This window comes from Cydia strobilella, chromosome 3 (genome assembly GCF_947568885.1).
Source record: "Cydia strobilella chromosome 3, ilCydStro3.1, whole genome shotgun sequence".
Lineage (NCBI taxonomy): Eukaryota > Metazoa > Arthropoda > Insecta > Lepidoptera > Tortricidae > Cydia > Cydia strobilella.
In genome coordinates this window covers 16,978,770-17,555,485 of record NC_086043.1, presented here as the reverse complement: position 1 = coordinate 17,555,485, position 576,716 = coordinate 16,978,770, and the positions used below count along the sequence as shown (strand labels likewise).

At 38.0% G+C, this 576,716-nt stretch overlaps 20 protein-coding genes, 1 long non-coding RNA gene and 1 other non-coding gene across 27 annotated transcripts; 10 read left to right on the top strand and 12 right to left on the bottom strand.

Annotated features, from left to right (window-relative positions):
• Window positions 1-14,359: 14,359 nt before the first annotated feature.
• Window positions 14,360-20,064, bottom strand: LOC134756228 (seroin-like). Its single transcript, XM_063693057.1, has 5 exons — window positions 19,834-20,064; window positions 18,910-18,952; window positions 18,243-18,592; window positions 17,857-17,893; window positions 14,360-14,487 (listed from the first exon to the last, which is right to left on the bottom strand). The coding sequence occupies exons 1-5, from the start codon at window positions 19,886-19,888 to the stop codon at window positions 14,469-14,471; spliced, it is 504 nt and encodes a 167-aa protein (XP_063549127.1). The 5' UTR covers window positions 19,889-20,064; the 3' UTR covers window positions 14,360-14,468.
• Window positions 20,065-32,672: 12,608 nt separating this feature from the next.
• Window positions 32,673-40,015, top strand: LOC134755969 (corneodesmosin-like). Its single transcript, XM_063692685.1, has 3 exons — window positions 32,673-33,361; window positions 35,800-35,983; window positions 39,797-40,015. Exons 1-3 carry the CDS (start codon window positions 32,943-32,945, stop codon window positions 39,974-39,976), a joined length of 783 nt encoding a protein of 260 aa, XP_063548755.1. The 5' UTR covers window positions 32,673-32,942; the 3' UTR covers window positions 39,977-40,015.
• An 18,433-nt stretch (window positions 40,016-58,448) lies between these two features.
• Window positions 58,449-64,456, top strand: LOC134756030 (uncharacterized). Its single transcript, XR_010129096.1, has 4 exons — window positions 58,449-58,540; window positions 58,810-58,869; window positions 59,235-59,333; window positions 64,414-64,456. It is a non-coding gene; the product is annotated as an uncharacterized LOC134756030 (long non-coding RNA).
• Window positions 64,457-71,990: 7,534 nt separating this feature from the next.
• LOC134755968 (uncharacterized) lies at window positions 71,991-77,696 on the top strand. Of its 2 annotated transcripts, XM_063692684.1 has the most exons (5): window positions 71,991-72,353; window positions 74,670-74,863; window positions 74,900-74,961; window positions 75,697-76,048; window positions 77,433-77,696. In XM_063692684.1, exons 1-5 carry the CDS (start codon window positions 72,087-72,089, stop codon window positions 77,449-77,451), a joined length of 894 nt encoding a protein of 297 aa, XP_063548754.1. In that variant the 5' UTR covers window positions 71,991-72,086; the 3' UTR covers window positions 77,452-77,696. The 2 variants fall into 2 exon arrangements, with proteins under 2 accessions (XP_063548754.1, XP_063548753.1); XM_063692683.1 differs by having other exon boundaries at window positions 71,993-72,353; window positions 74,670-74,961.
• Window positions 77,697-102,090: 24,394 nt separating this feature from the next.
• LOC134756027 (uncharacterized) lies at window positions 102,091-113,458 on the top strand. The gene is made up of 2 exons (XM_063692799.1): window positions 102,091-102,251; window positions 112,178-113,458. Exons 1-2 carry the CDS (start codon window positions 102,203-102,205, stop codon window positions 112,492-112,494), a joined length of 366 nt encoding a protein of 121 aa, XP_063548869.1. The 5' UTR covers window positions 102,091-102,202; the 3' UTR covers window positions 112,495-113,458.
• A 256-nt stretch (window positions 113,459-113,714) lies between these two features.
• Window positions 113,715-120,881, bottom strand: LOC134756013 (mediator of RNA polymerase II transcription subunit 30). Its single transcript, XM_063692784.1, has 8 exons — window positions 120,638-120,881; window positions 120,384-120,502; window positions 119,580-119,643; window positions 118,612-118,720; window positions 118,139-118,211; window positions 117,019-117,153; window positions 115,410-115,541; window positions 113,715-114,224 (listed from the first exon to the last, which is right to left on the bottom strand). The coding sequence occupies exons 1-8, from the start codon at window positions 120,756-120,758 to the stop codon at window positions 114,129-114,131; spliced, it is 849 nt and encodes a 282-aa protein (XP_063548854.1). The 5' UTR covers window positions 120,759-120,881; the 3' UTR covers window positions 113,715-114,128.
• Window positions 120,882-122,539: 1,658 nt separating this feature from the next.
• Window positions 122,540-158,896, bottom strand: LOC134756007 (RNA-binding protein 38-like). 2 transcript variants are annotated; one of them, XM_063692774.1, is made up of 5 exons: window positions 158,361-158,896; window positions 145,905-146,031; window positions 130,999-131,068; window positions 126,635-126,873; window positions 122,540-125,456 (listed from the first exon to the last, which is right to left on the bottom strand). In XM_063692774.1, exons 1-5 carry the CDS (start codon window positions 158,889-158,891, stop codon window positions 125,323-125,325), a joined length of 1,101 nt encoding a protein of 366 aa, XP_063548844.1. In that variant the 5' UTR covers window positions 158,892-158,896; the 3' UTR covers window positions 122,540-125,322. The 2 variants fall into 2 exon arrangements, with proteins under 2 accessions (XP_063548844.1, XP_063548845.1); XM_063692775.1 differs by having other exon boundaries at window positions 122,540-125,453.
• Window positions 158,897-177,922: 19,026 nt separating this feature from the next.
• LOC134755967 (C3 and PZP-like alpha-2-macroglobulin domain-containing protein 8) lies at window positions 177,923-185,212 on the top strand. Of its 2 annotated transcripts, XM_063692680.1 has the most exons (8): window positions 177,923-178,083; window positions 181,596-181,732; window positions 181,959-182,223; window positions 182,306-182,517; window positions 182,595-182,817; window positions 183,854-184,137; window positions 184,270-184,413; window positions 184,801-185,212. In XM_063692680.1, the coding sequence occupies exons 1-8, from the start codon at window positions 178,068-178,070 to the stop codon at window positions 184,882-184,884; spliced, it is 1,365 nt and encodes a 454-aa protein (XP_063548750.1). In that variant the 5' UTR covers window positions 177,923-178,067; the 3' UTR covers window positions 184,885-185,212. The 2 variants fall into 2 exon arrangements, with proteins under 2 accessions (XP_063548750.1, XP_063548751.1); XM_063692681.1 differs by lacking the exons at window positions 182,306-182,517; window positions 182,595-182,817.
• Window positions 185,213-185,270: 58 nt separating this feature from the next.
• LOC134756009 (uncharacterized) lies at window positions 185,271-188,644 on the bottom strand. The gene is made up of 6 exons (XM_063692779.1): window positions 188,398-188,644; window positions 188,185-188,318; window positions 187,127-187,382; window positions 186,706-186,947; window positions 186,069-186,424; window positions 185,271-185,432 (listed from the first exon to the last, which is right to left on the bottom strand). The coding sequence occupies exons 1-6, from the start codon at window positions 188,411-188,413 to the stop codon at window positions 185,423-185,425; spliced, it is 1,014 nt and encodes a 337-aa protein (XP_063548849.1). The 5' UTR covers window positions 188,414-188,644; the 3' UTR covers window positions 185,271-185,422.
• Window positions 188,645-189,254: 610 nt separating this feature from the next.
• On the bottom strand, window positions 189,255-192,594 carry LOC134756008 (uncharacterized). 2 transcript variants are annotated; one of them, XM_063692778.1, is made up of 6 exons: window positions 192,445-192,593; window positions 192,159-192,292; window positions 191,514-191,769; window positions 190,928-191,169; window positions 190,237-190,586; window positions 189,255-189,441 (listed from the first exon to the last, which is right to left on the bottom strand). In XM_063692778.1, exons 1-6 carry the CDS (start codon window positions 192,458-192,460, stop codon window positions 189,399-189,401), a joined length of 1,041 nt encoding a protein of 346 aa, XP_063548848.1. In that variant the 5' UTR covers window positions 192,461-192,593; the 3' UTR covers window positions 189,255-189,398. The 2 variants fall into 2 exon arrangements, with proteins under 2 accessions (XP_063548848.1, XP_063548846.1); XM_063692776.1 differs by lacking the exon at window positions 189,255-189,441 and adding an exon at window positions 189,884-190,041 and having other exon boundaries at window positions 192,445-192,594.
• Window positions 192,595-193,432: 838 nt separating this feature from the next.
• On the top strand, window positions 193,433-254,304 carry LOC134756227 (uncharacterized). Its single transcript, XM_063693056.1, has 59 exons — window positions 193,433-193,536; window positions 195,544-195,691; window positions 196,852-197,026; window positions 197,488-197,588; window positions 197,927-198,070; window positions 199,141-199,258; window positions 199,444-199,519; window positions 200,076-200,324; window positions 201,187-201,284; window positions 203,010-203,028; window positions 203,444-203,555; window positions 204,495-204,619; window positions 205,573-205,623; window positions 205,717-205,828; window positions 206,656-206,780; window positions 207,873-207,923; window positions 208,037-208,148; window positions 209,501-209,625; window positions 212,814-212,864; window positions 213,050-213,152; window positions 213,967-214,091; window positions 214,821-214,871; window positions 216,169-216,289; window positions 217,093-217,217; window positions 217,351-217,401; window positions 218,044-218,146; window positions 218,788-218,912; window positions 219,550-219,597; window positions 219,671-219,779; window positions 220,416-220,531; window positions 222,141-222,243; window positions 222,963-223,087; window positions 223,579-223,629; window positions 225,949-226,060; window positions 229,415-229,446; window positions 230,812-230,833; window positions 231,671-231,699; window positions 232,748-232,871; window positions 233,401-233,537; window positions 234,565-234,615; window positions 234,700-234,811; window positions 235,828-235,964; window positions 236,594-236,644; window positions 237,079-237,187; window positions 238,193-238,326; window positions 241,785-241,835; window positions 242,335-242,446; window positions 243,113-243,243; window positions 243,397-243,447; window positions 243,639-243,754; window positions 249,226-249,320; window positions 249,448-249,965; window positions 250,057-250,206; window positions 250,505-250,632; window positions 250,788-250,901; window positions 251,413-251,474; window positions 251,557-251,669; window positions 251,807-252,015; window positions 253,750-254,304. The coding sequence occupies exons 1-59, from the start codon at window positions 193,530-193,532 to the stop codon at window positions 253,978-253,980; spliced, it is 6,486 nt and encodes a 2,161-aa protein (XP_063549126.1). The 5' UTR covers window positions 193,433-193,529; the 3' UTR covers window positions 253,981-254,304.
• Window positions 254,305-254,445: 141 nt separating this feature from the next.
• On the bottom strand, window positions 254,446-291,196 carry LOC134755973 (putative phosphoenolpyruvate synthase). Its single transcript, XM_063692698.1, has 23 exons — window positions 290,917-291,196; window positions 289,944-290,204; window positions 286,963-287,131; window positions 284,712-284,822; window positions 281,004-281,103; window positions 280,689-280,825; window positions 280,253-280,380; window positions 279,737-279,898; window positions 275,698-275,876; window positions 275,219-275,367; window positions 274,719-274,994; window positions 273,845-273,992; window positions 265,832-266,104; window positions 265,366-265,497; window positions 264,322-264,471; window positions 263,801-263,965; window positions 262,344-262,563; window positions 261,322-261,563; window positions 261,003-261,157; window positions 260,525-260,752; window positions 256,161-256,350; window positions 255,585-255,702; window positions 254,446-255,160 (listed from the first exon to the last, which is right to left on the bottom strand). The coding sequence occupies exons 1-23, from the start codon at window positions 291,026-291,028 to the stop codon at window positions 255,012-255,014; spliced, it is 3,954 nt and encodes a 1,317-aa protein (XP_063548768.1). The 5' UTR covers window positions 291,029-291,196; the 3' UTR covers window positions 254,446-255,011.
• Window positions 291,197-295,672: 4,476 nt separating this feature from the next.
• LOC134755966 (lipid scramblase CLPTM1L) lies at window positions 295,673-310,333 on the bottom strand. The gene is made up of 8 exons (XM_063692679.1): window positions 309,977-310,333; window positions 309,379-309,568; window positions 308,649-308,785; window positions 307,707-307,989; window positions 306,471-306,659; window positions 304,480-304,679; window positions 298,174-298,425; window positions 295,673-297,940 (listed from the first exon to the last, which is right to left on the bottom strand). Exons 1-8 carry the CDS (start codon window positions 310,243-310,245, stop codon window positions 297,847-297,849), a joined length of 1,614 nt encoding a protein of 537 aa, XP_063548749.1. The 5' UTR covers window positions 310,246-310,333; the 3' UTR covers window positions 295,673-297,846.
• Window positions 310,334-311,838: 1,505 nt separating this feature from the next.
• Window positions 311,839-322,605, top strand: LOC134755972 (uncharacterized). The gene is made up of 2 exons (XM_063692697.1): window positions 311,839-311,947; window positions 312,101-322,605. The coding sequence occupies exon 2, from the start codon at window positions 312,213-312,215 to the stop codon at window positions 319,977-319,979; it is 7,767 nt and encodes a 2,588-aa protein (XP_063548767.1). The 5' UTR covers window positions 311,839-311,947; window positions 312,101-312,212; the 3' UTR covers window positions 319,980-322,605.
• Window positions 322,606-322,613: 8 nt separating this feature from the next.
• Window positions 322,614-346,837, bottom strand: LOC134756001 (microspherule protein 1). The gene is made up of 8 exons (XM_063692760.1): window positions 346,649-346,837; window positions 346,230-346,560; window positions 345,526-345,744; window positions 345,125-345,281; window positions 344,548-344,659; window positions 343,718-343,868; window positions 323,532-323,747; window positions 322,614-322,736 (listed from the first exon to the last, which is right to left on the bottom strand). Exons 1-8 carry the CDS (start codon window positions 346,741-346,743, stop codon window positions 322,647-322,649), a joined length of 1,371 nt encoding a protein of 456 aa, XP_063548830.1. The 5' UTR covers window positions 346,744-346,837; the 3' UTR covers window positions 322,614-322,646.
• A 600-nt stretch (window positions 346,838-347,437) lies between these two features.
• On the top strand, window positions 347,438-347,861 carry LOC134756028 (large ribosomal subunit protein mL42). Its single transcript, XM_063692801.1, has one exon. The coding sequence runs from the start codon at window positions 347,519-347,521 to the stop codon at window positions 347,858-347,860; it is 342 nt and encodes a 113-aa protein (XP_063548871.1). The 5' UTR covers window positions 347,438-347,518; the 3' UTR covers window position 347,861.
• A 121-nt stretch (window positions 347,862-347,982) lies between these two features.
• LOC134756020 (dual specificity protein phosphatase 13B-like) lies at window positions 347,983-366,987 on the bottom strand. Of its 2 annotated transcripts, XM_063692792.1 has the most exons (5): window positions 366,827-366,987; window positions 366,392-366,478; window positions 361,491-361,621; window positions 356,150-356,376; window positions 347,983-351,297 (listed from the first exon to the last, which is right to left on the bottom strand). In XM_063692792.1, exons 1-5 carry the CDS (start codon window positions 366,842-366,844, stop codon window positions 351,101-351,103), a joined length of 660 nt encoding a protein of 219 aa, XP_063548862.1. In that variant the 5' UTR covers window positions 366,845-366,987; the 3' UTR covers window positions 347,983-351,100. The 2 variants fall into 2 exon arrangements, with proteins under 2 accessions (XP_063548862.1, XP_063548863.1); XM_063692793.1 differs by lacking the exon at window positions 366,392-366,478.
• A 2,036-nt stretch (window positions 366,988-369,023) lies between these two features.
• LOC134755978 (lysine-specific demethylase 6A) lies at window positions 369,024-418,399 on the top strand. Its single transcript, XM_063692706.1, has 12 exons — window positions 369,024-369,230; window positions 369,598-369,703; window positions 371,541-371,649; window positions 372,920-373,028; window positions 400,094-400,401; window positions 401,579-401,804; window positions 402,185-402,442; window positions 403,050-403,245; window positions 404,875-404,934; window positions 405,076-405,190; window positions 412,800-412,941; window positions 415,031-418,399. Exons 1-12 carry the CDS (start codon window positions 369,166-369,168, stop codon window positions 416,586-416,588), a joined length of 3,252 nt encoding a protein of 1,083 aa, XP_063548776.1. The 5' UTR covers window positions 369,024-369,165; the 3' UTR covers window positions 416,589-418,399.
• A 6,423-nt stretch (window positions 418,400-424,822) lies between these two features.
• LOC134756003 (SHC-transforming protein 2) lies at window positions 424,823-434,180 on the bottom strand. The gene is made up of 8 exons (XM_063692768.1): window positions 433,868-434,180; window positions 433,673-433,743; window positions 432,815-433,213; window positions 429,435-429,569; window positions 427,963-428,063; window positions 427,312-427,472; window positions 426,325-426,447; window positions 424,823-425,569 (listed from the first exon to the last, which is right to left on the bottom strand). The coding sequence occupies exons 1-8, from the start codon at window positions 433,961-433,963 to the stop codon at window positions 425,438-425,440; spliced, it is 1,218 nt and encodes a 405-aa protein (XP_063548838.1). The 5' UTR covers window positions 433,964-434,180; the 3' UTR covers window positions 424,823-425,437.
• A 20,680-nt stretch (window positions 434,181-454,860) lies between these two features.
• On the top strand, window positions 454,861-473,662 carry LOC134756300 (uncharacterized). Its single transcript, XM_063693129.1, has 6 exons — window positions 454,861-455,127; window positions 467,159-467,400; window positions 468,407-468,669; window positions 469,463-469,668; window positions 471,713-471,928; window positions 473,439-473,662. The coding sequence occupies exons 1-6, from the start codon at window positions 454,864-454,866 to the stop codon at window positions 473,526-473,528; spliced, it is 1,281 nt and encodes a 426-aa protein (XP_063549199.1). The 5' UTR covers window positions 454,861-454,863; the 3' UTR covers window positions 473,529-473,662.
• Window positions 465,331-465,534, bottom strand: LOC134756332 (small nucleolar RNA U3). Its single transcript, XR_010129116.1, has one exon. It is a non-coding gene; the product is annotated as a small nucleolar RNA U3 (small nucleolar RNA).
• Window positions 473,663-571,119: 97,457 nt separating the features above from the next.
• Window positions 571,120-573,407, bottom strand: LOC134756023 (mid1-interacting protein 1A). Its single transcript, XM_063692796.1, has 2 exons — window positions 573,205-573,407; window positions 571,120-571,742 (listed from the first exon to the last, which is right to left on the bottom strand). Exons 1-2 carry the CDS (start codon window positions 573,246-573,248, stop codon window positions 571,280-571,282), a joined length of 507 nt encoding a protein of 168 aa, XP_063548866.1. The 5' UTR covers window positions 573,249-573,407; the 3' UTR covers window positions 571,120-571,279.
• Window positions 573,408-576,716: the final 3,309 nt, after the last annotated feature.

Sequence of the window (576,716 nt, the reverse complement as noted above, 5' to 3'; positions counted from 1 at the left end):
CCTAAAATTCGCACAAAAAGTCAATTGACGATCAAATCTCCAAATTATTGTGGTTAGCAAAGAAAATATTTATAATTTTTAAGAAAAAAACACCGACTTCAATGGGGGATGCCGTTGAAAGGTTACTTATTGTTGATGGTGCACTCCAGACAATGAAATGAAAAAGACAGCATCTTTTGCCTAACTAAAAGGAGGTAAAACCACCCACGTTTCTAGTAGCATTTCGTTTCTGTATGGGTCATAGTTATAACCTAACCTAACCCAATGTTCTGATAGCATTTCGTTTCTGTATGGGTCACAGTTCTAACCTAACCTAACCCACTTTTCTGATAGCAGTTCGGCCAGTTCGGTTCTGTGAGGATCGCAGTTCAAAAAAAAGTCCAGGTCCAAGTTTGGGTCTGGGTCCATAACGAAGAGAATAAATCGCCAAACGTGAACTATGTGTCGTTGAAGAGTTCCATTCTGATCATCATCAGCAGTTCCACTTCATCAAATGTCACTGTTTTATGTAAATGCTGGATTTGTTGATGAAAATACAAAAATCTCTATATGTATGCCTTTCACATTTGAGGAGTTCCCTCGGTTCCTTATGGATCCCATCATCAGACCTCGAGCTTGACAAAAATGTGTCTTGAAAACGTAACTTGCTTAACAAACATAAAAAAGAAGACAAATCGCCAAACGTGAACTATGCGTCGTTAAAGAGTTCCATTCTGATATTTCTGATCATCATCAGCAGCTGCACTTCATCAAATGTCACTTTTTTAAATGGAAATGCTGGATTTGTTGATGAAAATACAAAAATCACTATATGTATGCCTTTCACATTTGAGGAGTTCCCTCGATTCCTCATGTATCCCATCATCAGAACTCGAGCTTGACAAAAACGTGTCTTGAAAACCTAACTTCGGTTAAAAATTACATCTGACATATTACGTGTGTACTGTACAATCACCTTTTAAAACCCTTCACTTTGATACCCCACTCGCTGTTTCAGGACTAAAATACATTCTTGTACTGAAAATTCGTCATTTTGAGTTTCACAGCGACAGTCACGTTTAAGCGTCACGATAGAGACAAATCTGAGGACATACCATTAAATCAAATCGGTTTAATTGTTTTGTAATCAGAAAGAAAGACAATTCAAACAAATATCTAACCTTCTTTTTTTCCCCAGTCGTGAAAAAAGAGGATCAAAGGTATAAACTAATATTTAAAAACTGTACTTAACGTATGCTTTCATTTATTATTAGATGAGAGAACAAAAGGAGAGAAATAAGCAATATATCCATAATCACGTGACTAATTTATTGCATAATTTATACTAAACAGAATACTTAAACTTAACCGCGACCATTTTTATTTCTTAGCGGTCCTGTTGCTGTTGGTCACCGCAGGTTTTATCAGTTGGCGGAGCCGGTCCCTTTGTCGTTACTTGTAGACTTTCTGCTTGTTCTTGCGTCGTCTTTTCTGCCAGCCATAAAAGCTCCAGACACACCCTTCATAAAATCCGCAGCAGCTTTCTGTCCACCTTGCTGTATGAACACCAACAAATATGTTATAAAATAAAAACTTGAATAATTGTTTAGAGGTACGTTTCTAGTGGCAACCAGTGGTATTGTCTTCGTAGAACTCAATACATTGATATCGCTATTGATATTGATTGATGCTCGTTACAATTGAAATAACAGAAAACTTTTTCATTCCATATAGCAACCATTTTGACCTCAGAATCTATATGCATTTCTCAAATTGCCAGCATGTCTATTATTAAGAAAATAATAATAACTTACCACCATATCGCTAACTGGCTCCATAAGGTTACCCCTGAAAATAAATAATTGTAAGTAAAACAAAAAAAAAACAAGTTGTTGACATATATGTACAACATACGAAAACAAGTTTAGGTACATACTCGTAGTTCTATCAAATGTGTAACACTTACATGAATCCAAGACCGCCCGCGCCATTTCCATTGTCGTCCGCTGAAAAACATACAACGGTGATTACATTATATTATAATTATATATATATATATATATATATTTGTATTGTACTCGTACAAAACTAGCTCCATAGAAAGTCCAAACGAAATTACCATAAGTTGACCTTTATAAAACTTTACCATAGTCGATCTACTAAAGTTGGCAGATTTGACATGAAATTAACTTAATGACGACTATAATACGTTCTGTCCATTCAGTCATTGTTACCATACCTACGGAATTAATAATAAAAAAACCGGTCAAGTGCGAGTTCGTTTAACTCGCGCACCGAGGGTTCCATGTAAACTTTAAATTTTCTCATGTAACCATAATGACGAAAGACTTGACCAGAAGCACAATTGTAATGGCTAAGCATAATTGTTGACAGCGCCATCTATCGGCAAATTGGCTAACAAATTTGCGCGACCTGTATGTATGTTGATTTTTCAGGGATAATTATTTATCATGTGAACCGATTTCAACAATTTTTGATTTATTTGAAAGAAGGTGTTTATAGTGTAATCTTATAGAAATTTCAATTATAATAAATACCCGTAAAGGGGCTTATGTTGCAAATTAAATTAGTAAATGGTTTTTGATAATCAAATAAAAAAGGTTTCTAGATAAAAGTGTGATTATATTTTTCCTGTAATATTTATGATAATGTTATTATTATGTAAAAATTTCATATTTTTTGTTGGTTTACTTCGGAGATAAGAGAGGTGGGAATGGTATTTTTTTTTTCACATTTTCCTTCATAACTCCACTTTTTTCACTACGAAAAAAGAATGCTTTGTAATGATTAATTTGAGTTCTTTCAAATGATATCCCACTTGATCTAGTAACTAGTTTGAAATTTTGTCCCCTCTTGAAATTGGGCATTTTCCATAATTAATAAAAATAATTTAAAAAAAGTACACTTCCTTGATGTCTGGGTTAGCGTTGTTCATAACAATTCCAAATTTCAAATCGATAGCTTAAGTAGTTCTCGAGATAGCAATATGACAGACAAACGGACGGACGGACAGAATCGCACCATAAGGTTTCCTTTTGTACCTTTTTGGTACGGAACCCTAAAGACGTAAGTAATATGATTTTTCCTATCTTGACCAGTTACTGAAAAATATTGTTTCCGTTTCTAATCCATAAAAAAACTCACCGTTGATGCATGCTGCGAATGTGGCCACCAAAAGAATAATTACGAACTTAGACATGTTTTATTTTTTCTGAACAAGCTAGTACGGAAAGCAAGTGAGATTCTGACGAATTTTTCTAAACCACTCGGGGTTATATACTAGCCAATGGGTATTATTGTTCTAAGAATAAACGTTCCAAGTAAGACTGAAATAATGAGAGCATTTAGGCAAATTTTGGGTATGTATAATAATATAATAATTATCTGTACTGTACATTATTACTGTACATTATGTAATTGCTTGTAATATAATATGGACTTGGGCCATTATGTCTGTAAGGTTGCTACTTAAACCAGTACAGGCTGGACCAAAACTAAGTTGTTTTTTTTTTCTGCCGCATATTGTTTGTGTATCAAAGTTAAAAGAGGATATTGTGAAAATAACACGTTTATTTTAGTTACATGATTGTAGCTTTAATTTTAATAGATTTTGTAAAAAACACGTAAGAAAGAATAGAAACCGGCCAAGTGCGAGTCGGACTCGCGCACCGAGGGTTCCGTACTTTTTAGTATTTGTTGTTATAGCGGCAACAGAAATATATCATCTGTGAAAATTTCAACTGTCTAGCTATCACGGTTCATGAGATACAGCCTGGTAACAGACAGACAGACGGACAGACGGACAGCGGAGTCTTAGTAATAGGGTCCCGTTTTTACCCTTTGGGTATGGAACCCTAAAAATACTCCTAGAAATTCTTTGTCAACGTATTTTTGGACCAACCTGTAGAGTTTATCTATTATAGCTTATGGATTAATTGCAACAAAAGTGTACATAGTTAAGGACCTGTTATTAGTCTAACTAAAGTTAATTGATCCCATTGTGTTACGCCTTAATAGCAGTTTCTATTCTATTTATGTTACATGATGCATTCATGAAAGTGTGTTTGTGTGTAAATACAAAACAATACATTTTAAATGGGTAATTTTCGAAACACTATGGAATAAAGTATCTTATCTTATCTTATGGTTTCGGGGGCCCTTATGGATACACTTCGACCCATAGGGATCTTTTGTGCAGTTACCCCCTAGGAAAGATCCGTCCGCTACTCAAGAGCCTTCCCCACCATCTCCATATGCCGGATGATGGACCTTATGGGTAGCTTTTTGAATTCCTTTGGTACCAGGTAGCCTGTTCCAAAGTCCTTCATTCTTTGTCTGGCGAGGGCGTGACATTCACACATAAGGTGTTCTATTGTCTCTTCCTCTTCGCCACACATACGACAATCGGTGTTGTCAGCGTGCCCCATCTTGGCCAGGATTCCCTTGACCCCGTAATGGCCAGTAAACACCCCCGTTATTATTTGGAGTTGCCGTTTGCTAAGTTTCCAAAGCTTTTTGCTCCAACCAGAGTCTACCCCTTGTATAAAGAGCTTTGAGTGCTTTAGACCCGTCAGACTGTCCCATTCTTCCTGGTGTTTGGTCTTAGTAAGGTCTTTGATAGCCGTTGTGATGGTTCCCTGTGAGAGCCCCACGAATGGTTCCGGACCTATAAGGTTGTTTGCAGATCCGGCTCTGGCAAGTTCATCTGCATTTTCATTGCCCATGAATCCCTCGTGCCCTGGGATCCACACCAGTTGCACTTTGTTTTGCCTTCCAAGCTTGTTCAGAGCTTGGATGCCATTGTATACCAGTCTAGAGTCCACTCTAGGCGCCTTAAGCGCTTTGAGTGCAGCTTGACTGTCGCTGAGAATATAGATATTCTTCCCTTGGGTTTGCCTAACTATATTCTCATGTGCACAGGCAATTATAGCGTATGTCTCGGCTTGGAAGACAGTGGCGTAATTGCCCATGCTTATGCTACTACTAAAGTCATTTGCATAAATGCCTGCCCCAGTACCAGAATCTGTCTTGGACCCGTCTGTGTACCATATGATGTCATTCTCATCAGACATTGGTGCTTCAAGACCTTCGGTCCATTCAGCCCTTGTTGGAACTTTAACATTAAAATTCTTACGGAACACAAACTTGGGTTGCATCTTATCGCAGCCCATATTCGTAATCCTTTTCATGAAATTGTCACATTCCATGTTTGTGTGTTTAGTCTTTGGCTTGTTATCGCTCCAGAGGCCTGTCAAAGCCAGCCTGTGTAACGATTTCCGCGCCTCAGATTGTATCACTAGGTGCAGCGGCGGGAGGTCTAGTAGTACCTCCATCGCCGCTGTTGGCGTCGTTCTAAACGCGCCAGTAATAGCCATGCACGCCGTTCTTTGTATTTTCGTAAGGGCATCCCTGCATGTGCTCTTTAGTGTCCTTGGCCACCATGCCAGGCATCCGTACAGAATGATAGGTCTTACCATCATGGTATAGATCCATCTCAGTACCTTTGGGTTTAAACCCCACGTTTTGCCATATGCCGTTCTACACATTCCAAACACCCTCAGTGCCTTGGTTATGGTAGTTTCGACATGCTTTTTCCAGTTCAGTTCTTTATCTAGTGTTAAACCTAGATATTTCACTTCATCGGACATTTCCAGAACCCTTCCATAAATGGAATAAAGTAACTTATGACTAATTACAGGTCGTTAACTATGTTTAACTACGTACTTTTTTTTATTTACTTTTATTAAATTATTATTATTGAATTATTATTATTAGTAATGCGAGGCGATGACGTGACGCTGTTATTGAACAATCCAATTTTTTTAGTAATTATAATATAGTCTTGATCTTCCATGGGCATTGGTTACTTTACCTTTTAACCTGTTTTTTAACACTTAAGTAAATAAAATATTAAAAAAGTATTACGCATCATTGTTTGCCGCAGTTGCCGAAGTTATTTAGTTTAGACACAATATATTTAAATGAGTCAATTTACTGTTTCGATACTTAGTCTTATGGAGGTTACGGCGAAATTTTGTCTTTTGTATGTTCTCGGAAAGATTTATTTTCTGAGAACCAAGGTCTTTGTGACATTGAGTATGAAGTTCGTAGACATTGTAATTTAGTTTAGATGGTCATTTAGGATCTGTAGTTCACCACGTGAACAAGTGTCGGTACATTTAAGAGGATACGGGAGCTGAGATTTAAATATTTTAGGTGAATATATCCGTCTCGCTAACGTAAGGGGCTCCTAAAACTAGTGCGATAAGGACAACGCCAGGTTAGGCGAAAAATCCTACCTAAAAATCTCTAAAAACGAGGTCTCGTACTCGACTGTTTCGTCCTCCAAAACTTAACCAAATGTAACGAAATTTTGAGATCTAAATGGTAATGAAATTATCTGTGTCGGACTGTTTTGCTTTTTAGGCTAATTGATGTCAGTTCTGAAAACCACATGCTTCTCTTTGCGGCCTAGTAAATTAGGCCGTTTTTGCGAATATTTGAACTGGAAAATAGTCCGACACAGATATTAATAATAATAATCTGTGTTGAAAAAATCATTGTTTTGCTTCAAAAACCACGGAGGAAACAGTCGAGTACGTTTGTATGGAGAAATGACCACTCCTGTTGCCTCTTAAAGCGTAGAAGTTTGGTATGAAGCATTGGAGTAACATAGAAAGCTGGGTAATTTTAAAAATGGCAAATAATTACTAAACTAGAAGCAGTTTCTTTCGTAGTAACAGTATAAGCAAGATGCCTTGGTAAGCGTTGCAGTAGCGTAAGTAAGTTGGACCCGGGTATGTCCTTAAACTACGTCCAAAAGAGAGCTATAAATTTCATCTCGCTTTGTGTGGCACAGGACAGCGGTTGTCATTCCAGATCTAGAGCAGAGCCCAACTAGGGAAGTACCTCCACGTTACAGAAAACCGCAGCCAAATAACACTAGACCCTACTCATAGTGTTGTGTTGGTTTCCAGAGCTCAACGAGGGTGCAGAGTGTTAGGGTCGTCAACGTGCATGTAACTCCTCTGGAGTTGCAGGCGTACATAGGCTACGGAGACTGCTTAACATTAGGCGGGCGGTATGCTTGTTTGCGACCAACGTAGTATTACAAAAAAAAACTGTTGCAAATGTATGAAGTGCTACTGGTTTTATAGAATATTACCAATTTCAAAATTACATCGCTTTCGAAGCTACCCCAATGTACCTTATTTCTCAGTTATGGTCTAATATCTAATACATAGCACATGTTGTAGGTTGTAGGTGGAGGTCTAGTTATAACTTATAACTAAATGGTATATCTCTGTTAGTCTATAAAGAAACAAGATGAGACCTCATTCATGTGATAGAAGCACGATAGAAGTGTAGTTCAGGATGAGCGATGCCGGCTCATTTTGATACTTACGAATATATACTTACTCATTTGCCTTAACTAAAACTTTTTTCTGATGCAAAAAGTACTAGCTGTACCTATATATTAATGGAAACTGTATTTATAACTCTGCTCTACTTTAGCAAATTTTAAATGCCTGTAGTTTGCCGATTTTATCGGAATAATATTAGGCAGTAGGAGTTCGGGGCAGGGTATCCTCAATACATTAGATTTTTTAATGTTGAAAATTTTATTGTTGGCTAGTAATAAATAATAAATAATAAACTCTAAAGGTCCATTTTTAGTAAAATGGATTTGTCCAGAAATGTAAGGATATTTTAATTATTACACTTTAAAATAACAGAAATGCACAATCAGTTATTGCCACGTTCGAAAGATCAGGGCAAATAATAAAAGTAAGTGCACGCGAAAGTCCCGTTTCAGTTTAAATCATAGAGAAATATAAGTAAGGAAAGAGTGCTAACTCCATACATCACTTTTCTTACCAAAACGCGACTTACTAGTTACTTCGTAGTCGACATCTAGCGTCAAGTAGTGGATTTACCAGTACCGCTACTTGACACCAGATGCCACGAGTATCGCGACTGACTAAAAATATATTGCTGAAACGATTTATAACTAATATTACAAGCAGAAGAGGTCAGCTGAAAATTGTTGAGCATTAGACTTTTCGTCCGTCGCAACATCTATTGTGAACTAGCAGTACAGATAAATTCGCTACTTGGCGCTAGATGGCGACTACGAAAATAACTCGCGTTTTGGTAAGAAAACTGATGTGTGGAGTTCCTGTGAAACTGTGTGTTTACTGTGTGATATGTGTTACACTTTTTCCTTACTTTTATTTCTCAATGCTTTAAATAATGACTGCAAATCATATTATAATCATATTAAAAGCGATAACTACTTTTATATAATCGGCTCTACTCTTTAAACAGACAATTTTCAAGTTTTTAGTCATTGGTGTACATAATAATAAAATTTTCATTTTATTTTAAGAAAAGTTTTTCAGCAGTGGAACCAAGAGATTAGGAAAAGAAGATATAAATAAAACACTTGCATTATTTTCGTCAGTATATACTTACAGTTTATTGAAGTTTTAAATATATTTAATAAGTTTTAAATATATTTGACCGGGATATAGACCGTGATTACCTTTTGTATTATTTATGAGCTCCCGATATTTCGACGCAGTTACATGCATCATGTTCACGGGTGACTGAAGATAGCGGTCTATATCCCGGTCAATATAAGTCTAGTGAAACTAACTGTGAATCATTCAAAGCTCTAATTTTAATAAGAGTGTTTTCAGAACTGAAAATAAAATGATCGGCGTTAATTTTGCACTAACGTGCCTTTTTTACAATTTTTAGTTAAGTATAATAAATTAGCTTTCGATATATTTATTGAACTGTTAATATTTGTTATGAATTAAAATAACACTCATTATAGTTTAAATAAATACTGGAATATACAATGATTTATATAAGAAAATTGAATTCAAATAGTTTAAAATTAATAATGAAAATGCAGTATAGTAAAAATTTTGTAAGTTTTAAATAAAAAAGCGATTTGTTAAAGCGATTGGCCAAACCCTTTGTTTTTTTAACACTAAGACGTTTTCTATGAGAGCAAATTTGTAATAGAATATTTTTATTACATTTTATTATAGGTATAAATCCAGTACGGGCGATAAATTAAACCAGATATATAATTTATCCGTGTAATGATTAATTAAGAAGTTTTTTTAGGTTACACTTAATTATGACACCACTGCAAACATTACAAGACATAATATGACATGACATTACGAGATACGAGCTTTTTATGCCAACAAGCGTTGACAGTTACTTTAAAAAGCTCGTATTTCGTAACGTGTTGCTTTCATTGCGGGCCTAATTATTTTTTATCTAAAGTTAAAATTTTCGTTGTATTTCTATGTAAAAATTTTCTCAATATTCTCAATATACTTCTTAGGTCCATAGGTCCTATGCTAACCACCGTTTAAGTATTCGCCCGTATTAAATTTACACACTGTATGCATCTATTCTATTAGTCAATCGATCTAACAAACCGAACTACAGACAGACTATGAAGAGGATGATGAAGTTAGAACTACTTAAAATTAGGTAGGTACGTAATTTAACATCTCAACGCAACAACTCGAGTGTACTATTTTATCCACTCGTGTCTTATTTTGTCGGTCCCTTATTTATTTTTGCGTGTGTCTTTGTCACCTCTGTTGTACCCGGCGTGTTGCTGATCCACGTTTCCATTGTCATTAGCGATGACACTGGATGCTCCTTTATCTTCCACAACTCTCCCGTTGACTATTCTTGTGTGCGTTGATGCTGTCACTGAATAACCGCTGAAGCTTTCTCCTTCACCAGGTCTGCGATTTTTAATGTCCTCTATGTTGATGGGTTCTATAGGGTCGAATTTGATTGGTTCAAACTCCATGGGTTCGAACACGATGGGTTCGATCGGATCAAACTTGATTGGTTCAAATTTCGGCATCTGTAATTGCAAGAAATTAATTAGATAATAGGTAGACATGGAGGCAGTGAGCTGTTCAGATTGAACCTATTCTGGTCACAGAGCTCAGCAAGTACAGAGATACTACTTGCAATAAATAATATCTTGTATACCTATACTGGTTAGACGCAGCCCGCTGAGCACTGACACGACGGCCGTGCGTGCCCGGGATCGCGGATATCATTGTTTTTTAACCGACTTCAAGACTTCAAAAGGAGGAGGTTATCAATTCGGTTGTTTTTTTTTTTTTTTAATGTTTGTTACTCCATAACTCCGTCATTTCTGTACCGATTTTGAAAATTCTTTTTTTTATTGTAAGTATATACAGATTGGTCCCGTTTTTGTCAAAACGAAGTTCTGATAATGGGATCCATGAGGAATCGAGGGAACTCCTCAAATGTTAAAGGCATACATATAGTGATTTTAGTATTTTCATCAACAAATCCAGCATTCCATATAAAAAAGTGACATTTGATGAAGTGCAGCTGCTGATGATGATTAAAAATATCAGAATGGAACTCTTTAACGACGCATAGTTCACGTTTGGCGATTTGTCTTCTTTTTTATGTTTGTTAAGCAAGTTACGTTTTCAAGACACATTTTTGTCAAGCTCGAAGTCTGATGATGGGATCCATAAGGAACCGAGGGAACTCCTCAAATGTGAAAGGCATACATATAGTGATTTTTGTATTTTCATCAACAAATCCAGCATTCCATATAAAAAAGTGACATTTGATGAAGTGCAGCTGCTGATGATGATCAGAAATATCAGAATGGAACTCTTTAACGACGCATAGTTCACGTTTGGCGATTTGTCTTCTTTTTTATGTTTGTTAAGCAAGTTACGTTTTCAAGACACATTTTTGTCAAACTCGAGGTCTGATAATGGGATCCATAAGGAACCGAGGGAACTCCTCAAATGTGAAAGGCATACATATAGTGATTTTTGTATTTTCATCAACAAATCCAGCATTTACATAAAAAAGTGACATTTGATGAAGTGAAACTGCTGATGATGATCAGAATGGAACTCTTCAACGACACATAGTTCACGTTTGGCGATTTATTCTCTTCGTTATGGGCCCAGACCCCAAACTTGGACCTGGACTTTTTTTTGAACTGCGATCCTCACAGAACCGAACTGCTATCAGAAAAGTGGGTTAGGTTAGGTTAGAACTGTGACCCTTACAGAAACGAAATGCTATCAGAACATTGGGTTAGGTTGGGTTAGAACTATGACCCTTACAGAAACGAAATGCTACTAGAAACGTGGGTGGTTTTACCTCCTTTTAGTTAGGCAAAAGATGCTGTCTTTTTTATTTCATTGTCTGGAGTGCACCATCAACAATAAGTAACCTTTCAACGGCATCCCCCATTGAAGTCGGTTTTTTTTTCTTAAAAATTATTAATTGTTATTTTTAGTTAGTATCAACAAAAAAAAATCACCTAATTCGATCAAAAATAAAATTACTAGTTTTTAGAAGTTATTTTTATTTTACTTTATAGTTTTTGTGCAAAAATTATTTCAAATTTTGAATGGTGCGTTCTATGTTCATGATTTTCTTTTCTATCAAGTGAAAGTTGTTTAATCAGGTTTTGGCTCAATAAAGTTACTAGAGAAAGGCCTCAAGATTGCTAATCTGATTTTTTGGCAATTTTTCAAAACCTCTGCTGGCTGAACCCACTGCACCTTACCAAACCTTAAATAAAAACTATATCGGGCCAAGAATAATTTAATTTGACTTATTTATAACCTAGCTAACATTTGTGCAAAGTCATTTTTTCTAAACATACTTGTATTTACAAACGATTACGGCTGTTACTATTATTATGCATACGGCTGTTACACACCTAACATTTATGCATACTTGTATTTACAAACGATTACGGCTGTTACTATTATTATGCATGGAGGGGCAGAATTTACCGCTTAATATTTAGAAATTAAACAGCCTTCATAAATTCAAATTTGCGGCCGTTATTCGACAACTCTAATCATTGCTCTAGCGACACTTATTTCCAAACTACTCGTAATATGAAAAAATAATAACAAACAAATAACGAGTAGCGAGTCACCGCCTGCCTCGATAACACCTCGATCGCTAATAAATATGGTACAGTCAAGTGTAAAACTATGGGTGCACCACATCATACTCAAAAATATGTCCCATAGCTCTTATGTCAGCGAATTAACAGCTATAGGACATATTTTTGAGTAAGTTATATATGCACCCATATTTTTACACTTGACTGTACCTATGGCAGGTGTCCAGATTTCTTAGCCCAGTCTCATTGTCGCTTGAATATGCAGGCAAATTACGATTTTTGATTTTCGCGGCAGGCTCTCAGTCCTCTATCCATTTTTCTGCGATAGCCTCCAATGCCTGGTGAGACCGGTTCATGGGTTCTATTTCTGTACCCATTCTGAATGAGGTCCAACAGGCATTCTACATGACATCAAAGCTCTCCAAACGGTCTCTACGTGTTGGATCTGTATCCCCACGCACGCACAATTTTTTTTTTCAAAAACCTTTTCCTTACTAACTCCCCTCCTAAGGGAGATTTTTTTAGGAACTGCGGGTCATAAATTTTGTTTTGACCTGTAGTATGCGTGTGCCAAACGCATAGACATAGTATAGTAGTTATAGACATGAAACCGAGCGACCAGGGGTAAGAAAAAGACATATTCATGTATTGACAGGTTAATGTATGGCAGCATAATTCTTTTTTCTCTTTCACTCTCATAAATTTCGGTATTTCGCCATCGCCTCCTACCTATGCTGCCATAACCCGACCATGAAAAAAAACCCGGTCGGTGATAAGGACAAAGCATGGCACTACTTTCTCTTTCCTCTTATAGGAATCGCAATAAGACTATCTTTCTCTATTAAAGAGTGTCAGGCCCTTGGCCAAACGGCTAACCTGTACATCGATTTGCGGTTTTTTATGCTTACACTAACACTAAACGTTTCAGTATTCCCGTGTCTATCTACCGAGTAAAGAAATGTAAAATTAAGCAACTCTGGCCAGCAATAGAAAAATATTTTGTAACATTTGTAGTTATAGTTAGTCAAACCAAGTTGTCAGTAAATATGAACAAAAAAACTACACTCATCCTTTTCTTTTGGGTGCTAATAGTACTAGTGTAAAACTAAGATAGTATGATTCTTAATGCCTATGTTTGAAATGAGACAGTCCCTTGACAAACTATATGATTAACCATTTGGACGCCAATGACGAATATATCCGCACCGCAGGTCCAACGTCAAAGACCGATTAATCCGTCGCAGACCAGTGTTGCTCTGTGGTCTGAGACCACAGAGCAACATAGACCTACGTGCATATGCAATGTGCATAAAGTTCAATTTCAGTTTTGACACTTCGGTGACATGACGTCCGAGTGACAGCTTTTGTGTTCGACACACGGCGTCGAAAAGGTTAATCAACCTTCCTCGCCTCTACTACTTAAAATTGTCTTCTTTTTGCAATGCATAACTCAATTAGTAATTTAGCATTTCAATTAATTTACAACTTCGCATACGATGAAAAAATATTATTTAATTAATAATTTCAAATATTTATTCATATTTAATTTATTTGATTTGATGAAATTTAACCTTGGCATTGAAAATATTAACCACATTATTTTACTTAAGCCCAAATCCTCGTTAAATAAGTAAGTGGATGATTACCTTAATTTTTTTCATTTTTGGGAATTCAGGAAACTGGAAATTAAATAATATAATATTGATAAGTTTTCTGAGTAAGTGATTGCTAAGTGAGTTATGTAAAGAAGAGTATGGCTATGTTCTTAATGTACCTATACCTAAAACTTAATATAAAACTGCGTTTAATAATACTTTCATGTATTAATAGTTTTGGAGAAATAATGTAGTTCTTAGAATAATAAACCCTAGAATTCTACTTCTATGAAGCCGTTCTGTTACAATTTGAAGCTGAACAACAACTATTTACGTCCTATAATGTACAATATTATAATAATCAAGATTGTAATATTGTACAATCACTTAAAATTCACTGAACGCGTCAGAACTACAGTTTAAAGTGACTTTTCTACGGTTGCCTGTACCTTCTGGCTTTATTATTCTAATATTTAGGTCTCCAAAGAAACAGGGTCCCATTCTGCTCTGAACGGCGGATATGCGTACACATAAAAGCCGTAACGACATTTGGAAAACCAGGAAAACCACTTTGAATTTAGAATTTGTTGCAGGAGAATAAGAATACAATTGAATGAGTTTTCCAAGCGGTTACGGCTGTTATGCGTGGTAAGGCGGTAACGATTTAGAATAATTGATGTATTTATATGTTTCCCCACTAGGTATCTGCAACAATTAAAATTCAAAATTGGAATTAGAAATTTTTATTAAAGAACTCCCGCCACGTTAATCTAGTAAAACAGTATAAACTAAAAAGAGTTCGTCTTTGTAGTCAAAATAAAAATGTTAATGTTAATGTTGAATAGTATAAGTAGCAGTGTTGTGTTATGTTATTGGGTAGTGTGGGGGAAATAGAGGGTACTTCACCACAGCGGCTTGACCCTGAAAAAAAAACATTTTTTTAATAAAATTGCAAAGAAAAACAAACAGGAAAACGCCGCGATGGGGCTACCTGTAGAAATATGAGAATAATAAATAGTTATTTGTTTTACAAGGGGCAAAGTGGTTGTTTAACTCCTTGTGTTAATATTGATACCCGGGCAAGCGAAAGATAACAAAATTCGAAAAGTGGAATCTTGAGCGTTGCAAGGGTTTGAAGGCACGAGAGTTAAACAAACTATGCTACCGAACACAACATTTTTCACCACATAAACCCGAGAAAAGTACTAACTGTAAATAATAATCAATAAAACATTACTAATCAAATCCAAATGAACATTATAAAAATAATTAATAGTTAATTATAAATATTCAAAATCATCACATTAAAGCACAGACATTAAAGGCAATCGATTTCACCAGCCAGCAACTCAAAATTTGCACCAAATTACTTTGCCAATATTGTGGATTTTGTTGTGGATAAAATTCTCTTCAGTTTTTAAGAATAAAGTGCCTTTACGACCCTGTGTGGTGAAAATTATAAAATTATTATAATATCAAACAACATTTTGTTCTAAATAATTAATGAGTTCAACGCTTCCTAAGTAGTATCAAAGAGGATATAATTAATAATATTATAGAGCGGTACTGTCATAGTAAATTTTGTAACCACAGTAAATTCACTGCCATCTATCGACACACTTTAAAACAAAAAATGAAGATTTATAAAAATACGATAAAATGTATTTAAATATGGATAAATGTTTTTATTTTTATTTGCATTAATTATTTTTATTATTTTGACCCATGTTCTTTCGCTGATATGCGTTAAAATTGTTAAATAACAAACGAAACCGTCAACGCCCTCTATACGAGAGTAGGCCAAAGGTAGTAGCGACACCTGATCAAGAATCAAATTTTCGTGATTTTCGAGGCACGTTTTTTCCTTAGACTGTATCCATCTATTACGGAGTTATATCTATCTTTGGTAGTATCTACAGTACATACTTTAGTTTAGATATGACTTAGAAGAACCAGATATTTAAAAACATTAATCATTAATTTGCATTCTCTTTTTGTTTAATTTATTTGACCTCAATTTATTTACAACAACAATAATCCTTTAATTCATAATACCTAACTAATATATAATTAATCAATTAAAGGTAAAACTAAAACTAACTAAGAATAACAACTTATAAATAATAAAAATTAAAAAAACAAAACTACTCTTAATTAAAAAACATCTAAATAAGGCCCCCGCGGCATTGTGCCAAAGATGCTCGCAGCATTCCCTCGCTGAATGGCAATACTTATGCGCCGCGAGAGAAAGCCGCCAGCTCTCTGGTCACCGGTAACCGGTGACCAGAGAGCAGAGACCGGTAACCGGTTGCGTCGACGAGCTTTTTGCTAAGTTCTTTAAAAAGAACTTTTGCGCTTGGACCCCACGGCCCCAGTGTCTCGACGCCAAATGCCACAAAGTGGTATTGTGGACCGAGACCTCGGTACTTTGCGAACTTTTTGCCTTCAGCCGCCTCGGCAGCCGCCCCAGCCCTGAACGAAGTTCTTGGTAGGTGGGAGTGGTGGGACGGAGCTAGTGTATCGACGCACAAAGATTTTACAACAAACAAAGATTGAAAACGATCAATACAAAAAAGACTAAAATAAATCAATAAACTGAATCCTGTGTCATATGTAAATTACACTTGCTTGTAAATAGGATACGAAGGTGAAGTCAACATTACTGTAGAACAATAAAACTTAATGAACAGTTGAATACATTACGTTTTTCTCAAAAAAGTATGCGTCACTTGTTTTTGTTATTATCTAGAACAAAAACACACGCTCATAAAAATAAATTAGGTATGTATTAAGTACTTATCTACTTAAATACCACATATATTTTATACCTCTCGTGTCTAATGCTGGTCTCTATGACTTGCTATGACGGATCAATTTATATGGAGTAGCTATCATGTAAAGTGTTTGTAGACGTTTTTTGGAAGTTTAGCACCACTTGCACCATCCCACTAACCCGTGGTTAACCGGTTAACCTTTTGAACGCCAATGACGGATATATCGGCAGCGTAGGTCCAACGCCAAAGACCGATTAATCCGTCGCAGGCCACAGAGCAACAGACCTACGTGCATTCGCATAAAGTACAATTTCAGTTTTGACACTTCGGTGGCGAGGCGTCCGAGTTGCTTTTGTGTTTGACACGGCGTCGAGAAGGTTAAACTTGGAGTTAACATGTTTACCAGTACTATTTGACACTGGGTTAGCGGTTTAACCGGTTAACCCCGGGTTAGGGGGATGATGCAAGTGGCGCTTAGAAATGTAACATGTAACGAGTCGGACTCGCGCACGAAGGGTTCTGTACCATTGCGCAAACAACGGCATAATAAAAACCACGTTGGTTGTATGGGAGCCCCACTTATTTTATTTTGTTTTTAGTGTTTGTTGTCAAAGCGGGAACAGAAATACATCATCTGTGAAAATTTCAACTGTCTAGCTATCACGGTCTTAGTAATAGGGTCTCGTTTTTACCCTTTGGGTACGGAACGCAAACAAAAATGTCTTTAATATTTTTTAAATTAAGCCCAACCAAAAGAGACCAGGGGCCCGTTTATCAAAAGCTTGTAGCTTGTAATACAAGTGGAAGTCCCTTTCTAAGAAAAGCTGTCAAAAAAGGACTTCCACTTGTATTACAAGCAACAAGCTTTTGATAAACGGGCCACTGAAGGAACTTTCATTTAGACATTAAGGACCATCATTTGACGTGAGAGGTATAGAAGCATATACTAAATCCTACCTATGTAACTCCGTATAAGATAAATAAAGTTTAAGGAAAAAACGTGCCTCGGAAATCCAGAAAAAAATATTCTCGGATAGATGGCGCTACCACCTTTGGCCTTTCTCGGTTAGATGGCGTTGACGGTTTCGCTTGTTATTTAACAATTTTAACACATATCAGTGAAAGAATATGGGTCAAAATCATATAAAAATAATAAATACAAATAAAAACATCATTTATTTATAAGTTTTTTTTGGTATTTTTATACATTTTCATTTTTTGTTTTATTCGTGTGTCGATTGATGGCAGTAAATTTACTGCGACTACAAAATTTACTATGACAGTAACCCTCTATCCTATGTATTCTCTTTGACAATACGAATGCTTAAAAGTACCCGACTATTTTGATGAATACAAGTAAGGTGTAAGCGTCAGAGGCCCTTCCAAATTGACCTTGCTTTTCTTTTCCTTACTAGGAAAGGCGTTCATGACGTCTCACCCTTCCGCCATATTTAGTATTCGTCGAGTAGGCGCGGTTTTAATTATATAACTACACATTAGATCAAGTATTACTTACTGGATAGGTTTGTTGATATCAGGTGGTGCATTGCCCTCTGAAATAAATAAACAATTAAAATAAGTATGAAATCAGCACTTCTAAATTATTTGCTTGAAAGTAGCTAGGAAAATAAATTCGGAGGTCCAAGTCATATTTTTGATACAACTTTATGTGAAAAACAGTAGGTACACTATAGGCCAATCAAACTAAATAAACAAAGCATTTTGAGGAATTAAATCCCAGCAAGCTGGAAATCGTTTTACTGCTTTTGGTCCAAAATGCGTGTAATCCGAGTTTGCTCAATCCCAGGAGGTGTGCATTTGTTACACGTCTCGTTATCATTCATTCATCATTAAATCTCGTTAACACGATTCGTTATCAAAAATTTTAAATTCGGTACATACGTTCAAACTCCTGCACCTTTCCATCCTGGTTGATGAGGGCCGCAGTGCCTCCCTTTTTCACGACATTCCCGTCCTTGTCTATGTATGAGTTGCTGTTTGACGACACCATCACACCGTTGTACACGCCGTTCGGTCCTGGCTTCGCATTCTTAATCTCGTCAGCGGTTATTATATGGGGCATCGGGAAATTAAAAGCATTAGGTGCGAACGGCTGGATTGGTGGGATCGGTTGGAAAGGAGCAAAGTTTGGGAAAGGAGGGAATGGGGCGAACGGGAGTTGGGGAGGGGTGGGCGGCACAGGCATTGGCATCTGTAAAGTGTGTGAAACAAAGACGAACTTTTTAGTTACGCTATCATGTGGTACCTATTTATAGAGGTCCGGTTAAGGAACCGCCGTGCTTACCTTAAATCTGAAATAAAAACAAATCAAAATCAATAATATATTTAAATTGTTAATTCTTATTATTTTCGGTTAAGATTTCACAATATGATCACCATATAAAAAAAAGGAAAAGTACCTATTATTATTGATTTATTGATAACCACTAAGATACTATCAGGAAAGATTTTTAGGACATTTTATATTTTACGCCTCAAGATTACGACACGGTAAATGACCCCAGGAGTAAAAGCAAACTATATAGATAATTTAAAATAAAATACTTACGCAGGGAAGTCGTTGTTGGTGTCAGGCTCCCAGACGAATTTAGCTATAGAAAAAAAAACATCATCGTTAATTAAATTAAATTAAATTATAAATATAATTCAATATTAAAGGACAATTTTTCACAGATTGACCTAGTCCCACAGTAACCTCAATAAAGCTTGTGTTGTGGGTACTAGGCGATGATATACCGGGTGTGTCCTGTAACACGAGCAAATAATTCAAACATAGATTGTACTCCTCAAACGGTGACATTTTTGTTCAATAACTTTAAAAAATTATGAAGTTTATAATAATATATAGTTTTATATACTTAGTAGTGCGAAAAAAATGAGCGGAATTCGGTTTTCCTGTGAGTGTAAGGAAAATGACCTTGAAATTATAAACGTCGTGGTCGAACACAAATTCAGCTAGCTAATTTACATAAAACTATGTTTTAAACAATGGAATATATATAAATTATTTCATATTCAGTTATAAAGTCAATATAATAATATTAACTTAATTAAACAATATAATAATTTTAGGTCGATGAAGTGAGTACTTCATTGGGTAGTAAAACATTTATTATGCCTATACTTGCGAATAAGTTTCAGCAATTTTACATTATTGAATAATATTTTGTAAATATTATTCAATAATGTACAATAAGGTCACCTGACAACGAATAATCACCGAAAGTTCCTTGAAAATCTTGAAATAGTATTAAATATCCCCTAATATAAACTCACTAGTTATTTCTTTTATCTAATTCTGAGGAGTATTTTGTTTAATAAAAAAACAGCAAACAGATCTCAATCGCAATTATTTAATCTATAAAATAAAGCTTTGTGTGCAAGGGTTCACTATGCATTAACTGCCCAAACTAATTCAGACAACACAAAGGATGACGCAATAAGTGCAGGACTAAGTATCAGCCCAGCTTACCGTTGGCACAGCCGAAGAGCGCTGCCGCAATAATGAGGAATTTCACACACGCCATATTCGGCGTAAAAACGATTTCTTTTACTAACTTATTTCAGAGTACTCGAGTTACCGGGGCAGACAAATACAGACTGGATTACCGATGCACCAACTTTGCTTTTAAGTATTATCAAAGCGAGACACCTGCTGATTAAACAGTGTGTCGAATGAAGGTTTCACGCACTTCAATGGCCCCTGAAAACACAATAATATAACAGACAATATCTTTGTTCCACGTGGTCCAACCCCAATCCCAAATGAAACAAATGCAAAGTGAATCAGGGAAGCTTTATTCCGAATGACTCAGAAATGCTAATGAGATTTTAGACACAATCTGCTCACAGCTCACCACGTAATTCTTAGAATGTAGGTATTTTCTTTCGTAATGACTTATGTACTTTAAACACGAAAATGCTTTGATATTGACACAACTGAGGCAAATGTATAACATGAATAAGCGACTGAATAATTTAAGAATTTTCTGAAACGTTGACAAAACGTGGAAAAATACTAAGAATTATTTTTATTTGCATGCTTTATTACGTTTTTATAATCGCATCGGTGATGTCCTACATTTCCATCATATGGCACATGCAGTTATTAATTATTATGCATACTGTAAAACGAGGTGGCGTTGAAATGCCGGGGCGACTTTGAAATTTCAGCTTGTCTTAATATATTTTCATGCGAGTTTTTTTTACAATAGATGAAAATCAATATTTAGTAATCTAACTAGTTCCATGAACAGTTTTAGTAAATAATGAATAATGGTCATTTTGTGCCCATTTTTAAACTATCAAAGTGGTTCGGGCGGAGTACGTCACTTTCGGAGTACGTCACTTTCGGAGTACGTCACTTTCTGAGTATGTCACTTTCTGAGTATGTCAGTTTCTGAGTAGGTCACTTTCTGAGTAGGTCACTTTCGGAGTACATCACTTTCTGAGCACGTCACTTTTTTTAGTACCATCGCCCCACAGCATCACACACCACACAGCAGCCCACACTGTATTACGTATGTAATTCTTATTCTTTCAATTTTAATTCTTTTAGTATTAAAAGAATTAAAATTGCGATTTTGGCGGTGAAATATTGCGTTTATAGGTACATATAGTGCTATAAAATCTTTATTTGGATAAAATGTAAGGGATCGAATGGTATCTCTACTTTATTCCTTTTTGGAAGTTAAAAAAAACTAAATTTTGAAGTACAAGTGACGTACTCCGCCCGAATCATCAAAGAGGTCTCTTTGGGATCTCTCATAACTTTATACATCGATGAGGCGACTTGCGAAGCATGGCATAGTTTTATTACAAACATGCAATAATATATAAGTCAATGCAATAGCTATTTATGCAACAAGTGCGGAAATCATCTTTACACACGTGTATCATACAATGTTTTACTATGCATTGTGCGAGTAAATAAAAAAACATATCATGGCAAATAAGTTTAATTATTAAAAGGAGTGTTACCTATTCGCACGTGTATCGTACAACGTTTTACAGTACATATGGCCCTTTAAACTTTCGACATATGCACGAAAAGTGCTCTTTTCCGCACTAGGGCGAGAAAGTATCACCATATGTACTGTAAAAAAAATTGAAAACAAAAAGCACTAGTGCGGAAAAGTAGTACTTTCCGCATGATATGGCTCCGTAGGAAACGCACTTTTCGAGCACATTGATTGTAAACATGTTTTTAACAACTCTTTTGTCGGGCGGTGGACACAAAGCTATTCTATGCCTTGCTGAGGGCATGCTGCCTCTCCTTTGGAACTAATAGCGTTTACAAAGAACGCCTAATGCGGAATGTAGGATTGGTAATACACGCTCGATAAGCAAACACAATTCATTTCTGACATAGCTCATAAAATCCATGTGCCTTTAAAGCAGAAGCAAGATATTTCATTAAAAAGGAATTCTAGTTGTACAGCCGGCCTAGCCAAGGTGACAATCGCCATTGCTACGACAACGAAACGCTATGTGTCTCTCTATCACTCTTCCAAGTCTTCCATATTAGTGCAACAGTGACAGTTGTGTTTCGATCGCTACGGAGCGTAAGCGATTGGCATGTTGGCTACGCGGCCAGGGTTCGCCAATCACTACACCTTATAAAACAAAGTCCCCCGCCGCGCCGCCTCTGTCAGTGTGTCTGTATGTTCGCGTTATTTTAAAAACTACTGAACGGATTTTCATGCGGTTTTCACCTATCAATTTTGAGGAAGCTTTAGGTGTATAATTTGTTAAGGTTTTGTGTAACTTGTGCCAACTTGTGCGAAGCCGGGCGGGTCACTAGTCAGTTAATATAATATGTATATAAATTTCATATCGTATCTCAGTTCAACCTTTAAAGCAAGAGCAAGATAATTCATTAAAAAGGAATTCTAGTTGTATTGGATCGCCAATCAGTTAAAAGAGTATGTATATAAATTTCATATCGTATCTCAGTTCAACCTTTAAAGCAAGAGCAAGATATTTCATTACAAAGGAATTCTAGTTGTATTGGATCGCCAATCAGTAAATAGAGTATGTATATAAATTTCATATTGTATCTCAGTTCAGATACTTAAGTTATATTACAACTAGTTGCTCTGTGAAGACCTCGCGAACAATCGACAAAAAATAAGTAGATACTTAGTTATATAATTATGGACCTGCTCACAAAATTTCACAAGAACTGGTGAAGAGGTGTACAGCCGGACAGATATATGAAAATAACGAAATCATGTTTGCTCAAGCTAAAACAGAGACGCTTCGCTCGCGCTTCGACCTCGCTGGGTCAATTATTTTACTTTAGCAATTAAAAACACCCAGACTCTATTTTTAAGTTGAAACAACATGCTCGGAATTTTCCTATTTTCTTTGATCCGTCCGTAATAGTCTGTGATGTTAAAGCTATTTTAATTAGGAAATAGGTATATTACTTCATTGAATTTTGATACGATGTATGTTGATGTGTAGTGTACATGTATTTTAAATGGGTACACTACATAATTCCGAAAAAATTTATTCCGAATTTTAGAATGTCCGGTAAATTTTTTTTTCGGAAAAGTGTAAAATCGGAACTTTAAGCTTTCGGTCAAGTGAAAATCGGATTTTAAGTCTTCGGAAATAGCACTTTCGTGATTTTATTCCATCGTGTTTTTAAAAATCGTAATTTTGATATTTCGGACTTATAAAAAATCGGGATTATGAAAATCGTGGTTATAAAAATCGGAAAAACTTATTTCGGAATATTTGGGTGTTCCAATTTTAAATGCCAAGTGCAAAGTTTTGGAGTTGAACCGAAATAAACAGCGTGTAATAGAAAGTCATCAAGGGCTCCAACCAAATAGCAGGAATCGAACCTTACACACAACATTCTCTTGCCCGGGGCAAAATAAAATAAACTGTTAATTTAAAGTTACGTAGCTCATCAAATCGCCATACATATCCTTATTGATACAGGATTCGTATTTCGTAAAATTGCTACAAAAGCATTTTAAACATTTGGCTTTACCAGATGACATCACCTCGTTATACTCGTGACAATTTTCTTTCTCTTAAATATGAGTCACACCGGCTGTAAATTTGTACATGCCTACCTTTTATTGTACCTGCTGCAAACAAAGTTATAACTGCCTTGTAACATTCAATTTAGCATTACAAGTATTACAACATTATGTAATGTAAATCTTAGCTACCCTATTTTAGAGCTAACTACAGTTTACCTAACTTTAACTAACCATATTTTACCACATTTCTTGCCATGCATGCATTGCATTAACATACCTACATTAATGCATTTTGTATCAGGTTGTATAAATATAGTGGTTTCAAGAGATGACATATTTACAGCTCGTTGGGCTAGTGTAGGAACTACTTATACAGGTAAATATAGGTCATACTTAGCCACTTTTACTATTGGGACTAAAGGCCGAAATCGCGAAAGAATTGGCTGTTTTTTAAAGCCTGACCAGGAATATATGATCACCATGGGCGCCATGTTGCGGAATTTTACTGGAACAAATTTTTTATACTATACTGAACTGTCACTCTGTACATGAGAATAACAGCGCCCTCTTGACAATGATCATATATTTCTGGTCAGGCTTAACATTTCGGCTGATCAGTACCTGCAGCTACCATGAGTTAACGTGAACTCTATCGCTGTCCATCTCGCTCGCACTGATGGATTGGTGCAATCGAGAGGGAATGCGATCGAGTTCTTGCAGCCGTTGGCGTAAACTTCAAATGTCAACTCATGGTAGCCGTGCAAATGTCTGTGTTTTCTTTGCCTATAGGTATGCTATAAGCAAAGAGAATAGTGTACCCACCAAAATATTTTCATGTAAAATGTTGCCAAGACGAAACCATAAGGATCGCACTGTCAAAAACTTATCAGATCTTTTGTAGAGCCAAGCTTATAAAAGCCCTAACTTCACAAACTATACTCCTTAGCCAAAATATGTGGCTTGGCCGTTTCGCTACCGTCACATGGACGTAAGGTGAAAAAATGATTCACTATGCATAATTTTGTATTATACAATAGCTCTTGTAGTAAGGAAACGGCCAAGCCACCATACCACCTCCATATAATTTGTCTAAGGTGTAGAGTTTGTGAAGTTAGGGCTTTTAGAAACTTGGCTCTACAAAAGATCTGATAACTTTTTGGCAGTGCGAGCCTTATAAGGTTTCGTCTTGGCAACATTTTACATAAAAATGTTTTTGGTGCGATTTCACTTCTTTTTGTATGTTGCTTATGACAATCTTCCATCCCATAATTTAAAGGGTTGGGGGTAATTTACTATTAAAAATCCTGAAATACGTATCTGGAGGCATCTTTTACACAATCTGCTTTTTACTGATTCCCCAAACAAACTTCAACCGCCTTTTTCCCCTAACGCTCTTTTCCACCCTCTTACAGGGTGATTTTGGGGTTGAAAACTATTGTATATCCTTCCCCATAACAAAAACTATCTACATACCAAATTTCAACTAAATCGGTTCAGCGGTTATTAATTCCCCATACAAAGTTCCACCCCCCTTTTCACCCCCTTAGGATCTAAAAATTTTAAGTTTTCGAATCTCTGTTGTTTGTGTACCAAGACTATCTTACATACCAAATTTCAGCTTCCTAGGATTTCAGGAAGTACCCTAAAGGTTTTGATCATCATCAGTGAGTGAGTGAGTGACGAAATCGGGTTTTTTTAGATATGAATAAAATCTAAAGTAAAAGAGCTGTGTTATTGAAAATTGTTGTGCTTAATGACATCATATCCCGAGAATTTTGTTTATCTGGTATAATCCAAACCCAAGTTATGAGGGTTCAAAAAAACGACGAAGCTTCGAGAAAATGTAGGTAGTGCTCGTGCGCTTCGCTTTGCTCGTCTTAGATGCAGATAGTAGGGGTTACTGTCATAGTAAATGTAGGTAGTGCTCGTGCGCTTCGCTTTGCTCGTCTTAGATGCAGATAGTAGGGGTTACTGTCTTAGTAAATGTAGGTAGTGCTCGTGCGCTTCGCTTTGCTCGTCTTAGATGCAGATAGTAGGGGTTACTGTCATAGTAAATGTACGTCTTGCTCGTGCGCTTCGCTTTGCTCGTCTTAGATGCAGATAGTAGGGGTTACTGTCATAGTAAATGTAGGTAGTGCTCGTGCGCTTCGCTTTGCTCGTCTTAGATGCAGATAGTAGGGGATACTGTCATAGTAAATTTTGTAGTCACAGTAAATTTACTGCCATCTTTCGACACATGATTAAAACTAAAAATAAAAATGAATAAAAATATCAAAACATATAGAATATGGATAAATATTTTTTTTATTTTTTTTATTATTTTTAGAACGCCATATGACTGACCCATGTTCTTTCACTGATATCTGTTAAAATTGTTAAATATCAAACGGTGTCGCCAACGCCATCTACACGAGCATAGGCCAAAGGTAAGGCGCCATCTAGTCGATCATACATTTTTCTTGATTTTCCGATCCGAGGCACGTTTAATTCTTAGGCTTTACTTATACGGAGTGTCATACATATAATATATCTTTGCTATAAGTATATAGTATGTGACCTATAAATATACACACTTAGGAAAACTTGAACTTGAAAATTTAACATAAATAGCCATCAACACTACCGATAGGTACATCGTAATGTAGTCCACGTTACGAATTGGGCAATCCGTCCAATGTCATTGCTACGCACTGCGATTGTGTAACCGCGACGAAGATTCCATGTTGATATAATATACAAACGGTAACATTTGATCATTGTAAGTGCTTATCTTGTTATAATAAGGATTAAAGTGGTTAGTGAACTTTTGTCCCTCCGTCCTACCTACCTACCTATTGATTTAGTGTGACGTCCGTGAAAACATTACACTTTGGGGAAAAAAGCGTAGGTAGGTAGGTAGGTAGGTAGGTAGGTTAGGTTCGTTAGGTAGCTTCAGATGCCCGAAGGGCAAAGCGCCCAGAAATAGGAGCCCCGCGAAGCGGTGCTCCGTCGACTCAGGGTAAGAAAGAAATAACCTAACCAGATGACAAAAAGTAAAATAATAAAAAGTATAGGCATAAATAGTGCTAAGTTTCTCAAAATCCACTGATGGATCCAAATGTACAAAAAGTCCACTTCAGCACGTTGTGGATTCTAGTGTCCAATAAATCCGTTCAAATCCATTGATAGATCTGAATGCACAAAACGTCCACTTGGATGCGTAATGGATCCTACCAAACGGAGTTTAGTGGACGGAGGGACTTTTGTGACGATATCGATTGTAGTAGTTATTATGTGTTTGTTACCTTTTTCGATGTAATAATAGTAATATATATGTATAGTCTGCATCTTCTCAAATGATTTTTACGTCTGACCCTAATTTTTTAAACAAAAGCCATTGTTTCCTTTGTGCGAGTGGTCGGCCATTGTTTGCCATTATTAAGGCTCCTGGTACACCATGGCCCAGTGTAGGCCAGTCCAAGGGACGCATTTATGCGTTAGAGGGAGCAAGTAATATTGCAATCTCATTCCACCGCATAGCTGCGTCCCTTAGATCTTATATAGACTGGCCTACGCTGGGCCATGGTGTACAGGAGCCATAAGACACAATGGGACGCGCCGTGGCACGCTCTTACAGATGGCACACAATGGCCGACTGCTTTCACAAAAGAAACAATGGCTTTTGTTTAACAGATTAGGGTCTTAGACGTAAAAATCATTTGAGAAGATTTATACTATATGCCCAGTCTGATCTCTTTGGCAAAGGGTGATAATGAGAACTCACTATTCGTCTAGTTCGTCTGTCCAACTATCGCCTCAATCTTTAGGTATTTTTTATTGTAGCCGGACACCTAGGTATAATTCAATGTTGAAACTTGGGTAATGTCTCTCTGTCGCACTTATATGGAAGAGTGATGATATAGAGACATTACCGTTTCGTTCACTACTGCGCAAACGATTGGCATCTTGGCTAAGCCCTCTATTATTCGGATACACTATATAAAAAAATTACACAATATAAATTCCAACAAATATATTGTTTTAAAATTGGCTGCTAAGCGGAGGGCAACAATAGTGGAATATGTAGATCCATTGCTACATCGGGACATAACACCTTCATCGCCCACATTCTCTAGGACTAATCTAGGACAGAACACGTAATAATAATATCCATATTCAAAATGTTTACACGCTTTGCGACATATAATTAGTACATAGTTATGTAATAGTGTCCACAAGGATTCGTGGCCAAATTCAAAGATCATTTTGTTTTGATTACGAGATCGTTACTCCATGGTTACTCCTAACTATGTACAGATTGAAGTTATCACAAGACCTTGAAATTATCGGTATCTAGGGTTGACAACCGTACTATATAATACATATAGTACTGTACTATATTTTGAATTAGTGTACTAGTATGAAAATATGTATATACAGCTTGACCTTAGCCATTGGACAAACCCTGAAATCCCACGTAGGGTTACTTCTCAGGAATGTTCTCACGTTAATATTTTTTTAATTAGAACAAAAGATAAAAAAATATTTTTCAAACAAAAATTAATTCCAATGATCGACAACAAAAAGAAACATGCTGTATTAATCATTGGCAGTATTTTTGAAAACTTGTTCGAAAATGTGCGGCAATGATGATATTTGTCATAAGTCAGAATCTTATCAATGTCATAAATAAAAAAGATAATCAATAAGGTCCAAGAAGATTTCATACTATTTATTACCTAAGGAGCTATTAACACATACAGGCTGCTCCAAAGTAAAAAATCGAAATTTGTTAATTTCTTCATAACCGGTTGTTATGATACTTGGTATACTGATTCTAAATACCCTAATGCATACGTACATTTCGGCTTTGTCCAATGGCTAAGGACACCCTGTGTATAGGTATATCCTTAATACGATAAGAAAGATGAGGTTATTTTTAAGCTCTAAAGGCGGGCAGAATGCTTAGGCGCGTCACGCATGATTTCAGGTCCCAATCATGATTTTTTCAGATGATCGTTTATGGGATCTGGACTTCTTTGACCACACATAAAATATGTGTGTCACGCACGTAAGTACTATATGTTCAAAGTACCTACAAAATTTCGTTTATTTTTTTGTGTAGTTTTTTTTGTGTATTTTGCAAAATACTATATTTGACCCAAAAAAAGTCGGCAATCCTATCGGTACCCGTAACATCCCCGCGTGATGACGTGACTAAATGACTAGATAACACTCTAGCTGCTCTAACCCAACGCTGATACAAAGAAAGGTGCGTTATATAAACTTGAAGCAAAGATAGATATAACTCCGTAATAGATGGATACAGTCTAAGGAAAAAACGTGCCTCGAAAATCATGAAAATTTGATTCTCGATCAGATGGCGCCACTAGTTTTGGCCTACTCTCGTATAGAGGGCGTTGACTGTTTCGTTTGTTATTTATAATTTTAACGCATACCAGTGAAAGAACATGGGTCAAAATCATATAAAAATAATTAATGCAAATAAAAAAAACATTTATCCATATTTAAATACATTTTAACGTATTTTTATAAATCTTCATTTTTAATTTTAAAGTATGTCGATAGATGGCAGTGAATTTAAAGTTGTTACAAAATTTACTATGACAGTACCGCTCTATCTTATTATATTCTCATTGCTTGAAGTAATCGGACCGAACATTAACAACTTTCGAATATCTATAGCTACTGTTGCACGCTTATACCAAAGCTTTTAAAAATAATAATTGGTAACGTCTAAAACCACTTGACTTGATTAAGTAAACCATTAGTACAATACTTAAAAATTTACAGCTAATTTGTTAAACTTTTGAGGTTGAGTGCTTTATCAATCAATCAATCAATAATAATTTATTTCGAACAAATAAGTCCATAATGTGTTAGTAACATACATACTAATACTTAAATCTAGGGTTGGTACAAACATAATATTAACAGAACAGAATTTCACATAATGGGGCATGTAGCTGCACCCAGTGCTTCAGCCACGGTGAGTCCCACCAGTCGGCCGACGTGCAGAGGATGGTATTCGAGCTGGCGCGCCATCGCCTCAACATCATTCGCCTCTCGCGTCATTTATCATTGTCGTACTTAATTTAATAATGCCCGCAATAATGGGTAAACCTGAATAATATGTCGGGGCCGGTTTCAGGCGATCTACATAAGTTACAACCAGAAATTAGACTCCGCTATCCAACTTTGTGGTACCGAATAGACAATATTTGTTTTTGTTGTAAGTCAATTTGTCTGTGTGGTTGTCGCGTGTCGGTCGTAAACTGTTATTTTGTCTTATCGCAGTTCCTTCTTTCATTTAACTTACATACAATACTGGAAGTACGTATTTCCAAAAAAACGCGATATTCGATACATCATTATACGACCTAGGGTGCATCGTAGCAGATTATAATTGCGTGTAAGTCTGCGTACTTTACGCATGACGACCGTGACACACGGCGATCGGCCCCGCCTCAAATTACACAGGCCAACACTTAGGGCTGCCAATAGTGACAATACTTACAAGCGGGAAAAATTTTTAGTACCCCATATATTGTCATGTATGCCCACGTCCACAACAAAAATGTTATTGGACGTCAAGCCTTGAGATGTTGGTCAGCACGGCCTTCCACGAGGCAGAGGACGGAAACCGATGGAGAAAAGCTAGCAAGAAACTTCGTCGGAGGAGTCACGCAAATTCTTGTATATAATATATATATATATTTGAATGAATGAATGAATGAAATCATTTATTCACAATGAACATATGGTAACATAAGATCTTAATTTATATACATTGCTTCCCACTATACATTCAGTCAAGATAGACATGTGAAAATATTTGTCAGTGATATATATATGTCACTCAGTCTGATAAAATTTGAATTAAATACAATTACACGATTAATTACAATTTGGCGCATTTCGGAAACATCTAACGATTTCGATGAAATTTGCTATATGGGGTGAAAAACCGATCTAGCTAGGTCCTATCTCTGGGAAAACGCGCATTATTAAGTTTTTATATGTTTTCCGAGCAAAGCTCGGTCTCGGGGCTATGATAATGAGGGAACGACGGAGGAGGAGGAGGACGTACCTACAGCTAGGACAATTTATTTAAAATTAGTCTATATTCTCTCTAATTAGTTAGGACAATTTATTTAAAATATGTCGTTTCGTCTGGTAGCACAACCCTGGTTTTTAATTATGTATGTGGATTGATTGCCAGGTAGTTGACTCCCTCTAGTGGTCGACGTAACCCACTTGATCAGATGCTGTGTCGGGAGATGTAACTCTCGTAATAATTCAGATTCAGATTCAGATTCAGATAATTATTATAATATGGTTATAGGTACTCGTATTATTAGTTTAAACTACCAAAATACTCGTACCGTCCAAAATTACTACTCAATAGACCTCAGACTTGATGAAGTTTTATATCAAAATTGAACATAAAAACCTACCTACCTATAAACAATGTAATGTTATAATATTGTCTTCGGTTACCGCGATAGTTACTCATGAAATAAAACTATGAAAACGGATTATATCGCGTATATTGAATTTATAATACATCCCGACGTTTCGAACTCTTTACAGCGTTCGTGGTCAACGGGTGACTGAGGAAAAATTACAAAATGCAAAAATACCCACATACTAAAATAATGAACAATCATAGACTACAAACTTTAAGGCTGGTTGTACATGCAAAATCGGTTCATAAGGCTAGTTATACACTATAATTATTTTTTTTTTTTTTTTTCAAGTAAAGATATATATATATACGCGATAAAAAACTATGCCGGCTCCAACCCTACACCACGGACCCGAGAAGATTTAATTCCCTCCTAAATTGTAGGAGGGTATCCCAATATGGGACCGGCAACAAACTCGGCGGGACACATCTTTTCAAAACATCAGAATGTCCAGCATCATCCAACACTACGGTCTCACAGTCTATGTCTCGCTTGCTCCTTTATCAGGTGGACTACAGGATCCCAAGCTGGTGGTAGAGAAAAGCCATCTTCCCTATTAAAGTTTGGATATTTCTTAATCTCAATGGCCTCGCGCAGCATTCTGGGTATGTAACGCTTCTCCTTGGCAAGAACCAGAGGCTTATCAAACTTGATTGAGTGATTGGCTTTATCCATGACATGCTCACAGACAGCAGACCTAGGTCGACGGTGCTTGACATCAGCTATGTGTTCCTTCACCCGAGTGGAAATGCTCCGTTTCGTCTGCCCGACATATGATAGGCCACACTCACAGTCCAGCCTGTACACTCCTGCAGTCTGTAGAGGGGTATTGCATTGCACACATAGCTGATGTCAAGCACCGTCGACCTAGGTCTGCTGTCTGTGAGCATGTCATGGATAAAGCCAATCACTCAATCAAGTTTGATAAGCCTCTGGTTCTTGCCAAGGAGAAGCGTTACATACCCAGAATGCTGCGCGAGGCCATTGAGATTAAGAAATATCCAAACTTTAATAGGGAAGATGGCTTTTCTCTACCACCAGCTTGGGATCCTGTAGTCCACCTGATAAAGGAGCAAGCGAGACATAGACTGTGAGACCGTAGTGTTGGATGATGCTGGACATTCTGATGTTTTGAAAAGATGTGTCCCGCCGAGTTTGTTGCCGGTCCCATATTGGGATACCCTCCTACAATTTAGGAGGGAATTAAATCTTCTCGGGTCCGTGGTGTAGGGTTGGAGCCGGCATAGTTTTTTATCGCGTATATATATATATCTTTACTTGAAAAAAAAAAAAAAAATAATTATAGTGTATAACTAGCCTTATGAACCGATTTTGCATGTACAACCAGCCTTAAAGTTTGTAGTCTATGATTGTTCATTATTTTAGTATGTGGGTATTTTTGCATTTTGTAATTTTTCCTCAGTCACCCGTTGACCACGAACGCTGTAAAGAGTTCGAAACGTCGGGATGTATTATAAATTCAATATACGCGATATAATCCGTTTTCATAGTTTTATTTAATGTAATGTTATGTTTAATATAATGCTATCATATATTAACACATTCGCTGCTGTAATTAGTTGTTAACATCGCAATTAAGCATACGTCTCCTATGCCGCAGCGAATGTGTTAATAAGGCAATTAATCATGATACAGAACAAGCTTATTAAGTTATTACCTATTATTCGGGCCAATAGGTAAAGGGAAGTTTCTTCTATAAATAACTGACATAATCTTAGTCACATATGTAAATGTGTGAAATGTCCCTACGTGCCTAGATTCCAAACAACCTGCCATAAGTAGGACGGCTGGATTTCCCCATAAATAATATTATTTATATTGCTTACGCGTCGTTCTATCAGTCTGTGGATGTTATTACATTTGCTAAACAAAACGTCGTTAAATCTAAAAGGAAAAGGTCTAAGAGGTTTATGGAAGTCATCGGTGTGTAGAGGGGATGCTGTACCGGCAGGACATCGCGGGCTACTCGCAGTGGGTTTTCTGAAGGCTACGGCGCGTGCCGCATGCCAACTCCGCCGCTGACCTCGCGCGACCCTATTAAAACAAGAAAACATCGCTGATCGGACATATTGTCTCCAATATCCCCAACCATGAAGTTCATCTGTTCGTGTTTGTGTCTGGCGGTCGCGCTGGGCAGCGCCGCGGCTGCACCCGCTAGCGGCTTCGTGTTCCCGAACGAGCGGCGGCGAGAGAAAAAACTGGAACCAGTCATCACACCTCCTGTTCTACCTTATATAGAACATTTGGAGCGTGACCCTAGCACGCTGCTTCCCAACGAGACGAAGGGAAGAAACGTGCCATCTGATTCAGTCAAGCCTCGCTTTGGATTCGGTGGCGGTTTTAACGTCGCGCCCACCGGGCATGGTGGTCTAACGGCTAGCATAAGCAGCAGCGCCAACGGCCTCGGTTCCAGCCACTCAGCATCCCAGTCATTCTCGTTCGGTTTTAACGAAGGGTTTAGTGCATCGCATTCAGCCAGCCAAGCCTCCTCATTTAATGGATTTGGCAGGTGAGTTTCTAATTACTTTCTACTAATGAATGATCTTAAGGTGGATAATCATTACTTCATAAATTACTTACCTATTCACACTTTGTTTTGTGTTTACACTTTAATCCCGGTTCATAAGCAAAAAGCCTATCTTATTATCGATATCAATACAAATTAATATTGTTTGAGACCTACCAAGAGTCTGGGATAGTTTTGTTTCCATGTTCTTTAAGTATTCAAATTAAATGCATTTATTTAGCTTATTTGAGAATTTGACTGAAAACGGTCTACTTTTATTGGATAAAACCTTATTTAAGTAATGAACAGGAACAACCCGGACAACTTGGGGCCTAGCCGGAATGACAATCGTTAATAGAAAACCCCAATCGAAACTTAAATATCTACTCGTAAAGATAGACACGTGACTTTTCGTAGCATTACATTACGTCATCCTCCCGGTAGGTTCAGTAAAAACAGGACCCTATTACTAAGACTCCGCTGTCCGTCCGTCTGTCTGTCTGTCATTGTCAGTTGAAATTTTCACAGATGATGTATTTCTGTTGCCGCTATAACCACAAAAACCAAAAACAGAATAAAATTAATATTTAAGTGTTGCTCCCATACAACAAACGTGATTTTTTGCCGTTGTTCTTTTCTTTTCGTTTGGCGTTTGTCGATATCAGATTGTCATCTGGGCTCCCCTGATATTTAAAGTTACATACATACTTATAAAATTGGAACGAAATTTTATATGACCACACCACATTCCTTAGTATCTATTGCCTAAAGAGTGGAAAGAAACTCCAGACCTTGGCAATGTTTTGTAACTGTCTCCGTAAACCTGTACCCGACAAGGCACGCTAGTTCAGTCAAGTAGCGCGACACCGTTAAGCTAACTATGTAACTGTTACATACATCTCGTTGCGCGAATACGTCGTTGAGAAATTTTGGCTCACTGCCCGCGGATTTTTAGAGCCTGACAAACGAGTTACAGCTTATTTTGATTATTAGGTGTTGGACTCTATAGCACCGTTACAAAGATACCGACATTCGACATTCATAATATTGAAATCCAACTGATATTCATACGCCCTAGTGATATTTAGTTTAGTACGTAGGTAACTTATTATTGACAATTTATTCGTTTCAAAACAAAACCTTAACCCATTCAGCGCTAAATAATTACGACACATTGTCGTTATGCCTCTGTGAAGCATTTTCGCTACAAACCGGGATACCCATGTTATCGGCTACGACGTAGCGTTATGACCGTAGCTCAACGGTGAATGTGTTAACAACCGCTCTTGGCGCTTTTATCAAAATGTAATCAATTATTTTTAAACGTTGTACATACTCAAATAAAAGAATCAGGGAACGGCTTCAAACAATAAATATACAGGTATTAATATTTTAATAATTACACGTTTGAATTATGTACATGGGTATATTATAATTAACTACGGGATGCATACATATTTAAACTTAATGCCAACTCCGTCTCGCTAATGTCTTACAAAAGCTTTCATTCTCAATCTCTACCTATTATAGTGATCATGTAATTTATTAATGTTCATCGAGGTTTTGTCGCTTCTGTTATATCACGTGAATAATAAGATAACGTTATTTTAGTTTTATTATGATTACTGTGGTCAGAGTTGATTTCATATATATTATATTGCTCGCTTTACGAACCTTAATTACGGTCAAAGTTTTTATGGTTAACCAACACCGGAACTTAATGCTTTAGACCAGCCATTCTCAAAGTGTGCTCCGTGGACCCCTAGAGCTCCGCAAAGCCTCTGTGGGGGCTCCGCGAGTAAAGCGAAAACAAATCAATAATCAGCTCTCCTATATCTCTGGTCCACAGTTGATTTGTCAAACGATTTTTTTTTAAATTAGGGGCTCCGCAAATATATTGCTTTCCAAAAGGGTTCCTTCGCCAAAAAAGTTTGAGAACCGCTGCTTTAGATGTTTGAACTTTCATGCTCAGTGTGCTACGTTATGTGAAATTCTAGCATATCATGTGTTTTAATAGGATTAGGTTATCTATTGTAAGCATCTTTCATGTCTCTTGTGCTATCTTTAGGGAAGCAATTAAATGTGCCAACCAGTTATATTACAAAACTTCTGAGAACGTCGCAAGAAACCACCAATATTCTAACAATCTAACAAATTGAATAAGTAGGTATCCCGTCTAACAATGGCTCTTCAATATTTAGATTAACAAATAGCAACTGCCATCCAATCTTCAAACCCAGAGGGAAAACTAATTAGGCCTTATTGGGACTAGTCCGGTTTCCTCACTATCTTTTCCTTCACGGATTAGTAAACATGTATCAAATGGCGTACACAAGTTCCAATAAACCAATTCGTACGACATTCCTCATTGGTAAACTTTGATTTGATATGCATTGTGAGCACTGTTACAAACCAGTAACACATTTTTCATTACTTTCCAGCGGCTTCGGCGGCAGTCAGGCCAGCAGCCAAGCGGCCTCGTTCGGCGGTTCCGGCAGTTCCCTGTCCGGCGCGGCGTCGTCTGCTTCGGCGTTCGGCGGTCACAGCGGCTCCGGCAGTCAGAGCGCCTCGCAGGCCTTTGGAATCAACGGCCTAAACTCCTTGGGCGGATTCCAGCCTCATGAGGTAACAACACTTTTTAGTAGTTTATCGAAGATTGATTTGATGGATCGAGCTGGAGCTATTTAGCTAGAGCCCTCAGCACATGCCTATGGCATTAACGGCCTAAACTCGTTTGACGGATTCCAGCCTCATAAGGTAGGTAGGTAGGTACCTACTCAAAGAACCGAAGAACCTGCGAAAGACATCACATATGGACATCACATATGAAATAAAAAATTATAGCATAGGCTTCGTTGACTGCTTACTCAACCACATTAAGCACTTAGCTCTCGCAATAAACACAACGTAGGTAATCATTTCATGACAATTTTACCATGTAACATGCATCGGATTGATAATTACATAGCTGTGTATAATCTTGTAATTTTTAAAAGCATGCTAGGTTTTGTATACCTAAATACGCTTAGATACGAAAACCGAAATAGAGATATCTTAATCGCCACATGGATCGCATCAAAGACAATCTTGAATTGATTATCCTAAGCACCATTATGGCGCAGATGTATATTTTTAATTACAGTATCGTAAATTGGTGATGATTTCATTATCATTCCCACGATGACGGAACCAGTCGCCAGTCGCCAATGGCCATCGCCGCTAACGATCTGATTATTGTAATATTGCCTTTAATCACGAGAATCCTATCCAAATGTAAATGTAGTATGCCAAACGAATAGCTTAACATATGCATGCTAATTTATGCCTATCAAAAGATATATCAACAGTTAATGAAGGAAAAACTAGTACGTATATACCTATGCTTTATAGGCACCTGTATGGAAAATTTATCAACTAACTTTCTTTGTTTTTTTTTATTTGTTTTTTTTTTTTTTGTATTTTTAAATTTGTCAAGTATTTATTACCATAAACCTCTTCTAAAGAAATGCTGAAAATAGCTATGATCTCAGCATTCACCTGTATACATATTAAAAATTAATTTTGTATCAAGCAGAAGCGTCTGCGAACGATGCTATTAAGCTTAGAAATAAATTAAACGTGGAAAATTCACTGTCTTGGGTGAGACTTGAACCCACGTCGACCGGGTCTGTAGCTCAGATGGAAGAGCACCGAGCTGGCAATCCGGTGGTCGTGGGTTCAAGTCCCACCCAAGACCGTGAATTTTTCACTTTTCATTTGTTTCTAATACGTAATGTACTTGCTCAAATATTTATTTCTATATAAGTATACCTAAGCATACTTACATTACCTATCGCTAAATAACTAGTTCTTAAAGTTTTGATTGTAGGTACTGTAGGTAGGTTATCTCGTAACACCATGAAGGTTCAAAATAACGGAGCTTGAAGGATCAAAACCCGTTAAAGTTCATGTATATTAAGTTAATAATTTAAAATATGTAAATTGTGTCACGCTTAAAATAATATATATACATAAATATGTTCATTTTACGTTATAACCAACTAAATAGTCTGTATTCACAAATACTTATGTGTTTGTTAAGAATTTTAATTAAATACAAGACAGTCTCTAAAAACCCTACATTAAGGCTTACAAGTAATGGCTTATTAAGACTACATTAAGGTTATGGAAGCTAAAGTAAAAATATTGCTATTCAAATTCATCAGCCATTGAAAATATATTAGTAGCACAGAATACAATGAATGTAGTCCGTGATTCGTTAAGAGTCCCCGGCAAGCTCGGCCGAATTTCACCTTCCCATACAAACGAAGTTCATTCTCATTTTAAAACTACGTGTTGGATTGTAATGAAACTTTGCACATACAATGACATAAGGTAGTTTATATAGCTCCAGTTTATAAAACAAACGAAATAGAGCGAAAAGAAGTTTGGTATGAAAAACTTAAATTCGCTGTATTTTTTAACTATGGTATTTGAAGCTAAGTACATAAACTAATAACAGACATAGGTATACCTAATCCTATTTTAAGCACAAAGTTTCAGAGCAAACTAGCTACTCGTATTAAAATGAGAGCGTAACTACGTTTGTACGGAGAACCAAGCTTGCCGGGGAACCTAAACACATGTAGTCGAGGTCTGGCCGACGGCGACGCCAGTACCGTAATGGTAGTAGCAGTAACGATTGGTTTAATCGGACTGTTTTTCTCATCGCTTAAAAGGCAAGTACACGAGGACGCCACGTAGACCATTTTCCTGTGTTTTGCATCTAATAGAATCCTGACCAATTTTTAAAAATAAACTTACTGGCTAAGTGTAACTATGGGAAACTAGGTACTTAAATATAGGAAATGCTAAAAAAAAACCAATGAAAATATCGTATTATTCTAAACTTAATTTAAAAAACGAGGAACAGTTATATAAACTAACACCTTATGACTTCGTGTAGTAGTTATATATTTACACAAATCCTTTGTACGTTATATATCTTTGCCTACGTCCAACACCTACTTACACAAGTGTTGTCCACTGACGTGCACAACATTCTATATCGCACGACGCACGGCGGCGGCGGTCACGATTCTTTATTTTATGGTTTTCGGAACCTACATTAATTCTCCTACGACACTGAATATTAAATAGTTATTCGTGCACTTTATATAAAACCAAATATGTTTCGAAATCATACATTATGCGAGGGTCAAAATATTGTTTGAAGTTGTGGTATTTATTTACATACGTTTAATCCATAAATGTCATGATACGATATCTAAATGGCTATTTGAGTAGATATTTTTGCACCACGTAATGACGTTTCACACTGCATAATTGTATGTAAACTTTAGCATCTCTTGATCTACACAGGTAGGTGAGTAAGTAAGGCTTTTAGGTTTTTTTAAGGGGTAGGTCTTCGTTGTGTATACTTAGAAATGTAGGTACAGTATTAATTATTACATCTGTACTGTACCTACACAGAGTTCGAGCAATGTGGCAGCCAGATCAAAGTCTTTATAACTGGTTAGTTTGACCAAATATGTTCGCATAGTACATAAGCCAAACCTCCGTTTTGACACCATCCGGTTTATGTAAAGCCTGACCAGGAATATATGATCACGCGCCATGTTGCGGAATTTCACTGGAACAAATTTTTTCATACTATACTGAACTGTCACCCTATACATGAGAATAACAGCGCCCTCTTGACAATGATCATATATTTCTGGTCAGGCTTTAATATCGTATTACGTATAATCGTTGCCATAGAATCGTTATTTATTATAGTTCTGTAAAAAATACTTCAATGTATAGTCAAACAATTTGCCTTCAGATAACAGTCGCTGAAAAAGATGGTAATTTTTCCCTTTTAATAAAAATTTGACCTTCTCTATTACCTATACTATTTGATTATGTGCAGGAAAATATCTCTCAGACAATATCTACGTATATAAATATATGTATTGGTCAAACAAATCTCTTTAGCAATAAATTAATATTGTATGCGGTATACAACCGCCAATTTTTTTTGTAGTAAACAACAACCTGTCCGGATAACGTTTCAAACACCGTAATAATTGTGTATCATAAGTATGTATATGTAAACTACCCAATTATTAATTACATTGCTCAGGCTGATTATATCGAACAGCTATAATTTAAATATTTTCCACGCCCGTCTTTGGGTACACACGTGTGATAATATAAATGCCTACCTATATGTGAAACGTAATGTAAATGTGATGAAACATTAAGCATCTGTGCGCATTATTGCGCGCATGTCTACATAAGACAGATCTTACATAATATCTTAGCAGAGGAATTATCTCTGTGCCTTTACTAATATTTTCTTAGACATTAATTTATGTGCAGTAGTTTTAGAAGTAGATAGACATTATTTATTGAATTTTTAGAATTTTCATAAGAAACATTTCTATATTCTTCCAGGCAACCTTTGGCGAGGGTCTATTGGACGTGAGGCACCGAGGGATCCCCGATTTCCCCTTCCCAGAACTTATTGGCAGAAATGGGAGAGGCAAAGGCATAAGTGCTGCCAGCTTTAGAAAATCGAGGCCTCTGAGTACCGATAGCGACGATTTTTTGGCAGTTCTAGTCTCTAACAGTTAAACACAAATATAAGTACTTACATAGTTAGCGTTTAAGGCTGATCTTGCTAAGTATATGCAAGCTGAGATTTAAATAAGTAACATTATGGTCTTCATAATTCTAGGAACGCTCGCATAAATCTGGCAAGAATCGTTAACATATACTTATGTCCGCTGTACACACTCGTCGAGAGCGTCTCGCCGCGCCAAGAGTTTCAGCACGGCGCCGATCCAATCGGAGAAGCGCGAGACGAGACAAGGAAGAGCGAGACGAGAAAGGAGCAGCATGTACACACTCGTTCTCGATGTATCTCGAGTCCTCGACAAGTGTGTACAGCCCGCATTTCATAATGACAAATTGTATAAAGATCTATAAACGTGGGTATGTTGTTAATTTGTTATGTTCTCCTGCATCGTCAAGATGTGTCAACAGTTCCTTACAATTGTTGTTGTATAACATTTAAAACCTTCGTGCTTTGAACACATTTTAAATCACATTTATCGGGTCTATCGCGAATTTATTTTGTTACCTTTATTTGCCGCCTTAATTCGCGATAGACCCGATAAATGTGATTTGATTGTTATTGTGTTCTGATAATTCCTATAATGGGAAATAAAAACATTGCGGGACAGTGAGTATGAGAATGACAATAAAAATAACAATCGAACTTCGTCCACGGGCGTATGATTTATTATGTATAGGTACATAATATTCCAGTATATCGTCGCCTTGTGCCCACACTGCCCACAGTACAGGCTTTGGTTAGTTTCGGTCTAGGCCGGTCTGTGAGATTGTCGACATTTTATGTGCAAACCAGTATTCTGTTACAATATTCACTAGCCCACGTCAAAGTTTACGCAAAAATCTGCAATAAAAACCTATGTTAGTCAATAGTGTGGCAACATGTTCTAACAGTTAAACGTAATTTTCATCTTCATGTGAAATATATATATAAATATGCTTAGCAAATAGTTTCAAGAGAATACATAAATGTTTTGAAATAAAATCATCGTGAATTTAGAAATGCAGCATTTTAGAGTTGACTAATTGCCACATCAAAGCTAGTACTTTTGCATTGAGTATTTAAATGGCATAAATTCTAAGTAATCATGAAAATAATATAACAGTCAATAATAATATATAAAAGGAAAACTATGCAAAACACCTGTAAAATATTTAAGCTGGTTAGTGGTTAAACCTACTTATATCGTACCAGAATTTGTTAATTTCCCAAAGCATACTCTATATTTAGCTCTCTTACGTTATAGATTAAGATGAACATTTTGCGTATAATATATAAATAGGAAAGTTTCTAACTGTAGGTACAAAAATGTTGTAAGAAATTGTTATTATTTATTTAGTTTAAGTTCTATTTAAAATTAACACAATCAAGCTCGAAATTAAAAAATAAATCGTAATTTTGTTAATTATTAAGTACCGCTTAATGTTTCCACCAAACATATGATATGACAATTACGTCTTAATTAGGGTTCCGTACCCAAAGGGTAAATACGGGATTCTATTACTAAGACTCCGCTGTCCGTCCGTCCGTCCGTCTGTCCGTCTGCCCGTCTGTCTGTCACCAGGCTGTATCTCATGAACCGTGATAGCTAGACAGTTGAAATTTTCACAGATGATGTATTTCTGTTGCCGCTATAACAACAAATACTAAAAACAGAATAATATAAATATTTAAATGGGGCTCCCATACAAACGTGATTTTTTTGCTGCTTTTTCCGTAATGGTACGGAACCCTTCGTGCGCGAGTCCGACTCGCACTTGGCCGGTTTTGTTTTTTAACGTATGAATAAAGAATTGTTGTTCTTAGTTCGTTTTGTGGCTAAAAAACTATTTTTGCGAATTTCGATCTGGATTTATAATAAACTGAAAAAAATATTTATATGATAATTTTATTTTTTTTAATCAGAGCTGAGATCCATAAATTGTTAGTTATGTCCAAGACACATAAAAACTATACATTAGTAAACTACCTATGACATAAAAACATAAACATACTCGTACTTATTTCCTAGGCCGTACGACATGAAGGTCGGTATAACGGCGGAGGATATCCGAATCCCACCTTTCTGCTATCATTCTCATTCTACTATCATCATTCATGATATTTAATAAAAATGTCTATAGAAACGTACTTCGTAGTTTTTATTTTTGACAGCTTTTGGAACAGGAATACTCGGAAAATTTACGTTTTTAATACCAGGATGAAAATACAATATACGGGGTATCCAAAAATGTTGATAAGTTACCATTTGTCAAATTCGAAATTTAACACTTAAAAAATTATCAGTGTGAAAATAAATAATTTTTGCCGTGTTAAACATGCACTTAATTTAAATAGTGTTCCTGTAGATTGTTCCAGTACATTTCTAAGAATCCACTTATTATACAAGAGGGAAAAGTTGTTGTTTAACCCCTACTACTATTATTGATAGTCGAGAAAGCGAAAAATTCCAAAATTGAACCATGAGCGTAGCGATTAGTTCGAAAAGTGGAATCTAAAGCGTAGCGCGGGTTTCAAGGCACGAAGGTTAAACAAACTTTCATACCGAGTGCTAGTGCGACAAACATTACAAATATATAAAATCCAAATGAACGGTATTAAATATTTAAAAGTCAATTACATCAGCCAACATTACATGAAGAAACAACTCAAAAGCATCAATTTACACTTTGCCACTCTTGTGGATGAAATGCAACTTTTTTCATCAGTTTTTAAAGAATAAAGAGAGCATGCTTGTGTGGTGAAAAATAATTTGATACCCAGGAATTTCAAGTCTGAAAATTCAAAAACGATACTTCCTTCGATCGATCGATTCGATCCTTCTATTAGTATAGCTATATGGTAGGTATCATCTCTAGATTATTTTTTTGTATAAAATTTAGTACACTCAAATACCTACTATGTCAATAGGAGTAAAGAGGACAGATTACACCCTTTATGAAACGCTCACAGTAGGCTGCAGAGATATTTACTTCCCTTAACATCCAAGTTTCTTAACTATGTCCATCTATATCTTATATCTCAAAACGTGGTGTAATGTCTCGAAAAGAATTACAACTACCACAAGTAGATCACATAACATAAAGCGCCTGGTTTTTGACGGTACTTTTGCAGCATCAATCCATTGGAATATTCATTTTTAACAGGCGTTACACACTGCAAGCGCCTAAAGATTTAAACTCGTATTATTTTAAAGATAAAACTTGTTTATTTCCAACAATACAGAATATGTCAGGGGTCTCCACACTAGGCTTCGCCTGTGTAACGGGGAACCAGGTAGGAGGTAGGAACAATATTTTTTTCTGAAATTTCTGAATAGCATTAATAGCAGGGATTAGAAGAAAAGCCAGTATACATAAGTGAATTGTACAAGCTTTTATTTAACTTGTATGTATGAAGCAATATTTTAAATTTCCGCGCCGTGCGGCGCGCAGCCGCAATGCGGCGTATTTTCCATATTAAAAATGGCGGCCCGCCGGCACGCGCGGTTGTCAGAGAGCGTCCCATTCGAGGTAGCTTGCCGTACGAGGGGTTAGTGTGGTTCAAATCTTGGAAGCTAAATTTGACCTATTTCCCGATTTCCTATTGAGCTGACAATGCAATGTTATGGTACCATCATGATCTGATGATGGACACAGGAAGTGGCCAACGGGAAACTGTGATTAAACTGATTAAACAACGCAACCTAATTGTGTTAGGAGTTTTTAGAATTGTCTCGATGGGTATTAGTTGCCTGCGGTAAGAAAATGACAGTCAGCGATAAAAGTTTGTACCAAAACTGAAATTTTTGCCAAAAACTTGTTTATTGTAGGGTTGAGTGATGGTTTTCACAAGTTTTGTGAATGGATAGATAATATTTAGAAAAAATAAATGTATGGGGTTAAGTTGGTTTGGGTGGGGTATGAGGATCGTTTAGACAAGAGAAGAAACCACTTGTATGAAATAATCATACTTAATGCTTTTCTTGGTCCGGGCTAAATAATTATATTGTGCTCGATTTTCCACACTTAATCTTGTATGTTGTACAGATTTTAAATGGGAACACCCAAATATTCCGAAATATGTTTTTCCGATTTTTATAACCACGATTTTCATAATCCCGATTTTTTATACGTCCGAAATATCATAATTACGATTTTTAAAAACACGATGGAAGAAAATCACGAATGTGCTATTTCCGAAGCTTGCTATTTGCTATTGCCAGAAGTGGGTTAGGTTAGAACTTTAACAACGTAGGTACTACCTTCATGTATTTAACAGTAAATTCGGAAATGACAAAATTGGGATATTTAAAATAGGAATAACGTCAAATCGGAATTAAAAATTTCGGAATAATGGCAATTCGGAATTCGTGATTTCAAAAATCGTAAATTTTCAATTCGGCGTTTGTCACTGTCGGAGTTGTTATAATCGGAATTATGTCGTTCGGAATTTTAAATTTTGGAATAATGGCAATTCGGAATTCGTGTTTTCAAAAATCGTTATTTGCAAATTCGGTGTTTGTCCCCATCGGAATTGTTATAATCGGAATTAAGTGGTTCGGAATTTAAAAAATTCGGCTTTTCCCCTTTTCGGAAATATAAATCTTCGTGATTTTCATCATTCGTAATTACGACAGTCGGAATTTTGATGGGTCGAGCATTTACTCGTAAAAATCGGAATGATAAAATTCGACATTCTAAAATTCGGCATAAAAATTTTCGGAATGATGTAGTGTACCCATTTTAAATAAATAAATAAAAATATATTATAGGACATTATTACACACAATGACTAAGCCCCATAGTAAGCTTTTTGGATGAGATGACAGATGGAGAAAGATCGTAAGAGAGAAAGTGATACAAAAGGGAGGTCACGACCCTCAATACTGAGGAATACGACGCAAGGAGGAGGAAGGCTCCCAAAATGTATGCACACTCCCGGGGATGGAGCAAAATTGTATTACACGCATTTAGGACCAAATGAAAGAATTAAAACAATTTCCAGCTAGCTGGGAATTCATTCCGCATAACGCTATTTTTGGATATAATTTGATTAGATTTGATTGGATTTTAAATTTAAAAATATTAACATTTATCTTTACCCAAATTGACATTGTAATTTCTGTATTTTTTATGTTTAACTTTTCCTTAAGTGAAATGTATGTACCAATGACAATGTATGATTACTACTGAATAAAAATGATATCATAAGATGATATGATATTTGATTGGCCGATCAATGAACTTGGACTATCAAACGGTAATCGGTAATTAATTCTTACTTTAATCCTGGTACATAATTCTTAATCATGGTCTCGAGCAAGCGAATAACCATAATTACTTAATCAAAAATTGAAATCTAGTGTTGCGAGAGTTTCAAGACACGAGTCGAGAGGTAAACAAATCCAAAAACATAACTTAAAACTCAATTCTATCCTATGTCTACTACTTAACGTGAAGAAACGAAAATTCGACTTTGTACACTGATTTCAAAGAATTTAATTTAAATTAGTGTTCGATGACATTTAAATTTACCAAAGCTAGATATAACTCCGTAATAGATGGATACAGTCTAAAGAAAAAACGTGCCTCGAAAATCAAGAAAATTTGATTCTCGATCAGATGGCGCCACTAGTTTTGGCCTACTCTCGTATAGAGGGCGTTGACGGTTTCGTTTGTTATTTATAATTTTAACGCATATCAGTGAAAGAACATGGGTCAAAATCATATAAAAATAATTAATGCAAATAAAAAAATCATTTATCCATATTTAAATACATTTTAACGTATTTTTATAAATCTTCATTTTTAGTTTTAAAGTATGTCGATAGATGGCAGTGAATTTACAGTGGTTACAAAATTTACTATGACAGTACCGCTCTATCTTATTATATCCTCTTTGAATTTACCAAACAAGGTATTTTTTCTTACCAGAGTTGATTGTACAAGCAAATTTTATGGATAATGCAGAATATACATATATTAAGTACCTATATTATTTATATACCTATACATATATCCAGAACTTTGTTATTATTAGTTAAAGAAAACGATTTATTTTCCACTTGTTAAGAGATTTGATCAAATGTAGATGTTAACAGAGTTCTGGGTCGAATGTAAGTAGTTCCTACATATTTTGAATCAATTTTGTCCTTCGCCCAGAATTGGTGTCGCCCGAAGTTTATTGGCAAATTATCGGTTCAGGGTAAACTGGGCACTCGTATATGGAAATCACATGACAGAGTTTATATAAGATGGGAACCCGACATTTAACTTCATCAGTTTACAGAATATTCATTCGCTGTGAGTCGACGTTAAAAATGAAGATTTTAACATTGTTTTGTGTAGTGTGTTGTGTTAACGCTATTCAAATATTCCCTTTGCCGGGTCAAAGTGTACCAGATAATTTTAAATTTAGTAAATTTAATACGGCGCCTCAGATAACTAAAGCGCCAGAAATGAATTTAACATTTGCAAGCACTACACCACGTTCACTACTTGCCGGACGACCAACTACACAGAGTATAAAGAGTCCGGAAGTGAAAGCTGCATTAGGACATATTGTGCGACCTTTGAACACAGCTCAGCCAGTAACATCGGTGGCTGATAGTCGAGCGTCATCGAGTTTAGCAAAGGGTTTTCAAAAGCCAGAAATTGTCGCACCCGCGAGGACTGTAATAGAACAGCCCGCCAGAGATCTACTACCACCTCAATAGGTAATGTGTGATTGTTTACAGTTTATTTTGGACATTTATGGCGAACTAATTACAGACACAGACTGTGTTAAGTAGCGTGTCGTTGTTGAAAGTAGCATTTTACTAAAACGGTCAAAAAAATTTTTGACATTATTCCCCAAGGAATTGTTGAAATAAAATGGTTTAGTTGGTTAGTTTTCTTGCATACCTAAAACAAAAAACTGACTTAAATATACATAAAGATTCAAGATTCAAGGCGCGCCTAGCTTCAGTTCGCTGAAACTATCACTGAAAAGCGGTTAATGTATAATAAATTGTCAGAAATTCAAAATACAACTATAATAGTAATTTCACACCAACAAATGCTTCGCAAATAATTTTAATAAATTGTCAGAAATTCGAAATATAACTATAACAGTAATTTTACACCAACAGATGCTTCACAAACAAATGTACTCTTTTATTTGCAAGGATAATATAATTACTTACCTTTGTGTTGTTTCAGATTAGTTAGAAGATTAGGAAAAGCTGCTCTATTTTTAATCAAAGTATTAGTATAAATAACAAAAAAATTGTTTGTTGTTTTTTTTACATCCTAGTAACTTCCTACCATGGGGTGTCAAATGTGTCCGCAGGTTACACCACGTGTAACGACAACGACTGAGTTAACATAGATTGATATGACCCTTCCCGAAACTAAACAAACACCTACATAACCTGGGTAAAACAGAGCCCCGCGCTGCAGAGCGACGCATACATAAAATCAGAGGAAACAGCAAAACATATCTCTCTTAGACTATAAACAGGTAGAAGTATACAGGAGCAGATTACCTAGGGACTCCAAGCACACTGGGAGGCATGTTAGCAACCTGGCTTCGTAGGGATGGCTGGGGTGGTAAGGTTACAGCTACCTCGTTTTTTCACGAAAAATAACAATGGTTGTCGATTTGCGGAAAATGCCCAGAAACATTAACTTACTAAGTATAAAGGATGACTCACGTTAGACCGGGCCGTGTCCGGGCCGGAGCTTCCGGCGCTTCGTTTTCTATGGAAGGCATCACGTGATCACCTGTCATGTCATAGAAAAGTAAGCGCCGGAAGCTCCGGCCCGGACACGGCCCGGTCTAACGTGAGTCATCCTTAACCCTGCCTGCGAGTAATGTAAAGCGTCTAGCTGTAAGTAATGTAAAGAAAATAAACCATGGCTCCCGATTTATTTCCCTGTGATACAACAGAAATAAGGAAATACGATAGGAAAATAAGCAATCCCACCCGTAAAACCACAAAATGTCAGTACGAGAGGTAAAAATGCTAGTATTTACTAGTATGAATGCAGAACCAGTAATAAAACCTTCGATCATGTTGGAGATAGCTATGATTTAAAGAAAAAAAACCCTGCCTGCGAAGACGGTGGTCCAGGGTTCAGAGTTACTACTACTACCGACGCGAGTAGGTAATGGAATTCCTGATGAGTAGTAGTAGTAGGTTAGTTGTTTCCAATGTATAGCTATTTAAGTACCTTTTTAATAACACACAACTTAAGCATTTTAAGTATTTGGGCCACTGGGTCACTGAAGACATGTGTGACAATATGGATATCGAGAGGGAACGCAGAGCGCTGGCGGTGCGCTGCAATATGCTGGCTCGTAGGTTTGCACGATGTACTGAAGAGGTGAAGGCTACGCTTTTTAAAGCATATTGCCAGTCCTTCTACACGTGCAGCCTGTGGACCAGTTATACGCAGCGGGCATACAGCGCTCTGCGGGTACAGTACAACAACGCGTACAGGGTGGTATTCGGGCTGCCGCGACACTGTAGCGCATCGGGTATGTTCACGGAGGGACGGATCGATGGTTTCCACGCGATCATCAGGAAGCGGTGTAGCTCGCTGTTGAGGCGATGGCGCGCCAGCTCGAATGCCATCCTCTGCACGTTGGCCGACCGGTGGGACTCACCGTGGCTGAAGCACTGGGTGCAGCTACATGCCCCATTATATGAAATTCTATTTTAATATTATGTTTGTACTAACCCTAGATTTAAGTATTAGTATGTATGTTACTAACACATTATGGACTTATTTGTTCGAAATAAATTATTATTGATTGATTGATTGATTGAATAACAAAACTTCCGTGAGACACAGACATATTAAACATATTAATAACGGGTCACTCACGTATTTTAAGTTGAAAACGCGAAAACATGTCGAGCGTTTTCGACTTAAAATACGTGAGTGACCCGTTATTAATATGTTTAATATTTAAGTACCTACTGATATATTTATTTATATTTCATATACATATGTGCCCGTCCAGTACAATCATCTTTAGGGTATTTCTGTAAGAATATCTAGGAGTATGTGATCACCGGAGATCTATCCGCAGATACATCTGATGATTGAATGATTATGATTATGGTTATGATTAGGCTTGGGACTTTTGGGTGCTTACCGTGGTTCTAGAATCCATAGTCATCATATGTTAAAATAATGTTTTCGAAGTCAGTCAAAGTAAAAATAAAACGCAATATTACATGTCATGATTTATGTTTTTACATTGTTATTAGCGTATTGTAATGGAGTTCAAGACATAAAAAGATGGATTCTAGAACCATGGGAAGCACCCAAAAATCCCAAGCCTAGTTATGGTATATGGTCAGCACAAAAACTTTGTGACAGCTCTGCAAGCGTCCAAATTGTCAGGGAACTCCATAAAAAACGACTTTTATGTAAATTAGCATTAAATATTTTTTTAATATTATTCACATTTGGCAAGTAAAATCCCACGACTCCTCTCATAAGCTATTCATATGTATAAACAAGTTTTTGTCGCAGTGTTGTTCATCCGGTTGCTTATCTCATTTTAATCAGAACTTATAAAGTTACTAGCTTTTGCCCGCGAATTCGTCCGTATGGAATTGGTATGGCAAATCTGATTTTGATTACACCCTTCTTTTCACCCCCAAAACGGATGACTCAAAAACCAAAAATGTGGAATTAGTATGGCAAATCTGATTTTTATTACACCTTTCTTTTCACCCCCAAAAGGGATGACTCAAAAATCAAAAATGCGAACATTCATTATTTGTAACGAAGTGTTGCCGTGGAAGAAGTTGGAGAAATTCAAGTTAAAGAAGTAGGAGAAGTTGAAGAAGTTGTAGGAGTTGGAGAAGTCGGAGAAATTGAAGTTGAAGAAGTTGTAGAAGTTGAAGTTGAAGAAGTTTCAGAAGTTGAAGAAGTTGGACAAGTTGAAGCTGAAGAAGTTGTAGAACTTCAGTCGAACTTTAAGATACGTTAAATATTAGGTCTAGAAACGATATGGATTGGATTTAGTGTCAAAAGTGACTTTTTGTTTGAAGAAACTTTTGACACTGACATACCCGTATCGTATCAATCCATATCGTTTCTGGACCTAATATTTGAGGCAGTTCGAATCGGGCCGCATATAAAAATTTGAAATCTAATCGTGTGTGTTATAGTTAAATAAAACTTAAGGGTAAGAGTGTAGGAAGTTAAATACTGAGATAAGATGTAACACAAAATTGTTTTTTTAAATTATAGGTGTGTATACATGTATCAACCGACTCTACATGCTACAAACAGCCTGAGTTATAACAATTCAATATTATTATGGAATAATATTAACATCAATAAATTGCTCTGATAATTAGCTTAAGAGCCAACAGGAGCCGAGACCAAACTCAATTTTGAGATTTGAAAGAGAATATCGTCGTCGCGCTGACGGGGGCGGTACCGCGTACCGAGGGACTATCCCAGTGTGTGTGGTGCACGCACACCGACGCGCACGTTATTTGCGCTCCTCGCCGGCCTCACGCCGCTCGCGTTTTTAGTAACTAAATTCAATATCCTTCTACAACCTGCAATCTAATTAACATTTCGAGTTACAGAATAGTAAAAAAACATAACATAACATGGACATACAAGAAAACATTGTTGTATAAAAACATACAAGATAACGGCTGTTAAATTAGTCCAATTAAATATTTTTAAATATGATAAACAAAAATATTAAATTATAGTCGTGAGTATTTTAAAAGTAAAACTCCCTTATACCTTGATTTTAAACAAAGTATTTTACTTATAACTTACTTGGTTCGTATGAATTAGTGACATACCTAATTAAAAAAGAAAGCTATATCTCCCGCGGGAACAATATAGGCCTTTTCCCTTCAGTACACCTGCATGAAATAAGATCTTTTCGAGCAAGCGTCTTGAAAAACAAATTTGTGCTCTCCGGCTCCGTTGAATAGAAAAAAAGAAAGCCTCAGGTTAGATAAAATTATCATAATAAAGAAACATGTGACATGTGATATTTCTTACTTTGATGTAATTATACAGTTTTATTGATGGTCCGTTTTTTTATTTATGTGTCAGATTTTGATAAAAATAGGAATAAATTGAAGAGCTCCTAATTCTGATCGGAATAAATATGAAACCCAATAAATAAATAAATAATAATAAATATTAAATCAATATTATAGGACATTCTTACACAGATTGACTAAGTCCCATGGTAAGCCCAAGGAGGCTTGTGTTATGGGTACTCAGACAACGATATACATAATATATAAATACTTAAATACAAATAGAAAACACCCATGACTCAGGAACAAATATCTGTGCTCATCATATCATATCATCGAACCCAGGACCATCGGCTTCACAGGCAGGGTCACTACCTCCTAGGCCAGACGACCGGTCGTCGCCCAATATTTTGGGACAATAGTCTAGTCTACAAAAGGTTCAAGGTGGTGAAAAAAATAGTGTAAGCTGTTCGCATAAAAAAACCGCAAATCGATGTACAGGTTAGCCGTTTGGTACACGTATATACTAGTCAAAACAAAAATTTTGACCCGCAGTTCCTAAAAAAAATTCCCTTAGGAGGGGTGCTGAAACCTTTTTTTGTATAAAAAAAAACTTTTTTTTTTAAACCTATCGTATACTTCTCATCTATCATACGAAAGGGCTTTTTGAAGCGATTCTGAAAATATACCACATCATTGCATTTTAGCCATTTTTAGGGTTCCGTAGCCAAATGGCAAAAAACGGAACCCTTATGGATTCGTCATGTCTGTCTGTCTGTCGTCCGTCCGTATGTCACAGCCACTTCTTTCCGAAACTATAAGAACTGTTGAAACTTGGTAAGTAGATGTATTCTGTGAACCGCATTAAGATTTTCACTCAAAAATAGGAAAAAAAAATTTTAGGGGTTCCCCATACTTAGAACTGAAACCCAAAAATTTTTTTTTTCATCAAACCCATACGTGTGTGGTATCTATGGATAGGTCTTCAAAAATGATATTGAGGTTTCTCATATATTTTTTTTCTAAACTGAGTTTGCGCGAGACCGAGAGACACTTCCAAAGTGGTAAAATGTGTAACCCCCCCTCTAACTTCTAAAATAAGAGAATGATAAAACTGAAAAAATATATGATGTACATTACCTTGCCAACTTTTACCGAGAACTGGTTTGAACGAGATCTAGTTAGTAGTTTTTTTTTAATACGTTATAAATCGTAAACCGCAATTTACCTTTCACTCACGTTTCACATAAAAATACATTGTTTAAATTGTGTAATGTACGGAACCCTCGGCGCCCGATTCTGATTCGCACTTGGCCGGTTTTTTCTTAAATTGAAAGAAAAAGAATTTTCAAAACATACCAAGTTTGGGCTCCTCCAGATACGATATGGCTGATTTTTTTTGTACAAATGATACGTGATATCCTCATATGTAACCCCAAAAAAGCAATAAAAAATTTATTTAGTTTTTTTTTTTCAATACAAAGTGACACAGTTCTACTTAACTTAACTTAAATTCTATTTGTTTTAATTTACAAAAAAATGGCAAAAATGTAATGATGTGGTATAATTTTAGAATCGCCTCAAAAAGCCCTTTCGTATGATACCACACACGATAGGTTTTTGGAAAAAAAAAATATGTTTTTTTTTCATACAAAAAAAATGTTTCAGCATACCCCTCCTAAGGGATTTTTTTTAGAAACTGCGGGTCAAAAATTTTGTTTTGACCTCTTAGTATGCGTGTGCCAAACGGCTAACCTGTACATCGATTTGCGGTTTTTCTTTGAAATTGGGCTTGTACGGCTGCCACTAATAGAAATACTAACTCCTAAAAATACGTATGATACCTCATTGGATTCAGAATGATGTCTAGAAAAATGTATTCGAAGCGTTTATTCCCACATAAAAAAAGTTCAAAGCTATTAACAAAAAACGGCCAAGTGCGAGTCGGTTCCGTACCATTACGCAAAAAACGGCAAAAAATCCCGTTTGTTGTTTGGCAGCCCCACTTAAAAAAATATTTTATTCTGTTTTTAGTATTTGTTGTTATAGCGGCAACAGAAATACATCATCCGTAAATATTGCAACTTTTTAGCTATCACGGTTCACGAGATACAGCCTGGTGACAGACGGACAGGCAGATTGACAGACAGACAGACAGATATTATTTTAAAGGTATTAAATATTCTTTTAAAAATTAGGAAATAATATGGTGTATTTAAAACATATCATGGAATATACTACGGTTATAAATTGATATTATGTAAAGTAATTTTTACAACAAGTTAGGCAATTATTAAGTAACCACATTTTTTTCGAACTTTCGTCTTTGTTGTAAATTAAAAAAAAAAGAAAATAATTGGCGTAAAAAGAATTTCGCCTCGTGGAGCCCCTTTCATGAGATCACGTCACAAAAGTTTTAATAAAATTAATACTTTGTTTAAAATAAATTTTTGAATAATAGTGAAAATTGTAAAATATAAAGTAATATAATAATACGTACTTAGAACTGATACTTTTCTAAATAAAGAATGAATAAACTAAATTGTGTAATTAATTTTTAGTGCAAATCACCACAATTTGCTTCTAAAGAGCAAATCTGTGACCAAAAATTATATATAGTTTTAATTTTTCGTTCGTATATTCAGATTTGTGTATGAAAATGTGAAACTATTATTTCTAAAATAAATTATTCGTCCCTAATTTACACAAAATTTATACCAAATTTGATCTCATATCAAGAGATAGGTAGAAATAGAGGCAAACTGGACCCCAGAAGCCGACTTTTCCCCTCCCATTTTGGGGGGTAGCCAGGACTTAATCTCGTAGCTAGTGCGTCAGCTCAGCTTTGTATGAACCAAGGAATAATAAATAGTGTTAAACGATATCCCCTGAGGCCAAAGTGCATACTCACTTTACTTACTTCGCCTACTAAGAGGCAAATCGCGACTTTGTTATGGTTTATCGATAACTTGTCACATCACTAGATTATCGACTTTCAATGTCGACTATTGCCCATCACTTTTCTGTCCGTGTACGTATTTAGAAACTTGACCCCGCCCCTAAAATTAGTGCGATAAGGACAACTGCAGCTTAGGCGAAAAATCCTGCGTAAAAATCTCAAAAATCGAGGTTTCGTACTCGACTGTTTCCTCCTCCAAAACTTAAGCAATCGTAACCAAATTTGGAAATCTAAATGATTATGAAATTGTCTGTGTCGGACTGTTTTGATTTTTTGGCTAATTGATACCAGTTTTGAATACCACGCCTCTCATTGCGGCATAGTCAGTGAGGCCATTTTTGGCCATGTTTGAAGGGCTCTAGCGCCTTAAAAAACAAAAATATCAAAAAAAGCAAAACACACCGACACAGATATTGACAATATTAATCTGTGTTGAAAAAATCATTCCTCTAGCTTCAAAAACCAGGGAGGAAACAGTCGAGTACGTTTGTATGGAGAAATGACCACTCCTGTTGGCTCTTAAGATAATATATATGTACATATTATTCAGCATTCATAAGTGCTTGTTGCTCGGCCTACATGAATGAAGTATATTTGAACTGAAGTATATTTTATTTATTTTATTATCAGAGGTCACAAAATATTATTTGATAGTAATTAAGAGCAGCCTAATATTAGAATACTTAGTATTTTTGTTTGTTAATAAACTTATTTTTGGCTCCCTACTGGAAAATGTATTAACACTCAAATTAATATTAAGGGTCTTCCGGTAGGTACAGATGTAGTGCATAATCGTTTACCATCGTATTTTCTCGGAAACGTTCGTAAGTTATGCTACTTCAGTCAACCTCTGTACTTTGTACATGTGCATCTTAAGTAACAAGTTTGTATCATAACTCATCATAAGTAGATGCAGATGACACATCTATTCAGTGGAATTCCCTCAACCAGCCGACCACTCCTACCGAGACAATACTGGATAATAAGCACCTCTTCGTTATTGCGCGTCTCAAAATATAGTGATTCATTACAAAACGGAGCGTTTGACAGGCATTTATGGCTTTATCAACCTATTTTAAGTACAAATACGATGGTGAAAAACAAGCGCTCTACTTTAGTTGGGAATTGTCACATCGCGTTTATCGCAGTTATGGTGGGGAATAAAAAAAATGTGAGACTGTGACAAGGACAAACAATAACAGCGCTTTCTCTGCTACTCCTACTGAAAGATACATAAGACTATCCCGTTTGATCATTTCCCCCCACCCCTCATGACCGATCCAGTTATACTAGATTCATGGTTTTGTTTGTTATTGTGGAAATTAAACGGTTCCAGTGACGGGTGAGATTCAGTGAGCTCAAATGCCAGGTTTAAAAGAACAAAACTTCTTTTTGTTCTCCGAGGAAGAGCGAAGGTCTCCCTTTCAGATTTATCAAAATGCTTACACCGTACTTAATTCTGTTCCGGCTGTTCTTCTCTACCGGTTTCTTAACCGATTCCAGTGAAATTTGGAGAGCAGGTTCGAAAATTACATAGAATTTTTCATCGATTAATTTTTTTTTAATGGCATTGGCAATACTGGCAATACTTGCCATACTTGAAATGCCAATACTGATAAATGGGGTTTGCGAGGTCTACAATTCACAGAATCACTAGTTTATGTTATGAAGAAACTACTTCAGCAAACTCACGGTTGAAAGCGGGAACAATAAACCATAGAAGATACAACACCCTTTGCTATATACCTACCTGCCTATTTATAACGTTAGAAAAAGTAAGTGTACTCGTAAACGGTAAAAAGTGCACTTAGCCAACTGGCGAAAAAGATTTACCTAATATGATCATAGTTTATAACAGAACACAAAATAACAGTCCTATCGCCAAAGACAGTTAATATAAGCAATTTATATTCAAATAAGAAGACAGTTAATTTGCCAGTTAACGATTAAATACCTACGCCATAATGAAACACCGGCCCATGAATAAAACCAGTAAAACTTAACTGAATAAAGGAATCCCAGATGGACAAATACGACTAGGTATCATTAAGAAATCCTGTTTCGAATGAGGAAATTCTAATGTCAAATGACGTGGTTTTTATTATCCATTTTTTTATACTAACCTACCTAAAAATATGTTTTAGGCAATATTTAAGTTTCAACTGCAACAAATCAATTTATTTTATTAAATACTTTTAATTGTGATGTTTAAGAGAAAATTGTAAGACCGCTTCTCCTTACACAAGTAGTCCCCATTTTCCTGCCTGGATATAGACGTTAAGGAAAATATGTTTACACAATTTGGTGTGTACTTAGGTAATAACAGTAATAACCATAGCTATGCCTCTTAGTTTGACTTGTTTTAGATTCTTATACAGGGTGGCAAAAAATAAGTGCATTCCTGTTGCCAGGGGGGCTTTGGGATTATACTGACCAACTTTTTCTATGGGACCAACCACGAAATCGCGAAAAAAAATTCGCAATTTCGTGGTTGGTCCCATAGAAACCCCACTTATTTTTTTTGCCAGCCCAGCCTGTATACTAGTTAGAAGCGAAAACAAAATTGTGAACAGTTCATATATTATTTTTAGACGCTCCTAACTCTTACGAGTATAAGGTTAATTTAGTTTAATAAGATATTTGTAAATGATTAACAATACATAAGGCCGAATTCGAACCGGCGTCTTTAGCTATCGCGGCTAAAGACGCCGGTTCGAATCCGGCCTTCACCACTGGAGGGCTTCGTCACTTCAGTGGTGAAGCCCTCCAGTGGTGAAGGCCGGATTCGAACCGGCGTCTTTAGCCGCGATAGCTAAAGACGCCGGTTCGAATCCGGCCTTATGTAGATGGCAGCACCAGTCTCTCTCGCTACAACGTAAATCCGTAAGGAGTTCGTTTAGGAGGTGCAAGCGCGCACTGCTTGCCCTTAGAGCTGGTCAAAGACGCCTAGTCTTACTAAGATGGGATTAACAATACAGTTTTATTGGTAATATTAAATTAACATAAAATTCCACATTAATTAGACACTTGTTTAAAGGCATAAATGATTCTCATGTAACTAAGGTATGTTTAGGATTACATAGACAGTTTCGCCATCAAATTTTTATATCAGCTTAGTCTTTCTGAATGGGCCATTTTGATTGACATTTATTAATACTTATCGCTACACTAATTGACCTAAACACAAGATTATTATTATTAAAATATTATGTTTCACGGTCGCTCCAGACAACATTACCTGCTTAATGCATGCATTAGATCACTCATGCCTCACCCGTCACGATATGAACCCTGGTGTCATTGAACAAACCTTATAAATACGGAACCGATGTATCCTAAAACATTACATATAAGACACGATGAAATATACATCTAAAATTATCACAGCGTTAGTGTTTCTGTTAAGTATAGCAGTTATTGACGGAGAAAATGAAAAGATATTACTTATAGCGCCAGTGCTATCACCAACTTCCCACGTTAATGATAAAGTATCAAGAACAGCAAAGGATTTTCCACTTTTGATGGTATTGGCTGGTGAGACTAATACTACTTCAGATGAAGAACTTAAAACCGAAGAAAATATAAAGCCTGTTTATGTTAAAGTGAGTCTCGAATATCGTTCCTCAGTAACTAATTAGCTAACTGTACGTACGGCTAATTTTTTATTTTGTTTCAGAAACTAGAAGAGCAATCCCGTTATCCAACTCGCCGACAAAAGCATAAAACAACATAATGGAAATAACTGGAATTGTGTACAATAAATTAGAAATAAGATAAGGATCAACCATTAGATACAAGAATATATTGCGTATGTAAGATGTGGTTTTCCGTTTTTTTTTTCGAGTTTGACGTAATTTTGTGATCATCTTATCTGATTGTTTCTATGGGAAGTCAAATAATTGAAATACAATTGGTATCTACTTTACTCTATTTTTTAAATAAATACTAGCAAAAATGTCTGTTTTATGTTAAAATTATGTGGTTCATGTACTAAGATAGATTTATTACTCCAACTACTGTTATAGCTAATAGGCCATGACCATGACTCTTACAAAGTGTACTGACGTAATAATTATGAATCGCAATGCGCAGATGCAATTAGAAAAATACACAGCTTAATTGTATAAGATAAGAAAAATATAATTTCCACTGAAGAATATAAAAAGAGAAGACAAAACATGCGACTAGATTACACTTGTATGTGCACTCAAACATAGCCAGACTGTTGTTGCCAGATACATCTGGCAAGTCGAAATGTTCAAGAAAATGGGATTATGTTTTGTTTTATTATTTGTTGTATCGTTGTTTACCGTGGCGCTGTGTTCCCAAGAAGATGACGCCACGAAGCCAATCAGAATGGCTGAGGTCAGATTTATATGATAGATATCTATGACTCTTTACAATTAATTATGCAGGGCCTATCTTAGCGTCGTCATGATCAATTCAAATGAGCAAAAAAGAACCAAGTTTGTTAGTTAAGTTTCATTGAAAAATAGGTTTATATGTCAGAGATGACTGTTTAATTAAGTAAATATATTTGCTTATTTCAGAACAAAGAGGAGAGCTTGGTTCTGCAGCGAATAAAAAGACAACTTTTTAGACCAGGTAATTTTATAACCCGATATAAACACTAGAGACCCGCCCCGGCTTCGCAAGGATTTACACAAAACCTCAACAAATTATACATCTAAACCTTTCTCAAGAATCACTCTACTCATAGGTGAAACCCGCAAAATCCGTTCAGTAGTTTTTGAGTTTATCGCGAACATTTAGACAGACAGACGCGGCGGGGGACTTTGTTTCAAAATTGTAGTGATTTTAATTTTATTTAACATTGTTATGTTGTATGTTCTGATACAAAACAATGTGTTTAGGTTTTGCACCAGCTAGAGCACAGGCACGAGCGCCAACAATGATTGTAGTTCCTGAAAGAGGTAAGCCAGATGTGATGATTTATGATGATATGTTTACTTAATTACTTCTTAAATCGTCCTTATTCTCCAATATATAAATATTTAAAATAAAATAAAGAAATGTCAAGTCTTGTTTTTTTTTATGATATCAATAATAATTTTATGACATAAATTATTAATAAAAACTAGAAAATTTTACTGCGATACCACGCTTTAATATCGTAAATATATTTGAATCTGTAAAATTTTATATATGGGAAAAGAACAAAGTGCAACAATGTCCTATGCATTAGCATTACTTTGTTGAATTTGGATTGTGTTAAAGAAAACTAAAGTCAACAAATATTATTAAGTAAATATATTTTTTTGACAAAACCTATTTACAGGTACCGGGAACTATCCAGTATATGGAAATGTTCCCATATCGCCGTACAGCGTCAATACTCCCAACAGAGGGATGACGGTGGTCGTCAGTCAAGTACCAGGTAAATTCAGACAACTATATAATAATGTTAAAGCATATTTAGGCCTTATTATTTACAAAAAGTGGTATTATTGTACTTTTCGTCAAAACAACTTATATTTTTATCTACTCACATATCATAAACACTGTGATGCGTTCAAAAACCGCAAATTGCGACCAGCATGAAGATTAATTATTTGTTACCAACAAATTTCCTAATTGCATAATTATAAGGTACATCAATATCGATTTTATAATGTCAGGTGACAACCAAAACTCACTAAATACATAAAATTAACTAAACAAAAATCCACCTGTTTCGTGACAAGTACGCTGCACTATGGCTCTGAATTTGTTGTAATAATTACTGCATTTTGGTTGCCACCTGACGCATTCATATTTCGTGGTCTGACAAAACAAAGTAATTTGATTTGACCTCTATTTTATGTCTGTACTTTTAGGTACCTATTTAAAAAATGTAAACAAACCATTATAAATAGGTTATTTCTGAGTCAATGCTTGTAGTATATTTTTTTGATGTCACAAATGTACGTTTCATGTGGTTTAATTGGCTTCCCTGTTAAATCATTGGTATTCTAAAATAAATGAGCGTATTGCTTCAGGCGTTCCATTCTAAACATCATGTAGTTACGCTTACTTTTAGCATAGAGTAACTTATACTAGAGCGGTACTGTCATAGTAAATTTTGTAACCCCAGTAAATTCACTGCCATCTGTCGACACACTTTAAAACTAAAAATAAATATTTATAAAAATACGATAAAATGTATTTAAATATGGTTAAATAATTTTTGTATTTGCATTAATTATTTTTATATGATTTTGACCCATGTTCTTTCACTGGTATGCGTTAAAATTATAAATAATAAACGAAACAGTCAACGCCCTCTATACGAATGTAGGCCAAAACTAGTGGCGCCATCTGATCGAGAATCAAATTTTCGTGATTTTCGAGGCACGTTTTTTCCTTAGACTGTATCCATCTATTACGGAGTTATATCTATCTTTGCTTTTAGCAAATACATTTATACACATTTACGAATAGTAATAGTAGCGTCAACGCTGGCGTAGCAACGTTGCAACAGTAATACCGTCGCTATCGAGATGTAACCTTTACTAAATTATTTTTTGTGCCTGTTATCTCATTATTTTTTGTAATTCTACAAAAAACTTTATTAACTGTTTATGTATCTACTACTTATCATTTAAATAATTAGGTTAGGTGTATTATTTTCACACTATAGTGTGTGATAGTGTGTAAATTCAATACGGGCAAACATTTAAATGGTGATTAGCATAGGACCTAAGAAGTATATTGAGTTGATAACTTTTGTTCAGAAATACAATGAAAATATTAACTATACAAAATAATTAGGCTGCAATGTAAAGCAACACAAAAGTTTAGAGATACGAGCTTTTTATAGTAACTGTTGACGCTTGATGACAGTTACTATAAAAAGCTCGTATTTCGTAATGTCATGTTATTTTCAAAATAATTACGGGGTCTTAAGTGTTACTTAAAAAAACTTCTTAATATATGATTACCAAACCTGGGATAATTCGGGGCACTTATACTATACGTATACGTAGCAAAATATTTTATCGACAATTAAATATACCTATCGATGTTATACTGTCAACATTTAAATGTTCTAAAAAATAAATATATTTATACAAAATCGCTTTGTATACCGCTTTTTATAGTAGTTTATGTGACTGCTACATAATGAAAGGCATTAAAACTCGAGTGTGGGTTTATGAAACGAACGTAGTGAGTTTCATAATAGAATCACACGAGTGTTTTAATGCCTAATTGTGTACAGTTACATACACTGCTTTATCTACACACATATTATAAACTTTCTATGATATATTCACTAACCTCATATTACAGCCGACATTGGGGCATAGCTGCTCTCTGGCGGAATTCGCGGATATGAGGTAGCGTCTCCGAAATATCTTTATCGCACATTTTACACGAAACTTCACTAGAGTTACTTTAAAAACAACAAAACAAATTATTTTTTTACTTACAAACTAATTAAAAGATAAACTGCACGTCAAATGGCGGCAAAGAAAACTTTTTTCACGCATGTCACGCATCCGTAGTTTTTTTTTATTCAGAGACAAACTAGAGTGGGGGTCGATTGCCATATCGTTCGATACCAACTAACAAGCGAGATTTGTCAAATTTGTATGCAATTGACATTTCATTTCGAATAAAACGTCATCTCGACTGATATTAGAATAGAGGTCAAATCAAATTTCTTTGTTTTTCAGAGATGTTCGAAATTTGAATAAAATAATGTTATCGAAATCGATGTTATTATTTAGCAATAATAACATTTTCACAGATAAAAAATTTGCTGTAACATTTATCTTAATGTTGGCCATTATTTACGGATTTTGAAGGCATCATAGAGGGTTTATGATATGTGTGTAGATAAAATTTTAAAAGGTGTTTTTTAAAAGAATTTATTTACCAGCAGGTCAGTATTTCCACATTGGCACTAAATGTTTTATTCTAATCATTTTATAATTTTATATCATTATTTATTATTTCTTAAACATTACTCCATCTTCATTTATTGCTAAAAGTAAATAAAAAGTGAAATTTACCTTAAGTCATAGAAATACCATTAGGTACATAAACCATTTCGAGACAAACCTTATTTATTTTCTAAAATATGCCTGAAAGGAGTTCTTTATCAAAACTATTTTGACAATATAATGACTACTGGGCGGCTGACGGATGCAAAATATATATCGACATCTTTTTTATCGATATCAAATCCCTAGAATGTGCCCTGAGTTATCACAGGTTTGATGATTACACGGATAAATTATATGTCTGGTTTTATTTACTGCCCGTATTGGATTTGCACACTGTAGGTATACCTACCTATATACTTATGCCTATATTATTAGCAACAATATTTTTCTCTAGTTTTCGTCATAGTCTTAATTGTAATAATACAGATAAGTAGGTACCTATAGTCGAAACTGTACTTACTATGCAACTTTAATATTGCATATTTATGTATGTTCGTCATAGCAATACAAGTTTATGGATGTTATGAAGCTATCATATACATAAACACGCGGAACGCGGAATAAGCTATGTAGACGACTTCGGAAAACTTGCACCGGGTTTTAAGTATTTTAACTACCTTTGTAAAGGGAAAACACCAGAACATTATCTATTATTTATAAACGAACACCTTTATGCAAAGCATAACAATGTTTAGCACTTAAACAAACGTAGACTAGTAGATATTTACACTCTTTTGTCTGTTATTTACATTTCAATTTTATGTCTGTCATTATATTTTTTTTTTTTCAACACACCGGCTGGTAAAGGCTCTCTTGATTGTTCATAAACTGATGAGAAAGTTGCATTTTATCCACATGAGGGGCAAAGTAATCAAATGCAAATTTTGAGTTGTTTCCTTATGTTGGCTGTTAGAACTGACTTTTAAATGATGATTTTTAATAATAAATATTTAATAACATTCATTTTGTATTGATTTACTTTGATTTTTTTTTATATTTTACAGTTAGTATTTTCCTTGTTTTGGTGTGGTGAAATTTTTTGTGTTTCACTCGGTGGCAAAGTTTGTTTAACCCTCGTGCCTTCAACCCACGCAACGCTCAAGATTCCATTTTTCGAACTACTCGCTACGCTCGTGGTGCAATTTTGGGAACTTTCACTTGTTCGGGTATCACTTAGCACGAGAGGTTAAACAACAACTTCGCCCCCTTGTAAAACAAGAAATTTTACTTCGCGGTGTGCGACTGAGCTGAAATTTATCATATAATTTATACAACAACAACCCACAACAACGACAACACAAGGAACCCGAGAGATTTCAACAGTATGTTCCTGATCATATTTAAAAACTAAAATATCCTAGAAACTTTTATTGGTATTAGCCTAGTTTCAGAGTTAAAACCAGTTCAAAATTATTAATTAACATATTTGTATTGTTATTATGTTTTTTTTTTTACATTTATGGCCTGGATGCGAGTCCTATGATGTTGCTGATGATGATAGTGTTGCACTATTGGACCTAGTCCAAATACCCTTATCGATGGATGTCAATAAGTGACAATAGGGTAGTTGACAATTTTTTAATGGTATCAGTCGATCAGGTTTGTTTTCAGGATCAAATGTGTGTATGGGACCCATTGTCTTAAAGCAATTACAAAAGTGACAAATGATGGTCAAAGTCTGGCATCGCCACGTTCGCGTTACTAAGCAAACGCTCTAACACAAATGGCAACACACCGTGACGTCACTGTGTCACTTTGCTTAGAAGCCGCTTCGCTTAGAAGCCGTTCCGATGTATGGAAAACAAGGAAATTGCGATTTTGTCGGTAAAATGTTGCATGTATATTGTTGCTATACAATTTTTTTTTTAAATAAAATGTAAGGAATCGAATGGTCCCTTTTTTTTCCTATTTGAAAGTAAAAAAAAGTTGTATTTTTTTATTATTCCCATATATTTTTTAAGTTTCCAATTTATTGTGATAAATGGTAATTTTTTTATCTATTTAACTAGATGTAGTTATAAAATTCAACATGTGTCAACTATCCTATTAAGTGACACTGCAAAAACTAGGCTTTAAAAAAAAGTTTAAATTCTTTTTAGTGACAGTTCCAAATAGCATTTACATTTCATGTAAGTACATACAAAAAAATCGAAAAAAAGAACAAAAAAATATATTTTATGCAATAAATTGCATGCTATTTTAGATAAATGCCGGCTAAGTAGGAGCAACGAACTCTAAACGATCGGTCAAATGACGCAGTGTTGAAAATTACATACGATTACCGGGGACGTTTGTAGAGGCCATTAGCTTTATGGTGGTTTTACGGTACAAATTACACTCCATCGAGTTGAGACCAGTTAGTAATATAATTGTCTGGAAATCAAAGTAAAAAGATGAGTACGTATTTTACACCAACAGACAGACAACATCCGGAGAAGATCCCAATAAGCAGTCAAATAGCATGAATTAAAAGTAACGTTTTTGACAAAAACTTGTATAAAATATTAAAAGTTTATTTCCTTCTTGCAGAATATAATTACAACGGTATTGGTCGAACCTACGGCGTTGTGCCACTTGTGCCTACACTGCCTAATCTATAAGGATATAAAATAATATTCGTACTTAGTCACTGTGTTTATTTACAAATACGTGAGTTTTCTTTGTCATTAATATTTTATATTTTAATTTGTATATAATTATAAATCTTTTAAAATTAAATTGATTACCGACAATAACTTTGTATTATTATCCTCGGACAACATTAGAAAGAAAAAAATATACTGATTTAAACTAACACGATTTTCACTCATAATTTTAAAAGTAACACGGGACTTAATCGCATACAAACTTACGTTTATTTATGGCCTGACGTTTTGAACGTGACGTTTTGTTCGTGGTCACAGGCAGACTCGCCAGGAATTGTATCAACATCTTGAACATCTTCTTGCTGCGCGGGTTTTGCGAACTACCCGCACTTGATCTTGATTATTAACTTGTACGCTAGGGTTGTCACTTTGCCTACACACAACACTCAGCACGACATCCGATGGTATGTGGTGGGATGTTTTTCCCCCCTAGATTTGCTAATCACTGGATTCCACGAAGACGAAATCCCCTGTCCCTCATTTTGATTGAAATTTCGATGTTTTCTGATTTCGATTGCTTCACGTACCTTCCTGCTGTAGTAAAGACGTTCCGTTGAGAGGACTGGGATTATGAAGCTCAATCCAGTGGTTTGGTCCCGACTGTAGCAAAAGTTCGGCTGAAGGCGCAATATGTCGATTTTGCAAAAATCAACATATTGATAAAAAAAAACCACGTGGAGGTAGTCTATAGACCAAGGCATATTATATGACCGTCCCCACTCCTTATCATCAAACCTGAACCGCATAACAGGCAGTCGAACTCTGACTATCGCTCAGCGCGCAAGTTTCTGTTCTCGACGCTCCAAAATATTGCAAGTTTTCCCAAGTGTTTAATTGGTTTTTCTGACGTTTTCATAAAGTTTTTTTGATGGATTCCAGTTATTCAGGTAAGAATTTATATATCACAATAATTTTATACTACATTTTTGACATTTATCATATATTTTGAGCTCGTTAAATATGACCCTTCACAAAATGTAGTTTTTTCATAGATTTTGATTTTCAATGGTATTTTTGTTATATTTCATTGCATTTTATTGGCATTGTATATGCCTGAACAGATTACTTAGTCGTCTTTATGGTGTCTCAGAAATTAGCCGCCCCTATGTGGTCTTAGAGGCTTTCAAAGATAACCTATGGAAAAAAAATATTTTCGCACATTTAAAAAAAAATTGTTAATTTAGTTTTATCTTTTTACAGGTGAACCCAGTGCTTCGGGGAGAAAAGTATTTGCTCGAAAATATATTTTTGAGCAAATACAAGAGCAAAACGGAACATCGGAAGAGCTCAAAATATATATATTACATGAATTTTCTTATGTGAAATCACAAATAAAACAAAGGTGGTTGAAAGCAAACAAAACAATAGATAAGTTTTTAAAATTGAATGAGTCTTGGTTGGAAGGAACTTTTGAGATTCCAGTGGCATCCTCTAACACGTCAGGACGACCGTGTAAATCCTTTGGGGAATTAAGTGAGTGAAGCAAGAGAAGGAAAACCGAAAAAATTCGAGCTGCCCTACCTGATGAAATTATTGTTAAATTTTCAAGAGAACAATGTAATTTTGACGTTTTTACTAGACTTTTACTAACAGCAGTATGAGACCAAAAAAGCAATCGCCTTTGCTACAAAGCCTTTCTTCCTGAGACAATCGAGCTTTTGTTGCCTGCCGAACCATATATACCAGAACATGAAAGAAGCATTGAAAGTGAAGTGAGTGATGTATAAAGTGAAAGTGAAGTGATATTTAGTTATTTTTATTGTAGTGTAGATTTGTGTGTATTTGAAAAAAAAAAATTTTTTTTTTTATATATATATTTTTGTTTTTAACTGAATAGAATACAATTGATTTTAGTATAAAACAACGTTTTTACATTTTTTATCCCATTTTGTACCGAATTATACCCTAAAATAATTTTGGCCGCCTAAATCGGTCATATCTACGTCTGTGAGGCGGCGAATTTTCGGAATTGCCGGAAAAGATCGGCGCAAGAAGATGTTGATACAATTCCTCGCCAGTCTGCCTGTGACCACGAACGTAACGTCACGTTCGAAACGTCAGGCCATAAATAAACGTAAATTTGTACGCGATTAGGTCTCGTGTTACTTTTAAAATTAAGAAAAAAATAGTTATTTGTACAACAAGTTTATATTTCTTCGAGTGCTTATTTTGAGTACCGTGCAAGCGAAAGATTCTATAATAGATTCACGAGCGTAGGGAGTGAATCTAATTTAGAATCTTGAGCGTAGTAAGGGACTCAAAAGCGCACAAGATGTAAATAACTTTGATCTCGCGTAGTACACACAACTTTTCGACTCATCAGTGAGAACACATTAGGCAACCTTCCTAGTAATCCTTCTTCATCTCTTATTCACTATGTTTTCTTAGGATATTCCAACTAATAAGTTTAATTACCTACCGCAATCAAACGCAAAAACAAACCGAAATAACATCAATAATAACATCAATGAGGGCTAACGCGTATGAATTCGCCGCTAGGGGTGCTAGTGTAGATGGTGGTCTTTTCCATAGTTCGAAATGTCAAATGTCACTTCAATGACTGACAGCTTTTCTATAGTCTTTTGGACCACCATCAACAGAAGCGCCAACTGGTGAGCAAAAAAACGATAGCCCTCATTGGGAATTCAATCGAAAACTTTTTTTTTCTAAAAAAGTGTAAGATACGGTCTGAATTGCAGATACTTACTATTTGTCAACTGTAGTAGAATAATTTATTTTGCGTGATAACCTGTGTATTTTTTAAAGTTCATGATTTTGATTGTAAGTACTATAAAATACGTAAAAATATAGTGTCTCTTTATTTTCATTAATTAATTATTAACTAGGAAATCATACTCGTACGTGTTTTGGAACGATGCGTTCTGACGTTTTTCGGAGGTCTATTATAAACCTTCAATATACCGTTGAATGTCGTTTAAAGTTTTTTGTCTCTGTCTATCTGCTAACGTCGTGAAAGGGACAGAGATAATAGAATCCAAGTATTTCGAACTTGTATTAAGCCCCGCATGTTGAAATAACATTTGAATATAAAGGTCACTTGAAATACTTGAATGTCATTTTGTCTCAATCAGTGAGCAAAATGCGATTTTGCTCACTGTTTTTAAGTAGCAAAGTACCCTTGTTCGAGCTGCTGAGGTGAAAAATATATTTTGAGAATGTTAAAACTTCTTATAAGTTTTTTTCTGGTGGGAAACCAGAAATGACGTTATCTTTTGCCGTCAAAAAGTTAAATCTATGCATTTGCATGTCGTATCACGTACTTTGCCTGTTTTATGTTACCTACAGTGCGAGTATGAGCAGTACAACCTTTCAATAACCTGATGAGGTTTATTGAAGTAAGTACCTACCTATTGTACCTTTATGTAATAAGGGGAATACTTTTTTCTACTCGTCGACTGTAATGATTGAATTAAGATTTCGTATACCAAACTGTAATTGGGTACTTTTCATGTATGGGCTCTCAACTATAATATTCATTTCGAAACGGTTTAGTCAACTAAAATGAATTTGACCAATCACGTGGCGCCGCGGTCCAGTGGAAAAGACCAACGCGCGACTATTTCATGAGTAGGAATACCTATTCCTATATTATGCATGCGTTGATGTATTTTGTACTACTGAGATACTTACCTAATTTTCTTTAATTATTTAGGTTGGATAGTAGAAAAAGTATTATTTTAGATGACTCATAGAAAAAGTATGGTATACAATAAAATAGTGATATAATCAAGCTTTTCAATCTCGTACCTTCATTAGACCACGAATAGCTCTAGTGCACTACTAGAGTGCACTGCAGCATTAATCTGGAGTTAATTTCATATGGCAAGGATGTAAAAACACAGAATAACTAATAGTACTACCGGTAAAGATATCAGTCTGTAGGTGTATACCTAATCTTAGTAGTTTAGTTAATCAGCTAGAACGGGGGGTTAGCAAATTTTTGAAAATAAAATAAAAACTATGAAAACGGATTATATCGCGTATATTGAATTTATAATACATCCCGACGTTTCGAACCCTTTACAGCGTTCGTGGTCAACGCTATCATATATCGGGCAGACGAAACGGAGCATTTCCACTCGGGTGAAGGAACACATAGCTGATGTCAAGCACCGTCGACCTAGGTCTGCAGTCTGTGAGCATGTCATGGACAAAGCCAATCACTCAATCAAGTTTGATAAGCCTCTGGTTCTTGCTAAGGAGAAGCGATACATACCCAGAATGCTGCGCGAGGCCATTGAGATTAACAAATATCCAAACTTTAATAGGGAAGATGGCTTTTCTCTACCACCAACTTGGGATCCTGTAGTCCATCTGATAAAGGAGCAAGCGAGACAGACTGTGAGACCTTAGTGTTGGATGATGTTGGACATCCTGAGTATAATATGTTTTGAAAAGATGTGCCCCGCCGAGTTTGTTGCCGGTCCCATTTTGGGATACCCTCCTACAATTTAGAAGGGAATTAAATCTTCTCGGCTCGGGTTGGGTTGGAGCCGGCGTAGTTTTTTTTTTATCGCGTATATATCTTTACTTGAAAAATAGTTGTATTGTATAACTAGCCTTATGAACCGATTTTGCATGTACAACTAGCCTTAAAGTTTATAGTCTATTCATTATTTTTAGTATGTGGGTATTTTTGCACTTTGTAGTTCTTCCTCAGTCACCCGTTGACCACGAACGCTGTAAAGGGTTCGAAACGTCGGGATGTATTATAAATTCAATATACTCGATATAATCCGTTTTCATAGTTTTATTTCATGAGTAACTATCGCGGTAACCGAAGACAATATTTTGAAAATAAGTCAACCACAGTAGAAATCATCAGTTTTAAGACTGTCAAAGACCCACAAAAGTTGATTTGAAGGGCCTAAATCCTCTTATTGTTTGGAGGTCTTGAGCCGCGATTGCCGGTCCAAAGAGCCGCATAGCCCTGAGCTAAAATGTAGTAGGTAGGCCCTATCTAGTTTTTGCATTGATTATTTCACCTTATGGGTTTTAATACTTTTAATCAACGGACAATGGCTGTACCTTTTCCACATTACTCGGAAGCATCCATTAGCGTATTAATTGCTCCCGTCCGACTTTAATGGCGGTGAACCATGCACTGATCATACAGCGATGCCATTTAATGAAATCCTTTACCCGCGCAAGTATGGATCATGGCATTTAATTTAAACCTTAATTATGAAAAATACACACTTTATCAAGTTATCCTCATATGATATCATCATTTGTTATGTTTAAGAAGTTTAGTTAGCATAGTGGAAACTTTGAAATCTGCTTTGACAAAGCTAAAAGGAAGGATTATTAAAACCCGTCTAAGCCAACTAAATAACTCTGCATCAACTATTTAGTGACAAAAATGTTGCCCACTAGAAACGTTATATTATTTTCATAGAAATCTGGCACACTGTTACTCCAGTCCGTGCAGATTTAGCTTGGCCCGACTTTATTCTAGCCGTAATTGTACGTATGTGGGAATGTTTGTGTCGTAAGGGGAACAGTATACGGGAGTAAATTGTCAATGCCCTATGACTGTATACTGTCAGTCACTTAGTCACTTGTCCTTACATCTAGTATGCCGATTCCAAGTAGATAGATTATAAGATAATGTGAGTGTGTTGTAAAAGGAAAGTGCTCGTTAACATAAATAATTTTCAATTTATATCTATTTAATTCCTGGCTTAACCCTGTAACATAATATTATGTGACGTGAGTCAAGATTCGCCACAAATAATCACTGAGCCTGAGCCCCGCACGCAAACGTGTTTAAAAAAGGAACAAACCAGGCGTAAGCTAAATCTACACAGCTGTATAACTATAATATGTAAATAAACTATCTCGCAAAAAAAAGATTAAAAGGCTCTCACCACATATGAGGCGTGCGTATTATATAGATACATTCCAAACCGGCATCCGGTTTAAGGGAATAACCAGATGTATACGTGCTTGGACTTTGCAAATTACCAGGCGTGTTATATCACGTTTTGCTCGGCCGCACAGTACGGGTATCATCTTTTGTTTTGTTTAATCTACACACATATCATAAACCCTCTATGATGCCTTCTAAATCCGTAAATAATGGCCAACATTAATATAAACTGTTTTGTTACAGCAAATTTTTTATCTGTGAAAATGTTATTATTTCTAAATAATAACATTAATAACAATCATCGATTTCGATAATATTATTTCATTCAAATTTCGAACATCTCTGAAAAACCATAGAGTAACTTATACTAGAGCGGTACTGTCATAGTAAATTTTGTAACCACAGTAAATTTACTGCCATCTATCGACACACTTTAAAACTAAAAATGAAGATTTATAAAAATACGATAAAATGTATTTAAATATGGATAAATGATTTTTTTTATTTGCATTAATTATTTTTATGATTTTGACCCATGTTCTTTTACTGATATGCGTAAACATTGTTAAATAACAAACGAAACTGTCAACGCCATCTATACGAGAGTAGGCCAAAGGTAGTGGCGCCATCTGATCGAGTCAAATTTTCTTGATTTTCGAGGCACGTTTTTTCCTTAGACTGTATCCATTACGGAGTTATATCTTATTTATATATGCCTAGCAACAAGCACTTATGAATGGTGAATATTATGTACATATGTATATTGTATTATTATTAGCTTATTATCAGAGCAATTTATTGATGTTAATATTATTCCATAATACTATTATTATGCAGATCAATTTTAATACTAAGAATTTCACAAAAAGATCGTCAAACATTCAAAAAAATATAAAAAATACTAGTCTAGAATGTTTCTAGAATAAAATCTCAATGTCAAAAAATATCACAGCAAAAGAAGTACATACATATTCGTACGTTGGATTATGGATTTCCTCATCATTAATAAAAAAATACCTAATAAATAATTAATCATTTCGAATCAAAATTAATCCCACGTTGTTTTATCAGTAATATGGTTAGGAAGTTTATTATTTAACAATGAACACAACAATAAAAATTATAAAATCTTACACAATTACCCATGAATGATTTTTTAATTTTTTTAATTTTATGGAGCCGAATTTATTGCACAACCTCAGTATAAATGTACATGGAAACACAAATAATACATGCATACAGAGGTAAACAACAGGCGGGCTTATCGCTAAAAAGCGATCTCGTCCTGACAACCTAGCTACTGGAGAAATGAAACTCATAAATTAATCAATTAGGTGCAAAAAACTAAATTAGTTGAGGATATTTTTTTTGTGAAACAATGTATCCTAATTTGGAAATAAATATGTTAATTTTCAAAATAGCATTAGAAAAAAAATACTTAATAATAATATTAATTGAAATATTTAAATATATTAATTTAAATCAGGAAAAATACAGTTATCGAAGGATAGAACATGTTAATGTATCTGATCAACGATAACGTCATTGTGGGAATCACTCACCGCTTCGTACGAAACGGCTGAGTTGTGACGTCGCACGGAGTCTGCAGAAAAAACTGGTCATATAAATAGGTTGGCGTTGTGGGTCCAGCGCCAGTGATCACAATGGGACGCGTTGGTGAGGTAGCGAGCTTGCTGGCGCTGGTCGCCTTGACCGCGGCTGGTGTGACAGACAACACCCTAGATGGCGGGGAGCGGGTGGTCCTAGTGGCCCCTGTGTTGGCCCCCCCGAGGGACTCCAGGACTCACAGCAACGACCGTGCGCGGCAGTTTCCCGTCCTAGTGCTTCTCGCGCAGCAAAATGCGCCGCAAGGACGCTCCGAGCCTTCAGCCAAATCTTTGGGCGGACCACCCAAGCCGATTTATGTTCAGGTGAATAGCGATTAAACATTGTTATTCTTAGTTTAGCTTGTAGCTACGACAGCATGGTTACTGTATGTGTTTCTCGTAAAGAATGTATTTTAAGGGTCTCCGGCAAGCTCGGTTCTCCATACAAACGTAGTTCCGCTGTCATTTTAAAACGACCAGGGGCCCATTTCTCGAACGGAATTAGACTAATAATATTAGTCCACGAACTGTCAAATCGTATGGGTTACCATGGCAACACACTAATAGAATTGGGCCCCAGCTAGATTGCTCTGAAACTTTGTACTTAGAATAGGATAAGGTATATCTATGTCTGTAATTAGTTTATGTAGCTTCAGATACCATCGTTAAAAAATACAGCTAATTTAAGTTTTTCATACAAAACTTGTCTTTGCTCTATTTCGTTTGTTTTATAAACTGGGGCTATATAAACTAGTTTCAGACCTAGATATACCTCATGTCATTGTATGTGCAAAGTTTTATTACAATCCAACACGTAGTTTTAAAATGAGAGCGAAACTACGTTTGTATGAGAAGGTGCAATTCGGCCAAGCTTGCCGGGCTCTTAAAGAGAATTTTCAGGACAAGGATTAGATTCAAATATGGACGATTCAAATGATTGAATTGAATTTTTTATATATTGCAAACATGTATGAGTAGTTTCCCGTCACACATAGTATGACCAAGGCCATAACCCTTTTTAAGATAACATTTTTTTTATTAGCCTATGTGTGTGTCCCACTGCTGGGCAAAGGCCTCCCTTCTCCCTTTCCAATCCTCCCTGTGCTGGGCAAGATTCCGCCAATCCCGCTGGAACGCATTGAAATCATCCCGCCATCTCTTTCTCGGTCTGCCTCTGACACAATAGATAACATAATACTCAAGAAATTTGGACATTGCTACCATGGTCTAAGTCATTTGCTTGTTTAGTTAAAATCCAACCTCAGAAATTTTATTACGTAAAATCTTTTAGGTACTTTACAATTTATAGTGTGAGAAGTCGTACATGGAAAGCTCTGTAGGTTATCTACAGAACTACTAACTTAACCTTGAAACTTTAAGCTTTTTTGTTTGATTGTGAAGCGCTACCTGTTTAACAACATCTACTGCTTAACAACATCTCGACCGGTCTGTCAAGTTGCTTCTTCATTATATCGCACCTGATATATAGGTACTTAAATGACATGTGCAAGTTATTATGACAGGTATTATAAATATAACTTTGTAGACACACATTGCATTAGATTGGTAAGCTAAATATTTTTCTCAAGAGCTTAGTCCTAATGTAAGCCAAAGGCAGATTAAAATAAAAATAAAAATCAGAGCAATGAAAATTACTATGTTTATATATTTTATACTGTACTATATAGATATGTTTCGTTAAAAAATACCTATTAATAAGAAGTACCTACTACCTAAAGTACCTACTAATTAGAAAAACCGGCCAAGTGCGAGTCGAACTCGCGTTCCAAGGGTTCCGTACATTACAAAATTTAAACAATGTATTTTTTATGTGAAACGTGAGTGGAATGTCTATAAAAAACCAGTAGGGATCGGATCAAAAACTAAGTAATTAAGTCCGACTCACGCTTGACTGCACATTTCTAATAGGTTTTCCTGTGATATAGGTAAAGATCTATTTTGTGTATTTTTTTCAAAATTTTAGACCCAGTAGTTTCGGAGATAAAGGGGGGGAATGGTCCGTTTTTGCCTACTTTCTTGAATAACTTCTCAACTTTTTATCCTAAAATTTAAAAAAATATGTATTTGAGATTCTCATAATGAGCTCTTTCATTTAATATGTAACACGATATAGTGCGAAAAACTTTATTTTTTAGTTTTCTCATTTACAAAAGAGGCCCCCGTGTTTAATATTTATTTTTTTACGTTACATGTCCGTCTTTGGGTCACAAGCTTACATATGTATACCAAATTTCAACTTAATTGGTCCAGTAGTTTCGGAGAAAATAGGCTGTGACAGACGGACAGACAGACAGACGCACGAGTGATCCTATAAGAGTTCCGTTTTTTTTCCTTTTGAGGTACGGAACCCTAGAAAGTAACTAATAAGAAGAAAGTACCTTGCACATTGTACTTCAGTGGCATAGCGTGGACCAACCACATCTGCGCGGCTCTTTTCAATGTGTTTTCCCAAGGTAATAATAAGGTTGGCTTTGCGAGGCTCCCCTAAATGCGAGGCCGTGAGTGAAGGCCCCATTTGCCTACGCCTAGCTACGCCACTGTGTATTTAAAACTAAAAGAATATAATTTCTGAAAACCTCAATTCTAAACATGACTCGTATTTATATTTTTCTGCTACAGAAACTGGAAGACCAAAAAGTGCCACAAGAAACCACAAAGACTCAAAGTAATCGCCAGAAGCGACACTTGCTGAAGAAAATCCTCTTGGGCCACGGTGGCGGTGGCGGTGGTTACGAATATGGAGGAGGTGGTCTCAGCATTGGCTACGGAGGTGGCTACGGGGGCGGCTACGGGGGCGGTGGCGGCTACGGCGGTGGTGGTGGCTATGGCGGCGGTGGCGGCTACAGCGGCGGCGGTGGTTACCAGGAGCCATCCAAGACGATAGTTGTGAAAGTCGTTCATGAGAATCATGGTAAATATCCGTAGGACTGCTTATACTCAAAATCCAGTATTTTGTCAGTCCGTAATCACTGAAGCCCTCAAGGTCTTTAACTCTTTATCAGTAACGAGAAAGTTATAGAAGATGGAAGGTCAAACATATCAGAAAAGTCAGCAGTCAATCGTATTACATTTGGCCATAATTAAACTATGACAGACCATGTAAGGGCAAAAATTTGATAGTTCGCTTATGACATCGCCGCTTATCGCAAAATTACCTATGGCAGTAATCTTCGTCACCTGCTAATAATCTCAAGTCAAATAAGAGCCCAGAATGACAAACCGTAATACTTATACTCACTTTAGAATAAGTTTTTGGCAAAAATTTCATTTTTTATACAAGCTTTTATCGCTGACTGTACTTTTCTTTCCACAGGGCAACTAATACTCATCGAGACAATTCTAAAAACCCCAAGCACAATTAGGTTTCGTTGTTTAATCACAGAGTTCCTATGGCCACCTCCTGTCCATCATCAGATCAGCTCGTTGGTACCGTAATATTGCATTGTCATTGGAAGTCGGGAAGTGGGTCAAATTTAACTTGCAAGATTTTACCCGTACAAACATACATACACAGTACATACATTGCAAGTTTATAAAAAAGCTTGTTAAAAACACAATAATAAGTACATTGTCTGTTAACAATTTTACGTATCTACAGACATCCTGCCCTTATGTATATTTTTGCATATGTCCTTTTTATTTAAAGATCATGGCGGCGGTCATTACGGTCACCATGGTGGTGGCGGTTACCAAGGAGGCAACGGCGGTGGCGGCTATGGCAATGCGGGCGGTTATGGAGGAGGCTACGGCGGTGGTGGCGGCGGTGGTTACGGCGGCGGATACGGCGGCGGCGGCGGCGGCGGTGGCGGCGGTGGTGGTGGCGGCGGCGGCGGCGGTGGCTACGGCGGTGACAACCACGTTGGGCTCGGGAATCAAGGAGGCGGCTGCGGAGGCGGTTGCGGGGGAAATGGTGGTGGTCACCATAGCAGTGGCGTTGCCTCTGCCACCGCTACTGCCACTGCAACAGCATCTGCTCACTCTAGCTCTTACGGCGGAGGGTATGTATCATTTTTACAGTGATACGATAGCTATTAATTATTACAGAGTCGATTCCAACACGAATATTTATACAGGACTGGACCCTGGACTCAAAACCTTAGCTTATTTTACTTAAAGGGGACATTCTTTTATTTTTTTAAAGAAACAAAACTGCATTCAGTTTTTTTAATGCTTCCCTCGTCCGGGAATCGAACCCGAAAATTCAAAAAATACGAAATACTTATGCGATTTTATAGATATTTTGTACGACAGACAAACAGACGAGTGTAAGACAAATGTTTCTTGGATAAATTTTAACTTTAACATGAACTGTATCGACTAGTGGAATAAAATAGCAAGTTTATTTTTTTTAATTTTTAGTCCGTTCGATTCCCAGGCGATACAAGCGAATTTTAAAATAACTGTGAATGCAGGTTTGTTTATTTTTTTAAATAAATAATGTTTACTTTAAGAAAACTGAGCTAACATAAGGTTTCAAGGCACTTTCCCTCCAGGGCCCATCATTTTTTTCCACACTGTATGCTGCTGTATATGCTATTGCATTATTTACCATTTAAAACCTATAAATATTGGCAGTTATCTATTGAGTGACATTTAAAATAAAACATTTTTGATCCATATAATATTTTACTGTTTTTCGATTGACGATGTCCTCAATATCAATTTTATGTGATATTACTGCTCCAAAAATGTCAAATTCAAAACGTGGCTAGTAATTAAATATAGATACAATAACACGAACCACCTGTAATGGAAATATTTACCTGGTATGCATCCCATTTATCCTTATGACGTTCATTTGAATTTTTATGCCTGTTCTTAATCGGTTTTTATTCAAATGTCAGCTTAAACCCCTGACCTTTCCACTCCGTTTAGTTTAGTTTCTGATTCTGACGCTAGTCGTAAATAGGCCGATTTCCAGTATATGTACCTACGTATAACGTATATTATATGCATTCATATTATCCAATTTAGTTGTGGGTCACAAGGTCTTGTTAATATTAGTTTGACCTGGGGCGTCTACCGAACTTTCAAGTTCATTGCTCTGACTACGAGTCTTATATTTGTTTTCTCTAGTATAAAAAGCAGAGCATTATGGACGGACCGGTAACTTATTTCCTATCACAATTTTATGATCACAGCCAATAAAAAGGATCGCTAATATTAGCGGGTAAATATTTCTGTAATCCCTACGTCTGCTATGTGCACTTTTTTCCTAAAAGCTAGTAGCTACTTGCAGTACAGTAATCCCGCTACTACCTACGGTAGTATTTATTAAATTGTAAAACAAGTTTATTTTATCATAGCGCACCAAAAAACGTACTTTAATTACTTGTAAGATGATAATAAGGTTCACATTAAAATATTTTATTTTATTTTCAGGTACGGTAAAAAACGCTAAGTCTGGCTGGACTACAGTGAAAGTCCACGTTACTTAGTCAATAGTGGTTTGTGAAGTAATTTGTGATCGTGAGAGAAAATAGGAACATTTAAAATGTGAAAAGAAATAGCAGTAGGAGAAGCGAAGAAACATTTTAGTTAAGAATGTTATAATCTATATCCAGGTACCTAGTTTCTGGAGGAATAGGTTACCTACCTGTGTTAACATTTAAGAATGTGTGCAATGATTAAAGACTATGATTTTTATTTGTCTTATTTTTTATTTTTCCCTTTCTAGATTTTTATTAAAATTATGTTTTTGTGGAATACATACTTCTACGTGCCAAGTGTTGATGATAGTCTACTCAAAATGTGATATTACCCAATCGTAAAACAAAGAAATACAATTTTCTTCTGTCACCTTTACAATGATTACAAGTGCCTAACAGTCGTCGCAAACACAAACACAAAAGATAAAGTTATAAAAATAGAAAAGCAAATGTGCGACAGAATGGCCACATATCCCGACGACTTCTAGTGCTGATCTTTGGGTGAGACCATCAGATGCAAAAAACTGTAATACATTTGCTTTATTATATCGCACGGAAAAGTGCCCTTATTTCCTAATAGCTTTTGCCCGCGACTTCGTCTGCATGCAATGATAATGATGACTTAATATTATAAGCCTCAAACTATCTCCATAAAAAAAAAAACAAATTATTCGGTTCGGCGGTTTGAGCGTGAAGAGGTAACAGACAGACAGTTACTTGAGGAATTTTAACTAAAAGTTCCTATAGTCTCAAAACTACAGTAGATATGTATTATTTTCTTTTATATTTCCTTTTCTTAACTCTTTCTGACAATGCGTACCAATGTTGTTTACGATAGGATAGGATCATCCTGAAAAGTACACGGCCTATTTTTCCAAAGGCATGTTTTATACGAAAATTTGGGCAGGTGCAGGTTACAATGATTTTGTATGGCGCTTATGGGGTATCGTTTAAGATGTTTACTGATGTACCTATTACGTGTGCATGTAAGTTATTTTTTCTTGACTTATTTGGATTTGGTTGTCTGAATCTGCTAATATACGACTTTTTTGTAACTCATTAGAGAGTCGCTGTTGTAAAACTTCCGTCTCGACTATCATGCGGAAGATTGATATGATAGCAACTAAATTTATAAAACCTACCACAAACAGTGGCACGGGAACTGGAAGCTTCATAGAAGCTAATATTCGAAACCTGGTACAAGTAAACTAGTTGTGTACTGAGCACATTCAAAGCCGCATTAAATTCTAGCATGAAAATTTTCTCGATAAAAAAATATCAAAACGCTCGCGGACATACAATTTTCAAATTGGCGGCATTCCTAAAATACACACCACACCCAAATAAATATACAATTAAGAATAAATACTTAAAAACCAAGAAATAAATAAGCAATTAATTGTAAAACATAAAAATAATCTAGGTATATACAATTTCATTAATCAATATTATATAATTCAATCTAAAATAACCCGCCCTGGATCGTACCTGGCTCAAAGGTCTTCATTATTCCTGCTGCGTTTCCCCCGCTGAACTGCAATGGATACCTGCAAAATTAATTAATACCCAAATAAATTGTACCTGAAATAATTGTTAAAGAGTTAGATTTTCTAACAATAAATCTTTTATTTCACTACGTCATCTCTATGTGGCTCATTATAGGAACTTTCTGTATTTCTCACGTATTAGTAGTGATTAACTAAATGACAATGAACTTTCTGAAACAATGAAACAACATTGTACATGACCAGGGTTCACATCGTATTTCATACTGAAACCTATAAAAAAATAATGAGATGGATTCTAAGGACGCGTAATACAAAGTGGAGCAAATTAAACATGATTAATTCAAACAAAACCACAAAGAGGATTTTCCTAAGGGCCATTAGTCAGTCCCATAAATCTTACTGTAATTACATCATTCCATTGAAGGTACTTAGCACACACTGCGATAGGTACGCAATAAGTTGAGACTTGCATACATGACTCCAGTAGTTAAAGTTTAGAAAGTTTGAAACATGAAAAATTGCGAAACTTTCCTGTGCTGTAAACGTTCCCAAAATTTTGTAGAGATTCGAATATAGAGTATACAATTATATAATTTCTCTATCATAGAATACACGATAGAGAAATTAAAGTGTATCCACAATTTAGCAAAACCAAAACACAAATGTTAAAATGATGGATAAGGAACAAACGATTGTGCAGGGCTTAAGGGTCGGGCTCGGGGTGACCCGAGACGCAGGTCCTTATTTACAGATATTATTTTTTGTGTTTGTGTACGTCTTAATTTAATTTAATCATATAAGTATTATTATTTAATTCGTTTTAAATGTTTTAACCTCATATGGAAATATTTTCTGGATTAAATAATTTCATTCATTCATTCATTAAGGCCCCGTAGGTTCGGGTTCTTCTCTCACTCTCACTGAGCATAAGCGTGATCGAGACGAATGTGCGTGCTCCCGTCCCAAACATGCTCACCGCTGATAACATGTTTTTGAATTTTAATTTGTTGTAAGTTTTAACAAAAAAAAGTAAGTAATCGGTGAGTTCCCTTAAAAATAATGTTGTGCAGCTTTAGAAGCAATTTTCGTATTTTTAGCTTTTGTGCATAAATTGTCACAAATTTTTAAAGTGCGTTTTAGACAAGATATTTTTAAGATAATAAAGGTAGATAGGTATATAGGTATAATTGTTGCATTCCTTATCCCATCGAACTTTTCACTAGATCTAACCCTCAAATTGATTATTTATTTACTTACAATATAACTTAAAAAGTGAAAGCGCATTATTTATTTCGAATAAAGCCCAGAAGTGAAACGTAGTGACAAAATGCGGCGAGATTTAAGGCGGATTAAAATTTAATTTATTGTGGGTTATAAATACTCGAGAACACACAATTCACTGATAAGTTTCCATATAAGCGCCTGTTAATCACAAATATACATTACGTCGCAGACATCACTTCGTACTCACGTCAGGCGTACATATTATATTAACATAGAAAGTACATTTTGTACTTCTTTACTTTATTTCCATGTTTTTTTTTTCTAGAAAACATCACAATATGTACCTATTGCCTTTTCTATTAACTTATGCCTGGCTTACCCACAGTGGCCTTAAAAAAATATGTAAGTATGTCCACTCAAACTTTTTGTGGCTATCTACGCGCAAACTGCTAAATTACGATAATATCGCAGTTTTTTTATAACTGAGATATTGCTATGTACAAAAGTATAGGTTCTACTCCGTTATGTCGCCTATTATAGGTAATTAACAGATATATAAAAAATACTTGTGTTAATCACTTACAGTTTTTGTTTGTGCAGTTAGAAGATGAATATGCCTTGATTTGGCGCCTTAACATAAGCCTATATACAGACAAAAAGATTTTAATGGTATTTTAGTAGTATTACTTAATGTTTATTTGTGTAACTGTGTAATTTGTGTATGACCGTATGACTCATGTTCTTTGTTAATAAACAAACCTAGGTCTTACAATTAAGTAATCAAGATAATTATGCAGAATGCTAAGATCACGCTTAGAGATAACATGTGATGTGAATAATACCTATCATCTGCTCAACATTGCCTTCTATGCGCAACTTTTCCTTATTTAAAAATTAATTTTATACTCAGGTATTATCAGACAAATGTCTCATAATCCTGGTTAATTTAGAAACATACAGTAAAACATCTACGCGTTCTATATTCTTTGTATAACAAATTTTCGCAATAAAAACTATTAAGTAGGTATCAGAAATAGATATATGTTACGTAAATGAACATGCCAATTTATATGTAGGTAATTTAAGCGACTTTTTGTCGGGGGGTCGTGTGACTTAAGTTCACAATAAAATTTTCATCACCACATTTTTATTCATTTTAGTGTCGGAATTTTCGGAATTGTAATGCATATTGAAAGATTTAATATAGTTGATATTTCATGTTTTTAACACCGGTCTTCAGTGTACATACCTAGGTACCTTCGAATTATTAAAAAAAATTATATTCAGACAAAGCGGCAAAATGTATGAACTTAAACTTTAGGAAAGTTGTGGTTTGGTGTAAGGGCCAAAATTTGTTTGCCCATTTGGCAACGTTTTACTTTGCACAACTTGAACAAGTTAATTTATGTGAGGATGAGACCCGTTATAATACCTATACAAAAGGAAAAAATCGGCCAAGTACGAGTCGGACTCGCCCACCGCCGAGGGTTCCGTAAAAGACCTTTTTTTATTTTTATTTTTTACGAATGTATAGTTTCATATTTTTCCCTACTTATACTAATAGTGTAAGACGATATTACTTGTTAAATTTCATAGTTCTAGGTCAACGGGAAGTACTCTATAAATGATGATTCCCTTGAGAGTGTCGGAATATACGTTTTCTGCGGCATTAACGGCCATAAGTATCTTTTTTTAAATTGTTAGAAGTTTGATTTTTTCATAGCTTCAAGGGACTGTAGACCTGAGTATACAGTTTTAATTTCAACTCGATACCTCCACGCTTTTCACCCCGAGATAAAGGGTCTTGACAGACGAACGGACGGCCGGACGACAACAAAGTGATCCTATGGGGGTTCCGTTTATTCCTTTTGAGGTACGGAACCCTAAAAAAAAAAGATTAAGTATATTGGTTAATAATTTTCCATTATGAAATGTTAAAAAATGTATCAGTCTAAAATGTTTAATATTCCTCCTCGGGTACAAAAAAAATCGACCTTGCCCAACAGGATTTAGGTACCTACCTAAAGTACCAAAGCTCAAGAAGTCTTGTAAGGTATTTTGTCTAACTTACATACATTGCAATTCAAGTCAATTTAAGACCATACAGACAACAAATGTATCTAATACTATCATAAGTCATCATGATACATTTTTTCTTTAGGTTTGGCGTTTGTCGATGTTCAGTCACCATATTATATCGGAGCGGCCGAGGTGTTCACAATATCTGAACACGCACTCTATCGCCTTGGCAATAGAGGCCTGTTCAGATATTTGTGAGAGCCTTGACCGCTCAGATATATCTGATGGCGACTGTACGATTGCCATCTTATAGGGTTCCGTTCTATTTAAAAAAATATGAGCAAAAATTGAAAATGAGAGCCCCAAGTTGACATCACACATTGAAAGATTCACGATTAAAATTATCACTGTGATCTTAATATCAAGCAATGTAAGTACATAGCCAAATAGTATTATCATTTATCATTAGTCAATTACGTCACCCAATTAAAAATGATTTATTGGTACATTGGATCTAAAGACTGGACGTGTCAATATTCGTTTCCTTTTTATTTTTTTACAAACAAATTAACTGGCCGAATATCTTAATTATATTTGTAGGTAATATTGTCTTCGGTTACCGCGATAGTTACTCATGAAATAAAACTATGAAACAGATGATATCGCGTATATTGAATTTATAATATATCCCAACGTTTCAATCCCTTCAAGCCCGCTCCAGACTACACGGCGCGAAGCCGCGAACGCGAGTGTGGAGTCGATTTCGCTGATTAGCGAACTAGACTCCACACTCATGTTCGCGGCTTCGCGCCGCGATTCGCGCATGAGTGTGGAGGGCCCTTTACAGCGTTTGTGGTCAACGGGTGACGAGGAAAGACTACAAAGTGCAAAAATACCCACATACTAAAAATAATGAACCATCATAGACTATAAACTTTAAGGCTGGTTATACATGCAAACTCGTTTATTTTATTTGTAGTTATTAAAGTATGAATTCAAAACACATAGGGGCATAGAACACTGCTTCGCACTTCGGAACGACGTCCGATGCTGCCATTTTTATCTTAGTACTGTAGAATCTTGATTTGTATGCAAAAATCGCATGGTATAAATAACACATAGGCTCCGTCTCTCCGTGCGAAGGTGCGAATCGCACGACGATTCGTGGTTTCGGCAAAAGATGCAGTGAGCGCCGCAGGGTAAGTATGCCACATTTTTGTACGTAGACCGTTTCGTCGCGCATCGCAGCTTCGTACGAAAAAAATCGCACCACCGGACCGTCGTCGCCGCACGCGAATTCGTCGCTTCGCACTTCGGAACGACATGCGACGGCAATATGCTATCATGCTATGCCCCTTAACATGGCCTTGTGCCTGTAAAGGGATAAAAAATTAAAACAGAATAATAAATTCAGTCTTTGATATTTTTCGAATACGCCAATCAACCCAAAAAAATAATATAATTTGTGTTTTATTTACTTGAGTTATTTGAAGATATAAATACGAGCATTACCCGTACTTGATGTATCTGACACCTATTCAAACAGCCGTCATGCTTTGATCGAACACAATTAATTTAATTGGTAGTCGTGATGATCTCGCTGGGGATGCTAAAAAATGGGACAAGTGTGAATCTGCATTAAGCTTGGTGGAATAAATAGCATCTTTTTAATATTTTAATGGAAAGAAGCGTATATATTATGATTTGTAAATAATAACGAAAGTATTTGGATCAGAGCAAAACCATCAAGCCATTGAAAGCATTCTTGTTGACCAATTTCCGTTTTTGAGCCTATGTCTACCTGTCAAAAGCCCCAAGTGGCATGTCTACTCGTACTCAAAAACAAAAAGTTATCATAAAGATTAAGAACAGAACCCAAAAATACCGATAAATATTCGTGTAAAAGGTATTGGTCATGTTGTGAAGAGAACATACCTATGAGTTTTATTACAATTATTAATGATAACATTTAAAAGTACTATTTATTTATATGAAACAGTTTATAATAGCAGTAGGTAGGGTAAACTCGCATTATTTGATGACACGCCTAATTCGGTGATCGGTGATACAAGTTTTGAAGCATGACACCCAGGAAAGCTAGTGAATTAGGGCCTTTTAAATGGAACCTCACGGCTTCACGGCTTCACGGCTTCGGCGGCTTTGCCGTGAGGCCCATTTAAAAGGCCCTAATTCACTAGCTTTCCTGGGTGTCATGCTTCAAAATTTGTATCACCAAATTAGGCGTGTCACCAAATAATGCGAGTTTACCTACTTTTAGTTATTACAATTGCGCTTGTTATTAGTTAGGTACCTAATAAATAATGAAGGATCGCTGTTATAGGTGAATTAGTTCGATAATAGCTCAACCTGCGCTGCGGCTTTCTTAGCTAAATAGGTATACCAGTGGCTCTGTGAGCTGTAGACCTCGCGAGCATAGCTTAAATCTGGCACTTAAAGACACAGTTTCTTAAAGACGGTTTCTGGTATAAAGTGTGTAAATTCAATACGGGCGAATAAACGGTGGTTAGCATAGGACCTAAGAAATATATTGAGATAAATTTTCCTTAGAAATACAACGATTTTATCCATGCAAAATAATTCGGCCCGCAATGTAAGCAGCACACAAGTTACGAGATACGAGCTTTTTAAAGTAACTGTCAACGCTTGTTGGCAGTTCCTATAAAAAAACTTGTATCTCGTAATGTCATGTCATGTTACGTCTCGTAATGTTTGCAGTACATTGCTGCTCAGTAAATTTTCAAAAATTAATTACGGGGTCATAAGTCATAATTGAGTGTAACTTAAAAAATCATCTTACTCACCCGGTAAATTCTATATATACGTTTGGTTTAATTTATCGCCCCTATTGGATTTACACACTGTATACTTATACTTACAGTTTTTCAACCGATTTAATGATGTCGACAAACCCTTGTTTATCTACCTGGTGTCTTAGAACACTGAAATTAAATTAATCATTCCAATATGTACTTGTTGTGGTCTCGTATCTTGTAACCGGTGTAAACGATTGATCCTTCACCCTATACTCGTAGTTATCTGAAACGTCGTAGGTAGAGTTTGCATGCGCACTTATCTGACCCTTACTCCTTCGCAAGCAAGGTCGCAGCTATTGTCGATGCAATTTAGAAGGAAAACAGTATTTAATTTAAAAGGAAAACTTAATTGAGAACATATATCACCTCCGAATTTAACGGCCGGAAATAATATTATTTGACACCGTTACCGTTACCGTTAAGTGACTACACCAGCCAGCAGTTACTGCTGCAAGGACGCAAAGGCGTTGGTCACAAAAGAGAGGAAGGGACGGAGAGACTCATCTTGCTCAAATGCACGTGCTGGTGTGATCCAGGCCGTCGGTCAGAGGCGTATGCTACGGTACGCTAACAACCTCCATCCAGACAAACCTGTTCCGAGCTAGAACGTGTATTCGGGCCTACTCGTGTACTCCTCCCATCATCTGCCGCCCCGGCATGCTCAACTGACCCTCCTGTCCAAGACACCGGACACCGGACAATTGCACTGATTAATAATTCCTGACTTGATAATTGTAAATTTATATACCTATTGACTATATTGTAATTCATTTAGATCAAATGTTGACAGTGTATGATCAATACCAATAAATAAATCTATCTATCTATCACCGGTGAGCCATTAATACACGTCGGGAGTGTGGGGCGTGTGCAGTCAGTATTTTATTCTGATTTTAGTAATTGTTGTTATAGCGGCAACAGAAATACATCATCTGTGAAAATTTCAACTGAATTCGGTTCATGAGATACAGCCTGGTGACAGACGGGCGGACGGACAGCGGAGTCTTAGTAATAGGGTCCCGGTCTTTGGTTTGTTTTTGGTCTTAGTATATTTGTAACGTGTAACAAAACATGGATTGTATCGTCCGAAATAAATGTTTTTATGTATTTATTTACCCTTTGGGTACGGAACCCTAAAAATAATGAATTATGAATACATTTTTCACCTTCACCTTACACCCATGTGCAGGTTGCGAAACGGCCAAGCCACATATTTTGACTACGGTGTAGTTGTGAAGTTAGGGCTTTTAGAGTTAAGCTTGGCTCGACAAGAGATCTGATAACTTTTTGACAGTGCAAGCCTTATGGTTTCGTCTTGGCAACATTTTACATGAAAATGTTTTTGGTGGGATAAAATTGACCTGAAAGTTATTAGATTCTAGGATGAAAATACGACCTAGATGCGGTCAGTAACTTAGGTAGGTAGCTATTTATTTACGTTAGTATAATTATTGGGTACGAATCCTACAGAATTCTGGGGTTAAGGGTAGGTAAATGAAGTAGGTATGTTCCCGATCCCGATACTTGCACATCAGTGTTTAGGAGTAATGAGAAAGTCGACAAGAGGTTTTTATGAATCAAGTCTAGATAAACATTTGCTGCCATCATCGTCACCAATTCCGAGTTATTGGCCCTTAAATAATATGTATATATATATGTAATACCTACACTAAACGTAAACAACGCATTTAGGTAATGTTTGCGGGAGACGGTGCGAGTGAGCATATATGTATACATCCTACAATATCTTACATGTTCAGATCTTGTTAGGGATTCCCTTGACGGCTTTGACGGATATCGGGCCCTAAGGGTGATGCATAATATCATTTCAAAGTTCAAACATAGACAGAGAGAATCATACTCTTTGTCTTACACTAGTACTAGCACCCAAAAGAAAAAGATGAGTACTTATAGTTTTTTTTGTTCTTATTTACTGAATTTGGTTTGACCAACTATAACTACACAACTGCGTAATGTAAGTAGAACTCGTAACTTCAGTAGAAATAGTTACATGCAAACCATTTCTACGAAATGAAAGCGAAACCTAAATGGTAACCGCTATAAAAAGGAATCGCTGGTATTAAAGTTTATGGATCTTGCTCTTAGAACCCGCATTTTAATATATCACGCGCTTATTGCTTTGGATAAGACAGTCATATCACTTGTTACAAGTTACACCAATGTGCGACTGTACCTCATATTTCGGATATCAATTATAGCTGCATTAATGCTACGGTATTGACGCGGGCGCTGTCACTATCAATTTCCTTGATAAAATGAGTGACGGATTGAACGTGGCTCATTTTATCAAGAAAATAGAAGTCAAGTTCAATCCGTTACTCATTTTATTAAGGAAATTGACAGTGACAGCGACCGAGTCTACGCCGCAGCTGTATAGCCCCAACAATAATGCTGCAGTTGCCATCCGACTGTAACCTTAATCCGCAGCAATAGTCACAAAGCAAAACGCGACTACTGCACACTGGACAGCAGTGTTGGCCGTAATTGTTAATTTTAATTAACCATTGATCAATTTTATTAACCATTAGTTCCGCCATTAACCAATTGCATTAAAGTTAATTCGGATTAAAGTTAATTCGGATTAAATTTTTGAGACGTTAATGGCCATTGAAGTTAATTCGGATTAACTTTAATTCGGATTAACTTCAATGGCCATTAAAGTTTCAAAAAATTAATTAGAATTACTCTCAATTGCATTAACGTCTAATAAAATTACATTCGTGATATTTTAAAATGAGACAGCAAAATGACCCTGACTGAACCCTGGCAGTAGTAGCAGTACCTACCTACTACCTAGTAGAATTCTGGTTTGGTGCAACACAGACATACGCGGTTTTGGTCATTTAAATCGTCTTGATGAGCACTTCGGAGAGCCGTACCCATGATAGAGCTGATGCTGAACCCTGGCAGTACCTAATGGATCTAAGGTTTGGTGCAACATAGGCACACGCTGTTTTAGTCATCCGACTCGTCTTGATGAGCACTTCGGAGAGCCATACCCATGATAGAGCTGATGCTGAACCCTGGCAGTACCTAATGGATCTAAGGTTTGGTGCAACATAGGCACACGCTGTTTTAGTCATCCGACTCGTCTTGATGAGCACTTAGGAGAGCAGTACCCATGATAGAGCTGATGCTGAACCCTGGCAGTACCTAGTGGATCTAAGGTTTGGTGCAACATAGGCACACGCTGTTTTAGTCACCCGACTCGTCTTGATGAGCACTTAGGAGAGCGGTACCCATGATAGAGCTGATGCTGAACCCTGGCAGTACCTAGTGGATCTAAGGTTTGGTGCAACATAGGCACACGCTGTTTTAGTCACCCGACTCGTCTTGATGAGCACTTAGAAGAGCAGTACCCATAATGGAGCTGATGCTGAACCCTGGCAGTACCTAGTGGATCTAAGGTTTGGTACAACATAGGCACACGCTGTTTTAGTCACCCGACTCGTCTTGATGAGCACTTAGGAGAGCGGTACCCATGATAGAGCTGATGCTGAACCCTGGCACTACCTAGTGGATCTAAGGTTTGGTGCAACATAGGCACACGCTGTTTTAGTCACCCGACTCGTCTTGATGAGCACTTAGGAGAGCGGTACCCATGATAGAGCTGATGCTGAACCCTGGCAGTACCTAGTGGATCTAAGGTTTGGTGCAACATAGGCACACGCTGTTTTAGTCACCCGATTCGTCTTGATGAGCACTTAGGAGAGCGGTACCCATGATAGAGCTGATGCTGAACCCTGGCAGTACCTAGTGGATCTAAGGTTTGGTGCAACATAGGCACACGCTGTTTTAGTCACCCGACTCGTCTTGATGAGCACTTAGGAGAGCAGTACCCATAATGGAGCTGATGCTGAACCCTGGCAGTACCTAGCGGAACTAAGGTTTGGTGCAACATAGGCACACGCTGTTTTAGTCATCCGACTCGTCTTGATGAGCACTTAGGAGAGCAGTACCCATGATAGAGCTGATGCTGAACCCTGGCACTACCTAGTGGATCTAAGGTTTGGTGCAACATAGGCACACGCTGTTTTAGTCACCCGATTCGTCTTGATGAGCACTTAGGAGAGCGGTACCCATGATAGAGCTGATGCTGAACCCTGGCAGTACCTAGTGGATCTAAGGTTTGGTGCAACATAGGCACACGCTGTTTTAGTCACCCGACTCGTCTTGATGAGCACTTAGGAGAGCAGTACCCATGATAGAGCTGATGCTGAACCCTGGCAGTACCTAGTGGATCTAAGGTTTGGTGCAACATAGGCACACGCTGTTTTAGTCATCCGACTCGTCTTGATGAGCACTTAGGAGAGCAGTACCCATAATGGAGCTGATGCTGAACCCTGGCAGTACCTAGCGGAACTAAGGATTGGTGCAACATAGGCACACGCTGTTTTAGTCATCCGACTCGTCTTGATGAGCACTTAGGAGAGCAGTACCCATGATAGAGCTGATGCTGAACCCTGGCACTACCTAGTGGATCTAAGGTTTGGTGCAACATAGGCACACGCTGTTTTAGTCACCCGACTCGTCTTGATGAGCACTTAGGAGAGCAGTACCCATAATGGAGCTGATGCTGAACCCTGGCAGTACCTAGCGGAACTAAGGTTTGGTGCATCATAGGCACACGCTGTTTTAGTCACCCGACTCGTCTTGATGAGCACTTAGGAGAGCAGTACCCATAATGGAGCTGATGCTGAACTCTGGCAGTACCTAGCGGAACTAAGGATTGGTGCAACATAGGCACACGCTGTTTTAGTCATCTGACTCGTCTTGATGAGCACTTAGGAGAGCAGTACCCATGATAGAGCTGATGCTGAACCCTGGCACTACCTAGTGGATCTAAGGTTTGGTGCAACATAGGCACACGCTGTTTTAGTCACCCGACTCGTCTTGATAAGCACTTAGGAGAGCAGTACCCATAATGGAGCTGATGCTGAACCCTGGCAGTACCTAGCGGAACTAAGGTTTGGTGCAACATAGGCACACGGTGTTTTAGTCATCCGACTCGTCTTGATGAGTACTTAGGAGAGCAGTACCCATGATAGAGCTGATGCTGAACCCTGGCACTACCTAGTGGATCTAAGGTTTGGTGCGACATAGGCACACGCTGTTTTAGTCACCCGACTCGTCTTGATGAGCACTTAGGAGAGCAGTACCCATGATAGAGCTGATGCTGAACCCTGGCAGTACCTAGTTGATCTAAGGTTTGGTGCAACATAGGCACACGCTGTTTTAGTCACCCGACTCGTCTTGATGAGCACTTAGGAGAGCAGTACCCATAATGGAGCTGATGCTGAACCCTGGCAGTACCTAGCGGAACTAAGGATTGGTGCAACATAGGCACACGCTGTTTTAGTCATCTGACTCGTCTTGATGAGCACTTAGGAGAGCAGTACCCATGATAGAGCTGATGCTGAACCCTGGCACTACCTAGTGGATCTAAGGTTTGGTGCAACATTGGCACGCACTGTTTAGGTCGTCCGACACGTCTTGATGAGAGCAGTACCCATGATAGAGCTGATGCTGAACCCTGGCAGTACCTAGTGGGTCTAAGGTTTGGTGCAACATAGGCACCCGCTGTTTTAGTCACCAGACTCGTCTTGATGAGCACTTAGGAGAGCGGTACCCACGATAGAGCTGATGCTGAACCCTGGCAGTACCTAGTGGATCTAAGGTTTGGTGCAACATAGGCACGCGCTGTTTTGGTCATCTGACTCGTCTTGATGAGCACTTAGGAGAGCAGTACCCATGATAGAGCTGATGCTGAACCCTGGCAGTACATAGTGGAACTAAGGTTTGGTACAACATAGGCACACGCTGTTATGGTCATCTCACTCGTTCTAATGAGCACTTGGGAGCGCAATATTTGAATATTATCTTGAGATACAGAACTCATAAGATAGATAACATATACTTATGGCAGTAAGCAGTAGGTCTAGGTACTTTCGCGTATTTTCGCGGAAACGCACGAACGTGTCTTGCTATTTCAGTCAGTCTCAGTACAAAAATACTGAGGTTGACAGAAGTAGCATGACAAATACGAACGTTTCCGTGAAAATACGACGACAAACACTTATGCACTACATCTGTATCATTATGTATAAAATAAGACTTAATTTTTATAATTGTTAAAATAATTAGTGGTATCTAATTTGTAATACATTTTTTTAAATAAATAAATAATGATAAATAAATATGTTATTTTAATTTATCCCTGTAAGGATTCCGATTCAGTTCATAAATACAAACATATTCTTTCATATCTTACATAATATTGCATGACCATGACATTGGTAATCATGATCAGTTAACACTTTCAGTGCCAAGAACCCGATAGTCGGGTTCATTTTGTTATTGAAATGGGGCGCTTGGCGCTGAAAGTGTTGAATAATACAAAAATTTACAAAACATTGATTAGGCAGCACTTTTGTTACTATTCCCATCAACTTAATAAAAAAAGATGAACCAAAACAGCGCGTGAATAGATTGGACCATACCTGAGTCCTAGTAAGTACCTCTAGGTACTTACTAGGACCTACTGCTTACTGCCATAAGTATATGTCATCTATCTTATGAGTATCTCAAGATAATATTCAAATATTGCGCTCCCAAGTGCTCATTAGAACGAGTGAGATGACCATAACAGCGTGTGCCTATGTTGTACCAAACCTTAGTTCCACTATGTACTGCCAGGGTTCAGCATCAGCTCTATCATGGGTACTGCTCTCCCAAGTGCTCATTAGAACGAGTGAGATGACCATAACAGCGTGTGCCTATGTTGTACCAAACCTTAGTTCCACTATGTACTGCCCGGGTTCAGCATCAGCTCTATCATGGGTACTGCTCTCCTAAGTGCTCATCTAGACGAGTCGGGTGACTAAAACAGCGGGTGCCTATGTTGCACCAAACCTTAGATCCACTAGGTACTGCCAGGGTTCAGCATCAGCTCTATCATGGGTACTGCTCTCCTAAGTGCTCATCAAGACGAGTCGGACGACCTAAACAGCGCGTGCCTATGTTGCACCAAACCTTAGATCCACTAGGTACTGCCAGGGTTCAGCATCAGCTCTATCATGGGTACTGCTCTCCTAAGTGCTCATCAAGACGAGTCGGACGACCTAAACAGCGCGTGCCTATGTTGCACCAAACCTTAGATCCACTAGGTACTGCCAGGGTTCAGCATCAGCTCTATCATGGGTACCGCTCTACTAAGTGCTCACCAAGACGAGTCGGGTGACTAAAACAGCGTGTGCCTATGTTGCACCAAACCTTAGATCCACTAGGTACTGCCAGGGTTCAGCATCAGCTCTATCATGGGTACTGCTCTCCTAAGTGCTCATCAAGACGAGTCGGATGACTAAAACAGCGTGTGCCTATGTTGCACCAAACCTTAGACCCACTAGGTACTGCCAGGGTTCAGCATCAGCTCTATCATGGGTACTGCTCTCCTAAGTGCTCATCAAGACGAGTCGGATGACCTAAACAGCGCGTGCCTATGTTGCACCAAACCTTAGATCCACTAGGTACTGCCAGGGTTCAGCATCAGCTCTGTCATGGGTACTGCTCTCCTAAGTGCTCATCAAGACGAGTCGGACGACCTAAACAGCGCGTGCCTATGTTGCACCAAACCTTAGATCCACTAGGTACTGCCAGGGTTCAGCATCAGCTCTATCATGGGTACCGCTCTCCTAAGTGCTCATCAAGACGAGTCGGGTGACTAAAACAGCGTGTGCCTATGTTGCACCAAACCTTAGATCCACTAGGTACTGCCAGGGTTCAGCATCAGCTCTATCATGGGTACTGCTCTCCTAAGTGCTCATCAAGACGAGTCGGATGACTAAAACAGCGTGTGCCTATTGTTGCACCAAACCTTAGATCCACTAGGTACTGCCAGGGTTCAGCATCAGCTCTATCATGGGTGCTGCTCTTCTAAGTGCTCATCAAGACGAGTCGGATGACCTAAACAGCGCGTGCCTATGTTGCACCAAACCTTAGATCCACTAGGTACTGCCAGGGTTCAGCATCAGCTCTGTCATGGGTACTGCTCTCCTAAGTGCTCATCAAGACGAGTCGGACGACCTAAACAGCGCGTGCCTATGTTGCACCAAACCTTAGATCCACTAGGTACTGCCAGGGTTCAGCATCAGCTCTATCATGGGTACCGCTCTCCTAAGTGCTCATCAAGACGAGTCGGGTGACTAAAACAGCGTGTGCCTATGTTGCACCAAACCTTAGATCCACTAGGTACTGCCAGGGTTCAGCATCAGCTCTATCATGGGTACTGCTCTCCTAAGTGCTCATCAAGACGAGTCGGATGACTAAAACAGCGTGTGCCTATGTTGCACCAAACCTTAGATCCACTAGGTACTGCCAGGGTTCAGCATCAGCTCTATCATGGGTACTGCTCTTCTAAGTGCTCATCAAGACGAGTCGGATGACTAAAACAGCGGGTGCCTATGTTGCACCAAACCTTAGATCCACTAGGTACTGCCAGGGTTCAGCATCAGCTCTATCATGGGTACTGCTCTCCTAAGTGCTCATCAAGACGAGTCGGATGACTAAAACAGCGTGTGCCTATGTTGCACCAAACCTTAGATCCACTAGGTACTGCCAGGGTTCAGCATCAGCTCTATCATGGGTACTGCTCTCCTAAGTGCTCATCAAGACGAGTCGGATGACTAAAACAGCGTGTGCCTATGTTGCACCAAACCTTAGACCCACTAGGTACTGCAAGGGTTCAGCATCAGCTCTATCATGGGTACTGCTCTCCTAAGTGCTCATCAAGACGAGTCGGATGACTGTAATGTAATTTTATTAGACGTTAATGCAATTGAGAGTAATTCTAATTAATTTTTTGAAACTTTAATGGCCATTGAAGTTAATCCGAATTAAAGTTAATCCGAATTAACTTCAATGGCCATTAACGTCTCAAAAATTTAATCCGAATTAACTTTAATCCGAATTAAATGGCTAATGGTTAATGGCCATTAACCTTTTTAATTGTTAATTTTTAATGGTTAATGGCATTAGCGTTCGGCCAACACTGCTGGACAGTGGCAAATGATGATGCGGTCAACGTTTGGATCAATGCACTGTTCCGACCTTGCGGCAGCCTTGGTTACCTGTAATGTTATGACCAACTTGACACAAACCACTCTTGGATGACGAGCGTGTGGATGAAGCTTGACACAATGACGCAAACCCTAGACGCTGGAAAAAGGTTGAGGCGGTTAACGTTCGGGTCGATGCACTATTCCGGCCTTGCGGTGGCCTTGTGATCACCTATTCCTATCAACTTGACACTAGCCTCTTGGATGACACGCGTGTGCATGAAACATGGCCCAACCCAATGTGCAATAATGCAGGCAAGGTTAGTGGTAAGACAGGACAGGAGACAGGTAAGTGAAAAAGAACGGAATGTTTTGGCACAGATCACATAATTTCTTGAAGTGTAATGAGCCGGGAATTTGCAGACCGATTAGCGTAAAAAAATCAGAACGGACGCCCTCTGCTTCACTTATTAGATAAGTTTATTTTTATTTATTTATTTATTTAAGGTTTACCAACAATTGTTGACATCGATACATTAAGGTGGTTCGATTTTCATACAAAATTCAATCTGCTTTAATTAAGGCACTACACACTATTACTACACAAATATTTGCTCATTTATCTACTTTCGAATATTCGTTTGCGCTAAATTAATAGAAAAACTTTGTTTCATACAGAAATCATACATAAATCAACGTAATTTTTTCATCAATTTTACGTATGTGTGTGTCACAAATGTCGTGTACAAATACGTTGCGTGCGGCGTTGCCACTCTATGACGTTGGCGACGTTGCCTGGCCGACCTGGCAGGATTTGCAGTGCCGTCATGTTTAGTGCATTTTTATTTGACAGTGTTGACACTGACACATAGGGTCATGTTTATTGTGACATCAATTTGTTTGTATAAATTGAAAGGATAGCAACGCAAAGAGTATAATAATATATGTAGCAACGTCTAAATCAAGTTACAAAAATCATCGGTGTTCTGGTCGGCGAAAATCCAGAAAAATTCAGACTCAATTGAAGCGGAATTCATGATGGTGAAGTTTCGTAAGGTAGGTAAAGTTTCATTCCTTCATTGTACATTGTAATTTTCTCGTGCCGATCTTTTTAGAAAATAATTCTCACTTCTTCCGTAATGGTAGATATAAGCAGTGAACAATACCTATATAATGTAATTATTACTGTTTTGGTTGCCGAATAGTCAATGTGTCACTAACTCTAGGTTTTTTTAGGTATTGTGCAAAATGAAGAGGCATTCTTGGAAATAAAATGTTTTCCTTCATTAGCCAGAAAAAATCAGGACATCCTCACTGCAATAAAGTAAAATAAAACATTTCCTGGGGATGAAAATTATGGAATTTTGTCTATGAATGAAAAACACTATTATTATTAGGTAAGTAAATGATAACTTTATAAGAATCCATATTGTTGCATCATCTTTCTTCCTATAACATTAGAGATTTTGTGCTATCTTGATATTATTTTTCTTTCAGGTACAGGGACAACTACGGATAACAAATATGAAAAAATGTTATTTCATTTGTTGTGTGAATCCATCTACACCAACAAGACATCCACTGCTGGACATAGGCCTCCCCAGGGATCTCCACAACGACTGGTCTTTGCAAGACCGGCCAAAATATCGAGAAATAAATAATATAAATAAACATGATAAATATCCCGTTTTCTATAATAGTTATAATTAGAAGGCCATGCAATGTTGTTACTCACTGTACCTACTAAAATCCAAAAAAAAATATATCAAAAACGTTTTAATTTTATTTTACAATTACTACTTTATTATTAGTACATTACGATACAAGTGCGAAAAGTAGGAAATTGGCAACGAGTGGCGATAAATTGAAACACGACCGAAGGAAGTGTTTTAATCGACACGAGTTGCGAATTACCTTTTCGCACGTGTGTTGTACAACGTTTTACAGTACATAATTATGGCCCTTTACATTTTCGACATATGCACGTATTGTACTAATTACCGCACTAGGGCGGTAACGTATATGTAGCACCATATGTACTATAAAGTATTTTACAGTACATATGGTGCAACTTTCTCGCCCTAGTGCGTAAAGAGCACTTTTCATGCATATGTCGAAAGTTTAAAGGCCATATGTACTGTAAAACGTTGTACGATACACGTGCGAATAGGTAATTCGCAACTCGTGTCGATTTAAAACACTCTCTGCGGTCGTGTTTTAATCTGTCGCCACTCGTTTCGAATTTTCTCTTTTCCGCACTTGTATCGTAAATAACTATTTCAAACTGCAAGGGTACGATGATAGATCTCAATTCAATATAATTTTGCAACATTTGGCATTATTAGGTTATAAATTGTATGGAGATGAAATCTATCATCGTGCCCTTCCAGTTTGAAAAATACTATAGAGGCTGGGCAGTAAGGGATTGCTTTACTTGTAGAACTATATTTAGCGCTTTAAAAAAAAACTGATACCTGACACTTACAAACCTGGACTTCCTTGGGCTAGTGCTACTAAGAATCGTCAGTATTCTCCATCCTTTCTGAGTTGGAAGAACCCAAAAAGGTGAGATTTGTGAAAGTCAGGTTTTCAATATATGTGGCGTTTTCAACCAAACGGGTACCTACTTATTGTTGTCATATTTCCATAAAGCTTCAAAATGAAATCAACCTAATCGACAACCGACAATGTGGTACCTTTTAGTTCAAAACGTCACATATTTTTATAAAACGTTATAAACTAATTTATTAATAATACTGAATATCTGGGAGAAAAAGAAAACATAAGTAAAAACTCAAAAATGCTCGTTTTCCCAGAGATAAGACCTAGCTAGATCGAACCCCTTACAGCAAATTTCATCGAAATAGTTAGAGCCGTTTCCGATATCACTGAAATATATTTCGGTTATATCGGAATCGGACAAGAATTCGAAGAATAAAAGGTATAAGAAACATAAGATAACACAAAAAGGACAAAAAAAGTACCCCTGACGTACCAGTCTCGAACCCGAATCCTCTTGCACGTATTTCCACGAACATACCGCAACGCCATTGCAGCATACTTACACTGCATGAAATTGTCTACTACAAGCAATCACGAAAACACTGTTTGCATGTGTGAGTAATAGTAGGAAATAGCATGACAGAAACACTCTGTCGACTTTAAAAGTGTTTTTTACACTAATGAAGTATTCAATGTTTATTATAATAGTTCAATATTTATGTAAAGAGTGCGCTAAACATACTTTTAAGTATACAGATACCAACACTATTCCACAAAAAAATAAAACCTGAAAATTTGCGAAAGTGACGCCATCTAGCGGGGTTTAAGCTTTGGGTAACCTAGTCGAACCACCTTAATAATGTACTAAGCTAAAACATGTAAGGAGTGGTGTCACAATTACTTACAGGTAAACACAGTTAATCCTATAATTCGACAGATTTAGTTGGTGGTATAATTTCTTGACCAAATATCATCTGATCACGAGTTGCCAAGGCGTCAAAATGCATGCTTAGATATTTAAACGCTTTCCACGGTACAGTTATTTCAATGCCGACTGTGACTGTATACTTTGTGTGCTTATAAAATCTACGAAACTAAGGTCTCCGACTCAGGTAGCTATTTCAATAAGGCCCAAGTCGTAGAAAGCCTGGATTTCCGCTCATAGACATAATATAGTTACAGAGACAACCATTCAATGGTCAAGTACGTACCTACTACTTTCTCGTCCTTTCAATGCAATTCCATTATACGTTTATGGGATATATTATATTTTATATGTAGATAGATGGGACGACGTTAGCTGCCACTTAGCTTTAAGTTAAGTTTTATCATTATCTACCTTCCTTTTTTTCTGGGTTTTATATATCTATTCATAGGTAGCTAGCTACTCGTAATTTACGATATTATGTCTCAAATATTTATCTCATTATTTGCTAACCTCGCTATCGGACCGACAAACCTGTGGCAGACACAAATACGAAAAACAGAAATTGTAAAGTTATGTTGAATTTTTTATAATTAATATTTACAATAAGTCATTCACCTCGTATTTAATCGTTTTGAAATAAACGATGTTTTTGTATTATTGCAAACTTATACATAAATATAAATATCTGGGAGACCGAGCTTTGCTCGAAAAAGATAAGATAGATAAATTTTTAGTCCGCCATTTGTACCTTTTTGGATTCGCAATAAAGTTAAAAATAATAAATAAATACATAATCTTGAGTTTAATTAACCTTCTAACATTACCCGTATCTATTTATATATACAAGAATTGCTCGTTTAAAGGTATATTATACATAAATATAATAACTGAAAGACACAATTGTGTTTTGTATACAAGCAGCGCTCCATCTGAGCCTTAATAAAGTTATCATTCAAAGAATAGTACTTACAATTAAAGTTTACAAACTAAATAGGTATTAGATATGTTACAATCATAACAGCCAACCCTACAACTGTCATTCGCCACGATTTTGCTGGCTTGATTCTTTGGGTCTCGTTAATTAGGCACATACTTAAACTACCATAAAACCACCGACTTTAGTCCAGTAGGTACTACAACTAAGTAAGTATACCAGTCCAGTACTTACTTACTTTTTCTTCCGTTAATAAAAATATTCTGCCATAAAACTACGATAATAGTTACACCTGAATTCAAGTTAATTTTGGACCATAGTTGGAAGCTTTTTGGACTATTGTTAGATGATTTTATTTACGGTACCATCAGGAAGAATGGTATTATTTATATTATTTATGTAAGAACATTATCCACCATTAATAATGTACATTATAATTGAATTGTAATCACGCTCAGCATGCAGAGATAATAATATCGTGCGAATTTCCAACTCATGATTCCGTATTTGTGATCCCTGCTTGAGACGCTCGTCACGTCACGTCTTGATTTGCGTCGAACATTCATTTAATTTCATCTATTTAATATGTAATATTAGCACTAACAGAAAAACTTTACTTGCTAACATTCAAATTACATTTATATTTATATTTACTTTTTAGCTTATACACTATATTTCATAACACTATGAACATTGATGAATTAAATCTTGTAAAGTATTATTTTTACTGCGTATCTAATGCAGTGACAGCATTACTGCTGCAGTATTGTGGCGCAGAATTAATGCCAAATGCATTGCTGCTGCAAATGTCAAAATAATATCGATGACCGGATTTTTGATATTAGCCGCAATACTGCCGCAGTAACGCAGCGTACTGCGTAGGCGAACAACACGCGAACGCGAAGCGAAGCGATGCGTCGCGGGGTGAATCAATCCTTTGATACCTATAGAAGTGTCCTACGTGGGCGATCTCTTTGCGAACGCGAACGCCGTGGGCCTGCCGCGCCGCTTCGCTTCGCTTCGCGTTCGCGTGTTGTTCGCTTACGTAAGACGCTGCGTAACGCTGATGCAGTCTGAATCCGAATCAGGTACCATTACAACTTCACTTCAATAGAAGAAAATGATACAGAAATTTAATACAGCAACACAAGTAGAGGGAAACAATAGGCCGAACAGGCGGTCTTTATAGTGTAGGTATATTATATTTCATTGCTAATTTATCCGATAATCTGATTACAAAAACTTGTAAGTGCACTTTCAAATACCGACTCGAATAATCTTTGCCAGGCAATGACTTAATTTAATTCGCAAGTGGTCCCCAACAAGTAAACTTTAAAACAAACGTTTCCTTTATTTTGTGAATTGTGAATCTAAGCCTAAATATTTAGTTGGTCCATAATCTATGTAGGTACTAAATGAAAAGGATAATTTTATCTTGTTTAATCTTTTCACAACTCTGCAACAACATTAAGTTCGTCGTCAGTAAGCATTCTTATCCTAACAACAAACTTAGTGTCCCACTGGGGAAAGGCCTCCCCTAGTTTTCTCCACGACCTCTCGTTAGTATTTTCCCACCATTTCAGGTAAAATGCGTCCAAGTCGTCCCACCATCTCAACTCTCTGCCATCCTTCCTACGATTATGATTGTTTGTTTAAATAATCGTATTCGATTTATCTTAATCTGTTATTTGTTGTTTACTTTAGTATTTTACTCATCTAGATCCTCTTCTGTAATAAATCATGAGTGTCGGAGATATTGAATTCTTGGAAAGTTCAAGATATCGCTCTAACAGGAATTGGATGTTTTGTACGTGATTATTGCGAGCATAACAATATTTAAGTGGGTACCGTTCGTCTACATTCAATCCATAATCCATCCAATCTTTATCCCAAAGATATAAGGTCTAGTGATGGACACTTAAATGTGTTAGGTACTATACATCTCGCGTCGAATATGACCTATGACAGCTCCTTTGAGTCACTTTTGGTTAGGCCTATATGTCCCACTACACACAAAATCCGTAACGCCCAGTGGAAAATCAGTATGAATCTTGAATTGATTGCACATGAATACAAGATTTAAACAATTGAATGCCTTATATTATGCTCGGTCGGGCAGATATAATAATATTATGACCTTATAGTCTTTGGTATTTTTATATTGTAGCTTGTGTCATACAGAAAGTCAGACACTATTAAAAAACAATGCCCTCTGTAATTTACATTTAGTCCTATGGATGGTTTTCCTAAAGTGGTTTAACATAGATGAGTATAATCCCCTTATATGTGTACCGGATTAGGGTCCGTAACAGTGTCATGATTAATTACAAACGATGTAATAATATGGAAACTAATAAAGTTGTTAAGGTTGACATCCCTTATCAATTAAAGTACCTATATACCTACTTACTAATGAACAGACTGCGTCGATAACCTATTAATTGAATTGCGTCAATTGCGAAAAATTACCTAGGCTACATATTTGATACGTGATCCTGATGAAACCAGTATCAAGCCGCATCGTTATTGCAGTGTCTGGAGCTAACGACGCCAATAAGTTCCAACTAAAGACTATATAGGTATATAGACTTCACAATCATAATTTGGATTCAATGTTCTTTGAAGGTAAAACAGTATTGTAATTCCGAACTAAAAATGGCATGCTAAAGATTTAAATATACGAGAAAAAAAGTGATATTTAACAGATTTTTGAAAGTGAAAAGTTTTGAATAACTAGCTTTAGTTATCTCTATATATGATATATGACATAATCCAGACGATCTCCTGCGGCTCGCAGCTCACGTGACCACGTGACTTTGCAATTGTATCCAGGAAGCTGTCACTGTAAGGATGCAACTGGCTCACCAATTGGGCGAGCTGACAAACGGCGAATTGTATGAGGAAAACTACAAAATATAGTCATCATTAAGTTTCTACGTGTTCAAAGGATGGGCACTGGACTCTAACAAGGGGGTCCCTTTGTTTGACATAATTACTGAAAGTCATAATGTAATGATTGTCATATTATCATTAGTCATAATTCTGAAACCGTTAATATTTCAGGATTTTCGTAAGGTTATCCTATAGGTTAGGTTTGCTTTATAGCGATCATGAAAAGTTACGCGTCTGAGAAAAACCAAATTATGACTTAAAACTAATGGGAAACAATAGAGACCCTCTAACGAGAAGGTTGGGCTATAGTCTCCACACTAGCCCAGGCAGGGCAGGGAGTTTCCACAGATTTGAATTATTATGTAGAGTATCTTGACATTTTCATAATACCTCTAGGTACTCGTAAGTTCCGAGAGCTTATCTAGGAGCCGGGGTTCGAAATCATTATGTACTTGAGTTGCTTCCATTTTGGAAGTTGTAGACGTTACCGCTACCAGCCCTTCAAGTACCAGTACTTAATACTGATTAGTTTAGGTTAGCCTTAAAAGTACATAGATAATACTGATCTGTGGAAATTTATGTGAATTAAAACTAGATATAAGTTCCATATAAGTAGTTAACTTTTCAATAAAAAAAGTAATGTTCCCAGTGGTTTGCCCGAGCGGGCAGGGGGCTCCGGCGAGGGCGGCGCGCGCAGGTTTTACCGCTTTTAACCCGGCCGGCGGCGCGGGCGCTCCATTCCGCCGCTCACCGCCGCCCGCGCCGGCCACTCGCTCCTATTTGTAATTAACAGAGTAAATAGATCACGATGTACAAGTCCTTGATTCTGCTGTGTGTTGTTTACTGTGTTGTCATAGGTGAGTCCTTGATCTAAATTGTTAAATGTTCTATGTTTGTATTTATTTTTATTCAGGTTTATTATAATTTGGTAGGTACTGAATGCGAAAAAAGAAAGTAAGAAAGTCTTATTTAAGTCCTAGTATAAAAAGTCTGCTTAGTCGAATTTACAAGCTTCATTGTTTTATCATAGTTATAGTTTGCTTAAGTATAATTATTGTAAGACGGTTTAAAAATAACATTGAGTGATTGTTAAAACATGGCTAAACCCGACCTTTTTTGTTTGTATCAACGAACATGATCAATAGATAAAATAAGCCATTAGTTCCATTGTAAGGATGCTCCTAAAATTAAAACATCGATTAAAGTGCTTTGTGCCTTCCCGGACCGGCACAATTAAGCAGTGCTGAAACAAAAACTAGTTGACACGGTAATTAATGGCCAATACCTATAATTTATTCGGCAATGAATCACGAGCGTGGATCTCTTGCGCATCTTTTCCGCGATCGTGCCCCTAGATCTACCTTCTTAAAAAAACTTAAAACACTGCCCAACAATTCAATCAAAGCCCCAATGTTGAGCAAAAAATTAATTGTTTATTGAATATTCTTACCGATTAGCTACCTAGTCATTTTTGTTGAATAAACATGATTTTGTTACAAAAAATATGACTAAGTAACAAACGATACAATAACATCATCAATCCGAACAATTTGATGAATTACATAAGTATGTTTAAAATTAATTGAAAAAAAGTACCTTCGCAAGCGATGAATCTCACTTGGATGGACCTGAGTCATAGCTGAGCAGGTTATGATTAACCTCTAAATGTCAGATCAAGGAACCGGACCTAATCGACATGCACGAAAGTAATTGGCAGTAACCTAGTCTCACTTACTCGTAGGTCAATGTGCTCTTAAGTTATATCGCAATGCCGGAGCATCACATCCAATTTTGAAGTCCGTTATCTTTAAACAACACAAAATAAATAAAAAGCCGCGGCCTTCAAAAAACACTTAAAAATAACTGCCAAGAGACGCTATCAAGCCAGTAAGACGAATATATTTTTGTGAACTAAGAAAATATTTTTGCCACAGTGCGGTCAAAATTAGATGTATCAAAGTTTAGAATCATAAAATTATCTATATACCTATAACCCTTAAAATTTATATCGTATCGCCCTGCGAAATCTAAAACGGACTCATCGTTTCCGAGTAAGAGGGCGCTATGAACTCATCGGTGCCTAAAAGTATCACGTCATTGAATTAAAACCAAAAAAAGTTAATTGGAATGACTTCAACCTGTTACGTTTCCAACCAATACTAACTAAATATACCAAATTCATTGCTTTAAAGCTTTGACGTACCGTCACATGAAGGTAACAAAGGCGCAGTGGGTGTCGAGTGTAGCGAAGTTATTTGTGGGGAATGGAATTTTATAATAATGTAAAAACCGCGATCAACCCGTTCCCCGTGGGATGCACTCCACTGGACAGCGGACGATGACTTCCTTCGCCGACTTACTTTAATACTATTGGTTATGAAATTAGCTTTAGCCAGTTGCCACTTGTTTTAGTAGTACTTAATAAACAAATATCTAACATGTTTTACTAATACGCATTTTCAATTTTTTTCCAGATTTACATAGCTTTATTTAACTATAACTTTTTTACCTAAATAAATTGTGTTTATTAAGACAGTAAAAATAATAATACAAACTAGGTATAAATAAACTTAAAATAAAGGCCCTATAAATAAAACACGTCCTCCAAGTCACTGCCGATGGGCAGTGTGCCCAGAAGGCTGGCTGCATTGCCACGTTGAATGGCAATGCTAATGCGTTGAGCAAAATACTGGCCAGCCTTCTGGTCCCTTGTGGCGTCTATAAGGCGCGCCGCTATCTCTTTGTATACCCGGCGCGCGCTTGGCCCCCACGGCCCCAGCGTTTCGACCCCAAACGCCTCAAAAATATAACTGCTGCCAAGGGTGGCATATTTGCGGCGTTTGAGGTCTTCTGCCATGGACGCGGCACGACCAACAATACTGCTAGTGCCCGGAAGGTGGGACGGCGCGAGGGTGTCAACGCATGTGGCATCCCAGACTAGAGGCCGTCCCATCCTCCAAGGCACCAACGTCATACCGTCAGGCCTCTTGCCGTCGTCCCTAGCCAGACCTACGGGCTCGAGTATGGCCGGAACTTTGACGCTGACAAAGGCCCTTCGGATGACATCATTGATGCTGGCGTGTCTAGGTATTCGTCCGGCGCTTCTGCCGCAGGAAAGCCCATGATGTCCATGTCTGTCCACCATGGCACCACAACGGCAGCGATGGGGGACGTTGGTTACAGTCCCTATGCGCAAACAAGTCGCCAGTCTAAAGGTGGTGTTGTCCAATAGGGTACCTATGGACGGGGAGGGTAGAGCTTGCAGCCGCAGACCCGACTCCCACTCCGCAGTGGCAAGAAGACGAGCTCGATCCGCCGTACTAGTTGACGTATCAACAAGGTTATTCCGTACTAGACGGCAGAGCGGCTCGTCCCATTGCCTCTGCGAGCAAGGATTGGCAGGAGGGTCTGTGTTGCCACAGGTTAGTAACCAAACATTCTTTACTTGTTTTACTTGGGAAAGTGTGGGAAAATATATAATTATAGTTACAAAACGAAGTCCAAATAAAAATGTGTAGAGTTAACGCAAACATGTGTCTTGGCAGTCACAATAGGTATTATTTATGTAATATTTGACACAAGTTTTTATTGCCGATTGTATAGGTAGCAAAGAGGATATAATAAGATATAGCGGTACTGTCATAGTAAATTTTGTAACCCCAGTAAATTCACTGCCATCTATCGACACACCTTAAAACTAAAAATGAAGATTTATAAAAATACGATAAAATGTATTTAAATATGGATAAATGATTTTTTTATTTGCATTAATTATTTTTATGATTTTGACCCATGTTCTTTCACTGATATGCGTTAAAATTGTTAAATAACAAATGAAATCCTCAATGCCATCTATACGACAGTAGGCCAAAGCTAGTAGCGCCCTCTGATCGAGAATCAAATTTTCTTGATTTTCGAGGCACGTTTTTTCCTTAGACTGTATCCATCTATTACGGAGTTATATCTATCTTTGATAGGTAGTAAACCTTTCCATACCTATATCGTCGAGGTCGAGATAGCCTAAACTCGGTGCATTTGCCACTTTTCGTTACGGATTACATTGGCCCCGTTACCGTTGTATCGTCAGATCAGCTCATGATCAGCTCCATTCGTCCATGTTAAATCAAAGTACACTCAAATTTATAACCTAAATAAATCATATGCAGGCAATAGCTAGTAAAATTTTGTGGTTATCGTTTATCGTGAACAATGGGGCGCCAGCATAGCTTGCCCTGTCAATCCCTAGAATTGTCAATTTTTTGTTTTTTTAATGGCCCTGGACGCCAGCCCTTTAAGCCAAATCTCATAGAAAAAGGGGCAAGCTATGATGGCGCCATCTCTACAAACCTTTGACAGTTGCCAACCCCATTGAAACTAACGATTTTCCAGCTATAGGATAACAGATGTTTAGCTGTTAGTAACGGTGTATTAATTAACTCGCACTGAAAAGTAAACAAGACAAGAGCCTGACAGAGACTTATTTGGCCAAGCTCACCCAGTTTCTCAATCAAGTACTGCTCAAACTACTAGTCTGCTGCGTTTCTCCAATTTATGTATACATTTACAAGTTAGTAACTACAATTTCGCCTGCCAATCCGAAAGCTGTTTGGTTAGAATATATTTGTACAACTTTATCTTGTTTTAATTTAAGAGGAAGCGTAAAGCCAGGAAATTAGAAGGAAAAAAAGTGCGATGGAAGATATGGCCATCACGCGGGTTTTTACCTCTTATCTCCATTCCTTATTTAAATAAAATGAAATTTTGCTCGTCAAATCCCTCATCCCTCGGCTATATGACTAGCTATGTTATACTAGAATTATACAGCTATTGAATACTTATGCAGGGTAACGACACACTGTGGGCTGAAATTCGGCTCTCATTGACATAGAAACCCAATTTGTTAGGCCCGGGTCTGCAACAAACGCCGTAGGTCGCGTCCGGCGTGACGCTGTACGCGACGTACGAATGCTTAGTATGGAAATGCACTACAGTGGTCTCTCTCACACGCCAGACGCCGCATTTTTTTATTGAAATAGGTTTTGCTCAGCAATCTGCATAGTTATGAAAACTTTCGAATTTAGGACGATTTGGCATAAAGAGTGTCATTATGATTTTATTTTTATGAAAAAATGTATGGAGCAGGAACAAAAAAAACAATTTATTTCAAAAACCGGAAAACAAACCGTAATATCCTCGCAGATGGTTAATACTACGAATACTCGACACTCTTTATGCCAAATCGTCCCAAATTAAAAAGTTACCATAACAATGCTAGGCAAAACCTATTTCAATCAAAAAAAATTAAAATAACAACTTTGGTGTCTATGTCAATGAGGGCTGAATTTCAGCCCACATGCAGTGCGACACTGTAAATAAATGAAAATTAGACATGTTTTCGTGATTGTTTTCTATCCAGCCAACTTTAACCAATTAAGGTTTCGGTTGGAGGCTGCCCTTGTACATGTAAAATTCAATATTAAAATTTTGCGTTAGCCCACTCTTAAGGTCTCTAATTTGTGCCACTGTTGGAAATTCGTCAGTTCTCCGAATAAATAACCTATCACGCAAAGCGTTTTTCCTTAAACTTTATCTTACGCGTAATATATTAAACTAGTACGCAAAAAGTGATAGTAAATTGACCGCATTGTAAAGGTTAGAGCTGATATTTATTTATAATGTACACGCGAGCCGGCAATATATTCACTCACAACAGTCATCTAAGTACTAAATACAGCCATGATAACACTGATAACGAGGAATTAATACGAGGCCCTGTACTAGATATAATTCAATTACATGAACATAATAACCTTATAAGGCCATTTTGACGTCTCCGCAACCGACTGTGCATTATTCCTATTAGAAATACCTACCTAGTTGAAACATTATACGATTTATATCGAATAAAGTTTGACTAGCTGTGAAATTACAGGCAAAAATAACGTAAAGAACATCCGAAATATACATTAAAATAATATAATTACTATTTTTCGTGGCTGTTTAGCGTGCGGAAAGTTGGTTTTCGCGAACTAGTGCTTTTTACTTTTCCAATATTTTTAAATTTTGATGAGTGTTAATATTAGTTTCCTTTAAACGTCGTAATCAACATAAAAAATAAAAACCTACTGTTAATGTAAGAATACGAAAAATATGCATATTTCATATTTTATTACTCTACCTCTTCATCATTATAAGTATTATAAGATGTTTAATTTTTTAATGTTGAAAAACCGTTCTTAATAAGTTGTCTGAATGGAATGGAACGCCTGTCAAAGAAGAGGCGTATTTTCTTACTGCAAGAATGTTTTAAGTTTCCAAAGGCAACATTCGATATTGTTTTTATAAATATACGATACACAAATAATCGTAAATAACGATATTTAGGTAATAATAGTACAATGTTTTAATATTTACAATTGTTTCTGTCTTATAGAACATGCATTTGAAAAAAAAAACTTTCATTGAAGTGGGTTCAATAATAATAACAAAATCTATTCTAGTTGAATAAAAGCTAGAAAAACACATCTTCATAATGTCAATGTCAATGATGTCAGTGTCACAGAATTAATAATATAAAAGTTTCGAATTCCATTCCTTACTTGTTGCTTTTCTTATTTTTTCGCAACTGTATTAAAAAACGTCGTTCGATACACGTGCGGATATGTCATTTTTCACTTGTCCCGAGTCTTGCCACTCGCCTACGGCTCGTGGCAAGATATCTCGGTACTCTTGAGGTAATGACATACTTTCCGCACTAGCATCGAAATGTACTATTCTAAGATAGAAAACTTCAGTTTTAGTTAATTTTGTTTTCATTGCTATTTGTGGATGTAGGTTTTTATTTTTATAATAATCAATTAACATTAATGTTTCTTTTTTTTATCAACGAATGTGTATGTTCATAAAACTTATCGTATTGTGCTCAAATATTTAATCCGCTTAGGTAGGTACGAAATAAATGCCTAATTAAAATTATGTATCCAAGATCATTGAGGCTCTGATCTCGGCACCTTCAGTTCGACGTTTGACCGTTACATAGAAAACATGAAAAGCCATCGAACTTGAACTTTAAGCACACATTCTACTTACCGCACTATTAGAGAGACCACAATAAAATTAGCACTACTACATTGACTTTTTTCACTAAGCATTATAAGATGGTCGACTGCTAGATAGTCTCAGGTAAGGTCGCTATTTTTACTTTTAATGTGCAAAAAAGTTAAAATAAAACTAATAATAGGTGAAGGTCAGCTAATAAAGTACCTCCTCACCGATTACACAACCTGATTTTACTTATTCTTCTTCCTAATGGAAGCGACATTGCGACACGCAGTTAAATGATGCGACTACTCGACGATACATACCTATATTTCTGTACTAACAGGAGCTGTACCTATCAGCTGTCTTTTATTGGTACACAAGTTCATTACCAACCCTTGCGTGTTGGCGGACACGGTGTATTATGTAATGTAGACGCATCGCCTCAATACGAGTATTTTGTTTGCGCCTAAAACTGTGAACTATCCAACAACAAGGTTTTAGTGAATGTATCTACTGACGATTAAGTACTCAAGGGGGGTATTTAGGGATCTTTCAATCAGTTATAATATTGCAGAATGTTTATATTGTACAACTGTTAACCGCACACGATGGACAATCAAAAAATCATAGAGCCGCGGTCATTGCCTTGCACTCGGCCGGCGCTAACTAACTTTACTGTTATGCCTGCAATTTAACACCTTTCTGATTATATTCCTTGGGTGCATCCGAGATATACAAATAGCATTGGGTGCATCCGAGATATAGGAAATAAAATAAATAGATAGGTTGACAGTGAGCTTAAACTGGGGCCTGGTAGGAAATATAACACATAATACAAGTGAAATTATAAAAACTACCCCGATATTTTTATCGATATGTTATTTTTATAAACATTGGCACCAATTCTTGTAAGTAAAACTATTAATAAATAAAATGATCTCCACGGATAATTAAATATGGACAAATGGTAGGTTTGCCAACGATTATTTTGACCACTTATTGAACTATGCCAAAAAACAAAGGAATAGGAAGATATTCGTTCACTCGAAAAAGCCCTTTAATAAAGAAAAAAAAAAAAAAAAAAAAAAAAAAAGGAATAGGAAGAGTAATATCAATAAGTTCAATAACATTTCACTTTAAATGTTTTTTTTTTCCTTTGTTAATGCCAAGGTTCTAAGTTTAACGAATACTTGTACAGCGAGCTGCAAAATTGCATGGACACATTATGAATGGAATTAATTCATAAAGTGACCATTTACTTTTGCAGCTGGGTGTACCTTCTGTTAGCCAAACGTTGCGCTCGCATGTGCTTAAAGATTTTAATCACAACGAAGTCCAAACGAGCTCAAGAGAATTTGACCCACTGCTCCGTATCCATCAGAGAAAAGTAACTGTATCAGATGAGTACTAGCGGTATTATGCCGGTGTACAAATTTTAATGTGGACTTATTAGTGCCTCACTATGCTAAATCTGTCAATAACGCTTGATGTAAATATTAAAATAGCGCGACCGTTAAGACATGAATTAAATAGTGCAAAGGTGCGTTTTCATTTATTTGCAAAATCAATAAGCGCCACTTCCACCATCCCACTAACCCGGGGTTAACCGGGTAAAACCGTTAACCCAGTGTCAAATTGTACTGCTAACCATGGTAACTCCAGGTTAGTGAATGGTGCAAGTGGCCCTGTTTTACGAGTACTTAAATAAGACGTCAGTTAAAATACATTTTGGAAAAATGTCAAGACAGAATACCGTACTGGAACCAGAAATTTCTTACAGGATCTCATACCTATTACAAGACTATCGATACATCTACATAATGCCCTAAACATGACCTATATGACCTACTGTAAAGGCTATTTACGTCAGTTACGGTGATAATTGTTTGGTTCGACAATGTCCACTTACCTTCATGTAAACTTTAACATTTCTAATTTTGTCGAATATTGAATCGAAAATGTCATATAACAGGCTCGACTTCCTCACCTTAACTTTCAACTTTTTTATTTTACTGCATTAAATAAGCTTTCTAACTAGCTAACACCTAAATATATAATCTTCTTTGGTTATCTGTAATAAACGTCGGCTCGTAAAGTCGTAATCATTACGACGGCCATATATGTGAAGCAGTCGTAAAACTGCTGTAGTTGTATTTCGCTACTTGCACCGTGCACTTGCGTGCTAGAACTTGGGTGACGCTGCACGTTAGAAGCATTGTCGCTAGTAAAGACGAAAATCCTTACAGAAAACTAAAATTTATCTAACAAGTAAAGTGGTGGAAAAAAGTGTCATAAAGATGAGGACTCCAAAGACTCAAGTTGCCACCACTTATTAAAATAAACAAACCTCGAGTAATGTGGTTTTCCACCCTTTTATGATGGAAAGGTCCTTGTGCACATGGAGCATAAGGACCCTTCTTTGATGGAAAGCGACATAAATATTTGCATGCTCAAACAACTACGAAAAGTACAAAACCTTTCTTTACACGTAAAGACGGACGATTAAGTTTGGAGCATCACTTCCAGCCATCCATCCGCCTGCGAAATCTTAGCATCACTCATACTTAGCTCAAGTTGCTTATTTAACGAGTCGATACTCGATAGTCGCAGATCACTCGCTAATAGATGGAGTTTAACAATACAACTTATGCTCACTATGCAAGTATGCATGCTGCATGCATAAGCGCTCCTATACCTATACTATTAAGGTATCAAAGCACAAACACACAGTTCAGATGCTTCCATATTTGCCCGACTTCGCTTGTCCGACTACGCAAATTGATCGGTTCCATACGTACCTACTTATTACCTTCATACCGGAAAAGCACGTTTCTAGTATAAACTACTGTAAATATTTGTCCTAAAACCTGCTTCATCCAAGTAATAGCCACACTTAGACCAAGTTACAAGTAATTTTGATAGTTAAGTTATGAACTTATTAAGTTACAATAATTTTGGTTGGAATAGTTGCGACGTTTTGCTGTAGGTACACATGATATCCTATGACTGTAATTGGTAACTATGTAATATGAGATGCAACTGTGTCTCGAGGGTTGCTTTATAAGTAACTAGCGACCCGCCCCGGCTTCGCACGGGTGCAATTCTGATGTATTATACATGTAAACCTTCCTACTCTTGAATCACTATATCTATTTGACTATGACTATATTTAAAAAAACCGCATTAAAATCCGTTGCGTAGTTTTAAAGATCTAAGTATTCATAGGGATAGACATCCATCCATACACCAAGAAGCGACTTTGTTTTATACTACGTAGTGATAGAGCGGCCGCGTGTAGCAAACACCTATAGGTACTTATTAGCTGCATGCAGAATCTACGCACAGAAGTCTCTGCCGATAGTCCATCCAATAAGTCAGAGTTGAACGACCGCGGTTCATCACGAGTAGAGCGGTTCGTGCCGGCTATTATCTATTAAATGCATGTTGTGGCTGCCTTGGGCGGCAAAGCTGCTATTTCTGCGATAACCACTGGACTTTACTTCCTCGGTGACAGGTGACGTAGGCGTATGAATTATGATACAAGTGTGTTAAGTTCAAAGTGAGTCCAAACTCTTGCAAGTACAGTCAACCAATTTGATTCCAAGGCCACTATAGAACCTTGTCGCTTTAATTAGCTATTAGATACACATCACTTCAAATCGTACTTACGATGTACTTACATATCTTCCTCTAATATCCGTCAAAAATAGACCTACCCTCATAAAATCTCTCTTCTTTCCAGAGGCCCGTCCGAAATGGCAGTTCCTTCCCCCAGTGCCCGGCTACGTGCCTGTGTACATTCGCACCGGTGACACTCCCCTCGAGGAAATCAACCCTGAGCTCGCCGAGGCCTTCCACGCGCTGCCGGCCGGCAGAAGCGCCGGCAAGGAACTTGAGGCTTCCCCTGAAATGCCCGAACTTGCCGACCAACCTGACATTCCCGAGCAGCCCGAGCAACCCAGGAAAATTGACGACTCCCCCGTCGACCATCGCCCTTATGAGAAGAAGAAGTCGAAGAAAGCAAGCTCTGAGATCGCGAAACCGATTGAGCGTAGATAAGCTATATAAGCTTTCGTAGAGTTAAGTAGTTTGTAAGAATCGTGACTGAAATGACTATTTGTTTTATAAAAGTAAGAAGTTAAAAAATGCATTTAGAGCGGGTTTACTTGTTTTAATTTTTGGGCCACTTTGAAAACTACTCTTTTATAAAACAAATAGATATGACTCTTAAGCGCACACAACTGGAACCCCGGTTTGATAAGCGGTGATAAGCTGGGACCGCAAAACACAAATACTCGAGATCTTTGCAGCGTTAATAAAAAAAGCCGTAAGCTCATAAGAGCATATTAAATAATTGTAATTATTTAAATTTAACGATAGATATATAAAAAAGAGGGCGCTATGTACTGAATTCTGTATTTAAGTATCTTTTGAATACATCAGTAGTTTTTATGTTGTTGGCTTCGTCGATCTATGAACTCAAAACAAAAACGACCGTTTTTACTTTGGACGCATATAGATTGACGAATCCAGCAACGTAAAAACTATTATAATGTATTCAATACAAAATACAGTACATAGCGGCCAACCTTTTTAAATTTCTATCGTTAAATTTAAATAATCACAATTATTTACCAGTGGCGCTAGTGAACACGTTGATTGGGCTCTTAATATAACTTGTGTGATACTTAAGACTTTTTGGCTTAAAACAGCAGTAGGGATATGATGGTCGTTCTTGTCTACGTGACAGCGTGATAAAACGGTGTCCGTCACTTTCTATCCCGCGATGTTAAAAAGTGACAGTTATTTTGTCACGTGGATAAAGCTATCCATAATACGCCTGCAGATCTATTAAACCCCAGAGTGAAGTTAGATACGTAAGTTTTTCCTTTATTTATTTCCTAAGACGTACTTAAACGTGAAAATTTTGGATCAAAAACAACCCATGGCTTGCCTATTTTTTATGTAAGTTATTTTGTTTTTTTTTTTTTTAATTTTGAAGAAATAAAGTTATTTATTTTAATTGTTTTTTTATTTCTTTAAATAAAAACACTAATTTCGGTACAAAAAAGTACAGGAGTTTTTCAGTCATCAACATTTCTCAACAACAGTTTGTGACAATTACATAATTGTTTAATATAGGTACGACAATAGATGACATCAGTTTTTGAAAAAAATCAAATTTGTACATTTCCCATATTCACTTCGGATATCAACTTTTAATTTACACTACAAAATGAAGTAGATAATTAGGGTACATAAATAATTAAACATTGAAATAGTAGCCAAATTTTTTATTACTTGAGAATGAGAAAACAAATCTTTGATCAAAGGTGTAAACCTAACCTCCCAAAAGCTCGTGGCGTTTAGTAATACCTACATTATCCTAAAAGATAAGACGGAAGGATATCTTCAAAGATATATTTACTTATACTAGATAATATATACTATCACAGAATTAAAAATCTACTTAGCTTATGATCCTTACTTTCTATACATCTAACATACACCGCATACACGTCCATCATAATATCTCCAGAATATCACTAACATATAAAAAAAAACTTCAATGGTATGAATTGGTTGTACAATATTTGTAAAGGTTGTCAACACCGCTGCCTACTGGGCATCCATCGTATAGAAGTAGGGGTGGAGCCACGACACGAAAAGAAGAAGAATATTTTTTAAATAGTTTAAGATCGTCTCATAGTAAGCATAACATTAATTTCCCATATGATAGTCCTTAAGTTCGTTATGACTTCTTTGAGCTGTTTGTTCTTGAGGACTACCTGTAACAATATTAACGTTGATTGATGATAATGGCGAAAATTATCTTACCCATCTAACAAATTATGTCAATTAATGGAGTACGTTACGAAATGTTTCGTTCTATGGTTCGGCCACGCCGCTGCTCAAAATCCGCTGACGCTGCGGAATCGCAGTGACGTGCCGTAAAATTTACGACTTTACTTGGAGGGCATGCGATAAAATCGTGGCGTTTACGGCGCGTCACTGCGACTGTCACCGTTTTTAAGTTGCGGTGTGATCCGACCTTTAATGATAGTTGGGTTGTTACTATTAGTTCGCTGTACAAGAGACCTCGCAACCCTTACCTCCGCAAACCTCCCGGCCAATCCTCCTTATATATGAACTTAAAAATTGTATTTATGTAAACAACGTTCCTGCCAAGAATAGGTATTCAGTAACTATCATATCTAACAATCATGGAACCACAAGCATGGAAAGTGCACCTCTCGTTGAGCCTAAGACCTCATTTACTCGGTCGATTACAACAAACGGATGAATGACATTGCCAAAATATTACTTTCTTACTAAATTCTGGACGCATTATTCTGTGCCGTACCTACATACCCACCAACATGAGAACAACAGTAGATTTAGGGTCGGTTGCACCAAACCGTCTGTCACCGTTAAAGCCTTTCATAGTTGTCTGCTGCGTGTCAGTTGATCAGTATGTCAAGTGTGGTTGGTGCAACATAGCTGATCAGTCTGTCAAATGTGGTTGGTGCCTTAATCTTATTAACACTGCAGATTGTCTTCCTTGCTCACGTGTGTAACGAGTCAAACAGTTAAATTCTCACCTGTTCTGTTAGCTCCCTGTTCTCCTCCAAGTCTCGTCGGTAAGACTCCGTGTTTCGCCGCTCGCCCAACGTCTTGCTGTCTTCCTTGTCACGTGTGTAATGAGACAAACAGTTAAATTCTCACCTGTTCCGTTAGCTCCCTGTTCTCCTCCAAGTCTCGTCGGTAAGACTCCGTGTTTCGCCGCTCGCCCAACGTCTTGCTGTCTTCTTTGTCACGTGTGTAATGAGACAAACAGTTAAATTCTCACCTGTTCCGTTAGCTCCCTGTTCTCCTCCAAGTCTCGTAGGTAAGACTCCGTGTTTCGCCGCTCGCCCAACGTCTTGCTGTCTTCTTTGTCACGTGTGTAATGAGACAAACAGTTAAATTCTCACCTGTTCCGTTAGCTCCCTGTTCTCCTCCAAGTCTCGTCGGTAAGACTCCGTGTTTCGCCGCTCGTCTAAAGTCTTGTTGTCGGCCTCGTCCTTCAGCGGGATTAGGCTCTCCATGTGTGTGTATTCCATACCCTGCAATAAATGGTGATATTACAATATGTCACAAAAATAGATATTTCCATAGATATAAGTAAAATGTAGAGGAAAAAATGACTGTTTTTTTTGTTATGTGATGCAGACATAAAACAAAACTACACACACACACTCATGTCGGCAGTCTAGGCGGTCCCAGGACCTCCATATGACCAAACTCTTGCAGTTTACTGGGATCTTTTTAAAATGTAGGTCTGGAATTAAATGTTTTACACGCTAAAGGGGTGCCAGCTGCGGCAGCGTAATTACTTGCTCGACGGGACACTAAAGTGTTTCGACAGCTCCGAGAAAAGTGGTCTTGATGATTTTTGTAATTAAAAAAAAATAAATAAATTAAGTATATTTTTAGTTGTGTATGATAAATGTATTGGGTGAATCAACCTTTTCCTGTCACTTATTGGCATAGCCACGTTCTCCTGAGTACCTCTTTTTTGTGGTAGTTATAAACCCATAACCCATAAAGGGGAATCTTTCATCTACCAAGCGTGTTAGTGTACGGTGTTATACAATTTATTTGAATGAACTGTGCTATTTTAATCAGCGGGAAGAAGTTGATATCGAGATATAAAATTGAAGAAATTTGAACTTAAAATAGACTCACATAAGGTTCAAATTTCTTCAATTTTTTCCCGCCAGTTATCAACTTTTTCTCGCCGTGTACGGTATTGTTCGCTGGCTAATGAGACAGACAAACAACAAGAAATAGTGGATTAACCCTATCATTCGAGCGAGTCCAGTAATAAACTATTAGAACCACGCATATCTATTAAACTTGGGTGGCCTTATGGGCTTCAAATGCACTACTTGTACAAACAAAAGGGTTTTCCGGCCAACTTTTATTGCCCGACTCGCCAATCGGTATACAGAGTGGCTAAAATATAAGTGCATTCCCGTTGCCAGGGAGGTTTTAGGATTATACTGAGCAACTTTTACTATGGGACCAACTACGAAATCGCGAAAAAATTTACCCTCCCATAGAAAATGGACCAGCCAAAATGTATGAAATAGCCAGATTTTTTTTGCGATTTCGGGGTTGGTCCCATAGTAAAAGTTGCTCAGTATAATCTCAAACCCTCCCTGGCAACGGGAATGCACTTATTTTTTAGCCACCGTGTATATTGCGAACACAATACAATACAAATACTCTTTGATTAATATGAAAGTTTCTTTTTTTTCCTCGCAAGTGTGTTGAAAAACGTCGTATGAAACGCGTGTGCATTGGTCATTACACACATTACGCACAATATCGCCTCGTGTGTAATGACCAACTTAGCACACTTGTATCACAATGTACTATTATTGCACACCTCAATAAAAGAAAACAATACAAAGAGAAAACAGACACACAGGCGGTCTTAGTAACACGCACACGAACACTGTGGTCTGTAAGGTATATATGTAATAGGGGCCTTGGCTTGTTGCCTGACGGTAATTTTAATAAAAAACAAATGTTTACCTGACACGTCTCGTTGCATTTGTCATACACCAGGCGCAGACGTTTAAACAAAAGCCGTATCGTGCGTAACTGCTCTTGCATCTTCGTCTTCTTATCGTTACTAGCGTTCTCGCCGATCTGAGTGCCGTTTGGAGGCTAAAAGAAAAACGATTATAATTTAAAATACATTACCCAAGAAATATACAATAGGAAAATATTTATAACAAAATCAGGTAATAAATAATCGATTGAACAACCACTAACTACAAAGTTTGTTTAAAGAAAGGAAAACTAAACTCACTTCAATAATGTGACAAAAAATAAAATTGTTCTTGTTTAACACGCCGCGAGCTTACGGTTCACGCAATTTACCAAAATATATTTCTTTATTTTTACATTAGAAACCTGGTTGTTACTTTCTATATGGCATTAACGTGAGACGCTTCATTCGGTTCTTGTCTGTTTGTCTGATTTAATATCTTGTCTTTTTATCAATTATAAAACAATTCAATTCTTGGAGACCCTTTACACCTCTAAGGATAATTTGATGATCGTTTTTAGGGTTCCGTACCCAAAGGGTAAAAACGGGACCCTATTACTAAGACTTTGCTGTCCGTCTGTCTGTCTGTCACCAGGCTGTATCTCATGAACCGTGATAGATAGACAGTTGAAATTTTCACAGATGATGTATTTCTGTTGCCGCTATAACAACAAATACTAAAAAGTACGGAACCCTCGGTGCGCGAGTCCGACTCGTACTTGGCCGGTTTTTTATTATTATATATATTTTATCTCTGACACCTAGAGATTTTTACATCTCTAAACAATTTTAGTACTTGTCTGTTGTTTGTATATATTTTTTTTTGTGTAATTTGATATTTAGACGGGATACATCTCTGACAAAGTATCTAATATTTTATTGATTCCATATGTGTAATTGTGTTTTGTAATTTTTAGTTAGTTTTATTTCTTGTAAAAATTGACATTTAAAAGTGCCCTATTTGCTGAATATTGTTTAATGTTATAAATGAATTCATTTTAAAATTAAATTCTTCAATTGACATACGTGGTACAGGCATTTTAAACATAAAAAACCTTAATAGGCATGATACAAGGAAGTAGCAAACATATCTAAACTTACTTGAATTGCTTTCAATGTTTGAAAAACATCCTGTGTCCTGCTGACTATATCTTGTACTGTCTCTTGGCCAAATCTGGAAAAATATTAAAACAGAATTACAATAAGTATGAAATTTCTAATCTATTTTTTAAAACTTATTAGCTCAAAGTTACTGTCAAACTCGAAGCCGAAATCGAAGATCCGGTGTTACTAAAACTAGGCGAAGGTTCAGTTTCGGCGGAAACTAAAGCATAAAGTGAATAGATAGTAAACATTGTTATTAAAATTCAAAAGCTAAGCGGCCAAACCTGTAAAGTCTAGATATTGTTTCATTTAAATTAGAACTCCACACATGTCAAATGTAACCAATTTCAAAAACCCATTAGCTCAACATAGAGGGTTTAACCACTCACCCCTGATTTTTTTTGTGTATTCCTAAAAAAAACGTGTGTTTGGAGAAATGGTATCATTTATCAAAAAAGTTTGTGACATACTTGCAAAGCGAAGCAGTGTTAAAGTCCTTGTTCTGCTGCGGCTGTGCGGGCGCTGAGGCAGTTGCTGGAGCAGCAGATGTAGGTACCGCCACTGCTTGCTGCATGCTTGCTGAAAACACAAGAAACAATGTATAATACTATTGTACGAAGAATTGAACCCCTGCCCTGGACTAAAAACATGTGAGTTAAACTGTAAATTTATAGGCCGCGTTTCACTTTAAAAAAGGAAATTAAGTTGGATGAAATGAGTGAGGGACATACCCCAGGGTTTTGGGTGGTTTACTTCGTTTTTGGGAAAATAGTAATTACCATACTATAACTTAAAAATAGGTAGTAAGCTCCAAAGGGTATAGCCGTGTTTGTATGGGGCATCGGCCCCAGAGGCCAAATTGATTGCAGTTTTGCCAATTTATTAGCTCAGATGTAAGATGCTATTTCACCAAATATTAACCCTAAAATGCAGCAGGTTTTTGAGAAAAAAAAAAGAAAATTGGTGTTCATTTTTTTTATCTAAACTACTGAACTGATTTGTTTGTAACTTATACATATTATGTAAGTAATCTAGATGTATTATTTAAAAAAAAATGGAGTTCCAAATATCCTTATAAGTAGTGAAATTTTCACTTTAAATTTTTCAATATATTTTTTTGATGTTTCCGAGATAGGGACACCCACCAATTATGGGTATTTTATGTATAAACTAATACTCTATAACGACTTTTTTTTTCAAGAACATTCACTTGGATCAACAGGATAAAACTACCGTGTGTATGTAAACAGATACAACCGGGAGCACTCCCTGTCCCATATCAACTGCCGCACCACTATACAAACACGGCTATACCCTTTGCTTTTTTTTTGGCTAGTGTAAAACATTCCCGCACCCAATAAAGTAAAGGGATATGGCAACAGGAGACAGAGAGGTAAATTCCAAAAAAAGAAAAGAAAAGAGAAGTGATAATTAGTACCTTGTTGCTGCACAGCTTGGGCTAATCCTGGGTTTGGGTTACCTCCAACACCCACTCCCATGCCCTGGAAACAAATAAATAGTGTGTTACATTCATTTGTTAATGTGGTTGTTAATGTGTGTGTGCATGTGCATTTAGACGACCGGTCTGGCATAGTGGGTAGTGACCCAGCCTGTGAAGCCGATGGTCCTGGGTTTGAATCCCAGTAAGGGCATTTATTTGTATGATGAGCACATATTTGTTCCTGAGTCATTGGTGTTTTCTATGTACAGTATAAACTCTATATAGCGATACTCAAGAGACCGGACGTTTTTTGACGCTATAGATAGTTTTCATTATATAGAGAAATTAATATTAAAGTAAAATTTTTTTTTTTAAAGCAGCTATAGGCAATACATGTCGACATTATAGGGAGTGAATCGTTATATCGAGTGACGTTATATGGAGTTTACACTGTATTATTATATATATCATTGTCTGAGTACCCACAACACAAGCCTCCTTGGGACTTAGTCAATCTGTGTAAGAATGTCCTATAATAATATTTATTTATTTTATGTTTTCTGACAATTTTCTAACTGCCCAGGGCAGTTAACCAAAATTTCTAAAAGCAACTAAGGCCATTTTTTTACATTGACAAAAAAATGTCAAGAACTGATCTTGACACTGTCTGTGACTGTGTGTCAAGATCAGTAAGTTAGTATATGTATTTGTAACAAAATTAACCTTAAGGATTATTTAATGATATAAATGCTACAAGTAAATTATAATGCTGTGAACATTGTGTGATATAGATTTAGTTACCTGTGGTCCCATACCCATAGCTCCCATTTGGTTCTGCATGGCTGCCGCATATGGAGGCACCATCTGGTTGCCCATGCCCACCATGCCGCCGGGGTTGGCCATTCCACCGCCCATCACCCCTGAAAGAACAAATAACAAAGGATGACATAGCAGTCAACAACGCAAATACAGGCGTTAATCATTTGGCAGTTGTAGCATGACTACTTTGCACAAGGTCTCTTCTGCTTAAGACATACACTTTCAAAATAAGTTACCTGCTAACTGGTTGGGCATAGGTTGCATTTGGCCCCCCATCGGAGCGCCACCGAAACCGGACCGCATTGCACCGGCATTTCCCTGAAAGTTACCGGGAAACTGATGCCCCTGACCAGCCATTAGAGAGAGATAAACGAAACCGCGATTTTGCACTAAATATAGTTAAATTTTAAAAACTAATTTTCTTTAACAAGAAAAACAGTACAAGCCAAATAAAATGTTGTTGCGAGGTTGCTTGTGACAGTGACATATTTTTTTTAACAATTATGTGCTGGATTCGGTGACAGTGACAGTCATCAAGCGCTTTTCTACACGCTCAACCATCTGGTTGTCGCTCTACGAGCACCATGACCTTGGTACGGTGCGGTAGTGTGTTACGACTTTATGTAAGGAGTGGCGGCGCGAATCCGCGAACGCGAGTGTGGAGTAGATTTCGCTGAGTAGCGAACTAGACTCCTCACTCGCGTTCGCGGCTTCGCGCCGCGATTCGCGCACGAGTGTGGAGGATAGAGTACGTGAGCCACCTAAGGGCGCACCAGAGAGCGGATCAGCTACACGTTAATAACGCGAATTAAAAATTGCCTACTCCAGAGCACACAGTCGCTGTGGCCGAAATCGGTCAGGAGAGCATCATCACATAGGAAAAACAATTAAGTTATGGTCCAATTGATGCTTAAATTACTTAATAAAGATATTATTCAAGTACTTCAAGTAGGCATATTACAATGCGCTTATGAACGTCAAAAAGTGCAAATAAAGCTACGCCGGCTCTAACCCTACACCTCTGCCCCGAGAAGATAAGGTAGGTAATATACCCTTAACTGATAGAATTACCATTTATTTTATTTTGTGTCCCCGATATGCTTTTGTCACAGTTAAACGTAATATACTTACATTTATATTTTTCAACAGGCCCGTTCATATTGTGTACTAAAGTTTGTCAAAGGACTGTCTCATTTCAAACATAGACAGAGAGAATCTAAATAATAGAATAGATCTTTGACTTACACTAGTACTCGCACCCAAAAAAAAGGATGAGTATAGTTTTTTTTTTTTTTGCTTGCAAGATTTGCTTGACCAACTATATTAGCTAATTGAATTCGTCAACATTTAAAGAATTTCAGTAGGTACAGTTCGGACTTCATCACGACACGGCTGTTACCTAATAAAAATGGCGGCAAAGTCAAAATCTGAGTTGAAAATATATCTTACACCAGTTCATAGATTCATTCAGTTCAGTTTATTTCAGTGTTCATTTCTTAGAGTATTGCTGTGATTCATTATCTCGAAAGTGTTGTCGGTTGTGGGTAAGTTATTTGTGGTATGTTAATTATACTAGAAACGGTACCTACCCTGTTTATTTAAGCATAACTCTTATAAGGTACCTATTGTAAGCACTCAGATAAGTACATAAATAAAATATGCGACCGGTATTTCTCCTCTCCAGCTATTCATAGTCCTCTTATGAACTCATATCAAATTGATTCATATTTCATATGAAAGAATATTGTTAACAATGGATTGCCGTCTCCTGAAATAATTGTTGTTTGAAATCCATAAACAAGTGAGCTTAGTCAAAATATTTCAATCTTTCACGTAAATACGTAGTCCTCAAGAGCGAGAATGATTATTCCTGTAGATATATTATGTAGGTAAGCTACCTGTCAACTTCGCCAAGATATCGTCAAGCTAAAAGGGTCGCCAATGCGCATGTTATTACATGCGCGTTGGCGACCCTTTTGCTTCTCTGGTGTTGCAGGCGTCCATAGCCTACGGTGACTGCTTACCATCAGGCGGGCCGTATGCTTGTTTGCCACTGACGTGGTATTAAATAAAAATAGGTTGCTATACATAATATAGGTATGATGGTATGAAGGAAGGCAGCCAAAAAAAACAACAACTGTCCCTTACGATTTAATTTTTCATTTTAGGTTTATCCTATATTAAGTACATTATAGTATACTTTTAAATTAATGATAACAATTATTAAGATTTTATTATGATTTCCCATTTATCGTACATACATAATACGTAAATATTGTGCTTAATATATATTTTCATGAATGAAATGCACTATAGTGGACAGTTTGGCGTAATGAGCCTAGCAACTTTAGAAAATTAATATATGCAGGTAGGTATACCTACTTGTTTGGATATGTAATATGTATAGTATTTATTATAAACTATGTATTATGTAGTCTATATATAAGGCAAGATGGCCACCGCTATGGCTAACGTGTTTCAATATTTTATTTGGTATGCATTTAATAGTAAAAATCTACTTAAATTATAATGTATATTGTGTACATTTCGTATATAATTATAGGGCCGAACCTGGCTGGTGCTCCGGCGCATGTGATTAGTCATTCGATTCGGCCTAAATATTCAACAATTTTAATTACTCTTCCACATAATAAATAGTTATCAACGTGTAGATTTACAAATATCAACAAAATAAATTACGAATAACAGCATATTACAATAATTAAAATTATTCTTACAGACTACGATTCAGTGATCTATAAGTATACCTATTTCTAGTGCTTCTAACTTGTACTAAGTCACCGGCCAACTTTACGTTCAATTTTATATATCTAACTATGTTTATTTTAAAATACTATGATAACAAAATAAAATAAGATGATGTTTTTCATAGTTGATAATGTCGATATGGATTGTTTTAAAAGTATCTTCGACATGATAAATCTATTAAGTGATCTATTTTAATCTGCTTTATAAATTATAAAGTTGTAAATACATACAGTTAGGAATTTAAGCAAGTAGGCCGGCAGACATTGAAGTTCATTATAATAACGTTATATGGACTAGTCATTGAATTATTCTAACTAGTAAGTACTCTACCGCCTTGGAGAACGAACCCTACATTACGATGAGGCAAGTACAAGAAATTACGTTTCCGAGAACTTCATTACATTAACCTTATTAATAACATTTAATAAGTTTATTGCTCTCCTTAACCCTAAACCGAGCCCTCGTTGGGCGTATTGAGCAACGTGGACATGTCGTGTCGTGGACCTACACACTACGTACACAAGCCAAGAATATTAAAGCCTAGAAACCTGCTAAAAAAATACATTTGTCGCTTTTAGAATAATCGAATCAAAGAACGATAACCATTAATGGTCATTACGAATGACCGGACTCACGTTTCAGGCTTTACTATTCCAAGCTACACAATATATTAAGCAGGTACTTCCCAATTGTTCTATTCAATTGTGGGATTCTTGACCGTAAGGTTCGATCTCGTTTAAAGCGTTCTATAGAACTTCTGGGAACTACCTACCCGAATAAGCTACATTAACTAGTGCTTGACAATGACATTAGCTTTGGTAAGTCATAGATAAGCGTTACATAAAAAATGTGGGTCTTTATAAATACAATTAAAAGAACATTATCCGATTTTTATTCATATTAAGTACACTGTTCTTTTAGTATTTTTCCAGCGCTAAAATAGGCCCAGTTCATGTCCTTTCCATGGATTATTACTTATCATGATAAGTAATATTTTTTACGACTGCGATACATGCAGTTGAGAGTTGCAAAGCCATTTCATTTTAATAGCCTCAGATTATATCGGACCGTGTTAAATTACTTACCTTATACCTACGTGCAGTATTGCAGCATGGATTGGAAGCTAGTATAACACTTAATTATTTATTGGATATAACAATAAGAGGAGGTCAGTTACCGAAACACTTAACACGATTATGGTCACTAATATTTTTGAAATGTCACTTCTAAAATATGAATTATGTATTTGGGTATTTTACTGATAAAGGTATCTACGTAAAATATATGTGTAAATACAATACAATACAATGTGTTAAATAAGGAAGTACATAATATAATTTGAAGACGTTAGCTGCCTTACAGTAAAAATATGTCGTAATATTTTGGTAAGACCTTTTATCTCACAAGCTGCAATAGTCTTTTATTGTCATTAAACAGCTGATACGTAAGTTGAAATAAAGTGTAGTAATTGTAATGAATAAGATTATACAATCGTATTAAAATATGATGGAAAATGTACCTAGAAAAGTATATCTAATTAATCTATGAAGTATAAAAAATAGGAAATATCATTTACATAATGTGATGTCAGGAAGAATAAATGAATTAGGCAAGAACTTTGTTTTACACCTACGTTTAAGTAATACGTCAGACAGACCGCCGCTCACACCGACGCGACGTCCGGTTGGTGGATCTACCGTCAGCCATCTTAATCCTACTAAAAGCTCACAGCTTTGGTCGTCGCTTATTTTTGGTTGACACCAATTTCTATTGGTACAAGAAATTGTTTAACGTTTAGTCTAAATATTTGGCTTTCCTGTGGTAACAAACGGACCGTTCGACCTCATTTATTCACTTCATAACTTTTATAATAACCTAAGTATAGTATACTATAGGCACTATGATTCCCTAATATTCGTTCGTCCAAAACGGGAACGCTAAGTGTATTCCCTCAGCCATATTTAGCTATCATCATTTCATCACATTTTAAAATCCTACGTCGTCATTGCCATGGCTACAATGCAACGCTGTTAAATATATAAATTTATTAATCCACTAGCCTTAATAAGATATCCAAAGACTAATTTTGGGTCAGATCTTAAAATGTTCTGGGGCAATTTTGTCATAGTATAGCCACTGTGTTCTTCATTGGTTACTGCATGCGTGCCTCTTGAAGTTGTGGAGGGTACGAGAGGGGCGGCAGAAGGGGTCCCTGCACTCCTCCGCTGGGCAGCGCGTAGTAAGGCGACATGTAGCCTGCTCCGCTTGCCGCCGCCGCCGCAGCTGCTGAAATCAATGATAATTTTTAAGAAAAAAAACCGACTTCAATGGGGGATGCCGCTGAAAGTTCACTTATTGTTGAAGGTGCACTCTTATATTCCAGACAATGAAATGAAAAAGACAGCATCTTTTGCCTAATTATGTAGAAAAGGAGGTAAAACCACCCACTTTTCTAGTAGCATTTCGTTTTTGTAAGGGTCGCAGTTCTAACCTAACCTAACCTACTTTTCTGATAGCATTTCGTTTCTGTAAGGGTCACAGCTCTAACCTAACCTAACCTACTTTTCTGATAGCAGTTCTGTTCTGTGACAATCGCAGTTCAAAACACACCCACCCACCTAACCCACTTCTCTAGTAACATTTCCGGGTCCGGGTCTGGGTCCGGATCCGAGTCCGGGTCCGTGTCCGGCTGTCCGGGTCCAAGTTTGGGTCAGAGTTCGGTCCGGGTCCGAGTTGGGGTCCATGTTCAGACCCGGGTCCGGGTCCGAGTCCGGGTCCAAGTTTGGGTCTGAGTCCATAAGGAAGAGAACAAATCGCCAAACGTAAACTATGTGTCATTGAAAAGTTCCATTCTGATCATCATCAGCAGTTCCACTTCATCAAATGTCACTTTTTTAAATGTAAATGCTGGATTTGTTGATGCAAATACAAAAATCACTATATGTATGCCTTTAACATTTGAGGAGTTCCCTCGATTCCTCATGGATCCCATCATCAGAACTGCTTTTTGACAAAAACGGGACCAATTTGTATGTATATACATATAATCAAAAAAAGAATTTTCAAAATCGGTCCAGAAATGACGGAGTTATGGAGTAACAAACATAAAAAAAAAACATACAACCGAATTGAGAACTTCCTCCTTTGAAATCTTGAAGTCGGTTAAAAAAGGGTATTAGGAACAAAGTTACCTACATTCACACTAGGTACACTAATTTACTCGTATTATATTCGCATTTAATCCATGAGATTAACGCATGCTGATACACGGAGTATCCTTTCTTAATTGGCATCTTTATGGCACAAATATACCTACTACTGGTTACTTTATGGAGTACCATAATATGTCTATAGTTCAATTAAATATAATCCTTAATATATATTTAATTGAGCTATAGACTTACTAGGTGAGTCTTTATGTTTCTGTTGTGTCGTTCAGTTCTGTGCAAGCAAATGAAACTTACCGGCAGCTGTAGCGTACGGGTCGAATCCTGCGGCCGCGTACTGCTGCTGATACGCCGCGGCGCCCTGCGCGGCAGCAGCCTGGTACTCGTAGAGGTGGTTCGCCGCGGCCATGGCGGCGGCGTGCTGCAGCTGCGGCAGCTGTACCAGCCCGCCGGCACCGGACGTCACCCCCGCGCCCACGCCGCTCATCGCGCTCATCGTGTACCCCGGCGTGCCGTACACGTATCCCGGCGACAACCTGACCAAACACAACAACTAATGTTAATGCCAATTTAAAGGCATCAGACAACATGCGCTAAGGAATAAAATACCCTTTAATCGCCTAAAAAAAATATTGACCAATACGTAATAAGATCAATGTTAAAAAAAACTGATTTAATAAAGTTCGTGTATCTCTGTGACTGTGACTAGCAAACAAATCACTACCACAAAGGGGGCTTCGCGCTTACGCAGAGCTCCTATTTGTAAGAGATATTGGTCCTTTGTCTAAATCTGATCACTGCAAAACTACCTTATCTTGACCAAAAGCGACTTGTAACAAATTCATTGTTTTCCGTTGGTAAAATCGTTTTTAACTCTTGTCTTATTGCGTATTGGTCGGATTGTGTTGTGGTCGTTATGATTATTGTACATCCTTATGCGAATAAAGGATTAGTGTTCCCCAGCGCGTGCTGCTAAATCACCCCAAGATAACCGTTCACAAGCAGTGTACTAAAACGTAGCGCAAGTGAAAGATCATCACATTTTAATAATTAATACTGTAAAACAGAACTGTCATCACACTCTAGTACCTAGCCCTGTTTGCAACGTCGACACGGCACGAGCAATCTAATTTTGTTAGGTTAGTAGACATCGATTAACGACTAGAATATAAAACTGTAAGTATGCAACGGACCGGAGCTAGTGGGATGTCGCCGTGGAGGAACCGCCGCCGTGCGTCATTGCCAGAAAAATATTCAAAAAACTTTTTAAAATATAGAGCAAGCGGCAGCGTCCACTCCGCCTCGCCCGAAATATCTGCATCATTCGTCTTGACTCGTCTTATCGCGCGACGCTCGTGGAGACTGAATTAAAATTAAGATGCCTCACGTGTCAATTACGAAACGCGAAGGGGTTTTGGGTTCATTAGTGCAGATAATCTACCTCTAATAACTAATCTTAATGGCTACCTACGGTGAAGGTAAATAGTTGGAGAGGTTCCAGAAAATATAAATAACACCAAAATGCGGCAAATCGGGTGATGTAGGTATTAGACACCTGTACATCATCAGGGACGGCATCGTTCTCTGAGTTAGATTGGTAAATTTACTTATACATTAGGAGGTGTAGAAATAACGTAGAGTTCGCTTGATTCCTTGCGAAGGCGGTCAAGTGTGCATTGGAGTGGTTCTGCTCAGCGGCTCGCCGCGTCAGCATTTTGTAAGGGCTCTCAGGGAGCTACGCTTCTAACAGTCGATGTTGTTGGAACGCGATTTTGCTTCCTTTTCTTTCAGCTAATAGCCAATAGAGAAGGCGATTGATTGTCGTTAGAGGTTGAGTCTTTGGGATTATGCGGTGGCAGAGAAGACGCACGGGGCGCATGCGTGGTGCCCGCCCGCCGAAACGCTCCGCCCGCCCAACACGCCCACCTGTGATCTGCTACAGCTCTTTTATGAATACTACCTACTTGGTAGTATAAGAATTCTAGTATGTACGGAATATTTTGTAAGTTTGACTTGCATAACAAAAAGGGGGGCGTGAAATGTTGCTTTCTAATTAGTTGTTACCTACATGGAGGTATCTCCTCTCATCAAATCTCTATCGAAGTAATTATGTTGTTTTATATAGTACATAATGTAGGCATTCATTAATTTTTCTTAGAATATTCGTTATTGCCATATCGACTATGGCCTACTATATAAGTAATAAGTAAAACACTGATTTAAATTTTCACGATACTTTTATTTTAATTATACGCCATAGTCCCGTTTACTACATAAGTACCTACGAAAATTGGATACTGCAGTCACATGAGAGCGCACGAGCGGGCGGACCAGCTCAGTTCCCGCTCCTAGACATAATTTGCAGTCGCTGTGGCCGAAATCGGTCGGGAGAGAGATGATGATGACCTACATATCCAAGTACCTATCTAATAGTAGCGAGTCGTCCTTAGAATTCAATTCCCAACGGCTTGTCTAATTTGTGACAACTGAGCAGCTTTTCCTTCAAGTCTATAAGAAAATGCAGTGTTTTTTTACTCAATTGATAGCTATGTTTGACGCGCCGACACTGGTACAGTCAGCATCAATAGTAGCGGATCAAACAACGCGTCATAAGTAGGTATCTAGTAGATACTATCTACATTCTGTAACAGCTTAACAAAAAGATCTTTATATATAGAACAATTAAGACTGTAAAATATATACTTTTAAATGTGAATTTTAGAAATTTATCTATATTTGGAAAAGTTATCTCGGGGGTCAGATACTTTTGGCGCGTTGTTTCATCCGCTACTATTGGCGCTGATTGTACCTATAGGCATACATACCTAATCCTAAGCCAAGGTGCTTACAGTAGGATATTTCATAATTAAGAGATATTGAACAAATAATACAAATAAACACTCAAAACACAGCATTTTACACTGGCGGAACATCACACAAGCCCAAAGTATCTAAACCACAAAATAACTTCAAACGATAAAGTAACAACCTAGCAGAATACACTAGATTTCTAGTACTTATAGGAATAGTTAGGTTTAAACTTTATCACTTAAGTGATCTCTACAATTACATCGTAGGTAGGCATACATATAGTTAATGTCTACTATCTACCCACCCGGTACTTTCGCTATCATCAGTCATTTTATATTGGTAGTCATGTCAAATACAGTAGATGGCATGGTAATGACTCTCTTCAGAAGTTTGTTCTATTCAGTCAACTTTAATAACATATACTAATCTATGCTTTGATCTACAATATGTACATTTTTAAATAAGTCAAGACGTACGTCTTTGTAAGTGCCAAGGAAAAATAACAAAATGACATTAATCAAATGACGCTTCCACTTGATTGTTTTTCTATTAATTTGATTGTGTTTATATGAATAATATATGTTGTGGTGATGTGGCGGGCGTGTTTGATGAGGCAGCATCGGACAGCAAACGGTTATAAATCACGAGCACACGGAAGGCATCGTGGATGCAACCCTGACTCGGTGGAGTGGACTTCCCAGTAAAGGACAACACGGCAGCGGCGCGGGCGGCTCGCGCGCATGGCTATTATGCCCTTACCCACCCACCGACCGCAGAATCACGTGTTTGGCTCAAACGAACCAGCATACGTGTACAAAGTTTTTACGGATCACTCTGTTATGCTGGGTCGTCTGAGCTGACGCTCACCTGCGCTCGGTAAGCGACGCAAATATAGGGCCAGGTCGAGAGTGCGTTCACACCTACGCACACACAACGCGCCCTCGACCGACACTGCGAGCCGACGCCGCCCTCCCTATACATTCTTCGTAAGTGTATTAAACGAAATCCACCACCAACAAAAATCAAGTCCAATCAACAAAATCGTACACGAACACGGCATAAAACATAAAAAGTAAATAAATAGAAGTGTCGAGAACGATGCGTATAGGTGTCACTGCGATGAGCGGCGCCCGCGGCGCTCGCAGCCGGCGCCGCCCATGCTCCGATATAGCATTGTAAAACGTAAACATTAAAAAACCCAATCGACTAAGTCACACCCAAAACGAAAAATCCACTCTCACGCTCACGCTTGCCATAGATACCTATGTGAAATGTTTGATAATGTTTAGTCTAGGTGTGGTCCATCGGCCGCCGCGCCGCTAGCCGTCCGGAGACGCCGCTCGACTCATCTACCGAGACAAAAGTCAGCTCAACAATTATTTCTTCAATTAATACCACCTGCACACATACCTGTACCCTAATTATCGTAGTTGTCGTTATTATCCCATATTTACGTATAATTTAGTAGTAGATTTCCCATAACTACCTACCTACAGCTGACCTCGATATGGACTGTTTCAAATTAGTTTAATAATATAACTGAACTAAACCAAACTAATGATAAATATGCATACAGAATTCTTAGATTACTCGTTTGTTAAGCCCCATAGAGAAATCATTACATTAAGTACCTATAATACCTAAATCCCTTGTCTAATAGTCGTAATTAGATAGATACCTATCAGAAGCTTACGGTATCGGAAATTGTCCTTTGGAGCATCGACATCTGATTTTTGTCTCGTGAGATGTTTAGAGCGGCATGCGGCGCCGCTAGTGCTGGCAAATATCAAAGTGTTGAACCATTGAACATCGATACAGATGATGAAGGCGGGAAGCAAGTCCGCACTTACCCGTACGGAGTGGGCAGCACTGTCTGGTATCCGGCGCGCACGCCGGCTGCCGCCGCCGCCAAACCGAACCCTGCAACAATCCAGCCTATTAATAACATGGAAATGTTACACTAAATAAATCTAGCTGCCAAAAAAAAGGGGACACTAAATTCCGATAAACATTAGTCCTTCATCAGGTAGAAGTATATAGGAGCAAATACCTAGGGAATCCATGCACACTAAAGGAAGCAACTAGCAACCTGAAGACCATGCTAGGCTTCGTGGAGGAGCTGGGGTGGTTGGAGTAGCGCTACCTCGTTTCACGCAAAATAGGCACATTGGATGTCGAGTTGCGGAAAATGCCCAGCAAAACTAACTAACTAACTAGTCCTTCATCATTCTTGTTTTGAAACTTTTTATATACTATTTTACTTTACGGATGTGACTAGAGATTTCTAACTAAAATATATCACAAAGATATTGGAACACTTCCAAATGACACAAGAGTGAACTTAGCGCAGGCAACGTTAAAATGTTAATTTCTTTTTATTGCATTGTTAAGTCGCCCGAGGCGGCATCTATTTTGGTCGCTCGCCGCCCGCCCGGGCTACGACGTCGGCATCCAGGGACATGCTCGCGAGAAGAGAAGACGACAAACGGCTTCTATAAATGGCTTTCAATCGTTGGCACCGCCGACCAATGAAGAGAATGCTCTAAAGTGGCATCTTCACATTGATTGACGGCGTGATCCGTCCAAAAAAGCAAAGCTAAGGTATCTTAATGCCTCTGCTTTCGTTGCGCAATTCCAGGTATGCGCTAATTCCAAATAGATAGGTACATGCCGGTATTAATTCATGCTAACCTCTGTCGACCGTGGATTTGGCAAGTACTGCGGGAAGCAAATAACATGTCGCATTTCGGATATGCGCAATCATTATAACAGCGTTGGTAAATCGCTGATTAATGACTAACGGCCAAAAGAGCGTGACCTCTACCGGACTGTAAATATGGTGGCTATTGTATATGGTGAAATGTTCATCGGTGATTACTGCGGATCACATCCGGAATGGCCCGGATGGTGTCGCGGTTCGGCAGTCGCGATAATGTCGCTGTAACCTTCCGTGAGGCTGTATCTTTCAATATCATCTGATGCTCAAACAACAACTCAATTAGATTTTTGATAAGTAATCCTGGAAATATAGAGGCTTAGGTGAAATTATTTTGGTTAAATGTAAAACTAACCCTTACAATATTCAAGGTGTCATTAAGGATGAATGGATACTACCAATCGAATTGACAGAAAAACCACAAAGACACCCTCGGAAAGCGCTGGTCGCGTGCTACACGGTAGATACCTAACTTACGTACCTACATACCGTGGCATGGTCTCGTGATGGGCCGCAGCCATTCGATCGATGCCATGCCATTTGACGGCCGAGGTCGAACCACTGTCCACCATAAAGCTTATCTTGATTCATTATTTTTTCCCTTTATTACCATTGTCGTTCAGCCTACATGCAGTGCGTTGTAAGTCCTTTGTTAGCGGCGCGTGACCCAGTTAAATTTCGTCGTAAGCGAATGTTTCCATATTCGGTTTAAAAGCTGAATATCAATCACCGATACTGATTAGGATTAATTCAAAAATGTTTAACTAAATTTGGACTAATACCTATATATGTAAATATAGAGTATGTAAATTAGTCATACCTACGTCATAAAATGTGTACACAATGAGAGTAATGACGTGTTATTTGGGACATGCGACTCATGGTTCCCGTAGGTGTAGCAAACAACAGTTTATATTTAATGTTCTTCGCTTGTTTCAGGACGTCTACGTTCTTCGTGAGGGTCGACGAACTGCGAAGCCGACACTAAGAGCTTAAAGTCGCTTGTAAGGATTCTACGGAAATACGATTTTAGACGCAGGCGGATCGAGTGGGGCGGCGATACGAATATCAGTCATCAGCTATCCATATAAGTACGAAGTACCTAATCATTTCGTATACTTTACCTACTAAGTACTACTTCTCTATATTCTAACTAGTAACGTTTGCCAAAATCATGCAAATATTGAAATCAATCGTCGACATGTCAGAAACAAAAATAATTTGTTACCTATGAACCGAAGCGAATAGGGCAATATAATCATTAATATTGGTTTACGACTTTCAGGAAATGCGTTTAGCCAAAATCGCCATAAAGCCGAGGTAGAGACGTAGAAAACAACCCGTTAAAATTGTAGTACAATATTGCTTTCAAATACATTGTACACGATTGCGATGTCGCGCAAGTTTACCAGCAGGCACGAGAATAGAACTAGACAAGCCGTGGCCCGGTTTCGTTTGACCAAACTGCACGTTCGGAGTGACCGTGTCACTTTTCATGACTGCTACCTAAATCATAAAACATTTTGTCCCGATTATGCTTGTCCCCTCTGGAACTTGACATACACATCCCAAGCAACTTATAGATGATGTGAGGCCACACTTATTTTGGGTTGTGTTAAATTAGCGTTCAAACTAACATCTCTAGCCTTCCCGTGTGTTTGATCCACTAAGGTGTCTTCTTTTTAAAACGCAAGCAGCCATCAATCCACTCAGTGTGCGTAGCCAACGTGTCAATCGTTAACGCTCCGTAGGAACTATCACTGTCGCACTATTATGGATGAGTGATAGAGAGAGATGACTACGCTACGCTACGGAGCGTTAACGATTGGCACGTTGGCTAAGTACCCAGGAATAATGATCGCCGACCAACCTCCATTTACATCAGGCTCATTAATCGCTCCACGTTTCCGAGATTCGATTATTTTCAAAAAACGACGCGTTGAACTCTATCGAACTCCTAAATAAAAACATCGACTTCGCAATGTTTAAGCAAATTATTGTTTTCAATATCCCTAGTCCAGGTCAAAAGACGCACTTTGAAGTTCGATACAAGGATGTCTTTGTAGGCTGTACAAAAGGTACAGTAATCGTAGCCGGAGCCCTGGCGAGCTGCCAGCTCTGGTGTCGCTGCGGAGGCCGCGACGAGCGACGTTCCCAAAACTGCGTATATTTAGACAAAATAAAGAGCGAGCCGAAGACAAAACGAGACGCAACTCTGTTTTATAAATAACCGCGTCGTTCGCCGGACGCCAGCCTCGCTCGGCCAACCTCTGCTCGCCAGCTGTTGTACATAAATATTAATTAAGACACGAAGAAAGCCACGTTTTCAACTTAAGGATCTCTTATCTTTTAGGTGATGGGCTGATGAGTTACTGGATTTTAAAGAAATGAAAGAAATAGCTCACAAACGAAGAGCTGTTAAAAATTACGGGCGTTGTACCCAGGAGTAGGATAGTCAGACACTAACATAACAGTAGGTACCTGTCGACCGGTACACGTGTCGGATTGACACAAATGAAGTACTTACTAAAGAAGGTAGGACTGTACAGAATATTATAGACCGTTACAAGGTACACTTGCTAAATGTATCAAAAGGTTAGCGAGAGGTCAGCCGCGCGAACGGTGGTGATAGGTAACGTCAGCTAGCGAGTAATCTACGAAGGATTATTGCTGGAGCAGGGCTTCGCGCGGAAGTCGCCTGGCGGATCGCGTTACAAAGGCAAAGGGAGCGGAACCTCTAGGCTGTCGCTGTCTTATTCCTATTTTATTAGTATTTTTCTAGGACCCTTTTACGGTTTATTATGATTACTTAATATTGAAATTAAGGCGATTTTGCTGCTTCTAGCGTTAATAAGCGTTAAGGAAACAAAGGAGGCTATTAATTCACATTCTAAAGAAAAGCCAACTCCCGAGTGCGTGTAGATAGATAACAATAACTGAACTCAACTATTTAATTTTCGTACTTAAGATCGTTTTTCAAGATTATTATAAATCTGCTAAATTTATGCAAGAGTAAACACATTCAAGAGATATAATCGTGTCAACAAACTGCAGTACCAGATACTTAGGACGTATGCCATATGTCAGTTGACACGGAAGATATTCGAGAGAAAATTTATTTACGCGAAATTCCTGTTTTACGTCAAGGAAACTTTAACGTTGAATGAATGTTTCACATTGAATGAAAATATAATTACAATTTTCAAGTAGATATTATTAATATTAGCAAATAAATTCGCGTGCTAGAAATTGAAGTGCCCAGGTATGACAGTATGACTAATTGAAAGTAGGTACCTCACTTCCTCTTGGCAATGATCTGATGCATTCCGTAAATAGGCCAGTCTTGTATATAAAGGACATTTTCAAGCAATTTTCATTGAATTCTGAACTTTATATTTCATTGCTTATTAGTAGTTATTAGCTAGCGAAGAATTTGTGCATTTAAGTAGGTACTGTTTTAGAATTGCGGAAATGTAAATATGTAGTTTTTATGCGTGATAAAATTTATGGTATTCACGATTCTAATGTAATAGAAATGATTTTATGGTTGGGATCACAGCCAAGCTGCCACGCGGTGTAGTAATTACACGTTTCCGCCGTGCACAATAAAATACAGAAATGAGATATAATGAAGCAGCAATGCGGCTCTACTGCGGACCGGTGGTAATGTTAGCGCGTCTTTAAATTGCATATATACCATGTACTCATGAAAAAATATGGGACTATATTACACAAAAAAAATTAACAGAAAGCTATGCCAAATTTACAATTCTAGTTACTTTGTATGATTCGGTACCTAGGTACCGACGGTACCGGTAGGTTGCATCTACCTTTAAGTAATATGGGACATGGGTACTTACTGCTAAAAATAGAATAAATGAAAACCCTGACACACTCTTGCACTTTTAATATAATCAATACTACAAAACCCATAGAAATGTGATTTAAGAAATTAGAGTATGACGGAATGTCGATAACTGGCAGAATCACGTGGTTGCTGCAGAGCGACAATTATGGCTTCGCTTCATACAACTACAAGTTTGCGTAATATCGACCTGCGCCATGCTCATTAGCGGATTAATACGTTATAGATACTATCGGAAGCCTGTAAAAAATTGTGGTATTAGATTATGTAAGACGATAAATATAAAAGTCATCACTTAGTCGGTAAACTAACATCGAATTGTATACAAAATTGTACCAGACTCAGATCAGAAAGGAAAAAGTAAAAAAAAAAATGAGGTACGAAATAACTGAAGTATGAAGTACGTTTGTAGAATGAACAGGATTAATCATCTTCATATATCTCTTTATGCTTTAGTGACAAATTAATTACATAACGGAAAAAGCTAATTAATGCCTACCCACGGGGTACCTAACCACTGGGTAATTAAGGGATACCCCAGAGCAACCTACCACCTTCATATGATAGAAGCGAAAGCTTCACATGCGTGTTTCTAAGTTCAATAAATGCAAGCAAGTAGCCAAGTAAAAATAATAAAATAATGATTGGTCGTTCCCCAATGCGCAGTGAACGAAACGACCGTTTGGATATCGATCGCGGCGCGTGCGGTGCTACCCATCAGTGCAGCCTAAATCCCACACCCAAAACAATACACTACTCCCAGTTCACCAATGGGTTCCGCATTAGCTTTCGCAAAAATCACTGTATGTTGACAGTGGCGTAAAAAAGAAATAAAAAGAATGACATTAACTTGTGAAACAAGACTAGCAAGCCAGGGTTATTTTTAAATGTGCGGCACACAAAACCATTGCTATTATTAAGCTTAAATGAGTAAGTTATTTAAAAGCCCAAATATTCCTGATAAATAAATAATGAAAAGCACACTCTTGATAATTCGTAAGTTTCATTAGTCACCTCCATTTCAAAGTGGGTAAATGCGTTAAAATTAATTTCAGGAGACATTGGTTGCGCTAGAATGAAGTAGAATGAGTCATTACATTACAGAATAATTTTTATAACTACGCGTGTACACTCGGTATTAAAAATATGTCAATATTATAGGTACTTATATTAGCGAAATACCAGCTTGTAACTTATCACACACGGGTACGTACTAGGTCAACATTACAGAACCCTAAAAAATAGTGCGGGGATGGTCCTGTACGACGTCCTCGGTCGAGGGGCGGCGCATGCATAAGTAATGCATCGGCGAAGGGCAGGCACGCGAGCGCCCAACAGGGACAAGCCCCCGGCACAAAGGGCTTAAGCTTAAACTCTTCATTAGTCAATGATGACTGGATGCGTGCCTCTCGAAAACTTGCGCCTCGGTGCCCAGAGATCCAAGCAGAGCGATGATTTCAGTGAGTATGCCAAACGTATGTAGTACCTAAATTACGTTTTTTGTTAAGAATTGGTCATTTTCAGACCTTTATTTGAAGTACTACTAAAGTAGAGTAAACTTTCATGAATACAAGCTAAAATAAGAACATAGATTAGCGCATATTTTCAGGATTATCATCACCATTGCCTATATTTAGCCCGGTTTGAACTTGGACAAGGAATAAAGAGATGCTGTGCCGACATTTTTTTCCGATTTATATTAACTGCTTTAATGTTGTTGTTAAACTTAAAAGTAAACTGACAGAGATCAATCGTTGTTTTATCCCAAACAGTATTATAGTATGTAAGCAAAACTCACCATACAATAATAAAATATTTTCATATCAAAAAATTGTGCTAGCTTTGAACGTATGAAAATTACAGTGGCGCTCCAAATGACAACAATTTTGACAAGGCGGGCAGGTGTGAATCGATTACCGCGGCACTCGCTCCACTATATATATAATTCATATCGTCACCTCGTCTGTTTGGACAAGTGCCCCGCCGGCCTTCATCAACACCATACAATAAAACTTTAACAATGTTTTCATAATCGACGCTGCTGAAATCGCCAGGGCACCGCATAGGTATATCGTATGCGACCGCTAGCATGTTTAGACGATGGTAACACAGTAAAAAATGTTTACAACATAAAAATATGGTAAATAGGTAGTTTTACGATAACGATCTTGTAGTTTTATTCTGTCAGTATTCATGTAGGTAAGTAAATATGGAGCAGCTAGTTAAACAACGGCCGTATATCGACAATCGAATTCAATATGTCGGTTGAACTACAGGCGCTGCGTAACGGTGACACGCCTGACGCCGATAACTATATATTCATAGTTTTTATATGTGAACATATAGGTTGGGTATGGGTATGGATGTATGGATGATGTTAAAACGTTAGCAATAAAAACAACTCTCCTTGAAACCCTCGGCTTATATTATGACTAGCGTCAGATAACATAATAATTATTGTCTTCGATTACCGCGATAGGTATTCATGAAATAAAACTAGTTTAACTGATTATATTCATTATACGCGATTCTTCATTAGGTATATTCGTTTTATTTCCTAGCTGATACAGTGTCTAAACATGCTACATGTATTCGATATGTAAATCTTTACTATATAAAATCTATAAAATTATGCTAGTTGCTCAAGCTTAAAAATACATAGTTGATTAATTATTTCCCAACTACACGAATAGTTTACAGCTAACAACTGCATCAGTCTGTTTCCTTTCGATAGAGCGGCCGCGATCCGTTGATGCCCCGCCCAGATTAACGCTTATTTATTTTGGCGCGAACACTATGCGCGAGCGGCGAAGACAGACACGACTTTACTCCTCCATTAATGCTGCTAACAGTAACAAATCGATTCCCCAAAAAAAAACAGAATAGAGCGTAGATAGTCCGATAGCAACTCAAAAAGCAACATTCAATTAATATTCCCTTCAACTGAATCGTCTTTCGATTTTTAAACACTTCTCAGACACTTTTACCCATTGTGCGATATTCAAATCAAGATTTAACAAAAACCCAATTTCAAACTCTGATAATCTTATCCCTGTTTATCAAAACTAACAAATGGGTCTGCTTATTAAGCGTGCACATTTGTATACACCTAATTTACATTAAAAAACGTGGTCTTATTTTCGTTGGAGACAATAAATCGCAGGTACAGAGGACATTGAAGGGGAGCCGGGTGCGCATGCGCTCATTCATAGAGAAACCCCTCTAAAATAACGGTAACTACCCCGAGGCTGCGTCGCTGGCGGATGAAACGGTTGCGCTAAAACCGGACTCGTTTTAACGGACTCCGTTCCCACTGGGCCCCTATTGATCACAGACAGCACAAAACCTAGGTACAAAATCGAGTTTCGAGGACCTGAATTTGGAATAACACGAGTGTTGATTCTTTCTCACGGTGGGAAGGTAACATTGATAAAAGATGCTGTTGTAACTTATCCACAACGTCCGTTGAAATCGCACAAACATGTCGTTTTGTTAGTTTTTGATTCGCACCCCTAGCTGTGGATACTAAACTGTGAGGAAACGACAGCCAGTAAACCGTTATTCCCAGCGCAGGTTTGAATTTCGGAAGGATTCTGTAAACAAACTAATACAGCTCGTAAGTCTCAGCCATGCAGTTACCGTAGTAGACTAAACAGGGTATTTTGGCGGCAGATCTATGTAATGCGTAAATGCGTTTATTCAGTTCTGACATTATGTCGGTATTGTTCTCGGAACTGTTTAAGTTCGAACGCTTTGAAGATAGCTACTAAGTACAATACATTGTCTTGTGTGTATGTTACGGCCGTCTGATAGATTGTGATTTAAAAAAGTTATAGACAAGAATATCAATTACGAAATAAAGTTATTGTAAATCTGCTTTTAACAAAGCCCACACTACAAATAAAATATTTTAATAAACGATTTCTGAAACTGTGCACGGCTCCGTATCTTTAATTACACATGAAACTTTATTTTATCAACTGCCAAATGATTCCCTATCACCGGAATACAAGCCCGATCGATAAGGTTCATGGATGACCCCACCGTATAACTAGGGCCGCGTCACATACGATTTCGTTAGGGCTGCCGATGCGTGGACAATGTAGGAAAGCTTGCGCCGGAGCATATGGCGGGGCCGGTAGACCACGGCCAGGTGGCCCGGTGTCACGCGCGCCTGCGCCCATTGTGTACACTGTTACCTAAAAAGCCATATGTAATTAAAAATCCCGTAAAGATACGACTTTTTAGCTCCGTACACGGCCCCGAGCGGCTTTCAATGTGTGCACTACCCGACACGTCGTGGAACAATACTGCGACCTCCATAATAAACATGCATATGACAAGGATCCATTCAGTCGTTCTGACACTTTCTTTGGTAAAACTGTAAACAGTCACTGGCGATGGCGGTTTTTTATTAAGTCTCTATGGAGACTTACAATACCTGACAAAAAAACTTGCTCTACCTCATTAGAAATTTATTGTAGGCAATGATTGAATTTATGTAGAAAACATTTACATATTAAATAACTACTTAGTAGTAGTAAGTAACTTGCTACTAAGTAGTTATCTAAATACTAAATAGGTTTTCGGATCCGAAGGATATACTTATCGGTCACATCCCACAACTGCGATCTCTGCTTAACTCTATACTAATTTAATCTCTTACGCAATCTTTCATCGCTTTATAGTCCATTCTGAATGCCTCATTTCTTGCGGAACCATGCCACAACCGTTACGACCTTCGGTTAAATACGACCTTCTTCCACTTTAATTAAGATCAAACCCGCAAATCACGACACGTAACTGCGTAATTCTATACAACGCCAAATTAAAGAGGAGCCAACTTAGCATGGCATTGTCAGTCATCAATTTAATCCAATGCCTGTGTATGTACGGAAGTGTATTATGACCCGTCATTCTTGTTACCTCACACTCCAGATCACTTGCTTACTAGATGGCTCATATTATGATGACTGATCCCGATCCCAAACCGACTAGGTGAATATTATGCACCTACTTTATAATAATATGTGAGCGCCACCGCAAATTACAGTTGCGTTCTTATTGGTAACGCGACATATAAATTACAAATATCATCAAAGTTTGGTTTGATTTACAGTTTACAGACCAACTCGAGTTTTAATTGTTCGATCTGTTTCCGATATGATACTGAACTGTCAGTGTAAAAAGTGACATTTCTTCAATTAAAAACCTCACTTTTGACACGGTATCATATCGGAAACAGATCAAATAACGAAAACTCGAATTGGCCTGCATGTCAAGAATAGAATGGTGGCAAGATGCATTTGTGGGGCTGGCGTAGGGTTGCCACCCATACTATAATATATAGTATCGTACTATATTTTAGTCACTTGTACTATATATTATATAAAAACAATATAGTACGAAAAATACTATATTTTCATCACTCAAGAATGGGGTACACAAATGTCACCGACATCGCATCGTATGCGACTTGGATTTTTAATTCGCCTCAAATCGGTGCCTTTTTTTTAAATTTCCCAGTAAATACTATATTTTATCAATATTTTGACAAAAATACTATATGTGTATAGAAAAAAATTGGCAACCCTAGGCTGGCGGTATGGTATTTTACAAGCGATTTGTGTGATGAGAGCACACTTTCACACACAGCTTTATAATGCGGAGTCTTTGAGAGGAAATCTACACCTCACACGGACTGTAATGCACTGATGGTCAAAGCAATTTTGTTGACTTTATGCCAGCAAGCGCAACCGCCAGCGTACAAATTGATTGCAGAAAACGCAATTAATTTATTTAAACGTTAATGCAAGTGGTCTCATGAAGTCCCTGTCTGAAAAGGTGATAAACAGTATATTATGCAAATATTTATTAAGCTTCCTATGTCGTTCTCACAATATGTTTAGATATGAGGAGAGACATGGAAGAGACGGATAAAAAACCCACGACTAACTCATCTAGGTATTATTTACATTTGTATATGCTCCCTACCTACAAAGAACAAACCAGACAGGATAACCAAACAATGATTATTATGTAACCCGATTTATTAGTAACGCATAGATTTTCGGTAATAATAAAAGTACTATGTACATTCTGTAGGTACCCGTTTATTCACATAGTATAGTATGCACATACACATAATACAATTGTATCATTTGTATTTATAGTTACCTACTATATACGAAGGTTGGGTTGATAAAAAACCGAAACGACAATTAAGTTTCAAAATACATACATACATATTATCACGCCTATTTCCCGGAGGGATCACGTATTTCCACTTGTTACGAGCCTGGCATACCTGGCATTTTTGATGTTTTTCTCTCTCTTTCGCTTCCTTCACTTTCATATCATTCCTCATACACGCTCGCCAGTTTAGGGTGCTCTTGACCTGGCCTTTTTTCAGGATTTCCCGATCTGATCAGAGAAAGTCCGCCTAGGTCTGCCCCTTCCAACTCCCGTTTCTACCTCTCCCTTATACACTCTATTTGTTAGCCTTTTTTCACTCATTCTTTCCACGTGTCCAAACCATCTCAACATACGTTTCTCAATTTTCGTCACTACATCTTCGTTCAGTCCACACTTTTCCCTTATCAAACTGTTCCTAATTCTATCTTGTAATCTTACACCACACACACTTCTCAACGCTCTCATTTCCACTGCATTCACTTTTTCCCTCATGAGCTCCAAGTAAAACTAAGTTAAGTACATAATTCCCCTTCAACAAAACATGCACCACGTTTTAAACAACGTAACTACATACATACAATATATTAATCACAAGACAGACAATATTGGTTTTTGGTGTTGTAACACGCAACATTGTAACTAAAAAGGGTGATTTCAGGTAGCGGGGGGGGGGTTGTCGCCCGCAATCAATTAGCGGGCGTCGTACACCGAGCACTTCCGCTTCCGAGCGTTTAGGAACTTCCGGCGGAGAAACGTGTACATTTGTTTGATTGGTTGCGCGAACGCGGTAGAGTATTCTCAGACAACCAGAGTAACTTGAACTTCAAGGAATTCCCACTATCTTAGCGCTTTTCTGGTCCAAAAGAGCTCGGGTCCGCTTTTGGCAACCTAATCACAAAAATTGGTGCTTGCACTAATTTTTACGAAAGCGACTGCTAACAATATGAATATGAAACAGCTAACAATATGAATTTCCGGGACAAGACTTTACAGACGGGAAAATAGGCACACAAACCCGATTTTTGACTGTAGCGAAGACTACTAAATATCAAGTGTTATTTCAGACATACCTAATTATGTAAAAAGCTGGAACTTCAAGAAACTTTTTGGGATCCGTATCATTTTAAAGCCTTACCACTGAACCACCAGCGGTGGTAGATCCGTGACTCTTATGCGTTATGCGTAATAGCAGAGCGCTATTTTAATGGTTGCCTGAGCAACTGAGCACTCAACACGCCCAGACTCGGTAAATATTTGGAATGATACCCCTGTTGCGCGGTTAAACTTGATTCTCTTTAGATATGCCTTAAAATCCCGAAGCTTCACATATGTCAACGGATGCTTAATAATGGTGAGATATTTTATTAGAGTATGTTATGTATTTGTTTTATGTTTAATTATTGGGAAGTACCTACATACTTATTATAATTATCATTTCGTAGTTTGTTTTGATCACTTCAAAATTGAATGGAATGAGATAATCATTCAACAATGCATTATAGCAACTGATTAAGGTATAAGAGTCTAACTTTAGTTACCTTTTATACTCGTACTGAAGTGCATTTACTTACTTAATAGGTAAGTTGATACTTTTCACAACATTTCAATTATAGGTCACTAGAAATCGGCGTCCTGAGCTCATGGATAAGATAGCAGTTAATCTCGTCCTAATTTTATTGACTGCTCGATCTCCTGATAAGTTGATAACGCTTGATTTATTATTAAATACTTAACCGCAGGTGAATTCACAGATATGAGTAATTAGATTTATTGTTATCGGTTTATCAATTCTACGATGATATACCTAAGTTGTATACCAAAATATACCTTTCGGTAGTTTCGGTACAGCGTAAGGCCAGTCAAAAATCTGAATTTAAGAGCCCATAAACGTGTTCACTAGCGCCACTGCTAAATAATTGTGATTATTTAAATTTAACGATAGATATTTAAAGAAAGGGGGCCGCTACGTACTGTATTTTGTATTTAATACATCAACCTAGTTTTAATGTTGCTGGATTGGTCGATCTATGAACTCAAACAAAAACGGCCGTTTTAACTTCGGACGCATAGATTGACGAATCCAGCAACGTAAAAAATATTATAATGTATTCAAAAGGTACTTAAATACAAAATACAGTACATAGCGGCCCCCTTTTTTAAATATCTATCGTAAAATTTAAATAATCACAATTATTTACCAGCGGCGCTAGTGAGCACGATGATGGGCTTTACAAACTCTGTTGAAGAAATGTTTCGGATACGACATAAAGTAAGTAAGTACACACTTTATTGTACGAAAAAGAAAGAAATCATGGTTACATCAGATAAAAGTAGTACAAAGGCGAACTTGTCCCTAAGAGAGATCTCTTTTAGTTAACCTAAATACGCATATAAAAATTAAGTTGCACAAAAATTCCACATTTCATTGAAACGTTACCGCATAAATAAGTAATGTTTAAGTAAAGCTTGCGACACATGTACACTGACCCCCGCGAAGCATTGTCTCACACACGGTGTATTTTTTGTCAAGAGAGGAGACAAAAAAGGATCATGTGCTTGCTAGAAAAAACGTTCCTTTTACAAACAGCTGAGCGATAAGGTTACGCGCTAACGAAATAAACGAGCATACACGCTTTGTTCGTTAATGATCTACCGAGTTAAGTTTTGAAATACTGGATTCCTTAACATAATGTTTAGTTTATTATAGGAATATTGAAACTCTGGAATATTAAAAACTGTAATAGATGTCATATATTAAAGAAAAAGTGACGAAGCCCTCCAGTGGTGAAGGCCGGATCCGGCCTTCACCACTGGAGGGCTTCGTCACTTTTTCTTTAATATATGACATCTATTACAGTTTTTAATTTATATATAGTAGTGTGACTACTTAAAAAAACAAATCAAAATATTTAATAAAATAATTTGATTTGTTACCAAACTTGTTCTGGAATATTGTTTCAATTTAGTATCACACAATTTAATTGGAAAATACTAAATACTAAAATACTAAATGTATCCACAATGTTGGTACCTACAGATAAAAAAAAATATGTTGGGTATTGTTTATGTAGGTAGATATGTTTCACGGTCACGGTCATGGACCATGACTCACGGTATTTCACGGGTAGAAATTAGACACCAGTTTGCCTTACAGAACATAAGATATATTACTTTCTTGTTTATATTTATATATAACATCACACAACGATACTCGGGTTTGTTTTTGACTGAAAAACGCGACATCTAAAAAAATATTTCAAATAATACTAAAAGTTAGATATTTAAATTCTGCCTAAGTCATTTGTCTAGTAGAGTAGTACGTTCGAAATTCCAAAAACGCTCCAAAGTATATTCGGAACATTCTTAATTACGACTTTGATCTACGATTATTAGTATTAGACTAGGCTAACTGCTGGCTATTACGAATGATAACGGCTGGTAATGTTTGGCCTCCTAAAAGTTCTTACAACATTTGCTAAAGCATGTTTTAATTTGAGCAATATTGGGTTTCGTCTATCAAAATTACTTCCGCAATAGTTTTTATTGAAAGATTATTATTAAGTAAGTACCTATTAAGTTTCACCTGGCAAAATAACTGCCGTAATTAAGGATAACTCACACTAGAACGATCCGGGCCTGGGCCGGGCGCTCGACACTTCTTTTTCTAAGACAGATGACGGTGAATCACTGATCACGTGCTTTCTATAGAAAACTGAAGTGTCGGACGCCCTGGCCCGGGCCCGGACCACTGTAGCGTGAGTCATCCTTTAAGGAGTTGAATAAAGGCTAAACTTGATGATGTAAGTATAAGGCCGTATAAAGAGCATTAGAAACACCGCAACGTAAGTAACACTGACTTGACAGTTTTTGGCACACATTGCGCAGCCTGTCTTTATTTACTAAATAGGTACCTATCAAAGATAAATTGATGTAATCTACTTGGCAATAGCCTTGCAGTCTGTGGTCTTGGCTTCACGTACCTGGCGCGAGATTCCCTCTGGGCTTGGCCCCGAGGATGGCAAGGTTGACGTTGGCTTTCCTCCCGTCGATGATGGGGTTGGGATCCTTACACGCCCGTTCTGCTGCTGACCGGTCGCCCATTATTACCTAAAAAATAGAGAGTTACCGTAATTTTGGCGAAAAGAAAGGTATTATTTATGGGATAGGAGTAAAACATAGACATAGTATATACAAGTAGTTATAGACGCGCCACCGAGCGACCGGGGGTAAGAGAAAGAATATTCATATAAAATTTGGGCAGCATAGGATTTTTTCTCTTTCACTCTTATAAATTTCGGTATTTCGCCATCGCCTTCTACCTATGATGCCAAAGATGACAAAGTATGGCACTATTTTTTCTTTCCTCTTATAGGAATCGCAATAAGACTGAGTGTCAGGTCCTTGGAGTAAAATATAACTAAATCAATGTTACTCATAGAGAAAGTCTTTTTTCATTCGTTTTTTTTACACATTTTTATTATTTTTCGTAACATAAGTTCCTTTGAGAAACTCATTGGTACGAGCCAGGATTAGAACCCGCGACCTCCGGATTGAAAGTCTGACATCATATCAATTCATATCCACTCGGCCACCAACGCTTCGCAATGAGTTTTTCGGAACTTATGTACGAAATATCATTCGATATTTACCACTAGCTTTTCGGTGAAGGAAAACATCATGAGGAAACCTGCATACATCTGCGAAGAAATTCAAAGGTGTATGTGAATTCCCCAATCCGCATTGGGCTAGCGTGGGGACTATAGCCCAAGCCCTCTCGCGCATGAGAGGCCTGTAGGACGTATATAGGCTGAATTATTTATTTTATTTATTAACATTTTTAATGTGTGTCATATAACGACTTGACCGATGTAGTGTCTATTTCAACATTTAAGGGTGTGAGTTATTTTTTGAAATAGGTACTAACTAACTATATTTTTTGTGCCTGTTAGGGCCACTTGCACCATCCAGAGTTAGCAACTAACTCGGAGTTAACCGTTAACACAGGGTTAAATTGTACTGGTAACTGGGTTTAACCGGTAAACCCCGAGTTAGTGGCTAACCCTGGATGGCGCAAGTGGCCCTTAGTTACCTCTTCATAATTTGTTGCACAGCTAAAAAAGATATGTTACTGCTGGTAACTTTCAGGACTAAGATTTTCTTTTCAGCATTATAAAAGTATTTAAACTAGTTCACAAAATTGGGACACTTTATAGTGCAAATAAATATTCATTGACGCATCTAGCAAGTTACGTGTAGCTTTTCGAATTATTGAGCATTTGGAACAAAAAGAGCTTGCATGTTTGTTTGAATTGCGGAAAACGGATTACACCGGACAGGCCATTACGTTAATACACCCGGATAACTTTTAACATGGGTTTAATACTATGTAGTTCCAGTTTCTAGCCTTCTTTCTTCTTTGGTTCGATGATAAAAAGGTGCAATCGAATACAGGTTGTAATTGCTGCTGTATTTTTGTTTGTTTGTTTCTGATAGATAATTGCGTTCAGATTATCCAACTGACTTATCGTTAGTAAATGTTCATATGCCAAACTTACAATTTTAATTGCTTATTTAATCACAATAACCAATGAAGTATTGTGTAGTACTGTAGTAGTCATGACGTTGTAATCTAGGTTTACTTTATTGTCGCAATTATAGAGCAAATAAACGGATAGTTTCAGCGCACGTCGACTTTGGATTGAATTGATTTTCATACCGTACCTACGCTGGAGGACACCTCGGCATTACCTATTGTAATGAAAACATGAGCCAGTTCTGCGTACCGACTGTTCAACTTGCCAGTCCTAATCGACCCTCTCCGCTCTGCGCGCCGCAACCAATACTCATACACACACTCACACTGTTTCAAAACGTCAAAGCTCAAATTAACCTGGTCCGAATACATAATATCGGGTGGGTTGATCAAATCGACTGAACTAAAGTAAAATGTCTGATGACCTCCGGATACTGGCGGCCTGACGTCGCTCGATTGACAATTTAAATAAGTTCGTTTTTTAAAGTGCGACCAAAAGTGCAAGTAAAAAATCCATCGCATATTGATATGTCCGCCTATACTATTTGTGAATGTATTAGTTTTAGAGAATTTCAAACGATCAGCATATGAATACGAAACGTAAATAGATACATTTAAAATACGAAACAACCTTGATAACATGGCATTACTTACAATGTAAAAGAGAGTTTTTAAATTTGAATAATTGTATGTTCATTGTGAGTAGCAAAGCCGTTTCATGGTTAGGTACCAATACAAAACAACAAGAAGTATGAGCCTGTTCGTTTGTGCTGTGCCTTGTCTTTCTTTTGAAAAGTAGCAGGTTCCAAAGACAGCAAATATTATAAGAAAAAATTTAATAAAAGCACAAAACCTTCAGCAAATGAGTACGACTCACACTTTACCGGCTCTTATGTTGCACAGTATTGTAATCGTATGTAAATGTAGTGCTTGCATACGCGCACTTGATTATAAATATATCTATGCAGCAAAATTGTATATGCTGAAGTATTATTAAGTAGTAAAGTATATTAACGATGATATAAAAATGCTTTTTTACATCTTTATATTCGTTTAAATAAATACATATGTAATAAACTAATAAAACATGCCTCTATTATCTATGGGACAATCTTACACAAATCGTTACGTCAGTAAAAGGCAATCGAACTACTCGTATAGATAGACCAATGCCTAATAATTACTTAGTAAACATCCGTAAGAACGCCAGGAACCCTGATTCCCTGATTCCCTGTACACCACACTGAATAATATCAGTTACTTTGTTTCGAAATCAGAACTACCAACTTCGCGAGAAGGGTCACTAAATGGTTAAAGTTTCCATATAATTTAAATAGTTATTTGTGCAACAAGAGAGAAAAGTTGGTTTTTCTTGCGAGGGACTCCAAAACACGAGATGTAAAATAACTTTGCTCTCGTGTTGCACACATAATTTTTCACCTTAGTAGTGAGAACATAATTAAAGGTTAAAATGTATTTCCAATTGGACAGAATAAACAGAAAAAAAAAAGTATTATACCACACCATATATATATAGGTATGTACCATACGATACGATACGATACGATACGATACCATACGATATCATACATACCATACCATATCATATCATACCATACCATACCATACCATACCATACCATACCATACCATACCATACCATACCATACCATACCATAAAATAAAATAAAAGTATGAAGTTCATGGCCTTCACTAAATTAAAAAGCTACATTGTTTCACTCCCTGGAGTGAGGAAAGTCGCACTTTCCTCACTCCAGGGAGTGACGAAAGTAGGCTTGTTCGAGCTGCTGAGGTGAAAAAATAATTGAATTGTTGAAGTTCGTTATAATGTTGGTAAAATTATAATTATTTCTGATTTAGTACGTATCAAATGCCACCCTTTATATAATGAAATGTGTTAGTCAAAGCGTGTAAATTAAACTTCGATACGCAGCGATAAAAGTTACAGGCAGCCAACGTAACCTAAGAAATAATAATTGTAGCTTGTAGAATTATGACTGTAATCGACAGAATTATAATTGAAAACTTGGCCTCGAATGGCCTCGATTCGACATGCGCCAGAAGCATATGAAATGGAGGCCTAAAACATTATCTTAAAGTCGTAATTGTAACCTAACAAAATAATAATTGTAGCATGTAGAATAATGACTGTAATCGACAGAATTATAATTGAAAACTTGGCCTCGAATGGCCTCGATTCAACATGCGCCAGGAGCATATGACAGGGAGGCCTAAAAATTTTTTTAAAAGTGTTCATTGCAACCTAACAAAGCAATAATTGTAGCTTGTAGAAAAATTATCGAAACCAGCAAAAACATAATTGAAAACATCAAGGTAGTTATACGACGAGTAGGTTTTTAGACACGAACATTTGTAGACCTGGCCTGGCCAATAAACGTTCACGGACTTTTTTTTATTTCAGACACCACATAGGTAGTTATATGCAATCTATAAATTGTAAATACAGATGTCAACCTCAATAAAAAAAATATTATGCAAAACTCTGCGTAGAGGGTGTCACTTGCAACTAGCACAATCACAGGGCCTGCCGCGAAACGCGAAAATCTAAACTTCGGTTTCTACCTCTCTATACCTCTTGCATATATTCGATCAATAGAGAGGCAGAGAACGAAATTTCGATTTTCGCGTTTCGCGGTAGGCCACCTGTAAACAATAAACCGCCTTGATGCATCAATGTCATAGTGAAAACTTGTCAAAAAACTGTTTAAGGCATAGTATGTATAATTGCAGGTTAAGTATGTATAAGTGGTAAATGGTTTAGGATGTGCACTAGTATTATTATTAATAATGACAACGAAAACGGTGAGAATTAAAACTAATAAATAATAAAATATATACATAATTATAGTCGGACCAAGCTAACACTGCATGGCATTTGCAATGACAAAATGTGGTAAGTCATCATTACTATTAAATTTCTATGAAAATATGACGTTTATATTACACTCCCTTATACTTTATTCTATTCAAGTAGGTGCGTACGGCTTTTTGTGTTACTCTACTTCAGAGATTCCTTAATAAACCAAGGTGCAAAGTTAACTTTGAGGGACTACATTTTCCTACCAACCATAGATTCAGGACCAGAAATCAAAACGAATTTGCCTTTAGTCCACTTTGACTACAAAATATGATAGTCGCAACTAAGTCGCAACTTTCTACAAAATACAACATGAAATATGTCACGCAACATCAGCTATCATTAAAACAATTCGAAATTCTCTCTATGAAAGATTAGACATGTTTTCATACGATACGATATGCTACGTTAATACCCTACGGTATTACCTACTCATAAAATAATGAACATAATGCTACTGAAAGCATCGGTTTGCCCACACGCATAAGTAAGCGACGCGGTATTATTTGCTTTTAGTATTCCTTTGTTACCTAAAAAAAGGTCAGGTCGCCCTTTCTGTTAGGTTGTTCAACCTTAGCAAAGAAAATAAGACTAACAAGGAATTAAAGTGAGAGAAGGTACTCATGTGCTCATGTCATGGCTACACAATCCTATTGGGTAAAATGAAACGTTGTAATAATACTTAATGGTTCTAAAATTATGCAAATTATCGTACCTATTTGTTTCCCGTTATTAACACGACTGATATTTATAATAAGTCGATTCCTCTATTATGGTGGAAAAGAAAAGCTAGTGCTTGAGTCTATCGCCTTGTTCACTTATCTGACAAAATTAGCATTATTCCACAGAAGGCGAAGTGGCAGGCATACCCGATAAGTTATAACACCTTGCCTAACCAATGAGCTGGAATGTTTATTAAGTTTGGCTTAGCAAAACCAGTAAAATGTGATATCCGATAACAAATAGTTGTATAGATCTCAAGGTCCCACTTAGACTGGATTATTTTACATTGGAACAACATAACTACTGGAATTATCAGTCCTGGAATGACCTACATTCGCCGACGTTTTAATGGCTAAAACCACGTTACCCAGAAAAAAAGTTTGTGTCGTAAAAGGTGGTTTGAAATAAGTTCCAGATATACCTAGTGAATTAAGTAATTGTCGCGTTGGCAGATCAAAAGTAAACAGTAGAAGATGCTCACGAGATGATTCGTATAGTTGTAATCGTGCCAAAACCTACGTGATCGAGTCAATAAGTACGTTTGAGTCATTATTATTCGAAGAAAATCATCATCACCATCAGCCTACTCTCGTCCGACATAGGCCTCTCCTATTGCACGCCATTGAGCTCGATTTGCGGCAACTGATCCAGCTCTTGCCAGCCGCCTTGCAAAGGTCATCGCTCCATCTAGTTTAAGGGCGTCCTACGCTACGTGTGCCAATACGCGGTCTCCACTCAAGAACTCGCTGAAGCTAAAGTGGCAGTGGGCCAGTCATATTAGCCGTAGAACCGATAACCGTTGGGGTAGACGAGTTCTCGAAGAAAATCGTCTAAATTATGAGCCTGTACTGTTAACAAAGAAATCAGATGCTGGTTTTAGACAAAATAATAATCTTTGACCTACTTCATATCTAAGCTTAAGCTCTATCTAAGCTTAACATTAAAAAACTGAAATAAGAACCATGGTAAGTAAGAATGATATCTATTGAAATTCTGAACAACACTCCTAGGTTATACACAAAGGAATATAAATAAATCGATTCCCTAACCTGTGTCGATTTGATTCCCAATGAATCGGTTAGTTTTGTTTGGGTTAGTTTTAAAACAAAAAGCTGATATCGACTTCACCAGTTTTCAATTATCAATTGTCATTGATAACATCATTGATGGCCACTGCGGTAATTGTGAAACAAATTTGCAGCCCAGCAACATATAATTGTTTGCAAATAAAGGCCAGAAAGGGCGAACAAAGAATATATGTAAGTAGAAATAAATTTATCTAAATTTGCTAATCTCCCTCTAGATTACAAACTAACTGCTAAATTGCAAGTAACCGCTTACAACGGTAGTTCCAAACTCTCAAAACCATTACCCCCTAAACGGTATTTATCTTCCATGGAAGTTTTAAAACAAAGTTGTTTCTGATCAAAACGTGTGAGTACCTACTCGCACATTATCGATATCGAGCATTGACATATTTATATAACGACAATAATTTACCATACTCCAATATATTTCCTTAAACTAACTTATTTACTTAAAATAAATGCGAAATGAAATAAGCAAACGTATTGTTACGGATGGGAGTCGAGAGGCGTGCCCAAATCCAAGCCGCCCAATCGCTGTGAACATTACTTTGTAGCTCTCGCCACGCCTCGCTGATTCTACCTCTGGTTAGGTATTTTGGACCAAGTGTTTATATTTTCCCCAAGTATAATTAACCTATTTTTATAAATCCCCAGTTTTGATCTTAATTAATCGACTTCATCTGTCGTTATCATGCTACTTGAAAATGGATTAAAATGTTTGCTGCGAAATCATGTGCATGTAGAGTTATAATAAAATGTCAATTCATAATGAGATGTGATGCAAAAACTTAATTAAATCACATTCTTTTTTTATGACCCTCTCCTTGCTTCGTTCTCCTCAGTGCTGAGGGTCGTGACCTCCTACGTGGAGCAAATGATTCCGGATAGCAGATTTCCAGGCATTTCGATATTTTCGATCTCTTGCGACTTCTAAGGCATCATGATGGATAGCGATTAGCTTACCTGGTCGGACCACCGCGTTGGACTGCGGCCCCTTCTCTTTCCTTCCACCGAACCAGTGACCATGAGTTTTTCCAGGTTGTCTCCTGTCTTCCTGGCTATGTGATGTGTTTTTTTATGATAACGAGGGGCCAATTTGACTCGAGAAAGTGACAGAAGATGATGTGGTTACCACACCAATCATACATACAGTCACATCACATGGCTATTTTCGTTAAGTGGCGATATCACGGCGGGACTTTCAGCAATATACATTTGGCAATTCAACAATCGCCTGGTCTGTTGTCTTAATCGGTTCAAGGTACTTTATAGTAACTTGGAAATTTTATAATAGATTAGGTGGAGTAACGTAAAGCTGCAGGTGAGTACCTGCAGCTAACTCATTGAAGTAACATCTTCAAGGCCAGATTAATTAAACCCGAAGAGTTTAATCACATATTGATAACAGTATCGTTTTAGCATATACTAATAAATATTACCTAATCGGATAAGATAAGACCTTACCTGTTTGTATAATGTATTTCCCTGATCAACTGGTCGGTACCTTCTAGTATTGGCACTTTACCTTTTATGCACTCTGTGACTGATTTGAATGAGGCAAACAACATTAAAACAAAATTAATATTTTCTGTGATTAAAACCTCTTTAAAAACACCAAAATGTTAACAAAGATAACATCGAATGAAGGACGACTAGAATGACACTATCACGGTCCGAGACCGGGCCGAAGCGTCCGACATTTCAGTTTTCTATAGAAAGCATCACATGATCACCCATCATAGACAACGAAGAGTCGGATGCAGCGGCACGGACCTGGACCATTCTAGCGTTAGTCATCCTTAGTTCAATCACATAGAAAGTTAACTAATTTTAATAACAAAACTTCCGTGAGACACAGACATATTAAATATATTAATAACGGGTCACTCACGTGTTTTAAGTCGAAAACGCTCGACATGTTTCACTCCGTACCGAGGAGCGTCATCAGGAGCTTGCGTCGACGGTGACGGACCGGCGCAGACCGTCGACGCAAGCTCCTGATGACGCTCCTCGGTACGGAGTGAAACATGTCGAGCGTTTTCGACTTAAAACACGTGAGTGACCCGTTATTAATATATTTAATAAAGTTAACTAAGTTTCTATTATTTCTAACAGAACACGAAAGAAACCATAGTAGTGAGTCGTAGTCACCCGTAGCCGACTGAACGCGATGCAACTTGTGTAATCAGTGTGTAAAGGCTTCTGTTATTTAAACCAATTTCACATCGATAACATGATTACATACAACTAGTGAATAGCGAAGTCAAAAAATATCATCAATTCCAAAAAAAATTTTTTGTAGATTTCCATTTTGAATCATTCGCAAGAAAGGTTCACCCTAAATTACGGAGAACGCAAATAATATTGTTTTTAATGATACTCGTACAGTCAAACCTGGATAAGATAGAACTAGATAATCGAGAAACCTTAGCGAGAGTAATTAACTAATTACCGTCAATTTTGTCCTAGATTACCTCTATTAGCGAAAGATACAAACCTCTTCAAGAGAGTCGTTTCTCCCGTTCGAGCCTCCATAACAGAGTGTCTCTGCTTGGCCTCTATAAGCGAGAGTCCTGTGTGTAATTACAACCGTTGTTTTTGGTACTTTCTAATTTTCGTGGAACTAACGCGCAAGTGGGGCATCTAACAATGTTTTTAACTGTTTATAAAAAAGGGTTTGTCTGTTAGGTCATCGTTTATTATACATATCCTTTTGAGAAAACCAAATGTACGTCGTGGAACGATATTTTCGATCAGACTTGCTCAGTTACTAGTGTTACTACGCATTGATTGTGTACAATGTAAGTACAATGGTTGAACACATTCTAGGAATCTAAACGAAATAGTTATTTGTGCAACAAGAGAGGAAAGTTGGTTTTTCTTGCGAGTGTTTATTTTGAGTCCCGAGAAAGCGAAGGATTCTAAGGTAGAATCTTGAGCGTAGCGAGGGACTCAAAAACACGAGATGTAAAATAACTTTGCTCTCGTGTTGCACACATAATTTTTCACCTCAGTAGTGAGAACATATTAAAGGTTAAAATGTATTTCGAATTACACAAAATGAACAGAAAAAAAAAAGTATTATAATACGTATGATACGATAAGATACGATAAGACACGATACGATACGAGACAAGACGAGACCGGCTCGGACCGGACCGTACCGTACCGTACCGGACCGTACCGTACCCTACCGTACCGTACCGTACCGTACCGTAAAAGTATGAAGTTCATGGCCTTCACTAAATTAAAAAGCTACATTGTTTCACTCCCTGGAGTGAGGAAAGTCGCACTTTCCTCACTCCAGGGAGTGACGAAAGTAGGCTTGTTCGAGCTGCTGAGGTGAAAAATAAATGTTAAAGTTAAAAATTGCAAATTCTTTTGAGAACGGGCATTCACAAAAAAAACATTCACAGTGAATTTGGTTTCCATAAATATTAGCTAAATCGAATAAAGTTAGTAACAAAACGTTTCACTACGACTTGTTTAAAACCTGCCTAACGGCCCGGCCACGACTTTGCGCGACCAGCGGCGGCGGCGGCAGCGGCAACCATAGGTGGGAACGAAAGGTCCGATCGCTGTGTCTCGCTCCAACCTATGGCCGCCGCTCGCCGACGCCGCCGCCGCGCGATGTCGTGGCCGGGCCGTAAGCGAGAAATCTCCGACCCCTTACCTGTACGAGTGAGAAACGCGTATTAGAGAGAAACCTCTATGAGCGAGAAATATATTCTGGCCCCTTGAGCTCTCGCTTATTTTGACTGTATTAGTCCATGAACTGTCAAACCGTATGGGTTGCCATGACAACACACTAATAATCATTAATATTAGACTAATATCGTTCGAGAAATGGGCCCCAGTTCAGTATATGTAAATTGTATACATAGCTTAAAAAGAATATTGAAGCCCGACCAAGCTGATTCTGCATTATTAATGATAAATTTCTATGAAAATATGAGTTTTAATTCGGTCTAATTTAATTAAGGTCTGAACTGAGAACTGCTAATTAATATCCACCTATTGTCTACTTGGTTTGCTTTGGGGAGAAACTAATGATGTCTCAAAATTAAAATCTAAACTTTGTACTCTGTTAACTACCTAATTTTCTTTTATTTTTTTGCTAACATGAGACCCTTTCTATTGAGATTTTATAAAGGGATTAGGTCAGATTATTGCTGAGATCACGAGAAGAATGGTCCTACCCTTAAGACGTGTTTAAGACCGTCTCAGATATCGTGATAGGAATACCTTAATTTGAGAACCTTGATAAACGGTGGTACCTAATCCCAGGTAAGCGTTATCTTAATTAAAGTGTAGTTAAAATTAATAAGGATTCCAATATCAGATAAAGCTCGCTAGCTGTTAAAAATATTCTGACCAGAGTTGTACTGTACATTTACCATCTTTTACCTTAACCTTATTTAGCGCCACTTGCACCATTCACTAATTTAACCGGTTAAACCCATGGTTACCAGTACAATTTGACACTGGGTTAACGGTTTAACGGGGTAACGGTTAGTGGGATGGTGCAAGTAGCCCTTAGAATATTGTCGATGAGGAAACCTATCAAGGAATAATTTCTGGAGAACCAGCTCCAATCTAGCTTTAAATTAGTATAGGAGGCACATCTGTGCATTTCCCACTCCCTCTCGACGGCGCAGCCACCCGCACGGTATCGGATGTCTTTTGTTTCCCGGGGCCACTCCAGCACGCCCGCCGATGCGAGCATTCCGGAGGCACAACCCACCGCACAAGTAGACCTCGGCTCAAAGGAAAATATCACGTATTGTAAAGGCTTTAGTGACATTAAGAGGCTCTTAAGCTCAGCTTCTGACTGTACTTTGAAAGGTATTTAATTGGAAGCTTATGAGTGCAAAGAAAATGAAAATGTTTTATGTTATGTTACATGATTTTTAGTTTTAATTAGATTTAATATGATACAAATTGATTCGTCTACCTACCTACATATGTATGTAAAGACGAAGCATTCAAGATGCTAAGAATTCGGATCTATTAAGGTTCGGTTTACGTTAGACTTCAGTAACTGATGGTTGCATAGTTAATGTAGAGCCGCATTTTTCTTACTGAATACCTATTAAATGTTCATGTGTACTTTCCGTTTTCAAACAATTTTAACGTTATTGCGCAGTTACTTACCTATAATTAATATCTATGACTAAGAAGTACTTATTTATAAACATTTCGTCCGTTGAAGGAACTTTTTATGGTACATCATTTAGCTGAAAATCTCACAATTTATTGCCGAAAGTTCGGCTTCGGTTCGCAATGTGACAGGCGCGGTGCATTGCGATTATTACAGCCATTCTACGTCACAGGGGTGCAACGGACATCCCTCACCCGTGCACCCTTCCCTGCGGTACCCTGCCCGAGAATTGAAAACGGGGTTGTGATTCATTTCTCATGGCCGCAGCTTGCAAAGCTTCCAAATTTATTATATTCACGCAGTTTTGAACAAATGGGACAATTCACTTGCATCTGTTCCTTTTTCGAGCTAAAAACGAACGTCATCGACATTCACATTTTGCTTTTATGAGGTTATAAGCACGTTATGATAAGTTGGAAAGTAAGTTCCTCTTGTTCCACTGAAACGTACGACGACAAAGACCCTTTCGCTCCTTTAATCTACGTAGACACATTTAAGGAACAAAGTTTCTTTAGCTGATAAGTGCTTTATATAGGTACCAATTTCTTTTCTTCCGAGCAAGCATGACGTGGCCTTTTTAAAGCAATTCCGAAAACATTTGGCAACCAATGTTGAAGTGTCAAATTCAGGAGTGTTCTTGCCTGGCTCGAGTCGACACAAACCACCTGCGCGGGAGGGCACGACTTCCGTGTTTGATGTAATTTTGCGATACAACTTGTAGGTATAGGAATACATTATACACACGTAGCTGCCGATGCCGGTGGCTTAGGTAGGTATATTAGTAGCATTGAGGTGCGATAACGCTCCTAACCGTGCGATATGCGCGCTGTTTCGCTCCACAATCACAATACGAAGCCATTTCTAAATTCAAACGTAACAGCTTTCCTTCTTACTGAAAGACTACTTTGATTGATACATACTCGATGCAAAAACTAATGTTAAGTTTTACATTTTTTCCTGATATTTTTTTTTTTCAGTGTATTGAATAGGCCTGAAGGCTGACAGAAACCGCAAAATAAATAAAGGCACTCACAAATCCATATCCTCGACTTTTACTGGTTTGCCGGTCCGTGATAACGACAGCCTCCTCGATGTCTCCATAGACCGCAAAATGCTCTCTCAAGCTTTTGTCTGTGGTGTGGTAGGGCAGCCCCCCGACGAAGAGTTTCGTCCAGGTGGTGTCCTTCTGCCCGGGGAGCGCGCCCAACGCCAGCAGCCCCTCTGGCTCGGCAGGCAGCGCGCCCGCCATGAGCATTCCTTGAACTGCCTCCGTCGCGACGGCCACGGTCACTGGGTGCACTAACAAGTAACACTGCGCGAAGCGCTGGGACTCGGTTGCCTGTGGCGGTGGTAAACTTGTAACTTGTAAACACGGAGGGCCCAGGCGGCGAGCGTACGTGGTGGAGGTCGAGCGCGGACTGTAGACGCACGTGGCGCTCGGGACTAATTTTAGCCCCCGCGGCCCCCCTCCCGCTACCAGATGCGCCGGCACCGCGCCACATGCGTGGCGTGCCCTACTGCCTGCTACCCTCCACGTAACGCTAATGATATGCCTCGTTATCATTTAGGTATTTTGGTTTTTTTTACAAGGCACCAAAAAATAGATAGAACCCACCGAAACATTTTTAATTACTTAATTTAAACATTTTAAACCTAGATTACGACCCCGACACATTTTCCTTCGAAGATGGCACAGTCATACTTATATCAAATTGTCATCGCAATAGTAGTTCCCATTACCTGGCTACTTGTGACAGTTTTAATTTTTACATTTACGAGGAAAACTCGATGGGCAGGAAGAGAAATGTCCCTCTACGATTGCTCTACATTATTCACATATCACGATATGTGTACCTAATTACAATTAAAGCTGACTGTACATGCATTAAAATTACTTTATAATTTTATGGAGGGAGTAGATTTTGAGGCATTAAAAGGGAGTATATTTTTAAGCATGTAGCAAGCTAGCAAGTAGGATTCCATAGAGACGAAATTGAAATGAAACTACCCTATTACTATAAAATTGCTAAGAAAAAATGCACTTACAATCAAGTCTGAAGTGTGAAGCTCTTGAAAGAGAGATTATATGATATTATGGTGATAACGTTTACTATTGAATATAGATAGTTAACTATTTTCAATTTTATCAATAACACAGTTATACCTTATTTAAGTGTACTTAAAACTAAAACTAAATTTACACCTATATATTTTTTATAAATACGTTTTGCAGAGATGAGGAGTCTCGTCACTAATTTCTAATGACTTAGTCTTCTGCTTGTAGTCGGTAAAAAACTAACCTTTCTAGGAACTCGTCGCCGTTGGGAGTCATTACCGAGAGTTCCACTAACTATAAAAAACAAGATTGAACACCTTCAATGTTTGGACTGAAACACCAGAACACCACCAAGAACTGAAGTTACATAATAGGAACCAAATAGTACTTGGACTCCCCTGCAGCGGTTTTCTGTTACAGTATGGGTTTTTTTCGGGATTGGAAAGGATTGACGAAACATACTCTGGAGTCGAATGTATCCATAAGTTTATCCTACCATACCCTAGTCTACTCGCTATAGTCGCTATACCCCATTAAACATCATGCCATTCCTACCTATTCCTATAGATTAATTCATAAAGTTGGCTTTATACCTAAGATTTTAAACCTATGAGAATTGACGTTTCAGCACAAATCTCCCAGCAGCTCTTCTGAATCAACCGATATATACGGTCACCACTATTATCAGGTAGTTTTTAGGTTGCAAACCAAATATGCTTGTCTGTAGGCCGAGCACATGATTGACGCGATAGTATCTTGCCGCGAGATAGACTACCCGTCTTTTACTAACTGTATGAATTAAAGGATACACTCGCGCCAATCATGTGCCAGCCCGGCTGTAACCGCCGTGTGTATGGAAAAAAAGTGACAAAAATTACAGAAACAATGTTCTTCCTTTACGAAAAACGCCTGAACTCATATTAAAAACTGACACTGTAAAAATTTACAAAGCGTTACGATGTAGGTACACATGTTATCTTAATTCATATTAGCCTACGCAATTATGAAATACATTTACAATATGCCTACCAATCGGGCAGGTCGACGATCGATGCCGTGCGGAACGTGGTAACCAGACTCTGGTTACCAGAGTGACCGGCCATCTCGGCGCCGGGCGACAGGCGGCCGCCATATTCTGCGACCTGTCGCGCGCCTTAGAGCTGGTCGCCCATCCTCTGATTCTGGCGAAGTTAGATCATTGCCTAAATATAATCGCTTCCTTTTTAGATGGTCGCAGGCAACTAACCTCTGTCCATGAAGCTAGATCTGACCTGATGGAACTTGGCGACTGTGCCGTACCTCAAGGCTCCGTTATGGGCAACAACCTGTTCTTAATACTTATGAACGATTTCACAACCGCCACCGATGACGCAGAATTTGTCATGTTCGCTGATGACGGTTGTGCGGTCGTCTCAGCTTTAAACCAGCAGGAACTTAGATCTAAACTTACCAAGGTAATGAACGACGTCGCATCATGGTTCTCAGTGAATGGAATGATACTGAACGTAGAAAAAATAAATATCATCCAGTTCTGCTTACGTGGGAAAAAAAAAACAACTTAAATATTTACTGCAATAACGAACTTGTTCCCCAGGTGGACGAAGTAAAATACCTAGGTCTCATAATAGATTCTGGATTAACATGGAATCCCCATACTGACTCACTATGCGACCGTTTGTCTTCTGCCTGTTTCGCGCTCAGCAGGCTACGTCCTAGTCTACATCCTACCAACGTGAAAAAAGCCTATTTCGGCTACTTCCACGCTTTACTAACCTACGGTACAGAACTATGGGCAACTTCAGCCAACCGCGACAGAATATTTAGACTTCAAAAGCGGGCAGTTCGTTGCATGCGTGGGGTCCCCTGGGATCACCCCGCTCGTGAATTGTTCAAGGATACCAAAATCCTCACCCTCCCGTGCCTATATATTCTCGACGTAGCCAAGTATGTGAGAGGTAACCTTGAACAATTCCCGACGCGCGGTGACGCCCACAACTATAATACTAAGCGAAGAGGCGAACTGCGTCCACCACGTACGCGTCTAGCTAAGTCTAAAAAGTGTCTCCACTCAATAGGTCCTAAGATATATAACCAAATACCCTTAGAGATTAAAAGTGCTACTGGTAAAAGGGGTTTCGTGAATAAACTTAAGGCTAAACTTATGTCTGAAGCGTACTACTCTGTTGACGAATTTTTCAACGGCGTGCACTCTTAAACTGGTTCACAATCCCAAGCTATAGAAATATAAAATATGAATTTAACTAACCATAATTATGTGATATGATATACTTATATGAACTTACTGTAAAAATTTAAAGCTATGAATAATTAATTTTAAATAATAATTGTACCTACCCGACATAATTATCATATACCTAATATTATATACATACTGATGTGTTTTGATGAAACTTTTAATTCAATAACTCATTGGCTAGGCGATCACAATCTCATAATAAATAACCAAAAATCAAAATTAATCCAGTTCAAACCTAGACAAAAGCAACCCCTTAACCTAAACTTCATAATAAACAACCTAAATATTAAAGAAGTAACCGAGTGTACCTTATTAGGCTTTACACTGGACAGCCATCAGACATGGAAAAAACATGTAGACCAAGTAAAAAACAAACTTTCTCGATTTGTGTACGCACTAAAGCGTACTAAAAAGTAGCACTACCTTAGTACCACTCGCCAGCAGTCGCGTGGCTACGCTACGGACTCCTCTTGTGGGGCCACAGCACTGACATCCAAAACGTCTTTGTCATGCAAAAGAAATGTATTAGGATCCTAGCAAACATACACCAACCCCAGAGCTGCAGACCCCACTTTAAAAACCTAAACCTACTTACCCTCCCCTCCCTATACATTTTGGAAATAGCTACATTTGTCCGTAAAAATCTATATATATTTAAATTTTGCCAAAACCCTCGACGCCTTCATTATATAGAACTCCCGGAGCCTAAATTGGAAATATATAAGAATGGACCGTATTATAGAGCCATAAAAATTTATAATAAAATCCCTACATATTTAAAAACCGAACAAACAGATTCAAACTTTATAAACCGTCTAAAATGTAAGCTGGTGGATAAATGTTACTATACGCAATAGCTGAATTTATGGAGGATGATAATATTATATAACTTGTACCTTTAACTGGTATAGTTCTATCCTAGTCTATCCTATAAAAAAGTGTATAAGTAGATATAGTTTTTAAAAGAGTCTATCTATGTTTTGTTACTTGGTTGGAACTGTGATTTAGAAAATTAGTACTAAAATAAATAGTATATATCATAGTAAATAACATGTTTTTGCTATACCCTTCCAGGGTCCATTATGTAAACATACTGGTATGCAAATAAAGATCTCTATCTCTATGTAACTTAGATATAAATAGTTGTAAATATGAAATACTGTATTTGACATGTAATAGTAAATATAGTTTTTAAAAGAGTCTATCTATGTTTTGTTACTTGGTTGGAACTGTAATTTAGAAAATTAGTACTAAAATAAATAGTATATATCATAGTAAATAACATGTTTTTGCTATACCCTTCCAGGGTCCATTATGTAAACATACTGGTATGCAAATAAAGATCTCTATCTCTATGTAACTTAGATATAAATAGTTGTAAATATGAAATACTGTATTTGACATGTAATAGTACATTACTACAGAGGCCGGGAAGGAAGGGGTTGCCGGCCGAATAGAATATACGGCCGAACGTAGTGAGGCCGGATAGTTATGAGGCCGACAACCCGTTTTCACGCCGATGTATGTATAGTGCTTTTCTATAGTATAGTTTGTCAAAGGACTGTCTTATTTCAAACATAAAGAGAATCATACTATCTTTGTCTTACACTAGTACTAACACCCAAAAGAAAAGGATGAGTATAGTTTTTTTTTGTTCTTATTTACTGACATGATTTGCTTGACCAACTTTATATATCAATCAAATATCGTTTGTTTTTTTTTTACTCTAGGAGTATTCCAGAGTAGCAAAACCGTCTCGTGTGATGCGGAAGGGTCCTGGATTTTCCCCAGGCTACCATCCCCCCACACAGTCCTACCGCTCTAATGGCCCTAGTGCCATAGAGCCCGTCAGGTTTCTTAAAAACACACAAAAAAAACAAAAAAAAAACAAAAAAACCACAAAAAAATAAAATGAGTTTTTTTTAATAGGCGTATTGGCAGAATGTCATAAACGAACCAAAAAGCAAATATTGCTTATAGTTTTTTTTTATTGGCTGAATGCCATGATTAGATATAAATAGTTGTAATATAATATTCTATTCGGCCGGCAACCCCTTCCTTCCCGGCCTCTGTATTAATGTACTATTACATGTCAAATACAGTATTTCATATTTACAACTATTTATATCTAAATTAAAAAAAAGCCACTTCCCGGCCTAGGCCTGCAACTTTGTATGAAATTTCATTACAGACCTCTCGTCTAGCCGCGCCTGAAACGTGATACTTCCCAGCCTAATATAAAGAACGTAATATCAATATTACATAGCATGTTTGAGAAAAACTATGTTTTTTAAAGGAATAAATGAATGAATGAATTTATTTATTCATACTGACGGCCCAAATCGCATTATTGCAAAGTTTGGATTATCTAATTACTCAAAATTTCATGCACATCTAATGGGAAAACCGTGCCGTCGAACGATTTCACAACAATCGCACACGGCCACGGAGGCAAAGATAATGGAAAAATGAAGATAGTCTATCTGCATGCAACGGCGCATTCATGAAGCTCATTATTTCATACAGTATTTGTAATAGGACTCTTTTACAAGTAATGATCTCTGCTTAACATCAGAACATCATCCAGTAGGTAAGTTTACAATGAATCAGAATGTATGGCATTGTTATATTAAAGCACGATACAAAATAAAGGGAATTAAAGAAATATCAAGCAACTTTAATAGTAATATATTTAAAACATAATAATTATAATAAAGCACTTAAAATTAAAAACGTATAAAGAACAAATTAATAATGTTTCTACGAACCAGTAGGGCTAAGATGGTCGGCTCATTATCATTTGTCACCATGCCTGTCACGTTTTAACAAATATGTAAGTGCGAAAGTGATGCATGGCATGACAGGTGACAAAAATGGGACCATGATATCGCTGCAGGAACAGGAAAAAAATATATATTTAAAAGTTAGTATTTGGTAACTGTCTGTGGTAAAAAAAAACAACCAAATTGAAAATAAATTTCCCCGCCCAAAAGTACAACTTGAAAAAGAGCTTTCAAATTTCGAAATTGGTTAATGCACGCACAAATTAAATATATATATGTACATGAAAATATTGAACTTAGACATCCACAACACTGATGAGTAGAGGTTACATTCGGATTGAGTCCGAACCAGCGTTACTGCTGCAGGCTGCAGAGTCGCTGCAGGAAAAGGAAATGTCAAAATCAATATTGTTGCCTGGATAATAGACATTTGCTACAGCATTGCGGTCGGCAGCATCGCTGTAGCAGTAACGCTGCGGCAGTCATATTCCAGTTTTGTTTGACACTACCAATCTCTATACATAATAAGTCAGTTACGGTGATGAGTAAGTATACATCACTGTAACTGTCATCGCAAGTGCAAGTATCTATTAAGTGTATCGAGTCGGATCGGATGTCGGCAGGAAGCAAGCTGTGGGAAGCATATTGTCTGTGGTATTGTCCTGTGTCACTTCCTCCGCCTCGTGAGTACGGCGACAATCGACTTCTTCCGCTTGCCTGAAATCGAATAGAATAGAAAAACAATACTTACTTGAGAACTGCTTAAAATTAATAATGTAATTAATAACTGCTTAAAAAGGCTTATTATATTAATTCTTCATGGGTATGATTTCACTAGTCTGCAAAAAAATAATGTTTGTGTCAACAGAAACATAAAAGAGGAAAGGGGACGGCCGCTTCTCAATACAAACGTAGTCTCCATTTTCCTCTCTGGATATTGACAATATGGAAAATATAAGCGAATAGTATTTGGTATTTCTGACTGTGCCTAACACCTACGTAAGTACCTACATACCCAAATACAGGGGAGTATGGTGTAATAGCTAGCAAATAGTACATTTCGATGCTAGTGCGGAAAGTATGTCATTACTTCACGAGTGACTCGGGACGAGTGAAGAATGACATCCGCACGTGTATCGAACGACGTTTTTTAATACAGTTGCGAAAAAACATGAAAAGCAACAAGTATTAAGGAATGGAATTCGAAACTTTTTATATTATTAATTCTGTGACATCATTGACATTGACATTATGAAGAGGTGTTTTTCTAGCTTTTATTCGACTAGAATAGATTTTGTTATTATTGAACCCACTTCAATGAAAGTTTTTTTTTTCAAATGCATGTGTTATAAGACAGAAACAATTGTAAATATTAAAACATTGTACTATTATTACCTAAATATCGTTATTTACGATTATTTGTGTATCGTATAATTATTTATAAAAACAATATCGAATGTTGCCTTTGGAAACTTAAAACATTCTTGCAGTAAGAAAATACGCCTCTTCTTTGACAGGCGTTCCGTTCCACTCAGACAACTTATTAAGAACGGTTTTTCAACATTAAAAAATAAACGTGTTATAATACTTATAATGATGAAGAGGTAAGTAATAAAATATGAAATATGCATATTTTTCGTATTCTTACATTAACAGTAGGTTTTTATGTTGATTACGACGTTTAAAGGAAACTAATATAAATACTCATCAATAAGTAGTCATGAATTGGAACAAGTACAAATTTAAAAAAATTGGAAAAGTAAAAAGCACTAGTTCGCGAAAACCAACTTTCCGCACCCTAAACAGCCACGAAAAGTAGCACTTTTTGAGCAACTGTATTAAAATAGTTATTTGTTATACAAGGGTGCAAAGTTGTATTTTACTCGCGAGTGTGGAATTGAGACAGGAGCAAGCGAAAGGATTCTATAGTTGAACCACGAGCGAAGCGAGTTGTTCAAAAATAGAATCCTAAGCGTAGCGAGTGTTTCAACACACGAGAAGTAAAATACATTTGCACCCGTGTGTAACACAAAACTTTTCTCCTCACTAGCTCGGAAAGCCGCATTGCGGGGAAAAACGCATTTTATCCACTAGTGGGGAAAGTAATTTGACCTTGGATGGAGCGTGTTTAAGTAGCTTGACAGATAACAAAACGTAAAACGCTCATAATAATGGTTCGTTCGATATTATTTATCATTAAATAAATGGTTTGAGAATTTATTAAAAAATACCAAATTTAGCTTTATTTACTGATTTTAAGTCATAAACCTTAAAATTCCATAACAAACGTTTGTTTTCTAATAATGATGTTAAATATAATTCTGAACGCACAAGTTGAGTCGATGCAATTTCAAAACGCATCATTGACATTTCATACGTCAGAAATGTCAACATTGTCAACAAAATTTTTACTTTAAAACTTCTCACGTAAAAATACAAAATTTCCAGAGTTTATTGTTATAATATCGTAAAAAAATGAGTGATTCCAGTGATGAAGATGATCTAACGCCTGTGTATGTTGCACTTTCCTCGCTATAGTGAGGTGAAAAGTTTTGTGTTACACACGGGTGCAAATGTATTTTACTTCTCGTGTGTTGAAACACTCGCTACGCTCAGGATTCTATTTTAGAACCACTCGCTCGTGTTTCAATTCCACACTCGCGGGTAAAATACAACTTTGCACCCTTGTATAACAAATAACTATTTTTGTCCTGTTGATTTTGTTTATTTTAATATGAGATATTGAAGACAAATGTATGTCATTCGAAATATTACAAATATTATATGTATATTAATTTCCATAACAAAAAATAAAGTCACTGTTACCAGTGAAGTCATCCTTTAATTTTTAGGATTTGTCCACGATGACCTTACAAAGCCAATGAAAATAAAGATAACAAAAGCATCAGCTGTTGCTCCCGTTTCCTAAAGACGAGCAAACAATCCCTTAGACAAGTCCACGGCTCTCTCCAAACATTCCGGATCAGCTGTTCCTGCCTTTCATAGAGCCGGCAGCTGCGGGCATTGATCTTCAAAAAAATGTAGTCAATCACACGCACTCGCGTAGGTAGAGTTCCGTAACAAGTCCTGAATGTAATAAAATCTGTATGTAACAGCGTATTAACTGTTTTCGCTATACGTACCTCCGGCATTGCCCAATTTAAAGTGCCTTCGCATTATAATCAAAATTAACAGACAGTATAGGTCTAACAAAGGGAAAGCTAAGAGTCACTTTTTATTACAGGTCATGGGCTATCTATCGAACATATTACGCTTGTTAAATGTTGTCCTGTCTATATATAGGTGACATTTGTTGACTACATACTTTAACAAATAGTTTTCGCATATAAAATATACTTAACCACGGGCGGTGTATTAATTAACTAACGTATATGTATAAAGAAAGCTCTGAGTACTACACCTAAAGCGATGTATTATTATGTCATTCAGTTGAATTGCATACAATCATGTCTCGTTTAGCATTCGACTAACTGATAGGACTAGAATTATAGCCACAGCCTTTGTGGTCATTGTGACAGTGAAACTGCAGGTTTTTGTTAGCAGGGTAAATAATGGTTATTGGCGACTCTGTTGCTGCATTTAATTACGCCTATTAAGAAAAAAATACAACATATAGAAATTTCTTATAATAACTGAACTCTGATTTCAAGAGACCGAAAAACGTATCGTATATCCTCCGTGTTTCTTTCTACCTTCGATAGATTAAAAAAAATCTCAAAATTTAGGACTGCAGGGCTCTGCTCACTTCAGCTTCAGTGTACTGAAGATTCAGAAGCACTCAGTTTTTTTTATCCGGTAATTATGTGATCCGGGAAGACCCAAGAGTGAAGTTAAATGGGGCAAATAGGAGTGGGCAACCTTGGCATGTACGGATGTCAAGAAAGATGTTTAAAATCACCACGTATAGAGCTGTATGACATCACCATACATTTTGAATTTTCTTGATTCAACACGGGTTACTCTACGGAACCTCATCAGCCCGCGACCATACCTGGTTCGGGTTCAACGCTCGCGGGCATTGTAGCGCGTGCGCACGCGACAGCTGCGCGCAACGCACCCTCCACCCCATGGTCCCCATGCACATGGCAGATTTCATAGCTCGAACCGCTATCGATTTTATACCTAGGGTGCGCGGCGCTATGATAGTTTGCAGCTACGACATTGACTAAATAATTCACTTGGGTATTTTTATTTGGTCAACGGAGGTGGTAGTGAAGATAGACAGATTTCGTAAAGGCTCTTTTTAATTATTTGAACTGATGTTTTAGTAAGTAAATAACTTTTTTTTTCTCGGTGTGGGAATGCTTTTTACGCATCGTCCCCCTGACCTGAGGTGGGCCTATTATGGGGGGGTATGTGGGACTCTCACCTTCCGGCTCTTTCCATTGAGAAAAGAGGGGGACGAGCCTACCCACTAAACCCACACCGGCGTTTGCCACAATATGCCGTTTGGGGGGGGGCGTCTTGACGACGTATTTTAAGTTTTTAAGTTACATGCGTGAGTGACCCGTTATTAATATATTTAATTGCATAAAACCTTAATTACATGTTGATATTCATTATAATATTTTAAAAAAAGCTTCACGTAAAAGCTCCCCAAATAGTATGAATGTATTAATAAGCTCCCCATATATTTTATATTATATCTAAGTATCACATGAAATAAATAACTATTTAATTGACACTAAGAACAATTAAGATCAATAAAAGGATAGGCAAAGTTATATTATGATGATCCTGAGTTCAAGAAACCAACTTCATAAAACAGTGCAAACAAACGAGTTATTAAAATTATTAAATTTATGTATTCAAATAAGACTAATACTTACTTAGCTTTAATAGCATGGCCAAAAAATTATAACACAAAACCGCATATTTACATACAATAATAATGGTGACCTATCATTTCACAAACAACAGAGTGAAAAGGCTATTACTGAGCCGCTGTCTTCACTTTCCATCAGGTGTGACCAGGGGTAAATCGCCGATCACTTATGAATGTTTGTCAAAGGACTGTCTCATTTCAAACATAGACAGAGATAATCATACTATCTTTGTCTTACACTATATAGTACTAGCACCCAAAAAAAGGACGAGTATAGTTTTTTTGGTTCTTATTTACTGCCAATTTGGTTTGTTGTCTCTGTTCATAAAACATTGTTTAAGTATATACGAACTCATTTGACAAAACATTTAACTGAAAAAAAACAATATTAACCGGAATACCATTCATTTATTACCACGGGTTACAAACACAAAGCCACCTAAACCTTCCTCAAGAATCACTCTATTGATAGGTGAAAGCCGCATGAAAATCCGTTAGTAGTTTTTGAGTTTATCGCGAACATACAGACAGACAGACGCGGCGCGGCGGGGGACTTGTTTGCATAAGCTGTAGTGATGTATTGGTTCTGAACTTGTATCTAGTTGTAACACGTAAGGCACAAAAAATTAAATAAAAAATATCCAGTCAAACAAATCGACTGTCTTACACCGTCACCGTCTTACTATACATATATTATTATACTCTTTGACCGTCAGTCGGTATTTTATAACGTAGTAGTTATTTTGTAGAAATAGTTTTTCGATCGACCATAACATTTCTAAATGGTATTTTTGCATTTAAATCGTTAATGACGTTAATAAACTAAAAAACTTGCGAATTGTGGTTATAACAAATGTCTATTTATGAAGGAATATTTTTGCGGAATGAGAAATATTTAAATTGATTAGTTTTGTATAAGTTTCTTGTAAAATAGCCATTTGCGAATCGTTTTTCGTGAAATATGTACATACATAATAGTCAACCAATAATAATCGCAAATAAATGTTAGCAGTCCCTCAACCACAGGGCCTACCGTTCGCGGCCACGTTCGCCACGTTCGACGTGTTACCTCCCTGTCTCACTTAAGTACGAATTTACAAGTGCGACAGAGAGGCAACACGTCGAACGTGGTTCGCGGTAGGCCCTCAGTCCCTCTACGTCGTAGCGCGTAGCAGTTCGGATCGGAAGTAAATCGTAGCACTCGATACGAAACCTTTTTAATTTTCATAAAAAATAGCCTAACATTAGTAATAAGTTATTACCATGAAAAGAAATGATGATTCATAAATGTATATCTAATAGATTTTTTTTGTGTATGTATAATAATAAAGTATGGAAAAGCGCAACCTATGAGAGCTTTTGATACATCATTTTAAATTTTATTTAAGCGCCATCTTGCGGATATTTTGCAAACTACTGAACAGCGTAGCCACCTAATAAGTTTGAGTGGTTGCGCGTTACGTGGTTAACTTTGTTGTTTCAGGTTTGTTACCCAGATGGCGTTGTAATTAAATAAAATAGTTTATTATTAAATCGATAGATGGCGCACGAAGACGCAAAATTTTATTGAAATACTAGACCATTCTTAAAATGAATAATTAATTATAAATTATCTTTGGTAAAACTAATTACTAGCTAATCGATGATTATGCTTAGAATAAATTTAAAAGTGGAAAAATTACTGCCTTGGGAGAGACTTGAACTCACGGCCTCTGGATAGATACTCCAGCGCTCTGCCAACTGAGCCACCAAGACCTCATCCATAGTCAGCAAATCTTCCCACTATATGGGTCTAGGGGACCCTAGCGACATCTACCGCAAGAGTGTTATACACTTCTTAAACGGCCACCGGAGTTCCAAGTCATATTGGAAATTCACCAGTTACGATGTGCTACCCATTCTAAATTAATTTTTAACAAGCAGAAACGTCTGCGATCGAAATTTAAAAGTGGAAAAATTACTGCCTTGGGTGAGACTTGAACTCACGGCCTCTGGAATCGATGATTGTTTGGTAGGTAAGTAATTTACCTATTTAAAGCAAGTCAGAGATACTAAGCAGGTATTTTGTGTTTGTTATTTTCAGACGTAAGCACGTAATGTACCATGAAATCATCTTTAATTAATGATGCAATTGAAAATATTCTTACTAAAGAAAAAATAATGTAGTTACTTATACAAAGCAAACCGTAGGACTCGTAGGAGTATGGTAGATGATGCAAAAGGCGTCACCTCTCAAAATAACGGGTGAATCGATTAGATACGTACGAATATTATTCTGACCTCACAAATGAACAACGCCAAAAGTCATATTAGTCACTATTATGTGCATTAAAAACGCAGATCTCACTTCAACGACAAAATTAAACTTTATCGTACCATTCATACCTTATACAGAGGCCTACTTAAGAAATTGTTTATACCACCTCAGGAAACAAGCGTATGTAATGTCATGTAATGTACATATTGCCTGATAGCGAGCGGTTCCCATAGTGTATGGATGCTTATACTTATACATTCCTTTTTCGATGAACCTCGCAGTTCACCCACAGACCGGCAGGGGCGTAGCTAGAGGATATGGCGCCCGGGGCAGTCACCAAATTTGCGCCCCCTGACGACTGACAAAAGTTTCCCTGCTGCTGCCTTTTGCTCATTTTGGCGCTTGCCCCCTCTGACCCCCCCCCCCCCCCTAGTTACGCCACTGCAGACCGGGAGGATTCGACTGGTTCGAGGGAACAGCATAGCTTATCTCGTCTTGCAAATTTTGTTGAATGATAATATATGATATTTGGCGTTCTTCATCTGTGACGTCAGAATAAGTGTTCGTACTTAATCGATTCACCTGTTATTTTGAGAGGTGACGCCCTTTGCGTCACCTACACTACTAAGCTCTTATGGTATTCATTTCTTAGTAAGAATATTCACGATTACATCAGACATCATCAATTAAAGATGAATATCTGAGAGACATATAAAAACTCAAAAATGCGCGTTTTCCCAGTTTTCGCTTGATCGAATTTTCGCCCCCGAATACCTCCATATAGCAAATTAATCGTTAGAGCAGTTTCCGAGATCCCCGCAATATATAAATATATATACATATATATAATTAAATATTACCAAATAAAATGAATATGAATATACATTTATACAAGAATTGCTCGTTTAAAGGTATAAGATACGTTTACTCGATTACGATTATGTACCTACATTGGCACTGCAACAGCACTGCAGTGAATGTATGAGGATGAACGAACGTTGAACGCCCTACTGCGTAACTATTTATTAATCTGTGCTACTGCCAACGGCAAGCGGCGATGAGATTCAGGTGTGTTGTACGTACTTCCACTAAATAATTATATAAACATCTTACAAATATATAAAACTTCTTAGCCTGTGGCTTTACCGATATTTTGCCATATAAATAGTTATCCACGGTCACGGCTGTAGCGAAGCGTCACTAGTCTGCATTGAACTAGATATTCTAGATAGCAATGTTAAATTAATCATTTCAGGCCTAGGCCGCTGCCGACGCTCTCCGTGTCAGTAGATACAGTTACCTATTTACCTACACCATAATCCGGATAGCCTTAGCTGTTAAAATGTCGTCATCAGTAAGCATTACCTCTATATACCCACGTTTTATAGTCACCGTCAGAACCACGAGCTCATCCATTAACAATAAAACATGACATGTATCGACTCTCTTTTTTGTTTTCGATTCTAGTATATCATGACCTCTCTAGATCTGGTACAGCTTTGTGCTTTCGGGAGATCATGGTTAAGCACCAACCTGTACTGGTCCGTTAGTTGTTATTCAATGCATAGGTACTACATAATGTAGGTAGTACGCATTGAATAACAACTTTTCGCTTAGTGACGCATCGTTGGTGTTTTTACAACAATTGTTAGTATCTTTATTTTGTACGTGACTGAGTTAAAATCACATAATAAATACCTAATTCGTTGCTAAAGCTGAAATATTATTTAGGTTATGATGGCCCACTATTGATCAAAAATCAAAAGGTCTACCTCTATCCTCCTCCATGTGGCTCGGATTGGCGAATAAAAAGATTTTACAACTTCTTAAGTGGGTAAATGAGAATAGCGGTATACGCGGTATCTTTGACCTATACATATATGTACATACTTAAAGAAATACTGCAATGCAGTAGTGCTGAAAGCTACCTACATTCCACCTTTAGGTATGAATTTTATGATAAAATAACACCCGTGTACCCCTGCATCTATAATACTTATGCAAGAACAATATTTTTATCAACTCCGTATCCTGAAGTCAAACAACTGTATCCAGCTCTTACTGCATTACCTATCCGCCTTTTTAGACGTGTATCTATTCTCCTTATTAACCGACTTCAATTTCATAGAAGGAGGAGGTTCTGTATTCGGTTGTGGCTATTTTTTTTTTTTTTATGTATGTTCACCGATTATTCCGAGACCCGTGGTCCGACTTGAACAATTCTTTTTTTGTTTGAAAGGAACTACCTCCAAGGTGGTCCCACATTAATCTGGTGCTGTTCTGATGATGGGATCCATACGGAATTGAGGGAACTCCTCAATTTTTAAAGGCACATGTATGGTGATTAGGTCGTTTTCTTAAGCAACTTGAGCATTTTTTCTCGAAAACCACCAATTTGATGAAGTGGAGCTGATGATGATGATTGTTTTGATGATAACGATTTCAGCGATTACTCCGGCACCCATGATCCGATTTGAGTTATTCTTTTTCTGTTTGAAAGAAGTTACCTCTCCAAGGTGTTTTCGTAATATTTTTGGTTTTGATCTGATGATGGAATCCGTGAGGAATTGAGGGAACTCCTCAATTTTTAAAGGCACGTGTATGGTAATTTCGGTGTTTTCTAAAGTAACTCAAGCATTTCCTCACCAAAACCACCAATTTGATGTAGTGTAACTGTAGTCTAACCACGAGTTTGACACTAAATATTCTTCGTAACTTACTTTGTACACTAATACGCCAGTACGAGCGAGATGCATAAACAGTAAGTTACGCACACAATAGCGAATATATCAATGTCAAACTCGTGGTAAGGCTACTGATAACTTCCCTCGTATGTGTATTATGATTTTTGATGTAGGTAGTATTGGAAACAACCAGAGACTGAGGTGAAGGTAGAGGGTATTAGTGTTTGGGGGGTTTGAGGTTGGGGGTTGAGGGGAGGTGAGTTGATGGGTCGGGGACTGTGGGAGTTAAGGGATTGGGGGTTAGGGTTAGGAGTTAAGGGGTCTGGGGTTAGGGGTCGGGGAATGGCGGTTGAAGGGTTGGTGGTTTAGGGTCGAGGGGTTCAGTCATCAGGGGTTGATGTGCTGTGAGGTTGAGTTATCGGGGGGTTTGAGGGATTGGGTCAGTGGCGGGGCGGAGAATGTATTTAGTGACAGGAATGATTTCCCAGACGGACTCGAGGAAAATTCTGATTATTTAATAGTTTACGAATTTATAGATAAACATGATTATGTTTTTCATTCATGCGTCACGCTCTTAACAATGTCTTAAAACTAAAAATGGAAAAATAAAAACTTTTATAAAAAAAAGATAAACCGACTTCAAAAAGGATGAAATAAAATATTATCCTTTTTAGGGTTCCGTGTTTAAGTATATGCGTTACCAACTGATATGTTTGAAGTCGGTGCCAAGCCAAGTACTCCAAGTAGTAACAATACCAGTCAAAAATAATCAGCTTTATGTCTATAAATCCCATTACAACTGTACAAATATTATAAACGTGAAAGCAATTATGTCTGCCTCTTTGCTACCTTTTCATGGCTAAACAACTGAACCACTTTAGCTGAAATTTTGCATGAAGGTTCCTTGAAATGTTTTATATTTTGAAATGTAGTCCTCTGGATAAGCGACAGAAAATAACTCAGTCCCAATCCCACACTTGCGTGCTATGTCTGTTTAAGAATTAGTAAGAAATGCTCTTTAAAAAAATACGACGACAAAACGTATTAGATTTACACTAACGTGCCGACAAGCATGGTACGAACTGCGCCAAGAAGGTTCAACCGTGTGTTCTGTTCTGAGGTGTACAGAAAGTTCGTTTATTGTCGTCGTGTAACGCTGCGTCTTACATAGGCGAACACTCGCGAACGCGAAGCGAAGCGACGCGGCACGGCGAAGGATTAATTAAGGCGCCGTGCCACGCCGTTTCGCATTCGCGTGTTGTTCGCCTACGTAATACGCTGCGTTAGGTAATCCAACGTACATACTTATATAGCCGCATCTTTATCGAATTGCACCAAAATCACTATGAATATATGGTTTAAAATTTGGCTTGGCACCGACTTCAAACATATCAGTTGGTAACGCATATACTTAAACACGGAACCCTAAAAAGGATAATATTTTATTTCATCCTTTTTGAAGTCGGTTTTTTTTTTTATAAAAGTTTTTATTGTTAATCAGTTTGCTTATTAAATAGGCCAAGAGGTAGACGCATCTTCCGTCGCAGGTCGTGACTCATGCATGCCGAACAGGTAACTCCGATAAATTAAACCAATGAGCAATTATATACGTGACTAACATTGACTATCTATGTTTAGGTACAATATGAGGAATGCAACATAATACATATCGGTGACCTAACGCAAAAGTTAAGTTTAACATTTGTCGTTTACTTGCCAAGGAAAACATCGCTTCGTCCTAGCTTAATTAGATACCTCATCGCTTAGGTTAGATGCCTAAATGTACTAGAAATGTTTAAAAAAAACGCTAATCCCAAAAAACATCTTCCTTATTTACGAGTATGTACCCACACAGTATCTATGTAACCCACAGTATCTACTTACAGTATCTACGTAACCCACAGTATCTACGTATAGCACAATCGGATTAAGTCTCACCTCGAAATCCTTCCAAAAAAAAAATATTTGGTATGTATGTTAATTAAAGGTCTCTTTTTCATGTCCACACTATTTGACATTTGGGGACCTCGAGGAATCGCAGCCATCTTGGAAAATGTGTACCATCCTGGAGAAATTTGCGTTTTACTCTAAATATACGTTCTCTATGAAAATATGGTGTAAGGCAACAATTAAAGCTTATTAAATTCTACACAAAAAAGTCCTAGATAACTTTGCGGAAAAAATACATCTTGTTATAGAAAATAATAGCTGAATCGAGATTTAGCGCTTATACCCTTTCTGGGGATATTCTCTTAATATGAAACTTGGAGGAATATGAATTCCAATTTTGTCTATACATTTGTACACGTTCTACTCCAATATCATCATTTTACTCGACTGCTACTTAAACAGAAAATAGGGTTATGGGTTTAAATACTGAAAATCAGTACACCCTGTAGCTCAGGATACTGGACGGATTTTTAAAAATGACATATCGGTACATTCCTCTTGCCCTTCGCAACCTGCTTACACCTGTTTTATTAAAGAAAAATTAATACAGCCGCCTTGAGAGGACGCCGAATAGTAAATCATATTTTTACTTCTAGCGCCTAAACTATTGAGTCGATTTCAATAAAATAGACATCAGTAGATCCATAATTGGTACACGAGTGCTATGCAATACAAATTTACTAAAATAAATGGAGGAAAAATGTTTAGGACTTAAAAATGTGACTGCAAAAACAGATTTTAGGTCTTAAATGGGGTTTAAACAATAGTGACAGTAATGAAATTTGACACCTACAATTTCAGGGATCTCTGTATGCGTGTCATAAAATTGGAGCTTCGAGGATCACGGAGATCAAACGCCATCTTGAAAAGTATAAATCTTTTTTGGTTTTTCTGTTTTTCTCGGAATATCTGGGTTTAATGTGAATACTGTGATATGTATAGCTAAACAAAAGCTTATTAGGTTCTACACAAAAAAGGTATAAAACACCATGTCCCTAAAACGGAGCTTTCTTCTAGAAATATAATAAGGTTTAATGTTGCCTTACACCATGTTTTCATACAGAACGTATATTTAAAGGAAAACGCAAATTTCTCCAGGATGGTACACATTTTCCAAGATGGCTGCGATTCCTCGAGGTCCCCAAATGTCAAATAGTGTGGACATAAAAAAAAGACCTTTAATTAACATACATACCAAATTTCATCTCTTTGGAAGGAGGAAGTTAATCCGATTGTGCTAGTAAGTGAGATGGCCTTTTTTAAGATGATAATGTGATTCACCCATATCAGGCATACCTACTTTATGAACATACTCTACCTAACTATGTCATACACAGCTACACTGTGCTGTAACACAATAAGGACATAGGTGGAGCCACCTACCTTGGCCTTGTTAACTGATGAAGGTCAAACATATATGTTTGCGTCTGTTAAAATAAACATTATTAATATTATTATACAATCTATTAATAACTTAATTAAGCTTTAGCTACGATATACTTTGGTCTTAATTATTTAATTTACATAAAATATTTAATTATGACATGACGTCACTGAGCTAGTGGACAATTTAGTAGAAACTTGATAAATTTCATTACAATAAAAACAATTCAACTTTGTCAATGAATGCTGAGCTACTTACGAGTTCAATAAAAAATACCAACATTAGATACCGAAGGTAACAAGTTCATTACGCTATGCATTAAAGAGTGAGCTCAAGGTCAGATTGTCTTTACTTTGTTTTTGTTTAACGTGTAGTATGACATCATTTGAAGTTACGTGGTCGCTGGCGTCTCCGTCGTGGCTGGACGCGGCGCGGCTGTGCTGCGGCTGCGGCCCCGTCAGTTTTGAAATAGCACTCGCGCCGCACCAACGTTCGTGCAGTGTTTCCAGTTAAACAGATCAACATGTCTAACATTATGGGTGAGTCACTTTACCAGATGCAATACCATATAATCTATCACCTAATCATTAATTAGAATTAAAAAAAAAAACCATTTTATAATTATTAAGCTTTAGTCGCAAATACCGTTGTTTAGGTAAATTGACCCCGAATGACATTTTCTATAGATTTAGACCGGTAGGATCATTTGTAGTTTTGATTAGATTATGATTGAAGCCGGCACCGCAAATAACAACCGGCTTTATTCTGGCGCAAGGCCAGCCTCCGGGCGTGGTTTGCGGCACACAAAATTCGTGGAATCAATACAATTATTTTCGTTAGTTCCTAGTTAGATCTAGGAACAAGAACATTTTCTACATCATTTATTCTTTAAAAAACATAAGCGTCCGAAGCTCTCAACGAGCAAGGTTTTGAAATGGCTCCCACACATTTAAAAAATTCAAATGCTGATGCCGTTAGGTTTATAAGCTACTCCCACCTGATTAAAGTATTCCGAAATGTTTATTGATAGATTGTTTGCATTAGTTAGTCTATTCAAATACGATACGAAGTTGTATAATGAATTGCTCATTATACCCGTTCAGTACCGTAGTACCCATCTAATTGTCCTTGTACAAAAAAAAACTGAGCAAACTGCAAATATTTGCTGAACCGTGTGGGAAGTTGCACTTCGCAAAGTATTTTCAGTTGTAGTTGTAGGCAATAATATATACGTGATTGCCGACATTTCGCGTGTCAGCTACAAAATAACACTCAATTAGCCGGTTTTTATCCACGCTCTGTGACATTGTTGATACCTAGATATTCTTTACAAAGTTGATAGCATAAGATGAGATCACCAACCAACCTACTCGCCCGTTATTGACGATTGTCGGACGCTACGACGCTAGGATGACATCGGTTTGCGCCTAGCTCAATTTACCAACATGGCTGAAGAATTGACTGTAAATAGATCCGCCACTTATGTTCTAATGGTTCGTTTAATATATCCGCCGCGTGTACTTGAACCCGCGGCTTGTACGATTTATTTAATATAATATATATACCTACCCACCTGATTTAGATAAGACCGCACTTGTTTTTACCGAAGACACAGAGAAGTCAGAAAATAATTATAATTTCTAAATTCTTTACATAATTATGTGACATGCATTCCTAAAAAGTGTTATTTTCCGCCTAACTATTTTTACCTTGTGGGTAGATATTTGTATTCCTGCCAGTAGGTACAATAATATTAGGCAAATAACATTAGCATTCAACTAAGCATTAAGAATCTGTTCCTCAGCTATTTTAGAGGTCAAGCATTATGCACCGCATCAGCTCTTACCTGCTATGTCATATGAAAACAATAAACAACAATTCATCAGATCTTAGATCCTACACATTTTATGTTCTAAATAATTAGTCACTATAACCTCGAGTCAACGCGCAACGGGCTGATCTTGAATCAGGAGCCCACATTGTTTACTCTGCCACCCTGTCACGGCATTGCTCATCTAGGCCAGGAAATAAATGCCCAAAAAAAGGTATAGAGGGAAATGCAAGTAACACATTTTTTTACTTCGTAGCTTTGTTTGGACTAGTTAGGAGATGAACATATCAAGTCCCCGGCCATAACCCTGGTGCTGGGGGGAGAGGGGGGTTTGAAGGTTCCATTTTTCGGTTTTTCGATTATATCTCGGAAACTATGCGTCTGAGCGACTTGGCCATTATACAAAATGAAAAGAGATTTAATTTGTTACAAGTTTTATTCAGTCAAGTTTTTCGATATCTTGTATATTAGTTTTTGAGATATCCGCTCTTGAAGGTTTATACAATAGGCATAGGCATATATAATATATGCCTTAACTACTCACGAACTTTTCAAATTCCAATACAACCTAGTCTAGACCTGGCACCACGTTACTCTTATCGATTGCTCCATATTTCGTACAAGCACCTTGGTACGACGACGCCGGGATTTTATTGGATGACATCATCGTCTGACCTCTCACGCGACTAACGAGCACCTAATAGTCGTTCTCGCCATACTGAGAGGATCGCTTGTCGAATTAGTCAGCATCAAAAATCAATAAAACTGTTTACTTATAATTATAATTATTATAAAGTAAGCGCTCGCTGTAAAGTTGGAATGCGTATGGAGTCACTCGCCGCCTGAATACCATATATCTACCTGTATAAATAACTATTACATGCCCACTTACTAAATTTAGAATTCTGTTACCGAGCCGATCGGGCCCTGAATGGCAGCGAATAACCAAATAAGAGAGAAAAGTCCGGATTCCGGATGCCTACGCTTCTAGAATATCGTTAGCACTATAAGGCGTGCGTTTGCTTTTATTATGAATGCATTTAGGTTCGAGTTGGCAGCGAACACACACCGAATGCTTATGGAGTAGGTACGTATAACCTATATTTAACGACGTTGACTAGGTAGGTACAGTCAAGTGTAAAAATATGGGTGCACAAATCATACTCAAAAATATGTCCCATAGCTCATATGTCTCAGCGAATTAAGAACTATGGGACATATTCTTGAGTAAGTTTTACACTTGACTATACCAACATCAACACACCTAACTTAGTACTTAGATCTTAATTTGTTGCAATACGGTTTACAAGTACTTAAATAGGATGACGACAATATTATAGGCGTCGAAGGCTTCTTCATCTGGCTTAGGTTAGGTGTTAGGTAGACTTTAACCAATGTGGTTCTAGTCATGAGCAAAAAAAAATTTTTTCCCCACTAGCTCGGAAAGCCGTCTTTTATCCTTTAAAACATGCGGGAAAACGCATTTTATCCACTAGTGGGGAAAGTAATTTGACCTTGGATGGAGCGTGTTTAAGTAGCTTGACAGATAACGAAACGTAAAACGATCATAATAATGGTTCGTTCGATTTTAATTATCATTAAATAAATGGTTTGAGAATCTAAGAAAAAATACCAGATTTAGCTTTATTTAATGATTTTAAGTCATAAACCTTAAAATTCCATAATAAACGTTTGTTTTTAATAATTATGTTAAATATAATTCTGAACGCAAAAGTTGTCGCAGCAATTTCAAAACGCATCATTGACATTTCATACGTCAGAAATGTCAACATTGTCAACAAAAATTTTACTTAAAAACTTCTCACGTAAAAGTACAGAATTTTCAGTTTTTTGTTATAATATCGTAAAAAAAATAGTGATTCCAGTTGATGAAGATGATCTAACGCCTGTGGATGTTGCACTTTCCTCGCTATAGTGAGGGGAAAAGTTTTGTGTTACACACGGGTGCAAATGTATTTTACTTCTCGTGTGTTAACACACTCGCTACGCTCAGGGTTCTATTTTAGATCCACTCGCTTCGCTCGTGGTTCAACTATAGAATCCTTTCGTTTGCTCGTGTTTCAATTCCACACTCGCGGGTAAAATACAACTTTGCACCCTTGTATAACAAATAACTATTCCTACACTGCTTTCTTAAAATTTAGGTAATTACTATGTACCTAGGCGCTTTTAGTTAGTGTAATACTGCGAATTTTTCAGATGTGGCGACGGAGGACAACCTCCAGTACCAGTTCTACCCAGTGTCGAGTGGCTCCGTGCAGTTCAAAGTGCGCGCGCCCAACGATGCTCACATCGCGCTCACCACCAACCCACAGGAGTCAGACCCTATGTATGAGGTAAGTTAAGTATTCACTTCCTTCATAACTCATAACAATATATTCTTCCTATGGTTTCTTATCTTAGGTTGGAACCCCGTAAATTATTCCTTGGTGAATCGCATGTTTTTGTACTTACCCACATTGATCACGGAACCTATTATTTATTAATATACTATCAACCAGGTAATTTTTAAAAAGAAAACAATAGGTAACTTATAATTTATAAATGAACGTAACTTTTCAGGTCTTTATCGGAGGATGGGGCAACACAAAGAGCGTAATCAGAAGAAACAGGACCAAACCCGAAAAGGCTGAAGCCGACACACCCGGAATCTTAAACGCTGGTGAATTCCGCGGCTTCTGGGTCCGCTGGGACAGCGGAATCATCTCCGCCGGGCGCGATGGCGAGGCCATCCCCTTCCTGTCGTGGCAGGATCCCGAGCCCTTCGCCGTGGGCTTCGTCGGCGTCTGCACCGGCTGGGGTGCCACTGGCACCTGGAAGATCGAAGGTATGACAACGACCTAAAGCCCCAGCTCAACTGTGGACGAAATGTACCCAACGACTCTAAATTTACTCTTTTATCCGCGCAGAATCGCCAGAATTCGATACTCCGGACCAGTTAGACTATAAATTTGGCCCGGTGGCTTGCGGGAGCTTGGAGTTCGATTTCCGTGGGCCTCACAACGCACACATTTGTCTGACCAGCGCGCCGATGGAGGCCGACCCCATGTACGAAATCATGCTCGGCGGTTGGGAGAACACGAAGTCGGTCATTAGGTACTGCAGGCAGAAGCCAGACAAGGTAGCGTAGAACTCGTTGTCGGTCGTTGTTTGCTTTCGCTGTGGATTTGTGCCACTATAAATGGTAAACATCCGTAGGTGACCGTCCCGACGCCGGGGTTGATGAATCCTAACGACTTTAAGAAGTTCTTGATCGAGTGGCGATGCGGGCGCCTCATCGTGCGGGACGGGCTGACGGGCGGCGTACTGCTGGAGTGGCAGGACGCCTCGCCCTTCCCCATCGCGCACTTCGGCGTGCGGACGGGCTGGGGCGCGCGCGGCCAGTGGCGCGTCAAGCACTTCGCCGCACCCGGCGGGCAACGTTGAGTCTCCTCTTCCAAACTGACGCTTTAATGTTCAATAGCTGCACGATACAAAATTATTAACGCTCGATGGATATTTAGTTGATTTGCTGACATAATAATGTATCTACATTTACTTGTAATCTAACTACTTAATTATAATTACACGTTATAAAGGGACTAGTGTGTTTCGTTGTTACATCGGTGCATTGAAGTGATGAATTGATTAGTGTGGTACGTTGGGTACATTTTGACAGTTACTATTTGTAGTGTTCTTTTGTTCTTCGCTTTGGAATGTTTTCGTTAACAGCGGTTTCTTCCTATCTTGCTCAACTCATTGTGTTAATCAGCTTTAACTGTATATGCAATGCACCAGCTTATTACCAACCCATAGTATATATGCACCAACATACCAACGTATTTGTCTAGGTACATCTAAACACGTTCATAGGCCGAACGCTGAAATTTTACTTCCCTATGCATGATTATTGAACCTACGTTGGTGAATTCCTAACCTAACCCATCGAAAATTAGTTGCTAGGTTTGATTTGCAGTAACCTTTCATCCTGTTTTTAAGGTAGATAAAAGGAGATAGTAGCTTAACAATAATACCTACGTACTGCATGACTTAATACCTAAGTATAAAATTCACTTTTAATATGAATTGCCTGTCGTTCCTAAACTCATTTCAGAATAACATGTAGAATCACGGATGTCTTGGTACCTAACGAAGTTACACGTCAAAAATCACAGTTCTGTATCACGTCACAATATTCACAAATACCCATCACTGATATCTAAACATCACACGCAAGTAAAATAGACTGGTTATAGTAGCTAATTTTACTAACAGAAACCCATGCCCGATAAGCGAGTCGTACGGTAAAGTAAACAATTGGCCGTACATTTACTGTATCTATTAGCAAGACAAGTTCAAACGCTTAATTGGCATCACAGGGCCTTTCCTCGTCTTAAGATGGCTTTACCAATCGACGCGCTTCTGGCATGTTAAACAGCCTTATGGTACAGGAAAGTACAACTAGTTCGTTTCTCCAGTGCCTCCATCTGCGCCTCAAGCGGCAGCACTGTACGCGTCGCCGCCCGGCTACCCCGGCGGAGCGGCGGCGGCGGCGGGGGCGGCGGGCGCGCAGTGGATGGACGCGGCGGGCGGGCAGACGCCGCCCGGCGCCGTGGTGGGCGGCCAGGACGTGTCCGGCGAGCCCATGTACGTGGCGCGCGCGCAGCACGAGGGCGCCCAGCTGCCCGGCAAGCTGGTGGCCAGCCACGGGCGCGCGTACGTGCCGTGGGGAGGACTCGAGAACGGAAAGGACGAGTACCAGGTTGGTTATCGTTATTTTTGTAGCATAAGTGCTTCCTTTGTATATCCTATACAGTACTTACAAATAACAAATAGTCTTCCTATCCGGGCCTTATACACGACATGTGTTGTAACTTGTAACTTTCACCTTCAGGTGCTAGTAGGCGGCCCCAACAACTGGGTGCCTGCCAGCGGCTCCGCCATCCCGCCCGGCGCGTTCCAAGCCGGCCAGTCCGAGGACGGCGAGCCCCTGTACGTGGGCCGCGTGCGCCACGAGGGCAGCCTCACCGTTGGCAAGGTATGTACCGCTAACATTTTAGCTACTTTTGTTTATGCAGTTGTTCGGGTGTACTCCGCTTCCGTGCTTGTAGAAGCAGATTATCGTGGCGAACCGGGTTTAAATATCACTCACTACTCGTTACTCGACAACAAGGGCCGTTGACTTGGGTAGGATGGCAGTAACAGGCATGATTCGTGTCATTCAGCTGTCGAACATCACTTTTGTGTAGGTAGTAACATGCTGAAGGTACACAGCATATTACCACCTTATACATACACATATTTTTAGCACTAGAAACATTACGAGTACCTATACTTACTACAAAGAACATAAGTACTTACCTACCTACGATTTTACGAAAATTTTGATTTGACATTTTATAACATTTATTTCACCTTACCTCAGGTCCAGCAGTCGCACGGCACCTGCTACATCCCCTTCGCCGGCCAGGAGCTCGGCTTCCCCGACTACGAGATCCTTGTGGCTTAATTAACACTTAAAATCGAAAATAAGTTGAATGTGTTGCCAGCTTTATACACTATTCCACTCACACTGAAACGTCCCACGAAAGTAGGTACATTCAAATTTCGACTTTTTGATAGACACTAAGATCGGAATTCAAAATTTGTGGTTAGAATCCACAGGATGCTTGATTAGAATCCACGCTGGCGTGTTCTTGGTGCTTGTGAGTCAATGAGTTGTAGGCAGTTACCCACGCTATGACTATGTTTATTGCACCGCATAATATTGTAGTTATTATTGTAATCATGTTTTTACATGTTTAAAATTATATTTTTATTAAATTATTTTAAATTTATACTTTGTTTTCTATTAACCTGAATAATAAGTGAGTGAGTTAAGAAATAAGAAGTGTGTAAAACAAACTTAACTTTATTAATAAATAACTTAGTGAGATCGAACAGAATTACTTACCTACTGAAAACAGGAGTAAGTAAGAATGTTCCCTTTTCAAATTCAGTTAAAATATTTTATCATCTGAAGAGAACCAGTGCAGTCTTCAGGATCTTCAGAAGGCACTGCAAATAAATCAAACAGTCTTTATCAATATGGGTTAAGAATTAAATTGTTAAACTATTAGAAAAGAAACTAAAAGGGCATACAGACAGTCTACATACTCGTAAATAATTGATTTGAATATAGGGAGCGTGCATGAACTATAGGGGGCAGTACAGGAGCCGTCAGATTTTCGGCGCGCAGCGTAAATGTGAAGTTTATGCTTTCGATGTAGCCCACAAGATGGCAGAACCTACTATGCGCAAGAAAACGTACGAGAACGGTAGATGGCAGCGCTTGCTTTGGCAATGTACCTACATGTTTATGTTTCTGATTCAGGCCACAAGATGGCAAACCTTCCAACGCGCACAGTCCCTATAGGTAAATCACAATACCTAATTAACCTATATTTATATTCATATTAAAAGTACACAATATTATAATGAAAAACACAACAATCAAAACCAGTCTAAAATTACAAAAATTACCCCTAACTGGCAACATTTGTCATACTTACATTCGGATTGTTGCGCCGTTGCCGGTTTGAACTTGATAAATCGTAACTTGTACCTTGTAATTTTACACAAGTTAATGGATTTTGGTCAAAAAGGAGTGATTGTTATTTTTTATGATAAAAATAAAATGCATTTAACACTTACACATTCTCCTCATCCGTTTCATTGGAGTAATCGGAGTCTGGCACATCATACTCTTCAATATCTGGTTGCACATATGACACTCTGTCCAATACGAATATTTTGTTAACACATCTGTCATTCTCTTTCGGAGAGACCAAGATCTCGAACTTTTTCACGGATATTTCTCTGCCTTCATAGGGTATGTAGCAAACTTTATGTGAAGGGGCTACTTTGCCAGGGATGAGATGTCCCTCGTACAACGCGCGCCCGATGTAGAGCCTCTCGAGGTTGTCTTCAGAATAGCCAGCAATGAACGCGCCTACGGGTATTTTGTCGTCACAAGTGGGGACCCAAACCCCATCAAAGCCACAGAGAAGCTGTAATTGAGATGAAAAATTATAAACTAGGGCAGAATAATTTATTATTTCTAATATTTTGGTTACTGAAAAGGGAGTTATGACTTCTATGCATTCGAATTAGTAAATAAAGTGCATGGGACACCCATGGATTCATCTCATACAAACACTAGTTGGCCACAACATAACAATCATAACTTCAGAAGATATTATTTATATTAAGTGTACTAAAACCACATTTATTATAAGTCATATATATTATTGTCATAAGATTTACAATGATCAATCTATGTTAAAATTACCTCAAACTCTGGTTTCTCAGTAGACTGTCCTCCCCAAGGTATATAAGCCTTGCCCGAGGACCGCACATACTTCCCAGGGGTCAATGAACTCCTGTGCTTGGCTCGGGCGATGTACAAGTTCTCCTTCTCAAACCCGCCCACTAGCAGCTCTTCAGGCAGATCTCGTCCAGGCTCATACATGACCCACTGAAGCTCACTACCTGTTATGGGTTTGAATTTGGTCTTTTCTATTGATGGTGGTACTAAAACATTTAAAAATATAATTAGATAAACAATTCTATTAGTCCTGCTTTTCAAAATAGTTGATGAAATACTAAAAAAAAGTTAAAAAATAAACGAAAATAAAGTAATGTTTTATTTTCAAACATGCATGTGCACAAAAATGAAGAATAATTTATAGACATAATATGGTTGCAATTACTTTCAAACCTCCAGTGCACAGGGTTTCTCTGCTCAACAACTGAGAATGTGACATACTTCATGTCATGTACATCATTGATACATGAGACTATGGGATCAGAGTATCCATCTCTGCCGAGACGCACACAGCCATTGGACCAGGTTAGCCAGAACTTGTGGTACTCATCGGCACTTAGAATACCAGGTGTGCTTGCCGACTCACAGTGACGACTGCTCATCTTCTTGATAAAGCATCGCTGACCTTCCCCCAATACTATCTAAATGGATAATAAGCAAATTTGGTTAAAGACTGAGACTTCTTTATAGTGGTTCATTGGTCAAAGTACAGATTTAATTTGGTAGATATTAAGCCAAATTCTTGATGTGTAAATAGGATTTCATAAAATTACATAGGAATGTCTGAATATAGCTATCACACATAACAATAGTAGCCTTTATTTCAGACAAGTGTTTTGTAAGTATAATTTGTTAACATATATGTATATATATATATATCTAATTTCCATCTGTATGCCTTTTGTAGGCAAAAGCTATCACACATAATGAGTTAAATTATTGAACAATATGTATTATTATGTTTCCATACAACAGTCAATGTGTGTAAAAAAAATGTTATCCCGTGGAGCACCCAGAACCCAGAACAGTATGAAGTTAGTATCACACATGTGATACTAGGGAGCTCCACGGGTTAATATCATCATCATATGAGCCCAAATATATCCAATTCTGGGCAAGAACTGCTAATACTCCACAACAATTGGTCATTTGTTGTCCTCATCCAACAGATGATTGCAATCTTAACCTGATCATCCCTCTACATTGTCAATGCACTTTTCATACTGCATTCCCCAGTAAAGACTAACAATATAGCAGTAACCTACCTGTATCTTGTCTTAAATGGTCTAGCTCCAGAATGTGTGGATTTATGAAATGAATTAGTGTTTATAGACAGCTCTTAAACAATTCCTATAATACCCTTAGATACTTTACAGGAACATCAAAAAATTATAAGATAGATATACATATCTTACAAGACAAAAATAAGTGTGAATATTTTACCCAAAAGTCGCAGTTGTTGGCAGGTTTACGAGACAGCCCCAAGGCAGCATTGCCTGATGCTTTGACTTCAAATGCCAGGGCATTGCTTGTGATTTTGTAGAAGGCATTAAGATGTTTTGGCCAAGTTGTGATCTCTAAATAATATTGTTTTTATTAGGAGCAATAAACAGCAAAACAAAATAAAAAGATATGTTTGTATAACATGTAACTTACCCACTAAATCACCCATTTATACAAAGAAGGGAAAGAACTGTATCACCAGTGAAATGAATAAGTTTATTAACTTGTACGTTACCGAGTTTTAAGCTCACGCTGCTTGTGACTGGTAATACAATACAAGACAAGAATTAATAAAATAAGAAAAAAATGTTACTATCACAGAAACCCTGAAAATTAATTTTAAAACAATAAGCCGAAATTTTATTCCAATACTCTGCTGGTTGATAACTTGATAAATGGACACTTTGTTTTATTTATTTATCTCAAAAAACAATGACAGTTGAGTGACAGCAGTGACATAACTAGAGATGTACCTTTTACAAATAAATATCATTCCTTTGGTATCGATTTCCTTGAGTTTTATAATTGCACATGGTGCATAGAACCCGCGCAAATTGAGGCGTTAACGCAACGCTAACGCAGCAAGTTATAAAGCTCCCTCCACACTCGTGCGCGATCCATGCTTTTAATTTTTTTTTTTCATGGAAATATGGGACATTTGGCAACACTGGCGCACGTGTGCGGCAGTCTGTGTCTCTAAGGTAGGATCCATGTAGGATCGCACCGTTTTGACGGTTCGGTGCGATAGTGTGGAAGCCCACGCCAGTACTACCTATTCCTAGAACTGCTCCAAGGCAGTCCAAGGTCGCGGTGCGGTGCGATGGTGTGTTATGACCTTTAGAGTTACTCGAAATTGAAAACTGAAGGCCAACTTCCAGAAGCCAGTTTGTTACAACCAGTTTTGACAGTAAAATCGATTTTTTGAATTGTAAAAAACTTTTAATGATAATTAATAACACAACAATACAAATGATTTTAAATAAAGAAAAAACAATAACAGAACGGAAAACTTAAGATTCGTAATAAATCTTAATCGTACATGCTTATAATATTGTAGGTATACTTAATCAAACATTTTTACACCTTGGTACAATTGCTTCCTGAGTTTGATAGGTATGCAAGATCTAATTCTAATACATGATAATTAAAATGTATTAGAACATGTAAACTGGGACGTCAGGATCAGCTCGCTCCGCACTAAAAATAGAAAGCATGACCAAAACTCAAGTAACTTGTCAAAGGTTGCACCAAGCCCTGTTTCCACAGTTGTATTTTTAACTAGGTAAAAACTTTATTCCACAATAAAAATAAGTACTAAAAGCGGTCAACTAGAGCGCCAAACAGAGTTTGAAAGAATTAGCGAGTTAAATGAATACAATCACAGATTACAAATAACAAGTTATATTCTTATACATATAAAGTTATATTTAAGTGCTATTTCTAAAAATAAAATAAATAAATATAAAATAACATACTTATACAATTGTTCGTAGTAAGTAGTAATAAAGTTCCGATTAATATTATATTAGGTAGGTATCTTTGGTTGTTCCTAAAACCTTTGATTGTATCAGTGGAAACAAGGCTTAGATTGCGTAGAATAATAAAAGCACTATATAAATACTGCACATTCGATTATTTGACTTAGTAAATTGTCGCGCACTTATGTACAAAAAATGTTTTTAAGATTTATAGAAATGTATGAACCTTAACCTTGTCGTAGGTATACGCAGTAGCGTAGGTAGTTACGCGTGGGCGAAGCGGCCCCTCGCCCACGGCCTCGCACTTGAGGGGGCCTCGCTGAAACCAACCCTTTTTATTTAATAGCTTGAAAATACACATTGAAACAAAAGGGCCTCACAGATGCTACTTCGCCCACGGCTAAATTAGTTCACGCTACGCCACTGCGTTTTCGTGTTCAAACACTAGCATAGGTACTTGGAATTCAACAACTATTTGGTAAGATGTAAATAATAGATAATTATTTTCACTTACAATGGCTCTTCATCGGTATCATTAGATATATCTGAATCTGCCACATCATAATCTTCCACATCAGGTTGCCAACATCTATCTGTTACGAAAACTTTATTAACACATCTGTCGTTCTCAGTTGGGACGACTAGAACTTCATATTTCTTGGAGCCCACCTCTCTGCCTTGGTAGGGGAAGTAACATACTCGATGTGACGGTTGGACTTTCCCAGGGATGAGGTGTCCCTCATGCTCTACCCTGCCGATGTAGAGTCTTTCTAGCGCGTCTTCAGAATGGCCGGCTACGAAAGCTCCCACGGGTATTTTATCCTCTACAGCTGGTTTCCAGACTCCGTCAAAACCACACAGGACCTGTAAACGGTTAAGATATAGTTCATCAAGCAAATCTTGTCGGTAGAGAAAGGCGTAAAATTCAAATCTTCTATGGGATAATAACATTTATGTACATTCGCGATACAAAAGTACTATACCGAACATTCTCCTCATGTGTGAAAGTCAACACAGACATTGGCAAATTCACCTTGTGCAAAATTGCAGGGAGTAAAAGCAAGAGGGAAAAAAACCCCCGCGCTTACGTTTTTTTAATTTGCCGCCTTTTCTACTGACAAGATTTGCTTGACCAACTATACTTTCATTAAAAATATGGAATAGGTGAGAAGAAAACGGTTTGACTAAATTGTTGGTAAAGATACCTCAAACTCCTGTTTCTCATTAGCTTGTCCTCCCCACGACACGTACGCTTTTCCAGCAGAAAACACGAACTTCCCGGGCGTCAGGGAGCCCCGGTGTTTTGCTCGAGCAATGTACAGCCTTTCACCCTCAAAGCCCCCCACCAAAGGCTCTGCCGGAAGCTCCTGCTCCGGCTCGTATGTAACCCACTGAAGATCACATCCTGCTATTGGCTGGTGGTTTAGTTTCTCTGCTTGTGGTGGTACTAGAACAGGAGTAAGTTTATTACCTATAGTGGCTTATGTGGCGCCCACATAGGCATAGGGAATACTAATTTTATTATCAACAAAGTAAGACAAATTTGTTGTTGCTGATTGGGATTTCCTGTCACTAAACTTTAACTAAGAAATTTTGCTCTATATTTACAGCTTCATTATGCTATTAAACCCGAAAGCTATGTTTAATAATTATTGTAATAGGAATCAGTAGAGTTCTCAGTAAAATGTAAAGACACTTTGTCGAAAATGTGACCAACTAAATCAGGTGTTTAAAATGCCAGCAATAAATTAACCTAAAGCGTAATTGTATTTCATTTATACACTCGCTCACTTTCAAACCGCCAGTGGACAGGGTTCCTCTGCTCTACAATCGAAAATGTGATATACTTAATATCATTAATGTCATTTGCACATGTGACTATGGCATCAGAGTAGCCATCTCTGCCAAGGCGCACACAGCCGTTGGCCCAAGTTAACCAAAACTTGCGATATTCCTCCCCGCTGAGGATTCCAGGAGTATTTGCTGCCTCTCTACGAGTGCTGTCGTGCTTCTTAATCCAGCATTGCTGCCTTTCTCCCATAACAATCTGAGAAAAGTAGAGTAATCATTTATTGATTATTCTCATATGAGTTTTTTAAATAAGATTTCTAAAGTTATGAGTGTCATTAACACTTTTCTAAAGCATTCCTCAACTATATAACATTATATTTTTGGTGCATGTATTGAACAGCATGACTTTCAGCTCATTTAGACACCAACCAGGAAGTGGTTAAATTTAATTTTGATGATTTGAATCACATATATAATAAGGTAAACAAACAAATGCATGGTGTGAAGTTAAATAACAGTGTAAAAATTAAATTCATGAATGTGCCACAGTTTATGGTTGTGATGTGATATCACATTGATGTGACAAGTAGGTATGGTAAAGTTAGCTTAGCTTAAGGGTTGTAAAATGTTATATTAGTATATTACCCAAAATTCACAGTCATTAGCTGGTTTCCTTGACAGTCCGATTGCAGCATTGCCGTTAGCCATCACTTCAAAAGCCAGGGCATTACTTGTGATCTTGTAAAATGCATTTAGGTGCTTGGGCCATGTTGTTATTTCTAAAACGGAAAACAAATGCATCACATGATGTCATCACATTACTACCGACTAGCGATGTTTCTAGGTATACCTAAAAAACCAAATTAAGGATGGTAATTTGTCCCGTATACAAATTAACATCATTAAGAATTATTATTTTAAAGAAACTTACCTATTAGGTCTCCCATGATAAATGAACAAAACAAGATACAATCTACGTAAACAATGTACGATCTACGTCAATTTCACTGGTATGAGCAATTCATAAGCCGGAAAGATAAAGTCGCTCACAAAATTAGAAGAACAATTTTTAAAACCACGATCTCGAAAAAAATTATTCGAGATATTACGTACAATACGATTAACACCAAGGGAATATTAAGGACTACGTACAACAGCTGTTTTACGTACAAACTTCAATTATTTCAGTTTTTTTGGACATAATAAGTGAGAATGATTCCAAGAAAATATGAGTCATGGTACGGGGAAACCAAATAAAACAAAACTCAACAATAACAATACATAATACATTTGACATATTATATTTCATTAATATGACAGTGACACTATTGACGCGTTTTAAAGTTTTAACTAGGTAGGTATAAACTGAAATAGATGTCATATATTATGGGCCCTCCACACGCAGTTCGCTAATCAGCGAAATCGACTCCACACTCGCGTTCGTGGCTTCGCGGTTCGCGCCACATAGTCTAGAGCGCGTTTTATAATACTAGCAAAAAGCAGAACTTTTTTAGGGCTCGCGGAGTTTTTCTACCTCATCATAGACTCTTGTCGGTGAAGCGATTTCCATGCATGTCGATCAAATGTCGATTCTCTGCCTTCTCCGTGACAGCCTTATACGACGCGACGACGACGGTAATACGAAGCAAATCTTGTCAGTAGAAAAGGGCGGCAAATTTAAAAAATGAAGGCGCGAAGGGATATCGTTCCATAGAAAATGTGAATTTCGCGCAAAGAATATAATACTCACTCATTTCGCGCCTTTTACTACTGACAAGATTTGCTTGACCAACTATATAAATAAAAAATACTATTTCGAAAAAAGTTTTTAACTTTGTGAAACCTGGCTGGAAAAACCATAGCTACAAAGAAGATGAATGCATAATTCTTCTCCAACTGTCACTCTGAAAAATGCAAGCTGCGGTGTTACCCAACTGTTTCAAGAATTTTTAGTTACGTTTGAAAACGTAACAGGACTGTTTCCAAATTTAACATTCTATTTACTGGAGCGTTAAGATGGGTTGTAAGTATTGTGTTAATCTACCTACTTATTCAAACCAAAGTAATTGCCATTAGATGAGGCGGAACGAAAGAACGTAGTTCTCTTTTACTCACGTAATCGGATGGACACGTACGTATTGAAAAAAAACCGGCTAAGTGCGAGTCGGACTCGCGCACCGAGGGTTCCGTACTTTTTAGTATTTGTTGTTATAGCGGCAAGAGAAATACATCATCTGTGAAAATTTCAACTGTCTAGCTATGGTTCATGAGATACAGCCTGGTGACAGACAGACGGCGGAGTCTTAGTAATAGGGTCCCGTTTTTACCCTTTGGGTACGGAACCCTAAAAACAGGGCTATTACCTAATAAGTTCTTAGGTAACAGTACCTACCTGTTGACGCGCCATCTATGTGTGCGTGCGCACACATACACCACCCGATCTACGCGGTGCCGCAAGCGCCGGCCCGCCGCAATCGCCGCATTCTCCGATCCGTAACAGCGCCGACGGCACGCGTCGCTTTGTCGCGCGCCCATACATTCAAGCAATGTCATTTAATCGCTACGATAATTAAAAACGTTAAAAAATCCATCAAGTGTTGTCTCAACATCTCCACAAGAACCTGCGCCAACACTACCTAATATAGCTAACCTAGCTATCTAACACCTAAAACCTAATTACTGCTTAGTTACATAATCATGATTCATGATCTATCAATAGATAAGTAATTCACTTGTAATTCAGTTCAATTGCCTGGACCATTAGGCCTCATTCGCAGGAGAGCTTAAAAAGCGTTGCGTGTGTGACACACCTATAGGTAAGAGCGAGAAAGAGATATCGCTTTCTCGCTCTTACTTTTGGATGCATCGCACACGCAACGCTTTTTAAGCTCGTGCGTATGGGGTCGTAGTCCATCATACACACTTAAAATTAGAATACCATGGTTCTCGAAAATTACGCCTAAACATTTTGATTACCAACCTATCGATATAGCATCTATCCTTCTCTTAACCCATTCAGCGTTAATCACGACACGTCATTTTGCCTCTACGAAGAATTTTCGCTACATACCGGCAAAGAGGATATAATAGGATAGAGCGGTACTGTCATAGCATAGTAAATTTTCTAACCACAGTAAATTCACTGCCATCTATCGACACACTTTAAAACTAAAAATTAAGATTTATAAAATTACGATAAAATGTATGGATAAATGATTTTTTTATTTGCATTAATTATTTTTATGATTTTGACACATGTTCTTTCACTGATATGCGTTAAAATTGTTAAATAACAAACGAAACCGTCAACGCCCTCTATACGAGAGTAGGCCAACGGTAGTGGCGCAATCTGATCGAGAATCAAATTTTCGTGATTTTCGAGGCACGTTTTTTCCTTCCATCTATTACGGAGTTATATCTATCTTTGATACCGGGAAACCTATGTTATCGGCTACGACGTAGCGCTACGACCGTAGCTCATCAGTATAACTACCACCGCGACTACCGCGAGCTACGAGCTTAAGACGAAAGTGGGGGACCCGCGCGAAATTGCCTTGTCATTGTCATACAAACGTAGTCCTCATTTTCCTCTCTGGATATTAACATGATTGAAAAGATTTTGACACAATATGTTGTATAATAGGTACATCAACCACAGCTATGCCCCTACGTTTGATTTTTCTTGTATTTTTAATTATTATAAGAGCTAGGGGCATTTAAAAATTCGTATGAAATCTGCAGTTCGCTCTAATTTTTACAATAATTAAATAATCGAAAATAGTCAAACGTCCCACGTTTGACTTTTTACATAACCATGGTTAATATACATCCAATTATGTAAAAATATTTTCCATAATGTCAATATCCAGAGAGGAAAATGGGGACTACGTTTGTATGGAGAAACGGCCGTACCCTTTCCTCTTAAGTCACAAATTGTGATGCGGTATATACATACAGATAGAGAGAGAGAGGTATTTCGTTCAAAATACCGACAAAGTACTGTATATACCATGTAATTTCGGTATTGTAGCCAAGTACCCGCCGTACCCGCCCTACGATGCCACCCCCGCCCCGCCCTCCGTGGCCGAGACCATCGTCGCTGGCCGCAGTCTGACCGTGCAGCACAAATCGGTGTTCCGCCCGCCGGCGCACCCGCTGCCAAAACCTGCTAGACCAAAGTAAATATCACTTGTAATTATTCAATAGGGGATATTACTGCAATGTTCTGCCACCAGAGTGCAGGACTAGCCTTTTTAGTAATCCATAGAGTAACTTATACATACTGTACCTTTAGCAGGTTTTTGACTAGTTTTCAGAGATAATAAAATATGACATTGATGCATCAAGGCGGTTTGCTTACAGAGGACCTACCGGGAAACGCGAATCCGAAAATTCGCTATCTGCCTCTTTACCGCTCGAATATGCAAGAGTGACAGAGATGTTAGATAAAGAAATTTTCTTGTTTCGCGATAGACCCTCAGATTGTGGTAGTGGCGCCCTGGCGCCCCCTACGCAGAGTTTCGCGTAATATTCCCTATTCAATTCAATTTTAATTTATTTATTTCTCTTGAACATACACAGTTGTTATGGTTACATGTCATTGGGATGTTATAGGTACATATTGTAGCTATTAAGTGTAGGTACATGCATGTATGGGCTACCACAATATGACATGCAAAATCTTAGTAATTATTATATTTTTAGGAGCATAAAATAGTACCTGATAACATAGGGACACATTTCTGGTCTCTTTCGATGACCTACCGGACTATCAGTGTTGACTGCGTACGTACTGGACAACAGTCCGATTCCTTCTGTATTCTGTCTTCATTCTTCTGTACGCTGCCGTCTCATAAGCCAGCTAGATATCTAGACGTCGATGTTCGCCGCTAGAATATACGCAAATGACTCACAATGAACGCACTACACAAAGGGTTCCTGCCTTCCGCAGTATTAAACTTTTTTGTAGATACTGACAGATAGTTATATAGCATCTTCAAACACTGGTCTAGGAGGATATAACCAAACGGAGCCGCCACGTCTGTATTTTGCTGTACAAAAAAATCTGCCAATTTTGGCGGGGGAGGGGAACGTAAAATGTATACGTAACGTCAAAATAGCCATGTCATATAAACGTCAGTCCATTGTGTATGACCATTGGCCGACTATTTTCGACAGAGGGGAATGCCTGTTAATGCCTACTCCGTTTGGTTATATCCTCCTAGACTCTGGGTGCCTAGCCAAGATGCAATTCGTAAAATGACAGGACCGACGATGAGTGTCGCAAATATTAACGAATGGTACTCTTATAGGACCATGTTTGATGTTATTGTTTTAGAGCACCCAAAGTAACCGATGTGAAGATATCCCGACGCGCTATGAGGGCGCATGCTCGCTGCCTACGTCGACACGGAGCGGTGCTCACCGACCGCCTCGAGAGGCTGGCCAAGCCGCGCCGCCGCAACATCATCTACTTGTGGCGAGAACATGCGGACTTACTCCCGCCTGAAACAGTATTTAAATTAAATTTTAAAACATCATGAATTATTTATTTTCAGGCTTCAAAAGCATTAATATAGAGTATATTTAAAAACTAAAACTCATTTTGGCGACACAACAGTCTTTTGATGCGCCGCCTGTTCTGGTGTAGGATTTGGCAGATTCCCACAGAACCGCCGATTACACTCTTCAGCCGGAAGTCGGTGCTGGCGATAGTTCCCAGCAGCCGCCGCGGCACGCGCACCACGGACGAGCTGCAGTGCACATAATGGCGCGATCGCAGCTGGAACACTTTCAGCTCGTAACGGGTCTTCTTGCGAACATATTTAACCATATCTTCTGCCGTATATATAATGCAACACCGAAAACAGTACCTTTCAAATTATGTGAAGAAGGCACCATCAAATTATTGACTCTACCTAAATGCAGTTACACAACACTATCCTATCGTAAGAGTTTGTGTTTAATCCTATAGATAGAACGGTTTCGGGCCATGCTCAACGCAGACGAGCCGTTCAAGCCCGACCAGGCGTATGAATACTTTGTAAATTGCCGCAAAACTAAGAAGAAGAATGCGTAAGTGAATCGTGTTACTTAGCTCTTTGCTTAAAAACCAGTCAATAGAAAATAAGATAAAAATTAAATGCAATTTCTGAATTAAAATATTACATTTGCATGTTAGTTAATTTTACATTGATATATTGGAGGAGAAATTTAATGAAACTAGTTTGTCACTTGTTTGGTCATTGTCTTTATTTTTGTTTTTGAAAAAGAATATTGTTAGAGCTAACCCGTTATTACCCCTCCACTAATACTTGTCGGGTGGCACCAAAACTTTCCGTAATATTTGGTTTATATTTATTTTCTTTCGTTAATCAGGTTCTTCAAAATAATAATCTTATGTCATCCACCAGGGCTCACTGCAGCCTCATAAAGAAGGACACGCACGCTGTGGTGACGGACAAGCGCTTCTTATGGGCGCGTAATGCGACCGTGGCGTTCGCCCGCGGCATCCAACAGAGATTGTCTCGGCCCGGACGATACACGCTGGCTGACGGGTAAAGTTGTTTAAGTTCACTCCGTCACCGGCTGCAGACTGGTAAAAAGAGACACACCCACGGTAGTAATGGACAGCGCTTCGTGTGGGCGCGTAAACCGACCATGGCGTTTCCCGGTGCGGCATCCAACATAGATTGTCTCAGCCCGGGTACATCACTGTTTCAAGGGTTGCAAGAATCCATTGAACAACAGCCAGCGGTAGGCGCTTCTGCATCGGGCGGTAAGTATTAGGTAAACTACCTATGTTTTAGGGTGGCCCAACCTTGAGGTGAAAGAAGTTATAAAACGGCAAAAAAATCACGTTGTTGTATGGGAGCCCCACTTAAATATTTATTTTATTCTGTTTTTAGTATTTGTTGTTATAGCGGCAACAGAAATACCTCATGTATGAAAATTTAAACTGTCTAGCTATCACGGTTCATGAGATACAGCCTGGTGACAGACGGACAGACATCCAGACAGACAGAGGAGTCTTAGTAATAGGGTCCCGTTTTACCCTTTGGGTACGATCCTGAAACCTGCTCATCATTTCGTATTCTATAAAAGTAGGAAAATAAAGTCCTGAAAGGTAGAAGACGGGTTCGCTAATAGTTTCCGAGAAACAAGATACCTACCTATTTTTGAGTCTCATACAAAAAAATTGAATATTTTTTTTTCTGCTCAATATGCCTTATTTTGAAAAAAATTATAACACATTTATTGTTCCTTACACAAGTCTCCATCGAATAGCATTAAAAAAAATGATTTTAAAAAATGTCCTCTTTTCGGCCGACCAGCCCACAGTGCGCCGCGGGCGGGGCCCCGCGCGCCGCGCTTCTTACTCGTATGAAGTTAATTTCGATCTCACTGGCGGTCATTTAATCGACAAATAAGCGCCACTTGCACCATTCACTAACCCGGGGTTAACCGATTAAACCTGGAGTTGCCATGTTTACCAGTACAATTTGACACTGGGTTAACGATTTAATTTAACCGGTTAACCCTGGGTTAATGGGATGGTGCAATTGGCCCTAAGAGTGCTGGAATAGAAAAAAAAAAAACTTAATTCTAAACTACTTGTGAACTTCAGGATGCTACGCCTGTCTAATGTGATTTTGGGCGAAACATGCGGATACATGAAAATGAGGACTCCATCTCGACGATGTACTAATTCGAAGGCTAAATTTATGATGGAAATGTCCGATAAGGTAATAATTAAAATATGAACACTTCTCTTGCTTTTATTTGTACCTACCTACTTATTATAAAAATATTACCTACTTATTATAATAATTAAGTACCTAAAATGTAAGTTGTGACCTGTAATATTACAATTACCAATAAATGATGTCTATGTTTATATCTATTACTTTCGTACAATGTTTGTCCGCAGATTGCAGTTTGGATTGATGAGATACTATCAGAATCTGATGATCGAATGTTAATGATGGACTTTGATGAGGACGAAGGTTAGTTTACACATCGTGTTAGAATAATTAGTTACCTACATCACACTGTTTAATAGGAACAGGCGAATGAAAGGAAATATGACGTAACATATTTACACGCATAGGTAACTAAAAACAGTAGAGTGAGGAGTTCTTTTTTTATTTTAATGGTGTGGCCTCTTTTTACGGTGCAATATCAGACATATTGCACCATTTGCACCATGCAATATACCTAGCTGTCCCTATTAGTTGTAGTACATGTATCGGGAATCATAATCTGAAGTCTGTTAAAAAAACTGTTTTTTGCAAGCTAAAAGAAAAGGTACGTTTTACAGATAAAGTTGTAACAATTGTTCAATAACGTCACGATACATTCACAATACCGAATAACTGATAATTTAATCTAAAATTTTTTGGTCCGAGAAAAGTGAATAGCGTGTCATATCTTTTCTGAACAATTGTCTACAATATCTGACAGTCCTAAGCACTTGCTTCTACGCTCTCACTTTTCCCGGACCGGCTGCTAAATCTAAGCGGTACGTATTGATATATTACGTCCTATATATTTTATTTAAAGAAGTGGAAAGGAGCATACTAGATGAGAACAGACCTGTGGGGTCCTCGGCCTCTGCGGCCCCGTCGGCTTCAGTTATGGAGGCGGGACCGTCCTCTACGGTGGCCGGCCCTTCAACTACGACCTCTGAGACGGCTGCCGCTGTCGGGGCTCCAAGTCCATCCCCACTGCCTGACGCGGCGCCAGGGGTCACAAGTCCACCCCCACCTGCTGAGGTCTCAGGGGCTACAAGCCCACCACCGCCGCCAGCCGGCAGCCCAGAACCAAAATAATGTACGAAACTTATCCAGGTAAAATGAAAAAAATGCTAAAAATACTTTGTTCAGTCAGACGCTCTGTCACAGAATATATAATGGTACAAAACGCGTCTACTACGCGCAAGGCGGCGCAAGCGCGTGCAGGCGTCCGTTCCATAGTGGTGCGTGGCAATTACTATGGCAAAACCCCAAAATCGGGGCGGCGTAGCGACGCGACGAAATCGCGGAGTGAGACACGCCTGACTCTGTGCAGCTTATCTCAATGAAGCTGGAAAGTTCCGTCTAGGCGAGCTGCTATACCGTCGGAAGGAGACGGGTTGGGCTGCTGCAAGGACGCAACGCGCTTGCGCATTATAGCATGGAAGCCGTCAGTATGTTTCTCTAGGTAAAAGTACACAGTTGAGGCTTCATACTGATATAGAAGGTATGATAATTTTGCTACGACTCAGTGAATGCACAAGGAAAGCACCATCTCTAGTCCTACACTTTTTTATTTTATTTATTATATTCTGGACCCATACAATAATCAACATTAGCTTCAGTTACGGCGACCTTGACGTTAAAAATTGCATATTTCTTTACCAACCATTCATTCTAAGGGGTAAAAACGGGACCCTATTACTAAGACTCCGCTATCCATCTGTCTGTACTGTACGTCTACCCTTCTGTCTATCTGTCACCAGGCTGTATCTCATGATCCGTGATAGTATACAGTATAAGTAGACAGTTAAAATTCTCACAGATGATGTATTTCTGTTGCCGCTATAACAACAAATACTAAAAACTCGCACTTGCCCGTATTTTGAGTACCCTCTTGCAACATCGGTATCGAATAAAAAAATACTTACTTGTTTCAGATATACTGTTCCCAGGCAGATGGGCATCGGGCGGCGGCGGCGGCGGCGGCGGTAACGGTGATGATTTTGCTGATGATTTTCTTAACATGATGGGCGAAGTAAGTTTTGGTCGTTTTTTACAGATTATTTTACCTTTTAAAGCGCATGAAACTTATTCTGATTGTAATAACAGGTCACAAATTTGATTTGGATTTGTTATGGATATGATGTGTCAGTGCTAAAAGGACGTCTCGGGACTCTCGGGTTGAAGAACTACGAGTATAAACTGTTATTACAATCGTGACTATATAAGCAGTGAAAACAGTGCAGCCCAAATCAGATTTAACAATTTGTTACATTTTTGATTTTATTTTGATACGGCCTTGAATATCGCTCACGCTGATTGGTGCATGCGAAACGAAGTAATGCGTGAAATGCACGAATCACCATGACGATCGTCAAGGTCGTATCAAAATCTGTTCAAAACCATATCAAATCGTTAAATTGGAAACGACCTTACTCTACGAGCTACGACCGTAGCACTTAGGGCCAGTTGCACCAACCACAATTGGTGCAACCGACCCGTAGGATTTATTCGACATATATCACATTTTTAAGTAGATCAATTTTAGATGTTCAAATCGGGCTTAAAATTGTCACCTTTCCTTATTTCTTACTTACTTACTTCCTGTGAGGCTACAACCTATTGTGGGGTCTTGACCTCCTTTACAGTGCTTTACCACTTGCTCCGGTCCTTTACCTCCTTCTTGTGTACCTTTCCCATTGCAATACTATACACGATGAAATTTAATCGATGATCGGGAATTGAAAAATATTAATTACCAACCTAAATAGAATTCAATACGCGAGATATCATGCAATTGACTTCAACATCTATGAATAACCACTGGATACATACGTCAAGTGCCAGTGCTTTGGCGGGGAATTTAACAATTTGTCAAATTGACAGCTAATTGCTTTATTGCTCATAAGATTTTAGTTTTTTTAATGGCTGTTACTTTTAAAAGAGGTTTTTAATCTCTTTAGGCTAAACCATTATTGGTAGGGTGACAATAAATTTTAATTAAAATTGAATTTCGACTTAAAAATTAGATATGATAAAAAAATACTTACAATTGTGTTAGTGACTGAATTAGAAAAATTGGGTCCTCATCACCGATTAAATTTCATCGTGTATACATTATATTACTAGGTTTAACATTGATATTTATCTAAAATGTACATATTTTTAATAGGAAATTGGGCACCCTACGTCAACTAAAATGGGCTCCAATAACGCTAGCTTAGAAACAGTCCTAATAATGCAAGTCACCGATAGACCAGAATCTACAGCTCCTACTTGAAGCAGCCATAATTTTATAATATTCTTGAAAAAATTCTACTGCGAAAGTATACCTTCAACTCTGGCTCTCATGAACCAACTAAGAATGGAAATATCCATTATTTACGTAAATAAAAAAAATAGTTAAATAGAACTATGTTTATTTTTGCACCTAACTCGCGCGTACAAGTGAACACGAAGGTAATTACATTTATAATTTATAGTTTTATACCTAAATGAAATACTAATCAATCTTCATTTTCCATTCGGTATCTATATTAGCACTTCCTCATCTGCATCGCCGGGCGCCGGCTCGGTTACCTAATCCAAACATTTTTACACTATTATAATAGCTTTTTATTCGTGTTCATTTGTACGAGAATGGAGAATGAAGAATGATTTAGGTAGGTATACGGGGTATACTTACCTATTTTGTAAATAGTCCAACGTGATATTTTGAAAGGTGTGACTATTTAGTTAAATATGGTTTTATTTATTCCAGTCCAGCCTTCTAAGAGGACGTAAGTACTAAATAACATAATATTGTCACTTCATATTAGATGAAACATTTGGTAGATCAAGAAACTTAAAAATATTAAAAGTGTAATCAATAATTACTAAAAAGGTATTTTTTCATATATTAACAATTTTACAAAAAGGAAATTAAGCTATTTTAATGTTTTATAAATTAGTTAATACATACATAAAAGTATTACTAATTCTGTTTTTTTGCTGTACCTGTAGTAATAATTTTGCTAATAACGTAATAATGAGCTATGACAAATCTTAATTTTAATTACGCGTTTGATTGTTTACAGCCAGGCCTGCTTACCTACAGTTTGAAGGTAATATACTTACTAAAAATAACAGTGGCACCGTTTTTTTTTTTACTACGAGTATATGTATATTAAACTCGTATATTATTTCTGTGAACAGGCGAAATGCTGGAGGCATTTAATATTCTAACGGACTCTATGCAAAAGAAAGGAGACGCGAAACTACTTTCCTATGGCAAATTCAACCAAACATATGCCGAAGGAGCGGATGAGTAAGGGAATCAAAACATAACGTTAACACTTTGATTTTATTATTTTGATTATACGAGGGCTGTTCCAAAAGTTGTCAGCTGCTCCGGCTCTTATTAATGCGAATAGTTTTTTAATACTGAAAGCTGTTTTGAATGGAGTTACGAATTGCTTAGGAAAAACGGCAATTTTAGGCACAATTAAATGAATTTCGTATTGAAATCTTTGAAAATTGAGCTTAAATTTACCCGGGACTTATTATTCTGCTTCTTCTGCTATTTTCAATGTATATATCGATAAATAATGTTATATGTATTCGTATGTAGTATGTATGTATATACAATTTTTTTAATATCAGATTTTTACTGTTGAAGCGGTCAAAAGTAAAAAAATATATATTGTAATCGCTTGAGTAGAGCCGGAGCAGCTAACAACTTTCGGAACAGCCCATTACAAGTACATTACAAGTTTATCTGACTAGTGACTACACAAAACGCAAAAGAAAGGGGTACGATCTTAATACCAGTCGATTTTGATGACCGATTCGAATATTAACCGAATATTCCTTATGACCCAGGTGATATCTATTACTTTTTTCTTTGTTATTCTCAAAGTCTATTTGGCAATTATCCATAGTCTACATTTTATTTGCAGTAAAGTCGCCATCAGATATATCGGAGCTGCCGAGATGCTCAAAAATATCTGAGCACGCACTCTAACGGCTTGACAATAGAGGCGTGTTCAGATATTTGTGAGCACCTTGGCCGCTCCGATATATCTGATGGCGAATGTACGAGCGTCTCAACAACCCAGTACAAGTATAATTCATAATAATGACTATTCGCATCTAATTGGAGATTGATTGCAGTATTCAGTATGAACGCGGTCCTGCTGCATTGCTTATTTCTTAAAAAAAAGTAACTACCATTTTTATCGTAGTTACTAGTAAAAAAAAATTTCAGGTTGAAACAGACTCCCGATTTTACTGCTACGGAATTTAACACCACATTAGCCGGTCAGCTGAACAAGGATCTGGGGGCATGCGCAGCGCCAAATACACCGGCTAATATCGCCTCCTTCATGACAGGTACCTACAGTCGGAGTGTAGACTTGTAGAGTATCTGAGGATATACAGAATGTTTATTTAGTCACCTGCAATAGTTTACGGGGTGAATATATAGGTATACTGAGCAACTTTTACTATGGGACCAACCCCGAAATCGCGAAAAAAAATTTGACTGTTTCATACATTATGTCTGTCTGACGTACCTTGACATTTTCTATGGGAGTGGGAGAGTAATTTTTTTTGCGATTGCGGGGTTGGTCCCATAGCAAAGGTTCAGTATGACCTATATATTCAGCCCGTAAATTACTGCAGGTGACTAAATAAACACCCTGTAATTATAGTGTTAATCGAAACTTGCTATTAGCTAAAAGTTTTCTTTTTTGCATAATCGAATTGTATACTTATATATATTATACACTCATGGGGATATTTAGACGAACGCAAAAAAAGGTTTAATTACTAATTTTGAATCTACTTTAGGTGCTGTAATCCAGTAATTTAACCTTTTTTTTTGCGTTCCTCTAAATTTGTCCATGAGTACATACCCCTTACTTGAACTGGCTTTGAAAAATGATTCTGTAGAGGAAATTGTTTCCAATCGCGTTCTCTATCACAAAAATTAGGGTCATACTTGGTCATACTCTTAAAATCAGTTTTGAAGGTATTTCTCATCTCACATATTTTTCTTATTGACAAATTTCTTGAAAATTTTTTTGCTAAACATTAAGTATAGACGGTATAGTATCTCCTTAGAACGCGCAACATCCGTTTCAATTCTTGGAGTTACTTACTTGTAGATGTTTAGACATAAGGAATGGACCGCTTACCTTTAGAGTTTGTACGTAAAGAGAAGAGTCTTATAATGTATTGTTTCCCATACCTTTGAATTTGTACACAATACAGACCCTACATTTGAATCTGTGGTAAGTACATTGCATGATGACCTACTTACATAAATTTACATTTCTTTACAGAAATGGTTGATATATGCTCAAATTTTTTGGCACAACACGCAGAATTTAACAGTAAGTTATTATAAACATGTAACCTTTCACCTAGTATTTCTGTTCTCTTTATTTAAATAACGTGATAGATATCTAAAACTATGACTTTCGCAGAGGATAAAGGGCCTGCCTTCAAAATTTTGATACAAGAAATGAAAAAGAAGACCAAAGATGAGCTTTACAAGAAAGAAAAAATTAACCGCACCTATGGACAAGCAGCAGTAATGTTTGTATACCTACTTATTTGTTCATTCAAAGTTTGTTTAGATATTTTTATTTATTTGACCTATAGTGGTTTTATGACTTTTATGCTGTTCAAGAGAATATTTTTTCCCTGTACCGACGGGTACCTAGTACAAATTGAGGTTGAGTGTGTCACACACACTGTGTGTGTGTTGCGTTACCATTTAGTTTTTCTCATTGTGTAGAATTGTAGATAATTCTTTTAAACTTAGGCCAAACAATATGAAAATACTAAGTAAAGGTATATACTTACTCAATATATACCTTTATGTACTCTATATTCAAATCATTGTTGTATAAATTAAGCCTACAGTTACTTAACCCTCCTCCAAGCCTTCGAATGATTTAGTTTCCTCGTCAGCTTCTGGGTGACCGGTTAGTTCTCCTCTAAAATGCTCCTCGATTTGCTGGAGCATCCTACCGCTGCTTGTCTCGGGTAGTATAGGAATTAACAAAATCACCGCCAGACACATTAACATAATTCCGGAGTGCAAAAAATACGCTCCATGTAAACCCATAAGTTCCATAACCGATTCTAGACCTGGAAAAGTCTTAAGTACCAGAAATATCGATCCAGACACTGGGCATTAACGGTAACCAGGGCCACCATCCAAATATGAGCATTAACATCAGGGCCCATTAACAAATTCAAAACGGGAACCGCATACGCTCCCATCCGTTGCAGTGTCGGAAAAGGCGAAAGAAAGGACAGGTTTGTGCCCAGGCGTGGGATATAAAATAGGCTATAAATATATATTCACATGTATACTATACTTAGTACCAATTTATTGCCTTCATATTTGATTCCAGACTTGAGAAAGCTAAAGGGTTGGAGACCGACCATGACGATCCCAATCTATCTCAAGATATACATTCGAAGTTGTCTGATTTAGTGAAGAACGCTACTCCAGATGAGCTGAAAACCGATATGGCTGGCAAGTTTCATTACATTTCCATTATAGGCAAATAATACATAAAAGTATTGGTGGCAAAGCGGTAAGGCGTGCGACTTTCAAACCGAAGGTCACGGGTTCGAACCAATGAGTTTCCTGAAACTTATGTACGAAATATCATTTTCACCAAATTCCCTCGTACAGGTTCTCTTTATTTGTCATAAACTGATGAGTAAGTTGCATTTTATCGCAAGAATGGCAAAGTAGTTAGATGCGGATTTTGATTTGTTATAGTTTTTTCAAGGGGGCAAAATTGTTGTTTTACTCCTCGTTGACAGCCGAGCAAGCAAAAAATTCCAGAATGTCGCTACGAGGGCGTTGTCTTTGGCGTTGCGAGGGTTTCAAATCACGAGGACAAACTTTGCTACTGAGCGAAACACAAAATTTTTACCAGTAAAACATTACAAATCGTATTAAAAATTACCATTCAAAATCATCTTTTAAAATCCAATTTCACCAACCAACATGAAGTACGAACTCCAAATAAGCAACAAGTTACTTTGCCACTATTGTGATTAAACTGATTAAGTTGCAACTTTATCATCAATTTTTTAGGGTTCGTAGTCAACTAGGAAGTAGGAATTGTTTGTGCCATGTGCGTTTGTCGTTCCGTCCGCGGCTATGCTCCGTGATCGTTAGTGCTAGAAAGCTGCAATTTGGCATGGATACATAAATCATACATGGCGAGCGAACGGTAAAATAATAAAACTAATATTTAAAAAAATGTTAAACCGACTTCAAAAAGGATAAAATTTATATTATCCATCTTTTATATGCGCTAGTAACTGAAACGTTTGAAGTCGGTTCAGTGCAGGGCTCGGAACCGGTATTTTTTAAAAACCCCGAAATAGCCCAATATTTTGAATTTTTTTATGCTCATTACGTAGGACTGAATCATGTATTTAGGAAACAATTTTGCATTATTAAAACGTCCCATTAAAAATGAAATTATAAACAAAAGAACAAAAAATAACGTAATAATACCGGTATTTTTGTATGGAGCAAATACCGGTTTCCGACCCCTGATTCAGTGACTGATGTCTAAAATAAATAAAACTGCATTTGCGTTTTCAGAAACCGTGGACATTTCATCTAAGTTTCTGTCTCAGCATGCTGTGGATGAAGGTGAGTCGCTGCTGTCATATTTTAAAGGTTATAAAGCTATTGATGCACATGTAGCATAAAGCATAAGGACCACAGCCACAAATAAATGCTGACTTTTTCGTATGAATTGACAGTGGAACGAGGGCCTGCCTTTGACATATTGATTAAGAAGCTGGAAGCGGAAGGGTCACAGGAGTTTACACCACAGTTCGATCCCTTGAAAACCAATTTCAACGCGGCATATGTGTTAGTATTTTATCTTAAAATCGCTGATTCCTAAAACCCAATTATCGCCTTTCACATATTTCTAGTTCTGACTGTAAAATTTAAAGACATTTTATGTTTTTTAACTAAAACCCAATTATCGCCTTTCACATATTTCTAGTTCTGACTGTATAATTTAAAGACATTTTATGTTTTTTAACTAAAACCCAATTATCGCCTTTCACATATTTCTAGTTCTGACTGTATAATTTAAAGACATTTTATGTTTTTTAACTAAAACCCAATTATCGCCTTTCACATATTTCTAGTTCTGACTGTATAATTTAAAGACATTTTATGTTTTATAATCTTAGTAATTACTAATAATGGAAAGCATGTTTTTGGAATAAGGTTAAAAACAATTTAAGAGCCAAATCGTAGTCAAATCCGTTAACGTTTCAAAATTACGATTTAATATAAACGATTATATATAAACACATGTTTAAATTGATGCATGCAGTCGTTAAACCCCATTTCCTTGATTAAGCCAATAATACCTACATAGAAACTGCAACATAAATCTCCACTTCTTGGGTAAGTTTCGTTCTATAAATATAGCTAACAGTATGTATGTGTGCGGTGTAAAACTATCACTATAGGTCTTTCCCAAGCACTATTTATCCATTTAACCCAGTTAAACGAGTATTAAACACTCATTTTTTATCAAATAGACATCTAGCAATCTTCACTACAAAATATCTATACACCGAACCATTAACTCTATTTAAAGCACTGGAATAGAGTGCCAAGTGCTACAAAACTCACGTTTATAAGCTAGAAACGACTGGTTGAAGCTACGGGTGACCACAGAAGGCTGGCTCATTCCTTGCTCAACGTACTTATTGCAATATTTTCCTGCGCGTGGCAATGCCGATGCCGCCAGTCTTATAAAGTTCGTCCTTCTCCGAACGCAGATCGCTGAGCAAGTGAGCACTGAGCGGACGGCCGGGCCGGGCATGCCCATGGGACCGCGGATATCATTGTTATTGAACTGTTATATTCAGTTATATAAAAAAAATAATCGACAAGTTCGACCCAAAATAACAATACGCACTTTTAGAAGCAATTTTTATGTTCATACCTTGTACTTATTTTTTGGCAACCGTATTATGATCTAAAAAGTGCTACGATTTTTCGAAAACTGTTGCGAGGTTAAAATACAAAATATTTAATTATTGGTTCCCTATACTAAGTTGCCGCTACTTTTTTAATATCCGGATTTGTGTAGTTTTAATTATATCAACTAATTAAAACTACACAAATCCGGATATAAAATATATGTAGCTTAGTTACCTACATTTCTTCGTGAACTATGTTGAAACCGTCCTCATCAGACTAAAGTCGGCGCCAGGCCTAACCAGCATCACTCCGGATACCGAGACTGCTCCAATATTCAAGAAAGCTTTGCACGCCGTGGCTGACAGCGTTTGTCCTCAAAATTTGAAGCAGGATATGGAAGGTAGAAATAATATGATTTGTTTTAAGACGTAATGCGGAAAAATTGGAAAATTTGGAAACGTTGATGATTTTTAGTATGTGATTGAGGTGGCTTTTTTCGGGGTTTGCAATTATTTTATATTTAAAATCTTTGTTATAAGTATATAACAAATAGTGTGAATTTCTGATGGTAGTAAGATTTTTCATATATCTTTTACCAATAATTTTATTTTTACATATATTATGATTTACCCTATATGTAACTTCTAAAACTGATTTAGCAGTGATAATCGATGTTTTAATTTTATTTATTATTTTTCCCGGAATCAATTACGAGACACGTATATTAATTTCAGGCAAAAAGAAAAACTCATGCATTAAAGGGTTAACCGGTTTTACGAAAAACATTGTAAAACATCATTTCTGAATATTTTTTTCAGCGCTTTAGTGTTCTAACTAGATGTCCTGCTTTACTTTATGACTCCTCTACACTATCGGTCATGATAGACCATGACTGGCGGGCACGATAGTATAGAAGGCATACTAAGCAGTCCCCGCCAGTCATCGTCTATCATCGCCAATGATCGCCTGCGACCCGTGAGTTGTCAGTTATTTTGGGCACGCATCAGAGTGAATCGCCGGCTGGTAGCGTTGTACAGGCGATCATGTGGATGCTTGCACAATCATCTTGCCGATGATATTCACGATCATCGCCAATAGTGTAGATGAGGCATGAAGTATTCAATTTCCATTTGTGCACATAATGATAAGATCAAAAAAATTTAAAAAAAAGTGGTAGATAAACTGGGTAGTTGACTAGGAAAGAGTTTTGTAGTTATTTTTTGGTGTTGGTTTAGTTATTCATTTCCCTTACTAGGGTAAAGGCACCAGTGCTCAGCCATGCACCAGTGGTCAGCCTTTCTTGCTTATTTTTGGCTGTAATTATCAAACCTTTTCTAATTTTCATGTCAAAAGTAGGTGATATTATAGAGTTTAATTTTTAAAACAATTGTCTAGCATGAACCACAACACAACTTTAAAGAAGTGCTGTCTTCTGACATGAAGGATCATGTGATATGCGCCATTTTTTTTGGAGTGTCACATGGTATTTTGATAAGTCGTTAACAGCCGAATTCTGATTTCTTGTTAAAAGAATGTGGACTGCATCACATGATTAATACTTATACTATCTGAAAGAAGTGAATATAAATCCATATAAAAGTAACATTTTTAAGGCGGCTGAGTATTGGGAACTACTTTTTTGTACTAAATCCAATAGTCAGCCTCCCATGGCTGACTACTGGGCTTATGGCATTAATTTTGAAAAGGTCGTAAACCCAGAAGTCAGCCGGGGGAGGCTGACCATAGGAATCAGAACTATTTTTTATTTTCAAATGAAATCTAAGTCGTTAAGCCAAGCACCTTTAAATATTTAAATTATTATGACCATAGAGTAACTTATACTAGAGCGATACTGTCATAGTAAATTTTGTAACCCCAGTAAATTCACTGCCATCTGTCGACACACTTTAAAACTAAAAATGAAGATTTATAAAAATACGATAAAATGGATAAATGATTTTTTTTATTTGCATTAATTATTTTTATAATTTTGAACCATGTTCTTTCACTGATATGCGTTAAAATTGTTAAATAACAAACGAAACCGTCAACGCCATCTATACGACAGTAGGCCAAAGCTAGTAGCGCCCTCTGAACGAGAATCAAATTTTCTTGATTTTCGAGGCACGTTTTTTCCTTAGACTGTATCCATCTATTACGGAGTTATATCTATCTTTGTTATGACTTTATTTGATTGAAATAAGTAACTAAGTACCCAGTAATCAGCCTGTGGCTGACCAGTGGACATTGACATCGCGGAACTCAGAACCCACTAATCAGCCGTTAAAATTGGATGGCTGGGCACTGGGTACTTAAAGGCTGTCTATTGGTACACAGGGGGCTGGTTACTGGCAAAAACGCACTTTCATTATATTTAATGAAATATTTCCAAAAGCAACATTTAAAAAGGTTTTATTCTTTACAAAAATTAAACTATATGAAATTCTTGAACAGTAAAAAATTTAATAATTCTTATAGGTCAATTGGTAAGCAAATTAAACGATCTTGAACATAGAAATTTCGTAAAAAGGCTGACTACTGGTGCATTTATCCTACTTTCACGGTCGTATCACAATCACAAACCAACGATACTGCTGCACATGCGTGAGTCTACATCACATTTACAAGAAAAGTACGCCAATGGCAATTTATTTAAAGGTTTGCTTGAGAGAAATCTGGTCTGCTTTTAATATCTTTATATAATGAGAGACAAATATTTATATCTGTTAAAGTTAGTATCCCAGTCTTTTTAAAATATGGGTAGGGGACAAGTCTGTCGTGAAAATGGACAACTTATAGTACTTTTGATAAATAGGTACTATGAAATTGACGCCATATATCACCAGGCTACAAAAGTTTTCTGCATTCATTTTTTGGAATTTTTCACTTAACATCAATACACCGTATGTGTTTACTTTTTTAATTTTGCACGAGGCGATTGGCACGCTTAGGTACATCTATGTTATCATTATCTAGCTATGAACTTTAGTTAATTTGCTATAAATATGTGAATAATTTAATTCTCATCGATAAATTACGGCTTCGCTCATTATTCCGTTTTTCAGTAAAAATAAATGCTGTTCGTTTCATCACGGATGTAACGTTTACTTTACAAGTATTCCAACTACTGTTGGGATTTGTCAGGGTGATAAGAAACTTATAAAAGATAATGAGGATGGCATAACCGAATTCTATAAAAAAATTAAGTATGGTTTTCTCATTGAAAAATAATAAATAACGGTTACATTACATTTAAAATAATTTAACTTTAAAGCTATTTTATGCCTTTTTAGGTCGTTTCATACGATAAATATCATTTCGGTTATTAACCGGTTATTGGCGCGAAAAACGGTTTTTAAACGAGCACAAAATGTCACGGTTAACCTGTTTGTAAACCCTAGTTCGTATTAACCTTTATAAAGTTAAACTTTGGAACAAACCCGTTATACAAAAGTTTTTTAGAAATTTCAAGATGTCAATAAAAGAAGCTTATTTTATTTTTACACAGGCTACCATTAATTTGAGCGCGCTGGCACGCTCGGGATCTCTTCATATTACCTAATCATTTGACATGTTTTTAACTTTCAGAGGTCATCGGACGCTGTGCAAACTATTTATCAGCTTTCGTTCGTGACCGAGGTGAGTTACATAATTACTAGAATATGAGTAGGTATTGGAAACAGGCTTAAATTATTTAATGGACAACGGTAACTTATTTGCACTCAGGCCAACGTAAAAACAAAATAGTCGGCTATGTGCATGACTTTGGTAATATAGGTACCTATTGATATGTCAAATGTTAAGATAAAGATGTGTTATTTCAGAAAACGCTTTGCAGATTGTGATAAGTGCTATGAAGAAGTCTCCAACTAAAGAATTAGCTAAAAGGGGGACTTATACTATGGACTACGGATATGGAGCTATGGAGTAAGTGAAATTATGGACAAAACAACTTGATGTTGCATTCCTGTTATCCCTATTGTTAGGGATATTATAGGGACTTTACTACTTACGGGTATAATGTATTAATTAGTACATTATTGTCGAGGCTCGAAACTAGCTACTTGCTGGCTGAGGATTCGTTTTAAACGGACGACCTTGGGATTGGTAGTCCGTTTAATTGAATCCGAAACCTTCCAGCCGAGTCATATATAGTGCTTTCTTTAAAATGGCGCAAGTAATATAAATATAATAGAAATATTTTACAGAAGCAACGTTCTTACGTATATATTTTCACAGATGAAAGTAAAAACATTTGATATTATTGAAAAGATTTGCTTTGACGCCTTTTTATTTTTTTAAATAAAAAATAGTGTTTTTTCTGCCGAAAATACGCCAACCTATTTGAGCCAGTAAAATAGTCGCGGTAGGTACCAACCTACCAACATTATAATAAATAAGTGATAATCATCTGTTTGGCTGTTTATGCCTTGATTTGATATGGCATTTTTTAACCGGCAAAGTGGACTTTGCCGTCCATTTTTGAGAAATATTACATTACGATACAAATGCGAAAAATAGGAAGTTTGCAACGAGTGGTGATAAATAATTCAGACACGACTTATTACCTACGAATTACCTATTCACACGTGTATCGTACAACATTTTACTGTACATATGGCTCTTTAAAAAACATGATAAAACGCATGATACATTTTTTAGTAATGCACATACAATAATATAACTACATACGGTCTTCATTCTGGTAATTAAACTACTTAATGAAATCGTTTGTTTATAGAACCGAAACAGCGCCTACAATTGTTCCATATCTTCCTATAAAAGATATCGCGGATGAGATGAAAGGAAAACTAAGCAAAGATACGGAAACTGAAACTCCTGCAAACTTGAAAGTTGCGGTGAAAAGTAAGTGTCTGGGTGCCTAACCATGGTGACAATCGTTTGCGCTACGATAATGAAACGCTTTGTTTGAGAGACCTCTATCACTCTTTCATATTATCATGCAGTATGAAGGTATACTAATCTAAGTGCGTACCTGGTCGTATCTACGCTGCTTCGTTGGGGCACGGACGTGTGGAGGTAATTCAGCGTGACCCATATATGGGGCATTGGACTGTGAACGTGTTAAGTTAACAGATTCGTTGTGTGTTCAATTTTCAAAAACTTTTAGCGGTGGCGGGCGAACAATTGTTTCATGACACGACAGGCGTGCCTTACGCCATAGAATATGATGGCACGTCTCTTGTGTCATACGCGATACGTTAAAAACATTGATGACACGCCTGCGCGGCTAAAAGCGGTTAAAATATAAGACAGTGTGCATCTGCCAGTGACCAACAGTGACATTTCTACAACCTGAAATATCACTGTTGACAGCCGACCGATCATATCCGTAACGTCGCCCGTGTGCACGGACTGCACGGAGCTGGCGAGCGGGTTAAGGAAAATAGTATGAGCGCCCCTGATTGACGCAGGCACGTGTGGCAGATTTTACCTACAATTTCACCCGCGCGCGTGCGCCCGCTCCGTGCACCCGCGCGACGGTGCGGACGCGGACGCGCTAACTGTTCTAGGCTCTATCTGAATAGGACTCCTTGTTATAAGTAAAAAATCAGTAATTATTTTTGTATGCAGGTGCGGTTACAGACGTTTCTAAACATCTCTCACAGGGTGCAGCTATACGAAGTAAGTAAAACCATATGGTGATAGCAAGACAGCTAGGCTACTAAAGGGTGTAATAATACTAATAATTAACTTAAAAATATGATATCAATCTGCGGATATCAGATGTAGGCGCACCATTTACATATTAAGGTAGTTATGAGCATTGCCTACGCTAATAGGTAAGTTGATTGAAGACATAGTTATTTAATATCACGATTACTATGTATTTTATTCGTGACACAGCCGTGCAAATTACGGGCAGTTTTGAAAAAGTTATAAGGATTCGGAAATTACTGGAATAAATTCACAATAAATGAAAGTTTCCATTCTGGACACAAAAAGTTTATTTCGCCCATACAAACATATGAGAAGTTTCCTTATTTTTTATGTCGAAAAATTCATAATTTTGGAAACTGATCGTCGGCACTTTAGTAGCCTTGATTGATACTGCTTGGTTATTATAATAACCTATCATACAATAATATTGATAATTGAATTTTAAATCAATACTGCAGGAAATATGATTGAATTCCTTTTGTCAAGAAATAGAATGAAACAAAAGAAATGCAACTCTGTTCCGATTGAAAATGGTTCAAATTACATATATTAAGCCCCACTTGCACCATCCCACTAACCCGGGGTTAACCGGTTAAACCGATAACACAGTGTCAAATTAACTCCAGGTTTAACCGGTGAACCCCGGGTTAGTAGGATGGTGCAAGTGACCCTAAATGAATAAGTAGGTACTACGGGTAGTATCGTGGGCCTTAGGAAGATAAGTTACTACATAGTTATATTTCTCGCGCTTCCTCTTCTAGTTTGGGCTTAATTAAAAATAATAATAAATATGATTTTACCCTATTTTTATTACAACATTTTGGAACTTTAGCAAACTAACTTATTTAGATTTATGCAATGTCTACGTGTAGGAGTAGGACAAAGTATTGGCGCATTTTGCATGCGAATCGCTTACGAAATATTTGCTTTAATTCCGAATTACTTTGTCGACTTGCGTATTATAGTAAAAGTAAATTAAACAGTTTATTAAGAAAACAAGCAGCTTTAAGATGATACCAATATTACACTATAAAAAGGCAAGCCAAAAAAGAACCAGGCTCGGAAAGTCGATGAGATGGGTCCGAATGGTCCTTACGTAACGATGGAATACTCCTGCTCTACCTATATAAAATGTAATGGTCATAGGGAATATCATTCGACGCGGGAGGTATAGTAGATACATCAATTTATTACATATAAATTACTAAGCATTCAGTACTCAAGCTTTTGGATCGATATTATCTTATATATTATATTTCAGGCAAAGCAGCCGGTGCCAGATATCCGCTGAATCTGCTAGCGGCAGTTATGAAATCAGCCGGGGACAAGAAACTATACAAACAGAAAAACTATACTGAAACTTACGCAGACGGTGGAACAGAGTACGTTTAAAAACTTTTAATATAAAAAACCGGCCAAGTGCGAGTTGGACTCGCTCGCGGTTACGCTCAAAAACGGCAAAAAAACACGTTTGTTGTATGGGAGCCCCACTTAAATATTTATTTTATTCTGTTTTTACTATTTGTTGTTATAGCGGCAACAGAAATACATCATCTGTGAAAATTTAAGCTGTCTAGCTATCACGGTTCATGAGATACAGCCTGGTAACAGACGGACAGACAGACAGACAGCGGAGTCTTAGTAATAGGGTCCCGTTTTTACCCTTTGGGTACGGAACCCTAAAAATCAATGAAAACTTAAACTTTGTAAGGTTACTAAAAAAAGACACAATTCCTTTCAACATTAGATTTAACACACACGAGATCTAAGTAATTACTTAATTTAATTTCTGTTAAGTTCAGCCACACGGACAATTTGTCGTAGCTAGGCAGCTATCTAGTCGCTCCTAGCTCTGCAGTTTGCATGTAAAGACGAGTAAGTATAAATCAATTTAAAACCGAAAAGGTCGACTTTGTCGGGGACGTCACGCGTATGGCAGCTACATCAATAACCTGCGTAAATCTGTATTATATACCGTTGAAATTAAAGCTAAGTTCTCGAACTTTATTATGCCAAATATCGGCTACTTAGCTTGGCCAGAGGTGTGAAAAAAAGCGTCACGTTATCGACACTTTTCTGGAATGCCTCAAAAGCGCTCCGCCTCAATATTGTCAATCTACCTATGGCTTTTGTTAACTCCATTAATCTTGTATCGAAGCAAATGTCACCGTCTTACACTTCACAGGTTACAATACGCCGGTAAATTAGAAGCGGATCCTAAAGCACAGGATTTACAAATCGAGATCGACGCTGAGCTACACAAAGGAGTGCCAGTTAAAATTGCCCCAACGATCGCGGAAAGTATGGGAGGTGAGCAGCAGAAGTTAGTACGTTTAAGAAGTGCTAAGATTGAATCCTATATTAAAATTTATTTTTCTAATAGGATGATAATGATGAATGATGAAGTTCTACTTATAATATTTGTTGCTTTTCATGCGTGCAGCCACAATGGATGATGCTTCAAAACATCTTGCTAAGTCGGGAATGGCAAAAGGTGAGCTACTTTTTTGTTGTCCGTATTAAAACGCGACGCAAGTGATGTGCTATCGCTATCCCACAAATATCCATCTGGTGTGGCCTAGATCTGAGGTCACAAAACTCGTAGTAGCATATATACATGCAAATATCTACAATAAATAGTGTAATATGATATGCGACGACTCTGGGGTTGCAGGCGTTCATAGGCTACAGAGAGTTATTTCTATCATACGGGCCGTATGCTAGTTTTCCACCAAAGTAGCTGTAAGTAAATGCTTCAGGCTTATACGGAAGTATCATCTGCCAGCGACTAAGTCTGCATAGAATGACCATTCCCGTGATAAAATCCCAATGCCTTTTTTGCCAAAGGTTTGAGAGTTCTGGATAAGTCACTAGAGAATCTAGAGATGTAGTGCATAATCATTTGCCGTCGTATTTTCACGGAAATGATCGTATTTCTCATGCTTCAGTCAACCTCAGTACTTTTTGTTCTGAGACTGACTGAAATAGCTTAACACTTTCGTGCGTTTCCGTGAAAATCAATCTAACTTCGAAAAATCTCACCAAAACTTTGGTGTCTATTCCATTCCATTGTCTAACTTGGGACAGACACATGAAAAACCTAGAAAAGACTAGTTACTTAACTTTGTTGTTGTAGCTGAGGCTGTGGAACACCTGATAAAAGTGATGAAGGAAGAAGGCGATGCTACATTGGGCAACCTCCAAGGCTACGATCAAAGTTATAAAGATGGTGCTCGAAGGTTTGAGAGACTGATTGCATAACTCGTAATTAATATTTGAGTATTTTCAATCAACATGCGTGGTGCGTGGTACTGGTACTACATGACCGACCGTGCAAGAATGTGATGTATAAAAAAACATTTAAAAATAAACATCACGGGTGCTTTTGATATGTGGGTCAGAGAGTCTATACTCCAGTCATTTTACGGACCGGAAGTATGGCGAATTGGGAATGATTTAAATAGCTGATGTTTTTAGTTTAACGAACTTAAAATCCAAACAAAATATAGTTACACGCTTGCCTATTACCTAATAACAAATATATTTTTTGTATGATTGAATGTTTGTAGGATTCCTTCATATATTATCTGTAAATAAATATCTTTATTATCTGTAAATATTAATTTAATGTTTTGCCAAACGTATAAATAATAATTTAATGTAATTTCCTGGGCTACTACTACGAAAAACGAAAATCGTAATTTACGTATTTTCGTATTTTTTATTTTTCATAGTCTCTGCCTCTCTATCGCTCTTGCATTTCATATTCGATCGTTAGAGAGGTAGGTAAAGAAATTGTGATTTTAGTTTTTCGGGCCTCAGGTTCCATTCCGCTGTGTAGTACCAACCTTATGAAGAATAAGTATTTTGTTGGTTCTAGGATTCAAAATGCCGACTCTTTATACAACGACAAAGTAGATAAAGGGGCATATGAAAATGTACACGGAAAACTCAAATCGCTAGTTGAGAAAAAACCTGACCAGACGGTTGCTAAAGCTATGCCGAGTAAGAACATTAAAAATGTTACTTTTCATTTTCCCGACATTAAAAATATATATGTCCAAAAAAATCCATACATTTTGTGTTACCCAGTTACCGCCATAACACAAATTGTACTTATCATACAAAATCTAATCGGTAAGTATTATTTTCAATCGCATGAAAAAATTAGAATTTATCAGGTAAACGTCGTTTCCGGTTCTTATCTCTGTATTCACCTGCCCATCCTTATACACCCCGGTTTCCGGCTGTGGAGAAGACCGGAATATTTGTTTTTGTTGGGAAGACCGTCATGTCATAGGGCAAGAAAAGAACGCTCGTGTTTGTATAGGTATACGTACTTCGCTAAGTCACAGCCAGATAGAAAGGGCTTCGCTCCTTCTGCTCTACCGATCTTCTAGCTTGTCTTGTCTTCTCATCTTGACATTGACTTTAGATCTATGTAGTGCATAATTGTTTTCCATCGTATTTTCTCGGAAACGTTCGTATTTGTCATGCTACTTCAGTCAACCTCAGTACTTTTGTACCGAGACTGACTGAAATAGCAAGACACGTTCGTACGTTTCCGTGAAAATACGATGGAAAATAATTATACACTACATCTGTATCTATATTACTTAATCGTTTATTTTAACATTTTTAGGAGTGGTCGACGAAGCTTCTCAGTATTTAGCAGCACCATTACCCGAGAGTAAGTCTAATTTACTTTCAATTAATGATAAATTCGATGCAAATTACAAGTTTAACCATTCATTTATATTTAGCTGAGGCCGACAAGCGCAGGGTCCTGGGAGACTTGATGGCGAGGAAAGAGAACGAAATACTGACGCAAGCGGGAGATTATAAAATGACCTTCACTGAGGGCGGAAAAGAGTAAGTATGGTAAAAATACAAATAGCTCAGTGTAGTTGTTTAAGGTTTAAAAATAACTGCTGTCTACGTTTTTCTAATCATCATCATCGCCCGACACGTTAACTTCAGGGTTTATTTTTTATTTTTTTGCCGTATAAACTGTATAAACTCGGCACGATTTATTTTTTTACAACAATTTGTTATGGGTTTGACCTGGTTTTGATACGACCTTGACGATCGTCTTGTTGATTGGCGCGCATCTTACGCAAAACTTTTACTTCATTTCGCGTGCACCAATTAGCGTCAGCGATCTTCAAGGTCGTACCAAAATAAGATCAAAACCGTAACAATGTCGATGTTTTTTCTCAATATTTTAAAATACTAAACTTTGGCAACTTGTCTGATTTATGTTATTAACCTTAAGCCGAAGTTTGGCTAAACGTTGCAAAAAGTATGATAGTAAGCTTGGAGGATATAACCAACGGAGACGCCTTGTCTGTAATTTGCTGTACAAAAAAAGTCTGCCAATTTTTGCGGGGGAGGGGAACGGCAAATGTATACATACGTAACGTCAAAATATTGGTTTATATCCTTTAAGGTAGTAAGCAATACAAAGAGGAACTTCGTCATCAAATTTGGTCAATTCTTGGTTTCCAGAATTCAAAAGGCTCCTGTTGGGGTGACTACGGCACAAGACGAAGGAAAGAAAAAGCAAATAAATGATCAAATTAACACCACCATACCCAACAAAGAACTGAAAGATCTTCTTCGCAGTACGTAACTAGAGCCGTCTCTATTACAATAATAAGTACATTTACTTCTTCTCTCGCACTTTCAGCTGAGAAATACAGAGAAAGTTATATGTTGTAAAACTGCACCTGAAAAAAAAACTAAGAACTATAATATATTAAACTTATTTTAAACGGGTTACTCGCATATTTTAGAAAAATCGCTCAAAATTTTTAGATCGGTTTCGAGGATCCTCTACTGAAGCTTCGTCTAAACTGTCTGAAGTGAGTGCGCTACGTATATTGCGTCCGTGCCGTGTTCCGTGCGTGTGTTGGCGTTGGTATTGTTACTTACTCATGAATTTTATTCAAAAAATCGAGTAGCCAAGCGACCCGGGCCCTACCCCGCTATATACTTACGTCGCGCAGTAGGTAACCTATACATTAAAAAAAAACATGTTCGAGTCCCACGGGAGTTTTGTAGTTTAATCTGTGTTTAGTATTATAGATATAGTTAATATAATATTAAAAACTCGATTACAGCCCCGGCTGAGGAGGGAGCCGCTTTCTTGTCCGATGAAGTCAGTGGATTAGGAAAGTATTGTTTTTCTATTGTATTGTATTCTAAGCATTATGTTTATTGTCATACTTCACTTCATTTTCACTTGCAATGGGTGTTTCGAATGGAGAGAAGTACACACCTATCAATCGGAGCCATTAATATCTTATAATACATATTTTATGCTGATGATTAAGCTACAAATAGTTTCTTCAATGTATGGGATTCTTTCAAATAGGGGATTATTTATTTATTATTGATATACACGGTGTTTTTTTACTCTTTTTTAACTCCATTAACTTCAGGGTTTGGCATTTAAGGAAACTGAATGGCATAGTTCATTTTTAGGGTTCCGTACCCAAAGGGTAAAAACGGGACCCTATTACTAAGACTCCGCTGTCCGTCTGTCCGTCTGTCTGTCTGTCTGTCTGTCTGTCTGTCACCAGGCTGTATCTTATGAACCGTGATAGCTAGACAGTTGAAATTTTCACAGATTATGTATTTCTGTTGCCGCTATAACAACAAATACTAAAAACAGAATAATATACATATTTAAATGGGGCTCTCATACAACAAACGTGATTTTTTTGCTGTTTTTTTTTCGTAATGGTACGCTTCGTGCGCGAGTCCGACTCGCACTTGGCCGGTTTTTATTTATTATTTTTTTGCCTTATCAAGTAATACATTACGTTGTTGTAACACCGACATCATATTTAAATCCACCAAAGAATTGGAAACTATGGCATTTCAATGACATTTAGACATCGTCCGAGATAGTAATACCTACTTGCATTTAGTAGCAAATGTATGAACTCACACTAAATAATAATCAATATGTAAAGGCCCTAAGGCAAGTGTACACGCTCGTATGGGCATTATCAGATAAAAATAAATCATTATTTCCAAATTGGAGTTAATTAGAATACCGGTTCCTTTTAGAAAGTTACCTAATTTAAACTCGGGAATTGAAATTAAAAAGCTTCGTGTTAATAATAAAATAAATAATTAAATAAATAACACTTGTTTATCTTCAATCTATGTATCAACATTGGTATTCGTATACTAAATTAATTTAAAAACTGCTTTCAAATACAGCGGAGGCTATGAAACACATCCAAGGTGGACTTAAAAATGAAGGAGACAAAAATTTCTTGAACGTAGGAAAGTTTGACAAGACTTACGCAGGTGCAGGAGATATGTAAGTTGAGTAATAAGTAGTCATGTACCCACTATGGGTTTGGCCGACTAGCCGCCTAATCGGCGCTCAGATGGATGATTAGTCGGCCGACTAGTCGGCTAGTCGGCACAAACAATCGTTTTGATCCTTGCGTTGCGCTATTTGTCATATTAACTGAAAAATGTTCCCTGCTAATTCAAAGACGTAATGATCGGTCGTGTGGAGTCAAAATTCAACTTTTTTAAGTGATCTTGACCCGATGAGCAACGTACACGGGAAATTTTTAGGGGTTAGTTACCCGTACGTAGTACGTAGTGACCAGAAGAGCCTTTCCCCAACGGACATGCATGAGCTCTACGAAAATTTTCTCCGCCATTACACATATAGTTGGTCAAGCAAATCTTGTCAGTAAATAGGAACAAAAAAAAACTATTCTCATCCTTTTCTTTTGGGTGCTAGTACTAGTGTAAGACAAAGATAGTATGATTCTCTGTCTATGTTTGAGTAATATATCATCGTTCTTACTCATACTTTGAGATTCTATACAGTGTTGTGTTAGAAACCGCAAACCGGAGGCGCCATTAAAAAAGGTTCAGAAAGCTATTCTGTTTATCATCATCCATCCCACCATCCCATTACCCATCATCTATGGCGCTAGGTACTACATACAGATACAGATAGTATAGGCAGATATGGATACTCTTTGAAGCCGAGGTCACGATTCTTAGTATTTTTTCCAGGTTGGGTAAAGCATCATCATTTGGAGGAGAGAACCCTAACGGGATGATTCGCGACGTGGTTCACGACCGTTTGGACAACCTGGACAAGCTGGGAGCGTCGGATTTAGCCAAGAATCATATGAAGGGTAAATAAATTGCCATTTCTTTATTTGATGTTTTTTTAACCATTCGAACGCCAAGAACCATTAATGGCATCGTGAGAAGTGCTCGTTGCGCCAAGGACGCTTATAAGTACTATGGCTTGTTAAAGTAACCTTCAATTGGTTTCCAGTACAGTTTATATTTGCTATTAGCTTATGCCAGAGATATACGCGTGTGTCGCGTGTGCATAACGTTCTTGGATTTGACAGTTGACGTTCAAAAAGTTAATTACCTTTAAAATAAATTTCAAATTTAAAATTATAACAATATCAGTATAGAACCTCCTCCTCTTGCATATTTTAAGTACAGTTTTAGAATCATTTTTTGTCTACAAAGTAAAGTATAAAGACCTTACTTAGTACCTGAAAGTAATAGCCCAACCTATCCTAAGTATTTGGGTACGAAAGTTACGAAGCTATAACATTATAATAATCCATTCTTGGACATAATTAAACAAATGTGTATTTTATTATAGAGGCCGTTGATAAAGCATCTAATTACATTTCTGACGTGGCTACCAAGGAAAGTAAGTATTAACACTGTATTTATTATCATTTACTTAAGTTTTTTTTTTTTTTATTACAAAAAGGCTAGCATTTGACCGCAATCTCAACTGATGGTAAGTGCCGATGCAGTCTAGGATGGATCATGCTTACCTAAAAGATGTCTATTCACTCTCGATTTAAAAAGATCCAAGTTATAGTGGACTGGGAATATATTTGAAGGAAGTGAATTCCACTCCTTAGCCGTTCGCATGATAAAGCTGGATGCATAGCGCTTAGTACGAATCAGTGGCAGAGTAACGACGTAAGGGTGAAACGCAAGTCCGGGTCTAGTCCCACGGTGGCAGAATGGAGATGGGGGGATTAAATTATGTAATCCCATCGCACACTCCCCGAAATGTATCCTGTAGAACACCGATAAACAAGCTACCTTTCTACGGTGTTCAAGGCTCTGCAGTCTAGCCTCTACTAATCCCGCATCTCCAATAAGCTTCCTAGCGCGTTTTTCTATGGAGTCTAAGGCGGCTAACTGATATTTGGCGGACCCATCCCAAAGGTGGCTGCAGTACTCCATACACGACCGGACTTGAGCTACGTAAAGCTGAAGAAGCTGCTCCGGTGTGAAGTACCGCTTGACCTTAGAGAGGACGCCCAATTGTCTAGCTGCAGATTTGGCCAGAGATTCAATATACGCCCCAAAGCTCAGGTTAGACGAGATACTCGTGCCAAGTAGCTGAAGATGGTTGGATATCGGTACGGATACATCCCGGAAAGTAGGAGTCAGGCCGAAAGGACTCCAATTATACACGACATGTTAGTCCCAGATATCCAAAAGTATCTGGGACTAACATGTCGTTAATATGAAAACTGAAATAAAATATTTTCATGGAAAATAATTTAATTTGTTCTTAGAGTATGTCGTTGATATGTAGCAGAAATAAGGTCGCGGACAGAACAGAGCCCTGAGGAACGCCGGCGTTAATAGTCCATTGGTCAGATGTGTAGCCATCTAACACCACCCGAATGGAACGTTCGCTCAGGAAATTCTCAATCCAGTTGCACAGGCCAACTGGTATCCCATATGCTGGAAGCTTGCTCACCAAACTTACGTGCCAGACCCGGTCGAATGCTTTAGAGACATCGAGAGATACCGCAAGGGCTTCACCGTGCCTCTCAATTGCCTCGCTCCAAATGAGTAGCATGCACCAGAAGATCTCCAGTCGAACGACCCCCGCGGAAGCCATACTGAGAGTCGCTGAGTAAATCGTTATCCTCTAGGTATGATAGGAGCCGCTTGTTCAGTACACGCTCCATAATCTTGCAGAGTATGGAAGTGACTGAGATTGGACGGTAATTAGCTGGGTCTGAACGACTGCCTTCAAGTCCGACTCAATTCCATATGTCGTTATCGCAGGAGCAACAACTATTTGGCAGTACTGAAAGATTTGGACAAATAAACAATAACAGAAGAGACACGCTCCTGTCAAGAAGCGTTTTGTATGTACCTAATATGAGTTCAAAATGTAGCTGTAGAAAGTTGAAATAAAATTTGGGTCATCTATTGCGAAAATCAAATAAAATATTTTAAGTAGTAAATACTGATATAAAAATTGAATACATTGGTGACATACTCGTATAATCCAAGTTGACGCATTGACTTATAAGTAAGCATTCCTTTTCTAGCGCAAAATTCATGCTATACTTACTCAACGTCATATCTGCAGCAATCATTTGATGGAAATATCGCTTTTTTTTCATTCGGAATACGGGTGTTTTTGTCATCAAATGAGAGTTGCAGATACGAGGTTGAGTAAGTATAGCCAACTTCCACAATTGAATTATATTATAACATACATATAACCGGATAAGTTATCCGGGACCACGAAAAGTGAAACCTGCCTCGAAAACTCGAAACGTTGGAAATAAAGGTAACAAAATTCGCGATACGAGCCCGGTTATATATAAATATATGTTTTGATTATGTGTTTGTTGTCACCCGTTGACCACGAACGCTGTAAAGAGTTCGAAACGTCGGGATGTATTATAAATTCAATATACGCGATATAATCCGTTTTCATAGTTTTATTTCATGAGTAACTATCGCGGTAACCGAAGACAATATTATGTGTTTTTATTTTATTACAAGGAGATAAAACAGAAGCATACAAGTGAAGAACAATATAGACAGAATATACATAACTATTATAGATTATGTTGTTTCCTTAAGCATATCTCACCGAGAACATAAGTGGTTCAAGTGTTCAAAACGCAAAAGTTTTAAACAATTGAATTACTCAACTTAATAGTATTCCATTATTGAGTTAAAATTGTCCCCATTGCAGGTGGTTTGACTGCAGCAGAAATTGCCGCGTGGAAAGCTTCAGGCGCAGGCGCGGGCGCCGGCGCATCGGCAGGCGCCGGCGCGGGCGCATCCGCGGCCGCGGACATGGGTAGGTACCTGCATTACTAATTAATTTAATATTAAATCACTTACTTCAATTCGGGACTTCAATGAATGATGGTCCCTGTGACAGTTCATTAAAGTATCTTAACTTGGGCTTTAATTAACCATTTGACCGTGGTTATATTCTTTTTGCCTATACCTATTAGTGCATGGATTTTTTTGTCAATGATGAAAAAGTCACCCTGTGTACTTAGTAGGTACCTATAAAAAGTCCCCTTTCAACTTCGCCTATTGTGATGGACAGGCAACTACGGACGGAACCCTACACTGAGCAAGTGAGCATTACGCGTCAGCCGTCAAGCTCTTGACCAGATTTTATCTCTTTTTAAATACACCCCTAACTATTTTATAAACTACTTGCAGGTGCCCTTGGTGCGGGTGCACTAGGTGCGGGTGCACTAGGTGCGGGTGCACTAGGTGCGGGTGCACTAGGTGCGGGTGCACTAGGTGCGGGTGCACTAGGTGCGGGTGCACTAGGTACGGGTGCACTAGGTGCGGGTGCTGGAGCAGATAGAAGGTAAATAACTAATAAATAAATAATAATAATGGGTAATAAATTATGTTTTTTTTTTGTAAGTTACCAGTTAGACCAAGCTAAGTTAACCTTTTCGATGCCGTGTCAAACACAAAAGCTTTCATCCAGACGCCACGTCACCGAAGTGTCAAAACTGAAATTGAACTTTATGCATATATATGCAATGCACGTAGGTCTATGTTGCTCTGTGGTCTATGACCGATTAATCGGTCTTTGGCGTTGTACCTACCGAACCTACGGTGCTTATATATTGATAAATACAAATACTTATATTGCCTGACATCAATTCCACGTGATATGAAGCGCAGTGTTATTAGCGTCATTAGCGTCCAAATGGTTAAAGTAAAAATAACCCTTGCACAGTCTGGGCTATCAAAATCGCTGCCAACTTAGCTTGGTCCAACTGTAGTATGTTTTAAGACCCTTTTTAGGGTTCCGTACCCAAAGGGTAAAAACGGGACCCTATTACTAAGACTCCGCTGTCCATCTGTCCGTCTGTCTGTCACCAGGCTGTATCTCACGAACCGTGATGGCTAGACCGCTGAAATTTTTACAGATGATGTATTTTTGTTGCCGCTATAACAACAAATACTAAAAAGTACGGAACCCTCGGTGGGCGAGTACGACTCGCACTTGTCCGGTTTTTATTTTGCATAATATCGTTATTAATTTAGGGTTTGGATAATAAATAGTCTCCCCTGTTATTCAGTTTATAGTATAATATATTATACATTGGTACCTTATTATCCTACGGTTTCAAATTTGTACCCATTAATTTCTTTAATAGATACGCACTATTCTGAACCTTAGCAACGACGGTAACCTCCCCTCTTTTTGCGTCGAAGTCTACTGCATGTACCTGTACCTATATTATTTATTTATAAGCAAAAAAGGGTTAACAAAATAACCGACTGTCCTTGTCTTCGGCAGTTATGTTTATATTAAACGAAATAATGCTTATTAATTCAGTAATTTTATGAGTAGGCCACGTATTCTAAACGGAGAAATAAAGTGGTGCATTATTACCACTATTTCTCCGTTTAGAATACGTGGCTTTAAAAGGTTTCGTACTATACATTTTCTGGGAAACTTTGTTTACGGACACTGTTTATAAACAAAACCAGCGACCCTTTACAAATTATACATATAAACTTTCCTCTTAGTGTAAGCCGTTCGAATTAAAAAACCGCAAATCGATGTACAGGTTAGCCGTTTGGCACACGCATACTAGAGATCAAAACAATTTTTTTGACCCAAACCTATCGTGTGTGGTATCATACGAAAGGGCTTTTTGAGGCGATTCTAAAAATATATCACATCATTACATTTCGGCCATTTTTTTTAATTAAAACAAAAAGAATTTTCGAAACATACCAAGTTTGGGCTCCTCCAGATACGATATGGCTGATTTTTTTTGTACAACTCGAACTTGTCCGGTTTTTATTTTGCATAATATCGTTATTAATTTAGGGTTTGGATAATAAATAGTCTCCCCTGTTATTCAGTTTATAGTATAATATATTATACATTGGTACCTTATTATCCTACGGTTTCAAATTTGTACCCATTAATTTCTTTAATAGATACGCACTATTCTGAACCTTAGCAACGACGGTAACCTCCCCTCTTTTTGCGTCGAAGTCTACTGCATGTACCTGTACCTATATTATTCATTATTTATTTATAAGCAAAAAAGTGTTAACAAAATAACCGACTGTCCTTGTCTTCAGCAGTTATGTTTATATTAAACGAAATAATGCTTATTAATTCAGTAATTTTATGAGTAGGCCACGTATTCTAAACGGAGAAATAAAGTGGTGCATTATTACCACTATTTCTCCGTTTAGAATACGTGGCTTTAAAAGGTTTCGTACTATACATTTTCTGGGAAACTTTGTTTACGGACACTGTTTATAAACAAAACCAGCGACCCTTTACAAATTATACATATAAACTTTCCTCTTAGTGTAAGCCGTTCGAATTAAAAAACCGCAAATCGATGTACAGGTTAGCCGTTTGGCACACGCATACTAGAGGTCAAAACAAAATTTTTGACCTTTTTGACCTGAAACGCAGTTTTAAAAAAAATTTACCGGGGATACAATCTTGATATTTTGTCAAAAACAAAACAAACTATACCAACTGATGAAAAATTCGATATATGGATATTACGTATCATTTTATGATTAATATGTACCGTATCTGCAGTACAGCTCCATAAGTCTCGTAAAATAGGTATAGAAGTAGAACTGTGTCAGTTTGTAAAATTGAAAAATTAAAAAAAAAATGGTAATGATATTATTTTCAAAATTGCTTTCTTGGGGTTGGATATGAGGATATCACGTATCATTTGTGGTATATTGTACAAAAAAAAATCAGCCATATCGTATCTGGAAGAGCCCAAACTTGGTATGTTTCGAAAATTCTTTTTGTTTTAATTAAAAAAATGGCCGAAATGTAATGATGTGATATATTTTTAGAATCGCCTCAAAAAGCCCTTTCGTATGATACCACACACGATAGGTTTGGGTCAAAAAAATTGTTTTGATCTCTAGTATGCGTGTGCCAAACGGCTAACCTGTACATCGATTTGCGGTTTTTCTTTGTAATTGGGGGTCGAGCGGCTTCCGCTATCTTGAATCACTATCTATTTAAAAAAACCGCATCAAAATCTAAGAAAGATCTAAACATACATAAGGACAGACATACATACAGAGCGGAAAGCGACTTTGTTTTATACTATGTAGTGAAGATTGTTTAAAGTAAATACGTGGGTTCATTCCATTTTTAATTGGAATATGTTTTTCAGGGACAGTGCTGCTGACGAAGAAGCACGTCGCCGTAAGTATAAATAGATCTTCTCTATCCTCCTAAGGGTCAAGGCCCTACCTATCTATAGGACTTATTAAGTTGGTTGATATTTAAATAATTTTCATTTAGAACAGAGTTGCATTTGTTTAAGTACACTGACAAATTTTATATATATATTTTCTTTTATGGCTTATGGATTTCTCTTATGGCCTTACCAGGTTAAGGCTGTATCCCCCACTGTTGGTTTGTCCAAAAAGATGAAAGTAAAGCTTAATCCCATCAAAAACATAAATGGGAAATGAGAGCCAAGTTCAATATTAAGAATATGTCGTCCCCTGCCTCTATACGGCCACATCTCAAAATGTATAATTATTGGAAACTTAACTTTATTATTTTTAATTATGATTGAATCTCCAATGATCATAAATTTTGAGATGGCCGTATAGCAGGCAAGGGACGCCTTGCCTGCTATACGGCCAACATCTCAATGCTATGCGTCGTTGTTGACTTTTCCGGAAAAATAATTGAGATTTATATGGGTGCCAAGTTCTATCACAGAATAACTAATAGTACTACCGTTAGTACCGTAGTACTAATAGTACTTGGCTATTTGTTTTTACGTAGGTACACGCTTTATTATATGTCTATGATAGTTTTCTAAAATTTAGTTTGTTGGTATAAAAACTAACCAAGACAAATCCTGAACTTTAATTACATCCCAAGCGAACTAGAACTTGGCAACTATCTTTTACCGGCGAAGTCAACAACGACGCATACCTATTCTTAATATTAAACTTTGCTCTCATTTCATGTTTATGTTTTTGATGGGATATCATTACTTGTTGTACAGAAATTATTAGTATTCATCATAGTTGATAGGCGCTTAGTGTGTAAATAAAAACTTTAGGAAAATCTTTTTTTTTTTTCTTTAATATATGACATTACAGTTTTTGAAATCATAGAAATCTTTTAAAAAAAACACTGTTTCTTTATCTCAGTTTTGTAACCAAACAATGGCCCAGCTGGATGCCACATTTAAACTTGCTAGTTCATCTGGAAGTGGGTTAGGTTTTTGATGTTAGGTAAGTACCTGTCAGTGAGAAAAATCCCGATTTTTAGATGTATGTATCTGTAGGGGTCTAAAAGTGGCTCCAAATGGTTCGAGTAATACGGCCGCTGCGTCGCCAGTTCTCTTCTTTTGAACTTGGCTTGACACGCTGCCTCGTGTCTAGAAGATTTTATCTAGATAAAATCTTTTATTGAACACTATTAAGAACAGAATCGATTAAACCTTTAACACTGAGCATGGCCCGACATACTCTTGGCCAGTTTTTATTTCTTGTGAGACCTATAATAACATTATAAACTAATCAATGATCACATCTTTTATTACAGGTGCTGCTGAGGCAGCAAGAAGGTATTAAATAACAAAATTATACATTTTAGTAATATATTTTGAGACATTAGGTACTTTTTATATCTCATACCTACTAAAATCAGGTCCTCTATTAATTCGTTTTTACATATATAATCATATCTTAAAATTGTGTTGCCATTTATTAAAAAGCCTCATTCTAAGCTTCACTAACGAGTCCAACGACTGCCCTAGGTTTTATTGTTTAAAGAGGAAAGGGGACGGCCGCTTCTCCATATAAACGTAGTCCCCATTTTCCTCTCTGGATATTGACATTATGCAAAATATTTTTGCATAACTTGTTGTATTTTAACCATAGTTATGCCCCTACGTTTGACTTTTTCAAATTTTTTGATTATTGTAAAAATTAGGGGCAAAAAAAGATTTCATACAAATTTTTAAATGCTCCTTTTATCAAACGTAGAACATAGCTGTGGTCTATGGTTGATATACAATACAACAAATTGTATCAAAATATTTCCATTAATGTTAATATCCAGAGAGAAAATGGGGACTACGTTTGTATGAAAAGGCGATATCGCGCGGCGCCTCCACTTTCGTCTTAATGATATATCTTTTTGCGTCGATGATTCAAAATACACTAGTAGCCGTACCATGAGTTGATAGTGTTGATACTTGACGTTTACATTAGCGACTGCGTAAACTCGATCGCAGTCCATCTCGCTCGCACTGATTTATTGGTGCGATAAAGAGGGAATGCTGTCAAATGCCAACTCGTGGTAGTAGTGCAGATGTGAGATGTGTAAAACGCGTATCGCAAATAAAAAAATAAAATAGATAATTGTTAAATAGCTGTCTCTAATATCTTGGTTTTTTTAGGGCCAAGAAAAAGAGTGCCGGTGATACCGGTAAGTCCAATTAAAGCTTTTTTGAATTAAAGCTTTTAGGGTCGGTTGCACCAAACCATCTGTCACCGTTAAGGCGTTCGCAATTTTTTTATGTATGGGAAATTTCATATATCTCTGCTGCGTGACGTTGATCAGTCTGTTAATTGTGGTTGGTGCAACTGGCCCTTATACTGTAAACTTTAACGTGGTTTGTAATTTCTAAGTATTTGTTTCACTTATTCCTTACAACCATACTACTTATGTTGACGTTGTAGACAAACCTTTACTGTGAGTCCCCTTACACCCCAGGCCAAAAGTATGAAAACAACGTTGTTTTATTATTTTAATTAATATCTTATGTTTCTTATGTTTTATTATAATTGTATATGGGTAACCAAAAATTTGCATTAGGCAACCCCAAAACATTAAAAACAAACTCTAAGAATAAGTACTGTAAAAAAGATTGAAAAAAGTTAAATATTGCCCCTTTTTAATTGCCTTATAAAATGTTGAACTGGCAATTATCTTAACCGGAATTTGAGTTATTGACTTTTGAAATGTAGCCGCCGTGCAGGTCAGGATGTCGACGACTTTAATAAAATGCTTCGATTTGTAGTGAACTGATATAATCTACCAAAAGGCACTGGTTTACAAGGGTTCTGCCAAAAAGGTTAAATGGAGAAGTGGTGGTTATTGTATATGGAAGCTGGAGGCTGATGATAGAGTAAATTTGCATAATTTGAACAGTTCAAAATGGTTTCAGATATAGATGCCTCTGATTGGCCGCGATACAAGATATGTGGAGCTTTAGAAAAGCCTCCGAATACTAGCCAAGCCCGACGGCTGCATTTAGCTACTGCATAAGGAATATTTTTATATAAATAAAAAGTTGCGTTCGCAACAAAAATGTTCTATGATCGTTTTTACAACTTTTGTTCTTTTAACAAACACGAGTCAAACAACATGCCTAAAAATTCTCTTGGAATGCAGTTGGTTTCCAGTATAATCGTAGGTATTTTACTGGATGCACTTGGATCTTGATAAAAACGTACCTACCTATCGTGAACAGATGCCGAGGAAGCGGAGCGGCAGGCCGCGCTGGATATTCTGCACAGGCAACTACAGGCTAAGGGCGGCGAGACGTTCTACAAACATTCTCACTCCGAACTCTCGCACAAGGCCGCCTCGGATTGGTGAGAACTCTACCTTAAACTTTTTGTCTTGGTGTAGGTACTTAATCTTATTTTGAGATCCAGCAAACGTTATGTGCCACAGCACGCCAGCTAAAGCATTTGTCCAGATTTATCCAGAGGCTGTGAGTTCATGTTTCACCCAAGACAGTAATTTTTACCTTTTTAAATTTATTCTAAGCTTAATAGCATCGTTCGCAGACGTTTCTGCTTGTTGAAAATTAAATTAAAATAAAGCAAAAATTTAAAATTAAAATAAAGCATTTGCGTCGGGGCAATTTTTCCGTTTTGAAAATAATATTTTCTATGATCGGGAATAAACAAACGAACATTTAGATATAAAAATGCTGATAGAGTTAGACCAAGCTAAGTTGGCAGCGAGTTTGATAGCCCGGATTGTGCAAGTGTTATTTTAAACGTCGAACTTCTATGAAACGATGACGTTTAAATAACACTTTCACAGTCAGGGCTATCAAAATCACTGCCAATGCCAACTTAGCTTGGTCTAACTCTAAGCATAATATATTAACAGGTTGAAGAGTCCATCCGCAGTGCACCAATCTGTAAAGGAATCTGGTGACACGTCGCGTTTGGCCAAGAAGTTTGAGCGAAAGCTAGACTCGTTGGTCAGTAGCAGTACTCCGGCTCAGCTGCAGGATACCATGCAAGGTATTTAAACTTAACCCTTTACCAGGCTCAGAGATATATATTTCCCACATACGGCACTTCAAACATGTGTTCTATTTTCGATGAGTAAGACTGACATTCGATTTAGAAATGTCAGCCTGGTAGGGGGTTAATTGACACAGAATTTATATATATGCTGTAACAGTACCTATTATACTATCACGTTGCGATGGCCTACGGCCCTGCGGCTTAGGCAGCGTCTTACGTAAGCGAACAACTCGCAAACTCGAAGCGAAGCGGCGCGGCGCGGCGGGCCCACGGCGTTCGCGTTCGCAACGAGATCGCCCACGTAGGACACTTCTATAGGTATCAAAGGATTAATTCACCCCGCGCCGCGTCGCTTCGCTTCGCGTTCGCGTGTTTTTCGCCTACGTAGTACGCTGCGTTATCCTCTAGCGGCTCATCATGAATATACACGACCATGGGTTTTGGTACTTCTGTCGCAATTTAGGGTCGGTTGCACCAGACCGTCTTATACCGAGAGCGTTCGCTAAATTTTATTATAGGTATGGAAATTTTCACTGCAGTATGTAGCTTCAGATACCATAGTAAAAAAAACCGCCCAAGTGCGAGTCGGACTCGCGCACGAAGGGTTCCGTACCATATCGGAAAAAAACAGCAAAAAAAAATGACGTTTGTTGTATGGGAGCCCCATTTAAATATTTATATTATTCTGTTTTTATTATTTGTTGTTATAGCGGCAACAGAAATACATCATCTGTGAAAATTTCAACTATATAGTTATCACGGTTCTTGAGATACAGCCTGGTGACAGACAGACAGACGGACAGACGGACAGCGGAGTCTTAGTAATAGGAATAGGGTCCCGTTTTTACCCTAAAAATACAGCGAATTTAAGTTTTTCATACAAAACATGTTTTTGCTCTATTTTCGTTTGTTTTATAAACTGGACTGGAGCTATATAAACTAATTTCAGACCTAGATATTGCTCATGTCATTGTTTGTGCAAAGCTTCATTACAATCCAACACGTCCTCATATATTTACAGATGTTGTCATTGAAGCTTCACATGGCCTTGCCGAATTCTTTGTTGCTGAGAGTAAGTACATATTATTAATTGGTAATTTAAATTAGCAAATAAATATTTAAATACAAATTTATAAAATCCTTTTAATATTAATAGGTTACAAGGCGCTTGTGAAGGATGGACTGATATATGAAATGCAAAAACATGGGAACAATACATTGATTGACAAAAGAGACATAACTGAGACTAATTTCTTTGCTGCACAGAGGTAAGACTGTCTAAGCCTTAAGTCCCCGGCAAGCTCGGTTCTCCATGCAAACGTAGTTACGCTCTCATTTTAAAACGACTAGCTAGATTGCTCTGAAACTTTGTACTTACTATAGGATAAGGTATATCTAGGTTTTGTAGTTTGTGTAGCTTCAGATACCATAGTAAAAAAAATACAGCTAATTTGTTTTTCATACAACACTTGTTGTTGCTCTATTTCGTTTGTTTTATATACAAGACTAGAGCTATATAAACTAATTACAGACCTAGATACCTCATGACATTGTATGTGCAAAGTTACATCACAATCCAACACGTACCTAGTTTAAAAATGAGAACGAAACTCGGTTTGTATGGGAAGGTGAAATTCGGCCGAGCTTGCCGGAGACTAAACCCTCTTGTCCTTGAGGATCATGATATATTCGTTATTCTTCTCAGCATTGGGACTTATTTATACAAACTAATGATGACGCGATTAAACACACTTGTTTCTTCGCGTTTTGTAGTCGTTTTGAGATATTTTAATTTGTACTTTCGCAAATAGAGGATTCTGTTTGTATCATTTGTTAACATTAATGTTCTTTTTTATGTTAATTGCATAATTTCGTATATAATCTTAACACCTTTCCAATTAGCTGACCAAGGGCGGGCTTAAATCCAGCAAACCCGCACCTTTTTTATTACTTACACAATCAAATTGTTGCACAATGCTTAAGCGAGGTTTAGACTAGCAAGAACTTGCATGCAATTTTCATTACATTGCGGTATCTGATCAAACTTTTGAATGCATTTTACCTCAGTAATCGGCAATGTAACGTAAATTGCATGCAAGTTCTTGCTAGGCTAAGCCTCGCATTAGATAAATACTTACCGACTTGCTCTTTATACCTACTTAAGATGGACTTATTACCTACCTATAACTCTTATAAATAAGAACAGCTGTAAAAAAGTAATGAAATAAATGCATTTGTATTTATAACTTATTTCTACGTATCTTATAATTTTTTCTGCCTCCAGGTTGAAGAAAATGCAAGGTTCTATACCAGCAGCGCCAAATGTAGAGCCATCTCGAACTGTCGCTCATCTTTCCAGAAGATTAGAAGAAACAATCCGATGTCGCGCTATGCCTCGCAAATTAATCGGCACTATGAAAGGTTGCAAGTTAATCAATATTATATTTCTTTGAAAAGTTACTCGTTACGTAGACAACATTTTATTTTGTGCAATAAAGTTTAAATAAATAAATAAATATTTTGCGACGTGAATATACGTAGGTCATACTGAGCAACTTTTACCATGGGAGCCACCCCGAAATCACAAAAAAATGACTATTTCATACATTTTGGTTGGTCAGATTTTGATGTCACATAGTAAAATTTGCTCAGTATGACATATATACCTATTCAGATCGCAAAATATTGCCGGGAGTAAAAGAAACACCATATAGCATACACAATCTTCTATAAACATTTTAGATCTTAGCCATTTTAGGGACCTTGTTTTGTAGTATAAATCGGTACCTAAAATACAAAGCATGCTATGTATGTAATGTACTGTCCGCGCGCCAATTCCGTGCATTCGGAGGTCGAGGAAGTGGGAGGGTGTGCGCTGCGCCCGTACGTACAAATTTATGACAATACTCTGTCATGACGCCCAACATTCCTAAAATTCCTCATCCGTGCACAGAATTCGCGCGCGGACAGTATGTCTATCATGCAAAAAAGCATGGTCAACGTCAGATGTGGTCAGACTTGCGTTCAATAAACTCATTTTATTTTTTCAGAACACATCCGAAATACTGCTTACTATTTGTCCGACATTGTGGCTACACCAGGTTTGTTACATTGCTTTTAATGTATACCTTTCTGTCTGAAGATCTAAATATAATTAATAGTAATAATAGTAGGTACATTGCGTATTAACTAAAGGCATAAGTAAACAATATTTTATGAACGAATGTGAATTCAAGCCCAAGAATTCAAGAAGGCGAAGGCTTAATTAACACGAGTTTGTAATTCCTGTGCTACTCGTGGCAAACACAATGTCTCGTCTTTGTGAGGAAAAAATGGAAAAAAACTTTTTTGCCTAATTTCGGACATGAAATTTAGGATTTACGGACCGCAGCGCCTACGTGCAATAACACCTTTTACGAGCAAGTGTGATGAAGAAAGGTTTACTTTCTCTCTCATATATTTTATACTCGTAACGTCTCGTCCCCGCGGACATGGATCATAATTATTCCAATTTCGTGCTATATTTAATTTGCAGATCCCAACATTGAGGCCTACGTGGCGCTCCTGAAAGAGATGGACACGCAGGGAAGCGCGCTGCTCGTTGAGGGAGCTATCCCCAAAACGTACAAGGATTCTGCAGCATAGTAAGTGGAACAAATTAATCCTTCCATATACGGTCCCATCGTGAAGAAAGCATGAAACTTGGCATGAATGTAGCTGTCACATATGTGCTTCAATGTCGATATGGAAACACGTCGAGAAATTATTTTTTCCTTCCTTTACCCCCCCCCCCCTTTTATCTCCCTCAATCTGGTTTTCTGAATTTTCTACAAAAACGATACGACTTAGGAGTTTACTCTTCAGAGACCAAATTATCGTCGATAAATTACCTACAAAACGATACTACATTTTATAGTGGTAATATTAATATATTTCTATATACAGCCATCAACATATTATGAAATTGTAAAAAGGCACACTTTTTTCTTTCTTGCTTCATTTATAGGAAAACGACAAGAGTGGTGATAAAATAGGCTAAAGAAGTTAAATATCTTATACATTTAGCTACAAAATGACAGTTATTTCATATAATAGTCGTAGAGGCATTACTTCCAGAGTTACAGCTCACCGCGTCTGACTCAAGTACTCTTTTTTTTACCTTTTTACAATACCATCTTTCCGTTAACTTTGTTTTGCTGGAAATAAAATACCGTAAAATGGACTGAGTAGGGTTCGCGGAGAGAGTTGGGTTATGAATGTGGAGAGAAGGGATGAAAGGGGGGTGAGATGGGATTTTAAGGCTACTGCTACAAAAATAATAATACTCATAATCAAAAAAAACGATCCAACAATCTTCCAAAATCACCTTTGTATGAAATCCCATCTCACCCCAATTACAAATGCAGCAGCATGTTATTTTTTCACGGATTTACAGGGTGCGATACTGTATCAGGATTTTGTGGAAACTGTGGTACTTAATGTTGTGCAGACGATGGAGTAGAGTACATTTAAGGTTAACTACTACAGTCAACATCGGAATAAATAGATAGTGATTACCAAAGTGGCCAAATAAAGCGAAACACATGCTTGTTTCTACGGTAAGCAAAGTGTGTAGGTACTGACTGTACATACTTTCTTTCTTATTTCAGCCTTCGATTATTGACATCGTGCGCAGATCAGATCAATCTCTCTAACTCTGGTTTGGAAAGTAGTGTCTCAAGCAACCTGACCAGAATAATGAATAACGTGCCCGAAAGAGGATACACTAAAGCTGACCTAGACGGTATGTTCACAAAATAATTTTTAAGAAAAAAAAAACCGACTTCAATGGGGGATGCCGTTGAGAGGTTACTTATTGTTGATGGTGCACTCCAGACAATGAAATGAAAAAGACAGCACCGTTAACTAAAAGGAGGTAAAACCACTCACTTTTTAACCGACTTCAAGATTTCAAAGGAGGAGGTTATCAATTCGGTTGTGTTTTTTTTTTTAATGTTTGTTACTCCATAACTCCCGTCATTTCTGAACCGATTTTGAAAATTATTTTTTTGATTGTAAGTATATACATACAGATTGGTCCCGTTTCTGCCAAAACGCAGTTCTGATGATGGGATCTATGAGGAATCGAGGGAACTCCTCAAATGTTAAAGGCATACATATAGTGATTTTAGTATTTTCATCAACAAATCAAGCACTTACATCTAAAAAAGTGACATTTGATGAAGTGGAACTGCTGATGATGATCAGAACGGAACTCTTCAATGACGCATAGTTCACGTTTGGCGATTTGTCCTCTTCGTTATGTTTGTTAAGCAAGTTAGGTTTTCAAGAAACATTTTTGTCAAGCTCGAGTTCTGATGATGGGATCCATGAGGAATCGAGGGGACTCCTCAAATGTGAAAGGCATACATATAGTGATTTTTGTATTTTTATCAACAAATCCAGCATTTCCATTTTAAAAAGTGACATTTGATGAAGTGGAACTGCTGATGATGAACAGAATGGAACTCTTTAATGACGCATAGTTTACGTTTGGCGATTTGTCCTCTTCTTTATGTTTGTTAAGCAACTTAAGTTTTTAAGACATATTTTTGTCAAATTCGAGTTCTGATGATAAGACCCATGAGGAACCGAGGGAACTCCTCAAATGTGAAAGGCATACATATTGTGATTTTTGTATTTTCATCAACAAATCCAGCATTTACAATTAAAAAAGTGACATTTGATGAAGTGGAACTGCTGATGATGATCAGAATGGAACTCTTCGATGACACATAGTTCACGTTCGGCGATTTGTTTTTCTTCCTTATGGACCCAGACCCAAACTTGGACCCGGACTCGGACCCAGACCCGGGTCTGGACATGGACCCCAACTCGGATCCGGACCCGGACCGAACTCTGACCCAAACTTGGACCCGGACACGGACCCGGACTCGGATCGGATCCGGACCCAGACCCGGACCCGGAAATGCTACTAGAAAAGTCGGTTAGGTTAGGTTAGAACTGTGACCCTTACAGAAACGAAATGCTATCAGAAAAGTAGGTTAGGTTAGAACTGCGACCCTTACAAAAACGAAATGCTACTAGAAAAGTGGGTGGTTTTACCTCCTTTTCTACATTATTAGGCAATATTATAATAATTAGGCAATTAGGCAAAATTAGGCAAAAGATGGATTAGGATAATTAGGCAAAATATGCTGTCTTTTTCATTTCATTTGTCTGGAATCTAAGAGTGCACCATCAACAATAAGTAAATTTTCAGCGGCATCCCCCATTGAAGTCGGTTTTTTTTTTCTTAAAAATTATCTAGTAGCATTTCGTTTCTAACCTAACCTAACTCAATATTCTGATAGTACTTCGTTTCTGTAAGGGTCACAGTTCTAACCTAACCTAACCCACTTTTCTGATAGCAGTTCGGTTCTGTGAGGATCGCAGTTTAAAAAAGTTCCACTTCATTAAAATCACTTTTTTATGTAAATGCTGGATTTGTTGATGAAAATACAAAAATCACTATATGTATGCCTTTTACATTTGAGGAGTTCCCTCGGTTCCTTATGGATCCCATCATCAGAACTCTAGCTTGACGAAAATGTGTCTTTAAAACTTAACTTGCTTTACAAACATAAAAAATAAGACAAATCGCCAAACGTGAACTATGCGTCATTAAAGAGTTCCATTTTGATATTTCTGATCATCATCAGCAGCTCCACTTCATCAAATGTCACTTTTTTAAATGGAAATGCTGGATTTGTTGATGAAAATACAAAAATAACTATATGTATGCCTTTCACATTTGAGGAGTTCCCTCGTTTCCTCATGGATCCCATCATCAGAACTCGAGCTTGACAAAAATGCGTCTTGAAAACCTAACTTGCTTAACAAACATAACGAAGAGGACAAATCGCCAAACGTGAACTATGCGTCATTGAAGAGTTCCGCTCTGATCATCATCAGCAGTTCCACTTCATCAAGTGTCACTTTTTTAAATGTAAATGCTTGATTTGTTGATGAAAATACTAAAATCACTATATATATTCCTTTAACATTTGACGAGTTCCCTCGATTCCTCATGGATCCCATCATCAGAAATGCGTTTTGACAAAAACGGGACCAATCTGTATGTATATATACTTACAATCAAAAAAGAATTTTCAAAATCGGTCCAGAAATGACGGAGTTATGGAGTAACAAACATTAAAAAAAACAACTGAATTAAGAACCTCCTCCTTTTGAAATCTTGAAGTCGGTTAACAATAGCCCCTGTCCTGACTAGGTTCACAAAGCAGATGAAGGATCCATAGTAGATCGTACAACAAGGGCACAAAGCTATTAAATCATATACGAGGCAATTTATTGGTCCGAGCGGTAGCGAGGACCAATATAGCCGATGATAAAAATAGGCGTTTGTGCCTGAGTTATACCATGTTATACACACTGCTTTTCACTTCGATTGTGAGTAAAATAAAACAATGGCAAACAAATAAAATAACAATCGTAAAACAGCAACAAATTGCAAAGCCGCAACAACAGCCACAACAACAAGAGCTTCCCGCCAATATTCTTTTTTCTTTTTTTTTAATTTTGAACACGTGATATTTACCTTAAGCCCACTGCACACTCGTGCGCGAATCGCGGCGCAAAGCCGCGAACGCGAGTGTGGTGTCGATTTCGCTGATTAGCGAACTCGCGTTCGTGGCTTCGCGCCGCAATTCGTGTGGAGGGGGCTTTAAATCTTTATTCAATACTGCCAAATTATAACTACATTTTGTAGTTTATTTCTATAATAACTATTCTGTATTGTAAGATTTTAATGATTTAGTAATATATAAAACACGGATTATTAAAAAAAATGGGCCAAAGTAAGTGGAATAACAATATTATACGATTATGTTTTATTGTGTACTATGGCAGTGATTTGATTGTCTTAGTCTTTAAAAAAATATTACTTTGTGCACTAGAGCATAAAAGTAGCATTTTGTGCAGCTTACATCTAGCACAAAGGAGAACTTTACGAGCATGAGAAGTGAAAAATTAATTTTGATGTGACGGTGTTTAGAGGATTCAGCACAGAAAAGCATGGAATTGTAATTGTATATTTCCATTCTAAAAGTTTTATTTCAATAAGAAATACTTAAGTATCAGTAAACCCTACCAATTCGCGCTAGCCTACCTATGGCCTATTTAGATACGTTATTTGCATAAAATTTATTAATGTGTCAAAAATATTTTATTATTTTACAGGTGTCATACGCGCACAAACTAAATTATTGGTGTCGTACATCATGCTTCAAGGTAAAACGAAATCGTTACCTGTTTGATAAATTTTGGTATTAAAATAAATTAAGTTAGCTACCTCTGTACCTACAGTTGACCCATTTACATATGTACCAAATAGGATATAATAAGATAGAGCGGTACTGTCATAGTAGATTTTGTAACCACTGTAAATTCACTGCCATCTATCGACACACCTTAAAACTAAAAATTAAGATTTATAAAAATACGATAAAATGTATTTAAATATGGATAAATGATTTTTTTTATTTGCATTAATTATTTTAATGATTTTGACCCATGTTCTTTCACTAATACGCGTTTAAATTGTAATAACAAACGAAACCGTCAACGCCATCTATACGACAGTAGGCCAAAGCTAGTAGCGCCCTCTGATCGAGAATCAAATTTTCTTGATTTTCGAGGCGTTTTTTTTCCTTAGACTGTATTTATCTATTACGGATCTTTGATAGTACGAATCTGGAATGTGAAATAATAATAAATGTAAATCTGGCAGAAAAAAGGACGGCTCTGCTAAAGCAAGTCGTAGACCGGCTTGCCTCTGCTCCTGAGGGTCTGCTGCTACGGCACGGCACCATTCGCCAGTCCAACGGAGACGGAGCTCGCATGCAAGTTTTCAACTACTTTTCTTTTCACAAAGGATGTGGCTTCTTTTCTACTCGTAGTATTTAGGGAAAAATGGGCAGTCGTAATTTTTCGAATATTGCTACGATACCAACGGTAACCGCTATTTACGCTACGTTGCCCGGATGACTCTCGTCTGCTCACTATAAAATGTTAATGGGAGAGCCCTTTTTATCGTCATCTCTCAATAGTTATTTGTGCAACAAGAGAGGAAAGTTGGTTTTTCTTGCGAGTGTTTAATTTGAGTCCCGAGAAAGCGAAAGATTCTAATGTAGAATCTTGAGCGTAGCGAGGGACTCAAAAACACGAGATGTAAAATAACTTTGCTCTCGTGTTGCACACATAATTTTTCACCTCAGTAGTGAGAACATATTAAAGGTTAAAATGTATTTCGAATTACACAGAATAAACAGAAAAAAAAAGTATTATAATATGTACCATACCATACCATAAAAAAAATGTTATAAAAGTATGAAGTTCATGGCCTTCACTAAATTAAAAAGCTACATTGTTTCACTCCCTGGAGTGAGGAAAGTCGCACTTTCCTCACTCCAGGGAGTGACGAAAGTAGGCTTGTTCGAGCTGCTGAGGTGAAAAATATTTTTAGCAATTTTATCAACCGACATTTAAAATATGGCATCCGATTTCAGATTATCCGGAAAAAATACCGATCAACTTACGGTGACCGGTGCAGATCCCGTAGTGGAACGTAAAGTTCAAATCAAAATTGTTACTTTGATGGAAGGATTGGTACCCGATAACCAAAACGAACTCATGGATGGTGAGAAAAGTCATAATAGTCTTATTTATGCATTACTAGTATTACTATACTTATGTTATTCATAGGAAAATTACTTTGAAGTTACCTGTCATAAAACTTTTAGAGATGAGTAAGTACCTACTTGTTATGAATTTAATGTTGCAATATTTGCAGGTGTAATTGCTGATGCTACTCGGTATCTTGCTGTTCATCTTTTACAACCACGTGAGTACAAAATGCAATTTTGCCTAAGGTGCTCACAAATATTACAAATATATGAACAAGTCTCTATTGTAAGTGCGTGTTGCGATATCTTTGAGCTCTTCATCCGCTCCGATATATCTAATGGCGACAGTAGAATTAACTACAAATACCAAATTTACTGTATTTAACCAGAGAGCTGGTTGGGTTTTCAGATGTGATCCAAGTGTGCAAGTGCATGAAGAGCGTGTTTGTGCAATGCGAGTTGTGGTGCGACGAGATCTTCAGGCGCATGTCGCGCCCGTGCTGCACATGCTCGCGGCAGCTGGTGGTGAGTACATCAGAAATATCAGAATACTCAACGCCTAATAAACTAGACATCTATTTCAGTTTATAATTTATATTATAGTATTGTGACTACTTAAAAACAGCAAATCAAAATATTTAATAAAATAATTTGATTTGTACCCAAAGTTGCCTAATCAACTGTTCACGGGTTGAGTAGATACACCCACATCTAGTCTCTCAGAGTTGCAAGCAGCTTTCAGCATACAAAGGCATACCAAAGAGGATATAATAGGATAGAGCGGTACTGTCATAGTAAATTTTATAGCCACAGTAAATTCACTGCCATCTATCGACACACGATTAAAACTAAAAATAAAAATATCAAAAAATGTATTTGGATAAATGATGTTTTTTATTTGCATTACATGATCAAACGAACTTCAAAGTGAAGTTCGATCAGTATTATATGAGTAAGCTTCATTCGAAGATATAAAAACCAGGTAGTCCTTTAACCTACTAGGCAACTCATCGCATGTTTAAAGTAGGTAGCAAAAACTTTAACTCAAACAGGTCTATCCCTACTTTTCACCTAGCCTTGATGGAGCGCGCGGCTTGCCGCCATTGCTCATTATTTTTAGAGACTTTACTTTCTAAAGCAAAACTTTATTTCCGGGTATAGGGGAGGGAGGGTAGTTATATCTTCGAATGAAGCTTACTCATATAATACTGATCGAACTTCACTTTGAAGTTCGTTTGATCATGTATTATATTTCTCAAGCTTCATTCTTCAGATATAAAAACCAGGTAGATGTTAAGAGTTGAAAGTTTTGCTGCATTCTTTCCCATTATCAATATTATCATAGCATATTTATTTCTGAAAACATATTTGTAGGAATAATTATCTACCATGTACATATGTGTATGTTATACACAAGTTTACTGTTCCAATTGAGTTATATAAGGCATTGTTAAGAGGCACGGGAAAGTTTAGCAATGCAGGTTCAAAAAGGTATACATATATTAGGTATAGCCAGGTTGTGTATATATATATATATATACTTTTACGTATTAGGATATTTAAACAAAATCTAATTTGTTCTTCATAAAACCTAATTGACTAAGATTCCATACAATTTGTGGTCAACTTTGCATTAAGTTTAATTCGATTTGAAAAGGTTTAATACGAGTAAACTCATAAGACATATGTCCTTTTGTGAAATGTATTAAAATTCACTAGCAGTGCTTGTCCGCGATACGGAATTTTTGAAGGCTCAGAACAGTACACTATTGATGACAAGATTCAGGCTCGTCTAAGTGTAATTATCTACGAAGATAAGACGTAATTTAGTCTAACGATACAACCCAGCGTTACCTCCATACCGGGTGGGATACGCTGTGGCTGTGATGTCTTTCCCCGCGTCTCGACGCTTATGACGCGTAGGCCGTGTGATGTCTGTCTAACGACGACTCATCCTGTTTACGATGATCTCTGAGCAGACGACGACAATGAGAAAATTCAGTTATTAGGCGTGTGCACGCGCAAATCGGCTTACAGCAGCTCCTGATCAACGAATAGTGACACGACGTGCAATGGACAAAGACTCACGCGGCCTAGCGCGTTTCCGAGAGCTTCAACTTAACAAAAAACATGTATTTGCTCGAAACATGTCTAACGTCGTTTTTAAGTCCTTTGATTTACCCAAGAAGAATTATATTTTGATTTTTATCAGATTAAAAAATCCACCACATTCCTGAAATCTAAAAAATATATGAACGTGCATAAATTATGCTTTCTGTTCAGTTATTAAGCATAAAGCATGTCATATGTGTGGCATCACCAAAGGTATTCTAAACAAAAATAATTTATAAGACTAGCAGTCTACTCAGCTTTCGAAGTAATCTTTCAAGTAAGATTGTAATTTACTCAAACTCAAATGTTTATTATTGCGCTCATATTACATATAATGAATGGGCCAAGGTCCATTAATGGTAACAGAATATTTATTTATCATTTAATTATATAAACGTACCTAATGTACATATATTCGAGCTATTAAAATGCATAATAATATCCAGTTAAACCTGAGTAGGTAAAGTCAGCGTTTAACAAACATCATTAGGAATTAATTTAGTATACATTTATAAATGGCTGCATGTGACGAGTACCTTTAAATAGAATATATAAATGATATGAACCTTTTTTATTTTATATAAATTACTATTATTGACCGCAAGGCGCGATTGACCATATTTTCACAAATATTGGTGTAGCGGCTTCTATTCTCGCAGCGCGAACGGGACAGCACAGCAATCAACCACGCAATCAATGAAATGAAATGAATATCAATCAACAGAAATTCAGATATTAAGCATCAAATCTAAAAACTTATGCCCTCCATTCAAGTATTCGCTCTGCAAGGAAAGAAAGACTGTGCGACGTAATGTTGTATATTTATAAAATGTAAACATTAAAGCCGAAATAATAAAAATAAAAAAATTGCCTTTGCTGTATTGCTACTATGGTTGTATTGAGAGTTCAGAAAACAAATATTATATTAAGTGGATTCATCTTAATATTTTAATCCATGACTTGTGTCATGAATGTGCATGTATTGCAAGTGGTGGGTCCCCACCAACTACAGTTACTAAACTTATAATATCAAGGTACATATATTTTAAACTTGGCAAAACGTATTGCATGGTACCATCGTATTGATGATGGCTGAAAGAGTATCGCGACCGACACATGAGAGTTGAACCATAGGTGCATTCGTCATTTATTGATTTTTACGGTTTCTATTAGCTTCTTAATTATGTATTTATATTTTCATGTGCATAATCTGAGGGTGATCCTTTAAAAGATAATCGGAAGGTAATCGTTTTGCAGTTTTGATACAGGTTAATAGGTATTTACCTAGTTACCCATTATTTACGACCATAAAAAAAAATATTAAATATCTGTGAGAGATGCGAACAAATATATTCGTGCGTGTATTTAGCCAAATTGTACCGAAACCGCTTTATCATTAACTCAGTTAGATGGTACTCTAATGGTCACTTTGTCAGGCTTCGGCATGAACTTGTATTTATGAAGAAATAAGCGTAAAACGTGTTTGCGTTTGTTTCTTAGCTTCAGTTGTAAGTTTAGTTTTTTGCATGCCAGATGCTGGTGAAATATGTGTTACTTATGTATAATATTGTCTGACCACCTTTTGTACCATATTTCATGCAAAATAAAGTTATTTTCTTTCTTTCTTTCTTTCATATTCAGTACTCACAAATTGTTTCATTGGGTTTATTAGATAGATAATGATGAATAAACCCATTTTCCTGTAATTCAATTCAGTTAGGTGTCTTTGTTACAATTGGATGATTCAAATTATTTAATTATTCAATATCACTTAAAAAAGTAAAATCATATTTTTAAACAGACACAAGGTACTTAGGTACTGACATCGCCTATGACTTTAAGCGATCACGGTATTATAAATATATTTATATTTTTATGTATCCCATAACAATATTGGCGTACGTATCCCGATAATTTGTATGGTTATATGCATATATAAACATTCAAAAATCGTCACCAAAATATATGCATTGTGCAGGGTATTACCACTTAGTTTATTCCATTTCATTTGTGGTAAAAGAGATTTTATCCAGCGTAAGTTTAGGAATTTCGATCAGATTCACATCACGTGACGTGATGAAGGTACACCTATTTAGCAATTCCCACTTTTAGAGACAAGTTATACTTATGTGGGTAATATAAAACCAATATAGGTACTATTGTATTGTTTCAATTATAAATTTACGAGGTAGTCTCGTGTTTATTCAAATTCAACCTCTGGGCGGATAAAAGTACCGTACTATGGGTTAGGTGTGAGTAAAATTTATTCTGTCACATATAATTGGATATTAAAAATCCAAATATATTTTATATGTAAGGATTTATTTTAAAAGGCAATGTAGTCTTGTGCCGAACATTTCGGCAGCTAGACCGACGTGTCTCTGACACGCACAAATCAAAACTAAACCGCGGAGCGCTGGTGAAAAAATTTAAAAGAAATATTTTTAATTCGAGGGTAGACTTCGAATGTTTTTCAAAATAAAACCCGTAAGGTTTTAGATTACATAAATAGGCCTACATGAATAAAGTATATTTGAACTCAAAAGATAATTTTTTATTGCACATAGAAAAACTTGAACTTGGTGTTTTAAAATGTGCGTGGTTTTGATCGAGAACCGCTATAGATTTATTAAATTGTGTTATGCATTGCTATCGTGTTGACTCACGGCCAACCCCAAGCAAGTTCTATCTTCGTGACGACTCTAGGCCGCCCCCCAGGTTTATAGTTAACAGTCGTGGACTCACGGCCCGCGCGGTACTAAGTAAATGCAAGGTATTAGATCACAAAGTGTAAGTTTTTTACAAAAATAGTTAAAATAGTTACACTTAAGTAAGTATCTGATTTTTCTTCAGGATCTGAAGAATCTATTATCACTCGGCAATTTTACTCGAGTTTCTTCTGTTGGGCCATCTAAAACCAAATAAAAAGAAAGCCTCCCTCGTCTCTTTAACACAACACAATATGATTATTTAGGGCCCTTTGTTTCGTTGCGCGCTGTCCGATCTTAATTAAACCTTTGGTTGGTTCACGACCAACCCCCGGGCGCAATCGGTGTTCGAAGTACGAACAAACTTTCCATCGTGTTGGTTCACGACCAACCCCCAAGATCATTTTTTCCTTCGTGTTGATTCACGACCAACCCCCAGGATGATTTATTCCTTCGTGTTGATTCACGACCAACCCCCAGGATGATTTATTCCTTCGTGTTAGTTCTCGACTAACCTCCAGGATCATGAACAATTTTAATAACAAATATATTTTATATTGCACAACGAATACGAAACGAATAATCCCACAGCTTACATCTCGTATTCTCGTATAAATCGTATAATGACTGCACTAAGTGCACTACGTATAGGCATTTTAAACGACTTTGAAACAAAATTATGATTTTACGTGCGTTCGTTGCCTCGCAAGAATAAAGAATGAGCAATGGCGGCAAGCCGCGCGCTCCATCAAGGCTAGGTGAAAAGTAGGGATAGACCTGTTTGAGTTAAAGTTTTTGCTACCTACTTTAAACATGCGATGAGTTGCCTAGTAGGTTAAAGGACTACCTGGTTTTTATATCTGAAGAATGAAGCTTGAGAAATATAATAATTATTTTTATATTATATGCGTTAATATTGTTAAATAATAAACGAAACCGTCAACGCCATCTATTCGAGTGTAGGCCAAAGGTAGTGGCGCCATCTGATCGAGAGACAACTTTTCTTGATTTTCGAGGCACGTTTTTTCCTTAGACTGTATCCATCTATTATCTTTGGTCATACTATGAATGTTCACTTTGGGCATACCTAATTTAAATTGTTATCTAATTTAGCAATTGCCTAAGTTTCCCTTATAGTATAAGGGTATAATAAGGCTTATCTTATACCTTCCTTAGATGGATGCGCTGTCAGAGTTAGCGCCCGGCGAACGGCTCCAATCGTCGACTCCAGGAGATCGGGCCTACGCGCCCGGTGTCGATATCACCATCAGGTAAATATTGTGTTATGTTTTCTTTCTGAGCGCCAGCCAGAATAAATAACCTCATAGGGTCAAAATTCTAATTAAATCAGGAAATCTTACAGGATTGTTTAAAATATCTAGTATATTTCATCTTTAGGCCGTGTTCACGCACCTGCAACCGTGGGTCGCCCTGCCCCGCGCCCGCCCCTACAGAGGGCTGCCAGACCTCCTACATGCTCTACTCCACTGAGTACAACCGCCAACGCCAGTACCTCGATTCTCCGACCAAACTCGCACGCTCGTCCTTCCACGACACCACCGTCCAGCCTCCTAGCACCATCAGCCACATGCCCCTCGAAGTGTCAAATCAATTTTCGTCATCGCCATCTTCCGAAGAACTTATATCTGAATCTATACAACCCTCAAGCACATGCTTTTTACCCCGATCGAGTCAAATAAAAAATTTGAACTCTGAGGACATGTCTAACTCCTGGTCTTACCATACACCGCCACCGTCTACCGACAAATCTGGTGCTTGTGCCTTTGAAGGAACCAGGTCACCGCCGGGCTTCGCTTGGAGAGCACCTGTTTCGTTACGGATGCAAACTAGTCCGGCAACACCATTCTCAGAGACGGGATATACTCGTACTGACAGGAGAAATCCAGATTCAAATGGTAAATAATTTTAGTTATACTTGTGGTGTGGTAGGTACCTAGTCAGTTTAGCACACCGTCCAGTATTACTAAGGCAAGAAGTGGACGTCAGTTTCAGGCATACCGGTGATCTCAACCGATCAAATGGGCGACTGGCACGCCATGATGGTGAGCCTGACGTGGAACGTGCAAGCCTGGCGCAAGTGGATACAAGAGACCGTGGACCGCGCGTTGTCATATCAGCACAGTAGTCATTTGACAGGTAATATTAGGAACCAATATTAGGGCGGGTGGTTATGAATATTATGTGGTGAGCAGACCTGGAATGTGCATGCCTGCAAGTGTCCACTACAGCGTCCACAGCAGTTACAGCCACAGCCACTTGACAGGCAAAACCTGATCTAATAGGAGACTGGGTGAGCATGATGATTAGACACCGAGATGAGAGACTAACCTAACATGGAATGTCGATCATCGAACGCCTTTAAACAATACCAAGGACACCATTGACTAATTAATTTACCAGAGTTATAAACTAAAAGATTTAAAATTGTTTGTAGATAAATCTGCAGAATCATGGAAAGTTTTCCGGAGAAAAATAGCTACAGAAGCCCTACAATGGCGCCAGTACAATCTTTTTAGTCGGCAGTTGATTCTACGACTTGCTATCCGGTACCAGGATAAAAAGGTGTATAAATGATACTGTTCATTCTCAACCAAAAACTTTAACGAATCATCTTGAACCAATTAATATTGCTTTAAGATGAATCGTCATTTTTTTTGAGATTGCTACTCGAATCCTAATTTCAGTCATGTCACATGGTGATTAGTATCTTCTTCCAGATCGTCTCTCCGACCAGAGGGACAGTTAAAAATAAAAATTACATGGACTGTCAAAACGAAATGTTGCAAGTTATCGACATGTTCAACAAATGGACCCACTTTATATCTGTCATAGTAAGATCCCTTTTAATTTATTTCCTACGTAAGTAACTTATCTTACGTACTTTAACCTTTTCACCGCTTAGATGTTTTCATCGAGCGTGCTCATGTCGCCGCCGCACAGTGTGTCCCGTCCCGTCTTTATTTGAAAAATGCATAGTTCTAATCGTTTTAAAAGTAGCTCACAAGAACTCCGGCTTGCCAATACTTTCTAATTTTTATGTTATCAGATGTCAAAGTTGACCCTGGTGTAGGTGAAGAATTACGAAATATAATTAATTGACATAAAACTAAAGCGGCCTATTTTATTTTTGTTCATACACAAGTATTGTAAATGATATGCTTAATTTTTATACAAATTTTCGTTACTATACAGGGGCTCCCATACAACAAACGTGATTTTTTTGCCGCTTTTTGCGTAATGGTACGGAACCCTTCGTGCGCGAGTCAGACTCGCGCTTAGCTGGTTTTTTTATTCTACGTATTAAGGTAAACTGGTGATTGTACTCTATATTCAATATTATAGGTAAAGGAGACCGATTCATTACGACCGCCGTCACCTACTACGGACTCACAGCAACATGATTTGTAAGTGAAGTAAAATAATAATAAGTATCCTACATTTATTTTAATAACATAGAATGCTTTACGGTCATGTTTGCTCCTCTAGGCGATGGAATTACTTCAAAAGTAAAGTGGAGGAATATGCAGAAGATTGGAAAAACTACAATACGCAAATCATTAAATTAAATTGGGAAAACCACTTCATGGGACTCATTCCAGGTAAATTGATTATTAGCCCATTTCATTTATATTTTTGATCATATACTTAGGTGTTAATTTTTGATCAAAAATGCCAATGCCTTCCGACAGTAGCAAATGGTGGCTACCAGAAGTACCGTGCATTAATATATTTCCAGAATGGGTATCACTGTGGAAATCAGGCGGGCCGGTGTGGGTGGTGAGCGCGTGCGGCGCGGTGCCGAGCGGCGCGGTGGCGGCCGGCGCGGCCACCTGGGTCGCGCGCACCACGCACCGCGGCCGCGTGCTGCCCGCCGCCCTGCGGCCCTCCAAGCACTGCTGCGTCCTGTACGCGCAGGGTGCCGTGCACCACTATACCAAGTACCAGGTACGTGAGCCACGCGGGTCGCACCACGCACCGCGGCGTGTGCTGCCCGATGCCTACCTACGTAACCATAACTCCTAACCTCTTGTATTTTCTTTATAACTCCACTTGAAGGACATTAAGGATTTGCAACTAGCCAAAAATACCTGAACCGCTAGAAGTCTTAGAAGGTGGTTCGATTTTCATACAAAATTCAATCGGCATTAATTAAGTCACTACACACTATTAAGACATAAATATTTTTGCATTTATCTACTTTCGAATATTCGTTTGCGCTAAATTAATAGAAAAACTCTGTATGAAACAGAAATCATGCATAAATCAACGTTCTTTTCATCAATTTTACGTAAAGCCTGACCAGGAATATATGATCATTGTCAAGAGGGCGCTATTATTCTCATTTATATGGCAACAGTTCAGTATACTCTGAACAATGTGGATTGGCAACTCGTTTTTTTTGACACATACTTTTATTCACCGTAATCAAAATCAGAATCCAAATATTCGGTGTTCACATTTGTTTATTGTCGGTTCTTCTTTTTACCGTATAAAAATCATGCATTTTCTTACGCAATAGCGCATCACATATAGGTTAAAATTACCTTACATAGGTTCTGGTATATAGTCAATGAACAATATTGATCGTCTCCAAAACCCATAGTAGGTACATAGAGTAACTTATACTAGAGCGGTACTGTCATAGTAAATTTTGTAACCCCAGTAAATTCACTGCCATCTGTCGACACACGTTAAAACTAAAAACGAAGATTTATAAAAATACGATAGAATGTATTTAAATATAGATAAATGTTTTTTTTTTTTTGCATTAATTATTTTGATGATTTTGACCCATGTTCTTTCGCTGATATGCGTTAAAATTGTTAAATAACAAACGAAACCGTCAACGCCATCTATACGACTGTAGGCCAAAACTAGTAGCGCCCTCTGAACGAGAATCAAATTTTCTTGATTTTCGAGGCACGTTTTTTCCTTAGACTGTATCCATCTATTACGGAGTTATATCTATCTTTGGTAGGTATAGTACATTTCGATGCTAGTGCGGAAAGTATGCCATTACATCAAGAGCACCGAGAGATCTTGCCGCGAGCCATAGGCGAGTGGCAAGACTCGGGACGAGTGAAGAATGACATTTCCGCACGTGTATCGAACGAAGGTTTTTAATACAGTTGCGAAAAAATAAGAAAAGCAACAAGTAAGGAACGGAATTCGAAACATTTATATTATTAATTCTGTGACATCATTGACATTGACATTATGAAGAAGTGTTTTTCTAGCTTTTATTCGACTAGTATAGATTTTGTTATTATTATTGAACCCACTTCAATGAAAGTTTTTTTTTTCAAATGCATGTTCTATAAGACAGAAACAATTGTAAATATTAAAACAATGTACTATTATTACCTAAATATCGTTATTTATGGTTATTTGCGTATCGTATATTTATAAAAACAATATCGAATGTTGCCTTTGGAAACTTAAAACATTCTTGCAGTAAGAAAATAGGCCTCTTCTTTGACAGGCGTTCCGTTCCATTCAGACAACTTATTAAGAACGGTTATTCAACATTTAAAAATAAACGTGTTATAATTCTTATAATGATGAAGAGGTAATTAATAAAATATGAAATATGCATAGGTAATTAGTATCTATAGGACGGTGGGACGTGGGACGCTAGAGGATAAGATAAGACTTTAGCCGACGTGAACTTTCTGTCAGGTACTATGCAACGCGGACGTGGAGTGGATCCCGTGGCGCTCGGGCGGCTCGGTGCCGTCGCGCGCGGTGGTGGTGGCGCCGCGCGTGCTGGCGGGGCGCGTGCGCTACCGCGGCGCGTACCTGCTGGGCGCGGTGCCGGCACCCGCCTACCGCTGCCACATCGTCATCCTCGGCCGCCCGTTCGCTGTCAACACCTACGAGCTCCTGGTGTTGGCGGACACGGGCACCTAATCTTTCGGAGTGAGCTATCCAGAAATTTTAAGTGAGTTTTAAATTTAAATGAATCGCAGGCTTCGTGCGAAATCGGGATCGGCGTTTGAAAAGTCGGGGATTGGAAAATCGGAGTATTAGGCGTATTTTTATTGTATTTAGATTAGATGGAGCGATGGAAATTATGCAATATAGATACTTATTTGCTGTAAAAACGCTAACAAAATTTATTTATAATGTAATTACTGTTAGGAGCGGACACACACCGTGAAAATTAATTGTGAACGTCCAGTGAGCTTTTGTGAATGTTTTGTGATTTCCTAATTATGGGAATTTTTGAAATATATACAATTTTTTTATGAATAATTTGTATATTAATTTATAAAACCCCAATATTAAAAACACTACAATAAATTATCACATTAAGTATAATAGGTATTTTACACTTATAACTAATTAAATAAATCACAATATAAAATCTCACCAATGGCGCAATAAGTATTATTTCTAAGGGTCGACAGAAACCCTGTCCAACTGGTGCTGTTGTTTTTATAAATGTGTATCATTGTATATAAAAAAAAAAACATTAAATAAGTAACTTTGCAATAAACACTATAAACTTATAATATAATATTGTACAATTATCACAATTAGGTAATAAATCACATATTGAAATTTCATTTCGGGCGGGCTATTTTTAATCGCCCATAAATCCGACGGTTAACATAAATCTACGGGCTAACTTCGGTTATTAGGTCACGATATGCCATTTAGCTGCACCACCATCACACTAGGAACATGTTGAAAAACGTTGATCTACATAATAAGTACAAAAGGTGATGAACCCACTGCAGTATACAGGTGGGTTTGAATAGGCGGGTATATTTAATTTATTTCATGAAACTAAAACCCTTAGAATTCCTGTTTAGATAAACGTACTCTTAGTTCATAGTAATCGTTTGGACTTCCATAAGAGAAGAAGGCTTCCCTTGTCCACTAACATAACAAATGAAAATGATATAGCTTGAGTTATATTTTTAGAGCCACAGCAGCTAGGCGTTTTCTTCCTTAGCGACGGTGACGCGCTCCAGCACGCCGTGCGTGCCGGACAGGCGCACCGTGTCGCCCGTGCGGAACATGTCCGTCGCGTTGGCCGCGCCCACTATGCATGGCAGGCCGTACTCTCGTGCTATCACCGCTCCTGCGAACACTCATCATTGTTACTCCTAATATTTAATTAAGTAGGTATATTAAAATTGAAGCTAAGTATACCTATAAATTGATCCTTTTGGTTTTTGTAATAGTCACCACGAAATAAATTAAATCGCAATAAATCGTTCAGGTAGGTATTAGATAGTTGTGCGAATACAAAAAAACAGCAGAATTTCGTTGCTCATTTTTCGATATCGACCGGAAAGGGTTTCGTGAATATCTCAGACCACATAATTAGGTATAGGAAACTAGTTTGGGTGTGCTCTACGATATCCAATTGGCTCCATTCTGTCTGTATGCGAAGTACCGTCTATAAAAACATGTTTGGTAAATAATATCAATAATATGTGATAAGATCGAGCCGATTCCGCGTCGGTGACTCGGTTCTAAGAGATTGCGCATCGCATACTAACCATGTGAAATGAGTCCCCCGAGTTCCGTGACGATACCAGTCAAGAGCGGGAAATACGGTGACCATCCAATGTCAGTAGAGTGCGTTATGAGAACGTCTCCTTGTTGTAGCTGCCCAATCTAGAAAACGATAAATTTTGTTGAGATATTCAAGGAATGTACCAGTCCTTATTTCGTGAAATAAAACTGAAAACGGATTATATCGCGTATATTGAATTTATAATACATCCCGACGTTTCGAACCCTTTACAGCGTTCGGGGTCACCCGTTGAGTAACTATCGCGGTAACCGAAGACAATATTAATTAAGTCCTTATTTCGATCATCGTTATTCCGCAAGAATAAATCTGTGTCAATGAAAAAAAGTGGAGTTCATGAATTTTCAAACAGGCAAGTGACGATGGAGAACCATCAGGAAGAGTAACATACTTACTCAAAGATGGAGCAGTGGGATTTCACGTTGAAAATTATCGACATAGCACCTCATCAGCGCTGGCCAAGTCGTATGGCCCTGGCCTTGGGCCTTAATCGTTAACGGCATGCGTCGATAATACTGCGTGTGGTGTGGTGAGTGCATACCTCCGACAGATCTTTGACGACGCAGGCCCGCGCTACGGTCTCGCCGCCGCACACAGAAGTGGCCTCGAGGCGCGCGTCGCCGGCCTCCACGCGGGGCCTCACCGCCGGTAGAGGCGACAGCCAGCCCGAGTTCAACTCGGCAAACCGCAATTTTGACCAAGCAGTGAAATGCTGGTAGCGCTGCATGGCTCTGTAATAGTACATAAAAAATATATGTTCATAATAATCCTTTGTGTATTCAATCTGACACTCAAATCGGGCATCTATCCTCTTAGTTGGAAAACCTCGAGAGTGACACCAATCCTAAAGTCGGGTGAAAAGTCGCGAGCCGAAAACTACCGTCCTATCGCCATCCTGAGCTCATTTGCTAAGGTATTCGAAAGTGTTTTGCACTCTAAACTGTAAACGTTAGTGGATCCTTATTTAAGTGATGCGCAGCATGGCTTCAGGAAAGGCCGCTCTGTCAACACTAACCTTCTCTTGCTCGTAAACCACGTCTCGGATAAACTGGACGAAGGATGCCAAGTTGATGTTGCATACCTTGATTTCAGGAAAGCGTTTGACCAGGTTGACAACGATATCCTTTTAGAGAAGCTTTGACCCAACACTCCTTGAATTGTTTGCCAGCTACCTGAAGGATCGTAAACAATTCGTTCGTCTCGGTTGCTTTGACTCAGATCCGTACCCAACGAGATCTGGTGTTAGTCAGGGATCCTTGCTAGGGCCCTTTCTCTTCTCTATTATGGTGAATGATCTCGAGCTGTCTGGTTGCTGGTAAGCTTCTAATATATGCTGACGACATAAAAGTTGTGGTAGATATCAAAACCCCATCAGATTGCCAAAACATGCAGCGTAACCTAGATGCGATATATCGATGGAGTGTTAAAAACCGCCTTTCTCTTAATGTGGCCAAGTGCCATGTCATGAGTTTCACCCGGGCTAGGCAAGGAATATTCTCGAACTACCTCATTGATACCTCGCAGTCTCTATCCCGCACGCATTCTATGAAGGACCTGGGGGTGCTCTTTGATCCAGGTCTTACATTTCATGACCATGTACGGTCGCTGGTTAAAGAAGGGTTTAAACGCTTGGGGTTTGTTACACGTATCTGCAAAGACTTTACGCATGTAGGTGTGTTTAAAGTTCTATACTCTGCTCTGGTACGATCCAAACTGGCAGCAAGCTCGTGCGTGTGGAGTCCATACGAGGCAACCTACATGTGAGTGCTAGAGAATGTTCAGAAATGTTTTCTGCGTACTCTCTTCAAGAAACTGTACGGGTACTATCCTTTCATGTATCCGACAGCTTACTTGCAGGGCACGCTAGGATACAACGCACTAGCGACGCGCAGACTGTTCGACCAGCTGATAACCGTGCTTCGTATCCTGCGTGGTCGCCTGGATTGCCCCGAGTTAGTTGGCGAGACATGTCGACTATTGGTCCCGGACCAGCGTGCGCGGTTTCGTGCTGACCGGGTGCGTCTCTTCGCGGTCCCTCCCTCCCGCACGGTCTCGCGGCGCAACTCGCCCGTTTGCCGAGCGTTGAACACGCTCAATAAGCTCTGTGCTGTGCAGCACTCCTGCGATTTGTTTGCGGACGGCTGGAAGGTTATTGAGAGGGATTGTTTAAAAATATGCGAGTCACTGACCTAATTATTGAAATGACTTAATATATCTTTGACATGGTCTTTATCTACTCAGTCCATACATTTATTATTGTTGTTATTTTATACAATACAATACAATACAATAATTTTATTTGCAAAAAAAGGGTAACGTTTACAGGTGTTAATGTAAGTAAACAGTGGTCTGTTTCACCTTTTCAGCTGTGTACAACAGCATGCAAATCCACGAAGGCATCTTAAAAAATATGTTATTACATTTGAAAAATTAATAACTAACAACATCTTATTAATATTTTTAAATATTATATAATAACAGCCATTCATATATGGTAGTTATAACCATAACCATTAAGATAACAATTATTTACAATTTTACACAAACTGTTACTCTACGTTATTTAAAAAATCTTGTGTACTATAGAAGCACCGAGCAAGAAGCCAATTTCTTAAGGTTTGCTTAAATTCATTGCCTTCGAGAGCTTTTATTTGAACTGGCAACTTATTATAGATCACAATACTCATATTAAAAGCATTTTTTTTATAAATGCTAGTCATACATCGTGGCTGATTGAGGCGATTTTTATATTGTGGTCTTGGATTCGCACAAAACAAGTCTGAACGCTTTACGAAATAATGTGGAAATCGCTTAACAAAAGTACATATTTTTAATATATAAATACATGCCAAAGGCAAGATGTTGAACTGTTTGAACAAAGGTCTACAACTGGTACCTACAGGAGCATTTGCAATTACACGTATACATCTCTTTTGAAGCTTGAATGCCCTTTCAACATCTACAGAGTTACCCCATATGATGAGGCCGTAATTAAGAATGGATGCTACATGACCATGGTAAGCAATAAGTGCAGCTTCAGGAGATACAGAATCACGTAACTTTCTTAAGGCAAATACAAAACGATCGAGCCTTGAACATATTGATGTTATATGGTCTTTCCAGTTTAGATACCTTTGCTTTGCATGAACTAGCTTAGCTTTAAATTATATTAATTATTTTAATTTTCGCTGGAATTGTAAGTACCTAATGTACCTATCTATCTATGTAGCATTTTGTGCCCTATCAGGGTGTCATGTACCAACTACCTGTAACTAACATTTTTTGTAATGCGCATGACATGTAATGTTGAATATTTATGAAATATGAAAATATAATCTTGAGCGTTGCGAGGGTTTCAAATCACGAGGGTTTAAAAAAATTTGCCCACTAATTTATATTTTTTTTTTACTGGACGCGTATTTTTACCCGACTGCGAGCGTAATGTATGTATACACGGTGGCAAAAAAATATGTGCATTTTCTCGTTGCCAGGGAGGATTTAAATTATACTGAGCAACTTTTACTATGGGACCTAACCCGAAATCGGGAAAAAAAAATTTGGTTTCATACATTTTGGCTGGTCCATTTTCTATGGGAGAGATTTTATTTCATTTTCGATTTCGTAGTTGGTCCCATAGTAAAAGTTGCTTAGTATAATCCCAAAACCTCCCTGGCAACGGGAATGCACTTATTTTTTAGCCACCCTGTATATGTCCATTTATTTGGCACGCCCTACAGAACAAACGGCTGGACGGTTTTTGACATATGAGGTGTGGTTGAATTCGTCAGAATTGTGGTAGTGACATAGGCTATATAAATATTGAAAATGGCGCCCGCAAATGAAAAAAGGGGGGATTGTTTTTTTTTACGATAGTAATATGGGTACCAAATGAAAGCTAGTGAAAAGACCATTTCAAAAATATATGTAAACAGTCTGGTTTTTTGTTTGTTTTTATAATAGTTGCAGTTTAATGTAACAGAAAATTATACTGTTTTTCAACTTGACATACTTTTCTTATTTTTTGATATATCTGGTTAATTATATAGAGGATATTCACAATCATTTGGTATAAAATTTGGAATAATCCATTCAGTCATTTTCTATTTAGAACAGTTCAAACTCAACTGTGGATTGTGAAATTATTAAACGTTTTCTAATAATTTGTTAGACCAAGTAGTGAAAATGTTTAAGTACCTATGTTATATATTTGTGATCTACTCACAAATCCCTTTCATTTGGTACGCCACATGGTATGTTCGAAAGAAAAAAGTTAAAAACTGTACTGCCGATTTTATGACGTCACAGCAACTCAAAATTTGCATCTGATTAAGTACCTACTTGGCCCCGCATGTGGATAAAATGCAACTTTCTGATTTTGAACAATCAAGAGAGCCTTTACCAGCTGGTGTGGTGAAAAATAAATAATTATTTATTATGTAAAACTAAAATCCATAACCGACATTCATCAGATGTCATTTAGGTATCATATTTTTTGAAATGAACAAGAATATAATTTTTATGAGTCAGATTACTATTCCCAGAGCCCAGAGCCCATATATCGGGCAGATGCTAGACGAAATGTTGGCTCAGCTACGGAATAGCTAGCTACCTGTATGTTGTAAATGGCCACAATAATATGTACCCTTGGTGCCTAACCTAAAGTTGGTTATCACTGGTCAAATCGAAAGCGATCGGCCAATTCGACCAGCTCTAACCACGCCACGCCACCTTCTAAACAAGCTGTAACGCTTCACGATGTCCTACATTTGGCGACAGAAAGACAGAAAGGTGGTGGTAGATTGTCAAAGAGAAGCTGTTCCCTAGAAGTGGCCACGACCCTCAGTGATCAAGAAACGGATGTAAAGAGGAGGGGTAGGTAGCTGATTTTGCACCTCGTATACTCACTTTTTAAGCAAATCTGGGTTCCTAGTCTCGATATACTCTAGCAGCTCGTGAACGCGGAAGTAGTAGACCAGGTCTGCATCGGGAAGGAACCACCGCTGGACGAGGAGCTGGCCTAGTCGCCGGACAGCTAGCCGTGTCTTGTGAATGGCCAGGATAAGGTGCGCTTTTGTGCTTTCGCGGTGCCGCACGGTGCGCCGGCATAGAGGTAGAAGCCAGCTTAGGACTTTCCTGCAATGGATACCGGATTTACACTCTCGCAGTCCTTACATTTACAGTGTGACCAGGAGGAACCCGACGGATTCCTCCTGTTCACCATTTCATTAATGCGTTCCTTAGGCTACAAGAAGCAAAAGATGTTTTGACTGTCTTAATTTTTTTTTTTTTTACTTTTTGTATCAATTTATAAAACAGCACATTTTTATGGATTGCATTGCCTGTATATGGAGATACAAAGAAACTGGTAGATAAAAGTAGGTACTTTGTGCTAGATTTCTTCGGTGTTTTTAGTGCTGCGATGATTTCGGCGTCGGTCTTGGCGTGCGATTTGACGGGCTCCTGTGGAGGTCGCATGTTCTGCAAGACCTCCATTAGGTCATCGGGAACCAGGGCCCAAGGTTTCGTCGCCAAGTCGAACTGACAACACCAAAATATACGTGATCAAATGACGGGATTGAAGGCAGCAACAAGGAAAAAAGAATGAAGACAGAAGAAATATAGGTAAACTTACTATAGGACTTTTGTATTGAACTTCAATTTGAGTTTCCAATAAGTAAAGAAAATATAAATGAATGGCCTACCTCCATAATGCATCTATGGCCATGTTTATTCAAGAACTCCATGATTTCTTTATGAATATCCGGCTGATTATCTTGTAGCCAGCCGAGCGCGTCCTTAGGTTTCTGCGCGCGGAATTCGTCCACCTTGCTGGAGGCGCCCAGCTTGCGCGCCAGGCGGTCCAGCATGTGCGGTACTTCGGCTGACAACACGTCGCCCGAACTGAGGATTATGCTTATCTCGTTGCATTGCTCGGAGGTGAAATCTGAAAAGTGATTGGATTGGTAGTTTTGGTTAAGGGAATTGCAGCTACTGGGCGCAGGCACCTACTTTAGACACACAAATAAGGTAAAGGCTAAAACACTACTGCTAGTCAGCTAAGGAAATTGAACCCACGGGTCACGTCGGAAGTGTATAATGGTAGTATAATGCCATGAGTTCCAGGAAAGACCCTTGATCTTACTAGGAGCTGTAGCGAAGCTGCCCTTTTCTATTCTAAATAACTTCTAAAAGGATTTGAGACTTCTAATAGGCTTTTGTATGAGATACCATGTACAAGCCGTAAAAGTGCATGGCGACTTTATCAATAAATTCATTCATAATTTTTCCATCCAATTTCGCAGCTCACTGTACTTTCTAACAAGGATCCTACATACCTACTTCGTCGTCATTCTCTTCTTGCAACCTTAAAGGCATAAGATCTCCCTTTCTTTGTTTTGCCGAATCAAAATTGTACAGTCACGTCACGTCTAAAAATATCGATACGCACAAAGTGCCCTTAATACAATGCCGGTCGACGACCGGTCTGGCCTAGTGGGTAGTGATCCTGCCTGTGAAGCCGATGGTCCTGGGTTCGAATCCCGGTAAGGGCATTTATTTGTGTGAGCACAGATTTGTTCCTGAGTCATGGGTGTTTTCTATGTATTTAAGTATTTATACATTATATATATCGTTGTCTGAGTACCCACAACACAAGCCTCCTTGGGCTTACCGTGGGATCAATCTGTGTAAGAATGTCCTAATACAACCTCTACGTTTTACATACCCTGCCCCCCTTCCAACAGCACTGTCATAGCAATAAACTGGCTAGCTGTACTCGCAGCGCTAGTGCTCATGTGGTTGAACGACAACCTTCGGATATCTTGGTCTAGATCCAGCAAAGCTGCCAGGTATTCTTCGGGTCGGTCAGACTTGAAAGAGTCGATGGTCATACGGTCGACCTTCTTGATCGTGTCGTTCATGTGCCGTTTGGTGAACAGTATGTCCTGGAAAATAAACCGCAGTAAAGTGAATGGATAAGAAAACTACTTTGACCAATAGGTACCAACACAACTTAGTCAAGGTGCACAGGGCTACAGGGTCAGCGTCTATTATGTTCAAAGGAAACTGAACCTTGCCGTGCAAGTTAAAATATCAACCTGGGACATACAGGGCTACCTTGTCAAACAAAACATCCCCGATCAGGGCTGGTCGGCATGCCGAAGACGATTCCGTCATCTCGTGCAGAGTGCAGAGGACACTGAATCATGTGCTATACAGAATGAGGTATTTTACCCGATTTATGAATTATGGCGAGCTAGTCAGTCCAGTGCGTTTTCGGCGGAGCAATGTTTTGGGCTTGGAAACCATTTTATTTTTCGCTCATTTACCCGGGAACGAAAAGGATTACGTTTCCGTTTGCGGTTACCGGTTAAAGAACTGCTCTATTACGAGAGGGAGCGTGCATGAAATATAGGGGGCAGTATAGGAACCGTCAGATTTTTGGCGCGAGGCGTAAATGTGAAGTTTATGCTTCCGATGTAGCCCACAAGATGGCAGAACCTACTATGTACAAGAAAATGAACGAGAACGGTAGATGGCAGCACTTGCTTTGGCAAATGTTTATTTTCCGATTCAGACCCTCCAACGCGCATTGTCCCTATACTGGTTTATGCCAAATTCGTTCGCCTTCCGTTTTTGTGGAACGAAATTAACCGGTTAAATTGAAAATATCGAAGCGAGATAGAACGAGTAAGTATTGCTATCTCTTTCACGTACGACAACGAGTTTCTCCGAAAGCCGAGAGTAGGTAACCGGAATTATATCGTTCCCCACGAACCATAAAATTCAGTTAACTTTTCTCACCGATTAGGAGAGAAAACGTAATTTCTTAGTTTGCGTTCCATCAATTAACCGGTTTTTAATGAACGAAAACCTAACGGTTTTGGGACGTTATTAACAGGTATTTCAATACCGGTTCCGAGCCCTGGCTACGCTAAAAATATGGTCGTCGGCCACTTTGTCATAAACTAAACCTTTTTATATACATGATATAATACAGTAACTGTATACATTTAGCGTTTGCGTTAAATCCGGTAGTTCTGATTTTTTGCAGACTTGTTTATGATGGTGGCTCAATGAATAATCCAAGTTTGAGACCTCGAGCGACGAACACAACTTTGTCAAGAATCGAAAAAACCGCGTAAATAAAAGGCGACAAAGTTACTGGATTAATAAGGTTACCCGAGTCATCATTAAGATCATCGCGGGCTTGTCGGTCCACTGCGGTTTCCGGCGGTGCAAGGCCACGCTGAAAATATGATCGTCGGCCACCTTGTGCCCGTGAACTGCCATCTCGATCATGCGGATACCCACGTCGATTTCTGATGATACCCGTTTGTATACCGACTGAAACAACAACTCAATGTTATAATTTTTTTTGTGAACTATAGACCAAGATGTTCAACAATATCCGGATCATCTTTTGCGTATCTAATCAACATATACCAGCCAATATAAGGATACAACTCAAAATGTGCATTTGTTTACTTTGCCAACCATGTGGATAGAGAGCACTACTATACTAGTAAAAGTCATTGAACACTGGTCTCACAGTCCTACGACTTTCTTGTTCCTTTATCAGATGGACTACTGGATCCCAAGCTGAAACGTCGGGATGTATTTTAGATTCATTATATCCGTTGAATAGTTTTATTTCGTGAGTAAATAACGCGGTAATCGAAGAAAATGAATAAAGTACTCACGTTATACAGAGCCATAGCGCAGCGGCTGTGGGTCACGATGATACTGTGGTCGTATCCCTCTTGGCTGCTGCCGATCATGCGACCGATGGATTTCTGTAGCGGTCGCAACATTACGTCATAGCTTAACGGCGACAGGGCCTTGGGTAACACCTGTTAAAAACAACATACCTAATCGCAGTGAAATTTTTCAATGGCAAACATATCTAAAACTTCATCCTCATCATCATAAATAATTTCCAGTAGTGGTACTTTTTTGGACTTTGTAGTTTGTACCAATGACAAAGCAAACGATTTTAGGTACTTCGGCTGGTTAATTCCCGATTCGCCGGATTCTTGTTTCGTCGGATTCTCAGATTGTGACGTACTAAAGTAAATCCGGCGAAACAGGAATCCGGCGAAACAAGAATCTGGCGAATCGGGAACTAACCCTTCGGGTGCTGTTAGTTCCTCTTTCTAAGCTTTACCTCACTAGTCACGATCTGGTAGTCCATCTCCTGGAGTAGTTCCTCTTCCGTCCACCACTCCAGAGATGTATGATGGGTCGAGCCTGAAGCAGATATACCATCTTACACACTACTACATAGCGAAGGTGATGATGGTGAGCTCGTCATCCGACATGGTCGGGTAGTCCATCTCGTGAAGCAACTCCTCTTCCGTCCACCGCTCCAGAGATGTGATGGGTTAAATTTGAAACAGATATACCATTCTGCACAAATTAATGGCTTACCGCGCCAGTGTTAGCGAAGGTGATGATGGTGAGCTCGTCATCCGACATGGTCGGGTAGTATATCTCGTGAAGCAGCTCCTCTTCCGTCCACCGCTCCAGAGATGTGATGGGTTAAATTTGAAACAGATATACCATTCTGCACAAATTAATGGCTTACCGCGCCAGTGTTAGCGAAGGTGATGATGGTGAGCTCGTCATCCGACATGGTCGGGTAGTATATCTCGTGAAGCAGCTTCTCTTCCGTCCACCGCTCTAGAGATGTGATGGGTTATAAATTTGAAACAGATATACCATCCTGCACAAATGTAAATTGTTACCTCGCCAGTGTTAGCGAAGGTGATGAGCTCGTCGTCCGACATGATCGGGTAGTCTATCTCGTGGAGTAGTTCCTCTTCCGTCCACCGCTCCAGAGATGTGATGGGACGTGCTTGAAGCAGGTAGATACCATCCTGCCAAAATTGTATAACAATGTTATATTATTCACACATTTACCAAGTTCGATTATAAGACATTAATATCATACAATAAACATTAAGCTTAAAATAAATAGCGAACAAGATGACTACAACTCCGTACCTACATCAAAAACTATTCACCGTCATGGGTAAGTATGTTATGAGTGGTATGGTAACTCGTCACTGCCCTCTTCCTGTAAGGCAGCAGAAGTCCTGAGACAAACAAGCCAGCTTCAACATTTCATTTTCCGCTCGACAAGGCCTATTTTGGTCGATCTCAAACAACCTCTGCATCTTCTGAATAGATTACAGTCAAAAATGTAGGTACCTTACACACAGCCCACTCGATATCCCTGCCAGCGCCCCACAGCTCTTCCTGCCGCACCCCCAGCCTCGCCAGCCGCAACACCTCGCTCTCCGCGAGGCACGGCACGCCTCGCTCGGCCTCCGACACGGCCTGCATCTCCACGCCGCCGCCGCCGCCGGCCGCCGACACGCGGGACGTCTTCGAGCCGAGCACGATGCTGGATATCGTGAGGCCGTCGTCCGGGTCGCGAGACACGGTTATCGTGTCGGGCTCCACTGCGCCGGATACCACGCTCTAAATAATACAATAGATTAACATCTAACACTTACGCGTCCAATTCGGAGGAGCATCCCGACCATAGATCCCGAACTAAAAACCGGCCAAGTGCGAGTCGGACTCGCGTTCCAGGGGTCCGTTCGTTACACAATTTTTAACTACATATTTATTGTATTTTTTATGTGAAACGTGAGTGAAATAAATATCTTTAAAAACCCGTAGGGGTCGGATTAAAAACAAAGTAATTAATTCCGACTCACGCTTGACAGCACATTTCTAATAGGTTTTCCTGTCATCTATAAGTAAAGAACTATTTTATGTATTTTTTTCAAAATTTTAGACCCAACTTAGTTTCGGAGATAAATTATTTAGCTATTTTCTTAAAGAACTTCTAAACTATTTATTTTAAAATAAAATATTTGAGATTCTCAAAATGAGCTCTTTCATTTGATATGTAACACGATATAGTTTAAAAAACTTTATTTTTTAATTATCTCATTTACCCCCCAAAAGTGGCCCCCATGTTTAAAATTCATTCGTTTACGTTACATGTCCGTCTTTGGGTCACAAACTTACATATGTGTACCAAATTTCAACTTAATTGGTCCAGTAGTTTCGAAGAAAATAGGCTGTGACAGACGGACAGACAGACAGACAGACGCACGAGTGATCCTATAAGGGTTCCGTTTTTCCTTTTGAGGTACGATACCTTAAAAAGTACTTCTCGTATATATAATGTGGTAGTAAACAGCAAACTAACACCTGAACACTGCCACCGCACAGGCATTACTGCTAATGGGGTTGGCAACTGTCAAAGGTTTGCAGAGATGGCGCCATCATAGCTTGCCCCGTTTTCTATGAGATTTGGCTTAAGAGCCCTTATTCCCTGGAGCGTTCATCGATTTCACGAAATAACACTCAATAGATGGCGTTGACGCGCGGTACGCGAGCGCCGGCAACTATAACGCGTTTTGAACGCAGAGAAGAATAATCTTGATCGTTGTCGATTTCAATAGCAAGTAACATTATTTTTATTCATGAAATAAAACTATGAAAACGGATTATATCGCGTATATTGAATTTATAATACATCCCGACGTTTCGAACTCTTTACAGCGTTCGTGGTCAACGGGTGACACACACAAGATTATTCTTCACCCGTTGACCACGAACGCTGTAAAGAGTTCGAAACGTCGGGATGTATTATAAATTCAATATACGCGATATAATCCGTTTTCATAGTTTTATTTCATGAGTAACTATCGCGGTAACCGAAGACAATATTATTATTTTTATTGTTATAGCCACTCTTTTATTTTATTTTATATGCATGGTAGTAGTAATTTCAGTTTATTATGTTAAGAAAATATACATACTTGTACCCAGAGATGACCAGGGTGCCTAGCCAAGATGCAAACCGTTTAGGTACTTATAGTTTACATTAAAACCAAATCTGCAGCTGGCCTCTGAAATGGGTAATAGAAACGCGATCCATATGTCTTTCGCTTTCCAAATGACCAGGGTGCCTAGCCAAGATGCCAACCGTTAACGCTCCGTAGGAAACGAAACGTAACTGTCTCTGTCGCACTAATATTGAAGAGTGATAGAGAGAGATTACGCTATTGTTCTCTTCGGAACGAACGACTGGAATCTTGGCTAGGCACTCGGGTTTAGTACCTACAGTTTACGTTAAAACCAAATCTGTAGCTGGCCACTGAAATGGGATATAGAAACGCGTTCCGTATGTGTTTTGCTTTCCAGATAATCAGAGTACCTAGCCAAGATGCCAGTCGTTCGTTCCGTAGCGAACGATAGGGTAATCTTTCTCTATCACTCTTCCATATTAGAGCGACAGAGACGGTTGCGATTCGTTCGCTACGGAGCGTAAACGGTTGGCATCTTGGCTAGGCACCCTGGTCATCTGCAAAACGAAACACATACAGAACGCGTTTCTATTACCCATAACCCATTACAGTGGCCAGCTATAGACTTGGTTTTAACGTAAACTATAATAGGTACCTAAACCTGGGTGCCTAGCCAAGATGCCAGTCGTTCGTTCCGCAGCGAACGATAGGGTAATCTCTCTCTATCACTCTTCAATATTAGTGCGACAGAGACGGTTGCGTTTCGTTCGCTACGGAGCGTAAACGGTTGGTATCTTGGCTAGGCACCCTGGTCATCTGCAAAGCGAAACGCATACGGAACGCGTTTCTATTACCCATTACAGTGGCCAGCTATAGATTTGGTTTTAATGTAAACTATAGGTACCTAAACCTGGGTGCCTAGCCAAGATGCCAGTCGTTCGTTCCGCAGCGAACGATAGGGTAATCTCTCTCTCTATCACTCTTCCATATTAGTGCGACAGAGACGGTTGCGTTTCGTTCGCTACGGAGCGTAATCAGTTGGCATCTTGGCTAGGCACCCTGGTCATCTGCAAAGCGAAACACATACGGAACGCGTTTCTATTACCCATTACAGTGGCCAGCTATAGATTTTATTTTAATTTAAACTATAGGTACCTAAACCTGGGTGCCTAGCCAAGATGCCAGTCGTTCGTTCCGCAGCGAACGATAGGGTAATCTCTCTCTCTATCACTCTTCCATATTAGTGCGACAGAGACGGTTGCGTTTCGTTCACTACGGAGCGTAAACAGTTGGCATCTTGGCTAGGCACCCTGGTCATCTGCAAAGCGAAACACATACGGAACGCGTTTCTATTACCCATTACAGTAGCCAGCTATAGATTTGGTTTTAATGTAAACTATATGTACCTAAACCTGGGTGCCTAGCCAAGATGCCAGTCGTTCGTTCCGCAGCGAACGATAGGGTAATCTATCTCTCTATCACTCTTCCATATTAGTGCGACAGAGACGGTTGCGTTTCGTTCGCTACGGAGCGTAAACAGTTGGTATCTTGGCTGGACACCCTGGCCATCTGGAAAGGGAATGACATACGGATCCCGTTTCTACTACCCATTCAGAGGCCAGCTACAGATTTGGTTTTAATATAAACTATAGGTACTAGAGATGTACCGACTAGTCGCCGACTAGTCGGGAAAGCCGACTATCCGGCCACATTTGTAGTCGGCGATTAGTCGGCGACTAGTCGACCAAAATGGCCGATTAGTCGGCCTATTATTACTTACAGGAAACCATACTAAACAAAACAAATAAACAGCAAACATTTATTAAATGGTGAATACTCATTTTATTCAAATTAATAAAATTGTACTTTAAACCTATTAATGGTGCATACGAATATTTTAGTTCATATTAATATATTCAACTTATGTGTAGGGAGTAGATAACAAGATAGATTCATTAATTTTCTTAAAGAATAAGACATAGTTCTTTACACAAAAGGATATTAGCAACAAAATCTTTTCACTAAAAGATCGTCAGCTTCAAATTGAAACAGCAAAAACAACAATTTATGAAGTAAAATATTAAAATATTGTTATTATTTATTATTAATAATAAATAAATAAATGAACAATGTCACACACAAAAAAGAGATGTCAATCTAGGGCAAACCTTGGACAGGTATTGTCGAAATATCAAAAAAGTATGTATGTCGTCGCAGTCAGTACAACGGTATTATGTAGTTGTACAATATTAATAGTATTACAGTAGGTAGGTAATTTTTATTTGAGGTGTTTTTAATTAAATTCCTAGAAGCCACTAAGATATCAACCTCACAAAACGCGGGTCTCTTAAGGAAAATATATTTTGCTCAAAATGCTTAAATGGCAATTGGCTTTTGGACGGATTTTTTTTATTCGGTTTGTTGCCGTAATATGTATCACGTTAGATATGTATTTTCTTTATTAAATTATCATTAAATTGCTTGAAATCACGAATTAATAAACTAGTGGATGTGAAATGACTCCTATTTAGTATGAAAACCAGTGTCGCTAAACTCACACATTTATAGCCACGTTAAAATACGTCACACACTTACAAAATTGCTCTGATTCGTAGCAACTTTCCATACCAAAAAGTTATTACCGGTGGACATTTCTCGAACGAATATCAACTGTAGGCTACATGAGTGACGGTTTAAATTATAATGTCAAAGCTATATGACATACGACTCTTTCATTATCTCATTCATCTCACAAAAGCTCGCTCAACGTTCACCTAATACAACTACTCAACACCAGATGGCGTTATTTTATATAATTTTAAAATCACTTACTTATTACAGGCGAGAAAAGGGCTAAAAAACCAGTATAAGTAAGGTCTAATTATGCATGGTTTGTTACGGATCTCACGGTCACGTTACACTGGTGTTTTCGAGACCTCTACACGCCTGCGAGTAGCTAACCGTTGGAACTTCTTTCCATTCGACGATATAGGGAGGGGACAGTGTAATCGGAGTGTTTTATCGATATTTGTGTGTTCAGTTAGGTATTGATATTTCATTACCGTATGTTTTAACACATTTAGATGATACTTTATTTATGATTATAATATAGGTAGTGATAATCGTGATTGTATGAAAAATAATATGTAGTACAGTACAACAAATATCTAACTAGAAATTTGTTTCTTATTAATTGACCAACTAGGTTGTTAATGTGAACATTAAATATAGGTATATCTTAAAGTCAAACAGATAAAATCATAGTTCTTTAAAGGTCTATTAACTCGGTATTGCTGTTATTTTGTGATCACAAATCTGCAATTACTTACATAGGTAAGTATTCGTCTTTAACAATATATTTACTTGTAGCAGCATTTAAGGCCAATCTAGACGGGACAACCTGATTAAATTGTCAAATTAATTGTATGGTGTGAAAGCATACATGAAACTGGCTCATCGATCCCACTTGATTTGATTGTAAGATTGTGACCTATCAAATCAGGAAGGGGGGCGGCAAAATTCCAATATTTCACGCTAGTTTGCGTGGTACGGAACACTTTTTATTAATTAAGTGAGCCCGAATGTCACTAATAATTACTAAATTAGTAACTAAGTTTTAGGCGTGTGGACGCTAGATGAGATGTATGGCAATTTTATCCCCAGAAATCTTTCTCTAAGAAATGCTCCTAGCAAATGGTGCTATATTTTTGCGGAAACTAATTTTCTTGCCCAGTAGCATTGACCCATTTATTTTTAATATCGGCATCTTGTGGTAACCTACAATAATTAATAATAAAGAAATAGAAAATATAAAACTTTTATTCATGGCACATTGCATGCATTGTACGCATAAGTGCATTAAGTACCTAGTCTAATTATATTAACGATGAAAATATGATGGGTGTAAAAAACAAAAACGTATGTAAAGGAATACGAAGGTTTGAAAGGTTGCCATGAAATGACCCCGACTTAACTTAGTGCTTGATGACCAGAGCTGCCACATTTACTAAGACATTGATTATCCCAAATAATAATTAGAAACGTGTCTAAAATAATAATTTATTACCGAACTACCAAACATCAAACTTGAAATATCGTAACTTTAACTTTATCGATATAAATATCGACATTGCGCAGCATCTGAGTAGCGAAGTTATTTGACATTTAGGATAGCGAATATTCCAGATAAACGTAAAGAATAGTGACAAAGGATTGTGAACTCTAAGTTCTAACTGATAAAATATAGATTTACTTAACGAACATTCGTAAATAATGCAATAGAAACAGATTTTTCGTATTTATCGGATTATATTTAAATAAATAACCACCGGTGATAAGAAATACCTCCACGTGAAAGATTTTTTAAACCGCTGTGATTTCTGCAGCTTAATACTGCACAATACGGCATTTTAAATTTAATTATCAATTTTTGTTAGACGAGCGTACGTACGACGTGAATGTCATTCGAGCATGAAGTTTACACAACAACTGAGCATAGTCTGTGCATAAAGTGAGTCGGTCGCTACTAACTGTCGGATAGACGGGAACGCCCACTTGCCATCTCCATCCTACTCCGTGCTTGAAATATTAAATAAAATGTACGAAAATTGCACACGGAAAGCTTGAGCGACGCAAGGAGCAAAACAATTATTTTTCAAATGCATCCGAACTTAGACAAAGCTACTGCAGTGATCACCCGAATGTAAATTTTAAAGATAAATAATGATTTATGGATTTGGCCGACTAGCCGACTAGTCGGCCGACTAATCGGCCATCCGAGCGCCGACTAGTCGGCTAGTCGGCCAAATCACTAATAGGTACCTAAACGGTTGGCATTTTGGCTAGGCACCCTGGTCATCTGGAAAGCGAAAGACATAAGGAACGCGTTTCTACTACCCATTTTAGAGGCCAGCTACAGATTTGGTTTTAATGTTAATTATATTATAGATACCTAAACGGTTGGCATCTTGGCTAGGCAACTTGGTCATCTGGAAAGGGAAAGACATACGGAACCCGTTTCTACTACCCATCCAGAGGCCAGCTACAGATTTGGTTTTAATGTAAACTATAGGTACCTAAACGGTTGGCATCTTGGCTAGGCACCCTGGTCATCTAGAAAGCGAAAGACACAAGGAACGCGTTTCTACGACCCATTTTAGAGGCCAGCTACAGATTTGGTTTTAATGTAAATTATATTCTAGGTACCTAAACGGTTGGCATCTTGGCTAGGCACCTTGGTCATCTGGAAAGGGAAAGACATACGGAACCCGGTTTTACTACCCATTCAGAGGCCAGCTACAGATTTGGTTTTAATGTAAACTATAGGTACCTAAACGGTTGGCATCTTGGCTAGGCACCCTGAACAGACCCGATCACCTAGGCGAAATAATATTTGTGCTATAAAATGTACCTATGATTACATTGATCAACTAAGGATCAAGATTTTCTAATCGCAGTATACACCATTTCTCGGAACTAGCTCGCTGGTTTACGAACGCAACAAACGCCTGACGGTCGAGCACAGGTCCGTCCCCTAAGCGCGCCCGGCGGAGACTGAGCGCGGAGCATTTTTTTTTGTTCTGTTCTCTTCAGCATTCTAGCGAATTTAGCTGGGTGTCCTGGCTGTGAATGGGAGGGCTCCTATTGTGGGCCTCCCGATACACAAGCGCGGAGCGTCCGTGCAGCGTGATTTATACGTCTTTTAAAAATATTTAAATTTACGGCAAAATAGGATAGTTAGTTATGATTTTTTTTTATGGGTTCACATAAAGTTAAAGTTTGCTATAATATTATTTTGAGGGCAAAATATAAGTACAATTTGCGATAAAAAATAAATATATATATGCGACCCTGTTTTCACCGAAAAAATGAAGAAAACTCGGAAGGTATTTTACCAATCTTTTTAAATGAATCTTTGATCTTCAATCATTTCAGCCCCTCGTACAAGGTATGGTAAATTGAATTGTAATCATTCATGGACCAAATGATTCTTGTTTACTGCAAAATTGGCAACCGAAACGACACTTCTCACTGCAAATTTTGAAAAATACTCCCAGGAAAACTCATTTATTTTAGGTTTAAAAAGAGAAAATGCACCCTTTAACTATTTCAGCCGCTAGTTTAGGAAATGATTATTTAAGAACGTTAACAGTTTTTGAATAAATACCAATAGTTACGTCGTAATGTTGAATGAAAAAGGAAGCATTTTGCCAAATACGCTCGTTTGTAGGAATCAGGCCTCTTAAAAGGCCGGCATCCAGGGCATAAAAAAAAAAAAAAAAAAAAAATTGACAATTCTAGGGTTTGACAGGGCAAGCTATGCTGGCGCCATCTCCTTATTATTTCGACCGGCCAACGATAAGAAGTGATAAACGATAAGAAGCGAGAGACTAACCTCGCCAAGACCATAGTTGGCGGTGATGAGTAGCCGCGAAGGATCACCGGCTGCGGGATGTCTAGTGAACAGCACGCCAGCCGCGCGCGGACTCACTAATGCTTGAACTACCACTCCACCACCGCACAGACATTGCTGGCCGTTTTGTCTGAAACAAATGCAAACATCATCATATTTTATCTGTGGGATCGTCTAAACCAGGTTTTAGTTTACTCCCTGCGCTACACATATGTGTAAGCAAAGCTTAAAATAAGCTACTAAAAGAATTGTGCAAATTCAGCTGGTTAAAATGGGAATTCCAATCAAAAATACTGACGTTAACTCACCTAAGAATATATTGGATAGCTAAGGTTAAATAAAAAAAAATAACTAAATATAACAGCAAAGGTTAAATAAATATAACAGAAATTCGGTATAAATAAAACCCGGTAGTACGCGCTAGTGAACGCGAACATCGATCCACAACACTTCTGCACTCCACGAAGCACTTCCTCCTCGGTACAGCCGAGCACGGTCTCGTTCTGCCCGGCCGCGGACAGTGACTCGCTGTCTTCTCCCACGGCTGAAGACCTAACTGCGAAGCGGAGTTCGGGCCCCAAGCATGCTTTTAAAGCTTTCTCCTTTATGTTACTTAACTCCTTAACATTACCTGCGGTAGTACGCGCTTGTGAAAGCGAACATAGATCCCAGCACTTCTGCACTCCACGAAGCACATATTCCTCGGTACAGCCGAGCACGGTCTCATTCTGCCCGGTCGCGGACAACGACTCGCTGTCTTCTCCCACGGCTGAAGACCGAACTGCGAAGCGGAGTTCTGGCCCCAAGCCTGCTTTTAAAGCTTTCTCCTTTATGTTACTTAACTCCTTTACATTACCTGCGGTAGTACGCGCTTGTGAAAGCGAACATAGATCCCCAACACTTCTGCACTCCACGAAGCACATCCTCCTCGGTACAGCCGAGCACGGTCTCATTCTGCCCGGCCGCGGACAACGACTCGCTGTCTTCTCCAACGGCTGAAGACCGAACTGCGAAGCGGAGTTCTGGCCCCAAGCCTGCTTTTACAGCTTTCTCCTTTAAGTCATTTAACTCCTTCAGAATTTCCTCTTTAATGTCTCCCGTTATTTTAGTTTCGGTTATTAACTCTGCTGCCCTGTAAAAGTTTATATCCTATGAACTTCATTTATGATGACGTAATAAATAGATCTTATACCTAAAGATACAAGCAAACAACGAGCAAATGCTAGTGCCATTGCTAATCGTAGGATTGTACAATCTGAAAGTTTAAATTATTGTGCACATGATTGTCCGTACGCCGTAGTAGACACGATCTACACGAGTCTACACGAGTAGACGTAACTTAACGATCTTCCTTACCTAGTACATGTTTGTTTGAAGTGTGTCTCTTCGTAATCACCGCCAGCCTTATCAATTTCTAGAATAGCTTCTTTCAATTTCGGGTTAATTTCTAGATGCTTCTCGAGCGCTTTAGTGGTCAAGCAATACCCTGGTGGAACTTTGTAACCCTGAAAATAACTCGAATGAGCACACTGTTCAACCAAACCTTACTCGCAGTCAACGACAAAGTGCCAAAAATATGTACACACCTTAATATATGGGCAAAAAGGTCGTATCGATATTTTTAGACGTCACTGTGCAGGATCCATTGAGGATTGATAGACATCAATCAGAATTTTTCTTGCTTATTAATACCTTAATTCATGTCATATATTACAAAGTAGAAGAAGATAGGAGTGGAATTAAATTAAAGGTAGCAACTATTGGGACAGTATCCAACATTGAAACATTTACGTTAAATGTTGAACCACTCAAGAAAACATTTCATCATGAATCACCTCTTCATCCTGCATGGACACCAACAGTGACAGCGAAGCACCCTTGCCCCCAACATACTCTGTGCAGGAAGCCACTTTAGACTCGAAGGGGGCGCAGTACGACACTGGCCCGACTTCGCTCGCTGCGACCCATCTGAGGGCGCGCGCCGGAGCGAGGCGAACAGCTGGTTCTCTTATGTCTGAAATAAACCATGAAAACATGGCTAAAAAAAGGACAAGTTCGGCTCTCCATACACACGTAACTACGTGTGTATGGAGACGCTCTCGTTTTTAAACGACTCGCTAGATTGCTCTAAAATTTTGTACTTACAATAAGATAATGTATATGGTCTGTAATTGGTTTATGTAGCTTCAGATACCATAGTAAAAGAAGTTATGGTGGAATAAAGAAACTCACATACATACAAACATGAACGCTGAAAACAATACACTTCTTTTTGAATTTAAGATTTTCATACAAAACTTGTTTTTGCTCTATTTCGTTTGTTTTATAAACTGGAGCTATATCTGGGGGCACGGCCGTGCCCCCGCCAAGACGAGACAATGGGCAAAAGGCAGTGCATATCTTTTCTCGGCACGTTTCGTCGTATTTTCGAACCCTCGTAGTTTCGGCTTGGACAATGCTAGAGAGCTGAAATTTTTTGTATACCATGTACTCAGTAGACTTATCAAAAACACCAAGTTTTATTAAGCTACCTATTATACTTAAAATTTTATAGTACCTTAATTTTCACTGTCCGAAACACATGAAATTCGCGTCATAGAAAATACAGACTACTTCCTGAACTGAAGTCTTAGAAGGCTGAAATTTGGCATGTAGGGATGGGTCTGTATGCAGACACATATGGTGACCAGAAATCTGTAACTTTCGCCCTGCAACCCCTTAAAATGGGGGTACCTAAAAATACCTCTAATCCTGAAAACATTGGTTCCTGAAGTCCTAGAATCGTGAAATTTTGTGTGGTAGCAGTGATCGGAATGCTAATACAAAAACAACGGTAAAAAAAACCAAAAAGTTTTCGAAGTATCGATTTGAACCAGGTTCACGTAAACCAGCCAAAATAGCGCCCTCTATATTGGCACTGTTTCTTGCACGAATTAATAAACTAGTGAATATGAAATGACAGCTATTTAGCGGCATATATTAATAGCAACTTTCCATTCCAATAGGGTTTTACCGGTTGTCATTTTTAGAATGAATATCAACTGTAGGTAACATATACCACGGTCTAAAATATAATGTCAAAGTTATGAAACATAATCTGTTCTTTAATTATTTCAAAATAGCTCGCCTAACACTAATCTAATACAGCTACTCAACACTGGATGGCGCCGTAATGAACTTTAAAAAATATATTAAAATCGCTTACTTATCACACGCGAGTGAAGGGCTAAACAAACCGGTATAAGTAAGCTCTCCGATTACGCTTATTTTGTTACGGAGCTTACGGTCAGGTTACACTGGTGGGTCCGAGATATCTACATGCCTACGAGTAGCCAGCTGTTGAGAACTCTGTCTGACACACCAGTGACGGCAGTGACGTCCGAAAATAAAAGGTCATATGTGAATGTAAGCTTCCTATTATGATATGACTATTTACCGTTCGCAGTAGCATTTGAGAAGCATAAGTTATTTGACATTTAGGATATCGAATATTTTAGACAAATATAAAGAATAACGACCTGGTGGCCTAGCGGTAAGAGCGTGCGACTTTCAATCCGGAGGTCGCGGGTTCAAACCCCGGCTCGTACCAATCAGTTTTTCGAAACTTATGTACGAAATTATATTTATAGTCGCGTTTCCGTGAAAGAAAACATCGTAAGGAAACGGGACTAATCCTAATAATGGAAATCGCTTTCGTAAAAATTTGTGCCTACGCTTATTACCTATTCTTGGAATTAGTTGCCAAGCGGACCCCAGGCTCCCATTAGCCGTGTCGTGGCTAAAAATGCCGGGATAACGCGGTGACGCGAGATGGTGAACTTTAAACACAAGGGAGGTTCTGTGAGCTGTAGAACCTCGCGAACATAGCCTAAATAAGTGTAAAAAAACATAAAACTGTACTTTTTGTTTTCGGATGTCACAGTACCATCAAACAGTTCCCAACGATTGGCAACTCGCGCCGTGTAGAGATCTCGAAACACCAGAGTAACGCGGCCGTATGATCCGTAACAATGTATGCATATTCGGAGAGCTCATTTATAAACCTCTTGACTCGCGTGTGATAAGTGAGCGATTTTAATATTTTTTCAATAAATTCTGCTCACAAAATTTCGCGAAAATAAGTTGAGTAATACGTACGACTTATAGAGAAGAATAGCCGGAGAGCCGGAACGGCGCGCACTTCGCACTCGCTAAATTCAAATTTTAATTTAAAAAATAAATGTCAAACTCTAATCGTCGCACTACAAAGCCGTGGTTTTCCAACTGCACCACGATAGCACGTAAGTATGTAATGTACCTAAACACCAAAGTATCTAGATCCCTAGGTGAAATTTGGCTACTTATTCTCCATTAAGAATTAAATATCTAAATAGATAAAATTTCTGCATTAGATGTTTGCATGTAGATAGAACACACGTCTCAAAAAGAAAAAAATGCCTAATGATATCGAAACCGCTACTTCTTTAGGCGCTGATCTACAAATGACTCCGTGATTTTGTATATTTTCCAAAAATGGAATATGTACTTAATAGTAAACATGAACACAAAATTCACAAAAATCGATTGAGTGAGCTGAATCGGAGACCTTCACTAACGCTTACTTCGTTAAAAACAATTCCGATTATGGTAAAAATGCTTTAAAATTTCTAGAAACTTACAATTTATAATACTTAAAATTTCTGACTTATAATTTATATAGGCCCTACATATATAGCGCTAGCAATACGTAAGTTTTATAAAAATCTAATGTTAAAATTATTATATTATCGTAGATTCTATAAACGAATAATTGTCATTTCTAGCTGGTATATCAACTCTTACAAAAATGAATGAAATCCCACCAAAAACATTTCATGTAAAGTGTTGCCAAGACTAGGCGCATAAAGCTTTTACACTAAAAAGCTATCAGATCCGTAGTAGGTACCAAGACTTACTCTGTAAGTCCTAACTTTATAAGCTCTAACTGTATAAAGCCAACATCTTGGTCAAACGTACAGTACGGCTTGGCCGTTTCGTTGCAGTCACATAAACACTCCCTCGGTGGACTTGTTGTATAAAGTAGTAACACAAGTCTTTCAAATTCTGAGTGTCAGTAAGGGATTGTCCAATTTGTCCATTTGACAGCAACGAAACGGCCAAGCCGTACTGTACGTTTGACCAAGATGTTGGCTTTATACAGTTAGAGCTTATAAAGTTAGGACTTACAGAGTAAGTCTTGGTACCTACTACGGATCTGATAGCTTTTTAGTGTAAAAGCTTTATGCGCCTAGTCTTGGCAACACTTTACATGAAATGTTTTTGGTGGGATAAACTAATTACAGGCTAGATATACCTCATGTCATTGTATACGTAGTTTTAAAATGAGAACGAAACTCCGTTTGTACGGGAAGGTGAAATTTGGCCAAGCTTGCCGGAGACTTAATATAGTTACAACAAGCTAAGTTGGCAGCGATTTTGATAGCCCAGGCAGTGCAAGTATTACTCGTATTTAAACGTCATAATTTCATAAAGGTTTAACGTTCAAAATAACACTTGCACTGTCTGGACTTTCAAAATCGATGCCAACTTAGCTTGGTCTAACTCTAGGTTTAGAGGACAATTTTCAGTGGATTAAAATAACTTCGAAACAAATTTAAATTTATTTTGCTGACGGTCCATATTTCGTCTACATCTAATGTCATTTAGGTCTGTTTTATAAAGAATCGTAAGTTACTTATGAGTTATGAGGTGCAGCAACGCTGTCCAGTGTGTTATGTTGGCAACAAACCATTTCTTCTTGTACCTAATATACATGTAGGTAATTCTGAGAACCGTTGTTTATCATGTGTTTATTATTAATAAGAAATAGTAACATTTAAAGGCCTCGATCCTCACCTGTCGGTTGGTAGCCCATCTCCAGAATCCCCGTGCCGGGTTCACCATTAATTTCCACCACCAGCGTGCGGTACACCATTTCTTGCTGATACGGCACACCGCTGAACAAATGTCCGCCTTCAGAGTTGATCCGTATCACTACTTTTAGGTCCCTGTTCTTTGCTGAAAAAAAATAGCGAATCGCAGGTTCATCATGATTTTCTAAACGTCGAAGTTGCATGCTTATTTCCAATTCTAACGTTTCTCTTTTTCAGTCGTTGCAATCCAATCCAGCAAATCTTCACCTCACTATTTGTACTCCCGTTTCTATGTAGGTATTCTCTCAAGAACATTGGTGAATTTAGATAATTTTGAACACCTGAAGATCGCTGTGTGATCATTGATCGCGATGGTAAAAAGGTTTGACCATGAACCATGAACAATGAAACTTGTAATTGTAGTCTCCACCGGTAACTATACATCATTGTATATGTACGATAAATCTTTATTTAAAACATCTCGAACAATGGAACTTACTGCTAACGTTGATCGTGTAACTCTTCGGTATGCTGGCCGGTAGTTCGCAGAAGTCTGACATGACGAAATCGGTGGCCGTGATACTTTGCACTTGGAAGTCCGGGAATCGGACACACCCAGAATAGCACCTGTAATGAAGTGTTATTTTATGTATTGTATAAAGAATTTTTGCTCGATTTAATAAACTCCATCAAACTAGCAAGGCAGAATATGAGAGGAAGCTTATATAGTATATTATTACAAAAATAACTAATTTGAAGTTCTGATCATAATTTTTTTTTACAGAAAAGAAGACACAAGATTGTTTTAACTATCTATCCTATTATTATTGAGATTATTTTAATCAATACTTTTACGATAATTAATATTCAGTTTTGCGACACTAAAATTAAGAATTAAAAAAAACTTCCCAATAAACGATAAACGATTAACTCACTGCGTCAAAACGTTCTTGTAAGCCACCGCTTTTAGCTGTACGGCGGTACCATCTTTCGCCGCTACCATTATGCCCACCGTTCTCCTCAGACCTTGGTACCCATGCGGTGCCCAGCTGCGCTCCTTCACACCACGAACCTGCAGATCATCAGAATATCCTTTAAAATACGCCCAATGTTGGATATAAAATATAAAATTCCTCCGATTAGGCGGAATAGTGGACCACTTGCCAATGTCATCCACTGAATCATTTCTACCATTACCAGATCGACAGTCTAGCTTTTATGAGAGGCTTACTCTAGAATTTTCTCGTTACCTGCAAGTACTCGCTCGTAGTCGCCACGTCCTGGTCGAAGACCTGGAACCGGCCCTGCACCACGCCCCATTGCAACCAGCCGCCGTCTTCCCATCTATCCCTGAACAAATATTCTGGTTGTTATATACTGGTTATTTTATACTTGTCGTGGCCGTGTCTACGTTCGGTGACGAGTTTTGTTTGTGACATAATTAACATAAACGAAAAGGTAGGTATGGTAGGTACTTAAAATGCGAAAAAAACTTCAACCCGACTACGGTCTCGTGAAAAAAACTCGTAAAGATTTTTAAGGAAAAAACTTGAGCCGCATACAGTCTTTATCGGTAAAAAGCCCAACTCTGTTTTTTAAACAAGGAGAGTGCGCCTAAGTTAACTCTGCACATACTGGCACAGACAGCTAGGACTTTGAACTCTTTAAAGTGACAAAGTCCACACTTTAAAGTGGCACTAATTACTAATTATTCATATTTTGATGTTTTTGGTGACTCTTCCATCATCACTGCAAAATCTGTGCCGAGTCAGCTTTGGTCTGACTCTAGACGAAATTTGCGGCGGTCTTCATTCTATTATATACCTATTGCTCGATAGTAATACTGAGGAAGTTGCCTAAGGTAAGGGATATGACGTCTAATGTGGCGCCTCGAAAAATTATTTAAGGGCCCAGTATAGATACCAACCCAACAGTTATACCTACTATTTATGATATAATATCAGTGATGCTATTTTATTTACTTACACATCAATCTCATACAACACTCAACAGGTACCTAAGGCCTTATCGTAAGTACTAGGTACTCAACCTAATTCCTAAGGATTTATCAACATACTCCGCTTCCTCAAACACACCATGTGCGTAATATGTGCAATCGTAAAATATTGTTTACTGTACCTAACTAATAATTTGGCAACATTATGGCAGGTGATTACCTATTTAGGTACGAAAATCGCAAGCTTTGTTTACCTACCCATTATCCCTATTGACAGAGCGGAAAAATATCCCGGCCAATTGAAGGACTTAATTCCTCTAAGTTTTGCTCTGTTGTAAGAGATGCCGATGGAGGCAAATCATAAACTTCAAATATGGATTATCCAGTGACACACACGATCCTCGGTCATGAGGGAATGACCAGAGAGAGAACCCATTCCACGATAATCAAGTCTAAATTATGGAAACATGGAACTTCAAGAGCACCCGTGCCACGGCGCTCGCCGCCAGAACGCTTCTTAACGTAATATGTCGGATGCTGTCAATGTTAACCTTCGTACAGTCAGCAGATCAAAGTGACCCAATATATCGGTATACGACTATATGGTTACAAAGGTGTGTTACGTTTTTTTGGCCACTTTGGCGCTCACTATACACTGAAGTAAAGTTTATATTGGCTCGCTTGCGTCCATGATCATGGCGCGTGTTTCTCAAATATACAATATTACAGCATTACAGCCAAGGGGCGCAAAGCGCTGTAAAATTAAGTCATAATAAAGCTGTAAAAAAATTATACGATAAACATGATAATTACTACCTATGTTGATTCACAAAAACGTAAAAAATCTAAAAAGTTTATGATTTTTGTCGGCAACACAAGTCAGGTGCAAAAAATAAAAAAATGTTAATGAATACAAATAATGAAATTTATATAACGGAACTACACAACAATATCCTTGATTAAACGATAAACTTCGGTATTCGATTATCTAAACAAATTACATGCTGATTGTTTGAATAAATGCGATAAGGGTCCAAACACCAGCAAGTCGATCTTCTGATAATCAATCTCTTGAATCTCGTCGGCTCTTACATGACTTATTATTCCTTCACACACTTCTACATTATTTTAAACGAATTTTAAACGAATCACAATGTACAAATCATTACAAAATTGACTCGCCCAGCTTACTATCCCTATAGTTACATTCAATACTTCTCGATTTAGATCCCGTGCTCCTAAGACTTTCGCCCTTCAGATCTACAGAAATAATACCTCTTTTTACATTCCAATCGTCAGAATGTGTCGCCAGTAACACAGAGAAATTGACATTTTCGACTGACGGCTGGCAGTATTTAGGAGGCAGGTTGTTAGAGTTCTCGGCCATCATTATACTTCCCAATCATATTAAGCAATTTGACATGTAATAATTATTTGTGAAATTTTGTAATTTGTAATTTAGTGTAGTTTGGATTATTTTATAATTTTAGGATAGTTTTTGGTCGTTGTTATCTTCTCTTGTTGCGCATGCTTGCTTTGGATGGCATTCTTACATAATACCTACCACTTAAGTATTTTTTGTAATAATATTGAATATTGTCTGTTTAGTGTGCCTTTTAAATAAAATAAAATAAAATCAAAATTTTTGTTGAAGTAGGTATGCCCGGAACGGTTTGTGTTAATACTAGCGACCAGCCCTGGCTTCGCAAGGGTTACACAAAACCTCAACTAATTATACCTAACCTAAACATTCCTCAAGAATCACTCTATTGATAGATGAAAACCGCATGAAAATCCGTTCAGTAGTTTTCGAGTTTATCGCGAACATTGAGACATACATACAAACAGACAGACGCGGCGATCAAAAACAGAAATGTGAAATGAGAGCCAAGTTCAATATTAAGAATAACGGTTTGTCTTAATATAATGAGAATAGGCTACTTTCCTACTAGTCAAATCAGCTTATTACTGTCAAAATGATTTGCTAATATGGAATTTATATGAAAACGAATACCTATAGTGACGTCACGGTCATGGTACTGGTCTAGGTAAGTACCTACGATTATTTTATAGTAGTTTATGCAACTGATACATAATGAGAGGCATTAAAACATAGTGTGGTTTTATGAAACGAGCGTCAGCGAGTTTCATAATAGAATCACACGAGTGTTTTAAGGCCTAATTATGTACAGTTGCATACACTACTTTATCTACACACATACCATGAGTACTCTAAGATGGGCTCAGAAGCCGTAGGGAAATGACCTGCATTGCTACTATAGTGCTATCTAAAATATCTATAGACTATAGATATTAAAATAATGCAATAAAAATAAATTTGAACAAATACAGAAACAAACTACTCATATTTTTAACTAAAATACGCGATCTAACTTCAAGCGCAATATCGATATTGTTAAGTTTTAGTATAAGTAAGGACATCTGTTTAAGTTCCGATTACAACGCTGTCCTAAAATTAATGCCTGAACTCCTAGTGGGAATTGTGTTAGGATGCATGCTAAATTTATCATTTTATAATCATCTGTGTATTGTTACTGGCCTGTATCTGTTTTCACAACTCTACTTTCGTAACAGCAAAAACCAACAAACAAATGACAACAGTAATGGCGGCAATTCGATCCTTCGTCAAGACGAATGTTTATTTATTTATTTATAGACAAACGAATGAAGTCCCTATTCTCATGTTTATATTAAAAAAACATACTGAATTGACGTTTCGTATCGATAACTGTTTTCATATCTATGGATACTAGAATAGAGACCCACTTGAGTTCCGACAGCTGTTCCAAATTTAAACTCCTAACCTTACAAAAATCTATAATGTAATAACATTAAAGTACAGATTTTTACCTACTACCACAGATAAGAAAGTTCTCATAGTAAAATTGGTTGTAATAATGCTGGTCATTTCCTACGGTTTCTGAACGCATTTTAGAGCACTAACGATATGTGCGTAGATAAAATAGGTACCATCACTCACAAAATATTGGGCCAGTCCCCATCCCGCCAGGGCTCAAGCGCGAGTGCTCCTGCCGCTAACTCGTCGCTCCAATCTTCGGGATACCGCACCGGATTCGACGCCGCTATCCAACTGTAACAAAAGAAACAATAGGTACTGAGTAAATTAAGGACGCTAAGCACCAACAATATCGTACCACCACCTTTTCCTGTCTCTATCGCACGCGCGTAATTAATAATAGTGAACGTTTTTATTTAATTGACACAAATGTATTACAAGAGCTAAACTAACTGCCATCAAACTGTTTTGCAGTTTGGCAGTACTATTTCAATGTAACACCTGTACCGTGTCTTATGAAAATCATTGATTAACAATAATTGCGGTCGCCATAACACCGGGAGTCAATGCCACTGTGCGAGGGGACAGCAACCGACCGGGACCGGGGAAGGATTGACCGAAATAATAAAACCAACTACTTAGGTAGATAGATAGATTTTTATTTGGTATTAATCATACACTGTCAATTACATAATACAAATTGATTACAAAAATTATAATAAATTAAAATTCACATGTTAATAAATTATTCAAATTCACATAAAAATTAATGTCAACAATTTTGAGATTCTAATACTCACATTAGGAAATCAATAAAATATAATTCAAATTAACTACTTACAATTACAATAGAAATAATCACAATTACATTAGATGGACGAAAATAATGGTCACAATTACAAGTACATCGTGCAACACCTAATTACTTTCTGTATAGAACAAAAGACATCAACGCGTCTTTAACCCAACAGGCCTGCACTTCGTTACATTTCTCAGTAGATACCGTCAACCGGGGTGAATAGGGACGGCAGGGGTGAATAGGGACAAAACTTGAAATGAGATTTCCCTGATAATGTATTAAAAACTACCTACACAAATTGTGTCATACGATTCAAAATAATACTAGATTTTGTATGATACAATTTGTGAGGGTGGTTTTTAAGAATATTTTAGGTAAATCTCATTTAAAGTTTTGTCCCTATTCACCCCTTCCATCCCTATTCACCCCAGTTGACGGTATCAACGGGTTAAAGACGCGTTGATGTCTTTTGTTCTATACAGAAAGTGATTAGGTGTTGCACGATGTACTTATATTATTACAGTTGTCTAAATATATGGTTGTAAGTACACTACCTACCTAAACGTACGTTTGCCAGTGTACTTTGATATATTTCTGAAGCCCAAATTCAAAAAATCACCGGAAAACGCAGCATTAGAAGACCCACAATAAGATGGTCCGACGATCTAGTTAAGGTCACGGAGATCTAGTTAAGAGTCCCCGGCAAGCTCGGCCGAATTGTACCTTCCCATACAAACGTAGTTGCGCTCTCATTTAAAAACTACGTGATGGATTGTAATGAAACTTTGCACATACAATGACATGAGGTATATCTAGGTCTGAAATTAGTTTATATAGCTCCACTTAATAAAACAAACGAAAAAGAGCAAAAACAAGTTTTTCATATAAAACTTAAATCCGCTGAAGCTACATAAACTAATTACAGACATAAATATACCTTATCCTATTGTAAGTACAAAGTTTCAGAGCAATCTAGATAGTCGTTTTAAAATGAGAGCGGAACTAAGTTAGTATGGAGAACGGAGCTTGCCGGAGACCCTTAAGGTGTGAGGTTAATTGCTTATCGTAAAAAACTGAAAAAAAGTAAGTGTACCTACTTGGAAAGTAAGACGCCCTAGAGCATAAACGTATCACTTTCTGCACACTTCATAGATAAACAATGACCCACTTTCAGAGCATGAGAAATGAAAATATTTAATAACGTTAAGTTGCATTTGATTTGTAATTCTATTTTTCAGTTAGCAGGTATTTTCCTCACGTTTGTGTGTTGAAAAATTTTGTTTCACTCGGTGGCAAAGTTTGTTTCGCCTTTCATGCGTAGAAACCCTCTCAACGCTCAAGATTCCACTTTTGGTACATTTTACAGGTTCAAGGGAAATTCGTAACTGTAAGTATGTAAAGTAATATATTCGTGTGTAAAGTACTCATGTAAACAATATCTGCCACCCTACCACCAACTAAACCGTTTTCGCGCGAGGTTTAAAGTAGCTATAAAAAAATGCAATTATTTATGTTAAAACTTATTGTACCTACAGCTGAAATATTGTGTTTTTCGGAACCAATACAAGTGTACCGACAATATTAATGGGATTTCAAATATTGTCATCAGGCCAATTCTTGGTAATATTGACTTACAGGGCATTGAACTTAGCGTGATGTGTAGTGTTGTCCCCAACTTTAGTGACGAGGCCGTTGTAGATGATCCTCAGGCGCATGTGTCTCTCTAGCAATTGTATCTTGAGGCCTCCTGCGTGCCATGTTCCATCGGCGGCCTCCCAAACTCCTACTGCTGTGTCTGGGTGATCTATAGTAACAGTAATAAATACATACTATTATTTAGAGTCCCTAAGGTGTATGTGAAGTCCCCAGCACCCCCTTGCCCTTGCAGGGTGTCACATGTTAACCCACCAATGTATATATGTTATAAAACTTATAAATATTGTATTCCTTATTTTTTTTTAAACACTCAAAAGGGAATCTTACCAACAAAAAACCTAGATGGATGGATGGATGGTTAAAGATTAAATCGCATCATTACAATTTATATAGTACCCACCGGGCTACCGCGAAAACTCGGGCAAATTAATTATTTTCAGAATGTACCCTAGCTTAATCGAATTGTCGTCCTACGCCCCTATATTGTAAATTTCATCGAAATTGCTGGAGCCGTTTTTGATAAATTATTAACACTAACTGCCCCTCGCTTTCACGATGCAATGCAATGCAAATGCACAAATGTATAGAGCAATTAATTTCTGACGTCACGTAGGCGTGACAGAGTAGTTTAACGGTGCATGTCATGTACTTAATACACGGACAGTAAGTGTTAAAAAAAATATACATATATGCAAATGTATGTGAAAAATCTGATAGATTATTTGCCCCTACTGTGTAATAGCTGCCCCGGCTCTACTCATACGATTTCAATATTATTAATACTATTGTGAGGGATTTTTCAGTTTAGTTGTGGTGGTGTAAATCATTTTCAGAAAACGCTTAGTTTTAGTTTCTTTAATATTTTTTTAACTTTCACATGTCGATACGATACCTTTTGAGTAACTCATAGGGCTGGTAGGTATATATGTATGTTGATTGAGATTGTGTGTGCTAGGTATCACTTTATAAACAGTATTTGTTTATAAAAATATTAGATGAATGAATGAACCTCCTCCAAACACCTTTCAATAGTAGATAAAATTTACCTTTAGTCTAATCAATGAATGGTGGAATTTCCTGTACAATTATTACGACAGTATGTACCCTGGTACTACTAAACCTTGACTGCGACTGACCTCGACATGTTACCGAAAACAATGTTACCTGAACTTTCGACTTCGTCGATATTGCAGTCCAAAACGTTATTTTTAATACAGTTGCTCAAAAAGTGCTACTTTTCGTGGCTGTTTAACGTGCGGAAAGTTGGTTTTCGCGAACTAGTGCTTTTTACTTTTCCAATTTTTTTAAATTTTTACTTGTTCCAATTCATGACTACTTATTGATGAGTGTTAATATTAGTTTCCTTAAAACGTTGTAATCAACATAAAAACCTACTGTTAATGTAAGAATACGAAAAATATGCATATTTCATATTTTATTACTTACCTCTTCATCATTATAAGTTAATTTTTTAATGTTGAAAAACCGTTCTTAATAAGTTGTCTGAATGGAACGGAACGCCTGTCAAAGAAGAGGCGTATTTTCTCACTGCAAGAATGTTTTAAGTTTTCAAAGGCAACATTCGATATTGTTTTTATAAATATACGATACACAAGTAATCGTAAATAACGATATTTAGGTAATAATAGTACAATGTTTTAATATTTACAATTGTTTCTGTGTTATAGAACATGCATTTGAAAAAAAAAAACTTTCATTGAAGTGGGTTCAATAATAATAACAAAATCTATTCTAGTCGAATAAAAGCTAGAAAAACAGCTCTTCATAATGTCTATGTCAATGATGTCAGTGTCACAGAATTAATAATATAAAAGTTTCAAATTCCATTCCTTACTTGTTGCTTTTCTTATTTGTCCGCAACTGTATTAAAAAACTTCGTTCGATACACGTGCGGATATGTCATTCTTCACTCGTCCCGTTGATATCTCGGTACTCGTGAAGTAATGACATACTTTCCGCACCAGCATCGAAATGTACTATTTTCGCTTGGCTAAATATGCAATTTATTTTGCAACTGATCGACTGAATTAACCTCCTTTAAAGTATCTAGAAATCACTAGAATTCATTAAATTTATTAAGTAGCTAATAAAATTCCATTGAAAACAACCTTGTAACATCCTACCTTAACATCCAAAAATAGAACATTAAAATTTAGCTCTATACCTTATTATTCTCGTGTTCCTACAAATAAATGTCTAGGTAGGCAGTTCAAAATTGCCGAAATTAGGACACTCTTGTCTTCGGCGTTTTCAAATAAATTGGATGTTTATTTCATTCCCCCCACTCCAGATACTAACTGGTAGCTGCCTGTTTAGGTCTAGCCCAGTTGATGGTCAACTCAATATGGTCATACGAACGTGATGCCACGTAGCAAATGCGCAGTTTTATCTGCGGAGTAAGCTATAATTATTCTAGGTCTAGGTATAGGCGGTAACTAGCAAATTGACAACCATTTAAATAAATAAGAACTCGTTGATTGACCCAAGAGACGAATAACTAAAGTTGGTTAACGTTGCGTATCTACTGTTGCCTCAACATTCAATAATGACAACGTGAAATACCTAGTTTACCAATGACCTGTCCACTTGCCCTCAATTTAGACATTCTTAAATTCTGGATCGTAGTATGATATAAATAATGGGCGCCTAAGTACCTACTAGGTACCTACCTAGAAACTTACAACAACATCACTGATTGTTTACAGAATTCAAGACTTTCTTCTTGTGAACTATTTGTATTGCCGTTAAGAAGTGCAGCTAAGTAGCTATTTACACTATTTACCCACTAACAAACAAGGAAAAAAAGCGATAAATCTGTAATGTAATGTGATGTGACATGCATATTGTTTTGATTGTAGTTACGTTTAGTTTATAAAAGGTTATAGATATGGAAGATCACGCATTAATTTATCCGTGACATAGTATCAAGGTCGACTTACGTAGTAATTTGTAAGAGCTCCCGTCCGCTAGCTTCACGTGGAGAGTGATTTCTGCTAACGGCGTTTTTCCAGACAACTTGCGTATTCCGAGTAACACGGTGGGTCCCTGCGGTGACGTCGCTTTGATGCTGATACTGTCCAGGCCCTCGGACGTGTGGGTGGGAAGTGGCGAGTCTTCTGTTAGACATGTGGCCTTTCTTCGGGACTTCCATCGTCTGACAGCCCACCGCGCGCAGACCAGCTTTAGGTAGTAATTCCATCCTGTGCAGCACAAATTATTAAATACCTAAGAGTTGACACTATAACTTGACTAGAATTTTTTTGTTTCGTCATTTTAGGTAAGATATATGGTAGGTATAGGTATGTAAAACTGTACAAATGTAGCTGTGTATGATGTGGTGGAGCTCAGCTTAGCTACTATTTACCTAACGTTTATTTAGCAAAAGAGGTTTCAATTTTGAATCAATATTAGGTAAGTATAGGTATTGCTTGGTCCAGGTATTTTTTAATTCTTTGTTTAGTATTGTAGGTACTTAGTTGCTTTTCCGCAGAAAGCATTGTACGGTGATTTTAAGAATTATGATATCATTTAAAGTATTATCTGAAAACGATTAAAGATAATGTTTTGCCTAATAATAATTAATTAGATAAAATATCAAAAGGGTCAGTGGCATTTTTTTACAGAGATAACAAACGCTCAAAACAATTTAGTTAGAACATAGAATATGTACCTACTTTTAAAATAGTAGGTACCTACTTATCTACTTAAACTGAGTGTTGTTAATTTTCATGACTTCCTTTATTTATTATTTATAAAGCATAGGTATAAACTCTTCACGAGTTTTAAAAATTGCGCAAATATTCAACTAAGTACTTATCCTTAGCAGCTAAATACCTACCTACAAATAGTAGAAAACCAAGACGCCTGAAAAAACTTAATAAACTAATATACTATATAGTTTTATAGACTGACCTGGTGATTTGTAGGGCCCATTTCTTGTTGGTGCTTTCTTAAATAATAACAAATACGAGACCAATGCCGCCGTAGTTAAACCGGCTGATAATAACAGATCGAAGAGAACCATGTCTATTGTATCCAAAAATTATACAATCACTTAATATTTTTAATGTCTGACCCACTAATCTATAATCATAACTTTTATCTCTTGATAAGCTGGTCGTAAAATTCCGGGAGCGCGTTTTTCGGTAAGCGACCGCGCCGCCGGCCGCACCGATCGGATTTAAATGTTGTCACGCCGGACGATAAACGAGCTGCAATTCTATTAGACTGTTAGCTGAGATTGAGGACGGATTAGCGTTAGCTTTACGTGTAGGTAGGTTAATAAGAGTATAAACTAAGTGTCGGTTAGGTTAGGTTAGGTAGTTAGTGCATCTGATTTAGGGTCCCTTTTTATAGTTGTTCGTAAATAACTTTCGTAAAACGTAAAAGACTGTTTTTTGATATGGGCTACCGGAGTTATTTACGAAAAACTAAAAAAAAACGACCTTAGAACAAATTATATACACCAATCCCTACAACTATGCCAAAATTGGCAATGTTTGGGTCTTCGTTTGGTGGCCTAAGTAGGGAGTGCGGCTTGCGGCGTAGTACAGTCGCCATCAGATATATCGGAGCGCCCAAGTTGCTCATAAATATCTGACAATGCCTCTATTGTCAAGGCGCTAGAGCGCGTGTTCAGATATTTTTGAGCACCTTTGTTGATCAAATATATCTGATGGCGACTGTACAAGAACCGCTAAAAGCCGTCAACCTTCGTTAACTGTATATTCGTCTCGCTGACTGTATATTCGTCGTTGTGCTTGAAAATTTCGTTATCACTTTTTCAAGTGAAAACTGTTATATGTACAAGGTGTTATTTCTTTAAAATTTGAGAGCAAATAGTCAGATTTCACGTTGAGATTTCATTTCACGTTCAGATTTTAGGTCACGTTTAGGGTTATCCAAGGTTAGGGATCATAGCCTAAGAGTTAATCTATTATATATAACAGTATGTCTGCGATATATACTGTTTTATCTTCGCTGTTCGCTGATATATTCATGATCTGAACTAGTCAATGTTAATTGTAATGTAATCTCGTATAATTGTTTATTGCATCAAATTAGTAGGCTCTCGGGTCAATATTTACCGTTATTTGCGGTAAATTCAATAATTACATACTAATTGCAGTAAATTGGTTCAAAGCCGTCTATTTGCTTTGCAAACTATCCAATAGGCGTTAAATAGGTACATAGTAGGTAATAGGTACATACTCTATTTACATCGTAGTAGTACCTAATATGATAAACATTAGGTAGGTAGTGTAGGTACTTAGGTAATAGGTATTTTGGGTAGGTGGGTATTAGGTAAGTAGGAATATCCCATCCTACGTTAAGAAAACTTTCATTTATTTTAAAAGATGGAATACTTGAGATGATGTATAAGAAAACTGGAGCAAAAAAGATGCATTTGCAGTGGAAAGCGCAGATGAGTTCCATCAAAGAGAATTTAAGAAGACATAGTGCTCACTCCATACATTAGTTTTGTTACCAAAACGACTATTATTTTCGTAGTCGGCATCAGTCAAGTAGCGGAATTATCAGTAGGTACTGCTACTCGAAAATAGATTTCGCGGCGAAAGGAAAGTCTAATGCTCTACGATTTTCAGCTAATATGATAACCGGATTAACCGGAACTTTATAAACTGTTGAGCAATACACTTTTCGTCAGTCGCGACACATGTGACATTTAGAGTCGCTACTTGACGCTAGATGTAGACTACGAAAATAATAGTCATTTTGATAACAAAAGTGATTTATGGAGTGAGCACTATGTCTTCTTAATTCTCTTTGGTTCCATGCATATTTACTGTGTTTCAACGTATGTATAAGATCATGTACGTATGTACGAATGAATGATAAGATACGAGATTTTTTCACGTACGTTACTACCTAATACGAGTACATACGAAGTCGGAAGTCTATAAATAAATTGAAAATTTATATCATTGGATGATAATGACTGGAGTAAAACTGCAAGTAAATAATATTCGGGCATTTTTTACAAAATCGTGAACAAAATAATATAGTCCTGTAAGTATTTTGGTTAATATAAAATCAATATAAATCCAGCAGAATATATAATATATGCTAACAATAGTAACAATCTAACATCAATGTAACAAAGCAAGTTGCTAAATTCATAAAGTACATTAATCTATTTATTACTCCTAAGTTGGGTAGGAACAGTCAACTAATGAGACACTAGGCCACCGTAGGACCATGTCAAAGTCACCTTCCTTTCTGTTAATTTGTAGGTGTTCCATTAGTTCACTTTACCCGGGTTCAGTCACCCTGCAATACACAGTAACATTTATTAGAAAACATTGTCTTATAATTCTTATAAATTACTTTTCAATATAAAAGAAGATGGCTTTTCAAACCGCTCTGGCCGTGGTACTACTGCCTTTTTGTCCTATCAATCGGACCACATGAACAGTTTTTTTCGCTTAGTCCGATTTATCGGACTACCAGGAATTGTAATTCCACTTCGTCCTACCGATCGGACCAAATGAACTAATTTGGTCACAGGGACTAGTCTATATCATTCATTACATTTTTTTTTCTTATTTTAATGTAATGTAAATCAATATCGTACAATAAAATGTGTCGGTTTTGGTCACAGTTCACCTAACACACTCTTCCTCGCTTCGCTCATCGTCGCACCTATATAGGTTCTATGAGTCTATGCTGTATGCGGGTCGCGTTCGCGTTACTCATGTCTAGAACGCGTGATCCGATTAGTGAGACGGGGTCTAAGAAAACGTCAGTTTCAATAGTCCGATTAGTTAAACGGACCAAGGGGGAAAAAAGTTCATAATGGTCCGTTTGGTAGGACAAAGGCAGTAGGACCGCGTGGCCAGAGGGTTTCAAACTCGGCACCTATAAAACTCGACAATCAGTCCTCATTCAAGGTGTTTTGGCACCTAAACGATATTCAAAGAAAATGAGACATTCTCTTCTGAGTCAGTTAAATATTTTTGAGCGTGGACACAATAAGAGTATAATCAATTTGAGTCTTACAAAAACTTAGCCCATATATATATTATATATAGGTATAACCTTTACATTTGTAAAATATATAATATGACATTGACGCCACTAAATAGCATCATTAAGATTAGTGTACCTTTATTGCGTCAGGAATCGAACCTTTCTAAACATTACAACATCTATACCTATATGTATAGCATTAGATTCTCTTTATAAGAATTTTTTGGTTGTATTTTTCGAACACATTTGAGGACTACCTACAGCGCATACCTGTACAGTCAACATTAAGTAGATAGTGACGGCCAGTGGCCAAATATGTGGCTTTCCATCACAGAAGAGTCCTTATGCTTCAAGTGCAATAAGGACGTTACTATCTGAAATTCCAATAGAAATTCTGATAAAAAGGTCCTTATTACAGATAAAGCATAAGGACCCTTCTCTAATGGAAAGCCACATATATCGGTACACGCCCCATATCTATGGTAACAAAGGTGTGTTACGATATATTATATTGGGCCACTTTGGCCTTCACTATTTATTTGATGCTAACTGTACTTCCAAAATATATATAATATGCGGAGTTATCAAAGTACATATAATATAAAATATATTAACAAGAATCTTACATAAAAGTAACATTTAAGCGCGCGGTTGTTATATGCGATAAACGCAGCGGTGAACGCATGCGTCAACGGAAAGTAGAAAAAATGGCAATGCGCTTGACAATGAAAAATGGCATTGCGTTTAACGCTGCGTTTATCGCATAAAACAACCGCGCGCTTTAACCTGCACAATACCTGTATAAATAAATAAAATAAACAAGTTTACTCTCAGAATAAATAACTTATTCGATTGCGTTTAATTTCATTTCAATTTAGAAAAATCTGATATAATCAAGATGATGAAGTTAACTATTTTTTGATTTATCCAGAATAAGCACTTTAATTTTTACAAGACGCACAAGTAAAAGTAACTATTACCATAGACTAGAGAAATAAGTAAGCATAGAGTGCTCACTCCATACATGAGTTTTGTAACCAAAACGACTATTATTTTCGTGGTCGACATGTAGCGTCAAGTAGCGGAATTATCAGTACTGCTACTCGACAATAGATGTCGCGACGAACGGAAAGTCTAATATTTTAACCGGATTAACCGGAACTCAATTTTCAACTACTTCTGCTTGTAATATTAGTTGTAAATTGTTGTGCAATACACTTTTCGTCAGTCGCGACACACGTGACATCTTGTGTCGAGTAGCAGTACTGATAATTCCGCTACTTGGCGCTATGTCGACTACGAAAATAATAGTCGTTTTGGTAACAAAACTGATGTATGGATTAAGCACTCCATCCTTACTTATTTCTATTTGCTATTACTTAGTTTCTAGTATTCCCTTCAATCAAAGATACATACGGATACAGTCTTAAGGAAAAAACGTGCCTCGAAAATCAAGAAAATTTGACTCTCGATCAGAGGGCGCTACTAGCTTTGGCCTACTGTCGTATAGATGGCGTTGACGGTTTCGTTTGTTATTTAACGCATATCAGTGAAAGAACATGGGTCAAAATCATAAAAATAATTAATGCAAATAAAAAAAATCATTTATCCATATTTAAATACATTTTATCGTATTTTTATAAATCTTCATTTTTAGTTTTAAAGTGTGTCGACAGACATAAATCTTCATTTTTAGTTTTAAAGTGTGTCGACAGATGGCAGTGAATTTACTGTGGTTACAAAATTTACTATGACAGTACTGCTCTAGTATAAGTTACTCTATGTTATAGCTTATAGCGGCAACGGAAATACGTCATCTGTGAAAATTTCAACTGTCTAGCTATCACGGTTCATGAGATACAGCCAGGTGACGGACGGACAAACAGACGGACGGACAGCGGAGTCTTAGTAATAGGGTCCCGTTTTTACCCTTTGGGTACGGAACCCTAAAACGGGACCCTATTACTAAGACTCCTCTGTCCGTCTGTCTGTCACCAGCCTGTATCTCATGTACCGTGATAGCTAAACAGTTGAAATTTTTACAGATGATGTATTTCTGTTGCTGCTATAACAACAAATACTAAAAAGTCCGAAACCATCGGTGGGCGAGTTCGACTCGCACTTGTCCGGTTTTCTATGCGTTTATAGTGTTAATTAAGTTATATCGTTGCGCTGTTTACTATAAATATACATTAGGCATTTCAATAAATTATTTTTACCATTTTACTTCCTAATTTTCTTATACCACTCAGGCGCTAGTTCAAATTATTACTCAAAAATATTTCTAAATACTAGAAGTTTATTCTACAGTTCTGTTTACAGGAGTTTAGCGAGTGATCAAGTATAATATATGAGTTAATCATATTAAAGAAATAGTAATGGCGCAAATCTTTTTCGTTCACAGTTCATTGGAGAAATAAAGCTAATTTAAGCATAACTTAAATTAATAATTTCATTTTTCAAATCATTTTTAGTTTTGCACAAAATTAAAAAAGTTTACATTGTCTCTGACACCATAAAATATAGTCAGCAACTAAAGTAGCAACACAAAGTGCTCCAAATATATACGTAACTAGATTGTCAAAAGAACCTTCTTATTCATAAAACTTAACAAGCCTCTATTAGTTTAAAGTAGTTTGTTAAGTCCCCGGCAAGCTCGGCCGAATTTCACCTCTCCATACAAACGGAGTTTCTATTCGTTCTCATTTTAAAACTGCGTGTTGGATTGTACATAGGGTATAACTAGGTCTGAAACTAGTTTATATAGCTCCAGTTCATAAAACAACCGAAATAGAGCAAAAACAAGTTTTGTATGAAAAACTTAAATACGCTGTATTTTTTTAACTATAATATCTGAAGCTACATAAACTAATTACAGACATAGATATACCTTATCCGTTGTAAGTACAAAGTTTTAGAGCAAACTACCTACTAGTTTTAAAATGAGAGCGTAACTACGTTTGTATGGAGAACCGAGCTTGCCGGGAACCCTTGTCTCTCTCTAACAAACACAAATGTCAAAGTGACAGACAAGGACAAACTATAGCTATTTGAGGTTTGCACAACGTTTATGAATAAAATCATACGACTTGTGCTATTCATTTTGAGCATGTTATATGGGCCAAAATTATTTTCGTGTCTTGTTTCTGACCTCTCTGTCACGCTTGTATTGGCGTCTCTTATCAAATAAAATTATAGAAAAGTTGAGTGCTATTACATGTCTCGGTAGCTATAGATTATATTTTACTTGCGAAAAATTAAAAACTAAATTTCATCTCATACAAAAAGCTACACTCCGTCACATTTTTTGGCGCCAAAAAACAAGACAACGAAAAGGATTTTGACCCATATTGCGTACCAACTTTGGCTGCTGACTGAACACGTACCGCAAATATGCCAAATAAATAACAATACCTAAACAGTACGTTTCGCTTACTCATATAACCAAGCAGTCGTCTCAAATATTATAGGAATAACCAAATACTGTCCGCGCGCCAATTCCGTGCATTCGGACGTCGAGGAAGTGGGAGGGTGTGCGCCGCGCCCGTACGTACAAAATGACACCACTCTGTCATGACGCCCAACATTCCTAACATTCCTCAGCCGTGCACGGAATTCGCGCGCGGACAGTAGGTAACTAGCTTTTCTACAAAATGACATATTAAGTCCGTGAGATGTTAACAAAGCCTATTTGGAGTATTTTGGCCATCGACGGCGTTCTTATATTAAAGAAAGACACTGTAACCACAAATTAGATTAGTACAGTGAATAAAGAGCGCAGTGGTCAAAATGATTTCTCCAAATTCAAAAAGTTTTTTTTAACATCTCACGGTCTATTTGGACTAATAAACCTTATTCGGCTTTTTCTTTCAGCGGCTGCAAATCTTCCGGGTTCTCATCCATACTGACGGCGGAGTCTGTTCGCGACTTGTCCACCGGGTATAACCTAAAAATACAGAATGTAACGTGAAATTGAACCCTTATATGCATGATTTTTTTCTTTTTGCCCGAAATAAATATATGTGTCACGTAATAGGGAATATTACGCGAAACTCTGCGTAGGAGGCGCCACTATCACAATCTGAGGGTTTATCGCGCTGTTTCGCGGTTCGCTGTGTCAGGGTAGGGCCGCAACGGAGCTTAGGTAGAGTATATAGAGTAATATTTCAAACTACTTACCATCGTTGGTACAAGTAGACAAGGAACACCAAATCATCTCTAAAGCAAGCCACTCGATGCGCGGTCGGCATGGTAATAATGAAAGCAAACACATCGTCAATGAACGTGTTGAACGCCTTGTACATGAAGGCGCGCCACGGTAGCGCGGCCACGGAGCGTAGTCGGTAGTTGACGAACAGTTGGGGCAGCATGAACAGGAAGCCGAACGCGTACACGCCGTTCACGACGCTGTGGAGCGCCCAGGAGTACCAACTGAAAAAAGACCATATGCTTGTGAGAATTTACCTAGAAATTGGTACAGCAAATAAAATTAAAGAACAAAAATAAAATTTAAAAATTGCTCCTCAAGTTTAACATTACCGATAACTTTACTTTTTGAGAGGTTTTTTTTGTGGAAACAGGCATTAGTTACACCGGTACCAAAAGGTGAAGTTAGCTCGGACATAGAGAAGTATCGCCCTATATCGAAATTGTGTCAGTTTGGCAAAATTTTAGAGAAGATTGTAAGTGATCAGCTTTCTACTGCTATGCGGCGTCATATCATTTCTAACCAACATGGTTTTCTCAGCGGTCGTAGTGTCGAATCTAATCTTCTATCATATACAGAAGCCATATTAACTGCATTAGATAACAACTGTCAAGTGGACGCTGTGTATACCGATTTTGCCAAGGCTTTCGACAAGGTCTGTCATGAGCGCTTACTTCTGAAGCTGTGGCATTTTACGCGGGGATCTTTACCGTTGGATAAAATCTTATGTAGAAAATCGCTCGCAGGCTGTAGCTGTGAGAGGGCATATTTCTCATTACAGGTCTATCAGTTCTGGTGTACCGCAGGGTTCCCATTTGGGGCCCTTACTATTTGTCCTGTACCTTAATGATATTACTGAATGTATCAAGAACTCAAACATGCTCTTATACGCCGACGACACTAAAATTTTTAGAATCATACGAAATCCAGACGATTGTAAGTTACTGCAAAATGATCTACATAATTTCCAGACTTTTTGTAACGCAAATAATCTATTCTTAAATCCAGCAAAATGTTTTGTTATTAGCTTTAGTAGAAAAAGGACAACTATTAACTTCAAGTATGATCTTTGCGATAAAGAGTTAACCCGTGTGAACCAGATCCGTGACCTCGGCGTAATCATGGACTCAAAGCTTACCTTTGTGCCCCACATTGACAATATCTTAAAAAAATCTTTTAAACAGTTGGGATTCATATTGCGCGTAGGTAATGATTTCAGGAGACCTTCGACGTATAAGATATTATTTAATAGCTATGTCCGTAGTCGATTGGAATTTGCTAGCGCAGTGTGGAACCCGCTATATAAAATTCATAGCGATAGAATAGAGAAAGTGCAAAAAAAGTTTGTAAAAGCAATTGATTACCGCACTGGTAATAAATACATAGATTACACTACCGCTATAAAAAGACATAATATTTCTCCCTTGAGCTTGCGTCGCGAACGCACTGATGTTATTATTCTGTATAAGGTCATTAACAACATTATCGACGCCCCTGAGTTATTAAAATCTATTTCCTTTAGAGTACCCCGTCGTTGTGAGCGAGCATGTAGAAAGAAGAACCTCTTTTATATTCCCCGTAGTCGAACTTCATACGCGAGAAACGGTTTCATTAGAAGAGCTTGCAGGATGTATGATAATAAATTTCAAAATTTAGATATTTTCAATAACAAGTTTTGTACCTTCAAACGCCTGACCTTGAAGTGTATTAATAGGCTTTAACAGGCTTTAATTAGAAAATTAACTTTAATTGCACTTTTGTTTTGTTTACAATTTATCCATTTTAGTTTTATCCATTTTTGTTTTATTTTTCCATTCTTGTTTTATTTTTGTTAAAATGAAAGAGTATTATTGTAACATTGTTTTGACAACTTGGAATTTATATTTCTAGTTTAATTTAGTATTTATATAAGTCACATGGTTTTCATACTATTTTTTAGGAAACTGTAGGTCTATAAGTCTATTACCCTACATTGTAACAAGTTATTAATATAAGAGACTGTTTGTTTCTAAATAAATTAAATAAAATAAAAATAAAATTAAAATTTATTTACAGCACAGGCGGTACCGCAGCACACGCGAGGTTATACTGACCTCTTGTGGGGCTCGTAGAGCAGTGAGTAGACCGCGCCGGCGAGACACAGCGGGTACAGCAGCATGGACAGGTATCTCATGGCCTCGGCGTCGGCGGCGGCGGTGCTGCGCTCGGCCGCGTCCGGCACGTCGCGCTCACGCGAGGTCATACTGACCTCTTGTGGGGCTCGTAGAGCAGTGAGTAGACCGCGCCGGCGAGACACAGCGGGTACAGCAGCATGGACAGGTATCTCATGGCCTCGGCGTCGGCGGCGGCGGTGCTGCGCTCGGCCGCGTCCGCCACGTCGCGCTCACGCGAGGTCATACTGACCTCTTGTGGGGCTCGTAGAGCAGTGAGTAGACCGCGCCGGCGAGACACAGCGGGTACAGCAGCATGGACAGGTATCTCATGGCCTCGGCGTCGGCGGCGGCGGTGCTGCGCTCGGCCGCGTCCGGCACGTCGCGCTCACGCGAGGTCATACTGACCTCTTGTGGGGCTCGTAGAGCAGTGAGTAGACCGCGCCGGCGAGACACAGCGGGTACAGCAGCATGGACAGGTATCTCATGGCCTCGGCGTCGGCGGCGGCGGTGCTGCGCTCGGCCGCGTCCGCCACGTCGCGCTCACGCGAGGTCATACTGACCTCTTGTGGGGCTCGTAGAGCAGTGAGTAGACCGCGCCGGCGAGACACAGCGGGTACAGCAGCATGGACAGGTATCTCATGGCCTCGGCGTCGGCGGCGGCGGTGCTGCGCTCGGCCGCGTCCGCCACGTCGCGCTCACGCGAGGTCATACTGACCTCTTGTGGGGCTCGTAGAGCAGTGAGTAGACCGCGCCGGCGAGACACAGCGGGTACAGCAGCATGGACAGGTATCTCATGGCCTCGGCGTCGGCGGCGGCGGTGCTGCGCTCGGCCGCGTCCGCCACGTCGCGCTCACGCGAGGTCATACTGACCTCTTGTGGGGCTCGTAGAGCAGTGAATAGACCGCGCCGGCGAGACACAGCGGGTACAGCAGCATGGACAGGTATCTCATGGCCTCGGCGTCGGCGGCGGCGGTGCTGCGCTCGGCCGCGTCCGCCACGTCGCGCTCACGCGAGGTCATACTGACCTCTTGTGGGGCTCGTAGAGCAGTGAGTAGACCGCGCCGGCGAGACACAGCGGGTACAGCAGCATGGACAGGTATCTCATGGCCTCGGCGTCGGCGGCGGCGGTGCTGCGCTCGGCCGCGTCCGCCACGTCGCGCTCACGCGAGGTCATACTGACCTCTTGTGGGGCTCGTAGAGCAGTGAGTAGACCGCGCCGGCGAGACACAGCGGGTACAGCAGCATGGACAGGTATCTCATGGCCTCGGCGTCGGCGGCGGCGGTGCTGCGCTCGGCCGCGTCCGGCACGTCGCGCTCACGCGAGGTCATACTGACCTCTTGTGGGGCTCGTAGAGCAGTGAGTAGACCGCGCCGGCGAGACACAGCGGGTACAGCAGCATGGACAGGTATCTCATGGCCTCGGCGTCGGCGGCGGCGGTGCTGCGCTCGGCCGCGTCCGCCACGTCGCGCTCACGCGAGGTCATACTGACCTCTTGTGGGGCTCGTAGAGCAGTGAGTAGACCGCGCCGGCGAGACACAGCGGGTACAGCAGCATGCACAGGTATCTCATGGCCTCGGCGTCGGCGGCGGCGGTGCTGCGCTCGGCCGCGTCCGCCACGTCGCGCTCACGCGAGGTCATACTGACCTCTTGTGGGGCTCGTAGAGCAGTGAGTAGACCGCGCCGGCGAGACACAGCGGGTACAGCAGCATGGACAGGTATCTCATGGCCTCGGCGTCGGCGGCGGCGGTGCTGCGCTCGGCCGCGTCCGCCACGTCGCGCTCACGCGAGGTCATACTGACCTCTTGTGGGGCTCGTAGAGCAGTGAGTAGACCACGCCGGCGAGACACAGCGGGTACAGCAGCATGGACAGGTATCTCATGGCCTCGGCGTCGGCGGCGGCGGTGCTGCGCTCGGCCGCGTCCGGCACGTCGCGCTCACGCGAGGTCATACTGACCTCTTGTGGGGCTCGTAGAGCAGTGAGTAGACCGCGCCGGCGAGACACAGCGGGTACAGCAGCATGGACAGGTATCTCATGGCCTCGGCGTCGGCGGCGGCGGTGCTGCGCTCGGCCGCGTCCGGCACGTCGCGCTCACGCGAGGTCATACTGACCTCTTGTGGGGCTCGTAGAGCAGTGAGTAGACCGCGCCGGCGAGACACAGCGGGTACAGCAGCATGGACAGGTATCTCATGGCCTCGGCGTCGGCGGCGGCGGTGCTGCGCTCGGCCGCGTCCGCCACGTCGCGCTCACGCGAGGTCATACTGACCTCTTGTGGGGCTCGTAGAGCAGTGAGTAGACCGCGCCGGCGAGACACAGCGGGTACAGCAGCATGGACAGGTATCTCATGGCCTCGGCGTCGGCGGCGGCGGTGCTGCGCTCGGCCGCGTCCGCCACGTCGCGCTCACGCGAGGTCATACTGACCTCTTGTGGGGCTCGTAGAGCAGTGAGTAGACCACGCCGGCGAGACACAGCGGGTACAGCAGCATGGACAGGTATCTCATGGCCTCGGCGTCGGCGGCGGCGGTGCTGCGCTCGGCCGCGTCCGCCACGTCGCGCTCACGCGAGGTCATACTGACCTCTTGTGGGGCTCGTAGAGCAGTGAGTAGACCACGCCGGCGAGACACAGCGGGTACAGCAGCATGGACAGGTATCTCATGGCCTCGGCGTCGGCGGCGGCGGTGCTGCGCTCGGCCGCGTCCGCCACGTCGCGCTCACGCGAGGTCATACTGACCTCTTGTGGGGCTCGTAGAGCAGTGAGTAGACCGCGCCGGCGAGACACAGCGGGTACAGCAGCATGGACAGGTATCTCATGGCCTCGGCGTCGGCGGCGGCGGTGCTGCGCTCGGCCGCGTCCGGCACGTCGCGCTCACGCGAGGTCATACTGACCTCTTGTGGGGCTCGTAGAGCAGTGAGTAGACCGCGCCGGCGAGACACAGCGGGTACAGCAGCATGGACAGGTATCTCATGGCCTCGGCGTCGGCGGCGGCGGTGCTGCGCTCGGCCGCGTCCGGCACGTCGCGCTCACGCGAGGTCATACTGACCTCTTGTGGGGCTCGTAGAGCAGTGAGTAGACCGCGCCGGCGAGACACAGCGGGTACAGCAGCATGGACAGGTATCTCATGGCCTCGGCGTCGGCGGCGGCGGTGCTGCGCTCGGCCGCGTCCGCCACGTCGCGCTCACGCGAGGTCATACTGACCTCTTGTGGGGCTCGTAGAGCAGTGAGTAGACCGCGCCGGCGAGACACAGCGGGTACAGCAGCATGGACAGGTATCTCATGGCCTCGGCGTCGGCGGCGGCGGTGCTGCGCTCGGCCGCGTCCGGCACGTCGCGCTCACGCGAGGTCATACTGACCTCTTGTGGGGCTCGTAGAGCAGTGAGTAGACCGCGCCGGCGAGACACAGCGGGTACAGCAGCATGGACAGGTATCTCATGGCCTCGGCGTCGGCGGCGGCGGTGCTGCGCTCGGCCGCGTCCGCCACGTCGCGCTCACGCGAGGTCATACTGACCTCTTGTGGGGCTCGTAGAGCAGTGAGTAGACCGCGCCGGCGAGACACAGCGGGTACAGCAGCATGGACAGGTATCTCATGGCCTCGGCGTCGGCGGCGGCGGTGCTGCGCTCGGCCGCGTCCGCCACGTCGCGCTCACGCGAGGTCATACTGACCTCTTGTGGGGCTCGTAGAGCAGTGAGTAGACCGCGCCGGCGAGACACAGCGGGTACAGCAGCATGGACAGGTATCTCATGGCCTCGGCGTCGGCGGCGGCGGTGCTGCGCTCGGCCGCGTCCGGCACGTCGCGCTCACGCGAGGTCATACTGACCTCTTGTGGGGCTCGTAGAGCAGTGAGTAGACCGCGCCGGCGAGACACAGCGGGTACAGCAGCATGGACAGGTATCTCATGGCCTCGGCGTCGGCGGCGGCGGTGCTGCGCTCGGCCGCGTCCGCCACGTCGCGCTCACGCGAGGTCATACTGACCTCTTGTGGGGCTCGTAGAGCAGTGAGTAGACCGCGCCGGCGAGACACAGCGGGTACAGCAGCATGGACAGGTATCTCATGGCCTCGGCGTCGGCGGCGGCGGTGCTGCGCTCGGCCGCGTCCGCCACGTCGCGCTCACGCGAGGTCATACTGACCTCTTGTGGGGCTCGTAGAGCAGTGAGTAGACCGCGCCGGCGAGACACAGCGGGTACAGCAGCATGGACAGGTATCTCATGGCCTCGGCGTCGGCGGCGGCGGTGCTGCGCTCGGCCGCGTCCGCCACGTCGCGCCATATGCGGGGCCGCCAGCCCGACCAGGAGACGCGCACGTGAAGGATCTTCGTCACCTTCCATAGCTAGAAATACAAGGATGCTTATTAATGTCATTGCACGGTGACCTTTAATTTCAACAAAAAACGAATACACGGAACATTCCAACTGTATTGTCTACCTATAATGGTTGAGTTAGAGCCGGGTTAGAGAGAGGGTTGAACAGCGCAAGCTTAGCACAAGGTTCTGATTGTTCCCCTTCCCTTCGAGTAGGTACTTACGGATACTTAAAAAGATATCTAAACATACATAGAGGTCACTAGATACGTTTTGCAATAGATAAAGATGAAACAAAGAGGTGGCCTATCACATATAATTTTACTACTTTTAAGTAATAAACCCATAATATTATATTTTTCACTTCTCATGCTCGTAAAGTTAGACTTTAAGTCTGCGTAGACGACGTTGACGTTGTTTATTGTGTTCTAGAGCATAAAATAAAATCATCTATTACGACCCTCATTGACTTAGCAATAAAGTCCAAAGTCTGCCATACAAACTGACAGCCCTGCCGGCGCGCCCCCGACCGGCGCGCTCCTGACCGGCGTGCCGTGCCCCGCGCCCCCGACACGACCGAATACAATTTTCTTTAGTCTTGAGTAAATACGGTAAAATAACCTACAATATTGGATATTTTTGTAAATTTTACTCACAATCGAAGTAAATAGCAGAATCTCAGGCATAAATGTCCATTTTATCCTCGACTATATTGCCTCAGATATCAGATAGAAATGGATTGCTTTATGCCCTTGTTGTACAATCTACTATTTATTAGTGAAGACCATGCACGCGTTAGCAGGGAAGGCTAGGTAATAGAAAGGTAACAGGAAAAATAAAAAGTTTATAGGGTCAAATATGTTTGTAATCTTGCTTGGTGTAGGGAAAATGGGAACTTTGTTTATCGAAAATTTACCTTCCTACAGTCAGTGGCATAGGAAGCTAAGCGGACAAGTTGCCTAAATTCATTTTAACGCAACTTTATCGTTAGGATAATGAGAGCGCCCTTTTAGACACCTCAATTTCCGCTTAGCTAGTTCTGCTGCTTGATGCATATTTCTATGTTATTACAACGTCTGTACTAGATTCAGCTCAGCTGCACATGTAGAGCAGTGCCAGAGTAGATTTATACAGAGTAATCTATTATAGAACAAATTTACAAAATTCTAGCGTAAAAAGAAACACGAATGATACGGCTACAAAGGCTCCGCTGACCTGGATTTGTGATTGCTCGTAGGAAGCAGGTGCGTTCTTACGTGACGTGTCAATTCCTAAACTGCCTGAGATAGTTTACTGCCATTGTTTCTATACAGAGGCAGCGATGACTGATGCGTGACGTGTCGTGTATGACACGTCGGTCTGAGAGAACGGTTTTCATGGTGAGTAGCGATGTAGGTCATTCCATGTAAGTAGGTTGTTTTCTACGTGAGGTTTAAACAAAACAAAACATTGAAGTAACCCTTTGCGTATTATGTAAATACTTCGCCGTTTTATCTTTTCGTACATTAATGGACTTAAATTTTTTGAGCCATTTTGGTTTTCAGCTACTTTGGTTGTACTATAATTATTTAGGTACACCATGAAATACCCAATACAAAGAAAACCCTAAAAGGCTTAACAGTTTGTTTAATTAATTTTAGTTTAGTTAATTTAATTTTTTATCAAGCAGCAAGGTGTACTTCTACTTCTTCCAGAAGGTAGAAAATGATGAGCTGTGAGAACAGCTAGGTGGATCAAACTCAACACTCACTCGTCCAGCAGATATAAGATGACCAGCTGTGAGAATGCACCACAACACAGCAAGCTTCAAGTAGTCTCACCTCAATGACCGCGCTGACGCCGGCCGGCACCAGCACCAGCAGCGACGTGTGTTCGTCCAGCAGATAGAAGAAGATGACCAGCTGCGAGAACGCGCGCCATAGCACGGTGCGAGTTGAGAGTCCTCCCAGGGAGCGCTTGCTTCTCCAGAATGACACATCGTTCTTGAATGACAGAAAGTCGAACAGCAACTGCGGGGAGACACAGTTGGTTAATTATAGAAAGTTGTTATCTTCCATTGGAATAGCAAAGATAACCAGTGTAAGATACATATAGTTACTAGTGGTAAAAGGTGGGAAAAAAATTCCCAGTTACCACTGGTAACAACTTGGTGGTAACTAGTGGGAATAACCCAAAAGAAAAGTGGCTAAAATTTTAGGAGGCGTATGTCCAACACGAGGTGAAAAGTAAGTATATCAAGGTGATAAAGTTGTATAATTTATGTAGTTTTTTGACTATGCATAATTAAACCATGAGTAATGAAGTGACGTCAATTAAAATTATTTGATCAACTGATCCATATTACTCCAGTATATTTTAACCATATCAAAAATAAACTGATGATGAAGACCAGAAGTCTTTCGGAACTCAATATTAATACAATATAATTTTGCAATAAATACCTCTTTATTTATTTATATAGCTTTTTGTTCTGCACATGTTTGTTGATTTTTGGACAGTAAGTTAGTTTTTAGGGTTCCGTACCCATAGGGTAAAAACGGGACCCTATTACTAAGACTCCGCTGTCCGTCTGTCTGTCACCAGGCTGTATCTCATGTACCGTGATAGCTAGACAGTTGAAATTTTCACAGATGATGTATTTATGTTGCCGCTATAACAACAAATACTAAAAAGTACGGAACCCCTGGGTGCGCGAGTCCGATTCGCACTTGGCCGGTTTTTAATATTTATATAAAGTCTCTTGCGTCGGCAAAGGCCACCTATTGGCATATTATTTAGGGACATTAAGTGGCATCTGAATAACATAAGATAATAACAATGTTACAAACTTAATAACAAAACTTATGTGAGACAGAGACATATTAAATATATTAATAACGAGTTACTCACGTATTTTAAGTCGAAAAACGCTCGACATGTTTCACTCCGTAGCTCCGTACCGAGGAGTGTCATCAGGAGCATGTCGAGCGTTTTTCGACTTAAAATACGTGAGTGACCCGTTATTAATATATTGAATAATATTACAAACAATAATACTAATGTAACAATGTACTTACATGACAACTAGCAATCAAAAGTGTTGCAGACAGCAGGTACAGATTGGTATCAGCAAAGATCCCCTTAACATCATCAACATCTTTGTCACTAAATCCTAGGTTATGTAGTTGTTCCAGAGCCAAGCGAACATGTAGGGCCAAACGTAAGGAGCCATATGAGGACGGTGACACGGTGACAGTTACGTTCACTTCAGAACTGGTGCTGTTTAACGGCTGAAGGTTTGATAGTCGAGATTTCAGAACATTGTGCTGAATAATCGGCAAGAACTTACGGTGGCGTAACCTGAAAGAAATGTGATATTAACAGTTGATGATATTTCACATATGGTTTACTCTAAAAGTAATTGTATAAAATAACTTTACCTTGTTGATAATTTTTGATATAATTTATATTTCTGGTGATTTTTAAGCACAGTCATGGTATATATATATACAGGGTGTCTTTAGCCATTGGACAAAGCCGAAATGTACATATGCATTAGGGTATTTAGAATCAGAATACCAAGTATTGTAACAACTTTTTTTTGTTTCCACGGCTGAAGGAACACCTCAGAGGCAAGAAATTTTCGGACAACAGTGAGGTCATGGCTGCTGCTGTTCCTCATTTTCATATTTGGAGAGTCGATACAAATATATAATTTTTTTTAATGGAATTCGCGGTCTGGAGAAAAGATGGAATAAGTGTGTAGGCTTGCTTGGAGATTATGTTGAGAAATAAATTTAGTTTTTGGCCACTTGAGTTGTTTTACATATCATTACTTTTCGTACACATAGAAAACACCCGTAACCCAGAAGGAAATATTCGTGACAAACAGACAAATAGATGCCATGACTAGAATTCAAACTCCAGTTTCATTTGCAGGGCAGGTCGGGACACTACCGATTAGGTTAGAAGTCTGTTACCTAGATGTTACTAAATACCTTACTTAGTTAACCACTTACCTTATGTAAGAGTACAATTCCCCTGGTATTTTGTTAACAGGAAGATTTAAATTGTCTGTTAACACAGACACAGGAACTATGGTGTTTATATGAGCTATGGGCTTTACATTTTGAACCTTTGGTTTTTTCTCTTCAGTCTGAAAATTGAAATATAATCAGTGTTTTCACAAAAGCGAATATCTAAAAATATTTTTAAAATGTATACAAACACACTGTAACTTGTTCCAGCAAAACTACAACATATTGTACCTCACAGGCTAAACTTCCAAGTCACATAGTTTTACATAGGTACTTTAAGCTTTAAAGATTTGAAACAGGCAATAGAGAAATAAGTAAAAAATTAATCAAAGCCCCTCTTGTAAGTAGTAGTCAGGTGTTAAGATAGACATTCCATAATTGAAATTTGTAATATAATGCAAATTGTAATAAAATCCGTGGTCTCTGCCTACCCCTCCGGGAAATAGGCGTGATTATATGTATGTATGTATGTAATAAAATAAGCAATATTAGTTATAAATATCAATATATTTACTATATACAATAATTATATATTGTATATAGTAAACGAATTGTAGAAGTGAATAAATTTTGTCAACTATACAAAATATACACATTTACATTCAAGAGTGGAATTACTTTTTTACTTATCCTGAAGAGCTTCTAAGAATGATTCAAATTTATCAAGTTCGCTAATCAAGCCTTCTAAGAAAGCTGTATACTTGTCTCTTACATTTTTATTTAACAAATTAAATGTGGCAGCCTGTGGCTCAATAAATGTGATCAGTGGCAAGGTATGCAATGTTTCTGTTCTATGGATGTCATCAAACTGCTTGTACAACCGGTCTTCATCAAGGAGAACCGCATGCATGAACAATGTGCCATTATTGCGAGTTTTGCGAGGAATTTTCAGTGTGACATCACTGTAAAACAAACAATGATTTGTTAGTTAATAGAGGGCAGTTATTACTACAATAAAATTTTCATTAAAATTTTGTATAAAAAAATTCTGAAAGTTGAGTCATTTCTAAACTAGACCATAAAGTACAATTACAAAATATTACAATTAAAACATTACATTAAATTACAATAAATCATTAAACCACATTGATCATTATAATATTACTACAATTACTACATTACTTAACATAACAAAAAAAAATTAAAAAAAAACAAAGCAGTCAGCAGCAGTCAGTCAAATGTATGTAGAATTGTTTCGTAATCCGTAAATATTTATTTACATAATTGTGTAGTTATAAATAATAAGGTTTCTCATGGGTTTATCTAATCTAAAGTTAAAAACAAACGAATAACGATGTTTAGACACTCACATAGAAGCCGGATTCCGATAGTCGAAATTCACCGAAGTATGCACCTTTGTCACCGCTTCTGAGGCAGGATCACCGTCGTGCGGATTTTCTCTAACAGAGGTATAAAGAACTAAATGCTGGACTGGATCTGAAGCTAAATAGGAACTAAAACATCGTTCGCCACGACTACATTCGGGCGGGATGAATATTTCGGCTAGAGTCCATATCGTATTAATAACATATCCAGCAAATATTAAAGTTAATATCAAACTAACTGAGATGTATTTCATCACGAAATAATTTATAAAACTATTACTATACAATTGAATTTAATTTAGCTGCCTCTCGTTTTCTGTATGGATTTGTCAAGTTAAATTGAAAAAATGACCTTATTGACAATATTGACAATTCATTGACGTTGGTTGACAGCTTTAGTTTGATATTTGGGATACGTTCGCATATCAAAAAATCATCAAAAAAGTGCTCCTTAAGGGTGTTTTATTTTCTTTAATTTAGCATTTATAATGATTTATACAATAAAACCACATTAAAACTGTTTGGGGAGATGTTGGGGAGTGATGTATTTGATATAATTATAAGTAAGACGAGAATTTGACACGCGCCCACAGACGCGCCCACTTATAGTTGGTCAAACCAAATGGTCAGTAAATAAGAACAAAAAAAACTATACTCATCCTTTTCTTTTGGGTGCTAGTACTAGTGTAACCTCCACACTCGTGCGCGAATCACGGCGCGAAGCCGCGAACACGAGTGTGGAGTCAAGTTCGCTAATCAGCGAAATCGACTCCACACTCGCGTTCGCGGCTATGCGCCGCGTAGTCTGGAGCGGCCTTAAGGCAAAGATAGTATGATTCTCTCTCTCTATGTTTGAAATGAGACTTGAATGAGACAGTCCTTTGACAAACTATATATACCATCATATTTATAATGGTGCGTACACACTAAGCCAACGAATGGGTTTGCCGGCCTTCGTTAGTCCTGCCTGGAAGACTCAACAAACGCCAACGACCGTTCTATAATCATCCGTTATACGGCTATTCGCTGCGTGGCGGGTGGCGGTATCATTGTACGCAGGCAAAGCCTTCGTACACACCAGACCAACGAACGCCAACGAAAGATATTCGGCGTTGGCTAGAACCAACGAACGTCAACACTGAAAAACGTTCGTTGGCGTTCGTTAGTTTGGTATGTACGCACAGTACGCACCCCAATTCACACCGCGTTGCGTCGATTGCTTCAAATTAATCGCCGGCACACGCCAACAAACAATGGTTGGCGTATGTTAATCAGTCTAGATATGCTCTAGACACAGCCAACGAAGGCCAGCGAAACCCATTCGTTTGCGTTCGTTGGCCTGGTATACATGTTCGCACCTGAACGAGAATCAACGAACATGCGACAGCCAACACTGAAAAACGTTCGTTGGCGTTCGTTGGCTTGGTGTGTACGCACCTTTAGAAAAATCTGATGCTGCCTCCACACCACACTCTCCACGAGGCTACAGGGGGGAACGCGAGTACGAGTGTGGACGCGCTAAGCTAAAAAAATATCCACGGAATAGTCAAAGAATTGCCAGAACCGAAAATTGAAATTTCGTTTTGTAGCTCATTTTCTTTTGAATATGCAAGAGCGATAGAGAGGCGGGTAACGAAATTTCGATTTTCATTTTTTGCGGTAGGCCCTCAATTATATTAAGCTTACATTTCGAGCGTATAATTAAAAAAACAAACGCAGTTGTGATACCAAACTGTATATTTTTTGCTTTATCATTTGAATATTGCAGCTTTGGGTACATTAATAAAATTTTAAATCACTTGTAGATTATAGATGGTACACAGATCAGTGATCACATCCTTATTGTATTTTGGTGACATGCAACACTCAAGTCTTGTCTGTGCATGGACGACAAACGCAGGAACGTAATAAATCGGTGTCTCCTAGGAAATATTATTGATGTCTTAGAAACTTCAGGTAAACTAAATGTATATTGTAGCCTTTTCATTGTAAAATTGAGCTTTAATAATTTATTGAATCAAAATTCACAAGGGGTATGTGGCACTGTGTTTTGACAGTTGCCAAAGTAGTTATCTGTGATATTGATTGGTATTTTGTTTATATTTTCAGGACGAGCACTATATTCATTATGTTGAGAGTATGAAATAGAAGTAACGACGTGCAATAAAGTATACGTAAAAGATGTTATCAAGTAAGGTCCATTGTGGAACTCGGGTTGGCCATGGATGCTAAGGATTCGCGGGCTGAGGCAGCTCTGGCGGAACGTAGCAACGATGGCGGCGCTAAGTTCGCGCTCCAGTACGACAGGAGCAAGAGTCACGACGCCGGAGCGAGCGCATTCAAGGGGGACACGGCAGGCGTGCGCCCGTGCGCCGTCATAGGCCCCGACCGCGTCGTGCCGCCCTCGCGGGACGGCCCCAAGAAGACGCCAGCCGAGCCATGGCTCGCCCCCGACCCTATCTACCGGCGCATGCCTGATTACCCTTACAAGATGCCCGACCACAAGGACCCCACAAGAAACATATCACCACGACAGACATTCCAAGAAAATATGCAGCGCATTATCATGCCACCTGGATATAATTCAACTAAACTGCATGAAGATTCCCCGTTTGCATCCAAAAATATAAAGTTGAATGTGCCCACTGAGGTAAAGTATTGTGAAGTGCCTTATAATATTAATCAAGTAAGTAGTGACCAAAAACATATTAGGAATGTTGATCATAGTGCATCAAATGTAAACCCATTGCTAATGAGAGGAGTTCCTCATGGGTGGCCTGCCGGTAGTGTACATGTACGCCCACTGAGAACATATGGTGCTCCAGAAGCACTGCCATATTCAGACTATGCCAACTGTACTGGTCCCCGGCCAGTGCTTACCAGGTCTCATGAAGAACCACTGTATCCGGATCCCTATTACCAAGAGAGCAACATCCGCTTCAAACCCTATCCCAACATCAAGGAGAGATACCCACAGAGCAGGTATGAATATCTAGGAAATTATCCAAGTCCTTACCATCCCCCCAATCCCTTTGCTCATAAATATGAATTACCAAAGACAATACCGCCTCATTCCTATCCTGGCTATCCCCAAGTACCCAAATATACTGAGAGGATACCTGAGCCTTTTATGGATGGTTACCAAAGAACCCTCAGTCAACAAGCCAATTATGGTGTTCCCATTCGTAACCCTGTTATTCATTCCTCTTATAGACCTGTGCCTGGGAACCATATGCAAAATAAATTGAACCCATACTCACCAGATGGGCAACATAAACCAGTTCCAAACAAACTGCCTTACGACCCCGCAAGTAAGATGTACCTTGATTATGATACCCATTCAAAGGCTTTGCCTATGCCTGATAATTATTATCTTAATGATGTACCTAGGCCATATCATGCTAAAAATACTATTGTTGTACAAAATTTTGCTTCTCCAAGCATGCATGGAGTAAATGCTCATCCATATTATATTAAAGAGAATATGTCATTGAAAAATTATGAATATCCTCGATATAAAAACATGGATCCATCTATGATAAATCATTCTCTAACAAAACTACCACCTCAGTTTTCCCCCAGTACCTTAGCAATATCACCAGCAGATTCAAATGCTAGCAATGAAACAGCACTGACTCATGGCACTTCTCAAGAAGACTGTGGATATGTAAGCCAATCCTCAGTGACAAGTGTGAGAAGTATGGAGAGTCTAAACAGAATTCCAATGGATCCTTATGGTAGATATGACTACAGATATGGTCCAATAGTAAGAGCTTCCCCGCCAACCAAACTAGATCCCAGCAGCAATCAAGGGTCAAAATCTAAAAAAGATATAAGGCAATTTATATCATCATGGAGTGAAGGAGATGATGAAAATGCTGAAAACAGTGCTAAAAGAGATGGTGTTAAGAACATTACTGATGATAAACATACTTTTAGTAAGCAGTATGATAGTGTTACCAATCAGGAACAACTCTATGTCCTTGGATTAGTCAATGTCCCAAGTGAAGAGCTCAGCAAATATGAACACATTCAAAAAGTATCTAAATTACCCGAAAATATTAAAGGCTATAATAGTCTTGAATTGCTCAATCAATTTGAAGAAGCCATAGAATCTTCAAATATTACCAGTGTTAAACCTCCTACGCCAAGGACAATACAAATGCCGTTAAAAAGCGTTCCACACAAACATGAGCCAATACCTCGTGCTTTGTCACCATTGGATGTTGAAGCTAAAATCAGTCAATCTGTTATTCATAAAGAAGTTGGCTGTAATTTCGAAATTAAGCCATGTAGCCCAAAAATGTTGAATGTCGAGGTGGCTACACCCATGCAGATGCTCAATGAAAGAGTTATTGAAAAAGTGGCTAATCCACGTAATGTAAAGTCACCTACAATACAAGCTGATGATGACAACTTAGACCACACTTTACTGAACAAAACAATAAAATGTCCCATACCAAACACAGCATCAAGTTGCAAAATGATAAACAGTCAACATCTATCTAATTCACCTACCATTGACCATTTAAAAACAAGTTACACTTTACAAGATTTAGAAAGTAATTCGGGTGTATGTTTGGCTTCTTTACCCAGACTAGACACAGATATAGAATTGAATTTCCCTGAAGTAAATCAACAATTTATTAACGCAAACAAAACAGATTCGGTCATAACTACATCTTTCACTAAAGATCTTCCTACCTTGGACATTGACCGGTCTGCTATTGCCACTACTGAATGTGATATGAATTATCAATATTCTCCTAAAATTGAAACTGAAACAGATTTTTCTCGATTAAGCAAATACAGAAAATTAAAAAGATGTGTTCCAGGTGAAAATGATACACCACCAGCAAAAGTTCAAGCTACAAGAGTAGATAGTGTAATTATAAAAAATCCTGATAACACAAGGAGTCTTGAAGAAACCAATGATAATTCTGGGAGTGATTTTAAAGATGACCTTCAAGAATTTGCTATGAATTTAGTGTCTCAAACTAAAAATACAAAACAACCAAATGATGTGGATAAAATGTTTGACCCTTCCACCAACTCCACTATCACCGGTAGATATGATGATGTTAAAACTAATTTACCCGGCACTTTTATAAATCAGTCAAGTAATTTATCAAACAAACATTTTAACGTGAATGAAGAGACCAGCCGTAATAATTCTGTCCACGCACAAACAGAAGATTGTAATATGCACAGTAAAGATAATTTAAACCGATATTTAGAAAAGGCTGCTTTTCCAATAAATCTGTCACCACAGGCAAGATATTCTATGATTGAAGTAGACGAAGAATGCAGAAATACTGAAAAGGGTGATAAAACCACTGTTTTAGAAGAGAAGCATCAGTTGGCTGTAGGTAATATTTGCAGGAAGAAACAAATAAATAATAAAGAAAAATGTATTAGTGTTGGTAGTGTAGAAAAACCCGACGATATTTTATTGAATTCACAAAACGATACATCTGATAAGCAATATTTTAATACTCGTGAGAAGCCGCTTGCGACTCCAAAAACCCATAACAATTGTCTTACTACTGGGTTAAGCAAAGAATGCGACATACAAAAAGATGAAAAAGGTAATTCAGTTTCGCATATAGAAAATCAAACTTCAAATTCTCCAAAAATGGAAACTGAAACAAATAATTCAGTTTCGCATATTGTAAATCAAACTTTATTTTCTCCAAAAATGGAAATTGAAACAGATAATTCAGTTTCGCATATTGTAAATCAAACTTCATGTTCTCCAAAAATGGAAATTGAAACAGATAATTCAGTTTCACATATTGAAAATCAAACTTTCCACAAAACAAATGTAGATTACAATAAAGAGAAAAAAACTATTTTTGAAAATAAACAAAAGGTTGCTTTGAATGAAAAAGCACCAGTTAACAATGCAATAAGTACAATAGACCATATTGAAGACATTTCGGAAAATAAAAATGAACCCAAAACAATGTGTATCGATAAAGTAAACAATAAAGATACGCTTTATTTATTGCAAGCGGAAAATAATATCCTTTCAGAGCAGTATCGCATAAACCATAACAGTATATCGTATGTTCCCAAACTAAAGAGAAAGAAAATTAGGGGTGAGGCCACTCATCGAAAACGAAGTTACGAAAATAAGCTCGTAGACATCGTAGAACACAATGTTGTAAACAATAAGGAAAAACAGATTTTTTTATTTTCTCCCGATAAAAAAGAACTTGTAGGACAACTAACACAGAAACAAGCTCAGATTATACCAGGAAACGTTCTAGCAGAAGAAAATAATAAAACACTAGTTAATTTGATGAATATAGAATGTACGAACGTTAATAAAAATGGGCCTACAGAAACTGTAGCAAATAATGACGTTATTGAGAACATTTCGCATAATTTACCAGACGATATAAATACCAATATGCCAGTTTCATCTTCGCCTATCAAAAACAAATGTTACGAAACTGAGACGAAAGCACTACAAAATAATTTGCCTTTGAATACTGATAGTGACACCAAAAAATGTATTGAAAACTCTGATTCGGCACTGAAAAATAATCTAAATTCGGATAACCCAGTAGTATCAAACAAAATTGTTAACAACAATGCGTTAGAGATTTCTAGTGATTTAATTGAACACAAAGAAAAGTCTTTGGCACACGCAAACGCGAGTATTAATTATGAAGCAAAAGAATTAAATACGCTGGTCAAATACCATCAACATGAAACTCAATCTCAAAATCAATCAATGGACATTAATCTTAAGAACAAAGATTTTGTTCCTTTGGTTAACTCTGATATGAAAGAAAAAGAACTCGAAGAAACAATAAAAGATTACACTATGAGCTCTGTTACAAATAAAGTGGACACGCTCAATGTCACGGATCAATTTGTAGAACACGGCGTAGAATTGAATGTAAGTAAAAGTACTAATTTTGAAAATGAAAACATAAATATTACCACCAACGTACAGAAAACTGAATATCAATCGCAAAAACTAGAAAATTTTGAATGTAAAAACGAAGGCCGACATCATGATGTCCAAATGCTTAATAATAGAGATAATCCCGTCTTGACAGGCTTCGAACATGATATTCAAAAGAACCTTTGTCAAGAAGAAACAAAAACTAAAAACGTCCCGGCGTGTCATGCATTTGTAAATAAAGAGCTTTTTTCTTCTCGTTTTCAGAACTTGCTTTTTTATAATGAATATTTCGACACCTGTTCTAATCCTGGTGAACACAATAGTTTATGTGATCATATGGTCAATAGTCCAAAAACTGATCACGTTGATGTACATATTGAAAATAAAATTAGTAATGACGAAAATATTAGGGATTTGGATTCGTCTGATCGAATCGAAACAATGGATGAAGCCGCTACGACTGAGGAATTTGGTAACGGAAATCTTGGTAAAGAAGTATTTTACGCCACTTCTTCGGAAAATAATAAATGTCAAAGAAACGAGGATAATGTTAACAAAAATTGTATTCAAAACGATAAAGAAAGTACTATGCCATCGCCAAAAACTCAAATAAAAAGTTTTGATGAAAATGAAATGAATATTGTCACAGATACTTATGAAAAATCGGTGAATAGTTCGGTTTCTAAGTCTTCTTGCCAGGAAATGGATGAAGCATGGAGAAAAGATTTAGAAAACAATACTGGTAAATGCGAATCAGATATACAATACACAAATGAAGAAACTTTTCCAAAATCGGTGGACAATTCCGGTTATAAGTCATCTGGGCTAGAAATCGTTGATGAATGTGTAAAAAAATTTGAAAATGACAATGACGAATGCACAAATAAAGATACGTTTCCAAAATCAGTTGACGATTCTGGTTATAAGTCACCTAGCCAAGAAATGGACGCTGAATGTGTAAAGAATTTAGAAAACAATAACGGCGACGCTGATTTACAATTCATTAATAATGTCGAAAGTGATGCTTGTGCCACTAATATTATAGTCATTGATAATTCTATAAGTGTGACACCAGAACACTGTAACGAGTATAGTACAATTGGTACACCTGTCGAGAATGAGTTGGATAAAAAAATAGAATCATTCGTTGCACATTTAAGTGCTCGACCACGTTTTTCCCTCAAAAGATCTTTATCTGACTCTGCTTTAAATGCATATGATGATGACGTTGACGAGCGTCCATCAAAAAGATGTATGTTGCCCAAAAGACGGAAAAAAATCTGTGACATCAGCAAAATAGACGAATCCCATTTGCTGAACATAATTCAAAGTAGTAGAAGAAATTCTGTGTCAACACTTAGTAACGAAAATTTTTCGTTTTGCATACTGATAGATGATCATTGTATTGTCTCTGAAGAAAATTATGAACAAGAAAATTATATGCAATTTGAAAACAATTTCTCAAACCATTCGATTAAAGATCCTGTAGTGGATGAAAAGAGTGCATCTCCAGCGTATAACTTAGAAGACCAGAACGAAAATACTTCTGACACATACATAACCAAATATGATGAAGAAAAACTTTGGGTCGAAGACGTTGGCTGTGAAGAAACTATTGAAACCGAGGACATCGCAGAAAATATCGTTATTGGTGATCCAGCTTCTCCAAAGGATACGGATTTAACCGATTATGAATCGGACGATGAAGACATGGATACCTTAAGTAATGAAGACGCAGATCACATGAGCAAAGTTAAACACATATATGGCGACAACATGTGCACAAATGATGCTCAATTAGTTGACGCGTTGTACAGAACGCCTCAAATGGATGTTAATAAAAAACTAATGGATAAAGAATCTCATACAACCGAGAAAGGTAGTAAATATTATGATAGCGATTCATTAGAAATGTTATTAGCTGAACCTGTTGACAATATCCCTCGTGCGGTTACAGAGTCAAATATAAAGTCTATTAGCCTGCCGATCCGGCAGGGACCTGAAGCAGGCACAATTAACAAAGAAAATCTAAATTCAAAGTGTTTGGAAGTTCCCTCACCTCTTATGAATAATATAAAAAATAAAGTGACGATTGGCGCTATCCCAAATGAAGACAATATAGAATCGATAAATAATGTTACGGAGCCACCTGCTGATAATAATTGTGATGATACTCAAGACGGTACAATACACTCATGTGAGTCAAGTTTAGACAATGTTTTCTCTTACGTTGATAAAACGAACAGTATACATAAAACTTCTAGTTCTCCCGAAGTTTCGTCAACTACATCTGAAGAAAAAAATTCAAGTATATTACTTAAAATTTCTAACTTCAAAGGTTCACGAATATCTGAAGTAAAAAACTCAAGTTCCGATAAGCAAGAACACAATAGCTGTAAACGTACTACCAACGAATATTTTAAACCTGATTACAGCCATGGTACCACTTCAAAGCGACCATTGCTCACTAAAGCTGCTCAAAAATATATTCCCCCGCTTAGGGAGTCTATTCCTGATCTAAAAGTAAAACTGGCTTTACCACAACAAAGTCTACTAAAGTTGCAAAAAAACAAAGTAGCCAAAGAAGAACCAAAATTTAGCACTCGGAATATTTATAGTGATAATAACATTAAGCTAAAAAAAGAAACCCCAAAGAAAATTAAACCTAAATTTGAAGATGTTCTTAAAAATATTGATGAAGCTCAGTTTCAAATGCACAAAGCAAAGAATAAGAAACCTAAAAAGTACATTCCCAAGGTGGTTATAAAAAAGTCCGAAAATGGTTCACATTATGCCAGTACTTGCGCAAAAGAAGCATTTAATCCAGATTTGACTGGGAGGAAATGGCAGCCATGGGTATTTATTGAAAAGAATAAATTTATTGACAACATGGCACTCAGGAACAAGGCAAGGGCTGTGTTCAGTCACAGAAGAAAGTCCTTTGTCTTGGCTGAGAAATTTTGCAAGTACAAATCAATTAGTACTGCAAAATTTGTCATATCCCAACCCAAATTAAATGATTTTTCTACAGGAAATCTAAAATATACAATAAAATTGAAACATAGGTAGCTAATGAAGTAAGACTGTTTGGAACTGGTTTGTCAGGGTCTGCATTACAAATGTATCTGCATATCCAAGACTGGAGCCCACCCAAATTAACATTCCTTCGATTCCAAATTATTTTATTTAGTTAGGATGTTAACCATTTAGTTCATTACCTTGTGACAAAGCCAAATTTTCTACAGTGTGATATGAGAAATAAAATTATTTAGGTACTTTATAATAAACTTATTAGAAGTGCAATCTGATCTGATCTGTAATTTGTTACTGTGTTACAAAGTTTATTAAAATTGTTTTTCTTAAAATCATTCCATTTTGTAGCAGAATTATAAAAATATATATATAAATATCTGCACTTAACACTTTATAATAAGCCATAAATTAGTATTAATTGTTTATTTATTGTCATAATTTAATATTGTTTTTATTAATATTTAGTAAGTTATATATATGTATAAAGGTTTAGGTTTGTTAACAAGTACTGTTTTACGATTGTTTAGTGTTGCAGGGATTTGTTTCATAAACATTAAATAACACTTAGTGGAATATAAACCTTATGTTTGCACACAGATAAAAACCTGTATGTATCTACACAATCGTAATCAACATAGCAATGTTGAAATTTATTTTTTAATAATTTCGTAATGACTGTACTGTATGAAATCGTACTTTTAATATCTACTTGTTATTTCGATTACTAGTTACTAGAAATATAAAGTTACTGTTGCACGTATTTATATTTTAACTTCTACTAGTACGTTGGACACGTTTGCCGGCTGTACTTGCGATATAACTTCGAACCGTGTGATTTGGTAGTAGGTCCTATAGCCAGGGCAATGGATACCGCCGGCGAACGTGTTATGTCACGAAACGGGCTCGCAGACGGGTTAAAATGGGGTTTGAATTTTATAATAAACAGGTATTTTTTATGAGACACCTGGATAAACAAATAATTAATTAGGTATATAAGATTGGTTAATTGCGAATGAAATGTGAACCTATCTACTACTGTATATAAAAATTAGGATGTAATTATTTATATGACCAGACAACCCTTGTTGATATGGTTAACAATTGCTCACGTAAATTCTAAGCACCATTTTAATATATGTGTATTGCGAGAAATAGGTGTTACTTTAGGCTCAAGTACAAAGAGTGCGTACTGCTGTTGTTGATGTCCTATACTGTATTGTGTATTTATAAACATTATGCTTGTTGTCGTTTAATGTTGTCTTGTCTGCATGTTGATTCAAACATTGTCGTACAACGGCATAGTGTAATGAACTTTCAGTGTGAAATAAGCAGAACCAATACTCAGACGTTATATATATTAGAAAATGAACTAGCTTTTCTATGTAATATTTTTATATTGCTCTGTTTTACGCTCTTCGACTTGCGATGTTACGAGCGGTGTATTTAAATATTTGATGGGACTTGCTTGACCCATAATTTCCTAATGCTGTCCTTAATAGAATCAAGTGCCTGATATATTTAGTTTGCAGTAACATAATATCATATATTATATATTTTGAAAATACCGTATACTCGCATACATATGCAGTGCCTTTTAACGTTTGAGCTAAAATTTTACACCACCGTAAATTGCGGAGTACCTAATAGTGTAAATTGTAATTACAGTGTGTATATTATACACAGACACTTCAGAAAATGGTGTATTTACTGATCTCATAATCAAGGCACTCGCCATTAAACGTTTTAGCCTGATTGTGCCTAAACCGTATTAAAATAAAATAATACACTATTTTTATACTATGTACAGGGTGTTAAATAAATATATACCAAATAAAGTGCTTTTATTAGAGTCCTGCATACATTGTAGTAGCAACCGCCGTCTCGTATATTGTAGAAATTAGTCGTTAAGTATGTTGTGTATATATGTAATTTAAAATATATTTTCCTTGTATTGAGTGAGTGATGCTCATAATTGGATAGTGGTTTGAAACGGTTTTATATATTATAAATATATTTATAGTAACATATTTTAGGCTGAATGTTGCATAACATAACTGGGGTAATTTTATGAATACTTACGAAATGTACAAAATAAATAAGTATGGATATGAATGATGTGCTATAGATAAATATCTGCATAATTTACAAGATGTTTGGATTATTTTGAGGCTGTTCTATTTAAAAGCAAATTCATGGTTCCTGTGGGACAGTCCGACTGATTACGCATGTTTGTTCTTTTACCATTTGCTATGTTACGTATGTTGTTAATTTTTTGTATTTTTTTTTCTATATCCTAAAAAAATCTTTGTAGTTTCGCACTATTGAGTGGACTGTTTGAAAGTTTTATTTTACAGCACTGTTGGTAATTGTTATATTTTAAGCGAATACTAAGATTTATTGCATTAAGGGTTATGGAATAAGTTATAAGAGATCGTAAAATATTTGTTTTGCGTTTAATGTTAAATGCATATCGTTTAATGCCAGTAACGCACGTGATAGTGTTTCGTGATAGATGTAACCAAAAGGCGCGCGCTCGCTCCGCGGGACGGTCCGTCGCTGGGAGCAGTGCGCTATTTGTTAACGGGAATATTAAGTTTTTGAGTGAAACCTAGTTTTGAGAATTGTTCTAATATTGACCAAATAAATGTGTTCTAAATAAAAATCCTTGAGTATGTATTAATTAATTCCCTTTATTGAAAACTTTTATACAGGTATATTCACTTTAACGGCTTCTTGGCGAATGGCACTGATGAGGTCTTGGTTAATGAGAAACACGAAGCAGAGGCCCGCAATCTGTGAATACAAATATATGAATGGATAAAATACAAACAAGGCTCTTATACCATTGGACCGCTAGCAAAGGGAAAAAAATACTTTTACGTTTTAACTTATTAACAAAAACGTAAAGATGATGGATATATTTTGTAATCTGATACCGTCGAATGGGTTGTGGCAAAACTGAACTTGCTGGTATTGGTGAACGCAACAGATCTTCAACAACGTCAGAAGTCTGTCCCATTATCACCATCGAAGACGCTTATAAAAACCCGTGGACCGAGGACGATCGTTACAATTAAACTTTATTTACTTCGTTTTTCCTCAATCATCCGCCATTGCTATCAAAAACGAATGAATAGATATGGAAGCATGCCTGTAGTATGTCTCTGGCGACAGCATTAGAAACAACATACCAATTTAATTTTGATGAAACAGTGTTTGCTAATAACATATTAATCTCGCACAGCGTCTACTCTATCATTTATTTTAACAAGTATCTAAGATTTACATACAATTGATTGCCATTTTTTAACTGTAATTTATTATAGGTACTGAACGGCTTTCCGAACGTCGTCAGAAGCGGTTAACCATTTTTAATTTAGGAAGATAAGCATCAAACGAATGGAATATAATGATGATTGTTTTTAAAACAAGTCATATAGCAAACTTTAGCTGCAATTTAGAAATTTTGTTCCAAGCATAACTATTATATTAGGTACATACCTACATTGACAGCCCAGCGTTAACGAGAAACAAACGATAGTGCTAACTTGACAAATTCGATATTTATTTAACTAAGTGTATTCTCACCTCAATAACACTGTTATGATTGAGTTTCACTTTATTCCCCTGAAGAACGGGCCGACCATCGACGAAGATCGGCCGCTTGCCCTCCGAGGACATGAAGAAGTCACCCGTGTTCCTCAAACGGATGGTGGCCTGCTTGCGAGACACTTTGGCGGCGGGGCCTTCCAGCGTCAGGTCCACGTCGATCGTGTGGTCGCGGGTGCTCCGCCCCACTGCAATCTGCCGACCAAAACACTTATCAATAGGTACACACTAAAAAATAAAATAACTTTATCAAAATAACTGGTTATTCATAACTTATTCTAGTTATATTTCATTCGTTTAGGAGTTATGATGCCACGATACACATCTGCTATTATTATCGCTTTGCGTCAAAGTTCCGATGACCCAGAACAGTTAACAAAATTATTAAACAAGTCCCTAGATCCTTTAAAGTTGCTGCGTTGTTCGACGTGCTCGATATTGAACTAATTAATGCCAGTGTAGGCACAGCTGTTAATTGATACGCTTAATTAAACCACCTAGTTGGATAACGCAGGCGATAGCAACCTTGCATGGTTAAGTATGCAACACACAAGGTCGGAGAGAGAATCTTTTTTACGCTGACAACAGAAACAATATACCTACATATATTTGGAAGTCATCATCATGACCTGCAGAGTACGTGCTGTATCAACACAGCTAAAATATAATATAAAACGAAAACGTGCTCAGATACTTAACTTAAAGTATTAGAAAGACGACAAACGCACGACTAAACAAAATAATAAAAAATAAGCCTGTGCGCATAAAATTGATATTCGTGTTAAACGTAACTACGTCGCAATTAAAACTGCTGAAATGGGAAATTATATTGTTATCCACTTAAATACGATTAGATACGATTTCAATTTGTACCTATTATGTGCAGTGAGTACCCACGTACCTACTTAATTTATAAATAGTGGTTTAGACTGCAAGTACCCTCGCAAATATGTATAACGAAACGATATAGTTCCTACCGTCAGCGCAATAGAAAAGTTCCTAACTGTCGGGCAACCCGTGTTATTCAGGTAACTTCTAAAAACTAATGTGTAAAGTTATAAGACCGCATTTTTTTAACAAGGCTAACATAACAGAGGTTAACGAAACCCAAGTTTGTCGTTACTTATAACAAAAACTAGAAAAGGCAATAAGGAGGATTGAGGATATATTGTGTAATAATGTCACTTCACATTTTTCCGGAAAAACTAGGAGTATATGGAGTAATGCGTAAATATGAATAAAAAATAAATGGGTACCTTACAAAAACATAATCATAACTGTGATGCCACAACTGTCAACCAATATCAACGACAGAAATTAAACACAATATTTATTTTTTTCCAACCGTATTGTAAAATATCTCGTTATTGTAATAACTATTGTAACAAGCAAGATAGTGTTGTTGACATGACAATTCCTCGATAACGCTATCAGTGCTGCTATTCCTGCTTGCTGAGCGAATTGCCTCAGACCAACATGTAAAAAGAGACCTCTAAATTTATAACAGCTAAGCGTAATCAGAGGTCAAACTTACTATTAATTCGTTTGAAGCACGTGGTTGGTGAGCAACGGAAGTAGCCTCGTTGTGTGTGTGGAGAGCTCTACCACCAGTACCCAGTACCCTTTGCACAGCGTTACCTAGCTATTCGCCATAGTTCTTACTGTATCTAAACAAGCTACTGTTTGCACACAATTTTAACATTCGAGGCCGTGAGTTTACACGATGCATCGGAAGGATTTAATGTTTAGAATTGTTTCACCGATGCAAGTAGGTAGGTTGGTAGCTACCTAATATAAGCAGTGGTAAATATGTAATTATTGTTGTCCGGTAGGTATTCGTTGTAATACACTAATTTAACGCACATATTTTGCAATATATGCATCGTAAAAATAGACGCGCAAGTGATTTACATTTTTATGTATTAAGTGGCAGCGAATAATTAGTAAATAGCAGAAGGCTAAGGCTACATACATGTCAATTTATTATTTGTAGTTCCCGATATTTCTGCACTATTGCAAATCCAATCGTCACAGAATAAGTAATAGCACTACCGTACAGAAATAGTAGATTGTTAACCAAGGGATGAAAGGTACTCATTTCTGCCGAGGTATTTTGGCGCACGAACGCAGTGACAGCGCCAATAGTCCGAGGCTGTAATGATGCCTTTCACCCGAGTTAAACACTCTACTTTTCATTTCAAATACGAGGAAAGTAAAATGCATGTTGTTTTTTAAAACATGACTAAGTATAAATTTTTATAGTATTTCTTAAGGGTACTTTCAGTTAACAATTTAGGCAAAAGTATCGTTATTTATGGAATGGAGAGTCAAATGTCACAATGGAACACAACACCATAACAACAAATCCATCAAATGGTATAACAAATCCATTTAAACTCAAATTTCAATTGTTTATCGTAAAAAAATCGTACTTCGAACGTAAAATGCTCTAGTGCAGACACGTATCATTTTCTGCACACCTTTTAAACCAACAATGACCCTCTTTCAGAGCATGAGAAATGAAAAGAAAGTTCCAACAAAACCGAAGTTTGACAGCGATTCAGGGACGAATCATGCCGTCCCTTTCTTATGTATGGTACTATCCCTTTCGGCTATTTAGGATTGTCAAAATTCATGTCATTATCTTATCTGTGGTCGTACACGCAAAGGGACGTCAAGTTGTGCCAATCCTAATAATTGCTCGGAGCAATGCTGAGCCGAACGGAGCCGAGAATGCCCAAAAGGATCAGTTTCACCCCCCTTTCATCGTCACGGAGTTGACGGAGTACCTAACCGAGTCCCGACTTGGTAGGCTGAGTGCGAGTAAGTTTTGTAGAGTAATTCTCCGATTACATAGGCGGTATGTTAAAAATAATCGGTAAGTACGTTTGAAATTATATAAATACCTAATAATAAGAAATTGAACGCATCGCATATATATATACCTACCCCTTTTATCGTACCACAGACAATATAACTCCGTAAAGCATACATTGTATCTATTTATACCACAAGAAAACGGCTCTTATCAACAATTTATCGAGTTAATTAAACATTTAGTTATCATTACCAGTGTAAGGTATTACGTAAGGGTCTGAGGAAGCGGGAGGGTCTGCACTGCGCCCGGGCACCCGGTGTGGGTGCAAGTGGGGATTAATTCGGTTCTTCGGACCTCGTGCGCGAACTCTACCAAAGTAATTACTTGCGTGCACAAATGTACAAACTCAAACATATCTAGCCCTGGCATCACGTGGCACACGATTTGTTTTATTGCGATACTTCAGTGAGTAATAATTACGTTTACTGTCTAAAACACATTTTTTTGTAATATCACTAGTTGTTTATTTTTGTCACTAACTCGACGAACGAAACGTACCAACCGATCAATATGTTTAATAAGTCAATTATTTTGATGAACCATTACATATATAAATATAATAATATTGTTGAACACTTGAATAGGTAGGAAACGTAAAAATATTTACGCAATTTGACTAGCTCAAAAATCAAAATTACCTACTTGTAAGTACACAAAGTAATGTAACTGCAAACTACAATGTTAGTTGAGGCACAAAAATGGTTTTCAGATTATTGATTTCTTTTGTTCTAAAATAATATAAATCCAACCTTGCAACACTTTACTTAAATCAAGTATTTTTACTCTTAAATGGTTACAGATCAGATTAGGTTAGGCCGCGTTGAGGACAATGTCGGCAAATATATTTTTTTGTAGTTATTATGCCTTTTAACCTGAACAAGAAATGGATTCATTAAAAACGTTATTATCAAATTACGTTATATCAAAATAACCTGATAATATTTCACATCTGCTCTATCCTGACACATATAGGCATTGAGAATTTAATCACAAATTGCGTAAGATACATTACGGATTGTCACAAACATCGACAACGCATATCTACTAAAAATTACCGTAGAGCTCCACGTTGTTATGGAAATGACAAAAGTATATAAGGCGGGTTGAAGAAACTTCAGAAATTTCCTGTGTTTGGAGATAACGGTGGCATCAATTATCATACGGGTGAAAATTCTAAGAATTTGAGTACTGTCAATATGGTGCGCTACAGTTAGCTGCCAGTCGTCAGGCATTCACATTGGCAAAGCACAGCACATTGGGATTGGACACAACTCACAAGTTAGAGCTAAGAAGAAACCAAATAATAATTAACAAACCATTTTCGAAAACCAACTAGTAAGGCCCCCTCTAAGTTCACGATTAAAATCCGCAAACAATATACAAAATAAGAAAAACAAAAGAAATAAAAAATTCAATATAAATTAAAAATACTTTCTGTAAATATGTATTGCTGTTTTTGCCGATTCATTGAAAATAGGAAACATTTCAGGTAACAACAACTTTTTCCCAAAAATCTGTTTTTATCTAACGGTACTGCCCTACAATATTAACAAAAAAAATTTGCTTTACCTTGTACTTACAACGTGGCAATGCCCCCATTGCCACGTTGTATCTTTAGGTATTTTTTTATATTAAAGGTTTTTAACCTTACTGGCAATGTGCCCCGTCCTCTGTAATTGTTATCTGGTTCTTCTGGCAGTGCAGTTCCAATGATATCAGTCTTGTAGGTACATGTTCTGCTTGCATATTTTATTATATATGAAAATTATACTTAAACTGCTCATAAAGATAAGATAAGCAAAGTTTGCTCTGCCTTTGAATACCCATAGGTTATGCAGCTTTAATCAGCGATCACAGTATTTAACATCGAGCTTCGTGCTTCAGTATGAGTTTAGCTACCGAAAACCCACATCCCAACAAAAACATAAATGTGAAATGAGAGCCAAGTTCAATATTAAGAATATGTGTCGTTGACTCGCCGAGAAAAGAATTGAGATCTATATGGATCAAGTTCTGTGCTGTGTAGAAAATCCTGAAATTATAAAGGATTTGACTTGGCTAGTTTTTTTTTTTGAACCAACAAACGAAATTTTAGAAAAGTAACAATACTTTATAATTTCAGGATTTTGTACACAGCACAGAACTTGGCACCCATATAGATCTCAATTTTTTTGTCGGCGAGTCAACAAACGACACATATTCTTAATATTAAACTTTGCTCAAATTTATGTTTTTGTTGGGATATCATTACTTTTATTACAGATAATCTTTCAATTAAAATAATTATTATAAAATAATTAAAATCTAGACCCAATTATGTACCTAGTCGGCTCATAAGTTCTGTCACTGGCCTTTAAAATTTAAATTTGGAACTCCTAAAACAAAAACCGTTCTGCATTTGAATTTCGAATCTTTATTAAATATTTGAGTAGTATAATTTTGCAATTTTCTGTTTTCTTCAACATGGAGTGGACGCTTAAAGATAGCCGTACCGCAATAATTGCACTATATCGTTGTGGTCACTCGCCGACTAAAATTTTTAAGCTACTTGAAAATTTAAAATTCTCTCTAAGATTTGTGTATCGTACCATAGAAAGATACAGTGAGGTCTGTAGTTTAAATGACAAGAAAAGAAGCGGTCGTCCGCGTACAGCTAGGACTCCAGCGGTTGTACAAGCAATTAGGGCACGCATTGCCAGAAATCCCGCTAGGAAACAAAAAGTTATGGCCCTCCAGATGGGTTTAAGCAAAAACACGGTGAAAAGAGTGCTTAATCAAGACCTGAGACTTCGTGCTTATAAACGAAAAACTGGCCATCTTCTCAATGGTCGGCTTAAAGCTTTAAGGCTTAAAAGATCTTCGTCTGCGTGGACTTACTAACAGCAGCTAAAGTAAATATAGCGCCAGGATAAAGTCTCATGGCAATTATTTAATTTGAGCATATGCACAAAAATTACCAGGCAATTAATTAGTAATCTAATTTCACCTCGCTTTTCACCCTCTTAAGGAATGATTTTCGGGATAAAAACTATCCTATGTACTTCTCCGGGATTCAGTTTATCCCTATGCCAAATTTCAACTAAATCGGTTCAGCGGTTTAACCGTGAAGAGGTAACACACAGACAGACAGCCTTTCGCATTTATAATATAGCTTTTGCCCGCGACTTCGTCTGCGTGGAATCAGTAACAGCAGCTAGAGTAAGTTTAGCGCCTGGAGAAAGTGTAATAGCAATAATTCAATTTAGGCCTAAGCTTTAATTGCTTGACATCAATTATCAGGCAACTCATTAACCTTTCGTATGCGCATGTCAAAAAATTGCCATATAAATAGCAATCGTGACAACTTCATGTTTAAGTTGAATATATATGGAGCAGATCTGCTACTAAGCATACGAAAGGTTAAATCTCTCAATTTCACCCCCCTTTTCACTCTCTTTAGGGATGATTTCCGACATAAAAACTATCCTTTGTAGTCCCTCTCCTGTAGTCTGTATCCCGGGAGTAGGTTAAATAGGTTTCAAGTTGTGAAGGGGTCAATCAAAAGTAGCTCGAAATGGTTCGTGTTAATTAAATTACACACAGTTGCTGCGTCTCCAGTTCCTTTTTAGGGTTCCGTACCCAAACAGGACCCTATTACTAAGACTCCGCTGTCCGTCTGTCTGTCACCAGGCTGTATCTCATGAACCGTGATAAGCAGACTAGCAGCTATATAGACAGTTGAAATTTTCAAAGATGATGTATTTCTGTTGCCGCTATAACATCATCAAATAGTAAAAAGTACGGAACCCTCGGTGGGCGAGTCCGACTTGCACTTGTCCGGTTGTTCTTTGAACTTGGAGTTATAAAGGGCGCCGCTATTTGATTTTTATCAGAGGTTTTTTAAATAATAAACCGACCTTAATTCTAGTAAAGTAGTTTGGTACACTTTAATTTATCTAAACGTAAATACCACGTTAGATAAATTGTATTGTTGTTAACAATACTTATAGTTGTTTTATCAACAATAAAGACTTATTTGTTTTGCGTCTGGTTAAATAACGTTTAAATCTATCCTGAAGGATAAATGATAATAGTTATTTTCAGGCTCTGACTAACACTTATTTCCCTATTTATCGTAATAATATACATAAAGCTTGTTTCCTCAAAGTTCGTGGTTCCTGGATTTAATATATTTTATTAAACATCATGTTGTTCTGTTCTGTTTGTTGTTGTTTTTGGACAACCGTGAGTGGTACGAGTGGTAGGATTAGTCGGTGTGTACGCTAATAGTTACGTAGCTATACTTTTAAGTTGTACTGGATTATGTGTATGTTTTGTTACATAGACAGTCCAGTAGTACAGATTATTTGCTTTATTCTTAGGAGATGCTTTGTGTATTATCCCGTAGTTCTATTATTTGTAAGCCTGTTCTCACAACGGTTCCAATTATTTGTGTGGGCTTAAGGGTCCCCGGCAAGCTCGGTTCTCCATACAAACGTAGTTACGCTCTCTTTTAAAACGAGTTTGCTTTGAAACTTTGTACTTACAATAGGATAAGGTATATCTATGTCTGTATTTTTTTTTTTTTATTATGGTATCTGAAGCTACGACATAGCTTCAGATACCATAGTTAAAAATACAGCGAATTTAAGTTTTTCATACAAAACTCGTTTTTGCTCTATTTCGTTTGTTTTATAAACTGGAGCTACATAAACTAATTACAGACCTAGATATACCTTATGTCATTGTATGTGCAAAGTTTCATTACAATCCAACACGTAGTTTTAAAATAAGAACGAAACTCCGTTTGTATGGGAAGGTGAAATTCGGCCAAGCTTGCTCGGGACTCTTAAGCCCCTTTTACACGGCGCGAGAAATTGCATACCAAATACCAAAATGTAACGAAAATCGCACGCAAATTCTTGATCCGTCTAAATGGGACTTTACAAACACGAAAAATTGCTATAACAGAGTCAGGTTGCATTATTCGGAACATTAAATTGTGATTTAATATTCCAGATACTAAAACGATAGTTCGTATAGCCGATCTATAGGTACTCTACTACCCAATCCAACTGTCATTTTAATACAAACCGGTCAAATTGGTAGTAGTAGATTGGTCATTTTATTAGGTATAGGCCACTATAAAACCTTGCCGCTTTAACTACCAGATACATGACATTACATCACTCAATAAGCTCAATGTTCCATAGTGGCCTAGGAATCAAATTGATGGTTGACGTACCTACATAAATCGGATATAAAATCGGGGCCTTTTTTTCTTGTTTTCACGGTCATTTTACAATATTATAACAACAATAATGTGACGTGGTCGAGTTCAATAAATTCAGATCTAATTACGGCCCAAATCAACTCGGCCATTGTTACAGTCGCTAACGACGCGTGCAAACATTGGATATTATAATGATATTAGTTTATGTTTCGAGCAAACAGCAGGTCTGATGCGTTTGGCGATTATAAAAATGTAAATAAATTAAAAACGGCCGGGTGTTCACTTTCAGGTTGTAGGTATAGGTTTGATTGAAAGTTAGGCGAGGGGGTGTCACAGTATTTTGTGATTTTTGGAGCAATCATTTCCAATATTAATATTCACGATACTCAGTAAGTAAATAAGAAAACTTTAAATTGTAGATTGTTAACCAAGGGATGAAATGGTGCCTTTCATCCGAGTTAAACACTACTTTTCATTTCGAATACGAGGAAAGTAAAATACATGTGCATAGGGTACTTACTTTCAATTTACAATTTAGGAAAAAATATCGTTATAAGTACAGTGCTCTAGAGCAGAGGGCCTACCGCGTGCCACGTTCGACGTGTTGCCTCTCTGTCGCATTTGTAAATTCGTACGTAAGTGTGACAGGGAGGCAACACGTCGGACGTGGTTCGAGGGAGGCCCTCAGAAACGTATAATTTTCTGCAGACTTTTTATAACAACAACGACCCACTTTCAGAGAATGAGAAATGAAAAGCTGATCTAATTAATTAATTAAAATAATAATTATTCATAAATTGACAAATCGATTCAACTAACCATTTCGCAATAATTAGTGTCCTAATTTAACTAATAAGACTTGCTAACAGTTTAAATGTAATTTTAATTTAATTTAATTACTAACAAGTAAAATGATTAGTATGTTACTGTATAGATTAGGTAAATAGAATAGAATACTATTGTGTGCCCTTACAGGGTGTCATGAACTTATCTTATCTAATGTAACACCTATTATGTAAGTACATGTCGAAACAATATTGAATAAATGATAAAAAAAGTATTTTTAAACCTTCAAATTAGTTTGTTCTACACTAAACTAATGATGTGCCGCGTAAGCTAAAAGCTGTTAAAGGTTATATTTTGATATTTAATTGCCTTTTCAGTTTCCACAATCGACCTTCAGCCAAAGCTGATCTAAACAGGCGTATAATGCAAGGTTCTCTTATCTGGATAATAAAAACCGCATGTGCAGAATTCGAAAATTTCGAAATGGCAAATTGATTGAAGTTGAGTAACCTTCGGCAGTAAAGTTGGTAGGTATACGTATAAAACAAGCAGGTAAATTATGTCTATGTACATTTCAGTCACCATTATGCTTCCTTGTTTATATTGAAATGGTTCAGCTATCACCATCAGGTTGATAAATAGAAAGTAGTTAGATACCAACATCTGGAAGCGGAATATGATATCCGTGGTGTTAGAAGAAACTTCAAGCCTGATACTGATACATATAGGAATCCGAAACTTCTACAAAACAAATATTTACACATTTTAAAAGTTTACAGACTTGCAAGGGTCTAGAAGCTACTAGATAGTATTTATAAAATAAAAATCGGCCAAGAGCATGTCGGGCGATGCTCAGTTTCTCAGTCAGTTAGGGGTTCGTAGTTACCATTCTGTCAGAACAGGCCAGACAGCCCCTGTCGTAACGACATTTCAACCGTACAATTTGTAATACCTAAATTACGTAAGGGACTTGCGCATGCATAATTGCATAAATATGAGAACCTAGGCTCCCGAAGGCTCTAGGCGCTACACCTTTGGCCTATTCTCGGCTAGATGGCGTTGACGGTTTGGATTGTTAATTTTAACACATACCAGTGAAATAACATGGGTCAAAATCAAATAAAAATAATAAATGCAAATAAAAAAATCCATACAAATTCATAGTTTTTTTGGTATTTTTATACATTTTCATTTTTAGTTTCATTCGTGTGTCGATAGATGGCAGTAAATTTACTGTGGCTACAAAATTTACTATGACAGTAACCCTCTATCCTATATACTATCTTTGAAATTACCTAATTATTGCACCCATCATATTTTCCGACTAAGATACACATTACACATGCAAGAGAATGGTTTATGTTCGACCAGCAACTTCACTCAAACTGACACCGACTGGTTCCTCGAATCTGACCTGACATATTCTCCGAACAGTAATGAAAGATTCCTTATCGGTACATTAATTAGCAAACTACATTTACCTCACTTAAGCACTAAGTAATCAACGAAGAAATTACAGCATCACTGAAACTTGGCACGGCAGATCCACCGGACATGAACCAATTTCCTCCAGTATTCCTTTAAGGCTACTCGAAATGTTTTGAATCAATGCGCGGGCTATAGCAAAACAATGGTCGCGTTTTAAGTGGTATTGTGTAAACATGCTGCGTTTAGCACTCCGGCTCGCAAAACATTGACACAATGGAATTACCTGTCGTCAATAACCACTGCATACTGTGCTCAGTCATTTTTGTCGCAAGCGGTTTGAATCTTACAAGACTTTGCGGTATGAAAAATAGGTGCAGATTGTTAATTTGATATCATATATTACAGTGATAATAGCTGATAATAAAAACCCAAGCTAGGGTATTACGAAGTCTTAGATAAAGGCGCGGTGTCACAATATGTATTTAAGCAACTGGTTTTAGAATAGATGAATGGGAACGAGGGCAATCAATACGTTTATTGTATCGATGCGACTGATAGTGAGCGACAAATCATACGGCAGAGCCATTAGGGCTGCGGCCTTGAGCCGGGTGTCAGGGGTAGCACGAACCTACATTAAAAAGCTGAACCACTTTTTCATTATTGTCCACGCGAAGCATTGATCGTGGGGTTTTAACGGCATAGTATGGAGCGAAATTGTTTTCATGAAATGCATAACACGGCAAAACCTAGCTAACACGAAACTTGAGAGATACGGACAATAATGATAAAACTAGCACATGGGTTATTACATGTCAAACATAATAGTTTCAATTTAATGAAGGAAAAACTATATTAAAATACTAGATTCGACACATAGAATATTTAGTTTGTTTTAGTTTTGTTTTGAGTCTTGTAAGGCTCAAATTGACGTTATTTCATTATTTTACATTATTATTCTCTTAACCCGGGTTAACTTAAAAAAGTTCCGCTGCTACTGCAATAAATATTATACAAGTGAGCAGATTGTGCCGTATTTCGTATTTTGGCAAACAAAGATTTTACATATGGTTCGGGGACAGCATTATGCTTTCGTCGTGGAATGAAAGTTGTGGTTTGTATGTAAGTGATTTATGTAGTTTAAAAATAGAATTTAGGAAGTATTGTTTTCTTACAGTGAGTTTTTTCGAGATTTTATACAGCTCAAATGTTGGGAATGTTGGGAATTGTCTAGGTAGATATCATAATGTTAAGATACGATAAGAAACAAAGGTATCTACAACTAAGCTTTAAATTATCAAATTATGCATGAGTTTATCAAAATGGAGTATATAGGTATTACTTAACAAGAAATTGTATCTGGGTAGCGGTTTAAGTAAAATTCTGTACATGAATTACGTTCATGTTAATTAAGAAGTTGTTAATTAAGGTTTAGCAGATAAACAGTTACTTACTTAACTACTATCGGATATGATACTGACTGATTATCAACAAGATAAGACACTTGTTTTGTTGGTTTTCTATATCATTAGTATGTTTTTATTAGGGTAATAGAGTAATAGGTCCCTAATAAAAAAATAAAAATCATTTATTGCAGACTAAAAGGTCCATACATGGTTAGCAAACATTACAATCTTATTACTATAGTGTTAGTAGCGCATTAAAACTAAAACTAAAAACTAGACGGCGAGTGCATGCAGCCCCTGCCAACGGTTGAGCATGGGGCCATTTTCGCGCTCCATGAACACGCCCAGAATGCTGTTGGGGCTACCGCGCAGGCGACGCATCAGTGAAGCGCACCTCTTGCGCATTATCGCCGCAAAGCTGTCAACTTGTGCCTCCGCAAACATACCAGAGGCACTACAAAATCGCGGCAACCCCATCAACACCCGGAACGCGTTATTATATTGGACGCGTAGGCCGTTGTATGCCCTCTGCGTATAGTTGGTCCACAGGCTGCATGTGTAGAATGACTGACAGTACGCTTTGAAAAGTGTAGTCTTTACTTGTACAGTACATTTCGCGAACCTGCGTGCCAACATGTTACATCGGACAGCCAACGACCTACGCTCTCGCTCAATATCCAAGTCGTCACTCAGGTCGTCAGTTACCCAGTGACCCAGGTACTTGAACTTAGTGACAAAGTTTAAAGGGACATCGTAGAGTGTCACTAGCGGTACACTATTACTACTGTCACTATTACTAAGACTTCTTTGTCCGTCCGTTTGTCTGTCTGTCACCAGGCTGTATCTCATGAACCGTGATAGCTAGACAGTTGAAATTTTTACAGATGATGTATTTCTGTTTCCGCTATAACAACAAATACTAAAAAGTACGGAACCCTCAGTCGGCAAGTCCGACTCGCACTTGTCCGGTTTTAGTACTTAATATACCTAAATAGTAAAAGTACATAGTATTACACTCAAAAGTGTTACTAAACGCGCCCGTTGTTAATGTACATTTCAAGGTATTAATTACTACTAACTATAGAAAACATAAATACGAACATAAGTGCCCTATGTATTGTAGGCGAGATCGGGGCTAGAAAAGAAGATCATAAAATAAGTAAGCACCTGATAGGAATCCGGTTTCACAGACATTTGTCGATGTTATTTTTGGATATCGGAATCAATATGTAGAGGACGAAAATAAAACAATCATAACAATCATCGTTTTAATGATAACTCATTTTTTTAGACGATAGTTTTATTACTAGAAAAGTCACTAAGGTCAATGTGGAGAAACACAGATATAACATTTTTGGAAAGAACATCATAGGGCAATAACTCTCGTATTTGAATACGTACGTATACTTCGCTCAGACACAATCAGAAAGAAAGAGCTGCTCCTTCTGTTCTACCGACCTTCTGTGAGTGGAGTACGAGTATGTGTACAGAGTACAAACGCAAGAGTTAGGAGAGACGAAAGAGCTTGTAGACGGTCTTCGCCACATCGACTTCAATTATGTAAATGTATCGCTTTTCCTGCAATACCTAAGTAGGTATGTAAAAGGTTTGTTTTTAGGGTTCCGTACCCAAAGGGTAAAAACGGCACCCTATTACTAAGACTCCGCTGTCCGTCTGTCCGTCCGTCTGTCTGTCTGTCTGTCACCAGGCTGTATTTCATGAACCGTGATAGCTAGACAGTTGAAATTTTCACAGATGATGTATTTCTGTTGCCGCTATAACAACAAATACTAAAAACAGAATAATATAAATATTTAAATGGGGCTCCCTGGCTCCCATACAACAAACGTGATTTTTTTGCTGTTTTTTTCCGTAATGGTACGGAACCCTTCGTGCGCGAGTCCGACTCGCACTTGGCCGGTTTTATTTTTTTACTTTTTGGCCGATTTCTAAGACTAATACTTAGGTAATAAAACTATGAAAACGGATTATATCGCGTATATTGAATTTATAATACATCCCGACATTTCGAACCCTTTACAGCGTTCGTGGTCAACGGGTGACTGAGGAAAAATTACAAAGTGCAAAAATACCCACATACTAAAATAATGAACCATAATAAACTATAAAATTTAAGGCTGGTTGTACATGCAACATCGGTTCATGAGGCTAGTTATACACTACAATTATTTTCAAGTAAAGATATATATATACGCGATAAAAACTACGCCGGCTCCAACCCTACACCACGGACCCGAGAAGATTTAATTCCCTCCTAAATTGTAGGAGGGTATCCCAATATGGGACCGGCAACAAACTCGGCGGGACACATCTTTTCAAAACATCCGAATGTCCAGCATCATCCAACACTAAGGTCTCACAGTCTATGTCTCGCTTGCTCCTTTATCAGATGGACTACAGGATCCCAAGCTGGTGGTAGAGAAAAGCCATCTTCCCTATTAAAGTTTGGATATTTCTTAATCTCAATGGCCTCGCGCAGCATTCTGGGTATGTAACGCTTCTCCTTGGCAAGAACCAGAGGCTTATCAAACTTGATTGAGTGATTGGCTTTATCCATGACATGCTCACAGACTGCAGACCTAGGTCGACGGTGCTTGACATCAGCTATGTGTTCCTTCACCCGAGTGGAAATGCTCCGTTTCGTCTGCCCGACATATGATACGCCACACTCACAGTCCAGCCTGTACACTCCTGCAATCTGTAGAGGGGTATTGCATTTTACAGGCCTCAGGAATTGTGACATCTTCTTCATTGGCTTGAAATATGTTTTTATAGAAGCACGCTTCAAGATGTGGCTGATCCTGTCCGTGACCCCCCTGACAAAAGGCAGAATGGCAGGCCTGCGCTCGACTGTGGGGATCTTAATGTGGGACCTCTGGTTGACCCGCGGTATCCTGAGCTCGTTTGCCTGGAGCGCGCGCTCCATAATCCGCATAATCCGTTTTCATAGTTTTATTTCATGAGTAACTATCGCGGTAACCGAAGACAATACTAATACTTAGGTGTTATCCTGGACGAGAAACTCAACTTTACAGAGCACATACAGAGCACAGCGAATCGTGTCAGGAGTCAGGAAATTTACTTACCTTTAAAAATATTCGAGATGACATGGATAAGCCACTGCTCAAATTGACCTACATTGCTCTAGCTCAATCCGTCATTAAGTATTGCATCTTAGTGTGGAGTAGTGCAGCAAGCACTTATCTAATACTTCTAGAGAGAGCCCAACGATCGTTACTAAAGGTTATTTTTTCAAAACCGAGAAGAGTCGCAACTCAATGCTTGTATACAGAAAGTGAGGTCCTCCTGTGCGCCAATTGTTCATATTGCGTAGTTGTGTCATAGCACACAAACATATACTTAACTAGCGACCCGCCCCGGCTTCGCACGGGTAGTTCAACTAATTTACACAAAACCTTTACAAATTATACATATAAACCTTCCTCTTGAATCACTCTATCTATTAAAAAACCGCATCAAAATCCGTTGCGTAGTTTTAAAGATCTAAGCATACATAGGGACAGATAGACAGACAGCGGAAAGCGACTTTGTTTTATACTATATACCAAATTATGACCAATTACTGAAAAAACGCAACTGACATTCCATTACCTGCACTTAAGTCGCATTTTGCTAAAAAATTTGGTTTATACAAGCATTTAGCAGTATCATAGAGTAACTTATACTAGAGCGGTACTGTCATAGTAAATTTTGTAACCCCAGTAAATTCACTGCCATTTGTCGACACACTTTATAACTAAAATTGAAGATTTGTAAAAATACTATAAAATGTATTTAAATATAGATAAATGATTTTTTTTATTTGCATTAATTATTTTGTTGATTTTGACCCATGTTCTGTCACTGATATGCGATAAAATTGTTAAATAACAAACGAAACCGTAAACGCCATCTATACGACTGTAGGCCAAAACTAGTAGCGCCCTCTGAACGAGAATCAAATTTTCTTGATTTTCGAAGCACGTTTTTTCCTTAGACTGTATCCATCTATTACGGAGTTATATCTATCTTTGGCAGTATGTATACAAGATAGTCAACAAAAATTGCGACATTAAAACCTGTTCGGTTAGAGAGGCTCAATATAAAATCAAAATATGGTTAAGCACTTTAAATTATGGTGAAACAGAAAAAATATTAACATATTTATAGACACACGCACACACACACACACACACTACTCACTCATTATTATTACCTCCACATTCCTTGCCTTAGTTTTTATAGTCGATTAGCTTTAAGTTTTAATTTTATTAAAGTTGGTGTAATATTAGACACAAAAATTTGTAGTATACTTAGTACATGCATTTTAATATTTTAGCTGATAGTAGTGTATTCTTTAGCGCCTATAAGCAATAAAAAACTGGCAAACTACAAAAAGTGCCACCTGCGAGACAGGCATAGCCTAGTGCAGGAGTCACGGGCAATTTCTTTACATATATTTATTTAGGAGCTAAGAGGAAATGTACATATCAAAAATGAAAAATTATAAGAAACAGAAACAGAAATGACCAACAAAAAGAACATTAACATTTCTATCATCATCATGCAACAACGTCTAGCAGTGTTTAACTAGAATAAGTTTATACTTAACCTTGTTTTAATCATAAGATTCACTGTATCAATAAACTATTTTGGTTTTTTTTCTATCCGTAATCCAGATAAAAGCAATTGACATCATTTTTTTGCAAAAAAAATAGAGATTTCTTTTACGTGACTTTCCATTTTAAATATGGTTTTCCATAAGTAAAATATCAAAATTAATCTAAGCCTGTGTTTGAAATATACTCATAATTTTATTAAATACTGATTCAAATGTTTTATTCTTGGAAAAAATGGAATATTTCCTTTAAGCCAAATGAGCTTTCTCAACGTTTTTATGTAATTCGTCAAGGACAAGGGTCCAACAGATATTTCTATCCTGCATTTCGTGCAAGTGCATGCAACATTCATCACGACTGGCAAGGTCGCCATGTGATGTGGGAGATGTGTAAGAGAAACACGAGTTGTTTTCGGTATCGCCGCTTGCGACAAGTAAAAACAGCGATGGATAATAACATTAATAACTCGTCATGTAGTGAATTATAGTTGGTCAAGCAAATGTAGGCGCGAAGGGATATCGTGTCATAGAAAATTTGAATTTCGTGCCTTTCTCTACTGACAAGATTTGCTTGACCAACTATATATGCTGATACAGTGTTGCATCTCAAAACTAGGTACTCGAAAGAACTTTACGCCGCTCGTAACTTTCGTAAGCAAGATTTTTAAATAGTAATAACATCTGTCGGACATCATGGCGTATAGCATCTGAAACGAGTAGCAATAATAATAAAAACCGGCCAAGTGCGAGCCGGACTCGCGCACCAAGGGTTTCGTATCATTACGCAAAAAAACGCCAGAACAACCACGTTTGTTGTATGGGAGCCCCACTTAAATATTTATTTTATTGTTTTTAGTATTTGTTTTTATAGCGGCAACAGAAATACATCATCTGTGAAAATTTCAACTGTCTAACTATCACGGTCCATGAGATACAGCCTGGTGACAGACGGACGGACAGTGGAGTCTTAGTAATAGGGTCCCGTTTTTACCCTTTGGGTACGGAACCCTAAAAAGATTCGCTGGATGTGTTGATAAGTGAATCAGCTGGGGCCCGTTTATCAAAAGCTTATAGCTTGTAATACAAGTGGAAGTCCCTTTCTAACAAAAGCTGTCAAAAAGGGACTTCCACTTGTATTACAAGCTACAAGCTTTTGATAAACGGGCCCCTGGTATCGGACGGCGGCCGCCGCCGCAGCGCTGAACCGGTTCTACGTCGACGCGAACATGACCCCGAACAAGACATTTTATGTCGTCCATATATATTTATTTATTCGTCAAACAAAAATAAACAACTGGTTCCCTGGTTCAGCCTTGTCTGTCCAATTATGTACATTAATCTAATGTTAATATTATAAGCCTAAGCATTAAGCAAACCTGTAAACCTGATATGTAAAATTTTATTTAATCAATAAAGTATTGAAATTGTATGATGTTTATTATTATACTGTCTAATTAAATTGTGTACATGCTTATGCAGGGTAGCTAAAAAATAAGTGCATTTCCGTTGCCAGGGAGGTTTTGGGATTACACTGAGCAACTTTTACTATGGAACCAACCACGAAATCGCAAAAAAAAATGCACTAATTTTTTAGCCACCCTGTTTAGTAACGTAACGAACAGTGAGAGGGGAACATACTCTTCACTAAAGTGATCAAGATCACTAGTTCACAAGTATGGTCACGGTCCCGCCCTAGTGGCATACATGGGCATACTAACACTGTTCATTGAACATATATGACCCTTATGTCTTTACAACAAGGTTTACTATATGTCAGTCAACCAGGTGGAAGTACCGCCATGGCAACTACCCCACAACAGACAGGCGATGTCAGGCCTTGATGTGACGCGTGATTAATAGCTTGAACTATTTTAATTTACATTATCTTTGAAAAATATTGACAATCATCACCTTGATTGGTTCGGGTCCGAGTATGTAAGGGCAATGTGTTTATCTAGAATTTTCTACGGTATGTACCTACTCCGTAGAAGAAGCATGTCAATATAATGAGATTATGGTAACTTTCATAAGCCTTATCTTCAATCATGTATTTATTTAAAATACATTTTTAACATATAATATTCAATTCAATTGCTTTTTTGTCTACCTACAGTTACTTTGTTAAAGTCAATTATCACTACTTATATACTTTAGATTTGATTCGATAACCGTACAATAATAAGATACCAGACCATCGCAGTTTTATCTTTAAATTAACCTACTGTAGGTCTCTTCTTCTTTGTCGTATCCTCATGTCTGAGGGACGTGACGACTATGCACAGTATGGACACTCTTCACCAGTGCTCTCCAAGCCGCTCTATCTTTGGCCGGTGTATAGCTAGTTAGCTAGCCTGTACCCTGTGTGTTTCTTTTTTCGAACTACTGTAAGTACTGTCCTATATAAACGCCGTACTCTTAAGCACGGGCTTCATAATATTCAAAATTATATGTACGTTGGTACACCCATCTCGTCCCGGTCAGTACAGTCGGTTCTGCTAAGTATTTTTAGGATTCTAAATCCGATGGGTAACAACTAGATTCAGTTGCAATTTCTTAAATACATATTTTAGTAATGAGAACATTATTTTGCTTGTTGATATCTATTGTGAGGTAAGTAGGTATCATCTTCTTGATCTTACAACTTGCTATTAGGGCATTTTTGCACTTTGCAATGCCAGTGGAGGTGAGCGACACTGGTGGAGCATGTTTATTTGAGAAGGGTAAAACAAGGTCGCAAACATCTATTTACCGCCATCTAGCATGAAATTGAGACAGTTTTTAACATGCGGCATGCCGTATTCAGATTGACATCTTTTAGATAGATGGCGCTGTAAATTATATTGGAGCAAAGATAGATATAACTCCGTAATAAATGGATACAGTCTAAGAAAAAAACGTGCCTCGAAAATCAAGAAAATTTGATTCTCGATCAGATGTCGCCACTACCTTTGGCCTACTCTCGTATAGAACGCGTTGAAGGTTTCGTTTGTTATTTAACAATTGTAATGCATATCAGTGAAAGAACATGGGTCAACATAATATAAAAATAATTAATGCAAATATTGGAAAAAAAAAAAATATTTATCCATATGTAAATACATTTTATCCCTATCCTGTTATATCCTCTTTGGTGCATTCGCAGGTCGAGGAAATGGGAGGGTGTGCGCCGCGCCCGTACGTACAAAATGACACCACTCTGTCATGACGCCCAACATTCCTAACATTCCTCGGCCGTGCACGGAATTCGCGCGCGGACAGCACGATACGTTGTACACGTACCTGTGATGGTCTGATCAGATGTAAAATTCTAAGATGGCAATTGTGCGATAGGTCATGCTAGGTTTTTTGGGATTTGTGACCTATGTTAGGCACCGGACACGATTTATAATGATAGTGAGAACGCAAGGAGATTCGGTCCAGCAGTTAAACCATGAAAAGGAGCTTTTGAAATCCATACTAATATTATAAATGCGAAAGTGCGTCTGTCTGTCTGTCTTTCTGTCTGTGCCTGTTCACGCTTAAACCGCTGAACGGATTTAGTTTAAATTTGGCATAGAGATAGTTTAAGTCCCAGGGAAGGGCATAGGATAGTTTTTATGTCGGAAGTCATCCCTAAAGAGAGTGAAAAGGGGGGCCGAAATTAGAAATTTAATAAATTGCCTGTTAATTGGTGTTAGCAATTAAGCATATTAAGCTCAAAATTATTGATATTAGATTTTATCCAGGCGCTATACTTACTCTAACTGTTGGAACTAATTCCACGCAGACGTCAAAGTCGCAGGCAAAAGCTAGTTATAATATAAATAGGAATGGACTAACCTCCCTGGAGCGCATGAGGTAGCGCACGCGGCGGCCGCGCAGCACGGCCAGGGTGTGCTTGTCCAGCTCGCCGCCGCCGGCCACCGACTGCACCAGCACCTGCCAGCGGCTCAGTGATGTTTCTAGTAGGCGGATGTCCTTCTTCTGTATCCTGTATAAGGTATAAGTTATAACAATCATCACGTTACGCTAAAGCGCCTGGCACCTGACACCAATAAAGACCGCGTGATTTACTTACTTTGTAACACCATGTTATATAATTAGGTCGCTCACAAATGTAATGTGGTGTACTAACTTAAATAATTATGGGACTTGAATACAAGACATTTGTCAGTCTCACACCGTTCATATAGATGCAAATGTTGTTTTTTGTAAAAAAAATGCTGTCATGTGTAGGCCTAGGATAACATTTTCTATAGTAAAAAAAAAAACAAAAAAAAACTATTCATACAAGCGGAACTTTGATCCACTACCTTGGCTTCGTGATGTTTAATATTCTTGATCTCGACTCTAAATAAGGCATTAAAAAATTGAATAGCCGGGTCCACACAGAGCGAGCATACGTGCGAGGCAATTTCCTCGCGCATAAAACGGCCGGTGTAGACGTGCCTCGGCCGAGGCGACGCGCTCGAGGCACGTCTATAAATGTCGATACAACACGCGCGCCGTTTGCCGGCCGTTTTGTGCGCGAGGAAATTGCCTCGCGCGTATGCTCGCTCTATGTGGACCCGGGTAATGGCAATGGCGAGCATCCAATATCTTGACGGAGCCAATTTGCTTTGATAAAGTCAAGATAGTCATAAATAAAATTAATAAAACACGTGATTTACCTGTCTGCTAGCTGCATTTCAACATCAATACCATCTTCCTTGTAATCTGGTAATTCTGAGTCATTCATTGTATCTTCTGCGTCCGAAAATGTCAAAATATTCTCATCAGTGCCTGAAAAATTGAAAATTAATAAAGTTTATATAAACAGAATGAGACCAGTTAACCTGCCAGACCGACATCGTCACACAAGTATAGCATGTGTTTTATGTCGTAGTGTGTAATTAATTTTCATAAGATGTCACTTATGTTATGCATCCCATAGAGGTATAAATGTATAAAACAATGTGGGAACATCTGTGTTAGCTTAACTTATAGCGTCGAGACTTCAAGCATAGGCTTCAAGGCTAAAACAAGCATTCAGTAGTAGTACCAAAGCTAATTTCCTTATCTATCAAAACTTGTTATCAAATCGGTGACCTTGAAGTTTTAAATTTAAGTCCAAAGGGTTGTTATGGATACACACTAATCTGGGATTTATAAAACTTATTCCACACAGCAGACCAAAGAGTAAAGTAAGTATAATAGAGCAGACAGTTCGTAAAACATCCACAATTCCACATTAACATCCAAACATACCTTTAGGCAAAGGTGTCACAATTTGATCAGGCAGCAGTTGGTACTGCTTGAGAAGTTGCCAGTGTGCCATCAGTGACTTGGCAGTCCTTGACGGGTAGAACACATGTGGGTTCTGTTCTAGGAGCTCCTGAAATCGCTCCACTGTTGGTTGAGAGCTCTGGAAGAAAGGGATAATGTTCTTATGAGCCAGTGAGAAAATATGGGTAATTATTGCTGAGTGGAACAAAAGAAATAAATTCAATAAAGATAATTTAATATTCAAGTAGGCATATTACAATGCGCTTATGAACGTAAAATAAAGCTGGCTCTAGCCCTACACCTCTGCCTCGAGTAGATTTAAATCCCCCCTTAATTGGAGGAGGGTATCCCAATATGGGACCGGCAACAAACTTAAAACTTACACTATTCAATGTGCCAAGTAGATCTTCCTCAGCCGTAGAATACAAAGCCTGCTGCTGCACAGCAGACACCAGGTCAGGGTGAAGGTTCCTCATAGCTGCTACAGCCACTCGGGAGATCTCGGTGTTGTACAGCAGAGCATACCAGCGGGACTGCAGCTCTCCTAGGGTAAAGCGGCAAGAGAACTTGATGCCTCGGTGGACTATGCGCAGGTCATTGGTCTGCAATAGTGTTTTATTACTTTAAATAAATAAAAAAGCAATTTATTTCCAAATTTACAATTTTTTTACATTACAAGTTTTAGCATATTGGTTAGTAAGTTTCTTATAGTTAGTAGTTAGTGTTAGGTTTTGTATGCTATTTACTATCTATTTATTTAATTTGGTTTTATTACTTTAGCATCCATCAATTATTTGCTTGTCTTGTTGTAGAAGATTTTTGGTGACAAATATAACATTTTTGTAGTAATCTGGCCCTTGCCGGAAATGTTGATTCTTTTTTGTTGAAATGAGTTCTGTTATCCTTCCTATCCTTTGGTAAGGTGCTTAAGTAACAAATGCAATTTTCATTTATTAAATTAAAGATTTAAAATACAATTGCATGGAAGACCTATTAATAGGCTACAGGTTATGATTATAACCAATTCACAAATATGTTTCATTAAAATAAAGCAGATAGATATAACAAGATTGTGTCCAAGTGGTACCTGCTGCACTCCCAATATCAGAGCTAGGTCATCAGTAGGTTTCCATCTACCAAGATCCTTTGTAGACAACTGACTCAGCTGTCCCTTACGCCTAGACTTTTTAGATACGCCTGGGCCTACAGATAGTTTCCCCAAGCCACGACGACGGTCGGGCGGCGTCGGCACCACGGGCGTGGGAGGCGCACTCACTAACGGGAACTCCGGCAAGTGACTGGTGTAGGATTGTGTACGCATTCGCTTCTCACTCTTGCCTATCGAAGCCCCTGGAATGCCGAGACTGTATTCCACTAACTCATCGTCGAAGCGTCGACGCTTTATCGATCGAGATGAACTGAAACAAATAAAACGTAAGTGACTATTGATCTGACACTGATATCAAAGTAAAAACGGAACATTGTGGAATCATAATCGTTACCTACCTTCGTCGCTTAGTATTGTCTTGTGCGTCAAAAGAAGGCGGAATTCCAGGATAGTCATTGCTATCTGAAGGAGACGGTGTTGGTGGGAAATCCATATTAATAAATCAGTGTTTTGAGAAGCTTTTATCAATTTTAATTAGTGCCACACCAATGCTGCGTTACAAAAATAAAAACATGCATTTGACCAGTGTTACCAGCCCGTATCCCCAGTTTCGGACGATGTGTAATCTAAAAGGGACGGTTTTGATCACAATGGGACGAATACAAAGTTGGAACATTTTTATCATAATTTGTGTACCTGCGATCAATGCAAATGGTCAAAACTATCAATTTTAGTGCGTTGTTAGTACATCAGGCTTCTTTAAAACAGGCAAATTATCGATGTATAGACAAATACATAGGCACATGCTACTCGATATATACCGTCGAAAATCTTTTATACTGGACGCTCGATGCCCAAAAGGGACGGTAGTTCGGAAGGGACGACAAAGGGACGGTGTGGCATTAAAAAGGACGGCAAATCGTCCTATTTGGACGATCTGGCAAGACTGCATTTGACAATCTTGTTCCGTTATATGCAGAAGTTAATTGTAATACTCCAAACCGCAATGTCGTCGTTAGTGTACTAACGTGAAATGAAATGTAAAATACCATAGACAATTGCTTCCAAAGCTTGTTCGAGCTCAAGTTTTTGACGTCGTTTGATAATGTTTTTATGAATTTCTATAAGGGTCGTGTATAAGCATCCTTATAGTTTGACATTTTGACAGTTCGAGTCGTCAATCGTCAATGTCATACATAGCAATGCTTTGAGGTTACGTTGTTTTTATGGAAAATTCAATAAAATAAGAAATTTTGTATAACAAAGCAATGGCTCAATTGATACGTGCGGTGGGATTCAAACCTGTAGGAGTTATAACTAGGAACTTTAACAAAATCGTAGTAACAGACGACGGATCTACGATAGTTGCACTACATAGAGATCAAGAATTTCCTTACGAGCATTCAAGACCTCTTCCTGATGAGGTTAAGGACGAATCTATCCTGAGAATGTCTGATTACAAGGAGGTGAAGAGAGTTTTCCATAATGTAAAGCCGGAGATAGCGAGGCAACAGTTATCTGCAATGACATTGACTACGAAGCACCGCTGGTTCCCGAGAGCGCGAGACAAGAAAGCTAAGAAAACTGAAATGGATAGGCCATACTTGTAAATATGCAAAAATAAACACGAGCTCTAGTATAGATTTACCTAATAGAATATACTTTAAGGGTATGAGAAGCATGCATTGTAAAGGAAGTAGTGGCAACATTATTTTTAGGTGAATAAAAACTGTTTCCGAAATAAAATACTTTTATTTTCAGTACATATACCATATCCTATAATGTTAAGAACATATCCATCAACTTCAATGATAAACAGAGTATTATAGAATTATCCATTTTACAGTTACAACTCAGGTCCCTACTCTTAATGATCATTATCAGTAGAATTTACAATAGATCAAACAATTTACAAGACTAGACCAGACACAGGTTGTATTGTCACCAATTAAAACAAGTTATAGACATCACTCACATTTATCAATTCCTGATTTTCTGGGTGTCTGGGTTGTTATTCTGTCCTATCAGACAGGTCATGACAGTAACAGTTTCTTGAAAAAATGTTCTTAAGACATAAAACTAACATGCTTAGTAGCTGGCCATAGCCCATAATTGGAAGGGCTTATAACTGCCACAGAATGCATGTTTTTTTTAGTTTCAATGAGGGTTATCGTTTTTTGGTCACCAGTTGGCACCTCTGTTGATGGTGGTCCAAAAGAATAAAGAACAGCGGCGGCGAATTCATACGCGTTAGCCCTCATTGGATGAGCAAAATGTACTCTCTTCAACCCAGAACCCTAACTTACCATTTCAATAAAAAAAAACATATTTTAAGAGCTTTTAGCCACCAACAGGCTTAAGTTACCTACATAATCATAGCTACACCTTAGAGAAAAATTGTAAGACAAATATTACTAGCAAAGGCACCTTGGAAGCGGCAATTTTACTATAAATCTGAATCATTTCTTCTTTAGCCACTCCATTTTATGCCATTGTAATGAGATGTAAAATGTTTGAAATTTTAACTCCATACCACAAAGTTCCACTCAGTTCCTAAGGTGAAATAATTGTTGACAATGGCCCAATTTTTTAATTTCACCCACACAACTTAGATCAGGTGTAATTTAAACGGCTTTTATTAATGTCCATTACCACTTCCTAAGTATTTCCTCCATAACATTATAACTTGTGTATCAACTAGCCATAAAATGTAATGAAAGAAGTGCCTCTTATACAATATCTTTCAACTAGACGTGAGAAGTGTGTCAAACATTACTATAACATGGGTAAGATCCTAAATCATTAAAGCAGCCCACTTTCAGCTACAATACAATGTTTATCACAGTAACAAGCAAACTGCTTAACACTATCATACATCTCTATTGTTCTGACACATCTCCGGCAAGATAAATAAATGTGTTAACAAAAATATTAGTCTGTGATTATAATATAATCTTTATAAACATAGAAGTACCTATATATTTTCAAAATATACTGTTAAATTATTTATTCTTATCAACTATCACATATCAGCTTCCCTTGGTGCTTTTGTAACGTAATATTGCACTGAAACTCAGTTTCATATCATAGAATCTAATGATAAAATTTCGTAAATAGGTTAAATATGTAAGACAAAAATAGCTTAAACTTAACAATTCAACAATGTAAGTTACAAATATCTACTTTGCACAAAAGACCAAATTGTACAATGAATGGCGGACTTCAAATTTAATATGTGTAACAGCATTGTCTATTACCAAGATGTGCCCTCGACTATGTACAGTCACGTCTGAAAATATCGATACGGACAAAGTGCCAAAAATATGTATAGGTACACAACCTTATTGCCCATATAGTGAGCAGTATACATATTTTTGGCACTTTGTCATCCATATCTATATTTTCAGAAGTGACTGTACCTGTATTTTTCAAACGTCAACGTTTGACAACCGGAATTACCGCATAATTTTGATGCGTAATTTTGTCTTCGAATACACCTCATCAAGTGGCATACGTCATTTTTGAGTTGTTGGAATTTCTATTTTAAATTTAAATGACGTAATAGGTCGGTAGCCGACGCCGACGACGGCCTACCACTAATACAATGAATGAATCTGCTATTTAACCATAGGGCCAACCATAGTGCAAAGATCTTGATTATGACCTGTTTCTTGGTATCTAAAATAGAGCTCTTTAACGACACGAATGTGCAGCCAACTGTCACGCTGGCAGCGGACAATGTGCCCGCGCGCCGTGACACTCGCCGAGACAATGACACGCTGAACTAAATACTGTTAAACACATCCATTACTTTAGACAGCTATCTTGTTGCACAAGTGCCTAATTCCAATTTGTCCCGACTTCGCATTTATGGTTAGATTTTCCTTTTTTTCTGCAGTCACTTCCATGTACGGATGTCACTGCCGTGGATAGAAATTATGCTCATTTACGTGCACACACTTGCGTGTCACTTCCATTTGAGCAAGTTGAGTTCTATAACTTCTCATCTAATCCATAGCTCGTCATGAAATTATTTGTATGTGCCTTTGAAAATGATTACAAAACAGAAGGCGGCATTAGCAGCGCCCATTAACCCTTTTATTGGCAACGTATCTCACAAGATATATAATTCTCATTTTGTGTTTTTTTCGTAAAGCATTTTTTTGGTCTATCAGCGAGGTTAGATTGCCCTCGCGTTTTTTTTTAATTTTCCAAGAAAAGGGTAGATTTCATAGGTGTATATATGTATACATTGACAAGAGCCCATTCAATGTGAAGCCGGGACAAATAGGACTAGCCCCGCAATTCCCAGTCTTGAAGCAATAACTTACCTACTGCTATAAAAATAAACTTGGCCTTAACAAGCGCATATTTACTTTACATACAACATATAAGAGTCATTTTATGACTTAAGGCTAGAAGACTTGTACTATGTTGTTGAATAGATATCATTTATAATTTACTCTAATTTAAAGAAGCTTTAACATCTTATATAATTTACTGATACTGGACATAACTTTACTTATACTACACAGATCATACTATAAAAATAATTAATTACCTTTGGCTCAAAAATAAAATGGCATACGATATCAATGCTGACTTTAAAAATCACAATTCAACTCTAAAAATAGAGTGTTACGGTTCCCTAACATGACTATAAGTAAAAAAGAATTAATGAAACTGAAAACAGTTTAAATCTAACAATCACTGATAAAAACCTCGAAGTCCAGCATAAACGATACAATTTCGCGTTAATAGTGGCGGCTGTAGGAGCGGTCGAGGCTCCGGACGCGATGAGGCAGCCTCAGGTCGCAGGAGAGGCTGTGGTAGGCGAAGGGGGTTCTGGGTCAGCGGAGGCGGAGGCGAAGGTCCCGGTCGAGCGCCTGGAGCTGGCGCAGGAAGCCCTCGTTGGGGTGGATGTCGCGGCGCGCGCGCACGGTCGCCAGCGCCTCCGTGAGCGACATGTTGCGCTTGATCATGAGGAACGCGATGGCGCAGGTCGCCGACCGGGACACGCCCATGAAGCAGTGGACGAGCACGCGACCTGTACACACGGGTTGATTAATGGTTACTTTCGCTGCCAAATCATTAGCCACTTATTGGCTCTGAGATCTGAGTACTAGATACGATACCCGTAGGTATGTAGTACTCTGATGTTTATTATATTCATTTATGTATGCAATTGTAAAACGATCCTTAGGAAAATGAGTGATGTAAATTTACATCTTCAAATTTACATAAAATGTATTTACATAATATGCAAAAAAAATTGTGATGTAAATTTACATTCAGATGAAGATTACATAAACTATAGGCTACGAGAGTTGCCCTCACTTTTATGTAAAATTTCTGATTTTTTCTAACAGTCTACATTTTATATGAAACTAGCGAGTCTAGCGACCCGCCCCGGCTTCGCACGGGTTACACAAAAAAGGTGAAAACCGCATGAAAATCCGTTCAGTAGTTTTCGAGTTTATCGCGAACATACAGACGCGGCAAGAGCTTTGATTTATAAGGTGTAGTGATTTCCTCTCAAATTGTACACGTTTTCATCACTATTCAATTTCAAGTTTAAAAGAGAGCAGGTTTGGAAAAGTACAGTACGCGAAGTAGGCACCTATCAACATTATACGTGCGTTTATTTTAATTGAAAAACGTCTCGTACAAAACGCCATAAGGCATTATGTAATAATCAACCGAAAAACCGTATAACGCAAAAAATACCTTATACGGTTTTTCCCCAAGGTAACTACTAGTGTAGGTACGAGCCTAGATTAGTATATGTTATTACTGTGGTACGAGTACCTGTAGCTTCTAGCAGCATAGAACAATCTACTGGGAAACACAGTTCTAGCAGGTAAGCACGTTCGGTGTGCTCGTGTGTCGATCCATAATAAGTGCGAGTAGGACTCGCGCACTAAGGGTTCCGTACCATTACGTAAAAAACGGCAAAAAATCACGTTGTATGGGAGCCCCACTTAAATATTTATTTTATTCTGTTTTGAGTATTTGTTGTTATAGCGGCAACAGAAATACATCTGAAAATTTCAACTGTCTAGCTTAGAGATGGGTAGGGGTGAGTAAATACTTAGTATTTACTCAGTATTTACTCAAAGCATACAGTAAATACTCGTATTTACTCATTTTGGTGAGTAAAAACGATTATTAACAAAATTTCAATATTTTGGTGAGATTTAAGTACTAAATTGGTTTTTATTTAATTGTGTTAACGTGTATTAATGATATTTATGTTGTAAGAAGCTTATTACGCTTAGTTTTGGGCAAAAAGGTGATTATCAGTGAGAGGTAATTTGGAATTTAGCGGATATAGACGTGATAAAGTATAGTTAACAATTTTGTTTTAAATAAGAAGGTACTTAATTACTTTCAAAGTTACTTATTTACTTACGTTCTAGATAAGTGCATGTTGCAAGCTGATTCAAATATTAATGGTGACCTTAATTTCTGTGACATAAGTGCTCAATTTTGTTTATTTATTTTATAGAGTTAATAACGAACCATTCCTGGCGAATTTATTTTCTAGATAATTGTTTAATTTATTGAATGTTTTTTAATCTATTATGTAGAATTTAACGAAACTGCTGACATACTATTGTAATTTAATAATTTTGAATGTACCTATAATTTTGATTGTCTCTGTTATTTTTCATATTCAATTATTCATAATGTAAAAAACCGACAATCACAATATAAATTCCTAAGAACCTACCATGTGTAATTTTAAGTGCAATTGTATATTGTGAGATAAATAAATCATATCATATCATATCATATCATATACAGTTTTTAACCAGTTCTTTATTAAAATAAAACTGCGACGAAAATACTTTACAATATAGCTCTTACCAGATAGCGCGGCGATTGTTACATAGTATTTATAGTAGTTCTTACGGCTAACTCTTTGTCTATTGTAAGTAAAACCGCACGTGCTACTGCAAAAAAGGTTTGGTCATTGGCATATAATTCTAATAGGGTATTTGACTACTAGTCAAATCAGTTTCTTTTTTCGAACTGTCAAAACGATTTTGCTACTACGGAATTTATATAAAACACTAGCATGTGACGTCACAATCAAATTACGTACTCTTTATTGTTTTATACGGGCTTTAAAATAGAAATTGTGTCTAAAAATAACTGCTGTCTACGTTTCTCTATTAATCTTCTGGTGCTTTATTTTATGCATGATGTAAAATAATTAATTTTAAATACAGTCAAATACGCTATTGTCTTATCAATATTCGGTAATCTAAAATATTAAACACGAACTTTCATTGGGCATATAATAATATAATTTGGCTGTGTATAATATTTTATTGTTTTATTTCTTTTTAAAATGTGGTCTCCTCCTCCTCTTTTTATCGGTTACCTCATCACTGAGGGTCGTGGTCACTTCTAGGTAACTTCTAGCTTCTTTTGGACAATTTGCCGCTACTTCTTTCTGTCTGTCGCCGAGTGTAGGGCACCGTGGAGCGTTACATCAAGGGCTGAGCGAATTTGGTCTGTCCACCGCATTGGGCTCCTGCGTCTCGGCTTATCGCCTTCGATTTTACCAGTGATTACCAGCTTTTCCAGGTTATCACTGTCTTTCCTGGCATTGTGGCCAAAATTCATAAAAATACAACTCATATTGATTAATTTAAGGCTCCGTTTTTGTTGCCAATTTATTAATTTGAGTACCCATGGCCAAAATGGTTACTGAGTGGGACCCACGGAACACCATAGACGGTGCAGGCCGGGGTTCAGGCAGACCGAAAAGGAGATGGCAGGACGACTTGGACGCATTCTACCCCAAATGGTGGGAAAATGCCGATGACAGGGTCGAATGGAAAAAACGAGGGGAGGCCTTTGCCCAGCAGTGGGACACCAAAGTAGGCTAACTAAAAATAAAAAAGCACCCATATTTTTTTTAAACTACCCAAATTCGATTAATTAGTCGACCGGTTAAATACGTGGCAATTACAATGGAAAACTATTAATTAGGGAGGAGGGGGAGAGGAGTTACAAACTTTGTGACCTCACTTTAACTTCACTTGTAGTCGAAAATTGTTTTGATTGTTTGTATTCGCGATACAACTAAATAAGCTAGTTTTTGAAACGGTATATCGTATCGGTTTCGTGTCATAAAATTTCTAATATTCCTATTATTTAAAATATTTTTATTAAAATAACTATATTTCATTCAATTTGCTAATTTCTTTGAAAACAAAATTGTCAAATATGTGAAGTCACACGAGAGGGAACGAGATTGCTAAATGTGAAATCACTAAATTCGTGTGATGTAATTTATGGATGACCCCCTAGGCCAACGCTCAAAAACCAGTGTAAGTAAGTTCTCCGATAAATATATATTTTATATCGGATAATGCGCCTTTGTTACGCATCTCGTTGACATATTTTAGACTGGTTCTGTAGCGTTCGACTCGCCGAAACTCAGTAACCGTAGAGGGACCCCACACAGCCTCGCAATTTTTCCGTAGTTCATTTTGAATCTTATTGCAAGTTCCATAGAAATTGTAATTCAATAACCGATTAAATTGACCGAACCGTTTTTTATTGAGTGAGTAGCACGTGCGGTTTAACTTACAATAGACAATGAGTTAGCTGCAAGGGCCAGCTTGAAAATTAACGACTATACATAGTACAGCCGTATAGTATACGCGGTCAAAGTTAGCGATTCTTTTTTTTTGCAGGTAGTAGCACGTGCGGTTTTACTTACAATAGACAAAGAGTTAACCGAAAGGGCCAGCCTGAAAACTAACGACTATAATTAAATCATATTTTAACCACACTAAATACATAGTTACGGTATACGGCAAATACGGGTATTTTAGGTAAATATTTGGTGGGTTTTTACTAACTACCCATCTAGTTGCGGCCAACTGCTGCTTAAAAAGCGTCGTTCCACGCTGGGTTCCACTCTCCCATTAAAATAAGTGACTGAGGACTGGAATAGAATCCACAGGTCCGCCTTTTAGAATCCTGAATCCCCGTACACGCCAAATTACGTGTTTTCGCGGCACTTACGTCCTTTTATGAAGAGTTTTTTTAATGAAAACTCAAAAATGACCCGACCGATCATGTTTAAAATATTTTTTTCTCAAAGTGTTTTCTAGGGTCTATTCTCCTGCTATTTTTTCATATTTTATTAAACTTTGTTCCAAAAGTTATAGAGGGATCAACATTATTTTGGCCTTTGGAAACGGTTTTTTTCCAAAAGTAATAAATTTGTCGAAAAAATTGCATAATAACATTGAAGTTATTTTTAAAGACCAATTTAATGATGTGCCACACTTTGGTGGTTTTAGATTTTTTTTATTGTGACACTTAGTTACATGTATGGAACGCCCCTCTTAAAATATATTTTTTTACTAATTGGACTACTAAATCCAGTACAAAATACACATTTATTTCAGATTTCTATACCCTGTCAGAAGTGTCAGCACTCTAAATAGTTTATACCCACCAAATTGGGTATAAACGAGTAAATACGGGTAAATTGAGTAAATACTGAGTATACGGTTCATGAGATACAGCCTGGTGACAGACGGACAGACAGAGCCGAGTCTTAGTAATAGGGTCCCGTTTTTACCCTTTGGGTACGGAACCCTAATAAAAACGACAGATTGTATTTTTTTTAAACCACATCAATCAAGCATACGGCCCGCCTGATGGTAAGCAGTTACCGTAGCCTATGGACGCCTGCAACACCAGATATTGTCAATTGTCAGTTGGATTGTAATATCTAGGTTGAACCTGCAATTATTAGGTAGCAAACCATGTTACGATAGGTGCATCAATATTACTCTCCTATTACGCAATTAGCATGTTACGCTATAGGAATACGTATTATTTCATAAATAGAAAAATATACTCACTTCCTCTAGAAATGCCCTCGTCAATAAAGTTGGCAGCGATGTGGAAATACTTGGATATGTCGGTGGTGGGCAAGTCCATCATCGGGAAGCCCTTGTACCGCAAGCCGGGACAGTCGCGGTAGTAGAGGTGGTCGGTGTCGACCTGTGTGTACCGCTTGCCCTCGGCGGTGTTCAGCACGTAGGTGATGCCCATCCGGCGGAGGAACGCCTTGTCTTTTGCGGCCACCCTGTATACAAGGATATTTTAAGCGAGGAATTTGTGAAGCACCGATAGAGTTAGACCAAGAAAAGTTTGCAACGATTTTGATATCAAACTTATTATGACGTATAAATAACACTTGCACTGCGTATGCGATCAAAATCGTTGCACTTTTCTTGGTCTAACTCTACCTACTTACTTGTCATGATTACAGTGACAAATTCTAAATTTCATAGAATTGTGTCTTCTTCTTCTTTTAAAATTATGGCTTCAGCCCAGTGGGACTATTTCGCTAGTATCAAGGTATTAAGAGGTTTAAAAACGACAAAAATTGTACGGTTGTACAAGACAGTGTACGGTGATTTGTTAGCTCTTGTAAATCGATAGCTAGACTTTACAAGAAGCACGTGGACTACCGGCCGTTGACTCCAAGATGGTGGTTAAACGCGCTTCAAAATTAATTCTCCATTCACTGCACACTACCACATTAGTTTACTGTATAATAAGCTATCGATATTAAACTTTAAACAATATTAATGAGCAAAAAACAAAGTAATTAATCACGATGCTAACTATCAAGATGGCGCTCGAACCGGAAGTCCATAGAATTGTGTCGCTTAACTTCAAACTCGGGTAAATCCAATCTGTCAGATTAAGCGATTTTGGTTTTAAGAAAAGGTAATAGGGTAGACATTTGCTGAGAGGGTCGAATGGATTTACCTGAGTTTAAAGTTAAGCGACAACGTAGCTTAACTTCAAACTCGGGTAAATCCATCTGTCAGATTAAGCGATTTTGGTATTAAGAAAAGGTAATAGTGTAGATATTTGCTGCGGGTTGAATGGATTTACTCGAGTTCGAAATTAGGCGACATTGAAATGTGATAATCTGTGCGTTGTGGTGATTTGTTTATTATGTTTACGATAAGAAAATGACGTTTGAACATTCACCTTCACATGATTTTACTAAATAATTGTAACCGACTGCATTTACTAAACTAAAATAAAAATTAATTTAATTTTACAAACTGCTGCAAAGGTAATAAAAACATAAAAACCATGCCATTACGTTATTATACCCCATTTAGACGTTAGCCAGTTTAAAGCTTTGCTTCACGATCACCTCACATACCTAACTGTATTTAATAAACCTGGTAGGCTGGTACCTTGTTTTAACTCTTGTTAGGCGTCTTAAGTAACTATTTATTAATCTGTGTCTTATAAGTGAATCTGTAGAATGTGTTACTTAATTAATGCTACCTCTTTAAAAATATGTCGATTTAATTCGGAAATTCTGTCTAATATCGTATATCTACATAATGATGTAAACGTTTACGTTTCTATTGTTCCATTCTCTGCATATCAGTAGATTCGGTAATATGACGTTGGAATCTGAATTTTAATCAATATTGAAACCTAAATGTTGTCGCGACTCGGTAAGTACCTATTTTAGGAATGTATTACGCGAGTGACCTGGTATTCAGGCTGGCTGTTATTTCGGGAATCTGCTTTCACGATTTAAATTATAGTGAAAAACCGGCCAAGTGCGAGTCGGACTCGCGCACGAAAGGTTCCGTACCATTACGCTCAAAAGCGACAAAACAATCACGTTTGTTGTATGGGAGCCCCACTTAAATATTTATTTTATTGTTTTTAGTATTTCTTGTAATAGCGGCAACAGAAATACTTCATCTGTGAAAATTTCAGCTATCACGGTTCATGAGATACAGCCTGGTGACAGACGGACAGACAGCTGAATCCTAAAAAATTAGTAAGCCGAATAAGAAACACTTGAATATCTTTTCACTAATCGAATTGCGTCATAGAGTGGGGTTGCTTCGATTCTACGGGTAATATATTTTGGTTGATTAACAATTTTTTTAATACAGTTGCTCAAAAAGTGCTACTTTACGTAGCTGTTTAGCGTGCGGAAAGTTGGTTTTCGCGAACTAGTGCTTTTTACTTTTCCAATTTTTTTAAATTTATTCTTGTTCCAATTCATGACTACTTATTGATGAGTGTTAATATTAGTTTCCTTTAAACGTTGTAATCAACATAAAAACCTACTATTAATGTAAGAATGCGAAAAATATACATATTTTATTACTTACCTCTTCATCATTATAACACGTCTATTTTTTTATATATTGAATATTGAAAAACCGTTCTTAATAAGTTGCCTGGATGGAACGGAACGCCTGTCAAAGAAGAGGCGTTTTTTTCTCTCTGCTTTAAGTTTCCAAAGGCAACATTCGATAGTTTTTATAAATGTACAATACACAAATAATCGTAATTAACGATATTTGGGTAATAATAGTAGAATGTTTTATATTTACATTTGTTTCTGTCTTATAGAACATGCATTAAAATAAAAGCTTTCATTGAAGTGGGTTCAATAATAATAACACCCAGTTAAAAAAACACCTCTTCATATTAATAATATAAAAGTTTTGAATTCCTTACTTGTTGTTTTTCTTATTTTTTTGCAACTGTACTAAAAAACGTCGTTCGATACACGTGCGGAAATGTCATTCTTCAGTAATGACATACTTTCCGCACTAGCATCGAAATGTACTATTAAACTATAAAGAGTTGGTTTTTAAAGTCGAGCTTAAGAATGTATTCCTATGGTTGGCAACCTTAACAGAAAAACAGAATAAATTATTAACGCGTCCAAAAACAAATATCTTTAGTTTAAAGGGGGCCACTGACTATCAGTCCGCCGGACGATATCGGCCTGTCAGTTAGAACAAAAATTTGACAGTTCCGAACAAGCGAACAACTAACAGGCGGACTGATCAGTCAGTAAACGGTATTTAAAGGGTAAACTCGATGATAAATTATCTCACGAATCAAGTTAGTCCCAATCTACGGTAAAGTCGGTGAATCGTATTCATACTAAAGGTATTTTTATAGATACTACGTGTATCTGTAAAAATGCAATGATATACTAGTAAATAATCCACCACTAAAAATAATAAGATGAACAAGTTAAAATAATATAGGCGGGCTTCTTATTTCAACCTATGTCATATCTAAGATCAAGCCACCTTTTTTGTAATCAAAAATTTAATTTAGTAAAAAATACGCCCATCTTTTTGGAGGCTACGATACCGCGAAGTGAGGCGAAGTCCGCGAACAGACGCAAGAATTAGCACTTCAAACACCCCTAGGGGTTAAAAATAGCCCTATACATTTCCCAAACAAAGTTAACTTTACGTACAAGTATGCCCGTAAGACGCAATATAATTTTCCAGCTGTCGAACGGAAAAGTAGTTTTATTATTTGCGCAGCGGAAAACGTGCGTGGGCCGACAATACGTGGATGGTGAGCTATATCAGTATTATTGAATACTTTATAAGGACCGCCTCTGGGGATGCGTACTAGAACAATAGAATTAGCTAATGCATAGATTAGGAGAGGATGTAGTATATGTACTTATATATCTTTGAGTGGGAAGAGGTAGGTACAGTGGCAGTCAAAGATATATGTTTACACTGTTGCACCTGACGCCTTTGCAATAAGGTGAAAAGTGTAAAGATATCTTTGACTTCGACACACATTTTATTTCCTATACCTACATTCGCTTTTATGATTCGTCCTTCCGTAGTCCGTACCTCAGAAGGGAAAAGTACAGTAAATTGTTCTTTACCTATAGATCACAGGTAAACCTATAAGATGGTCAAGCGTGAGTCTACTTTACGAAAACAATTATAATTACATTGGAAAATAAATATGTAATAATGTACGGCCCCTAACTCTTACCCTCCAGGATCATCCCAAAAATCTGAACTGTGTTCCTTCCAATTTCATACAAAAATAATCAAGACTTCATCTCACATTCATATTATGGAACCTACAAACATGAAAAGCCCCTAATAGTTGGCCCCACAGAATTAGGAAGCATAAATTTTAGGTCTGTGGTTGGCCCTAAGGACTCATTCGCGCGGTCGATAATATCTAAAGGGGCCCACTGACTATCAGTCCGCCTGACGATATCGGCCTGTTGGACAGTTCCGAACAACTGACAGGCCGATATCGTCCGGCGGACTGATAGTCAGTGGGCCCCTTAATGGTCATCAGTGTCATCACTGTCATCAGGAAGCTATACCTAGTGCTGATGATATGTCTAGGCAATTTAATTTAATTAACGATCTACAGGTACCCCAGTTATCGTTATCTTGTTAATTACTTTAATTGCCTCGGTAGCTTGATTTACAACTGAGACTTGGCTTTGTTTTCAGTCCTGAGTGCACACAGTACACTATGACTAAAGCTATGTGGGCAGCCGCCTACTGACAGATTCATCACGAGATTTATTTATATTACGACGATTTTAAACACGTGGACAATGGTTATACAATTTATATAACTATTTGAGCTATGTGCGTTGACCAGTATAAATCGAACCTACGATCGTGCATAGTTGCTACGAATCTAATAACAGGCAAATTATTAGCCCAGTGACTGATGAAGAGATGTAAATATAGGAATATAGGGGCAAATCTATTGGAGTCCCCGGCAAGCTCGGCCGAATTTCACGTTCCCATACAAACGGAGTGTCGTTCTCATTTTAAAACTAGGTGTTGGATTGTAAACGAGACTTTGCATATACATGAGGTATATCTAGGTCTGTAATTAGTTTATATAGTTCCAGTTTATAAAATAAACGAAATAGAGCAAAAACAAGTTTTGTATGAAAATTTTAAATTCGCTGTATTTTTTTTACTATGGTATCTGAAGCTACATAAACTAATTACAGACCTAGATATACCTTATCTTATTGTAAGTACAAAGTTTCAGAGCAATCTAGCTAGTCGTTTTAAAATGAGAGCGTATATGTGGTATTTTCTATAAAAAATATTGAAAGCGCGTTTATGAATAACGCAAGAAATCTGTTGTCCAATTACAGAATTTTTAAGGTAAACTGCAATATTATTATACCTTTTGGCTATTGTAAAATTCCCATCTCTTACCGAGTGTAGACGAGTCTAATGCTAAACCAATAGGCTTTTGATATACGAATCCCGAGTCAGTTCCTAGTTCCAACACAGGATCTCTTGAGCTGACGAGCGTTCCACGCGCTTGTGTAATCAAACTAATCAATGTTAGGTACGTGCTAAACTATAAATGTTGGATACTCACCCATCCCCGACGTAGAGTCCAGGATACACCTCATTAACGTCCGGCGTGGGGCTGTAGGAGTGCACGTCCATCGGCCGCCGGTACGCGCTCAGCGAGCTCAGCACGGACATCGACGACGATGAGCCGAAACTCTGCACACGAGAGCGGCAAGTCACACAACATAGAAGCTGACCCATCCCCGAAAGTGTGTCACGGACGTGAACGTTTGGACGTCGTTTAGCTAAAGGGACCCGTAAAGGGGCCCACTGACTATCAGTCCGCCGGACGATATAGGCCTGTCAGTTAGAACAAAAATTTGACATTTCCGAACAACTGGCAGGCCGATATCGTCCGGCGGACTGATAGTCAGTGGGCCCCTTAAGGCCGCTTGTATAACGTCCTGTTTTCGCCGGACAATTGTCCGTGTCAGGCGTCAGGCGACGATGTCTTGTTTTCTTGGGTGTAGCTATATCGGTAGTCAACTAGTCACATACTAAACTGGACGTAGTCGCTTAACACGGCCATTTGTCCGGCGAAAACACCGGACGTCTACAAGCGGCCTTACGCTCCACACACCTTACTTAATTCAGTGACTGACCACAGGGACACAGCAATACGTATAATATCAAGGGCCTGACACACTTTGATAGAGAAAGATAGTCTTATTGCGATTCCTATAAGAGGAAAGAGAAAATAGTGCCACGCTTTGTCCTTATCACCGACCGGGTTTTTTTTTCATGGTCGGGTTATGGCAGCATAGGCAGGAGGCGATGACGAAATACCGAAATTTATAAGAGTGAAAGAGAAAAAGGATTATGCTGCCATACATTAACCTGTCAATACATGAATATGTCTTTCTCTTACCCCTGGTCGCTCGGTTTTATGTCTATAACTACTATACTATAGTTGGTCAAGCAAATCGTGTCAGTAGAAAAAGGCGCGAAATTCAAACTTTCTATGGGACGACATCCCTTCGGGCCTACATTTTTTAAATTTGCCGCCTTTTTCTACTGACAAGATTATCTTGACCAGCTATATGTCTATGTATAATATAGAGGAAATTATAGAAGTGTCAACGTATAGCTGTCATCAGTTACTGAATTAAGTAAGGTGTGTGAAGCGCTTAACCTGTTGCAATTGAAACCTCATGTTTAAAACAAAAGTATTCAATTGCAAATTCTTGCGGGTTTGATCCTTTTTGCGAAATTACGTCCTTTGTGTTAAGAGGAAACGCGGTGGCACCTGCCCATTTAAGGGAGTTTTCAGAAAATAGTGTACTTACCCAATTAGCATGTGTTGTCAAGAAAAGTTAATCATTGTCAATTTTGTGACGATAATTAATTTATTATAATAATAATTTGAGCTCTTTCAAATGGTACCTACCCCACTTGACCTAGTATATAGACTTTAAAATTTGGCCCCCTTTTAATATTGGTAATTTTCCATAGTTAATATAAAAATATACAAAAATAATATGTATTTGTTTGGGTTAGCGTTGTTCATGACTATTCTAAATTTTAAATCGATAGCTTAAGTAGTTCTCGAGATGGTTAGCGATGTGACAGACGGACAGAGTAGCACCATAAGGGTTCTTTTGTACCATTTTGGTACGGAACCCTAAAAAACGATTAACTTTTCTTTACTACCGCTAATTGTGGTACAATATTTTCTGAAAACTCCCTTCAAGACGATCTAACTAACGTTTTGTTCTTCTGTTACCACTTTTAACTAAAATTTTATAACGTCCTATAGGATGGTGTTCCAATACGAAATGTCAAATTTCTTTGTCCAATGTCATTGCGTCTCACTCTCTCATTAAGCAAAATGTGAGACGCAATACACATTGGACAAAGAAATTGACAATAGAATCAATAGATTATCCTTTAGTCTGAAAATGCCGATAGAGTAGATAATATTTTATCCACATTATAATTTTTCTGATACTAAATTGCGGGAAAAATAAAAGCAACCACAAATAAATTCATTTTAGCGCGGCGGTAACCATTTCACGGAGACTCACCATTCGAAATTTACATCGGTCAGGGGAGCGATTTTTGAATTTCGATCGCTCGATTTCGTCACTCGAAAATCGGTGGAAAACGACGAAATGCAAATTTTTGAAATACGAGCGATAAAAATTCGGAATCTAGTGGTATTTAACCACTCGTTTTCAATTCTATTAGTAGAATTTAAATGCCTAGTAATGGAGATATTATTGAACTAAATACACGAAATCGAAATTCAAAAATCGGCCCCCTGTGATCATGCATTTTGTGACCGGACATTCAAGAACCATATTGATAAAATTGCAGTAAAAGTAAACAGATGAGATAGAGACTATGAAGCAGAGTCCGCCTTTCCTCTTAAAAGACACTTTTAAGATACACCAACGATAAATTATCTTTTACAGCCACAATATATAGGTACACGCTCACGCTATCTTCTTAAAATGGTCTTAAATATAATTTACACAAGTTATGATGTTAAGAACGTGAAAAGCAAAATACTTGTGACGTTTAGTCGTACGATTTTGCTAGTAAATATTTACTTCTCTAAATATAAACAGTTTGTATCGATAAGAGGGTAAACGTTCATGTCATTGCTCCGATCAATAATAAATATTGCGGGTAGGTACTTTAATTCAATACAAAGACGTCTGTCCGTGATAACATCAATTGAAATACCTACTGAGTTTATGGCTAGTCTTTAGATTTTCGTATTAGAATAGAATAGGTATTTAATTAACAATTTACATAATTCTAATGTAGGTAGATAATTGAAAATAAAACATGCATCACTAAATATGATATCAGTTTATAAATTCGGCATCATATTATATAAGTGGATAAGCATTTATTTACCAGTTGACAGTCTGCTACCTACCTATATACAGTATACAGTACCGGCCAATAATATATCACCTTTGAGTGTTTTGTATGAGCTTGTATAGAGTAAACAATATAGGTTAGTTTGTAGATTGCATATTTTACTAGTCATTTTAAACAAATATATGATGAATATTGCAATGAAATACTGTGAAATACAATAAGATACTCAGCATATGAATAAAAAACCTCTAGTAAAAAAATGAAGTTAACAATACATTTTAAAAAAACCTCTATGAAAAAAACCATTACATAAGACCAATTGTGTCGTTTTCAATCAAATGGTAACACATTGTCGCTTGCCATAAGGACGCTCTGACAGGTTATTCGAATAAAGATACAATCTAATTTCGTCATTATGGTAAGCGACAATGTGGTACCTTTTGATTGAAAATGTCACAATTTCTCTTGCCCAATAAAATACCTAATTGTGATTTGTTTACATAAAGATACAGACTATAGGTATAAGGCTTCCGTTTTTCCTTTTGAGGTACGGAACACGGAACCCTAAAAAACAAGAAAACATGTCTAATTTAATTTCAATAAAATTATTTACCCTTACCCTGCATATCACAGCAGTATAATTTTAATATAAAATAGCTAGTGATATAGCTGAGGGACGTGACGAGTAAAAATTTAAACGGAAGAGTTTTTTTAGTCACTGAGGTGAGACGCAAGTTTCGCGCGGCGCGCCATAGTACCTTTCTAATTTCCTGGCTTTACTTTAAGCCCCCTCTTAACTGGCATTTATTTTAAACCATATAACAAAAATATAAATAAGACCCGCCAATGTTTGCATAAGTACCTAATAAATTATTGCCAGATTGACACACATAAGTTAAAATTAGTTCATGTAAAAATAAACCATTAATAAATCCCTCTGTCGAAAATAGTGTGCCAATGGTCATACACAAGGGCCTGACACTCTTTGATAGAGAAAGATAGTCTTATTGCGATTCCTATAAGAGGAAAGAGAAAATAGTGCCATGCTTTGTCCTTATCACCGACCGGGTGGCATCATAGGTAGGAGGCGATGGCGAAATATCGAAATTTATAAGAGTGAAAGAGAGAAAATCCTATGCTTCCCAAACGTGGCGCGTCTATAACTTGTATATACAATATCTATGGTCATACACAATGTATGGAGTGTATGGACTGACGTTTATCTGACATGGCTATTTTTACGTTACATATACATTTGACGTTCCCCTCCCCTGCAAATATCGGCAGACTTTATTGTACAGAAAATTGTGGCGTCTCCGTTTATATCCTCCCAGATATTAATATATAAAAAAATAATTGTACAGAAAAACAAACTAAAGGTTGATAGTATAACAGGCTGACTAATTTTAAAAGTGATTTTTCCAGACAACCTTTGGAATATTTAGCATAAATTGAATTCTAAGGCCTATACATAAAAATTTAATTAGATTGTTAAGTTTGTCACATCAATCTTGCACATCTGGAATCTGGATTCATGTTAGTACGAGGTACGAGTGATGTTATATGATGTTATGCTCGCATGGGATGGCATAGTTTTCATTATACAAGGGCAATTTTCTTAGGAATGGTGTTATTTACAAAGTGCTGGTGCTCACTGTACATCAAATTGAATGCTAAGTATCACAGATGGAAAAATATTTTGTTGTATGTCAGAAGTAGGTAAACTACTTTTTTACACAACAACAGCTGATAAATTTGAATATGTCGATCAGTTCCATCTTTTATGTAAAAAAGTTTCGATTATTTTGGTATGAACAAATCATGGACACCACAAAATTTGGCTACAATTATGACTGCCATAAAACCCAATCCAAGGTAAAATCAAACAGATAAAATAAAAAATCAAATTGATCAGCTAAACTTAGGGCCACTTCCACCAACCCACTAACCCGGGGTTAAGCGGTAAACCCAGTGTCAAATTGTACTGGTAACCATGGTAACTCCATGTTTAACCGGTTAACCCCGGGTTAGTGAATGGTGCAAGTGGCCCTTAGAGAGCACAAGGGACACACAAATAAACCAATTGATAAATACCATTAGTGTTCGCAGGTAGGATCCTACCCGTTGTTCATTAGCAGCACAGTATTTGTGTCTCGGAAACAATGTGCACTGCTGAACAGCCTGAACACACCATCACTTTATTATTTAAGCCAGTTATTGTAGCCAGCAGAAACCGATTAGTATCAAGTACAATTAATAAAAAAAACATAAGCCAGACTCCCAAATTTAGCCAACTTAGGCAAACATCTTGAAAGCGACATAATATGTACAATTGCACATTTGTTATGAAAGCTGATACTAGGTAAGTTTGCATAAATGAGGCGACCTTGTGTCCATGACTAATACTTTTGTACTAAAAATAGCACTTGTGTTGCTGTCAACACTAACCCTGCCTTTATTACATTATACTTTTCCAGTTAACACATAAGTACTTGAGAATGTACGAAAATAAACAGTGCGCGTACTTACCGTATCCCTGTAGCTCATTTTTGTAGGAGTTATAATTCAATTTAATAGCTGAATCCCTTTTTATTTCCACAAGCGTCAACAGCGCGGAATTATGAGGAAAAAACTTAATATACTATTAAACAAAAACTGATGGCAAGTATTGTAAATTATCACGCGCCACACACGTTGTGTACAATACAACGTCTTCACTGCAAGTGCAAATACTGCAAACTGCAATTCAATAATACATTACGAATAAAATAAATCAGAATGAATGAATGGCCAACGGTGGTTGGTGGGGGTGTACGGGTGTACTATAACTATGACGTAAAACGAATGAATGAAATTATTTGATGGTGCGTCCACACCGCGGGACAATATTGCCAACGTGACAAGAAGCTTGATTTTCTTATGTTGGGTACAATGATTTCTTTTTCATTTTTAACTTTATGTAAATGATTAGGGTATACACCACGTATGCACGCACGATCAATATTTGTCTCCGCAACTATTTTGTCTCTCACCTCACATCAAGTCTATGGGTTTACATGGAAGTGCGCACACGTAGCAACGCGACTCCCGGAAGACTTTTTTGTCCACGGGTTCGGAGACAAGCCCGCGACACAACTGTCTCCTTCCCTGTTGGTTTCAATGCAAGCGCGCGCACGGCGACAAAAAAGTTGCCGGTCTGCAAGTCTCCCGCTTGTCGCATCGCAACATGCGCGCACTTTCATACTTACCCATAGGCTTGATGTGAGAGATAAAATAATTGCGGACACAAAAGTCGCTCTCGTGCGTGCATCACGAGTCACGAGCAACTTAGTCGCAAGGCGATTTATTTGTCGAAAAGAGACAAATAAATCGCCTGGCGACTAAGTTGCTCGTGCGTGCACACCCTTACAGGAGGTCCTTGAAATTTTATTGAATGAATGGAAGACACCTCTTGATTATAAATATTATAATAAACATTAACATATTTAAATATTCTTGAAATATACACACAATGTTTATGACATGACTTTCTTGTTAAGGTCCCTCCACACTCGTGCGCGAAGCCGGGAACGCGAGTGTGAAGTCTAGTTAGCTGCCAGCGAAATCGACTCCACACTCGGGTTCGCGGTTTCGCGCCACGTAGTCTGGAGCGAACTTTAAAATTAGCTTTGTCCACGGATGTAGAGTTAATAAGCCGGATAGAGTACACTGGCCAAAAAGTGTGTCCACGTGAGTTGGCCGTTGCATTAGGGTGACCACACGTCATATGTATGTGGGATATTAGGATACGTTGGAATGTATAGTTTGGCCAAGATCTTTTGTCATTCGTGCATCAGAGTGTGTCAGAGAGAATCATACTGTCTTTTCCCTATGCTAATATAATTTCTCCAGAAAAGGGATTGATATAGTTTTTTTTTAATCAACGTTTCAGTAATTAAATATTATGTATAAATGTGTCTGTAATGTTTAAGGACTGGATTTAAATTTTAGTAATTATATAGCTCTCGTTACGTCAACTAAATAATTAAACATGTCGAAATAAAGATATACCTATTTAGGTAAATTTATTTTTACATTAAATACGTAATAAGAACTCTGTAAGACCGATTCACATCGTGCCGACATCATAGTCACCCTAATGAGTTTGACAATGCTTGTATTTTTATCGTAAAATTGAATAGTTGTTTAGGCTTACGGCTTACCTGTGAAAAGATATACCACAATCAACAAAACTTTCACTTCTACAACCTTTCACACAACAACTTTTATCCATTTTATTTCATATTATGCAAATAAATCCTGAGCGCCGCCATTCACGTGCTTTGAAAATTTCTTCAAAATATGTCATCAAGTTGGGGATACCAACTAATATTCAAAGTTACTACAATGTCTACCATATTAAAATTGATGTATTGTGCACATGCTTGGTTAAATCAGTTAATAATATTGAACTCATAAATACTACCACAATGGTATCTTTTTAACATTGGCAACATGTGCGAGTGAGACACCGTGACCCCCTTTTGCTATCTCAAGTGGACCGTTTTGTCTAGTCCGGTACGAACACCTTTTTGGTTCGGTGTTAAGGTTTAATTTAGTATGGCAAAAATCGACAGCTTGCTCCACCTTAGGTATAACTTTATGCTTCACACTAACAAACTACAGTGTCTATGGTTTGTCTATTGTTTGAGTCTCCCGCTTCTTTGTGTGTTCCTTATCTGTGGACAGTAAATGACATCAAACTTCGGGAAAAAGTCTTATTCTACTTTCCTTATAGTTTCTAAGATAATAATGACTTCAGTGTGATAAGAACCGCGTTAAAACTATTATATTGATGTTAAGCTCAGTTTCTATAAGTTTTCGGTAAGATGGACGAGAAGGAAGAGTTACATCTAACCTCTCAAGAGCTGCAAGTTTTGTCGGAGCTTGATAGGTAAGCAAAGCTTTGAATGTTTTACAGAGTTTATAACATTGTAATTACTACACTATTGTAGTTATTTGTAAAGTATAACATGAGTTTCACACAGAACTACGTAGTACGTAGCGTACATTTGGTGTACGTGATACAATACATCTACTGTGCTTATACTTTGTCAAAATACATCGGCTGTTGACATACAGTGGCTCGTATTTTCATAATTTTAGTTAAAGATTTACAGAAGGACGAGATTTATTAAGAATAATATTGAAGAAAACTTGAGACAAATAAATACAATAACAACAGAGCTATAACTAACCTAACAAGAACAAACATACACAGCATGAACATGAATCATAATATTCTTTTCTCCAAATTTCAGTCGCCAGTTTGGCTTCCTAAAACTTCGTGGCAGTGAACATGTTCGGACGAGAGCTCTTATTCTCAAGGCTGTTAAATATTTAGAGGGAATGCTGGTACAAGTTAAGGTAAATTTAAGCTAATTTTGCAGTTTTACTCAGGGTGGTATGTCTCACGATAGTTTCAGTTCGAAGTTACGGTAATGTTATATTTGCATACATACAGAAAGCTTACTGGTTCTATCATACTATAAGGATATTACACCAGTAGAAATTTTATCAGTGAGGTTATTAACACTTATTGCTGCTAATTAACCTGCTTGGATGGATTGATTTTGATAAACTAGAAAATTAAAATTGTTCATGCGCTTGACAATTCTGCTATGTGATCTGTCAAAATTTTAGAAAAGAAGATCTTATATGAAGGGTACACGGAAAGAACATGTAGAATAGAATAGAATCGTTTTTATTACTCACTCACTACTCACTTTTTTAGGGTTCCGTACCCAAAGGGTAAAAACGGGACCCTATTACTAAGACCCCCCCGGGCGACATCAACAATACATACGATGTGGCTGTACTTAATAAATAAAATAAAATAAGACTCTGCTGCCCGTCTGTCCGTCTGTCACTAGGCTGTATCCCATGAACCGTGATATGATGTAATTCTGTTGCTATAACAACAAATATTAAAAATCAAATAAAATAAATATTTAAGTGGGGCTCCCATACAACAAACGTGATTTTTTTGCTGTTATTGCATTGCGTAATGGTATGGAACCCTTCGTGCACGAGTCCGGCTCGCACTCGGCCGTTTTGTTTTGGAAAATGAGATTTTAACCTTTCGTATGCTTAGGAGCAGATCTGTTCCATATATATTAACTTAACCATGAAGATGTCAAGATTGCTATCTACATGGCAAATTTTTGACAGGTGCATACGAAAGGTTAATCTCAAAATGTAAAGCCCTCAATTAACTGTTGATTAGAACTTCAATTTTAAATATACCTTTTTTTTTCACTTTAAAAACACCTATACACGACAATAATATGGTTAATTTACTTATAGTTTGTCAAAGGACTGTCTCATTTCAAACATAGACAGAGAGAATCATACTATCTTTGTCTTACACTAGTACTAGCGCCCAAAAGAAAGGGATGAGTATAATTTTCCTGGTTGTTACTCACTGACAAATTGGTTTGACCAACTATATCTACATTTTTTTTTGCCTGCCTGATGGTAAGCAGTTACCATAGCCTACCTACATCGTTCCTTTCAAACCGCGATATCTCAAAATGTTGTCACAGTGACTAGATGTTCTTTCTTTATATATTTCGCATTTTTTAAAAATAAAATTTATGACATAATAATGGCTTTAAAAACTGGGTTGCAGGAGTGAGAAGAAGTTATACTGTAAAATTATTATGATCCTCATTCTCTGCAGTATATCTACAGTGTTCATTCCTGTTGTCATATTATTTATTAGGTTTTTATTACATATCCACAGAACAAACACGTTACCATATAATCGAACTTAAACTGTTGTGAGACATACTAACATTAAATAATATCACGGCGCGAGTGACTAAAACAAGCGAGTCTAAACCGTGATATTATTTAATGTTACCAAATATTCAAAAAGCATTGTTAAGCAATGTTTGCATGCTGATGGGTTTATCTTAAATACTCCTCTATTATTCACGACAGAAAGCTTGTTCATAAGGCCACGGACTGGACGCACGCGGCGCGCGTCGTGGCGAGCGGGGCGGCGAGCGGTTCGGCAAGACGCCGCCACTGTCGTCCAAAACAGTCAAATGTATGTCAATCAAAATGTAGGTTTTAATGAACCTGTTTTGGACGACAGCAGTGGCGGCTTGCCGCGCCGCCCGCCGCCCCGCTCGCCCAGTCGTCCAGTCCGCGGCCTATTATTCCTGTAAACTAAAACATATATGTGTATTATCTTCAGGAGGAGGACAGGGCCAGCTCACCGGGGGCCCGGAGGGATATCTGCATAGATCCCAAGACATACTGCAAGTTGGGACACTTCCATCTACTGCTAGAGGACTATGCTAAAGGTTAATACAATTTTTTTGTGAGTTTATTCTGAACATCGGTGAAATATTATTACACACAACCTATAAGTGGCAGAAATAGATAAACTCACCACTCAACATTGGGTCAAACATGGGTCAAACAGAAACTTATAATTGGTGCAGGATAATATGAGCTCCCTTCCGAGGTTTTCCAGAGCGTCTACAGTATGGGGTTCTTCAAAAAAGGAGTGTACAGGTTTTTAAAAGGTCGGCAACGCACATGTTACACCTCTGGAGTTGCTGACGTCCATAGGCTGCTTACCATCGGGCGGGCCGTATTCTTGTTTGCCAACGATGTGGTATAAAAAAACATATAAGCAGAGACTGAGATGAGGTAAAATTACAGATTACTATTACAAAATTAAACATATATTAATTATCTAGTCTGGAACAAAGTAGAAAACCGCAATTTTAAATGAATTCCATGTACCCATATGTGAATGATTTTTAGGGTTCGGTACCCAAAGGGTAAAAACGGGATCCTATTACTTAGACTGCGCTGTCCGTCTGTCCGTCACCAGTCTGTATCTCATGAACCGTGATAGCTAGACAGTTGAAATTTTCACAGATGATGTATTTCTGTTGCCGCTATAACAACAAATACTAAAAAGTACGGAACCCTCGGTGCGCGAGTCCGACACGCACTTGGCCGGTTTTTTTTCTAATTGGCGTAGCAATAGATAGTAGCTTGAAAGGATAATAAATATTAATATAATTAAATTTGGTCTGCTCGAAAAATGGCGACTCTCTGTCCCATCTAGGGGACATCATCATCATCATTTTAGCCTTCAGTCGCCGACTGCTGAGCTGCTGCATTTTATTATTGCTAATATTGCAATACCTAATTAATTGCAATTCTATATGATTCTCTAAATGATCTAATGATTTTCTAAAAAGTGTGCTATCAAGTTCTAACCTACCTGGCAAATAAAAATGATGTCTGACCTTGCAAGAGTAAGTGCCAGTTGCACTATCCGCACTTGTCAGACTGATCAACGTCATCCAGCGCGCCGCGGCTGTTTACTATGAAACTCCATAAAATCCGACCCTAATTAAGCACCAAACAACATCATACACTGCAATCATACACAGTAGTATGCAAGGAACTGGGCCCGCAAAAAAGAAGCAAAGTCCTAGCCATAAAGCCACCCATAACCATCAGGTAAAAAGTTTGGAGACCCTACCCAAAATAAATAAACTGTCTCCAGTTCAACTTATTACCAGTTTTTAATGAATATTTGTTTTCCACCAGCCATGTCAGCATACCAGAAGTTCTACGCGCTGGAGCAGGACAACTGGAAGGACCCTTTGTTTCTGTACGGGCTGGGGCTCTGTTACTACCACTATAACGCCTTTGAATGGTAAGTTCATAATTTTTATTTAAAAAAACACTATCTGTAAACTCAGGTTACTTTAGTTCATATCACCAAAGATAGATATAAAACTCCGTAATAGATGGATACAGTCTAAGGAAAAACGTGCCTCGAAAAATCACGAAAATTGATTCTCGATCAGATGGCGCCACTAGCTTTGGCCTACTCTCGTATAGAGGGCGTTGACGGTTTCGTTTGTTATTTATAATTTTAACGCATATCCGTTAAAGAACATGGGTCAAAATCATATAAAAATAATTAATGCAAATAAAAAAATCATTTATCCATATTTAAATACATTTTAACGTATTTTTATAAATCTTCATTTTTAGTTTTAAAGTATGTAGATAGATGGCAGTGAATTTACAAAATTTACTATGACAGTACCGCTCTATCTTATTATATCCTCTTTGATATCAAACAACAATGGTCCAAATTCAAGTTCGTGTAAAGTAAAATATGTATTATGTCATGGCCATACCAACTTTTAACATTACCTTTTAACTATATTAGTTACCTGGTTTCATAGACATAGTATATATAAGTAGTTATAGACGCGCCACCGAGCGACCGGGGGTAAGAGAAAGAATATTCATATAAAATGTGGGCAGCATAGGATTTTTTCTCTTTCACTCTTATAAATTTCGGTATTTCGCCATCGCCTCCGGTAGGATAGGTATATGATGCCACCCGGTCGGTGATAAGGACAAAGCATGGCACTATTTTCTCTTTCCTTTTATAGGAATCGCAATAAGACTATCTTTATCTATCAAAGAGTGTCAGGCCCTTGCCTGGTTTAGTTATGGGGTTTTTAAATCAGTGTTTTTCATTATAATATTTAATAGCCAGTTCAACAGCCAGCTGAAAGATTGACCAAAAATATTCCTCATGCTTAAATATTGCGCGCTTCAATCACATTCACTCATTCGTTCATTCAGGACCTTTTTTTGTAGTTATTAGTGTAAGTACAAGTACTGTCAATTTCTATTAAGCTAAAGTTTCATTTCGCTTGGTAAGGAGGAAGGAGGAAAACCTGGCAAGCGAGAGGTACGAGGGAGACCTATGTCCTTTTCTAAATGTTCACATTCTTACATTTAAGAATTAAGAGTGCCCGGCAAGCTCGGTTCTCCATACAGACGTAGTTACGTTCTCATTTAAAAACGACTAGCTATATAGATTGCTCTGAAACTTTGTAGGTACTTACAATAGGATAAGTTATATCCATGCCTGTAATTAGTTTATGTAGCTTCAGACACCATAGTTAAAAAAATACAGCCAATTTAAGTTTTTAATACAAAACTTGTTTTTGCTTTATTTCGTTTGTTTTATAAACTGGAGCTATATAAACTAATTACAAGCATAGATATACCTCATGTCATTGTATGTGCAAAGTTTCATTACAATCCAACACGTAAATAGTTTTAAAATGAGAACGAAACTCCGTTTATATGGGAAGGTGAAATTCGGCCGAGGTTGCCGGGACTCCTTATCTAATAAATCTAACAATATTATATTTAAATGTGAAATTGTGTATATTTTTTACGTTTATATCACACAAAAACTAATGGCTCTGTGAGCTTTTGACATCGCCACCATAACTTAAAACTTATCTTCTTCGGACTTCTTTTTAAAATAAAAAATGCGCCAAATAAGTTCGCGTTCAAAAAATTCTTACATGCTTTCTATGCTAGCGGAATGAAAGCTTCTTAGTGTATTTTTATTCGTTTCATAATGAGTCTCGTCGTTATTTATACATATATATTATATATAGTATATATGTATATTATATTTGTATATATGTGATTATATGTCATTTTTATTTTATTTTTGCTGTTGTATTTGTAGCACCGCCCACAATCTCTCTGCTTAGCCTTAAGGTTGACTGGTAGAGAATGCCTTATGGCATTAAGTCCGCCTTTTGTACTGTAAGGTTTTTCTTTTGTGCAATAAAGATTAAATAAATAAATAAAACTGAAAAAATGTAAGGCTCTGCCATTTTGAAAACATTTCCAAAAACTGAATCACGAAAAAACCTGCTCACAAAATTTCACGAGAATCTGTTGAGAATTGCGACCTGTAGAGGAGAACATCCGGACATACGAAAGCATTTTTGCCCAAGCTGAAACGGACTTTCGCTAACGCTCGGCCAATAACAATTATAACTAGTGATGTACCGACTAGTGATTTGGCCGACTAGCCGACTAGTCGGCGCTCAGATGGCCGACTAGTCGGCCGACTAGTCGGCTTGGCCGATCATTGGTTTCGGCAGAGTTTGGATGCAATCGGAACCGTTTCGGTCGCCTCGTTCCTGAGGGCCTACCGCGAACCACGTTCGACGTGTTGCGTCTTTGTCGCACTTATAAATTAGTACGTAAGTGTGACAGGGATGCAACACGTCGAACGTGGTTCGCGGTAGGCCCTCTGGCAGCACAAGTCTTGCGTTCATGTTTACGTATGACTAGTTTTGTCTACCTAAGTTTTCGTGATTTATTAGTCGCCCTTTCGTGTTTCATAGCGAAAACAAGAAATTGTAATAACTGTTTAAATAAATAATACATATAGTGCTCTTAATAAATACGAAAAATGTCGAAAAGGAAATCGCGTGTGTAGACTTTTTTTGAAGATGCTGAAGGCGATGCAAATAAAGTGAGGTGCACCCAGTGCTCAAATATAAACACAAACACCAAATGCCTCAGCTGGCCGCTGCAATTAAATCTAGCGATTCATCACCTTGTTCCATTTCTCTGCCGCAACTACCGCCGACACCATCACCGACACCGGCGGCTATATCGGCTCCAGCGGCCAGCCAATCTCAAGTTGTTATTCTCAACGTTGTATTCTCAAAGTATTCTCAATGTTGAGATTCTCAACGTCAACAGAATATCAAAGACTGTTTTTGTTAGAGTAGAATTGAAAGAGTTGAAATAAAAATCTTATCTTTCCTGAAGATTAAATAGTGCCGACTATTCGGCTAATTTTGCCGACTAGTCGCCGACTACAAACGTGGCCGGATAGTCGGCTTTCCCGACTAGTCGGCGACTAGTCGGTACATCCCTAATTATAACTAAACCGGACTAATACATTACTACCATCCTTTTTACCTTTCTTGTATTCCATCCATAATACCATACTTATATTATAAATGCGAAAGTCTGTCTGTCTGTCTGTGTGTTCCCTCTTCACGCTTAAACCGCTTAACCGATTTAGATGAAATTTGGCATAGAGATAGGTTGAGTCCCTGAGAAGGACATAGGATAGTTTTTATCCCGAAAATCATCCCTTAAGAAAGTAAAAAGCGGGGTGGAATTGAGATAATTAATGAAGTGTCTGCTAATTTGTGTACATAATATGCTCAAATTGAATAATTGCTATAAGACTTTCTCCAGGCGCTATTCTTACTCTAGCTGGGGTTACTAAGTCCACGCAGACGAAGTCGCGGGCAAAAGCTAGTTATAACTAAACCGGACTAACACATTACTACCATCCTTTTTACCTTTCTTGTATTCCATACTTAATATTATAAATGCGAAAGTTTGTATGTCTGTCTGTGTGTTACCTCTTCACGCTTAAACCGCTGAACCGATTGAGTTGAAATTTGACATAGAGATAGTTTGAGTCCCGGGGAAGGACATAGGATAGTTTTTTTCCCGGAAATCATCCCTAAAGAGAGAGAGAAAAGGGGGGGGTGAAATTGAGAGATTTAATGATTTGCTTTATAATTGATGTCAAGCAATTAAGCTTAGGCCTAAATTGAATGATTGCTATTACACTTGATCCAGGCGCTAAACTTACTCTAGCTGCTGCTACTGATTCCACGCAAACGAAGTCGCGGGCAAAAGCTAGTAAGAAATTAACGCCATTTATTTTAAAACGCCTCGCAATACTTTCACATCCAAAGTATCGATTCGTAACACGATATCCTCTTTCTATTAAATATGCAGGTTTAAACGGTCGAGGAAACCGTCCGGAAGGCAACCGGTACAAGTGGTATTTATAGAAAAGAAATGCAAGGGGAACCATTCAGCAGTTCATTATTTTGATTAACAACTTGGCCGCCACTCTGACTTGTTTTTGACTAGAAGTAATATTATTCATTTCATTTCATTTTTCATTTATTCGTTGCATTTATTATTGCTTTATCGCGTATATCTTTACTTGAAAAATAGTTGTATTGTATAACTAGCCTTATGAACCGATGTTGCATGTACAACCAGCCTTAAATTTTATAGTTTATTATGGTTCATTATTTTTGTATGTGGGTATTTTTGCACATTGTAGTTTTTCCTCAGTCACCCGTTGACCACGAACGCTGAAAGGGTTCGAAATGTCGGGATGTATTATAAATTCAATATACGCGATATAATTCGTTTTCATAGTTTTATTTTCGAAGTAATATTTTCTAAATAATCTCAGTGAAATGTCCCCTTGCGTATAAATCCCTAACACGTGGTTAAGTCCCTTATAGGATGCATAAACTCTGGGGTGAATTTTATTGTATGCAGATTTTGTCCGGAGTTCGCACTTAATAAACTGCAATGCAGTGAGTTAGTGTGTGAATGATAATAGTTAGTTTCCTCTAAATTGTGAAATTATTATAAATACAAATTTTTAAACCAGTTGTTTTGACGTTTATCAATATTATTCAACTGATTAAGGTTTCGTTTTTTTTCTTCTGTAACAAAAATCTTTTTTACCACACCAGCTGGTAAAGGCTCACTTGATTGTTCAAAAACTGATGAGAAAGTTGCATTTTATTCACATGTAAGGCAAAGTAATCAAATGCAAAATTTTAATTGGTTTTCTTATGTTTAAAATTCTTTTAAATAATGATTTTTAATGATAAATATTTAATAACATTCATTTTGAATCGATTTGCTTTGGTTTCGTTTGATATTTTACAGTTAGTATTTTCCTTGTGTTAGCGTGGTGAAGTTTTGTGTTTCACTCGGTGGCAAAATTTGTTTAACCCTCATGCCTTGAAACGTGCTTGAAACCCTCGCAACGCTCAAGATTGCATTTTTCGAACCACTCGCCACGTTCGTGGTTCAATTTTGGAATCTTTCGCTTGCTCGGGTATCAATATTAGGGCCATAACGCACTAGCGGTTAGGCCCCTTACGCACTAGCGGTTGGCCGCTAAGGCGGTTCGTTTGAGCGGCCAGCCGCCTGACGCGGTTGTTATAGCGGCCAACCGCGACAAAACCGCGATGAAACCGCGTAAAGCGGCTGGACCGCTCGGCGACCTTGGTCCATTAACAAAATGGGCGCCGTTGAGGTAGTTTGTGTTATATATTTGTACTACCTAAAACAACGAAAGGAAAAAAAGATTTACAGTATAAACTTTGGTTTGTGATGAAGTAATATAGAATGCTTCTGGGACCCGTATTCTTTTGTGGCGGACATGGACATCCCCACTTTCTCTCGCTAACGGTACGATAAGAGTCTCTCACGCAACTAAAACTACGCTGAATTACACAATAAAATAAACAATACTCCTTTTACTCAAGACAGAGATGGACCCTAATAAACTAATACAATAATAACGTTACGGGAACTTTAACCTAATAACAATGTCGACCATAGCTGTCGCAGCTTGTGCAATAAGCATATTGCCACTTTTATGGTGACAGTTGGGTCCGACTTACGAAACAATTTCTTTGCTTTACTAAATTACTAATACTAAATTTTGTGACGGTTAAGTACGTACGATCACAAGCGGTTGCATATTAAACTGGAAAAGCGGCTGGCCGCGCGGCTAGCCGCCCCCGCGGTTAACCGCTAGTGCGTAAGGACCCTTAACCGCGGGGGCGGCTAACCGCACGGCTAGCCGCTTTTCCAGTTTAATATGCAACCGCTTGTGATCGTACGTACTTAACCGTCACAAAATTTCAACCGCGGCGGTTGAATGAAGAGCTGCGGCCCGCTTCACGGCTGGCCGCCACCACGCCGATGAGTTTGTAGCCGACGTGTTCGTCCACTACAATATTATTTAGCCTACATGCTAATATAGAATAATCCATACTAATATTATAAATGCGAAAGTCTGTCTTCTGTCTGTCTTTCTGTCTGTGTGTTCCCTCTTCACGCTTAAATCGCTGAATCGATTTAGATAAAATTTGGCATAGAAATAGGTTGTCCCGGAGAAGGACATAGGATAGTTTTAATCCCGAAAATCATCCCTTAAGAAAGTTAAAAGCGGGGTGGAATTGAGATAATTAATGAAGTGCTGCTAATTTGTGTGCAAAATATGCTCAAAAATTGAATGATTGCCATGAGAAATTTTCCAGGCGCTATACTTACTTTACCTGCAGTTACTAAGTCCGCGCAGACGAAAAGCTAGTTTATTAATAATTAAAAATAAAATATGTAGATTAATTTTTATAGTAAAGCAAAATTTTTGTTAATAGACCCAAGACGCCGAGCGTTCCGGCCGCTTAAATGCGGCTTCTTCGCGGTTGGCCGGTTAAGCGGCCAACCGCCAGTGCGTACTGCGTACGGGGCCTTAGCACGAGAGGTTAAACAACAACTTTGCCCCCTTGTAAAACAAATAAGTTCTAGTAACATAAAGTTAGTCTTTCTACTTAAAATATAGGATAGTATTGCTTATTCGGTGTTACCTATATCTCAAAGAAAAATTTTCAATGTTAGGATTTTTTTTAATGGAAGTTATGAGTTCCTTGCTCGCATTAAGTATGTTTGGGTTCTGTTTGTTGTTTGGTCAGGTCTCGGTATACATCGTTCGCGCGGGCGGTCCTCGGTGCTCGGTCGTCGGTCGACATTCGTGATTCACCGGACGTAGGACGCGCAGCGCGGGCGCGAGGGGCGTAGGGCCGCGGGCGGCGGGGCGCGGGGTGGTGCACGCTGCAGCGCAGCGAGGTCGTCGCTCGCGAGCGCCGCGCGAGCCGAGCCAGTCGGGAGCGGGATGCGGTGACGTAAACTGCACCGGCGCGGGCCGCGAGCGTAGTGTTGATCGGGATTTGTCGTGATCGTATTGTGACGAGTGCTGAACCATCCTGTGTGATCCGAGTCTGACCGAGTGCTTGTGCTGAACTCCGACGACCCCGCTCGACACTACCTGGGCCGCTGCGGCCATCGCCGACCTCCGGACCCCAGTATCCCCAAAATGGTGAGTGCGGTCGAAGCCACCGCTAGTTTGTTTACGTCGCTTCGTGACTTCTCTTTCTCTCTCGCACGACCTGCCGCCCGTATCCCGACGTCGCGCTCGCTCACACGCGACTCCTTTCTATTGTTTTGTTTCTTCCGAAATGCAGACAGCAGACACCTACGTCGAGTCGGCTGCACGAAGCCTGATCCGACGAGAGGTCGCATTTTTGTGCATGTGTGCATATTTTTTTGGGTGTATTTTCGCAGGTAGCCGGAGCCCTCAGTCATTCATCCCTACATGTGTTGGTACAAGGGAAGGGCAATGTGATTAAAGTTATATACTTACAGTTTTATTTTTATACACAATGAGAGGGTGATAGGGCGATCGTAGTCGTTTGTTTTTAGTAACAATATTACATAACTTAGTACCTACCATTAAGATTGGAAATCCAGGGGTAGTGAACATGTGAGGGTGCGTGTATGGCTAGTAAACAATAAAGCGCCACCGCATAAAATATAGGTCGGTAGTGTGGTCGGAACGACACGCGATACTTGCGTTGCTAACTCGCCCTTCTAACGCTCAGTTACTGCACTATTGCATATATGTACTTCATTGTTCCTCGAGCTAACGGTCCCGGACCCAACGGGTAGCCGAACGAAGTAACCGGACATTCTTGCAAGGTTTAGCAACAGACCGAGCTAGAAGAAAGTTAACTATGTGCCCATTTCTAGTACGGATGTGCATATTTGCACTCATTCTTGGCGATCTAAAAACTTTTCTATGTCCTGTCGTTAGTGGTTATTATTTGCTCATTGCTCATTAGCTACAGCTTACTAATTTAATTTAAAAATTATGAACATCGGTCTAAAATTGTATGATAATCGCATAAACAAATATTCGTATATTGTTAAATTGTAGCATTTGTAGCCCGCGAAACTCGTACTATTTATGACACATTCATTAATTCGACTTACTCATACATACAATGCGTGGTTTCTGCGTACTACGAACTAGATAACGATGAGTAAACCATACAAGGAGGACAATCCTTACAATTGTACGATTTGTACGTCAGCCTCAGTCAGCGTAACTCAGTGAGTCATGACAGTTCACTATCAAGTTTTCGCGCACTTTTTCTTACGTCATTGCTCTGTTGACCGCGCGATGCAATATGGAAATCCATTGAGCTTAATTAAATCGTTCTACACGTAATTCCCCGTCAAGGAAAACCCACAGATATTTTATCACAATAGAATCTGTGGGAAAACTTAGCGATTCACTTGTTTCATGGAAATGACTAGAGTATCTACCTTTCTCGCAAAATGAACGTCACAAGCCTTTCATAAAATTTCGTTAGATTAGCTTTACTTACTTTGTTTCTATGTTGTATCTAATATTATATTATTATACCTGTATCGTTATCACGGTTCGTAACCGGTTGGCGCATTATCTACGCAACGCAACGCCGCCGCGGCCACTAACGGTATCCTATTCCTACTCCGAAGCACTCCTATACTGGTATAGAAGCCAGATGATGCTAGTTTTAGCGGACCTATTCTATATTATATTCTATACTAGGCTAGTTGCCTTTAGGCCGTTTCGCAGTAATCATGGAATTTATTTATTTGAGTTCATATTTGGAAAAAAGGTCAAACTTAACGCTTTCGACAATTTTTAAATTAGCTAACCTTATTTAAATGAGATGCCTTGACCATAGCAAATTGAGACGTCATCGTACGTCTTTACTTTCTTAGTAGTAAATCGGTTATTTCAATTTTTTTTGTGGGTTAACCCCTTACGTGGGGTGTTCCCACATTGGCTGTCATAAAATGTTATAGGTATAACATTGTGTGACAGGGACAATATAATAAACACTTTCAATACTATCATGTTGTCCCTGTCACACGATGTTGTATAACATTTTATGTGGGAGCACTATAAACATAAAAAAAATATTTTGTGCTCGAGTAAATATTTCTTGTGTCTTCTATTACAAAAACTCATGAAATGTAAAACGTTGTTTCGATAAGTCTAAACACGATAAATATTTATTTTCTTCGTAATATTATTTATTATTCATGTATTCGGTTCCTCTTCCTTGTAACATTATAGGCTCTGTAGGTAAGTTCTGTATTCCCACATCGTCGTCAACGTCAAGACTACATTTAGAATTCTATATGAACGTTGAATCCACGTACAAAAAGTTTTAGAATTCTCAGAACTCAGAAGTACCTAATTAAAATTTCTACGCTCCATTTTGCTCGTAATATTGATGGTATAATACTCATTTCTTACTCACCCATTTCTTTATATTATATAATTAATATACAGTACCTGTAAATAATATGCGTCTCAATCTCTTCTCTTCCTAGTCGTTTCCCCAACTCATGTCTAAGGATGGTGATTCATGAGTCATGGCCATATTATTTGTGAGTGGACCGCCTCTTAAAGACTGCATGCACTCAGGATTAAGTCGCTTCAGCCCTGTGGCATTTTTTCATCGCGTTTGCCCTTCACAGATCCAAGTATAATTGGTTGCTTCAGACAGTTCTCAGGTCCAAATCAATTCGGGTTTACACCCTCAAAGTCCACACCTGATGCTATCGAGACTCTTAGAATCATGACCGACAAATATCGCCTGAATAAAGAAGACTTATATCTTATCTTCATGGACTTGGTGAAAGCCTTCGACAGAGTACCACGCAGACTCGTGTGGCAGGCTCTAAGAGCTCAACACCTGCCAGAAGGATATGTTAGGCTTATTCAGGATATGTATGATCGTGCGTGCACCAGAGTTAAAAACCCAGCAGGTCTGAGCCAGGCATTCGAAGTAGGCGTCGGTGTTCATCATGTGTCGGTGCTCGGCCCAATGTCCTCTTTTATTTAGCCTTGTCATGGATCTGATCACCAAGATATCCAAGCCCCGCTTCCCTGGAACCTCGTCTATGCGGATGATATCCTCCTAATATCTAATACATCAAAGGAGGCAGAAGCTACATTGCGCCTATGGGTCGATACTTTGGAGAAAGCGGGGCTTAAAGTCAGTAGATCAAAAACTGAACACCTCGAATGCCGGTTTAGCAATAGCAGCCAGTCTACCACTGTTTACTGCCCTGATCAAGATCCAATACCCAAAGTATCTCAATTCAAATATCTTGGCTCGGTTGTATCCGAGAGTGGCTAAATCGAGGCGGACGTAGCCCATAGAGTAAGTGTCGGCTGGCAGAAGTGGCGTTGCCTAACAGGAGTGTTCTGCGACCCCCGAATGCGCACTGCAACACATGCAACCGCACAAAAGGAAAGGTATACAAAACTGCTGTCAGACCGGCATTGTTGTATGGAGCCGAATGCTGGCCAGTGCAGAAGACGGACGTACAAAAGCTTCACACAACACACAACAGAAATGAAGATGCTTCGATGGTCGGGAGGGGTTACTAGGCTTAAAGTCAGAAATGAACACATACGCGGAAGCTTCAAGGTAGCCCCTATCTCCGAAAAGCTAAAGGAATGTCGTCTGGGGTGGTACGGACATATCATGAAATGACGAGTATGTGATTAAGAGAGCGCTATACCTGTCGGAAAAACAAAGAGGTAGAGGCCGGCCCCCAACCACGCGCGCGGTGGACCAGTATGACCAGCCTGTTAAAGAAGGAGAAGCTTCCTGATCCGACAAAGCTAGACAGAATGTCATGGCGCAGAAAAATTAGCAGAGCCGACCCCACCTAATGTGAGAACGAGCAAAGAATAAGAAGAGACAATGCTTAGGTCCATGACCGCATGATATACCCAAAGAAACAACCACAATAACGACCTATCAGTTGAAGAAGTTGAAGTTGAAGTCGATCCTCAACTCGTTTGGAAATGCCGAGTTCCTTTAAATTAGGAAATATATATTACCTAATAGTCCTATACGATAGATATAGAACACAATATATGGCTGATTTTAATGGATATTTTAGAGTATATCCTTGTACCTACAGTCGGCTGCAGAGAAAAGTGACGCCCCCTGCATAGAAGTTTGTATGCAAAGTCGCTAAGCGAATAGTATTACCGACTGCATGTACTTGATAAATGAGATTGTATTTTCCGGGCACTGCACAATTTCTGGGCTTCACATTGCTCGTATCACTAATGGCCTTACCTGTTCCTTTATAGGCTTACTTATTACTTCCATAGTCATTATTCGCGTATACAATTGCCACGATATTCTAGCAGCAGTTCATTAGCATCATATAATTTAAAGTCCTGTGTGACATTTCCAGTCAGCTGCTTGTACTAAAACGTAGACTGACAGTAGGCATAGGATATGTAATGGCTAGTACATGGTTTAGCAGCTTGTATGTAGCGCGTGCCTCGGGCAGGTGCCGCGCCGGCTGCTTCCCCACCTGTCACTACAAGCTGCTTACTTACTAGTCTTTGTTTCTACTTTACCACCTCGCCACCCCTGAGAAATCAAGACCCTTCAAAGCGCATCTGTCATCTTAAACCAGTTTCATAGTTTAAAGGATCTTCCGGAAGTAGTTATTTACCCGCATCGCGTTACACGTATTCAAAGTTGAATAATTAGAAAAAACGGATAATGAGTGACGGTCACTCACTGGCTAGCTCGCATCATGCAGGCTCAAATGACATTTAATTAACTTATCGGTCAATGCTTGCTGTACATGAAACAGAAAATATACATAGTATAATTGCATACTCGTACGAGTATGTTACCACGCAGTGTAGTAAATAAACAGACACGTATAGAAAGCGATAAAATTTCCCGACGGCGCACACTCGTTGGCGGTTTAATTGCATTTAGTGGGTAATTTCACCATTACCGGCGAACTATTCCGGTGATCTGTGCCGTGTTTAACTCGTGCAACGGTTTCTCTCAAATATTTGCTCGTCGGTTACGTTAGGTACGTGTTACAGTAACGCTCAACAATATATTTATTGCCGTTGTATAGGTTTATTTTAATCCTAATAGTCGTGGAATGTATGGGAACCAATACAATCTATGACTTTTCTCTTTCCACACAGACTATCAGGTGTGTAAAGCTTGTAGACACTTTGAAAAAAATCTGGGCCGTGTATGAAATCAACAACGTATATTTCAGACTTTTTCCCGGATCTTCTTGACATAGAGATGGTTAATTTTTAACAAGCAGAAACGTCTGCGAACGATGCTTACGATTATTAAGCTTAGAATAGATTTTTCCACTTTAAAATTTATTCTAAGCTTCATAGAGATGATGTTATTACTGACGATTATGTAGAGATTGTAGAGGATGCAGGTATGTAGATGTTTTATATTCTCAAATGTTTTTATGTTATGTAAAAGTATAGGCATTTTGTTTGTTTGGATAAATAATGCGAGTAATGCGACATTAAAATTGTAAATGTTAGGGACGGCCGGGACGGGAGACTGGTATTTTTATGCGATTCGCGAATGGCAAGTTTAATGCACTTTTTGTTGGCGGCGCGGCGGCGCGTGCCACGTAGCGCGTTCAATTAACAGGATGATGCACTTTGCTGTTTACAAGTTTAACAACAGTCCCCGGGCCAGTTTTCTCATACAAACCGGTATAAGTGTGGCCTCCGGTTATAAATATTTGCTACGTAACTCGAGCTTAATGTTAAACTGGAGACGTTCTTACAGGCGAAAAAAAATGCTTACGAATTAGGTAACTATTAGTGGAAGCTCACTTTGCAAATCAATGTCATTCTCGTTGTTTGTTCTCGAACTGTTTCTATATGTAGAAAATCTTAAATTTATGCCTATAAATAAAACATGCTTACAATGTGGCCTCGAAAAATCTTATAAATAGAAAACAATTGACGATAAACATAAAAATATGTATGTGTTGATCTGACAGCCACAGCCCCTCGCTTACATAAGTTATAGAAGTACATATGTATCAGCATAGAGAATATATAGGATAGAGGGGTACTGGCATAGTAAATTTTGTAGTCACAGTAAATTTACTGCCATCTATCGACACACGATTAAAACTAAAGATAAAATATCAAAAAATGTATATAAATGATTTTTTTATTTGTATTTATTATTTTTGAACTGATATTTATGAGTGATATGTGTTAAAATTGTTTAATAACAAACGAAACCTTCAACGCCATCTAGCCGAGAATAGGCCAAAGGTTGGTATTGGTGGTAGCGCCATCTGTGCGAGAATCAATTTTTCTTGATTTCCGAGGCACGTTTTTTTCTTATACTTTATTTATCTTATACGGAGTTGTATAGGTCTTTGGTATCAGGTAATCAAATAGTTTTTTTCTCATTTCAAAACAATAATACTTTAAATATTATTCTTATTCGATCATACTATGAAGAGTTTGAAGTTGAAGTATGAACTCTTCGCGTCACAAGTCACATAAAATAACAGATCATAGATTTAGACAAGGCAAAGTCCGTCATTTAGCAACAGAGTAGCGGCAAAACCGGAATTTAATTACGGAGCATCTAACTCCGCCGGTATGCGAAAAACCATAACGCAACTATAAAGCGGTTATAGCGGTGCGCGAGTTCAATCTGTAGATGTAGATTAGCTTGATGTAGTAGCTTTAGGGGGCTAGTGCATCTCGCGCGGGTGTGGCGGGTTCTTCGATCGGGCCTGGGCCAAGTCACGTACGCACTCAACGCACAAACCTGCGCGGGCCCGCGCGCGCACCGCTCTCAGCCCTCGAAGGGCGTATGCGTTATTAGCTAGGTCTCTGTTCTAATCGCGTGCAAAACCAGCATAAACACGCGCTTTATTTTCACACATTTCATAGTTACAGTTACACTGGTTAAAATACGGTTTGATTCGCCAGAAATCGTCAAGCATTAGAGAATACACACCACACAGCCCGGCCCCTTCCACTCGCCCCCGAGTCTCCCTTCGCCCTTCGCGTTCGAGCTTAGCTCGTCTTGACGTTCCCACACCCCGCGGTGAGGGGCGCGTTTCTTCGATTATTACAAAACTCTAGTCCTGTGACGTAATTGCAGTTTTATTAAGAAGTGGGTCAGAGGAGGGCAGGCGTGCGGTCGTCGACACTAACGGCTCGCTATTTATACCTGCCGCGTAGTGCACCGGAACTCTGTGCACTCGCTGCATCCGAGCCGAGCGAGGCGCCCTGTCAATGACCTCCTTACCACGGACGCGAGCTTCCTACATCACCGAAATAAAGCTCTCCTTGTTATAAGCTCGCTTATACCACGGTTACCTGATATATTCGACAAATATTCTGTATTTTGCTCTCTCTGTGTATATTTTCCACGGGATTTCAATATTAAGACAAAATACAAACCGAAATAAATAGTAGTGTGTCTACTTGTAATAACACAAATTAATTTTCATAGAAAGTAATTTAATTTGTTTTTAGAGTATTAAGGCAAAATATTTGAGGAAAATTGAATTACGGGTTTTTCATTGTAAGATTATAGCGGTTTATATAAAGATAAAGTAATATTTCATCCACGCGGTCCTACTTTCAAACTGAGTCAAAGTTGCCTATTATTCTCCTACACAAACGATATCGTAGGGCGTCCATTGCGAAAGGGCATGCCGCAACCGGCTGCCCTTCGGCTTGGTTTACGTAAGAAAACTTAGCCCACAACATAACTAGGCTGGCTGTGTTCTCATTACTTTTCTAGTGCAGGCTTTTCGAGTTCTTGGGCAAACCATTGTAACAGGGATCTCATGATCCCTACCAAATTTGCATTATCAAAGAGAGGACTCGCATTGGCTTTTCTGAGCGCTGGAGTTGACTAGCGGGTGTAATAGCACCCCTGAAGCCACCCACGCAGGGCGTGAACTCAGCAACCCACTTGCCCTAGTTTTTACTCGAGATATATTTACACGTGCCAAGCAAACACGAGCCCTTTTGTCTTTATAACGAGAAAACTTAGCTCCGAGATTCCATGCCAATACCTATTTCAAGACAGGAAATGTTTGCTAAGCCGACAATGACGTGCGATTAGGAATTCATTGTCAATTCATTGCAGGTGTGGGACTGTGGGTACGATTTATAACTACACCGTGACATTAATTAAAAAAGTAGTTCGTTGTGTGACTAAAGGGGCCCACTGACTATCAGTTTGCCGGACGATATCGGCCTGTCAGTTAGAACAAAAATTTGACAGTTCCGAACAACTGACAGGCCGATATCGTCCGGCGGACTGATAGTCTGTGGGCCCCTTAAGCTAAGCTCCGCTGTCGTCACGTCGGTATATACCTGCCATCGATAATTATTTTCTAATGATTCTCTGTTAGCGTTTACTCCGTTTGTATCCGCTGCAACTGCTTCGCAACTACCAAGTTATCAACTGACCACGCTGTCCGACGCTTTTCGACATTATCTTCTTCTTTCACATCATCTTTTGCTTAACTTAAATTTTGTATGTATTTATATCCTTTGTCTTTCTGGTACCTTGTACATTTTGCTGCATTTGTTACCCTCTTTTCACTCTCCTTTCATCTACTCAAAGGTTAACTGGAAAGGATCCCTCAAAGGGATAAGTTTGGCTTTGTACTTCTTCCTAATTGTATGTTATTTTTAATGTCTTTTTGTACAATAAAGAGTTTACTACTACTACTACTTCTATTCTGCCATTTATCAGGGCATTGCGAAGGTAGCAACCTAGCAATAGTTTCCCGTTTACATTGCTTCTTCGTACTTATCTTCGCCAAAACTTGTATTTGTCCAAAAGTATTTTATATTTGGTATTTATTGCTGGAACAAACTTGTTGAAGATTGTTTCCCAACTAACCTAACTTTACCAATTTTCCCCGACAAAAATATCAGCAACGGTACAAACGCAGACGTTACGCAAGCGCGGTCAAATTCGCCAATTGTCTGTACGGTGTACGTCCGCATTGCTCGGTCGCAATTCGGTCGCAAGTGCCTGCCTCGCTGGAATTTCCGCGAAATGTTGCATACGTCACGTGTCACGTGGTCGCGGGCGCGCCGATACGTCACGCACAAGGCCGACTGACGACCGGCTAAATACGGTCATGACCATTATTATACTAATTAATTAGCATCACTTCTTAGAGCCCTACTTCCTAAAATCTACAATCTTACTTCATTAATGATATTATGGATGGTTTTGCACCTATAAACTGGTGTATATTTGTGACGTTTTCAATTAAAAAAGGTATCACATTATCGGTTGTCGATAAGGTTGATTTCAAATTGAAGCTTTATGTAAATAACGCCTTATTGACAACCGACAATATAAGTACCCTTTTGGTTGAAAATGGCACATATTAGGATAAAATTTGACATACCTATGGGTCCTATGGTTCACCATCTAAATATTCTAAATTAACATATACTATCCTATTTATTTATCTCGGGAATCATCATCTAAAGGGGTTATGGAGGTGATGTAAATGTGTACGGCTATGCTACTCGGACGAGTCGGACGAAATCGAGGCGAGAGGAAAAGCTAGTAAACAATATTTCGCAAATAGGAGGAATGGGCCTTTGCATTGAAAGTCTGTCTGCAAAATAAGACGCAGAGAAGCGAGCCGCAATAATACTTGATTTGCAATGCAACACTTTTAACTTACCTACCTGAAGTTTTGACACAAAATCGTGTTGCGTGTAGACTTCAGAATCGTGTATACGGAGGCCCAAATACGTAAAATCGTAAAACAATCTGTATTCCAAAGTTTTGGTACGAAGTACGAACACTGCACAAAAGGATCAATATTTCGATTATGCTAGGATTCTGCAATTCATGCTGCAGGCAAGTAAAATAAATAAAGCATGAATTCGTCGAACCATCAAATATTTACGAATTCCATTTACAGCACTTTACGCTATTAAGTATTCTCTCGATGTTCCCATGCAAACTTCGCAGTAATACGGCCAGCAAGTTTTCTTAGTAAAGTAGAATTACGAGTAATTGTAGACTAGGTACTTAGCACCAGATTCACGTGCCAATTAATAGTGTCTCTTATCGGTTCTTACATGACGTTTTTGCGTTTATCTGAAATGTGCCTAATAAGTATAAAGATATTATACAAGTGCGAGTCGGACTCGCGCACGAACGGTTTCGTACCATTACGCAATAAACGGCAAAAAAAAACACGTTTGTTGTATGGGAGCCCCACTTAAATATTTATTTTATTCTGAGTTTAGTATTTGTTGGTATAGCGGCAACAGAAATACATCATCTGTGAAAATTTCAACTGTCTAGCTATCATGGTTTATGAGATACAGGCTGGTGACAGACGGACAGACAGACAGACGGACGGACAGCGAAGTCTTAGTAATAGGGTCCTGTTTTTACCCTTTGGGTACGGAACCCTAATAATTCATCAGTTTCATCAGCCGTGTCCTAAAGTGCAAATACCTAACACAAAATATCATTACTAAGGTAGGGTAAGGTAAGACTAATATAGTTTATTTTGCTCAGGACAAGACTAAAAGTATGACGATTCCATGCAAGTGATAGTCTTACAGTTTTAAATTATTCACGGTTAGTCTTACTAGACTTACTGCCAGTTGCACCATCCGCACTTGAAAGACTGATCAACGTCACCCGGCGCGCCGCGGCGGTTTCCTATAAAATACATCGAAATATCAGGAGCTCGAAAACAATACAAAAGATAATCACGGTCCATATCCCGGTTGATATAAGTCAAATGATAGTCTTATCCCGGTGATGTCTTACCCCCAACCTTACCTTATAGATGTACTACTTAACCTTGAAACGTATTTTCTATGATAATGAAATGCCGAAGTTGTAAAGTGTCTGAGTCGATATAATGAGTGTCTGACATTGTACCAAGTTACCAACCCCTATTGTATTGTGGTTATGATATTCAGTTTATGTGATATTATGTTTATGAGTTTTGAAAAAAACCGGCAAAGTGCGAGTCGGACTCGCGCACCGAGGGTTCCGTACTTTTTTAGTATTTGTTGTTATAGCGGCAACAGAAATATACATAATCTGTGAAAATTTCAACTGTCTAGCTATCCCGGTTCATGAGATACAGCCTGGTGACAAACAGACAGACAGACAGACAGACGGTCAGACGGACAGCGGAGTCTTAGTAATAGGGTCCCGTTTTTATCCTTTGGGTACGGAACCCTAAAAAGCAATGAGTCCCTGCTTTTCTCAAAACTGAATATGGAATTACATGATGATTTGAGTTTAAATTTTACAATTTGACGCAGATGTGTGTTTTGTTTTAAATGTTTTCTGAAAAGTGTATTATAAATTATGCAAATAGTGGATTACAAGCACGAATCGGAAATCAGTCATGTGAAACTGAGGTTCATAACAAAATTTTAATCGTTGTGTTATCTGCTTCGTCACTGTAATTCACTACTATAAATTTGAATTACCCAAGTAGGAGTTTTAATGAGTCTTGCTTAAAGGGAAATACCTGAATGATAACATGTAATAAAATACGTAACTTAAAAGTAAAAACTCCAATTTACGTTTTTTTACAACCATGAATGGCTAAAACAATGCGATAACGCATGTAGTAAAAAACGTTAAACGCATGCGATAAGCCAAACATTGGGTTTTAGTGAATATTCGAAACCACTGCAGATACTGCAGTGCGTACGTGATTTCAGAGGGCCTACCGCGAACCACGTTCGACGTGTTGCCTCTCGGTCGCACTTGTAAGTTCGTACGTAAGGGTGACAAGGAGGCAACACGTCGAACGTGGTTCGCGGCAGGCCTTCAGAAAGTTCTCACGGATGTCGATCCGTACTTACTTACCATCTTACCGTCACGTTGTACGCACAATAGGCATTAGAAAGCTGCTTGTGACCGCAAAAAGGGAGCAAATGGAAAGGGCTCAGTGCCGCGCGGAGTCGAAACTTCGCCGTATTGCGTTGCGAGATGAGGTTACGTCAGTATCGAGCGGCTCCGCCCCCGCGAGCCCCGCGAAGGGCCCTGCAACATCACCATTGTCTACCCAGTTGAATGTTCAGGAGCACCAGTGTTACTGTGACCTCAACATTCAAGACAGCTATGTGACAGCTATTAGACATGACTCTTATGCTGGTTTATGTACGCACGGTAGCGTTTAGAATAAGATATCCCTGCACGCACGATATGCGTGTGACTTTACTATCGTATGCTACTGCCCCGGCTTTTGTTTGATGAACAATCTATGACGTAAACCTAAAATTGTCGTCTACAAAGGGTTGAACCCTTCCGATGCCGTGGGGATGGGGCAGAGCTTTTAATTCAGCTGCATGTAAATAAGTATTGGACTTGTTACGACACTTGTGAACCGGGAATCGTATGGGGTAGTTATCAAGGGCACTCCGCCGTTGTAACGTAATAATAGCGCAGAATGTTCAGTTCTTTTGGTGTTAGGGAAGTTCATTTTGCATAATTTCAATCGCGCTTGCAGCAAACACTAATAAACTATTTCACGCATCGTTTATTAGGAAAAATACTGACGTGAACTCGTTAACGCGAACAGCATTCAAGTAATTAACAGTACGTACTGTCGACGCATTTCCTTAATTCACACTTGCTGCATCATTTAGTAATCATAATCACACAAAAAATGTAGTCGTTCAATGTGTTTATCTATTATTCAACGCTTGTGGCGCAGCTCCCAGGGAACCTGTTCGTCGGTAGCGTGGTCCGCATAATGTTGCGGTTTTTATTAGTGTCATATCATGCTGCGATGCATGTGCAGCTGTCGTCGCTTCCGCATAGCCGCGTCAAGCCGCCGAGACGTTTGCTACGTGTTTGCTACTATTATTAAACTAACTAAATCTCCACTACTAGCCAATGGATTGAAAAGATTACGAAAACTCTCTTGTTGTTCAAACAAGGAGTTTAAAAGTGTCCTCACAAACGTAAATGTGATAATTAGGCATACATACGTTGAAAATCGGATGCAGAAAGATCTTTTCCTCCGTTGCAATTTTGTCATGATTATTTCTAGTGTTGGTGGAACACTACAACATGCCACGTAACTTATTCTCCTTTGAAAGCTTCCTTAACTTCCTTGTGCATTCGTTTAGATTCCCATCTTGTCTTCAACTTTCCTTTGTTCTCAAGTCGCTCTATTACTTACTGTATTTGTATTCCTAGCTTGGTATATCTGTGTCAGCCAGCAGTGCCAGCACATTCAAGGACTCTTCGAGTTATTTACTATTATTACTTATACTAAATCCACCTTTCTACTCAAGATTACTCAGTGTTCTTGTATCTAATTTAAGTAGGTACGATGATACATCTAAGGAACAAGGTAAGTACAACGTTTCATTGCATGCCTGACCTAGATGCTAAAATAGATAAGTTTAATACAATAGCTATACCTACTCGGCTCAGGCATCTAGTACCGTAAGGATGGCCTCTGCAAGCTGCACCCAAGACGCAAGGCTGCACTTATACAGGTTGACGATAACTAGCTTGTCTTGTTAGTATTTCCTTACTTTAACGCTTCATTTCACAACGCTATACCTATATTTTCCATTCACATAATACTTACGTGTTTGCAGCATTCGTAATTGCAACAACAAATACTACAAACAAATGCGCTAGGCAATTGGTTATCTGTAATGTGTTTAAATTAGACATGAATAGCCTTTAAATGGGTCACCGCGGCTAGACTGAAATGAATAGGCCAAGTTTTTCTGAAATTGAGCACTTCGTTTCAAAATAAACTGTGCCAATATTGAAAATAGCAGCACATACATTGCATATTAGAGTTAGGTACTCTGTAAGTCGAATCGCACGAAAGTGGGTCAACTGGTATGACGCCAGCCGATAAACGAGCCCTCGCCCGACCATTATCAATTTTGTTCAAAGTACCGTGTGTTTGCTTTCAGTTTGCAAAATAAACATTGATATCTACTACGATCGAATCCAACTGCCTGTATAGGCCGGCTTGTTTCACATTCGTTTCATCCTACACTATATTTATAGTTTTTGTGGTTTTTACGTTATGAAAGCTGTTGTTACAATTGTTACAAACTATTTTTGAACTAGATATGAAAGAATGATGGACAAGGTATTGAACGACGCATTTTTATGACGCGTATGTCCTCGAAAAACGTTGCCAACGTGCTAAAATTATGAAACGTTTTAATTCTAATGATTAATCACAATCCGTAAAATCGAATTTTACGCATATTTCATCAATTGCCTTGAAGAAACACATTCACATGATGCATGAAATAGTAGGTAACTAGGTACTACGTAACATAAGTATACATGTTCTAGTAGCTGTAAGTGTATCGTATAGAATGGCATTGCGTTGTGGTGCATACAATTTGCGTTGCACTGTTGCCGTGGAGCCAAGGCCGTGATGCAATATGGTCAGGTAAATTGTGAGTTGCTGAGTGCATCGTATAATTGCATTGTGGGAGACGGCGCTCTACTTTAGTTTTAGAATGTTTACTAACAAAGTTTAGTTTATTTTGGATCACAGACAAACACACATTTCTTAATTGTATTCTTAAATGGCTCTTCTCCTAACTCCAAAGAATTTGCACAATATCCCACAAATCTATGGAATACCTTTAGTGCTCTCGATGATCTCATAATCTTGGGTACGTCAACTATTCGTGTTTGGGTGATCTATTCAGATTTATAGGTATAATTTATATTTATGTATTTAGATCGTTGTCTGGACTTCCTCGCAAGGATTCGTTCGCTAATTGTGTTAGCGTGTTCCAGTTTCAAGCGTCCTTGTTAATAGGGAAGTGGGTTATTAAGTGTCGCGTTGATTCGCCGGCGGCGTGGGAAAGTCTCGTGCGGATCCCCGTGTTATTGTGTGAGGTGTCACGTACATACTCAATGCTTACCGGGCGCAGGTGAATTTCTAAAGCAAACCAGTGTCTTGAAATTAATGAAAAGTATATACAAAGTTAGACAGCCTAATGCTGATTCGGCTGCGTCGATAGTCAATGGGAATATACAGCTATATACCTGGGCGCAGCAGTAGGTGCCTAGTGACAGCTTCAGTTATGTAAAGTGAATGCGATGTGATGACGACGGAACTATAAATAGCGGCCCGTCCTTGAGCCGCGGCGAGTGCAGAACTAGGTCAGGCCAGTGGGTTCCCATTGCTCACCAATCGATCATAGAGCCAGTCTAATTGCACCTGCGATATCCGCAACTACTAGTGTATTCGGAACTCGCGCTTATATTGGATTTCTCAGACAAGTGGCTGAGGTTTTTACGCCATAGGAATAACATCCCAGCTGCACCCCTCACCCCGCTCCTTTACTGCTAAACAGCTGTACTTCTGCTTATATGTCTCCTTTCACGTCAACATTTCTTTATTATACGCTTCACGTCTTACAAATTGTACAATATTCCAGCCCTAAAAACTCTTACAAACTACGGAAACATAAGTTTAGTTAATGTTCATTCATGCCTCGAGTTCGGCGAATTGATTCTTTTACGCTCCACATTTGAATAGCAACGGGCGAGGAGAGCATTTCGGATGTATAAATAGGGTATACTGACTGTATTCAGTGTATACATAATTCGTTACCTGAGCGATAATGGCCGGGCAGGTAGCTCGGATTATAATCGCTCCCCCTGCGTGTATGTATGCGGCTGTTTAATACCTCATGTTATCCAAGAGCTTCGTTTTAGGGTTACGTAGGCAACCCTTATTTTGCCATCTCCGTCTGTCGGCGGCGTAGCTCGATGACCATCAGTCAGTAGTAAATACTAGAAAGCTGGAATTAAAATAACATAAAAACAGCAAAGTGCGATTCGAACTCGCGCACGATGGGTTTCGTCCCATTACGCAAAAAACGACAAAAATCACGTTGTATGGGAGCCCCACTTAAACATTTATTTTATTCTGTTTTTAGTATTTAGTTGTTATAGCGGCAACATAAATACATCATCTGTGAAAATTTCAACTGTCTAGCTATCACGGTTTATAAGATACCTACAGCCTGGTGACAGACAGACGGACAGTGGAGTCTTAGTAATAGGGTCCCGGTTTTACCCTTTGGGTACGGAACCCTAAAAAAGAACGTTAAATTCAACGATAATATAAAAAAATAAAAAATGTTGAGTACCTATTGTGGAGTATCTACAATCGTACATAGATTTGGGTACCTATAAACGTTATTTTATTTAGGCTAAAGTAAGGGATTTAGACTGAGTTGACTTAAAAATAAACTACCTATGCACCTATCTCTAAAGTGTAATATTATTATTATGCAGTGTTAAGTAAAGGGCCTGATAATGACAAGTATAACGATGGGCGTTTAACCGCATTCAATTACACCTTATTAATATGCATTGTGCTCATTTGTTCTTCATTGGCCCGGCCCGAGTGCCTTGTGCATTCACATTGCATTTGTATGCAACTGGTGCCTGCTGCCTTTGTGTGCGTCAGGTGTTAGCACAATGACAAAGTTCTTTACACGTAATATCTGTTCAGTTTTGTTTACCTACCAGACCACTAAACAACCTAACTACAGTTCAAATAAACTAAATTATTTCTCGATGAGAAATTGGGTATTGTAATGTGGCAGTTAAAAAAGAAAATACATAGGTGCCTACCTAGAAAATAGCTACAATAACGATTGCAGATTCGAAAGTGTTTTATCTGAAGGAAATGTTAAGGTGTAATTTAGTAAATGATAAGTATGATAACACAATCAACTTCAATCAAGTATTTTAAATTTGTTTTAAATAAATACAAGTCAAATAAAAATAAAAACGTCCTGATGAAAATTTACGTAATTAGAGGAAATTTCCAATCTCGCCCAACAGCGTGGAGCGTTTTGAACAAAGAAAGTCTTTTCCACTTTTCGATTTTTGTGGCTTCCTGCGGTTTGTAAGTTGAAAATTACTTTTGAATGTTGCGTGACAGGACGCAATCATAAGTTATTATCGAAGAACAATGAATGCGAATAAGAAGCGAGCTGGAGTGTATGTCGAACAGGGTCTGTATTCCCATTGTTATTCGAATACACGACATAGGTGAACCAGTACATGTGTGATCTTCGATTCCGCGTACTTGTTATGGACCACAAGGTCATGCCTATACTGGATCGCCTGAGGTGACGTAGTCGGCAAGAAATGGGGAAGAACAACCCACCGCTGCGGGCGTGCGGTGAAAGCCCGGGCTCGTGTGTGTGTGTACGGTAATGATCATTTAATTTTAGTCATCGGTATCGGCGGCCACCGGATGCCATGCCTCCACCTGCCTTCTTTGTTTCTACATGCAAATGTCAGCGGAGGTCATCTAAATAAAGGCGGTGTAGGCGCTACGACGGATTCGGCCGCGGTCTGTCTAGACGTTGCGTTGCATCGTCCGATCGATTGCACGGACGAGCCTCAGACGGTCACTGACCCCGCGCATCGGTGACGTTACGCTCCGCTGATGCGCTCCTAAATAACCTCACGGATGTTACCACCGCTCCAATTGATTGCATTCCTTTTCGACCCACCCTCGCGCGCTCTCCCCGGACGATGACTTACTTCATTTTTATCCGTATAAAATGCCAAGCCTCTTAGTTTATGCTTATACTCATAACACCAAGACCATAACAGATCAATTTAATTCAGACGTGCTTTTAGCTCAATTTTTTTTACTTTGCTTTAGTAGGTACAATAATCCAAGAGCAATACAATAAATCCTCAGCCGTAATGCAATCTCTTTCAATACCTCACAAAGCCGACCGGTTTAGGTTTTGGGTAGGATAGACAGAAATCGTAAAGTTTTTGCTTGAGCATTGTACAGCGTCCGCTTTCTTTGAAGGTTTCTCGGGAATATGGAGAGCAAAAACAACAAGTAAACTTTTATTATCGAGCCGGAGTGTTATATATGACCGTGTTGCAGTAAGCGTTTATTATGACTTTATGACAACAGATCGCCTGCCTCTTATTTACGTGTTGTCTAACCTTGGCGCGGTCAAGTTCAGCTGTTACTTTGACATTGTTTCATTAATTGTTTCGTTTCTCGACTTGCATTTTATATGGACAAATGAACCACTTTACTGCAAACTATGCTTTGTTTCATACTTTGTCAGGAACAATATAACTAAACAATCAATTGTCTTAGACAATTTGCGGTTTTTGATGCGCTTCTGTAGTAAACATTCTAACGTTGAATAGGTAGGTATATCTATAAAGTAATGAACAAATATGCACCATGTTTTGAATTGCTTTCTAACAAGACTTAACCATCAAAATACTAGTAGTGCCAGTAGAAGAGAGTGGGTGTTGCTACTTATGTATGTTTGCCGGTCATGATCATTAAGTAGCTTTAACTTGGAGGTTGTACATCTCCTTGATTAGAAGTAGACTGGATTACGCGAGTGCACTTTTTCACAATAGCGCCAACAGACACATCTATAAGCTTGAAAAAATTCAAAACCAAGCTCTAAGGGTAATCGGAGGCTTTATCAGGTCTACACCGATTCACGTGATGGAAAGTGAATTATGTCTTGTGCCATTACATCTCCGTAGATGGTTACTGGCCACTAGGTTTTGCTTGAAATCACTGACCTGGTCAAGTAGCGCCACGGTTGATGAGATTCTGGAGTTGCGGGCCTCATGCCAAAGAGGGTACTGGACTAAGACAAGGAAAAAACCTTTGCTAGCTGTCGTAAATGAGGAAATCTCTGAAGAACATATTCAGTCGTCATTCCCATTACCAATGTTTCAATTAGATGTTTGGGTGTCAAAAATTGAATTACATGAAGTCTTGCACAGCGGTTTAGAATCTGTTATTGGTGCAAAACACACACACAACGTCAATGCTCTGCGTATTGATGTGGTTCAAGAATTGAATAGAAAATATATTAATTTTTATAGAATATTCACTGATGCGTCGAAGTACGGTAAAAAAATAGGGGCTGCCTTTTTCGATCCATTTAGTGCCACAAGAGCACAATATAAAATTTCAGCTGGAGTTTCTATAATGACCGCGGAACTCAGTGCGATTTATCAGGCTTTAGTGTTTGTTGAAAATCAAAATTATCCTAATGTGGCAATTTTCACGGACAGTAAAAGCTCCATTCAGCATTTGAGCCGGTGTGTCTCAGGCGAACGGTGCTTTTTACTGGCGTACAAAATCTTAATGCAAATCTCTAAGCTCCGAAATTGCGGAAGGTGTTTGAAAATACAGTGGGTTCCATCACATATCGGTTTGGTGGGAAACGAGGAGGCTGACCGGTTGGCGGCAGCGGCTGCTTCTGAGGGAACTGAGTTTGATGTCGCTCCAGACTTCTCAGAAATAGTCGCCCAGTATAAAGGTAAAATATATGGTCGCTGGAAGGAGTTCTTTGATGAAAGATCGCAAGAGAAAGGAATCTGGTACAAGACCATTCAATGTGAGCCTCCTCGGATACCCTGGTGGGAAGTGGCTGACTTGAACCGGGCGAAAATTGTACGCGCTCACAGGCTTCGGTCCGGTCACATTCCATTGAATATGTTTGCTCATCTGATGAGGAAAGCAGAGTCGCCCAACTGCGATATTTGCGACTCTGTCGAGGATGTACAGCACTTCCTAATGGAATGTGTTCGGACTCGAGACAAGAGGGCGCAACTATTTGAAGCTAGGGGTTATGCAGTAACTGACATTGGGGGTTTTCACACGATATTGGCGGAACCCCTGTCTAAAACTGCGAAATTCGTGTACAGTTTTTTTTGATGTATACTAACACTTATTGAAACTGTAATGTAGAGGCCCAACGGAGCCGACATGTCTCACTGATAAAGGCTCCTTTTAAATATGTAGATTAAAAAAAAAAAAAAGTAGCTTTATCGAGAAGGCCCAACTTAATGAAACCGGAATAAGTTGGTAATTAATCTGAGTCAAAACGGGGGAAAATAATTCAAAATATATGTGTTGGAGTACTTAGATTATATATTTCTAGATAAAATTAATATGGGTCTTTCTATGCCTGGGTCGGACGAAATCACTGTCCTCGTACCACATGTAGTCAACCAGGCTAACCCTAACCTTGCCCACCCTTAACACGTGTAGGGCGACGAAAGCGCTGCAGATGTCCCTGTACGTGTCGCCGGGGTTCTCTCGCGCCGCGGACGCGCACCTGCGGCTCGCGCTCATGTTCAAGGCGCGCCGCTTCTGGGGCGCTGCGGCGGCCCACTTCCGCCGCGCCAAGCTAGCGCCCCATCAAGACGCTACCTTCACCCGCCTCGAGCTCAGCTTCCATGCCGCGCATCTACTAGAAGCGAGAGGACTGAGGAAAGCGGCGAGAGACGCGTACACCAAACTCCTCAACGAACCGCAACTCGCCCTCACGCTGAAAGCCGATATCTGTCGGCAACTTGGTAAGTCAAACTTTGTTTTCCTTTCTTGTTTACTTGAACAAAGCAATAGTTTTATGGGTCGGCAGCTTAAAGATGCTACGGTTGCACTTAACTAATATTATTTAGGTCAGTTCAATAAAAACAAAACTACTTCACGTAACTTGACATTGAACGTGACTCAAAGAGCTATAAAAGAGTCTTGAGACAAAGAGGCACCCCATACTTGCTAAACAAAAGAGCAGACTCCATTGCATAAATGAATAGCAGCCCTAAACGTGAGACGATACCGTGCAATTGTTTATTTTTGTTTTATTGGAAAAATAAGTTAGCTATTACTTTAGTCAAGTTTAGTCCCTTACTTGTAAGGACATAATAATAATAATAATAATAAATATTCTTTATTGCACCACAAAGAAACAAAATTTTCATAGTGTTGAAAAAGCAAATTTTCCATTTTACAGATGGTTATAGAAGTATTTTAATGTGCAATAATGTATTGTTGTGGCCGTTTACCGCAGTTTATCTCTATTAAACACGGGCCGAGCGTAATGGTCAGTACCTCGGCCAAACAATAAATAACGTTGAAACTTAACGCTAATGGAAATGAGGTTATAACCAGTTTCCCGAAGCTTGAATTTCTGTCCGAATGAAAATTCACAGAAATACTGATGTATTTCTCTGAAACTCAGGTTCACAGAAATACCGATGTATTTCAGTGAACCTTGGCCTATCAGATTTGCGTATTGTTATTGATTGACATTGCTGTATGTAGGTACCTTTCAATTTCGAGTTCTATTTTCTGTGCCCTTTGTTGTGCATTGCATTGTTTTGTCCATTGATTATTAAATGCATTATATACATATACAGCTTTTACTTTCTGAAAGTAGCTTTAGCCACAAATATTGATGTTTTTAACTCGATGAAAACATTAATTATCAGTGCCGTTCTTACCTTAAGCTTTGTTCATTTTGGGTGCAGTTTTTGTAGTAGGTTCGAATCCCGTATATTTATGTTGTTCATATGTATATTATATTATGCATAAAAGAGTTCTTGTGCGCGGGTTTCCCTGTAGAAATTAATCGACCAATAGCTTGTTCGCAACTGCTGAGCACCTTTCAGCCCTTTGATGAAACTCTTTAATTTGGCACGCGGACTTCGCTCCGTACTCTGTGTCCACTTTTAACCAAGAAGTTTTCAGGTTGGTTGTACCACCGCTGCGCGTCCCTGGGCGAGCCGGCCGCGCGGGCTCGCGCCGCCATATGGTGCCTGAACCGCGCGGTGAAGGCCGAGCCCGAGTCCGGCGCGGGGCTGTACTTGCTCGGCCGCTGCTTCGCGGCCCAGGGCAAAGTGCATGACGCCTTTGTAGCCTACAGGAACTCCGTTGAGAAGTCGGAGGGCAACGCGGACACTTGGTGCTCTATTGGGTGAGAGGAACTTATGTGTACCAATTATACTATCGCATAAATATGGTGCAATCTTAAATGAAACATGTTTTTTTTTTGCACAGTTTAGGCTGGCAATATAGCTGCTGGTGATTTCTGATGGGCGAGATTAAAAGTGAAAACGAGTGACGAAAACGAACGCTTATATTTTTTGACTTTTTCTCATTTTCTATTTATTGTTCTAATTCCAAGTTGTATCGTAAAAGCCCAAGTTTTGTCAAAGCGCCTTAACTCAAGATTTGGTGTGGATACCTCACGATGTTTTTCTTTTATTACAGACTATCATTTCACAGTTCTTATCTATACTTGTTAAAAATCGCTTACAGCTCTCCTACCGTCACTTATCGACCTTTCTTTTACAGAGTGCTTTACCAGCAGCAGAATCAACCCATGGACGCCCTCCAAGCGTACATCTGTGCAGTCCAACTAGACAAGGGGCACTCAGCGGCGTGGACCAACCTGGGGAGTCTATACGAGAGCTGTCAGATGCCGCGAGACGCGTTCGCGTGCTACAACAATGGCGGTGCCGCGGCTACGGCGTCCCATTCCGCTTTGAGGCAGCGTTTGGCGTTCTTGAAGGCACATTTGGCCCATGCGCCCTTGCCTTCTGTGACTGGCAAGTGAGTATTCGTCATTGGAATGTACCATATTTTTTTTATATAAGTTGCTAAAGGTAGAGATTTAAATAAATAATAAACATATATATGTATATATTTATACCGATGAAAATATTGTTAAGAACATTGTTATTTCATAAAAACAAAACGAAAAGTCCTTATTCACATGGACAAAACAAGTAAACTTTAATAATGAATGTATGATTCTAACATATTCTGTAATCGTCCATAATGTCCCCATAATAATGTCCAATAACTAACTTGATCATTGCCTATATATTCACTAAGCAAGACAAAGGGTATCAACATCAACATAAATGCATGAAGCAAAACACAAACGCATCCTATACTTTCCGCGCTTGTGTACTGTAGTTAATAATCCTCTACCATCGTATTTTCACGGAAACGCACGAACGTGCTATTTCAATCAGTCAATACAAAAAGTACTAACGTTGACTGAAGTAGCGTGACAAATACGAACGTTTCCGAGAAAATACGATGGCAAAGAATTGTTCACTACATCTGTATGTCGCTCTCATATAGGGTTATCTCGCAGTTTTATAAAGTGTAACTGTGTAACACACTAATAGGCTTTTGTTTTTTTTTTCAGACGACGGCAGCTCCCATCCATCGAAGAAGCATGGAACCTACCAATCTCCGCGGAGATGTCCTCTCGCGCGCCCAAGTCCGCGCCACCGCCGTACCCCGGCAAGAGGCCGGACGAGCCGCCGCCGCTCACACAACACCAGCTGCAGACGCTGCAGTACTTGCAGAGGAACTCGCATAATCTATCGCCGCAGCAACAAGTACGATCCTTGCGGTATATTTGTGGAAACATGGTCAGGAGTGGTCCACTCCGCGATTTCGTCGAGTCGCTACAAGTACATGCGGCCCACACCAATTTTGGTGTCTAGCAGTAGTAGTTGCCGCGCACCGCTATGGAACGGATGTCGGCTCGCGCTTGCGCCACCTTGCGGTCATATCTGTCTTAATAGACGCGTTTTGTTAGACAGTGAACCTTTTTGTACCTAGTACTATTATTTATTCTGTGACATGGTTTAGGGGTTGCGTTGAAAAAAGGGAAACTAATTTAACCATTTGCACAATCTGGAAATGTCCATGATCATGATCATCAACAATTTCCTAATGTATTTCATAATCTATTTGATGAAATAGAGAAACAGACAACAGAGAAAAATCTGGATTAATTTTGTATCAAGCAGAAACATCTGCGAACAATGCTATTAAGCTTAGAATACATTTGAAAGTGCCTCCCCAAAGGCCCATACCTTGGAAATATCTGCTGTCCTTGGGTGAAGTCTTGGTAGCTCAGATGGCAGAGCATTGGGCTAGTGATCCAATGGTCGTGAGTTCAAGTGTCACCCAAGGCAGTAAATTTCTCACTTTTAAATTTATTCTAAGCTTAAAAGAAAATCTAGCTTTGAAAATACACAGCTTTTCAAGTAGCATACAAACATATTGCAAATACTCAACAGCAACAGCATTTAATAGACCGCGAGCCAGGAACAGATTTCCATGACCAATCGCCTCCCGGGCGATAACTCGTATAGTGGTTAACGGCTATGTATGGTGAACCCTCGTGGACGTCAGCTACCGCTCCGTTGGTGGGTTGAGCAATGGCAGCCACCGAAACACGTAAAAAATGAATAAATTTAGTCATCGCCTCTCTTTTGATACTTTGTCAGATGCTCCTGGCTCGCGGTCTATAAATACTGCATTTGTCACTTTTCTAATACCAGCCTTGATTTAAACAAACATTTTTTTTTTTTTTCAATTACAATACCTGTTCCCTAACGCACAAGGGTACAAACCAAGGTCCTCGAAATTAAAACTATTTATGAGCAGGCGATCCCGAGGGGTCCGAAACCTGTTCTGCTGTGGGAAAAAACTTCAATCAAATTGATGCAAATCGGAAAAAATACACGAACGCATCCTCTGATCGTCGAGTATATCTAAGGTTTTAGCGACATTGAAATACTTGTATTGATCGCTGTGTGATTCTAAAATATATTCATGTTTATGTTATAAAATTATGAGACAAAGTTAAATGAACAGTTATTTAATGAACGATTCTTTGTTTTAGACCAAAATAATGAATTTTTGTTATCTCGTAGGATTATGATTTTTATTTACTTGTGACTTGGTATGATTATGAATTTTGAAGTAAGTAAAACTTTTTTAGGCGCGACTAGAGGGTAACTCAGTTTTTTTTTCTGACGGAAGTAACGCTCAGTAGTGACACACGCACAATAGGACACGTCAAAGTGACAACATAGCGATAAACGTCATCGTCAAAAAAGTTTTACTTCAATCGATTTTAACCTGTTTAGAAAACAATTTTGTTAGCCAATTGTTTTAAATTGGACAGTCGGAAGCATAATAACTTGCACTTAATTTCCTTTATTTTGTTTCAGGCGTTGATGCAGCAGCTGCTCTCCCAATACCGACTTTCACAAGCAGCGCGCGCGCGAGCGGTTCGTACTAGATTTAAACCCTTTTCCCCATCCCTATTCCCCGTTCGGCGGCAGGTCAAAATATTTCACTTTTTTCTTAGCCCTATTGGGTATTAGGCAAGATAATTTTTAACTAAATGCTAATGATTTTGTCATTTACAGGTTACGAAAAGTGAAGGCAACGCGAACGGCGGCGAGAGCGCCGAGTCTCTTGCCGAGGACTTACTGAAGAGGTTCTCCGATAACCCGCCTGAAATTAAAAAGGAACCCGTGTCAGGTAATGGTTCTGTTTAACTATTTTTTTACTTGGATGTTGAAATAAAATATTTGGTAACATAAAAAAAGTGTGTGTGTGTGTCACAGTCATACTATAATTGTATCAAAACAATAATTGTGTCATAAAACTCGTAAATTATTTAAGATCAAAACGTAAAAATTGACAGTTGTTATTTTTTGACATTGAATAAATGAAGTGTTAAGCTATTGCTAGGGTATTCACAAGATAAATTGCGCACAAAGCATAACGTAACGTTTGATTTTACACCTCATAATTGTCATTCCCCAGGCTTATATACTTAGTCAGGTCATAAGTTGTGTCACAAAGATTTTTACTGGAAAAAAGGTAAAGGTACAGATCACTTTATATTATTCATATATATGGGTTGAAAGCTTATTTAATCCTGAATTACATAGCGACAATATAATTTACCGTAATTTGCTGTGTCAGTTTTACATAAATGTGAAAATGTGTTAATAAAAAACCGGTTCGAGTTCACAAGCATCTTCAGACAAAGTTCCAGAAATATACGTATTTACACGAACTTATTGCCAGTGTCTAAAGATTGTTTACCATGCACCTATCCGATTTATTTGTCCAATGTGTATTGTGTCTCACATTTTGCTTAATGAGAGAGTGAGACGCAATGACATTGGACAAAAAAATTAGACAGGTGGAATAGCACCTTTAGAGGTGTGTAAATGTATTTTTGAATCGTTGGAACTCTACACTAGATAAATTTTGTCTTTATAGGTACAGTCGAAGGCTAAAATATCGATCCAGACAAATGGCTCAAAAATATGTGAACACGACTTTAGTGTCTAAGGTGTAATAGACAATTAAGTCGTGTTCACATGTTTTTGAGTCATTTGTCTGCATCGATATTTTTGCCTTCGATACATGTTTTCTTCAGGAAGATAAGATATAGGACGAACAGACTAACTGAGGGAGTTAGTAGTATAGAGTAGTTTAGTAGTATAGACCAAGATAAGTCTGCAACGATTTTGATAGCACACACAGTTCAAGTGGTATTTTTACGTCATAATTTTATGGAAGTGTGACGTTTAGAATAACACTTGCAGTGTGCTATCAAAATCGTTGCAGACTTATCTTGGTCTAACTCTAAAATAACCCTAAAATAGAATTTCGATTCATATGTTGAAACTATATTCATTAATTCAGGAGGTTCGTATTCGTATGACCATTTAACTATCTAACAACCTTCATCACATTCGACCTTCATAAGGTTGTCATTTAATAATTACTTTATAAATAAAATGTCAATATGGCATGTGACTAAAGATACGTTGAGATACGTCACCGTCAAATGTGAAGTTATAATTATTATAGGGAAAGTGTAATTTTAAGATTTAAAATGGTTAAGTACAAGAGGTATAAGGATAAATTGTTAATGATGACCCGAGCAATGGACACAGAAAAAAGTTAGTGTATTAAGACATAATGACCTTAAACTGAAATAAATGTCATATACTAAGAAAATGTGACCAAGGCCTCCAGTGCCAATCGAACCAGCGTCCTCCTATCGCGGCAGGTGCCTGAGCTAATCGGCCACCTGGGTCACAGCGGCACCGGTCGAATTTTTCCAAGTATATGCATATCTTACTGAAGGCTTATGGCGCCTGGCCAACCCTAAGGTAGAACAGTATATGGTTCGACCCTCTAACCGAATCAACTCAGGTGATTACGAGCTAGCGATATTACCTAGTCTAACCATAAATTTCGTTGTAACGTAAATTACACATAACAAGTTAATAAAAGTTATTGAAACAAATTATCAAATAGACAAACTAATGACGAAATTATAAAACAATTTTTATTAGATTTTGTCATCTCTTGCGTATTTACGTGCTTTTTAGTGAAGCAGCGAAGTGGCTCATAAATACGCACGTCTTTTTCACCACCTCCGTCGGGAAGGTCTGTACATCTTTTTTACTGCATTAATTATTTTTATTATTTATTTATTTATTATTATTTATATCTCATATAAACTCACGGGTATATACATCCCGGTCATTTGATAGGCGTGCGGCCAAAGGGCCTCTACGTGTTGGATCTGTATCCCCATACAGATCCAACACGTAGAGGCCCTTTGGAGAAGTTTGCTGTTATGTAATACACCTGCTAGAACCCATTCACGGGTACAAATAGATACCCGTAAATCGGTTCCAACAAGCGTAGGGGCTATTATAAACACAGTGGAAAAGAGTGCCGGTTATGGTGTTGAAGTTTGGTTGGTCAAAAGATTGGGCTATTGCTGAGAGGTCCGGACACCTGCCATAACAATGTGTACACGATATCGAGGCAGGTGGTGACTAGGGCTCCCGGTATCCGTGTTACACGCCGAAACGAATACCCGTGTTCTTAAGCCCGGCGGTACTAAGAACCCGGTTTACACGGAACCGCCGGGATTCGAAAACGTTTCGAAGGAACGTTCCCAAGAAACGTATCTCAGACACGTATCTCCGTTTACACGGGTACTTAAGACCGTTCCGAACGGGTCTGAATACTCCGAACCAGTTTGAGCCAATGTACAATGGTAACAAGGTCCACTTTCCACTATTATCATGTTGACTTCAGATGAATTCGTTTGTCGTACGATTTTTAAAGTAAAACTTTTTTTCTATCGCCCCAATTTATTAAGTTAACATTAAAACCGCGATTTTAATACCGTAATTCGAATTAATTTCCGAATTTTTTTAGTTAAATGCCTACAATCCGAAAAAAGTTTCACTTTCATCGTGGTTTCATAAAACCGCACAATTACTTTTTTTTAAAATTGTTTTTAACCGTATTGATAAAACATAGGTACTGAGCCATCTTCCTATGTTTAATAGTAGGTATATATAATTTTTATTTTAAACTATTTATATCATTTAATAAAACCGATTGCTTCTAAGCTAATTACATAAATTTGATATCGATCATAGTTTTTTTTTATAATTACATTATGGTATTGTATTTTTTCATTAATAATAGGTGTGCAGACAGAATACAATATTCATTAAAAATAACAGTTTAATTATTTCGTGGTTATTTTTATCTCAGGTGTATTACTGCTTTGCGAAAACAACAAACCTGCCAACGGCGCAAAAAAAGTTAGGTACACAAAAGCGGGATTATCGAGTAATCATGCTCAAATGAAAAGCAGAATTTTACCCAAGAACCATAAAAACCCATACTACCTTGGATAACTTGCGATAATATTGCTAATTACATTAAGATAGATCTTTAAATTGGTAATCATTCATAATTCACTTTGGTCACTTTCTCACTAGCGTTCAGGTAATAAACTTAAATGGGCCATCCATCCATTGTTTTCCAATATCCTTTTGTTTGTCATCGTCGAAAACATGTAGGTTCCCAAACTATTATCACAAGTGTCACCGCGAATTATAAGCTTTATGTCGTTGTAATAAGGTCAAAACATCTGCACAAGAAAATGTTTTCCATTGTTTTGTAGCCGCGCCGCACTAAAAAGCGTTTTATTATGGTAAGAGGTACCTAGAGCAAAAACAATTAGAATTTATTGAGAAGGTGCAATTTTATCAAGTTGATTTAAAATGTTTATTAATAACTAGCGACCTTCGCTTGGAGAGTCAAGCATAATAAAATACATTCTGTAACAAGTATTCACATCGGAAGCCCAATAATACTAAGACTTCCATCCACCTGTCTGTCACCACTCACTAGGCTGTATCTCATGAACCGTGATAGCTAGACAGTTAAAATTTTTACACATGTATTTCTGTTGCCGCTATAGCAACTAAAATTTAAAATTAAATTTTGTACGGAACCTTCGGTGGGCGAGTCCGACTCGCACTTGTCCGGTTTTTTTAGAAGTTAATAATGGGTTAATTATTCTTAAAATATAGACAGACAGCCATCGCGCACTTTTTTGTAGACTTTTTTCCACCATATATTGTGTCGTTATATCTCAAATAGATTGGGCAGCGTTTCCGATTAAGCTCCTGGCCAGCGTGATTTTTTCTAACTTCATTAGCAAACATCGTCATATTTCTACCAATTTAAACAAAACCTTAACAAAATATACACATAAACATTCCCAAAGAAAAACTTCATTCATAGGTGAGGTCTGGGTATCGCGAACATACAGACAGACATACGGACGCGGCGGGGGACTTTGTTTTATAAGGTGTACCTACACTACATTATATGACAAGAAATATAATTTCATATCATGTTCTCAAATTAAACTAAAAATAAAGAAGCAAGTTAAAAATTTATTTTTTTATAAATACTTACCTAATGCCAATTTCGAACATTAGTTTGACTTCCTGCCTACATACTGAACTCGATGGTTCTAATTTTTTTTTAAATAGGTACTATCAGGTTTTTATTTTATTTTATTGCTAACCCGCAACGTAAAAAAAAGTAGCTATTTAAAGTGCTATATAAAATACTACTTTGATAAGAAGCGTGAATACTCGTAATACCTATTGCAAGCAAAAACTACCTGCTCAAGAAAGGGTTTTCTAAACCGTTTATTAAATTTCGACTCTACGACCCCACGGAATAAGGTTAAATATGACAGAAACTCGTCATGAATCTTTTGTCTATTCATTTGTAGCTGGCGTTCGTTCCTTCGCTACTATCGTCAAGGACGTGTCCGGAGCCACGGATAAATAAGATACGTATCTTCGAATACCCGTTTATCCGTGTACACGGGTCTTAACTACACGTTTCTTAATTAAACGTGCGGAACGGGCCAGAAAACCGTTTACGTATTATTCGGAGACGGGTATTCGAAACGTGTAAACGAAACACGGATTCGACCGCGAGCCCTAGTGGTGACTCGCCGCTGACTAGATGGGCCCCTGAAACTGCCGTCGTGATGACGACCAGGAGCAACACCGGTGTGAGCGGCTCAGGGGTGTCGAGAGGTGTGCGCCGCTTTCTACCCAGAGGCTGTTAGCAGCCACTGTGCCAACTCGCGTCTTATTATTATTTATTATTATAGCAACATATTTACACAGCATTACAGTTTGCACCAAAGCGCTGGCAAATTTATACATGCAAATAGCAAAACAATACATAATCATTGAAATACAATTTAGTCATGCAAATAATATTAATTAAAAATATGTCAAGTGATTTTGCAACTACATATACAATTTCATGTCAAACAATACACCATAGGCAACAAGGTAAATTAGAAAGCTGTCATTCATCCATCATCTCACAGTATTTTAGACATTCACGACACACATTCAGCCATCTGCTGGCAAACACATCGCAGTCAGGAGCTGATGTCAAGAATGCGTTAATCGTCCTGAGTGCTCGGAGAACTGGAGAATTTTTATGATTTTATATGATTTTGACCCATGTTCTTTCACTGATATGCGTTAAAATTGTTAAATAACAAACGAAACCGTCAACGCCATCTATCCGAGAGTAGGCCAAAGGTAGTGGCGCCATCTGATCGAGAATCAAATTATCTTGATTTTCGAGGCACGTTTTTTTCCTTAGACTGTATCCATGTATTACGGAGTTATATCTATCTTTGCTGAAATGCTCCAAAAAGGAATATATTGCTCACTTACACATAACCAAATATGCAAGAGCAATACTCATAACAGCTGGGGACATAGTGAGAACAATTTAGGCTGTTCTTTCTCTTTTATCTTACGCGAGGGGCTCTTACGGGGCACTTGGACTCAGCAGGGCAATTAGTGCAAATACCCCACTTGCTCTCACCAGTCACACCCCAATCTTCAACCAAGTGTATGATGGAACGCAATTATTTTTTACTACCTACCAAAACTTTCTTAGTTTAATATGGTGCATTTTTATTTGAACAATTTCATTTAAATGAGAGTATCGTTTTGGTATTCAAATTAATCTAAAGTATGATTTTTTTCTTTCAAAATTAAATTGAAAATGGCTACTACCATCCACTACATTTATTACATTTTGGTTACGTTGTATACGTTTATTTCTTGATCAAATAAGTAATTTAGTTTGCCATGCATTCAATGTTTGATAGGAATCTGTGACGTAAACTGTTGTCATCGTTTAGCATAGGGCGTAACGGCGTTTCGAGCGCGTTTTAAATAGGAATACGCGTATGATATAATATTTTGTACTGTTTTGACTCAGTTTCATAGATATATCCTCAAAAAAATGACACTATTATACTGCTATGAATACTAAAATCATATCATAACCGTCTTCCGTTGTCTGATTAAAAAAAAAAAGTTGTTTATTAAAAGAAAGAATTTAAGGGGATCCCATGCCCCAATGACCTTCGATTTGAAGCCCTTAGTTTTCTAATGTTTTTTGTAGCTTATCATATTAACAGCAACGGATTTTAGCAATATAGTATCCCATATTTACTTCAAAGTTCATTGTTTTCGAAATATTTGGCATCAAAGTTGAACAATTTTAGGCCAAAAAACTGGTTTTCTGGCCATAACTTTTGTGTTAATTAGTTTAAAATTAAAACCTTAGACAATTTTTTAGAGACGTCTAAGACGAACCCAAATATGTAGATTTCGTATAAGTAAGATCTTTCACAGCAATCGAGAAGTGTTTTTTTAGACAATGTTTAAAACAATCATAAATAAATAAGTATTCATTTTTTTCACAATCCGGTAGACAAAAATGGAGATAAAAGATTGAAGAACCGATAGCCGCTTGTCTTATAATTCTATACGTAGTGCAAAAGTAGGAGATACGATTCAAAACTTGTCAAAAATCGATGAAAACCTCAGGTAGCCCCTTACAGGCTCAGTGGTCCCACACTAGGCTAGGCCTGTATCGTGGTGACCGCGCTCTAAAGATTTACTACATACAAATTTAGGGGTATCCTCTAAAAGTCTAAACTAAACTAAAGTCTCTTATCTTACAATTCTTACATTTGATGAAGTGAAATGAGATACATGCAAAACTAATACTAACATTACTTACTAACAAATTATTATTTCGGATTTGTATTTACAATTTCAAGAGCGTACCAGAAAATCATGATGTGTGTCATGTGTGTGTGAGTATGATGTGTAGTGTGTATAAAATACTTAGTCTTAGTCAACATGCGAATCTATAGGTGCGCACTTATCGCAGGCGGTTGGTAAACCAGTTGCTGGGTGAATGTCTAGTAGAAGGTAGCTGAGCTTTGGGAATAAAACTAGTTTATTTTACTATATTTTGATTAACTCCAGACCCAAAAAGAGGTGTTGACAACAATGTCTGTCTGTCTGTCGGTGGCATCGTAGCTCTCCCAACGGATGGACATCGTAATGCGTTTTACGTGAAAGCGAGTTTCCATGCGGTGGTTCTTAGCTATGTTTAATGGAAATTGATCTAGCAGTTTGAAGAATATCAGCTCTTTTTCAAAATGATGTAAGGAATTTTTGGCATAGAAAGGATATTTTAGGGATATAGCGTAGGGGGTTTTTAATTTCGCCATCGGGCCCTTCTTCTTCTTAGCGCGTTTACATCATTAAACCTTTGAACGACGCCTATCGTGCGCGGCGTCGTGAACCTTATTGGAATGCACTAAAGTTGATATTGCGCGCGTCAGTGGACGTCCTTCGCGGTGAAAGGTTTAACCAAGTGTTTGTGTTTACAGAATGCCCCGCCCCTAGCAGCAGCGAGGCGGTGCTGGGCGGGCGGCAGCCCGTGGTCAAGCTGGAGCCGCTGAAGGCCGAGCCGCTCAAACCCGTCTCCTTCCACATCGGCATGAGCGCCAAACACATCCTCGAAGCTTGCAAGTGAGTCACACTTTACCATAAACTACCCTAGTACCAAGTAGTAGCAAACAATCGCTGAAAGGAACACTTCAGACAAATGAAAAACTGTCAATAATCATCTCGGTGACTATCAAATTTGAAAAAAAAAAATAGCATTACAAACATTAATGTATCGTGACTACTTGAAAAAAAAAAATTCGTATTACATAGTTGCATCCAGAATTACTGCGTTTCATTTTTGAATGGTCGATTCACAAGAGCTGGTACGAATGGAATGAATGAGTGAATGAAAATATCTATGCCTGTATCGCATTAACCAATAAAATGGTGGCTCTGACTGTGTACCGATACACTCACTCATACAATAATAGTTTCGTTAATTTCGCTCTTGCCAGGCCAGTTTTCGTGAATCAACCAGAATGATTTTTTCAAATATGTGTCGATATTTCTTTCAGACTAAATTTAAAACTGTGGAAGGATTATTTAAATCCTTGTATTTTGTGAAATGTGTGTCTCGAGTGTTCTTTTTGGTTTCACTGCATCGAACAACCATGCGAACCAAACAACCAGGGAGCTCTGAGAAAATTTTGATCGAATATTTTAACCGGGTACTACTTTATCGTAACTAGCTATTGGATTAAGACTATAATACAAAAAATACAAAAAAAAATTACAAGAATATTTATTGCCAAAAAACATTGTTAACAAATTTTTCACAGTGACTGACATTAGGCTGAGCCTGTCCTGCCGAGTCCCTTAAAACACCTTAAAAGGATTTACAGAAAGCAAGACGCATGCAATAAGAAAAATTATTAAAAGTATTTTCAAGTATACATAATAATATGGAATTATTGCGTTTTCGTGGTATGAAATTAAACTAAAATTGAATACTTTTTATTACACATTTGTTCTTATGAAAAACAAAGTTCTGCGGTTGTTTGGTCCCCATATATAGGCAATATAGGCATAGTTGCTTGTAAAAGTATTGATTAGAAATTGATCGTACTTTGCGGAGCGTGATATTTGCTAGTTTATATTTGTAAAATATCCTATACTATAATACATGACCTGGTTTTGTCGTATCAAAATGATTTTCAAAGTTTGAAGTTATTGGTAAATGTAGTTATAAAAAAAAAAAGTATCCAAATTTTTTCTGGTGAGTTAGGTTTCCATTCTCCCACTTCCCCTAGTCGGATAACTTCCGTGTAATACGAAAGATTTCGAACAAAATGCTTTTAGAAGTAGTTTTGCAATCCAGTATTTAACCTGCATTTGATTTAGAAGTGAATGAGAAATAATTTCGTTTGGAATAATACAGCTATATCTCAAATCTTATACGTTGATGTATGGTCGTCAAATTTCTCATTCGCTTACTTTAACCTTACCCTTGTGCACAAAATAAAAGATTTGTGCCAAAACAGGATCACAAGCCAGAGACCACAGCGGGCGCGCGAGGCTAGCGAGTAGCGGCGCGCCACTCGGAACGCAAGTACATGGCCGGGGCCGGGCGCCCATTATGTTCTCACGGTAGCTTTGTGCTCGTGACAGCTGCCATCTCGGTACATTTTGGGATTTGACCTTTAATGCAAGACAGCTTGTCAAATACTAATTGGAACTATTCGAAGGTAGAGATGATGAGTCGTCGGGAAAGATAAAGTACAGATGTAGTGTATGATTATTTTCCTTCGTATTTTCACGGAGACGTACGAACGTGTCTTGCCATTTCAGTCAGTCTCGGTACAAAAAATAACGATGTTGACTGAACTAGCACGACAAATACGAACGTTGACGAGAAAATACGATGGAAAACAATTATGCCCTACATCTGTACTGTTTCGTAAAAATAGTGAACGAAAATCGTAAAAGTTTAAATATTTTAAATCAAAGTGGTAATGTTCGATTCCCCAATCTTGTATCAGGAAAATGAGGACTATGTTTGTATAAAAGGCGATTTCGCTCGCGTCCTCCACTTTCGTCTTAAGTCGACGTAACAACTGTATCGAGATGACAGCCGACACGGGTACTAATTGACTGTGGTAATAGGCCGCTCGGTCCCGGCGCAAGTCCCGGAGCCGGTGGAGTAATGCGTATGGTGGTGTGTTTGTTGCAGACATGACGCCAGCGGCCCCTCGGCCTGGTCGGTGCTGGGCCCCGGCCTGGGCCCGCCCGAGCCGCCCTCGGTGCCGCCGCCGCGCCTCAGCGCCGAGCAGCTGGCGCCGCCCGCGCCCTTCGTCTATGTCGAGTCCAAGCGTGACGCCTTCAGCCCGCAGCTGCAGGACTTCTGCCTCAAGCACCCCATTGCCGTCGTGCGCGGCCTCACCGCCGCGCTCAAGCTCGACCTCGGCCTCTTCTCCACCAAGACGCTCGTCGAGGCCTGGCCCGACCACGCCGTCGAGGTGCGCACGCAGCTCATGCAGTCCGCCGACGAGAACTGGGACCCGACCGGCCGCCGCCGCGTGTGGGCGTGCGCCTCGCATCGCTCGCACACCACCGTGCGCAAGTACGCGCAGTACCAGGCCGGCTCCTTCCAGGAGTCCCTGCGCGAGGAGCGCGAGCGCGGCGGTGCGCCCGCGCCTGCGCACGGCGCGCTGTCCGACTCCGACGGCCGCGAGTCCGGCCCGGCCAAGCGCCGCCGCCAGGCGCGTATGCTGCGTTTCGGCACCAACGTCGACCTCTCCGACGAGCGCAAGTGGCGCGCCCAGCTCACCGAGCTGCAGAAGCTGCCCGCGTTCGCGCGCGTCGCCTCCGCCGCCAACATGCTCTCGCACGTCGGCCACGTCATCCTCGGCATGAACACCGTGCAGCTGTACATGAAGGTGCCCGGCTCGCGCACGCCCGGCCACCAGGAGAACAACAACTTCTGCTCGATCAACATCAACATCGGCCCCGGCGACTGCGAGTGGTTCGGCGTGCCCGACGCGTACTGGGGCGGCGTGCGCGAGCTGTGCGAGCGGCACCAGCTGTCGTACCTGCACGGTTCGTGGTGGCCCGACCCGGCCGAGCTGCGCGCGCACGGCGTGCCCGTGTACCGCTTCACGCAGCGGCCCGGCGACCTCGTGTGGGTGAACGCCGGCTGCGTGCACTGGGTCCAGGCCACCGGCTGGTGCAACAACATCGCGTGGAACGTCGGCCCGCTCACCGCGCGCCAGTACGGCCTCGCGCTCGACCGCTACGAGTGGAACAAGGTGCAGAACTTCAAGTCGATCGTGCCGATGGTGCACCTGTCGTGGAACCTGGCGCGAAACATCCGCGTGTCGGACCCGCGCCTGCACAAGGCGATGCGCACGTGCCTGATGCAGACGCTGCGCGCGGCGCTGGGCACGCTGGCCGCGGTGCGCGCGCGCGGCGTGGCCGTGCGCTTCCACGGGCGCGCGCGCGGCGAGGCCTCGCACTACTGCGGCGTGTGCGAGCGCGAGGTGTGGCACGCGCTGCTGGTGCGGGAGCACGAGCGCCGCCACGTGGTGCACTGCCTGGCGTGCGCGCGCAAGGCCGAGCCGCAGCTCACCGGCTTCCTGTGCCTGGAGGAGCACCACCTGGACGAGCTGGTGCAGGTGTACGACGCGTTCACGCTGCACCGGCCGGCGCCGCCGCCGGGCGCGCACCACGCGGCGGCGGCGGCGCTGCCGGCGCCGGCGGCCGTGCCGGCGCTGCCGGCGGTGCCGGACTGAGCCGTCACCGTCCGGCGCCGGGTTCCGTTTAGTTAGGCGGCGCCGGCCCGGCCGGCCGGCGTCGCCGCGCCTTTATTTATTTCGTGTGCGAGTGTATGGTAGTTCGGTCCGGTCCGCTTTCGTCGTTTCGTGGACGTGTTCCGATGCTAGTGTTGAGCGTGTTAGAGACCGTAAGATTCGTCGTTCGCCGGCCCCTCGTAATTTTGATACCAGGTTAGTCGGGTCGTTTTAATTACGATCTGAGACCATTTAAATTTAAAACGCGATGTAAATGTTCACGATCTATTTTTACTACGCCGTGTGAGTATAGAGTTGTTGACGCGACTATTTTTGGTGATATAAATGTAATTTTGTAAAAGATACATTTTACAAGCTCCTCGATCACTTTTGTAATTGTGAGAGATATCGATTATAGTCCCAAGTCAATTTGAGGGTATCGTGAGATAGCGGATTAGGTTAGGGTTCGTACAGTTTGTACTCTGACGTAGCGTAGCGAGGTACTCCTCGGGCTCAGGTGTTCACCGCGATATAAACGTGTTATTTTTGTATAGAGGCATATTTATTTATTTTACTGTGACTTAGTTTGATTTTCTAGTACATCTCTTAGCGAATAGTAGTGTAAGCGATCGCACCGAGTAGGGTCCTGCGTTTTAGCAGGGCCCGTTGAGTAGTGCTGCAATGTCCCAAAGAATGTTATACTCGTGTAGGCAAGAGGATATCGAAATCCTGATACATCGCATTTCTGTTAAGTGCCTGAATCCTGTAATATTGGTAACTGACAATTTTCCTCTTATTGGCATTATTTAATTTGTTTAGAAAATTGACATGACTGTGTTCTTTAATTCAAATTGGACTGTTTAAATTAGTGGTAATGAAATTGATTCCTCGGATTGATGAATAGTCGAATGGATTAATGGAGTAAGCTCAGTGTGGCAGCGAGGCGGGCGCTCGCTGGTTGTTGTTCTCTTGGAGTTTATTCGTGTTGAGTGTCGACGGATTGTTATGGCTGGCTTACGTTTCGAGAAGTTATAAGTGCGAGAATACCTGTGGCGCTAGTGAAAAGGAACAAGCTTCGCGCAGCTCAGATGAAAAAGGGTGTAAGTGACATGGAACTTATGCCCCTTTTCACTGCGCGAGACTTACGCCCCTTTTCACTAGAGCAACAAAACAAGTTTACTACTTGTAGCAAATGTATTTATTAGATCATTCTTTGAGCGTTTCATGATTGAAAAGTATTAGCGTAGACACGGTTTCGTGGTCACTATCAGTTTTCGTGCACCTAATTTTTTTGACCACATTTGTAACGAAGTGTCTCGGCATTACGATGACATTTCCGGCTTTTTGGTAGTCTCTGACTACCTACAAAGAACCAAAAATATCATCAAAATGTATAGAGGCTCTTGTCATAAATGCGTCCAAAGAAATTAGGCGATCGAAACACTCGTGATACTGAGTACTGACCCCTTTGATGACTTGCTGTAGATTTGTTTTTTTTTTTGATCACATGATCAAAACGGAAATAAAAGTACATACTTCTGCCAGATAACCGGAGACGCCTTCAAAATATATGGCAAATTATAAAAATGTCGTTACTGATTCGAAAGAAACGCTGAAAGAATGACCCAACTCGTGCTTTTCACTTCTCAAAACGTAAATGAGTCTTTAAGAGCGCCTCGCCTCGCCCGCGAGTCGGGTGTCGGTGGATGTAGTGCCGATATTTATAATTAATTATAAGAAAACATCACTGCCATGTATGACCTTACTGTTTATACTATAATATTACATTTTTAATAAACAAATAATGTACCTAATTTCTTTGTTTTTCTTCGACGTCGATCTACCTTTCTAGAAATGAGTGAATCTTCGCATTCACTGCCGCGAGCTGCGCGCTAACGCTTGTAGCTGATGTATTTTTTCTGCTTTGTAGTGAAAAGCGGCTACGAGCAGAGGGTCTATACTTCATTTTTTTATTTAGCATTAGAAAAAGGGTAAACAATCTTGACATGACTTTTTATTGAAAAACGCTTTTATAAAAATAATAACTATTCCCATCTTGTGAGGGCGAATCACCGTCTGTCGGAAATAAAATTGCATACCGTTTTATTAGGCAGGCGTCCGGTTTTTTATCCCATAGCTCAGTAGGTACTTAGTCCATCGCTTTCACCCAATAACCTAGTTCATTTTAGATTCCATCAACTCTTAATAGTCCTTACACCCTGGCGGATGCTGCCTCTGCGTGCGTCCCATGACACGGGTAAGGGCAGCATCCGCTCGGTGTACCCCTTACATTTCATTAAAGTGTCAAAAGGACCTCTACGTGTTGGCTTGGGCTCCGCGCACGCCTCCCAAAGGTCCGAAACACCATTGTTCCGTGATGGGAAAAGTAATTATTACTTATAAAACTTAGAGGAACGCAAAAAAAAGTTTAATTATACGTGCTGTAATCCAGTAATTATTCCTTTTTTTTATTTCTTCATAAGTGTTTTTCAAAACAAAAACACGTCAACATTGTTTACATTTTTTCTAATGCTAAAAACATTAGGCCAGGTGCGAGTCGGACTCGCGCACGAAGGGTTCCGTACCAATACCATTACGCAAAAAACGAAAAAATCACGTTTGTTGAATATTTATTTTATTGTTTTTAGTATTTGTTGTTATTGCGGCAACAGAAATACATCATGTGTGAAAATTTCAACTGTCTAGCTATCACGGTTTATGAGATACAGCCTGGTGACAGACGGACGGACAGCGGAGTCTTAGTAATAGGGTCTCTAGGGTTTTTATTTACCCTTTGGGTACGGAATCCTAAAAACGAGGTATAGCGGGTCGCTGGGTTCATGTGATAGACGATTATATAAAATCATATTTCAGAGGACCGCATTTCGTTGTTTACTCGCTGTTGTTCTTACGCAGAAATGAGAAATAAATAAAATTGTTTAACGAATTATTTATTAATATTAAATCACATTCATATATCTTTACATAGACAATTTATATGAAGCCAAATATTTTTCAGAGCTAATCTTTGTGCGTTGATAATAATACAATATATTTAATTTTATTTACTAGATATTCAAAAGGGATATAGTGGTTTATGCAACTGATACATAATGAGAGGCCTTAAAACACAAGTGTGGTTTTATAAGTTTCATAATAGAATCACACTTGTGTTTTAAGGCCTAATTATGTACAGTTGCATACACTACTTTATCTACACACATATCATTAGTACTCTTAAGATGGGTTCAGAAGCCGTAGGGAAATGACCTGCATTGCTACTAGTGCTACCTGTAAAATATGTATCTATAGACTATATCTATTAAAATAATGCAATAAAAAATAAATTTTAACAAATACAAATGACAACAGTAATGGCGGCAATTCGATCCTCCGTCAAGACGAATGTTTTTTTTTTAAGTTATAGACAAACGAATGAAGTCCCTATTCTCATGTTTATATTAAAAAAACATACTGAATTGACGTTTCGTATCGATAACTGTTTTCATATCTATGGATACTAGAATAGAGACCCACTTGAGTTCCGACAGCTGTTCCAAATTTAAACTCATAACCTTACAAAAATCTATAACATTAAAGTACAGATTTTACCTACTACCACAGATAAGAAAGTTCTCATAGTAAAATTGGTTGTAATAATGCTGGTCATTTCTTACGGTTTCTGAACGCATTTTAGAGCAATAACGATATGTGCGTAGATAAAAGGATTTAATGAGAAAAATAATATTTATATAACTAAGAGAAGATTTCGTTTAAAGCATTGCGAATGACACATTTTATCACTTCAAATGGAAACGGTTTTATAATAGACTTAAATAATACAATAGTAGTGTAATGGCAGAGATGCGACTTCTTTGAAATACTTGTATTTAAAATGCAAAATACCTGTTTTGAATAAAACTATTTTGTATTTTATTTTAAAATTGTTTTTGGGACCTATTTTCTATTTTCAAAATACATTTTAGTAGGTAATGTCTAATTTGGGTAGGAGTTACTAATTACGTTAATCTCTTCTGATGTTACAATCCTTGCAACTCTTTCTTTTAACATTTGAACTGTTGAATCTGTTTAGTAACGTCGCACATGACCACAAGCGTGGCGACTTGGCGAGTGGTTAAAAAAGTGGAATCTTGAGTGTTGCGAGGGTTTCAAGACCTTTAAGGCACCAGAGGTGCGCAAACTTTTCTGCCCTGGTGAAACACAAACAAGACGTTTTCATCACACCAACGAGAGGCATTATACTAGCTGTAAAATATGACAAATCAAAATTAATGCTTTTAAAAATTGGCCATCAAAAACCATCATCCATACAATCTACCGGTTAACACGAGGAAACTATAAATTTGCACTCTAAAGGCAGTCCTCTACACACACACACACACACACACACACACACACACGTCATTGACACACTGTTTTCAAAGAATAAAGAATACAAGTCTTTCCAACTCGGAAATTCCGAGTAATACTTTTTAATTCAGACTAGGTAAGTTTTTGACGACCGGTCTGGCCTAGCGAGTAGTGCCCGTGAAGCCGATGGTCCTGGGTTCGAATCCCGGTAAGGGCATTTATTTGTGTGATGATGAGCACAGATATTTGTTCCTGAGTCATGGGTGTTTTCTATGTATTTAAGTATTTATTTATATTATATAATATATATCGTTGTCTGAGTACCCATAACACAAGCCTCCTTGGGCTTACCGTGGGACTTAGTCAATTTGTGTAAGAATGTCCTATAATTTTTATTTTTATTTATTCACTATTCAGAGTACTTTTTATCGCAAAGTATTTGTATTTTGATAATACCTATTTAGTATTTTAAATACAAATTTAAAAGCTATTTTGCATTTGAAATAGTATATCAAGGAAGTATTTGTATTTAAATTAAATACTTTTATAACGTATTTTTCACATCTCTGTGTGATGGTTTATGTACAACTATATTATACGTACGTTAAACAGACGAGTAAGTTTAAAATTGTTAATATCTATAAGTCATGTTGATGAGATAGATGGCGTTGGCGTCGCTTAGAGGGGTCTCGCCTAAAATACAGCTATAATAAATAGCTTGCTCCTTTCTGGACGTGTTAAAATATATGTTGCGTTTTACCTCTAAGTGGCGCCATCAACCGCTAACCATAAGGAATTTGTATAGAGATTAAATCCGGTACAAAGCTTAAAACTACGTTCACATTCAGTTTTAAGTAAGCCTTCATAGCACCTATGTTATACAGGCTGGCTAAAAAATAAGTGCATTCCCGTCGCCAGAGAGGTTTTGGGATTATACTGAGCAACTGTTACTATGGGACCAACAACGAAATCGCGAAAAAAAAATTGTACCCTCTCTTAGTCAATGGCTCCGCCAAAATGTATGAAACAGCCAAATTTCTTTCGCAATTTCGGGGTTAGTCCTATAGTAAAAGTTGCTCAGCAATATCCCAAAACCTCCCTGGCAACGGAATGCACTTATTCTTTAGCCACCGTGTATATTTTCGTTAAAATATAATGTTACTTAATCGTAAAACATCGATCCAACTTATTGCTGCGCGTATGTTTGGTAAAGACGCTCACCTAAATGGCTAACATTAAAAATAACATACAAAAATAGTTATATTTAGTAAAAATAAAACGAGAGAGCGAATGGCGATAGGGAATAACAATCATCGAGCAAAATATGAAGATTTCATTAAACTACAATAGATAAATTTCATAATGACATTTAACATACAAAACGTAATAAAGAATTAAAGATCATTGCAGTCTGGTTTACTAATATTGCCTAAGTGTTTACGTATTCAAAAACAAGTCAACGACTTTCCAAAGCCTAAAGCATACTAAATTCATATCTAGGATAAAGTAATTATTGTACTTATGATATATCCAGTGTCGATTATATTTTATATTCCACAACACCTAGTTATAACAAAGACCTATGTAACTCCTCTGTATAAGATGAATAAATTCTAAGGAAAAACGTGGCTCGGAAATCAAGAAAAATTGATTCTCGCATAGATGGCGCTACCGCCTTTTCTCAGCATATCAGTGAAAGAACATGGGTCAACATCATATAAAAAAAATTCATTTATATTTATATGGATAAATGATAAATCATAATAATAAATGATAATGAATGATATATATATATATATATATATATACACACATTTTCATTTTTAGTTTTAAAGTGTGTCGACAGATGGCAGTGAATTTACTGGGGTTACAAAATTTACTATGACAGTACCGCTCTAGTATAAGTTACTCTATGGTAATATCCTATATAATTTTGTCTGACTAATTAAATTAAACACATCTTTGGAAACAATAACGGATCAGTTGGAAACTAATTTCAACGTCCGAACTGCAAAAAAATATCGCACAAAAATACTCATTTGTACCGAAAACAAAGGGTGAACTTAAACTTTTGATATGTAATAGGTTTACCTTCTTTTTTTTAGTGGCATTTATATTCGAATAAAACAATCCGTCGACATTCAATTTACTGTACTAAATAGTTTTGGAAGTAGCAGCTAAAATATATGGATAAATAAAATAATTCATGTTGCGAAACTTCGGCATGAGGTGTCAGGGTGTCACTAGCGACATCTAGTATGTTTCACTGAACAACTTTACATTATTTTCGTGCAACACTAATGTTGCCAAAGGATGGTATTCCATCTGTCCAATATCTTGGTCCAATGTGTATTTGTGTCTCACATTTTGAAAGTGAAATACCATCCTAAGGGATAGGATAATAAATTATGCATTATGAAATGAAAAAAAAAAGCAGAAATGACAATTACTGTAGTCATCAGCATCAGTCCTTGGTAAAACAACGTTCGACAGTAACTAAACATGATGTGGATTATCATTATCACACTTTGAAATATCTGTAGTATTCATCCTTTACTTTTGAATGAAATACTTAATATGTGCAACAAATGGCGTCAATAATGTGTTCGCAAATCTATTTTTATTCATATAACTAATGACATACATATAGGTTTTTTTTATAGGTCCGAGTAACAACTATTATAATTTTTGTTTTAAACACTTATTTGGAATAAAAACAGTGCAAATTCCACGCACTGGCATTAGTAAATTAGTATCTAAATAAAGTGTGACAATTTAAATTAACGTTAAAATGCATATCATACATTTACAGATCATTTTAGAAACGATTCTCAGTCTATTATTTTTCGTGTAAAACATGTCCGTAATAACTAAGACTGCTTTTAAATTGCGACATTAATCCTGATACCATAGATAAATACAAGTAAAGAAAGAGTGGTAACTTCATACCACAGAATAAGTAATAGTATTATGATACAGAACGGCCACGCACCGCCCCGCCCCGACCCCGACTCAAATTACCTCGCCCCGCGAAAGAAATCTGGCGGACTTTTGGCGTACTCTCAGTACTATTTTTAAGCAACTTAATCACACTATGACGCACGACGCGTGTACAGACGTGCCGTTCACACATAGAAACGCAAGTGATTTTTGATGTATACCGTGTCCGCCCATACATCAGTTTTCGCGCTTTATTTCGTAGTCGACATCTGAGCAGTACTGAGAGTTCCGCTACTTGACGCTAGATGTCGACTACGAAATAAAGCGCGTTTTGGTAAGAAAACTGATGTATGGAGTTACCACTCTTTCTTTACTTATATTTCTCTATGTATACTAGTAGTACATGTAAATAATGTACCTCTCACGCAAAATAGCCGCTAGTCCTAGTTGCGGAAACATGCTCATATTACAATATATTGTAATGTATTCGTAAAATATATGCTTTATGTGGGACGATTCGTTAAATATCAAAGAGTTCGTTATATATAAACGACGTTAACAGCTAGCAGGTGGAAATAGATGTTAGGCGCTTTTGTTGTAAGAAAACATTTGTACCTACCTAATTTTACTATAGACAAATAAATAATCGTCTTTAATCTCCATACAGTCATGTGGTTTATTTAGGTTGTAGATGGCGCTACCAGTATGGAGATCGACAGCATTCATTATTTACTTGACTTGGGTTTTTACTTAGTCGCACGACATACATAAATTAAAAATGTATACAAAGCTACAGTCTTCACCTTGCGCATAACTATAACTCTAAGGCCTACTTGCCCCATCCATCTAACCCGGGGTTAAGCGGTTAAACCGTTAACCTAGTGTCAAATTGGTAACCATGGTAACTCCAGGATTAACCGGTTAACCCCGGGTTAGTGGAATGGTGCAAGTGGGCATGAGATGCGTGAAGTATGGCGGCATACGTTTTTTGGTAACCGAATTGTCAAACGTTATCACATGATAACTACATAATGTATTGAGCCGTACGGCGTCATCTACATCTGTTATCAATTAAAACTGCACTACTTTACGCGTCTCAATATATATATAAGTATATTCTGTTATTACACTTATTACGCCTTACGTAAGCATCAAGGTGATTTCAACTCGACTGCAGACTTTTCATTCTCAATATTCACACGGTTACATTCTGTAGTTTCCCCTCGTTGGCCGTTGGGTGGTAGGTACAGGTCGTTGCACTAAGCTGGCACGAATGGAATGAACGATATTTTCATTGTACGAGTGACACATGTATCGGTATACACGATCGGTTATAACCGTAACCGATTATCGGTTTATTTTTGGGCATAACTGTAACCGAAACCGGTTATGAAGTTTGGCCGGTTATTGCATTCCCTATGTCGTACACACTGATCATTCACTCATTCGTTCCATTCGTGGGAGCTCTTGTGAATAGAGGTGTAAATTCACACGTTGACCTGGTGGTCGGACTGGTCGGGGCGTGCAGGTGTGCGGCGGCCTCAGGAGTCGGCGCGGACGACCGGCTTGCGCAGCAGCAGCGCCGAGTCGGCCGACACGATGGGCAGCTCGTTGGCGCAGTGGTACTTGATCAGGTGCGGCACGCTCTCGAACACGCGGTCTTTTGTTCGCACCTGGAATTGTATTGTGATTTTATAGTATACTGTGCAACATGGGGCTTAAGTTAAATATTGCAAACGAGAGTATAGTTAAGTCGCGACGGCTTGCCAGAGCGATTTATAGACTCGAGTTTGCAATATTATTACGCCCCGACTTACACACAATGTTTTTCATCACACTTGCGATCCAAAAATGAAGTATAAAGACAAAAAACTGTTAATTATAATACTAGAAACTTCATAACTCTCTAGGGAAAACGCTTTTTCTATAGTTCCCGCTAAGCCTGCGTGGAATTCCACATTTACTGAGCGAGTGTGATGAAAATTATATTGGTTAAGCCCGGTAAGTCTGGAGAATTCTGTATCACTTGCTTTTGATTGTAAGAGAAATAAGCGATGCGAATATTTGAACAAAAACAAATTGAGTTTTCAGAGCAATTTTCTCGTTAGTGATAACCACTAGCGCCATCTAGTACGAAAAGAAGGAACTCCGACTCGTGCCACTATTAATAATAAATAAAATTATAATCTTGTTTATTTTAGGCATATAAGAATGCTTATGAATGTAACGAAATTAATGTTTGATTAGAAAAAAAAATCCGCCCCGAAATCCAGCGAATAAAACTCATTGGGAAATAAATATCACTATGATGACTACCACTAGCGACATCTAGCGCCGGGCGTCGGTAAGCACGAACTTCCCCGCGCTGTCCGCCGACTCCCGCCCAGGAGCTCTCATACAGTATAGTAGGGGCAGGAGTATGACTCACCACGCCGTTGGGGTCGACGAGCAGCAGATGCTTGTGCGCGCCGCGCCGGGCGCCGGTGAGCACGAACTGCCCCGCGCTGCCCGCCGACTCCCGCACTAGGAACTCGCCGTCCGCCGTCACCAGCTGTACAAAAATCACCATTATTCATCACTCCTTGCTAATTAAGAAAAAATACAGGGCTAAACGGTTTTTTAAAGACTATTTTATTTGATTAGTGTGAACAAAGATAGATATAACTCTATTACGGAGTTATATCTATCTTTGGTGCCTACAAATAATGTAATCACCAATAGGTGTCGCTAGTAGTCACACGCATCCTAATCAAACCAAACTACATTGTAAATGGCATGGCCTAACATGGTGAATATGTTTTAGGCAGTATATTATGAATAAGAGTATATTTATTACATCAGAAATTTGATGAAGATTGTGAAATTCAAAACTTACATCCAGTTTATACATTCTGTTTTCGAGCAGCCGTTTCCAGTGTAATATTATTACGATAGATGTCGCTAGGCGCCACCCAAAGACGCATATCGTTACCCTAGTTCACAATCGTACTAATTACGGAGAAAAAATTCGTCAGGTGACAACCAAAACTCCCTAATTACTACCACAAGTTAATAGCCATAGTGAACCATATTAATATCAAAATAAGGTTGATTTTTGTTTAATTATTTTTTAGTATTTAATGACTTTTGATTGTCACCTGACGATTTGTTGTAATTAAGTACCATAGTGCACAGACATGAAGTTCATATTACAACCAAATTTTCGGCGTAATTAGTAAGTGTAAACTAGGGTATCAATATGAAGGATATGGTGGAAATATTTACTAATTACTACCTCCGAAAAGTAAAGTCTCAATACTTTATTTTTATAATAACCGGTTAGCATCCCGAAGTCGTAAGTCATACGGAGTGTATACTATTTTTCCTGTATTTTAAAATGTTAGGCTCTAAAGTTAGTTAGGGTAACTGTAGGTACCTTTTCAGCAGTGCTCCGTGCGATGGGCCCGTGGAACCAGGGCTCGCGCGCCAGCAGCGCGGCCTGCGCGGCGGCCGGGAGGGGCTCGGGCTCCGCGCAGGCCGCGCCGGGGGGCGCCGGCGCGGAGGTGGGCGCCGGGGAGGGCGCCGCGGTGAACGGTTCTAAAACGCAGTTTTCAACATTTATTGTTTGGTTACATTATAATTCACAATTTCGACCGAAGTAAGAATAGTGAGGCTATCGTTTTTAAGATTCCGTACCCAGGGTAAAAACGGGACCTAAGACTCCGCTGTCCGTCTGTCACCGGGCTGTATCTCATGAACCGTGATAGCTAGACAGTTGAAATTTCACAGATGATGTATTTCTGATGCCGCTATAGCAACAAATACAAAAACCAAAATAAAACAAATATTTAAATGGGGCTCCCAATCTCCCATACAACAAACCTGATTTTTTTGCCGTTTTTTGCGTAATGGTACGGAACTCTTCGTGCGCGTCCGACTCGCCCTTGGCCGGTTTTTAAAATGTTCGCGGAAGATCCAGTGGTAGTGCGTTAGACTTTAATCATAGGAGTTCGACATTTATAGTCGCACTTCCACACTGGTTTGCATGTATGGAATGTACACCCAGCTGCACAGTAATGGTACTTACGCATGTCAAAAATATCGGTGTGATGGTTGGGCAGCAGCGCCGTCGGCGGCGTGCGCGGCGGCGGCGTCTGGTTCACGTAGTGCCGGACGCTCTCTTCACACCTGTAAGAACGTGCAAATTTGAAATAGGTTTAAAGATCGCTAATTCTCACCACAGGTCACTTTGGACATAATGTTCAAAGGGATATGTTGTTATCAGGGATGTTGCGGATGCCGATTTTTTGACATCCGCGGACGTGGATGCGGATTTTTAAATTATTTGCAGTCTATTGTATAACTTTTTCGCTTTGTACTAGTTAAATTATTATACAAAATTACAAGACTTGGTTGGGTGCATGGGTTGGTTGGTTGGTTACTCTTGTAGTTATCTATTCTCTTTTTTTTTCTCTTTTTTTTATTATTAATAAACGCGACGCGCGCGCGTCGCTAGAAAGTTCTGTTTTTAAACCTCCTTGTCATTTCTTTATTTATGTTACGGAGATCCAACAGCTTTCAATACAACAGTCCTGTGACTTACAAAATTGAGTGGCAGAAATAGGGTATTTGACTGTATTTAAAATAAATTATTTTACACCATGCATGAAATAAAGCACCAGAAGATTAATGGAGAAATGTAGACAGCAGTTATTTTTAGACACGATTTCTATTTTAAAACCCGTATAAAACTATAAAGAGTAGGTAATTTGATAGTGACGTCACATGCTAGTGTTTCATATAAATTCCATTCCATTGTAGCAAAATCGTTTTGACAGTTCGAAAAAAGAAACTGATTTGACTAGTAGTCGGTTCGAGCCCTATCTTGATGGTTAGCCTCGTGATTAATTACTTTGTTTTTTGCTCATTAATATTGTTTAAAGTGTAATATCGATAGCTTATTATACAGTAACCTAATGTGGTAGTGTGCAGTGAATGGAGAATTAATCTTGAAGCGCGTTTAACCACCATTTTGTAGTCAACGGCCGGTAGTCCACGTGCTTCTTGTAAAGTCTAGCTATCGATTTACAAGAGCTAACAAATCACCATACACTGTCTTGTACAACTGTACAATTTTTGTCGTATTTAAAGCTCTTAATACCTTGATACTGGCGAAATAGTCCCACTGGACTTGAAGCCATAATTTTAAAAGAAGAATAGTAGTCAAATATCCTATTGTAAATCTGGTGGACATATCTACCATGTTTACTGAGACGGTTCATTAGTATTTATGGTTGACTACAGAACGTTGTGCAATTTGTTTTATCTGCTGTGAGCCGTCTGAAGTCTATTAGTCGCAAACTAAGCGATCGTCTAGGGCACTCTAGGGAACCGCCGCGCAAGTATCATACAAACCGTCTAACACCTCGGCCACGAAACGAATGCTGCGAGCGTGCACGCTCGACGCTGACCTAACGGTTAAGCGTCAGTATCGAGCGTGCGTTTCGTGACCGAAACTAACTTACGTGGAAAGGCTATAGTAATATTTTATTATCTTACGAGGATATTGGCGGAATGGGTTGCAGCGGCGGCGGCGGCGGGTGGCGGTGGGACGGCGGCTCCGGCGGCATCTTGTCCGGCATGTCGTTGTAGTACTCGCGGTCCTCTAGCGGCCGGGAGCCGTTTAGGTTTAGGCTGTAGACAGGAGTAAGGGTACAGTCGATAACAAGGTCAAAGTAGTGACCCCATCTACAAAGCAGGGGGTCCCGGGTTCGAATCCTGGTAAGGGCATTTATTTGTGTGTTCATCACAAATGTTTGTCCCTGAGATATGGCTGTTTTCTATATCTATCTATTATACAGTGTGGAAGAAATGTATGGGCCCTGGAGGCAAAGTGCCTTAAAACCTCAAGTTAGCTCATTTTACTTAAAGGAAACATTCTTTTATTTTTAAAAGGAAACATAACTGCATTCAATTTTTTTTTAATAGCTTGTCTCGCCCGGGAATCGAACCGACAAAAAATTTACATTCGCTATTTTATTCTACTAGTCGATACAGTTAATGTTAATGATAACATTTCTACAAAAAACATTAGGTCTTACACACGTCTGTCGTACAAAATATCCGTAGAATCAATTATTTAGTACATCAGAATATTTTTAGACAAGCGAAATTGAAAAAAAATCAAAATGAAAAAATCTTTGAAAGCAGTTTTGTTTATTTTTAAAAATAAAAGAATGTTTCCTTTAAGTAAAATGAGCTAACATAAGATTTTAAGGCACTTTCCCTCCAGGGCCCATTAATTTTTTCCACCCTGTATATTTCGTCGTCTAATAGCCGCAAAACAAGACTTAATTAGCTTACTGTGGAACTAGGTCGATTTGTGGAAGATTGACAATCAATCAAGACATTTATTTGAACGTAATAACACAGATATATTGTTCCTGAGTCATGGGTGTTTTTTATGTACATATAAGTATGTATTTATCTATATACGTATGTATATCATCGCCTAGTAGCCATAGTAGCTTTGCTTAGTTTGAGGCTAGGTCCATCTGTGAGATTGACCCCAAATATTTATTTACTTAATAGGTCTTATAATTGTAGTAGTGTATCACCATGTCTTGCTATTAGGCATACAAAATATTATAGTCAAGATGGAGATATAAAACAATCTAACAACAATAAAATTCCACATAATAAATACCCGTAATAAAATAATAATGCCCCATAACATTCTTTATTTATTTATTTATATATTATAGTTAACAACCCAGTAGTCCAGTGACCAATATATATTAGAACAATGAAACAGTTTTGTTTTCCTGGTGGCACTATAGTTTTTTATCTAAACTAGTATTATACAATTTTATGTATATTGTAGGAGTACATATGAATAGATTTCCTGAAGGAGCATAGGGAAATATCCTCTGTGTTTATATAATGATAGAGACATCCATAGTAGAATAAGACAACATAGTTCTAGGAAAAGTTATTAGATGACATCATTTCATTGCCTATAAGAACAATTATATGTTAACAACATAGTCATCCATTGACTGTTATATTTATCAAACATTAACTTTAGCAACCCATACTTCTCTTTTGATAAACTCAAACTCAAAAAATATTTATTTCAAGTAGGCTTAAAAATAAGCACTTTTGATAGCTTGTCTAGCTAATTGTCTAGCAATATCATTTGTTTTCAATAGCTTCAAACTAGCTTAACCTCATGTGTTCATGTTACACAACTTCACATGCCTTGTTTCATTTTGGACCGTAGCTTTAAATATGATCAAAAAAAAACATTGACGTCGCGCGGCTTAGGCGCCATTCATTTTTTTACGTAAGACGATTTTTGTCAGTTTTTAACCCCCTCCCACCCCTATGTAAGAAAAAATAAGAATAGGCCTTCCCCCTCCCCCCTATATTATGTCAGCTGCTATAGAAAAAAAAATGAATTTGAAGAAAAAAAACCGGCCAAGCGCGAGTCGGACTCGCCCACCGAGGGTTCCGTACTTTTTAGTATTTGTTGTTATAGCGGCAACAGAAATACATCATCTGTGAAAATTTCAAATGTCTAGCTATCACGGTGGATGAGATACAGCCTTGTGACAGACATACGGTCAGACAGACAGAGGAGTCTTAGTAATAGGGTTCCGTTTTTACCCTTTGGATACGGAACCCTTAAAAATGAATTGAAATAAAAAAAAACACATCTTTGAGATCTTACGTAAGAACTATGAAAACCCCTTGTAAGAAAAAATAAGACATTTTCTAACCCCCCCCCCCAATAATCTTACGTAATAAATGAATGGCGCCTTACGAGGGGTCATAAATGTCGATTTGAAGACCAAGGATACATATTGTTGTTAGTTAAGAAGGCGTCAGTTAAATCAAGTTTCAATTAGAAATCAACCTCATTAACCACTAACAATAAGGTACCTTAATAATGTCTGTTAAATACGATGTCTTGCCCATATATTTCATATTTGTATATTCATAATAATTCATATTACATGTCGTTTTCATAATTATTAAAACTCATAAAACATACTGCTACTATGTATATTACCAAATCAGCTTTCTCAAGTCAATGCAATGCAAGACTTTTAGAAAGTTATTGAAAACTGCACCTTATAACTGTACATTATAATCCAATCTGCATTGACAAAATACTGTGTGAATGCAATAAAAATATGAAAATGCAAGAGCCATTGAATACAGTATAACAGCAACAAGGTATGAGTCATCTTAATTTATTAGCAGTACACAGCAGACCAGTTAATTGATAGCTTTATCTGTGCAGTGAATCAGCTTAGCAAACATTGTGTAAGTTTGATGTATTGATTTGGCAACAATTTTAGAAGGGGTACAGTTACCTTTATCATATTTGTGGAATTTGTAATTATCTCATTTAAGGTTTTTTTTTGTTTAACTTTGACAGGAAAGGTTTCATTTGCTTGCTATGAATTAAAAAGCCAAAAACAACCTCCTAGCTGGGTCCACACAGAGCGAGAGATTTCCTCGCGCACAAAACGGCCAGAGGCACGTCTACACTGGCCGTTTGGTGCGCGAGGAAATTGCCTCGTGCGTATGCTCGCCCTGTGTGGACCTGGGTCCTCACATATGAAAAACGAAAAGTTCAACATAGGCAAATCTACCTAGCTTAAGCTAGAAATAATAACATTAAGCAGAAAATCAATGGCTACCAGGTTTACGCAGCATACTACGTAGGCGAACAACACGCGAACGCGAAGCAAAGCGATGCGGCGCGGGGTGAATCAATCCTTTAATACCTATAGAAGTGTCCTACGTGGGCGATCTTGTTGCGAACGCGAACGCCTGGGGCCCGCCGTACTGCTTCGCTTTGAGTTGTTCGCTTACGTAAGACTCTGCGTTTTAGTTAAAAGAAAAGAATAGACAAGGGTTTTACTTACGAAGAAGGTTTTGTTAAAAATTCCTTGAAGCGGAGTTCAAAAGCTTGTCCAATGGTAGCAATGACATCCTGGGCTAGTCTCCCACCACATTCTAACACATAGCATGCTCTCCATTCTGAAGGTGGTGCTGATTTGGCTACATATGCTACAAAGTCTAAAGAGTCTGCGTCACCACCAGACGCAAATGACACTCTTGGCATCTCATGTCTGGCTACTGTCTCGTGGCCTTCAAGTGCTGCTAGACTTATGGCTTTGGATGAGATGGTGAGGGCCACATTGGCTCCGGAATGAGCCATGCGGGGCTTTGCCGCTAAAGCTCGTGCTGCAGCTTGGCCAACTCGGCGCTTTTTGTCTGCTGATCTTAAGCCTGCTGCTGCACAAACTCGGGCTATGCATTCTCTGTGAATGTAATGTAAGGGTTTGTTTTTATCAATAAATTTTATTCCTTTTACGAAAAAAAAAACCAGCCAAGTGCGAGTCAGACTCGCGCACTAAGGGTTCCATACCATTACGCAAAAAAATCATGTTTGTTGTATGGGAGGCCCACTTAAATATTTATTTGATTCTGTTTTTAGTATTAGTTGTTATAGCGGCAACAGAAATACATCATCTGTGAAAACTTCAACTCTAGCTATCACGGTTCATGAGATACAACCTGGTGACAGACAGATGGACCGTGGAGTCTTATTAATAGGGTCCCGTTTTTATCCTTTGGGGACGAAACCCTAAAAACATATCACACTGCTTATTTTATTAGGACACAATTCAACAATTTACCTGTTACTGATTTTAAAGCCATGTTGAATAAAGTATGTTTTTAAAATGAACATCTAAACAGCCAAAACTTGAGTTACTTACTTTGCTACTTGAGATCTGGTCTCAAAATCCAGCTTTTTCATAGAAGTCAGCACCTCCATGCACCCAATGTACTGCAAAATACATACAAGCCTATAAATTTAGAATGTGCATAACTTAAGGCATATTTGCGTCACAGGGGACTTCCTGTTGTGATCGCAATGTTTGAGGTTCGCTAGGAATGTCGCAGTTTCTTACCCTGACCGCATATGTTATGCCGTCGCTCGCTAGCACGGAGTCCGGGTGGATCCAACCACGGACCGGCTTGGCCACAAACGCACCGTTTTCCGCCATCTCCAACACAATTTCAAAACACTCACACCAGCCACAACAAACTCTTCACACTTCGCCTACTCTAAGTTATTTTAAATACGCTTTCATTATTATTCAAACCATTAATTCATAGACGGCGCTGCACTTGTCGCTGGCGAAACAGCTCACGCATAACAATTTAAATTCAATACTTTATTAGGAATTTGCTATGATCAATTTAAAGCGTGTACATTGTACAATGTAACAATCGTGTTTAAAAAATAAATTCCACACAATCACAAAAGTTACAACTTTTTTGACAGATTTCATATCATAACCAGCCACACATAAGCAAAATAAATCATTAAAAAGGAGGGAAGACCGACGTATCCAACAGTTCTAAAACGCGTACATTGAATTGATTGAATCATTTAAGCGCGTTATGTTGGCTGAATGTTTTATAGCGGCAATTCATTTTCGTTTCTCTAGTGTGGTTGTGTCACTTTCGATTGCCATATTAAAGAATGAGATGACAATATACTATGGAGTAAAATCTGTAAAATCTAAAATGTGATTGAAATCGTTTCAAACAGGTTACTTTGCATCAAAAAATCTAAAAGGTCAGGCTGTTTTTTTTGTCAACTTAGTGATTGTAGTTAGTCAGCAAATCAAAGATGACACTGTTCCGTACAGGTAATGTAAATCCTAAATCACGCTATCAAGAGTCTTCTTGAAAGACAGGTTGTTGTTGGTCGATCATACCATTTTATCGTATTTTTATGAATATTTATTTTTAGTTTTAAAGTGTGTCGACAGATGGCAGTGAATTTACTGGGGTTACAAAATTTACTATGACAGTACCGCTCTAGTATAAGTTACTTTATGCTTGATCATACCAAACCATACTCATAGTTTTTGTTTGGTAGCCAAATTGCACGTTAGATGGCGCTACTCGGTGAATTAAAAATCCTGATTTAAAGGGCCCTCCACACTCGTGCGCGAATCACGGCGCAAAACCGCGAACGCGAATGTGGAGTCGATTTCGCTGAATAGCGAACTAGGTTCCACACTCGCGTTCGCGGCTTCACGCCGTGATTCGCGCGTGAGTGTGGAGGGCCCTTAAGATTATTCTTGGGATACCTAATGACTCCAGTTAGGCCTAAGTAGGCCTGGTACAGCAGGGGCGCGACAGTATCTCGCCCGCGAGATAGACTACGCGTCTTTTTCTAAATGTATTAATTAAAGAGGGACGGGTACGGGTACTCTACTCTATCTGGCGGGCGAGAGACTGTCGCGCAACTGTCGCGCCAATCATGTGCTAGACCGGAAATAACAATACGCGTATTGGTCTAGTTTAAAATACAAAAGATAAAAGATAGATCTTTGATATACGATAAGATTTTTCTTGAATAAATTAATTAAAGGGGACGAAGTCACGTGACCACTTCTCCATAAAAACGTAATACCCGTTTTTTAGGGTTCCGTACCCAAAGGGTAAAAACGGGACCCTATTATTACTAAGACTCCGCTGTCTGTCTGTCCGTCTGTCACCAGGCTGTATCTCACGAACCGTGATAGCTAGACAGTTGAAATTTTCACAGATGATGTATTTCTGTTGCCGCTATAACAACAAATACTAAAACCAGAATAAAATAAATATTTGAGTGGGGCTCCCATACAACAAACGTGACTTTTTGCCGTTGTTTTGCGTAATGGTACGGAACCCTTCGTGCGCGAGTCCGACTCGCACTTGGCCGGTTTTTCTTCCTGGATGATTAACATTATGTAAAATTTAATATTTTTAGTTATGGATCTTTTAACAATTTGTAGTGTTAATATGCAATAAATTGTATAAAAATATTTTCCATAATGTCAATATCCAGGGGAAAAAACAGGGATTACGTTTGTATGGAGATGCGGTCGTCTACTGGCTATCGTCTTGACACCACTAGATTTTTCCAGTTTTTGACAGAGATGGGTACCTAATCTTGATTAGGCGGATGTATTGAATCACCAAATGCAAAAAAAACACCGCGTTCTGTGTCACGTACCAACTCCGCTAATCGACTCTTCGACTCCTTTGAATTCTTTATAACAAGTTATACATTGTCAAAAAAAAAAGCCAAGTGGTCTGGTCTGGTCTGTCATGAAAGGCACTTATCTTATATGAATGCGTTACAAATAAATTTTATCGTAATCCCAAAAGCCACTCGGAAGTGGAGTAGAAGGCGGAGTTTTCAGAATCGTTGAGTAATTTATTGCTGTTAGCTAAGTAAAAAAAGTTGCTGGAAATCGGGCAAGGCTTCGGATAGCGATAATTTAACGATCATTTTGTTCTTTCCCAATACCTACTTTGGGATTCGAAGGGTTGAGATATAAATCATTGCGTTTAAAATACGCCAGCCCTGGGGTCTAGAATTCGATTCGTGGAATCGTAAAGGTAAGAAGCATTTAAAGTTTGTCAAAGGACCCAAAAGAAAAGGATGAGTATAGTTTTTTTTGTTCTGATTTACTGACAATTTGGTTTGACCTGCTATATATAAATAAATATAAGAGAACAAGGCCTGCTCTACGCTAGGCGATATATAAAATTTAGTTTGTTGTTTGCGATTGTGAAAAAGTGGTGTGTATTTTTGACAGTCGCTCGTCCCTCGTACGAGTAGGGCTAGATTGGCACCATGACACGGGGTAGCTTCATTCAGTCACTCTTTCAGCATATCAGAACATCGTATTGATTACAGTTTTGTGTGTATAGATAGCCGTTGGTGAGAGTCAGGTGTCCACGAAGTTAGCCGCCAATGCAGCCGTCGCAAGCGACATGAGAGGAAGTAATGTGTTGTTGCACTCTCAATTTAAATATTCGGACCATATTCCCAGATGTTTCGTGCTGAAGTAGAATGTAAAATATATGGAACTATTGCTTAATGGTAAGTAACTCCGATCACGAGGATAGTAATGTATAGATTTTGTAGGTAAATAACATGATTAATTAAATTAAATTAAATAATCATTTATTTTCAGGCATGGCCCATAGAGGTGTTAGTAACAAAAAACTTAAATACGAATGTTAAAAAGTACAATTAATTTTTCACCTCAGCAGCTCTAACAAGCCTACTTTAGTCACTCCCTGGAGTGAGGAAAGTGCGACTTTCCTCACTCCAGGGAGTGAAACAATGTAGCTTTTTAATTTAGTGAAGGCTATGAACTTCATACTTTTTTTTTATTTTATGGTACGGTACGGTACGGTACGGTACGGTCCGGTCCGGTCCGGTCCGGTCCGGTCCGGTCCGATCTCGTATCGTATCGTATCTTATCGTATCGTACATATTATAATACTTTATTTCTGTTTATTCTGTGTAATTCGAAATACATTTTAACCTTTAATATGTTCTCACTACTGAGGTGAAAAATTATGTGTGCAACACGAGAGCAAAGTTATTTTACATCTCGTGTTTTTGAGTCCCTCGCTACGCTCAAGATTCTACCTTAGAATCACTCGCTTCGCTCGTGATTCAATTATAGGATCTTTCGCTTTCTCGGGACTCAAAATAAACACTCGCAAGAAAAACCAACTTTCCTCTCTTGTTGCACAAATAACTAAAAACCTACCATGCAAATCAATATACTTAGAGCTAGGACTAGGACAAAACAATACCGGGTGAGCCGTACTTATTTATAACACATAAAACATTTACTATTACATTAAAATTTAAAATTTGACTAGTCAAATCTTTATTTTTTTTACCTTTGGGGTAGCTTCGTACACCTACTACAGGGGCACATTCGTATTACAAATAAACTCTACGAATGTAGGTACCTCAATTACCAAAGTTTCCAAAAATGTTATGTAATCGTTAGCTGAAAGATAGTTGATCCCATTGACATATATTCGTAAAGACCGGCCTTACGAGCACTACGAATGGGGTCGATACATTGGAGTCAAAATCGCATTTAGTTACACCAGCGCGCTCAGTCGTGTTGCGAATTGCGCAGTAACTAAATGCGATTTTGACTCCAATTTATCAACCCCATTTGTACTGCTCGTAAGACCGGCCTTTACGAAGTAATAATTATAGTTAGAAAGCGCGCACTTGGACGTATGAGTATGACTTTGTCATATCATTTTGTATGTTGACAGTGAACGGGTTAAGCTAATTCTGTACCGACTTTAAGTACAATGTAAACTTCGTTTTCAATGATGGCACACCCACACTCTGTCACTGTAAACTCTGTGCAGGATAATAAATATTTTAAAGCTTACCCTAATAACTGCCTTCAAAGCTTCGTAGAGCACAAAAAAAAACCGGTCAAGTGCGAGTCGGACTCGCGCACCGAGGGTTCCGTACTTTTTAGTATTTGTTGTTATAGCGGCAACAGAAATACCTTATCTGTGAAAATTTCAACTGTCCAGCTATCACGGTTCATGAGAAACCGACAGACAGACAGACAGACGGACAGACGGACAGCGGAGTCTTAGTAATAGGGTCCCGTTTTTACCTTTTGGGTACGGAACCCTAAAAAATGGGGTGGGTGTATTTTTAGACAGTGCCCACCTAATTCAAATTAGGGTCAGATAATTGAATCGGGGTGTGCCAAAAGGTCGCCCCTTGTGCGTTTGGAGGCAAATTATTCTCACTTAGCATTTACCTACCTGCATTACAAAACACCTGTTTTACAAAATTTGTTATTTTTCGGACTTACTTACTGTTAACCTCTTTGTCTTTGTCTTCTGTCTTTTGATCTCCATTGATTAATTCAACACGCGCATTTTTCCCAGAGATCAAAAGACATTATACGTTAACAGAAAATCCGGAAAATAACAAATTTTGTAAAACGCGAATAGTTCACATAATCATTTTCCCATTTTGCGATATTTGCCTTTCTGTAGGTACCTAGGTAGTAAGTAGATATTAGCGTACAGTTTATCCCAATTCGGGCAAGAATGCTTAACTTACCTTTCATAAAATACGAAATCACTTCCCGCAGTCCCCGTTGAAAAAGCCACAAATTTCCTGAGAACGTATTATTACCGGGTCCACGGATGACCCGTGCGGGGTACTGGCCGATACAGCGCTATTCGGCCATTCCAAAAGTCCCCGCCAAAGAGTAGTATGATAGTCCCCGCGCTCATATTACTTTACTTTACTTGTAAGTTATTGGTTTGTGGAGCAGTTTTTAGATGACCGTAAACCGCCGAACTATTTACTCAGTGGTATTTTATTATAGAAATAAGATTTAACCTAGAAAAGGCTTCTGAGTTTTATAGGATCTTAGCACACATTTTGTCGATTTTAAAAACTGATAGGTATTGCTATTGTATCTCTGGGTATCTACATACATACCTATTACGCACCTATTTACTTGTTTTATGCACTAAGGTACGTATAAAGTACCTATATTGAAATAAAAAAATGCTGGTTGGACCTAAAATAAATTAATAGTTTCACAAAAAAAGTGTCACAATATTCAACTGTATACATACAACTGTAATAGACTGCCTATATTTAAGACACCACCACCACCACATGCCTTAGCGTCTATTGCAGACGATTTATGCATTGCTGTTTACCCGTTGTGTTTGGTGACTGTGGAGGCCGCTGCGTCAGTGGCACGACCTCCCACATTTTTCGCAGAGAGAGCTCATGCCACCTGAGGTTCCAGTCCCAGTTTGCTTTCTGCGACACCTTTTGCTATTTAACGCATTAAACCAGGCTAGGCCGCATAGCCTTTCCCCTTCACAACACGCTTGCGCCATCCATCACGGTCTTCAGCTAAGGTTTCCCAGGTATGATGGTCGATTTCAACTAGGGATTGCAGAACCGGTACTGTTTCAAAGAACCGGGATTTTCGGTATCAGGCAAGGATGGAACCGGGATTTCCCGGGAATTCACGGTACTTTCGGGAGTGCTTTAAAAAATCAGTTTTTACCTCAATTTTCAGTAAAAAAATCGTAAAACGACCGTAAATCTTTCTCTAAATATTAGTACAATATAAAAAGTACCATAGTGAAGGTACACACACTTCTTTTTTACGAAAATATTATTATGAGTCTTAAAGCCACACAACCATTGCCTACATTGACGAAGAAGTTTGACACCCGAAAATATGGGAAAGAAATTGGTAGTGTACTTCGAGAATCATGTAAGAAAACCTGTGTGATGGTTTTATTGGTGATGGCAATTCGAAAACCAATCTTGGTGTATGTGTCATGGAGTTTTGTTTTAATTATGTACTAATGTAATGTGTGTGAGACCATTTCGTGGCACTTTAATCTTATTTTGTAATGTCTTTTGCTTGTTTGTGCTTACGAATAAAATTTTATTCTATTCTATTCTACTAAGTATTAATAATATTCTTGTTCATTTATTTCTAAACATGCCACATTTGTTTATATTTATAACATTATTATGGCAGTTATAAGATATCGATAATATACGATCGATAATATCGATAGTATTTCCGGACCGATATGACCTTTAAACCTTCAAGAAAAGAGCGTATTCCCATCTTAAAGGCCGGCAACGCACTTACAACCCCTCTGGTGTTGCGGGTGTCCATGGGCGGCGGTAATCGCATACCATCAGGTGATCCGTCTGCTCGTTTGCCTCCTATTTCATAAAAAAAAACAATTAACTAAATCTCGGAAGGAAAGTCACTAGCGTTGCCTCGTTCGTGCTAGTACAAATCTCCATGTCTACATATGTGTCACTGTAATATATTAATTCATTTTAAAAAGGAACGATAATCATTTTTAATCGTTTAATTTTCTTTTCTAATCTGTTTATATTTTTATTCATAAACACACACACACACACAGGTCAAAAATACAAAATTTTAAAAATGGTATTATCATTATGAGCTTCTTATACCGTGTTCGAGTTAAAAGGAGTGTTTTATTAATTCCAAATGTCTTTCTATTTTTTGCTCCTATTTAGTACTTATAAAAATAACTAATTGTTCGTATAAAATCATTTATCGTAGAAAGAAACACTTATGCACATAAAGTTTCAAATTGCGCTATTTTATATAGTCAGCATTTTCAAACCCATGGACGATTTTTGTTTTGATTTTAATATGTGATCAGCCGTAAAAGTATTAGCCTTAGATTGATAAAATATATTTCTTTAAAAAACATACTATTTCATGCTAAGTAACAAAAAACAGTCAAATATTGTACCGGAAATAATATATATCGTCGTTTGCACTTACTAAAACGGATATGACAGTGCGAGATTTTAATCAAACCTTATTATTATTAGGGTTTGTTCCCGTTTCAAAATTAAAATCCCGGTTCTTTGCTTGGCTCTAAATCCCGGGAATTCCCGGTACTTTCGGTACCGGTATTTCCCGGAAGCAAACCCTAATATCAACTGCTGACAATATGTTTGCTTAACACAGTCTATATGACACAGGATATTTAAGATAAGCTTCATATTAATATTTACAAACTACTGGACTAATACAGTATGCTGGACATAAACAAACTTTGTCCTAACCTCGCTCCAAACTGCAGAAACATTTCACGAGATCAAACCTAAGACTTTTATTATTGTTTGCGCCAACTTTCTACGTGAAAAATCTGTTGTTTTAGCGTAACATGAATAACGAAGTTATGTCGTTTAGGTGTTTTGTCCCGGCGGCCTAAAACATTTACTTTTATTGTCCAAATCTACCCCCGGACGTTAGCGTAATCACCGTCTCGGGATTGAGCTACGACTGGACACTTTTACACCGAAATTGAAAAATACTTAAACGTTTTTAAAAGTTGAAGTAAAAAATCTAGGTAACATTTTAGGTACGAGCTGAATAACTTCGCTTTCAAGTTGGCAGCGAAACTAGAAAGTCGACAGCTTAAAGCGACACGCACATCTGACATCATTATTTTGAAAAGAACACGCTTCCCCATTCGCGACAGCGTTTCATAGAAGGCTGTAAGCTGCCAGAGTGTATGCATTGTTTGCCGAGCGCAGCCGAGACGCATCACGACAAGCGCTCAGCTGAACCCGTGTAAATGTGACTGTGAAATCCGTACAATATGAGTAAACGGAGAGATTAGTTATACTGGTTCGCTAAAATTTTCGACTTGAGAATAAAATTCACCCCCAACGGAGCAAAAGGCGCCCTTCGTAGCTTCGGTGCAAAGGCGCCCTCGTAGCCGTAGCGCGTAGCGTCCTTGCGAGGCGCGTGCGTGCGTCAGTCGGCCGCAGCCGCGCGACGCCGCACCACGCCCGGCATGCTACGCGCCCGGCGCTGCCAACCTCACAGAATCACCACACAACACCGCGCGCCCCTGTAAGTAAACACTAATTCTTAAAAAAAACTAAATGTGTTTTAATCTGTGTAAATGTTTTGTTTTTAATTCATAAATCGGCGCTACACGTGGATGTTTTGCCGCCGGCGACGCACTAACAAATGAGCGGTTCGTTCGATAGCCCACTGCCCCTGTGAAAGGTCCACAAGTACGCCTCCTGAAGGGTTGCGATGAATTCAGATTAATAGGCTTTGTATCGGTATGCTCGAAGATTTATGTGTGGCAGTTAGGCTTTCACTGGTGAATTTGTACCGGCTCCGGAGATTGCCCGTACGTGGTGCACGTGAATCCTTTACGTGCACTTTAAAGTGTTGTTTATGGTTCGGCTGCCAAATTAGAGACTCGGATAAAAACTAACATCAGTGGTAGGCAAATACGTTATACATACAATATACATATAATTATTTGCAGGGGAAGTCATGAGAATAATTGATATTTAAGTTTTTTTTATAGCAAGTCTGAATTGTATGAATATGTATTTTTTGTAATATGGTCGATGTGATACAATCAATAATTAATTAAATTAATATGAGAAAAATAATAATAATATAAGAATATATAATTAATAATTCCTTTATTTATTTTTAGTCTTAGGCTAAAAATAATCTGTATTATAGTTACATTCAAAAAAATATAATTATTGCTAATATTAGAATATATAATTTTCAATTATTAATTGTTCGCTTTCAATACTATCTCGGAAGATTTTTTGTTAGGTACCTATTAAGATGCTACTTATAAATTAACGTGAAAATATGACTAATGTATGACTACATTCTATTCTTCATGTGAACAATGTTATCATCCAAAAATGTCAGGATAACAGCGGTATCTTTCGAGGAATATTATAAAATGCAACATTATGATCAATGTTGATGACATCTACTCCCAATAATTAAGTCGCCCTAAAGGCTTAAGGGGAAGTTCAAATTACTTAATAAAGCATCTACATTTTTAAAAGCTTCTGACATTCGTGTCCAATGTCAGATAGGCTCTTCCCCTAAGGTGCGAAGTGGTTAATTTTATTTTGCAGCTCTCTTTTTATAAACCGCAATCTTAAAAGTTCTGGTGTATGCACACTCGGAAATTAAATTCTGGTATCTAAAGCAATCTCGAAGGGATAAGGGATACGTTGAGGGATGAGGGTAGAAAAGTCCACAAACGGTCTCGGATTATCCTGAGCATATTTTATCTACCAGATAATGATAAAATATTGAGTATCCTTCTTAATAGTTTATTACATCAATAATGAGATACTATAGTTAACTCATTTTGATTGTTTAATAAGTTTTTACCTACTAGTGAAACACTAATAGTAGATTTAATAAGATTCAATCAATTGTCTTCATTAAAAAAAAAAAATTACGACATTCTCGTCACACAATTATCTATACTTCGTTTTTTTTAGCACTAGCGACCTGGCTCGGCTTCGCACGGGTAAATCTTAAAAAAATATACACCTAAACCTTCTTCAAGAGTCCCCCTATTGATAGGTGAAAACCGTATGAAAATCTGTTCAGCCGTTTTTGAGTTTATCGCGAACATACAGACAGACAGACGCGGCGGGGGACTTTATTTTATAAGGTGTAATTAAATGATTAGAAACAATTCCACAGAATTAAGCTTGCAGATTTGATTTGATCAGGCTCTTCTGGTAATAATGGATTTATTTCATGTAGCACTTATAATTTACTTCAAAATTTTACCGCAAAAAGTGCGCTATATCGGACCACAAGCTTACTGCTGTGAAGATATTATTAATTCTAAAAAAACGTATAAAAAATTCTTGTATTAACGGTCTTTGATAAAATAAGTCAGATCCTTTTAAAAAGATCCTTTTTGGCTTGTATTTTGATTTAGTATTCCATTAATATTGATTTTTCTTTAAATAAATATAACAACCATATCGACTGTTGACTTCCGCTCCGACCGTCTAATGGCCGCCTGCGCACCCTACCACCATTTTTAAAAAAAAATTTGCTACTACGCTTTTAATTTTACAATTTGATTTAATGCGTTTAGATTAGAGAGGATGCTAACACTTGTGTAGGTACAAAGCAGGAAGCACCTGCCACCTGCTACGGGCTACGACGTAACTCTACGCGATTGGCTTAGCAGTGAATAAAATACAAAACAATTTAAAACCATTAAAAACATAATATTATTATGCTGCGTCTGTAGATATCTGTTCTTGTTGGTTATTATTACTTTCCAAAGCTGTTAGGGAAAGTTGTCGAAACTTCCCTAATTACTAACTGTACCGACTTCACAGGTTGTTTCGTTTACGTTGTAACTTACAGCCCTAATTGATGTCGCCACTAATTATTTAACTAAACTTGAAGCTGAAATGAAACTTGTAAATCTTTAGCGCAGTTACGTGGTTATTCCAAATTATTGTGGCATAAACTACTTGTAAGTAGGCTACCCGTAACCACGGGTTAGAATGGTTAGATGATAGGCTTACATGCCTTTTCTATTCGAATAGCCATCAACCCCATCCCCCATTTATGTAGGTTCCTTATACTTAGGTGTTCCTTTTACGAGTTCCTCATACAAATGCAGAAATTTTGGTAAGAACGTACATCAAAACACATTTAAAGAGTTTTCATCAGAGTCGCTCAGTAAATGTGGAATTGTATTACGCAGGCTTAGAGGGAATTATAGAAAAAGCGTTTTCCCTAGGGGTTATGAAGTTTCTAGTATTATAATTAACAGTTTTTTGTCTTTATACTGCATTTTTGTATCGCAAGTGTGATGAAAAACATTGTGTGTAACTTGGGGCGTAATAATATTGCAAACTCGAGTCTATAAATCGCTCCGGCAAGCCGTCGCGATTTAACTGTACTTTCGTTTGCAATATTTAACTTACGCCCCAAGTTGCACAATGTACTGTTGTTATGTGAATTGTATTTCTTGTCTTAGGGCCTAAATTCAGATCTCATATGTGAGATAAGTAGGTACCTCTGAAACCTAAGCAATCATTCTCACAATATCGAGCCGTTCCACATTGCCACGCACTCTTAATCTGAAACATTAATTTGTGTTATTACCTATACGAGATTTGACTCGAAACGCATGCCCGTCTCCGTTTCGTGTTAAAACACCTCTAAAATTTTCACATTTAAATCTCACTACATTAAAACTCTGACTTAATCACACGTTTCCTAATTCTTCATGTAGACTACATTCAGCGCTGGGGTGTAATTTCAATTACTTGCCGAGTTGACGGCTCAGGGGAACAGTGCTTCATCTTATTTATTTACTCGTACTCATACACTCTGTCTAACTAAGCCATTTTTGCACCGACTTGATTAAAACAAACTGAGAGAGTGTCATCATGTACGTACTTATATTCATAGAAATTTGACATTAATATTACATTGCCACACTTTGTCACTGGGTCACTCACTGCTAATATCATGTAGAGTTAGCTCGGACCAACTCTAGTTACGGATCTCGATGTCTCGTTCTACAGGTCCCCAGAGTAGTCCGTGTTCGCGGCACAAATGGGAATATACAGCAAGCTCACAATCGCAGGCCGTCTGGCGCTTTTCAGCTCGCAGTCTTTGCTCAGTTTGTATAGCCTAGCTCAGCTAGACTGAAAGCGGTCCGCAATTAGCCCGTCTGACTCGGCTGAGTCGGGCTGCCGCTCTGGCAGCTTTTCGATACTTGCAACTTGCAATCGCATGCACGCGAGTGATAGTTTTAGCGAGTTTCACTGCATTTCCGCTTCGAACTAATCTAAGCGGTTTAAGAAGGACTTATTTTGAGATTTTTGAGTGATAGTTATCAGTGGCTAGGATTCCGTATAAGTGAGTGAAACATGTCGAGCGTTTTCGACTTAAAACACGTGAGTGACCCGTTATTAATATATTTAATATGATTCCGTATAGGTCTATTATAATTTTAATCGTCTCTTTGCGACCATTAGCGGGGAAAGTTTAATTCGAGGGCACAAAACACAAAAGTTCCCATTAATTGTAAAGGATGCCAAGAAAACAAACATGGGATATTGGATATGATATTACGTGTCCATCTAATTGGGTTCACATTGCAGGGAAAATGGTGGGCTTATTTACCTAACCCATTTCATCCAATGATAGCAAACATTAACCGCCATCGTTCAAGTTTCAACAGTTAAACGATCCCTAAGGCGCCCCGGTAGCATTAAATAATCAATGGGAGTCTCTAGTCTATGGAATAAGACAAAAATTAGTTATACTAACAACACCCGCCAAACCTTGTAGGCAGATTTACAGAACCAACAAGAAGCGAGGCTCAAGGCGAATTATTCAAAGTATTCAGCGAAATTCTCCGAAAGCCAGCCGAATTAGCTTTATTTTTTGCAATGAATGCTGACCTAAAAAAAAATTATGCACTCATTTATTTAAGGACTATTGAATCCGTTGCTGGATGTCCTCGTAAGGGGTTTAATTTAGATGTTACAATTGTTATTCGCCTGCTTTATACTGGCCTGTAACATTTTATGTCCTCGTAACACTCGCCAAAATTGCTCGGCCCAATGACACCCATTGCGATAAAAAGGTTTTCCCCAAAGACTTGCGTATTTCAAATATACCGTTCTATTTGGAAAGAATAACTTGCGTATTGAGAGGGAAAAGTCCGCATGAATGGACAAAGGCTCATGAATTTGGGTTGAAACTATTTCTAACTAAGCTGTACGTGAACTACTTATCTATTGAACCAGAGTAAAGTTTCTGAAAGACATAAAAGGAAAAGTTCACATACTTTAGACATGTTACTGGACGGAAGCATTTTGATCTCTTGTAGAAACAACGTTGTACGTTTTCATAATTAGAAGATAAATATTCCGCCTAACACGATTAAGACGAGAGGGGAGCGCAAAATTCATCTTTCATCCTCAAAGTTGACGATAATTTGTCAGAACTTGTTTTGGAGATCGCGGGGATCGCTGGTAATGAGACGGAGTGGATAAAGACAGAATTAAATACACGTTCTGTGATCCGGTATTTGCCACTGAGATTCCCGCTTTGATATACGGAATGTTCATGCTTGGTTCCATTATTACGGGGCATAAATCTTCTTTAAAGTTATGAGGCGGCATGAAAAAGTAATATGTTGTATCATTACTTGTGTTCTTGATGTACACTTTAAATGTATGCCGAGAAACGGCTACATGCGTACTGACAAGGCGGATTTCCCTAGAGAAATATACGCCAAGTAAAATCTTTTTCTGAACAAGCCTACACTACTACAGGTTCCGGAGTACGACTGCCAGCGATGTTTTTCTGCGTTTGACAAAAAAAGGATAACGGCTTTTCTCAAGCGAATCAACGTATCAATTATTCAGACAGCGGATTTCGGCATTTTGTCAGTTCAGTAGTTACTTAGACAGAATTTCAGAGAGTTTAATGAAACTCCTAGCATTTTAAATTTTAATTAAATTCAGGTGCTCCCAACTGAATTATTGAGGACCTTTTGGCATAGTCCCAAGACGTTGGCAGCCTACCTCGGAAATCTCGGAATACGACCGTTTTACCGGAACACTTGCCAGATGGGTTCAACCACCCTTTTCATCATGCACAATAGGAACTCAAGAAAATCGACATCGCCGTGACCAATATTTGTGTATATCTTCAAAAGGAGGGTAGGCAAATGCTAAAAAATATGACTGCTTATTGCATATACATATACACCCATTACACCTACCTACATACGATTATGATTAAACAGTTTACTATCCACATATTTTATCATCATCTTCCTCGCGTTGTCCCGGCATTTTGCCACGGCTCATGGAAGCCTGGGTTCCGCTTGACAACTAATCCTAAAAATTGACGTAGGCACTAGTTTTTACGAAAGCGACTGCCATCTGACCTTCCAACCCAGAGGGTGAACTAGGCCTTGTTAGGATTAGTCCGGTCTCCTCACGATATTTTCCTTCACCGAAAAGCGACTGGTAAATATCAAATGATATTTCGTAATAACTTAATAAGTTCCGAAAAACTCAGTTCTCACAGCGCATTAATCTACATCCATATGCCATCCATGTGGATGTGTATCCACATATTTTATAAAAGAAAATAAAACATACCTATTTACAGTATTACCTGCCTATACATAGCTATACCTAACTGGTTTTATCCCCTATGTATTTATTTCTGTTAAATAACTAGGTTAGAGTTGTTTAATAACTTTGTTCACATGCAAGATGTCACAAGTTAAATTACATTTCCGGCCTGTAATTCACGAAATGTTCCTTGGAAGCCTTCGCCATGTGCCGTTCGTAATTAATATGTGCGTACACGTTCTCAATTTTGATCCCGAAGCTGAGCCGTGTTTGGGTGTAATATGCGGGATGAAGAGCTAATGCAATGTTGACCCATTTGTCGCACACCCGTATCGATTGACTTTATAAATAGCTGCCGGCTGTTTTCTTTCCTTCCCTGCTATTTAGTAATGTGCCGTTACCGGGAAGCCGAGAACTCAATGTTCCCTGGCCTGTTTTTAGAGACCTCGCATTAGAGACGTCCTGCATAAATGAATGTCTGATTTATTAATCAACCGCCCTGCAGGTGTTTGCGCGACTTATTTGCGGCGGGATCGTAATGGTTGATTACGGAACTTGTTTTTGGTCCCCGTTCTTTATTATTCACGTTTGACTCTAACGTTTAGTCGTTTAGGGTTTAAGAACGTATCCGGAGTCGAAAAATTACTGGTTTATATCCAAATTAGCTAGATATACAATGGTACATATCTACTACCTATTTCGACAGTATAGTGACTGGGTTTTCGACTAATTTAAAGATGTTCACAGATGTGCACAGGTGTGGAGTTGCGTAGTTTCTAAAAATTCGGAAAAAATCTCACAAACCCCCTTTAAATTTCCTTTATTTTTATATGAAATTTTCCAGATTTGTGAGAACTTTTCAATATTTGGAAACTTTCCGCAACTTGTACTTATTAAGGTACATGTGTCTGGACTTTTACCATTATAGGTTACTAAATTTTTACATATTAAGGTCCATATGGAGAAAGAAGAAGTCTCGTATTTGTATACGCACTTCACTCGGACAAAGTCAGAAAGGAAGAGCTTCGCTCCTTCTGTTCTAACGACCATCTGTATATAAGTGTAGTATAAATAAACACATTTCGCTTGCTTGGGTATCAATATTAGCACGGGACGTTAAACAACAATTTTGCCCCCTTGTAAAACACAAAACTTTTCACCACACCAACACAAGGAAAATACTAACTGTAAAATATCAAACAAAATCACAGCAAATCGATTCAAAATGAATATTATTAAATATTTTTCATCAACAATCATCATTTAAAAGTCAATTCTACCAGCTATAAGAAAACAACTCAAAATTTGCATTTGATTAATTTGCCTCACATGTGAATAAAATGCTACTTTCTTATCAGTTTTTGAACAATCAAGAGAGCCTTTTTACCAGCTGGTGTGGTGAAAATTTTATTATTGATCATAATGTGTCTTATTGCAGCAATAAAAAAACGTTTTAACTATAGTTGGTCAAACCAATTTGTCAGTCAGTAACAACCAGGAAAATTATACTCATCCCTTTCTTTTGGGTGCTAGTACTATTGTAAGACAAAGATAGTATAATTCTTTCTGTCTGTGTTTGAAATGAGACAGTCCTTTGACAAACTACTATTTGTAAAAGACAACGGAAATCTGAAAAGGCCATACTCATTTCCGTCTCGTCTTTCGACCTAATCTCAAGTAAAATTCCCAAGAAACTGTGAGTACCTGATGAAAATACGAATCACCAAAATCTCAGTCGCATTTGTTCGGAAGGAATGGCACGCCATTTCGACCGAAAGAGAGTCACTAATCAAATTGTCCCTATAGATAGATAAAGGAGTAGCGGTATTAAGTGAAACAATTTGTTTTGCTTTAGGTGCTATTCGCACATTGTGCGAGACTCTTATTCGGTTGTTCCCACAACAATAAAGAATCTCTGCCGTTTTCTGTAACAATATCAATGTCAAAGTTGTTCTTGTCTTTGCAATCGTGATTTTCTACAATATACGGTTATATCTCAGTATTACTTAGCATGAGTTTTGTTTGTATAATGTACTATCAGTTGTTATATTGGGAAACGCTTTAAAATTATACCTATTTATACTATATAGCATGTTTTCATCTTTAAATAGATTATAGTTTTCGTAAAAGATATTCATATCAATTTCCTAACTTGGGGGGTGCGCAAAGTGTCTCGTGTAATTTATATACTTAGTCGTATTTGCCTTTCAATTTATTATATATTAGGGTAATAAATTCCATATCCCACTGACCAAAAAACCGGCCTTTACGATACTTCAGTGGAAATAAAAGAAAACATCTGGTAGGAAAAGGGCAATTCTCATAAATAAATCACGAGTTATCCGCCACAGATCTGACGGCCTGAAAACGGAAGCTTTCGTTTTGACGCGACGTTGACCACCATGTGAGGTATTTATGTGTTTATCGTAATTTAGTTTACCTATTACTAATGCAGTAGACGTCTGGGTATTTTAAGTATGATTTAAGGTTATGAAGGTTATGCGTCTTTCCAGTGAATAAATGGACTTTAAAATCTTCTCGCTGAGGACCTTAGGTACAGGCATGTTCAAGTTTAAACCCTCTATTTCTTAAAAGATGTAAGATGAAAGCAATGATAAATTATACCTAGTCAAATCGCTATTATCTTTTTAACAGCAACAGTATGCTGAGGGTGTCAGCGGAGCGCCTGGATATATATAATAATGCCAAATAACTTTAAAAACCCATTGCATGTCGTAATAACGTACTGTAACTACTGTGGCTGTACGTCTTTTTACTATGAAGGAGAGACTTTTTGCGTTAACTCAAAAACGGCTAAACTGATCATAGCGATCATGTTCGCTATAGTTTTCATTTAATGTCTTTCTTAAGCTCTAGTTATATCTACGATTTTTTTCATATTTTTTGGACCAATGGTTCAAAAGTTAGAGGGCGGGACACGATTTTTTAGGGTTCTGTACCTTAAAAGGAAAAAAACGGAACCCTTATAGGATCACTCGTGCGTCTGTCTGTCTGCCTGTCCGTCTGTCACAGCCTATTTTATCCGAATATACTGAACCAATAAAGTTAAAAAAAATTGTGACTGTGACCCAAAGACGGACATGTAACGTAAACAAATTAATTTTAAACATGGGGGCCACTTTTGGGGGGTAAATGAGAAAATAAAATAAAAATTTGCAAACTATATTGTGCCAGTATATAAAAAAAACGTGGTAATGAAAAAGCTCATTGTGAGAAACTCAAATATATTAGAAGTTGTTCAAGAAAATAGGCAAAAAATTACCATTTCCCCCCTTTATCTCCGAAGCTCCTGGGTGAAATTTTTTGAAAAAATATACAAAATAGTTCTTCACAGTGTAGATGACAGCAAAACCTATTAGAAATGTGCAGTTAAGCGTGAGCTGTGTAATGTACGGAACCCTGTGGACCGCGAGTTCGAATCGCACTTAGCCGGTTTTTTTTCTTTCGAAGCGATTATTTCCGAAAATATTCACTTTATCAAAAAATGTATGTTGAAGACCCCTATTAGTTTTGAAAGACCTATCCAAAGATACCCCACACTGTAGGGTTGAAGCGAAAAAAAGTTATACCATTATTGATTGAAAATGTATGTATCTACTCGTACTTAGCCATTTGGTGAAATTTTGATTGACAAGTTTCGTGTTCGTAAATTTTCGAAGGCTTTTATTATTCCACTTTTTTATGATTCATACATCGATCAGACCGGTGCAAATAAGACGTTACGGACGCAGACGTATAACGTATTCGGTGTTAGCTTTCAGTTGGTGCTTCCAGCGTCACATTGTAGGGAAAGAAGGAAAAAAAATCTCCACAGATCGAGACGCTGTACGTTGCGCATGGCGTCTACCGGAACCCAAAGTCTAACAAATTACTAAACATCACTCGTCACTCCGTATACTCTGCGCCAAATTGCCGTGTAGCCAATCCGTTATTCGTTTTCCACAATTCCCTACTTCAGATTCCTCACTTGACATGTTTTTCTCGGGGCTTTATTTGGGGTACGCATATCTTTAATTACAAATCTCCTTGCGGAGCCGCGACAATAACAAAGTAAGTATTACATGGTTATATTTATTCCTGGAAAAGTTTGTACTTTCTCTTAGATTGTAGTGGGTAAGACATTTTTGTACATCCGTTACCTATCCCTTGTGGTTTGTTTTGTACGGAAGTATTTTACATTTCCCGTTGGGTTTTGTCGCTCTACAAAATGTTGAGTATAATAGTATCAACAAAACAACTGCTTTTTATGTACGTACTTCAATTTAGTTGTAAATTTTTGGGGGTGGGAAGCTTGCTTCATTTTAACTTTTGCTCAAGAATTTAATATGAAAGTTACTAAGTTCGCAATGCACTTGGTAGTTTATCTCTTTAATAATAATTTAATAAAAAAACTTATATAAAACGTTAAGTACATATATAGGTAAGCCACGTGTACTGTACGCTCGCGCTCACTTAGTTGCTTGGGTTCGGTTTTCGATTAATCTTTGAAAGCGGATAAGAGCATAAGAAGAAACCAAACAAAATCCATTCAAGTTTCACATGATGGATAGACGTTTTCATCTTTACTTACCAAATATTTTCCATATTGACACAGTGGAATTTATTTGGTTTACGTGTGATATGAACCACATGTTCATATGATCAGGCATTGAGATTTAAACTTTATACCACGTGAGTTGGGTCGAGATCACTGCATTGTTAAGTAATGTACGAGGTTGTTAGAATCTCGATATATATTTCATCAATAAGTTGACAGGCTACTACCGCAAGCGGTGGATAATGGATTGCTAATATTGGCTGAGTCCCGTAGGTCTACACCCTCTGGATAAGCTGCTATCATCCGTCTTTTCGTCGGTAGATTCCCGTAGAGCCAAGGGGTGTCGACACATTACTTAAAGTACTGGGTGTGTAAGGCAAGGGTGCCGCATAGCTGTGGCGTGTCAGGAAATGAACGAAATTGAAAATCTTACCCGAATTTACATAAAAATTTACTGTTTGAATTTCATGTTTTTTTATTTATTTAAACTGAATATGGAAATGCTTAGTTAATAAGTTTACTTGTAACAAAATTATTATTATTATCGACAACACAATCACGGTATAAGCAAAGGTCTTAAAATGTTGGCAGTGAATAATTTTTAAAGTTGCTAAGAGTTGGCCAGCAGCTTTAAATATAAACGCCTACCTGGTAAACAAATGAACCAAAAGCTTTCTTTTGTCTCCCCTATTTTAGTGAAAATTGTGAAACCCCTGCAACTCCAAATATTTTAATTTCACTTGAAAAGCTCAACAGAAGCCAATAAGAGTTTTTTATTTAGTAACTGTAAGACGTTATTCGCTGATGGAAATGAAGAGGGGCTCCGACTTTTTACGAGCAACGGTTAGAATTTTTGAAATATGACTCGTCCGCACTAACACAGACAACCTACTTTAGGTGTGAATCAAGCAATAATGACCTTTTTTTCAACGTCTTAAGAACTTATACGTGTCCTAGTTGAGTTGGTTGGTTGGAATAGCGCACTGTCTATCTGGGAACCATTCATTTCCCCGCCTCGAATAAAATGACGCCGCGATAAAAACATTTTATGTCACTACTTTTGTTTATACTTCAAACGTTTTGGAAGAATATACTGGTACGAGTATACATAGTATACGTAGTAAGAGCGCAATTGTTTCTGTTAAACGCAAGAGTTTCCTACGTTTGTTTATTATGTTGAAGAGTTTATGCCGAAAGGTGTGACATATATGAAAGCATGAAATGGTGCGAGAGATTTTCATGTTACATTTTGTAATAACCGTTGAATGAGGGTCGGGTGCGGTGGAGGGCATTCAAGTTCCGAAATGACTCAGAGAAAGATGTTTGAGCCGACTAATGGCTACATTTAAAATTCGAAAGCTTAGAGTTAAACGCTATTGCTTGGAAATTGTTTCTAAAATGTGGCATTCTCAGTAAGAGGTCACAAGTCGTGGTTTTGATTTATTCTTTAATTGGAATTTGAGGCGCGCTCCCGTTGCGATTGTCAGGTTAGAGAGAGAAGACCTTTGTGACGCTAATGAGAAATTTCATGGCCTATTTAGGTCCACTCGCGTTAACGAGCGGATCTATTTTACTATAGATCAAATTGTTTATCGTTCTGGATACAACCTTTGTCAATCTTTTTTCTGTAGAGGATTTCATGCTGAATAGCTTGATTTTGCATGTATAGACCAGCTACGGTTCGTTACGCTAGCTCAATTGATGAAGAATAGAAATAAGTATTTTAGAGTGCGTTGGGGTAAGATTGAACGGGTTTTTCATGAGGGGTAATACAAAAAATCCTCCGTATGCCGAAGCATTACGGGCGACTTTTCATCTTAATCCGTATGAAAAACCCGTTCAATCTTACCCCAACGCACTCTAAAATACTTATTTCTATTTTTCATCAATAGAGCTAGCGTAACGAACCGTAGCTGCGAGCATGCAGCTGAAATAAAACGATATGATTAGAAATATCCCTTTCTCTAAGCAAACATATATACCTAAAGAGATATTTCTTGTTTTGCTCAGGTGCCGACGGCATGTTGGGCGCGCGGCTGAAGTCCTGGATGGAAGCGCAGCTGGGGCGCGCCAAGAAGCGCAGCAAGCAGAAGCAGCGGCTTCCCGCCACCACCGGCCCGCTGCCCCCGCCCCACCTCTCCTCCCCCGAGAGCGCCTACAGCACCGGATACTCCACCGATGGCACGTCGCCCGGCGCGCCGCCCGCTACGCTCGCCGCTCCGCTTGTCGCTCCGCCACCGCCGCCAGCGCCGCCCACTACACACCTTTACCATGAGCCAGCTAAGGTATGTTTAAATACTTACTGTTTATTCATTCAACATTTATTAATACCTATAGCTATAGTCCGTTTGAAAGGATACGGTTTATTTTCATTAGTTCGATGATACAGAAACTCGAAAATGACTCTAAAACTGGGATGCTAAAACGGTTTAGCATTATAGCATCCATGCCGTCCAAAGATGCAAGGTAAGGCCGATCAGTGCATTACGATTTATAAGCATCAGATATTGGCGGCGGGTTCTTAACTTACATATTGTTTTACTGCCTTTCCTTGCTTCTACGTCACTAAAACAATTTCATCAAAACCATAAATATTTGCTTATGTAACGAACGAATTATAAAATATTTTGTACCGACAGCATAATATCATGCAGGTTTTTGAGTGCAAGGATGCGTAAATATCAGGCAAATTGAAGCAGTCAGCATGTGTAGCTCTTTGAAAACATTCAAAAACCTTCATAAAACAGTACTTTCATCATAAAATCGCGCATGCTAAATCATATTCAAAACACGGAAACAGCGCATAACTGGCTGGAAATAAATAAAATCCAGCTTGGTGCTGCGGATTTCGCATTGTGCTCACGTAGAACTAGCAAACTGGGATCTCTATTTATCTCGACTACTAACTGATTTTATTGCGAGAGATGCTCTCGACTCGCGAACTATAGATACGAGTTGTCTGATAAAAGGATATAGGCGTATAGGTATAAGTTTGTACTTATAGTTAGTTCTAACAAGACCGAGCAACGTGCGACGTTTCAAATATGTAGTGAGCGAGGAAACGCTTTTCCTACGTAGTAAGTAGCAGTATCTAAGTAGCAGTAATCGCCGGTCATACTCATCAACTCAGAAAGTCAAGTGCAACGCCTGTTACAAGAATGACTAGACTGGTTTTTGCTACCTATTGTGTGACTCATCCGTTGGTCCTATAATAATAGCGATCTTGTTACTTATTTTGTTCTCGTTCACTAATATTCTGTGTACTCAACCTTCTAACTCACTACAATCACAATTACACACACTTACCCTCGTCATGTACTCACACACTCTTAATCCTGAAATGAATACTCTCTGTTCTCTACATCCTCTGCGACCTCTTATCTATCCATGTCTAGTAACTAAATTACTATCTTCAACACTACATTTCACTAGATTTGATTATAACATGCAACATGATTTACTAATATTTACGCGTTTCCTCCACCATAAAAATAATGTGTAACACACTACAAACAGTGACGGAGTTGGATGATATTAACATAGCGCGAGTTATAGAATGCGACAGTACAGACCAACTACTAAAGCAAGTGAAAATAAAAAAAAATGATCTAACAATCATCTCACAAAATATAAGGAGTATATACTGCAATTTCGATGACTTCACGCTTACATTAGCGAGCTTTACCTTTAAACCCGACATAATTGTTCTCACAGAGTGCAGACTTAATCCAAACAAAACTTTACCCCAACTTATTGAATACGATACTTACTTTACTACTTGCCAGTTGAACCAGAATGATGGTGTAGTTGTTTATATTAAAAACACCTTAAAACACAAAGTAAAAGAAATAAATCTAACTCATGCATCTTGCCTTCAGTTGGACATACTTAAAAACTCTATACTCTGTATTTATCGTTCTCCTGCAAATAAAAACGCAGAGAGCTTTATTGACTCCCTAAGGACCCATTTAGAAACATTAAAGTCGGGAAATAGTATTATAATCACAGGTGATATAAACATTAATATTAATCCAAAAACACTAGAACCGTCACACGAACTTAAAAATAGAATAAATTATTTAAACACCTTATCGGCATTTGGACTCTTAGCCGGTCATACTAAACCTACCAGGGAAAAAACCTGCCTCGACCATTTCATTTTAAAAATTAACAAAATTTTGTACTCCCCTACTATAGCAATTATAAAAACCACGATAACAGATCACTTCACTATTTTTCTATCACTTTCCAAAATTAAAAATACACCTCCTATAAATAAAACCAAAACGACTATTAACTTTGAAAACGCATTAAAATACCTCAGGGAAAATAATATATCGGAACTAAGGTTCTGTAATGACCCCAACGCTCTTACAGACCGCTTAATATTCATGCTTACCCAATCCTTAGCAGAAAATACTAAAACTAATGTGATACCAAGCAAAAAACGTATTATCAAACCATGGATAACCCCCGGAATATTGAGATGCATAAGAAACCGAAATCAGCTACAAAAAAAGGCACGTAATAATCCTGACGACAATATTATTAAGATTACATATACCCGATACAGAAACTTCTGCAACAAACTTATAAAAAACTTAAAAAGAAAATTTGAAAGGGAACTCCTCGTTAACTCTGTTAATAATAATAAGTTGTTATGGAAAAATATAAAAAATTTAACGTTTAACAAATCTAACAAAGTCAACTCAGAGCTATTGAATATAAAAGACAATGCTGCCGAATCAGCAAACTTTGTTAACAATTACTTCGCTAACATTGGGGAAAAACTTGCCCAACAAATTGTCCCCAACCCGCAAGACGATATCAACCAGTACCTTAGTCGTATCCCTACTCAAACTGGATCATTTGTATTATTACCTGCTACTGTCGATGAAGTCTACAATACCTTGACTAACCTTAAATCTAATAGCGCACCGGGCTGGGATAACATCACTAATAGCTTTTTGAAATTTATCTCTGCAGAAATAGTCCCCATCATTACACATTTAGCTAATCTTAGCTTTAACCAAGGAATATTCCCGCAGTCCTTGAAACATTCGCTGATTACACCCGTGTACAAGAGTGGGGACAGAGACGACGTCAGTAATTATAGGCCAATATCGGTACTGCCTACAATATCTAAGATTCTAGAAAAACTTCTCAATACTAGACTGCTTAGCTATTTAAACAAATTTAATCTCCTATCTACCGCACAGTACGGATTCAGGCACGGAAAGTCTACTGAAGACGCAGTAACTGATCTCACATCGCTTATAGTAGATAATCTTGATAATAACAACAAGTGCTTGGCAGTCTTCCTAGACCTTAAGAAGGCTTTCGACACCGTCTCTGTCCCTATTCTTCTACAAAAACTTGAGAAAATTGGTGTAAGAGGTACACCACTCTTGCTACTTAAAAATTATATCACTAACAGGAAGCAAAGAGTTAAAATATCACAACGCACCAGTACTGAAGAGAATGTCTCTTACGGTGTACCCCAGGGAAGTGTTTTAGGACCTACATTATTTCTAATATACATCAATGATCTCTGTAACATGACGATTCCTAACGCAAAACTTTATTCGTACGCGGATGATACGGCTGTTGTATATACCGGCAAATCATGGGACTTAGTGAAAATCAGCGCTGAACTAGGAATGACCGAGATCTCTAAATGGTTGCGAATGAACCTATTGACACTGAACACCGGAAAAACAAAATATATGTGTTTCAGTATTACAAGTAGCTCACAGCCCAAACAGAATATGGATATCAAAATACATTTTGATCAATCTTGTGTTGGTACAAATTGTGGATGCCCATCTATCGAAAAAGTTGCACAAATCAAGTATCTGGGAGTTCTAGTAGATGAGCATCTGAGTTGGTACTCGCACATAGACCAGGTAATATCTAGGATCAGAAAGCTACTCTGGATATTCAAGACACTAAGACATATTGTGCCTGTAACAATAATCACGAAAGAAACAAAAAGTCGTAACATTTTAAATGAAATATACACGTCCTTGGTACAGTCTGTCTTGATGTATTGCATCACTGTCTGGGGGGGTGCTGCTAAAAGCCGGTTCATAGACATTGAAAGAGCACAACGAGCACTTATCAAGATCATGTATTTCAAAAAGAATAGATTTCCTACTGAACTACTATACCAAATTAGTGGACTTCTATCTGTCAGAAAATTGTACATTCTGCAAACTTCCCTTAAAAAACATAGGACTCTACCATTCAACCCAAACTACAAAAAGAAAAGATTGATCGTCAATATAGCTAATTGGTATTTGTATTGTGGGTGATTTTAACATACCTACTATTGATTGGGTGGAGCGGCCGGGCTCGCGGGAACTTATGCCATCGAATGGGGTCTTGTGCCAGATAGGGGGGCTCGTTCTAGGATCTAGTGGCATGTTAGGCCTTAAACAGTTTAACAGGTTCCGCAATACGAATGACAGGATTTTAGATTTACTATTTTGTAGCCAGGAGGGCGTTATTTCTGAGCCCGATATTGAACTCTCTCATACCGATAGGCATCACCCGCCTATAGTATTTACCATGAACCTTAATTGTCCTCGACCCCTTTCCGTCAACTGTGTCCGAAAATATAACTACGAAAAGGCAGATTACTCTGTTATATCACATGAATTTAATAAGGTAAACTGGGAAGCTGAATTATGTAACCTACAACCGGACCAGGCGGTAGGGCGATTCTACAATTTGTTGTTTGATGTTATTGATAAATTAGTTCCACTTAAGCACTCAAAAAATTCTAAATATCCAAAATGGTTCTCCGCGGCACTTATTAGCACTTTAAATAGGAAAATCAAAGTATGGCGCAAATGGAAGATCTATCAATCGCTTGCTGATTATCGAGAATACTCACTTCTTCGCACTCGCTGCAAAACATTAATATTAGAATGTTTTAATACCTTTACTGCTAACACGGAAAAGTCTTTGAAACGTAATATCAAGGCATTTTGGTCCTATGTGGCATCCCAAAGAAAAAGCTTGTCTAGCTACCCTGAAACTATGTTCTATGAGAGTGAATCTGCATCTACACCTAAACAAATTGTAGATCTATTCTCCAAGTTCTTTTTCTCCGTATTTGAGCCGAAGGGTGACATAGACCATGACGTTCTGACAAACCTACCACAGCGTGAGGGAGCACCTAACTTATCAAATTTATATATTAAGAAATCAGATATTTTTAAGAAACTATCAAAAGTCGATACAAATAAGGGAATCGGGCCTGACAAAGTTAGCCCTATATTTGTTAAGAACTCTGCTAAGGCGCTTACTAATCCACTATATATTATATTTAATAAATGCCTAAGTTTAGGTGTATTTCCCGAGCAGTGGAAAAATTCTCATGTTACACCAATTCACAAAAATGGGTCACGCGCTGATATTACTAATTATCGACCCATATCAGTGCAATCGTGCATCCCTAAAGTATTTGAAAGTTTAATACATGACCTCTTGTATCCCTCGCTTGTTAATGCTATAATACCAGAGCAGCATGGTTTCATGAAAGGTAAATCTACAATCACTAATCTTACACTTTACACAAACTATCTATTAGAATCTATGGATAAAAGAGTACAGGTTGACGTGATATTCACTGATTTCAGAAAGGCTTTTGACAAGGTGGACCATGTACTACTTCTGGAAAAGCTGGCTTACAATGGCATTCGGGGTAACCTCCTACGTTGGTTTATGTCGTACCTTTCAAACAGAACCCAAGTCATTACCCTGAATGGATTTAGGTCTGACCTCACTACTGTGTCTTCTGGGGTAATACATGGTTCTATTCTGGGTCCCTTGTTGTACATTATTTTTATTAATGACATTAAGGACTGTTTTAAGAACTGTAATATTCTAATGTTTGCGGACGACTTAAAAATATTTAAATCAGTAAAATCTCGTGATGACATTCATTTAATTCAGGATGATATCAACAACTTTACCTCGTACTGCCATAAAAATAAACTTCAATTAGCGGGTGATAAATGTTTGCACATGTGTTTTACTAAAAATAAAAAAAGGGTAATTGATTCTGAATTTAAGATTGGCAATACGACCATTACAAAAGTATCTACTGTACGGGACTTAGGTATATTGTTTGACAATAAACTTGATTTTAACAGTCACATTGAACGAATTATCTCTAAATCATATCAAATGTTAGGATTTGTTTTGAGAACAGCAAAAGTCTTTAAAAAATCATCCACGTACATTCTATTATACAAAGCTCTTGTTAGACCGCATTTGGAATATGCATCAATTGTGTGGAACCCATTTTATTCCAAGTACTCGAATGCAATTGAAATGGTCCAAAAAAAGTTTTTGCGGGCTACACATAGACGCCTAACCGGCAAACGTATGTCCTACTGCAATTTATTGAAATATTATAAGCTATCCTCTCTTGACTCAAGACGCATGTGTTCTGATATGATGGTTCTTCACAACATCTGCCGTGACAGGTACGACTGCTCGGAGCTGCTTGACAAAATCCGCTTTAGGGTCCCCTCACGCAGTACCGCCCGCTCTAACGCCTTGTTCGCCGTCCCGAATTGCTCAACTAACGCTGGGATCCGCGCACCTCTGCGCCGCCTTTGCAATACATATAATAAACTATTCACGGCCGTAGACATTTTCAACACAAACAAAGTACGTTTCCAAAAGCAAGTCCTTGAAATCCTAGCTGAGACAACTTAACTTCCTTGTGTAGCTTGTTTCTGTAGTGTGCGTTAACCTTAGTTAAGTTTACTGTAGCATTAAGTACCTTACCTATATTATGTATAGTTCTTAGTGAGAGCGTTTTAGGAGGTAGGTGCATATGTTTTGAACTGTATCTTATTATCATTTGCTATTATTGTAAGTACTTACTTCTGTTGTTTCTCCAATAAAGAAAATAAAAAATAATAAATCCATCTAAAACTAGAACCTCATTTGCTAGCTCTCAGTTTAACATAAAATCCGCACACCTTTACAATAAAATTAATAAATTACTAGACATACACTCCAAATCTTACCATGAGTGTAAAAAGCTCCTAGCACATTGGCTAAAAACTAAATCATATGATGAGACAGAGAACTTACTACGTTGAATCTAAACAATCGCACACACACACACACACATGCACACGCACATACACACCTACACTCACATCACACATCCACACACGCTCTTACACACACACAGAAAAGATCTCTCTTTACGCTCATATTATTTCATATTTCATGTAACTTTTTAAATTGTGTTTCTTTTAATTCCTAATGTAATATAAATGTTAATTCTAAAATGTTAGATTAATCTATATGTTTGTTTAGTTTAGGTTACTTTATTTACATAGTTATAGTTTATAGTTAGCATGTTAAATTTAGAATTGATTGTATTATTCGTGTTATTGTTTCTATGTAAAAACATAGTTAGGGAAGAGCGGTGTCTCCCGACACAGGCATTCTTATGCTTACTGGGCGGCTCCATCCCTTTAAATCATTATATATTGCTAATTTATTAAATAAAGAATTTTTGTATTTTGTATTTTTTTGTATTTGTATTTTTGTATAAAAGTTGTCTCGCAAATGAAGTCCCCGGGGCTGATCTTAAATGAGATATTTATGATAACTTTCCTAATTCCTAACCTTCCTAAGTGTCAAGCTAATTATTTCAAGATGATTTTTATACTACATAGACTCTATCCTACTGTGTATGGATTATTAAGCTAGAACTAAGCTTAGCTTAGGCATAGAGTAACTTATACTAGAGCGGTACTGTCATCGTAAATTTTGTAACCCCAATAAATTCACTGCCATCTGTCGACACACTTTAAAACTAAAAATAAATATTTATAAAAATACGATAAAATGTATTTAAATATGGATAAATGATTTTTTTATTTGCATTAATTATTTTTATGATTTTGACCCATGTTTTTTCACTGATATGAGTTAAAATTGTTAAATAACAAACGAAACCGTCAACGCCATCTATATGACAGTAGGCCAAAGCTAGTAGCGCCCTCTGAACGAGAATCAAATTTTCTTTAGGCACGTTTTTTCCTTAGACTGTATCCATCTATTACGGAGTTATATCTATCTTTGGCTTAGGTAATGCTTGTCCTCGTAAACTCGTAATAGATAAAATAAGCCTAAAAAATATAAGTACACCTGTAAGTAGGTATTTTATACGTGCAAAGTCCTCTGGATTAATACTAAATGACATTTCGCGTTCCATCAATTAACCGGTTTAGTAATGAACGAAATAGAATAACGGTTTAGGAACGATATTAACCGATATTTCAATACCGGTTCCGAGCCCTGCTAAATGTATCTACATAACACGAATGTTTAGAAGGATTGTCGCCATTTGTCGCTAAAGTAACTACAGATTAATACAATCTGTGACCACATAAATCCCTACCACAGAAATGGTCCGTGATCCCTACTAAGTATTATTTAGAACCTTTGTTTCGTCACCAGAGGTCTGAAGTGCTTTCTTAGCGGGAAAGGCGTATATTTTCCGGGAAAAGGCTCTAAATAATAATGAAGCGCCCTTTTCTCGGGTTGTCGGCTCCTTAAGCACGCACACACAAACTGGTCCTTTTTTGGCAAAGTTAGATACTAGTATAAAATAAAGATTGACATATCTTAAAAAAGTAGCGTTTTCATAATGTTTGTCAATAAAACGCTACAAATAATAAGGAACGAGACTTACGCGACTTTGTATGGAGATTGATAGTCTATATTAACTTGTGGCTGGTAAATGGAACCATTTTAATCCAAGTCCCTGACGCGAGTTTAATTATTATGTAATAAATTGCCCCACACAAAGTTCGTGATTGCACATTTATAATAAGTTTACATTACATCCCCGTTTTGCAATAATTGGGTTATAGTTCATACATATAGTTACTCTGCTCCACTCGCTAGCTTTATATGCGGAGTACGCTTTTCGCAACTTCGTTAATTAAGTAGAGCAGATAAATTGACGAGGGTGGTCTTTCATCTAAGCCACACAAAGCCTCACAGGCGTATATTATCATTGCTTAACAAGCGTGACGCTAACAATCACCAGTGTAATCGTTATCAAGAGATCTATCTAGGTGTTTATAGAACAGCGAAATCAGGGAGCTCGTTACACTGGTTCCATAAGGCTTGTATTTGGAATAACCACACCAAACGTCCATTATTTTAATACAGAATGATGTTACAGTTAAAGACCTAATATGCTTCCGATCTTCTTTTGTTCCTTTACCGTTTTTTAGGGGAAAAATGACTTGCCTAATTGATTGATTATCTTTGTTGGTGCCCGAACTTTTAGGCGTTTCATTTTGCTCGTAGCGTGTACAAATTAAAGGATCAAGCGTTGAACCCTCGTGTGATTAATTCAAGTCGTAAATTTTAACATATCCCTGTTTTTTTTTTAATTAAGCCCCTGGGTGAGGTAATGAGTCGATAGCATGCTGTGTTACTGGCATCGACGTGTTTATATGGTTTTTAATTTCTGTAAGTAATTTAGTGCAAGTCGACTTGTTTGGAAGCTGGCTAGGGGCGATTGTACTGGGTGCGGGATGTTATTATTATCTCGTATATTATTTATTTATTTTAAAATGTAGCGGACTAGCACGCGACGTAAACATTGAGATGTAAACAAAAACCTTCAAATGACTATCGTAAAGGAGAAGCGACATGACTTATCCAAATAAAAAACTCGTTCCACGCACGGTAGTTGATAGCTGATTTTACTCCCAAGGGAATAATCAATAAAGGTCATTTGTAAGTTTATTGTAAGTAAACTCATGCGAACTGTGGAAATAATTTAGCTTCATATATTTTGTAAAAAATATTATTTACTCTAAACATGCATATACATACATACATACACCTATAAGTAACTATAATAATGATACATTTGAATAACACTGAAATAAGAATTTGTTTGTAATAATATTTTTATGTTATATCGATCGCGGTGGTGTCAATTTCGTGGTCGTGAGAGCGACATCTAGCGAGGGATCTTGTCCATTTTTGACATCTAAAAATATTAAAGGATAATAGCATTTTCACGTTACGTTCGGTTTTTTTTAAATTAATTAGTATGTTTCTGAAACTGATATAGTTATATATATATATATGTATATATATTATTTACAATATAATTTAATTTAATATATTATATATATTTATTATTGTTATTGATAATATAATATTATATATGTACCAAATTTCATTCTTCTTTTTTGGAAATAATATAAATAATTTTTTGGCATTTATTTTGAAATTATATTTCCTAAAAAAAACTGCCAAAATACATAATATTCAAATAACATTAATACTAAAGAAACCGTGGCATCAGAACAAATAGTGCAAAACATCTGTAAACTTCATCATTCTCTTTGGTATAACGGAACTTAGCTATCGTTAAAGAAATCATTATTTTCAATAATTTAAAAGGTGTTAAAAAACCAGCCACTCAGACAGCGACAGTACCCCACGCCTCTCTCCGAGGAGAGAGGTGAACGATCATCGATGGCTGATGACCAGACAGTCATCGCCTTTCTCACGCTCAGGGCACCGCGCCACATCTCATCTTCGTGGATGGGGTCAGCTCACGTATTGTGATAGCCTGGTGAAGAGCTTACTATAGAAATGATCCTATGAAGTAAGGTCTTGCCGAAACAATTTCAAGCGGGGAGGGTCATGATCTCGAGAAAAATCTTAACACCGCGAAGTAGGATTCGACGCGGACGGAACAGCGACATCTCCCATGAAATTGGGTAAACGTAAACGCGGCCACCACGTGGACTTTATTTAGTTGGTGTGATGTCAGCACGACGACGCGTACGCGCACGTGGCCTCGCCTGCCGATACGATAATAACTGGGCGCATGCAACAGAGCGTATCTTTATGGGTTACTCCTGACACATACGCCCTTTTGTTTACGGAAGGTTAGTTTTATAAACCGGTTCGGACCCCTTAGTCAAAATCTTAAGGTATTTTTTAGAAGCACTTTTTTCATCATTTTAAATTAATATTTAAATTTTACTGTATGTTTTCATACCCAAATGTATGTGACAGTCACGTGACACTACATTTTACATGTAAGCGTGTAAGTTTTGAAAAATATAACTTGCAGGCTTCGGCATTTTTCTATAGTAATTAGGTACTCTATTATTTTATTTTTCGGATCTTTTTTGTTTTTTTCCTGTATGAATTGCCTTTAAGCATAGAGTCTTTAAGTGATTGTTGCACTTAGAATATATCACTGAAAGTGCTTGTAAGTATCAAAGATAGATATAAATCCGTAATGGATACAGTGTAAGGAAAAAACGTGCCTCGAAAATCAAGAAAATTTGATTCTCGATCAGAGGGCGCTACTAGCTTTGGCCTACTGTCGTATAGATGGCGTTGACGGTTTCGTTTGTTATTTATCAATTTTAACGCATATCAGTGAAAGAACATGGGTCAAAATCATAAAAATAATTAAAGCAAATAAAAAAAAACATTTATCCATATTAAAATACATTTTATCGTATTTTTATAAATTTTCATTTTTAGTTTTAAAGTGTGTTGACAAATGGCAGTGAATTTACTGTGGTTACAAAATTTACTATGACAGTACCGCTCTAGTATAAGTTACTCTATGTAAGTATGTATTCTTTCTTTCTGTGCTAGTGTAAACAGTTGGTGAACCAAATAAATAAAATAAAAAAATATATACATATTATTTTACAATTGATACATAGTAGTAGTGGTAGTAGTAGTAATGTGACTACTTAAAAAAAAGACGAATCAAAATATTTTTATTTTCATAAATAGGCCAGGAAATATTGCCCAAAAAAGGTATAGAGGGAAATGCAAGGAACACAATTTTTAACTTCGTAGCTTTGTTTGGACTAGTTAGCAGATGAACATATCAAAAGTCCCCTTCCATAACCCTGGTGCTAGGGGTAGGAGATATAATTGAAAAACCGAAAAATGGAACCTTCAAAGCCCCCTCTCCCCCCCAGCACCAGGGTTACGGCCGGGGACTTTTGATATGTTCATCTCCTAACCAGTCCAAACAAAGATACGAAGTTAAAAATTGTGTTCCTTGCATTTCCCTCTATACCTTCTTATTGCTTGGCCTAAAAATAATTTAATTTGTCTCCAAGTTGTTCCCAATAAAAAACCTGATTATAAAATGTAATTCTGAGTCTCTTTAATACTGTTAATGTTAAATATAAAGGTAATTGTCCAAATAAAAAAAAAGTTGCTTATTTTAATGTAATAAACCCTAAGAAAAATAATTTCCAGCGTCGATCGAGCGTTGGAGTCCGGCGCCCGGTGCCCGAGCCACCCGTGGTGTGCATGACCCCGTCTCCCCGGCCTCGCTGTCGGATCCGCACCAACCCATGGCACGGGGCCACGTCACCCAACCCCCGGCGGCGACCCCCGCATCTTCTACATCAGCAGTCGCTCCAGTGCCCGCAGCAGACGCCTCAGTTACACCACGCGCCGTACTCTTTGGACTCCCACCCTGCTAAGTTTAGCAACAGGTGGGTTCTAACCTATTCCCTTGTTGGTTTCCGGTTCTGACTAATAACTATTAGGTAACATATTCTTTCATAAGTTTATTGCATTCATGTTGTACAAATACTTACGATACTTTAAGATTTACTAGTGAAAATCTATGAATGAAATAAAACTACTAAACTAATAAAAACTAGAAAACTTTACACGGATTATATTATCGCGTATAATTAATTTAAAATACATCCCTACGTTTCGAACCCTTTTTACAGCGTTCGTGGGCATCAATGCCCACTATCACGAACACTGGTCGCTGTAAAGGGTTCGAAACGTCGGAATGTATTTTAAAGTTCGAGTTTTATTTCATTAATCGTATGGATTTTACGGACCAAAATAAAAAATCGTTTTCATTTTATTTTATTTTATTTAACAGAACGAAACATTAGGCAGTGCTTCAGCCAGCAATCTCAATTTCAATAAAATTGTTCCATCAGTCCATTCATGGCACCCCTGATTTCGTTTGATTCCTAAAGTTTTCGCAACCCTTTGCTTCACGCAAACGGGCGCTGTCCTTAAGAATAAGAAGGAATTGTTTACTGAATACACAGGTACCCGAGTTCATCAGTAAATTATATACCTCGACATTACAAAATACTAATAAAGCAACGACTTGAAGGATTATGTCGCAAAGGATTACTTATATTAACCTCGAACAGTTCAACGTCCTTCTTAAAGAAGCCCTATTCTAACTAGTATTCGAGGCAACCATAAGAGTAAGTATAAGACTAAGCTGAGCTATTTGTTCCAGTGGTCCGGTGCACAATACTTATGTCATTACGAAAAGGATTAAAAACTTTAATATGCCACTGAGTATTACAAAAAGTCTTTTGATTTTAATAGTTTTAACCTCAAAACATTAAATACTTCGATTGTCATATCCATTACCCACTGGGTCTTCCAACCTCACCTCAACCACAAGATGTGTACGTATCACAGCACATCTCGTATAACAAGATCTTGTGCCCATTTCAGGTCACCGCACCTGTCGCCCCATTTGTCACCACAACCTCGCTCTCGCTCTCCGTACTACCGCGAGGGAGCGAGTAGCGACGAGGAGTGCAGGGGCATGCGCACGAGGGGGAGAGAGACGGCTATACTATCGGATGCCGACATAGATTCTGATGGGGATACAGGGCTGGATGGTGGGGATGAGGACGAGCCTGATGAGACTGCTTCGCCGGGACGAAGACGGGCGAGGAGGAGACGACCGACTCGACGACCACCGCGATCAGCTGGTGAGTGACATATATATTATCAAAATAAATACTTATTTAGATGTAGATTCATTAATTTAATAATACAGATTACATTATAAATTGCAGGCATATCAATTTACAAGAATTCATATTATGATCGTCAAAACAAGGATGTCATAAGAATATAATCAATAAAAAAATAATTTAAAAATTAAATAATTACAGAATAATAAGATTTCAAAATAATGTCAAGATAGTATCTCCTGTGGTGGATCGTCAAAATACATCATACATCATTCATAAATTCACTAACAGAATACAACGGTTTATCCAACAAAAAATCTCTTAATCGGCGTTTGAATGTTTGGTCACACAGTTCACTTCTTATAACAGCCGGAAGTCGTTCATGATAGGTTGGTCCTATGACGAGAGGGTTTTTCTGGATATTGGATATGGTACTTGGGATGGGAAATATAAGGGCTAAACTGGCTAAAGGGATTTTTACGGCGAAGTCGGGACGATGGCGGCCGGAAAAAGCCACGGCGGAGCGGTAAGTGTGCATAGGTACCTATTCATAGTCGGATATCAATACAAATGATGGGAAAATTATGAAGTTCTATTGTTAAAGAGTATGGCATGCCATCTTCCCAAATATATCGTACATTGAGTACAGCGAAATACATGTTTGGGTAACGTAAGGGTTTGGTAGGAACAACCTACTTACCTACGACTTCATGGCACCAGGAGCAATGGCTATGACCTACTACTGACTGTTAATACTTGACATGAAGGTTAACAACATGCGAAGTGATTTATTCAAATTACATTTTAGGAGCAACACCACCACGAGCTCGACGCCGGCACGCTCCATCAGCCCCACCGGTCCGCGAGCGCGACCCGTTATTGGAAGCCGACCGCGAGGCCGAACGCAAGTACCGCGAGCTCATCCGCGAGGCCGAGAAACTGCTAGTCACCGTCTCGCGGGCTCCGCTCGAGCCACCGCACAATCCTAGAGTTCGTGAGCTTAGGGCTACGGAGGTAAGTAAACAAATAAGTTGGGAAACTGAGACAAGACTTAGTTCTACTCGTGCTCGAGACGTGTTGCTTGACCGACCGGGAAGCCGAGAAGCTGGTAGTCAACTAGTCATCGACCCCCGATAATCTGAGTCCATGACAGACTGGAGGAAAATTATTTAAATCGGTTGTAGCGTGGGTTTAATTCCAACTGCTGCTGGAGGTTAAAGGTGCCGAATATGTGGAATAGCAGCAACTAGGTACATAATATGTAGGTACAAGAAGCTCACTCACGAGGCCACAAAGCTGCTAATGCTAATAACTGTTTCGCAAGGTCCTGAGAGTCCGAGGGCTACGGAATTACGGATGTAAGTGTTGTGTTATAGCTGAGTAAACTATAAAACTGATTTGCTATTAAGCCAGTTTGTCAGCGACTCATGGGGTACCGCACCATCTCCTTTGACCGGGAATCATCTTTTCATTTCTCATGCTCTGAAAGAGGGTCATTGTTGTTCTAAAAGGTGCGCAGAAAATGATACGTGTCTGCACTAGAGCATTTTACGTTCGAAGTACGATATTTTTAATTTTTTTACGATAAGCAATTGAAATTTGAGTTTAAATGGATTTGTTATACAATTTCCATTGTGATACTTGACTCTCCATTCCATAAATAACGATACTTTTGCCTGAATTTTTAATTGAAAGTTCCCTCAATAAATACTATAAAAATGTATTATTCGTCATGTTTTTGAAAAAACACATGCATTTTACTTTCCTCGTATTCGAAATGAAAAGTAGAGTGTTTAACTCGGGTGAAAGGCATCATTTCTGCCTCGGACTATTGGCGCTCTCACTGCGTTCGAGCGCCAAGACACCTCGGCAGGAATGAGTGCCTTTCATCCCTTGGTTAACAATCTACTATTGCTAAATAACCCTATAAAACACCCATTGTTATCGCTCATTTTGATAAGCATCTTTTGGTGGAAATCGATTTTTTTATTCATTTAAACGTCATTTCATTAATGTTGCCTAAACAAAACATATGTGCAATCCATCACTCCAATAACGTTAAAGGTGATAAGTATTGGCGTTCTTAGAGGAGTACAGACAAGTCGTACTTAACATACTTATCACTTCACGCTCATATCAAATTCATTATTCATTATTTATTTGTGTATGTGATCCATACTAACCACAACTCATTTTTTTCAGCTTTTTCCTAGACGTATCACCCAACATCTGAGCCCAAACCTGTCTGTGTTTTACAATACTGTTGGTTTTTACTGAAAGTCAAACTAGATGGCGCTAGTAGTATTCAAATTGTGTACTTTAAATTCCACTTTTGGATAGCTTGATCAACCAATACGATTCCTCTTTCGTTGTACATAATACCTACATTGTTTCAATCCTTGTAACAGTCGATGAGATTGGGCTTATTATAACTAGTGCTGGTAACATACGTCCTTGTTATGTCCGATACTTGTTTAAGCGCCACTTGCATCATCCCAATCGTCCCACTAACCCGGGGTTAACCGGTTAAACCCAGCGTCAAATTGTACTGGTAACCATGGTACAAAGTACCTCATTATTATATTACGCCTTTTATCCATATTGAAGCATCCCCCACTTCTAACAAACTTGAGGGCCATGAGCTCGAGCACCCACATTCCTATCTTATACCTTACCTGTATGCCGCACCCTAGGGTTAATTGGAACCGGTAACTTTCCTCATAATGAATTTATTTATAATTTTGGTTTTTTTGTGCTTCAAACCATTTCATTTCATAGATTTTCGATGAAGCAAAACACTGTGATGAAACTTGCATTCATCCGTGAAGAAATTCAAATGTGCATGTAAAGTCCCCAACTTTCTTGTCCAGTTTCTTCCTTCCTTCTTCCTTCCTTCCTTCTCGGGTATGAGCGGGGGCCTGTGTATATAGTTAGTTTTTTTATTTCATACATTAACTTATTCATTAGGTATCTTGCCCATACGTTAAAAATGAAATGAAATCAAAATCAGTTCCGACCCCAGAACTGCACCTCATAGTGTCCCTATGTCTCCTTAAAGGTGGAAGCCCCCCGCCGCAGCCCCGAGCGCACGCACCTGACCAACTTCATGCGCGCCAACTCGCCCGAGCCGCGCCGTCAGCCCCTCACCCCCGCGCGCCGCTCCCCGCTCGCCGCGCCGCCCCCGCTCCCGCCCCCGCCCCAGCCACGCCAAGCCCTCAGCCCCGACCGACCTCACTCCGAGCCGCCGAAGAGGAAGGCCTACCAGAGGGATGAGGTGAGAAACTTTCAGGTGTGGTTGCGAGCATGTGGTGCGGAAGACCGAAAGTCGTGAAGAGTAAGGTGCATTGGGATAACTTCGAAAGCGGGGAACTTTAAAAATCGAAAATTGATTGGCAAATATCTATAAAACCAGAGGCAATTTATACTATCGCTACACTTGCGCTACTATACAACGTTTACTAAGAGTATCTTACCTACTTACTGTTGCTACAGTAGAAAGTGCGTCTAGTTTGAAATTTGCCATTTTCAAAACTATCCCGCTTTCGATGCACTAATGCACCTTACTAAAGGGATGAATATGGAAAGATGTAAAAGGAAAGGCAAACCAAGGAAAAGATATCCAAATTTTCCTTGCCATTAGCTACCCCTGTGCAAGTGAATAAGATGATGGCGGCATTGACGGGATAGAGAATGGTATAAAGCAATAGCAATTAATTACACTATAAGTATTTCTACCTAGAAATCTCGTTCCATACGGCTGATGTTCCAGTGAAGCCAGAAACAATTTTGTAGGTATCTCTATCCATGTCGCTCGATTGGTAGTTATGCCTAAGTATGCTAAGTATGCCTGAGCTCACCGTCTAGGATTTATTATGAGTTTATATATTATTCAAAAAAATATCTCATATCGGCTAGTCATGGTGGCGCCACGGTCATGTACATAGCCAAGGCAAACGTTCCCAGCCAATATGAGTGTTACTAAACCGGACACACAACGGGGCTATACCCATTAACGTCGTTAGACATTATTTACAACCGCAGATTAACCATTAGAACTAGATTAACCGGTTTCACGGATTTTGGAAAATCTTAACGTCATGTTTTATAGTATTGACGTCAATCTCTATATTAGTTAATTAATCGTCTATATATAGTTCTATACCTACAATACGATTAGGTTATGGGAGTGGTTTATAGTAAACAAAGATGTAAAACTATAAAACATACATTAAAAACCAATTATCTGGAATTTTAAATTTTTACGTAACAACTATAATCTGGTTCGATTAATGGATCTGACGTCAAAAACAAGGTTCTTAATCTTAAGGGATCCAAGGGCTGCAAGACTAATTGCCCTCTGAAAATATAAGTGCTGGTTACACTAACTAAACAGTGTGTTGTAATGTAAAACAGTGTGTTGGGATGTCAGTTCTGTTGCCGCCGCCGGCATAGTTAGCGTTCACCTCGTTAATTGCGTGCGTGTCGCAACCCACAACCTACCCTTAGGAGGGCCAACGTCACTCAACACTTTCAGCAGTCAACTATAAAACTTCCCATACGATAAAATACAGACGGTTTTGTTTTGGACCCTTAGGGTCGGTTGCACCAAACGTTAAAGCGTTCGCTAAATTTTATTGTATGGGAATTTTCATAGATCTCTGCTGCCTGACGTTGATCAGTCTGTTAACTGTGGTTGGTGCAACTGGCCCTAAGTCAGTTATCGCTGAGAGTACCCATGCATACGTTTGACAACAAAATTCACGTTACCAATATTTGTTCCACAGGTCCTCCAAACACTAGAAGGGCTGCGCAAGAGTCTCCAGCAACAATCAGCTCTGCTGGCTGTACAGCGCACCCGCCTCGACTCTCTATAGCCTGCGAGGGTTGTGTGTTAACGTTTCTTCCCGTCCCTGCCAAACCTATTGTAGACCTCTGTGTAGCCATGTAGTCAAATAGGCCGTTTACTTGTCACATTCAACTTTAAAGTAGTTAAGTTTGACGTCAATTGTCTTAGCGGGAGAGTTAGAAAAAAAGGTTTTTGGTAAACTTATTTATTTACAATACTTAAATACCTATGTGCGTCAAGATCAAAAAGTAGGCTTTCTTCCTTAGTGGCAGATATTTAAGGTTTGATAGGCCCTATTGTCAAGGGTTTGAGCAGCTTCTTGACTTATGAAAACGTCTACTAACTGTACCGATTTAAAAAGAACAAAGAGTGGGAGTGCTATTACTAACGTCATAATTTCATAAAAAATATTGATGACATTCCCTCGTTTTGCAATTGTAAATTCCATGCAGAGCTTACTTGGTCCGATTCTACCTATCATAAACGCAAAGCTGTGGTTTGCCCTGGCTGTAATTGATCTCATTTTTGTAGCCAATGAATGAACAAGAATCAGTGGTAGGTATGCCTTATATGCATTTGATTTCCGAAAAATGCAATTGCTAGATTGCAGTATGTTATTTAATTTAGCGATATAACCACTACTCCACAGACCACCCCCCCACTACTCTAATTATAATGCCTTTAAAATGCCAAAAAGACAATGTAAACGGCCAGTAGTCGTCTTCTATATTTGTTGTTTTCTAGTCCCTCCTGGTTTTCTAGTGTAGATCTTTAGGTTAGTAAGTGTTGTAGTCACTTGTTATCGTTTCGTATAGGCGAGGCCATTTAACTATCTTCCAGTAATAATCGTAGCATTTCTATTAGCATAGATTAGACGAAATAGATGGCGGTTTGTAGTAAAAACTAGAAGAGATATTAAAAAATAAGAAACGAGTTAGTCAACTGCAGAAAAAAATACTGTAGACCTTTGAACGGCACTTCGTTTAGTGACCGCTTTGAATAAACAAAGTTCTTAGGAGTGGATTTACCATTATATCACACTAAGATATACTTCTTACCACTCGGCCACGACATTCCGCGACTGGCGACGGCGGCGGCGGAAACCATAGGTTGGAGCGAGACACAGCGATCGGACCTTTCGTTCCATTTTCGTTCCCACCGCCGCCGCCAGTCGCGAAATGTCGTGGCCGAGCCGTAAGCGTAAGTGACACTTATTCTTGTCGTGCGTCGCTTGCATAGTCTTTTGAGTCTTACAAAAACCATTTCTTCTAGATTTTTCTACAAGTACGTACCCGCCCGCAGCTTAGACGTTTACTTAGCTCATTGTATCGATATCAAGTACTTCTAGTAGCGCCGTAGTAGGTGTACCACTAGAGCGGTCTCTCTAGGGTAAGGCGAAGCCGGTCCCCGGCGTCCTAAGACTGCGATAATAATATCTATTATACAATTATTAATAAATAATGTACTCGTTGAGCACGCTCCACAGGTTACTGGGACTTATACCTTTGTTAAAGAGACCAATTTTGTATTACAGTATTGCCAAAGTTGACGTAGCCCTAAGAGTTTTTATTAATTTATTTGCTGTCTGAAATATGTGATCTCAAGGAAAAATCCTAAACAGTTATTTATCATTAAATAATATTTTAAACATTATGTCCCAAGTACCCTTTGAGTATGGGGACGCGAGAGCGTCCCGTATTTTTGTTAGTGCAATTTTGGAAGGAAATTCGCAATGTACGCGATTCCTCCAACAACATGTAAATAGATTTATCCATTTACTTGTTTATTGTATAAGTATAAATAAGATTTATACATTTAGTTGAATTTTCATTAAAATATTGTATTACTACTGCTGTTTTATTACATCTTTAATGTTATTTTCCGTTAGTTAAAAATAGTTCGCAAAACTTTCGACGGATGGCGTAAGCTGTCCTACCCATAGAACTACAGTGGTGCCAACAGAATATTTTAGCATTCAACTTAATAGATGGCGTAACCAACGGCGGTTTCTCACCCACTCACTGTAATCAATAATTTAATTTAAAACATAAGCTAGAGCTGGCTTTTGCCGACGTGCAGTCTGATTAGAAACTAGGTAAAAAACATAAAATTTTGACAAAATTCTACGAGTTCTTTTACTTGTAACTTACGGTTTTTTTCTTATTATAACCATGACAACATTTTTTTTTCTAATCACTCACTACACCTTATAAAACAGCCCCGCCGCGTCGGTCTGTTTGTGCGTATGTATGTTTGCGATAAACTCAAAAACTACTGAACGCATTTTCATGCGGTTTTCACCTATCGATAGTGATTCTTGAGGAAGGTTTAAGAGTATAATTTGTCGCTATACTCTGATTTGTAATTAGATTCCAAAAAACTAACCTCACTTTTTCTCTTTTCCGTGTGTTTTAAGAAACTAAACAAAGCTAAAATGATACATCTATATTTATTTTAAATGCTAGAGTATGCAAAAGGGAAATTTGAGTTACTTCTTTACATATTTTCCATTATTACGAAAGAAAAAGGATCTGAGTGAGGTTAGTTTTTTGGAATCTAATTACAAATCAGAGTATAGTATGTAGTTACAAAGTTAGTAAGAATATTGTTTTAGCAAAATAACAGAACTAATATTGGAGGAGCTGGGATTTGAACCCAGGACTTTCAGCATGCGAAGCAGACACTACCACTGAGTTACACCCCCGATGACTGCATGTGCCGAAATTACGATTTGCGATCCCGTATGTATGACGTAGCGCGTAAAAGTGACCTGTCAACTAGTCTTTCGAATTTGGCTCTTATACATTTGATATAAAGTCGCTGCCCCTATATTTGACGGTTGTTTGATTGGCCATTCTTTAACAATAGCTCTTATTACATTGGTCGCTATTCCATTTAAATCGTTGCAGCGATCACGCCATCGCATCACGCCACATCCCACTTTTCTAGATTTGGATCCCAACCGCACTGGACATGCGCGTTGTGCGTGAAAGGCCGCTCGTGTTGGCATGCATCGTCTCATTCTAAAAGGTCTTATGAGCTCGTAAAAAGTAATTCACATGTCATTTAGTAATAGTAACATTAATCCTAATCGTGATACATTATCAATACACGCACTAGAGAATAGAGACACGCGTTTTACTAAAATTAGACGTATATTTTTGGATAGCGCCGGTCTTAGATCATGGGAAAATTTATTGTAACGAAATATGTGCTTGAAAATTTAAATGCGTGGCTATTTGTGGGTAATGACCTGAATGTTTTTATGATTGAGAGGGTAGTTCTATAAATAGGTGTAATCTAGTGCCAATTAAGTCGCTTTCGTTTGTGTTAATGTGTCTATATTCGGAAAATTTTATAGGACTTGTTAATTTTCTTTTCTTTGTTTCGTTAGCTTAGCCCGGTCTAAATTCTTTATTAAGTTAGCAAATCTCAATTTCTCGATTGCAAAGGGTTAGGTCTTTAGTATCTACCTACTTATACTTATGTTACTCAGGTAGGTATCTCTGTAAATGAGCTATCATTAACTATTTATATTTGACTGTAAAAAGAGAAAAATTGGAAAGCGTGATGTCTTTTTTCATATTAGTTTAGTTGGTGGCACTATGGTCATCTCAATGTGATACAAATCATCGCTAGTATTACCAGATTTTATGTCGTACACTGTTGGGCACGGGGTTTTGAAATTCCTTAGGGCCTACCGCGAAAATCGAAATTTCTTTAGCTGCCTCTATCACTTGCATATTCGAGCGAAAGTATTAATATTCTTTGCGAGCGATAGACAGGCAGCAGAAAATCGTACCTGCAAAAAACTGGACGTCAGTGGAACAGAGCTCTAAGTACCACACCACTGCAGCCACAGAACAGTTCGGCTAAATATGTAAAATACTTTCAGCTGAGTTTCATCCTTAACGGTCATCAATTGTAGGGGAAGGTTTACAACAAACATTGGCAATATTATAAACTATGCCGTGCCTGAGGCACCTGAAGCTATGAGGTCGAACCGACTTTTACAACGGGATGCAACAAAGTCTTTGTCTACTGCAAATTGAATACAGCCCTAATACGCATATTCTCTGCGTGCAGCGTGCAGCTAATATTTCCCATAGTTACCTATACTATGTTGATTACGTAATGGTAAGCGTTTTGCAGTACACTAGTACATACGTATGTAAATCAAGTTGTTATACCAAAGGCACGCGGTAGCATTTAGCGAGATCCAGTTAGGTATATTCCATAGTTAATTGTTTTATAATGCAATCGTATACGCCATCAGATAATCGTTGTTATACAGTGTTTAATGACGTATTAGTGAGGTCAAAGAGGACTAACATACGGCCTGTAATCCTTTAATTTGATCTTTCGACCGTCATAAGTATACACCTTTTATGAAAGCATGAAGGTTGCTCGACAGCGTACTCCATAAACTTTTCAGATGGTATGACATGAAGCCGACACTTGCTTTCTAAAATTTCAGCGTTCTTTGTCGTCAGGACTTTTGTAACTTGGTAAATTGAAATTAATGTATCCACACAATAATGTATCTCTGTCACACCAATCGGTAGGCGGTCTTGTCTTTAATGTTTGTGGTAGATGGCACGTAACGGTATCTGACATTATCTGAGGTGTCCGAGCTAGTAAATCATCAAATCCAAGTGTATCCCTAGTAGCGTGGTGATGTCAGTGACCGACCTACACATTACTCAAAGGTCTTCTAGGGTGCTACTTGGGTTTCCAATCCCGCCGGCAACACGCATGTTACACCGTTGAGCTAGCTCGTGTCATAATATAATATCTTGTGATCGTTTGCTGTTAAAAACAAGTTATGCGACGAAGGCAATTGCCGTGTAAATTCCAGAATCATCATTAACATTACATTACATTATACGTTGTTCCTGTTTGTACGAGATTTTAATTTGCGGTATACGTCTGTGACCACTTAGTTAATGATAATTATCTTAAAAATGAAGATGCAGTTAGTTCTTGAAGTGAATCATATCAGGTAATTAACGTGTCTATTACAGTCATTAGACTATAATCAGTGACCAGCGACTGAAGTTCTTGAAAAGTTAGGTACTTAGAACGATACGAGTCAAGAAAGGTAGGTTACAGGAACAAAGCTTTTAGGGTCATTGTTTTTTTAACGGATTGTGTTGAGAACTGAGTGGAGGACCCGCGCGAAATCCTCATTTTCCTCTGGATATTAACATGACTAAAAATATTTTAACACAATTTGTTGTATATCAACCACAGCTACGCTTAATTTTTTTTCGAATTTTTAATTATTATGTAAGAGTTAGGATGAAATCTGTTTTTCGCACCTAATTTTGTACAATAATCAAAAAATCGAAAAAAAGTCAAACGTAGAGGCATAGCTATGGTTGATATACATCAAATTAGGGAAAAGCGGCCGTCCCCTTTCCTCTTAATAAAGAGAGTAGGTATAACTAGTAAGAGGCAACAAATTAAGGCAAGCTGTCGAGGGTAACAAAAAAATCCTTAAGAGATTATAGAATTGATATAATACTATTCAATCAAATTATCGGATGAAACAAACGAATAGCGTTATTACAATTATAACAACTTGAACGTTATCTTTAGATTACACTATTTGTTTTTCAATGTAGGGGCCGATCAAAGTCCAATAACACCTTCTAGGTTGATGAGTTGCTAAACGAATGTATTATGCGAGACAATAAACATTGCTACAAACAAATTTTAGACACAGACAATGCATTTATGGGTAAGTATATAACAAAAAGAAAATTTAATTCTGATGTATGATTTTCGGAATTAGTCTGCAATTTTTGTAACAATTAAGTAGATGAATCGGCAAACAGGTTCTAATTAACCGAGGAAATACAACATTAAATATGTAGCTTTGTGTGTGTTGTATGTACAGTCAGATGCAGAGAAAGGTGACCCCCTCTGGATACAATCAGTCACATTTCTACAAGACATATATTGCTTTTTCTGGCTTTCGTGAATAACCTATACATACTCTCTTCATCTCCTTCTATTCCCCCTTATCTCTCTCCTTCTACTCCCCCTTATCTCTCGGAGAAATTTAAATTTTTAGCAGATGGCAGCGGACATCGGCTCCGTTCCAGTGCAGATCTCTCTCTGTCTATCCCGCCGCACAAACACCGGTCCTATGACAAGTCTTTTACCGTGTACGCTGTCAAATTATGGAATTCCTTGCCGTCTTCTCTTCGAAAGTGTCAGTCGGTCGCATCGCTAAAGGCGAACTTAAAAAAGCTATGGCTTTCGGACAGAACTTCGAAACTAAAAGATGTGTGCGGTTAGGTAATTTTTGTACATATGTATTATATCGAATAGAACGTATTATATGTATTATATATTATAACTATACATGACTGTTAATATATTTGTTTTATTTTACATAAATCCCATGCCCATGCTATATGTATACTGTAGGTTATAGGTTTACCTGTCTTTTAGGAAACTAAATATTTTCTTTTATGCCGTTTAGTACAGCTTTGATGTCTACCGTTCTCCAACTCTCCCTCAATTGCTCAAAGGTTAACTGGAAGAGATCCCTGAAAGGGATAAGTTCGCCTTTGTACAAATGATGCGTTTTTCTCTTGTTTTATGTTTCTTTTTGTACCATAAAGAGTTTTACTACTACTACATACTGTAACACATTTCTTTCAGTTGACGTTTTTCGGTACCTAAAACCCCAGAAAATCAGGAATGTTGACTGAAATTCCAGTATGATAAACAGGGCACAGGTAAAAGATCTGTACAAATCTATTCTGTGGCACCTGCACTAGTAAGGTCTGAATTAGCGTTGAATAGAGAAATGGCCGCTTCTAACCTTCGGTCCACATACGCGTGTTAAGTCACTCGGTGTCGTAATGAAAACTGTTTGAAACTTAATCTTAAGGGGGATAATATGAGTCTGACAAAATTGTTTATTTGGGACGGAATAATGTGCTATTTGTTAATCATGGAGCCACTCTATTGTGATAGTTTGAAATCCCTGATAAGTCGTCGTGTCGTCAGGTGGGCTATTCCTGATATAAGTTGCGTTTAGTAGTCTAGTAAGTCGCTCAGCCTAATTTAGTTAAAAAAGATATAAATAATTCGCTAAGAAAAATTTAATAAATGTACAATTTTTTATGTTTTTTATTCATTAAATATATGTATAAAACAAACTTTTTACTATTTTTAATTATACATTTTAATTTAAGCCAACGTTTAAAGACACAGTGTGCAGCAACAGTCCAAAAAGACCGGGGCCTGTGCTAGTGGTATAGTTACAAATTACAATTTATTATTATTATTATTATTTATTAAAGTTTTGTTACTAAAGTAATTAAATAAAAACATAGCAAAGCGGAAATGCATGTTGCAGAAAACTTAAAATTTTAGATTTTCGTATTAGGTACAGCAGCCATCAGATATATCGGAGCGGCCAAGGCGCTTACAAATATCTGAACACGCCTCTATTGTCAAGGCGTTAGAGTGCGTGTTCAGATATTGTGAACACCTTGACCGCTCCGATATATCTGATGGCGACTGTACTAGAAAAACATAGCCACAACCGAATACAGAACCTCCTCCTTCTGGGTAAAGAAGTCGATTAAAGAAAAGGAGGTTTTCACTTTGTGGATCATTATAAACTACATAACAATAAAAATGTAAGAGCACAAATATATTTTCTAAAAAGACTGAGTAAAATTTACAAAAAATACCATCCCCTCTTATTTCCAAGCTTTACCAAAGAAATCTTCCACCAAAGAATCTACCAAAGAATTCTTAAATTTTCAAATTTTATTGTTTATTATTTTATTACTTTTCAAATTTTGTTGCAGACGCATGATGTTGTATTGATGTACTCTTATTTTTCTTTTTTTCTTTTTCTCTGATTCCTAGAACGATTGAAATTATATGTTATAATGTATTTTTACTCTAGGTCCCTTTGAGCATTTATGTTTTATTCCATTAGTGGAAACTGTTTTGGCTCATGTATTAGTCATAATATCTATATCTTGTATTATTGTAAGCTGTTTGTTTCCCAATAAAATAAAATAACACAAATATTTTTTTACATAACATTAACAATACATAATAATAAGGTTCATTTTAAGCTGTCGAAGTGTTCATAAGCTCATATGAAAAAGACAATAAATATAGGTCTGGAGCTAAACTTTTCCAAATGCGAGCTCTTTATCAACAAGCCCCTTCCTGCCGTCGACATGAGAAACATAATCTCATACTTTAATATTCTAGCTCCCAATATCAAAATAATTGTCAAACAATCCCTTCGACTCCTAGGCGCTCCCATCCACCCGGAATTAATACCACCCCTCATCAACGAACATCTCAATATCCATATTCAATATTCGGACCGCCTTTTAAAAATCAGCGCACACATGGCATTAGTTATCATAAAGTTTTGCTTGTTCGTTCCCAAATTTACATACATACCTTATCGAGCCATTAGATTCCATACTCAAAACCACTCTCTCATCAATCCTTTACATCCACCTCCATAATCGCGCCTGGTCTCAGGCTTCCCTGCCAATCCGGCATGGCGGCCTGGGCATACGCCAAGTCGTCAGTGTGGCCCTCCCTGCGTTTTTGGCCTCATTTCACAGTACACAGAACCTTGCGTGTAAGATTTTTTGCCCAGCTGATGGAAACCACCCTGAATGAGGCCAAAGATGTCTGGTTGCAGTCTTGCCCAGGCAGCCCGCTTCCGGTTTCCCTTAAATCACAAAAACAGTGGGACGAGCCGCTCTGCAGATCAACTTTAAAAGAACTCACTGACTCTGCTCACAGTTCAGTAGAGCGCGCTCGTCTGCTGGCAGTGGCTGAACCGGAAGCGGGCTATTGGCTTCACGCATTACCATCTACCAATATTGGCACCCTCCTTGATAAAACGACCCTCACTCTTGCCACCTGTTTACGACTGGGCACCAAAACTAATGAGCCCCACCGCTGTCGCTGTGGCACCATGGTAGACGAGCTGGGTCACCACGGCTTGTCCTGCCAGAGGAGCGCGGGCCGTATCTCCCGCCACGCATCCTTGAATGATGTCATCCGTAGGGCGCTTGCTTCCGTCAGCGTGCCGGCCATACTTGAGCCGAACGGTATCGCACGCGACGACGGCAAGCGGCCCGACGGGATGTCACTCATTCCATGGAGGCTGGGGAGGACGCTTGTGTGGGACGCAACCTGCGTTGACACGCTCGCGCCGTCCTACCTACAGGCGACCTCCGTCAAGGCGGGTGCTGCGGCCACAACGGCAGAACTAAACAAGCGGCGCAAATATGCTGTCCTCAGCGAGGGCTACATATTTGCGCCGTTCGGAGTCGAAACTCTGGGACCGTGGGGGCCCAGTGCCAAATCATTATTTAAGGATATTTCCGAGCGCCTTGTAGACGCCTCTGGTGACCAGAGGGCTGGCAGCCACTTCGGCTAGAGACTAAGTCTGGCCATCCAAAGAGGTAACGCTGCCAGTCTTCTGGGCACCATTACACATGATAGCGACCTGGGGAGCATTTTTTATTTATAAGTTTATTTTAAGTTTTATAACTTTAGTTTTAGAGATTAGTTAGTTTATTTAAGAAATAAAACTATGAAAACGGATTATATCGCGTATATTGAATTTATAATACATCCCGACGTTTCGAACTCTTTACAGCGTTCGTGGTCAACGGGTGACTGAGGAAAAATTACAAAATGCAAAAATACCCACATACTAAAATAATGAACAATCATAGACTACAAACTTTAAGGCTGGTTGTACATGCAAAATCGGTTCATAAGGCTAGTTATACACTATAATTATTTTTCAAGTAAAGATATATATATATACGCGATAAAAATAAACTATGCCGGCTCCAACCCTACACCACGGACCCGAGAAGATTTAATTCCCTCCTAAATTGTAGGAGGGTATCCCAATATGGGACCGGCAACAAAACAGTCAAAATGGAAATGCCTGATGACGAGAGTGCAGCTTACTGTACATGACCTACGTATCAATAAACAGCTATATGATAATGACAGAAACGGATGTTTTTAAGTAATGCCCTACTAATAAGGTATACCTGCTCGAAATGAATGAAATCTTTTTTAGACAGAACAGGGTGGTTGATAAGTATTATGGTATTATTAATTTCTAATTTTTAAATATATTAATTCTTGATCTACTTATAATTGACGCAAATAAAATTTCTTTAATGATAATAAAAACATATTTTTTATTTCACTCACGTAAAAACAAAGAAGAACAATATTCTTGAAGAAACCTTGTCAGGACAGGAGTATAGTAGAGTTAAAAACTCCGGTGATTTTTCGGGTTTAAACCTCTCTCTCTCTCTGGTACTCTGTTAAACCAATCCTGAGCTAAAACTTAAAAAGCAATGTTGAGCAATGTTTAAAAAGCAAGCGAAATGTAATCTAATAATACAGATAATGGTCCGCTATTTTGTTCATTGTTTGACGTAAAGTAAAAGCAGATACCCATTTAATATACAGTCCACTTAAAATTGTGTAAAAATATTTAATCAGCTATTAAATCATTATATATAACTTTTTTTTATCATAACCAAAATAAATAAAATAATTAAAACCAGTATTTTGAAAGGAAAACTTACTTGTAGCTTGATTTGAAATAAATGTTTATTCTTGGTTCATATTATTATGATATATTTAATTAAAAAATCCATTACCACAGAATAAGTTGCCGTGCAGAAACGACACTTCCTACATACCCGAAGTTTGACAGCGATTCAGGGACGAATCATGCTGTCCCTTTCTTATGTAAGTATGGGACTATCCCTTTCGGCTATTTCGGGTTGTCATAATTCAGGTCAAAATCTTATCTGTGGTCGTCAAGCAAAGGGACGTCAAGTTGTGCCAACCCTAATAAAATTGCTCGGAGCAATGCTGAGCCGAACGGAGCCGAGTTTGCCCTAAAGGAGTGTCTCCCCACTGCCATTACTCCGTATTTTTTTTGCTATTACTCCCGCTAAACCTGCGTAAATAAAACACCCTTTATGAGCAAGTGTAATATGGCCAATTTTTCTGTAGCCTACGGGACTGCTAAAAACAACAATGGCTTTGTTTAACAGTTTAACAGATAGTCTAAAGGGGGCCCACTGACTATCCAGTCCGCCGGACGATATCGGCCTGTCAGTTGTTCGGAACTGTCAAATTTTTGTTCTAACTGACAGGCCGATATTGTCCGGCGGACTGATAGTCAGTGGGCCCGTTAACTTTTAAGCCCTATAAATCACCCGAGGCTAGCTCTACTTAAGTATACCTAATTAAAGACCAGGTCAAACAAGTCAATGCAAATAGGTAGATCGTTCGATGTTAATTACACTTAATTAATACATTATGTCTGAATATGTTTATACAAATATGAATAATCACTTTATTATTGAACTAGGCTCGGTGCATAGATAAGTGATCATAATTGCTAAAAATATTAATTACTGCTTTAATCTATATTTCGTAAGCAAACATTATAGGCCAAGCGACAAGAAGGTATAGAGAGAAATGCTTGGAACACAATTTTTGACTCCGTAACTTTGTTTGGACTAGTTAAGAGGTGAACATATCAAAAGTCCCAGCCCGTAGCCCTTGAGCCGGGGGGAGAGGGGGGTTTGAAGGTTCCATTTTTCGATTTTTCACTAATATCTTGGAAACTAATGTCTTAGCGACATGACTACTTACACAAAACTAAAGCTGAACAAATTTGCTACAAGTTTAATTTAGTCATGTTTTTCGATATCTTGAATAGTTTTCGAGATCAATTATATCTTCATATATATACATCAGTGAAGTTGTTAGGCCAAGTTTGGTATCGTTTTGGTATAAATCGAGTGCCAAATTCATTTATGGTATCACATTGACACCATTCCGAAGTAAAAACATATAAACTTAAAACAAATACCTCTTTTTTTAACTCCTCTTCACGCTTAAACCGCTGAACCGATTTAGTATTCAGTATAGAGATATTTTGAGTCCCGAGACAGGACATAACATAGTTTTTATCTCAAAAATCACCCCTTAAAGGTGTAAAATGGGGTGTGGGGGAAATTCAGCTTTTTCCCCGAAGCTGAATTCCTGAGGTTAATACTGTTTAAGTTTAGGTTTGAAGTCATGTTTGGTATCATTATCAACGAAATCAAAGGTGTAGACCATCCCAAATTTAATTTAAATCGGTTCAGCGGTTATTGATTCCTCATACGAACTTCCACCCCACTTTTCACACCCTCAAAAGATGATCTTGGTTCTAAAAACTATCCTTTGTCCTATCCCGATCTCTATACCAAATTTCAACGAAATCGGTTCAGCGGTTTAAGCCTGAGGAGTTAATAAAAAAAATTAAATTTGGTTTTACTTCAGAATGGTGTCAATGTGATAAGTACCATAAATGAATTCAGCCCCGCATATTTATACGAAAACGATATTAAACACGGCCTAGTAGCTTCACTGATGTAGATATCAAGATAAAATTAAGAGCCCTCAATAAACTTCCAATAGCGGATATCTCAAAAACTATACAAAATATCGAAAAACTTGACTAGATAAAACTTGTAACAATTTTAATCACCTTACATTTTGTATAAGTGGCCATGTCGCTAAGACGCATAATAGTTTTCGAGATATAATCAAAAAACCGAAAAATGGAACCTTCAAACCCTCCTCTCCGCCCCGGCTCAAGGGCTACGGCCGGGGACTTTTGATATGTTCTCCTCCTAATTAGTCCAAACAAAGTTACAAAGTCAAAAATTGTGTTCCAAGCATTTCCCTCTATATATAACTTTTTTTGAGCATTTACTTCCTGGCCTATTATGTTTTGTTATGAACATAAATTAGTTTGCTTATCTATTTTGCATAATCCTGGTATATCTATCACTATAAAATTGCGATACAAGTAATCCTATATATATTTCAACCAAGGCGGATATGAGATAAATATAAGGATTACTTAGTGGGACCTTCGTCAAGCTTTTACATTATTTATTTATTATGCATTTTATTATATTTTCCTGTAAGTTTAGAATCCTTTGTCCTCAATACTCTTTTATACCTACAAGCATTATGTATGCTTGTATACAGTCAGCAGCAGAAGTTGCTAAGCGGGCGAGGTGTTCAAAATGATCTTGACGCGACTTTATTGTTGAGAATAAGAGTGTCAAGGTAATTTTGAACATCTCGCCCGCCTGGCAACTTCTGCTGCTGATTGTACAAGAGTTTTGATGATAAAGGATTCTAAGACTGAAGGATAAATTTTATTATATACTTACCTAATATCTCTATACTCTATAGGATAGTCTGGCAATTTTTGTTTAAAAAATGTAGGCTGGTCGATCTTCCACACAAATTTTGAATCGTGTCTTTTTTACTTAGCCGCTTCGCTTGCACTTGTCTCGCGGCGCAATGTTTATGACAATAAAAGGACGCCCAACGTATCACGCCATGTTCTCGCGTATTGACCCGAGGAAATTTACTGATGGCCCAATTCGAACAATGCTAATAAGATGTCACACCGATAGCGATACGATACCGATCAGTCAAGTGTCAAAAGCATAGACATAGTATATACAAGTGTCAAAAGTAACGTTTTTGGTTGAATAAATATCACTTTTGACGCTGACATATAAGCCATATAAGTATCTTATTGGTGTGACATCTTATAAGTATTGTTCGAATTGGGTCGTGACATAACGGGCGTTCCAGATGGTTCCACGTTGTGTAACAATTGGCGCATTGTGGCTAAAAGGGATGTGGCCACGAACTGAGAGATACTTTGGTGTTCGTTTAGCTGCGCTCGGGCAGGATGTTTTGCATTGGTTGCTAAGAGTCGCACGACCCGCCGGTAAAAAGCCGCTCCCGTACAATCGAAGTAGCGCTCTCATTTTAATACGATATGCTTATAAGTAACATGCAACTTGGCAGGGACATTTGAGCCATTTTCAACCAAAAGGGTACTTATTGTCGCTTGTCAGTAAGGCGCTATTTCCATATAGCTTCAATTAGAAATCAACCTTATCGACAAGCGGCAATGGGGTACCTTTTGGTTGAAAACGTCACATTTACGTAATACATCTATGCTTGGTACTATGTATGTATGTAATTTCCGTTGCTAAAAATTGTTATACGAGACAGACAGCGAGTAGAAGTTTGGACCACTTCCACCATCCCACTAACCCGGGGTTAAGCAGTTAAACCGTTATCCCAGTGTCAAATTGTACTGGTAACCTTGGTAACTCCAGGTTTAACCGGTTAACCCCGGGTTAGTGTAATGGTGAAAGTGGGCTTTAGAATGAAGACGTCAGGCGATAGACATCCATGAGTAAAAGACTACCTTATTTAGTTGTACCTTCTAAATCTAGGAAGAATAACTAAGGCCTACTTGCACCGAATCTTTGTTCATTGTCAAAGTAGACGGTTTGTATTGATATACTTTTTGACATATCGGTATGCTAGAAAGCGTCATTAGTCAATACCTCTATCTCGATTATTATCGATTTATTATAGTAGAAAATGAATATTAATAACAGTAATAACGTGTCTATCTTTTATTATTCGTTGGGATTATCGATAAGTGTTATTTCTTTGTTATTATGTACATTTGAACAGAACTTGTAATCTAAGTAAATCAAATCACAGTTGTGTTTCTATGACAACATTTATTCCTCAATGTTTCTCTTTCTCATGTGGATTTCCTACACGTTTTAGTCATCCATCTTTCTTTGTCAACATATGAGGACGATTCTAATGTAATAATTCGTTATGGTTTAGAATTAGTTTTGACACGACCTTGACGATCGTCTTGGTGATTGGCGCGCATCCCACTCACGACTTTCACCTCGTTTCGCATGCACCAATCAGCCTGAGTGATCTTCAAGGCCCTATCAAAATATGATCAAAACCATAACAAGTTGTTACATCTGAAACGTGTTCCATGTCTGTGTCATAATAGCTGAACAGGAAGGGCGTGAAAGTCAGACATACACTTTCACGTCTATGTTATTGACTAGCGTTTCATTATTAGGTACTGACCATTCAGAGAGGTATTATTTATTGTCTTTGTTATGTAATGTAAGCGTTTATTGTTGATTTTAAGCAACGAGTATCAATGCAGCCAACAAATTTGTGGCAGCTTTTTAAATGTGTCAAGCATTTCAATGGCGGCTATAAGTTGACGTTAAAGCCGTTTCGTTAAAATAATAGCTTAAATTACTAATGTACTGCCCATGCACCCGTTCAGACCGCTTGTTCTGCTGAGTGCTGATAATGTTGAATATTAAAAAAAACTTGTTTACATGAGTAAGGCTAATTGCAACTGATTACACTTCTTTACACAATTATCTACAACAATCAGCTATATTTTTCCAGCACTGTAAACCTCTGAAAAAAATAGCAGATAATAAAAATACCTATTTATCGTTTCGCCTGCATATAAGTAATAATATCCGTAATTCCGTATACAAAGAGACAACGTGACATTTTAATTGCTTACATCTGTATTTTTTGTTTATTATAGGACTGTAAAAGGCTTATAATGAAGTCAAAAATCATCTATTTGCTTGAAAAGGGTAAAGTTATAATTGTTGTGTTGGTATCAAAACCTATGGTTTGAACTTTAACTACTAAATATTTCTTACTCCAATTTAGTCAGTTGTATGTCCAACTTATTTATTAATAGTTTATCTTACGTTACGTGCCTAAACCAAGGGCAAAACCACATAAACACTAAAATAGTTTGTCTACACGTGTCTTGCATACGAGTATAACAATTCAAGCACTAAATTTTTAATTCATAATCAGTCCCATGATAAAATACAATAAAAAGAGAAAAAGTTTTTAAAACTAGGTGAACAACGCAGATGCAGTGCTGAGGACCTGCTAACACAGTTGCGGTAGATACTTCGCCTAGAATTTTTATTGCAGAAAAGTTCGTTATGTAATATTATAGTTGGGTGGCACACACATTGCTTACCACAGTTTAAAGCACACGATGACATTATGTAGATGATGACGGTTTATTTTTAGTGGGTTATTAAGTTGTCACATCTTGTAAGTTTATTGCTACAAGTTTATTGATCTGCACCATGGAAAATGCATAGTGTGGGGTAAAGTATAATAATTATATACTCTAACCTAACCTAACCTAACACTGTGCATTTTCCATACATAATTGTTCTGTTGTTCCAACATAATTATGATGTTGCAAGGATGAAGTGCTGAATCAATGGGGATTATGGTGATTGTTTTGTAGAAGAGGGAAGGGGGTTTGTTAGAATAGAATAGAATTTCATTTAATCAAGTAGGATTTTACAATCTCTTTTGAATCGTCAAAAGTACTTTACAACTAAATTAAAAAATACTTACAAAATAGCTTACAAAATACAAAATTCAACAATTAATATTTCAAATACAATACAAATACATTTCATCATTTATTCATTTACTTATAGAAGGCCATGCATCTTTATCATTAATATACTCTTCGACTGTGTAATATGCCTTATGCAGTAGACCAGATTTAACATATTTTTTAAGTCCAGGAAATGGTAAATCCAGTGCCTCCCTTGGTAACTTATTGTAGAAAGGACGTTAAAGGACGTAATGTAGTTAAAAGTTCATATGTTAGCATTCTTAATATTTAGAACATGGATACATTCTCTAAAAACGTAGAACTTATCTAAGAATAAGTAAATAGTAGAGTTCGCTCTTCGTGCACGTGGATCATATGCTGATGTGTTTTCAACGGCTATTTGTAAGATATAGTCCTAATATTATAGTTTATTATTTAAAAGATCTTCATTAGTAGGTTATTTAGATATGTATACCAGATAGACCTAAGTTCCAATCATAGGATATGTTACCAGGATGTTAATAGTTTTTTTACACAATATAAGCGTTCTACATGGTCGGGCCCATCGAAGAAGTTGTAGCCAGGGCAGAGACCCTCGCCAAGAGCACCTAAACTGTTAATGATGCGATATGATGAAGTAATGTATTTCTTATTAAACCTAGTGATAAGTTCTGTAGGTCGCTATAGGTATTTTTTTTGCATGCCTGCCTGGATAGACAAGTACCATCCTCACGTCGTGCGTGTGACATAAGCGCGGCCTTCCCGCGAGGACGCATGCGCATTCATTGCGCCACGCGGCCCTCCTTGCAGCTACTGCGCACATATACACGCTCGGACAAAACATCCTGTGTCCTCCCCGCTCTAAGCACACTTAGGCCCTTCTGTGTGCCTTCTAGATGGACGCTAAACGCGAGGCCGTGGGGGTAAGAAGAGCAAATGCGTGATGGAACTATAGGTATGTGGACGGCCACATTCGATGACGGCATCGAAAAGGACCTTTAGGCCGAAACTTAAGGTCAAAGTCCTACCTTATTCTTAATAAGAAATCTGGTTGTCCTAATTCTAGCTCTAGGTCGCTAAGCAATTATTAATAAGTATTTCATAAACACCTGTTGTTGTAAAGGTCCTTTTGATTAATCTTCCGTCCTTGTACTCCTTGTTGAGGAATCGAAGGTATTTCCGCAAACTACGGGTTCGTCAACTTCGGCTTGCCAATCATCGCATACGATGCTGCGTGCACCTAACAATTAAGGTTACGGTTCGAATAATTTGAACGGCGCGCTTGCAAAATGTTTCTTTTCACTTCTACTAGCCGTATGATGTCTGCAAAAGTGATGAGACATCAACGACGAAAGGACGCAATTTCAAACATGACCTTAACCGGCTAAAGTCCAGCGAAGCGAACGTACGAAAACAAGTTCCAACGTTCGAAGAAAAGAATTTTCGAGAACAGAACAATATTGACAGCACGTTAGAGGCTCGACTTATTAGTAGTTTAGCAAATATAGCTCAAGCAAATAATTATTGCGAGAACCATTGTAAAGTTCCGCATAGATTTGTAAACATGGATGAGGTAGTGGCGTTTACGTGTGAACTAAATATCCATGACTAGATTAGTAAATATAAGAAATATGTGCAATAATTTAAGGAAGTCATTTTTTAAGGTAAGATATAGTTTATTTGCTTCCTAAATATCGATAGTTTAAATTTTAAACAGGTTAGCAGATCAAGAACGCACGATTCTAACGAACGTTTACCGGAATATTATTAATTTGGCGCTTTACCAGACTAGAGAGACTTTTGGAGAGATATTTCCAAGTATCAAGCTCAAGTTGTATCATGACAAGCTTCGCCCGATGAAAAGCCGCTTAGCTACTGCACTTTAGAGTCCGATTTGATATTTTACTAGCGACCCACCCCGGCTTCGCAGGGGTTACACAAAACCTTAACGAATTAAGTATACACCTAAATCAGAAAGCATGTGACTATTGGTTGTAACTGTTGTAAGCTATTCATTTTAGTTTGTTTGGATAAAACAACTATAAAGACCAGAATTTAACGACTTCCAATGAAAATAATGTCATTCCAAAATAAACCAACTTACTCTGACATGTGTAAATGTTGTTGCTTTTATTATGTAGGTACTTAAACACATTTTCATAGAAGAACAAGCTTAGGTTGGGTTGGGCATCTGCGCAGCAGAAAAAGGTCGTTGATGTTTGCTCAGAATTATATACAGTCGAGGACATTGGCGGTGAACCACCTTAAGGGCAAAAATCGTTTAAACGTCTTGCAGACGGTCAGGCGATATCATAAAAGTGATGCTGACCAATAGCGTGGCACTTAAAAATTTGGGTGTTCAAAAAAAAAGTTTGCACAGGTAAAGTATACTGCAGTCCATTGCCTTGTGACGGCCGGAATTTGCAAACTAAGATAAGGAATCCAAAATGCATCCTAATTGGTTATCTGTATGGGGCGGCGAAGCTTAGTCTAAACAACAACAACTAATACACTACCTACTGTTTGTCTCATTACCTGTTTTTAGTGGTGAAAAAGGGGTTGAAAGTTTGTATGGAGATCATAATTTTTTTTGAGTGCGGGACTTGAAACTTCGTATAAAGGCATATTATTAAAATACAAGAAAAGTCATTTCAGCGTTTTTAAAAATTCATTCCCTAAATGGGTTAAAAAAGGGTTGAAAGTTTGAATCCATTACAAATACTTTGAAACTTCCTAGAAAGGCATAATAGCCGATTACAAAAAAAGTAATATTGACGTTTTTGGAAATTCAACCCCTAAAGGGGTTAAAAAGGGGATGAAAGTTTGTCTTGGGGTTCAAATTTTATAATATAAATGTTTATTAATTATAATAAAAAAACATGAAAATTCATTTCAGCGTTTTTAAAAATTCATCCCCCAAGGTGGTGAAAAAGGGGTTGAAATTTTGTATGGAGATCAAATGTTTTTGTGAGTGTGGGACTTGAATCTTTGTATAAAGGCATATTATTAGAATACAAGAAAAGTAATGTCAGCGTTTTTAAAAATTCATTCCTTAAAAGGGTTAAAAAGGGGTTGAAAGTTTGTATAGGGTCCAAATTATATTTTAAGCTAAGAGTTTGAAACTTCGTAAAAAGGTATTTCATTAAAAGAGAAGAAAGCTAATTTTAGCGTTTTTGAAAACTCATCCCTTAAGGTGGTGAAAAAGGGATAGAAAGTTTGTATGGAGGTCAAACATTTTTTTAAGTGCGCGACTTGAATCTTTGCATAAAGGCATTATATTAGAATACAAGAAAAGTGATTTCAGCGTTTTTAAAAATTCATCCCCTAAAATTGTTAAAAACGGGTTGAAACTTCATAGAAAGATATATAATTAGGAGAAAGAAAATATTTCAGCATTATTGAAAATTCATCCCCCAAGGTGGTAAAAATGAGGTTGAAAGTTTGTATGGAGATCAAATATTTTTTTGAGTGCGGGACTTGAATCTTTGTATAAAGGCATATTATTAGAATACAAGAAAAGTAATTTAAGCGTTTTTAAATATTCATCCCCTAAAAGGGTTAAAAAGGGGTTGAAAGTAAGTCTATTACAAATGCTTTGAAACTTCTAAAGGCATTGTATTAATAAATAAATAAATAAATTGTATAAGATTCCTAAATAGTTATTTCAACGTTCTTAAAAATTCAACCTCTAAAGGGGATGTAAGTTTATATGTGGTACAAATTTTCTTTTAAGCTAGGAACTTGAAACTTGGTAAAAAGGGCATTATAATTATTAAAATAGACGAAAACTGATTACTAAGAGGGTCGAGAGGGATTATATCGGGAACAATTTTTTTCAGTTAGGGTCTTGAAACTTCGTAGTTTGTGACTGTGAAATACAAATTTCATGCGTTGTATAATTATTAACAAATGATTAACCGTCCCTACTGATATCTTTTGCTGCATAATGTTCTATATTATGCTCATGTAGAATATATAACCACCAACATACAAATCCACGCGTACGAAGTCGCGGGCAACAGCTAGTTCATTAATATAAATAATACAATATTTGAATACCACTTGACCTCTTATTCAAATGTGGTAAATCAGATCGGTATTAATAACTACTTCTATAATAAAAGGGCTAACCATTTGGATCTATGTTCAAAAGTTATGCATGAAATCCACTTTAATCTAGTGTCGTTTGCACGTCGCGGTGTGGCAAGAATGGGTGTGTCTTGCGTACGTGTGCGCCGTGTTTTGCAAGTCTTATGCAAGTTTTAGATTGATAGGTCATTGTCGAGGTCGGAGCGTTTCTCGAATTACAACTAACTTTATTACCGTTGTTTAGTAACTTGTACCTATCGATTAAAAATATTAAAAAAAAAGTTTATCGTAGCACCTATATCTGAATAGAACATACCTACTCTGTCAAAGCAAGCATACGCTTCCTTCAAATCTCAAACATCAAACCTTACCTTGATACTCAGCGCCACTTGCACCATCCCACAGACTGGTATTTGGTCCCAAAATTTATTTTAATTTTATTCTGAAAAAAAGTGAAAAAACCAGCCAAGAACATGTCGGGCCATGCTCAGTGTAGGGTTCGTATCCGTCCGTCAAAATAGACTTTTTGCAAAAATGCAAAAACTACTCAACCGATCATATTCGCTATAGTTTTGTTTGAAAGTCTTTACTAAGTTTTAGTTTCACGATTTTCTTCATGTTAACCCACGGTTCAAATGGTATCGAAAAATAGGGGGGTGCATTGGGGTGGCTGTTTTTTGCTGAAGTAGTCAGATGCAGAGAGAGGTGATCCTCCCTGCATACAATTGATACAATCAATCCATGCGAGGGAGGGGGGGGGGGGGGGGGTCACCTCTCTCTGCATCTGACTGTACATACTATAAGGTCTATCCTATAACAAACAGTTGAAATTTTGACTTAGATATGGTGAGAGGCATATTAAAACTTTCTATGATCTTGCAAAATGTGTTTTTTATAGCAGGTTTTCTGGTGCTTACTTTATTTAGCACTTGTTAAAATTAAGTGCTAAATAAAGTACCATGCCTTGGTCTCCACAATCTATGGTGAAAATCAACACAATACCGTCCAGTCAAAGAATAATAATATTTCAAAATTATGAAATCTGAGCGCATTGAACTGTCGCACGGATACTCTCGGCGAACGGTAATTTTCGGCTGTCTACACACGTGTTGGATAGCCTTAGCGTGTTGTATTAATTGTAGCGGTTATACTTGTTTTAAGAAACTATGGCTTAAAGGGGGTAGAACTAAAATAAAAAAAATGATTTTGGCCATTTTTAGGGTCGAATACCAGTCAGTGCATCCGACTAACCCGGGGTTAACCGGTTAAACCGTTATCCCAGTGTCAAATTGTACTATTGTAACTATGGTAACTCCAGGTTTAGCCGGTTAACCCTGGGGTTAGTGGGATGGTGCAAGTGGCGCTTACAAGTTAATTTACTTTGAACTTGGGTAAGTTTCAATTTGAGATTGGTCTTTGGAGTTTGGATGCTAGTTTTATCAGTCAATGTACGAGTGCGGTCCAAGTTCCGAGGAAGCTAGGTAACTGTGGCAAATTACCAAAAGGCCCAATTGCACCATCCCAATAACCCGGGGTTAAGCGGTTAAACTGTTAACCCGGTGTCAATTTGTACTACATGGTAACCATGTTTAACCGGTTAAATTCGGGTCAGTGGAATGGTGCAAGTGGCGCAGTGTTTGATAATTTATTGAAATATAAACATGGCGTTTGACATTAAATACGGTCATTCAACGGTTCAACTTTGTGCAATATAATTACCTAAGATAAACTTTATTGTTAATGTAAGATAGGGTTGCGTCAGCTAAACTTGGAGTGTTGAGTCGTTTTGCGAAATATACAAAGTATTCATGGTGTATTTGATGCGAAACTAGTGCAATAACACCAAAAAATCGAGAATTACAGTAAAGACCACATTCATTTTAGTTTGAGGAACTGTTAGAACCACGCCATGTGATTATTTGGAGGCAGGAAACGTTACCATCGAGACTCATTATTTTCTTAAAAAATAGTCTTAACTAATTCTAAACTTTTATCACGTCACGTCTCTGTATGGTGATGGGTGGGTGATGGTAAAAAACGTGAGTCATCGCGGTATTCATTCATTGTGTTATTTGTGCATCTTTTCTTACAATCTCCGCTATTCCTCCAGGTAACTCTGTCTGTTACCTTTTCACGCTTAAACCGCTGAACCGATTTAGATGAAATTTGGTATGGAGATAGTTTGTAGCTTGAGAAAGAACATAGGATAGTTTTTTATCAATCATAAAATATTGATTCGATGGACTGATATCGCATCATTTCCTAGTTGGCATAAGCTATGATGTTGTGTTATGTTAATAGGTCATGAAGGCCTTATTACGATTGTTATATTAGCTTACCAACGCAGCACATAAATTGTTCAACAAACGTAAGGCATTGCGTGCTGAGAATAGCGATTGGCATGTAATGTAAATGCGCTTTTAGAGTAATTTTAAGAGATGCAACGGATAGTTGTTTGGCCGGATACCGGATGTTCGGCCAGACTGTCGGCCGAATATTCAGTATCCTGCCGCCGAATATTCGGCTGGAGGAACTATACCTACATTTCGGTTTTTCAGGTGCGCATTGCGCGGGTTTTGACCTGTTTTGTAGTGAACGTTCGCGCGGACTTAATTCTAGGTTCGAAATGAGTGCGCGTGCAAGTGGGTGGAATGTTTAATTTGTTTTAAAATAAAAAAAGAGTACGATTATGACCGTGACTGTTTCTTAAATCCAATTTGTTTACTACGAAATCAAGCAAAGTTACTATCCGGTATCCGGCCGGATATTAAAATAAGGGCCGCATAGGCCGGATACCGAATTAGTAACCGAATATCCGGTGCATCCCTAGTAATTTTATGCACTTATTTTGTTAAATTGCTTGTTTATGCGAAGCTGGTTAAACCAGTGATAAACCGATATTTTTATTATACCTACCATAACGCATTTATCTTAACGTAAATAGATACCTATTATTCTCGTTAAGAATCATAAAACATGAGTCATTGATATGGTACATTGATTGAAACAATAAAAAGAAATTGATTCATATCCGTTACGTAATTTTTTTTAAATGAGCTTTTCTACCCAAGTCCACAAGTTCAAGATATTCACTGTCTGATGAAAAAGTTAGTGTTATTTTCTTTAGTCCGATTTTGCGTAAATAGTAGGTATACCTATTTAATAAAGAACTTGCCTAAATAAGTCACTGTCCATTGACGGCTATACAATACAGCTCTATAGCATGTTACAAACTAGGCAATTTACACGTTGCTCAATGGATTATCTCATCTTGATTCACGCTAGACATCATCAATCTTCATGCCCTTTGTCCCTTTGCCTTAGTCACTTAGTACGTGTTAGTCTTGAGAAAACTTAATAGTTCACGCTTAACATAATGATGCACTCTAATAAGATTAAATAGAAAACGTCGTTAAAAGTATGTTACTCTTTACTAGTATTTACCTACTAAGTATATTTTCAGCGACGTTTATTTATTAATCTTAATAAGAATGATTAAATAATGAGAGAAAAAACTTAGTGTTTTCATTACGAACTTGGTGCATTACACATTTCAAAAGCTCAAAGTCATAGTTGTGATCAAAGTTAATGACCTAATTAAGTTGCACTCAATTCCCATCAATTGATAATGAAGCGTGCGGTATATTGTTGCAATTTTTAACTATAAAACTCCCGTGAGACTCGAACATATTAAAATTATTTTACACGGCGCGCCCTCGACCAGTGAAGGCGAGTCGTTGCTCCGTGAAGAGGATCTTCGAAAATTGGATCGAAACATGTCGAGCTATTCGACTTAATAATACGTGAGTGACCGTTTAAAATAATTTTAATAAGCGAGCGGTATATGTTTTATTTCCATGATCTTATATTCAGTTACTATATACTATTTATAACTCTTTTATTCAAGTGTTTATCAATCAGAAGCAAATCCTAAGCAGGTTGTCAACATACAAAAGAAGACTTCAATTATTAACAACAGCTTTTGAAGTGCAGAGAAAGTTGATTCAAGATGTAACTTTCCAATTAGAAAAATTAGATATTGACAGCAGTCAAAGATTAGTTCAACTGGTGAATATATTTATTTTTAACGTATGCATGATATTTTAATGTCTATAGTGTAAATGTTACCTAAATACGAGACGAGTAGAGTTAGACCTCGAAAATGTTCAGCGATTTTGATAGCATACGGCCATACGCAGTGCAACTGTAATTTTATACGTCAAACTTCTATGAAATTATGACGTCTAAATTACACTTGCACTGCGTGTGCTATCAAAATCGCTGCACACTTTTCTTTTCTTGGTCTAACTCTAACGTAGTTCGGTAGGTACAGGTACTCAAAGAGAGGCCTACGCACAAAAGTGGGCGATAAAAGATAAATTCCTCTTTAAGATAATGGACATGTATTGTAATTTTAGTCACTCTGTGTTGTTATTTGTGTTAGTCCGATACCTACGTGTATATTTTCCTTATGTTCTTCTATATGATTGCCTCCGATTTGGGTAGTTTGCGTTTTGCATTCGATTTAGACGATGAGATAATGTTGTAGGTGAGCGTTTCTTTTTTTTGGCATTTTTTTGTGACCTTTTCTGCCACTTTTGTGTTATTTCCAGTCAGGATCACGAGTCCTTTTCATCCTTATATGAGAAAAAAAGTGTCCCAAAATTTCCATACATTTTTCAAACCTTTCCTTTTTGTTACCGCCATACAAAGTATATGGCGAAATAGAACCCTGCATTATGCGTAACCCTACACTTTCTTGGCCGATTTTTTTCATTATTGCTTACATATTTTTGGGACAACTATACCTATAACACTTTCTAGAGCCAAAATATGAAAGAACAATGCGGAAACAATTAGAGCCATTAAATTTAAATTAGCTTGTAACGAATGTAGAAGAGATCGTAAAATTCAGCTTATTTAATCGGCTTGTAATTAGTATCCTTCAAAGCATAAACAGAAACGGTAAATGTTACCGTTTCTGTTTATGGAAGGAAGGCAACATAGATCTAATTGTTAAGAGTCCCCGGCAAGCTCAGCCGAATTTAACTTTCCCATACAAACGGCTTTAGTAGCTTTACAAAGTTTCGCTCTCATTTTAAAACTACGTATTGGATTATAATGAAACTTTGCACATACAATGACATGAGGTATATTTAGGTCTGTAATTAGTTTATATAGCTCTAGTTTATAAAACACGAAAAAGACCAAAATCAAGTTTTTATGAAAAACTTAAATTCGCTGTATTTTTTAACTTTGGTATCTGAAGCTACATAAACTAATTACAGACCTAGATATATACCTTATCCTATTGTAAGTACAAAGTTTTAAAGTAAACTAGCTACTCGTTTTAAAATGAGAGCGAACCTACATTTGTATGGAGAGCCGAGCTTGCCGGGGACCCTTAATGTCCTTAGAACCCAAAGCAAAGATTTCCATTGTTATTTATGCGTGCAGCTCCTAACCTTGTGTTTAGTTAGATATAGGTATATTATTTAAACAGCTTATTTTGAGGAATTATATCCTCTTTGCTCGGAGCAATGATGAGCCGAACCAAAGAGTATGTGGGTTCTTATCTATGTGATCGTTAAATCAAACGCGAACTCCACGTATAAAACTATAATCTTAATTTCTACAAAGCGCTATGAATTTATAGGATAGCGAACAAGCGATAGGTTGCGATAGCGTAAGCGCGAGCGGCGGGGCAGAGCGGCACAGGTTCGGCGTCGAAGGCGATCGGATGCGCTCTGTGGCTCCGCGTCGCGATCTGGGAGCCGGTCCGCGGTGGTTCCCTCCGCGCGTCTTCTTCGCCCCGCTGTCGCCTGGACGGGTTCACGAGTAGTGGTGTGCGCATGCAGTCTGAGTGATGCGCCACATCACCCCCCTGGGAGTGCTAACGTCCATCTGCGGAAAACAAATTAGGAAATCTGACAATGCGACCAGAACGTGTTTTCCTAACAGGGTCTTCCTGCTTAGCATCGGAAGACGGGACAGCAGCTTGCTGATGCTCAGCTAAAGTGTAAGCTGGCTTTACTCTGTCTATAGAGACTGTCACAGGTCCTCTATTTGATTCTACTGTGATTGTTTTATCAGTTCTTGAGAGTACTTTGTGTGGTCCAGTGTAAGGCTTTTCCAAGGAACGGCGGACGGCATCCTTGCGAATGAAAACATATGGTGCTGTTTTGAGGTCCTCGTGTACAAAAATTGATTTTGGTGTGTGATGAGATGCCGGCTGCGGTTTAAGGTGAGAAATGTGCTCTTTAAGCCTTGACACGAAGTCAAATGGCTGCAACATGTTGTGAGGGTGTGTGTTAGAATTGAAAAACTCACCCGGGATCCGTAATGGCTCACCATAAACCATCTCCGCAGCCGAGCACCGCAGGTCCTCCTTCCAAGCCGTCCGCAGCCCCAGCAACACGACGGGGAGCACGTCAGTCCAGCTCTTCTCGTCGTGGGCCATGATGGCGGCCTTGAGGGTGCGGTGGAGACGTTCCACGATCCCGTTCGCCGCTGGGTGGTAGGCCGTTGTGTGGCGCAGATGTACGCCACAGAGGCGCGTCAACGCCTGAAAAAGTCGAGAATTAAACTGGCGTCCTTGATCAGTTGTGACAACCTGCGGGCAACCAAATCTCGAGACCCATGTTTCACATAGTGCCTTTGCCACCGTCTCGGCAGTGATGTCATGAAGTGGCAGAACTTCGGGCCAGCGTGTGAACCTGTCCACAGCTGTGAAACAGTATCTGAAGTCGTGTGAAGGTGGGAGAGGTCCTATGAGGTCAATGTGCACGTGACTGAATCTCTCACCAGGAAGTGCGAACTGACCGAGTGGGGAAGAGGTGTGACGCTGTACTTTCGCTGTTTGGCACGGGATGCAGGCTTGGGTCCAGGCACGGCAATCTTTCCGTGCGTTGGGCCAGATATACCTTTCCGTGACCAGCTTGGTTGTTGTCCTTACACCTGGATGACTCAGACAGTGTATGGCGTCGAAAACCTGCCGTCGTAGCTCGCGTGGTACGTAGGGACGAGGCCTGGACTGTGAGACGTCGCAGACCAACGTGATGAGTGACCCTGGTACTTGAACTTCCTTGAGAGCGATGGAGGAGTTGTTGGGGTCCAGGAGCTCTTGCATCTCAGGATCTGCTTTCTGCAAACGGGCCAGGGTCTCCACGTCTGGTGGCTTCGAAATGGCCTCGATGCGAGAGAGGGCATCTGCTGTAATGTTATCCTTACCGGATATGTGTCTGATATCGGTGGTGAATTGTGAGATGAAATCGAGCTGATTTAACTGGCGAGGCGAACAGTGACGGTCTCTCTGCTGGAAAGCGTATGTGATTGGTTTATGGTCGGTGTAGATCACAAAATGCCTGCCTTCAACCATGAACCTGAAATGCTTGACGCTTTCGTACACTGCCAGAAGTTCCCTGTCGTACGCGCTGTAACGAGACTGGGCCTTGTTCATCTTCATGGAGAAAAATGCGAGAGGCTGCCATTCTTTGTCCACCAATTGCTGAAGCACCGAGCCCAAGGCCGAGTTTGACGCATCACAGACGAGAGCCAGCTGTGCATTCATTACTGGGTGAGCGAGAAGGGTACATCTAACGATACTTGCTTTGCAGCTGGCGAAGACTTGGAGAAGTTCAGGAGTCCAACTGATTGGATGCGAGCCCTTGACCTTTGGACCAGCTAGCAGATCGTGAAGTGGTGCTTGCTCTTCAGCAGCGTGTGGGATGAAACGCCTATAAAAATTTAATATGCCTAAGAACCTGCGTAGGCCACTTACAGTCTTCGGAGGAGGGAAATCTCGAATGACTTCGATCCTTGTGTCCAGAGGGCGCGTACCTTGCTCCGATATGTGAAAACCCAGGAAGGTTACCTCGCGCTGACCGAACTCGCATTTCCTCTCGTTGATGAGCAGGCCGTACTCTGCCAGGCGTTTGAAAACCTGCTCCAGGTGCTCCAGGTGCTCGCTGTGGCTTCTGGAATATATCAAAATGTCATCGATGTAAGAGTAGCAGCAATCCATGTCGCGAAGTACTTCGTCGAGGAAACGCTGGAAGGTCTGTCCTGCATTTCTTAGGCCAAAAGACATAAAAGGAAACTCGAAAAGTCCGAACGGTGTGGTTATGGCAGTTTTGGCAATGTCTTCATGAAAAACCGGGATCTGGTTATAAGCTTTGACTAGGTCAATTTTAGAGAAAATACTGCAGCCTGCCAAACTGTGAGCGTAGTCTTCGATATGCCTAATGGGGTACCTGTCCGGAATTGTTCGCGCGTTAAGCGCGCGGTAGTCCCCGCAAGGTCTCCATCCGTCCTTCTTTGGAGCGAGGTGAAGCGCAGAAGCCCAGGGTGAATCGGAGCGACGAGCGGTGCCGTCTCTAACCATCTCTTCGAACTGCTCTTTAGCCACCTTCAGCCTATCGGGAGCCAGGCGGCGTGGTCTGGAAAATACTGGAGGCCCTGGTGAGGTACGGATAAAATGAACAGTGTTATGCTTCACTTGACGTGTGATGCCTGACGGTTTGGTAAGTTGCGAGTACTTTGCAAGCAGGGTGTGGTACTCGCTGTCACCGGAAATCGTCTTGATGCTGGAGATGTCGCATTTCATTCGTATGGCTGCTGTGGAGAGAGTGGTGAGCTTGTCTATCAATCTACCGTCCTGACAGTCCACGAGCAACCCATAGTGCGCCAGGAGATCAGCTCCGATGATCGGCTTGCCAACGCTAGCTACCACGAAGTTCCACACGAAGTCTCGCCGTAGGCCCAGGTCAAGGTGCAGCGTGACGGTCCCGTATGTCTGAATAGGAGTGCCGTTGGCAGCGGTGAGGCTATACTCAGTCGGTTTGCCATCGGGCCAATTCCCACGTGGTACCACGCAGAGGTCGGAACCAGTATCAATAAGGAACTGCAATTTAGACCTTTTGTCGGTTATGAAGAGGCGGCTTGTGGCGCGGCAATCAGTCGCCGCGTTTACTGAGAGCCGCTTGCATTTCCCGACGAGTAATTGCAGGGGGTAGTGCATTTCTTCGCTTTTTCACCAAAAATAGAATGATACCAACACGTACCTGCAGTTCTACTTCGGCTCCGACCCCTGCTCCTCGATCTCGCGTTGCCTCCTCGACGAGATGTTGAGCGTCCTCGGCCTTGATGCATGGACATTTGCGCAATTTGCTTAGTCATCTCGGACTGTGCACGTGTCAGGTCGTCGATGCGTTTCAACAACCCTCCAAAATCGGACGTCGCGGCCGCAACGTGTAATGGCGGCGACGGTGACGTGGCCTCGCAAATTCTGTCGGCGAGATCTGCTAGCTCCTCCAAACTGGCTGAGGCCTGCGAAATTAAAATAGGTTGAACGTGTGTCGGTAACCTTTTCATCCACATACTTTTCATAAACTCGTCACTCATTCCGCCGTCAGCCAAATGTTGTAAATGGTGCAGAAATTGCGAGGGCTTGCGATCCCCCAATTCCTCATTAGACAGCACCTGGGTAATCTGTTGCTGACGGGAAACACACAGGTACTTAGTTAATTCAGCCTTTAACTTTGGGTACTTATCAGTAGCTGGGGGATTCTTAATAATACCTTTAATCTCTTTGGCATACCTGTGATCGAGTTGTGCGACGACGCAATAAAATTTCGTGGCGTCGTCCTTAATACCTGACACGTGAAACTGCGCCTCTGCTTGTCCAAACCAGACCTCGGGATCGTCCGGCCAAAATGGCGGCAAACGAATTGCCACGCGGTTAATGGCTACCGGTGCGCCAACTTGTGCATCAGCAAAATCGTCCGCCGCCCGCGGCGGCGGCGGAGACTCGCCCGTCGCGCCCGCGTCGTTACCATTTCCGCCCATAATTATAACGCGACGATAAAACTTCCCGCGGTCCGTATGCACTCTCGGGTCACCAATGTGGGTTCTTATCTATGTGATCGTTAAATCAAACGCGAACTCCACGTATAAAACTATAATCTTAATTTCTACAAAGCGCTATGAATTTATAGGATAGCGAACAAGCGATAGGTTGCGATAGCGTAAGCGCGAGCGGCGGGGCAGAGCGGCACAGGTTCGGCGTCGAAGGCGATCGGATGCGCTCTGTGGCTCCGCGTCGCGATCTGGGAGCCGGTCCGCGGTGGTTCCCTCCGCGCGTCTTCTTCGCCCCGCTGTCGCCTGGACGGGTTCACGAGTAGTGGTGTGCGCATGCAGTCTGAGTGATGCGCCACAAGTATATAATAGGATAGAGCGGTACTGTCATAGTAAACTTTGCACCCACAGTAAATTCACTGCCATCTATCGACACACTTTAAAACTAAAAATGAAGATTATAAATCTTATAATCTTCATTTTTAGTATATCTATAAATACGATAAAATTTTAAAGTAAATTAGCTACTCGTTTTAAAATGAGAGCGAACCTACATTTGTATGGAGAGCCGAGCTTGCCGGGGACCCTTAATGTCCTTAGAACCCAAAGCAAAGATTTCCATTGTTATTTATGCGTGCAGCTCCTAACCTTGTGTTTAGTTAGATATAGGTATATTATTTAAACAGCTTATTTTGAGGAATTATATCCTCTTTGCTCGGAGCAATGATGAGCCGAACCAAAGAGTATATAATAGGATAGAGCGGTACTGTCATAGTAAACTTTGCACCCACAGTAAATTCACTGCCATCTATCGACACACTTTAAAACTAAAAATGAAGATTATAAATCTTATAATCTTCATTTTTAGTATATCTATAAATACGATAAAATGTATTTAAATATAGATAAATGATTTTTTTTATTTGCATGAATTATTTTAATATGATTTTGACCAATGTTCTTTCACTGATATGCGTTAAAATTGTTAAATAACAAACGAAACTGTCAACGCCCTCTATAGGCCAAAGGTAGTGGCGCCATCTGATCGAGAATCAAATTTTCGTGATTTTCGAGGAACGTTTTTTCCTTAGACTGTATCCATCTATTACGGAGTTATATCTATCTTTGGCCGAACGGAGCCGAGAAAGCCCGAAAGGAGGAGTGTCCCCCCACTGACGTGATGGGAAACATCAGATGCAACTTCTTCGATCAATATTGCGCACGTCATAGTGCTCGAGCAGCGGTCATTGACTAGCAACAGTAGCAACCCAATTCGAGTTTTAGTTATTCGATCTGTTTCCAATATGCCCCAAAGGTTGCAGACTCATTTGTTTATTTGCCTATATCCTTGTATACATTGCCCTACACTTTCACATTCTTGACTCTGCCCTTGTGTAGGGTAATCCCAAAAATCCTGAACGAAATATTTAAAACCAGTTTTTAATTAAGTTTCTGACATTGGTAGACAATAAAAGCACCTTGGTTATTTTGATAAAATTTATTAATACGAGTACGAGGCACAGCAAAAGTTAAATTTTTAACGTGTAGTTAACCAAGTAATGTGTAGTTACTTGGTTCTCCATTGAACTCCAATTGCCATTAGATTTCAATTGTTCTTACAAAAATAAGTAGCTAAAAGTCAATATTTATTCAAATATACATATAATATGTGTTTATTTAAATTGTTTAAAAATGATTATCTACATCACGTTGCCTACCTATCGGTTCATTCAATGCAACTGAGGCAGATCGCGCTGCCCTTGGTATTCAATTGAACAATTCGCATCACCAGATACTAAAGTACTAGTCTGTTGTTTGCAATGCTCTGAGTGCGCCGCTATATAGCCACCAGTGTTACTAAATCTCTTAAAATAGTCGCCTGATAATACTATCGGCTCTGACGTGAGTTGTAGACCTCGCGAGTATAACTTAAAACTAAATAAATGTATGGCTCCGCCATTTTGAAAAATTTCCACAAACTGAATCGACAAATAAATTATATTTAATCAGTGAACCTGCTCACAAAATTTCACGAGAATCGGTTGAGAATTGCGACCTGTAGAGGAGAACATCCGGACATACGAAAGCATTTGTGCCCAAGCTGAAACGGAGACCTTCGCTGACGCTTGGTCAATAACTATAAACTAAAAGTATAAAACCCCCTACGCATTATGCCAAGAATATCTTACACATGAAAAAGAGCTCATACTCTTCAAACTGCTGGATGGATATCTAAGAAACTCGACGCTTTAACTTAAAAAACCGCATCGAAATCGGTCCATCCGTTTGAGAGCTACGATGCCACAGAAAGACAGACATTAGCGTCAAACATATGACACCCCTCTCTTTGTTTCGAAAATAGTGCCCTCATATGAAGTCGATTTCGAAAAATACGAACTATATAATTGTCACTAATAACATCAACGAATCAATTTATTTAATCATGTATTATCACTTATAAGGAAAACTTCCCTATGTTAGAAGCCGTAATTCTTTTAATTTCGGAAGTGTTCCTATTGTTCCTAGACAAGGTTATGGGTGTAGAACGACCCAATTTAGGAAAAGTAAAAAAAAAAAACAGTTATTATATCACTAGGTACATATCTATGGAAATAGACTTTATTTAATAGAGTGAAAAACAACTACTACTACTTTGAAAAACATGACCTAGTTAATGTTATATACGAATTGTGAAAGTAGATATTATCTGTCTAAGATTCTGCCAGTACATAAGTATAGGTAAACCTGTTATGGATCTGGAGATCATGTTATACTAGCGAGCAGCTCACAATCACACATTTTTTGTGAATGAGTGCTCAACGAATCGTACGATGGGGAGGAGCCTACCATAATGATTTCTTGTCAAAGGATCCCTTATCTTTTGACAGGTCAAATATAACCCCACTAGTGCTACATAAAATAAGAGCCTGATAGCAAAGTTATCCGAAAATATTAACATGATAACACTGCTTATCAATTTTTGGAATGATAAATTGATTACTCAGGCATGTTGAATTTTACAACAAACACACCTTGCTTTATGGTTCACACCTTGTTTTATTACACTTTACATATAAAAATAACCTTGGAACAATATGTTATTGAACGAGCTTCTTTAATTTCAGAAGTTAACATTAATAGTGAATTATAGTCGGCGTAAGTAAATTTTGACAGATATGAACTAACCGTTACGACACTACACTACTACTAGTTAAACGGTAGGTCTTAGCTTTGTAAATATAATATAAGGGCAAACTCACATACCTATACTCGTACATATATACTCGTACGTCTCTGGTTAGGAGCAAATTAGAAACTAGTGCCTGCGTTTGGAGCCCGAGTGAGGCTAAGTACAAACTGATGCTGGAAAAAATACAGAAAGAGTTTCTACGTTTTCTATATAAAATAATATATGGCTATTACCCATACATGTACCCAATACAGTTTTGCTTGGCGTGTTGGGCTTCAATTCGCTCGAGGTGCGTAGGAGCAACATGCGGTTGATTACGGTTGATTAGGTAGGTATGATCTATTGTTCAGCTATTTACGCTGATTTTCAGTGTTTACAAAAACTCAATCAACAGATGATGAAGATTACTTAAACATTTAAATGTCCTACAATAATACTATTGTCTCAGATCAGAACAAAGAGATTATTTCATCGTTTCTTTTTTTGCAGAAAAACAAAGTGGGTGGTAATACTGGTAATCGGTTTCTTATTTGTATCAGCTTACGGTAATATTTACATAATATACAAATGATAAATGGGTATAGGCATATTCACAAATAATTTTCTGGCTGAAAGTTAAAGTCCAAATTTCGGTAATAAGAGCTGTCTCCATTAAGAGTCAGAGGCACGAGACGGCATATCAAAGCGTTCGAATGCGAAGACGGAGCAGGAATTCTATTCTGAAAATTATACTGAAGATCCCTCAAGATATATAAATGTATTATAAGTTTTATAACATTTACTGCCTCCTCCATGTCCTATTGTTTACGTCGGAATTAAATTATTACTACATATGTAGGTGTGACGAGCATAATATTTTAACAATAGATCTGCAGGTAATATACTCATTTATCTAATTTGACAAGATGTAATTTAAATTTCATACTAATTTCAAGGTTAGTATACTCGGCCTAACTATATTAGTGATATAATATAAGCATATAGAGATAAGATTAGATAGGGAGAGCACAGCGAAATGTCATTTTGATCACTCGATGTAATTTATGTACTTAGTTGAGAACATGTTAGGAGATATCAGATAATGATTATGTAACAGCAAGGAATACAAATAATATTATCTGTGTAACATACCTATCATACAGCCCATTCCATACAGGGTACACCACGGGTACACGTATGTATTTATGCAGTACTGTGTATATCTTGTAATGAATTGTTAGACTTATTTATATTGACTGAGGCGGAATATACTTATATTTGTTTGTAATTTGTCGTATGCAGTTTTTAGGTTTGCACCTTTTTCTGTTGCATTGGTGAATTCAATAAAATCTGTACACGATGAAACCCGCCCATGCATGATCTGGTATATCTTTTTACCGAATGCAGATAATATTCAAACAGTTCTTTTATTTTAATAATCTGTAATTATTGTAATTTATAATAAAAATACAATCATATTACAATGTATGATGGGCTTTATATAGATAGTGTATCAACATCACCTTTTGTCAATTACTCGAGCCGAGTTAGGCCCTGAGAATGTGGATCGAGTTTATATAATTATATAATATGACCGGAAGCCATGACCACAGACAACGAAGGTAAAAGTGACGGCAAGCATATCTAGCGGAACGGCCTATACCGAGGATCTACTTTCGATTTCCATTAACTTGAAAAGAAATGAAAGCATAGAATTTTGGAAAATTGTACATAATAGAAAGTATAAGTCTGAAAGTTAATTAAATAAATAAATACTATAGGACAATTTTAAACGGATGATTGAAAGCATTTACAGTTATACAATTTATACATAGCTACAAAGTGCCCCATGAAGTAGGGATTGAAACGAACGAACTCGTAGAGTATATAGTTGTTCTGGATATAAATTACCTCATTTATATTTGTGCTAAAACTATGCTGTCTTGAATACTAAACCAAATTGCTTGTTAAGAATATTCGAGGCCGAGTTGGTATTATAATTCATTGCTGATTTTAGTGAGTTTAGCCAGTTTTGTTGCCCTGAGAACTGACACACCTCAGCAAAATCTTATCAAATTAAATACACAACCTGTTTTATTAATTTTTTTCCCCTCCCTAGCTCGGAAAGTTGTCTTTTATCCTTTAAAACAAGAGGGGAAAAACGCATTTTATCCACTAGTGGGGAAAGTAATTTGACCTTGGATGGAGCGTGTTTAAGTAGCTTGACAGATAACAAAACGTAAAATGCTCATAATAATGGTTCGTTCGATATTAATTATCATTAAACAAATGGTTTGAAAATCTAATAAAAAATACCAAATTTAGCTTTATTTAATGATTTTATGTCACAAACCTTAAAGTTCCATAAGAAACGTTTGTTTTTTAATAATGATGTTAAATATAATTCTGAACGCACAAGTTGAGTAGATGCAATTTCAAAACGCACCATTGACATTTCATACGTCAGAAATGTCAAAATTGTCAACAAAATTTTTACTTAAAAACTTCTCACGTAAAAATACAGAATTTCCAGTTTTTTGTTATAATATCGTAAAAAAATTAGTGATGCCAGTGATGAAGATGATCTAACGCCTGTGGATGTTGCACTTTCCTCGCTATAGTGATGTGAAAAGTTTTGTTACACACGGGTGCAAATGTATTTTACTTCTCGTGTGTTGAAACACTCGCGGGTAAAATACAACTTTGCACCCTTGTATAACAAATAACTATATCAATGCTCTAAATCACATTTAATCAGACTAGGAATACTGAGGTAAATTATTAGGTACTGTTTTTAGGTACCGGGTACCCGTTAAGGCCGTTCCCAGAGCCAGAAGGCGAAAAATCTCCTTATATGATCATATTTCTTTAAGAGACGTTGATATTCGTAGACGTGAAATAGTTATTTGTGCAACAAGAGAGGAAAGTTGGTTTTTCTTGCGAGTGTTTATTTATTTTCTCGCTTCGCTCGTGATTCAATTATAGAATCTTTCGCTTTCTCGGGACTCAAAAACACGAGATGTAAAATAACTTTGCTCTCGTGTTGCACACATAATTTTTCACCTCAGTAGTGAGAACATATTAAAGGTTAAAATGTATTTCGAATTACACAGAATAAACAACAAAAAAAAAGTATTATAATATGTACGATACGATACGAGACAAGACGAGACCGGACCGGACCGGACCGTACCGGACCGTACCGTACCGTACCATAAAAAAATGTAATAAAAGTATGAAGTTCATGGCCTTGACTAAATTAAAAAGCTACATTGTTTCACTCCCTGGAGTGAGGAAAGTCGCACTTTCCTCACTCCAGGGAGTGACGAAAGTAGGCTTGTTCGAGCTGCTGAGGTGAAAAATTATATGTAGTTCTTGATTATATTATCTTTAATAACACAGCTTCCGATACACGAATTATGAATTATGACCTATCGCTCGATGCAATTAATTCCCAAAGTAACCTCTAACTCAGACTTTTAATCAAATTTTACTTGGTTATTTATTACTTATGTGACACTATAAACAAAAAACCGGACAAGTGCGAGTCGGACACGCCCACCGAGGGTTCCGTACTTTTTAGTATTTGTTTGTTATAGCTGCAACAGAAATACATAATCTGTGAAAATTTTAACTGTCTAGCTATCACGGTTCATGAGATACAGCCTGGTGAGTGACAGACAGACAGACGGACAGACGGACAGACGGACAGTGGAGTCTTAGTAATAGGGCCCCGGTTTTACCCTTTGGGTACGGAACCCTAAAAAAGAAGAAAAAACAATCTTAACTTAAGTAATTTGACAGCTTTCGAATTTCGATATTGTAAGGCGACGTCTTTAAAATAAATAAATAAATAAAAATCGTCAAAATTCGATCAAAATTGACACTTGGCGCGCATGGTGTTTCCCGTTCTTTCTTGCGAAATGTGACAGTTATAGCGACAAACCGATGGAAGGGCCAGCATGAAATTAGCATAATATTAACCTTCAAATCGTCCAAACAATCAAAACAAAAAAAAACAAATGCCAACTCGCGTAAGGAAAAAATATTAAAATTCCGCTGCGTCTGTGAAATTTAATCGATACAATGACCTTTTCATGGTAAAATTAGACCACTCATCAATGTAAACATAAACACTAAAAATACTCCAAACATCGGTTATCCGCCCAAATTGTGCAGTCACAGTTTGAGCCGCTTTGAAGGAAAGATTGTGCGCTTCCGATTTTAATTGGGTTGGCAGTAGTAGTTCTCGAGGCCGGTTGCGTAACATTTTCTATTGCCCATCTACAGATTCATGCCGTGGTCAATATTAATTATGTAACGGTTGCGCTCGTTCATAAATTAACTGTAAGTGGGCATAATCTCAACAAAATTCTTCATGTTACACGGATATTCTGGCGAATGTGTTTTACCTTAGGTATCCGGAGACATATTCAGAATCGTATAATACAGACAGGTATGATATCAATGTCACACATAAATAACTACGTGTCCTTTTGAATTGCAATATTCACTGTATGTTTCTGAATGGCTATTTATTCACAATGTATATAGTATTTTATACAATCGTGATATAATAGAGAGCTTTTTACCGTGTTTAGGCCACGAAGCTTGCTGAGTTGCCTAAGTTAGGTACGAGATCGAAAAGCTTGATTATATCGCTATTGTATACTATACTTTTTCTACGAGCCATCTAAAATAATATTTTTTTACTAAAAAACCTACATAATTAATGAAAATTGGTACTACAAAAATGTAGTACAAAAGACATCAACGCGCGACTATTGTTGCCCGTTTAGTCTTTTCTATAGGAGCGCGGCGGCACGTGATTGGTATTTTTGTTATAGTTGACTACAGTTGAGTTGGGAGCCCATACATGAAAAGTGCGCAATTATAGGTATACGAAATCTTAATTCAACCATTACAGTCGACGAGTAGAAAAACATTATTTTAGTTTAATAAAAAAAAACATTGTTACCTCAAAAGGAAAAACTGGAACCCTTATAGGATCACCCATGCGTCTGTCCATCTGTCTGTCTGTTCGCCTATTTTCTCTGAAACTACTGAAACAATTGAGTTGAAATTTGTATACATATGTAAGTTCGTAAACTTACATTCCCCCTCCCCCTTTTATCTCCGAAACTACTGGGTCTAAAATTTTGAAAAAATACACAAAATAGATCTTTACCTATAGATTACAGGAATACCTATTACAAATGTGCAGTCAAGCGTGAGTCGGACTTAATTACTTAGGTTTTGATCCGACCCCTACGGGTTTTTTAAAGACATTTCACTCACCTTTCACGTAAAAAATACATTGTTTAAATTGTGTAATGTACGGAACCCTTGGAACGCGAGTCCGACTCGCACTTGGCCAGTTTTTTGTGTCGTGGTTCCACTCATAAAGAATGTCCCGTAGTTAGCCGTATTGGTTTTTATTAAAACAATTGCAGTAAAATAATGCATCGTAAAGGAGGAACATTCCATGGACGGGGTGAATGACCTATTACCATGCACTCTTCTAGTGAATAAAAAAATGTATAGAAATAAACTGTGAAAGTATTTCTGATACGAGAGATTGCAAAAAATTGCGAATGTAAAGAGCTTAAGTAGAAAGGAGAGGTGCACTAGAACCTACTTGCATAAGTAAGAGGCGCTGCATCAAACAAAGCAACATTAATGTTTTATCGAGTTTGAGTATCTCTTCTTGGAATCCCTTATTTCGCTTTCAACCGTTTCTATTGAACATTATAAAGCTATTGTAGGTTGTACCAACTTATGATTTTCTCTTATACTTCGGAAGTTGATTTGACGTGTTCAGAGCATATGACGATGACGCGGCGTTATCAACCTTTAAACAAATATTATCATGACCTTAATACCCAATTTACTAGGAATTTGCGCAGCTTGTTCTTTGTTCCATTTTCTTTCGCATGTGATGTTATCTCATCACTCCTCTCCTGTTCATGTCGTCTCTCTTACAGCCCATCTTCTGGCTTTTTTCTTTCGTTTTCTTTTTTGCACCTAAATCCATCTGGTGACAAGTCCCGGTTCACCACATTTCTGGTTTGAAATTACTTTTACTTACATTTCGTTGTACTAATGCACTGCAATTTTCAGATTTATTCTTTAATAAATAAATAAATAGTCTAGAACATAATTAACAAAATTGACAACGTCCCACAGTAAGCTTAATAATCCTTGTGTTGTGTAAAATACATAGAAAACACTTAGACTTAGTAACAAATATCCGTCATGCTCGTCCCACAAATAAATGCCCTTACCGGTATTTGAACCCAGCACCCAGCTTCATAGGCAGGGCCACTACAGACAGGTCGGTTTAAACAAGGGGCTCACCCCAAATCGATGTTAAACTTATGTAAGCCAGTAATTTCAACTTAAATTAGTTGATTTGACATCTTCGCAGGTTCATCATAGTGTAATAGTTACTTCTCAAAACAAAACATTCATTGTCGACCAGATGTGCTTTACTACTTGCTGGGGTTTTCTTTTGGGTTTCAATTAAAATTTTACCCATGTCTCGTTCGTTTATATCAAAGATAGATATAACTCCATAACTGTTATTATATCCTCTTTGGTTTATATAAATCGACGGTATAAGTATTAAAATTTGTTTTGTCCTGTATCCTGGATTAAGACACGTATACCTATCAGAAATATGATGCAGGAGATATTGTGGAGAGAAAAGTTAGTAGTAGTCGGGGCCTGAATGAAGGCAAGAGAGAGGATGTGGTCAGAGGATGTGAACAAGCCATAAGTCACGAAGTGTTAAGGCCACAAAACACTTATAAATGTTTGCTTTTACGGAATCGAGTCAAGATCACCGATGATATTTGCCTTCCATTGAGTTCCATTCCGTGGCGCTCGACATGTAAGCAAGATGTCTCATCCCTCGACCGATTATCAACCGATTACCTTGTTTATATGTTTAATCGGTCAAGATCGAAAGCTCTTTCGAAACGAGAAATTTGGAACGTTTTATATTTTTCCGTATGAGTAAACAATTACGCAATATGTCTCATTATCTATATATGATGAAATGATGTGTGATTTTTAATGTCTCAAGGCTATGGACTGAGTTCATAGTGCAGTTACCTTCTGCTGTTATCTATCGAATGTTGTGACTACCTACTTTGAAATGAGTGTAATAGTCTCAATAAAAATCTGAACGATCACCTTAACTTACTTATGTCCTTTAATATTCTTGCTACATTGCTAATCGGGCAAAAGTAAGAACTTTGTGACCGTGTATTGAGTTAATTGACTCTGTTCTTCTTCTTTTCGTGTCGTGGCTCCACCCCCACTTCTATACGATGGATGCCCAGTAGGCAGCGGTGTTGACAGCCCTGGCTGTCGCGTCCCTCAGATCCAGTTCCGAGCAGTGATGTGGGCATGCGGGGCACGCCAGTAGATGTGCCATGGTTTGCGTTGCTGTGTCGCAGGTACACTGAGTCGAGGGGCTACGGAGCAGTCCCCATCTGGCCATGTTTTGCTTACATCGACCAACTTGGGACCTGAGCCTGTTTAAGGACTTCCAAATTGGCCAAGGTTCTTTATGGCCAGGCGGCAGCTGCTCCAAAGCCTGCACGTACCCGTCCGGTGGGGGGCACCGGGTCTGCCACAGCAAGCGGCGCACATCGGGCGGCTCACCCTGCAGGGGGCTGGTGCTCCGCATGAAACTCCTGCGGCTTTTAAGACGGGCAGGTGGCGGGATATGTCCATGCAAGGGGTGTCGCTGGTCGTTCTCCTGCTTGTGCTTTTCGATAGCGCAGGCCACCTCCCGGCGGATGTCAGGGGGAGCCACTCCAGCTAAAGGGTAAAGCTTGTTTAGCGGGGTCGGCTTGAGGCAGCCTGAGATGGTGCGGCAGGTGTCGTTAAGCGCGGCGGTTACGAGGCTGGCGTGTGGGGACCGATGCCAGACTGGACAGGCAAACTCTCCAGCAGAAAAGCACAGAATATAATATTGACTCTGTTAGGAACATATTGTGGCACATCATTGCAGAAGAGCCAGTAAGCACATATGAGCGAAGAAACGACCACGGCCCTCATCATTCTCATCAACGAGGAAACCGATGCTGTACCTAAATATAGCAGACAGAGGAAATTTCAACCTCGCACCCGACACCCAACACCCATAATTTAGGGGACTAAAGAACTTGAACTTGAACTAAAGAAAAGAAGAAGAAAATCTATCAGGATTATAGATACAAGTATGTAGCTTATTATAATGGCCCAAGTTTTACAACAGGATTCATGAATGTATTTATTCAGTTATTTAAACTTTATTGCACAAAATATATACAACAATGTACTAATGGCGGACTTAATGCCAAATCACCTCCGTAGGAACAAAAGCCTTCACCAAAAAGCCATCAAAATGCACAGTTGCTCTAACCTTCCCATCCACCGAGACCTCAACGAGATGAGCATAAAAAGGTTAAAGTCCAGAAACCCTCCTGCCCTACAGATGCCCAATCAACAAACCACTTGGAGTTTGGCGGAGGCGTGGCAAGCGGAATGGGAGCACCATGGGGACCAAATAAACCCTCTCATCCATCTCTCACGTCGAACACCTCCTACCGGCTTCAAAGAGCCCCGCCGCGTATGGTCCGCCCTTAACCGCTTTAGAACAGGAATTGGTAACTGTGCACACCACTGGCACAAATGGGGCTGGAGCGCCTCGCCTGCCTGCGACTGTGGATACCCAGACCAGACCATCGAACACATAGTGCTGGAATGTCCCCTCACAAAATACACGGGCCATGTGAATGACTTCAATATCCTGGCTGAAGAAGCGGCTGCTTACCTGAGTAGGGCGAAATTTTAATTTTAAGTTTATTTTTGTATCCAGTGACATATAACGAAGCCATACGATAAATAAATAATGCCAAATAGCATTCTCTACCTACCTAAGAGACACAATTGGTGCAAAGAGAGAAAAAAATTCAATAAATTAAAATAAAAGGAAACTATGCTTACCTATAAACTACACATATTTGATATTACATAAATACAAACATACATACACACTATGAATATAAAATTGATGAATATTATTCGAACTCTTGTTTTAGCAAATGATTAAGTAACATTCGCTTACAAGAAAACTTACTTGGAGCTTGTCCTATATTTAGAGGGAGTGAATTACAAAGATGTCTAGCCTGTACCTGTACGGCGAAAGAATCACTACATAAATAGTATAAAACTATGTATTATTAGATCTTTAAAACTACTACACTAACCTAAACCTAACTTTCACGGGCGAGACAGACAAATGCATATGAACACAAACGCGACCTACAGTTTTTATTTCTGAAAGTCTAATTACATGGTCGTTAAGGAAAACTTTACGATAACAAAGGCTTAATTATACACTTGGTATTCTTCAGAAAACGAAAGAAATGTATGGGAACATTACAATTCTTAAAGCCTTTTGTCTTTGTAGCTACTTAATGGGCTTAATGGTATTCATTGAATTCCAATAGAGTGGACGGTGGTGAAAGGTTAAGCATTTGACCCCACGTGAAGAAAACAGACGTTAATTATTCAATCACTGCAAAGTATGTGAGGACTTTTCATTTAGTAACATATGTCATAACTGTCATAAGACAACTAGGATAAATTTAAGAGAGAGATTTAGGTTCTAAATACGTTATCTCTTTTACTTTATGACTGTGTAGTGGTTTGTTTTCAATTTCTCATAATTGTATCTAAGTTATCGTACCTACAGTCTTCCATACAACTTGTTTAAATAGCCACAGGTTATTTTTAATTGCAATTAAAACAAAACTGACCGCCATGAATGCAATCCGGAAATCCTTATAATTGTCAACAGAATTGGAATAGGCATAGATGGTATCACAATAGTCTCTCCGGAACGTGACCGTATTGTGTCAGATTCGTCCGATGTGCTGCTTTAGCAGAATATTGTCATTATGTAACGACTGATTATTTGATGTCAAAAATATGTACACATTTTTCTTCTTATTACAAGGAATTAAAGTGCAACAGTGTAGACATGTCTTTGACCTAAACTGATCAATGAACAGTTGCGACGTTGTTCTAATTAAGAAACGAGTTGATGGGTGCAAAAAATCCGTTAAGTTTAGCGTTGGTCTTCGAGTGCAAACTGTGTCGAGGTCTTACTAAATTCATCGTTTCATTCATCTCGACTGTGAGTTTGGAACTAGGATAATTTAATTGTTCCTGAGATAAGCGTAAACACTATTCATACTTATTATACACGGTGCCCATGAGGAAAGGGAAAAAAATTAACCACGCATTCCTGGGGCCATAAGGAGTAATAAATGTTATACAATCTAAGTCGAATTATGCTGTTTTAATTTCTTTTAATTTTTCATACATAATAAATACATAACGTTTGCTTCTCTAGTATAAAAGTACCTTAGGGCGAGCTGGCAACGTTTATTATTGCTATCTCTTTTTATTTTCACGAGGCAATGTCATGACGACTTTTTATTTCAACTTTTTTGCGCATAGATTATTCAAAGCCGGGTCTAGATCCTTCTGTGTTTAAACCGCAACAACTACCCCACAGAATATTAAATAAAAAGGTTGGTTAATACAAAAATACGAATACGAATTATGACGTCTCTTCGTCTTTCTCGCTTCGTGTTTTGTAATATGAGTTAAGCATGAGGCGATTAACCACTAGATGAATCGTCTATTAAAGTTAATACAAATTAAAAATCTTTACTTGCACATCACGTAACGGAATAAGTTTCAAAGGTTTCGAAAAATGGAAAGCGGGATTTTCATACTGAATTTAAAGAGTAGTGTCAAGCTTTAATTATGACGTCTCTTCGTCTTTCCGCTATCTCGGGTCGACGGTGACAAACAATTTCTCACCGGATGCAGAAATTGACGTTCGGATCGAAAAAGTTAATCTTTATTAACTTTAGATTTTTCAAATAGTAACAAAAGATACATAATTAGTTACAATATTACGTTTATTGTCCAATAATCACATGCACAATCGAATTTACTAGTAGATCTCCCACTCCCAGTCATATCTCACGGCGGCGTCTTCTACAATATCCTCCGGAGAGCAAGACCGAACATAGTTTCTAACGTTCGGTTGGCAGAAATTCGCAAATATTTCTCTTTTACTCCAATGAAGGCGGAATTGGAGTGACTGAGAGATGCCCGTAATTTGTGAACTTCGATTTTCGCGGTTACTTAGTCCAGTTACTTTGCAGGAGTAATCTGCACGTGAAACAAACGTTGGGTGAACAGTGCTCTTTGATTCCTTGCCCCCTGGCATCAGTGGACGCTCTCAATAGTAAACACGTAAAACATTTGCAAAAAATACGATCACTCTATTCTTAGCCATAATAGGCCTATCGATTTATTTGCATGGGTATCCTCTATGCTATCTCTTGGATTCCTTCTTCATTTTTATTTATTAAAAAATAATACGCCGATATTTCTGTTGATACTAAGTGACAAGTAAACAATGTCATGCTAAACACTCATAGTGACAGAACTGGATTTGAGTTTTACTGTCAAATTAGATGTTTAAGTCTCGCAACGTCGCAATCATAAAGGTGTTTCATACTGGAGATTTCATTACAACATTTTTACACAAAAATGGAAATATCTCTAAAACCGAGCCTAATTTAGCAGACGTTAATTAACATTTCTAACTTTAAGGGCCTGTTGCACCAACCACAATTAACAGACTGATTAACGTCAAGCAGCAGAGAACTATGAAACTTTACATACAATAAAATTTAGCGAACGGTAAAACGGTGACAGGCGGTTTGGTGCAACCGACCCCGACAGGAATACGCTGTTTAAATTTTTCCCCTTCCTCATGGGCACCCTGTATAGTAATCTGTATGGAATGATGAATAATCGTTGTGAATCGCTGACCAGGCTGTTGAGGTTCCAGACTGCATTTGACTGGCGGTAAGCAGGTAGTGTTTTTTTTTTAGGGTTCCGTACCCAAAGGGTAAAAACGGGACCTTATTACTAAGACTCCGCTGTCCGTCTGTCCATATGTCTGTCACCAGGCTGTATCTCATGAACGGTGATCTAGACAGTTGAAATTTTCACAGATGATGTATTTCTGTTGCAGCTATAACAACAAATACTAAAAAGTACGGAACCCTCGGTGGGCGAGTCCAACTCGCACCTGGCCGGTTTTTTATAATTAGCAGTATGCATAACGGGAAGTTGAAGGAGAATTTGATGGTTCACCTTTGCATGCGTAAATTAATATGGACTTATTTGATTAATAAAAAAATAGGTGTTGACACTACCAATCTTACCATCTAATCCGGAGGGGAAAGTAGCATCGGCACAATCTGATAAGGTCAAAGTCATTGCCATTATCTTTGAAAATCTAAGTTCCTGCGGTAATCGAAAACATGATATTGGTTAATCAATAAGTGCGATTAACATGCTGTACACCTAACAAAACCAGTCTTAGCAAACAGTCCGTTGCGTGCTAAATATAGAAATGGGAGACGGCTAAACCAGTCTCAGCAAATTTGCAAAGTCCGACGCGAACTTGCTCAATGAGGGTTCACTGCCTCATAATGTACTTAAAAGTTGGAGTGGAAGTTTGGCTGACTGATTTTAACATTTGAGAGCTGTTATGAAATTTAAAAATATATCCTTACATTAGCCCTTTTGGTCTCAGAAAGTTTACTCTAATATCTCGCCTCAAGAATGGATACTACCGTAGCGACATTGTGATTTGACGACCGGCCTGGCCTAGTGGGTAGTGACCCTGCCTGTGAAGCCGATGGTCCTGGGTTCGAATTCCGGTAAAGGCATTTATTTGTGTGATGAACACAAATATTTGTTCCTGAGTCATGGGTGTTTTCTACGTGTATAAGTATGTATTTATCTATATAAGTATGTATATCATCGCCTAGCACCCATAGTACAAGCTTTGCTTAGTTTGGAGCTAGGTTGATCTGTTTAAGATATCCCCTAATATTTACATATTTATTTATTACTACGAGTCGCAAGAGTGGACTCTTGCGACTCGGCGAGGTTTTGGTTTAGGCGAGTGCAGGGGCGTCCCTGGCGCCCGGGGCAGTTACCTAATTTGCGCCCCCTGACGACTGACAAAAGTTTCCCTGCTGCTGCCTTTTGCCCATTTTGGCGCCCCTTCTTGGATGGCGCCCGGGGCACTTGGCCCCTCTGCCCCCCCCCCCCCTAGTTACGCCACTGGGCGAGTGGAGCTTGTTTACTATCAAGATCATACAGAAAAAAACACTTGAAATTGGCTGCTGTTTGGTTTCGGACTGCCAAAGGAGGGTTTTATTTTTTTTCTTACGCAGTGGGGTATCTTCAAATCTAATAAGTAACACTAAATTCGTATGGGCGTAGAGCCTGTCATTCCGTACATTCTATATTCTAAATATTAAAAATGGCACCTTAAACTTAAACATACAGTATCGATAACAAGTCATAAGATCAAGGGAATGCGATAAGAACTCGTAAGCACTATATTGATCCGATTCCTTTGTGCGATAACAACTTGCCTTACCCTTGACATCGGAGATTTAATCAAATCAGCGAAGCTAATTTCCTTTTCAATGGGTTCCCCGAAATTCTACGAAGATGAGTTAGATGAGCAGTTAAACCCTAAGTAATAGGTATACTATTATACGTAACTATAGATCTACTCTATCTAAAACCAATTTATATTGTTTATAGAAGCTGTTGACAAATCTAGAAACCCCGAGAAAATATTGGGTATAGGTATTTACCAAGGTTGCCATTTTATACGTATTTCTGTCGCAAGCCTCACATCACAGTGCCTTAGTTACCTTATTGATATTATGTTATATAATAGTTATTGACTATTTCTTTGCCTTGATCCAATAATGCATATATGTAGTGAGTTTTCTTTTTCTTTTTAAAAACGGGTTTTTAATAGTAAAAACGCGTTTTCCCTAGTTTAAACTAGTTTTACTGGTATTTTTGTCCAACCTAGTTTTCGCAAAATTCCTTGGTAAAAACTATGATGACTTTTTTGTAATTGTTATTATGCCATTCATTGACTGATTCGTCGGGACAACTAGTATTAATAAACTTTTTCATCGAATAATTATTTTTTAATAGCGTACAAGCTCCGATTGCAAGTAAAGTAGAGGAAGTCCTGCGCAACTTAAACCACAATTTAAAATTCACAATAATACAAATTAAAATTTGTTTTTTTTTTCTACTCTCACCTGGGCCTCTAAGCTGGGTTTCCCTGACCAAAAACGTAAAACAAAAACTTTTTTTAAACCAATTGAAGCGTAATAGAATTTTGTCATAATTTTCATCAAATTCCATAGGCGTATTTATAGTTTTATATGCTAAACATGTATTACGTAACGCGAATCTCACGGCCACAATCGAGGCATATAGTGTGTTTGTATCACGGCGAGCCTGTTTAATATTTTGGCGACACGTAATCCTTGTTACTTAATCAAGGTAAATGAACTACGATTTTAAGGTAATTGCTAGCGTAGCACAAATACTTACGTTACTTAACTATTGAAGGTTATATTATATCGGAAGAAAAGATGCAAAAAATACGAGGAGTTGAAGACATAATCGAAATGTGCTTTGCCAGATTTTCGTAACTAGCATATAGCCTGGCATACATATAAGCTAGTCTCATTTTTATCAAGCTGATACAATTGCGAGCGATACTACAAATGTTTATAGCTATGCGCTTCCCTCAGGTGACTCAGGCGTGTAAACAAAAGGGCAGGAATGGAGAGATTCGCACGCTTCTGGTAAACTTCGGCAGCTCAGTTGGTTAAGTGCGATCGGACCGGTGTTCTGAAAGGTCGCAAGTTTGAGTCTTGTCCGAAGCGGTTTATTTTTCCATTTCTCCTGTAATATAAAAATTTATATGGTAAGCTATACATATAGTGATCGCAGCGCGGGAAAGCGCTATCAAAGTGACCGGTCTGTCGAATCTAGAAAGTAACTTAAGGTTTTGTTACATTTCATTATATTATAATACTCCTGCTTCTTCATGTGCCATCTCCGTCCAGGAGGTTGGCGACCATATGTCTATCTTCAATCACGCGGATTAGTTTATGTATGCTCTTCACTTTTAACCAGTCTCTAGATTATATTTTTAGTCCATGATGTGTGCCTTCTACCACATTATTACTATATCTGAGAAAAAAAAAAGTTAAAATATAAGCTGCAGATTATTTTTACAGCGGAGGTTATTCTTCATTAACGTTTGCAGCTCTCTGACCTACAACATAACATCCGAATAGGTATACATAAGATTAGAAAGTTTAAGTATACATTGTTATACATACATTATTATATGCTATCAAAGTAACGTGTAGCTCCATTGCAATCAGTCTTTTTTAATAATTCTTACAATTAAACAAAAGGTATCAGAAAAATCAAACGTTTATAATCATTTGGCAAGTTATTGGTATTAATTTTATTTCGAAGTAAACAATAGGGCATAGAGGAGACAGTAAAAGTTATAAAAAATATAATATAGTATAATATATTGCTATTAATTGTAACCATTAAAACTAAACTAGGACGTGTTATCAGCTCTAAAGGGTATCCCACTTTGGTATTCCGCACTCGTGGTTAGCAAATCTTGGAAAAAATGTTGGAGGTGCTCAATTTGCGAGACATATACAGGAGAATTTAACTATCTCTTAAAATTAATTTGAAACAGGTGCAATTATATGATTTAACTCGCACGAATTCCCTCTATTACCACTTGCAGCTCTACTCATCAATATATTTTCTATGCGCATATAAATAGAATAAGTAGGTATAATGATTATTCTACTTACCTATATACATGGAAAATTACTCAGCCCAAGACAAATACTTCAGAAAAAAGATCGCAGATAATTATGCCTATTAACAACACAATAACGTAGTCAATCGTTGTTTTGTTCTCGATAGACTACATCTGAATGCAAATAACGCAATAACGAAACAAAATTAAAATATTTTGGCAGTGGATTGCTGGGGTCACGTCTAGAGGCCGAGAATCTACTTCTGAATGTTGTTTTGCACTACATCGTCTATTTTGTTTACAATCATTAATCTTAAAAATACGCAGCTTCAGTCCAGTCCAGTCCAAAATAAACTAGGCCTAGCCAAAATGACAATAATCTTTGATAAAAAACAGTAATTGAAACTTAAATAATACATGGAAGTAGTACATTTAGATTCAGATACTTTTTTTTCTATTCGTTTGGCGTTTGTTGATATACGACTGTCATCTTGGCTAAGTCTGGTGTTGTTCGTTACATTTTTTTCAATGTCAGAAAAACCTCAGGTAAATCAATACAAATTAATTACAGCAAAACCATCAGCATCTTGGATAAACGATTTATTACTAAGTTTAATACAAGACATGCACAGATCGACGCTATATAATATAACATTGGCGCGAGACACTCTGTCACAAGCGGCTGCCAACTAATAAGCAACGTTCAGAAACATGACTTACAGATTCGGCCATTTGACCATAACCTTCGCTAAAAAAGGACATTTCCACCTGTGCCCTGGTGAGCTTCATCACTATACCTTAGCAGCTCAGAATGGGTTTAATACTAACAATAGGTACTTACCTACACTTTGACAATTCGCTTTAGATTATACACACATAGAAGTGTTCCTCATTTATATATGGTAAATGTGGATTAGTCCGTCTACATGCCGAGATTTTAAACAACCTCTTGCTTTACAAAAGTATTGCTTATTTTGCAATTGTAAATATAATAATATTTATTATCATATAGGCATCCTGGATTAAATAATAAACTTTTTTAATCCAATTAAACTTAATTTAAAATAAAGTATCAAACTTCTCCACATTGACCTTAATTCATACAGATTTAAAAAAAATCAATGTCAAAAATTAGGTCCAGGGATTATTTACAATTCATCAACATTACCATATCAAATCAAATTTATTATCAGGCAACTAAGCCCCGTTCAATTTAATTCAGACCATTCCGAAATGATGCATACCTAATATGCGTGATAAACGCACCACAAAACATAAAGAATATGCACCACACTATCTTAGTAAGGATAACAAGAAACGGGTTCACTTTTGACGTTCGTGCTGTAGCTTAGAAGACATCATCGCACTGGCTCGATTCGCTGGGAGTCCCAGCGAATCGAGCCAGTGCGATGATTTCCCAGCCTGGGACTCAGCCGAACAACAAGCGCGCAACTCTACCTAAAAACCTTACATTGTCTCACTAACTGTATTTTTTTAATTAATATCAATTAATTCATAAAACGTTCTTAATTACACCAAGGATCACTTTAAAGTATGGTTTCCACAGTCCAACTTAAACGGTGAGACATTATCGCAACTTCGACATCTTCACTAGTGTCCGACCGAAACCCAAACCGAAGATTCGTTTTTGGCCGATTCCTTTCCCTCGCCCGATGTGCAGATTTCCACCAAAAATAAAGTAACCTTTAGCCACACCCAAGGCTTGTACTTTTTATTATTACTTTGTATGCCGCTATTATTATTATTATTGTATGCCGAAGTTTCATTAAAAGGCATAGACAGAGTTACATTAGTTGTACCTATGGACAGCAATATAGGCAAGAAATAGTAACAAAGGTTTTTATAATCTCTCCCTACTCAACAAATCTACCTATTCAACAAAGCGAGTGTTTTGCCATTGTGATAAAATTAAATATAATCTCGGAAGGACCATTGTCCATATGTTACAATACAATATGACTAAGAGGACATCCTTTGTCTTTTCCATAAATATGTATATTTAATTTCCAGTCTTCCTTTTCAGATACTCAAACAGCAAGGCAAGCCCCGTCTTTCACTAGTCAAGTGTCATGTTGCCAGTAGTAGAAATTCTACAAGTTCCTAATTACCATTAGTAAGTTGTTAGTTTGATTTATAGATAGGCTAAATATTTCGTATAACAAAGTATTAACTAGCAGAACATTAGTGGGTATCATTAAACACAATGACAAATTAATGATTACTTCAAAGGAAAATTTACTGGGACGATCCCGATACAAGAGGTGAAGAACATTTGGGTCGGCTAATTAACTGTATAAATTAAATGTGAAATATTCCATCAATTGTTCTCGTTGTTAATGATGATAGAAACGTTGACATGACCTGGCGGGGGTCATGCCACAATATCGATCCGCTTCAGCGTTTACTCCGACTTTCTTTATATTGGTGTTTTGGAGTCCAGTCAATAACCTAAATTTGTACCTATAGTTGGATCGCAAAAAAACTTTAGGGCGACCGCAACAATTAGGTACCTAGTACATACTACCGTTCATTGGAGATCCTTGGGGTAAGCTTTTGTCCAGCAGTGGACGTCTTTCCTCTAAAACGTTGCTTTCCTTTGCCGTAAATAACGGCAATGAGCATTATTCAGTCACGAAATACTTTACATAAGCGGTAGCGATTCGTTAATGTGACAGAGTCCGTACCGTGGAGTCTACTGACATTACCGACACATGCGCCGGCGTCGTGCACTATTGCTGACCGCGTATTCTCATTGGCTGCGCCAACGCAAGCGTGTCAAGCTCTTGGGCTCAACAGAGTAATGTGGCCCTTCCCTAAGTCTAGACAACTGTAGCGTAATTAAATAGCGCTCTTATACTGGTTTGCCTGAGCGAATACTTTACCCGTGTACAACGAGTGAATGGAATAACACTTCTGATTGGACACCATTATCTGCGCATGACACTATCACACTACATACCTATTACGAAATATTTACAACCAGAGGTACTCATGCGTGGCTAATAACCCAATGAATATGTACATTATAGTTTATCTAGTATTTACTACATATGAGGTCATCAGAACCCAATAAGTGAAAGGAAGAGTATGGGTCGACTGTCACGGATTGCTTACGTGACTTCTAATTATTGATATGAACTATACCTGAACCTAAGTTAATATTACAGAAATAGTAGTAGTAATAGTAGGTACTTAATTAGGTAGGTAAGAAGTTATGACGCAGGTTTGGTAATAAAAATGTAGCTATAAATAATTATTCAAATATTATTACATGTACAAATGTAACCAACAACACTAACTTAAAAAAGAATGAAGAATGTGAATTAGGACATAAGCAAAACATATGTCACTTAAATCTGTTCCCGTTTGTAACCTTCATACCTACATACCTACACGTTCCAAACCAAACTTGTTTGTATTTCTTAAACAAGTAAAAGGGAGCTACATACAATATTATGTTAGGTACGTTAAATGTCTCTCATACTGTACAAATACATTCCCGTTAAAATGCGATTAACAAATTGTAGAATAGTTCATATTATTTAGGTGAACTTTTTTCACTCCACCAGCCCAAGCCAAAAGGTTCACTGATATTAGCTCAACTTTTGTTTGTCTGACTGGATTAGACTATAACTAAGTGTTAAACAGGAGTACCTACTTTATACTTTATAGGTAATCACAGTCTTAATGTATCTGCTACGATGACACGTGTAGCCATGAACTCCTGGTTTAGCATATGCATGTAAGTTGCAATTACACACCTGTAGATATACAAACTGGGTAATAAATAACAATTTATTATTATTTACTGAGATTCTAGTTTGTCATGCGACCAAATGACTAAATGAATAATTTTATTGTTAAGAGGTAGACTAGAGTCAGAATAAGCTAACTAAAGACAGAGACAAATTTCTAAGAAAATATTACGTTTATTTAATGGCAATTTTACACTTTGTTACCGCGCAACCCAACAGCCCAAAAATATCTAATTACCTACCTATTATCCTTAAAATAAGTTAATAACACTGCTGCTGAAAGAGTGCTTTTATTCTATAGAGGAGTTTACGACCTACTTTAGTCATTTGTCTACGTAATGTTGGTAGTAATTAATTTAAATTAATTTAGGTAAATACGTCTGATATTAAGTACTGGAACGAAATGGACACAATACATGTAGGCAGACCAAGGATATTTTACCGGAACTGAACTACAAACTCACCAAAATACTACTATTATTTACAGGACATAACACACTATAAACAAACACCTCCACACAATGGGAAAAACAGACAGCCCCATGTGCAGAGCGTGCATGGAAGAAGAGGAAACAACAAAAACACAAATTGTCATATTGTTCATGAATAAATAAATACAATGCAGTATGGTCCAAAAGTTCCAAAACTAACTCGAATATCTTTATTCAGGTGTGAATATTATTATGATTTCGCAGATCTAAGGCAAGATATTTTCACAAAAGGAAGAATAAACTGGTAACACCAAAAATAAGATTGGTATATTGATACTTAATTACGTCTTGACGTTGTGGCCATAGTTGTAGTACTGTAGGTACATACACTACTCTCATCTCAACTTTTAATTTGAATAATTATCCATTGACGTCTGAGTTCATGCCCTGTATTCATTCATTTGCAACTTTCGACAAAAAGCAAACAACAATACGTAAGTAAATAAATCACAAACTGTTTATTTACAAATTTTGTTTGACAAACATAACCTTTGCACCGAAATTTACTACGCCTCACGCGAGACAGTCTGATTCTCTCTGTCTATGTTTGAAATGAGACAGTCCCTGGCCAAACTATATACAGCGAAGCGAGACCTAAAATAGTTTTCAGTCTGTATCTCATGCATATTCCATTCTTGATTGGGACAAAGGCACAATGCATAATAACACTATTGATGATCTGGGATCAAGGAGCAATATGATTTTATGTATTTAGGAAATATATTTAGGTCTATTATTAAAAAAAAATCTTTAAAAAATAGTTTTTTGTTTACTAACTAAAGAAGAGACGTTCTATGTGTAGATTTTTGTACATTGACCCGCCTGTACCAAAATGCTTATGTCAACTGTACACGATACACGCCATGTTGAACTATAAGTCCGATAGTTGCCGCACCATTGTGCCAGTCATATACGCTCTTCTACCTGACAAGAAGGAGGAAACCTACGTCAGACTGTTTCAAACACTTAAAACCATTCTGAATGTAGACATCAACATTTTAAGGCTGACTTCGAGTTAGCTGCTTTGAATGCCGTATCTCAGGTCTATCCTTCAGTAATTCTAACGGGATGCTACCTGCATTTTATAAAAGCTATTTGGAGAAAAGCGAAAGAAATGAATCTCTACAAGGACTATGGGAAAAAAATCCTCAAGTTACTGACGTATCTGCCATTGCTACCGAATGAACATATTCCTGAAGCATGGTGTTCGCTTATTTCAAAATTTCATCGTCGCAAAATCTCGACCAGTATATAAAACATTTTTCCCCTCACTAGCTCGGAAAGCCGCCTTTTATCCTTTAAAACAAGCGGGGAAAAACGCATTTTATCCACTAGTCGGGAAAGTAATTTGACCTTGGATGGAGCGTGTTTAAGTAGCTTGACAGATAACAAAACGTAAAACGCTCATAATAATGGTTCATTCGATATTAATTATCATTAAATAAATGGTTTGAGAATCTAATAAAAAATACCAGATTTAGCTTTATTTAATGATTTTAAGTCATAAACCTTAAAATTCCATAATAAACGTTTGTTTTTTAATAATTATGTTAAATATAATTCTGAACGCACAAGTTAAGTCGATGTAATTTCAAAACGCATCATTGAAATTTCATACGTCAGAAATGACAACATTGTCAACAAAAATTTTACTTAAAAACTTCTCACGTAAAAGTACAGAATTTCCAGAGTTTTTTGTTATAATATCGTAAAAAATGAGTGATTCCAGTTGATGAAGATGATCTAACGCCTGTGGATGTTGCACTTTCCTCGCTATAGAGAGGGAAAAGTTTTGTGTTAAACTACACACGGGTGCAAATGTATTTTACTTCTCGTGTGTTAAAACACTCGCTACGCTCAGGATTCTATTTTAGAACCACTCGCTTCGCTCGTGGTTCAACTATAGAATCCTTTCGCTTGCTCGTGTTTCAATTCCACACTCGCTGGTAAAATACAACTTTGCACCCTTGTATAACAAATAACTATTGAAAACTTTTGGCTGTCAGTAATAACTTTGGTTGCTCTCAGGAAAAATACCGCACAACTAATCATTTAGAAGGTTGGCATAACAGGTTCAACAAAAAACTGTGTAAACAGCCAAATATATTTAAATTTTTGTTTGCCCTAAAAAAGGAAGGTAACCATTACAACATATGTATCAAACAAGTCTTTGCTCACCGAGAGACTAAAAAATCTAGAAGAATTGACCTATACGATAAGCCGTGAGAAATCTAATCACAGACGTGAAGAAGAAAAATATCGGGATTCTAGAATTTCCCAAAAAAGCGTCATACTTTAGTTATGAAAGAAACGTAAAGAGGGATTTATTTGGCATCGACAAAAATGAGCCTGAGTCTAGCGGTACAAGTTCCGAGTCAATCTTCCAGTATTGTTCAAGTGATTCTGAAATATTCTGAATGGCATTGAATTTATAAGTTTGGTACCTATAGGTATCTAACGCGTTCGACGTAAAGGGCGAACTTTAAGAGGAATTTAGTTAAGTTGAATTAGTTTGTATTTCTAAACTACTTACTGAAAACAAGTGGTATGTTGTTTTTTTTTCTTATTAGATACCTGTACAATAATTGAAAAAATATTTTTTTAAAATAATATAACTAATATTTTATTTTGTATGAGGCGGTGCCAGACTTTAACCATCATTTGTGACTTTTGTATTATTGCTATAAGACAATTGGGTCCCATACAGACATTTGATCCTCAAAACAAATCTGATCGACTGATACCATTCATAAAAAAATGTAGACAGACAGACACCCCAACAAGTTTCCGGGTCCTTTATTAGGGTTTTGGTGTCTGGTTTTGGTTTATTTTATTACATCAATTAATTACAATGTACGAGTACATTTTAGTAGTTTATTTGACTGCTACATAATGCCTAATTATGTACAGTTACATACACTGCTTTATCTACACACATATTATAAAATTTCTATGATATATTCACTAACCTCATATTACAGCCGACATTGGGGCATAGTTGCTCTCTGGCGGAATTCGCGGATATGAGGTGGCGTCTCCGAAATATCTTTATCGCACATTTTACACGAAACTTCACTAGAGTTACTTTAAAAACAACAAAACAAATTATTTTTTACTTACAAACTAATTAAAAGATAAACTGCACGTCAAATGGCGACAAAGAAATTTTTTTTCACGCATGTCACGCATCCGTAGTTTTTTTTATTCAGAGACAAACTAGAGTGGGGGTCGATTGCCATATCGTTCGATACCAACTAACAAGCGAGATTTGTCAAATTTGTATGCAATTGACATTTCATTCTGAATAAAACGTCATCTCGACTGATATTAGAATAGAGGTCAAATCAAATTTCTTTGTTTTTCAGAGATGTTCGAAATTTGAATAAAATAATGTTATCGAAATCGATGACATTATTTAGCAATAACAACAAATCTAAATCCGTGAGCAATAATAACATTTTCACAGATAAAAAATTTGCTGTAACAAAACAGTTTATCTTAATGTTGGCCATTATTTACGGATTTTGAAGGCATCATAGAGGGTTTATGATATGTGTGTAGATAAACAATATTTATGTAATCGATAGGGTATTTTCCACATGTTGAACTTTATAACTAAATCTTAGTTAAATCGACAGAAAATGAGCAATTTATCACAATAAGTTGGAAACTTAAAAAATATAAATAAATACATCGTTAAAAAAAACTTCCAAATAGGAAAAAAATAATGGTACCATTTGATCCCTTACATTTTATTAAAACAAAATTGTATGGCAACAATATTACATAAGCGCAATATTTCACCGACAAAATCGCAATTTCCTTGTTTTTCACGGCTTCTAACTTCTAAGCGATAGCGACGTTACATGCTGGCGTCACGATGTAATGTCATTTTGTATGAGGCATTTCGTCAGTAAAGTGCGGGTGCCAGACTTTGACCATCATTTGTGACTTTTGTATTGCTATAAGACAATTGGGTCCCATACAGACATTTGATCCTCAAAACAAACCTGATCGACTGATACCATTCATCAAAAAATGTAAAATACCCTATTCGCCAGACACCCCAACACGTTTCCGGGTCCTTTATTAGGGTTTTGGTGTCTGACGGCAAAGATAATGCTTTAATAAATATGTAGGTAACAGAAGTGAGAACTTTATTATCAAATGAACTTTTCCGAACGAAATAAAAACGCACTGTCTACCTACTCTACCTGTTGGAAATATTGGAATACTGATTCGGTCAAGTTATGTTCTAATGTATGGGGAAGACTAACAATCTATAGCCAGCTAATACTTTTCTCAAAAAATAAAAATATTTCATGCTGAAAGGGGGGGGGGGGGGGGAATGGGACACTAGTGTCTCTTATTAAGTTTGACATATCTATAATAATTCAATGTTTTTAAGAATAATAATAACTGCATCAATAAATTGCTCCGATATTTAGATTAAGGTAATATTTACGTGCTTGTTGCTAGGCCTATTTGAATAAAGAATATTTTGAGTTTTTTTTAGTGTGCGTAAAGCACCATACCCAAAGATATTATACTACATTCATTTCAAGCTGGCTAAAATTTGTTCTTCTGAGCTGGGTGTATTGGGGATGGGGTGGGAGGAGAATACCCAAGCTGCCCAAGACCGTAGTTCATGGAAAAACAAGATTCGAGCCCTACACCCCAGCAGGGGGTAACAGGAAATGAAGAAGAAGAAGAAAAATTGTTCTTCAAAAAACACAAATTGACCGAATCATACGTCAGACTGTATTTTTTGCTATGAAAAAACTTTCAACTTGTTAAAAACTAGTTGGACACAGTGCGGATTTGCGTCAGAATTTTTTTGTTGTTTGTCTCCCTGACCGGTGTTATTCTATATTTCACTTCTAGATTAAATTATAGAATCGATAGGGAAATGTTAATTATCTAAATGATTGATTGTATTGTATATGTCCGTGCTTTTTCGACGTACTTCAACTTTTCGATTTTAAATGACCTTTTGTATAGGTAGGTAGATGTAAGTTTGACAATAACAATTCGACTAAATTAACATAAATAAGAAATACAGCACAGCAAAGATTAAAATTTACATCGATAAATAAATACATCTTTCTTATTTATTCCATATGAATTTTATAATTCAACGATGCACTTTAAATGAAACATCTGATGAAGAATCTGTAGTCACATTAAACATACCACAAAAATGAACCTCAATAAGGACCTTCACACAGTAAAAAAATACTCGTTCTGCTCAAGCTTTGTCCAAGAGAACTTCAGCATTCAGTATGTAGCGAATCAATTCGTAGAGGCGTCCAATGTGATCTATGTGTCCGGTAAACGGAGTGGCTGGAGTTGATAGAATATTGTAAATCAATCGTGCACTTTGATTGGCTGTTTGCTTCTCTATCGTTTGAATATGCAAGACCAATAGAGATGCAGATAACGAAATTTCGACCTTCGATATTTGCGTTTACTTACTTCCAAAGTCACTATCAACGCGGGATAAAATTGCATCCTTTGCCCGCACGATCGTTAGCTATGTAAATATAGACGCCGATAATTACGTTTCAAATTTACGTCGCACTTAAGTAGGTATTTAGTTTAAAAATAAAGTAAAGTAAGTAAGTAAGGAGATAGTTAATAACAATAATGATATAGGAATAGTCGAGTTACGAGAATTAAGAAGTTGTGATGGTTCAAGGCAGTCCGGCAGCAATACTTCACGTGCTTTGATTTCCACATTCGCTAACACGAGTAAGATAATATTAAAGCGTTACATAACAATAGGGTATTTTCCACATGTTGAATTTTATAACTAAATTTAGTTAAATAGATAGAAAATGAGAAATTTATCACCATAAATTGGAAACTTAAAAAATATATGGGTTTAATAAATAAATACATCAGTAAAAAAAAAACTCAAACAGGAAAAAAAGAATAGTTTTCTTTCTTTCCATTTGATTCCTTACATTTTATTTAAACAAAAATTGTACGACAACAATTATACATAAACGCAATATTTCACCGACAACATCGCAATTTTCTTGTTTTCCACGGCTTCTAACTCTTCTAAGCGATAGCGACGTTACATGCTGCCGTAACGATGTAATGTCATTTTTAATAAACGACTTCTTCACCTAGAAGGATGAGGTTCTGTATTCGGATGTGGCTATTTTTTTAGGGTTCCGTACCTCAAAAGGACAAAACGGAACCCTTATAGGGTCACTCGTGCGTCTGTCTGTCTGTCCGTCTGTCACAGCCTATTTTCTCCAAAACTACTGGACCAATTAAGTTGAAATTTGGTACACATATGTAAGTTTGTGACCCAAAGATAGACATGTAACGTAAACAAATTAATTTTAACACGGGGGCCACTTTTGGGGGGTAAATGAGAAAATTAAAAAATAAAGTTTACCAAACTATATCATGTTACATATCAAATGAAAGAGCTCATTGCGAGAATCTCAAATAATTTTTTTATTTTATTTTAAGATAAATAGTTTAGAAGTTATTCAAGAAAATAGGCAAATACCATTCCCCCCCCTTTAACTCCGAAACTACTGGGTCAAAAAATTTGAAAAAAATACACAAAATAGATCTTTACCTATAGATCACCTGAAAACCTATTAGAAATGTGCAGTCATGCGTAAGTCGGACTTAATTACTTAGTTTTTGACTTCGACCCCTACGGGTTTTTAAAGACATTTCACATAAAAAAATACATTGTTTAAATTGTGTAATATACGGAACCCTTGGAACGCGAGTTCGACTCGCACTTGGCCGGTTTTTTTATGTATGTACCGATGTACCGATTACTCCGACACCCATGGTCCGATTTGAGTAATTGTTTTTCTGGTCGAAAGGAGCTACCTCCAAGTTGGTCCCATATTAATCTGGTTCTGATCTGATGATGGGATACATGAGGAATTGAGGGAACTCCTCAATTTTTAAAAGCACGTGCATGGTGATTTAGGTGTTTTCATTAGCAACTCGAGAATTTTCTCTCGAAAACCACCAATTTGATGAAGTGGACCTGACGATGATGATTGTTTTGATGATCATGATGATGATTATTTAAATGTAGTTTGTTCAGCGATTACTCCTGGTCCGACTTGAGTATTTTTTTTTTGTTTGGAAGAAGTTACCTCCAAGGTGTTTCAGTAATATTTTTGGTTCTGATCTGATGATGGAATCCATGAGGAATTGAGGGGACTACTAAAATTTTAAAAGCACGTGTATGAGGATTTCGGTGTTTTATAAAGTAACTCAAGCATTTCCTTCCGAAAACCACCAATTTGATGTAGTGCAACTGTAGCCTTACCACGAGTTTCATTCACACTACATATTTTCTAACGTTTTCGTAACTTACTTAATTGTTATACATCTCGCTCGAACTAATATGCCAGTACGAGCGAGATGCATAGAAAGTAAGTTACGCATACGTTAGCGAATATATCAACTCGTGGTAAGGATGATGAAGACCACGAACGAAATGTGGAACTTCTCTCATATAGGTAGTTGGGACTGAGGTGAGGGGTAGGTGTGAGAGGTAAAGGTGAAGGTAGAGGGTATATAGTGTTTGGGGGGTTTGAGGTTGGGGTTTGACGAGTCAGGGTTTGCGAGGTTAGGGGTTGTAGGGGCGGTGAGTTGATGGGTCGGGGACTGAGTGGTTGGGAGTTGAGGGATTGAGGGTTAGGGTTATGAGTTAAGGGGTCTAGGGTTAGGGGTCGGGGAATGGCGGTTAAAGGGTTGGTGGTTTAGGGTCGAGGGGTTCAGTGATCAGGGGTCATGTGCTGTGAGGTTGAGTGATCGGGGGATTCGGGGAGTTTGAGGGATTGGGTCAGGGCGGAAAATGGATTTAGTGTAGTGGCAAGAATGATTTGATTAATATATAAAAAAACTTAAATTTTAAATAGGGCCGTGGGTGGTCAAGGCCCGTCTCAATTTGCATCCGAGATCCGGTACTGCCCTGGCTGGTCGAAGGTCCGGATCTGGAGCAGGTAGGTCCCACTCGGCAGCGCTGAAGAGGAGCAGGGGGCGACGGCGGACGAACGGCTATGGCTCCAACCCTGCCGTCGAGGTGGTAGGTGGTGTGTTGGTTTGTCGGCCGACGGTCTTCTTTTTAAATATAACGACGCAAAGTGAACGACGCAAAGTGAAAGACGCATACAGACATTTGATCCTCAAAACAAACCTGATTGACTGATACCATTCATAAAAAATGTAGAACACCCTATGATAAAATGTAGGTATACAAGTAAACATAACAAAATAATTCAAAGGCGAAAACAGAAGTTTAACATGAATGACGTCTATAAATAACTATTGAAATAAGTACCTATATTTCGATAAACATCTTGTTACAATAGTTATATATAGACTTTTGTTTGGACTTTTCCATCGCAACGTTGCACATGTCCATAAACAACTCGATTGTTAATTTTAAGTAAGTACCTACCTTTTAATTAATTATTATTTGCGTCATTGAGTCAATAAGTATTAGCTTATCGACTCGATGACGCAAAGACAACCAACATTATAATAGGAGGTATAGGAACTTTTTTTAGCGATAGAAACAGAATTTCATCAGATCTCCGAAGGACGACGAAAATTGATAAATAGAATATTATATTAATATATATTCGATTTGATTAATTTATTTCTCATTGAAAATTTACATTATATTTTACATGTCAAAATAAAATGCATTCACAAAAAGATCATCGTAACACAATATCAATAATAATAATTAAGATATAAAATAATATATACGTATCTAAGTTTATTTACTGATGTTTATTATCGTTGTTTATCGCTACTTATATGTTTTGTTATAAGATACCTATTCTGTTTTTTTTTGTTTACTTGATGCCTGCACCCAATTGACTGATAGAGAATGCCTTTAGGCATTAAGTGCCATTTGTACTTTATTTGTTATATTGTGCAATAAAGTTTAAATAAATAAATATATTTGATATCCGAAAAGTGCCCCTTATTTAATTTCATGTGGTCTGAGTGCATGCTAACGATTGTTTTCACCAGCAAAATAATGAATGCTCATTAAAGGTGCATTTGGATTTACATTTGTGAAACGCCCAAAAGTTTATTTAATTACATAATATAACTATTAAACATAGTAATTATTACTTAACAAATATGTTTTCTCTGATTACTACTGCTTTGTTTTGAACACCATCGTCGCTGTCTACTCGTAAAGGTTAGATTTTATAATTAGTGAGACAGGCAATTAATATAGGTAAATACTTGTTTACTTGTGTTAGCATGAGCAAGAGTGTTCTTGTTTTTTTCTATGATACAGGAGACAAACGAGCAATGAATTGCCTGATGGAGTGATTACCGTCGCGCAACACTAGATAAATAAATAAATATAAGGGGCCATCTTACACAGATGAACTTAGCCCCAAACTAAGCAAAGCTTTTACTATGGGTGCTACGCGACGATATACATAAATATGTACATACTTTTATAATTGTAAATTTATAATTTGGATTTGTAAGTACATATATATTTACCTACTTACTCTTATTCTAATTGTGTTGACAATCCTTATTGGAGCTATAATTTTATTTCATATGCATTGTTATTATTTTATTTTGACGATCATGATAGAAATTCTTATATTTTGACATCAATGCAAACTTATTATGTAATTGTCTTTCATGAAATAAATCATCTAATCTAATCTATACATAGAAAACACCCATGACTCAGGAACAAATATAAGATGGGAGTACGCTCATTTCTGCAAGGTTAGTAGGTCGTATCGGGTAGGGAATGAAGTTCTAACCAATATATTTTCATCTAATTCAATGAAAGAAAGACCCACATGCAAAAACCGGATTATTTGATGCAATGCATAACGGTCACAGCATCCTTCGTGAGTGGATTCCTAACTAATTCCACAAACTCGTATTTAACTGGTTTCCGAAAACGATGGTAACCGGACCAACAACCGGTTGTCTGCGGCTCACCTAGAGGCGGACTAAGCTAACTCTGCATGACAATTGCAATGATAAAGTGTGCTGTCATCATTAATATCAAATTTCTATAATAACATGCTGTTTATAATGACACTGACAATTTAACGTACTTGTCCGTACATGTATTGGCGCGAGCGAGACGTTCGATATCTAAATTACATCATTCAGATATTATTCTGATGTCCGTGTACCTTTGAATCGGCCTCATAGCATAGACATGCGTGCGCGCCGTGCAATATGTTCCTTATGTGCTACACAGCACATTCATCCATCTTATCTATTAATTACAGGTCATTGAGTTTAACACGGGACTAGTTGTACATTTTATTTCTGAGATTGTCCCATTATGAACAGAATGCTGTATGTTTTACTTAATTGAACTAGGTAAGTATACCGGGTGGGGCCTGTAACAAGAGCAATAAATTAAACTGTAGGCTGTAGGGGAGACCGAGGTAGGTTAACACAAAGATAAGTTGACACAGCGTTCATATTTCGCAAACTGTAGACGTTAGAAGTAAGACTCTCAAAAAAAAATGCCTCATTTTCCATTCTAACCAACTTCATCATATACATGGTTTAGGCCTCAGATGAGCAGTTGAGGTTTTACAGCGGTTAGAGCTATAATATTACTAAAAGTAAGTTTCTCGACATTTTTTCAAAGCCATATTTCTTTATCCGTTTTGCCATTTTTTCGATATATATGTTTGAAGAATTCTGCCAGTGCTTTTCATCATATATTTGGACTTATCAATGTTTTTAAGTAAGGCTCATGTTTTGTAAACTAAAAATTGCCTACTAAAAATGTTTTGTAAACTAAAAAACGCTTATGTATATCTTTAAGTAAATCGTATGATTTCCCTCACGGGACAGGCTTTGCCTAGTGTGGGGGTCAGTATAAACTGTAAATGCTCTAATGTTTCTGGAAATAAACTATTTGTATTGTATTTGTAAAATGCAAAGAAGTGTAAACATCTGAGAAATACAAGGGTCGAGATATGTTGAAGCACCTTGTTGCAACTTACCTCGTCAATTTTTTGTTTGACTTTGGCAAAGGCCGTTCATATCATACCAGACTGTTGAAATCATATTTTTCAATTTTAATTTAGCACTTTGGTTACCAATTGAAAACTTATTGAAAAATACGTGTATTTCATAAAGCTTCAGTCACTAAGAACTAGCTTAACTCCACAAAAGATAAGTAGACAATAATGTAGATATTTTTAGTTAATTTAATTAGTTAATTTAATTATTTATGTTTTTATATTTTTATGTTTGTTTGAAAATAAATATACCCCTCAATACCTGTTTCAAGTTACCTCGGCATTAGGAGAGTTGAAACAGACCGGATTGAGGTAGATTTTTTTTTTTAATAGTTCCAAGTACAATATGGTGTTTCTGTTTCGTGTGATAAGTGGTTATGAAATTTGCTATCAGATAATACAAAAATCTAGCTTCTAATACAACAGTTATGACCGAAAAAGTAAAATTTGTTTCAACTCTCCTTGGTCTCCCCTACTCCTCAAACTGAGTAACATTTGTTCAACGAGTTTTAAAATAACTTGTGTTTTGATTTTTAGTAAGTACACAAGTTTATTTTTAGACGAATGTATTGCGAATTTTGTTACGTTTTAACCGTTATGTTTCAAACTCAAGATTTTGATACATACAAAGTTAGAATGGCAGTTTATCTCTACAAAGTAAAACCGTCACTTCAGAAAAGGCGAACGGGTCAAAATAACCCGTTGCTTAAATGTAGCACGTTGTTACTTTGGCATACATAATTACCTTAATTTTGGTACCTGCATGAACTAAATATGAACTAAAGTGAACCTACATTTATTTTTTAAGGTCTTAATAATAATAGGCTGTAATTGAGGCTCCAGGGACACAAATTATTTGTCAGTTGAAAGTCTACAAATAATATGAAAATATCGCCTATTCCCTTTTTTTACCAATTAATTTAAGTTAAGCTAAGTAAGCTTTCTACAAAGCTCGTGTGTCTCGTGTTTTAGCCACTGTAATGTTTGTATCAGCGATTTTTGCCATTTCGTCATTTTTGGCATTCAATAAATAAAATATGCCTAAGTAAAAGAACAACTTAAATCAGTGAGTGCATTAAACAAAACGCATCAACGTGGGCACTGGGCAGTTTCCGCGTATCGCGTATTGGCCTTCGCGGTTTGCGCAAGTGCGCGCGTTGCCTGCGCCGGCGCTCCCGCCTCGCCTTGCCGTTTGACACACTTCAAGAATCGAGACTTCAACATTACCGCATGGTGTAATTTTTTAGCCCAGTTGAGATTTTACAACACTTACTATTACAGAACACTGATTTAAACTTTCACGTTTATTAATGGACTTGTTGTGAGCGATTGTATAATTAAGCTTTTGGAGCAGACTGGCTAAAGTTGATATCAACAACTAACTGCGTTAGTTTTTGGAACTACCCGCACTTTTGTTCACTAGGGATGTTCCAACACTACCGATGTCCGGTTTTTCAAATGGCGAAATTAGTTTACGCTTACCACCATCGTCTACCTACGGATTACCTACATGAAAATAAGCCCTGTAAGTATTACTTTCTATTAGATCTATAAAATAGAGCTATTTACAAAGGCACAGATTAGTTCACCGATGCTATAGTTGGGTGAATTTAAGTTCCGTCACTTATTATAATATCACTTCTTTATTATATATCCATTCATGCACTTTTGGTGGGTGGAGATAATCTCTGGTTTCGATATAGGTATGCCTGTGAAATCTCAGAATCTACTACTCTACTTACACATTTCGCTACACAAGTTGTATTGCTAACTAATCAAAATCCCACTGGATGACGTTAATTGTTTTTTTTCTAGGCTTTGAGTTTTGTTGACACTAATGGAAACGTTATTAAGGTTCAAAAGTGCAATACCCCCGAGCTTCACCGTAACTGCGTAACCAGCCAATCGAAACAATCGGGGTTGATTTTTTTTACAAGCTTTTATTTAACTTGTTTTTAAATATATTTTTGAAAAAAAAAAACGAATTGTTCAGTCAAACACAAAACGAGAGAATTCGTCTTTTCATAAATGTGGTATTTTCTATAAAAAGGGACCTTATTGTCGATGGCGCTTAAGCCATTATTAACGATGCTCCGATATAAATACAATGCCGCGCGAAGCTGCGCGGCGTAAGCGCCATCGACAATAAGGTCCCTTTTCATAGAAAATTCCCCAAATGTAGCGTTTGTACAAGTAATGCCTACTTCACCTACTTGAATTACTTCTTATAAGGATTTGATCTACTTTATGTGTTTCAATGAATCGAAATACCAATGCTAAATTATAAAATCGTATTACTTTCTTTGGTCAATTTACTTAAATAAAACCTCCCTAACCTACCTACTCATACTGATAATACCATAATATCAGGGAGACCTGAGACCGAGCTTTGCTCGGAAACATATAAAAACTCAAAAATGCGCCTTTTCCCAGAGATGAGACCCTGCTAGATCGATTTTTCGCCCCCGAAAACCCCATATATAACAAATTTCATCGAAATCGTTAGAGCCGTTTTCGAGATCACCGTGTGTACCTATCTACCAACGTGTGTATCTTTTATCTTTTATACCTTTAAAATATATATATATATATACAAGAATTGGAAGAATTTTAAGGTACCTTCCACACGCCGGCGGACGTGTCTAATTTTTAATGTTATTATTTTATTGCGATCTGCATCAGGTAATAATAGTAAATGTATTTGCTATGTAAACCAGGCCTGTTTGTATACTTCTTTGTTAATTTTACATTGAAGTATCTTGAAGCCAAAATATATTTAAACTTGAGATAGATTCTTGATGTCAAACCCGTTATGGTACAAATGCCCTACCAAGCAGGCTGTGACGTGAAATGACGTGCATTAGGCTTCGCGAACCTTCCAACTCCGCCAACATATCTGCGGTATTATCACACAATATTATGCTCTATATCGTCGAGTTACAAGCGTGTGTGTTGCAGGATAAGATAGCAGGCTGTCGATGACGATGCCGGTCGCATCGCATGCGCGGTAAGACTTGCTTCAACTGCGCAACTCGTGCAGTTAACTTGCTTCTCATTTTAGGAGCTTCCACTGTTTTCTTGTTTTAAAGGCCGGTCAGTACAGCATATCTAAATAAAACTCGAAATACGAATGAATCAGGCTATAAACATCGCTATAAGGATGACTAGGATTCCCAAACAGCGCGGTACTTTCCGTTGTTGATCGGTAGACGCCTTTGCATCTTGTTTGACCCTTTTCCATGTCGTATCTGCGGCGAAGATAATAAATACTTAATATAATGAACTGCACGATTATTTACTTACATAAAATTGGCTAAAGCTTCGTTCGCTAATTATAAATGGTAAGGTCAATGCGACCAAATCCATCTGCGGAAAATTCCGTACACGAGCCCCTTTTTTTAGGGTTCCGTACTCAAAGGGTAAAAACGGGACCCTATTACTAAGACTCCTCTATCCGTTTGTCTGTCTGTCCTTCTGTCTGTCACCAGGCTGTATCTCATGAACCGTGATAGCTAGACAGTTGAAAATTTCACAGATTATGTATTTCTGTTGCCGCTATAACAACAAATATTAAAAAGTACGGAACCCTCGGTGGGCGAGTCCAACTCGCACTTGTCCTAATAATACAGCTAATCTATAATAATCTAATATTGCTTTTAGGTTCAGCAGTCAAAAGCAGATTAGGCTCTATTTCCTATGTAAAAAAAAAGAAAAGAACCCTCGTGTACGGAATTTCTCGCACACATGGCTTTGGCCGCCTCGGCCTACATTACTTTGAGGGGGCGTAAAGCCAGGAAATTAGAAAGGAACAAAAGCTTCGACGTAAGATTTGGCGATCACGCGTGTTTTTTAGGATTCCGTACCTCAAAAAGAAAAAACGGAACCCTTATAGGATCACTCGTGCGTCTGTCTGTCTGTCTGTCCGTCTGTCACAGCCTATTTTCTCCGAAACTACTGGACTAATCAGGTTGTAATTTGGTATACATATGTAAGTTTGTGACCCAAAGACGGACATGTAACGTAAAAAAATGAATTTTAAACACCTGGGCCACCTGGGGGATCGTGTTACATATCATAATTATGAAAGAGCTCTTTGTTAGAATCTCATTTTTTTTATAATTTTGGGATAATCAGTTTAGAAGTTATTCAAGAAAATAGGCAAAAATAGACCATTTCCCCCACCCCCTTTATCTCCGAAACTACTGGGTTTAAACTTTTGAAAAGAATACTCAACATAGTTCGCGATTTCGTTGGCGAGTTGGTCTCATAGTAAAAGTTGCTCAGTATAATCCCAAAACCTCCCTGGCAACGGGAATGCACTTATTTTTTAGCCACTGTGTAAGTATTAGGACAATTTCACAAAGATCGACCTAGTCCCAGTAGTTCCACAGTATTAAGCTCAATAATACTTGTGTTGTGGGTACTAGACGACGATAACATATACAAATAAATGCCCTTCCCAGGATTCGAATTTCGAACCCGGGACCACACCTGCTTCGCAGGCAGGGTCACTACCGACTAGGCTATCGGCTGGTAATACTTGGGTCAGAATTCTTTTTGTTGTCTTGTTTTTTGTCCCCAAAAAATGTGAGTAGAGCTTTTTGTACCTATGGGGTGAAATTTAGTTTTTAATTTTTCTTAAGAGAATTATAATCTACAACTAGAAAGACATGCTATAGCACTCAACTTTTTATTTGATAAAAGACAAGAATAGAAGCGTGACAGTGGTCAGAAACAAGAAAACGAAAAGAATTTTGACCCACTTAGCAATTTTATACAAAATTTATATAGCTTTGGTATTCAGGGTAATGATATAGAAATGAAAATAAATTAAAATGAGACGACTTTTTTTAAGTTTTGCTTAGTCTGCCCTTCCAAAATATATTCTAGTTTCCGTGTGCATTTTTTTCATGGCTTTTAACTTTGTTGTAGACGTAATGAAAATTCTATGTGAAAACTACAATTTTGCGTTAGAAAAAACCTAACGTCACCTATGATGGCTATGATTGCGTAACGCCTTTAATGTGGAGAAATAATGATGAACCGGTCTAGCCTCGCCTATCTCTGCCAGTCTCACCTTGAACCTGAATTACGTCAATCTTGTGTCACTAGGGAGCCCGGTTACTCAGAATGAATCGCTTCCCACACTGCACAAATAACCTATTTAGAGTCTAGAGTCATGTCTATATACGACTTATACGAGTCACATTATCTATTATAAAGTATTTATCACCACACCAGCTAGTAAAGGCCCTCTTGATTGTTCAAAAACTAATGAGAATTTTGAGTTTTATTCATAGTGGCAAAGTAAATTAATGCAAATTTCGAGTTGTTTCCTTAGGTTGGCTGGTAGAATTGACTTTTAATGACGATTTTGACTGATAAATATTTAATAAATGTATATTTCATTTGGTTTGATTTTGTTTGATATTTTACAGTTATAGTTTTCCGCGGGTTGGTGTGGTAATAGTTATTTGTTATACAAGGGTGCAAAGTTGTATTTTACCCGCGAGTGTGGAATTGAAACACGAGCAAGCGAAAGGATTCTATAGTTGAACCACGAGCGAAGCGAGTGGTTCTAAAATAGAATCCTGAGCGTAGCGAGTGGTTTCAACACACGAGAAGTAAAATACATTTGCACCCATGAGTAACACAAAACTTTTCCCCTGACTATAGCGAGGAAAGTGCAACCACACGCGTTAGATCATCTTCATCAATGGACTTACTCATTTTTTTACGATAATACGATATTATAGCAGAAAACTCTGGAAGTTGTGTATTTTTACGTGTCGGAGTCGGCGAGAAAATTTTTGTTGACAATGTTGACATTTCTGACAATGCGGTTTAAAATTGCATCGACTCAACTTGTGCGTTCAGAATTACATTCAACATCATTTAAAAAAACAAATGTTTTTTATGGAATTTAAGGTTTATGACTTAAAATAATTAAATAAAGCTAAATTTGGTATTTTTTATTAAATTCTCAAACCATTTATAATTAATATCGAACGAACCATTATTATGAGCGTTTTACGTTTTGTTATCTGTCAAAAGCTACTTAAACACGCTCCATCCAAGGTCAAATTACTTTCGCCACTAGTGGATAAAATGCGTTTTTCCCCGCTTGTTTTAAAGGATAAAAGACGGCTTTCCGAGCTAGTGAGGGGAAAAAAACTTTTCAAAACAAAGAAACAATCAATCAATCCACACTCGCGGGTAAAATACAACTTTGCACCCTTGTATAACAAATAACTATTGTTTTTCACTCGGTGGCAAAATTTGTTTCAACTTTTCAACGCTAAAGATTCCACTTTTCTAACCCCTCGCTACGCTCGTGGTTCAAATTTGTAATAATTCGCTTGCAGTATCAATATTAGCACGAGCGGTTAAACAACAACTTTGCCCCCTTGTAAAAGAAATAATATTAATCCAACGTAGAAACAGTACGGGTCTATCATTTATCTCAGGCGGTTGGTAAAGAACTTGTGCAGTGACTAATATCTAGTGGAAGGTAGCTGAGTTTTTGCATCAAAACTAGTTTTATTAGTAAATAAAAATGTGCTTCATGCACCCAAGCCAGTCTATGAATGACCAAAATAAATATTATCTTATTAGCCGCCTCTGTTAAACGGTGGACCTGTAGAATGCCGTTAGTTAGTTAGTTTTACTGGGCATTTTCCGCAAATCGACATCAATGTGCCTATTTTGCATGAAACGAGGTAGCCCTACTCTAACCACCCCAGCTCGTTCATGAAACCTAGCAAGGTATTCATGATGCTAACTGCCTCCTTCAGTGTGCACGGGTTCCCTAGGTATTTGCTCCTGAATGCCATTAAAATGAAAAGGTTCCAGCTCGAACCGGATCTCAATGCAAAATTAAATGTTTTGCTCTAGCGATTTATACGAGTAAAAAATAATAATTGCGATTTAAAATGTTAGTTAATATGTTTGTAGCTAGACAAGTTCTGGATGTTTTAACTTTAACAACTCTGAGGTGGGCAGAATGACAACTCGTTGAACTGATGTGACCACTTTGCCTTGGAGAGATTTCATGGTTATCTCAATTTACCTAATTTATTAGTATTTTTGTATATTTTTTCAGCCCAAGCAAATCTTGTACTGTGTGCTAGGCGACGATATACATACGTATATAGATAAATACATATAATTATACATAGAAAACACCCATGACTCCAAAACAAATATTTGTGTTCATTATCACATAAATAAATGCCCTTACCGGGATTCGAGCCAAAAAATTTTTTTTTTTTTTTTTTATGTGATGTTCAGCAAACGAGCAGACGAGCCGCCTGATGGGAAGCAGTCATCGTCGCCCATGGACGTAAGCAACATCACAGGAGCCACTTAAGCATTGCCGACCCTTGAGAACCCTAAATACCCGCTTCTTGAAGAATCCCATGTCGTAGCACAAAGGAAATACCTCAGGAGGCAACTCATTCCACATTCTGCACGTTCTGGGAAGAAACGAAAGAGAAAAAATCATCGGCTTCACGGGCAGGGTCACTACCCACTAGGCCAGACCGGTCGTCTCGGTTTATCTCGGTCGGTTTATCTTCCGCCTTTAATTTAAATTGTTTTTACAATCAAATTGGCAATGACAAGCGTAAACCCAGAAGCGACGAACAAGAGTTTAATGAGATAAACCCGGTATAATATTAACTTTAGTTGCGGGTGGATCGGATCGACTTACCCTACGTGCAAGGAGTCGTCTATAAAAGTAGGTAGCTTGCTAAAATAATCAAGCAATTAATGTGCCCTAAATATTTCGTGGTTAGTATTGTACAGCGCCAACAGTGCTTACCTTATGGCAATAACAACTGCCTTTGTAGTTGCTCCAATAAATATCTAGCTGACGAAATCTCTCAGTAACAGTACAATAATAAACAAATGTTTAATAATTTTTTTGAGGTAACAATACAGTGTTTTCCTTACAATATAATTCAATATATACAGTATTTTCTGCCTATACTACAGTGACAGCGACTTCGATCAAACTTCACACCCTAAGTACCTACATAATTAAAACTAGTTGACGTATTTACGTTACTCATATTTACGTTAGACAGAGGCTTTGGCAGGAGCAAACCAATTACACTGTGACCTCTGCCATATAATTTTAACTTGTTTCCTTGTGGTCAGGCATATGACTGGTGTCATATTACAATCGATTATCAAACACGGACGAGTCGAACGTTCAGGTAGAGTTTGTGCGGAAAGAGAAGAGTCGTGGAATAGGGAACCAAAACCATTCTATGACTTATCTTTCCCAACAGACTACCAACTAACCTAGCCTACTGCAATAATCGAAATTCGTAAATCTCTGTTCTTTAATAATGTGTTGGCCATTTTTAATTCACAGTTTTAGAAAAAAAATCCTAATATCAGTTTCGGATTCAAAATGCTCCATTTGGTTTAAGACATAATATGAGAACAAGAAAAAACCAAAACAACAAAAATATTTTTATTAGTAAATAGGCCAGGTAAATAGTTTACTGGAAAGCTTGAAGGTTCGACTTTATAAGCGATAGGTAATTATAACACGTGGTTGGAAGGTAGGTAAGTCACTGACGTAGAGACACCTATTTCGTAAATGCACGGCGTTAGAATAAACAATGCAATACTTATGAGATTGCACTGAAACAACGAGCTCGAATCGCGTCTAAAATTAACAATAGCACTAACAATTACCTTTTGTGTTATGTCACCATTGCATTATCGTGCTAACGTTAAAAGTTGTAAAACCAAAACAAGTAATTGGGTATATTTTGTAAGTAAGTACGGGTTAATTATCATATTATTACTTTTTTATGCATATTTTAAGCAAACCATAATAATGTTTCACTGTACTGTACAGTATCATCCTTGTTATAATTATAGCTAGTATGTATTATAATGATAAAAGGTTTGGCAACGCGCGTGTAATATCTCCGGTGTTGCAGGCGTCCATAGGCTACGGTAACTGCTTACCATCAGGCGGGCCGTATGCTTGATTGCCACCGACGTGGTATACAAAACAAAAGTATAGGCAAAGGAATATAATAAATATACGTCTATTTATTTAGACAACAAGATCCACAAATTAGTTAGTAGGTACATACTTATATTATAATTAACACCTAAAAAGTAAAAACCGACCGTGTGCGAGTCGGACTCGCCCACCGAGGGTTCCGTACTTTTTAGTATTTGTTGTTATAGCGGCAACAGAAATACATCATCTGTGGAAATTTCAACTGTCTAGCTATCACGGTTCATGAGATACAGCCTGGTGACAGACAGACAGACGGACAGACGGACAGCGGAGTCTTAGTAATAGGGTCCCGTTTTTACCCTTTGGGTACGGAACCCTAAAAACTATGTTAAGTAATATTCGTTACACACTAATGACAACGTATTCTTAATTAAGTGTTGGTTTTTTGAGACACTCATTCCTTACAGCTATTGTCTTCAGGAGGCTGTTCGTTCTGTCACGTATTCTGTTCGAGGAGGAGAATATACTAAGATGTGTAAAATATTAGATCAATTGTTGATCGCCAATCAGTGACAATCACTAGAAATATAAAGAATAAATAGATCATAATTATTAAACCATTTGTATTCGTGGATATTTATTTAACCATTGAATAAAACAATAATTTATTAATGACATAGATAAATATATTAAAAACTCGAAAGTGCTACTCTACGCAGATGATACAAAAATTTATAAGATTATCAATTCTGTTGAAGATTATTATTTGCTCCAAGATGATTTGAAAAATTTTGAGACATTTCGTACTAAAAATAATTTATTTTTAAACTTGAATAAATGTTGTGTCATCAGTTTTTCTAAGAAAAAACATAATGTTAACTATAATTTCACATTAGGCAACAATAATCTGAGTAGAGTAACACAAATCCGCGATCTTGGAGTTATTATGGACTCAAAACTAACGTTTATACCTCATTTAGAATCGGTTATAAAAAGGGCGTACAAACAACTAGGTTTCATTTTACGGGTGGGAAAGCCATTTAAAAATAGTGTCACTTACAAAATCCTTTTTAACAGTTTTGTTCGCAGCCACCTAGAATTTGCCTGCGCAGTATGGAAACCCTATCATAATGTTCATATTGAAAGAGTGGAGCGAATACAAAAAAAGTTTGTTAGAACCCTCGATTTTAGAACTGGTCATACTCACCTTAACTATAACGAGTCGCTGATACATCATAAGCTCCAAACTCTTGCTAGTCGACGAGACTGTGTAGATTCTGTCCTACTTTTCAAAATTATGAACAATGTATTAGATGTCCCCTCACTACTACATCAAATACGTTTGAGAGTTCCTCGCAGACGTCAGCGCCACTGTCAGAAGAAAAAAATGTTTTCCATTCCCTATAGTAGAACATGCTATGCACGAAACGTATTTATAAGACGTGTTTGTAAACTTTTTAACGAAAATGAAAAACTTAATAATTTGGATTTGTTTAACTGTTCCATTAATTCATTAAAATGTGTTTTTCGGTAGTTAATTAATTATGTAAATTTTTCTTATGTATACTTATGTCACTTTCCGGAAATCATGTCATTACTTATTAATTCCTACATTACTTATTAACTTTATTACCTGTACCTACTCATGGGTCGATTCACGAGAATCGGCGAGGATTTTCTTTTAGATATAATTTACAGTTTCAGTACAAATCTTCATCTTTCACCTTCAAACTATTACTACCTAGTACCTACCTACTTTATGTTTTTGTTGTTTTATAGACTGCAATTTATATACAATAATGAAACTCCAGGTCTTAATTTAAGAAATATTTGTAAACTTGTTTGTAAACGACTGTTTGTTTCTTAAATAAAATAAATTAAATTAATAAGAATGTTGTGCATAAAAACCCAATTAGTTACAATTGTCATTTACTTACTGTCATTAGGGTCCTTCGTTTTGAGAATTTACAAAATACAGATTACACAGATTATCACCGTCATCTTTTAAGGTATACCTATTGGTAGGTAGCTGATCGGTAAGTAGGTACATATTTTGACTAAGGTGTACAGTTTGTGAAGTTAGGGCTTGTAGAGTTAGAAGCTTGGCTCTACATGAGACCTAATAACTTTTTGACAGAGCGAGCCTTATGGTTTCGTCTTGGCAACATTTTACACGAAAATGTTATTGGTGGGATCTGTTTTACCCATATTATTGATATTATCTCGGTGTTTGTGTAGGTGCGATTAGGTTAGTTCGAGTCCGTTTGCTACAGCTTTGTGGTACCTAAAACAACCAACCAATGGTTTTTAGACTTAGGAATGGACATAGAATTTTCGTACAATATTACAATGATGAAAGTGTACAAGTCCATCCCGTAGTCGCCGTTAGGAATGCCTTGGTCAGCTGAATGTCGTATCATCGTATGCTGGAAATCGTCACGTTTATGGAAACGTTTAGTCTACTTACACAATGAGACGCTGCACGCTGGACGAAGCGTATGGCCTGAACCGGAGATCAAGGTTTTACATAACCCGATTTCTACTCAACCAACCATATTTTCGGATAATTGAACATAGTGTCATCTGCGTAGTCAGCATATTGTGGGAGGTCGGCTAGTTCACACAGAAGGTAATTTCCGGGAAGCCAATAGCCTTCACATTTTAACACATAGATATGGTGGTTGTTGCCAATATTGTGGTAATCTTTATACTTTTCCCAGTATATGTATAATCATAATCACATAAAACAATCTACATAATACGTATTTTCTCGTGAGTGACGTGAGTGGGTGAGGTCATTCATTGACGCAAAATATCTACAATTCTGAAAAAGGGCCTCTGACAATATTTAGAATCGTGTTTAAATATTTATCTGAAAACAGTTACCTACTTTGAATTCGACATTTCCGTTACAGAATTAGCGCGCAGGCTCACTTTAGTGTATTTAGTTTATTAACACCATTGCACATAGTAATTGTAGGAAATATAGGAACGTAGCTCCATAACTCAGAACTGGCCCATGATGATAGCACAGGTATTGATAAAAATGTGAGTGATCTTTCCAATAGATAAGACTTTCAATAATCTTCGTTCATACATTTAATAAGTATGAACGAAGATTATAATTATTGTAGGTATAATTACCTACGTGCTTTTTTAATGGAAGGTGTTAAATAAATTCTAGTTAAATAGGTTTTAGGTTTTACATCATAAAGTTTTACTAACTTAATTACGGTAATGCAAATCATTCTGTCCGAGACCGGTTGTCTGTGCGCGCCCATAGACGACCGGACGCACAATTTTAGTCTTTTGGGACTTCCTATATATCTTTTCCTATACTTCTATATATAAGAAGTGCAGATTAGTACACCACCTCACCACCTGCACTCACACGATCTCATACACCTACACACACACACACACACAAACACACACACACACACACACACACACACACACACACACACACACACACACACACACACACACACACACACACACACACACACACACACACACACACACACTACCTTGTAATGTAACTTTTTATTAATGAAATAAAATATTTTCATTTTCCATTTTCATTTTTCATTTTCATTTTTTTCATTTTCATTTTTCACAGGTGATCACGTGATTCTTTCCATAGAAAACGAAGCGCCGGAAGCTCCGGCCCAGACACGGCATGGTCTAACGTGAGTCATCCTGTCATCCTTTATTCTGCGCCGCAAGAATTTTACCTAGGGCGTATCTAATATATGACATGACAATCCAACTGTCAATCAAAATAAAAAAACCGGCCAAGTGCGAGTCGGACTCGCGTTCCAAGGGTTCCGTGCATTACACAATTTAAACAATGTATTTTTTATGTGAAATGTCTTTAAAAAACCCGTAGGGGTCGACAAAAACTAAGTAATTAAGTCCGACTCACGCTTGACTGCACATTTCTAATAGGTTTTCCGGTGATCTATAGGTAAAGATCTATTTTGTATATTTTTTTCAAAATTTTTGACCCAGTAGTTTCGGAGATCAAGGGGGGGGATGTTAATTTTTTGCCTATTTTCTTGAATAACTTATAAACTATTTATTTTAAAATTATAAAAAAAATATATTTGAGATTCGCACAATGAGCTCTTTCATTTGATATATAACACGATATAGTTTGACAAACTTTATTTTTTCATTTTCTCATTTACCCCCCAAAAGTGGCCCCCGTGTTTAAAATTAATATGTTTGTCACAAACTTACATATGTGTACCAAATTTCAACTTAATTGGTCCAGTAGTTTCGGAGAAAATAGGCTGTGACAGACGGACAGACAGACAGACAGACGCACGAGTGATCCTATAAGGAGTTATATCTATCTTTGTATAAGGGTTCCGTTTTTTCCTTTTAAGGCACGGAACCCTAAAAATATGGAAATAACTACGTTACATTTAGATCGCTTTTGTCTAGATATATGTATGTGGAGTGTGCTTTATAGAGTTGAAAATACAGTAGCTAGGGTACTGTTTTTATGTCAAAGGAGGGGCCGAAGTACTTATTTACTGTTTAAGTTTTTGTACTATACGAGTACGAGCAAACAACAACAAAGTACGTAAGTACGTAAGCAGGGGTGCGAAACTCCTCGCTTCGGTCAAACTCGGCTCCGTTCGGATCGCAATTATTAGGGTTGGCACAAATTGACGTCCCTTTGCGTGCACGACCAGATAAGATAATGTCTTGAATTTTCACAACCCTAAATAGCCGAAAGGGATTCTAGTGTCATATATTAGAAAGGGAAGCATGATTCGACCCTGAACCGCTGTCAAACTTTGGTTTTGTAGGAAGTTTCCTTTCTGTTCGGTAGTACTGTAGTGACGTAAGTTAGGTTGTTACGTTGTTACTCAAACAATAGGGGGTTATTAAATCCAAACTTAACCTGACGAAGTCTAAGGTCATGCAGTAGGTTATTCTTCATTTCTCTCATAATCTGTGAAAAGAACACCTGTTCATTAAAACATTGAAACAAAATGGTAAACATCTAAATGGAATGGAAAAGATCAAAGATAAAGTCCAAAGATCAAGTGGAACGTGTTTAAAGCAGTGTCAATCTTGAGTAGATATTTACATTTTTCTTTAACCTGTTTGACGCAAATGGTCAGTTTTGCATTAAGAATTTGCATCATCTCGATCAACATATAAGATCTGAGAGCAAAAAGAATGAGTTTTTGCGAATTATGACGACAGTATCACGAGGCATGTTTTAGAGGCGTGTTTACCTGGTCGTAGTCAATAGGTAAAAACTGTTTGTACTTTTTAGGATTTCGTACCCAAAAGGTAAAAACGGGACCCTATTACTAAGACTCCACTGTCCGTTTGTCTGTCTGTCACCAGGCTCTGTATCTCATGAACCGTGATACTCGTAGCTAGACAGTTGAAATTTTGATAGAGAAATACTAAAAAGTAGCCTCGGTGGGCGAGTCCGACTCGCACTTGTCCGGTTTTTTCTAACGTCATTCTCTATGCCACTGAGGAAAATGTCCCTACTTAAAATTGTACTCTTGACTTGGCATGTGTTAATCAAAGGGTCAGTGCACTGTATGAGTGGGCGTAGCCCGTTTTGATATGGATTCCTTTGCAAAATAAATAATAAATCGGTCAAGAGCATGTCAAGCCATGCTCAGTGTAGGGTTCCGTATCGTATAATTACCATTCTGTCAGAATAGGCGAAACTGGGGCTATTAGTAAAGAATTATCATGTACTGAATAGTACATTACAAACATAAAGCTCTACCTTCGCAGCGCTTTGTACGTAATATTATTAAGAAGAGAACTTTTTGCAACAACTCAAAAACGGCTGGACCGATCATGTTGCGCATCTGTACAATAATTTGTTTTCATATTTTTGAACCCAAATATTAACTTTAACCTGATGTGTAGAATGGAGGCCCAGGGCTCGGCGTTGGAGTGCAGCGAAGGATTGTGGTGATTATGTCGTCGGAAATAAAATCATATATCACAAATAAGTATGTAGTTTTAATTTATCACACTCATAAATTACACTACATTTCGTCCATGTCAATGATCGATTAAAATAGATTAAAGTTGTCACACATGATAAACACCTAAAATTGGGAACGACTTATGCAGAGCAAATAGAGCAGACAGGTTCAGCCTATAGTACCTAGCCTAGACAGGGGTCGGCGGGGCGCCCTTGTTTAGCGACCTCATTAACCTCATTTAAGTAAGTAATTAAAATGTGTTGCGAGGTGATATGATATCAGTACTGGGTCTACATTAATTAATAGTTTATGACTTGATACCTAGTTACTAAACTGGCCCGGTAGACAACATGCCAATCCCTAACGCTGTAGCGAACGAAACGCAACTGTCGCTGTCACACTAATATGGAAGAGTGATAGAGATACACAAAGCGATTCGACAGCGAAGCGCAAGCGATTGTCCTTTTGGCTAACAGCCCTCAGGCCGCCTGAGACCTCACGATCACGATTGCGAAAACCTTCCCACCATAAAGAGTCCCTACCCTTAAATAACAAGTAGTAATGACAACTATAATTATACATGAAATAAAACTATGAAAACGGATTATATCGCGTATATTGAATTTATAATACATCCCGACGTTTCGAACTCTTTACAGCGTTCGTGGTCAACGGGTGACTGAGGAAAAATTACAAAATGCAAAAATACCCACATACTAAAATAATGAACAATCAAAGACTACAAACTTTAAGGCTGGTTGTACATGCAAAATCGGTTCATAAGGCTAGTTATACACTATAATTATTTTTCAAGTAAAGATATATATATATACGCGATAAAAATAAACTATGCCGGCTCCAACCCTACACCACGGACCCGAGAAGATTTAATTCCCTCCTAAATTGTAGGAGGGTATCCCAATATGGGACCGGCAACAAACTCGGCGGGACACATCTTTTCAAAACATCAGAATGTCCAGCATCATCCAACACTACGGTCTCACAGTCTATGTCTCGCTTGCTCCTTTATCAGGTGGACTACAGGATCCCAAGCTGGTGGTAGAGAAAAGCCATCTTCCCTATTAAAGTTTGGATATTTCTTAATCTCAATGGCCTCGCGCAGCATTCTGGGTATGTAACGCTTCTCCTTGGCAAGAACCAGAGGCTTATCAAACTTGATTGAGTGATTGGCTTTATCCATGACATGCTCACAGACAGCAGACCTAGGTCGACGGTGCTTGACATCAGCTATGTGTTCCTTCACCCGAGTGGAAATGCTCCGTTTCGTCTGCCCGACATATGATAGGCCACACTCACAGTCCAGCCTGTACACTCCTGCAGTCTGTAGAGGGGTATTGCATTTTACAGGCCTCAGGAATTGTGACATCTTCTTCATTGGCTTGAAATATGTTTTTATAGAAGCACGCTTCAAGATGTGGCTGATCCTGTCCGTGACCCCCCTGACAAAAGGCAGAATGGCAGGCCTGCGCTCGACTGTGGGGATCTTAATGTGGGACCTCTGGTTGACCCGCGGTATCCTGAGCTCGTTTGCCTGGAGCGCGCGCCTGGCATGCTGGAGCTCCGCGGCCAGATGCTGGTCATCACATATCCTCTGGGCTCTCTGAAACAAAGATTTGCCTACTGTAACAAGTTGACTGGGATGGTGATGCGATTTGCCATTTAAGTACCTATCAGTATGAGTAGGTTTCCTATACACAGTGCGACCTAGGGTGTTATCAGGATTTCTTTTTACCAATACATCTAAGAAGGGGAGAGAACAGTCTTTTTCCAACTCCATAGTAAATTTTATTTTGCTATGGATGGAATTTAGGTGATCCAAGAAAGTTGAAACACTACTTTTTGGAAGTATAGTAAAAGTGTCATCTACGTATCTTTTAAATATCTTCGGTCGCACAGGAGCCAATGAGAGTGCCCTCTCCTCGAAGTCCTCCATAAAGATGTCAGCGACTACTGGAGACACCGGAGACCCCATGGCCACGCCGTCGACTTGAAGATAGAATTCACCATTCCATAGCAAGTAGCCAGATGTAAGGCAATGTTCCAACAGCTTAGCATATTCCTCTGACATGTTCTGCTCACATAACCTCTTCTTGACAATTTCAATGCAGTCTTGTACCGGTAGGCTTGTAAATAGCGACTGGACGTCAAAACTGACCATGATCTCATCATCAGTCAATGTTAGGTCTTTAATCTCACCGATGAAATGGTAAGAATCCTTTGTATGCGTGCTAGTGTTACCACGTAATGCTGAGAGGGCTCCCGCGAGGTACTGAGCCAATTTATATGTGGGAGCATCTAACTAAACTAATTATAACTTAAAACGGGGTATTTAGCGTGTAATCTTTACCGCATAAGCGTTTTGGCATCCTTAGCTGTAACTTTATGCATGCGACTCTCTCTCTCTCTCTCTCCTTAGCATTATAATTCCCATCTGATTGTGGGGTCTGCTTTTCTTGTCTTTTCTCTCCACTTCGCACGATCGGACGCGTCGTCTACTGAAACGTCGCAGGCCCTCATGTCTTTTGCTATGGTAGAGTTTTGTAAGTTTATGCATGCGACTGAAATAAAGAAATGTAAATGAACGATCATCTGCTCGTTTCTCCATAGAACTTACAGGATGTGGAATAAGCTACTCCCTGAGATTGTAAATTTGTTGATTTCACGAAGTAACTGTCTGTTTGTATTAATACGCATACATTATTTCTCTAAGAACAAATTAAACTGTCAGTTACTCCGTTAAAATGTGAATGATTATTTCAGCTTCAAAACATATAAATAAATAGTATCGACAAGACGTTATAAATACCCTCGAGTTTATAAACGCTCCATAATAGTACATTACTACAGAGGCTGGGAAGTAAGGGGTTGCCGGCCGAATGCATATATACGGCCGAACGTAGTGAGGCCGGATAGTTACGAGGCCGACAACCCCTTTTCACGCCGATGTATGTATAGTGCTTTTCTCAAACATGCAATGAAATAAATAAAGAAATTACGAAATCAAAGTTTTAATTCTAAAGAAACTAAAAGTAAACTAGGCACAAAATATAACTACCACTTGTACCTATCTTTATCACACGTGTCGTATATTTTACACATGTAGTTAATCAATTTATTACACAAATGTTCAAAGGTATATTTATGTTTTCTTTGATTTTTCGCCTTGCATCCTTCTGACTGTAGTTTTAGCCACATAACTAAGATTACATCGTTTTTTATGTTGATATTATGCTTCACATACATCGTCGCCTTAAACATGGAGTATAATTAACAGGTATTCATTTAATATTTTCGTCGGAACTCATATTAAATAACACAATAAACAACGCACAATAAATCCAATAAAATAGAATTACAGATACACAATGAAAAATGTTCAACTTTACCTCCAAAACGATTAAAAAAACACCAACGCGTGTTTGAGTAGACATTTTTACCGCTAATATTTAAATGAAATATAGTTTGTCAAAGGACTGTCTCATTTCAAACATAGACAGAGATAATCATACTATCTTTGTCTTACACTGGTACTAGCACCCAAAAGAAAAGGATGAGTATAGTTTTTTTGTTCTTATTTACTGACAAACTGGTTTGACCAACTATATTTTAAATCTGTATTTGTAGGTAAATTTGCAATTCAAAATTATTGGAATTTGTTAATAATGTTTTATTTATATATTTTTTGTAAATTCGATACAAATAAAACTGCAAAATATATTAATTATCGTTTATTGTTTTTTTTTAAGGGGTATTGGCAGAATGTCATTCCGAACCATAAGCAAATATTGGTTATAGTTTTTTTTTGGCTGAATGCCATGATGCTGTGTCACAAATATATGTGAAATGGAAATTAAAAAAGAGCCACTTCCCGGCCTAGGCCTGCAACTTTGTATGAAATTTCATTACAGGCCCCTCGTCTAGCCGCGCCGGAGTCGTGATACTTCCCAGCCTAATATAAAGAACGTAATATCAATATTACATAGCATGTTTGAGAAAATATAATTACAGGCCTTTAAGACACTGACAATAGGGTCGTGTAAATACCAATATTTTTGCAACGTTGGCTTGTAAAGTTGTTTGTGAACTCGACGGTACTTATAGTGCATCAGTAATCACGAGATAGTTGATTGAGCGCGCAAGAAGGACTTCTTATCGCTGTTATCTCGCCAAGCGCCAAGATAGCACCGGTTTTATTGCACCACCCCGGTAAACTACACCCAATAAAGCAACACATTCTGCGTATTGCATCGACGATTGTATTTATGTAGGAAAGACTGGAGACGTGGACTGTCAAACAAAAATGTGCAGAAAGTTCCTGAGTTCTTGATACCTTTACAAAGACAATGATATTGCAGGAAGATCTCTCCTGGGTTTCAAACAGTTAATCCAGGTTCTACCCCAGCATGTTTTCTTTATGATTATATGGTGTTGTAGGTATAAATCCATTTCTTTACGCGAGAACAAACAAAGTAACAACATAATGCACCTGTATCAATGCCTCTTTCATATATTCCGTTGCGGTCTTCAGATTTTATACGTCTTAGTTCTGAAAATAAGTAATGCCTCTAAAAAAACCGGAAATTACTTTTTAACGTTTTATCATTTAAAACTGTCACGATTCGCATCATTTTGGCAGTGGCTAACTCTCAGTGCAATCACTACCTACTGAAGCCAAGCAATGTTCGAGCTATTAGCGCAAGGCCAGCTCACTTCCAGTCTGCGAGCTCGGGCCATTGAAAATTAAATGGATACATTTGCCTGCGAGTGTAGTTTCTGGAAAATTCGCAACGCTTCACGTGAAATTATGGCATCTGTAACACGTCTACCTATTTCACGTTTGTTTCTGATTTAAGCGCGTGTTATACGGCATCAGAGTGGCGGATTTAATAACTCTTGGAATGTCTAATGAAATAAATGCTGCTGACTTGCTGAGTGCCGATGACCGCTAGGACTGTTAGGAGATAAAAGTATCGAAAAAACAAACATCTTACATTTACAGCAACAGTAAATGTAAGATGTTTAAGTATTTCTTAACAGTTATCTTACATTATTTATGTTGTTGTTTTAAGTGTTTTATTAATTCACGTAAAATGTTTCGTAAAGTTTAATAGCTACACTGGGCGTCCTCTCGATCGCATGCACTAATTTATTGAAATTAAATCTCACCCTCGCTTGCGATATCGCGTCACCACAAGTGTACCGACGTGTAATTATGAGCATCTCTCTAATAATTATATAACGTTTGAATGAAATAGTAATAAATAGCAAAGTTGGTTGCCGAGTCTTGCACTCAAGGTACAAATAGTTTTCCTGTTGTGCATTTTTAAACATCTTTCTTAATTTATTATAATCGTATGTACTTACAAGTTTGAACGTGACAACAAGTGTTTACAAGCAAACCGCAACGGTTTAAAAAAACTCTTTTTACTTTCTACATCACACTCGGGATTTCATAAATTTATTAGGAACGGCATCACGAGTTGGCGTGCTGCCTAATTGAGCAAATGAGGCACGGAATAATCTGACCTGATACTCACACGACAATACAATGTGCTGAAAGGAAAAATGCGTTTGGAAAAGCTCGTTAAATCATATTAGGAAAAAAAAGGAAAAAAAGGCTAGAGCTTCACTCTCTCTGAATAAAATGGATGAAGTACTGGCTGAAAAGCTCTGAAATGGCGACCACGAAACCCGTGGGCGTGGTGGTTAGATCTCCTAAACCACGGCCCAACGGGGTATGCTGACATTGGGCGAATCGCCGAGTATCGTAGTAAGAAACATCTATTTTGGGGCTCAAATCTGCTCAAGAAAGTTACGTGCTCACATGACTAGGGTTAATTCACCTAGGGTTAGTTTACTTTATGTTAGAGTTAGCAAAAACGATCAGTCTTTCGTTTTGAAAATGCTCGTGATATTTTACGGCAATAATTCGCATTAAGACTAGCTGTAGGAGGAAGCAACTAACGCACAACCAGCAATCATATTATTGCAAATGTAAATGCACGGAGTGATCGATACTTTGATAAGCGATTTCCTCGTCGGCCATTGGCCTGCGTCAAAGAAAAACCTACAGGTACCTACTAACTACATACTAGGTAAGTAAATATGTTTCAACCACATGTTAAAAATGTAAGGGGTATCGTATGATAAGATTTGGTTGTTACACATATACCTATGCTATTTGCTCCACTCCAGTATGCTAATACAGGTGTAATACAGCAAAGATTCTTCTAGGTATCTACCTATTACCTAAGTGTTCCCTGTAGGTACCTACCCGATCAATAACTGATCAAGCTGGGATAAATTATGTTCTGATTAAAATTATATGATAAAAAGCGTTTGATTACAATACTATACTTTCCCCTCTTATTATCGAACGATCGGATGAACTCAAAGATTTCTGGTAAACTAATGTATTCCTGGTAAACAATGAACATGCTCTCCCTACACCTACCTAATCGGCTTGTCTATTATCACACGTTACGAGGTACATAATAGCCAAGCAATAGGATTATGTTATGTATAACTTATCGCGCTTACCGGTTACGCTAACCTAGACTGTTGAACCATCAGACCGAGCAAATCGCTAAAAGAAAAGCAGCAAAAGAGTGAACCGAGATTTTGCAGTTGTTGTGAATACTGAGATCGCTAAAACTGGGTCAGAGAGCATTCAGTAAGCAATGTGAACAGGGTTGCAGTCGCCTGCGGAGTTCTCATCGATTTCTAGACCGCCACGTTTTAGTTCACGGCCACAACCCTAAGTCTGCGTAGGCTTTCACACACGAATTACCTTCTTAACTCTAATTTACTAGAAGTTCTATTCTAGAACATAAACTCCTATGGAATAATGGTGTACAAGTAGCCGGGGTTGCATAAAGCGTCCAGACTGTTCTTTGAACTATTGGGATTTTTTTTTTAATTATGTAATGACGCTTGTTTGTGGAATGCAATGGCCGGAACGTCACTTAAGTTTGCGTCATAGCTTGGAGGTATACCTAGCCTTAATCCTGTAGTAAACAAGTAGGTACTTACCTATCTATCTAGCTAGATGTAGTGTAGGTAAGCCACTACAGAACTAGTAATAAGGTAAGGTAACTTCTTTAATGTATTCCGTGTAAGCCAATCACTGTTGAGGTTATGAATATTGAATTTGTATAAATGTAGGTATATATATTTAAAACTAGCTCTTGCCCGCGACTTCGTCTGCGTGGAGTTAGTAATTTGGGAAGATTATTTTTATCCTATCTGCTTTTTATCGATTCCCCATGTACACTTCTGATGATTTCGGGGATAAAAACTACCCTACTTATGTCCTTTCCCGGGATTCAAACTATCTCTATACCAAAGTTCAACTACACCGGTTCAGCGGTTTAAGCGTGAAGAGTTAACAGACAGACACACTTTCGCATGTGGATGTATATTTGTGTAAGTATAGTATCATTGTAGTCTCGACTTGTCTTTTTTCATATCCACGCTTTACAATCCTGCACCAAACTGTCTCTGTTTAGCCCAATGGTTGACTGGTAGAGCATGCCTCAAGGCGTTAAGTCCGCCATTTGTACCCTTTTTGTGCAATAAAGTTTAAATAAATAAATAATGATAGACGTTGCTCCTCTAATAAAATTTTCAACATAATTATTTATGGTGCTACTTACTAGTGTGAACTCAACAACCGTAATTCACAATCAGTTCTTACTTTGATCGATAAATCATAATATCGCAACAACTTTACAGCCCACTTTCCTACAAGTACAATTCTGAACTCCACTTACGCTTATTTTTTATGAATCTAAGGATTAAAATACCTACTTGAAGCGAAATAAAAATATATAACATTTAAAAACTTTAGCGTTTTGAACTCATATTAAATCGCATTAAATAAAAATATTTTTGATCTGTACTTAATCAATTTGTTAAGAGCAACTGATGGAATGACAGATTCGATTGAGTAAATCATTTACGTAACCCTAATTGACTCATCCGCCAGATAGTATCTTATCGAATTCGATTATATGTGGCTAGGTTGACCTCGAAATACTATTAATATGACATTTCCCATATAAACTTCTAAATTATCTTCGATAATTAATATACTCGTAATTTACTACATTTCCTATTTTATAGGCAAAACCGTTAACAGGTTTGATTTCCTTATCGATTTAACCTTTACCAGTATGCATCGTTTTTGTCTCTATACCGTATCATATATTTTATTGTATTAGACGTGGTGTCAATGTGGTGTCATTGTTACTTCAATGTTTTACTATCTTCTATCTTCTTCCTATAAATAAAGGTGATGTGATTCTGGCCTCTAGGCTAATAAAAAATCCGTGAAAAATGTTTCCTCTCCTATAGCTTTATACAGAAGTACCTAAATATTTGGTTTATCAAATAACCGTTGTTCCTCAGGTCAGGTGTAGCTGGTGTAAGATTGGTTACTTACTACTAAGATACCTACTCGTAATAAGTACAGGTGATTTTTTTGTCGTGAACAGTAACATATGTCGATAAAGCTCCCTTAAACTATTAACGCGCAACGCTAAAACAACTGACAATTAATTAATTAACTCCTTAATTAATTACCAATTTAAGAAAAAAATCCTTACTTATCAACATACATGGTCGCTACTAGTCACGTGACTTAATTGCAATGTAAACAACGTAATGAATGACTTATGAAATTTATCATTGTCAATATGACTTTTTTTAACGTTTCCAGCCAGTAAATATAATGGGGTTGAATGGAATAATTATAGTCTATCAATTATAGTCTATTTTTCAGTAGAAAAAGGCGCAAAATTAAAATTTTCTATGGGACGATAATCCTTCGCGCCTACGTTTTTAAAATTTGCTGTTTTTTTCTACTGACAGACATGGCTTGATTAATCTGCTATGAGTCCGTGACAGTTCTATTTACCAAGTAGGGTAACCATAAGACTCGGTAAATGTGATTAAAAAATTATTAATTACTAGCTGTGCCCGCGGCTTCGCCTGCGTGGAATTCGGTCTGTGTCAGTAAGCGGCTAATTCACCCCTAATTTATCTCCCTGTCCCCTGGAGACGGAACTTAAAGTAAAGTTGACAGATGGATACGCTAGAGGACTGTAGTCCGGATAAAATATTTTACAATTAGGTACCTACCACCAAAGATAGATATAACTCCGTAATAGATGGATACAGTCTAAGGAAAAAAAGTGCCTCGAAAATCACGAAAATTTGATTCTCGATCAGATGTCGCTACTACCTTTTGCCTACTCTGGTATAGAGGGCGTTAACGGTTTCGTTTGTTATTATTTAACAATTTTAACGCATATCAGTGAAAGAACATGGGTCAAAATAATAAAAATAATTAATGCAAATAAAAAAAATCATTTATCCATATTTAAATACATTTTACCGTATTTTTATAAATATTCATTTTTAGTTTTAAAGTGTGTCGACAGATGGCAGTGAATTTACTGTGGTTACAAAATTTACTATGATAGTACCGCTCTATAATATTATATCCTCTTTGCTACCACTAAATAAAATTACACTCCAAAATGTTTTTTTTTTTGCCCTTATTCAAATTTTTGACGTGATTTAAACGGCATAGAGTAGTAGGTGTATATCGAACGATACAGTACTATTTTTGTATTTTTACGTCCTTGACTGTACCTATCCAAATCGGGTACACTACATATTTCCGAAAAATTTTATTCCGAATTTTAGAATGTCGAATTTTATCATTCCGATTTTTAAATGCTCGACCCATCAAAATTCCGACTGTCATAATTACGAATGATGAAAATCACGAAGATTTATATTTCCGAAAACCCAAAAAGCCGAATTTTGTAAATTCCGAACTACATAATTCCGACTATAACAATTCCGATGGTGGCAAACATCGAATTTAACATTTACGATTTTCAAAATCACGAATTCGTAATTGCCCTTATTCCGAAATAACGTGATTCCTATTTTAAATATCCCAATTTTTAAATTTCCACTTTTTTGGCAACAGTTCGTTTTCTTGGGGGTCGCAGGTCTAACCTAACCTAACCCACTTTTCTGGCAACAGTTCGTTTTCTTGGGGGTCGCAATTCTAACCTAACCTAACCCACTTCTGGCAACAGTTCGTTTTCTTGGGGGTCGCAGTTCTAACCTAACCTAACCCACTTCTAGCAACAGTTCGGGTTCGCAGTTCTGTCTAATTTATTTATGCCGAATTTTTATGCCAAAAATATTTTATGCCGAATTTAACATGACGCGGCACGACAGGTACCCGTAATAATTACTAAAACGTAAGTCTTCATTTGAATATCACGGACTTCATTTTTCCGATCTTGTAAGAAACCGAATTTCTGAATACCGAATTATTTTATTTCCGATCGGACAATGATTTTTCGGAATTTAGGAATTCGGAAAAAAAATATTTTCGGAAAAGTGTAAAATCGGAACTTTAAGCTTTCTGTCAAGTGACAATCGGATTTAAAGTTTTCGGAAATAGCACATTCGTGATTTTATTCCATCGTGTTTTTAAAAATCGTTATTTTGATATTTCGGACTTATAAATAATCGGGATTATGAAAGTCGTGGTTATAAAAATCGGAAAAACGTATTTCGGAATATTTGGGTGTTCCCATCAAAATCATGTCATCCAAATCGGTCCTCCAGTCAAATCAATCTAAGCATGACGCCGGCGGCGGGCAGCGTCTGCCCCTTTTTTTTGTTTTCGGAGTGGGAAATGCAACTGCGTAGCGTCTGCCCCTACGACTTGTTGATGTTCATAGCGAAGCAGACGCTCACGGGGACCTGTAGGCGCTTGAAGCGGAACGGGAAGTTGCTCGGAATGAGGGGGATACGCAGGATGAACACGGCTTCTCCGGCGCCACACTCCGTCAGGATCTGCGCCTACATATGTATTGCGTACGATGTATTTGGGATCACAATCGAGACTCGCGCTGGCTTGCCGTTTCAGCCGAAAGCGAAGCGACCTGCCTGGCTAGAGCACCACTGAGTCTCTCACCGTGGTTTTTCTCAGACTCCTGAGACCGTGCCCCTTGTGGCCGCAATGCATTGCGAGACTTTCGCGAAAGATTCGATTTTTTTCGGGAAGGCATGGTAACGCGTATAAGTCCCAAATCGTTTGACATTTACTGAAAAATGTTTTTTTTAAAGTACCCACCTTCGTGACCATTATTAAGAGGAAAGGGCACGGCCGCTTCCCCATGCAAACGCAGTCTCCATTTTTTGGATAAAAACTACCCTATGTTCTTCCACGGGACTATACCAAATTTTATCTTTTTTTTTTTTTATAAACTGATCGGCGATTGGCCCTAGTCACACCTGGTGGAAAGTGAAGACAGGGCCTAAGATGGAGCTCACCGATTCAGTAGCAGCCTATTCACTCTTGTTTTAAAGAGACCGAGGTCATATTGATCAGGGAATACAGATGGCGGGAGCGCATTCCATTCCTTAGCCGTCCGTACCAAAAAGGAGGAGGCAAAACGTTTCGTCCGAACGAATGGAATGTGGACCACGAACGGGTGCATTCGCTCCCCGCGCCTGGATGTCCGATGATGGAAAGGGGAAGGTGGAAATGTATCTAAATCGGTTTAGCGGTTTAAGCGTAAAGAGAAATTAAAAAAAGTTTTTTTCATATTTTTTGTGTTTTCACTCGGGAATGGTGTCATTTTGATATCATAAATGAATCCGGCATACCCATTTATACAAAAACGATACCTAACTTGGCCTAGTTGCTAAAATGATATAGTTATCAAGATAAAGTTTTTAACCCCTTTTTCACCACCATGGGGGATGAATTTTTAAAAAAGCTGAAAAAAAAATTCTTACTTTTTAACGTAATTAACGTTTTGCAAAGTTTTAAGTTCCTGGCTTAAAATAAAATTTGCACCCCAAGACAAACTTTCATCCCCTTTTCAACCCCCTGAGGGGTTAAATTTCCAAAAAAGTCAAAATTAGTTTTTTTGTAATCGTATATCATACCTTTCTAAGAAGTTTCAAAGCATTTGTAATGGATTCAAACTTTCAACCCCCTTTTAACCCTGTTAGGGGATGAATTCTTGAAAACGCTAAAATCACTTTTCCTGTATTATAATAATATGCCCATTATACAAAGTGTCAAGTAACGCACTCAAAAAAAAATTAAACTCCATACAAACTTTCAACCTCTATTTCACCTCCTTAGGGGATGAATTTTCAAAAACACTGAAATTAGTTTTCTTGTATTTCAATAATATATCTTCTTACGAAGTTTCAAATTGCTAGCTTAAAATAAATCTTGAACTCCATACAAACTTTCATCCCCTTTTTAACCCCCTTAAGGGTAAAATTTCTCAAATTTTTATAGCCTATAACCTGGCCGTGGATTTTTTCGACAGATTAGTAAAGTTTGCATCAAAATCCGTTCAGCCGTTTTCATTTGTAGCGCGGTCAAATAAACAGACAAACAGATAAACAGATAAACAGACAAACAGATAAACAGATAAACAGACAAAAATTCTAAAAACTGTTGGAATGTGTTCTGTTATCGATTCTAAGTATCCCCAGCCAAGTTTTTTTCGAATATCTTCCATGTACAGACTTTCGACCCTCTTCCGCTTTATTATATGTATAGATAACAAAATACGTTTACAAATTTTTGAGTAGGAACACGTTTGTGATCACGACTTATATGAATCATCCTGGGTATTGCTAAAAGGGAGGCAGGTACCTAATATGCGAAGGGGGAAGATGAAACTTACTTCATATCGTAATTTATGTATAGAACTTTCTATTCAGAATTACGTAAACTGAAGTTTGTGGGTGCGTCATTAAGGGGATTTCATGCCCCAATGACCTTCGATCTGATCCCTTGGTTTTGCAATACTTCAAAGTTCATTGTCTTCGAGATCTTTGGCATCAAAGTTGAACAGTTTTAAGCCAAAAAAACTAGTTTTCTGGTCATAACTTTTGTTTTAATTAGTTTAAAATTAAAACCAGTTTTCAGACGTCATCAAGACGAACCCAAATATGTTGATTTCGTATATGTAAGATCAATCACAGCAATCGAGATACGAAAAAAAAATTTCTTTTTAGACAATGTTTAAAAAAAAACAAAAAAATAAGTACTTATTTCTTTCAAAATCCGGTACACAAAAATGGAGATAAAAGATTGAAAAACCGATAGCCGTTTGTCTTATAATTCTTTCTGGTGCAGAATGCAGAAGTAGGAGATAGGATTCAAAACTTGTCAAAAATCGATGAAAACCTAGGGTAGCCCCTTAAGAGGTATAAATGATATAAATCTTGTAGGTACTTGAAGAGGCTCTATTTTGCTTATTATAAAAAAATGGAACATGTCTGCTGTTGTCAGTTTTCTGAATAACTACCTACCCTGTTAGTGCATTTGTAATCATTTAGTTAGTACAGCCATTCTCAACGTGTGCTCCGCGGCTCCGCAAAGCCTCTGTTGGGGCTCCGCGATAATACTTGTAATAATAAAAAAGAAGGTATGTCTGGTTAACAGTGACGAACGAAAATATTTAATTTGGGGCTCCGTCAAATGTTTCGCTTTCCAAAAGGGTTCCGTCACCAAAAAAGTTTGAGAACCGCTAAGTTTAGTAATATATTTATATAAGAGTAAATAACCTAATTATATCAAGGTGGGAAGGTACTGCAGTACTACATGCACCTATGCTAGCGACAACGGTGATCACTAAGTACCTTTCTAGGCAGGTGGTGATATATACAATACAAATCCTCTTTATTGCACAACCTCAGAATAAATATATATATTATGTGCCTCTATCATAACTACCTAATCGTCTCTTATTGTCAATTATCTTAACAATGGCCTAATCATTTTACAACTTTGACAAACTGTCAGACATTAATATACATACAATCAAATCTACATTTTATCAGATTTGTTGTAGTTAAATTTAATAGGTATGGCAGATACAATGGTCGACAGGTGTGTATGTTACCTATTCTAAAGTAACGCAGCGTCTTACGTAAGCGAACAACTCGCGAACGCGATGTGAAGCGGTGCGGCGGGCCCACGGGGTTCTCAACGAGATTGCCCACGTAGGACACTTCTATAGGTATCAAAGAATTGATTCACCCCGCGCCGCGTCGCTTCGCTTCGCGTTCGCGTGTTGTTCGTCTACGTAGAACGCTGCGTAAGGATAGTTACTTTATATTTTGTCTAATACCTACTTACGTAGTAATCTTTGAAGTGAATGTCCTTTTAGATTTTATTATGTTATTTGGATCACTTTCATATTTATTTACACGTGGAGGGTAAATGGATCGTTAAGCCACCATACCTAGATAAGATTGCCACCTAATCAGAATTACCTATACTGCGCCGAGTACAATGTACAATTCTCACAATGATATGATTACATTGATACCTTTGATCGCTTTTATTACCATTATTGATACTTTAATTGGAAACTTAAATGAACAATTTCTCCGTATTTTTCCTTTAACTCTTTATCAGTTAAGTAGTTCCTGTTTACGGTGTCTACCCTATTAGATAAACAGTATAGCACTAAGGCCTCATCACGAGCGGTTTTTCAACGCGCGTTAATAAAGCGCGTGAATCTGCCCGCACGCATTTAAAGACCAAGGCTTAAAGTTGAAAATCCAACAACGCTTGATAAAAAGCGCTACCGCCATCGTGTGAATAAATACACATGTTCCCATTTGTGTCATTCAAACGCCTTTTTAAAGCGTATTGAAAAAGCGTTCGTGAAAATGTGACCTAAGTCTACAATTTGCAGGTAATATTTTCTTCTTCATACTATGCACTGAACTGTCTAGTGCTCAGAATAATGACTAAAGCAAAGAAGCCGGGCAAAAATAAAAGCTTGGTAAAAGATATCGTATTCACAACACGTTATTACTTTTTGTCTATGAGTGAGTGAGACAATATAATCCGCAAGTTCTTTCGTTTTTTTTCAGTATTGTCATAAGATAAACTGAGGGAAATGTCAAATGGTCCTATGTGGTTCTATAATATAATCCAGCCAAATAAAATATATGTTCGTTATTTCACAGGTAGGTGTCAACTGTAACAACTTGACATAGTCGTATTATTTTAGTTGAAATATTTCGGGATGTTTCAGCGGTCATCTTGGTTTATTTTAATTATATTTTTGCTATTCCTGAAAGATTGTTGGAAAACGTGCTGAGTTTTTATTTGTAATGGTTTGAAGTTCCCTTTGTGATAATGTCTTGTGTGATCGAGGGCTGTAAATCGCATACAGGAAGAAAAGAAAATACGCACAAACCGATAACCTTTAATCGGTGAGTTTTGTTCAATTTTGAAGAAATTTATTTATAGGACCTGACCCTAAACATAGAAATCGATATGTTGTTTATGTAATTATTACTTGCATTCAAGTCTATATAGATTTTTGCATATATTTTCGAACTTTTCTGCTAAGTATGAAAGGTTATATTTTTGGCATAGTGATGTATCGACCTCAGATCAATAACCTATCGACATTTACAGCTTTCTTATAGTTTGGCCCAGGACTGTCTCATTTTAATTTGATGAGTACAGTCAAGGGCATAAATATATATACATTCCCAAAGTCTCAAAAATATGTGTACGCTCAGACAATAAAATCGTGTTCACATATTTTTAAGCCATTTGTCTGGATCGATATTTTTGCCTTCGACTGTACCTATAGTTTTCTTTGTTCTTACTTACTGACAGATTGTGTTTGCCAGACCATAGTTTAATACTAAAAACCGGTCAAGTGCGGGTCGGACGCGCGCACCAAGGGGACCGTACTTTTTAGTATTTGTTGTTATAGCGGCAACAGAAATACATCATCTGTGAAAATTTCAACTGTCTAGCTATCACGGTTCATGAGATACAGCCTGGTGACAGACAGACGGACAGCGAAGTATTAGTAATAGGGTCCCGTTTTTACCCTTTGGGTACGGAACCCTAATAAAAAAGACATTAATGATCATTGATGAATGTTCCTTTTATTAATATTGTTGGTCACAAAACTCAACTTTTTATTTCAGATTTCCAAAGGACGAGGAATAGGGGATATTACTGCAATGTTCTGCCACCAGAGTGCAGCACTAGCTTTTTTAGTGCACCGTAGAGTAACTTATTCATACTGTACCTTTAACAGGTTTTTGACAAGTTTTCAGGGGACCTCCCGGAAAACTCGAATCCGAAATTTCGTTATCTAGCTGCCTCTTTATCGCTCGAATACGCAAGAGTGACAGAGATGTTAGATAACGAAATTTCGATTTTCTTGTTTCGCGATAGACCCTCAGATTGTGATAGTGGCGCCACCTACGCCGAGTTTCGCGTAATATTCCCTATTATTAAATAATAATAAAATATTACACGAACGTTTTTTTTTCCTATTTGGTACAATCTGCTGCAGAGAAAAGGTACCCCACGTCCATACTAATTTACAGAACTTTGTATGCAGGGGGGTGCCTTTTCTCTGCAGCTGACTGTACATGACTAGAAACTATACTTAGTCTTTTAGCATTAGAAAAAACGGTAAACCATTTCCACGTGTCTTTTTATTGACAAGTTTTTTTATAAATATAACAATATTTTACTTATGAAAGCAAAAGTATGTAAATGATCGTATATTATATTTGTTGTGACTTATTTTCAAAGTGTTTTTCGATAAAACGACACGTTAAGATCGCTCGCCTTCTTTCTAATGATAAAAAAAGGAGAGGTATAGTTAGACGGTTCTGAGTGGTAGACTGCAAATGAGATAAAAGCTATATTAGGTACTTGCATTAATCCTCATATCAGGCGGCTCTTTGATTCCAAGGATTGCATAATTTTTATACTTTTTAATGATTTTTAGAATATGAAAATTATAAAAAGTGTAAAACATTGCAGCATTTCATTTCAACGAGCCGCCTGCTACAGATTTCTTGAAATTGCCGCGTTTTTTCAGGTTCAACTTTCATTAACCAGACTATTATCAATTTGCCAATTTCGTGATTATTATTTTACACGGCACATACACTTATGCATAATTTATCGATATAAAAAGTCGACACAGTTACATCCCTAGCAAATTATCAAACTTATGACACCGTACGTAAATGAGAAATAACAAGCATATATGCATCTCTTTTCGGCAAATTATCTAATTCATTATTATTTATCTCCACGGGACTTAATCGCGTAAAATAGTTTTAAATTTACCTCCGAGCGAGTTAAGGAACATATCGCAGCTGTCAAGAACCGTCAGGTGAACAAGTCTGCCGTTGCTGAGCATTTACTAGAGTCAGGGCCAAACCACTGGAATGAGCTTCACAACCCTAGAATACTTTCTACAGATCGTGGGTTTTATAGTAGAAAAATCCGTGAAGTCATTGAAATCAAGAAACATAGAAATTTCAATCGAGACGAAGGTTTTAGGATCTCATCCACATGGAACCCAGTCATTAGTAAGTGTAAGCGAAACCAAATATCGAAAGTTGAAAAATCGAATATTGTGAGTGTTGTGTGTCGACCCGGTAACATCCCTAGTGCGCAAAACGTTCAAGTTAATAAACAAGACCAAGTGCGGGTAGTTCGAAAAACTCGCGCGCCTAGAAGATGTTGATGTCAACTTTAGCCAGTCTTCTCCGAGACCACGGGGACAACGCCGTCCTCGAAACGTCGGAGGTAAATTTAAAACTATTTTACGCGATTAAGTCCCGTGGAGATAAATAATAATGAGTAAAAATTATCTAATTCGTAAGGAAGTAAAGTACGGGTATACATATTTGCGAAGCATTTTTGCCCGACTTCTATGCTTTAGTCATTATTCTGAGGGAACTACATATAGTTTGTCAAAGGACTGTCTCATTTCAAGCACAGAGAAAATCATATTATCTTTGTCTTGCACTAGTACTAGCACCTAAAAGAAAAGGAAGAGTATAGTTTTTTTGTTCTTATTTATTATTATTATTCAATGGTGACCAACTATACCTATTTACAAGACAAGCTACCTAAATTTCCTTTGGAAATTCAAAATTATCAAAGGTTAAGGTAGGAGACGCTGAAAAAAACTAAAGAATAATGAAAATTTATATTTATTAAATAATAACCTTGTTAACTTACTGAGATTCCCAAACACGTCCAGCTCTTTAACCTATATTTACAGTTCGGGCTGCTTAATACTATATTTACATCACGTTCGGGGCAGGCTTCGGATCACAGGAGAATGCTTGTTGGGTCTAGACAGGTGCTCCTACTTCCTCCTGATATGACCTCGTTAGGTGATGAGCAGCGGCCGTGAGTGCACGCAGGGAACAGCGGAGACCACGGAGGTGGCGCCTGCAGGCAGCGGCAGCACGGACAGCAGACTCCCTCTCATCCTCTCCTTCAATACCGGAGTCACCGGCAGCACTCGAAGCATCACTCTCCGTGTCACTCAAGTCTGACACTCTCCTCAGTGGCTGCTCCGGCTCCTCGCTATCCCCCGCAGACCACAGCAACTCAGTCTTCAGGTCATTCAGCATAGCGAACATGCTGAATGGGTCATCGTCCCCTTCTTGTGGCAGATTCATGAGACGGCTGGGAATCAGCACTGTGTCATCCATGGTGTTCACCATTTTCACAAACTTCTCCATGTCATTGAGGATACTCTGTTTAGAGAACTCAGTACCATCATGACGGGCAATTCTTCGCAGGCTGTTCCTGTAACAATAGGAAAAAGATATTAGTTAACTGTTGATTTGACACATTATATTATTTCTGTTCAGTTGCATTTTTTTTTCAGACTTCCTTGTAGATGTAGATGTAATTGAGTTATATATAATATACCAAATATAAACATGCTATTTTACAGATAAATAGGTAAGTAACTATAATTGTTTGTTCATAATCAAAATTTAAATTATTTAAAACCTAGCCTTTTATGGGATTGGAATGATGCCTTCTACCTTCATTTTATTTTTTAAAAATATGAATAAGTAGGTAACATGTAGATATCTTGACAAGACAATAATAGGCGCAATGTAATAGACATCCATAATTAATTAAGCCCATGGTAATATTCACACAATTTGACATAAATGTGACTGAATACAGCTTTATAAGAGGAATTACTTTTGAAATAACATTATGTCTGATTGATGATACTATTTCCAGCTAATCATTCATACCATAATGAGCTTAGTATACGACCTAAAATAATTATTTAATGACGAAAACAGAAACTGTAAATAAACTGTAAACATAGGTTAAAAAAAAGCGCTGGTGGTCTAGCAGTAAGAGCGTGCGACTTTCAATCTGGAGGTAGTTTACTGGATTGGAAGGTCAGATGGCAGTCGCTTTCGTAAAAACTAGTGCCTACGCCAATTCTTGGGATTAGTTGTCAAGCAGACCCCAGACTCCCATGGCGTTATAACGCAAAAATGATGATGATGAAAACAGAAAAAAGGGTAGGTTAGTCCTATCTTGTTACTAGCTACATCACGTTATATTATGGGTTCAATAATCTAAATTGAAGTTGATATAGCCGTCAATTGAATTTAATTTGACAGAAACCATCCATTCCGTGCCGGTGTGAGAGAGAGTTCGATTTGATGTAACAATGCGAGCCGTGTAGCATATTATTAGTTTACTAAGTACGATGTTGCTTAGTCATATAGTAAAAGTCAAATCATATTCGAAAGGTAAAGGTAGGTCGTTTCTCTGTGCACTATTCGCTTCGATCATGGTGATTAAGTGATTATATTTTATATAAATACCACTCTTACCACAGATATTTTGTCGTGAGTCACGGCTGGAGCGCATGCCCAAAAGCATTTAGGAATTCCCGAATAACCTCATTCTGGCCATAATGATTTTTTAACCGTAGAAAAATTTGGTAACATCGATTGGATTAATACTAGCTAACTCATCCTTTAAAATCACGGTCATATCGTGTTTTAGAAACAGCAATGCCATGAGTAATGGTGTCATGATATTGCGTTATGTTTATAATGATTTTAAACCATGGTCAAATTGTGCTGGTTCTCTAAATAGGCGACATCGACGCTCCACATATAACAAGTCATTTGGGGCACGGGAATGCAACCAACACTCGCACACTGGCACTGTTTGGTATTAGGGACACGGGTGTTACCCGAACCATCGGCCATTAAACACCACGTACCTGCTGTTTTCCAATGTAGTAGAAATATCGGTGTTGAAAGACATATTGTTGTGTTATTTAACCGTTTTAAATATCACTGAGCACACACGCTTCAAATAATGCTGTCACCACAAAATTGACGTTTTTATTCACGACACGAAACACTCGATTGTAAAGCGGCCGTACGCTTCCACGACAGTAGACGATTTGCTAAAGAGGAGGGGAGCGCTCGGAATTTATACGAGATGCGACGTATGATGCGGGGGATCGAACTTTGTATTTATCACTACGGAGGAATACTTCATTGTTGATAGATATTTAATGAGCCGTAGTGCGTATCAGTTAATTAATATCATGAGTTTAATTCATGATCTTGACCAAAATATTAAGAATTCCATAAAAGAAGCCGTAAAGTGAACTACGGCCAAACGAAACGTCACAACCCACCCGAGTCACACCACATTTGCCGGCACTGTGATTGGTCGGTTCAAACCCTAACCATTTTTTATTGGCCGGTTCAAATTATTTTATGCGCGGTAATATTTGAAAACTTTGTTTTCTGGAGGTTTTAATGTCTTTAATTGATTTGAGTATAAAAAGCTCGTCACAGACGGAGCGATAATATATTATAAATCTTATAAATAATATACCGGAAGATACTGACAGATATCTTATAGGTAGTACCTATAGCTAAGCACCACTCACGAAAACGATACCAAAATATAAGGTATATGGTATACCGAGCTATATCTTAATATACGATTTAATACGGTATATTACGATATACGAAGTTACGATGTTAATTCGGTATAAATATTAAGATATATTTTGGTATATTTCGACTCTCTCACAATGTAGGTGCTATACAGAGAGCGAAATATATGTATTTTGGATGTATAAGTTTTGGTACCGTTGTCGTGTGACGGTGTATTAATATGTATATTTATATAATTACCTATTATCGCTCCGTCTGTAACGGCTGTATTTTTCACCTGTTTTTATTTTCTAGACCGTTAAGAATCGACCCCTGATTTTTTAGGGTTCCGTACCCAAATTAAGTAAAAACGGGGCCCTATTACTAAGACTCCGCTGTCCGTAAGTCTGTCCGACTACGTCCGTCTGTCTGTCTGCCTCTCACCAGGCTGTATCTCATGAACCGTGATAGCTAGACAGTTGAAATTTTCACAGATGATGTATTTCTGTTGCCGCTATAACAACAAATACTAAAATACGGAACCCTCGGTGGGTGAGTCCCACTCGCACTTGTCCGGTTTTTTTTTTCAGTGAGGTTGACAAAGGTCTTGAAATGTATCGTACAAACAGCAACACACTTAACTGTCCACCGGTGGACCTTATGCCTTTTGTAATAAGGTTTACGAACTGTCAGTTAACAGCGTGGGCGATGGTACCTACATACGTACGGTGCCGCATTGTATGTAAATTGTTCTATTCAGGTTTATGTACATATTATCAACTTGATAGGTGAAAAATTACTTCAATACGATTATAATATGTGCCATTTTCAAGCAAAAGTTACCACATTGTCGCTTGCCATAAGGTTGCTCTGACAGGTTTTTCGTATAAAGATACAAGCATTTTCGTCCTTATGGTAAGCGTCAATGTGGTGCCTTTTGCTTGAAAACGTCACATCACAGGTCGCTGTTGACAATTTTTACGCTCAACACAAATATTAGAATCGGTAAAAAAGCGCCAACGTCGGGTTTTAAGTTAACGCGACGCTTTTTAACCTCTCGTGTTAATGGGGCCTAAAGGGCATTAAAAGTCCCGCGTGTTCGGTGTTCGTGGGTTGACTTATAAAAGTTTTTCATATCTCACGCTCTGAAAGTGGGTGGTTATTGTTCTAAAAAGTGTGCAGAAAGTGATAAGTTTTTGCTCTCGTGCACAAAAGTGGTGTACCTACTTCTCTGCGTCCCCATCCCACGGGAAACTGGTTGAAAGCAAAATGGAAAAATAGTGTCTTTAATTCTTTATTTCCCCGCCTGGAACAATTGGTAATTGTTCTAATTTTACTAATCCCGCATTTATTTAAGTGATTTAAATCGTTGTTTTCACAAGATTTGAACATGTGATTTATAAGTTGTGAAGTAGAAAATAATGTTTATTTCTTTTTATAATTTTTTAAACAATAAATGTAACAAAATAAAGGGGCGTGCCGCTTCTTCTGGCCAGTTTGAATTTTTTCCATACAAACGTGAACCACCCTAATTCTGCGACCTATCATATATAAAAGCCTAATATCGTGTTGACAGAACAATTCGATGACATCACCCATCATTTCCCTTGATGAAAACCTCATGAAGGCTGAGAAGGCTAAATGATTATGATTATGAAGGTAGACTTGGCTCACGAGATAAACGCCACGTAGGATGTCGATAGTTTTAGCTTTTCTTCTTTATTTTTAATTATTTACGGTTTGCCACTTTTGCAGCCTAAGCTTTGCTCTTATTAGTTTTGACATTTACGATAGAACACATGATACAACTCAGTCATATAATTACATAGACTGCTAAAATGATAATGATAACCCTTCCTTTTGGCTTGGCTGTATCATAAGATGAAAACTGCATTGATTTCCAAGAACAATAATATTATTATTTTGATCCAGTATCACATGTTCTCAATACGCACCGTGATGAAACTTTGCATGGAAACATGTAGGTTTCATCAGCTGTAGTTGTCAAGTCAACATGTTTTCCCCGGTTAGGTTATCATGCCACTTAAGTAATATACACCAGAGACACAAATAGTAAAGACTGTCAGTCTCCATACTAAGTAGTGTAGCGACTTTTGACGAGTTTAATATAACAACAAATAAATAAAAAAGTTTATTACCGCCTGTCCTGAACCCTTGATGCTAACTGCAGCTGGTTCTTGATTATTTTATTACCTACATCATAGAGAAATAAGTACCTAGGTGAAAGTAGTGTTCACTGTTCACTTCATACATAGATAAACCCATATATAATACGCAAGCTTCCCGAAAACTTATTAATGATAAGATTCAAGCTTAATAATAAGTACCTATTTAATTTTTAAGCAAGTGTAAAACTTATTAATCATCATCATAAGATTCATAAGTTTTACTATACCTCCCATACAACTTAAATATTAATAATATAAAGATAAAGTAAGGAAATCTATGTATGGAGTGATCACTAAAGCTTACTGTTTACTTATTTTTCAATGCCTACATCGACACTATGGCTCCTCTACACGATGGACCATCATAGTGGCCCACTAAGATTCTATTCTATTCTAAATGTAATCGATAGCTGATCCTTTTATGTTATGAACAAAGACTGCAAATACCGTTATTTATTCGTTTTGCCTTTATTAGATTAAAAAATACTACGATGTTCTACATATATGAGCCGAGACGTTATGACGCGCGTTGACGCCATTCAACAACAAAGACGAGGAACTTACTTTAAAGCCATTGACTGTCTTTATTATTTATTTATTTCAATAGGTACCTACGTATTAACAAGTTAACGACATTGACACGCCTCCGA

Excerpts from the sequence above, each read along its gene's own strand:
- LOC134756228 (XM_063693057.1), bottom strand. The coding sequence starts at position 19,888 with ATGGCGTGTGTGAAATTCCTCATTATTGCGGCAGCGCTCTTCGGCTGT. Across the intron at positions 18,953-19,833 it reads GCTCTTCGGCTGTGCCAACG|CTAAATTCGTCTGGGAGCCT; the intron begins GTAAGCTGGGCT and ends TTTTTTCTATAG. Across the intron at positions 18,593-18,909 it reads ACCAACAACGACTTCCCTGC|CGTAACTAAAAAGTTCGTCT; the intron begins GTAAGTATTTTA and ends ACCACATGATAG.
- LOC134755967 (XM_063692680.1), top strand. Across the intron at positions 182,224-182,305 it reads TGGCACCTGGAAGATCGAAG|AATCGCCAGAATTCGATACT; the intron begins GTATGACAACGA and ends TTATCCGCGCAG. Across the intron at positions 184,414-184,800 it reads GCAGCCTCACCGTTGGCAAG|GTCCAGCAGTCGCACGGCAC; the intron begins GTATGTACCGCT and ends ACCTTACCTCAG.
- LOC134755966 (XM_063692679.1), bottom strand. The coding sequence starts at position 310,245 with ATGAAATACATCTCAGTTAGTTTGATATTAACTTTAATATTTGCTGGA. Across the intron at positions 309,569-309,976 it reads TATCGGAATCCGGCTTCTAT|TGATGTCACACTGAAAATTC; the intron begins GTGAGTGTCTAA and ends TTTGTTTTACAG. Across the intron at positions 298,426-304,479 it reads CTCTACGAGCCCCACAAGAG|TTGGTACTCCTGGGCGCTCC; the intron begins GTCAGTATGACC and ends GTCTTTTTTCAG.
- LOC134756008 (XM_063692776.1), bottom strand. Across the intron at positions 191,770-192,158 it reads CTAATGACTGTGAATTTTGG|ATTGTTATGGGAGAAAGGCA; the intron begins GTAATATACTAA and ends TACTTTTCTCAG. Across the intron at positions 191,170-191,513 it reads TGTCCACTGGCGGTTTGAAA|TACCACCACAAGCAGAGAAA; the intron begins GTGAGCGAGTGT and ends CTCCTGTTCTAG.
- LOC134756023 (XM_063692796.1), bottom strand. The coding sequence starts at position 573,248 with ATGTCTTTCAACACCGATATTTCTACTACATTGGAAAACAGCAG. Across the intron at positions 571,743-573,204 it reads ACTACATTGGAAAACAGCAG|GAACAGCCTGCGAAGAATTG; the intron begins GTACGTGGTGTT and ends CTATTGTTACAG.
- LOC134756027 (XM_063692799.1), top strand. The coding sequence starts at position 102,203 with ATGTACAAGTCCTTGATTCTGCTGTGTGTTGTTTACTGTGTTGTCATA. Across the intron at positions 102,252-112,177 it reads TGTTTACTGTGTTGTCATAG|AGGCCCGTCCGAAATGGCAG; the intron begins GTGAGTCCTTGA and ends TCTTCTTTCCAG.
- LOC134756227 (XM_063693056.1), top strand. Across the intron at positions 206,781-207,872 it reads GCTGAAAACCGATATGGCTG|AAACCGTGGACATTTCATCT; the intron begins GCAAGTTTCATT and ends TTGCGTTTTCAG. Across the intron at positions 234,616-234,699 it reads CGAATTCTTTGTTGCTGAGA|GTTACAAGGCGCTTGTGAAG; the intron begins GTAAGTACATAT and ends TAATATTAATAG.
- LOC134756013 (XM_063692784.1), bottom strand. The coding sequence starts at position 120,758 with ATGGCTGGTCAGGGGCATCAGTTTCCCGGTAACTTTCAGGGAAATGCC. Across the intron at positions 120,503-120,637 it reads TATGCCCAACCAGTTAGCAG|GGGTGATGGGCGGTGGAATG; the intron begins GTAACTTATTTT and ends TTGTTCTTTCAG. Across the intron at positions 117,154-118,138 it reads AAACATTGAAAGCAATTCAA|CCTCCAAACGGCACTCAGAT; the intron begins GTAAGTTTAGAT and ends TTTTTCTTTTAG.
- LOC134755972 (XM_063692697.1), top strand. The coding sequence starts at position 312,213 with ATGGATGCTAAGGATTCGCGGGCTGAGGCAGCTCTGGCGGAACGTAGC.
- LOC134755973 (XM_063692698.1), bottom strand. The coding sequence starts at position 291,028 with ATGGTTCTCTTCGATCTGTTATTATCAGCCGGTTTAACTACGGCGGCA. Across the intron at positions 287,132-289,943 it reads GAGCTCTTACAAATTACTAC|ATCACCCAGACACAGCAGTA; the intron begins GTAAGTCGACCT and ends CTGTTACTATAG. Across the intron at positions 280,381-280,688 it reads TACAAGAACGTTTTGACGCA|GTGCTATTCTGGGTGTGTCC; the intron begins GTGAGTTAATCG and ends ACTTCATTACAG.
- LOC134756028 (XM_063692801.1), top strand. The coding sequence starts at position 347,519 with ATGGCTCAATTGATACGTGCGGTGGGATTCAAACCTGTAGGAGTTATA.
- LOC134756020 (XM_063692792.1), bottom strand. Across the intron at positions 361,622-366,391 it reads CCTACCTGCGAACACTAATG|AGTTTCGGCTCATCGTCGTC; the intron begins GTATTTATCAAT and ends TCTCGTGTGCAG. Across the intron at positions 356,377-361,490 it reads GGACTCTACGTCGGGGATGG|GGTGGCCGCAAAAGACAAGG; the intron begins GTGAGTATCCAA and ends CCTTGTATACAG.
- LOC134755968 (XM_063692683.1), top strand. The coding sequence starts at position 72,087 with ATGGGACGCGTTGGTGAGGTAGCGAGCTTGCTGGCGCTGGTCGCCTTG. Across the intron at positions 72,354-74,669 it reads CCAAGCCGATTTATGTTCAG|AAACTGGAAGACCAAAAAGT; the intron begins GTGAATAGCGAT and ends TTTCTGCTACAG. Across the intron at positions 74,962-75,696 it reads AGTCGTTCATGAGAATCATG|ATCATGGCGGCGGTCATTAC; the intron begins GTAAATATCCGT and ends TTTTATTTAAAG.
- LOC134756009 (XM_063692779.1), bottom strand. Across the intron at positions 186,948-187,126 it reads TGTGCACTGGAGGTTTGAAA|TACCACCATCAATAGAAAAG; the intron begins GTAATTGCAACC and ends TAAATGTTTTAG. Across the intron at positions 186,425-186,705 it reads CTGAGAAACCAGAGTTTGAG|CTTCTCTGTGGCTTTGATGG; the intron begins GTAATTTTAACA and ends TCTCAATTACAG.
- LOC134756007 (XM_063692774.1), bottom strand. The coding sequence starts at position 158,891 with ATGATAACGAGGCATATCATTAGCGTTACGTGGAGGGTAGCAGGCAGT. Across the intron at positions 131,069-145,904 it reads CAGAGGGAATCTCGCGCCAG|GGTTCGGTTTGGCGGCGGCG; the intron begins GTACGTGAAGCC and ends GGATTGTTGCAG. Across the intron at positions 126,874-130,998 it reads GTGCTGCCCACTCCGTACGG|GTTGTCGCCGGGATACGTGT; the intron begins GTAAGTGCGGAC and ends GTGTTTGGTCAG.
- LOC134755969 (XM_063692685.1), top strand. The coding sequence starts at position 32,943 with ATGAAGTTCATCTGTTCGTGTTTGTGTCTGGCGGTCGCGCTGGGCAGC. Across the intron at positions 33,362-35,799 it reads TCATTTAATGGATTTGGCAG|CGGCTTCGGCGGCAGTCAGG; the intron begins GTGAGTTTCTAA and ends ATTACTTTCCAG. Across the intron at positions 35,984-39,796 it reads GCGGATTCCAGCCTCATGAG|GCAACCTTTGGCGAGGGTCT; the intron begins GTAACAACACTT and ends ATATTCTTCCAG.
- LOC134756001 (XM_063692760.1), bottom strand. The coding sequence starts at position 346,743 with ATGGATTTCCCACCAACACCGTCTCCTTCAGATAGCAATGACTATCCT. Across the intron at positions 344,660-345,124 it reads TGTGACACCTTTGCCTAAAG|GCACTGATGAGAATATTTTG; the intron begins GTATGTTTGGAT and ends TCAATTTTTCAG. Across the intron at positions 323,748-343,717 it reads ACCTCATGCGCTCCAGGGAG|ATTGCAGTGGGGCGGAGCAC; the intron begins GTTAGTCCATTC and ends TTTGGTCGGCAG.
- LOC134756300 (XM_063693129.1), top strand. The coding sequence starts at position 454,864 with ATGTTGGGCGCGCGGCTGAAGTCCTGGATGGAAGCGCAGCTGGGGCGC. Across the intron at positions 455,128-467,158 it reads TTTACCATGAGCCAGCTAAG|CGTCGATCGAGCGTTGGAGT; the intron begins GTATGTTTAAAT and ends AATAATTTCCAG. Across the intron at positions 469,669-471,712 it reads GTGAGCTTAGGGCTACGGAG|GTGGAAGCCCCCCGCCGCAG; the intron begins GTAAGTAAACAA and ends GTCTCCTTAAAG.
- LOC134755978 (XM_063692706.1), top strand. The coding sequence starts at position 369,166 with ATGGACGAGAAGGAAGAGTTACATCTAACCTCTCAAGAGCTGCAAGTT. Across the intron at positions 404,935-405,075 it reads AAGCAGCGCGCGCGCGAGCG|GTTACGAAAAGTGAAGGCAA; the intron begins GTTCGTACTAGA and ends TGTCATTTACAG. Across the intron at positions 412,942-415,030 it reads CACATCCTCGAAGCTTGCAA|ACATGACGCCAGCGGCCCCT; the intron begins GTGAGTCACACT and ends TGTTTGTTGCAG.
- LOC134756003 (XM_063692768.1), bottom strand. The coding sequence starts at position 433,963 with ATGGCGGAAAACGGTGCGTTTGTGGCCAAGCCGGTCCGTGGTTGGATC. Across the intron at positions 429,570-432,814 it reads TTTTTAACAAAACCTTCTTC|CCTAAACCTAAACGGCTCCC; the intron begins GTAAGTAAAACC and ends TCCTGTCTACAG. Across the intron at positions 428,064-429,434 it reads CCCATTCCGCCAATATCCTC|GTGTGAAGAGAGCGTCCGGC; the intron begins GTAAGATAATAA and ends ACGTTCTTACAG.